The following is a 490,858-nucleotide window of genomic DNA, read 5'->3' on the forward strand; positions in this document are numbered from 1 at the left end:
ATGTCCAGTGAACTGGGGTGGTTTGCAAAGACAAGATGTGGGAACGTCTCATTTGGCATACATGAACACAGCAAGAGGCGTCTCTTACTTCTCCCTTACAGACATTAGCTCCCCTTTTCTCCTCGGCAATGGCTTTTGCCCAGTTTGCTCAAACATCCAAAACGGAAACTCAATGAAATCCCAATCCAGTAGATAACTGGGAGGAACAATTGCCACGGCTCCCCCCACCTCCCTTCTCCCTGGTCAGTCTTCCCTTGCATCCGCCATCCTGAACTCTCAGATGCTCCGTGAAAAGCCAAAACCATCCAGAAATCCTCCGGAGGAGCCACGCTGCCTCAGACCTGACGGCTTTCCTCGCGCTTCTGCAGTTGCCTCAGTCTTGGGCCACAAACACAGCATGGATGGTGTAGTGGACAATCACACTGCAATGTTTTAAATTTTTTCTTTTTCTTAAAAATAAATAAATAAAAGAAGAAGAGGGAAGAAAAAGTTATACACACATGTATCACAGCATTTTCAGAAGGCCTTCGACTGCGTTTGCATTAGCAGTTCAGCCTCAGTTGTAAGCCTGGATGTAAGGCAGCTGGAAGATTAAAACCGTGTTGTTGGAGAGTCCGCTGAGATGTCCTCATGTTTGTAGTCGTTGTTGTTTGTTTTCTGTTTTTATTTCGCAACATCCTGTTTTTAAATTATTATTATTATTATTTTCATCTGTTTGCTTCTTTCTAAAGTTTGGCAGGAAAGAGAAAACGCTTTTTTTGCTTTTCCCCACATCTTCTGTCCATTTTGTTTTCTGTGTTGTAAGTGAAGAAAAAAAAAAAAAAAAAAAAAGAGATCCCCAAAACAAGAAAAGGAAAAAAAAAAAAAAGAAATAAAAAAGAAAAAAAGAAATAAAACCAACAGGGTAGGCTTCTGTCATTTTGTTTTAAGAAAGAAAAAGAAAGTGGGTGGGTTTCTGACAATGGCCTTGAGGAGGTACATCGTAGAGGTGGCTCAAATGCTTGATTTGTTTCTTTGCTTTCTGTTTGCGTTTTCCTTTCTGGCTGCAATGCACAGGCCTTCTGTCCCCCCCACCCTCCATGTCCCGTGCAGAATCTGCTTCCAGATCCCCCCACGGACCCCCTCTCCCCCTTCCCGGGTGGCAGCTGGTAGGTGCGACAGTAAGTTCGTTCGGCCTCTAAGGTATGGTGCTGAAGTTAGGAGTTGGATGGAAGAGCCACGTGAGAGAAAAGCTTTCCCACCTCTGTGAGAAAGAACGAAGCAACACAGAGTCCGGTGGAGATGTGAGTGCCGTGTTGGACTCAGCTCTACCTTGGCACTGGCGTTAATTTGAGATTATATATATATATATAATTATATATATACATATATATGCATGTATCGGTATACATGGACATATATATATATATACCTGTGTGTGTGTGTGTGTATTTGTTTGCTATTTGTTTTAGCACACTGTCCCATTCTCAGGTCTAGATTTGGGGCAGTTGGTCCTGGGGACAGGTTGGACGGAAGGGGCCAGGGTGCAGAAGAAGCCAGAGATAAGAGTGAGGCCCAGGCCCCCCCACGCACAGAACATGGACCAGCCATAGCCGTGGCTGATGTCGTCGGGCAGTCCGTACAGGTAGCGGGGGTAACGGGAGAGCTCAAAGTTGATTCCAGCCACGCACGTGCACAGTGAAATGATGCAGAAGGTTCCTGGAGGAGAGCGGGAAGGGGAGAGGGAGGGAGGAAAAAAAGAGAGAGAAGTTAGAAGAGCGACAGACAGACCGCTTTCCAGGCTGCCGAGGGTTGGTGCAGTCAGCAGGGAAATACCTCAGGGAAGGCGTTCACACAGAAAGGGGCTTAGTCTAGCCATGGGGAATGAACCGAGTGCCACCAGTGCCTCAAATATTGATCTGATGCTGTACAAAGAAACCTTAACTGTAGCATTTTTTTGTCATTTTGAGCACTCCCTCGGGAACCAGAATGCTTCACAAAACCATTGATTTTGCTGGAATTTTGCTTTACACAAATATGGAGTGAATTGTCATGTTTCAATAATTTTTTTTGGAGGAAAAAGGGATCAAATTTTTGTTTAAATTCAGTTTTTCAGTGATGGATTTTATAAAGGAAAATATTACTAAATACTTGACATTCTGGCTTTGTTGAAACATACACTTGAAATGCCTTGGAGAGTTTTTTTTTCAGACTTTTTTTCCATCAAAATCTAAAATGTTCCACTCTACTTGCCCTTTTGAAATGCCACTTCTCGAAACCATAAATACCTCACAAAATTTGGATTCTACCCTCTGCCTGACTCCAGCCCCAATCTAGATGCCCTCTGCAGTGCTGGGGAAATCTTCAAAGCATCCTGTCCTTGTTTTCCATCTCCACAGCAATATTTCATTCCTTCCTGGCAGCACTGCCAGGACAGGCTTCATAACTCTGTCAAGCCGTAAGAGTTTTGGAAAGCCACACGCATCAGATGAGGCTGAACCTTAGCCTACCCAGATGAGTCTAATTTTGCTCTTTGGCCTCCAGCTTCAACACAGTTAAACTCCGGGCTCCTGAAATGTCACGGCTGCCACCTACACACCAAATAATGGATAGCTACAGACTCTGTGCACCCATCTCAGGAGATAACAGCCGCAGTAAACATGAAGTTCGTTCCTTATTTTTTCCTCTCTAATTCCTCCCCATGTAGGCCTCCTTCAACTGATGGAAGGCCCTCGGCACAAATGGCGGCCTAAGGACTGGTGGTAGGGTGACACACACACTGTTTGTGCACGAATAATAGCGTGCTGTGTGTGTTACCTGTACAGCACGTCCCGTCAGACCTCTGTTTGCTAAAAGCTGCTGGTGAGGAGTAGTCTAGTCTTCTTGGTCCTGCCCTAAGATAGTGAAATCCCCAAAGGAATTCATGCTCTGCCTCTGAAAAGAGCAACAAGCTCTTTTCTTCTGGTACTTTTGCCTCCTTTACCCCTTTCTGCCCCTGCTCCTGCTTCTCTCCCACAACTCTTCTCCTTTTGTTTCTCTGCTGCTTTGCTCTTTTCAGTTGCAGTTACATTGGAGAAATGGATTTTACACTCCCCTTTGAAGACACGGATAAGACTGTGTGGTGAATTCTCCTGGAACTAGGTACAGAACCTGGGGACATTTGTACAAACACATATACCACCAAAAATGTTTGGACTTCCTACCATACCCATCTCCCTTATTTAGTAGGCACACCCTACAGGCCTAGGATCTCTGTGCAAATCTGTCATGGACAAGCTGTGAGCCCGCTGCCACATCCCTCTCTGTTCCCTCTTCTGACCGCTGCCTCCCTTGTCTATTTGCACTCTCATCTCTCCTCCGTTGTGTTTGCCATTTGCCACTTGCAGACACTCTCTGTTGCAAAGGACAGGGGATATGGGAGCTCGGGGTGCCTCCCCTAATGCTATGTATGACTGCCAGATGGCCCGCCGAGCACTGCTCATAAACATTCACATTACGATAATGCCACGGGGTACCAGTCTGGACCAGACAGCTGCTGTGGTAGATACTGCGCCTGTATAAATAAAGACTGCCTTATTACCTCACCTCGGCACCCAATTAGCCTGCGATCAGTGCCGTGGACTTTGCTAGAGCCTTGTGAGACCCCAGGCTCTGCAGCTGTCTTCAGAGATGTCCTGTACCACTTCGAAGCGCAGAGCAGGAGGAAGGGGAGCCTCTCTCCCAGAATCCCGTACTCAAAAATCGAGTTGTTTGACCAGAAACCACAAACCCTCCGTGTTTTACCATGTCACTGAGGTTATCCAGCAATGTGAAGCTGTCTGGCAAGAACACGGCTGTCCTTGTGTGACATGTCAACATGGCTAGTGCGTTGTCAGACCGGGGAAAAATGATCCCTCAGAGCCACTGTGCTCTAAACCAAGCTCCATGGCTTGTTTCAAACGGTTAGAAAATGACATGAAAGGCCTTTCTTTTCTAGCAGGAACATGATAATTTCACTTCTCTTGAAATACATGATTGTTAGGAGAGGTGGGTGGGAAAATCTGTGCGGCCAGACTGAAACTGCATTTGGTAAGTACAAAAGGGAAGAAAATAACTTCAGATTTCAAATACTCCCCATGCTTTCATGCTTTGTCTTGGCTATTTTGACTACAAGCTCTTCAATGCAAGGAGTGTTGTTTACCCGTTGTATTTGCACAATGCCCCAATATATTGGCACTCCACCTTGCTGGGGAGATTCTGCCCCGTAGCGAACAGACAACAAAGAAGAATGAGTAACAACCACAGAGAACAAAGCGTATCACGAGCATGAGGCTTCCTTAAAAGAGGCTGCTCCTGTCCTGCCCCTTCAGTGGAGAAAGTGCTAATCCCATGACGATAAATAACGAGTGCCATGCACGATGTCAGAGGATGCATTGAGTGGTTCTCTGCCATTTGCATCCTGTGCTTCTGCAGGATGTCTTGTACAGCACTACGGGCACAGGTTTATCAGCATCCCTATAGTGCTATTCATTACAGACACAAAAAATGCCAATTAATACCACTGGAGGAATCATTGTGGCCATTATACGAATCCTATGTGTTGTTTGTATTCAGCAAAGCAAGGAAGGTCTAGCACTTCCAGTTAATCTGGCCTCTCACCAGGAGGGTTGCTGATGGAAACTGACTACTGCTACTGCTTTGTGACTGCTCTGTAGCTTTTCCTCATGAACTGGCAATCATAACATAAAAGATTTTATCCAAACTTTACAGTCATTGGCCATCACAGCAAAAGAGGCATGGGTGGAAGTGACAAAGAGACAGAGTTTTCCCTTGGAAATATAGCTTCTGCTAGGCTGGGTACACCACTGTCATGGCTTTGGCTGGGATGGAGTTAATTTTCTTCACGGAGACTCACATTATGTGGTGTTTGGGATTTTGATGGAGATAGTGGTGATAACACTGATGTTTCAGTTGTTGTAGAGCAGTGCTTACACAGAGCCAAGGACTCGTCAGCTCCTCGTGCTGCCCCACCAGCGAGGGGCTGGGGGTACAACAGGAGCTGGGAGGGGACACAGCCAGGACAGCTGGCCCCGGCTGGCCAGAGGGATGTCCCACACCATGTGGTGTCATGCTCAGCAACAGAGCTGGGGTAAAGGAGGAGGAAGGGGGTGGGGAAGGATTCAGGGTGATGGTGTTTGGCTTCCCAAGAAACCATTCTGCGTGCTGAGGCCTGTTTTCCTGAACTCTTTCCGGCCGATGGGAGGCAGTGACTGAACTCCTTGGTTTGCTTTGCTTGTGCACGCAGCTTTTTGCTTTGCCTAATAAACTGTCCTTGTCTCAGCCCATGAGTTCTTGCACTTTTACCTTCCCAGTTTTCTCCCCATCCCACCTGGGGAGAGCGAGCAGCTGTGTGGTGCTCAGCTGCCTATGAGGCACTAAACCACCACAGTCCTTTTAGGCACCCAGTGTGGGGCCCGAAGGGTTCAAGACGACAGATTTAACTGGAGTGTGGTGTGTGCTAGACCAAATTTACAGGCATTTAGCTGCCTATTGGCAGGCTCCTGTGCTTGTCACAGGGCTGGGCTTGCTTGTCGTACTGTATGTTAGAGTCCAGTGCTTATTAGTGGCTGCTTTTAACCCCTTATCACTGTGCTTTGCTGTGCCCAGGAACATTTTGGTAAAGGTGTGGCCATCTGCCTGGGCTGGCCAACAGCCAGGGCATCGCTGCTGCTCCTGTGTTGTGCACAGGCTGGAACTTCAGCCTGAACTCAGGTCAGAGGGACTGAGGCCTGTGGATGTGTCCACATGGGAGCACAGACAGCCTGAAGCCTCTCTGGCCACTGGTAAGTCCACTCCAGGGCAAAGTAGCCTTGAAGCACCCGTGAAGTGGGGAAGTCCGTGCTGTAGCAGGTACACCTTGCAGTGTCTGTGTTTGTGGATTGGGACACAGCAGGACACCTCGAAGCGGCTGTGGCTGTGGGTAAGGCTGTGCTGCAGCAGGTACAGCTCTGAAGGGGCTGTGGCATGTTAGTAAGTCCTCACCAGAGGAGGTAGGCTTCTGAAGGGGCTCGGGGATAAGGCCATGGCAGAGCGGGTACACCTCTGAGGGACTGTGGGCAATGGACAAGCCCAAGCTGGAGCTGAGTGAGGACAGGAGGTCATAAGGGCTCACTGGGGATGCGCTGGTGCATGAGCTGGACGGGGGAGATAAAGACCATCGCCTTCAGCAGCCAGGGAGAGCAGAAGGCACCAAGTTCCTTGTGATGGGATTTATGCCTTATCATCCATCCTGAAACACTAATGAGCGAGACAAGGCAACAGCGGCGCTCCTGACAAAGGACATTCACATGTCACTGCAAAACGCTACGGACGGATGAGGGATGAAACTCCGTGTCAGGCCATATCTGCACTGCAGGAACCGCTGTTTGACGTGTGGTCACACCTCCAGCTGGGACATGTAACATTGTTGTTGGTCCGAGCCTAATTCTGGTTATGAGTCACAGCCCTTCGCTGTCGCTGGGTTGAAGCATGATTTCAGCACACAGAGCTGTGGGCCGCTGCAAGGAGTTTTATTTTTATGTGGTAATCATCCCTTTTCTTTCTAACCAGCCTGGCTGTGCAAGGGGCTGCAGTGCTTCTGGTTGCAGCGTTCAGCCCTCACCTCCAGGGGAGAACAGAAGCGCTTGTAAATGGATTGGTTGTGCTGAGCTCAGTACAAGCAGACTCAGAGCACCCATCCCAAATACCTCTGAATTTTGCCTCACGCTAGCACCCTCTGAACCATCCCTGAAGCCGTGCCCTCCTCCCACACCTGCACAGGAAGGTGAGCCTAAGGGCGGCTGGTTAACTGAGTGCCTTACAGGGGTGTGTTTCGTGTGGTGTTAGCACATGCTAGTAGGTGCCATCAGCAGGTGTCTTAGTGCCCACACATTCGGCCCTGCTACACGGTAGCTAATCCTAAAGGGCAGTCCTATTCTTTCAACAACCATTGGAGGCAATTCCAGGTATCTGCTCCTCTTGGTGTGGGAAGGACTAGGTCATTGTTATGGTCCTTCACTGGGTCATGTCTGGAGGGTCCTAAATCACCAGAATGCAATTTATAGGACTCCACCTCACTGCTCCTGTAGGGAAGGGGAAGGGGAAGGGGAAGGGGAAAGGGAAGGGGAAGGGGAAGGGGAAGGGGAAGGGGAAGGGGAAGGGGAAGGGGAAGGGGAAGGGGAAGGGGAAGGGGAAGGGGAAGGGGAAGGGGAAGAGGAAAAGAATTTTCTCTTTGGTGGTTCTCCTCCCCTTCAGGAGACATCATCTGTGTGAAGTCAAGGGAGATCCCAAAAGCCAGTAATTAAAATGTTCCCGGCACCACGCCCCCCTCTGAGATCCCTGGCTCTGTACAAATCATTTTCTTGTTATTTAGAAAACATTTCCTCCATGTCTGACTGGGAGACACATTCCCTCCCTTCCCCAGCAACAGGCAGAAATGACTCACGGGCTCACAGTGCTGTCAGATGTATAAAATAAACAAACCAAAAAATGGATTCTTTTCCCCTTCTGTTTTTTGCAGAGACGGAGATGTCAAGTATTACTTATAAACACTAGTAGATAAAAAGAAAAACACAAAGGTAAGGATTTTAAGATGTCCTCTGAAACCGAGCAGCTCTCAAATACACGCGACTCTCCTCCTTTTCAAGTATTTCTAGTGGCTGCCATTGATGGCAATTCCTGGCTAATAATGTCTTTGGAAGAAGTGCTGTTTATTTAATTATCATAACTTTTTCATTATAGGGTTATAGGAAAAAAAATTCATAAGTGAAACAAGACCATCTTTAGTTTCTCTCTGCCCTGCTAGCTTTTATTGTTTTCAAGGTACATCAAACAAACAAATAAAACGGGGTCTGATCCTAAAGTGGATTGTGTACCATTACCTATTTAAATTATATCACAATCAAATGAAATTATTAAAGAATAAACCAAATTCCCTCCCAACACAGTGATGACAAAAGCCTTTTGGAGGGAGCAGCTTTGCAGTAAACTCCTTCTGTGCATGGATTAAACGCCTCAGCAGCACACAGCTCTTGAGAACACTTTATTGCTCTGTGCATACATGCACAGAATATAAATTATTGCTTAATTATGTACCACTCCAGCAGGAGCAGCTTGCAGCATCACCGATAGGTTGCAGAATAGCAAGGGGTTTACTGGAAAATGGCCCTTATCAAAAATCTGAGCTGGAAGCCAAAGTCGGACTGGGCGATGGAGGTGCAGTGCTGTGTCCGCACGAGCCCATAAACCCAATGGATGCGTCCCCCATCGTGACTGCAAACACTTAGAGGCGTGCTCCTTGGGTTCATGTAACAGTACAGTATATGGCAAACCACTGCAGCAGTTGAGGGCTGAGCCTGAGTTTGCTGTGCTGGTACAGCTGGCAGCCTGTACCTCGCGCTTACACGTGATTTATGGGCTTGCACACGGTGACCTTTCTGCTACCACACCCCACAGCGTGGCACCAGGAGGGGACACCCAGGCTGTCAACTGCTACAGCAGCGATAAGCAGCTGAGAGCAAGCACCCTCTGCAGCTGTGAGGTGGTACGGAAGGCGAAAGAAATGCTACTGAGCTAAAAGGCATGTTTTGGTAAAAGGGATAGGGAGAAAGAGGGGAGCTGATCAAAGCCTGAGCTGAATAACCCTCTGATTCCTTTAGCCATGACCCAGCCAAGGTGACCTAGCAATAATGAAGTGACCTGACTGCAGCCAGTCAGCAAATGGAATGGCTCAGGAACTTGCAGCCACAACAGAGGAGGCAGCAAAACCCGTGCCAGGTGTAGCTGTGGGATGTTATTCAGTATCTTACTGGGAGCATAAGAGAAAGAATGTCAACATAAAGAACCATCCTAACCAAAGATTAGTGAAGTTACCACAACTCTTGGCTGGCCAGCACCATGCTTGGTGACAGGCAGAGGCTGCCAGCAGGCTTCTTGCACCCCCTGCAGCACGGATCTCCCCGGGCTGCCCGGGCAGGGCTGCTTCGTTACGCTCTGAGGCCAAGCTCTGAGACAATTCGTGTGACTCTGTCACATTTCCATCTTGTCAGATGATGAGACATGTGAGTTTATTATCTAACTTCATGCACTCACTTCTGAGCCTCAGCATTTTGCCAGAGCTGATGAGAAACCTGTAAGGCCAAGGCTGGACTTGCCTCGTCAGAGGGCATCTCCCATGGCACTGGGAATCCACACAGCACTTCACATTCGGTGTTTTAACAACGAGGTCATCCTGCCTCTCTCCAGGCAGGGTCCTTTTACTCCAGTCAGGAAACTGCACCTCTCTCAGAAGGCGTGGTTAGCAGAACCTTGCATTTGTAGGAGATTTTAAGTTGCTGAGGAGTCTTCAGACTGATGTTCTTCACAGCTGAGGGATACAGCCAGTGAGATGTAATAGCCAGAAATCAAAATAAGATGCAATTGTTTTAACAACAAAGAGCACTGGGCACAGGCCACCCCCGTGATATTTATGTGAGTGCCTGGAAGCAACCAAACCACGCTGATCCCCTCTGTGCTGCCATGAAGGATCCCAGGGCATGGAGGATGCTGAAATCAACTTTCCTGCTGCAGAGGCAATACCTGTACAGCCCCCACGGCACACACAGGCACACGGGCACGGCTGCTTTCCGTAACCCCTGGAAGAGCCAGGTCAGGGCAAGCTGGGTGGAAATGAGGAGGTCTCCACTCATGCACTTTCCGCCTGGTCTGGCTGCTTTTTCTGTGAAATTTCCAGTGGCCTGCTGAGCTCCTCTGTCCAGGCAGATTAGACCAAGTGAGCGTAGCAGAGATTTGTCCAAGGGGAATGTTGTTTTTCTAAGCAGACAAACCAAGGAGCCACAGTGAATTGAAGTCTTGCTTCAGTTTCTGCATTTAACAAGACTTGCTGCACATACAAATTCACTCCCTTCTCTTTCTGTAAGGAATTCTTCCTGTCCAGCAAACCATGCCAGTATCACTTTTCCTTCTGTTGCCTCTGCACTCTTCTTTCCTCTTTGATGCCAGGCATGCAGAAGACTCGGTAAATATTTTTTTTTTTTAAAAAAAAAAACAACCCAATAATAAATGTCAGTTTTGTTTTCATTGTCTTCCTTTGGCCTTGAAGCATCTTGCCATTGGAATTCAGAAGCCAGCCACAGATCAAAGACCTGGTGATGTTATTAAGGGATAAGGAACAACCCCGGAATTTTAAAATAACACACAACTTGTTTTCCAGGACTGTGGGTGGGGAAGTCTTTTGTATTCCTATCGGATCTGTCTCCACTACTTTGTTTCTACTTTAATTCACCTTCTGTCAGCTCCCCCAAAGCCCTACTGACATCCCTGAGAAGTAAACTAGATTGCATGCCCTTCACAGACTACACGAGAGTTTTTGTTCTCATAACTCTTGAAGGTACTGACTCTTCTATCAGCATCTCCTGTCCTGGGGAGTGAGAAATTACAAGTCAGTAGAGCTGACTTTTAAAACAACAGACACAGGTATGTGAATTGTGGGTTGTTGTTTTTTTGCGGAAAAGCCAGAGTGAGCTGACCCTTTAGTTTACTGTACAGCAAGTTCAGGGAGGCAGGCTGATCCATGGTAAGACTGAAAAACAGCAAGTTTATAGGTGCACGAACACTACTTGTCCTGCCTTCTGATCCAGACTATCAGATCTCTGCACCTCCAAAGCCTTTCCGCTCCTTCTTCTAAATGCTAATGTACTTCTGTGATCAGGTACAAAGATGCTGGAATTGCTTGTGTTGGCATTTCCCTCAAAGTGTGCAAGTGAACATCTAGGAGCATCAAAAATGAGCCACGGGAAAAAATCCAACATATTTGAAGGCTGACTTTCAAGTCAGCTCCTAATGTTTCCATGGAGATCAAATGCTATGGAGTTGACAATGAGTTCTCTGGTTGTGCCATTCTTTTCAGGAAAAAAAAAAAAAAAAACACCTCTAAGAGCCTGGACCCTGCAGTACAGCCGTGTTATTGATTTGAAAAAAAAACAACACACAACACATTTCTATCTCCCACTCCACCCCTATTCTCTTATGGAGGTGTTAAGTCTTAGCTCCCTGTTTTTCAGGGCTAGGTCTGTCAGTATTGACCTAGAGAATCAGCTCCATTCCTCAGGTACTGAAAAAATTCCCCAGGCACTGAAAAAAAAAATTAGCAGCTAATGAAAATAGTATGCTTCTGTGAGAAGAAGGACATAGCTATGCTATTCAACATATGCCGTAGGAGATGCAAAGATGTGTGTGATTCCCCTTGAGGAGTATTACGAGCTGAAATTACAAAAGAGCATTTCAGCAGAAGGTACTCAACAGCATACAGAGAAGCCCGTACAGTGAAAGGAGACAATCCTTCAGGTTTCCAGAGAGCCCCCTATTTCATTTTCAAAATGGGTGTTGGCATTAATGAATAAAAGCAAAATGTGCTCTCAGCGCACCAGTAAGCATACAGAAGTACTAGAAGTAACGATTTAAGGCAGTGCCCTAGCTCTGTCATTTAAGTGCAATACACTGTGGGCCTTGTCCCACCTTGCCTTGCAGTTAGCTGAGCAACTGATTTTGAGCTAGGAGGCACTGAGCAGGCTGCCTTGACACCATGCTGAAACCCCAAAAGATGGCAAGGGGGGCATATGTTTACATGGATGATTTCCGAAGTGTTTATTTTTGGAGTCAAAATAGGAAATTGGATAACATTCAAAAGGGAAGTGAGACTAATTTCTATAAGATGCTCACTAAGGGTTAGTAAGGACAAAGAAGCACCTTCAGCCTCATCCATGCCTGTGGACTGAACATATATCCATATATATCTGTATATATGTGGGCACGTATCCACGAGAGTCCAGCTTTTGATACACACAAGAAAAGGAGAGCAACTCCTTAGGCCCGAGAAACACGGTGTAAAATGAAAACAGAGACCATGACTTGCAAGCAACCCTGTCCATGAGGGATGCCACAAGCTGTGTACAAGAAACCTGCTTGAAAAGAGAGACTGACAAGTCCTGAAAGCGAGGAGAAAAGGCCATTTTAAAGAACAGGCTAACTCTTATTATCTTCCTATGCATGTGCTCTGCGTTATGTTGCTGCCTGAGGGGCACTGAGGCCCGAAGCCTGCATGGCTGCTCCAGGCTCTGGGTCTCATTGCAGGTCCCCAGAGACCTTCATCAGCTCCTCTGTGCCCTCCTCAGCACCCTGGTAATGCATTCGACCCTTTTAAACAACCAAGAGCCTTAGAGGGGTTTAAACATTTAAAACCTATTAACGCCGTACATTAACTCAAGTTCATTCCAAGTCAAGGCCTTAAATCACTTTAAGCATAATGCAATATTTAACCAAAAGCACAAGGAGGAGCAGAAGTGTGCGTGTGTGCTGTGGGAGGTATGGGAAAGGGGGTGCTGACCACGTCTCCCCGAGGCTTCTTTCACAGACTCACAACCCATTTATGACATCTCCTGCTACAGATCAGCCTTTGTCTCCATCTGGAGGTCAATCCACCTAGGCAAGTTCCTACACTGGTCCGAAAGGAGTTTTGCTGAATTAAGTTCCTCTGCAGCCATCACTATTTTAGTGTCTCCCACAGGATGAAAATGTGATTGGCATCTCATTTCTTGCAGTGATCCAGCTTCTTTTGAATTATGAATACTTTTTGAACTGGCAAAAGGTATTATGCCTCTGCGAAAACTCTGTTTGTGCCAAGCTGCACTGCTCAGATCACAGCCACTTACTGCACACCCCTGTTTTAGCAGTGTTATATCACATGCTGCTGCTTAAGCTCTGTATGCACACAGCTGTGCATACACGGGTGCACTTGCACTTGCCTTTCCATATGGAAAAAAAAAAAAGATTTTATGTAAACTTGATAAGGCTGTTCCTTTCGGGGAAGAAGCACAATAAACTGGATCTTCTGGGAATGAGGTAGTGGGAAAGAAAAGAAAAAAATATCACACAAAATGTCTTCAGTGTTCAGTGTCATGGATTGATCGTGTCACCACAAGTGCACATCCAGAAGAATGTGGAGACACCTTGATCATTCGTGAGGAACAGACATCCCAGGCTCCCTGTTAGACCCACCACATTTCCAGACGGAGCCCACGGGATGCCTTCTGATTTCTCGTTTTGTTTATCTTTCTCTTTGCCTCCTCTTGGCAGCTGCTGCGAAGGTACTTCGTAACTGCCGAGGAGACGTCAATCACGGAGCTTTGCCTCACACTTGCTGTATTAAATCATTACGTTTTTGTTTCTTAAATTATTCAGCAGCGGGATGATTATTTTCAGATGGCAGGACCACAGTTGTGCAGAATAAATACTCGTATTTTCTCCCGCTCTGTGCTATTTTCAAAGTACAGTGAGTTAAATTTGGGCCGCAAATGACTCAACAGCTGGTAACGATCCATGGCTGCAAATACACAGATGCTTCAGTTGTCAGCTACCAACACACGCAGAGCACAGGCAGAGGAAGCACAGCACTCGAGCTTGGGGAGTTTAAAGACGAGGCTCTGCACGGAGGCAGGGAGTGGAAGAGGATACAGATGCATGCGGCACATCTGTACCCGACAACTGTGTCGTGCTGGCTCCCCAGCCCCATTTCAAAGCCCTCCTTTCTGATGGGGTTTGCATCCCGCAGCATCCAACCACCCAGCACCACAGCCCAACTGTGCCTGATGAGGATGAGAGGGATTTGTAAAAGGTTGTTTCTCCCCGGATTAGAGTATAAAGGCAGGCTGGGAAGAATGCGCTCATACATTCGTAAGCAGGTTGTTCATTTCTTTAATAAACATCCTCTCCTGCGTGTCTGAAATAAGCATTAAATTGTGCCAGCACACCTGCATAACTTTATTTTTTCTTCTCTCTCGCACATCTTTCCTGCCTGCTTATCTCCACCACAGCAGACGGCACTGGAAAGAATAGGAGGTCACCTCTGCTGCGGGGAAAGGCTGGAAGCTTTTGCAACCCTGACCTAAGCCCTGCGAGGACGGACAGGCTGCGAAGAGCAATCTCTCTGCAGCAGTCTTGGGTGGGTCAGAAGAAACCCAGAAGAGCAGCAGAAACGGAGCTGGCAAAGGATTCTCAAATCCCTCAGACTGGCAGATCTTCACTGGAGGGGTGGAGGAGGAGAGCACACAAAATCTTCCCAATGTTCCTAGCAGCAAGCACTCATACAGAAAATCGGAGAGGAAAAACCCCATAAAGCTGCTTTCTATGGCCTTTTATTACTGGTGAGGAAGGGGATTGCAGCCTCCCAGACGATGCCCCAAGTCCAACATTTCACTCAAAAATGTCACCAGGCAAAGGCAAGAAACGAGATGTTGTGGGAGACTACAGATCGTTTTATCACAGATATGCATGGTGAAGCTAAATCACATGAGTAAGGGCATTTGGCAGCTGGAATAATTTCCAAATAGACTAATTAGAGTCTGAATTATTAATGGTAAAATTTATAATTGGCTCAAAGCAAGGTTACAGCAAGAAACATACTTGACTTTGCAAAGAATAATGAATATTTGCAAGGGCAGTAAAACGATACGCTTCTCTAAGGAAACTGGCAGCAAATGGGGCAAAACCCCTAAAGTGATACTAAAGCACGTGGCACAAGACAAAACTGGCAGAGACAAGAGAAAAGAGTAAAGAGAACAGGTAAAATAGCAAACAAGCTCAGAGATGATTTATTGCATTTATATGCAGTAAATTTGGAACAAAATAAGACAATGCAGAAGTCTCTCCCTGAAGGGCTGCCTTGTTAGGCGTGCAGTAAAAAACCTAACGATTTCACGGAAATGTGTTCTCAGCGCTGACAAACTTACAAAGGGAAAATACATGAGTGTGCAGCTGAAGGACAGAGCTCTGATAAGGCTGATAAAACGTCACTCTTTGTGGGTCTTTTAATACATTTACAAAGGCAAGTGATGTAGCTCTTGCCAGGGATGTAATTTGGTCAGGGATAATTCTGTGCTGAAGCAAGTACTGGAAAAAAAAAAAAAAAAAGATATTAGAAGCACCATTTTATATTTCCAGTTGGGACAAGGGACAGCATTTCAGGAGGGATGTGCACCATGGTGGGCAGGGGAGGGTGCAACCACTGCCAAGACACGAGCGTGCCCCATGGGGCTGTCCTGCACCCCACGTTCCCCATGGCAGGCATTGATGAGGAGGAAAAGGGTTCTGGAGCATTTGGGTACAAAGTCCCAAAACTAGGAATAAAGAAATGGAAATGCTATTTCAAAACAGCTGGCTGAAATGAAATACGCACTGAACTGGGAAAAGAGCAGGCTGTCAGGGATTGCATTCAAAAGCTGATTTTGTAAAGCAAGTACAACAGCAGCAGGCGGGGCAAGGTTGGGTTTGCACATTTGGGGAAGGACAGTCAACCTAGCAGAATCTGAGATACCGAAACAAGAAGATCCTATGCATGAATGTACTGGAGAGCAGGTGGAAAAGCCCCTAACTAGATGGACAGATACCTTGTGTGCTTATCATCAGCCCTTAAATAGTGTTCTAAAAGTGTTCTTAAATAACTTGATGAAGTACTGAAAGGAGTACAGAAATGTGAAGACTGCTTCCTGGGAAATGATGAGGAGGTCATGCCTGGACTTCAAAAAGCAAAGGCATGTTTTTTTGGTGCACGGAAACAATGCTTTGGTCAAAACACAATGTATAAATGCCCCGCATGCATTTCAGGTAGGTGTTTAACTGAATCCTTTTCAGACTATCACTAAGCACTTGATATGCATGAAAGCATCACGTTTGCCACAGGCCTCTGACATTTGGAAGCTGTGTTACAGATGCCTCCAAGGTTACAGAAATTATTATAAAACTGCAAAATTATTGGAGGACATGCCCAGTACGAAGCTTTTACTGGTGCACAGATTTTCAATAATTTGCATGTAGAGAAAAAGCAAGAAGCTGCAAGAGGATGTGCTCGGAGTAATGTATAATTTGAGTGTGACCCACTTCTGTAATAGAATTAAACAGTCTCAAGTAAGATGCATAAAATGAACCAATCCTAGCGAAACACAAGAGCACAATACCACATGGAGATCGCCATAAGAGAAACTCTTCCACCTTGCAGGATAAAGTCATCCTGACAACTCAGAAATGAAACTACAACAGACAGTGCAACTCGGGGTACAGGAAACTATGTAACCGTACCACCGTGCAAAATGAGGTCAGAAATACTAAGCAAAACTTGCAGTATCCATCTGGCTATGTGCAAGAGGAGGCACTAAAAAAAAATCGTACTGTGGTCCCGCAAATGTTGTCACTCGAGATAAGAAATCCAAGCACAAATCCTACAATAAATACAGCAAATTATGCAAAAGAACATTGGAAGCCATAAGAGCTCTGTGATTGCTGTTGATACAGATACATTTGGACTAAACAGGAAAGATGAATTATTAATAATTTTAACTTGTCACAAAACATGCTGAATAACAGTATAAAACACGCTCTAAATCACGGTTTACATGTGCTGGATTCCAGATGAACTAATACCAGATAAGGGCCTGCATTTCACAAACGACTTATTTCAGCCATTTGCTTGAGAAATTAGATCAAGCATAGTAAAGCAAGTCCTTATTAGGCACTGCCACATGGGCTAGCAAGAAGGCTGTCCTGTAAATATCATAAAGAACCAGAGGTCCATGGAAACCATGTCTGGTCTTGTTAGATTATCACAGCACACTTCTCAGTGCTCCACTGAGATTTCCTGTTGAAAGAATTATGGGCAACAAGGGACCAAACCCACAGATATCTGAAGCTAGGACATGTTTAACCCTGAGATCATTACAGAAGAGCTGTTTGTCTGGAAATTAAAGCAGAACAAAAGCTATAAACAGAGGCTAAACAAGCAGAAATGCAAATGGAAGGGAAAGTTATACTGATTATAGCTACCACCTTAACCTGTCGTTTGCAATGAGGTTGGACGTCATAAGCCTCAGAGCATTTTTCTCCCTCTTGGACCAGAAAAAAGCTAAACAGAACTAAGAGGCACTCTGGCTTCATGCATTTTGAGCATTGATGGGATGATACCTTGACAGCACTTCTGTGATGACAGAAGTAACAGCGCTGTCTCCTAACACTGTCCATCAAGAAAAAGGTACAAATTAGACTCATTGGCTGTAGAAGGAATGCCCCCGTAACTTGTGACACACCAGAAAAACACTGATAGTGACTGCCTTTCAGATTAGATAGCTTTAAATGAGTATTTTATTAACTGGCTGCTTCATTTTCTAGATGTTACTTCGTGCACATTTGCTGTTAAGAGAAATCAGGAAAGGTGTAGCAGCTGCCACTGACTTGCGCAACAAAGATAATAACCTTTTGTAGCCCTGATCCACATGCCTCTGCTTGGAGCAGAAAACATGGTTGATCTCCTCCCAACACATCTTTATTAAAAATATCACACATCTTGACAGAATTTGGCAGATAAAATAATCTGGTGCCTCTCATTTCAATTAGTTTCAGCTCCCAACTGCTAGATCTTGTTATTATTTTGTCTACTCAGTCAAAGAGCATGCTACTATCAGATGGCTTCTCCTTGCATAGGTACTTCCACATTGTGTTCAAGTCAATTACAAACCTTCTGTTTAACATTTTCGAGCAATTGGCTTTTTGTGGCGTGCTGTGTTTTTCTTGTTTTCCAGTCCTGGAGTTATTGTTGCAGCTCTTCTGCAATCCTCTCCCAACTTTTCCATATCCTTCCTTTTTAAGGACACCAGGTTAGGATGTCCAGAAATAGTTTTGCTTTGCCCAGAGGTAATCCCACTTTACGCTCTTACTGCATATTCCCATCAAAACGTCTGAGGGATGAAGGAGCACATTTAGCAGCACCGAGAGCTCCCGTGCAGCTGGGTGATCCCAGCAACTGGGATCCCAGAGACCTTCTCAGGGTTGCTCCTTTCTGGGAGGCTGCTTCTCATCCTGACAAGCTGGATGACAACATGGTTTGTTCCCAGCTGCATGACCCCGAATCTATCCCTACTGAAATGTCTATGGTTGGAGCATCCCAAAAGACGGCTTCGTAAAGTTATGAGTGACCCATATCATTACATATGGTTACACCAAGTCTTGTTTCACCTGAAAACTTTAATCAGCCATCTTTCAAAATAAGGTTCTTCACTGGAACCTCTCCCATATATATTGGTGATTTCCAATTAATAAATAAGACTTAGCTAGTTTCTAATAAGTGTATTTACTTAGCACTTCTTTAGCATACTTGTAATGTTTTAATCTGAATGTCATGCTGTAGCGAGTTAAATACCACACGGATATCTGAGCATATTATAGCAACACATACAAATTAAGCCTTTAATTACTTAAGAAACACTGATCTAATTTGGCAGACCCATTGCCCGTAGAGTATCGAACACCCACAACAAACCATTTGCAGCCAGCCACAGACAGACCAGTGCGTGCCTGCAAAAGGTACCAGCAGCCTTCAAATATGTTTGTGGGCACTGAGACAGCCAGCGTCTATCTCAGGAGCACCAACAGCACTGCAACATAAACACTCCTTATCTGAGCACTTAGCTCCTCTCCTGGGTCTACGCACACTTCCCAGTATCTCACTCTCGTAGCTGTGCCCCACCACAGTAGGGGTGAATGAGTGACCAAATGCATTGAAGGATGATCAGCCAGGAGGGCAAGGACCCAGCCAAACACAAACCACCAGCAGAGAAGCGATCGGAGAACAGAAGCAATGCTGTTCAATTTGGGACACTCAGCCAGTGCTGTGTTTGGGACTTAACTCTCACATCCCTCCTTTAAAGTAACTGCGTGCCATGAAGCCTGCTGGTGACAGACAGTGGGGTGGCATCTGTAGTGAGGAAGGCTGGGGCACTGCACAGGAAATACTGGATGACCCCAAGGGCTGGTGTGGTTGAGATAGGAAGAAGCTCAAAAGGATGGAGTGCCAGGGCATGCGTCTAGGGACTAATAAACGGAACCTCTGCTGTAAATTGGGAGCTGATCAGCAGGAAATTACAAAGGAGGAGAAAGGCCTGGATGTATTATCCAACTGAAGGATGACTGTGGGTCTCTGGTGTGACACAGCACGAAAAGGGCAAATACAATCATAAAATACTTCAGGCAAGGGATTTCCAGCACAGCAAGGGAACCTTCATGCCCCTGTACATTGACCAGACTTATTTGGGAGTGACCCTTCTCATCTACATCTGAGAGGCAAGTACAGCCAAGAACAGGTGGCAGAAAGGGCTGCTGGATTGATAACTGGTGTCACAGAAGGAAGTCTACAGGAGTAGGAAATTTGTATTTAGGGTAGGAAAAGGAAAGCTGAGAGGATACCGCTGCCCTTCAAAGATATATCAGAGAACTTAAACCAAAGGCTGTATTTGACTCAAGGACCACTGACTGGGAATAAATACAGGTTAAAACTCCGAGCACGGTTTCCAGCTATCAAAGCAAAGTCTCTCACAATGAAATAGGATCGTAGTGGGAATAACATTTGCCTCATCTTCAGATTTTTTTTACTAAGTTTATTAAGCTGATAGCATGGAAGGGAGAGGAGATTCTGTGACAGCGTTACTTGTGTCAATAGGGAAGTGGTCTCAACAACTCAAGGCCTTTTCCAGCCCTCTGGTTTATGGACGCTGCTTTGTGACAGAAGTAACATGTAAATATTGTTACTATTCCTGACATACACCAGAAGGAGCTCAGCATGAAACCAAGTCCAGATCACCTGAAACAACTCTGAAAACATGTTTTCGGTGACAAAGAAAATGAGGGGCATGTGGAAAGAAGGAACATGAAAACAGGAAGGAAAAGCACAGGTTTCTTCAGACGCCAATATCCTTACCTCCCATGAGGAAGAGAAGCCCCGCCACATACTGCATAAGGCCTCGGTCCCAGCAGCACCCCAGCACCCCGATAATCCATCCAAACAGGATGATGGCCACGGCCATGCCCATGAAGCCAGCTGTCATCCTGCGCAGATCTGCAGTGGGGAAGACAGAAAAACAGCATGCTTGTGAACAGTGATAAATTACCATCATCAGAGCTTCCTGACAGTCGATCCGAAATGCTACAAAACTGCTAGATCATCAGCATTGGCACAGGATGGTTTGTGTAAGGGTGGTCCAGAGGGAGGACAACCCTTAGATTAAGACAGGCTTTACTGTCCTCTCATGCATCTAGATGGTGACCATGTCAGGTGGTTTTTGGTAAGGACATTTTTGAGTGCTCCAGGGAGCACTGGGAGTAGGAGGAGAGCACGATGCTGAAGTGAAGCGTTTTGTGCTCTGCATGTGGGGACAGAGAACCACGTGTGGTCTGGGGTTGACCTATATTTATTTCAAAAATAAAGGTTAACAATCTTCAAGATCTAATGTAAAGAACCTGTAAATTAAGCTTTTGCTGTATTCCGTATTTGCTTTCTGCAAAAAGGATGGGACTACTGGGATCCCTCCTACATGTGCTAGAAAAAATAAATCTTCACTGCTGTTTTGGATGTGAAATCTGAGCAGGGAGACCACCTGGAAAAAAGAGCAAGGACTATGAGAGCTGACGAGCATCTTTACATGCTCAAATAATGGAACAGATGGAGACATCTTCACTAACATTTGACTGTTCCCTGCCCCTCCTCACGCACACACACAAAGTTTAAGCACTGATATGTCAGGAGCGTGTGTGCAGAGAAAATTCCAGCCAAGTCAGCTCTCCAAACATTTGCTTCCTTCTGGAAGCAAATTCTATTTGCATAGCAATTTCATTTTCTTTCAAGAAACAGAATGCTTGTGACAGAGGGAGGACAAATTGAAAGCAGTGAAACAGCCACCAGCTTTCTCCTTGGCTGGTCTTTGACTGTTTCTCAGCTTCTGTTATTTTTGGTCCTTTTTCTGCAGTGGTTCAGAAGGACCACCAACACCACTAGTGCAGGTTCAGTGAAACTTCTAAACAACAATAAAGTGTCATAACCAGAGATTTATAAAATTCCTAAACCAAAAACCGTCTGCAAGGACTATGGGCATGTTGGAACAGAGTCATTTGATTCAGTGAAAGGACGTTTCCTCAGGGCTGTGTTCACTGTAGCATTTCTTACCCAAGATCAAGTTGCAGAACACAACCCCCCCCCTTGAGGCTATGAGTTCTTGTAGATTGTCACTGATTTTCACAAGGACTCTCTCTGACAACATAAAGATGACCAGGCCTTCAGCCCATCAGTGACCAGTGCCCTTTTAACTAGATATGTCTTTAAGTCATCTTTTTATCTTCAGGTTTCTGACTATCCCACCAAAATGAAACAAGAACTCCCCACAAACTATTTTAATATGCTCAAGTAGGTCTGGTACAGGAAAAATAAATAAAAATAAAATAAAAATAAAGGCATTTCCTACAGAAACTCTTACTTCCCACAGGCAGTGCTGGTCTCTGTTCCTTGGGAATTTCTCAGAGGGTTTCCTAAAGCAAGCAGTAAATGTTTGTAAGCATTTCTGATGGCAGTGTCTTTGTACTCTGTAGCCCATAAAGGCCTGGGCTCAATTTGAAAGACAGATGAAAACTTAAAATGTTTACTGTTTCCTGTGTCTTCTGCAATAACAGCAAAAGGCATTTCAGCGCCGCTGCACAGCCGTCTGTGTCGGCCCAGCGAAGCCTGTCTGTTTTAACTGGTGACTGCTGACTGCAGGTAACAGCACTTGCTCCTCCTAATGGAAGCATACCCTAACACCTGCTCTTAATGAGCTGAATATAAATAGTTTTATTCAGCTGTGAGATGTCAGTAACTCCTCAGGTCCATCCCGATAACAAAGTGATAGAGCTGGTTCTCACAGGTCCCAGAGGGGACCACAAGTGTCCCTATACAAGTATCCTGTGCACCAAACTAAGGAATTGTTTCCACCCCACTAAAATGAGCGTAAGTTTTGCCATTTAACAGAATAGTTCAAATAGCAGGACTGAGATTTCTAGACCCAATTTCTGAGGTTTGTTTCACTAGACCTTTCTTACTGGTGGAACCCGAAATTCCCTTTCTAACAACACAGCAAAATCCATCAGCATCTTAATTCTGGGCTCACACTCTTGAAAAAAAAAAAAGAAAACCTAACATCTGACTCACACTTAAACCCATCCATGATAACATTAAAAATCACAATAATTTAAGAAACCCTAGTTCTTGCAAGTTCAGCGGGCTCAGTTTAAGATTACCACTGCTTGCACCAATTGCAGTCCCTCACAAGCCCATCCACTAGGGTTTATGTGAAATAAGTAAAATAAGATCTTTCTTTTCTGTTTTGATGTCTGTGCTGGGAACGAGTCTATGCAAAGTGATTCTTTTCTGGGAAAATATTTAACGTATATAATGCGTTGCAACAGCAGATCAACAAGCTCAAGCCATTTAGTGAGGAGAAGGGAAGGGAATAGAAACTCCTCTCTGCACACAAACCCACATTAATTGTGCTTTGTATGATTATTGCTCTGTTGGCATGGTGCTTGACAAGGAAAGGACAGCCAAAAAGCAAAGATTTGCACTGTATACTTGAGGCAATATATAAATTCTCTCTGCTAATTTAGGAGCAAGGGGTGCCACATAAATAAACAATAGCTCATCAGGAAAATGTGATTTTGTTTTTTATTTTGTCTGAGTTTGATTGGCACTGATAAGGCTTTTTCTGAATATATATCCTGCAAAGGTAAACAGGGTCAAGCTTTGGTCGCATAACACTACTTTGTAACATCTGAGCACATCCTGGGTCTGATTTTTTATTTTTCTTTTTTATTGTTATTAGTTTTAGATAACGAAATGTAGGATTCTCACACTCTTTCTTTCTTGGAAAACCTCTTTGAGCAACTGCAGCATCTCAGGATGACGGCACGACAATCCCAAGCAACTGAAGGAGCGATGTACCAGAAAAATGTATTGTTGAATTTTATACAGCCAAAGCTCACTCCTGTGCACTGCTTAGCTGGTTCCACACCTGATCCTCTCCTGGGTATCTACGCAGCATCCTCACTCTGTAGCAAAGTGCACAGGCTTCAGTGGTACTGTGAATTCCCCCTCTCCACCATCTAGTAACCCAAACCTTTAGGTGGCTACACGGTGCAGGTAAGGAGGGTATTGCACTGCTTGTTCTGTAGGACCCATAGTGTAGAAACTGACTCAGTGCCGTGCCTGTTTGACCAGCAGTCTCAGTGATTTACTACATGGACTTAGACAGCCCCATCACTTGTGAGTGAAAGTACATTATTAGCTTTCTACTCGTGTTTTAGAGACGCCTTCTTCTTCATCCCATTTTATTTTTTTACATTAACAGACTAAAAGTTTAGTGTGAATATCTTCCCCTTGGGAGTATTTTCCATGCCTAGCACTGCCACAGGTGCTGCTGCATGTAGCAGGCAGGGAACTCAATCCTGACTCAGAACCAATGTGGATCCTCAGGCCAGGAATTCAGGCATCGTGTTCAAGTAGGCTAGAAACAACAAATGTCTTGATTAGTAACACTGGAGAAGGGACAGCAGATGAAATAATCCAATTCCCATGGCTGAATCTGAAATGGTAAGCTTGAAAGGCACAAGCTCCATGAATCGTGATGAAAAGAGAAACATTAGCATTTTAGACAACCTCCTTAAAATAAAGGAAGAGTCTCATAAAACAACATGCGTTTCCTAAAAGCATTTTAGTCTTCCACCGGAGAATATTAACTGTAAAGGATTTCTGAAGATAATGAAAGGCAGAAGAGCTGATTAAGATCTGCTTATTTCCAAGCAGCCTGTGGAGAAGGTTCACTCTGTCAGTTTGCAAATGCCCCTGCCCTTCATTTCACCCTGATATCTGTCCATCTGTATTTGTTATGAGCAATAAAGTATTTCATGCTGGTTGTCACATCGTGGAAGAAGTTTCACACCCCAGCAGCTGCAAACAGAACATGTTCTGAATCAGTGTTGCTTCTTGAAAATTTCAATATGCCTTTTTGACTTCTGATGTTCTGCCCTATTCTTTGAAATTGCAAGTCATCTTTCCAAAGCAAGGGCTCGGTTCCCCTATTGATATCTATCTTCTTCTCCACAGAGGAGTTTAATACTCCAAAAATATTAAGCATTTATTTTCTCTCAACACACAGAGAAAGGAAAATATGAGCCTCTTGTGAAAGATGGGGAAATCGAGACAAGATGAGAATAATCAACCTGCCCATGACTACACGAGAAGTTTGTGGAGGAGCATATAATTGAATCTATATTACCACAATTTCTGGCCAGCCCTTTAACCACACAGCCCTGCTTTTGCTTTCAGAACTGCTTGTTCTCAAGTGTTTGCTACCAGATCAAAGTACAGTGCTTGTTATCAGAGCATCAGAAAGTGCAATACTGCTGCAAACAGCTTTTCAGATAGTCCGCCCTACATCTCCCTTCTACCAACACAGAAAGGTCCAGAAGGACTAAGGATCCTGAAGCCTGTATCCAGAATACCTGCAACACCTTAGGGGACATTCAGGGTACAGCATCGCCCTTTCGTGAGGCGTCCCATCAAAAGGGGAAACTGAAAAGGAAATCACTAATGTATTTCAGTGCCCCTCTAGGACCAAACACCAGGATGTAATATCACATCAAGCAGAAACAGACTGGGGTAGCATTATTCTTTAGCATAATCCTTCACTGCACTTTGATGTATACTAGATCTTGATCTATACTAGATCATACTAAAATCTATACTGGATCAAAGCACTATAGTAGATCCTATACTAGATTCATTCTCAACTCTCTTTACCGGTGTGGGTTTAAACACATTTGTACTAAAAAAGAGTCTAAATCACTCCCTTCTCATCTTTTTCTAAGCAAATATGTGTATAGAAAATTGTTTAAGAACTAGCTTTCACTAGGTTTTGTTTAAATGACTTCTCTGACAAAGATTCAGCTGCACAGTGCTATCTTTATCTGACATCATCCCTCCTCTCACCTCACCCCAATAGCACAGGGGGGGTCAAGACGCAAAATTGGACAGGTGTGTCTTTCACTGAATACCAACCCAAGCAGCTCCCCGCTACCATGAAGAAGCGAGTATTAATGCAGATGATTTTGAGTGGCATCTTCTGGCTCTCATGATTCTCTCCACACAGCTTAAGATGGTATTTTGGATGAGGTTGGCAAGTGGAGGGTGAGGTTTTAATCTTTTCTTTCCACTTCAGGAATGAAGAGATAAGAAGAGAAATATGTATTAGTCTACCTGAGACTCAGCTAAAATCTCTGAGTGCTTCTCCTGAATTTTGTGGCAACCCAGTCTCCAGTTTGAAGATTACTCTAATGCCATTACAATGAGTACGACCCACTTCAACAGAATCACAGAATTATCTAAGTTGGAAGAGACCTCAAGATCATCGAGTCCAACCTCTGACCTAACACTAACAAGTTCTCCACTAAACCATGTCACTAAGCTCTACATCTAAACGTCTTTTAAAGACCTCCAGGGATGTCCAGAAGTAACAGTATATGCATGTACTCTCCATCAGGGAGTGATTCAGAAATGCATGTGTCACAAACACATACACTAAAACACAACCCTCAGAAATGAGAGAAAGAGCAGCACAAGGTCCTCACAAAATTAAATACCTAAATATTGATACTCCAAAGGACTTTGGTGAGCCTTTGTTTCACAAACCAAGATACACATATAATTTCTCCTAAACCAGAAAATCCCATCCCCTTCTCTGGACTAGAGTTGTTTGTGTGATAACGTGTTTGGCTATCAGCATGTATAAACCCACCTATATGGAAATGCCAATAAGAAACTTCACAGACATTTGTCCCTGGCTGTGGTCGCCACTAGTCAACTCAGGACAGGATGTAGAATGGACATCCCGACAGACAATTTGTTCTGTCAGGATGGACCATCTGTCTGGATTTCCTCCATCACAGTTCTTAAGCATTTTATAGTTATCTAAGACAGAAACAATCACAAAAGGTTGTTGCCAGCTGCGTGCTGCTGGCACTTCAGCCTGCCTTCGTTCGTAAGAAAACCCAATGACTTCAGAGCTGGGTGAGCAGTTCATCAGAGGGTGAATGGAGTCCTGTCTTGTTCAAGGGCTGACGCCTTCAGAGATTCGTGCTGAGACAGCAACCCCCGCATGGCTGTGCAATTCCTTGTCCCCGGTGAACCTTCTCATGAAGCACTGGAGAGGGAAAGGGCATCCCAAACCAGGTCACACAGTGTGGTACTTTCTGAAAGCAATTCCTCTGGTATTTGGGGAAACTGCAGAAGCCTAAGAAATTCTGCAGTGGCTGAAAGCACCATCTGGAGCTTGAATATCAAGCCCTGACCTTACTCTTGCTTTTTGCTCGTGTAGAGCAGAGAGAAGACAAAAGAGAACCACTAGATAATAAGAAAGAGATTTAAGGAGGCAGTAGAGAAGGAAGGAAACAAACCTTGTTTAAGTGCTGGGGAAAAAAAGGTAGGTGAGAAAAAGTGTCTCATATGAGGCTGAAAAGATGGATTTGTATTCAAGAGACTTTATGATATGGATATTAGAGAGGTGGATGTGTAAAGGAGGCTTTTATACAATGGAATTTTAACGCATTAGATCCAGTTCTGATCCGATGTAGAGGTTTACTGTAGAAGGCAGAAAATTTATGTTAGGTCTTTGGAGAAAGACAGCTGTGAATATCATCATGTAGAATGGTTCAGCCTTTAGCTCCAATCTTTCTTCCCCTTCTGCTGAAAAAGAACATTTGGTCAGAGAGAAAAAGGGATTTTTTATTATCTGCTGTGTTGCTACTCATCTCTGAGTGACAGCAGGCTGGGAAGGAAACATAAGCTTTGCCCCTATAACCCCTGATGTAGTGGGCTCAGCATAGCTAAGCCTCTGCCAAAGCATTATTCTCCTCTCTCCTCTCCTCTCCTCTCCTCTCCTCTCCTCTCCTCTCCTCTCCTCTCCTCTCCTCTCCTCTCCTCTCCTCTCCTCTCCTCTCCTCTCCTCTCCTCTCCTCTCCTCTCCTCTCCTCTCCTCTCCTCTCCTCTCCTCTCCTCTCCTCTCCTCTCCTCTCCTCTCCTCTCCTCTCCTCTCCTCTCCTCTCTCCTCTCCTCTCCTGCCACTCCTTCCCTCTCCTCCTCTGATTTTGGAGAGGAGCTTCTTTTTCTTCTTCTCTTTTTTTTTTTTTTCCTTTTCAGAAAGTACCTAAAGTTGGTGATTTCCACTTAACCAGAGATGTGATGTTCAAGAGCTGGTTTCAAATAATCTTTCTCTCTCCAGATTTACTATCCAGGATTTTAGCACTGCAATATGTGATCATCTAGGAACATTTCCAAGCTTCGGTCCCAGCAGAGTACATTTGCAATTTGACCAGTCAACCCTTTCATCCTTCCTCTCCCTTCTTCATTCCTCAGAAATAGGGAAGAAACTCTGAGGCACCTGCATTCTTGGCCATCCTTCTGCATATTTATAACTTTAATCCTTCCTGCTCCTGCTAGGTGAGGCCACACAGAGCAAACATTTCCCAGCCTGAGTCATGCCAAGAGGCTTTTCATTACACAGCTTTCATGGATTATGCAAGTGTTGAAGAATTTCAGGCCCACTTAATAAAATGCCTTCTGCTCAATTTCAAAACGAGCTGTGGGACTTCATCAGATCAGAGCCGTGAGACCTAGAGACACCTGGGACAAGTTGTCTCTCCAGCACGCCTACCTGCAAAGGACTGTACATCTGTGTGAAGTGCTCAGAGAGCTCTGTTTTCCTTGAAATATGTGGCAGGGTTGGGTGTTCCAAAGCTTTCCTCTGAAAATCAGACTTTCTCCCTTCTCCCAGAGGTGCCATGCAAGCTGATTCACCACTGCTTTTCAGAGGAATTCAGATAATAACGATGTAGAGAGTACAGTAACAGTTGTGTAAAAATAATCTGGATCTTATACATAGTCATGGCTTTATTGTCAGGTATACAAAAGCCTGCTTCTACAGGGAGCACACTCTGCCCCGTTCCATGGCTTTGTATGTGCCAATCACCACTGCAGTATCCATGTGGCCATCCCAGCCGTGACTGCTCCAGCACTGGAAGTGGGCAGAGCACATGGAAAAGCTGTGCTACCACATCACAGTGCTGGCTCACACAAGGATGGGATCTCATCTTTGGAAGGAATTCCTTCACTAAAGAAAAATTTTCAAAATTTCACTTAAATTTAATCCTCAATTAGAATCTCTTGAACCACTTCTTGCAAAAGTGGCCAGAAGGAGGTAGAAGAAATGGAAATATATCTTGTCCCGTTTTTTCTTTCAGTGAGAAAAGAGGACAAATAACAGATGGGGAATGGAAGAGAGTGATTAGGAAAATTAAAGGAAAGTTCATATTAAAGATGTCAAACGGGGTGTGACAGGAAGCAAGAAACATAATTGTATGCAAAATCCCAGCATCAGGCAGTGTTAAGAGCCTTTTGTAAAACACAGATTTAGCCTAAGCTCATCCTGAAGATAAATGAGGCTGGAGGTACACAAGAGAGGACCACAAGAGGAGCAGGAGATGTAATACAGAAAGAGGCTTGGTAACACCTCCCCTGTTTTGCCACCTTCTTGCTGCATTTGACTTCCCTCCCCTGCTGCCCACCCCACCACCGAACCTTGCTCACATTCGGGAGTGACTAAAACACTGTCCTAAAGCTTTTTCTGCCCTCTGTCCCAACCTCTGGTGCAACATTACACAGCACAAGCCTGAGAATAATCCCATCAGAAAGCATTCAGAGCAGCACGTTTGATAATTATCTGGGATGAAAAAGGCTGGAGGTGAAAGGAGGATACCTCTGCTTTATCAGTGCCCCAGCAAACATACTCATTTCACAGACCCTGGCATTAAACGTTTTAATTCAGGAGCTCTGAAAGGTGTATTCTTGGTTTTTAAAAAAGAGTGTTTAAGTGAAGCTGGGCTGGGGGCTGGGAAGAGAGGAAAGAGGAGGGGGGAGAAGGAGGGAGGAGATACACAAAGACATTTAAAGCGATGAGAAAATACTCCCTTATGGAGAAATTCTGATTTTGAAGTTTACTCTTCTATTAACATTTAAATTGAAAGGCGTTTCTTCCAGGCTCCACATAGGAAACCAGAAAATCTGCATTTAAATAGATACCATTGAAAAGGGGGGGAAAATATGTATCAGCATTGAATGCTTCTCCATTTGTCTGAAAAGAACTTCTCTTATAGATGATTATTAATTTTTTTCTTTTTTCTTTGTGCGTGCTAAAAAGAGAAGTTGGAAGTACATTAAAATTCCGCTTGGCACGAGAAGGAGGTGGGGGAATGGCTGCTAATTGCTCAAAACTCCAGTTTTGAGCTCAGATTTTCTGCTGGAGGGCTTCTGGAGCCTGAAGGAGGCAGCCCAGCCCAGCCTGCTGCCAGGGACGGGGCCTGGGGGACTGTCTGCGGCCTGGTCCTGGCGCTGTGGCAATGAACCCAAAGGGCTGCGATGCCCCTGTCACTGGGGACATCACCACCTTCCCTAGTCCCTGCTGGAGGATCAGACCTTCAGCAATTTTGTTAGACCTTTCGGGGCAGCACCTAGGAAACAGGGCCATGCGCCTCCACAAAGCCACCTAAGCATGGCTGCTGCCTGTGGTGTTAAACCGGGCTGCCACAGGAGGAGAGCTCACAGCCGAGCTGCTGGTGGGGCTCGGGGAGGCCCTCACAGGGGTTGCAGAGAAGACCTGGGGCATGAGGAGACGTCCACACACTGCCCCATGTTTCGTGTCATGCCCTCCTTAGGTTTGGCCTTGTTGTGTGCTAATGCCCTGCTCCCAAGGCTCCCACATGTTGGCTATCACCTCATGTACAGAGTGAAGGGCAGGAGTGTGGAGGGAGCAGGGAAGCTCCTGCCTCATGCGACAGGGGCCTCTCACTGCCTCTGTCCATTGGAGGCCACCAAATCCCCATTTCTTGCTTTTTGTCATGAGTGATTAAATTAAATTTCACCTACCAGCAGCTTTCAGGGAGCAACAAAGAGGCACCTGCGTGTGGTGCGCGCTCTAATTCCACTACACAATGGGCTTCGTCTCCAGCGAAAAGTCCCCGGGACAATCCGATTATTAATATTCATTCCCTTTTTTTCCGCCTCATTTTCAAGAGCATTACTACAGAAAAGGTCAGGAACATACTACCCCCCAGCACTACATTGTAGGCCACCTAAACGGCCTTTTCTGCTGTGTCAAAAAGGGAGTAATCAGGAGAAAATGAAGAGTGGTGCCCCAGAGGCTCAGCTACAGATTCGGGTGGATTTCACCTTGAGGTCACTGCTCTGAATTTAGGTCAGGTTGGTGCTGGCTGCAAGCTACAGTGCAAAATCCTGGCAGGGAAACAGCAGCTCCAGACAAATCCAACAGACAAGTACCTACACTGCACTTTCGCTCTGCTTGCAGAGTAACGGGGCAACACAGATTTGATCTTTAATTTAGGTAGAATCTGGGCACTCCTCCTCCCTCTCCTCCTCCTCCTCCTTTTCCCTGTCTAATAGATGGATCCAGTGCTTACAGGTAGACATTAGGTTGACTTTAAAAGAACAAGGTGAAAAAGCCAGAGGACAAAAGCAAGGCATGAGAAGGATGACTCAGTGATCAAGATACTAGTGGAGAGTCTACAAAGATCCAGATACTGTCTCACAGACTTGCGTTGCAAAAAAAAATAAATTAAAAAAAATAAAAATAAAAATCAGACTTTCTGTGCCTCAGTTCTCATAAACTAAAATAAGCTCGTCTCGCAGGGCTATTTTATGTTAAAGATTATGAGCTAGGTTTTCTGCAGTGACCATGACAGAAGCCACAAAAATGCCTTGGACAGATAAAATCTTCATGGTAGGATACAGAAATATTTTTCAGTGGTGATTTTGCATGGAATCTGATTAAATCTGGAAGAGCACAGAGATGAAAATCAGCAAAATGGAAGCTCTCTTCTGTATACAGGCACCTGTAGGCTTGAGGAGCGACCAGATGTTAGGCTACTTCTTGGGCCCAGCTGAAATCATGGAACCCAGACCAGGGTCTCCCAGTTTGACACCAGGCCCACACCAGACACAAGTTCTGCAGCATGATCCTGTTTCTAGTCACCGGGTCAGCAAACACGAATGTCTCTTGCCATGCAGTACCAGAACAGATTTCACCAATTTGCGCTCATTGCCTCTCCATCTCCCCCTGCCCAGCTTCCTTGAGATTTCACAAGGAGCAGCCTTGTTCTTCCCGGGATCTCTAGCTATTATTTTTTCCCATGCAGATGGAAAGCATTTTCTGAAAACATATATGTGACAAGCAGAAATGTTTAGTAGGAGAAGCAGGTGCCTGGAAAATGGATTCCCATTTGTCCTTCCCTCCCCCTCTCCAAAACCCAATCATTTCCCTGTTAATAAGCTCGCTGACTATAATGTGGCACTAACCTTTCACAATTGATGCCAGTGACATTTTGACAGTTCCACATATGGGCCTGCTGAAAGCAGAAGGAATATAAATTTGCAATTTGGTGAAAAGCCGGGTGAGCAGCCAAAGCAGCTTGGGGGAAGGAGGAGGAAAGTGCCAACCAGCCAAACAAAAGCCCACTGCACAGATGTTATGAGCGGCAAAAAGGAAAAGCGCGTCCACAGCTGGATGTACCCCAGCACATATGTGCTCAGAAAAAGAGCCGGAGGCACCCGTTAAGCCCAGTCTAGCCTGAGATGCTTCCTCACATGGCAAATTTGGAGAAAGTCTTTCCTAGCAGAAGGGAAATGGGACACGGCATTCAGTCTGTGCAAACTCTGTGGTTAGCATCAGATGTCGCAGGGCTCGGCAGTTGCTCTAACAAGGAACCTTCCAATATTTCCGCCAACGTGGCCAGCCCCAGGGAAACTTTCTAACTCTGTTTTGCGGAGCATTTTTGAATATACTTTTCAAGGTATTTCAACACAAAACAACACTGCCGACTGGGTCAGCGAGTCTGCTGTGTGTATCACACGCCGTACACCTTTCCCAGATGACATCTCTATTGCACCCGATAATTTGGGGCTAAAGACTAACTTCCAGAAAGGGATCCAGTTGCCAAATGACAAGATGAAGATGAGAAAAATGTTGAACTTAGTGGTTTGCTCTTGTGTTTAGTTAACCCCCAGTGTTAGAAAGGCAATCCTATTCCTTTGTTTGGCTATGTCTGGTTTCTGCTTCCAGGCCCAGCTCACTGCTGCGTGTTCTTCCCACCTCCAGAAATGCAGAGCCAAATGTGGAACCCCATAAAGCTCTAATGAACCCCAAAACGCTGGTGAGGGAGGTGGACTGGCACTGAAAGCACCACCTCAGAAAGCTGGGTCTTTGCACAGGCTGGGAGTAGTGAGCCTGATGAAAAAGTTGGCCTTTTTTAGACATTTTCCCTGAAGTGTTTCTGTGCTGAAGAAATAATAGTAGGGTAGCTGCTGGTTCGCTGTATTAACCACGCTCAGGGGCAGTGTGAAACCTAAGACCTTTCTGAAGTAATGTCACTGGATAGGCAGGAGACTGCAGCCAAGGCCAGACCACATGTGGGTGTTGGTGCAACTGCAGGATGGAGTTGATGGCTACCAGCATGACATCTGGACAGGGTTGTGCTTGATGGACTGGGAGGATGATGGGGGTCAGAAGAACAGTGGTGGCAGAGAGCACGGTAGATTTCACCACACCGTGCTTGCTCTGAAGTCCTTCACCTGTCAGACTCGAGGGAGCAGCATATGTTGCTCCCAAAGCCAGGATACCATTTTTAGCCCTGACTGCTTCTGGCAACACATGCTTCATCTAAAATAACTGGTAGGATCCAACTTGGCCTGTGAGACTACCTGGCCTCATCAGACAAAAAGAGCGGGACTTAGGTCATTGTTTGGCCACAGCTCTGCACGCAGGTAGGGTTTTCACACATGGAGAAGGACAGAGAGCCCCTGCCTTGTTTCATCTGTGCTGGTAACACAGAGAGGAATAGCACATAAATGTTTGTTCAAAGCTCATTTCTGGTTTTGTAAAGGATGAGCCCAGCCCAGCAGCCAGTTCCTTGTCCCCAGAGGCCTCGTTCGCTTCTTTGACTTCCCACAACCTTCTTCAAAATATCAAGTACTTGTGCGCAACTCTGATAAATACTGTATTCGACAGCGAAGTTTTAGGAAACCACTCAGATCTAGAAGAACTTGCTGTGAAACAGACCCTCTGGTTTTGCTGAGGAAAAAAATACCTCTGTAATAAGATCCTGTACTTGGTAGAAATGTCGAGTAACTCCAATTATGTTCCAAATGAAGCTGAATTACTCACAAGCACACGGTATGACCAGCCAGCTAAGTGATCAAACCCTGCTCCATAAAACACACAGCTGGCTTCTGTGTGCCAGAATCGAGCCTCCGTAACCTTCCAGGTCTACAAACACCGATACAGGATTCATGGTGCTCCAACACATGTGTCCAAGGGACCCTTCTTTGTGGAAGGGGGAACTATCTTGTGTCTCTCACTGGGGGATGGCCCAGTGAAGTCTCAGGTCAGAAAGCTTGCCATACCACAGGGTTGTCTTTACTCATCCACCGTAAAGGCTGCAGAGGTAGATCAGAGATGTCTGAAAAGCAACCTGGAAGCTGACTGCCAAACTGCCTTGACATTTTCCATTTTCCTGATATTCCCCCGGCGCTGTGGTGCAGCATGCAGCCTGCTCCCCCTCGCCCAGTACCAGAGCAGCCTTGAGGCTGTTCTCATTTGTGTAGGGCTCAGCTGTGACCACGGGATGGTAGCAGGATGAGGATCAGGACATCCTCCATTTGGCCAGATATGCCATCCCTTGCCCCTTACTCCAAAACTTCTTTGAGAATTAGAAGACAAGGCCCAATGTTGAATTAATGTGATCAGGTCAGGAGGAGGGCAGTTGTTAGCGGTGAGGAGTGGAGAGGTTCCCCAGAAGCCATGCCACAAAATGTCCGCGTAGTTACCTGCTTAATGCTGTTGTCTACTGGTTCTGTAGATGTTAAAAAAAAAGCAGTAAATTTAAGTATTGAAAAAAAAATTAAAAAAAAGGCTAATATGCTCCATATTAAAAAAAAAAAAAAAAAAAAAAAGACTCATGGGAATTTTCTTGGAATACAACTTTCTGACTTTTCATTTCAAGCCATCCTTTTTAAAAATCACACTTAAATTAAAAAGAAAAAGTCAAAAGGATTCAGAAGGGTTAAATAAGGCAATCAAAGCATTTCAATTCAGCCAAAATTCTTTTGGCTGCTCCAAAATAAATTGTTGTTCATTTTGCTGAAAAAAAACTTCTGAAAGCCACCTGCAGCCCTTCCACCATGCTGTTTTATTCACTTTGCCTTTCCAGCCAGAAAGCCCTTTATTTCAGCAGCCCTGTCCATCCTGTAGCACCTGAGTGGTGGCAGAGGGCTAATAATAACCCTGGCAGGAATGGGAAGGCTAAAATTGGAAGCCAAGCTTTGATGGGTGTGTAAAAAAGGAATTAATTCTCAAATATTTTGTTTCTAAGATAACATATGGTTTCATTTTGTGCCTACCCACGAGTGATGCAATTGATTTGGGATCTAAAATCCTTGTAGCATATTTTCTCACTTTTAAGAAGCTTTTCAGCTCGCCTGTATTGGCTGGTTTGCTCACTTCCTAATGGGTCTCTCCAGATCTGATGCAGCGTTTGAAGCTGTGATGGGTACATATGCGAAGGAGGGGGGAACAAATGGAGGGAAAGGCCCACTGTGCATTGCTAACAGTCGCACGTTTCCAAAACGCTGTGCTTAGGAGACGCCTAATTCAGTTAACCTCTTTGATCTCATCATGCAGTCTGAAACACCAAAAGGTAATGAAAAGATTGCAGGCAGGTCTGCTGCTTTTGCATATCAAAACACACGCCTCAGCGCAGCACAGAGCGGAAGACAGATACAGTAAATACACTTGTGATAGATGGAAAAAAACATCTTTTGATTGGGAAAGAATGGCTTTCTTCCTGGTCGTGTAGTGCTCATGTACGTGCAATAAGAAAAAATTTCCAGAAAGCTTGCGCTCTGTCAGAAAGCGAATGCCCACAGGTGCCAGAATTCATTCCTGCTGCACTCTGCTGGGCTACGGGCCTGACTTACCTCCCTTTCCCCTTAGTTACTAGCAACAGAACAGAAGACAGATGGCTGCACCTCAGCTGACAGCAATATGCCCTTTAAAATAACCTATCCTGCCCCAAAAGATGGGATCCACTGTATCAGGGTCCAGGAGCCCATTTGCCTTTCCTCTAACTGCAGCTTATCGGCGAGATGCATGTCCAATGCATCGAAACGTCTCTGCTTTAAGAAAATACACCACCCTTCCCCTTACAGCTGCCAACACGCCCCCCTCCTGCTCTCTCCCATCTTTCCTCCTGTCCCTTTATAGCCCTGTCTCTGGTGCAAATCCCTTTCTTTTCTCCACGTGATCCTCTCTGCCCTGTGCCACTCTGGTTTCTCACCACCTCTTGCTCCTCCTTCCTGAACGCACACCTCTTCCCTCTCTCCCATTCCTCTATAATCTCCCATCTCCTTTCTCTCTCTAGGCCACATCTGAACACCCTCCTGGTGACTTTTAAGGCATCTCGAAAGCTGTAGCCAGGTATCAGGCTCCTCTGCAGGTCAAAAGAAAATGTTAGGGAAGTCAGTGGTCAGATGGAGTGATTACTGCTCACTGCAGACAAGAGTGGCACCGGTCTTTATGATCCCAGATGAGATTTAACCTGTAAAATGCTACATCATTTCTTTTCCACTTTTTCCCTTTGTGGTATCTCTACAGGGCTGAGGCAAGACTACTTGGATGCCTTGTCTCTGCATTTCTTACCCTAATGCAGTTGCTTTTTCTTACACATCAACTCAGCTATGAATATCCTGGACTTCTACTCTTTGCTATTGTCCTCTGCTACTTCTACCCACAAGTTACTGATACTCCTAACCATAACTCAACTTGGACATAATATTCTGATTGAAATTTTCTTGCTGTGATTGTTTTAATTATATTTTTAAATTGTTTAATGAGTTATATAGGAAAGCCAAAGGGAATCCTGCCGTCTGATATTACTAATGCCTTGAAGACCTGAAGTGCCACTGTTACATCAGTCCCAATTTAACCCTTCTGAGGCCATGCTTCCTGTGGCACTGCAGTGTCACACAGCCACAGCAAGCTAGTGACTTTGGCTTTTCAGCTTCAACCAACATTTTGGCCTACGAAACACGAGCCTGCCACAATAGCAAGGAGTGCGGGGGATGCTCAGCTGGCTGCCGTGCCCCAGGCCCCTTCCTTACCCTGAGCCATCCCCCAGCCATGGAGGGTTTCTGGGTCCAGGCGTGCCACTGCCAACCGAGACCTCTTCCTGCAGGGCAGGGATGTCCCCGGTGCCACCAAGGCCCTGCAGCCCACCACTGGCCGTGTTCAATGAGCCACAGAGGAAATGAGGGGAATATTTGGGTTCCTTCCTCTGTCCGCACCTCCAAGGGACCTGAGTCTGACACAGGCTCTGATAACCACAGCGTCCAGACACAGCAATCATTGACAGCTTCGCTTAATTACATCCTAATTTCTCCACATAGAGGCTATGAGCAAGATTTCAATTAATTTCAACTATATCTAAGTTTGACGCTTCTCTATCATTCCATTAAGATGACTCGAGACAAGACAAACATAGATGTTAATGTGCTATAAAGTATGAGATTTTTAATTAATTTTAATGAAAAAATTAATTACCAATTTACTTATAAAGGCTCATAACATTCATATTCTAATCACAGAATGTATTTTCTCTACATTTGGGATAGATTTGTTCTGTCTCTCAAACAAAATGGACATCCTGAACCCCCTTTTGATCTAATCGGGTCTTACCACGGAATCATGATCAGCAATTTTTGTTATAAAGAGCTTTGGGATCTTCAAATCAAAGACCCATCCAACTGCAAAGTCCTATTAGGGTTTTGCAGTGGACAGCTTTATTAGCATGCGAGGAGCTAAAGGAGTTTCAGCTGAGGCTGGAGCCTGTTTGCCTGAACCAGCCCTCCTCTAGCCGGGAGGAGCAGCTGGATTTATGCCAGACCCGTAACACAAAGCCCCGTTAAAGCAAAGCCCTGTCAGGGCCCATTACAAAGTCACCACATCCCCGAGACGCGAGCTGAAGCTCTGCTGGCACAGAATTAAGTAGGTATTTTCAAGTGAGGAATCCCATACAACAAACCCGAAGACAAAGCCATTCGTGGAAGAGGCCGTTTCCCGAGTCCAGACCCTGGGTTCCCTTACTAAGCAGGCAGCTCCCTGTTTTCTGGCTGTTTCTTAGTTTTAAGCACGACTGCGTTAGCAGCCAGCAGCCTCCCAGGTGCTGCAGCAGGACTCGGTGCCGTGCAGCTGCACGGCAGCTCTGCAGCTCCCGTGGCCACAGAGCTATCACCTAGAGGGACACCAGGGCAGCACCTCCTGGGCCCTACAAGGGAAAAGCCACTGCAGGTCTGCCTGCACCCACCTCAGCTACAGCTCGGGCACGACTCCCAAACCTCAGCCACATTTCTTGGGTGCTGCCCTGTGGCAGCCCCATGCTCGATGCCACCCTGGAAGGAGCGCTACTAGCAGGCTTCCCCTCCCCGGAGAGGGTGTCGGGGCGCTGCTCAGCAGAGACGAGCAAATTAAGGAATTAAGAAGGAAGGGAAAATGCAGATGACGGAGGGAAAATCAGCATTGCCTGTGGAAACTCCCCCCCAGCTTTATCCTTCTGGCCAGAGCAGACCACGCACTTTCAAGGCAGCAGTTGCTGCTTGCGTCCTTGTCTCCTGAGCAATGTTTGGCTCGGCGTGACTAATGCAGCTAGCAAACCCAGCACGGCAGAAATGTCACCAAAGCCTCTCCTACGCAGGACCTGTGATTACCATAAGTGAGCACTCTTAACCCGCTTCCATCCTTAATTGATGGCTAAAGAAGGCGGGGAAGGAGGAGAAAACTCTGCGCCAGGTTTTGGCACCCCCTTGACTCTCAGCGAAAACATGGCTCCTGAAAAAAAAAAACAACAAAGCAGGCAAGTTTAATTCCCTTTGCACCGCTGATTCCCAGCTTCCAGGCAGTGGAGAGAAACAGAGCACATCCCTCACACCACGGTACCTCCCAAAGCGGAGGAGAGAGCAAGGAGACCGAGGGAGAGATTCAGGTCCCAGCCCACGCCAAGCAGCTGCGGGGGGAAGCTGGGAACAAAAGTCTTTAAATGGTTTTTGTGCCTCTGGAGTCGCAGGGGGTGCGAATCCATAGTCTAGGTAAATCTGGATGTAAAACAAGCAGGGACCCAGCTGGAATCAGTTTAGTGATATAAAGACACATAGTCTTAATTAAGGGAATTGTGATTTGCCAATGAAATCCCAGCAGGGCGTCTGTCTGCCTGATCAAAGGCTCGATTTTCTGATGGAATCTTAAGTGCATGAGCCATGAAATTACTTTTTGAAAAGGGAACACGCAGCAGAAAGAGGCAGAGCGAGAGGGGAGGGGGTGGCGGGGAGGAGGGAGAGAGGGAGGGACAGACGGATGGACGGGACGCAGAGCTCCGAGGGATGCTACTGAGAGCCTCCCAGCAGAGCTAGAGAGGGCAGGAGGGAGAAGGAATGCGCAAGGATGCCACAGCCACCAGAGTCGGCGCTTAAAATCACTACCCAGCACCCGCTGAGTAATGACACGTCCCTAATTTGGTCTTTAAAATTGCTTCTAAAAGTGCTTAGCAGAATTTGGGGGAAAATGGTTATTTTTCTAAGTAAATTCTGTTTTCCCGCTCCCACACCCCTCTTAATTTTCCACAAATGAGATGAAGGCGCCTGCTATTTCAGCTCAGAGCCGGATTTTCTAACAACCCCAGAGACCCCAAAAGCAACGCTTTCTCCAAATGTTTACTCCTTTTTTCCTTATTTATTTTTTTTTTCCAGCAAGACACAGAGCAACAGATATTCCTCCATTTTGTTACAACGGAATGAATCGGCAAGAAATGCTTCAGTCTGCCCCAAAAGATAAGGAGCCTTTCGGTGTACCTGGGAAGAGCTTTGGATTAAATTGCAAAGGACACAAATCCCGCATCATCTGGGATTAGGTTGCTATGGGGCCCTGAAACACCGAAAGCTCTGGGAATCAAGAGGGGAAGTTGACAGAAGAGAGACAAGCCACCAGCTTCATTCCTCCTGTCTGTGTTGCAGGAGCACTCTCACAGCACTCAATAACTTCCCAAATCCCACCTCCTCTCGCAGAAGACTCAGCGCAGAGCTTCGGGGCATTGATGCGGGGCATCCAGAGGACATCATATCTCCAAACATCCTTCATGGGTCTTCTTTCCTCTGACATTTAAATGCGTGTGTTTTTAACAAGCTCTCTCATTGCCGGGCTGAAAACCTGATGCAGTGATTACAGGAAGCAAGATATCAGAGCAAGCCACCTGTCACCTTGCCACGCAGCCCTCCTCAAAAGCGAGCAAAGCGAGAGCTTCAAAGGACAAAATAAAACACCCATGTGCACCCGCTGTGCAAAGCAGGCCTCTGTTTAGTGTAGGAACGGTCCCAAGCAAACACGCTGGGCTGTTTTGCTGGTAAGGCAACAGCGTGGACTTAATAAATCACAACTGGTGCACTGACACCATGCCAGGATCTGAAGTAAAAGTGAAAATAAGCAATCAAGCCCTATGAATATCTGGCTGTGTTCAAAATACCTGGGGGAAAGCAATGGATGTGGTAACATAAAAAATAATAATCATAAAAAAAATGAAACCGCTATGGGAAACCACTCTGTTTTCAAGCATCTCCAACAGTTTGTGAAGCAAAAAAAAGCCTAAGGGTTTCTGACAAGTGGCTGCACAGCACAAAGTGCAGCTCAGATCCTCACCAGTGGCACAAGGAGCACCATGCCTCCAACACCCCCTTGTTTGCTTTCTTCCTGTTAATGGTGCTGGACCTAAAAGGAGAGCAGGTCTGCACATCTTTCACTGAGTCAGCTCTAAAGCTCTGCTTGGGGACTGCAGAGCTCTTGAGAAAAGCTGCAGGTTGAACAACTGAATACAAAGTAAAAGTGGGTCACAAAAACTCAAGCATTTACCTTAATTACACTATTTTAAGATGTGGGTATCTCCCTTTGTGCCCCACTCAGCCAGTGCCAGTAACCCAGTTTGATTAATAAGGCATCCCTAGCTCCGCAGTGGCTGTACACCACCAAGTTCTTGGGTCCAGTAAAGGCTTCCCCACATCAGAAGCAGTCCTTCTGGGCCCAAGAGCTCTGCTTGCAATGGTGAAAGACCTTGTGAAGCTCACGTAAGTGAACGAAATATTTTCCTCACTACTTTTCCCCCCACAATATTTGCTCTCTCTTGGCTCCCTCTGCACACCTTCACCACCCCCTTCGCTACAGCTGCAGCCACCAGCTCCTGTTCCTTCAAGCACCTTTTCCGTTCTTCAACTCTTTTCAGATCTCAAGGAAAGCAATTTTCCCTCTTGCCTCTTTTCTCTCTCTCCTACCATTGTTGCTTCTCGCCGACTGCTCCTGTACTCTAAAATTTTGAAGAGCGGGTTTATATTAAAAATACAGTTCAGAGCATAAAGGAAGGTGTTTTCCGGGAGACCGTAATAAAAATGTGAAGGTTTTCAGGAGGATCAACAGCCATTTCACATACGTGACTTCTTCAAAACACTTCCCTTCTCACTACCAGAAGAGGCTTCGCAGAGAAGCAGCAATTCACCGGCTCGAGTTTTTTGAGCAGGTTCTGTGTCGTGCTTGAGGGGCTAATTAGAAACATGAAAATGTGCTATTACTTTGTGTATCTTGAGTCATAGACTGCTGGCTCTGCTGCTTGCCCCCAGGCGTGCTTGAGATCCAGACGGAAGTATCCCAGCGTAGCAACTCCATCCCATCCTCATCTCAGTTGCTCGTCCTTTGTTTTCCAAGCCCAAGAGCACCCGGTGGCTGCTCAGCACCAGCAGGGCTCTCCCAGGAGGTCTCAGTGTGTCTGCCTGCCTTGACAGCACGCCCCGTGCCTGGGGCTTCGTGATTTCTTGAGGTCACTGACTCAGGAGCATCTCACACCAGTGGCAAACTCACAGAATCACTGGGGTTGGAAAACACCTCCAAGGTCATCTGGTCCAGCCATCCCCCTACCACCAGTGTCACCCACTGACCATGTCCCCGAGCACCACGTCCAGCCTCTCCTTGAGCACCCCCAGGGACGGTGACTCCACCACCTCCCTGGGCAACCCGTCCCCGTGGCTGCCTGCTCTTCCTGAGGAGAAATGTCTCCTCGTTGCCAGCCTGAACCTCCCCTGGTGAAATCACACAAGCCAGCATGCTGCATGTGGCTGAATCTGCTGCAGAAATAGGTTCCTGAGCCCCAAGGAAGGGGAGTTCAGCACAGCTCCCCTGACTCAGCGCAACTTAACAGCAGTTGTGCATCACACTCATGATACACGGCCAAATCTCTGCAGGTGTGGTATACACAGCAGTAGTCTACATGTAGCTATTAACGCTGAAATACGGGACTGCAGACTGTGCAGTCTTTCCTTAGGGATACTCCTCTGTATTTCCCTGAAACACTAACATGGTCATAGTCCAGAAATGGCACACCAAGTGCCTCAATCACCCCAGGGTCAGATCAGCAGGAGGAAGGATTTCTGGTAAAGGTAAGGAATGAATAGTCGGGAGGGTGAGCCTTGCTCCTGCACTTCAGCCCTCCAGACAGGTAACAACGCCTCCCTCCATCTCTCCCTCTCTCCATCCTTCCATCCCATTGCATTAGACTCACCTCCTTCTCAAATTCCACAGTTATAACTGACCAAAAAAAAGAAAAAAAAAAAGAAAAGAAAAAAAAAAAAAGAATATAGAGGTACTCCTGCCCTTCGTCTTTTTTTCTTTTTTCTTTTTTCTTTTTTTTTCTTCTTTTCTTTTCTTTTCTTTTTTTTTTTTTTTTTTTTCCCCTCCCAGCTCTCCTGGATGTGTACTTCTGGGCACTCCTGCTTTCTCAGAAGAGCTCTATCAGCCCCATCGGTTCAGACAGCAATTTCTCCCCTGCAGGAAAGGGGATGCTTGTAGAGATGCCATCAGCAGTCGCTCCCCGCTCGCAGCTCTGTCTCTGCTGGAGTTCATACCTGGGTCTGCTCATCCGCAGGGACTCCCTCTGCGGCAGGTTCCCCCTCCCCTTCCTTATATAATGAAAAACTCCTAATCCATTCCTCCCCAAAAACACTCTGCCTAAAATCAGTGCTCATTGTAGTTAGTCCCCAGTTCTCAAAGGGCATTAATTGCTTTGGGCTTCACCTCAGAGCTGCTGAATACTGATAATAACTGGTTTGCCTGGGCTTACTGCCTAAATAGCTGATAATTACAGCCCAAGAACAGCAAGGAGCATGCTGTCTTTCTGCCACAGCCGTCTGTCTATCTGGTTTGCTAGGCATCTGTCCACCTGTCTCTAGGCAATTGTTCCTATTTCTATTTGACTTTCTTCTCTTCTCCATGTCACTCTCTTTCTCTCTCTCTTTTTCCTTTGCTTTCCAATCTCTCTTTTCTTGCCTTTTCCAGAGCCCTGACATCTTTGATCTCTTGTCGACAAGGAACGCAGTGTACTGACTCCACGCTCAGAGATCCAAACATTTCATCACCCCCCAAAAGAAGCTCGGGATGTGACAGGTGAAATGTCAGAAACGATTACAGAAAGCGTGAGGCGTTCCAGCCCCACGGGGAAACCATCCGGCCTGCATCCTGTGCTTCACCTCCCAACTGCGCAGGGACCGAGAGCTGAGCCACCCGGGCACCCGTCCAGGGAGCAGGAGAAAAGAGCTGCAGGCACCCAGACAGGACACTGAAGGTCTGGGATTAATGGGAGGGGGTCCTGCCGTGGACACCACTCACCTAAATTCCTCTTCAGCTGTGACAAGATGCAGTCGTCTCCCTGCATCCAAGAGCAATGTGCCCCCACCAGGTGCAGTTTTCATGTAACATCATTGCATTATTGTCACCATCTGCTCCCCTGCCTTTGCCAGGCTCCCACGGACTACGAGGATCACCGTACATTGACCGGGGAGCCAGGCACTGAAACAGAAGCACAACTTTACAAGGCAGAAGGGCAGTGAGGGAATTCGGTCTCTGCTGTAGCCCGCTGCACTGGAAACAGAAGGATAAAAACAGCACAGAAGCCTCTTGGGAAAGTGGGCCTTCTCCCCCCCAAAAAAAACAAACCAAAAAGTGGGCCTTCTCCCCAAAAAACAAACCAGCCACGGTTGCCTTGTACCAAGATTGTAGTACAGGGCCCACAGAAGAGCAGAGGCTGTGTGGTGGCACATGCCAGCTGTGCCCAAAGCCTCTATAGCTCACAAAAATGCAAATAAAGAACCCCATGAAAATAAAAGCAGCCTCCACATGAATCGGTGGAGCCTCTGCTGTCTCCACGCTGTTGGGTACAGACAGGAGAAGGAAGGGTGGTCATGAAACAGCTCTGCCACAGGGTCTGAAGAGTCGCAGACCACCTGGGACTGCCAGGACGTGTAAGAAATGATCTTACCTAGCTCCTGCTCCGGCCATTTGTACAAAACGCCTTACTTGCACCTTCCTCTTCCCTCTCTTTTTCCCCACAAAACTGTTCCGGTAAATAATCCTTTTGCTTCCTGACAAATGGCACCATTTGCCTCCCATGTGCGTGCACCCTGCCAGATGGCAGGGTGAAGCTACTGTCTGTACAAGGAAGCGCTCTGGCTCTCCGTGCACGGGAAAGGAGCCAAAAGGAAAAGGAAAAACACTTTCAGATGATGTGCCTCCTGACGCAGACTGATGAAAATCCCGTCTGATAGTTCAGCCTCTTTGCACTTGTCCCTCACTCAATTTTTTTTTCCCGTGCTTTGATCCGGGGGAGCAAAGGATTGCCAACCAACACGGGCTGAAAGAAAAGCAAAGGTAGAGGCCCAAGCTCTTCTGGATGCTGAACTGGAGCTAGAGCTCCACATCTTGGCTGCTGTTTTCCAGTCCCTGGCTGTTCCCAAAAGATGAACAGAGAAAAGAGAGAGCCCTTCCCACTGCAGTGTGACAGACCTTTGGAAATCACAAGTCCAGTGGTGGGATGGTGGCTGCCCTTTCCTGAATATTTGTTGCAACATCGTGGATGGTAACTTCTTGTTCCCTGACATCCCTTGGGGTATCTGGCACATGACAACTCTTAAATCATGTTCTTGTCACAACGCTGCTACCGTTTGCTGCCTGTGATAACAGGGCTTGTGTCTTCTAGGTCTTCTGGCTAAAACAGCCCCAGCAGATCCCGTCTCCTCGTCCAACCTGACCTTAAAGAATTCACTCAAGATTCAGAGCTGGATCCACAGCCTGCAGGAACAAGGATTTAAGCTGATGCTGCTCAGTGAGTAGATGGCAACAACATCAGTAAAACCCAAGGATTTGCACCTCAGTAACAGCCTCCAGTGTCCTGGTTTGGCCAGCTCTCAGTCACCCTGCTGAAAATACTCTCTATTTGAGACCTACCTTTGAAAATTAAGTTATGGGCTGTGTGTGTGTGTCCAGATATGACTTCTCTCTGTTGTTACTAAAAGAAATTCAGCTTGAAAGTCTCCTTCAGTTCACACTGTACCTTGGAGGACAGGGGTGGCTTACTTGGGGAGAGGAGATCTTTGTATTCCTAGACCATCTGGAGAAGAAAGCAGCCTGGCATCTCGAAATTTTGCATGATTCAACATTAAACAGCAGTGAACGCATAACAAAGAGAGCCTGACGCCATTTTCTCCGGCGATGTGCCATGGCTTATTAGGAAGGGGTTATAAGCTGCTTTCCAGCGTACTTGTTCTCGGAGAGATAAGCTGACTAGTGGGAAATCAATCACTGTGAATTTTGATCGCAGCTCCTGCTGAAGTAATTACTTCAAACATCAATAATCCTGCTCACCTGCCTGTGGAGTTTTCAGTCATGCTGAAGGTTAGATTAACGCCACAGTGCTCCTGGGGACTTTTTTGTTTTGTTTTGTTTTCCATATCCTTTACCATCTACTTCCTTAATTTTTTTCAGCACTGATGTAATTGAAATGTCACGCTGTCCACTCCTCTCTATCTCTGTCTTCTCACCCAAGTCCTCAACATGAGTTTGCTCATATCAGTGAGATTGTCTCCATGGTTCTCTGTGCACACGGGAGCCGGAGTTGATTCTTCCTGTCAGTCTTAGCAAGTGTTGGTCGTTCACGTCACATTCCTCTTCAGCTGTTTGTGTGTGTCTTTAAGTTAATAGGTGTTTAGAGAGAAGGTCAAAACAACGTCAGTGCCAAACGCTTTTGAATCTAAAACCCTCACAGTGGCCTCTGAACAGTGTGATGTCCTTCTAATTCCTGGGTCAGTGTGCCTGCACACGTAAGCACGTCTATTCGGGTTTTGCCACACAATACACAGAGAGCGTACACAGAGATTGTATACTTGAAAATACAACTTACAGAAAATATAAGGTGATACTATACTAACTAAAAAGCCCCTGACTCAAAATTAGTTCCCCTTGAAATCAAAAGGAGAATAGTTGCTGCAACACGTATAGACATTGGACGTTCAGCAGATGGTAAATTAAAGAAGGTATTACTCCACTGAGAGGCCAAGAATTTCATCGAGTTGCTAAACACCAGGATGAAATTATAACATTAGCCCAAACATGTATCATTTTCATTTTAAATATAATGTATGAGCTGAGTTCTGGACTACTGTGCTTTACAGACTGCAACCTCCTCCATTTGCCACATCTCCTAAACTCCTAGATATCTCCTGCTGCCTTATGCTAAATACCCTCCAGGTTTCCCACTGTTGTCCCTTTCATACCCAAATTTCATACAGCCCCAGTAGTCCTGCTCTCTCTGCTGGAGTAGCAACATATTTATTACTATATTATTATTGTATTTCAGCTCCCAGCTATAGTAAATTCCACCCTGATGTAACCCCTACCTCCATCTACCATTAGACAGCTCAGGATTCCTACAGACTTGGCAAATTTGATAGATTTGTTTATCAGCTCATCAGAACTGATGCATGCATGGACTTAACTGGCTGACTGCAATTGAAAGCTGGCAGAGATATGCCAGGGGGGAACTTTTGTACTCTTCTTTCCTTATCTTTCTCCATCCTGTCTGGGGAACAAACAAGTGTGATATTCCACTGACTATTTAAAGTTATTTGCATGCAGACTCCATTCCCATAAACAACCCATTCCCTTCAAATTAAACATTTTAAAAGTTCCTCTTAATGTTAGATACTGAGCTTTGGGGCCTAGCTCATATAGATGTCATTTGTTTGTAGCAGTGATTGATCGAATACGTGTCACAGCTTTCAGCAGAGAAAGCCCTCTGCAGACCCAATTTCAGATACAAAAAGTGTCCTGCTGACAATTGCCCACATAAATCCAAGCAGAGAAAGAATGAAGACTAAAAGCAAGTGCTTTCCTGTCTGAATGACAACTCTGGCTCCCAGCAAAGGATGACATCCATCACTCCAGCACCACTTAGCAAATCACCGCAGCCACGGCTCTCTGAGAGCCAGCCACAGTGGCAAGGGGAGGGCAGGGCAGGGAAGAGAGCTCATCACCACGACTAATCAGACCTCTTTCACCAGGTCTCCTCGCTCATCACTTAGCTGAAAGCAGCTGCATGTGAGAAATAAAATGCACCTTTAGCTAAATTCTGCTCCTGTTATCTTAATAGGGCTTTGCTGAAGTCAGGAAACTGAAAGCTGAATTTGGTCCATATTCTCCGTAATGACAAATCAATATTTGATGACTGGCTGTGAAAATGTCTGTTCAGTTTATTAACAGGAAAAGTGCTCTTGGTTGATCTGACACTGTTTATCTCATTGTTATCAAATCTCTGCTGAAATTAACTGTTAGGAGAAGGGAGAACTTATCTCTAAAGAAAAAAACAAAGTGAAGAAGAGAGGCTTTCAGTGACCGAGGGGAAGGGGATTTGAACACTATCCCATCCAGTAAACAACAGGTCAGCAGAATGACTCCTAACAGGATTTTATAATGGATTTTACCTGGTTCCAAAATGCATCGTGGAATCTCACAAGTTTTCTTTTCTGTCTTTGAAGTAGCAGGAAAATTGTGTGGCAAAAGACGTGAGCTTGATGGTATTTGGTGCTTTACATCAAAATGTTCAGTAAGGATGTACGAAAAAGAGAAAAGAGGAAGGTGATTAAACCTCCAAATGATGCCATTTATTTAGTTTAATCAAGAGTGAAGATGATAAAGACTGTCAGCTGGACCTGGTGAAGCTATGGGAACAAGCACAAAGATGACAAATGAAACACAGTGCTGACAAATGTGGGGTATCAGAAGGACTCATTTGAACTCGCTGCACATTACTGGCTTCTAAATTATCTATGAACTCTGTGGACAGTTCAATGTGCAGCAAAGGCACTCTCCAGAACAAATTAAATATCAAAGTGTATGAAGAAAAGAACAAAGAAGAACACTGGAAACACCGTGAAGTCACCGAAGTAACCCATGGCATCCATACATAGGGAAGAATTTAGTAAAAACTATTTTGAAGGCTAGACTGGAAGAAAAGAATCAGGTGGTTCATTTCCATAAATATATAAATAAATAAATAAATATTAGAAGACTAGAAATATTGTGGGGGAAAAAAAAAATAGAGTCTAGGTTCAGAAGAACAAGATCCATCCCAGAAGGGAGAAAAGCAAGAAAACAAGAAATGGTGAAGAAAAACTAAGAGATCATATTTTTCACTCATCTTCCTATGAGAAGAAGGTAAATTAATCACTGGATTGAAAAATGGCTGTTGCCTGGAATCCCACTGTCATGACCTGGCTACATTCAACAAGGGCACCAAAAGATCAGCAGCTACTGGCAGTACTTACGGACACATACCATGTGCACACAAACTATACAAATGCCTGCACATCCTCCTAAGGCTTCAAGAAAAGCTCTTTGAAGAAAATTTGAGTGAAACTGATAGGGACCAAAAATTAGAGAGGTAACATGACTGAAAGGTAGAAGTACTTAAAAGAAGAAGAGTTAATTAACTACTCAAAATGCTGGAGTCTCACAGTCAAGAAACCGTACAACCTTGGATAAGAAAACAAGGCTCGGTTTGATGGCAAATAAAGCGGCAATTAGAAATAAAAGCAACATATGGCAAAATGTAAGGCAGCAGTTACAGGTAGCAGTCAACATAAATGAGTGTTATGGGGTGTAAGAAAGTGATAAGGGAAACTGAAGACATCGGGGGTAAGTGCCTGCCTGACAGAGTTAAGAATGACAAAATGCAAGTTCCTGAAAATGCGCTGGGAACAAAGGGAATCCACGGTGAAGTAAAAGTGGGATGCTACTTAAAAATGGCAAAATTGTAAATGCTAAGGCAGTGAAATGTTTACTAACCCTTACTGTATTATAAGATACAACCATTATTGTTATTTAAGATACTTATTCTGAGTTGCAAACAATAACAGTAGTAAATACTGGAGAGCAAGATGAGTTCTGCAGGCCATACCCACAACTCTTAAAAAGCTGACTACAGATAGCCCTGACCTGGTGTTAATTTTTAATATATTGTAGAATATCAAGGAACCTTAATATGACCGGGAGACTCCTAATGTTGAGTCAATAGTCAGAAAGGGCAGGGGAATAAGGGAGGTTTCTTAGCCTGACAGTGCTCCCAGGAAAGATCACAGAAGTGCTGATTCAATATTAAATGCTTAAAGAATTAATGTGCATAAAAAACTAATGCCAGACAACATAGCATTCTGGGGAAAAAGTCTTTTTCAAGCAATTCCTTTTCATACTATAATTAAATTGCAAGCTTGGTTCACAAAGGTAGATGAATACCTACAAAAAAATTTTGGGCTTCTGTAGAGCTTGTGACTTAATACCTCATATCATTGTGATTTAAATTGCATTGTACATTAACAATAAAGTGTCTGTTCAACAGATTGAGGACTGTCTGAAGGAATCTCAAAAAGGAACAATGAATGGGGAATCATCATTCCGTAGGAGGATTTGGTGTGAAGTTTTACATAGATCGTGAGTAAACAGAAGCTGATTCTACATCTCATCGCTGATGTGGAAAGAAATACAAGATACTTGAGGTGAAGTTTGCAGAGACTGGTAGGAGAGCAGACATATAAAATAAACAGATCTCTTCAAAACTATTCTCATTCAAACTGAAAAGCCTTTAATTTGGCCAAATACAAAGTAATATACCACAGACCTGGGAATGCAAACCACCTCTACAAAGCAGGAGACTGCAACCTGGAAATCCTTGAAGAGGATTAAGATTCACTGTGGATATGCACAACGATGGCAAACTGGGTAAATGCAACCCTGGGAAGTGAAGCAAGACACCTTCAAACTAGAAATTAGGCATAAATTACCCTGGAAGGGCTTAACCACTGGAACAGACTGCCAAGAGAAGCTGTAACTCCTACATCTCTCAGTCTCCTCACGTCAAGAGTCTTTGAGAGAGAGTCACAAGCCTTTTTGGAAGATATGCTTTCACAAAGCAAAAATTATCAGCCTTCATACCTGTAGAAGTCAATGAAATGAAGTAGCCCATGTTCTACAGAAGGGCCCTCCATGCAGCGTCTTGGCTTTGCTGGCCTTGAGCAATTTGACTTTGTAAAAGGAGGCTTTTGAAAGAACTGGAAGGGTAATTAAAAATAAATAAATAAAAAAATCAGAATGGGAGAGATTTGCAAACTCAAAATGTGTAAACCATTTCTTCTTAAGTAGTCACCATAAATATAATTTCTCATACTGTAAATGCCTAAAACCCACCTGTATCTACACACAGTAAATACATGCAGCCACCTCAAATACAAATTAATTACATGTGGTTTCCACAAGTATAGTTCAGGGTATAAAGCACCAGGACAGACAGGCCTCCAGTATGCATGCTGAAAGGATGTTTTACTTGCAGTACGGAGAAGACTTATCTCTGTTGTTGCATGGGAACATAAAGTAGAGGCTAATATGAAGACAGATAGGCCAGATGGAGGAGTTGGGCTGCGATCAGTGTCTGAGGCTGATAGGGTTCATCGTGACAAGCTGTGCTGCCATATCCTACTCTGTCAAATCCACTTGACAGCCTTTGTGCTGGTACCGCACTCAGAAGCAAGGGCAGCTGGATTGCAGGGGTCCTGTCCCATGTTAGTGCTGAGGTAAACCAAGCCATTGCCACATCATGGGCAGTTTCTGGACATGAAAGGAAAATTGGGAAAAGGCACTGGAGTAACTCAATTGTGTTTTTGAGCCTAAATCCTCTAACCAAAGCAGGCAGCTCGTCAGCTGCAGTAACAACAGCACCCAAGCTTCACCTTATGCCCAAGGACAGATTAATTAGTTCCAGTCTGGAATCACTAATGTACATACAATAAATTTCATACACAGCACGACAAAAATACATACACTCTACCTATCTGCATGCACAGGTATATATAAATATATGGACATGTAACAGTGGGACCCTGCCTACAGGGAACAGCAGAGCAAGAACCTCTAACAGCTGGACAATGAAGACAAGTCCAGGAAAAGAGCAGAAATGGGTTAAGAAAGAGAAGTGTAAGGGAATGACAATGAAGGGAGTTGGGGGTAAAAGGGAGACGTTGGCTGGGTGCAGAAAGCCTTTGAAAGGGCAGGAAGGATATGTAAGGGAGAAGGGTTTGGAAAAGGTGTTTTGGCTGCAGCAGGACATGGGGAAACAGAGGCAGAAGGGAAGTACAGAAGGGAGCTGAGCATAAAGAAGTGCCAGGGAAGCCAGAGAAGGAAAAGAGCAAATAGCAGAAGGGAATTCACTGATGAAAAATAGGAAGGGAAAAGGACATCTCCCTGCTCATTGGTGTAACTTCTCCACTACATCTCATCTCTTTATTCTCCCCCACACCCTTCCTCCTATTCCTATCAGTCCCTTATAGACGTTTCCCTTCAGAAGCATTAATCTGCACAGATTCCCTCGCTGTGCCCCTGCCCCTCTGCTCGCCTCCCACCCCAGCACGCTGCCGTAATAACAGGGAAGACCTCTCACCTCTGCCTCTCCCCAGCGTGAGCCTTTGTCAGCTTATGAATCACTGCCAGGTACACGACACAAAGACAGAGCAATCTGCCTTCAGAGAGAAAGCCTCTTTCTGACAAAGCCAAAGTTTGTTTCCACCAGAAGATGTCCTCCAGGGGATGGAATTTAGCAAATTGTACGCAGTGTAATATTAATTTTTTGTGTGTTATTTCAAGCTGACACGCTGTCTATTAAATGACTGTTTTTTTCCTAACAGGACTATTCCACTGGGAGGGAAATTAACTCTTAATAAGGATTTCTCCTCTCCTCTGTCAGCTTCCCTTCCGTTCTTCTCCAGTTTCCCTCATATACCCCCTCCATCTGCATTCCTCATCCTTTTCTCTGATCTCTGCATCCGAATTCCATCTTTTCCTATTCCCCCTTCATCCTTTTTCTTCATTATTTTTCTTCTTTTTTTTTTTCTTCCTCCATCTTGCCTCTTTGCTATTTGCTATCTTTTACTATTCTGTACATTCTTCCTTCTACTTTTTCCTTATTCCTGCATTTTGCCATTCTTACCTGCTGTCTCTCCTGCCCCACTCAATCCGTTCCCCACAAACTGCACCCAGAGCAGAGCAGAGCCATTGATTTCTCCTACATTTTGGACTGCTCAGCATCTCTACAAGCCAAAACCCTAACACCTCACCTGAGCTGAGGACTAATCCAGGAGGCTTGCCTTTCACCGCTGATGCTCTGGACTTCTCACCCCAAAACGCTGACTTCATGACATTTTGCGCCTAATTGCTGCTGAGGAAAACCTGGAGTGAAAGCACAGAGAATTAACACTAACACGTCTCACAGCAAACCGGTCAATATCTGAGAGATCTGTCTCGGGCTATTTCCCTCATGCTGCTTTCTGCTGGCATAATTTAATCTCCTGACAGCACGGGCTGTCAAGTCCCGGAAGGGATGCATGTGCGCGCACACATGCTCGTGCAGCTGTCCGCTGAAGCGGCAGCGATTTGGTTGTGCACAGCAAGTTGTCTCTTGCCCAAGCAGGGAAGCGCCGTGTCCTTTTCTTGGGGGAATCAGTGCTGCCTTTGCAGCTGGTGGGGCTTGGCATCCCCATGTGTTTATCCACCGCGTGTGAAGACAGAGGACTGAAATCATCAAACACGGAGCAAAGCTGAGCACAGCGCTGCTCAGCCACGGTACAGCCCAGTCAGGTTCATCCTCAAGGCTTCTCTACTGGGAAGGACACAGAAGAAGCACATAGGGGATGGAGTGACAGGCAGGAGGTGGAAATTTCACTGAAATTAAGGAAGAAGAAGGCAAACATAAATCTGCCGCAGACGCTACCAGCAGCTCTGTGAATAATCAAGGCTTCCTATGTGCAGCAAAACCAAACCACTGCAAAATCGGTGGGGTTTAGATATGGCTCAGACTGCAACTACTGGAGAGAAATGATTTTCACTTGTGTTTTTGGAAGTGAGGGACCAAAGTGAGAGTAGGATGGTGCTAAAATTGTTGAGTCTGACTTGAAAACAGCATTTCTACACAGGTAGACTGCTGGCCCATCAGATACACACAAGGCATTTGGGACCCAGAAGGTCCAAAGCTCAAGAGCCTGGTGGGGAGGATGGCTGGGGCATCACTCCGTGGAGGGTCCCTCTTCAGCTCTTCTGGTCTAACAGGCAGCTGCTGTACAGTACGTGGGGTGTGAGAATCAAACCTCTTGTCAGTATAAAATACATCTACAGAAAGAAAAGACAAGCAATTTCCCCGATTGAAAGTTGGCAGGAAGAAAAGGGAATGTAAAACATGGGGGAGAACCAGCTTAGTGTGTTCCACATTGTTGCTTTTTTCTTTTTGCTTTTCTTTTTTAACATCACTTGTGTAAAGCAGCTTCCAAACAGCCTGCGGGAGACTAAACCAACAGAGCCCTTTGCCCACCAAAGCTTCTGGTTTGGTTCCTGTGCCCAGTCTCAGAGCTGCTGTTGCTCTCTGACAACTGAGAGCATCAAAGCTTTTTGGGCTGACAGGCTCCAAATGATGTAGGTCATAATTGGGGATTCTGGGAGAGCACACCCCAGTAGCGGACCCTCAGCACTGTAAATCATCTTCTTCCTTGGTCCTGCCCAACCTGACCTTGATCGATGTTCATTTACATGATTTATAAGGAATTCTGGAAATCTGATTTAAGCAGAACGAGAAGGCCGTTTCCATTTTCTAATACTGGCTGGTGCATATAATGTGTGCTGTTCCTCCCACAGTCTAATTCATTAAAAACAAGAGACTTTTCTGCAATTGTCTGTTAATTTTCGCTTGTGACATTGTGTGTTCTTACATTTTTTTCTGCCATGACGAAGATTGCATCAGAGATATTTTACAAAACAAAACAATCAAGTGAAATTGAGAGTCCAGGGATGCATCTAACTACCCTGTGGTCACACATAATCTCACCTATTAAGTTACCATGCTGCTAATTACAGAACATTTGTATGACACCTCTTTCTCTTAGTTCAGTGTTAATAAATTTATATAGGAAATATTAGTCTCAGTTAAGGAGAGCTGTGGTTTGAAGGAAATACAATGCCTGGAAAATATCCCAAAGGCACGAACGAGGGTGGCACAGTAAGTGTTTGTCTCACAGGCAGTGGGCATGCGCACACACCAGCCCAGAGAAACACTCATTTTCAGTTTAATTTTTATTTCAGAGGAAGTGGGGAATACAAACAATAGCAGTGATTTCTCTATTAAACCCGCCTTTCTGACAAATTTGGCACCAACGATGGACAAGTGTGAGAGGGAAGAGGAAAAGACAGACAGCGTTTGTGCTGGGTCACCCTGCTAAGTGAAAGGAACCAAGCCACTATTTAAGTGTAGATAATTTTGTGTTTCAACGCATTTGTTTCCCATTGTACCTTTTCTCTCTTCATTTTAAGGCGAGGGTTAGTGAATGCTGTAGCAGCTCCGATGACGGCTAAAGGTGTAGTCAGCAGCCAGAGAGAGGCACCCACACAGCCAGCGACTGCCTTCACCCCTTGCTCATCACCCCTGTGTTCCCCATCCCGTTCCAGTAGATGGGACCAGCTTACTTCTACCACGTCAAGGGGCACACTAATTAATTAATTAATTATGCATAATCTGTACTGATCTGCTGATTAAACCACACCTCCGCTGCAACCTTTGCGTACAACATGACTCAACTCAGAAGCTGCCAAGCCTTGTTCTCCAGCTCATCCCAGTCACCTCCAATAAAGAGGCAACACCTATCTGTCACTCCAAATGATGGAATTCATCATTCCCCCATTCGGATCAGGGGGAGGACCCTGAGCAGACAGAAGGTGAGGAGGTGACATGGAAAATGGAGCAGAGACAGGGAAATGACCAAGATGGAAAACGGGCTGGTAGAGAGACAAAGCTGCTATACTCAAGTCTGAGCACATCACCCTCGGGGAAGTATGTAATTTGGAGCTGTTTGATAGAATGATTAAGGAAAGAGGAGGACTATTACCTAATCTAATTTATTGAATAGAAAAAGAAAAAGAAAAAAACTGAATAGGCTGGCTGAATAAGAAAAAGCAAAAAGGCATGTGCCTAAGGTATTCTATGTTGGGTGAGACCACAGAGGATGCCAGTCAGGTACCTGGAGCCCACTGCACAACATCCCATGATACAGACCTCAAAATGCTCCACGCACGAGGTGACCACCTGAAAACATGCAGGGAGTGCAAATGGCAAGCGAGGGGTGGTGGAGAATAAGAGGAGTTCCCCAGATGTACACAAGTGGGTGCACATCTGTCTGCATGAATTTTTTCCATCACGTGTACTTATGTGAATATTTAGTAGCAACGGGATGAAAATGAGCATAATACAGAGAAATCTTCCAATTTCCATGGAAGATATTCTGTCTCTGAAGTCTGCCTCTGACCCAGGTGTAAGCTCCCATGCTTCCATATGGACATTTAAGCTAGACTGAAGACTCTATTTGAGGAAAAAAAATCCTGAAACAGGTAATATCTAGGGAATGGACACAGTGATCACCGAGCCCTGGAAAGGAACCCCCTAGACCTTGCTGGTTCAGCTCCGATTGGCACCATCTCCCTGTCCTCCTCCTCCTTTCGCACACAGGCTCGTGAATGATGTTGCAGCTATTAATCAGCACCAAGTCCCCAGAGCACCTCCTGCTCTGGAATGCCACTGATGAGCAGATGGGATGTTTGGCAAGGAGTGACCTGGCATGAAAATGAACAGAGGAGGAGAGTGCTGGAGGGGAAGGGAGGAGAGCTGCCTGAATATCTGCAGTTACAAGGATGGAGGGAAAGAGATTTTTCTTTTCTGCTGATACCATATCCCGATCTAGAGTTGTGTAAGGAATTATCAGAAGCCACCAGTGCTCATTAGCACCAGCCATATTCCTTCCTTAAGAGCCTGGAGTGTCTCCATTTGTGGAGACCTATCGAACATAAGCAATGCTAGCACCTACCTACAGTGGCCCAACATGGTTAACCCACCTAAAAAATGTTTACACGGCTTCCTGGGTAGACTTTGCTACTCACAGCGATGCCCAGGCAGATGTCATGCTAGGAAGACTCTTGCTGACTGTCTTAAGCTGCTGTGGCCACATCTGTATGAACGGCAGTGGTAGCAGCCTAGAAAAAATGCCTGCCCCAAATTCTTTTGAAGCCCAGTGCTCATTGCCTTTCCACATACCTTTCTGCTCAAAGGGTAACAGATAAACCTCCCCCCAGCATTCCCAAGACTCACATACAGGAGTGCGGGCACACAAATCCTTCAATCGTGGAATGGGCAAAACAACTCTAGAAGGGTTTCCGCATTAAGGAGTTAAAGGAATTAGTGTCACTGTGAAAGCAAAGAAGATTTGGTTTTTGCACATCGATGGACATTAATTTTTAACTCTGTAAATCTCACTGGTGCCACTGGAACCTGGGGAAACACATCCCAGGCAACAACAGGCAGCTTGAGTGTGCTACAATACCGAGAACCACTGTTACTTGGATTCAAATGCGAATAAAATACTTGAAAGAGCAACAACTATGTATCTCAGCCACATTTTTTCTGTTTGGGAAAGGTCGCATCCCGTTGCAGTTACCAAATTACACAATGGCAGGACAGAGAGTTAGTCTGTCACAGCAACCCGTGTGCTGGCAGCCTAGGAGGTGAGCGCCTGCTCAGGGATCACTGCTGGATGGAGAAGGAAACACTTCACTGCCCCACGCTCCTGCTTCACATGCACCTTGAAAAGCCACGTGGTGCACCGTTGGGTGGTGCACATGGCACGGCGATACCTCTTTGTGTGGTTCATGGCATACAAGGATCCTAAAACACTTCACAAATACTGACAAATTAAGTCCTGTCTCCACAACATCAGTGTTATTATCTCTCTCGATTTTGCTGTAGGTCTTGCATTTCTGTTTGTTCTACTCTGGTTTATGTCAGCCCCTAATGCTCAAGAGTCAACTGCCATGCAAGACCTTTCGCTATAGTTGGGCAAGGGTTGGTGAAAATCAAGTTTTATGATTCAAAAACATGGGCGTAATTGAAAAACAGCTTCCACTTAAGGAAAAAAAAAAAAAAAAAAAAAAAAAGTTGTGCTTCTTAAGTCAATCCTCTTGTTGCATGGCTAGCTGCTGATTTCTAATTCTTGGGCTGGCAAATTGTAACATTTCTCCACTAATGGGCAAGTACTCTTATCCTCAGCTGGCAGATCAGAAAATTACAAAGCAGCACTAAGCCTGGCCACAGTATAAGGGAATGTTCAGCACAGATGAATTCCTGTTACATCCTGCAGGGTTGATCTGCGCCTATGAAAAGGGCAAACGATGCATTTAAGAACAGTGTGGGCAAAGTCTGAAGTAAAATCCTACCGTCTTACTCTCAGTACTATGTCTCAACAAACAAGCCAGCTCTTGTCTAAATGTGGAATTCAGAAAAAAAAAATAAAAAAAAATAATCCTATTTTTAAACAAAAATCTGCCAATCCACCTGCAGGGCTATTTGAAGAAAGAAAAACGTAGTTAAAAAAATAAAAATAAAAAAAAAAATGTTGGTGTTTCTCATACCTAATTAGGAGCTGAAGAAGAAAAGGAGCACATTTTCAGAGCATCTGGAAAATATTTCTTCCTATTTAGACTGCAGTGAACAAGCAACAGTGACCTAGTCTGAGCAGCAGCGAGTGCAGCAGCAATTTAGAGACCTTTATGCCCAAAGCCAGCTCAAAGGACAGGAGCAGAGGCCAGCAGGAGCTGCCTGGGAGACAGGGAGTTAACCAGCTTCCATCTCCCCCGAGTGCACATCCTTGAAGAGTCATTATGGATATCTCTGGCATGGCTAGGACCCGGAGGCCTTTTGTTTAGCTTGCAGTGTACAACATGAGATGGAGCCCACACCGTGTTGTTTAACACCCGCTGAACAGGATGACACGAGCTGTGTTGTGCGCTGAGAAGGTTGCACGTCGCTCCTGGTAAGTACAGGGCTGCTGACTTTTCACAGGGGATACCTTGCTGCACAGGCAAACCTGGAGTCAGGCACTCTCCCCTGCCTCATCCCGCCGTCTGTGTCAGATTCCCCCTACAAGTGGCCAAAAGCTGGAAATCTGCAGGAAAGGTGGAATTGCTTAACGCCATCGGAACAAGAACGAAAAGAAAAAGCAAGATGAAGTTAGGGAAATGTAAGGGATAAACAACCTCTCTCTACATAAGTTTCAAAAAATAAAGAAACCTCTGCACGGAATTCAGTTCCAACACGTATTTTAAGGGAATAAGCCTGAACGGCTTTAAGGTCCATAAAACAGATTATAAACAGTTGCACAAGAGCAGCACCATTTGCTGTAAGATGCGATTTTATAGAGGCCTTCAGATGAAAATAAAACACTGGGTAGTTGGTGCTCTCTTTCGAGGCTGCAAAAGGAAGAGATTGCATCAGGAATTTATAAACTGCAGAAGAGGGAGAAAGCACGAGAGAGAAAGAGTTAGTAAACATTTCTTGTAAAATATCATTTTATTTGTTTCAAAAATATTGTGGTGGGTTCCTTCAATTCATTTCCTGGTTAAACAAATGCCTAAGTCTTTCCATGAGACCTCTTCAAGGCGTAGCTGGTAAATAACAGAAAACAACCCCTTGAGTAATATGTAATCAAGGCAGGAAATAGGGAGGGATTTTTAAAAAAAAAAGATACCCCTGCATGAATTAGCTACTAGCAATCTGTCAGATGTCTTCTCTTCTCTCTTTAACCTTGGGGAAGAGAAGGGGTGAAAGAGATAAAGGAAATAGAAACGCAATTAGAGTGAACGTTTTTCCCTTTTTCACATCTGTCAGGACAAAGAGCGAAAGTTTCCCTCGCAAGGTGAAGGTCAGGGGAGGCGGCTGCAACATAGGGGTGGGCATGTCCAGGAAACCAGAGGCCCTCGGTCCTCCTGTGATGGAGGAGCTTGACCTCATCGGGTGCCCTGCATTGATCTGCTGGGTTTTCTGCCCCTCCACGAGGGAGCAAAGGCCAGGACCACCCCAGCTCGTACACCCGGCTCCTGTTTGTCACGGTGCTTTCTCTGCCGTGCCGTGGCTCGAGCTGCAAACCCCAGCACTGCTCAACCCTCCGCTGGCATTTAGCATGCTGCAAAACTTGTCTTTTACAGCCTTTCGGGAGACAAAGGTCAAATGTAGGGAGAGGAAATTATTTTCTAGAGGAAATGTTGACTCTCAGCTGCCTCTGAATGTAGTGGAGGAGCCGAAACGCAGGGCACTGATTATGGCCATCTGGAACATGTGGACCAGGTTAATGAGAGGACAGCAGCCATCCATGCATCGAAGGAATAAAATCTGCCCTGCAACTGAACAGTTTCACGGGCTGAATTGTTTTTTAAGAAAGCATGTTTATCATTCCTCCTTCCCACAGTAATAAATGGCAACCTTTCTTCCTTCTTTTCTTCCCATCAGCTCCTCTGTTTCTCCCCATCAGTGGCTTTTTCGTGTGTGCAGACCACATTGCTGCCTAGTTCAAAATCCACTGCGTGCAAAACAGAAGGTGGGAGCAGAAATACCACTGGCACCGAGTGCCAAGTCCCTCATTTCCTCCGCTGCTTCTTTCTCTCCATGAGTCAAGTTCTTCCTCCCGGCTTCCACCATGCACGCAGCATGGCACAGCCAGCTTTTGCATAAACGCAACATTTTGTTCCAGCAGCCCAAATTCTGAGTGAAGTTGCTGCTCGTCTGGTACCCTCACACTACTCTCTTGTCCTAAAAAGTGCAGCTTTCATGTAGCTTTTCTCCAGGTAGGTCCAAAATAACAACACCTCCTAACTGCACCATATGGCTGACAAGGGACAGCCAGCCACGGGTCACAGTCAGACAAATTCCAGCAAAGCCTTGCTGTCAGTGAAGAAATATTTGAGAACCTTTTATTAACACTGCTGTTTGCATTAAGCTATGGGATCACAACCTCAAATAACAGGAAACATTTGCCAAGGAGGCAAAAGACGAGACTGATAATCTATCAGAGGTCTAAATCCCCCGCTGTTTTACTCCAGGTTATGGTTTAGGAGCCTTCATACCCCTTTTGAGAAAAAAAAAATAATAATAATAACTAGCTCTATACACCTAGTACCCTTACTGCTACGATTAATTTCCTTCTTTTTTTTTTTTTTTTTTTTTTTTGCAACCACCCAGTTCGGTGCTCCCAAGTGCTCTTACATAGGAAGAGGTAACTATGCAGTGACAAATCTGTCCTTTTGTTGCTCGTGTCATTTCATCTTTCACAGATGCCAGTCCTCAATATCATATGGAAGATAAATCATCACCTCCCAGGAGTCCACAAGAACAGAGCCAAGAAGCTTATTCACTTGAGACCTTGTTTATCTCCAGTTCTGATGATTAACACAGTGAGCAATGCATAACAAGCAGGGGCTGATGCTATCTGGGTTAAAACCAATATTCATTAGGTGACAGTAATGACCCTCACTCCTTCGACAGAAGCATACAGATGCTGCGGGTCAGAGTGTCATTTTACTCGTGTCTTTAATTTCCAATGAGATAATGCTGGTGTAAAGTGCTATGCTGACAGCCTTAGAGACAAAAGTCCACCACCTGCATATCACACGTAACACAGGAAAGCAATGGGAATGATCAAACAGCTAGAAACCATGGCCAAGGAGGTCAGAGTTGATGGGAATTCACAGTGTTCGGTCTCAAAGAAGCAGAAAGGAGATGCAAGTCATCAGACATGTGGAAGGTAGCTGCAGAAAGGCAGGCAATAAACCATTCTCCTTATCCACCGGGAACAGGACAGGAAAAAGGTTTTAATTGATTGTGGTGAGCAAGATGAGGGTTAGGTATTTGGAAACCCTCTCCACCGGGGGCTCACCTTGGGGACAGACTATCAGGGCTGACTGCAGAGTTTCCAAGGCAGAGCAAGTTAGGCAAACACCTGGCACGATGGGTGTGAGTGAGGCTGGTCCTGCCTCCGGACAGGGCGATGGCCTGCCTAGCTAGTGGAGATCTGATCCAGGCCCTTTGCCTAGACACCTACCTAGGCACTGTGGAGCATGTAATAGAAAAATGCTGCTGAGAATGAATAAGTAAATAAATAAAAATTTGTTCGAGCTCTCATTTGATTCCAGGAATGTTACCATCAGCCTCGCCAAAGTAAAAACTGCCTTTATTTTCACCATCCCCACTGTAGTTGTTACGGGGGCTCAGTGCTGCTGGAATAAGAGCGGTGGAAACAGTGGAAATCTTCGGCCCCAGTTCCTCTGGCTCTCGCACTGCACGTCCTGCAAACTGACCTCACTGCGTTGGGAGAAGCAGGAGGAAAGCAGAAAGATGTTGGTGTCAGTGGCAATGGTCCCTGTGCCGAGAAAGATGAAAAATACAGACGATGGCATTGACACATTATGACTATGGTGATGATTATATTGCCTGGAGTAAAACAGAGAAGGGAATAAATCAGCCTTCTGTCACTGACAAGCATGACAAGAGGAGTCTGTAAAGCACATGTAAGAAGCACTCAATTTTCCATTTTGACTATTTCTCCTCTTCCAAGTTCCCCCACCTCTGAAGTTGTCTGCGAGCGCAAAGACAAGTGGCACTCTCCACTCAAGGATGAGCTGACAAAGTTAATTTGCTTTGCTTGCTCCCAAATCTCTGATTCATCCACTGCATCTTAAAAGGCAGTTACTAAGCCACTGGTCTAACTAAGACATTACCGTTATTAAAGAAGCAGAATCCTTGGCATTGTGGTGCACATTAACATAACGGCATCACACCCTGTGGGGGCATTAAAACAACTGCTTTTATCGTCCCAGTTTAGGTCTACAGACACAGAAGCCTCTGCCTCTGAAACGGCTCTCAGAAGCCTCATTGAAGTCATCCTGCTGTGTCCTATTAGGATGAACCAAACGCCAAAGACCAAATTTGTGATTTTCCTTAGATACTACTGAAAAGATCCAGCATGTTCGAGCTCTCTTAAAAACATTAAGTCATTCGCAACTACCTTGGTATTCCACTTCTGGAAATGCATTCTGTCACAAATGGTGATCTGCTTGGTTACAGTGACTTGCAGCAGGCAAAAAGCCATTGTCTAAGTCCTGCATTTTGTAAACTGCCCAAAATGCAAATCAGAATTATTCCTGTACACAACGACAAGAGAGCAAGTTCCAAAGCAGCAAGTTCCCAGTTTCTAAATAGCTATATACATGTATTACTCACGCACGTTATCACTACTTTTGTTGCAAAGAATAGGAATTCCCTCCTCTGAGAACACGAATGTGAGACTGGGAGTTCCCAGCTTACACTGAGCACTGACTCTAAGGAAATGCCTCATAACCCACACAAACGGGGAAGGAGTTCTGGCTCCAGCTCCTTCTAATGATAAGATCATTAATGACAAGGTCATTAGAAAGTCACCGCCCACTTTTATTTTCTACGAGTAGACTACTTGGTTTGTGAGCGTGCAGGACAGCACTGCAGAGGCATGAGCTGGCCCCTCTAGCTCGTTACAGATCCAACCAGCTTACCAGCAGTGGTATTGTATCACAGAAACACGCTGTCCTGCTTCCAGACACCGATTCTGTGTGTGCACAGCACTTTTGTTATCAGCCATCTGTTGTGTACGTAGTTCAAAACAAGGTTTTCTCTGCCCTACCAGTTGTGTAGAGGATCCTTCTTTGCTGTTCAGTGCAACAGGTCTGTCTCTGCTCATAGAGCAGCCAAATCCACCCTACTGAACGAGGTCAGTCCTAACTGCCTTCCCAAGACTTGCTGTGTGCCTTTTAGGCAGCTCTTCCAGCCTGACTGCCCTGGGAAGTCCTGTCCTGGATAACCTACCAACAGCATTCCTGTTTCTCCGTGTCTACGCACCTCTAAGCACTGGTTTTATCTTGGGTAGCAGGTACTGAGCAGGACAGACCAACAGGCTGGATCAAGGACACCCAAGCCAGGTCTGCAGCTGGTTCCAGTTTTGAGAGTGGGAGCTGTGATGTGGTCTTTGGTTTTCCATACCTGGAATTCTTTTTAAATAAGATAATGGGGAATTGTCAGTATAAAGTTATCATGGGTACATTGATGCAATTAGTAGGGTCAGCTTTCAGTACTGTTCCCCTGACTATTTCAACTATACCCACTTCAACACAGCTCTTTTTCAGGCCAGACTAATTCAAAACAGAATCAGGCCCTTCGATGCAGGGATTTCTCTTGAAGCTGGGGCCCTGGATCTTGCTGAGCTTAAGTGGTTAAGAATAGCAGCTGTAGCATTTATAACTCTGGCCTGGGGACTCCCTTTCCACTGCAGCGCTCCACTTCTCAGCACCACTGAATATCGCTTCTATTCCTGGCTTTCGAGTGTGCCTCCCCAAAACACTGAACTCCAGCTGTGACCCTGCTGTACTGGGAGGCAAACTCCAGCACGCAGGTTCCCCAGAGACGTGCCACAAACCACGTGTGTCCTGCTGAGCGTCAGCTCTTTGTTTGCAAAAAGCTGCCTTCTCACAGAGTCCCCACCTAAAATGCACTGCGTGCTCTGTTAAAATTACCTTTTTCCTCAACAGGGGGTTGCTGCTGCTGTCACAAGCAAATAATGCCCTCTGCAGCAGTAGGGTGGATGGCAAATTGGAAGGAGGAGCCCACAAAAGCACACGTGCCCTTTTCTTCGGTTGTGTCCTGAAGACAGCCAAAGCACACCTGAGAAGCTTCCTCAAGAAACCCCATGTCACAAACCAGCAGCAGCCCTACTACCCAGTGCTGCTAAGGAACTGCTGTAACCTAAAATCCGTGATCAAAACAACTTACACTGGCCCGTGGTGTCAGCTCGCCAGCTACTGTAATGACAGCTCAGAATGAGCTGGCACCACACACAGTCTTGATATGAAGATAGAATAAAATATGAGGCGGAGAGTGAGAATATCAAAAGGAAACATGAGAGGATGCTATGCAAGGCAAGGCTCTTTGAAAATGTGCTGAAGGACTGCATGTGAAATAAGAAAGGTTTTCAACTTCCCACTGTGAAACCTCTCTCGCTCTTGCCCTGCAATGCGGGCTTGGTAGGGACTGACCCAAGCTGGGTAATTTCTGTTCTGTGGCTTGCACAGCTCTCGCCTAGAGTCTGGCAAATGGTCTTTGTGATAGCTGCGTGAAAACAATGAAAAATTAAAAACAACAGCAATGCAGATAAAGTAGAGAAATGTTAAATTCCTATGAAGTGTGGTAGGCAGCACTAGGGGGGGAAAGGGCTTCACTAAAGGGAGCCGAGTGGAGAAGGCTGCGGGCACGGGGACAGGAGCATTGGGTGGAAGGAGGGAAGGGAGGCACGTGGCACCTGAAGGGGAAGAGAAAAGAGCTGGGTAGGAGGGAGGAGAACAAGGGCTGATGCAGCCACACAGCCTGATTCACTGAAATGGTAGCGCAGACCTGAGCAGGGAGCGGTGAGTCAGTCTCTTGTAATCAGCCCTATTTGGCAACATCATGGCTAAACGAGGGGGCAGAAACAGCAGAGCAAATTCTGTACTATTTATACTGATGCAACTCCATAATAATTAGTTATAAAGCAACCCACTTTATCAGTATTTTGTCCAGCAAGACTAAGCAAACCCCATGCTGCGTAGGCAAAGGGCTTTTGAAACACATGGAGAATCCTACAACCTTGTCATTTTCCTTTTACAACACAGCCCTTTTCAAATCTTCACGATGAACATCATGGCTAAACATACATTTTTAGTACTATTGCAGGAGACATCACAACCAGAAAGGAATTTATTTCTCACGGCACAACACAACCACTAAAAACCAACATCAAACTATTTCCCATTCAGTGCACCCTATTTCCTTGACAAGCTGAATGTTTCAATACAAGTTGAGAACTATATTTCTTGAAGACAGATTTTAGTGGGGAGTTTTCATCAAGAGCTATTTTACAGAAAAGAGGCGGCCCTGTGAGACGGGACACTGGCTTCTGGGAACCCGAGCTCACATTTTAGCTAAGCACCATGAGTCTGATAATTTCATTCTCAGCCCAAAAGGCCATTAATACATCTCACAAACACGCAGCCTTACTCAACATGAATGGCGAATCCTCCTCTAGGAGGGCAGCACAGAAGCAGTTACTGCAGGTGAAATTGCCTGGCCAATTTATTATATTTGCAGTGGGGTTTTTCTTCTGACTACCACACTGTAGCATATCAGCAATATCACCTCTGTTCCCTCACTAATCGAATGAGAACTAAATACAATCATGATGTACTTGGCAAAAAAAAAGAGACACCTTTTGTCCCTAATTGGCGCTGAGGCCGTTCAATGCCTATGATCCCTGCACACCGAACTACAGCCAATGTTCTGATAGCCGGAGTAATGGGGGCGAGAGGACAGCTCATCCCAGATAACAGAAAATTGGTCCTGCTAAATCAGCGAGGAATGTGATACAGGAACATTTTGGGGTCTCTGGATGGAGCCATTTTAACACCAAATAGGCTTTTTGCTCCAAGGGAGCGTTTTCCCTCCTGGGCCAGGTTTCTTGCCTCAGAGCCCCCGAGATGGGACGCCCCTCCCTTGTTGTTCGTAGCATTCCTGGTGCCAGGAATCCAGAAGGATTCAGGAATCCTCCTGAAGCCTCCAGCACTGGCTGTATGTGGAGCCCAGCTGGGTCTGTAGCTGCTGGATGGAGCTTCTGAAACCAACTGGAACCACAACAGCTCCACGCAGAATCGCCCACCTCCAACTGCTACCTTCTCCACCACCTCCAAAAAACAAGCAGAAGGTTGGAGCAGAGATGTGAGATGAAGGCAAAGAACGGCAGCAACAGAGCAAGGGACGCAAGTGAAGAGTCCAGGCCAGGACACAGCGACTCCCTGCTTCACTCCCTCTCTGCCTATTTCAAGTGGACAAAAATGTGTGAAGGAATATCTTATTTTTTCCATGCTTTTCTTGTTATTTGTTTTAAACCTTCTGTCAGTTTTTCTTTCTGACTCAAAGCCTTCAAGAATCAAAAATCAAGATGGGCTCAGTGGTGCAGGCCACTTGCCGAGCCAAGCTGACCTCCAGCCGCATGGATTATTTACCAACTAATGGAGGCAGCAAGCAATTTCCCTGCTGCAAAGGCTCCTTCCAGCAAGAGGCAGATCAGAAGACACCACGGGCTGATTTAATAGATCATCAAAGGCCAGCGATTGAATTATCATGTCAGGCATCAATCTCACTCCTTGGTCAGTCTCATTACAGGGAAACAGTTATTGAAGGACCTCTGCGAAGAAGCTGGGGGAAGACCTGCATTTCAAAGCAGTGGGTGAGTCAAGGTGGGGAAATATAGCCATGATTCACCAGAAAATAAAACTATTCGTTTTGCTCTGGAGGAATTACTGGCCAACCTAGGCAGAAGGGGAGCACAGTGACGAGGGGAACAATGCTTAACTTCTCTCTGGATTTTTATCGGTGTGTAAATGATTTCCTTCTCCGTTACTAAAGACTCAGCAGCGTCTTTGAAGGCCTTGTAATGGGGTCTCCTGCTGGAGAAAAGGGAAACTTAATTCCATCTGAAACCCATCCTCCTCCTTTCTAATTCTCCTCATTAAAAGAAGAACAGATGTCAATAACAAATGTATCTCTGTCTCTTAAAAATACTAATTTCCTGCTTGGGCCCCAAGCCTGGGAGATAACAAATGTTCTCAACTGCTACTGGACAGTGAAGCTCAGAGAAAGGCCTTGGGGAGGATTAGACACCAAATGTCACCGGTCCTGATTATCTCCCCACAACCAACTGCTGCAGAGAGATTACAGAGAAAAGATTGGGATTGGGATACCTGGGGGCAGGGAGAAAAAGGCAGACCAAGGGATGTAAAGCAGCAATCTCAGATAGAGTAAGGACATCTTTCCCCAATCCAGATATGGTATTTTGATAGGACCAGAGCTAGTACCATCAAAAACGTGATAAAAAAAAAAGAAATCACGAACTTCTCTAGACTATTTGGAAATCCAGGATAAAGTTGAAGAAGAGATGAAGGATAAACACACCCTGTTCTACCTTCCTCCCTCCTCTTCCCACAAATACACCTGATGGGAAGAGGCAGGTACCAGACTTTCAGCTAGCTCCAGCTCCACACACTCATTTTTGATGGCAGAGAGAGAAATAAGAAATTCATCTCTCACCCACCTCCACACACCCACTGGAGATGAAAGCGATAGTTCAAATTAAAATGATGATACTTCCTTTTAGTCTCCAGGGGGGTGGAGAGTTTTGAGGGTGGGAAGAGCAATTTCACACTGCAGTCTTTTTTTTTTTTTGTCTTTTTTTTTTTTGTGGACCAAGTGTGAGACAAAAAAAGCCATATTTGTTTTGTTGGGTTGTGAAAGGTTTGGAAATAACCAATCCATGGGATAAGCAAAGAGCCGCTTCCCCCTTCCCATCAAAGCTCCTTACACCCACAGCCTGGGAAGAGCAGAAACCAGCAGGAATTGGGTGATGGGGTGCGAAGGGCAGGAATACCCTGTTTTTAATTCAGAAGCCGTCGTCTCCGGCAGTCTTTTGCCTCTCTTGTCTCTGCAGGTCTCCATGGAAACAGCGGCTGGCAGAAGCATCCTTCGCTCGCTGGCTCCAGCACCAACAGATCCAACCAGGGGTCAGGAGCAGCCCCTGCTTTCAGGAGAGCAAGAAATGTGCTGTCTGCCTTCCTCTTCCTTTCTGCTGCCATCCTCTTTTCTGTTTTTTTTTTTTTTCTTTTTCTCTTTGGTGTGTTGGGGCATTGTCTCACCTATCACGCTTGTTTTTCTACAGAGGACCTGCTTTTTCTCTTTTCACAGAGAAACCTGCTGTATTCTCAGGCATCTCTGGACAACGTGACCAGCCATGTTGTAGGCCAGTCGGGATGTCTCTGATGGAGATGCTGTGGGAGAAACATAGACCAGGACACCAGGCCAGGCTGCCAGGACACAGGTGACATGCTGTGGAAGAGCTGCCCAAGCAGCACACTGACCATATTTATGTACAAAAGCTTGGGTTGCACCTCTGAGCCATCAGTGCATACCACATTATTGTTTTGGTACTTAAATATCGTGTTTGAAAACCCAGGAAGATTAACTGACAGTGTCCAAATTGTCATCAGAAATTTGTTATTCTCCATTCTCACTTTGCCTTTCTTCCACCGAAAACATTTCAGACATCTGGTCAAAGAGCAAAAGCACCACAGGATAACCTGTCCCAGGGATGGGTTGGTCATGCACAGGCAGCAGCAACCCCGAGTGCACCTACAGTCCCAAACTGCTCGCACAGCACTCAGAAAGAGTGCACTAGCCATAATCAGAAACACTCTGCAAACAGAAATGAACCATATTCACCACATATTTTATCTGGAGCTAAGAATGCTCCCAATTCTTGGTCTGATTTCGCTGGGTTTCAGAAGAAGCTTTGCTGAAGACTGTAGAGACCCAAAGAAATGGCTAAACGGCTCAGGGTTTTCGGACCACCTCACCACGGGGTACTCATGAATATAAATATAAGGAAACTCCCCAACCCTCTTAATCCCTACCAGAGCCCTGTGCCAATAATTTTCAGCTGACATTATGGAGAAGGCTGCAGCCAGAAGATACGTGCAGGCCCACCCCAGCTCCAAGGCCGAGCTGCTTTACATCCCACCATAGATCCTCCCTTTCCCTCAGGGACAGGCAGGAGGAGGTGGCATTGCTGCTGAGGGATGGGACAGCCTCAGGCCAACTACCTGTCACCTGTCTGCACAACAGGGGACTAAATTGTGAAACAAACACTTCTAACACAGCCACCATGAGTGATGTGGCCCGGCTCTGCTGCCAAGAACCACGGCACCTGAGGGCAGGCCTCTCGGTGGCTGCTTCCCTGCGGGAGGGCACCGTGTTCAAATGGTCCTAAAATGCCTCGTCCCTCTGCTCCCTGCTGGGCTGGGAGGTGCCACCAGTGCCTCTCCCCATCCTCTCGTCACCTCCAGATGTGCTCCAGAGGGGACGCTGGTCCCTCACACCAAAAAAAGAGGAGAAGTGTCAGAAGTACGAACCTGTTCTTCAAACAGCTGTGGGGCCTACCCACGCTTGCTATGTTTCCACTCATCCCACCCGCTCCAAAACTTGTTTTCACATGTCAAAACCACTCCTACTCCGCTTCCACAGGTCCCACATAGCCTTCCTTAGCTTCCACCTGCCTCCCCTGTGTTTCCTCTCTGTTTCCACTCCCCCGACCCACTTCTCTGCGTCATCCTGCTGGTGGCGTGGGGACGGGGTTGACAACCCTAATGCTGAGCTCCCGCAGAGTCTCCCCGCTCCCCTCCCTTCCCTCTTTCCAGCCTTGCACATATCTATTTATATTGATGATATACTTTAATCTCCCCTTAAGTACTGCCTTGATGGCCTGTTTCTCTAACAAGCATGCATAACTACTGATTTTGATTACCAGTCTGGTCTCCGTTTCACAAGCAACCCTCGCAGCAGAGGCTGTAAGAACATTTTGGAAAAGCGTGAAAGGAGGCAATATTCCCCAGCCCAGAGGTCGCTGCTTGAACACCCAGGGGTACCTTCTTTTTCAGCATTAAAGATAAGATGACCTGGCATGGGTTCTCAGGTTTCAGGTAAGGGCAGTGATACCCTGAGAGAAAATAAAACTTAGCTTTGTTTCCCTGAGATAACTGATATCAAACAAAACCACAGTGAGATGAAAGGGACACAAAGAACAAGAAGGACTGTGATGAGGTGTCAGGACCTTATTTCCTCCCTGTATGTTTGTATATGCTCTACTGAGACACACCTTTCATGGCTGGCATTTTGACTGACATCTAGCATGCCAGTTAATAACCTTAAGAACAGGGAAGCCTTGGACATTTGGTCAGTAAAGCCTTCACTCGTGGACATCCTCAAGCTGCAATGGAAACAGCTGTCAATTTACCTTGGAAGGTTTTGTTTTAAGACACTTGAGATGCCTTGAGAGGGTGTAGTGAAAGACAGGAGCACACACAAACACACACATCACCTTTCACTTTTCAATAATCACAACCGTGCAGAAGCGCTGGAGGTTTTGAGCCGTCCTGCTGTCGAAGGGAGAGGTGAGCTGGCTGGAATGAGGCTGACCCAGGAGATGAGTTTAGAATTAGAAGCCAAGATTAATACGTCTGTTCTTCTGATTTCCAAAGTAGAAAACAAGGTGGAGAATGAAGAAGGAGGGAGGCTGGAAGAGAAGTGGAGTATATAATTGCCTAATTAACAGGATTTTCTCCACTGATTATAATCACTTCCAAATTAAAGAGGGTTTAACTGCATCATAACCAAATTTTTTTCTTGTGCTTTTTTTGCATTAGAAAAGTGCCAGCAGTGTCAATGAGACCGCTGCAAGGTTGGCTCTCCAGTGACCGAGCTCTCATTAGTGACCTGGGGCCGAACCCTCACAGCTGGCCTAGCCTGGCGCTGCTCCAGTGAAGCTGACAGATTAAGCAAGACCTCGGGACTTACTCACCTACCGTGCTGTGGAAGAGGGAGAGTGGAGATGCAGATCTTATTTGGGTTGGTTGGCAGCGCCCAAAAATGTTCAGTCAACCTGCAGCATTTTCATGCATACTTCTTTATTGCTGCAAAGTGGTTATCTTTGGATTTGGATAAACTTTGGGTTGCTTGCATACTTGGCCACCACCTATTTATGTATGTGAAAACCTGCTCCACGTTGGCACAAATTAATTTTCAAGCCTAGTCTGGTATTGCTTTTTTTTTTTTTTTTTTTTTTTTTTTTTTTTTCAAATACAAGGAGCTTATACTGAAAAATCTCTTCAAAATTGTGTTTTTGTGAAACTTCATATTAGTTTTGGAAAAATTTGAAAACATTCCAAAACCAGCCAGATATTCCTTTGCACCAAATCTCTGAGCATTTCACAGTGGAGAAGAGCCTGCTTGGATGCACGTGATATCCACAAAAGGGGAAGCGTAGAAGGCTGGCTGCTTGCCCCGATTCGTTTTTCTTGTGAAACCTGCAGGAAGATCCAACGATAGCTCTTTTCCAGCCGAGAAGAGGCACTGGGCACTTTAAATTAAAATCTTTATGGGTGAAATGGACTTTCATCATTTAGACGTGAAATGATCTTATGCTGCAAAATGAAGAAGCACCTTTAAATAACAACCTGATGGCTCCCCACAGAGAACATAATGCCATACACTGTACTACACCGGATCTTTAGCTTCCTTTGGGAAGTTATCACAAACATTATTAACTTCCCCAGTAGAAAAGAAAATGAAAATGACCTTAGGAAAACATACTTCTTTATATTTTACAATATAAATGCACGTGTGCATATAATAGTATTTTTACAACTCCACCATATATGTCAGCTTGCCCCATCTAAGCCCTTATCTTTGAAAAACACAAGAACCAACAAAGACGCACTTGCATGCAATGTGCTCTGTAAATAGGAATACCTTACAGGCTAAATTTTTACCTGTTGCTCAGACGCCCACATTGACAGGCTGGGATGCATCTACACGCATAACTGACATACATTTGCATTTCTGAAACATACACCTTACCCTCGTGGCCAGCAAGTAGGAAGGTCACTGTTCCACATGCTACCACGTTTGGGCTCGTGCCTCACCCCTGCACATGTCTGCTGTGCACTGCGTTAGGATCACACAGCTGTAAGGGGAATTATTGTTACTATGCTGTGTGCACCATGGCCACATGCAGACACACGTAGCATTACACTCCTGCAATGCCATGCAAGGAGTCTATGCCCTTTGCTGAAACACATGCATGCGAACAATCCCCTGGGAGTAAAATGAAGATTTTGCAAATAAGAGATCTCTTCGGGTTACCTAACCCATTCTCAGGTAGTGTAGCATCGCCTCCTCTAGACTACTTCCCACTTATCTTGTGGGTGACTGACGGGCTCGTCTGACCCCGCACGCAGACTCAAAGCACCTCTGAAGAAGGCTGGGAGCCCGCAGACACCGAAACCCAAGCGCACCTAACAACCCTGACAGAAGTACAAACAGAAGTATACCACCAGTGCCTCATGGGTAGCATTTCCCCCCACAAAATAGGGGATACGATGAATGTCTGACCCTGGCCTCCCTGGGGAGCTGAAATGACGTCTCGAGCTGCCTGTTTATCGCCTGCAGTCCCTGACAGCATTGACGATGCCATCCATATTGCTGACACTTCTCGCCGCCCTCCCCTCACTGCCATCCCGGCTTGCTATGGCCGGCTGGTCCTGCTAATGTTGCCATTTACAAGAACAGCTGAGACAGGAGTGCTGACCGAGCATTTCTGCCGTGCCATTATCGATTCAATGGGCGTACAAAAAGCCAAGGGGTGCTCACAATTTTTCTGTGGGCTTGCAAAAAGGAGGGGGAGCCGCAGAGCACAGAGCAGCCTCCCCCTGCTCTGGCACGCTCCTTCTCCCGAGCACACACCATGGCCCGGCTCACCCTGGATGCTGAACACGTCTGCCAAGCCCATCAGCAGCTTGGCCCCGTGCCATAAATCAATAAGTTCTCTTTAGAATTCCACCTTCCAAAAATATTTACTGTACATAATTTAATATAATACTCTCCTGGATAAAGAGCTGACATGTTTAATTACCTGGCTCAAGTGCTTTGCTTCTACAGAATACTGCGCACCCAGCCAGGAGCGCGGACAAACAGGCAGCAGATTTTTAATCTGTTGGGACCTTGGGGTGGGACAATTTTCAGTCCAGAGACTCCACTCTGACAGTGTCCTCCCATTCCTAGGCTGTTTGTGTTGGACCCTCAGAGGGAGCAGTTTCCAGCCCACAGATCTTCAACGGGCTCTGTCTTTGCCTTACCAACACCTGAAGGGCCCATGGAAAAGGAAGGGGTGCTGAAAAGCCAGTCCTTAACTTAACCAGCTCAGCAGATGGCTGCTGTCATTGATTTGGTGGTAGGACCATTTATTTGTCCCAGTGAGACTTCTTGGCCAAGCAGCTCTGGGAGAGTTCTACTACCCACTGCTGCATTTTGGACACGAGCATCCAAGACTTCTGTCCACAGGGTAGCCTAATCACAAAAAAGCAACCCACCACTTATTCCTCACATCTTTTAGACTTTAGTTGTGAAACAACTAAAGTACAAACAATTGAAAACAATTTTTGGTATCTACACCCTGATCTACCCTTTGTTTTTACCTTTCCATCTCTGCCATTTGTCAGACCTTGCCAAATGCAATGCAGCCTCCTGTGCTTAGGACCCATCCTAGAGACCATCACATGTACCCAAGCTTTGGTTCAGTCTTTCTTGAGTCTCCTTACAAACACACCCCCCGCTGAGGAGTTTCCATTTTTGCAAGATCAATCTGTTTGATCATTTATTGCATGCCATTTGCTCCAAGCTGTATAACCTCAGAGAAGGGTGTGCTAGCAGGCAGGTAGGCACTGCTAACTACAGGCATGGAGAGTGACGGTGGCTTGTGAACACAAGGACACCCCTGGCAGTCTCAGCAAGTAGAGTTCACACAGCTTTGAGCAGACTGCCTCCATTCCTGAGCTCCTTTCCAACCTCTGAGGAAAGCTTTGACTTTTGGACTTCCAAAAGCTCCAAAACTTTGGGAAACTCACCAATGCCCACAGATGTAAATCAGCTCACGTTTAGACTTCTGAGCATGACGACATTCCTTTCTGCATATGCTGCTGAGAAGTTCGGAGCAGCTTCTGCCAACTGCTTCCCTTTGATGACCAGAGGCAACATCAGCTCTGCACCAAAAGCTTGAACCAACGTCTACTGAAGCTCAGTCTATGTACGTTCAAAAAAGTAGCCCTTTGCTCCTTACGTGATACACGTCAGCAAAGCTTTCTTTAAGAAATCTTTAAGATTTCCAGATCTACATCCCCGTTCTAACAGGCTTGTCTCATATTTTCATGAGGAGGTCCCAGTGATCAAGGAACATCACTGCCCTAGTTTTCATTTTCATCAACTAAAATATTTGCAACTTTTTTAATGACAAAATATTTCTCCAAGGCTTATTGCTATACTGGGTAAAAATTTCTCTGCAGTTGCCAGCAACAAGGAATCCAGGGGTACAAGCCTTTGAAGTGAAAAGTTGAGTGTAGATATTATCAAAGCCGTTCTTTTGTATGTTAATGACGCTTGTTCAGCAATTCAGAATGGCAAAAAGGTTGGATTTTTTTTCTGTCGTTTTGAAAATACAGTCAACTTTTCCTTCAGCTAACCTGATGCGCATCCCCTATGTGAGACAGAACCCAAATTTCACCTAGTTCTCCTAACAACCCTTTTACCTAATCCTCAATGAGTTCTGATCTCGCTCGGTTAAAGCTTGATGACCTCTCCCAAACACAATTTGAAACCTCCTCCTAAAGAGGCAGATGTGTACTTCAAGCAGAGAGTTAGAAATTTAGACCCAAAATGTTTTTTACTGTAGGGTTTTTGTCAGGTTTTCAGACCAGACAACTTTACTCCCTCTCTCAGTGATTCTGATTTTTTTTGGTTTAGTTGCTTTAGGGTTTTTCTCAGCAAGGAAAGTCCGGATGGATCAGATTGGTCCCCAAACGCAGTCTAAATCAAAATGTTAGTAGAAGTCTCTCTCCCTAGCTCCCTGAGGAAGCCAGGAGTGTCTCGCACAATGCTGTGGCTGATCTGACACCTCGTGTGCAGCGCTGCTGCACCGGGCGTGATGTTGCTGCGTGTGATATTCCAGGGGGACATCAATGAACTTGCTGCAGCTCATACAGCTCTGAGCAGGAGTCACCATGGAGCTCCCAAAACGCAAGGGACGTGGAGGAATGTGGAACCCCTTCTGCTCAAAGCGAAGGCCTGAAACCTTCAGGACAGCATCTCTCTGAAATGGCTACAAATGCTTACGGCACCTGTTCTACCCAGTCACGCACCGTGCAGTTTTTCTGCGTGCAATAATAGATCACTGTCAATGGATCTCAGTCTTCATCTGCAGACTTTTCTGCTATTCTTGTCCCCAGACTGTCCTACGCAGAGGCTGCCTATCACGCCAAATTTTCTGCTACTGACAAACATCTCGTGTGTAAAAATAGCCCTGAACCAAATATCTTTTTTTTTTTTTTCTTCTTTTTTTTTTTTTTTTGGCCAGTTCCACCAGGCTGAGAGAATACAGATTGAGGACAAACATTCGGATTTTGTAGCTGAAGGTAAAAAAAAATAAACCTCCCATCTGAGCACTGTGAAAATTGTGTAATCTAGATTTGGATCTGTTGTCTTGAGATCACCTCCGGTGACCAGGTCTGCGGGGAAACCAGAGATCTGTTTTCCCTTCTTACCTACAGACTGTCACTGAAAGCAGAGTGGTTTCCTGCTATCACCAGAGGTCTGAATCAGGCACTGCATCGGGCTGTAACACAAATCTGAGATGCAGCCAGTGCTGTCACCACCCCGTATCACTGTCCCTGGTCCTGGTGCCTCTCCGAGAGCAGAGAGCTCAGCTCCTCGGTGACTCGCTGCGCACCAGCTCCCTGCTTTCCACCCACCCTCCCCGGGAGCAGCTTATCGGAGGCCCCGGCATTGTTTAGCTGGCTACAAACCAGCACGCAACTCCTGTCTCCATGGTGAATGATTCTTTGTCATCTTTTCCTCAAAGCTTTCTAATTAGACATCCTGTAATTTGCAGCTTTTCGGTAACGTATTGGCAGTGTGTGTGTGTGCACGCACGCGCGCAGGGGATGAAAATTAAAGTGTGGCAGTGAATCAGCAGTCTGTAAATAATTGCCACAAATAAACAAATATATATATTTTTTTAATGAGACATGGAGTGGATCTTCCTTTTGGGCAAGCAGCTGGTCATTTTATTGTTTCAGCCTTAAATCCTCAAAGGCAATCTGCTGTAACAAAGACCATCAGTTTCCACCTATTCTCAGCGTTACGGGTTGACGGGTCTGATGGGGGTGAGCTGTCCCGCAGGCGGGGGGGAGCAAAGAATGGAGGCAGGGGAAGTGAAAGCACAATGAAATAACACGCCGTTTAAGAAACGTTCACCTCCAGTTTAGCATCTCTTCCCTAGTTGAGGGCTGATCACAATCTGTTAGCGTTTACTAGACATCTTGTGTCCTTTGTGAAATAAGCTGCTGATTTCAGCAGGTTCCTGCTGGACAGGTATTTATTTACCTCCCCAAAGCAACCTGTACAGCAGGTATTACTTATCAGGCCACGGAGACTCACCACAATAAACAAAGGAGTTAAAAAGCACTGGAGGGGGGCTGTGAGACAAAGGAGAAAAGAGCAAAAATAGAACTATTGATTTAAAGGGCTGCTTTTCCCACTACCCGAGCTGATCACGAACCTGCTTTGTGGCTGTCCCAATCCCCCTAGGGACTACTTGTTCACCCAAAACATGGGGAACTGAACACTGATGGCAAAGCATCCCCTGACGGAGCCCCTGGAGCCTGCAGCCTGGCAAATCTCCTTGGGAGTCACCAGGTGTGACACTGCTTCAGGATGCAGACCTTCCTTCCCCCTGGCACACTCCCTCCTGACAGAGGAATACCTTCCTCTGCCTGGATGAATGACTGAGGGGGATTCATCCCTTATTCAAAGCCATGAATAAGGTCTCTATTACTGCCTCCTGACCTCCTCAATGCAGTATTCACATCAAAAAGTATGCTTTTATATCTGTTATATAGACTCATATATGCATCCTATCCGTTCTCTCAAACTTACTTAACATTACTAGAGAGACTGCAAAGAAAAAACGAAATTTCATCAGTCTCACTCATTCCCTGGCCGGAGTTGTAAAGCCCTGCTTCCGATAACGCAATCAACTCCGCAAGAATATACTGTGTTTTCACAAAGAGGGGCTTACGGTTTCAATTTGGGAATAATTAGATGGAACAGATGCAAATGTCAAGAGTATCTGTGTCTGCAAATTCTGCCAATAATGCATCTGATGACCACAGAATGTTTTATGAGGTTCAAGCCTCATCCACAGCTAATGGCTCCCAGTTAATAGAACCAGTCAAAGGGCAAAGAAAGGAGAGGGGGATGTTCATGAATATTTATGAAGCAAAACGAGCAGCAGATACTCCCTTTTAGCGGGCTTCATTACTTCTTCCACTCTCCTGATGAAGTAACTGTATCAAAACCCAGACATCGGAGTGTTTCACAGCTGACACTCACAATCAGACTCAGAAAATCATTTAAAAATATATATATCTACAAATGGAGGGAGGAAGAATTGGGCATGCTCTGTTCTTTTCAAGCAATTTTGTTGCTTGGGGACAGGACCAGGCTGACAGACAGCCATCTTCTGTGCCTACCCGTGCAAGCTGCCGCGTGCCTCCTGGGAGCACTTGAGCCTTCTCGGAGCCATGAATGGAAGATGAGAGCGCTCAGCCCCTCCGGAGAGATGTCCTGGTGAGAAACCTGGTGGGATTGGACCTAAAAGTCTATAGGGATGTTAAAATTTAATACTATCAAGGCCTACCAACCCTTATCAGATCTGCCCATCAATAGCGATCACTTACAGCTCTCAGCAGGCTGGAGTCACCTCCAGCCATTTCAATCCGCCTGATCTAGGAAGCAGGCTGACACCGGGAAGCAGGTTGGTAGTTGGATTTTCTAAACTTGGTACAGCCCCTGAATGTCACAGGTTACAGGAGGACCGCCTTTACCCACCCAGTGTGCCAGGGAGCCATCAGCGTGCAGGAATGCAGAAGGTGATGGGTATAGGAGCGGACAGGCCCAGTGTGTGATGGGGTTTCTGCACAGCACTGTCATAGCTCACAACAGACTGCTGACAGAAGCTGGTAACCCATCACATCCCATCAGATCAGGCATGCCACAGACTGTCAGACAAGTGTACACGCAGCAAACATACCCCTACAGACACAGACATGTACCTAAACTCCAGCTGTAGCACTCAGAGATTTGTTGCGACTGTAACTGCAATGCACACCTCATCCTCCCTTCTGGTCACAAGTGCAGGCTTATCAGAGCAATAGCTCAGCAAAAAGTCTAGTTTTTACTCATAGGATAACATACAGGTCTTCCAAACAGCCCTGCTCTGCCTCCAAACCAACTCTGTGTCTTGAGCTTGTGTCTTGTCCCACAGACACATCGCTGAGGTCCAGGCAAAGCTCTGCACTGAGCTCTTTAGCCTCGAAACTCTGCAGCATTGCAGGAGGCTGGAGCATGCGGTTTGGTTTGGTTTTTCCCATGGACACTTTTAATTAAAAAAAAATCAACAAAAAAAAACTACTGATTATGCAGACTTCCAAAAAAAAAAAAAAAGTTTTTAGTTTTCGATTAAATTTGTAAGCACGGGTCTATTATTTTAAGGAAGTGTATATTTTCTGAAAACAAACAAAAAAAATCATAGAAAAACACCCCATAGTTTAAGCTGAAATCAAATCTGACATCACAGATAGATATTAATAAGGTTTTTTAACCTAGCCCTGCTCAGCATTCTGTGCAACAGATGAGCGTTTTTGGCACCTCTTCCATGTGGGGATAAATTGGTACATCTTTATAGCACTTTCCCAGGGCAGCTTCTCAAACAGATTTCAGCATCCGTGGCCACATAGCCAACCACTCACACCTGCTGTTTGTAAATCTTCCAGTCTTGATTGCTCCCAAATTACCAATGCCAATATTTTCTCACAAATGTACCCAGGCCTTTTAACAGCTTCTTGCCCTCAAGTCTTTACCTGCATATGCAAAACATTAATTCTGTAGATTTCTAGAAAAGAGCAGACAGTTAATGGATATTTTAAAATTGAGCACAGACCTGTAAGTCTATCATCTTAGCCTGCGGCCATTAAATCTGCAATGCCTCCACAAGATACACACCCTCAAAAATCCTACAGGACCATGGATCATATATGGTAGAAGCAAAACTGTCCTTGCACTTAAGAAAATAGTCTTTAGTTCTTTAAATCTTCCTTTAATACATGATATTTGTTAAATGATTTTTTTTTTCAAAATCATCAATTTTATCTTCCTCTTGTACTAACATGATAGTTAAATCACTCCAGTGATTTCCATGCAGCTGTTTTCAATTTATTCCAACAGAAGTGGAAAGGCAGCTAGGTTTTCATCCTGCACTTATTTCCACATACAAGGGTATTTTTTCCACATATTCGTCACTCCTGAAAGCTAGTACAATCCTGATCATATCAGATGTTAGCCTAATGTGCAACTTTTTGCCAAAATAAGAGGAATCAGCAAGAATCAGTATAAACTGGGATAGACTTGGCGTTGGCAGCATGCATCTGTTGCATTACACTCAATACTGCAACACCCCAAAGCACATTTCAGTCATTAATGAATTTTGCAACATATACACATCATCTAAACTCGAGCTGATCCATAAAGTTTTGATCCTGATGGAAATATTTGGGGTCAAGCAAAGGTGAGAGTCAGTCACTTCGAAGCCCTCAACCTGGACAATTAATTCCAGCCTTCTCCTGGCGATGTTTGGCTGCAAGCAGTGGCGGCTTCTCAAGTACATGTGCAATTGTCTGTATTGATCCCCGAACTGCCCAGAGCCTTTTTAGTGCATTTAATAGAAGTTAAACTTTTTTGCTGAGTAAATCCAAATGGATGTTTTGCAAATTTTCCATGTGCAAAGCAAAAAGATCTTTTTGTTTTGCAGTTGCTCAACTTTCAGGGTTTATTTACTGACAACATTGGAACTTATTAGGAGACAAATTATTCCCGAAATTAATAGAAAACTGACAGTCAAGCTTGTTTCACTCCTGAAGGGCTTTTACAATGCACAAGCCCAACAGAAATGCTTCTGCAGGTTTCTGTGTTAATTAAAAAAGAAACATAACAGCGGAGGCATTTTAAATATAAACTAACAATCTGCTCTGGCGATTGCATCTCTGTGATGCTGCATAAAACCTAAAATTGAAACTGAGCAGAAAATGACTATAGAGGCAAAAATGAAACTCGCTAGCACCTCATTAACCGAGGAAATTGCAGAGTGGTCAAACAATACGAATACCGACGGATGGAAATTATTTTTTTTTTATCTTGACTTTTAATCTTTTAAGGGTATTTTAAGTAACAAAGTAAGTACCTTTGTTTTATTATTACTTTTAAATACAGAGGCAAATTATTTGCTGGATCAGCTCTGTACTATATGAGCAGCTCCGTGATTTTTACCGCAGCCTGACCCTTTTAGCTTCCTTGTTCAAAGGGAAATTCTGCCTTCATCTTGACAGCCTCCAGCACCTCTTTAGCTGGAAATTATGTTTTGGGGGGGATTCAATCTAGAGTACAGTTCAAGAAATAAACTATTACACATCAAGAAATTGAATGTGAGAAATCAGGGGTCAAAAGTTGCTATTAGAGCTCACTGGGTGATGCATCAAAAGCACTTCCCAGATAGATGTCTGAATTTCCTCTGAGATCTTCTTGACTTTATCGGAGAATGCTCCTATTCGCTCCTTTAGGATGTCTGTCACATCTACGTAATAATGCAGCAGAAACACTACTCCACTTAACTTTATATTCCTAAACCCTCTTTGAAACCTGGGCTGCCACCTTTGAGCTCCAGAAGCTGGAAAGTGCCACTGCAGGTAGCTGCTACACCTCATGATGAGAGCCAGAGCACTTTGAAGGGCACCAAGGACCAGTCCAGAGGAGAGTGGCTACTCAACGCCACTGTCTGTGACTTCTTCTTCTGGCTGGATGGGATCAGAGAACATACTGAAGGCCTGTCCCAGCTGAGGTGATGGATACCTTGATGGATACCTGAGGAATTGCAAGCTAACCACTAGGCAGTTGGGTACTACAGAAACCATACTGCACATCAGTGACCTTTCAAGCTGCCAGGCTCTCTCCTCCAAGTGAGTCTGTTGTGAATCTGGCAGAAACCCACTCATGTGGGGATGCTGGATGCTGTCTGGTCACCTTTGGACCAGGACAGGACCTGCTGCACTGACGGGTGAGGGCAGGCGAAGTGCACCTCTGTTCATCTGCTGCCTCTTCTGGGGTACGTTGTCCTGTGAAGGGCTGCAGGAGTGCACAGAACCATCCCCGAAGCAAGGTTTATACACACAGAGAATATCTTTTATTAGATCAACTGGTAGAGCTGGAAAAAAAAAAACAACAATGAGCTTTTTCAGGCTGAAAGCTTGTCTGTTTCTTCCAGCTATATCTGTTGGTCCAATAAAATATATTCCCTCCCTACAGACCTTGCCTACCACTGCTTATTGGAACCCCTCCGAAATGGCTCGGGTCCTTCCTCTCAGATCAAAGACAGATGGTCACTACAGATCATTTTTTCTTCCACCTCCACAGCCCCTCGGGTCCATTCCTCCTTCCTACCCAAGCTGCTGGTATTAGTGATTAAACTCCACAGCATGAAATGCAGATGACTCCAAGGTGTATTATCTCCCCTATAAGTGCAATAAATAGCATCGTTCCCAGCTTTCTCAACACAGGCCTGCAGAAACAGGGAAGCACATCAAAGACCCTTCTTAGTTTAACACTTCAGGTCTTCTACCAACATTTTAAACCCACATGATCTCCCAGTCCACCTCCGCAACAGGCAGCCTTGCTTTCCTGTCCCCGAGCCATTCCTCCCCTTCACTGCTCTCTCCCTTCTGCCAGGCTTGAGCAGCAGGGCAATGCACAAGATTGGGAGCTGACCTGGATTTAAAAACATGCATTTAATGTGTCTTAGTACCACTGAATACCAAAATAATGAAGTCAGGGAAAGTGTAATCTAAACCCTTTGCCACTCTAAGGACTGCATCCCATCTCATCAGACACATCTACCTACTGTGGCTCAGGCATCCACGGTGCCAGTATTTGACTGGGACAACTGGTTGTGCTTAGATATCAAGCCACAGAACTAGAAGAAGCTTTGGTGCTTGCAAAATGAACCTGCTTACTTATCATTAGCTGTCTCGGGTCACTGGACACGTCAAAGTCTCCTTGTAAAGTTCGAGGCCGGTGCCATTTTCCTGTCCTCTGTTCAAATTGTCACGGTGCTGGTGGTAGCTGTAACCTCCAGGCTAACTGCGCTGCCCCTGCACGCTGACACCACTGACTGGCAGCGGGATGCTCACGGGACACGACGCTTACACACCCCAGCCACCACTCACGCATTCATTAGATGTGCAGGTCCACCAGCGCTCAGAGCTGAAGACAAAACACTTCTCTGCTCCAGGAAATCACAATTCATGCCTTACCTGCTACAGTACACTCAGATACATACGCATGCACACGCACAGACTATGGAATGGGAAAAAAAAATACATTATTTCATTTTTAATACCATAGCAGAAGCTCACACACTTTATTCATGAGGTCATATACACATTCATGTGGTAGATTGATCAATCAACAGATCAATAACTCAACTGATCATCTGTCACCTTTAATTCTTTCAGGATTATCTCTCTTAAGACAAAAGAAAGACACGTCTCAAATACCTTATACAAAAAGCCAAACAGATGTATCAGCTGTTACTTTGGACTACACAAGTTTTAATTATCACAAGATCCTGATAAGCCTCTACCTGTCTTCTGCATCTTCAACGTTTGCAGCAGCATATTCAGCTTCCATACAGAAATGAATGCATTCTCAATACAAACACCAAGGATTTGGAGGAAGCCACACTTGAGGTCTGCAAAAGACACTCAACTCGTGCATCATCATTTTTATTGCAGTTTCTGTGCTAAACTCAGCTCTTTAGCTGGGTTACTTGACCAGAAAGCAATCATCAAACATTGATGTTTCCTAAACTACCTCACATCTCCCCAACATGAGTCAGTCCAGCTATTACAGAAGCAGAGTCTGGATTCTCAGGTCTTTCTCCCCTTTCTGTAATCAATTGCCAGATATCTTTGGAAAAAAACATCCAGCCGTATTCTGTCTCAGTTTCAGCCTGCAGCATGGGTGTGTTAAAACACACTCTGCACAGCAGGCATCACTAACCAGTGTCTGTGAAATGTAGGATGCAGCAACCTGCGTATGGAAACCTCTTGTCTGGCTCACAACAGGAAACGAACCAGGGACCCACAAGCACTGAAAGCATTAATCCTTCTGATTTCGGAAAGATGGGAGGTTTCCTACACCAGCACCTTACCCAAAATAGGCATGCAGAGAGGGCGCACCCCACACGTGCAGTCCATAGATCACCTTGGCACAGAAAATCCAAAGCTCCTACACTCTTTTGTGCCTATATCACTACCCACAGCCCTTTATAGGGATGCAGAAGCAGAGGCACAGTCTGGAGACACTTCTCCAAAGGCAAGTCGTGGTCTGGAGAAGCTCACGGATTCAGTGGGCAGGAGGATCTGCAGCAGAGCAGGGAGGCAGAGCGGCAGGAGCTGTGCCACAACCAGCGGTACGAGATCCTTAATGCCCGGTGACAGGAGAGCACTCGGGGCAGGGGCTGGCATTCCTCCAGTGCTGGAAGAAAATCGAAACATGGAGAAGTGATGGCAGGTCCATCCATCATCTCTGCATTTCTGACCACCGCGTTTCACATGGTAAAAGAGCCAGACCACGTTTCAGCTGGGAACGCTCGATGCCAAGGCTCCTTCCAACAGAACTGCTGCTCCTTTCGGGAGGGATCGCACCCTGCTGTGGAGAGCAGGGAGGTGAGACACCGCAGGCAGGAGTTAAAGCAGTGGGGTTTGTTTCTGGGAAATGTGTGTGAAGAACAGACGGAGCAGTAAAGACAGCAAGGGAATCCTGCCCAATAAAACTTTCCCACTCCTGCCAAAACAGCCATAGGTTGCGTTTTTCAGGAATTCGTTTAGTCTGAATAAACTTAATGCAGAATTGGCCAGGTCCTCTGGACAGAGCAATTCAGCTCCCCTGACTTCTGGGGAGCCAAAGTGTAGCACCAGGTACACCCGGAGTGCCAGACACCCGGCCCTGCTAACAGAACATCGCTGCTCGCTGCAGGAGGGGCTTTCGTGCTGCTTCAAGACCCACCCAACTACAGTATATTTATCTTTCCTGCTGCTCGGTTATTTCTTCTCTGCCTCCCTGAAATTGTGGTGCAGTTCTGTTAAACAATTGCTGTAGCAATGTACCTTACTTTTACTTCTGGAAAAAGTTACACTTTTTTTTTTTTCCCTTTATCTCACAGCACATACAGATACACGGAGTGTATACCATCAGTTTGCAAACTGTCGTGTGACCCAGCGGGCTGCAAGGTGCTCTATGAGCATCATAAATCATCCTTTATCTGCCTCGGCTCTTTTTATAAATAGCACATCTAGGCTTTGTATGTCTTAAAGGCTTTGGACCATTTCTTTTGTTTAGGGGAAAAAAACATTGATAAGGATTTGTTTATTGAGAGGGAGAGGAAGACAAGTATTAATATTTTTGTGCTGCTGCTGAAAACCCAGTCCCAACAGGGGCTGAATTTCCAACGTTTTGCATAAAAGCCATCGACAGCCCTTTCCACCAGGCTACCCAGGATGTTGTTTAAAGCTTAACGCACGCAAGAAATTTCATGTAAATTAGCCACCTGAGGGTACCAACACGGACCCACGATTGTAATAGAAACATATTGACATTGGCAGTGGAAAGGCTAATTAACTGCTTCCTCTCTGCCAGGCGCACGCTAGATCCACGCTGCTTCTTGGTATCTTCTGGGCAGCTGCAGATACACCAGCAAATGCTCTCCTTCCGTGGAGCTCAGCACATCAGCTGCTCCACGGGGCTGCACAGAGGCACAGGGGAACAGCGATACGAGGGGATGAAAGCTCCGCAAGCAAAGGGGTAGGGGGCTCACAGCCCATCCCCTTCCTTCCCGTGGAGCAAAGCTCTCCTCATGCATGCACCGTTTCTGGAAAATCTTCGCTTGGTGTGTTTTCCTTCCTCGGTACGAAGAGCCACTGAAATGCCGTAGACCTGTGCAGCGTGTTTGGGGTTGATAAGGACGGCGACGTGCAGGGAATTCAGCCCTGCATTTCACACGGGGGAAAACAGACTTTGTGGCATGTTCCCACTGAAAGACAACCCCCAGCAGGATGCGACCTCACAGCTTCTTGAGGTTAAAGGCAGACAACTCACCCGGGGAGCTGCAGACTGATTAGAGAATCTTAAGGTGTTAAGTAAAAACCTGCATGCTTTCATGAATGCAGCCGAAATAAACTGCGAATAACCAGAGCAATCCTCGTGCGGTACAGAGCCTGATTGCCTCGTTCCTCGTGCAGTGATTTGCACCCACACGGTGCGAGCATCAGGCAGGTGTAAAATGCCTGCACTGGAGGAATAGGGAGAGAGGATTTAAGAGCGTTTCATACACACATGGCCCTGAACTTAACAGGCATGGAAGTGTCTACAAGGAAAAGTGGAAAGAATTCAGTTCCCAGAACTCAAAAAATGTGTCTTTTGTAGATGTTCGGCCTTTCATATTTGCAAATGTCCTGATGTTAATGCTTATTCTTACAATGCACTAGATATAAGTCTGTACCAAAACCCTGTGCTAAGTCCCAGAGGGATCTGGAAACCCACTCCCAGGTTTTTGTGGCCAGCCTCATTTTTTCAGATTGTGATCTTTTCATTCTTTCGACTCTTTTGCTTTCTCTGTTACCTGCAGCAGAAGGGGAGCTCACCCTCAGCATCTTCCTTGCAGTTGTTCTGCCTCCACAGCAGCACCTCACACAAAGAAAGCCTTTACCTAGGGGATGTAACAACGAGTGACTGCTCAGGTCAGGTGAAGGGGAACAAGACCGTCAGCCTTTCATCTGAGGTGGCCAGGAAGAATCCAAATATCTCGGTACAACGTGAAAGCGGAATGAAAGCTGTTCCACTTTGATGACTTTTTGGTCAACTGTGAGAAAGGAGTTAGCAGTTTCACAACAGGCTGAGCTCCTTGTCACAGAAAATAAACAAGAAAAATACATAAATGGAAAACAGTGTGACCAGCTGGCACCGCTGCTACCTCCCAGTCATGAAGTCAGGCCTGCAACCCAAACTTGCTTCTCGCCTTCTGCCTCCTAGGTAGGTGCTCTGATGGGAGGCAGAAACATGTGTTTCTGCTGCCTGCGCTGCTCTTGCTCTGAAGAAAAGCACAGGTCTCAGCGTGGGGGGATGTAAAGCCAGCGTTGAAAACACCACAAAATAAGGAAGAGAAGAAGGAGGGCGATGCAGGGTGCCAGAAAGAGATTCCCTGTTCACTCCTCACATGGTTGAAGCACAAGGAGGAGCAGAGCAACCTCCCTGCAACCTCAGCACCTGCCTCCTGAGCATGTTCTTGCTCCGATATACACTTGTAGGGTACAGCTTTTACGTGTCAGAGAGCATCAGAAGCAAGAAGTAATTTATAAGCAGCCAGCACCCTTACAAAGCTAGCTCATTTTACACTTTTTATGTTCTCCAAACTCGTCTTAGAGATAACACTCTCCCCTCTGGCTAGAAATTAAAATATCTTTTTTTTTTTCTCTCTCTCTTTTATTCCACTGGGTTTGAAAAAAAAAAAAAAAAAAGCATCACAAGGAAGATGGATGTCGTGGCAAATACACATTGAAAATGTTAAGAGTTAACAAAAACACTGGCTAGGAACAGAAGATGAGGTAAAGGGCAGTGACCTCCTTTTCGCTCCTGCAAATGTAGACCAAAGGTTAGCTGTTCCACTAACCCCGCTCGCTGCTATTGTTTGACTCCTCGTGGCCCAAAGAAGGCCTGAAAGCAAAAATATTGCCTCAAATCTCAGGGCCTCTTTGAGGCATGCGTTCTTTGAGAACCTCTGCCTTTCATCAGGCACAAAGCAGCCGATGAATGAGGCCAGCTCTCCCCACGGAAAGGAGAGAGGCGCACACACAGACGCGCGCACACACACGAATAGGGCTCGGGGTGCTCGGAGCACTCCGGCAGCCACCAGCAATAATCAGGCGATGTGTTTGTCCTGTTCCGTCCCTCCACATTAACCACCAGCTGGACTGCACTGAAGAATAGGGCCAGCTCTTATGCCATTTGCCATCACTGACTCAAATTCAGATAAAACAGGTCAGAAAAACAGCACTGGGGGGCACACCGATACACTGCTATCCTATAAAACTGCAGCCGGTTGTAACATAGAGGAGGAAACGCCTCTCTCCTGTCTCCCCTAGGCCTTCAGACTCATCCAGGCTGGCGTGGCAGCTCCTGTGCTGAACAAGTGGATTGTTTCCTTGGTTTATTAACAGCAGCAGCGAAGATCTGCTTCCTCTGTCTCAGAGCTCTGCTTGACACGGGAGACTCGCTTTCAAACGGCACTTCTTGTGTGAGAGGCTGGCTTGCCTCTTTTCTTCTCAGATCTCTGTCTTTAAATGAAATTATAAGGCCAGCAGGACTGGACTGAAAAAGAACCATTAAACCTCGATAATTTTCTGCTAGAAGAAACACGTTAAGCCAAAATGACAGTCAGATCGGGAAAAAAAAAAACATCCATTTTGATAAGCTGGTAATTAAACAGCAAGCAAGCTGGTGAGGCAATGGGATCAGTGAACCGTGCTGACCAAGATGTTACTGTCAAGGGGGACAGCAAGTTTTAAAGGTACATTTTGCTCATCATCTACTCAACAGAAAGACAGAAGATGCCACGGATACCCTACTGCAGGGGTCATGTGCAGAAAAACAGCAAGGGTCCTGCTCTTATAAGAGAACCAAAACACAGGGAACGTGCCAAAGGGAAGAGAAAACTGAAGCAGAGAAATGCTTTTGCTCTTTTGCTGATTTTGTCCCAGCCTGTAGCTCTGCTTGGGGTTATTGCGCCCCAGGTGCAGGACCCGGCACTTGGCCTTGTTGAACTTCATGCAGTTGACCTCAGCCCATCGGTGCAGCCTATCCAGATCCTCCTGCAGAGCTTTCCTACCCTCAAGCAGATCGACACACACACCTAACTTGGTGTCATCTGCGAACTGACTGAGGGTGCACTCAATGCCCTCGTCCAGATCATCGATGAAGAGGACCGGCCCCAGCACCGAGCCCTGGGGGACGCCACTAGTGACTGGCCTCCAACTGGACTTGGCTCCATTCACCACGACTTTTTGGGCCCAGCTATCCAGCCAGTTTCTAACCCAACGAAGCGTGCGCCAGTCCAAGCCAAGAGCAGCCAGTTTCTTGAGGAAAATGCTGTGGGAGACGGTGTTAAAAGCCTTGCTGAAATCAAGGTAGACCACATCCACAGCCTTTCCCTCATCCACCCAGCGCTACCAACACCTGGCCTGGGAGGCCTAGGAGACAAATCTAGCCAGAAGAAAGGGGATTAAAATCATGTCAGCTCAGCCCATGGAAACCTAGCAGAAGAAAGGTGGGAGGGTCAGTAAGGCTCAGGTCTGCAGTAACAACATCCTCTCCTTAATTTAGCTGGTAAGCTTTGCAGATCTCCTCCATCCCACCACATTGGTCAATGCTGAAGCCTTCGCTGCCACCCCCTCTCCCTCCTTTAGCTATTTTTTTCTCTTTCTGTGTATGTCCATCCCTTCCATGCCCATCAGATACTTGCTCATCAGCATGCACACCAAAGGTTCCCCATTCCTGGAAGGTCAGAGGGAAAACCAGATGTGTGGCAAAGGCACCCAGCCTTACACTACAAGTTTGGTATGTGGCTACCCAGACGTCTCTGTAATCACCTATCAGACAGGTGGAGAAATCAGCACCTTCAGAAAAAAAAAAAAAAAAAAAGACAAATTTTAATGGCACAAGCTAACAAACAAAATAATTGTGTTCCCTATAACAATATCAGTGCTTATAAATTCTATGTATGTAGCAAAGACCACCACAGCTGGTCTATCTCCTAGTTAATACGAGACACACAGAGTCCCAAATTGGTTTTCCAAAAAGCCCAAACAACAGAAAAGCACACAAACCCACTGAAATCACTAACAACATAAAGCAATGACCACTGACATCACTGGAAATTTGTATCACCACCAATGGATACCAGATTAGACTCCTGTAAAGTTTTGTGACTTATTCAAAGTAAACGATTTGTTTAGAGGCTGACACTGGTTTCGTTTTGCTTTTGTTTGTTGTGAACAGACTAACTCCTAAAACCTCGTCTCCTCTTCAACACTGACGAACAAAGGTTAAGTGCCAACAAATCAAACCTATGAAGTGCTTTTTAAATGCCTTTCCTGGACAGTTGTCTTCCTCCTGTGATTGATGCCTTTATTCTCCATGGAACTGCCTCAGTCCTCCGAACAAGATGAACAGAATTGCTAAGGAGCAGCAAGAAGCATTGTAAAGGCAGTGGTTGGAGAGAATGAGAACTCTGTCACTGCACAAGTCTGTCTACTGACAGGTTGTATTGTCTTTCAACAGAAAATAATTTCCATCAATGGGTACCAAAATCATACTTCCCAGAAACACAGTGCACAAAGCATGGAAGAAAAATAAACACAAACCAAAGAAAAATTTGCTATTTTTTTTCTGAAAATTTTTACTAACATTCAACTGCTTCTGCTCATAAATTAGTGGCAGTACAATTCCCAGACCAATCCGAAAAAGAACAAATTGTTTTGAAGAGCATCCTTAAAAGGTACCATAATCAGATGTGACGTGTATTTATGGAACGAGCATTTTAGAGCCTTTGGATATTAACATGGCGTATTTGAGTGCTATCATTTGAGGTTACACCAAATTACTGTAATAGGCAGCATGACCAGTCACTGGAACAGCAGGGCACTGGGCAGCACCCACCCAGGTGGAGTGGTCTTTCAGCTAGGGTTCAGGACTGCAGACAGAATGACAGACCAGACAGTGTCTGAAAAGAAAATTACTGACAGAGGTAGTGACAAGAAGGAAAATGAAAATAAAACCAAGCTGTCACTGCTCTCAGTTATTAGCACAGGCATGAATGACATCCAGTTCCTCCTCCTTTATGGTTTGCCGTCTCTGGTCAGGTCACTGCTTTTTTGAACCTTGAACCCCACTGCTGACAGACGCTTCAGGAAAAGCTAACAGTGAACACGGACAGCCAAATAATAAACTAGGGTTTGGAAGGGGTGTAACGGGACATCTCTACTGACTCCTGCACATGACCACATTAAAGGTCACCTGTAGAACAACTTCGTCTTAGAGACTTCTAACATGCGTTTGTCAAATTCAGGTATTGAAAAAGATCTCAGTGGAAAATGAAGAAGAGGAAGAATAGGAAAGAAGAGGAACCACTGATGGGTCACAGATTTAAAAAATAAATAAATAAAAATTAAAAAGAAAAAGCTGGAAGCTTCTAAGCTACACGGTTAAGACCATGTTTCACGCTCTTCCAAATGCACAGGCTTTTGAATCTGTAAAATGTAGCTCCAAATTCATAATCTAAACTTCTCCTCTAAAGCCTCCAAGGGCTTTGAGCTTTCAGGTTTGTATCCAGGTGTATGGACTTCAAAATGGGTAGGTGCTTCCCTATCTCTTCAAATTAACAGCCAGTCATATTTTCAGTATTGCTACTAGATTTTCTTGCAGAGCAGGGAGCATCTCTCACTCCCAGCTCTCAGATGAGCCACATCTGAGCCACTTCTTGTGTGTTGGCTGCTAAACACTGGAGTTATCCTGTGGCTTCTCCCCACCTTCTCTTTTCCATATTCCCCCTGTGTATCTGCACAGAAGATGGGATGTGTATTTTGCAGTGTGGTGTTGTAGCACATGGCTCAGCACGCAGCACGCACACTCTCGAGCCTGGTTGTCAGCACTCCCAGCATCAGGACGGAGCTAAATAGCTCTCAGGATAGGGCTCATTAGGCTCCGCTGAATAGCCGAGAGGAGCAATGGATTTCAGATGTGAAAACACTCACCAGGTGGAAAATACTCATCGCTGGATTTGAGCAAGTACACATTGTTCTTAAAATACGTCCTAGTGGCTATTTAAAAAAAAAAAAAAAAAAAAAAAAAGTAGAAAATGACATCTGAATTTTTTCTCTCTAGCTTCATCTTCGCTGCAGGGAAGGTGCGTTCTGCAGCACGCCCTGAAGTCCTGGGCTCCTGCTCAGTGAGGAACCCACCGCAGCCCCGTCCTTCCCTCCTGCCTGGGTCTGCTCCAAAAGGAAGCAGGGATGAGCTGGGGGGTGACATCTGCTCAGGCCCTACCATCATGGGCAGCTGCGGCTCTGCCAAAGCACCCCCTGCCAACAGCTATGAAGTGTTCCCAGATCCCACTGTTTAGATATAGGGGACCAAATTTTGTTCCTTTTCTATGCGGCTTTTCATCCGTGTTCAAAAGGCCTGGAAGTGGCCGTTCCAAACAACACATCTTGGCTCCTAAAATGCACAGAGAAGCACCTGAATCCACTGAGCATGTTGGAAGGTTTTCGTGGAAAACAAAGGTGACGACCAGGGGTTAGGGTGCACTGAGGCTGAGCAACCATCAGAGCTGCTTCATGACATAAAGCCACTGCAATTTCTTGATGCAGAAAGAGGAGTTTTCTGGTGCTTACGCTAAATTTAAGAATCTTTCATACCCCGCTGAGTAAATTTGCATGACAGAACTAACTTATTAAAGGCAGAGTGGGTCCTACAGATTTTATATTTGGTTACCACTAAACCTTCTCAGGAGTGCTTTAGCATGAAGCACATCCTTTTCTAAGCCCTGAGGCTGTTGAGCCGAATCTCCAGCTACCGCCAGCATGAGCACTAGGACAAACACCAACAGACAGCAGGAGGAGAGTTGCAGGAATCTCCTCAGGGGATCTTGAGGATCTCGATTTAGGTCTTCTCAGGGGATCTAGAGGTCTTTGAAAACAAAAGCAAACAAACAGACAAAGAAAACAACACAAACATTTGCCTGGACAGCCTGTGTTTGTACGGTAAGGCGGAGGTTAGGAGGTTCCTGCTGCTAGCACCTGCAGGACCTGCAGCTGCACCACCCAAGGAATTTGCCTTCAGACAGAGCCCTGCCCAAACGGAGCTGGAGCAGAGAGCGGGCTCTGACATGGAGGGATAAATAACAGCTTGGAGACAGTCTGAGAGAACCCCGGAGAGTGTCAGGTCACGAAAGGAAATCAGTGAGCAGACCGACTGCCAAGTGACGAAAGCCACCGTGCCAGAGGCCACGGCGCCGGCGCCTTCCACAGCAGCTCGGCAGAGGCAGCACCACAGGTGCCCAGGCCTGGAGGGCACCCTCTGGAGAGGGAGAGGGGCCGCAGGAGGGGGACCTGTGGCTTCCCGGCCTTCCTTGCCGCCATCTTCGTCAGCCCAAGGGACGGGGATGGCGCCAGGGCTGCGGGCAGCCCTCCACCAGCAGCGCTCAGCGCAGCGCTGCCTTCCCAGAGGAGCCCTTGCGCTGCCGCTGCCGGCGCGGGGCCGAGCCTGCCAGGCGATTACTGAGGCAGGGAAGGCCGTTTTTTATCCTGACACCGCCTCTCCTTTGGGCTTTCTGTCTTTTTATTGCTGATGCCTGCCCTCGCTGAGGCGAAAAGTCCCATGTTCATATGACAGTGGTTTCGTTTCAGGATTTATTAAGCATGTTTAAATATTAAATAGTCAATAAATGCCAAAACAAGACAAATATTCAGTTAAAATGTAAAAAAAAAAAGAGTCTTCAAGACAGCAAAAGCAAATGATATATGAGCTCCTTCTCAGGGGAGTACGCTGGCCTGATAGCACCAGCACAGATGCCCCGTCCCAGAAGAGCTGTTTCAGCTTCTCTGGGCAATTTAGGACTTTTTTATTTATTTTTCCTGTAGCCATGGGTTTATGGGTTTATTGTTTCAGAAAGCGAGGAAGGCCCAGGCTTTGTCCTGCCACCACCAGCTCCAGCCGTGACTGCAGCACAGCAGGAGAGCTCTGGCTCCGCGGCCTGCCTGCAGGCAGTGCTCGGCCTCTGCCACCTCGCCACGGCTGCGGTCGGTCCCACGCACCACCGAGAACCCCACGGCTGATGTGAAAGAAAAAACAACGCTTTCCAAATTGCTCTGCCTGTGGTGGTCGAGGCACCATGGTGCTGCAGCTTCCTTGAGAAGGTCCCGGAGCCTATAAAGGACGGGCACTGTACAGAAAGCGGTGTCATGTCAGAGAAAAGCCCTGCTAGTAAGGCAGAGCAGTACGGTCATCAGGTGGCCTGAACAAAGAGCTGGAGACCCACATGAGGTTCTGGTCACAGCTGCAATTACAACCTAACTCTGGGGTGAGGAGAGGAAAAACACATTCAGGGGCAGATTGAAACCCCAACGGATTAAACTCAGGCCCTTGCTTTACTATCCTCCCAGGCTTGATTTCCACACTGGCCAGATCTGTGCGATTTTGCATCGCTATGCAGCATAACGTATGAGTCAGGAGGTGTGCAGAAGCTTCCTAGAGGCTTTCTCTAAAGTGTCCAAAAAGCACCGTGCATTTAAGCCACATTTTCTAAATCATAAACAAATAAATACATAACACTTCCTGATTTATATTCAAGTGGTTTTTGTTTGTTTTGTTAATGTGAAGGTCACCTTGAAAGCTGCAGAGTGAAGTGCTAACTCATTTTATCTTTGGTATCACAGTTCTGCCTCTGCCTACGGTAGCAAAAGACCCTCACACGTGAAAAACTCATTTTAAGCTCTTGAACAAAATCAACCTGTCACAGATTTTGAATACGCTGTAATGATCAAAGAGCACCTGCATGGCCATGTCAAAGAGCTGGCTGGGTAGAAAAGTGCAAGATCCCATGGCACGTTGTGTAGTTCTGAAACGCCTTTGGAGAGGAAATATGGGTTTGGAGATAACGGTGGTGGCCCCGGAGTTCGGGAGACCTGGATTCTATTTCTGGCTCTGCTTCTGACCTGCTGAATAACTAAAGACAAATGACTCCAACACATCTGCCAAGTTTCACAAAGCGAGGGTGAGATTCACACTCTCCCATCCCACCTCAGGCTGTCCCTTCAAGCTCCTGCACCCCACACGTTTGCAGCACTGCAGCCTCCTGACCCCTTATACAAGCTGCAGCTTATCAGCTGCAAATAAAAATTACTTGGTATGAGGGTATCGTCTCCCACTGCCTACATGTCACAAAGAGGCTCCAGTTCTGAGGACCTGAGTCCTCTGACTTCATGACCCCAGCTTTGTTTTCCTGCCCACCACACCCTCCATCTCCAAAAGCACCTCTGTAACCACTGAAGCACAGCACTGAGATCCCAGTTTTTAGGGATGCTGGATGACTTCTTAAAATTATTTTACTGTCCTCGGTCCACATATCTTCAAAATGCAAATACATCAAAGAAGGGAACTCTGTAATCATCAACTGAAATAACGCTACACGTGAACCAGCTATTATTATCCCTATTGCTAAATGTTATACATATTTCATTAGCTACTCCAGCAGAGGAGAATATATACTACAAGCAGGAGTCACTAGGGGATTCTCTGCCCAGCCTGATGTCAGCACCGTCTCTGTGAACGGACTGCCTGCAGCACATTGATTTTTGTTTACTTTTCACAATAGAGAGGTGGAGCTTTAATGGACCAGTTCCTTGATTTTTCCACGAAAAGGTGTTAGGAGAAAACACAACTACCCGTACTATTTAAATTAGGCTTCTGTGAAAAAAATAATTGATGTTGCTCTGCTTTTGTTATTAATTGAAATGAGCAGAATTCCTGGTGGGAGAGAGGGGGTGGATGGAAATCCTTCCTCCTGCCAGGGGAAGAAAGAGTCCACAGTAAGCAGAAGGATGACTGGGCCTTCTGAAAGGGATTTTAGCCACTGCGTGCATGTTCTAGTGGAAAGAGTGATAAGTCTGCTTCAAAAGAAACACTTCAATTTAAGTTATTTTATGCAAAGGGTCTTGGGTCTTCCCCCAGTTTTTGGATGGTATCAACAGAGAAGAAAAGGTGTTGCACCAGGTCATCTGTGCTGTGAGTGGCAAATACATGTATGCAGGGGGAGAGAAGGGATAACAGAATGCACCCCACGGGAGAAAATCTCAATGACAACCTCAGTCATTAGTGAATAAAACCTCTTAGGCTTCTCCCAAAAGTATGTTTTGCTATATGTAGTGACTGAAGTGCCAGCGAAGCAAAGGACATCACTGAATGGCCACTGCACTAACACACGGTGAGCCTGAAAAGTCTGAAAACTACCTGATGGAGAGCCAGAAAAGGGAAAAGGAAGGGTGTGAGATGTGACAGAACAAGATCTGGGTCCAAGAGACTCGAGTCCAGCATCACACAGAAAGCCTGTTCCAGGGGCAGGAGTTAGTCCCCGGGCAGTGCCCTGAGCATGTAGGAAATGCAGAGAGGGGAGGAAGAAGTGTGGAGCTGAGACAGGCAGCAAGTGCGCTTGCCTCTGTCCCAGATGTCTGTATCCAGGACACAAACTGTGTTTTCTTTCCTGTTAATGAAGAACACAACTTCAAGCAACAGCTCAGACGCAAATGCCTTGACAGGAAAAGGCCAAATCCCTGTAACTGCGAGATGGGATCAATCACTCATGTAGGCTCCTCTTAAAAACCGCGTTGTGTTATTCATCTGGGAAAGGAGAGCAGCTTTTACCACAGTTTTTACTGTAAGAGGTCTTAAATAACCCTTGGCATTTGGAAATTCAGTAACACGTAGTTCCTCCACCCTGCCTTTAAAATAAAGTCCACAACAGGACTGACTGAGAGCTCACTCCTCCTTCGTTCACGGGGAAGCCAATACCAAGAAAACACCCCCCGCAGCACAAGCCGTCTTCCCCAAGCCCACGTGCACCCTTTGGGAGGACTGTGCAGCCCATGCTCGGGCTGGTGCGTGTCAGCAAGGATCCAGCAGCCCTCCTCAGCAAGGTACCACCACGTAGCAGAGGATCAGACTGATCAGCAGAACCCCATCCCTGCTCCACCCCAGCCCCACAGCTCCCGGCTCGGTGCCAGCACAGCAGTGCTCTCCGCAGCCCTCATTTCGGCATCCATCCCCAAGTGTTTAACAGCTTTCTGGTTCATGATCTTCTGCTCCTGTAACGCTGCCAACCCGCACTTACTGCAAACCGCTCTCAGCGGACCCTGCGATTTATCTGGGGAAGCTTCTGGCTGCTCGGTGCAAGAATCTTAAACCCTGACCTTGGGAAGGCCAGGAGGTGCGGCGTTAGCTTCAGCTCACGAGCGTAACAGTGGCTGCAGCCTTCCTCTGGGGAGCAGAGCCACAGAGCGCTGAGCAAAGACTCCTGCGGCTGGGTTGCTTCAGAGGGTCAGGATGCTGTTATCTCGCTGTTTACAGATAAAGACCTGTAATTAGGTTAAGCCACGCCTGCCTAGGCGAAGGGGTAAAGCAGCCCCAAGCTCCCCAGTAAAGCCAGGCAGCTGTGGGGTCCCCCGGGCAGGGGGGCAGCACTCCCCTCCAACACGCTCGAGGCTGCCGACCCTTTGCTGAAAGGCGAGTAAAATGCAGGCATTGAGGGGATGGGCATGGCAGGAAGGAGAAGGGAGGATTACCTGGCTCTAGCAAAGCCGCAGAGAAGCCAACCGCTCAAAATGTGAAATGAACAATTCACGAAAATAATGTGCTGTGGATATAGGGTCTTGTTGTCAGCCCCTCCGCTGCTAGCTATCGATTTTACAGTATTTCTAAGATTTATTCCCTTTTATTTTCACCAGGGGAAATTAGGCTGTCAGGATCTATTAACCCGAAACAAGCCATTATCCCTCCAATGATTATCGCCTTCCAGGGCTGGCTGCAAAGCGCCCCGGGCTCAGCCTGCCACGGCTTTCATCTGCCTCCCAGGGCCCCTCTGCCTCTCCCGCTCAGCCTGCAAGCGGCTCCAGAGGCCCAGGGCACTGAGGAAGAAGCAAACACACCTACCTGGAGCGATGTGTGCACCCTGCCTCCCCGCTGCTCACCCAGGGGCCCCAAAAAGCACCCACCTCCCACGTCCCCACAGGGCACCGTGCCCGCTGGAGCTCCGAGTGTGCAGGACCCGAGGTGATTTAAGCATTCAAACTCAAACGTGAGGCATGTTTTTCCACTTCCTTTCATAGAGTGGTTCTATCTGCTTGCTTTTTTTTTTAGAAAAAAAGCAGAATATCAGAGAGAATCTCAACCCCACAGGGACACAGCTCCCCAGGCCACAGGATGCCCTCATCTCTCTTTTATTAAATGCCACCAGCGTGGTGCTCCCCCTCACCAAGTTTTCTGTTTGCAAAGCATCTGCAGGCTCATTAGAGGCACTTGCAAGGAGATCGGGGACATCAGCCTGCGCCTGACCTCGGCCAAGGCACTTTCACAGAGCATAGCCGTTCTCGGGGGCCGCGTTAATGTGCCTACTAAAACCTCTCGCTCTGCACGTTCAGCATGTGATTCTCAAAAACCCTTAAACCGGCCAAATAAAAACCAGTGGCCGTTGGATCAGAGCCACACGCTGTCCCCCAGCGGGGCCTATTTCCGTAACAAACCGCAGCTCTCGACTTCTGGCTGGTTCAGCCCGAGCTGGGCTCACTAAAGAGGAGCTGTGAAGTACAGAGAATTATGAAGCACCTGGAAATAGGATTCATGCCCTCTCGGCTTTTACAGCCGAGTGCCTTTCCCCAGGCAGCCGAGGCATTTTGACAGGCAGAGGAGCAGGCACTATGGGAAACGCTTTTCTTACCTGAAGTTTTCCGAGCCCCCTGAACAGCAGCCGGTGCTGCTTTAGGGCCCTTTGGACACCCAGCTGGCTGCAGAGCGAAGTTATTCACTCCCGGCCGGCTCCTCCTTCCTGAGCACACACCTAAACCCAGCAAAAACCCTCTGCAGGGCAGGCCCAGCGTGCCATTTGCGGTGCTAACAGCCTGGTCAAATCAAACCCAATTTCCTCGGGAAAAAAGCCACACGTCGCTCTTCGGTGAGGAGCATTTCACAAATGCGAAATCACAACTTTCAAACAGCTGAAAAACAGCTTCAGGAAACAACAGCCACGGCCACCTAGAAGAGCTTTCTCCCCCCTTCTGCTTTTCACAAGAATAACTAAATTAATTTTCCTCTTTTTTTTTTTGACAGAATGGGACATGGAAAATGAAAAAAGAAAGAAAAAAGACTTTATTTCCAAAACCATGTATGACAAATTTCTGCCCAAATAAAGACCACCTCCCAAGTTCAGTCTGAACATTCATCTTCCAGCATTTCTATCGTTTAAAACTCCTGCTGGTTATGGGGAAAGGGAATGGGGCAAGTGCCCCAGTGTGGTGGGCAGGCCACCCATGCAAGGAGGATGCAAAGCAAACCACCACGATAGGATGTTTCCACACACATGACAATGGGGGAGCAGGATTACCAAGCGAGCTGCTCGAGCAAGCTCCCCTCATACACCAGAGGCTCTACAGGCTGCCTCTGCAGTCCTGGAGCCGCTTGTAATGAGGCTCTCCCAGTGGCCCCAATGCCACACGGAGTGTGCAGAAGCCCAGCAGGAAACCTCAAGGGCAGCCCCTGCCCCAGAGCCACTTTGTCCTGGGGGCGTTTGGGATAGGGCTGGTGTGCTCGGGGAAGCTTGGAAAGGAGCAGCCCCTGACACGCCATTCCTCATTTAATTCCCCCCGGAGCAGGATGGTGCCAGAGCTGGCCAGGGTAATTAAGCACACCACCTGGGCCTCAGCGCCTCATGCACATGGGGAGTTAGCCCTCTTCTCCTTAACCTGTCCGCATCCACAGTCGCTCCCTGAGTGAAGTTGCATACCACCACAAACCACATTTTGGAGGAGCTGCAGAGCCTTGCGCAGGCACGCTGCGACTGAATTAGGCATCCTCCAGCTTGGCTGGAGCAAATGATCCAAGGGTGGACCAGCAAGCTGAAAGCGATCGGTCACAGTGCTGCAAACAGTGGTTATGGTCCTTCGGCCTTGTCAGCAGAGGCAGTCACAGCCTTTACACAGAGCGAAATTAAACCAAAAGCCAACAGAAGGTTGCACCAGCAAGAAGAGGAGACTGGCCAGATCACAGCTGTCTCTACCAAAGGGCTTCTTCCTAGGTTCAAACGTTGCAGGCCAGGGGATGAGGCAGTGCCCAGATGGCGTACTGGAGACAGCAAGATGCACAAGTCCTCATGAGAGGCCCTGAGTGGGAGCAGAGGATGGGCTTCCATGGGCAAAGAGCTCACCAGAAGTAAAAACTCTGTGGACTCCTGGCAAAAACTTCAAAGCCTTCCACTGTAATTTGTGTCACTTTAGTCAGAGAAACAGAATTTGGTTTAATTATCTAAAATAGAAATGAGTTTATATCAAGAATCCCCTTAATTTTTCTGATTTCCTATCCTACTAGGAATGTAGTTTCACCTAATGGGTTAGCCAGAAGTAGCAGGATACCATCACCCACAGAAGACACGTGGTTTTCAGGAAAACCTCAGCTGGAGACAAGATTGGAGAGGCCAAAGAGATTTTATTAGAAGGCATGCATTTCATCACACAGAGATGTCTGTGAGACACTCAGAGTGACTGGCTGGATTGAAGAAAGGGGAGAAAGTGGGCAGAGAGACATGGTTTTCAGGCTATGCAGAGAGATTCAGGACTGAGGGATATGACACAAGTTATGTTAGGAGACCACTGACAGACTAAGCAGTACATGGGTACATTTAGGACTGAGGAGAGCAAGATTAAGGTCTAGCAGAAAACCCTACAGAGTCCTATGTGAGACGTGAACAGCCCTTAAGTGTGCTGATACCCCAGTTTGGTGCAGAAGTCACAGGCCAACCCAGGACAGTCTCCCACACGCAACAGCCCTGGCCACTTTGTGCAACTTTCTGGCTGACCAAATATTCCTCAGTGATTCCGGAAGGGGAAATGCAACAACATAACAGGTTTCTGTCCTGTTACCCCACGCAATAGCTGCGTCTGAGCATCTCAGGAGGCCAGGCAGCAGCAGGGTCTCCAGGAACATGGGGTACACATGCAAAGGAGGGAGAGTGCTGTCTTTGTTCCTTCTCCTACTGCCAGGGCACACGTTAACTGCATTCTTCTATTTTAATAAGCAAAGCAGCTTATTTCCTTACAGGCTTGTTCCTTAATACCTGCTCTGCAGTATTTGCCATGCTTGGGTGCCCTGACCAAAGGGAAGAGCAAAGGAGGAAAAACAAAGCTTTGAGCAAGGGAACAAACCAACGATGCGCGGTGGCAGACACTGCTGAGGTTTCACACAAAGTACAGCCTCGCGGATGGAGCAGGCAAGGTCAGAAGGGCGTGCATTCCTCCCGGTGTTGCCACCAGCTGACCGTGTGCTTGTGGAGCATCCCACCCTTGTCACCTATTAAAGGACGACAGCAATGCTAACTTACCACAGGGCAGCACAAAGATGAACAATCAGTCTTTGGAGAGCGCTTTGGGATCTTGAGCTGGAAGGTTTTGTGACACACAGTGTCATGGTTCTCCACAGAGGATCATGGGGGTGAGTTTTAATGGGAACAGGTAAGTATATTGCCTTCGTCCAGTACACCTATAGCATGCCAGGGTCTGTTTAGATCTATTTTATTCCAGTATTCCCATATTTAGATATATATACATATATTTATTCAAGTATTCCTATATTTTATTCCAATAAGATGAGAAAGGAGATTTAACAGTGATAGCAGAGTAACAGCAAATGAAATCCCAGTACCCTTCTTCATCACCAGATCTTCCTCTGAAATTCCTATTTATTGCATTTTCCCCGCAGCAACAAAACCACAGCAGCAGTAGCTATTACTGTTCCCATATACAAACTGTATTAGACAGCATTTACAATATTAGCTGTCAAATAATATCCTTCCTCCTACCACCCACTCCTTAATATACACCCACTGATCTGACAAAATGAAGATTTGGGTTTTGGGAAGGGGGGCATCTCTCCAGGCAGGCATGGCTGCAGACTACAGTATCATAGGGATACTGTCTGCAGGGCATGTGGGGAAGAAACTCAGAATGGAAAAGGAAAGATAAAAGGGCAAGAATTGAAGTATTTTCTCTGTAGATGACCGTGCTTGAATTTTCTAAGACATTTTTCTTTCATGCTGCTACCAACTGCCTCTTTCAAATGACATGAAAAGCTGTGATCTTTATTTGTATTCTTGCAAGAAACTGATTGCTCCAACAGCACACAATTAAAAACATCTTTCTTCTGTTTTGCAACAAACCACAATAATATATTTTATACTTACATAACAGCTTTCAGCCTGGGATCTCAACGTCATTTGCAAAGAAGCATTTGGCCTCTTAGCTTTCCTACGAGACAGCAAGAAGCCGCAGTCCCTTTCTGTCACCAGGACAACTGAGGCACAAGGACATCGTGCTACCCGGTTGTGGTGACAGAGGGAGGTGGCAGGATCAGGAGTGGAATCCACGTCCCCTGACTCCCAGACCCACGAATGAGACGGGATCACATCCCTCATCTGTGAACTCTGTTTTTCACGTCTGATTTCTCACGGAGCCTCCCTTGTACAAACAACAAAACACTGAGTGGCCTGTTTAACAAGAGAAACAGACTGCCTCCTGGCACCTTGCAGAGCCATCCACGTGAGCACGCAGTGACTGCAGCGTGTGGCCAGACCAGAAGGGTGTCCCTTTGAAGTCCTGTGTGCAGGGATGCGAATGACCACTTGGCACAAAAAAGCAAGGGACCAGCGCCTATCCCCAGCCAAGTTCCCTGAAGAATACCTCACATACCTCACACGGGGACACACGTGGCCAGGGAAAAGCAGACACCTTCAGTGGGCAGCGCTGCTGCATGTGAAGGCGCTGAGAGCCACCCCTCGTTGTGCTGACAGCTTTTACGCTCCCCCAAATTGCTTCTGCAACTGCAATTGTTCACCTTCTGTCAAAACACGAGGAAATAAGTTTGCTCTTCGGTGGCAGTTTCTTAATGGAGAAGAGGAATTAGCATCGGCCTTTAATACAAAACGAGGGTCCACTTCATCATCGCCGTCAGTTCCACCCAGGACCATGGGACCCGAGCAGCCTCCTGCCCTCACTCCATTGATCCAGCTCCAACATCTTAATGAAAAACTGGACCGAGGAGGAGGGGGAAGGAGGGAAAGCAAAGGCAGAAGGTCAGAAACTATGTCAGAGATGCATTATTTCAGGGGACCCTCTGCTGGGATTTATTTTGTCTTAACTCTTTCGCTGCTGGTATTTCTACAGCACACCGGGCTGCTGTTCCTGGATGAAATTGGATGGCGTGAACTAAAAAGGACAAACTAATATTTAGGATCTTAACCAGCCATCCACACAGCACCACTGTCATCACTATTTGTTTCTCAGGAGCTGGAAGGAGCTTTTCTGAGTACCAAATTCATCTGAGCCCTGGCTGGGTTACAAAGTCGCAAACATACCCAGGAATCAACATCGTGTTAGAACGAGATGAAGACAGCAATTTCAATTTTACTGGTAACTATAACATCAACTTTGGGAATCACTCCAAAAATAAGTGTTCAGGAAGTTTTAAAATGAACTGTTCATTTAGAAATGAAGTTTTCTGCAAAATTTCTTGGGGGGAAAAGAGCTAACAACTTTCAATACATAAAGCCATATTCACAAGAATTTCCATCCATATACGAAGCTATGAAACTTGTTTATTTTGCCCACCAGGGCATATTTTGATGGGTTCTCCCCCTAAAAGCTGTCCAACACCCAGGACAAGACTGTGGGGTGCTGTGGCTGTGGCACAGGCAGGAGCAGCAGTCTGAGGGAGCGGAGAGCCGGAGCCCACCTGTACAGCAAACCCACTCTCATTTTCCATCCCATTTATCCAATGTTTTATCTTATAACATTCCCAGCATAAAAAGGCATCAAGATTCCTCCAAGCTCGCTTCCTTGCTGTTTTTTAATCCATGCACAATCCTTGAACATCCCAGTGAAAAGCGCTTTATAAAGGCCAATAAATAGAGCCTATAGATTTTGACAGCTGCTTGTGTAACAGGCAGTTTTCTGAGGATGAGGAGCAGCAAAACGCTGAGCAAATTGCCACGATCTGAAAACTTCACATAATTCTCTAAAAACGCAACCTGATGTAAGAAAGACAAGACATGTTTTTGAGAGCCATTATCAGCCGCAGATCCTTTCTTTTAACCAAGAGAAAGATACTGGGCTAATGGATCTTTTATAAAATGCGCTTTCAGTACCAGAGTTTTTCTTCTGACAATTGCAAAGCCATTACAGGTGCATCAAAGTCACTTCGAGAAATTACCAGCTTAGCCTGAAAGACTCAATTCTTAAACTGAATTACTATCTAATAATTTTTTTGAAGCACCGCTGCCTCTCTATTTACATGCCGGCAAAAATGAAGTTAAACACTTTATGCAATATTTTAAAACTTGGGAAATCACACGACAAAGGAATTTTGACTGCAGTAACAGGTAAAGTGGCTGAGTGACAACGAAGCATTTACTCACCCACAGATCGTGGATATGAGGGTTTGAACTTGGGACAAACAAGAGCTGATATTTTCTCAAGTGTCACTCACTAAACACAACAGCGATCTAGCTGGGAACAAAGTCCTAACGTGCTCGAGACAGCAAAACCAAACATCAGCCACAAATCCTGCAGCTGGTAAAAACATTTTCGTGCACGGTCTGCCAGGCATCCCTCGGGGGAGTCTCAGGGATGGGACCGACCAAAATTAAGGATTATTTGAAACTGTCCTGTGTGTAGGAAGATTCCTGCCTGGGGTGCCAGGTGATACGCCAAGTAATAAATAATAGGAAGGAATAGGAATAATAGGAATAGAAATAATAGGAATAATAGGAATAGGAATAACAGGAAGATTAGTGGCTTCCTTAAAAAAATAAAATAAAAAAAAAACAAAGGTGTGAAACTGGAGAACAAAATGCTAGCCAGGCCATTGATCTCCCATGACCCAGCTCCGTTCAGGCCCCGGGAAATAAATGGCTAAGGAGCTCATAAATTGTATTCTGCCCCTGCAATAAATATAAACACATTATTCTTATCAAGTGTGAAGAAATACCTTTCATTGCAGCTCAGCAACCCTGAAGGTGACCTGTAATGGGATCTCAAACTTGGTTTTGAGCTATTTTTTTTATTGCTTTATGAAGTATGAGGATAAAAAAAATTAAACATCTGAATTTTACAAGGTATTTTCCTGTTGGTATCTTATATGAGAAGTCTGGATATTTTCCGTAAGATGTTATAATGACTTGAGAAACTGTGAAATGTTATTTATCGTTATATAAAACCAGGCAAAGTGGAAGAGTGATTAGCGGAAAGGATTTTAATCAGGCAATTTAAAGTCTGGGGATTTGGGTCCCGACACAGCCGAATCCTGCACGTGCACAGATATCTTTAGAGGAGATCAGAAGTCACGCTCCTGGTATTTTTGTAGCCACTATCGCCGTTCAAGGTAGGCTCAATCAGCTTCAACACTTCTAATTCACACAAGCTGCCTGTGGTCCCAAGAGGTCAGCACGAGAGCCGAGAAGCAGTAGAAAGGGATGGCAACACGCCCTGAGCCTGCACCTCACTGTGGTCAGCTCGGACACAGGGAAGCCAAAAGGCCAGCACCACCCAGGACGATGGATCTTACATTCCTGCTGCAAACCTTGACCAGGTAGCAGCAAGAAGCGCCTGTGCCAAGCACAGGATTTAGGCCGTCATCACTTGCCAAATTCTTCATGCTTGCTTCTTCCCTTCCGAGCGCCTGCATTTTGTCTGCAATGCAGGAGACACTTTCTCAGAGCTTAACTAATTGAAGGAAGGGTGGTTTTTTTTTGGTTTCGATCTGCTTTGCATACCCAGCATTACAACCTTAGGCACTCGCAAGGCACGGGTTGCAATAAGCATTATCTTTTCCCACCAGCAGCTTGCTGACGACCTTGCTTTCCCCACCAAAGCGCGTGCACGCGGCTCAGAAGCTCAAGCAAGCAGCGAGTCCACGGGTACAACTTTCCAACAGCCACAGCCTGCTGCTGGGAAACCAAAACTGAAGTGCTCCAGGCAAAACTGCTCTCCAGCCTGCCGCGCGCTCTTGATCTATTTCGGGATTTATAAGCACAAACCACAGACACAACGCAGAGCAGGAAGAGCGCCGTTTGGATATACAGCGGGACGGGGCTTGTTCGAAGGCTCTGCAGTGAGATTTACACAGCAAGAGAGCAGCTGCTGGGCTGGGGAGGAGCTGCGGATTCCAGGGGGATGGCAGGGAGCTGGAGACCCTCAGGAGATGGTGGCCCCAGGCAGGGGCTGAGAGGGAGGAAAGGAGCTTTAGGGGATCTATTCCTATGGGGTTGGCCCTTCACCCTTTGCCCTATCTCCTGTCCCAGGCATTTGGGATACAGAGCTTCCCTATAGCCTGACTTGAGACCCCATCACCAGGCTGAAGAAGTAACAAACCATGAAAGTCTGTGCAACAGGAGGCACCTCCCCATTGGGGAATATTCAGGAGATAAATGGGCAATGTATCAAAGCAGCATAAACCCAACGAGCTGCAGCTGGACTACAAGAAACCTGTGCGAAAGCTGCTCTTAGCTGCTCTGATCGAGCTTGGCTGAACGCGGCTGCAAAGCAATCCCTCCCCAGGAAACAGAGATGTAGGTATTGACAGCTCGCTGGAGAAATGAAAAGAAGAGAATGGGTGGAAAGAAGACAGATAACTTTTCCAGAAGCTCCTCTGAGTTTGTAGAGTGCTGAGAGAAAACATCGAGTGCCATATTCCTGAGCTGGGAGCTCGGGGTCAGCCATCATCCTGTCGTGGTCACGGAGGAGCTGGCGCTGGCCCCGCAGCCACATTCAGCTTCCAGCTTCTTCTAGGCCTGCCATTGATCTGTTGCAGAAGCCTGTGCAAAATGCTGAAACAATACACAACTCCGTTTCTCTAGCTCCAAAACACAGTTTGTGCCTCTCTTCTTCACTGGGACTTTTTAATTAATGCTTGCAAACTGCCTTGCCAATGTAAGTGCTAACCACCATTACTCCTGGAAGCGTACCCCAGAGGAAAACTTTCCCACTGATGGCAAAAATGCTTCTAACACAGAATCAGGCAGGGAGAAGCAGGTACAACATTCAGCACATCCTTCTGCACTCTCTGGCAGGCCATCCCCTCCCGAGATAAAGGCACCAACCTTTGGAATACCTCGCTTGCCTTCTGGCCCTGCACAAGGAGCTACCAGAAGAGCTTGTTGGCCACACGTTTTTTGCTGAGGGATGCTGAGGTCAACCTCAGGGTGCAAAGGCAGAGTTGCCTAAAAAAATCCAAGAGGAAAGCCACAAGGTCAGTTATGCTGTGCACTACCCTACAAAGTCTACAGCCCCTGGGTGTTTGTAATAAATAAATAAATGCCTGGAAAACAAATTAAAATACCCAGCTTCATCCTTAGAGTGCATATAAACACGAATCTCTACCAGTAGAGGAAAGGAAGGAAAGGGCAGTGGTGAAATGTGACATCTGTATCTGCCCTTCCACTGCAGCCTGTTCCTCCTGGCTTCCCTCTGAGGCCTGGATGTGGCAGCCTGGTTCAGAACTAGATCTCTGGATGTCCCTGAGCAAGTTCATCTAAATTTATACTTCAACCTTTGCACCTACCAGATGGAGGATATTCTGTTGGCTCCCCAATGGGTTAGCAAGCCCACGTTCCAGTTTTTGTTCCCCAGGAACCTGGACATAATTTCTTAGCTTTAAACTTACCTCAGAATGGGAAAAGTGAGCTGTATTAAAAATCAAGGGACTTACACTTCCCAGAAGCAATGCAGCCATGCCATCAGGTGGCCTGGAAACCCAACAGCTTAGCCCTGGGCAATGCTAACAGATGGCACGGCGGGGCACGCACATGGCAGAGCACAGGCACCACTTGGTCATCCCCCTGCTCTGCTGCTATGCTTGTGCTGCTCCAGAGCGGTGTTCAGCAGCGGGCATCATCCCCAGTTTGCTCCACGGGCAAAGGCAGCTTCAGCTGGGAATGGGGCAAGGACTGAAGCCTCGTACTGTCAAGCAAAGGAACACAGATCAAAAGCTGCTCTGGGACTGTTCATTATGGTTCCTGCTAAGGGGGCTGTACGAATGAATTCAGTTAGTAGCCAAAGCTGCAAAGGAGCTGGAAGAGACAGGCAGTGCCACCTGGAAAGGGGCAGGGAGAGAGGGAACAACCCGGGCCATCTTAAAGGGTCACCAGTACGCAGGGAAAAGAGCAGAGCACAACGGCCCTTCAAAAGGGGGCTGCAGGCAATTTTCCAAGACAAAACCTCTGTTGAGCAGACGCTGCCTACCCACGGCTGGGACAGCCTTAGAAGAAAGAGCGCAAGGGGCAGGGAGCAGCACCTTTTGGCTGGCACAGCAGCCTGGCAGCCCAGGAAACCAATGTCCAATGCAGCCCCTTCCACCTCTTCCCTCCCAGAACAACCCGACAAGCCCCACTGGGGACAGATTTATCAGCAGCTCCCAGGGGAAGCATTCAGGTGTTTCCCCTGGCACTGCGGGCACGGGTGGCAAGCTCTGCACGCCCACTGCACCGTGGCTGAAGCTCCCTGGCGTTGCCTCCGGAGGAGGATTTCTGTCGTCGCCCGCAGCAGAGCTAATGCAGTGCCACCTCGTGGCATTTCATAATGGCTCCGACTATGTAAAAGGCCAACCTGAAACTTCAGCAGATGTCGAAATGGAGCTTGTCACGCTGCAGTGGTGCTGGGCCCTGGGCAGTGACAGCGAGCACTGCCAAGCAGAGCCCTGCGTGGGCAAACAGCAAGACAGGCCGAAGCTTCGCCACGAGCCTGTGGAGGCGGCTGATTTCTGAAAGAGCTCCTCTGCCCTGTGCAGACAGCTCACCCGGCAGGCACCCAAACAAACACAGCCTTCCACGTCACGCAGAGGTCCCACGCGGACAAGGAGCAATCACAGGAATTCAGGCAGCAGCATGGGGCAGGCTGTGGTTATCCTGAATGGTGCGGCTCCCGTAACGCTGCCTTCGTGCGTGGCACTGCGCTCAAAGTCAGCTCCAGGCATCGCTGATTACAGCCCCGAGGCATGTGCAAAACCCAGAGCCCTAGAACTGCACCTGTGCTGTGGAGAAACAGATTTGTTTTTTTCTTTTAAACCAGCACCTTCCCTACCTGAGGTTCTGACAATCCGGAGAAGTTAATACCATCCAGCAGCAAGCGGGGAACAAAGACCTCGCGTATAAATATCTCATCGGCACATAGGAAGGCGGTTGCCCAAAAGCATAAGGCAGCAGCCTTACATGTCGTATCAAATCCCATTCAGCAAAAAGCATTTTAGAAAGCAGCTGCGATGCCAAAGATCTTCCAGAACCGCTTCTGTCCCCTCAAGATCAACGCGGGATGAGTAGGTGTGAACAAAGCAGGCTTGCACATATGCTTTGGTTATGCTCTGTTGTTTTAAACTGCTGGAAAGGTAGTAAATCCCAAATTAACACGGCCCTAGAGACTGCATCTCACCTTCACGCAGAAACCTGAACTGTGGAGCTCACAGCTAACATATGCTGCTCTTTGCTGTACCTAAACAAGAGCTCCACAGAGCCTTACTGCCTGCAGGATGCCCAGTTGTGCTGCTGGGAAGCCCACCCTGCGCTGACCCTTCCCACCACATCCCTGCAGGGTCAGGGGTCATAAACATGGCCCCAAACAAGCTGAACAAGCGATGGGAAGAGTGAGCCCACCCGCCCCTACGAAGGGCTGTTTAGACTCACAGTTTGTCTCCTCACACCCTCACGTGCGTTCCTCGCTCCTCTTCCATTAACATATTCCTTTACATATTTCTTCAACACAACAAAAATGTGCATGCTGGTAAAACAGTGATCAGTGGAGACCTATGCCAGTAACTCAATCTTGAAAAAGCTTGAAAAGGCAATAAATATGAAACAACGGCTGCTCTGGCATGCAGCTGGAAAGGAAAACCTTAAGCTAACATTTTAAAGAACCTTTTAAAGCAAAATTCAAACTGTTCACTGTAAATTTTCATCCCCTATAAAAGGGACACAGCAAGAATCTCAAAACCGATAGGGGAATGGGACCGACAGGATGGCAGTAACCCAGACAGAAACCCCCCCCTGCTTAGTTGAGAGCTATAAAAGTCACCAAAGGGAGGACAAGGGTGGTGACAAAGACAGCCAAAATTTACAGCAGTCTTGGAAGGTGCCTAAGTCAGGCTTTAGCACACATCAATGCTATATTAAATATACGTACACATATATATACACCTATGAAATTTCAAATTAGGAGAACAAAAAAAAAAAGAGAGAAAAACACCATGAGCATAGGTCAGGTGGAGTTTATTTCAGTATCTTTCACTAGGGGAAAACAGCTCAGCTGATCCCCTGCAGAAGACAGACAGATTTGGTCTGTGATGTATGCTAGGCACAGCTCAGGCACCCCGTGCCCCACAGGGCCCAGTTTAGCCACCAAGGACCTGGACAAGTGCCTGACCCTACAGGATGGTGTTCCTCTTCTCCGCCCTTAACCAGCCTTTTGCTTATTTCTGACGGGAAGGATGAGGTGCTGGACGGAGGGCTGTGCCATACCTTGGCAGGCTTTGTGGCTTTGCCCCTCCTGAAGGTTGAAGGATATGGACTGGAAAACACTTCGGGTAAATGCATCCCTTCATGTTTAACAGGCACAGAGGGAAGTATGGAACAGACAGAGCCTCAATGAGGAGATTATAGGAATTTATTGCCTGCCTGGCAGATGGCGCACCGAAGGGTAAATGATTTTTTTTGTGTCCTACCGGCCAGTAAGAATCAAAGTAAATGTGCTGTTTGCTGGCAATAAATGGCTGTAATCCTTTGGTGAGAGCAGCTCTGTCCTGGTTTCAGTTAGAACAGAATTAATTTTCTTCCTAGTAGCTGGTGGAATGCTGTGTTTTGGCTTAGAATGAGAAGAGTGCTGATAACACCCCGATGTTTTCATTGTTGCAGAGCAGTGCTTATACCAAGCCAAGGACACCTCAGACTTTTGCTCTGTCCTGCCAACAGGCAGGCTGGGGGTGCAGTAAGAGCTGGGAGGGGACAGACCCAGGACAGGTGACCCGAACTAGCCAAAGGGGTATTCCATACCATCTGACGTCATGCTAAACAATATATAGGGGTGGCTAGCCGGGGGGAGGGGGCCGGACTGCTCGGGGTTAAGCTGGGCATCGGTCAGCGGGTGGTGAGCAATTGCATTGTGCATCACTTGTTTGTACATATTATTATTAGTAGTACTATTATCATCATTGTATTATTATTATTATTATTATTATTATTATTATTTTCCTGTCTTATTAAACTGTCTTTATCTCAACTCACGGGCTTCACTTTCCATTTCTCTCCCCCGTCCCAGAGAGGGAGGGGGGAGGGTGAGCGAACGGCTGCGTGGTGTTTAGCTGCCAGCCGGGTTAAACCACGACAAGCTCCATTACGTGGGCCCAGAGTTTCATTTAACTTGAAACTGTCACATTTTGGTGCACAGCCTTACGAGTTCCCTTTTGTTCACCCTGATCACATATCCCGGTGAAAAAGCAACGTGCAGATCCAGCAGCACAACGCAGCTTCAGAGCAGAGGGTGCCCGAGCAGCCCTGCTGCCACAAAGCTGCTTCCTCCTGCTCTCTGCCCCATGGCACGGGTAATCTGGAGTGCTAAGGAGACGCTGTAGAGGCAGGCAGGAGTGGGCAGGAGGCCGTGCACTACAGCAAGAAACGTGCACGTCGTGGCACTTCCCAAGTGACACAGCCCCGCACTGCACAGCCTCCCTGCTCCAGATAAAGTCGACTGCATAGCCTACTTCCAAAACTTTACACGGTCATGTATTCTCTATGTGACGTGTTAGAAAAAGGTCTTTCTGGAATAAAACAAAGAGCTTTTTGAAGTGCTGCTCGGACTGCACTACTGCTTTATAAAGCTTAAGCACCAGGTGCCTGAATTGTGACAACCCCGACCACGGAGGGCTCAGAGGGAGCCATTAAAACTGGAGAAAGAAAGAAAAAAAAAAGAAAAAAAAAAAAAAGAAAAAAAAAATTAAAAATAGCTTCCCCATAGATAAAAATAGCTTAACTCTTATCTGATACCTTCTGAAAGCTTCAGGGGAGAGTTTGTCCCACTGGGAAAAGTGGGTGACTTCCCTTCCCTGTGGCACAAAACCCTCGCCTCAAGCTCTGCACAGCTGCAAGTTAGCTGGCTTGCACCACACCACGGCACGGCATCATGGCCAAAGCCAAAACGTGCACCGTTTGGGGCCACGTCAGTAACTCTGAATGAAAATTAGGAACTCTGCATGAAAAAAGTACATGTATAAGCTTATGGCAGGAGAAGAAGCTGCTCTGCCAGGCTGGTTTTATCGTTGTTGGTATTTTAATTTAGTCCCAGGTGATTTTGATTTTTGTGTGGTTGTTTCTCTTCTTTTTTTGTTTTGTTTTGTTTGTTTGTTTAGTTTTCTGAAGATGCTGGAATCCACTCAGCCAAACAAAGTACTGAACAGAAGCCAGCTGACATGCACGTTTAATTGGCATCACATGACTCCTCCGTTTAATATCACTCCTGCATCTGTGAGGGGACATCCACCTGTACCTAACCCACGACTGCTGCCAAGAAATGTGGAAAGAGTAATTTTCTGTTTATGTAGGGCCTACCTTGTGTTATCTTTTCCTGCTTCAAAACAAACAGAGGCAGCATCTGTTAACTGGAAAAAAAAAAAAAAAAAACAATTCCCAGGGCAGAGAAGACATTATCCAACATCGTGCAGGTGTTTCAATAATGCACTAGAACCAGGTTAATTTAACACCTCCTGGAAGCAAAGGGATGTGGAAAAGACTTTAAATGACACTCGTAATGCGTCTCTGTCCTGCATATATCCCACAGCATAATGGCAAAGGATGAAAATCTTTCTGAAAGATTTTTATATCCCTCATGAAAGTTCACAAACGTGAGAAAACTTAAAATACCTAAAGTCCTAATTTTCATGCCAAAAAATCTGACTCCACTTCATACTAGTTATTTTACAGTTAAAGTTACACAGATGCTTCAAAGCCCCTTTTACATTTGAGAGTCAAAATTTCACTACTGCCCACAAAGCCACCATTTAGGTTTTTCTCTGTCTGTCAAGTCATAGGCAGAATGGTCAGAACTCGAGTCTGAAGCATTCCTTTTTTTTTTTTTTTTTTTTACCCTCATTGCATATAGTACAGTATCGTAGGTAAGAAATCAGACTGAAGAATATGCTAGCAATTTTCCATTGGATTTTTTTATTGTTGTTCTTTCAAGATTGTGTCATTTGGAGGGAAAAAAAAAAAAAAACACTATGCTTCTGCCTGCATTTTCCCCCCTTTGAAAATCAGCATGCGCAGCCCTGTTTCCCTGTTCTTCCAAAGCCTTAGACGCCAGCATAACTCCACTTTGGTTTCTGCTGTGTCCGTGCATAAGTATTATTGATCTAATGAGCTGTTCCTTGGACTTTCTGACGTGCCCATTACAGTAAAAGAGCGAAGAAAACTTTAATGGGCAAAGCAGCACTGTTTATTAGAGCAACTGATAGAAATGGAAAAACCAAGACGCAGTCAGGCACGCAACCCCTGCTCCAAGGCTCTTCCTAAAGACATTACCTTTTCCTTCACCACTTGACACTATTACATCCTGAAACCATTCTCTCTAAAACAGCATTATCAAGGTTATTTGGGTGCTGTTCTTAGATTATACTCACATCCCATTCATGGAGGACCGCCTATGGTTCAGCATTTTGCATCTGCCTTTAAACTTGCAGCTCGGTTTTTCCAGCTCCCCTCTGGGGAAGTTTTCAGTGAAGTGCTAAGCCCTGCAGTGAAACATGAAAGCAGCAAAACTTGGATCTCTTCTTGGCTTACCACTGGAAGCTTTCGCAGAGGATGCTCCCCACAGCCACACCGTGTGTACTGCATCTCCGTGATAGCCGGTGTTTATCTCTCGCAGCTTTGTAAGCGGGCTCTGCCTGCTGCAGTGCATTGAACAACTGCAGCTTTTGGCCAAGTCCTGGCAGGCTTTGAGACCGTGCAGCTCCCCCTTCAACGCAGGACGAGGCTTGTCACCCTGCCTATCCACGTCACGAGCACAGCCGTGGCTTCAACGCAAAGCTGCTGCAGTCCTGGATGCAGTGGGGTATTTAAGTTCTGCACTTAAAACGCTTTCAGCCTCACAGTGCACTCAGCACAGCTGAGCACATTAGCACTGAAGGCTGCTTCTGTTCAGCCAAAAGAACAGACTATTCAGATGTGATTTTAAAGAGTCTGCCACTGAAAAACACACTCCATGGTAATTCAGCTCCGCAGCACACACCGCCAGTTCCCACCACCATCCCAGAGAGCTGTGCTTATGCACCTGACAGCCAAATTTAATCCCCACGATTTAGGAGCAGGCCTATATCAAAGCAGGTTTTGAACCTCGGGCACACTCTCAGAGCCGTATTTCTCAAATAGCAATTCAAACATCAGAAAAATTAAACTGGACCAGCTAGATAAGTATTTAAAATGATTTAGTGTGAGAGATTTATGTCTAATGGCCTCTCCTCGGAAAATAAGTGCAGTTGGTGGGCTCCCCGTAGACGTTCGCTCAGCACACCAGAACTCTGCTTTAGGCTGAGCTTCTTCCCATTCTGCTCACCTTCCCTTCGTTACGCTCGTCTACACTTCTGTATCACAGGACCCTCATCTACATAATACCTAAGTACCTTGTAATGTGCAGCATCAATCAGGGAGGCAATATTTGTCCCGGTTTTGCAGATAGCAGCTGAGGTGCTGCGGTTACACAGCCCGCGGGCAGCCACCGGCGATGAAATCTGGGAGTTGAGGCTCAAGTGGAGCCTGCAGGCTGCCTCTCCCTCCAGCCTGCTCCCATCAAGGTCGTCCTTTTCCCTGCTGCTGGACCCCCTTCCAGACTGCCAGGTTGCCACGGCAGTTTTGTCTGGAGAAATCCCCCAAGCCTCCACAGGTGTTGGTGCTGAAAGAGAGGCTTAGAGGCATGCACCCAAGCCCTTATGCTTCCCAGATGCTGTGTGAACAGATGTGATGTGAGGCATGCAAGGCGTGGGGTTTAACTAAAAACTAATTAGTTGAGTAACCCGCACCTAAGCGCTTCCTAGGAGTGCTTCCAGTGCTCGCTGCTCTGCCCTGTTTGGCACAGAGGAGGCAATCTGAGTAACTTTAATCTCTCGGGTCAGAGACCGGCCTGCCTTCCTTAGGGCTTTTGAAGCCGAGGCTGGCACGAAGCAGGGTAATTTGCTGGCTCTCATCAGGCAAATTTTACACCACTTTCAACCCTGTCAGATAAGAGATGATAAACTCATTTTCTCCGTCTCCTCTTTACTCCCTGACTTTGCTCTCTCCCTCGCCTTCTCCTGCACTTTGACACGCCATCCACTGCAGCCATCTTTCACTCCCTTCCTGATTATTTTTAGCTTGGGCTACTGAATCTCTTCTGAGATCTCTCATCTCCCCACCTTCAATAACACGCTGAACGCTGCAGAGTGACCCAGCCATGGGAGCCGCTCTCCCGGTGTTTCATGTATTTCTGTACTGCCATGAGACATCAAGGAGTGCACCTCGCTGGAAAGCAAGGACTTTTACGGTGTCCTGGTAAATTCCTCCTTCGAAGCCAAAAGCAGGAATTTTGTTTCTGTTTCGGGACACTCCTGGCTTTGCATTATTACCCACGTTTGGCACGCTACTGTCCTTAGGTAACAAATCTTCGCAACCGCTTCTCACCTCCAGCCCGCCAGGTGGGGAAGTGTTATCGTTCCAATTTTAGCACTGAAGATGCTCAGAGACAGCAGCAGAGCTGGGAAGAGCCACTGGAAGCGCGCTGTCGGTGCCAGGGGAAGGCAGGAGTCCCTGCTGCCCGCAGGCATTATTCCAGCCAGCTCTCGGGGGAAGGAGGTGGCACGAACAGCACCTTATCAGCAGATGTGAAGGGAAGCTCAGGGGGAGGTACGGCTTCCTACAGCCCCTGGGGAAAGGCGAGGAGGTGACCTAGAAGAGGGAGCTACAGGGTGATATATATGGCAATCTGAAAGCAGCCTCGCTGGAGGAGAAGATGTAAGGGTAAAGCCAGAGCAAGGATGAAGACAGGCAAGCTGAATCTCCTCATTAAATCCAGAAACAGAAATGCTGCAGAGCATCATTTGTGGTGCTCAGGGACATGGTTTAGTGGGTAATATTCTTAGCCTGACCACCTTAAAACCAAATCCCAGGAAAAGGTAAAAAAAAAATCATCCTGAACGATACCCATGCAGCCCCTGTTAGCTTTGCAGAGCATCTGGTTGTTTATTCTTGCCATTACAGTTTGCTGGAAAGTACTGTCAAAAAAATGATTATGTTTTAAAATGGGAGCCTTTTAACTCAACATTACTCATCAGCGACTGTAAAAAAAAATTCTGTTGAAACATCTTTTTAAATAGATAATTACATTTTTGACAAAAAAGCTATGTGGAAAGCATTTACTTTCTCTGAAAAAAAAATCGTGGAGAAATAAAAGCTAAAGACTTTTCTGCATTTGTCTGCAGTTTGGGTAGTTTTAGCTTATGGCAGTTATCAAAGATCAAGACCCCAAAAGTTTTTGCCTGAGCACTACAAAAGAACTGCTGGGAAATGCCAACATTTCTCTCCAAACAAACATCAAATTTTTTTGTCAGGACTTTCAATGAAAAACCATTCTGCAATCACTTGTTAATCACACCTGGGGAACTGACAGCTTGTCCCATTTAAACACGCAGTTCCAGTCCATGTTTCATCTCATATGGGACGTTTTAGTGCCCACCTGTTTCATTCAAGCAAACAAGTTTTGTTCTACCACGCTAACACAAAAATGAATCAACTGAGCTGAATTCTGCCTCGCACACCACAGGAAGTATCAGCTAACCTCTCTCTGGTAGCCCTTCGTGTCTTTTTCCATAGAAAGAAAAAAACAGACACCTTGTATTTCCGAGCAAACGTTTGATTTAAAGATCCTGCAATTACATCATGTTCTAAGTAAATTCAATGGAAAAAACGGAACAGGTAAGGAACAATGATGCTCCTTCTGCAGATGCTTTTCGGTCTACAGCCTCCCCCCTCTAAGGTTCTTTCATTTCCTATCTCGCTGCCAGACACTTGTGGGGAAGGAAGGAACAAAAACCTGGTATCAGATTTTTATGAATAATAAGGTTTCATCTACAAAAAAAAAAGCTAATCTTAGAGGTGTCTTTCGTACAAAATCAGCTTAAATAAAGAATTTCAGAAGTAGTGGCAGGAGAATTTTTCTGCTCAAGTGTATTTATTAATAACTGTTTTCCTCTGCTTATTAATGTAGTGCTACTTACTGGAAGTTGCCAGATTGAAAGCTCTAGAGGCGTAAGTCCTATTTATTCACAAAATAGGTCAAAAATAGTCATTGAAGCAAACACTTTCCCACACATGCATCTCAGCCAAGAAAGCTCTGTAGTTTGTGCAGATTCAGTCCTGGCGGTTTTCTGGGCTCTGCTTCCAATGCAGATATTTGCTCTGTTTAACTGTGCTATGGACATCTCTGGCTCTTTCAAGAGGCCTTGGGAAAGGCATCGCGATGTAAAAGCTTTCCATTAATTAACAACCTAGTGCTGTACCTTGAGGCTCAAACTCCCCTGGGAAGACGTGTGATGTACCTACCACTCTTCCAACCCTCAAATCTAAGTCCAAACCTCATTAGGGTGTTGTTGGTTTGTATTCTCCTCTGCAAAACAGGTGTATAAACAAAACAAGATGCCACCCCCCGTGTTCTTCCTGGTACACACCTTAAAAAGGCAGAAGAAATGTTGTGGTCATCTATGACCCAGGCTGCTCCTGAAGAATTTCCAGGCAGTAGCTAGCATCCTCCAAAGAGGCTCAGTATCAGCCTGCAGCTGACCATGGAGAAAAGCATGTGTTTATAAACGTTCAGTTCCATCAGTCCTCAAAACACATTCAATTCAACGTGAAAATACCACACTGTTCATCCAGTATTTCCACCCTCACTCTTTCTGTATGTATCTTTCACATGTAAGCGCTGACGTTCAACACCCATACATTAGGTTTGGCTGTGAAGTCACAGCAGGAAGTATTGAAGTCACGGTGGGAAAGAATTCATCTCTGTTTTTAAGAAGTCCTATTTAATAAAAACAAAAACAAAATCTACTGGCAATAAAGAAATTAAAGGGGAAGCAAAAGCATACCAGAAACTGGTGCATACCAGAAACTGGTGTCCTCCATCGACAAGCGTGTGCATCAAAACTGGAGGTACCTTCTCTGCGAGGACCGTGTCAGTAATAAAAATGCAGACATCTTCATCTGTAGGACATCAGAAATGCAAGCAAGCTTTCTGCCTCCCGGGAGACAAGCGGGGCCTCAGCAAATGTGCAGGGAATGAGGAAGGGATTTTGGAGCAGCACGGCACTGCGGCGTTGCGCTCTCCTCCTCTTTGCACTCAGTGAGCTGTGTCGCTCCCAGGCTGGTGCAAAGCCAGCACAATTTTGCGTCTTATTGTAAAGGCCCAGGAACAGCTAACACTGAAGAGGCTTGAATGAGGCGAGTAACCCCTTTACATAATTCCCTATGTCTTTTTTAACAGCACTAACTGGAACGCCTGCCAGAAACTTTCGGACAGATGAGATGCTTTGGAGCTGCAGACAAGCAAAAAGATGGATGATGCCTTCACACCGCGGCATCTTCACCTCTTTAATAGTTCTTTCAACACAGCTGAGCCCCTGTAATACAGGAGCCTCCACAACTGCAGGTGTTTCAAAGTCCTGTAAGAACTCATGGGCCACATCCAGTATGCATGGCATACACATGCCCAAGCCCGTTTTTGCCTGACAAACTACAAAACAGGATATCAAAAAAAAAAAAAAGCAATCTGATTTTCACAAGACATCTTTCATACACCCATGCCCAACCTACTAAAGTTCCAGTCAGGCATCACATTTTTATTACCAATTCGATTTCCTCAGCCTGCTGTAAAACAGCCTGACCCAAACTCACCCTTCCCTCTTGCAGTCAGCTTTTCTTGTGGGGAAAAGACAACAAAACAACTACTTCAAAACTAAATCAACGTGCAGCTCAAGCTTGCTCCCTGCATTTCAGGAGAAGGTTTGAGAACCCTCTTCAGAACCCGGTTTCTGGGGCTCATCTCAAGCAAAACCATCCCAAGCCCAGTCCTGTCCCCTCCATTCTTGGAGAAGTCACTTCCTTCCACAAGCCAGCAGAATGAAGATAGCCTCTCCTAGCAGCAGAAATACCTGCCAAAAAGTGCAGGATGATGCCAACGAGGACTGTCAAGCGGCTGTAGCTTGATGTTTAGTGTGGGTGAAAATTCGCCGTACTGAAATCCCCAGTTCATTCACTCAGCAGAAACAGCTCACGGAGTGACAGCTTCCAGGCACAGCCAAAAAGAAAAAAACAAACAAACTCAGCTGTGACCAGGAGGGAGCTTACCTGCCAGACTGAGACCAGCTCAGTCTCTTGGCTTAAATTCACCTCTTCACCTCTCTTCTCACCACTGCAAGGCACCAGGTGTGTTGGTAAGCTGTGCCAAATGTTTGGGGAGCTCACAGAAGGAGAATGCTCATCCCTCCTCAGAGGCCTTACCCCATCCTCACACAGAAGGAGCAATCAGGGATGCTGTATTCTCACCAGCAGCATTTGTGCATCGGTGTTAAGGCTCCAGTTTAAAGGGCGCTAACCCCCGGGACGGCACAGTGAAAACGTGCAAGATGTCAACATAGATGTGACAAAACTTACCATCAAGCTCTCACGCCACCCGCTGCACTGACTTCCATGGTTTCTCAGGCAGAGAGCAGTACCCAAAGCTAGCATTAGGAACTGCAGAACAACTGAATGCTTATTTATAGTCACCTCGTACTCAGGGGACAGCGAGGCACCGAGATGGCTTTGGCCTCGGTCCCGTACACACGTATGTGTGAGTGCTACAGCTATACAAGGGAGGGAGCCCGAGCAAGGGGAAGTGGAAAGAGAGGAACCATCAGGAATGGGAACTGCGCTCTGCAGTGCTCCTGGGGGGAGTGATTCATTAGCTACACTTCAGCTCACACGCTGGAGAAATGGTTGGAGCACTCAGAGTTGCTGCTCGAAACAACAAATAGCAGCAATAGTCCTGTGGCAGGCAGGGCACCAGGAACTAAACACCATGCACAGAAAGCTCCTGTTGGTGGGACTGCCATCCCCCAAACCAGGGGATATTTGGGGCTCAAAAGGACATGATACAGCAAAGATACAGGAGAAACGTCAGCACCGTGCTGCCTGGACTTGTTTAGGTAAGGTCAGTGGGAAAACCCCTCCCCTGGGAATGAAACAGGCCATGAACTGAGAGGAGAAAAACCTAAATGAATACCCTTATCGTCAGTATGGCTGTGGTCCCACTGCCTGATGAGAAGTCGCGTTCAAATACCTGTAGGATGCGAAGGGAGTACTGAAGAACCAAAGAAGAGGTGGAAAAATCTCCTGCAGAATATTCATGGCATAGGGAAGGCTCGACAACTGCAACATGAGATCGCTGGAGAGCAAAGGGTTTCCTCACACGCTGTAAAGCTTCTGTCACTGGGACAGGGGCAACAGTGCTCTGTGCCCAGAACCACTGGGACTGTGGCTGGCATTTTCTGCTTGGATAGGCTAGAAATGGCCTCAGCCGGAGTGTTTTTAAGAACACTCAACCCCCACACGCTTCTGATGTCTGTGGATGAGGAGCTATACTTCTAAATTTATCTCCAGCCACTTAACTAATTCCAAATAAATTACCTTTGATATTTTGTGCAAGGAGTCTTTTAAATCAAGTGTCCTGAAGAAACCCCTGACTACAAATTAATCCCTGGGGCACTGCCTGGCTACGAGTTGTTTCTTATGCTCGTGCATTCTTCATGGATTTTTAGTGTATAAAGAAGTTCTGCCTTCGCTTACCAAAGGGTTAACAAAAATCCCAATAATTAAATTAACAGCAATCAGCTGCGGAGCTCCCCAGCGCAAAGCCTGGTAAATATCAATCCCGCTTCTCCTCCAGCATAACGCACCAGCCAAGAAAACCTCCGACTGTCCCCTGCAGGGCTGTAGCCAGCAGTCTCAAATGTGTACACACACTGCCCAGCCTCTCTCCTTCCATCCACAGCAGGACTCCAGTTCCCCCTGGCAGATGTGACTTCTACAAAATGGGACTGGCTTCCATCACACCTGCCTGCTCCAAGGCTGAACCCAACACAGTGTGATGAGTGCAGCAAGCGATTAGAAAATAACACCCAATGTGCTTGAAAACAACCAAAATAAATGTTGGGTCCAGAAAGCTAAACTTGCACACGATCTCAGCAGGGCACTGAACGGGTCTCAAAACCCTCCCGACTCCCTGACATTTGCTTTCCTTTCACTGTTCCCAGTGTGAGAGATCTCTGGGACAAGGCCACGTGTGCTCACCAAAGGGGTCCACGCTCTCTAACCAAGCAGAGAGCTCCCCCTCACCCCGCTCTCCTGATGGGGAAGTGACCAGTTAAGATGGCAGAATGGGAAATAATTACCACATGGCTCAATCAGGCACAAACTTCTCTTGCTCGTTTGGATGAGGCATGGTGTGGCTCACTGAGTGCCCTCAGAGGGCCATCAGCTGGGGAACAGAGCTTTCCACAGCCACATTCATGCTGGGGAGGCTCCCGTGCCAAGAGCCTGGAGCAGCTTCTATTGAGCCCCACCACCAAGATGCTCCCGATCAATGATTAAGGGAATCGTGCTGCATCCTGAGCAACTGCACCACCAAACACATCGAGACAGCTTAGAACAGAGCAGGATGCAGGGATGCAGTGCCAGAGGAGGCGGCGGCTGCTCCTTTCCCCAGAGAGGATAACGCACCGCTTTGCCAGACCTTGCTGCTGCCGAGGGCTTCTCAAAGCCGCACCACATCAACACGTTCACTCCTCTTCTCGGTGCTGCTGCTGCCTGAAATAGTCCCACTTATTTGTCAGCAGCCACAGCTGGAACCAGGGGTATTTGCGTGGCTTGTGCCATTACGTCTTAATCCTGGCAGTGAATAAAATCCACAGTGATTATGAGAATAATTTGCTCATGATGTAAATTTACAAAGCACGGCGCATGCCATTTCTTTTGCACTAGGGAGTGCATGTTTGTGTTATGGAAAATATGAAGGTGAAACATTATTTGTTGATTTCAGCACGTACAAGCTGATTTAAATTTTGCATCAAGTGTTTACTAGTGACTTTGAAATTTACAGGAATCAGCGGCAATCATCAATACTAGCTGAGAACATCCACCTTCCGCATACTTGGGGGATTATTAAGGAGGTGAAGTCTTAAATTCGTCCCTAAGGGAGTGTGAGGCGACATGCCATGCGTGGTACCAGCGCGCTAGCTCAATCTTTGTCATCAATATTTCTAACAGAAACCGAAAATTACAAGCCCTTCAGTATTAAATACTTCAAAACAGAGGTGCAAGCAAATAAAGAATGAACTATCTGTGCATTACTGTTAATAAATATGCTAATGCCATTCAGTTCATAATGCTGATATTCCTCAGATACTGCAACTGTATGACAGCTCCGTCTGAATTTTATTCTGTAAGTGATTCAACTAGAATAATAACTAACTAGTTATTTTCTCCTCTTTTGTAAGAAGAATGTAACAATGGTATCCCTGTGATAAAACTAGTACAAGGTTAAGGAAATGACACCAAAAGATTACAAAAAGTAATTCCATCTTGCAGATAACCTTGTTATTAGATGTTGCGGTGAGCACATGTCAGAAGCTCTCTCTACAGCTAACGCTCCTTTAAAACTGAGGGTCATGAACTCAGGCGAGTTTTCCTACCCAAGAAATAATCTGCCAGGCATTCAGATTCAGATCACGCCTGGTTTTACCATCCACTTTGTAGGGTGTTGCAGCACCAGCTCCTGCAGCTCTGTGTTCACAGCTGGGCAGGCAGAGCCCTGGCACTGCTGGGGGAGCACGAGAGGGGCCGAAGCAGCATTACCAGGTGCCCACAAGTTCAATTTTGAGGTACATCTTGCTCACAAGTGCACCTTGCAAATGAGCTGCTGAAGGACAAACCCATCTTAGGTGAGCAGACACGCTGTGAGGTTTTCCTTATCAGCAAGGTGCTGCGCTGCCCCTGTACGTGGGAAGCTGCTGACTCAGCCTCTCATAGGAAAATGTGTTGAGCAAAAGCCACCCATATATAAAGCATTAAGTACCTGATACCTGAACATCAGGGAGATGAAGCCAACGGGAGCGCAGGAGCAGGGCTGATGGGACGCAGCATGAGAATTCAGTAGCCACGCTGACTGCTTCTAGGAAGGATTCGCAATGACTGTGTAAAGGAAGGATTTTAGTTGCTAGCTGTTGTGGCTTTTCCATGGTAACTTCTAAATCGTATTAGGGAGTTAGCTGCATTTTATAAGGTAATCTATCTGATTCTTTAATTGCTATAGATTAGAAGGCAATAATGGAAAGAAAAACTTGAGTACTAGCTCATGTTAACATATGAAGAAAGGGACAAGAGATGAGCATGGTTTCTTTTTAAGCACATAAACTTTAAAAATCAACTCACTCCAAGTATATGCTGTTTGGTATAATTCCAGTCCTCAACCTTCTCCTGAAAGACAAGTTGTTTTTCCTACAGTTGGTCTACTGGGACTTCTGAAAATAAGCCATCATCTTTTTCTAGAAATTTTGGATTACCCCCGATTTCTCTAACGTTCTCTCTCACTTAAAAGCGAAACAACAGCTACATTTTTATACAATAATGGGTGACTTGATGACGACACTGTCAAACATCTTGCTCAGGAACAGAAAACATCCATTTGAGCTCAACAAGATTGTAAAGTGTACATTGCCTGAATAAAGGAAATCTTGCCTGTGCTAAAATCACATTACATTTGGAGAAGCCTCAGAGCTTTGTGTTGCGAACTCACTCCAAAATCCTAAACAGGCCCGTGCCTGTAATCACAGTGGTCTGAAAGAGGATGTTTCAGGCTGGAAAATGGAGAAAGGGGACAAGAGCATGTTGCCCAGCCCAAAACACTAAGGTCTGTTAGTCCCTCTGCGCTTGCTCAAAGCTGATGCTGGGCAGGCTGCTCAACTGCTGCCGACAAACCCTGCTCCAAGCCCGCTGCCAGCACCTCTAAGGGCCACCACCACGCTCCAGGTTGTCCCTCACGTCCCCCTGTGAGATGTGCCAGCAAGCAATGAAGGGATAATGTGCTTTTAGCTTAATGTTGCCTGTCCAGCTACAGCTGGCAGCTTAAACGGTTCATGCCGAGAATTGTCTTCACCCATTCCCCCTGCCGAGAAGTCAGCCCGACACCTCCCACCTCTCTCAGACCTTTCAGCCTCTTCTCTACCCTTTGCCCACCACCAGAGTTAGAGGCAGGGGATATGAACCTAAACATTTATTGGAAGGTGGCAAGAAAAAGACATTCTCACTAAAGAGCAACCTTCTCCCCAGGCAGATGCTCAAGATAGTGCTGTGAGATCTTTTGAAGCATCGCTTCTGAAGGAATCCCAAGGTTTGCAATGGGAGCTGCAGACACAGCTGTGGTTATTGCTCCTAATCTCAAGACAGAAACTTAGTATTCAGTAGGTCTTCAGACTTCGGCTGCCATTTGCCACATCTCCCGAAACCAATTTACAAGAAATAAACATCACACCAGGCTTTGTGCTGGTTCATCTACCGTGGGAACAAAACAAGGGATTTTCAAGATTTACCTCAGTAATTTTCATGGTCATTTGGAATCCCACTTAATCCAAATGTTTTTAGAAATCAGCACTGGGGTAATTCCCAGAATTATAGTTCTGCTGTTTGGGGCACTGATATCTGTGGCACATGCGAAGGAAACTTCCCACACGTAGCAGGAAAGATCCAGCACTACAGCTCAGTTTTGCACCCAGCCTTTTCCCCACAACTTCCTACTTTGCCCGGGTGAGGAAGCAGCATCTCCACCTGGAGCCTCAGGCCTAAGCCCAACACAGACATAACAAACACACCCACACCCACCAGAGGAACACCCTTACTGGGCGACTCCCCATGCTAGGAGGTATTGCTGCAGATAAACACAGGCAGATGCTGCTGGTCTTCCTCAGACTGCTGAGCCCATCAGGCCCTTTAAAGCATACGTCACATCAGACATCTCAGAAATTCAGGTACCTTCAAATTATTCCCCTCTGAACGAAAAAATGTGGTGTTACAGACATTTCACTGAGGTCAAACCCATGTTTAGGATACAGATTGGTGTCCTATCAAAGCTAACGGGGCAGCTTTCTCAGCATGCCTTCTGACAGCTGCCTACGGGTCACGTATTTTTCCTCAACAGCCACAAAGGATATAAAATACGCAAGTGAGGTTTTGTCTCTCCTTCACAAAAGCAGCCCAAAGTTCTGCTATACACACCTGCTCTCGGCACCGAAGCATTCAAGGAGATGGAAAAAAGTCCATCCTGCCTTCCCATTTCAAGGCTCGCCAAAATGTCATGACTTCAAAAAGGCTGGAAAACAATGCCAACACTGCAGACAAAGCGATTTACAAAGGAATTAATAAGTAACTATCACTTCTCTTGCCCCGAGACGTTTTCTGGGTAAATTATTGCTCTTTAAAGCAGCATACTGGGAGCAGGCTGCCTGGCTCCCAATTACCACGGTAGCAGTGGCACGGCACAAGCCTGACGTGCCAGTTCTGCGTCTGAATCGCGGCATCGTATCTGTAGGGCACTGGCTTTGAACTCAGCGAATCTGCAACAGAACAACTCTTCTTTGTCAGACCCTTCTTTGAAGAAAAATCACAAGCAAGTGGGTGGGCTGCCTGCTAAGCTGCTTCTTAACCCACCAGCGCTTCCCCCGTAACTCCGGCAGAGCAGTCAAGCAACAAGTGGGAACGCTAAACAGCTCCTCTGCTGCCTCTCCGCTAATGTTAGCCAAGGGGGGACATTTTTTATTTTTTTGGAGCAGGAAGAAGAAAGGATAAAAGAAATCACACACAAATAATGCTACAAATGTGCTATCAAGATGAGGTTTGTTTTTTGTTTTTTGTTTTTTGTTTTGTGTTGTTTCTTTTTCGTAGAGAGATGAAAGCAGGAACACTGGAGAATAATTTCCATGTATGGATTTAGAAGTCTAAAAATAACACCTCATTTAATGCATTAAAAAGCTGACAACTGACCCTAGAATAGCTGGTGATGAATGCATTCAGCATCCAATTTTCCCCATTCTCTCTTCCCTCCTGTGCTCGCTGGCACCTTGCCCCCAGCCCACCCCTCGCCGCCTCCCTGTAGGGGGAGGAGAGGTGACCAGTTCTGCGCAGCCCCAGCGGAGCTGGCTTTGCAGGAGGGGGCTCCGTGGGCTCGGGGCTTGTTCTTGTTTGCCCTGTGATGCTCCAGCACACTCCTCGGGTAGCTTGCAGGAAGCCTAAATCAGCAGCTTGGCACTACCTCTGTCCCTCCTGCTCCACGGCTGAATGCGAGCTGACTGCTCCCTCCCCAGGGCTCTCGCCCTGTGATGAAGTCTGCTGGTGCAACAAGCTCTTGGGGCCATTCTGTCAGGACCGGTTACAAGGCTTGTGTCAGGGGATACAAGAGAAGCATTAAACACAGCACACAGCCGCTCTTTGCCCCAAAACTAAGTGATGGATAAAGCCGAGGACCTAAAGACTGGGGCCACGAGTTACACTCCTACCCTACAAGTGGTGCCCTACAAGTGCAATTCTCACAGCAGGGCTGCAGCTGCAAGGCTGCTACATGTCAGGAGAAGCAGGGAGATGCTGGGGGGGAGGCTCGAGGGACAGAGACAAAGCTGCCTGAAGACAGGAGTGTGCCACACCACCAAGGGATCAGCTACTGCTGGAACAACAGTCTGTACGCCGTGATTAAGCACCCGGGCATGGCTGTAACTGGGAGAAGTGCCCGGTGCTTGCCTGCAGTATGCCTGGTTTTCGCCAGAGCTGTCAAGTCTCTTGGTTTCACAAGCAATACATTATTTCAGCCTCCCCCCTCCCGAAGAGAGAAAACTCATCTTTTCGCCGGCGCCAATGTTCTGTTCCTCCTGCCTGCTCATTCACACCGGAGGCCCACCAGAACGGCCGCATCCAGCCGCGTCTCATTTACTTTTATTGATGATGCCAGCTTCGTAGCAAGAGAAACAAAACAACACATTGAATTTGGGACAACTGCAAATCAGTTTTCCACTCCTCCATAAAAGGAGAGGAGCCGAGCAAGAGCTATTGATGTTTTCCAGCAGTAATATTCCACTTCCATTAGTCACCCTCCTGTGCCACCCGTTGCATAGCTCAGATGTTCACCTCCAGATAGGTACACACAGCAGCCCCACACGCTATTCTCTTGACACTACCATGTACTCAGGAGCCTTTTAAGATCACTTCAAAATCTGTCTTCTGACATTTGAATGCCCCGGTGAGCACGTCTCCTGGTACCCAGCACTTGAGCAGCAAGGAGAGGAGCCCAGCGATGCTCACGGTTTGTCTCGTCAGGCCGCCTTCGAGCTCTACCCCGAACATAAGGTTTGAGGGAGGTTCGATGTATCCCTTGGCACTTGGGTTTTGGGAGCTGCCCACTAGCTATCAGCATCAAACGTACTTTTAATTGCTGTTTGTGTATTGTCATTAAGTCGAAACGAAGAGATTGATCTCCATCGATTGGTGGAAGGGCTCAGTTTGTTTTCTCAGCCCTTCCATCGCTTATCGGGGTTGTGCCAAGAGCCTGACACACGCAGACGGAGAAGGAAATTAAAGTAATGAAAGAGTGATGGCAAACGCATGCCAATCCCATTCTCTATCAGACTCTGCTGCAAAAGGTAAGCTGCAGAGGCAACAGCTTCTGGTTATTGTCAGAGTTGTGCCAGCAGTGTCAGGAATTTGTCCTATTTCCACGTGAATCCAGTGCATCGGTATTGATGCATAATAAATAGAGGAGAGAGGTTCTCTCTATATACAGAGGAGCATCTAGGCATCACATCTTGATTTCCCTCAGCAGTTTTTCCATTATTCTGTTCTGTCTTTCTTCTCCCCAGGTGCTTATACACATTATTTTAGCTTCCTAATTCATATTCTTAAAAGGCAGCACTAAGATCTAACCCCTCTGCACCCTCAGGAGAAAAACCACCGGTGTCTCAGTCATACAAGGAGTTCATCTCTCCACTCACCGCTCTCCCCCAAGGCTGCCAGAGTCCTGCTCCTACACCTAGGATTTTCTCTGCTCATGCTGATAACACAAGAACAAGACTTGGGAGCAGCAATGTTCCTCCAGCTGCCAGTCATGCCACCAAAAAGCCACCCACCAGATGTCTTTCCCTTCCTATCAACATTATAAAAGGAGGATGACAGCTGTCAAAGCAGGTGGCAACCTGCCCCAAACCGCTGCCCCCAACCCTGCCGAGATGAGATTGCTGTGTGGGTCCCTGCAGATAACCTGGGGCTATGTCAGCATCCCACCTACATCCTCTTATACTCAAAGTCCTTCTGCAAACTCCACAGCCAAGCTTGAAGTTCCCATCAGCAGTCACCTCCTGGGGATTGCCTCTCCCTGACCACCTGCTCCAGGTGGAAGCCCTTCAGCCAACGCATCCCTCTTCTGGGGACTGCCCCACCAGGTTTAGGGGTCTCGCAGACCTCACTACGGAGTTTTTGGACCCTACCACAGCATCGGCTGCTCGTTCTCGATGTCTCTCACTTCTCACATTCCTGTGTTTGCTTTTAAACAGGCTGGCTTCCAAACCTCCTCTCTACAGACACTAGCAATGTCATCTAAGCATTATTTTGATGCAGCAACAGATCAACTCTTCTGCTCCCTGAGCAAAGCAAGTGAAAAACTCACCCTGAATCCAACAGGCTGATGACAAATGGTCTTTCTTTCTGGCCAGTGAAACTCTTAGTCTCCCCCAGTAGCAATAAAGAAAAGCATATCTTTAAATTACACTTGTTGTCATCTGACTGCTGTAAAACAGGGATTTGCTTACCTCCGAAATTCTGTTCTCTCAGGCACATAGGGATGCCTTCCTGTGGAAAGCCAATGCCAGAACCATTAATCTGAGAATCCTGTGGACTGGCAGCCAAAGAGACACCAGCTGATCTCATCCATCTATGCACCGCACATTTTCAAAGTGCTGCTGCCCCTCGGTCTATCAAAGAGCTTTGCCTACCAGAGTTGACAGTTCAGCATTTTGCAGAGCCACTGATTCCTCCTGGAAAACTTCAGGAGGACTATTCCAAGAAGCAATCCTAGTGCCACATCAAGTAGCTTCTGTATTTCTCTGCCCCGTTCCTCGTTACAAAAGGCTTTTACTGGAAAGATCTGCTTCTTAAAGACAGATTCTCAACCCCTTCCCTGTGAAAAATCTGGTCCTTCCTGAAAACAGTCACCACAGACTTTTCTACTTCAACAGTGAAGTTGCTACAGAGGGCTAGTGCTCCAGTGAAGGGCTAAGCATAGGAGCCCAGGCTTGGTTACTGAAAGACAAAAAAACCTTCATGCACACAACATCAGAATCAGTCATGTAGATCCTGACACGTTGAGCTCCATGAGGGATGAAGATACTCCTGAAACAAGCCAAACATCAGCTCAGCCTGGGTTTACATCAAAGTCACGGGCAGCTGCAATAGCCCCTGGCAGTGGGTGGCTCACAGCTATGGTCACGGTGCAGGACTACGCCTGTCGGTCAGCCAGCTCCTCACCTGTGCCATTTGGGGATGAGGAGCAGAGGAGTTGCCATACAGGACCGATTTTCCCCAGGCCACATCAGAAGGGCCATTTGGAAATTACTTGCCTGCAGTTTTCCACCGTGTGTGTTTCTTCTCCCCGATTATTTCATGGCTGTGTAATAGGACTGATTATAAGTATTATTTCTCGAAGCACACTCATTTGATTACTTTTCAAATAAAATGACAGTAAAGATTACTCGCAGGTAAGACATTGACTACAAGCATTTTATTCTTGCTCTGCGTACCAGTTGTCATGACAATCACTGAGGACACTGATTTAGAGTCCAATTCAGACATGGCAGAAAATCCATCAGCACCTACATATTCTGAGGAAGATAATTCTTGAAATTGATTCTAGCTACTCACCCGCAGACTTCTCTGAAGACTTTGTTTTCAGAAGCTGCTGAGGAATCCCCACTTTGTGCACCTTAATTCACCACCAGCATTTTCAAAAGCTTTTTTTTTTCCCATTATTTCTAAGAGAAAACCACCGCTAATGTATGTAATGCATTCCAGTTTGGGTTAGTAAGCTTTCTGGTGGAAATTGTTATATATTTTTTTAATATCTTCAGAAAAAAAAGACATTTTTACTGGTATAGAATTTCACAGTGGTCTTTTCTGGGAGATATGCTGCGTGATCTCTGGCGCTACAGGAGGCAGCATTGTCTAGCACTTAGAGCAGCGGGAGTCCAAAGACCTGAGTTCTGTTTCTGGCTCTCCCACTCGCTCTCTGCGTGACATTTGGCAGGTCAATTAACTTCCCTGTAACTCTCTTTGTCTACATGTGAAATGGGTGTACTGGGCTGCATTCCTCTTTCTGCACCCTGTTTATATCAGAAGGATACCAAGTGAGAAGCGTTGCCCAGGTGTTTCAGGATGCTGGGGTGGAAGATGCACTGCACAGCCAGCAGCAGCACTGACACCAGGAATAGGGAACTCTGGGATCTGTTCACTTCCACTGATTTAGTGCCTAAATATCAAAAAGCCCAAAATTTCAAAGGAGCGCTTTTCTGAAAAATCCATTATTTTTCACCCAGATGCTGATTTCTCTATTTTTAATCTCAGAATGTCTATGCTTGTTTCAGTAGAATTGTTATTCTGGTATAAATATAAGCAGATCCAAACTCTTAGTACCCTGCTCATTACTCCCTTCTGATTAGGATCTTTGTGTATATGGATTTGTGACACTGCTGACTTCTTCCCAATACTGGAAAAAAGACAAGGCACTGCCTTGGCAGTTTAACCCTCTTCTTCCCAAGACACCACAGTCAGGCAAGAGTCATAAGGAATGGCATTACACCACGCTCACGGGTGTAACAACATATTGCAGAATGACTTCTGTAAGAGGAGAGCTGATTTAGCATGTGCCTGTGATGAGTGAGGAGCAGCCAGCACAGAGCTAGTGTATTGCTCAAGATTGTATGAGATAAAACAAGTTATTCATCCACCTCCATGTCCCCTCCCATTAAATTTTAATAAAGCCACTCTTATGGGAGAAAAGAAAGGACGCGCACCCTGCTGAATTATTTACAGCCTGTGTTGTGTATGGCAAAGAAGTCGCTCTTATGGCAGTAAATGATATTTTTCCATTGATTTTCTCTCTCAGAACACCTTGGTGAAAATCAAGTTTGGGAAGAAAAAAACAAAACCAAAAAAGGAAACAGATGCAAAGTGCAAGCCAGAAAAGAAAGTTGGAGGGAGAGATAAAGTTTGTATTTATGAAAGATATTGATCAATTTGACACAGCAGTGGCAGATACTCAAATTAGCTGTCATAATTCCAGTGATGCAGAGGGACACGCAGGCTTAAGCTCCATTAAATATAACCTACATCCAGAACAGTCAGATGAGATTTGAGAGACTGAACTCTGAAGTCCCACAGGAGATACCTGCAGTTGATTTATATTCCTGATTTCCTATTCCCTTACCAACTGTGCAATCAGTTCCTGGAGGTGGGCAGGGAATAATTTCAATAGCTAAACTGTGATTCACCCAGCCAATTAAGGAGTCCTGAGATGGGCCCTCAGAAATCCTTCAGCTTCAGTCTTCCTGGGACAGAACTACATTCAGCTCTGACACTGGGCCTGAAATCATCAGGGCTCAGTTAATAGCAGGGGAATCCAATATAAAGCTGCATTAGTTTTCGTATATCAATATTCACACATTTTAGACCTTTTAAGAGCAGCAAGAAGTAGGACAACGTCCTGGTTGTACATGAGGATCAGGTTTATTCTGTAACTCCACGTACAAATAGCATCACTGCAAAACCGTAATGAAGCTGGCAACCACTGCCTAGTCCCTACCAACATGTAAAAATCACCTACATGTTTCAGCCTAAAGCTTCTGTCAGGGTCAAAGCCAGGTTGTTTGACTCCAAGTTCGCTGGCATCTATCTCACGCTAGCTGCTGCGATGTTCCCTTGTGGACGGCGCATGGCTTTGTGAACAAATCACAATAATCTCATTTCCAAAGCGTTCCACTTAAGTCTTTCTTGCACTGATGCAAGGAAGCACTTACTCCTCATTACTAGCCCTGTATGTGGCATGTGGCATGTAATCACCTTGAAATATTTAACTGGCTGACTTTCATCTTGGTAACAGTATGGGGTGGGGCATCAGGCTGGGGTATAAATAAACCACGATATAAATCATCATAAACCAGGCATTAAATCGGTATATAAATCAAAAATTATAGAAGTCAGAGATGAAAAAGACCCATTAGATCATCCTGTTTGTTCTTTCCTGTGTTCTCACCCTAAGAATGCACAAGGCATCATTCTTGATTAGCCAGGAGACATAGAAAAACGCCCATCTCTCCCCCTCTGTCTCTCTCAAGAGAGAAAGAAGGGAAACAGAGCACACTGTGTGCATATTAATAAAGCTATATTTTGACTGGCTGAATGACTGGAAATGATTAGTGATGGTATGTTTTACCTGTCAACATCTCCACGCTGCAACTGGCAAAACGTCGCTAATGCTCTCTTGCAAAAGTCACAAGTAAGGCTGGAGGGAGGTTGTTCTCGGCTTCCCTGCACTCAGAGCTGCTCCTGCAGTACTCTAAGACCCTTTACTATGACAGAAGTAAAACAAGCTTTTATTTTTCCTGACACGATGGGAGGCAACATAAACCATCACATAAGCCAAGGTGAATCTAGGTGCCTGCACGTACAAATAGCAAAAGCAAACAAAAATATCAAAACGTTTTGGAAGGTGCAGCATCAAGCATGCCAAAGCTAGGAAGAGAGAAACTGTGACCCTTTTAAAAGGGTCGGTGTGAAAGCTGGGAACCCATGCAAGCCTCTAAGAGCAGTAGGAGCTGAGATCAGTCTGCTGACACACCGCTGATCCTCCTCCCTCTGACACCAGCACTTTCCTCTATGCTTACCCCAGAAGTCCTCAGTGGTGATAGGCCAATTCACTGAAACCTCTTCAGAGGCAGCCCCTAACCGTGTTTTCCTCATTTACTCTGACCACAGCTTGAGTTGGGTGACCATTTGGAGTCTGATTTACAGGCTGTGGAGCACGCATTGCTGCCAAATACTGCAAAAAGCAAGTCTTAATCATCTCCAAAAAAGCAGTTAATTTCAATTTGCAAGCCCAGAATGGAAGCTACAGCCCACCTCAAATGAGATTGTAAAGTACAAACTTAGTATCTGTGCCACACTTTGGTACGATTATGACAAGTGCCACAAAGTTTGTGAAATAGTTTAAAACTCTCTCTGTGGATGAGGAGTTGTGTTCTGTGATAAAAGGCCAGCAGCAACACACTAAGCAATGAAAATTCAGACATTGAAGAGCTTATTGAATATGAACTGAATATCCCAAATGTGTGGAACAAGGCAGGGGTCCTGTAGAAAATACAGCAGGTGTTACAGTAATTAAAGACTTGATAATGAGTGTGCTTGGAGAGGATAAATTAAGGCCAAGTATGCAGCCTGAACTGTGCCATCTCCTAACTTGACATGCTTGTGCTTGCAGCCTTAAAAAGGCTCATGATTTTGTCACCTGTATACATTCCTAAATTCAAAGGAAACAAACGACAAAAGCAGGAGTTGTAGCAAGGGGTTTCTTACAGATCCTGAAGAGCAGTGGGTGGTACACCAGAATAAGACTCTTCTCACCACCCAGAGTCCGTGGTTATGCCAGCTGCTGGAGGACCCAGCGGCAGGAACAGGATGCCACCATACAGATAGAGCAGCCCTGCTGGCCAGGGGAGCAGGATGAGACCCCCACTCCCACAGGGCATTTCATTTCACAGATGTGCTGGCAGTAGATACACAGTAAGACTCTTGACTCATGCACTTCACACAGGGCTTCAGAGGGTCTTCTTCCCTGCTCATTTCCCATCCCCAGAAAGCTTGGCTGTTTGTGTACTTCCCCTCCCGCTGCCCTAGCCTGTACCCCAGTCTGTGTCCAGTTAATCCCTGGTCCCACCTCTCCACGCTCATCAGCCCAGATGAAGTTTCACCCCTTTCCTTGTCCTCATTTTCTGCCTTCCCAACCCCTGCCCATGTTTCCTCCTCAGGCATCCCTGTCACAACTCAGGATGGGGAGTTCTCGTGCCTATCCCCCTTACTCCTCCCCTGCTCTTCTGCCTCTGAGCTAGAAAGCTCATATGCAGTTGGAGAAGCTATTTGCTATTGCAGGTATTAAGGTCACTGCCATATTAGCAGAGCCTAAGATGAAACCCAGCAGAAGGCAATAAAATCCCTTAAAGGTTTCAAAATAGGTTGGGTGGTTTTTTTTGGGCATCAAAACCTAAGACCACTTTTATATCTCAGCTTGAAATAGAAAGATGTGAAGAAAACCCTACAACAGAGAGAGCGGTGGAAATAAGGGCTGTCTCTACCACCTGGGCAATAGCTTTGGGAACGACAAATATTACGGGGATCCAATACCAGCATGTGAGCACCTGCTGCATGACTAACCTGCGGGATGGCTGTCCCGTCTGCTTCACAGCCCGTGCATTTGGGAATGACATCATATGGCTGGTGTCATCCCTCAGCCTGTACCTCCATCTGGGGGTCGAGGTGGCTAATTAAAAATGAAACAGCATCTCCTTGTAGGGGGAGATAGGAATGGGAAGAGACCCAAGGGAATGTGGTCGAGAGTGGGGAGGAAAGGAGCAAGGAAAGTGGGATGCTGCCTATTTATTTCAAACACTGCTTTCAGTAGTACCCAGCAAAAAAAAAAAAAAAAAAGTAAAAATTCTCTCGGGTCAGCACTTAATACAGATACAGGAATGAAATATTTATTGTTGCTTATAAAAGCATCAGACAGGGTCAAGCCCATGAGCCTACTGGTGTTACTAATGCATTGTCAAGCTATGATCTGAGCTTGTGCACAAATCTCAGCAGCTCGTTCCCCGGGCTCGGGAAGCCTGTAAATTCAGCAGTGCAGACACGACTGTCGTCTCCAGAGTGCTAATTGCTGCCTCTCCCATCAGCACCACAAGTGACCTCCACAAAAGGAGCTTCTTCCAGTCCCTCACACCCCGCAATAAGGAGGCAGCTGAGTGCTTCCTAGGCCTAAATCAAGAAGCCTAGGGGTAATGAGTGCCTTATTCTCCTAGAGAGCCTGCAAAGTTTGGCCCATTAAGGCTGATAAAATCCATCGAGACCTCAGCATAAGAGATGCGATACAAATTAAAATATTACCACTCTCCACATCCTGTAGAAATCCTTCATTTCCTCCAATGCTCGCTGCTCTCACAATGTGTCAGGCTATTACTTTTGTCTTCACAACTCATTTTTTATGCAAATGGCTTTCAGAGCACCACAAACAAAAGATTATTGCAATTTTCAACAGAGAAGGCAAATGTTGTCCTTCTAATTAACACAAAGCTTCACGGTTCCTCTTTTCCTGACAACACAGCTCCCCATCTCAATACCCTAAACTCAGAGCCCATTTTCTGACCGCACAGCAGAAGCAGCAGGTAGGAGACAGTTAAGAGAGTGTGCCAGACAAGGCATGTTCAAAAAAAAAAAAAAAAAAAAGAAGAAAAACAGAATTCCAAGCATTTCTCAGGAAGCAGCAGCTACCTATTTGTGAACCGGTTCTCCCCAAAGCAGCGTGGTGACAATTTCTACCTCAGCTGTGCAGAAGGAGATCAGTTTCCATAGCAATTCCAGCCCCTTTCTGCCCAGATGCAGCACGCTCCATGTTCCTGGGCACAGAAGACAGCTGCTGACCCAGCACTGAAGAGGACAGGCCTAGGAGCCAAAAGTAAGGTGGAGAGGAACAGACACAAACACACGTTCCCTCTTGTGTGGCCAGGTTTAATCCAAAGTAAAAATTCAGGCTTGTGACATGTAGGGAGGAAGGAAAAAATACCAGGCAGAGAAACACTGCTATCTGCCTCGCGTGATAGGCTCTGTGAGTCAGCAAAATAAACAGCTTTGGGAGAATTTTTCATCTCTCCTGATCTGGAGACATTCACGCAATAGAGCACAAGCCACAGGGAGCTGTGCCATACAAAGGCTCTGAGCACCATACAGCATTTGTCCCGTTTTAGCTACCACTGAAGGAGAAAAGGAAGAAGCATAGTTTGGTTTGTTCTCAGAAAAAGAAAAAAAAAAAATCTCATTCTTCAAGAACACACATCAGGAAGTTGCTTGTTTGCAATGCTTTAAAACTCGTGTTTTATAGTAGAGTTCTTTGCCTGTCTTGTAGGGAAGACAGCCCTAGAAAAGCCCCTTTTCTCCTTCACTTGCCAAGACTGCAGTGAGGAAGGCTAGAATGGAAGCACTAACTTTTTTTATGGCCAGCTTTCTTACAGTCATCTTACAGTCATTTCTTACAGTCATCTCATTGAAATGCTTATTCCATGATCTGAAAATGCCTTGCACCACTCCTTATGTCTGTACCATATTCAGCAGCTCAAGCCCCTGTCACAACCACTTTCCCCATGTTTTGGGAGCACAAATCCATAGCACAACGAAAGGAAACCTATTGGGAACACAAAACACATGGAACAAAAGATGCCCACAAATATAGAACTGTTTAGATTTTCATTCAAATAATCTACACCTCCATTTCTAAAAGGATCGGTGCTGCTGCTGGGTTTTTCAGAAGCCAGAACTCCAGCCCAAATTTCTGTGCATGAGGCTGGGGCCAAAGTGTGACAGGGTAGATGAGTAACAGTGACTCAATCATAGCATTACAGCAGCATCTTCCAGAAGAGACAGCTACTTGTGCTCCAAGTTGTTGGGCACAGCGCTCTTTCCCTTCTCCCTTCCCCTCCCAGCTTGTACAGACACTAGTTTTGTCTAATTAGATGAACAGTGTCCCCTGACAGAAGAAAGCTGGCAATACTACAATCACCCTTCCCTCCCTCCCTCCCTATTTAACCAGAGAGAGCTGAGAGGAAGTGATTGCAGGGAAGTGAAGTCTTATTTCCCTGGCTCATGCTGCCACAGGCAATCAGTTTGGAGCTGAGGTTCCATCTTGAAAATGTCAAACAGAATGAAAAAAGACAAAAATCAAAAATGATGAAGTCAGCCCCAACCTTCCCTCCAGGTCCAGCTGCTCCCCTGGGTTATTCTAGCACAGCTGACAGCACAGCTTGAGGAATCTCTGCTTTCCGTGCCAACTGGTGCCATGGGGTCCTCAGCCTCAAGTTTTCCCTCACCCACTCCTGCAATCCAAGAGAAACTGCTGGAGCACCAGTCCTGCCTGCCAGCCTGAAGAAAGCAGCATGTTGAGCATGGCCGACTCCTCTTTTCTCTGCTCTCCAAAGCACTATGCATACAAAACAATGAATTTCCTTCCCAAACTCATGGTTTGCTTCCCATGCACCCAAAAAGGAAAATAACCGCTACTGAAATGCAGGTATGTCAAAGGACAGCAGTGGCTTCCACCTGGAAGTGATATTTTCTTTAGCAGGGGGCCCGGACACTCCAGTTTCACCTTTCCAGTTCTGCTGAAATTCTCCAGATGCCATTTTTGTCCCATTTTCCATCAGGAAATAGGGTCTGTTCTTGTATCTCATAGTGCAGATCTGAGGAGTTACCCATGTCAAGACCACGAGGAACAACAGGCCTGCTCCTCCGCTGCCTGTCCCAACGCTCAGGGGAAGGGAAGTTCTGAATGGGAAGTTATTCAGAGGAAAATAAAGTTCATGTTGACTTGGAAGCGTTATTCTGCCTCAGCATGAGCAGTGGTGTGCTGAAGTAGCTGTGCCCTGGACGAAGCTAGTCCAGAGGTACAGAAAAGCACCAGATGCTGAGGCTGGAACACTTACAGGGACTTTCTGAAGGTACTTTGTCATACTGCTTGTGGCTGCTCCATCACAAATGTTTCCTAAAGGGAGAACATCCCCCTCAGCTTGAGCACTATTTGAAAAGATTGCTCTTGTCCTTGTCTTTTAAGGAATATTGTGGAAAAAACAGCAAGGTTGCAAGCACCTTTAGCACTACATGCAACTTGAATGCAGTGGCCTGTGCGTACCCCATGTATCAAACACTCATCATTGCACCCAACTGCTCTGGAGAAGAGAGCTTTGGCAAAGTATTTTTCCTTCTCCGTCTATACAGAGGTAGAACTGAAGCCTGAATCTGGCTACCTGCATCTGCCTACACTTATCTGACTCATGAACTAGCAAGAGAATCTGGGTCAGCAATATGCACACCCCCACACACTCGGTGTACCCTCCTCGGGAAAGAAACAAACAGCCTCACCCTGGAAGTGCTTCGAACCAGATCAGATATGTAAATGGGAGAGTGCCGTGTCTAGACTGCCACTTCGGGGACTGCCAAGCGTGCTCCTGAAGGCTGCTGACAACCGTGCTAAGGAACTCGCTGATCCCACCGCGGGATGCACACGCTGAGGGACTAACGTGGCCAGGCACATCAGTGGTTAACAGCCTCAGGATAGCCCTGTACCTGAGCCATTGCTGAAATGGACTTCTTTAAGGCAATAATTATTATATTAATAAGGGAAGTTCCTAGAGAAGAGTTGCAGAAGAGTCATGATTACTCAACAGCAGTGGCAAAAGCACAGATATGCAGCCAGAAGAATAAACTGAAGCCCCTTCGTATTGAAATCTAATAGGAGACATCCACCTCTCTCTGAGGGGTGGTTGTTTGTCCTCCTCCCTCCCCAAAGAAGAGAACTTTTAGCTTAAAACTGACACCAGAGAAGACAGGTGGTAGCAGGAAACTGAGAGGTTCCTACTACCCAATCTTCTGATTTCAGGGACAAACAAGCATAGCAAAGTATTTTTCAAGACTGTCATCTTACTACCTACCTTCTGAGAGGGAAGCAGAAGCATGATAAGTAAAAGGAATACCAAACTCATATCAAAATTAAATAATGTGTATTTAGCCACACAGACACATTTCATAACAAATAGAAGAGTTTAGCAAGATCTTCTAAAACTTCCTTAATGGTTTATCAGATTTTACCAGGTAAGCATACAAGCACCAGTGAAAGCCAGGCCTGACCTTACCAATTCAGAAAGTGAAGTATATCATTATGGCTTCTCCTCCCCAGAGCATAAGAGGCTTCCAACAGAGCAATAGCCACACAAGGCAGGAGCGAAACAGGGACCAAAAGCCCTGGAAATACCAGAGGTCTTACACATTTCTCAAGCTGATGGCTTAGACAGTAGCTGCTCACTGCCACCTTTCAAATCAGCAGAATCAGCATCCCTTCATTTCTGTCATCTTCAAAGGGCTGTTAACTACTTAGACTGCAGAGGAACCCTGAACATTCATCAGTCTCTATGACTATGTAATAGCAAGAGGAAGTGGCAGTGGTATCCTTCCTCGTGAAATCCTACCTCTTTCATCTTGTTAGTGAAAGCCCTTTTCCATTTCCAGTATGAGGAGAAAAGCTTTAAGGCCAGCCATACATCTCGAGGCAGTTCCTTCCATCCCTGTCAGATACTGTTGGCTTCAGCAAATATTACAAGTTGGCGACCACCAGCTACAGTTATCACTGAGGGCTAAATGCTCCTTCCCTGTGCCTTAAAGGGTGTAGCATCTCTTTTTACATCTTCAAAGGAGAGTGATGCCACGCTCGCTCAGGAGCTGCAGGCAGCAGGACATATTCTACAAAGCCAGCAATGAATTCTGCTGGAAGCAGGAAACTCAGCAGTAGCATGAACTGCATGAGAATACCCTTACATACCAAGAATTCCACTAAATTAAAAAATAGAGCATTGATCTGGTTATTCATTTTATTATTTAACTAAATATTAATCTTTGCACATGAATGCCTCTTCCCTACCACCAGTTTTTCATGCCTCAGCAGAATTTCTAGTCAGCAGCAAAAAGAGATGTAGGTCCTAAGAGCAAATCGATCCATCTGCTACAAAGACTAACTGCACGTGAGAACAGAGCTCTAAGTGGGCTGTCTGTCAAAGCCGCTCTTCTCATTTACTAGCGGGTACCTCCCTTAGTCTGCACATGAGGAAAACGGAGGAGAAAGCCAGCAGTACTCACGCAAGGCATGCCACTCATCCTGGCGGATTGTCTTGGTGATGTTGTAGGTGAGGTTCTTGGGAATGGTCGCTGAGGAGTAGTGGTACTTGATGTACGTGCACCGCTCAATTGCTCCTGGAAAAGGCAAAATGGATAAGAGAGAAAGTGCTGTTAAATGAATGCAACATGTTGTCCCAGCTGTAGACCAGACAGAACTGACAAGCAAAAGCAGAGGCTGATAGCAAAGCAATCCCTACTACCAACCCACTGTGACTGTAAATGCTACTTGTGGCCCATGACAGGCTCAAGCTAGTCGTAGGGGAAGCTCGCATGCAAACTTATGATACATCAAAGGCTCAACAGTAGCTGCCAGCATCTGTTTTTACCATCAGACGTAATGTGGCAAGTCACCCCTTCTTTCATTTCCCTTCTCTGAACCATGAGCTAACATCAGGCATACCGGCATTTACCTCAGAGAAACTGGGATTCCCATTTTCACTTATCCTGCCATATGTGTCTGTGTCCCTGCTCCAGGAGATATGCAAAGCAAGCACCTTTAATCTTACCATCAATAATAAAACCACCATGGGAAGAAGTATGGATTTAGAGAACACATTTTCTGACCGCTTGCAGCCCAGAGCCAGAAAACAAGCCAAGCAGATGCGGCAGGCTATGGCACGTCTCTTGAAGGCACCCAGACACTTTCATAGCAGGCTCAAACAGAATTTATTGGCACCACCGAGATAATAAGCTTCAAATGGCAACATGAATGGCTGCAATAGGCAATGTTGGTTTTTCCCCTGTAGGATTTCATCTACGTTCCATGGAAAACAGCACCATGTGCTGCTTCTGTTTGTCTTCTGGTCACATACTCCTATTTTCCTTTTATAGCCACTTTCCTTCCTCTACAATAATCACACCTCCAGGCTGTCATCTCCTGGCATCTCTGCACCGTGTCCTTAGAGGAATGGGTCTGGCATAGCCCGATGCTTTCTGCGAATTATAGCCCAGCCAAATTTCACATCTGATCAGAAATCTGTGACAGTGCAACCCTTCCTGCATCGGTGAAAAACAGCAAGGTTTCCTACGTCCTTTTTGCCAGAAGGGTGGCTCCGTTAGACCCTCTCACCAAGCAGTCAGGTTCAGAGCTCATGTAAGCCCTTTTTCCATGAGTATCATGGTATTTTGGATCAGGCCTCCAATAACCAAACAGGCATCCCTAATGTGGTTGGCCACACCATTTGCTATTAGCTGCCACTGGTCAGAGGAGCAACTGCACTGGAAATGCTTTTATGTATTAAAAATACATTAAGACATGCACTCAATAGAACAAATTAAATGAAGCAATGAACCACATAAATAAGGATGAGAGAGTGATATACCAAGAGACATGTAGAGAGCACTTGCTGTCAGCCTGAACTGAAAAGGCAGAGCCATTAGCCTCACCTGCAGCTCCAAGGGGTTAAATGTGCTCTTGTGCCCCTAAGAAGGCAAGTTTCTACTCCTGGTTGTAAGGCATTGCTTGGCACAGGCTTGGCTCATACACGGCGTGAGTAAAAACCCATGCAACAAAATTATTAGTTGCAATCGAGTCAACCAGCATCTTCCAGAGTTAGTGCAACGCAAACATTGGAGGTCCTCTTTGTTTGCTTCTCTGAAGCATTCTTCACATTCTGCCTTTGACAGCAATTAGATTAGACAAAGGCAAATATTATAGGGGAAAAAGGCAAAATATTTACATATGTATCCGCCTGCCCTGACAGCGTGATGGGCTTCTGTGTGAGTCTGCACCATCTGGGCACCAAATGTACGCCCAGAATTAAAGTTTCAAACCAAGAATAGTATTTAGGGAAAAAAGAAAGCTAGTATGGAAAGAGCTTTAAAAAAAAAAAAAAAAAAAAAAAAAGCCCCAAAACACAACCATGTCTTCATATGGGATTTCCTATTCCCTTTTGTTCGGCTGCTTTCATGGATCAGAAGCATCGGTAAGAAAGTGGAAAAATGCTTATTTGTCAGAAAATAATCTTTGTCTGATAACTGCAGAGAGAAAAGATTTATGCAGATAGACAGGAACACGGAGCCAAGGCTCAAAATAAAAGCACACAGAAGGAAGGAAGACAAGATCCTATTCCAATTGCTATCATTTCCTAAAGTAATCAGCAGAAATACCTCCTCTGACACCAAAGAGGCTAATTTCTAGCAAGGTCCATCGAGCTTCCCATTTTTTATTGCAAATACTTTTAGTAGTAATGCAGAGTACTGATCACTAGCTTATTACCAAAGCCTAAAGCACAAAAAGATTATGGCCCAAATTCAGGTCATTACCTGACCATATACATGATTTTAGACTTCTGCTTACATCCCTACAGCGTTAATGAGATCTAAGCACACATTTAAAGACCATCTAGATCTGAGAGCGTGCTTGCAGTGGCAATGGTTGATGATATCTGGAGCGCAGGCAGATGTGCATGGTAAATTCTGTGCTGTCCTTTCCAACCACACCACGTACTTCTACACAATTCCTACCTCTAGATAAAATTTTGACTATTATCCTATAAATATCTTGACTCCCGAGGACCAGGAGGGAAAGCACTCAGTGCATATGGTGGGAAAAGCAGGCTGCCTCTCACCAGCTTCCCTCCAAAAGGTGAGGGCTGGTCCCTGAGGGCACTGAGCAGGGCTGTCAGAGCACGGAATTGTTCCCTGTGCTCGTCTCACACAGGGAAACCCACCCTCAGGACAGACCCTCAAGGGTGCTGCCCCTGGATTTCCATCCTTCTCCGAAGCGTTAAGCGTGGTTTCACTGCTGGAACAGGTAAGCCTGATGAGTTTTGTTACCAGGCTCAAAATATTTCAGTCTAAACCAAGCTTTTAGGTGCAAGGAGGGGATCAGTGGGTGAAACAGCGGGCTTTGGTACACCAGGGGCCAGCCCACACGCTGTAATGGACCTCTGGGGCTTTAGCCTATGAACTTCCCTGTGAACACCAAGTTCAATACACTCAGGAGAAGACAGTCCGAGCTATTTCAGAGCTATCCTCTACCAGCTTGGATTACTTCAGACTCCAGTAGCGCAGTGACCGCCCAGCATTTAGATGTGAACCAGTTGTCTGCACCTGCTCCCACACCCTGCTGAGTCCCTGCAACTGCACCAGTGTGTATCTTGGAAACACCAAACGGGGCTGTGCATGTAAATACTATTCCCAGTAATTTGAACAGCAAACCAGTGAGTGGGGTTTTCACCCACACGGCGATGATAACAAGTGTCAGGTTTGGCCACAAGAAACACGAAGCAACCAAGAAGCTGCCCCACTGATGTATGTTCCAGCTTGCTCTGATTAAAGGGAAATGTTTGCTGGAAATCCTAAAGAACTGTGGCTGACAGCATCACCTGAAAACATTGTGCAGTTCCTTTCTAGCCTGTTTCAGAACTACCCTAATATTTTGACGTGAGCTCAGCTGCTGGCGAAGCTCTGCTCCCCTGCACTGCTGGAGCTTCCCCTGCTCAGCCCCCACACTGACCAGAAATGCAGCGTGGCAGCAATGTTCTCCCACTCTGGGCAAAACAGGGTCGAGATCAACCAAAAAGGGAGGTTATATTGCTGGTATCCATACTTGATTTGGCTGGTGGGTAAGCAAGTTTTCTTCCAGAACATTTTTCATCACGACTGCCACCTCCTTTAAGAATATTTCAGGCTTCTTCAAAAAACTAATGGGGATGAAACAAAATCAAAATGCCACCAGGGTATTGGCGACATCAATCCTCAAATTTTATCTCAGCAGTGCCCGGAGGAATTTGCCCTGTGAGGTCAGCTTGACTTTTGCAGAGATGGCTGTCAAGTTTCGGGATTTTATAACATCGCTGCGACCATATAGTTGAGCATAATACAGCCTGGCTCACCTGGGAGCTGGCAACAGAAAGTCACCCTTTGCCACTTCCATGCAAGGCCACCTAATCTGCAGGAGCAGTTAGGTAAGAGTGTCATTAACATCGCTTCAGATCCAGCCTGAGATGGCACATCAAAGCTACGTGCATGGGTTATCTGACTGTGCTCCCCTCCTGCAAGTCAGGACTCCAACATTTCCCACATTTCCCCCAGCTTTCAGGGCTGCAGGTTGTGGAAGCAGCCTTCAAGTTCAGGTACGGATCAGCCTGATGCGCACCACCGAGTTACCCTTGGGCTACACATTGCAATTTCTCTCCTTGCAGCTTCTGTTGGGTGACAGCGACCAGGAGCCACAGGGAGCCAGCAGCTCCTTGCCCCTGGATGAACCATGCCTGGCGCGCCGTGCCAAGCCCCATCACAAGCCAGCAGCGACACGGTGAGCACCTTGGTTTCTGCGTTCAGGTCTCTGCCTGTTGCAGGTGGTGCCCGTTCCTCTCCAGCAGTACTCACGTTGATTTCTAAGAAGTGCTGGGCTGCTTCTGCCAAGGCTTTCGATATCACGAGCTCCCCTGAAAAGACTGACGTGGATGTTCTGAGCCTTTGCTGCCTCCGGGCAGCTTCTCCTTCTGTTTTGTAGATACCTCTGCACGAACTGTTCGTAGCAAGCAATTTATTCCACAAAATTCGCCCTTTGTGCTGGATCTAATTTTTACAAATCTGTTTGAGAATTACTACACAAACATTTCCTAGTAAAAGGAATCTTAGCCTCTGGCTTGCAAGCTGCATTCACTACATATATTTGCTATTCATTATGAGAAACTGCCTTCTGTATGAGAAATTGCCTTAATCCCATGTTTTGGTTACCGCTCCCTCACGGGGTGGCTATAACTATACCCAGCAAATGGAGGCTGCAGTTGGCCATTTAGCCCCAAATTGTTTCCCATTGTAGTCAGAAAATCTGTAGGTCTTCAACAGAAAACGTTCACAGTTTCTCAGCCTAACGTTCCAGTATGGTTTTGACAGGGCTGTAAGCACAGAGCTGGGACCAGCTTACACAAAGCAATGGCATGAGGCACATACACCTGTTCAGGCTCACTCTCAAGTCTTGTCTGTCAGAAATTTTCATTTTTAAATTCTGCTTATCAAACCTTCAAAGGGGCTCTGGCTATTCGGGCTGGTGCAGTCTAAGAGCTGCTTGCCCTGAGCTGCACGTCCTGCCCTCGCGCTCTGAAATCATTCTGGATGAATCACCAGCACTCACCTGCAGGCAGCGTGGGCACGGTTGTGGCGGTTCCAGCATGCATTAACTGGTCACACCGAAGCCTGGAGGAAGGTGGGAGGAGAAATAAGCTCTACCTTGACCAGCTGCTCTGAGAGAATTGCAGCCAGATACGCTGACTAGTTAATGAACTCACGATGAGTAACTCCATCCTTAATGAAGGCAGAGACTTCATTAGAAGGTATTCCAACACTTAGCAGGATTATTTCATTACCTCCGGAATAATGCTACCCTTGAAAATACCGGTTACTTTTTTTTTGCCCATCTATAAATGTGAATGTTTCCATACTTTTGGCATTAATCTGCATGAATTACAGATTTCCATACGTTGGAAGGGTCCCCTAGACATCAACCGGCCCAAATGCCTGCTCAAAGAAGGAACAATTTCCAAGTCAAAATCCAATTCAGACTAGCTCAGGTTGCTCCAGGCCTCATCCAGTCAGGTTTTAAATACCTCTAGGAATGGAGATGCACAACGTCTTTGAGCAAGCCACTCCAACCACTGACCAGCTTCATTATGAGCTTTCTCCCCTCATAATACCTAATCAAGCTTTCCCTTGGTGCCACATGAACATCTTGAATACCAGAATACCTAAGGGTACAACTCTAAAAATGTCGGCAGAATATGCAAATAACAGCACCTTAATCAACATGGCTGATGAATATTCATTAACTCCTATGCATAAATAGAAGGCAATGTTCTAATTAATGGAGCTCAAGATAGATTTGCAGCTGCAGCATGGGCCAAATTTTGAGAACAGGAGATCGTGTTTGTTCCGGGCTGGCTCTGGCATTACCCTGAACCTCCTGAACCTCAGCTCAGCTTGCTCTGCCAGCAGGACTTGCTGCTACTTTTACAGCTTTGGGTACTTTTGGTACTGACTGTTGCTTGCTCTGGGCTGCAAAGACATGGGGCTGATGCTCCCCTTCGTCTGAGATCTGGTTTGTTTTGAAGATTGAGTGGCTGGCCCCTAGCTGGTATCTCTACACTAGCAGCTTCCACTCACTGTTTACAGGTTCACGGAAGAGTCAAGGGAATGATCCAACAGAGCCCTCTTCCCAATTCACAGGTCCAAGGGTTACATCTTGGGGGGGAAGATGAATGTTTCTCTAGCAAAACTTGGCATTTATCAGGAGCACACTTTTGCAAATGACTTCCTAGATCATCTCTAATCACCAGGCTTTGCTTCGTAGCACAGTGTGCTGTAAGGCCATGCCAATTGGCTCACAGCTAAATTGGAAGATGAGCTAACGGGAATTCAGCTAATGGGAGAAGAGCAGAGGCAGTCTGAAGTAACAACCTTCCCACCCCAAAAATACACAAGATCATAAGCACCAACTGTTTCAGTTACAAATCCACCTCCATTGTACCATGCTAGTTGCAAATTTAGAGACGTTTGCAAATTTAGCAACAGCCTGCGCTGTGTCTACAGTCAGAACCCTCCTGGTAAGGACTGCCAAAGGAAATGCAGCCCTAAGTGACCGCGGCTCTAGAAAAGCATCTAGAAAAGGAGGCCTCACCTACCTGGATGGCTGATCTGCAGCTCCCTCCCTCCTAACGCAGGGGGAGAAGTGCTGTGGTCATCAACACCAGCCGTGCTTACAAATACTGGCAGGCAAGAGAATTCAGTGCCAGGGGGGTGAGACTGGCACAACCAGGGTAAGAGAGAATAACCTGGAGTGTAAGATCAACTAAAACATTTTGTCCAGCCATAAAACTAAACTCATCTGTAACTTATTTCAACATCTTCAAAGAATTCAGAAGTCTTCTATCAGTTGAAAGTATGGGGAGATTTTTTTTTTTATTTCTGAAACATTGACATATTTCTTTTTGATTTTTTTTCCAACTGAAACCATCTGCCATATTAGATTGCTTCACAAGTGGGTCTGCTTCCTTCTAAACTCTTCGCTTAGGATCTAATTTTTCAACATGAAAATTCACCAATTGCACTTACTCTAAATGCACTTAACAAGCAAACTGGGAATTTGCATCTTTCTTGTTGGAAGAAATGCAGACAGCCTGCCAGGCTGGCACTGGCAAAGGGACTCTTCAATTGTCAGATCTTGATGTTATTAAATCTGCTTTTACATCTAAATGTCTTCACTGACCACCTGAAAACACGACAGACACAGAATTGCAGTGAAACACACTCAGAAGCTTAGAGCATCCTCCATTTCACCTGAAAGGAAAGCTCGCTTGCATTCACTAAGTTGTCAGCCACTTGAAAGCGTAAGATTTCATAAGATAAATAATATTCTGTCCCTGAAATGGCACATACCCAGCAAATACATTACAAGAATGTGGCTTAAAGATTTTCATTAGGAAGGTGATCGAAGGTTTCTTCAGAGTGACAAACAGAACCTTCCTGCTCTTTTTCCTCCCCTTTTTTTTTTCTCTTACTGCTCATCTTACTTGATTTCCAAGCAAAGGTCATCTCAGAACCTCGAGCTTAGTATAAACCTTGTTAGACAATGCTCTGCTGGTAAAATTGTCTTGTAAAAAAAGAGTGAAAATGTAGCAGGGAGTGGTTGAAAGGGTCCAACACTCTGTATTATGCACTACCCACACAGAAACAGGGTGGTAAATGACAGCATGCTATTTCTATTCAGATGATCTTGGACAAAAAGCTGCCAGCTCGCTTGCAGCAGTTACCCATTAGATCTCTACAGATAGGGAGAAAGCAATCACATTCAGAGTGCATGCGGAATGAAGGCAAGGCACGAAGCCTGTGGATTTCCAGAGATATACAATTGCTTTGTCACTTGTGGGCTATTTATGGCAGTCCCACTCCACACAAGGACTTCCACAGATTTCAGACCGCAACGCCTGCATTGATTTTCAACTTGTGTCTCTACGTGTAAATACCTGGATTTCCTTTTCAGCCAGTCTGAGTACAGACAGAGGTGCAGACGTGTATGCATGCACTGAGCAGCCAGCAAGATTTTCAGAGTAGAAAAAAAGAAAGTGCCTGAACAGCTTCTTGCAGGCCTGTTCCCCACACGCTCCATGGGTATCCCGGCAAATGGCAGCTTGCTCAGAGTGCCCAGCTGGCAGAAAATGAATATTCCACCCAGGATAAGGCTCCAAGTATGAGACCAAAGGCTGAATTTGCATTGGAAAATGATGAGCTCACACTTTCTCTCCGGGGACCGAGGAAAGGGGGCTGGCAAGGAAGCCGGAGCAAAAGGATGGTTACAAAACATTTTTATTTCAGCTATTAATAACAGTCTCCAAGCCACAGGGCAATTGAGAGGAAGAAGACATCTCCTTCCTTCTATTAATCTTTTTGTCCACCTATTTGCATTGGGCTAGCCACAGGGGAGAGGCAGGCAGAGCACAAATGAGAAGTTAAGGAGGTTAAAAGGGCTGAAAAATATTTGCTCCTACTTGTTTGGAGGCAGAAATTAAATGATCAATAAAAAGTCACTGAGACAGCAATTACCAGTAAAAACTCACTGATGACCCAATAGCTCACGGAATAAAGCATCATCTCAGCACTGCTGTCAAGCCAAAGAACAAGCACAGCAAGCACTAAGCCATCGACAGGCTTCTTCTGGAAAAATCAAGTGGAAAGCCATCACTAGATTATGAAACTCACCCCACAAGTGCATTTATCAGCAGCAATAATTACCATCAACTTCAACAGCAGTGATGATTGCACGTCTCGCACCTCTACATGATCCCTTTACCTGCTCTCTTCGTTTAGACTGCCTGCACTTCAGCATCCCAGGACTGATACTCCCTGTGTTCACAGTGATCTTATGTGATGAATGCCCATCAGCTGATGCTGGTAGTGAGTGGTAGTAAAATACTCCTATGAAGCTTGGTATTCATTGAACCAGCTATAAAATGTTTGGGAAGCAGGGCCTACTGAGGATCAGCAATCACAGGCACCCTTAGACCTCACTGCACATCTCCGTGCCATGAAAAGCTATTCTATATGGCACACGACAATGTAAGTTGCCTTCCTATACATGTATGCTCTTCTTCCTAAAAGTAGAAGAGCAATTCTGGGTCTCCATACCACCAGTTTACAGCCAGCTCCACACATTGCCAAGCTGGAGGAAGCACTCAGCTTTCTTGCAGCAGTTCGAGTTCTTGCAGCATTTCAGCCTCATGTTCAAACAGCAGCAATCACACCATGGCAGAGCCTCATTCAGGTGCTCCGCATCCCACATCGGGTAACTGCGGTGTGCATTAGCTCCTGGCTTAGCTCCTAGAAGGTCGCACATAGAGGAGCAGCCTCATCCAGCACCTACTGCAGCCTCTTCAGATCATTGACCTGAAAAAAAATCCATGCGGTCCATGCAATGTACCTCTATGATACTATTTTCATGTATATTTTGTCCCTCGAGTGAGCTTTGGAGGGAAGTTTCACAACTTCCACTTGAGCAGAAAGCGTGGTGTGGAAAAGGGACACAGTAGGATGAAGTTCTGAAGGGGGTTAGCGTATTAGGGATTCACTGCAATCAAACTAAGGAAACTTTGGGAAGAATGCCTTGCTTTTTCCCCCCTGTGTTAAGGATTGCCACGAGGTCAAAAAGCATTTTGCTTATATGTTGAACTCAAGATGTGGTTTCCTAACTCATTCTGTGGTTACATGTAAGAGCTGAAGTGGTTTTCACTGAACATTTGGCAGGTGCAATGCCATTAGTACAGATCCCCTTCTGCACATTTGAAAAAAATAGGTACCTATGGGGAACCACAGGGTCTGAGAGGACAACAGTTCCAGAACAGCCACCAACTGGAAAGAAGCACATCAAAGAAGTGAGGAAGGAATCCAGAATCAGCTTTTCAGCAAGGCTGCTTTTTCCCCCACGTTCATTCATGCCACAGAGAAAACTGCAGCGTGGATAAAGCTGGAAGGGTGCACCCTGACATGCCATGAAATGTTCTCTCAACCTACTGTGCACTGAGCCTGTAGCCTCCTTTGCTGGTGAGACAGATTGTCCCTGTCCACCAAGGAGTCTGAGACTTGAAAATTATGTAAGGTTCACATCTTAAATATATCCCCTCTTCGGCTGAAAGTGTCCTTTCTTAATAAGTACATCCTTTCTTCTGCATTCTCTAAGACTTGCTAGCCTTCTTAAAACAACCAGAATGGGGTCAGTGTAAAGAAGTCTTATAGCATGGTTGGAAGAGGTATTTTCAAGACACCACTTAGTACATAACAACGCTTCCCGAAGTTACCGTGCAGTTATTAAATCCATGTGCAGTGTGAAGCTAACAGACCACATCATCCTCAACAAGTGAGGAGAGTTTCCCCCGTAAGTCCACAAAGTCTCTTGACCCATAAACTCAAAAACTGAATCTCTACTTAGTAAACACAGAGTGACCAACACAAACTACTCACAGTGACCGACACACACTACTACAACTACCTTGAAGTAAAGTCTGGCACTGCCTACTGGCAAGCATAGACCAGTAAATTATAAGGTTAATACGTATAATGACTTCAAAGTTGGAAGTAGTTTGATGTTTGAACGTGCTTTCTCTCTGCAAAGCCATTCCCTGGATTACCCTTGTACAAATTATTCATTGGCTGCTGGGTTGACATCAAATCCCATGCCAAGTGCTCCTCTGTCCTTTGTGAAGGAGCGTTCATTCAGAGGCACAAAACGTCTCAAAGCTGACTGCCCTGCCCTTGCAAGACCATGTACCATGCTGTGGCTCCTCGACTTACTATTATACACGAGGGCTTGAAACTAAATAAAGGCCTTCAGAAATTCAGTCCTGTGCAGATATTTATGAGGTAGTCAAACAAAAGACAACTTGATGGAAAGAGAGCAGAAGATAAAGGTGGTGGTAAGAAGATCAGGCAACTGTGCCGTGAAATCTGAGATGAGCTAAAGCACATTTGGTCATTCTAAAACCTATGAACCACAGATATTGTTAATCTCTCTGCAGCTGTCTGAAATCATAAGTGGTTTCTCTCTTACAGAAGAAAATGATTCTTGAAGAAGGATTTGAAATAGGAAGGGTTGGTGGACGTGATCAAAAAAATATTTTTCCAATTGACTGGACTGTGCCCTTATTTATCCGGTGATGAGTTTTGCTACACCATCATATGCCCTTGTGTCCAGAAGGCTTAGACACTGAATGCCTCTTCACAAAAGCTACAATAACTTATTTTTGGTGCTAGCAGCAAGCTCTGCCTGCACTCCGATGTACTTAAGTCAACAACTTCGGGCTAGATTCTCACTATCGCTACAGATACTCTGCGCCAAACAAGCAGCGCTGATTTCAGAGTGACTGACAGCATCAGAAGGATGCCTGCCCTTGTACGGGGGCAGAAACCCAGAAGAGATCTGCCTGCCTCAAACCCCAAGCTTCTCTCTTTTTCCCAGTATTTTTCTGGGATGAGCAGGGGATGCTGAGAGCCGACAGCTACAGGAATGTTAGCAGTGAGAAGGCTGCCAGCAGGGTCTTCAGCTGGAAATTAAGTTGCTCTAGCCAAACCCAAGAGGCACCCAGTTTCAAAGCATGTTACTTAAGGTTCATGGCTTTTTTTTTTAAACTGATGTGTAATACACACAATTTAAAGCAGAGATCAAAATGGCAGAAGCCAGCCCAGGTTACGTAATGGGACAGCAGAGAGAAAACCCAAGCAGCTCCAACAGCATCTATTGCTTCTTTTGAGATGCCACAGCAAATTGCAAGATGCTTTAAAATCACACGACGCCAGCTTAGACCCAGAGCTGGCAAACACTGAAATGTAGAAAGCCTATTATGGGATGAGAATTTCTCACCCAGTAGGCACAGCCTGCTGCTGGATCTGTGCAGACTGGGCAGCAAACTTGGCCTTTGTTGCCACTGTCAGGTTTGGGGTGGTGTTTTGTTTTGGGTCGCTTTTTTGGGAAGGCAGAGGTGGCCGTTTTGCTTCTCGACATGATGTTCCCTTGCCTGTAACATCCCCCTGTCACTTGGAACAAGCAAACTACTTCTCCTTCTTGCACCCTCCTATCCAAAATGTCAAATCTCATCAGCGGGTCGGAGCATGAAAGCCTCCCACTCCCGGCAGCGTGAGACGCTCTGGCCAGGGCAAGCTGGACTAAACATTTCTGCTGCCTGTCAACAGCGGCTCATAGCTTGAAGGAAACACTTCCAAAGGCACATTAGTTCATGTAACATTGACAGCAGCAACAAGCAGCATCTGAAAGGTAGGCACGCCACCTCTGAAGGCACTTGTCCCTGTCCGTCTTGTCCCAGCACCCCATGTCCAAAGGGCCAGCAGCCTCCCGCTGGGGCTTTCTAGCCCCAAGTGCTGTTCTGCCTCTTACAGTTCAAGAGCCTGCTTGCAGGAGCCTCAGTGTGACCTGGAGGGATCAGCCGTATCCTCAGGGACCCATCAGCAGGCGTGGAGCCAGAGAATGAAGCCCATCCTAGCACCGTTTGCAAGGTGCAGCGTAGACCTTGAACTCCACACTGGAGTTTTGCCCTGTTTTGGTCACTGCTTTTTATTTGGAGGAAGGGGCTAAGGAAACAGGCATTTATTCTGACCCTGGATCAGCTCAGGATTTGCTTTTAATCTTTGCTCCTAGTCCAAGATGTAATAAATGCCTGCGTCCCAGTAGCCTGTGGTAATAGCAAATCGGAGAGAGGTGCTCTTGAGGCAGAGTGCTGTATAAACAGAGTGAACAGAAGCCCTGGAGGAGTTCTGCTGTTCCCCTGCTTTGTACCTTCCATCCCTGTCTCATTGCTAATTGTTTAAAATGACAGGGTAGGCCTTTAACTGTAGTGTTTGATTTTAGAAATCATCAGCTCTGTGATTCAGCATCCTATGTGCTCCTGGACTCCTATTTTCATCTGTACAATTCATTCCAAATCCAAGTGTTATTACAGACCCGTGCATGCTATTAATTCTATACTTACTATTCAAATTACCGCTCTATCTGTACCTTTCCACAACATATTTCTTCATAACATCTCAAGGCAGGTAATAAAGGCAGTATTTCTGCCCTGCACTGAGTTACAGACTATCCCCCTTCCTCCATCCGCTGCAAAACTGGGAAAAATAAAAAATAAAACAAAACAGGCCTTCTGATTGCTGCCCTCATGCACCTACTTGTGGACCATAGCTTATGGACAGCACGATCAATCCCCTTCCCAACAGGTCTAAAAGCAGACCTCAATCCATCACTCAATTAACTGCAAGCTGTTTGCTAAGCAGCAGAACTTTGTTCCCCACCTCACCGCCAAGCATCATAATTTAAAATTACGGCAATATCAGCATGGACAGCAGGTAATCACCGCTTGTCCCTGTCCCAAGCAAGGGACCAACGTACCACTAAAATATGGGACTCGTCCTGCATGAAGTCAGAGCTTAAATATGTGAAAGAAGGACTGGGCAGATGGCAACCTACCCGCCCTAGTTTTTTCCTCTTGTTTTATCAGGAGCTGTGTGCAGCCTCTCAGAGGCTCCAAAGGCACAAGGCTCCAGCTCGCTGACTGTGGGATCAGGTGAAGAAGATCCAGGATGATTCTTAACTTGCCTGCACTGGGCCATCAGCCACTCTGATGAAGGGTACGAAGAGAACATGTCAACTCCATGGAAAACACGTTCTTTGGAAAACATCCAAACCTTTAAGAAAATATGCCATTAACCTCGTGCTTATCCCCTAAGGATCTGCGGTATCAGGTTTAATTACAACAATTGTGACAAAAATCCTAGTAAAGAGAGATCGCTGCAAGCTGATTTCACCCACAGATTCCAGCCACCGGGGTAAGAGCCAAATGCAGCACTCGAAAAAGACTGCAGCACGAGCTCAGCGAGCAGACCTTCTTCAAATCACCCTCAGCAAAAATATTTCGAAGCACAGCCCAAGTCAGTGGGAACTAGACATCAAGGTGGCAGGTGCACAGTATTCCCAGGACGAGGAGACTTAGGAAGGGGGGCAAGAAGCCAGTATCACACTGCGCTGGAGATGCAGCAAGGAGAGATATCCCAGGCTCACTGGTGCAACAGTCAACACCCAAACAGTAACACAATGGACTTGCTTTTCACTTCTGGAAGCAGCTAAAGAAACAAATGCTATCATGACCTCCTCCAGCAACTGATCATCATGGTCACACCTAGAGAAAAGAGCGCCCGAGCTTACAGGGTCAACAGGATGGGTGCAGCACTTGTGCTTGTAGCTACACAGAGCCTGAAAGAAAAGGGAGGAGGAATAAAGTACAAAATACGTCAAAGTCCAAAATTAATAACATCCTCTTACATTTCTGTGTAGCTCGTTTGTAAGTGTGCTGGGTTTTACACCTTTGGGATTAACCAGCTTTCCTGAAGACTCTCAGAACAGGGACAGCTTTAGGACAAGGCTCCAGCCCTGGGACAGCAGAAAGGGACAAGCTGGGCTTGCACCAATGTGACCCCATGCACACAAAAGAGAAGTCTTTGCCAGGAGCATGCACGAGGGTGAGGCTCGATGTCAGCACTTCATAATGTATTACATTAAAGAAAAGATACCTCAGCAATACAGGATCCCAGAGGTTTAATAATTATTTTTTCAAAATGAGCGAGCAAGCAAATAAGCAGGCCTGAAGGGAAGAACCCCTCAGTGGGTAGAAAACATATTTCTAGGTAATATTCCCACCTTCCAGAACACTTTTTTTCCCCCATGGCAAATAACCAAGTTATCCTAAGGGGCGAGAAACTACAGCATTCATCCTTTGCTCTGCAGCCTTCCAGCCATGGAAGAAAGAGTTGGCTCTAAAATTACATGACATTAAGTTACTTGAAAGAAGGATAATGCACGGTGGCACTCCACATTATATAGACTAAAATATTAAAGAATGTGTAGTTGTTATCAAAAGAAGGGAGAAGGAGAGCACATCTTTGTTCTCTGCTCAGATTTCCTGCAGACCCAGTGACATGTAATGTCTCGCAGCAGCACCGTGGCGATGCCCGGGAGCCTCAGGCTTGGACCAGATGCCCAGGAGGCCAGGTGCCGTGCGATCAGGAGTGAGAAGTGTCCCAGAGCCAATGCCTTTGCCACTTCAGAACTAGTTTAAGCACCTCTGAATGCTTCTAATGCCGTATCTAGCAAGCTGAACCTGTACTGGGGTGGGAGGTTATATTCAAAAATCAGTTGAAGAACTGTATATATTGCTACTACCAATACACAAGGTCTGAGACATGACCAGGTAGAATATCATTACACCAACCACACGTTTCAGCTGCCTACAAGAGCTTTTTTTCCCCCCAAGGACAAGCCTGTAATTTTACCATTCATATTATACCAGCCCAGGAAACAGTTTGAGAAAGCCTTTGTTCTTGAGAAGGTTCAGCACCCTGTATCCTAAGAGGCAGACTCCTGGGGTCCTCCCATGGGAAGCTACAGACTGCCTCCGTAGCCTTCGTTGTGTCCCATCCTCCTCCTCCAGTTTGGTCTCAAATCAGACATCAGGTTGATCCAAGTTTCAGATTGAATTTATACTAGTCAGACATGCTCTGGCCCCGCGGAACACGTTCCACATCACAAATGAGTCCAAACTCAGCGAGGGGGTTCAGCGCTCAACCCACGGCAGCAGCAAAGCACCTGAAGCACTTCAGCCACAGACAGCTCTGTAGCTTCCAGCCACTGGCACCACAGAACCAGAGACCCCAATGTGCTGCTCTGGGTATCAGTATGAATACGATTGCCTCTATTACTCCAACCAGAAGTGACTTTGAGTAAAACCCTGTGGCCTTTTTGCATTATACTTGAGGACGCCAGCCCCACTTCCACAGGCCAGCTGTGCTGCGCCAGATGTGGCCACACTGTCTGAGACGGGGAGATAAGATGTCCACGTATGACCAGTACTGCTCTGCCACATCATGTAGAAGGCAGCAAAAGGGATGGTTTTTAGGGTACCCTGAATTAAGGTTAGTGCTACGCTAGGCTGCTCCCGTGAGTCAGAAGGAAACCAACAGGAGCGTGAGGGCTGTGCTGCCAGCGGCTCCCTGCTGTGCCTTGTCATGACCAGGTCTCCAGTGTCATGAAATACCTGATCAGAGGAAGCACAGCTTGTTGCAAGGCTGCAGGATTAAAAACAAATATCCCTTTCATGGGTCTAACCTTCATTTCTTTCGCCCTGCATGTCACCTCTGACCTGCAGACTACAGTCACAAGGCAATAGATGCCCCGGGTTGCTTAGAGCTGTGAGCATCCAGGAGAAGGGAACAGCTCCTCCCTGCTCTAGGGAGAGAAGTTTAGAGTGGACTGCACTATTTAGCATGAACCCACACCAGATGATTATGAAATGAATCAGCAATAAACATTTATTTCATGTTTAAAAGACTTTTCAAAGAGAAATAAGCCAGGCTCCAAATTACCATTAAAATTAACTTCCACCGGTGCTCCACCAGCACTGCTGAGCCACACCGAGGGGATTGTTTGATGACAGAGTGGTGTCAGCCAACACCAACTACTGCACTAGTTACTTCTTCTGGAGATCAAATGGATTTGACTTTTTAAGGAGAGCAGAAGAAAGCAGTGCTGTTCAGGTGTCCTCCCTCCACATCTCTCCACTCCCAACACGTAGCTCCTGGTGCCCAGCAGCAGGACACCACCTGAGTTTTTGGGCTCGCCCAGATTTGGCCAGGCACACAGGCTCCATCCCAGGGCTCGGCACCACCTGAGCTCCTCTGCTCCAACGGCAAGTCCTGCTGGAGTAACCGGACTCAAGGAGGCTGGTTACAAAGAGGCAATTAATAGCAGATATGGAAAGACGATAAAGGACCTTCTGGGCTCTGTTTTGAGGTGAGACCTCTCTACACCATCTGAAGAGCTCATCTACCCTTCGTAAGAAGACAACTCAAGCCTCCACCCCACTGTTCCCACCCCTCCCAGCCGCCAGACTAGCCCAGCACATTCACAGCCTCCTTGCACAGCACCAGAGCTGTGCTGTCCTGCACAAAACAGAGCAGCAGGGAATACTTTAATTACTATTTTCTCCCAAAGGGTGAAAAATGCATCCGAAATTACTATGCCTGGTAATGAGCTGCATCTTCTTCTGGTTTATTGTATATCTGGAGCAGCCATTCCTGTTTCATGTATTTGTCTTAGTTCGGTGCTGTTGTTTTTACTGTTGTTCTTTTTACACATTTGTTTCCATCGTAATGAAAGCTAAACAATACTACAAACAGAGACAGAAGGGAATGTCAATATTAAGGGAAATTGGGTTTTCCCTTACAATGCTAAAATAAGTTCATCAAGATGGGTGGGAGCAATCTCAGTGGAAATGGGATACTTGCAAGCCACTGTGATGGGGGGAATGAATTCATTGGTATAATTAGAAAGTAGCACAGTAAAAAAAATACATTCCAGTGACTGAATGTTCCCTGCCCTCTTATATTTAACATACATACCTCTAGTAAAGTAACACTGGAGCAGGAACTGACTTTTGGAATGGAAACAGTTGTTTTAAAGGACTTCACATTTGCTAGGTGGATAGTGCAGCTGAGGTTTAGAGCTGCTCAGGTTTATAGCCTGGAAGCCTGAATGACTCCATAACATCCTAGGAGGCAGGATTCATGCACCATGATCATTAAAACAACCTTCCCTGTTCCTTGTTTCCCCTCACACATCTCTCCCACAGACACCTCTCAGTGTTCCCATTGCTTCATTCACCAGATGACCTGGTTCATTGGCCCCAAACTTAGAGTGGAGCCAACTTCCACCTTCCAAAGCAGGCATCGCTCATGCACACATGCCAGCGCCAGAAGTTTCAACATGGGTTGATTAAGACATTCCCCTGCCAAGCTGGGTAGCTGGTCACCAGCCACCTCGGTTATAGCTTTCAGTGCTCTGCGTGGTGCAGGCGAGACTTCTAAAAAGATATTTAGTTATTCCTGTGATTTCTGAGTGTGGCTTTTCCTGCTATGCATTAAAGGACATTGCAGTAACTGTGTACTTCTGAAGTCTCCTCCCTTTGATGGTCACCAAAATGGTAAACACCCATTAATCACCACAAAGACCTGTAAGGTACCAAACTGCTTGAGAACTGCATCAAACAGGTGACCAGACAGAGCTAAAGGCCATTTAATATTAGGACAAGCTGATGCTGCCCTGCTGACACACAGCCAACTTGCTGTGAGCTGTTCCAGCCCCAAGAGACTGACTTTTCTTGTAGAAAACATTCTTGGCCAACAGCACCCTTGTGCTTGTCAACTAACACAAAAGCTTCAGCCAAGAGGAGAGGGAGCCCTTCAGCTCCCTCTAATGAGTCCTCCTGGGCAGGAATGGGGGAAAGCAGGGTGTGGGGGAAGGAAGGACACAGCCGGACCCACACAGACTGCAGGGTCACAGCCTCACAGCTTTCTCTAGCTGAGTGACCCACCTTTCAGCAACGAAGAAGCAAGCCCCTTGCCATGGTAGGGCACGGTTCCCACCATGCAGTCCTGTACAAAAGCTTCTCAGAAGATCTACCCGTGTCATAAAATTTCACCAGAATTAACAAAATCCCCTACAACGCAGATGCAAGGGGCAGCCTGTATTTAAATCATCTTCACGTTATCCTTGTGAAGGCAAGATTTTTCCTGAAAAATTTATTCTAGCCAAAACTCCTGTATATGCACTGCCCAGTGCTAATACAGCTTAGTTTTGTCCCAGAAACAGAACAAGATATTCTAGTGGAAAAGTTGCAGGTTACCTAAAAAATTCAGACACCAATACGGATGAAAAACATTCAAAAGTCTAGAGGAATCTGGATGTAGACAGTGAGATACGAACTGCCAGATTTACTCCACAGCACAAGTCAGTAATCTGGAGCAGACTGAGTAATTTAAATACAACTTTGACAAGTTCTCCTTTTTTTCTTTGTTAATTGTCTGCTAACAGGCTGCAAAAAAATCTGAAATTTATTCATTATTCTAAATGATTCATAAACACCTTCTCTTGGCCTACAAATATCTTAAGCTACGACTGTCACAACCAAGTAAACAATTTGCAATTCATGGTGTAACTTATGTAATGAATTTCTTCACCTTATGTAACTAGCTCGAACATCTTAAACAGCTGACAAACACAGCATACATTTTTAATTGTGTGCTGGCAGCTAACAGTCGGGTGGTTACAGGAATCACCCTACCGGGAAACAAGCAGTGCCTGGTGATTTAGGTTGCAAATACCAAATCCTTCATCTGAGGACGCACTTTGAAGCTTGCCTTCCTCGCCTACAGCCAGTGGAGCACGTAAGCCCTTCAAGCTACGAGCCTGCCACATCGCCTTATGCTGTAGTAGTACTGAAAAAAATAAGCATATTTTTTTGAAATTCAAGGAAATTACACTTCTCTTTACTCTGACTTCTCTACGGTGTTCCAAACTTTGCAGTATGCACACTTACCAGGAAGCTGTTGCCTTTTTCCTAATTCCACAAAGCCCTTGTGACCAATTCCACATCATTTGGGCTGCACTAACATGTGCCACGCGCTCCTCTGCTCCTTTCCTGATGCCACACTCCGCTCCAGGAGCACAACATGAAGCTATATTACAGAAGACAGCTTTAAGTAGTTTCTCAAGCAAATTAAGAGCCTCAGGCAACTGTGATTTACCATTTATCTCAAAATCCAGCTCTACAGCTTATTGCTGCAGTCAATTCTGTCCTGCATTGAGCTAAAATATTACATTTTATTTCATTAATAATTACTTCCTCGATGTGTTTGTCTAAACCTCTTTCACTAGGACCACGGAAAGCTTTATGATCTCATGTCTTTTCCAACCATTTTCGCATCAAGGTACCAGCCAGATTTTGATACCATCGCCCCGATTCTCAGAAGTAACCTTTCTAATTGTGCATAAAGCCATGAGAAAGAAGGTCAATTTAATGGGACTACTACTGAACATGAATAGAAGCTCTGATATCAGGCCCTACAGATCTAGCTTTGAAAAATTTTACTCCAAAGCCAATCATCCCAGCACCCCAGTTTTTACTGCTCTTTGATTTCCCTCTGGTATTATACTGATAGCATAGTAAAATATTTTTGTGCAGTCAGACAATAGCTATCAGCAGTACTGGGGGTACTCTGATGCTTTGCCCTCTTCTACGCTTATATTTTAAAACCCTCTCTGTTTAATATCTGTTCTTACACAGGTTACAACTCTCCAGTATTTTTTGGTAATAAGGGACTCTGACCACCACTGAGAGCTTTACGGAGCCAAGGCTTGGAACAGCAAGGGCTACTGTGAAGATGCTGGCGGTAATTTATAAAGCACCTCCTGCCAACAGAAGTAGGGCAGTTGGGAATCAATCCCAGGATTGTTCCCTTCAAGAAAAAAATACCTCTTCCCTATTTAACTCTTCTATGTAGCTGTTCTGAGTTTTATTTTATGTTTCTGCTACTTTCCTTGACCATATACTTTTATGGAAGCATTATTGAAAATTTCAGTTAAACAATTAGAAAGTTAAGGTTTCATTATAACAACTGTAACTGCTATATTAAAATGTCACTGAAATTTCTTGGGGGAAAGACAAAAGAAAATGGGTCTATCTTGAACTATCTGAAATAATAAACCACCAAAGACTTGGGCTATCTTTCCACAAGTCTTCTGATCTTTCAGACAGCTCTCACCTCCAGGACTCTATCTGTCCTCAAGGCTTTTTTTACCAGTGATAACACACTCCTGATGATTTTGCCCTGGGTGTATATGCAGCCATTTGTACTCCAAACACACTAACTTTTCTTTTCCCTCTTCCCCATGTTCCAAGGGTCTATTTTAGTCTCTCCTCTTTTCTGTCTAGACAAATTTTACAGCTATTCGTATTACTGGATTTTCCTAATAAAAATCCCCACGCTGTGCAATCAGCCATCACAGTGCCTGTATGCCATTTAAGATAAATCTAAAAAATCAAAATAAAGCTGAGAAGACACATGAGCCTATTATTGTTTGGCTAAGAAAGATTCACACTCTTATGAAGTCCAAAGCCAGGTTATTCTAACTCTCCAGACTTAGGCTTCATTAAATTCCTTGTTCATGAAAGCTCCTACAGCATGGACAATGTTCCCACCAATTCCAACAATACATCCTAGGTGAAATGACCTTTATGGTAAGACTGTAGTACTTACAAAAGGTAGCACCAAATTCTGTCTTGCTCCAACAGCAAAGCAGTAGCCAACCTTTTAAACTTTACCACTATTTCCCACTGTATCTTTAATTTCCTTTTACAGACTCAGCTCTACAGTTCTACACATGGAAGAATGCTTAAAACACATAATGAATATATTGACCAGTTGCCAGAAGTAACAAAATGAAAATTAAGCCAGTATTTGCTAGTGCTACACTGATTTTAAATGTTTTTTTTTGTTTGGTTGGTTGTGTTTTTTTGAGCTATATCAACTTTTTTTGCACATTTGAAGTGGATATTGTGAGGCAATGCACAAGACTAAAACAGAGACATAAGCAGAAGTATTAGAAGCTAGACCTTAGACAAGAAAACCGCATCAGAAAGGCTGCCTAATACCTGTCCCATTTATAATATTTCTCACAGCAATTTTTGGCACAAAGTAGCAGTTATCCCAAAAAATCCCTCACATGATTTATATTATAATAGGGCTCGTTTAATAATTTCATTTATAATACATAAAATGTCAATTCAATTAAGCAGCTACCATCAGACCTTCCTGGTGACAGTTTGCTCTAGACATGTGTGACTTAGTGCTCTTGCTATTTGTTACTCTGTGAAAAAAAAAAGTGTTGTTATTGCATTATATAAGGGGCCACATGAAGGTAAGAAAGCTGTAACAGATGTGGTTTTCCACCTATTTAAGCTCAGACAGATAAAGCTTCTCAAATAGAGGTATGAATGCCTGGATAACGAATTGAAGCTTAATGACGACAGCCTTGCTTTTCTTACAACCTTTGACAAACCCTTTGAAATAATAGTCCCTGGACCGCTGGTGGAAGACTTACATGCTGACACGTACATTACTGCTGACCCAGTCTTAAGCTGAATAATTATGCATACAGCAGAGCAGAGACCCCTGTGACCAACTACTCTAGACTCCCTTCTGGCATAGAGGAACAAATCTGTGCAGGGAACTGCCCCAGTTAGCAGTGTCATTGTAGTGAAAGAATCCATGACGAGATACTCATTCACAGGTAGTGATAGTTGCTGGGTACACACCTTGACAAGGATACAACATGGGAACAGATGAAAACATCAAAGCAGAAGGAAGAAAGGTGACCAGCAGGAAGTAGCACAGATTACTAAGTGCAGTTAGAAACTTCCTGTGTTTACTTTTAACTTCCACCCCCTTTCCTAGGGAGTCACCAACATCACACTCACAAGTCCCAAACTGAAAAATGCAACAGATGCTTACAGAACATGATCAGTCCTGTTAATTCAATTGAATCCATTTCTCCTTGTCCATTTTAACCCAATTCCTAACCATTGTTAGGAAAGTGTTAGTAAATTCCTTGTTTGTTTAAATCTATATTCATTTACTCATAAGTAAACTCACTGGTCATTCAGCAGCTTCAGTAGATAGTTTTGCAGCACTCGTTCATTATCAAACAGCATCAGATGCAAGACAACTTCATAAAAGCATAAAGGTGCCACAGACAGACAGCAGCTCTTTGATAGATCAATAGCTGTTACTTTTTTCTTCTAACTGGATGCAAGTTGGGGTATATCTGGCTACTCGGAGATGGAAATAAAAATCTTGCAGGTTTTTTCCAATACTGAAAGCCAGGGGCAGAGAGGGATCATATAGCTTTCATATAGCTTTACTCTTCACTTTTTTTTTCTGCTTTGAAGGTTTTGCTTGGATGGGATGGGATGAGATGCAAGATCAGTTCTTACTTCGTCTTAGCCTGATTCAAGTCTATTTCGTAACGTAACAAAAAAGACTCATTTAATTCAAGCCATCAATCTTGCGTTCCTATAAGATAAGCATATTTTCCCACCTCAGAATGAAGAGGGATGTGTGTTTGAGGAGAGGGAGGATCTGCTGCAGCAGCCAAATTTGTCACGCCAGCAGTTTCGAATGGCACTGAGAGCTGTGACCTCCTGGCCAGGGTGGAGATGAATCAGAAAGTCACCACATCGCTCACTGCTTGCTTAGGAGGTTCGTAGCAGGAGAATATTACACATGCCAAAGGATCACCTTCCCTTAACTTAATTACTGGGTTTTCTTTTGGCAACCTCCGATCCCAAAGGCCTGCTCCCAGGTTTGGAAATACCCAGCTCCAACCTGCATTAGAGCCAGGTTCTTCCCCTCATGGCTTCTTCATGAACTTTTATCGTGAGTTCACCACAGGCTTATCGCACACAGCTACCCGTTGTCTGGGTTTACATGGGGGATGCCCCGCAGAGTGGGAAAAGCTAGAAGATGTACTTATCCCAGGTAAAATCAGGTTCTGGGCCTGTACAGACCCCAGAGCTTGAATCCAGCATGGGATCAGCACCAGGCCAACTTCAGTGGAGGATTTTGGTGCTGGACACCCCATACTACGGCCTCCCATCCGTCCCCAGACAGGGGTCACAGCAGGGTGGCTCCACACCCACATCATGTGGGGACAATCCCAAACTGAGCCAGCCCCGGGCACCTCAGGGCAGAAGACCAGTGCTGTGCCGCCCTCAGGACCAGCAGGTTCCACCACCAGGAGCACGTAAAACTGCTCTACACTGCAAACAGCTTCTCCTAAAAGACAGTGCCATCAACAAATAAAGCCTCGAGGTTTCACTGCCACTGCAGAGCTGAGCACTGCACACCACAGCCAGCCATGGCTGTCCTGCACACAACCTGCCTCAACCTCCAGGGACACCCAGCACCAGCTCCCACCAGCCCCAGGCACCTCCAGGGGCTGGAAAGCAGATCCCACAAACACCACAGCTCACAACCAAGCACATACCTTACTCAGACGACAACAGCAACATCTGAAAATGGCAGAGACTTTGGGAAGGGCACCTGCCTGGGGCAGCCCCCACCTGCCAGAGCTCACAGACCCATAGGGCTGAACGTGGTGGGCTGGTGGCAGGGCCCCTGAGCACAACAAGGAGCCAGAAGACACCCAGCAGATGAGGCTGGAGAGTACCAGTGCTCAGCAAGGCTGAGGGATGAGCTGAGGGCCAGGGCTGAGCTTAAAAGTCCCCATGTGGTGGGGCAGGGAGGCACCTGGTGGGGCTGCTCAGAGCCATTGAGGCCCCCGAGTGCCCCAGGCCTGGCCCTGCAGGGAGATGTGGCCTTCTCTTTTCCCTCAGGAAATCTTCATGCTGATACATGGCAAACAGATCCTCCCATAAGATTTTTTTTCAGGATTATTTATAATGTTGACCTGGCAGAAGCAATTAACATCTAAGGGGCCTTATGTATCTTTTCCTCTGTTAGTAAGCAGCTAACTGAAACAAATTGTCAAATGAAGAGTAAGAGAAAAGCACCCAAAATTTCAGATCACATAGCTGTCCTCGGAGAACACGTGCTTCTGTCTGTTGCTTGGCTCACTCCATTGGAAACTTTCAGCCTCTGCAGTCTCCAGAAAAGACTTTGGGCTCATCTCCTCAGCATTTTGTCCTTGCCTCCCTCACAGCCGTATGGGAGCACCTAGGGACATTTCACACCCACAGAAAATGTGGTACAGAAATATTTAGCAAGTCTGTCAGTGAGGATCAAAGTTCTGCTCTGGACCTATTCTCTTTTCACATGCCTTTGGATGTGAATAGTCTGCCATGTTGCTCCAGATGAACAAAATAAAAGCAGTCTGAATTTTAGTTCAGGAAGAAAGCAAAATTTAAGTAATTTCATTAAGACATCAGTGTACAGTGCCGAAGGAGATGTTTCATCCCTCCCCTAGAAACAGATACATTTGACATGGGGTTTAGAAACCAGAGTCAAGAGCTACAAGGGAGCCTGCAGATGCACATATTTGGGTGCTGAGCAGAACATGGCAAGCTCTGTGCTACAAGACAAAAACCTTCCTTGTTCTTAGTTGTGTGATAAGGCAGGAAGGGTTTATGATGTGTTAACTTGCTGGATTGTAATGTGTTTCGACTAGATGTTTAGATAAAACATGCAAGATGGGACTGTGTTAACAAGATTCCTGAAATGTGTAAATTCACTGGGAACGTAATATGGAAGTCATAACCACGTAGCATTAAATGAATATGCAAAGTGAATGTGTTGGACTATAATCATAGAATATCCCAAGTTGGAAGGGACCCAGAAGGCTCATTGATTCTATCTCCTGGCTCCACACAGGACCACCCAAAAATCAAACCATATGTCTGAGAGCATTAAGAGGACTGGTTGAATGAATGATGCCTTCCCAAAGATGTTATTTTTAATATTTCTTGATCATCTCGTTCTGTCGGGCCAGGAGTTCACAAATATGAAAGGGATAACAAGCCCTTACAAGGTTTTTGGCATTATAGGGCCTCTTTGATAGTACTGAAGCAGATTACTGTTACCTCTGTGAATTTCCATGACGTTTATTCTTGTCAAAGTAACTACTATTGATCAGTCTCTACAATCTCATACCTGACAGTCAGCACTTTAATTCGGACTATTTTGGTTTGGCAGAATATATGGAAAAGAAATTGATAGTGCTAGAAAAAAAACGATGTGTGGTAGACAGAAGTTGTCTCAGACGTGTGAACAGATGATCTCTCATCTCTTCTAGGGCTTCTTTTCTAGGGCAGGCTTTCTCCATAAGGTATAGCTTCTGAAATCTTGCCAGGCCTCATTATGAAGGCCTCAGGGGCCTGTTAACCTACCTCTGGAGATACTTTACCAATAGCAAAACCCAACGAGAAAGTTAGTACTAAGTATTTCAACAGCAGAAAGTTCTTTGTAGTTTTCAGACTGATTTGTCAGTCCCTTGGTTGTCATTTCATATGATATGCCCCTTTGAATCACACAAAGTAATTCCTCTCCTGTTAGCATTAACGCCCTCCAAATATTTGTAGTCTGTTATTGCATCCCCACCTTAATCACCACTGAGCCACATTTAGTACTTCTAATGTTTCCACCTAAATCAATCCTGAAGCCATCCTGGTAATTTTTGTCACTCTTCCTTGAACTCCTTTTAATCTGTGGAGATGCTCCCAGTAAAGTTCTGTGCAAGACTGGATGTGATGGTTTCAGGTGTGAAAGCATCAGGACTGTTTAGAGTAAATCTACTACCTCCATGAGCTGTGATATATGTGGTGCTTACATATATACAGCTCAAGCCGTATTGACAATTTTCTGCAAATGTCCTTCTTTACAAATGAGCATGTATTGTCCTATCCCAAGTCTCAGAGCTGATGCTCAAGCCTTTTCTTCTTTATGAGTGTTATGAGTTATAGATTATTTTACTATTTTGATTTTGCCTTTAGTAGACAGATATAAAGCTCACAGGCTCAGAAAATCTCAATAGAAGGTGCGTCAGAATACACTGAAATAATCAGAAAAGAAAGCTTCAACATATTTCCCAAAATCTACATGACATGTTAGCCCTAAAGAGAAATTTTGGTTTGGCTAATACCTTGTTTTGTTACTGTGTGCACAGAGAATACTCCTGCAACAGCACAGGACTGCTAAATTCCCCAGTCACACAGTCCTGAGGTCACTGCAGAGCAGCACCCGTTGTTATGTTCCCTCGGATTACGTATGGATGCATTTCCACGGTGAACAAAGCTGCTCAAGCTTCCAGTGACAGCATCTCAGGGAGACACACATAGCACAATGTCTTGCTGACAGACAGACAGAAAATTCAGGAGACAGTAAGGAAACAACACTGGAGAGGGGCATTCAGAGCAGCCCAAGCCATACACAGGACAAATCAGGACACACAGAGGAGACTCCCCTAGTTTAAGAGTGTCTCAACCTTGCTTTGGGGTAATTCCTGTTATCCTGGACTGACCGATGCCCCCTCACTGTCCTGAGGCTCCCTGAGAAAGCAGTCACCTCTGTGTTACTGCCGTGTGCTCCACACAATTCACTCCAGCTCTTTTCCCAGGATCATGAGATCTGTGCTCCCTGCTCCCATCCCACTGCACACAGAGTTGCAGACCTTCCAGTCTTCACCTGGCTTCAATGTCATGTGCTGCCTGTGTGAGCTGCTTTCCTCAGGGTAAACCAGTACATTTAAGTGCAAAGCACCGGTGGGGCTGGGTTTTTCTCTCCCTTTCCATCGGTTTGATCCTTTTTTGATCTCTTATAAACTTGTCTTTCATCACAGCATCAATATGAGGCTTACCATGAGATCCGTGGCACTTCAAAGATAGGGAACCTGTGCTATTTGCATGGGAAGGTGCAGGGGCAACACAAAATGGGCAGGGGATGAAGGCTGGTTTAAATAATGGGATAACCTAAAAGGCTGAGTGTGATAATAATGAAACGGGACCAGGGAAAAGGACAGAAAGGAAGGGAGCAGAGAGGAGCAGGATGAAAGGAGCAGAATGGGAGGCAGAGAAGAAAGGCTGCTCAGCCCCGTCCTGTCACACCCAGACTGCAGCAGGCCATTAGGAGCAATATCTTGTGTCACTCACACATGCAGTCCAAAGGCGGCCATGGCAGCTTCCAAAGGGACACCTCTGCATTTCAAACGCTACCATTGCAAGGCAGGGGAGCCCCAGACTGAGCCGCTAGTAGGCTTTTGAAGGCCTTTTCTCCTGAGATAAAACCCCGCCACACATCTGTTGGAGAATCTCATCTTTCTCCAGACAGAAACCATAACACTAGCAGCGTTGTAACAGCCTTCCTGTAACACAGCACTGTTCATTAACAGATTTCAAAGAGCCCTGCAAAGGAGGTGTCTGCATCACCGACAACAGGTGAGCAGGCTGGGCTCAGAGGGGTGAAATTGCATCCTAAGGGGATCTCGCAGCAGGTGAGGGAATAGAGAGGAGCCACGGCTGTCCCGTACTAGCACACCAGTTGCAAAGCAATGCTTCCTACAAACATGGTACACTCCCCTCTCTGCTCAACGGGGTCACTTCTTCAACCTGAACCATGTGCTTCCTCTGGCTTCTTACAGTTACCCTGGTGACAGGATAAAAGCCGGCTGACACCTGCTCTTCCCTTTAACATTCAGCAGCAGAAGCAAGAGAGGTAGGTGTGGTTAGGGGGAAGGACCAGAGCACTACCACGTAAAGAGAGAAGAGAGATCCGTTCACCCTACTCCAGCCCAGCTCCCTCCTCCTCGCCTGACTGCCTAACGTGCTAAGGACGTGACAAGTGGATTAAAATAGCATTTAAGGCAAGACTTAACACTCATTAAAAAGAGGTGAGATCTTAAAGCAAGCTCAAGCTGTGTCCTGACCTCACGCTGAGGAGCTGGAAGATGGCAGCTCGCTGCACAGATCGCTGGCGGTTTCTGTTACAGCCCGTGTCAGGCTGCCACGCACATACATTAGCTACACACATGCACACAAGGGACAGGGGAAGGAAGGCGAAAGGGATTTCTCCCAGGGTTAGAGTCACTGTGGCCCACTGTGTACCAGTAGGTTTGTCTGGGACAGATTCTGCTAAGATGAACTACATTGCTGGTAGGAGAAAGCACAACATAGAAATGACTCCATCGTAGGAGGTCTGATCTTCAGATCATCCTGTTCTGGCTTGCTTTGCAGACAGCGTGCATTTAACCAATTAATGATGAAGAGTCAGCCTAGCTATGGATGAATGCCTTGGATTAATCTTTTTTGTCTTAACGTATAATAAACACCAACTTGTCAGCTAAATCTCATCTGTAGGAACTTTATTAAGGATGATTAGGCATGAGTCACAGAGGACACAGCTTGACTTTCAGATCCCAAGTTGAGTTTAAGGGCTGGCTGGTTAGGAACATCACCTTGAAAACTAAGTAAATTTGATCTGGATGCCGCTGAAGAGAATAAATATGGAAGCTGGTGATGTCATTTTTCTACAAAGTCACTTTTCTGTCCACGGCAGCATTTTGCCTTTATTTGAAGACCTTCTTGCTTAATTTTCTTGTCTTTTCACTCTATGAACTATGTAGAGAAGAAAAAGAAGGCAAAAGGCAAAGATAATTGTCAGTTTTGTGCAATGACATTCTTAGCTGTGACAGTGTGTATAGCTGCAGAGGACAGAAACCAATAAAAGTTATTTATAGGGTTTTTACGTTGAGTAGATAGAGGTCAAGATGTTTACCTGACCCATTGCTACAGTCAATGGGCTGCAGGATGTTTTAGAGGAACCAAAGTGGGATGAAATATTTACAGACGCATAACAAATTTACACATTATGAAAATTTAATGAAGTTAATTTTCATATTATTTTTAACTTTTTTTCCACTTTTAAAAATATAACTAGAAATTGTTGACCAAAAAGTTATTTAATGGAAAATTGCACAAGATCAAGCTAGCAAAAGTAAAGATACTGTTTTCATAAAGGATGACCCATTAGTTACAGCTGGCTAAATGGAAAACTCAGGAAAAATTAAATTTCGGTCAAGCTGAATAAAATCTTTAAAGCTTTTCAGTGAAATGTTAAGACAAAAAATTACATTTTAGGTCAACCCAGAATGTTCTGGTCAAACCATAATGAAATGCTCTGTTATTTTATATTTTTAACTGGATCACTTTTTTTCTTGAGAAATATTCCATAAAAAAATGGAAGCCTATTTTAAAAATACTAAAAATTGTCATCATTTCTAAAATAATCATTTTCATGCTGGGGGAAAAAAAAAAAAAAAAAAAAAAAGGCTTTTTCAACCCTTTGTTTCCCTTGACCCTTTCTTATCCTGTAACACTATTTACTATATTTGACAAAAAAAAAAAAAAAAAAAAAAAAAAAAAACTACAAGAGCATTTTATTCTCCTCCAAATTGGTGAACTTGGTTTTTATGAAAAAAACATTTTGACCACCTCTGTCAAGCCAAGAATTCAGCCACATCATAGGGACATCTTTCTTATTTTTCTCCAAATATCTGATTACCTCAACCTGAAGCTTTATTCAGATTTATAATACCGGAGACAAGAGTCTCCCTTTCTCTTGATTTTCTGAGTGGACCATTACTTGAGGTATTTGGGAAGGAAGGACGCTTTTATAGCTAAGGCATAAGACTAGGAGTCAAGATATTTGGACACATTTCCAACTGTAGCTCAGATTTTTGTGGGATTGTAGACAAGGCATACTGAGTTTCTTAGCAAAATAAGGCAAACAGAACAGCTCAACGATTATTTTTCTGTTCGGATCTTATGCTTTGAGGCAGAAATTTTGCTTACCATATTACTCCTCCCAAAATTAGATAAATGGTCTAAATGTATTAAATGGGGCATGGCCTTCTGCGGGGACCCTTGCTAGAAATGCCATTGTGGAAGTTGAATTTTAATGCTTTTCAGAAGGATTTGTTTTATTTGGGGTTCTGGTTTTGGAAGATGGAAGATGTTTATTTTTCCCATCAACAGAGTTTACCGTGAGCAGGCAGCATCCACCCCAGCTCCTGGGGCTCCTCCGGTGTGGTGACATCTGTCTCATTTACCAAAATCACGGCTGGCCTCAGCTCTCCCAAGCCCCAGCTGCCCAGATGTGTTACACCCCAAGGGCTCACAAAGCCAAGCGGACTACATGCAGCTGCAAACGGAGGGCTACGGCTCCTGAGGGCTCCCTGGGTAAATCTGTGCCCCACTGCTGTTCCACTGAAGCCCGTCAAGATCCTCCTGCTCGTGTTTTATGCTCCTTTTGGAAAATCCCTTTCAGTAAGCCTCATGGCCACTATACCACCTCCCTTGCTGTGCCACCATTAAGCTGGTGGGCAGTGGACACAAACACCTCCATGCAAGACAGTCCTGCTCAGAAAACCTATGTTGTGAGAGCAGCAGAGCCTCTTTGGCTTCTGCTCTGCATTCCCACATGAGGAGCTGGGCAAGGCTTTCTGCACTCCAAATCACTCCACCACGAAGCACACGGGGTAACCAGACAGCAGCATCCAGTTCACACCCATGACCGCAGGAGTAGCTACAGCTGCAGAAGCAACCAAGGCGCAGGCACGGAGCAAAGCTTTCCCCCACTGTATGGAGAGCTGCAAAGAGATGATTAAGTAATGACAGAGGGTCAGCCTCCAAGAAGATTAAGGTTTTGGCTCTTTCCGCTGCTGTTTTCCCATAGCTGTGCACACAGCCATCTCGAGCAAAGTACAACTGTCAGGGCTTGGGGAGAGGTGAGCGCTGGAGGAGGGAAGGCTCTGGGGATTTAGCAGCAGGCAGTAGGCTGTTTGTGCTTTCCGAGATAAATGAATAAATAAAGCAAAATCAAAAAGAAATAACTCAGCTACCAAAACAGGGGCGTTCTGCTGATTCAAACTGAGTGTCTACTTCTGGCGTTTTAGTTCTGAGAAGAAAAAACAAAAGTAAAAAAGTGGTATTTTGACTTTCCAGATTAATTCTTGCAGGCCTACAGCCTGTAAATCTGCTGCCTACCTTCAAGCAAAATGGCCCAGATGCCCTCCCTCCTCCTGGGCTCACCCTGTCCATACCCCAGGGAGGCCAGGTACCTGTGGTGGTGGTACCACCTCAGGTGGATGGTGCTCTACGGCTCAGAGAGGCCTGGCAGACAGTGGGCCTCTTTGTCCATGGTGTGATACCCTGCATGGACCAAAGCTGACCACGCTAAGTAAAAACTGATGTGGTGGGCACATCCCGGGCTCAGCAGAGATGGGGACAGGAGCAGCCTGCGAGGCTTTGTGCCACCTTCATATCTTGTGGAGATGGAGGCTGCCTGGGGAGTGGGCCCACACACAAAGCAGAGCAGCCCCAGAAAGCCCCACTGCTTTCATTTATGCAGGCCTGAAATAGCTTTTACGGCTATTTTACGGCTGGTATTATTGTCATTCTCCTGAAAATGAATAAGCACAAAACTTAAAGCCTGTTCTCCAGGCACTTTTGCTGAGGTTTCAGTGCAGCAGCACTGACCCTGACTCTGCTTAAGACTTCCCAAAAAAGCACCATTTGTGATGGTGGTTTGGTGAGGCAGACAACTGTCTGCTAATAATTGACTGAGACCAATACATTTCACGTAAGCCACTTATGGTAATAACTTTTGGTCACCAGTGATGCGAGCAAGGTCAAATTAAAGCCCACGGGTGAGAGGCTGCATAGTCTGTCCCGAGTCCTGTAGGACGTCCCTTCTTCAGTGGGAATAGCTGAAGTATCAGGGCAGCTGGCAAAGAAAACTTAATTTGCGAGCAAGGAGATTCCTTTGAGCTTATGTGGGGAGGTAAGCAATGTGGCCCTCTGCTGGGCTACAAGTATTTGGGGTGGATATGATGAAGTGGAATTGGCCAGCACCAATGTCTTAGTGCCATGTTGGCCCAGAACTCTGTTTCGAGGAGGGTAGAAAGGCAAATTTCTCCCCAGAGAGAGAAGCTGCCTCCCCCAAAAGCAAAATAAATAAATAAATAGATAGATACATAAATATTTTTTTCCCTTTTACACAGCCTTCCCTCCTTTTAACCATTTGCATGCCTTGTCCTCTCCTCTGAAATGAAGCTTGAAGGCTGAACTGCATGTCCCACAATATCAGTGTAGTATGAAACAAAAACTGACCATCCATAACCGGAATGATAACTGAAAGCCCCCAGTCATAAAGCAGAGAATTACACTCATCTGTGTCATGAACTGAAGGGTTTCTTTTCTCCCTTTCACTTCTGGCAAAACACAACCACTGTGCTGTCTTCTCCAGAGGATGCCACCTCATCCTGGGACAGCCCAGAGCCTGCTCCTGCAAAGCAGGTGCCAAGGCAGCTCAGGAGCTGCAGATGGGGCCCAACAGGGCTTTTTTTTCTGAAAATGTAGTTATTTGGGTTATTTGAATGGGGCCAGGCAGTAAATACTTCTGAAATTTTGGCTAGTAAGTGCTGATTCCCTGAAAATTGCATCCTGTGACTATCTGCTTGCTAGTGAAAAACATAAATTAAGTTCCTGCATTTTAATTGAAACACGGCATCGATCTCTGTTGTTTTTTTTTCAATAGTCTGCCTTCCCATATGGTATAACATCTACGTAGGAATTTTTTAGTGACACGATGCAGCATGTCTGCATTTAAAATAATAATAGCAATCTTATCTCCAGCCCGCAGCATGCTGAGGGGTTCACTGTTGGGTGAGATGTCACCCCTGCAGAGGATGGGCTGAGGAATTTATGTGCAGCAGGAGTTTGTGATTTGAGCACAGAGGTTTAGAAGAGGACTGCATTTCATGACCTACAAAAGAGAAAAAAATGAGATTTACATTCCAAATGTGCTGAGCAGCCCTTTCCCTTTAGTTATTAGAGGCACTCCGCATATAATTCATAATCACCTAATGGCAGGGTGGGGGGGAGGTGGGTCACTGCAGTTCAACATCAAAATCCCTCCAGTAGCAGCAGCAGCAGGGTTGTGCTCTCACTTATATCGTGACACTGACTGTCTGGCAGGAAGATCCCCGCAAATATCAGAATGAATAATTCAGTAAGTGTAACAGAAGGTCACAACGCCCAACAAACATGTTTGTTTCCTCTCCTTTTCTCTCCCCCCATCCTTTATTTACATGCTTTATCTTCATTTCTTCCCCTACCGAATCTCTCCTTTTGTCCAACACTTCTCCCACTTTTCACAGAATAAAAAATCCTTTTTTTTTTTTTTTTTAACATGGATACAAAACTACAGTTTAAAATGCAGCTTTCCCATTTTGCTGTTTTATAGCCTCCATCTTGCTCCTGACGGCTTTCCTCCATCTGTCCTTCCTTGCTGTAGCTCTCATAGATGCTTTCCCTCTTTTATTGCCTGCTCCTGGCACCACCACCACATACATCCCTTCTTGTGGGACAACTGGCAATGCTGACTTGCAAGGGTAAGCTCTGCTCTGAGATACACTACAGTAAAATCAACATGAAGCTGGTAAAATCAGCTTTACCTCAGGGAAGCAGCAGGATACGGCCCTCCATTATGAGGGCTCCTAGATTATTGCCTTGCTGTGCCACCAGATCTACCCAGTTATCAAAGCCGCGGCAAGGATATGTGCTTTGGAGTGGATGTGTTTATGGCTGTGCATACTGACACACAAAAAATACTACGAGTTTTGATCTACATTCAGATCCAGAAGAACCTTGGCTGACACACATAAAATTTGAACTCTCCGTGTCAGGCACTCATCTTCCAGTGCCAGGACTTGGGTGCAAAGTTAAATCACAGATTATAAACCCAGAAGTCAGCCCTGCGATTATTTACCCAGCTGTGCAGTGCAGTACAAGCCACCGGACTGTCCTAAATTCACTTCTGTTCAAAGGACAGGATCTCACCCAGGGACCTTCCCTTTGCTAAACTCCGCTGACTGAGCTCCTTCAGCCTTGGGATCATGTCTGGGCCAGCTGTGGACCGAGACATGTTGTCAGAGGCACAGCCAAGGTGCATGATTTGCATCCAGTACAGATGCTAGGACAGATCAGTTTTCTCTCTGCGACATCCCACTGCCCCAAACAGATGGAGCTAAAATACATATTCTTTCTGTCCGCTTTGCAAAGAGATCCAGACCACTTCCAATGAATAACCTGGTTTGCATTATTATTTATCGCTCCCAAAACTGTTTTTAGTATGCTTTATGGGTAACTCCATCAAGTTTTCTTCCAGGTCTTCAATAGAAATGGTGACAAGCCTAATGCAAAAAGCTGTTACCTGAAACAGCCCGCTAGAAATCTGTTTTATGTCTACAGAAAATTTCATTCTAAACTCTGCAATTCAGACAGCTTTTTAATCCATTTAATGTGCGTCATGTTGATTTCTGTAGCTTATTAATCAAAATGTCATCTGGTACTGAGTCAAGTGCCTGAAAGAAGAGAAGGAATATTCAGTCAACACCCGCGCCTTTATCAACAAAAATTAGTGTAATGAGATTTATTGTTATAAATGCAGGTTGATTAGCATTAGTTAGCATATCTGCATTTAACTCTTTATGAATTAATTAATTAATTATGTCAGCTTCTACATTACTTTTTTTGTTATATTGCTCTATTTACACTTTTCAAGAGTCTGAGTAACGCCAGCTTTCTCCTAGGTCTTTGACATTTCACCAGCATCCTGACAAATCCTGAAAATCACCATTTGTATGAATTAAGCCTGGAAATACCCTTAGCCAGCTCTTTTCGAACACTTGGTATCAAATTATTCAGATCTATTAAATTAAAATGACTGACTTTATTAACCGCGCTCTGACAGCCTAAATTACTGCTGGAGAAGAAAGTATTTTGTTGTCATCAGATGGCGAGAATAACTCATCTAGCTTTTTTCCAGAAACAGAATAAAAATAATTATTAAACATATCTTTGATTTCCACATTATTTTTTTTAATCATTTCCATTTGGCAAAAGACAAATACTGTTGTTAGCATTTCTGTCATTAATATCCTTTGCTATTGCAGCGTATATAATAATGATTTACTTGAAATATCTGTTGTTTAATAGATTTTGGCAGTTAGTTTCCTGTTTTAACTCTGCTAGACATAGCTTTCCTCTCTCGCACTTCTTCTCCCACTTAGTTTTTACAATTCTGAGTTTCTCATTTCTTAATATTTCAGCATGTCCCCCCTTTCTTCTTCCTGCCTGTGAGAACAGGCACGTTCACAATTTTTATTTCCTGCTACTTTTACTTCCCCTCATAGCACAGTTATTGTAGGTTTTAACAATATGGTCTTCTTTCTCATATCTGGCACCACAGCTTCTTGCAGACGTGTAGTAAAATGTTGTCAGTGAGTTCCCAATTATCTGTTAGATTGTTTAAGCTTTATCGCCAAAATAATTTGGTCCTTCATTATTTCCAGCTTTGTGAAATGTCACGCGGTTCTTTCTCCTTCTGCCTTCAACCTCCAGGGCTTTAGTAGGCTTTTCTTTAGCCCGCTTGCATCATTCAGTGGTGTCCATTTCTCAACAGACAAATATCTAGAATTTTTTGGTATTTGCCTGTCTCTGCAGTTGCAGAGATGCAGGACAGAGAGATGCTCCTGCAGAATGGACAGGAAACAGCCCAGATCAACTATTTCAGTGCCAGACCAGTGAGAAAAACAAAACTTCTCCATCTGCCCATGCCATCACACCACCGTGTGCTCTGACATCGCCCTCACACCACCCTGACCCCCATGGTCCGCAGCCTGGTGTTAGCTTCAGTCCGGCACACGCAGCTCCCGAGCCATCAAAGTGCTCTTCGAGCTATGAATCTCTGCTGAACGGAGCAATTTAAGTGAGTTAAACCAAACAATTTAAGTCACCCCTAGCTATGCCGTGCTCCGCCACCCGTGGGTAAAGCAGGCGAGCTGTGCAAGTAAATGCTTTCTGCACACACGGCCTTAGTCATCAGCGACGGCTGCTGGCTCCTGCCCATCCCAGCTGCGGTCCAGCCGGCTGCTCGGAGGTCAGCTCTGCAGGCCCCTGATAAAGCTTCAATTAAGTGCTCCTCTTGCAGCGCTCGCTGATTTACACGTCCATTTTGCTGGATAAGCCCGCAGCCAACTTTGGCTGCCTGAAACAGGAATTCGGCTCCTCCAGCTTGGGTGGCATCAGGCAGCTCAAAATAAATCGTCGTATTCAAAGGGAGATTTAAAAAAGAAGAGGGGAATCGAGCTGCAGAGGGCATAGTACAAATACTACTATAGAAACTTCAATTGGGTCATTAATAATACATGGTGCCTTATCTATTCCAGACAGTCTCTGAGCTGTGTTTCCTAGTGGAGATGTGCACGCCTGTGTTTAGATGCTGCAGTGATGGATGTAAAGATTCCAGTGACGTGAATATCATGGTACACTTCTCCAGCCTGGGCAGCAGCCTGGCTAATCCATCCCCAAAGGGTTTTCAAAGGAAAGTCCTGACCTCACCTGCTCACTAATGGGCTGCACTTAATTGCAACCAGCCATATCTCACCCAAGCCTTGCACTCGTGTTCAGTTGCTTAGGGTACAAGTCAGCATGCAAGGTGACTTGCTGTGATTGCAAATCCCACTGGGAAAAAAAAAAAAAAAAAAAAAAAATGTAACAGGCGTGACACAATAGGAAAGATTTGGTCGCTGCAGTGTGCACCAGGGAGGATCTGCGTTACTTATCTGTGAGTGACGCTGTCTGTCTGAACGGGAACATCACCTTCTGCAGCTTTCCCAGAGGAATCAAGTTCTGCAGAGGCACGGATGTTTGAGGCATACCGCACTATTTAAGCAAAGATTCAGCATTTTCTTTGTAGAGGTAGTTATATGAATTGATACAGAGTCTCCGATTATTTTTCTTTGGACTGTTTTGGATAGTGGCTCAGAGTAATGGCCTTGAGAAATTCACTTGGAAATTTATTGTCCCGGGCACAAAATATACTCACTTGCCAAGAGCGTAGTAAGGAAACAAATGAACATCATTTTATGCCCTCCTCAGGAAAATATACATATCCCAGCCAAATAAGCAAGGGGAATTTGGCAAGACTGCATTGTCGACATGCTTTTATTACACCAACAAATACGATGTTAACTGCAAGTGTTACATGCTGCTTGCCTTGTATGTAGGTCATTTTCTCTAGGCAAACCTCCCGCTCAACTCCAGGAAATATTTCAAGGGACTCGCATGGCAGTGAACCTGTGCAAGAAGTGATTTGTAAACCCCTGGGAAGCTTAGTCCAGAAGGCCTTTCTCCATTTTTTTCCTCAGGTCTTCTCATAAGCAAACATTAATGTTCAGCAAAATCTGTGTCCCACTGAAGTCCAAGCCATGCTTGCTTCCAGCGTCAGAGAGAGCGACTTTGCTCCCCCGGACTTAAAAGCAGTTTTGCTTGAGCAAGAACAGAGTAAAAGCAATGTGTGATCTTCAGCACATTGCCCTGGGCTAACTCCAGGGAACATGATCCTCTCAAAGCCCAGCTGCAGACATGAGAGCTTATTTAAGACTATTTTAAAATGCAAATTACACCCGCATGCTCATCATATGCCTATGCATCCACTAACATGGAAATATGCACAGTCCAGAAATACCAACGATCTGAGAAGGCTCCCAGAGCCAGGATGCTGAGAGTTAAGAGTGAAAATCCAGCATAAGAGTCCATCCTGAACTCACGCAATGACGAACAGACTATCAGCATGGATTTACTCTGATTTTTCATGCTTTTCTAGGTTTAAGTCAGAACCCCTAACATTCTTTTAATGTGGATTTCCTACAGGCTCACCAACAGAACAACTGACAGGCAGTCATGAGTTACGAGGATATAAATACATCCAAGGGCTGTGGTGGCCAGCGCTGATACTGTAAATGATGCTCCAACAGATTACTCCTCGGTGCTGCATTTTGAAGAAGCAAACTAAGCGCTGGTTATTCCAGGTGGGAAGAAACAAAAAAATATTGCACCTCATGATGTTGGCAAGCCATGGTGTCAGTGTCACCCATGGTGACAGACCCGTGGTGCCTTCCCAGGGCAGAATTACCAGGTCCTATGAAAGTGTCCATCAGCAGAACAGCATGGAGTTGCCCATGGTCTGAGCTCCTGTGAGGGGATTAATTCCAACAGGCTCTTGTGTCCTCTCCTTTCCTTACACACACCCCATGCTAGTCACAGCCTTTCTGGCAAAACTGCGTGCCTTGGTACCGGCAGTGTCCTGCCCATGGTGGCAGAAGGGAGCTGCTCAGTTATCTATCCCAGCCCCTGGTGGAAACAGGCTGACCCCTGCTGCATTTTCACCAGCGCTGTATCCCTTCTAATTTTACATGTCACTTGTAATAGCTGTTTTTCCTTCCCCAAATAACTTTTGCAGCGCTGCAGCTGAAGTCATCTGAAAGCACAAGTAGTGCTTTGGATGGCCTCTAACATTATCAGGCTAGTGGGCAGTAAGGTCTGTGCCCTGTGTTGATGTGTCCTCTCCCCTTCTGTGCACATGGTTGTCCTGGGTGTGGGGAAATTGTCTCAAGGTCACACCACAATGTGTGGCTCAGTTAGGAAAACAGCATGTAACCCAAAATATTGTTTAAAGCAGTAGGCTGGAATTCATGCTTATGGCCTGAAGGAACCTAGATTTATTCAAGATACGGGGCTATATATGCACACTTTTAAAAACCACCTATATTTTACTAGTTAAAACATCAAGAACAAATGAGGCTGTGATCTGTCAAGTGATCCTTTGTCACTCCCAGTACAGGCCTATAATCCTTCATTTGTGATTACGCAGAGGAATATTACATTGATCCTGCAAAATATCTCTGATTGGATCAACGTTATTTTCTCTCGCATTGACAGGGTCTTACCAGAGAATGACTATAATTCCACCGCTAACACTGTCTTACTGAAATCCCCCAATAAATCCTCAAAGCAGCACTGTTAGTAATACCTTTATTAGACTAACTAAACAAGATATTTATATGCAGGGCTTTCCAAAGGATTTTGGTTCCTGCTTCAGTTTCTGGAGGAAAACTTGATCATAAGTGCTCTACGGGAAGACCTGCCCCAAAGGAGGCTCTACACAGACATAAGTGGAAGGTAAAATTGCCCTTTCAAGATTCCCTAGGTTGCTCATAGTTTGCCGAAGTAACTGCTGTCTTCTTGCCCATCCTACAGCAAGGGTGCTCTCGGCACCCAAGGGCATCACTGGTGGAGAAATCTCAAGGTACATCCAGTTCATAGTCAAGGCTGGAGTTCAGGATCTTCTCATACCTCCCACAAACATGCCATCAGCACAGCCATTTGCTAAGAGCCAAAGGGGAAACATGGTCTTTATGTAGCTGCTATAATTTCAATATTTGTTCAAGGCCAAATCCTAGCCTTCATACTCAACAAAAGACCTGCTCCCCTTCTAGCCCCTGCTGTCTCAGCTCACTGGTGTTTCCCTTCTCTTCTTCCTCTTCTTTCTTTGTGTGAGTCTCCTCTAATTTTGTCTTTGTTTTCTTTGCTACACAGCTTCAGGCCTTCAGCCCCAGCAACTTAATTCCCACACTGACCTTCCCTTCATCACTGAAGTTGAATTGTCACCTTCTGGCTTGAAATGCAGTGCTCCAGTGAGGTGAACCACAGACTCCAGTGATCTCCTTATTATTTTTTTCAGACTGCCTGGATGCTCAGGCACACATCTCTGCTTCATTTCAATAACATTACCTCTAAGGCCATGAGAACTACAAATGTACCTCTGTCCTACCTTCCTAACCCTTTAATAAGGACCACGAGATTCATGAGTAAACAAAGTTCTGTGTCTGATATAAAATCTGAGCACAGCTAAAAGGCCAGCGTATAGAGCCACACATCAATTAGTAGATGAAAACGCTACAAAGACAATATATCAATAGAAGAATATCAAACAGCATGGAAGACAATATGATTTCTAAATCCTTTGAAACCAGGTTGGCATTTGTGATGGTAAATTCTAGGTCTTACATGTTTCATGTGAATATTTTCTCCATATCCTTTACAGCAATATGCTGAAATGTCAGAGGAGTCATTTCCCAGCTCCCAGGCCCTCAGAAACAAAGGAAAAATAATTGATATTAGCCTTTGAAAAGGAGCAGGCTGATGGTGAAAGAAACTGTTAATGACTACAGAGAGGACTCCTGACCAATTTCCTCCATCCACAATCAGATTTTTACAGGTTCCTTCTACATTCTGGCTCAAATATCTGTGCACCAGATTTCTAAACTGGCATGTCAACTTTGAAGGTCATTGTCATAACCGTGATGGATAGCAAAACTTTCTCAAATGAAAGCTTCAACTCAGGAGCGCTGACCTGCCTCAAGGGGCAGGTTCAGTGATAAATGCTACGGATGTGAAATTGCACGATTGCACAGCCCAGGCTGTGGACCCTGATATCCAGGGTTAATATACTGTCACGTTGACGGGGTCCAGGACACAAGAGCCAACCTCCAAGGACTCCCACCTGTTCACTGACCAGAGGCCATTAAATCTACCAGAAACTTTCTGTGGCCTCCTCCAACGCCACACAGTAATACACCCCTGTCCTGACAGAAGGGTACAGATTAAACTGGTATTTTAGCACAGATAGGAACCCAAGATGAAGATCCAAACAACTCGGTTTTCTACTTGACAGATACAATGTCCCATCACATCGCAGCGACCAAATAACCGCCCTCAAAATGCAGGCCCAGGAACTCCCAAAATGTAATGAACTACACTGAAAGGGGGGAGAATCTTTTTATGTGTCCTACACGTCATCCTTATCCCACCAGCCAAAAACCTCACTGCAAAACCTCACTCCAGCCAAAATATGGTAACACTATCAAATGCAGCGGTGCAGAGGTGGCTGAGATAGCCCAGGCCCTTGGCTCAAAGGAAGGCTGGCAGCGGGTGAAGCAGGGCTGGGGCACTGCGGGCTACTTTCTGCCAAGAGAAATCCTGCTTCTTTCCCCTTTCTGTCTCATTGTAGTGGTATTCTTAGAAACATGCACAAGGAAAGACTTTGCTGCTGAAGAGTTCATCTGCTCCTGCTGCTTATTCTTCATCTGAAGGCACTGACAACACAATTAGTTGCTGTCACAGGCAGGATGCTAACAGTAACTGATGAACACGAGGAGGAAAGATCTGCCACAAGCTTTGGTGTGGCAGAGTGCTGGGGACACCGGTTGGCACAGGACTGGGTTCCTCACTGCAAGGATAAGAGGGAGGTGGTGGGAGGAAGGCCAAAGCCACCCCTGCAGTGCTGCCACTGTCACTGTGAGGCCTGACCTTGTGCTGGTGTACACCTCTTCTCCCTCCAGCCATTCAAGGAGCCTCCCCCTCCTTCTCTTTAAGACACCTAAACAAGTTGCCCCACTTTTTCTGATGAAAACTCCTTTTAAAACATCTCTTCTGGATTTGGAAAAAGTCCCTGTGGTTTCCCCAGACAGAGGTTCCACAGTCCTGAGGCCAAGATGCTGCGCAAGCCCAGTCCGCAGCCACTTCATCACTGGGAAACAGGGACCTGATAGTGGTCAGTGCAAGACTGTACTGCAACCTTCCCATCCCCACAAACCTGATACACCTCTGTGAGTCTGCGGCTACGTCCCCATTTCCCACTGGGATCAGTGGATTACAATAAATGGCATTTGAAAACTGGAGTCTCCTTGGGATACTGGGTACAAAGCAGTCCTCTTTCCTCTTGGATATGAAAAACCATTTCACGTAAAAGGGACAGACAGCTCAAGCCTGCATAAATGAGCACAGAGAACCCTTGTGGCAAACTCTCAGCGGCACAGAGCAGCTCACTGTAGCATCCTCTGCCACACACACAGGGCTTCCACAAGTGAGGTGTCTGACATCCACACAGCTCAGCAGGCTGGCAGAGGACCTCACATCCAGCCGTCCCCACGGATGTGATGTGCCCACAGAGGTGACACCAGAAACCTCCAGCCTCCCCCTCTTGGCCTCTGCCACCCATCACACTCTCCAGTTCCTCTGGAGCAGAGTGGGATCTGCTCCTCGTAAGGCTGTGGTCATTCTTCAACAAAAGTGGAAAATAAAAACTCCTTCTCTGATCCACCATCAGTATAATCCCTCTTCTCTGGGTGCTTAGGCACAGAAGTAGGTAACATTCTCATGCAGGATTCCCCAAAACTCCAGCCATGCTGAGCATTCCAGCTTGTCTTGCTCCATCCTCTTTTATAGAGCATTATTCCACTTTTTTGGGGAACTAAATATCTGCAAATGCTATCCCAGATGATGTTTTCCTATTTATTTTTTTTCCTGTGGGACCTTTCCATTCCCTTTCCCTGAGATGTGTGAGAGTTGTGGTCTGTTGCTGCACACACAGGTGCAGGAACACCCAGGAGCAGGTGCCATTAGCTGGTGTATCCCGTGACAAAACCCTTCCCACTACATGCAAACTAACCCAGCATCGCCAGCCAAATGGCTGAACGTTTTTGTGAACTGAAATACACATTTCATGGTAATTTAAATATGTGCAAATAAGAGTATAATTCCACTGCTGCCAGCAATCCTGAATGTTTAAATATAGTACATAAATACCATAGCTTCTATTTTATTTTATATAAACTATTTAAATGAAGAAGTTGAAGGCTCTGCATTCCCCTGGCTTATGAATACAAATGGCTGAGAATCTAACAGGACTTTGCTCTTGTTGAGCTAAGGCAATACAAGATGAAAGCAGATGAGGGAGCCAGGAAACAAAGACCCTATTAACTGCATTATCTAAAGGAAAGATATGAAAAATGCGCATTAAGTGCACACAGGCCTCATCTGCAGTCCTTCACGGACGTGTGGGGTGTCACAGGGAAGAAATGAAGTGCAGCTCAGACCTAGGTGAAGGAGACAAAGCTGCTGGGATGGTGCTGCTGGATTTGTCTTGGGTCCCTTCCCTCTCACCAGACAACCACGGCTGGTGTCAGACAGCCTGGTGACAAAACACTCCTTCCATCAGGTCCCCCTTGACATAGAGCTGAATATGCTCTTCCTTGGGGAAAAAGGGGGAATTAATAGTAATAACAAATTAATCCTTCTCAGTCCTGTGACATGCTTCACAAGGACACAACGCTAGAAGGGACTGTCTGTGTTCATTTTTCTTGCATAGCAGGCAAGAATATCATATAATCCTTCCTCCTAAATATACCCATCTTCATCCTTAAAACCTGTTAGGAGTGCTGTGCCCTCATCACTTCTTCTAGGATCCCACATGAGCACAGCTTTCAGCCTCTACATGTATTCATGGCCCTCACACACAATGTTTTCTCTGCTAAGGTTGTCCTTAGCTTAAACACATCTTCCCCCCTCCTATGTTCAACCCTATTTCTTCTGGATAACACTTGTATTTGTAAAATAGATTTTTCATCCCTCTCCTCATGCTATTAACCTCACTCTGGACCTGCCTCAGTTTGAATTCGTCCTTCTCAGAGGTGGTTGACAATAATAGTGAAGTTTATAACAGAAAAGGTTTGATTAACGCCTTGCCCATAACTTAAAGGTTTCCCTACTTGAAATATCTGACCACACCTGCCTGGTCACAGCTTTACTGTTCTGTGTTCATGCTTAAGGACAAGCACACACTGATGACGCCCTTATCCTTGTCAATTGTAACTTGTGCTCCACAGTCCCACCCCACCTGCATGTTGGATGAATTTAGGCATGCACCTTTCCCACCTTCAGAGGAATCCCGCTGCAGAACCTGGGCAAGTAGGAAGCCACCTGAACCCCCACAGTCAAAATGTCTGGGGGACAAGAATTTCAGTATGCAATACAGAGGGTATTTGTCCAACAATGTAAACCTGTCCTGGTTTACACTGTTCTGGTGCAAACATTCACACTGAAAAGAAACATCATATTGTTTCTCTCTAACTGCATGACACTTCTTTTTTTTTTTTTTTTTTTTTTTTTTTTTTTAATTATTAAATTTCACATCTTTTCTACCACCCTGTCCTCAAGATTACCCAGTTTTTTTATTACTCCATACATAATATTCCAGGCCTTCTTTCCCTTGGCGGTGCCACGTTTTTGTGTCAGCAGCAAGCATCTTTCTATTTCTGCCCAGACCAATGACAGCAATCACCTCCCCTTAAAGACCCTGCTCCGGTATCATTAGTGACATTGTTAAATGAGGTTGGTCCCCTACTTCAAGAACTCTAGTCTGGACCTGCCTTTGTCTTAATGCTCCTTCTCTCTGCACTTGTTGGCTTCCTCCAGCCAGTTCCTTAAGCACACTGCAAATTGTGTGCTAATTACCTTAACATTGTAATGAATTGTTTCCTCAGGGGCAGAATATAAAATCCTTTCCCCAAATCCCAATATGTTAGTTCTACTGAATTTCTTTGCCTGGAAAACCAGCTTTCTTCCTGGCAAAATATATCAGGGTAGTTTGGCACACTTCACATAGAAAAACATATGTTGCATGTGTATTTCTTTCCCCTGCGTGTGTTTAATTCATCTTTCCCTTAGAACTTCCTTTAAACTCTGCTTAGTATTATTGTGATCAAACTAAAAGGTCCTCTGTGGCCCAGACAATTTTTTCCCTTTTCTTTAAATATAGATTTGCTACTTTTCATTCCTAATGTACCATCTTAATTAGACAGATTTATTGAAAATCCTTTTTACTGGACTTGCAATGTCACATACCACATCTTTCAGTACTCGGAGATGGAAATTATCCAGCTTCCCAATTTGAGCCCATTAAGTTATTTGAGTTTTTTTCCATTTCCCCTGTTCCTGGTAGCCAGCCACTTTATCTCTCTGATCAGTATAGCATTCCTCCCTATCTCTTTAACTATTATGGAATATGATCGAGAAGAACTGGGTAATCTTGAGGTCTGGTGAGCAGACAAGGGGTGAAATTTAATACAAAACACCAACTCATGCACTTAGAGACTAACAGTGGGAAATTTCTGTCCAGTGCCAACTTTTGACCTGCAGGATATGTTTATATCACTGGGCAATGGTCCTTTGTGTAAAACAGGGATAAACCCACTCTTCAAGAGTCCTTTATGGTTAAATATCAGGACATGTACTATTCAGATACTGTCACAAGGGGAAATAACAAAGTACCTAAGGCAGAACAATTGGATCATCAGCTGCCATAAATCAGCATCACTCCTTCGAAATGAGCATAGTGACATTAACTTACACCTTTAACATCTGATTTAAATTGCTGTTGGTGTTGTGTTTTTAGATTCTGTTATGTCATTAAATGACCCCAGGCAAAAGTATCTACAAAAATATATTTTTATCTTATTTTGTGCTCATAAAGGCATTTTTGTATATTCAAAGATACATATTGATTAGCAGAGACACAGAGACAAGCATTGTACATTCATATTTAAGCAGAAAGATCTTTTCAAATAGATCTAATTACCCAATAAAATTAAAATATCTGTTTTATCCTATTAGAAAGTCTAGAAATACATTTAGGAAGCTTTTCTAAAATGTCTCAGGAACAACAAAAGGTCTCTGAACTACATAAGGGCTCTTACAAGCAATTCTCAGTGACTTTCACCCACTCTGATGGGTATCTTAATGGGTCCCAATTACCTGTATACACCAGGCATCTTGGAACATCCATTCTTTTATGGTGTTTCAGCTCGCATCCATATGTTAAAAGAGAATCACAAGTCACTTTGGAACAGGTCAGACATTTACTGACACTGCAGAGAGGTGGCAGAGGTGGATGGAGAGCTTCAGAGCCTGAGAGCAGTCCCTGGCACCTGGCACAAGATGCGGACAGTCACCCAGCTCAGGACATCCAGCTTGCCTCCCAACACTGAGTGCCAAGTCCCTCGGGATGGCTGAGGTAGAGCTGCTGGAGAAAGCAGATGGGGATACCGGGGAGGTCCTCCCAGCTCTGCTCCAGGGGCGTGTGACCACCTCTTCTGTACACCATACATGCGATTCATAAAAGACCTTTTCTATACAAGCCCCTCAGCTCTGGAAATACCTCCCTCTGTGCCTCCCCCTTTACGGAAAATAGCTGTAATTTGTAGTTATTATTTGCGTATTTGAGCTGGAGGTTCCACCTCGAAGAGCAGTTGTCCCAAGCACTGGACAAACTCACTGACTTCTGCTGGGGAGACACACGCTGATGCCTTGGTAAGGTTACACGGGATGAACTCACAGCATGAAGGCAGGGCAAATTACAGAAGACAGTCCATGGGGTGTCCTCTGTGCCCCTTAAGCTTTATGTTTTATTGTTTCCTCCGTTCAATCTATAACCCTGTTTGACCTACTCAGTGGCTGAAAACCCAGGCCTGGGCTTCACAACAGGCCCCATGGTCTCCCCCGATCCTCCTGCTCCACCTCTTGGCCCCTCGCCTGGGCTCTTTCTGCAACGCCCATCAGCCACCTCCCCATGCCAAGCTTGTTCAGCCTTTCTGTCACCTCAGATCATCACTATTAAGGACTTCTGGCCTGTTCTCAGGCCTTTATCAGCCTATTTATCATTTCTTTCCTTTCTTTAAATGCTGATTTGATCTGTGCTGCACTCCCATTCATAGACATTTTACTCAGCAATCCCCTATCTACTTTTGCCCTGCCATCCCAAATCCCTATTGACCCACGCTGGCTGCTCTCTGCTATCTCTGACAGAGCATCTCCAATGGGAATCCCACTACCTGGCTAACTTTCTCCACTACAAATGCATTGTTCCCCCATGTAGTTCTGCTCTTCTCTTGGGTTTACTACTCCAGCTCAGCTCAGCTCAGCTAGATCTCAGACTGGCAGTCATAGTCACCTCTTTGCCACATTTGGCTCACTCCTCAGACCCTCCCACCTCCTCCAGCCCCCGCTTCAGCTGTTACACAGGATTTCATCCAGTTCTTCCATGAGAAAAATGACTATGACATTCCTCTCCCAGTAGTTTTGCCTTCTGTTTCCTCTTCCGCTCCTACCACTCCTTCCTCATTCTTTCCCACAAATGAAAAACCTCCTAAGAGGTAATCTTCTTTCATTTCACATATTTGCAAATGAGTCAGTCTCACTTCATCTCCTGACCTTCCTCATGGCCATTCCTGTGCTCTCATTCTCTCTCCTCCTTGACCTCTCATGCCCCTCGGTCTCTCTGCTCCCGTAACACAAGTACTATCCAATCTCTTTTCTCATTCTCACCTTGAAACATTTTTTCTCCTTAAAGCATTTAGTTTCCTCTCTGAATACTGTGTCTTTTTCTCTCCTTCCTTTCATCACCAACCTCCTTGAACACACCAGGTACAACCCCCAGCTGGAGTCCCCCCACCAGTTCCAAACTAAGCCCCCCAGTTCTGTGCAGCTTCCTCTCCACTGAACCTGCTGCTGCCCAAGTCTTAGGCTGTGAAAATGTCAGCATGCTCTGAATGCTCTGTTCTCATCAGCTGCTGCATGACTACCCTCAGCAGTCTACACTGTTTTAACCTGAGTTGTGTGTTTCATCAGCTACCAAGACATTATTCACTTCTTCTACACCACCTTTGAATCTGCTTCTTCTGAACATCCCTCCAGAAGACACATTTCTTCTCCCAGCTCTATCGTTCAGTGAAGTTCATGGGACTTCTCTCCTTCTATATTTTCATCCTTGGTAATTTCTATGGATTCCGCTACTATATCCATGCAGCATTGTACAGGTTTACTCATCTAACGCAAACTCGTCTCCTTGTGTCTATACCCACAGTCTCTCTAATACTCCCTCAGAGACATAGATATCCAACTAAACTTATCATAGCTAAAACTGAGTTCCTAACATTCTCGTCCCTTCTTCTTTACTATATATTATCTTCAGTAATTCCTCTCTTGATTAGCACAGCCAAATGTATGACTTTCCTTGTTGTTCTGGTGTACTTGAGCAACATCATTCTGTGTATCTCACCATGTCAGTATATCCAAGGGATGTGTAAGGTTTTCAGATTATTTTTCCATCCTGGCTCTCATCATTGCATGTCTTTATTACTACAATATTTCTTTCTCTGACCTTTACAAATGTGATCTTGCCCTTCATGTAGCCATTCAGGAAGCTGCTAGAAATATCCTTTTCCAAACCTGCCACTCTGACCAGGTCATTTCTCTTAGCAGCCCTGGACTGCTGTCCCAATATCTATCTATCTCATTAGCGCAATCTACTTGTCTTCATTAAGGAAATGTCAACTTCTTCCTACAGTCAACCAAAGAGGTCAGTCCCCATCACCTACTTATTAATTTTTCAAGAAGACATGACCCATGATTTTGTTGATGCCATCCCTCAATCTCTGGAAGACAATGTTGTAAACATCTGCACGTCTTACTCATTACCCTTCTTTACAACCCTTCGTGGAATCCCGCATTTCGTGGTGCTTACAGAAATGTGGTTAGGCTGCTGGTGTTCTAAAACCACTGCCGGTCATGCTGAACATAATTACCTTGTCGTCTCCTTGTACTCTCTCACAAGGCTGCATTGCTCTCCACTATTTAAAGTGTAGCAACATGTCAAAAGGACGGGGACATTTTTCTGTTCCGTTATTTCTTATCCATGATTAAGGCTCATAAATCCTGTGGTAGAAGTCTAACTGGTATTAATAATAATGAACAAAATCCCCATTATACTGCTACTGAGCTGAGGTACAAGAGATTAAGTCATTTGCCTCAGGTCATGAAGAAAGACTATGGTAGAGCTTGGACTGAATTCTGGCTCTGTAAACCCTGTCTTAACTCCAACACTACCTCTTTTCACCTATTTTGGTAGTTATCTACAGAGGATTATGACTTCAGCTGGATCAGCTGGACAGCTCTGAATATTTATTTGTGGAAGAATAAAGCATTATAAGAGAGAAAATGGGGAAATTTCCGTTTTATAGTCTGATTTCTCTCCTGCAGAGAAAATATGTTGGTTTATATTCTTTTCCATTAAGTGGATGCTATTTTGAATGGTCTGTTAAGGGCACTTGGATTTCAGAATGCACATTCTTTATTTATTTATACCTTAACAATAAAAAAATCCCTTTCTTTCTTTTTCTTTTAAAGAGGTGAATATGTACTCGAGAGTTCCAGCAACACTTGATTAGCAATGAGCCATTAAGTAACTTACATTATAAATGATTATCATTATTTTTGCAGAACCTACAAGACACAAAGTCTTCTTACACACTCACTGGCTCTGCAACAGTTAATGAACCCATGCCATTCTTGAACAGCTATTCTGAGTGCACAGAAGGACTTCTTCAATGAGTAAAAGCAATATTAATATGGATTTTTATCAATGGAGTTGACGAAATAGTTCAAGTAATTTCATTTCTATGTAAATACTCTCTTAATATATGTTTATTCCTGCAGTAAACAGAGCACAACGGCACTCATATTAAATCTTTACCCACACTTTTAAAGAAGTTTTTATGGAATAGGCAAAAGGGATAAAAATGCTGAGATTACTCAAAAGGATTTGGATGCTCAGTTAAATGAACAGGAATTAAGCACGCAGTCCCGTAGGCAGCTCTACAAACATCAGATTCTGTTGAGAAGGGCATGAGCCCATCATTTTTGCTCAGCCAAAATTTCCATTCATCTTCCCTGGTAATTTTGCTTGAAAGCCAACAGCTTGATTGAAATTTGCTCTTTAAAAGAGCATGATTAAAAACAGTTGCATCTCTGTTAAATTACATATATGTTCTTAGTATTTTTAGCAGAAATGCATTATCAAACTAATTATCTCAGATGTGTCAGAGGAATGTGTCAGGTTCTCATTACTTCTGGTAAAGGTAATTTTTAACGACCTGCTTTTTGAGTTTGATGCAATTAATGTATTAAAATTGCTTATTTAAAAAGGGAAGGGCCAAATCCTACTGGAACTCACATGCATGAAACACCAGTGATTTCATCCATTAAATGATTTTGGAACATCTCTGAACAAGAGAATGCCTTTCCTGTATTTGTGGAAACATGCAGTTATTTGATTTCCCATCTGCATCGACAGACTAAGAAAACTGCATCACTGAAAACAGTGAGGGCGAAATACTTGGTTAACCTAAGATTCAACTCAAAGCCTATTTCCTGCTTAAATTTTAACTAACCCCTCCAGATGAAATTCGGTATGACAGAATGGAGCACAGACCTTGTGCTGGCCTTTCTTCACGGGGACAATTTTAACCTCAAAGGAAACACTAAAGGCCTGAACTTGCTGCATCACCATGTTCAATAAAACATTTACTATTGACTTCACTAGGATCAGAATCAAGGCTTCAATAAAGTCCTTTTTATAATGAGTACATTTGGTGGGATTTCAGACACATAAACAAAGTGCTTACTTACATACTTTAAACGTATGGAGGATACATGAAAAAACAGCTGTTGTAATTTGCCTGGCAAAAATTTACATTTTACAACTTAAATCCACAGACCTGAAAGGTAAGCTCGTAGCATTGCATGCAGTTGTACGAAAAGGAATCTTTTTACTCCTAGAGATAGCTGCACGTAGCCTCTCTTCAGGCTTTTCCAATTGTGTATAAATAATCCCTAGTGACGGATGGAGTAGTCTTGTTAAGCCTTTCTTCCTCAATTGTGCCATGCATCTGACAATCAGAACAGAGAAGGCTTTCATCTCAGAAATCTTGCATACTATTTGGTGTGGAGTTAGGCTGCCCAGGAATTAGTTTCTCTTATTTTCTCTTTTTTTTTTTTTTTTTTTTTTTTCTTTTTTTCCCAGTGGTGGCATGGGTGTAAGCATACATGCAATAAGATGTTTTTTAAAAAGGATTTACTACAGCTCCCATGGACCTTGGGGTAGGGAGAAAGGTAAAAGGGGAGTTGAAATAATAAGGTCACTGTAAAGGTTTTATTAGATAAAATTGGATTCCAATGGCAGGCAGCAGAGCCCCATCCAGGCAGGCTTAACTGGCAGACCTCCAGAAGTGAGATGCAAGGTCCTCTGAGCAGTAATTGTCAAAATGGAGCAGTCTCTGGTTACTGTGCAGCCTCTTTGTGTACTTTATCGTACCTTTATAATTAAACGATGTAATTTCTTTTTATCCTTTCTTGTTTCCTTCTCAGCTAGAGCAGGAAAGCATCTGAGCAGCATTGCCATATGATGCAGACAGACCCTGTGGCTTGCAGGTTTATTTTTGGGGTCACTAAGAGTTGTATGCAAGGCACTGTGAGCTGGAGATTGCCATGGCAGGAAATGAACTCAGCCTTCCCCCTGCCACGAATGGATGCTTACCTGCATTTCTAACCTCTGCGTGCATAGTGTTGGAGGTGGTTGGTTCCCTGGGATTTTTTGGTAGGCTATAGCTGCTTTTGCTATGAACTCAGTGGCAAACAGGAAGCCAGTGGATCTAACAGGATATAGGGAACACTATATTCAAAAGGGCATTAAGCAGCAGGGCTACTTAATTGACTGAGGAGACTCTACAGATGCCTGAGAATCAGAAGAAGCTTGAAGCATTGTGCTGGACAAAACAAGGGCCAGCATTTCCTGGCTGCTCAGGGCTTCAGGGATCAAGACTGAAATTTTGGTCCTGGGATGTTAAAAGACTTGATCAAATGCCAAGGCAGAATCAGAGGAGCAACTTCATAACCTCTTCTTTTTGACTGGTCCTTCTTTACAAGAGTGCTTTCCCTCAGTCCAGATAGCCCATTCATAGGCATAAAGATTATTCGTGTGAGTAAAAGTTAGCCAGACTGGGCCCTGGGTTTGCATTTTTGACTCCAGTGGTCTCTTTATTGATTGGAATTTATGGTTCTTATGGTTCGGTTTTGCTTTGTTTTGTTTTTAGTTCTGATAACAAAGAGAACGTATTGCCTAGTTTTGATGCAGTGTTGGAATATTCTTCAGGTCTTTGGTTTCTTCTGTCTGCCTGCCTCTCCCTGAGTATGCTTGATTGTAAAAAAATATTTTAACTCATTGCCTATTTATCTAATTGCATTATTTTGAAATTCACCTGGCTTCTATGGGGATATAAAAAATAGATAGGAAAACTATAACTGGAACCAACTACTTTGTATACGCAATAGTGTATATTATCTCTATCCATAAGAAATCTGATGCAATGGGTTTCCAGCTTTTCCAGCAAAATCCAACATAAATGTTTTCATTTATTTGCCAGAAGTAAAACTAACAAATACAGAATAGAATTACAAAAGTGACCCAGAGTCTTCAGAAACAGAACAGTTTTTTAAAACCACTGGCATCAGAATACTGCCAACTACCATAGGGCCTGATCCTGCCATGAGCCATTGCCTACAGCTTGTATTAATTTCAGCAGAGTTCACAAGCAGAATAACTGCAGGACATTTGCAAAGCTAGTTAGGCTCTTAATGACTATTTTTTTTATTATCCTTTGATAGACAAACCTACCATTTTCAAAACTGGAAGTTTTGCCTAGGGAAAAGTGTGGGATCTGTCTCTAAATAAATGGATCACTTAGCTTCTGTAAAAAAAGAAAAAAACCTTAATAGCTTTCACATTCAATTACATATAGAATTATATGCAATATTTGGGGCCAGAACCTTCATTGGTTTATCCAGTTCCGGAAGAGGTGCACCAGATTTAATTAACAGCCAGCAGAGGATGGAGAGTAAAAGGCCCGTGTACCAATGCCATCCTCTCTTACATGGTATTTGCCCTGGAGCTCTGGCTTTACCCAGAGAGATATTTCCTCTGTGCAGGAATATGCACCCCAGCCAGGGTATTTGATGGCTGCAGGTACAGCATATTTGTGGTTCTTCACGTTTGCACAAGGTATGTTTTGCCCAAACACCACCACCCCTGCAATCTCTAACTCCATATGAGTGTCTGACATGAACAAAAAACTAGACAAGCATGGTTGAGATGAACCTCCAACTCCTGCCTCCTCTGGGACTTGTAGCTGTTCTCAACATCTGACAGCAGTGCCAAATGTACTTATTTCACTTTCACCATTTAGCTGTAAAGAACTTCTGATGTCTGTCCTTAGGTGGGAACAGGAACACTTGTTGCTTCCCTTTGTAAAGATGGCTCCTGCACACACATATCAGGTTTCTAATTCAGTGATTCCAGCATACAAGCATTATTAATAGGCAATTATTTTACATTATTTTTTGGTGAAGGCAGAGTAAAATCCATTCATTTTGATCTAGCCATGTACTTAAGTGGATAAACAATCTTACAATACTGCTATCCTAGGTTGTATTTCTGAACAAGTCAGAAGCTGAATCTTACCAAATGCCATTATATTTGCTCTTCTGTGTTTCAACCTGGAGGTGCCAAAGCAACACTTTTCATCACAACTGAGACATGCAGTACAATCCTCCCTCCAAAATGAAGCCTATCTTCTCCTGCATTTAGCCACCCCAGTGTGCGAGGCCACACTGTCTCCATCACAAACACTGAACAGAGCTGCTCTAACACACAGCCTGGTGTCAGGGAATTTCACTGGGTTGTGCACATCCCTGAACCCAGGACAAGGCAGGTGGTAGAAGAGGAATGACTCTAACTTAATTCAAGATGAAAAGCCTCTCTAGTAATTGAAACTGTTTGCCCAAGGTGAGGTCTGGTGCAATGTTTGCCTGCTAGCAAGGCTGAAATTCTCAGTTTGTGCCCCGAGCATGGAAGCACATGTGGCACAGTGATCCAGCCCTCAACAGCAGGTCCAGCACACCCATCCTTGCCTAGGTGGAGGAGAGGAATCCCTCAGCATTGGCACAAGCAGCAAGGTGCCAGGACGCTGACACTTGTCCCTTACATGCAGGATTGAAGCCACCAATTCATGCCATGTAGGTCATTAAATAGCAGCTGGACATTAGGGGTCAGTGGCAACACAGAGAGGTTCCCCACCGCATCACCCATGTGCATGGCTTCAGCGCAGGTCTGTGCTGTGCTATGAACCTCCATGGCTCCCTTGTAAGACGTACGGAACTAGATGTACACATTGGCAAACACATGTGAAAGTATATCCCCCGCGAGTAATCAGCCTTAAGCATAATTCTGCATGCAGAGCCTGAAGAGGGAATGAACACGGGCTATCGAGGGAGTTTGGGACAGAGAATACACGTAGAAAACAAGTATTTTTAAAGCTTGCCCAGTGTAAGAAGCAATGATTTCACTGTGATGGAAATAAATCTCCAGAGAAACATCTGAATGCAACAGAAGAACCATGGGAGGGGAATGTTATTCTGTTGCATGGAGTAACCATGCTGTGGGCAGCAAAGATGCTGTCATCCCTAGCTGAAACCCCTGCAAAAAACATCCTGCAAAAACATAAATCTTTCATAGACGGGATGTATAGACAGGGTTTTATGCACATCTCCCCTTGATACACTTCAGATCAAAGAAACATTTGAGGTGAACTGGCCATCATTTTGAACTGGCATGTCTGGGGAAAATAGAATAAGGAGGAGCAGAAGACAAGGAAAAGAATAGCACAAAAATGCTACAGGCAAACAGATGCACCTCCACTTTGAGAGACAATGATTCCTAACACTCCCAATAAATTCATGTAATGTTTTGTAGGCATTGAAAATATTCCAAAACAGCTCAGTGTAAACAGCAAGCTGTGTTTCCTCCCGCTTTTTAGCATTTCTCTTTGTTTACTCTCCATTTGACGACAGAAGATGCCTGCATGTGAGCGCTACAAATAGTGTAATTCCGGACTGATGGGGCATTTGGTAAGGGAATGATGAAATACAGACACATACAGCCTCCAATAAAACAACATGTACTTTGCCTGAGTCAGCAGGGTCAAACTAAAAATAAAATAAAAAATACCCTGTGTCTGCTTTATTAATGCACTTTACTACTACGTGGGAAATATTCGGATGCCATGGTGATGGGCAGACTGCAATAAGCTTAGGGAGACAGAGACAGGCAAGAGACATTCTGGGGTGTGTCTGCAGTGGGTGACCCCACTGCCTGCTTGCTCCCCAGCCCCACGTCTCTGCAGTGGAGACCCTGTGGGGAACAGCCCTGGTGATGCTGTGGGGAGCAATGCCCAGCCAAGCCACCTCGCCCTCCGCAAGGAGAGGGGCTTGGCTGGAGACACCCGCTCCCATCTGCGAGCCCAAAGGGCTCTACTCAGCTCAGGAGGGCCTGGCACGTCCATTTGGTAAAAACAGCCCTTACCTTTGGCAATCAGCTCCTCCAGCTCTTGGTCGAACCCTTGCCGGTGGCATTTCCTCCAGAGCCCCATGTTGGTTGAGTTGTACTGTCTGTTGCACTCGTCGACTGCGCTCATGGCAAAGATCTGCCTCCTGTTCCTTGCCAAGAGGAGTTTCCCTTCCCAGCGGTCCAACCTCGACCTGCTGGCCCTGAGAGGCAGGTTGTTGTTGGAGTTATATATGAAGCCAGGGTCATTTCTCTTAGTGGTGATGCTCTTGCACCTCTCCCTGTGCTTCCTGGCGTCAGTTTCGTACCAATGGTCAGAGCAGATCGCCACAGCCAGCATGCCCAGGGCACACAGAGCTAAAGAGAGGCCAGCATACAGCAGCAACCTTCCAGCAGCCATGCCTCAGCTTCACAGAAACACCATGGGCATCTTCACAACAGGCAAAGCCCTTGAGCGTGAGGCCACGCCGAATCCTGCAGAGCAGCTGCTGGGTGTCACTCGGCAGAGGCTGCCTCAGACATCCCCAGCTCGTGCGGCTCACATCCACGCTGCGGGGGGACACCCGGAGCGCTACAAAGTTCTGCCCTGGGGGCAGTCCTGGGGGCTCATCTGCCTCTGCTCCCCTGCGGAGGAGACCTGGCGAGGGGAAACACAGCCTCCCACCTCCAGCAAGCCTATACAAAGGCGTCCTCTTGGCCTCGCCACGAGCACCCGAGCTGTGGGGGCTGAAGGAGCAACCCCCCCCACGACGAGGCTCGAAAGCTACGGCTGTTTGATCAGTCCATTAATCTCTTTCAGTCTGACCAGCTGGGAGATGCGGGAGGGATGGCTTGCAGACCTGGGGCTTCAGCCCAGCATCGCAGGACAGAAAAGTTCGCCAGGCAGCAGTGTCCCCCGTTGAGGCAGGCGGCCGGCCCGGGTTCAGGAGGGGTGCCTTGCCTCGTCTTTGTCAGCAGCCCAGCAAGAGCAGCATCCGGACGGTCGCTCGCTGGCTTGGGTTGAAAGCGGGGTCGAAAGGGAGGGAGCAGGAGGGCGAGCAATCTGTTGTTGCTGCTGCTGCTGCTGCTTTAAATCGCGGCTGAAACGCAAGCTCCCCGGCTGTGGCTGGGAATGCAGGCATGCACAGGTTTCTCCCTTAGCAGACTTCAGCCGGCATCCTGGCTTCCGAGACACCTCAGCTCCTCTCCGAGACACCTCAGCTCCTCTCCGAGACACCTCAGCTCCTCTCTGAGACACCTCAGCTCCTCTCTGCCAGCCTCGCCGTTCACTTGGCCGGTCCCGTTGTCTGCGCTGGCATCAGGGCAGCCTCATGCAACGAGCCCTTCCCTGGCCAGCCGTAGCCCGAGCACCCCAAATCCCTGCTGTGGCAGCGAGCACGGCGGCTGTCTGCACCCAGACAGGGCGAGAGGCACCAAGGGAGCCGCGGGGGCCTCCGGATGCGCTGCCACGGAGCGGGGAGCGCGCACCTCCCGCTAGGCAGCTCTGGCAGCGGTCCTCGGCCCCAGCATCCTTCTTCCACCCCCTTCCGCCGGTATCTGAACGGCTTCTTCCTTCGTCACCGCCGCCTCGGTTTGTTGTGCACAGTTTTCCTAACACAGGGGCACGTTAACCATCTGCAAGATGAAGGCAGGCAGGCAGAGCGATGGCTGGTTGAGAGGATGCTCGGGAATGGGGAGGGGAGGTCGGGGGAAATCAAACCAAAACAAACCGGGGTGGGGGGGAGGGAGGGAGGGAGGAAAAAAAGCTACACACCTTACACGGGGAGGGGAAAGCAGCCCCTAACAGTTGTCAACAGCTTTCGGTCTGCACCATTTCTCTGCCATATGGCCTGCTCTCCACGTAGGGGCTGAGGGTTTTAGCTCAGCAGCTTCATGTGAACCGTATCCCCGGCATCAGCAGATATATATTCAGACATATTTTATTATTTTTTTTGCTCCTTAAATTTCCACTCCCTTTCTCTCTGCTGGGAATAACTCACCCATCTTGTAGAAATCAAAAGCAACAGAAGGCGAGCTGGAGTCCGTGAGCTTTAGAAATCTCATTTCACCGTTTTTTAACCCAAATAAGAGTGAATCCAATCTTCCGTACACCTGGGAATCTTGCCTTGTTCAAACACTCAGCCCTGCAGCCTTGGCTAAAGCCTACAGACAGAGAATACAGAGCACGGAGCCAAAAGCCAGTGATGTCACCCGTGCAACGTGAGACTCATTTCTTATTTCTCTAGCCTCCTTAAAGATAAACTGCACCACTTCGCAGACAGGAAATGTCGAAGCCTTACTTTCTTACAGGGGGAAAATGTAAAACCTGGATTTAACTGGATCCTGCTCGTTCTTGGTCACGAGACCTTACGTTGTGCCACCCAAATCCCAGACAACTGTAGCTGTTTCTTACTGCACCAAAAAAAAAAATCCCACCTACCATGTAACGCGAAGCGTGAGCTGACCCTGGATTCAGGACCTGGATTCTGTGTGATCCAGAAATGGAGGCCTCCAGACTCCAAATCGTGCTGTTTAAAAAGGAAATAAGCCTAATGGTTTCCCTTTCACCAAAACGCCATGGGTCCTGGCACACCCCGCCCTGGGTACCAGAGCATCCTGGAGCTGGCAGAGGGACCCCACTGCACCCAGCGCTGGCTCCCATGCACCATAGGCTCCACAGCCACACAGCAAGCACCGCGGTCACTCCCGCTGCACCACAAGGTCCACAGCCCCACGCCTCCCCGGGAATGGGTGCTGCAAAAACCTACACCTGTGCAGGATCCTACTGACTTTTGGCCCCTGCAGCCCAAACTGTGCCATCCGAAAGATGAAATCTAGCCCTGACAGGAGTCCCTGGGCTGGTGGTTCCTCTTGGGCAGTGCTGGAGTTGTGCTGGCTCTTAGCCCTAGCCACACAAATCGTGTTCGCCACAGAAGGGAGGACAGAATGGGGACAGAGAAGCTCTTTGTGTACTGGAACCCAGTACTCAAGGTCCCAAGTAATTTGGGATTTCTGACTATGTAAGGGCACCTCTCCCACTAAACCATTTTTCTTTTTAAGTGTACCATATCGTCCAAGCCCCTAGCACGATCAAGACGCTCACAAGGGGCAGTCATCCATCCCAACCACAGACACTGTGATCAGACACATCTGCTGAAACAGCCCAATTGCAAAATTTCAGTGTTAGGTTATGAATATTAACTGTAGCTGGAAAGCTCCAGATAATTGTTTTATGGAAACAGGGCACCACTGCACATTTTTAGCAGTAGCCTCCCTTTGCTGTTCATAACAAAGGTAAATTTTTAAGGATCCAAGGCTTTAAAAAAAAAAATGCATACAACAGCTGACACAGGTAGATTAACTTCTGTAACAGGATTTTTCAAGCAACTACATACCAGTGCATAAAAAATAAATAAATATTGTAATGGGCTTGGAGCAGCCATAGTTGTCTTCTGTTCAGGGACAAAATTTAAAGCTTCGTGGTCAAAAAGCTCCAGGATCCTATAAGAAGAAGATGGCAAACAGGTTTCTTGCATTGTGCCCATACAGAGACAAGAGTGCACCTGGAATTCTTTGTTAATTTTTAGCATCAAGTCCCAAGCTGGGGAACAAGAACAGGGCACAAGCCTACGTTTGCCAAACATATTTCTGGTTGATAGAATTGTTGAATTTTAAACTTAAGAACCCATCAGCCAATAAAAAGCAGGAACCAGGTGCTGAAAGGGTTGAATGGTTCTCTTACTCTGTCATGAGGCAGGCTTTTAAAGTAAGTGTGGGTTTGCTGCGTTTATTCTCTGTTTGGACTACAGAACTGGAGGATGGGGGTAAGGGCAAATGGAGGACCCAGCCTCTAAATCTGTTTTTTTCATGATGTTGGCCTAAGATACATTAGGGGGAAGGTAAATCATGTAAGTTTATAAAGCCAAAATTTGCTTTCCAGTTAAATATAAGGATTTACCATCCAAAGAACCAAAATTTAATTGGACCCAGTTCGATTCAGATGCCAGGTGTTTCTGTCCCACTCCAAGGAACGAAGAGAGTTTGGGACAGGGGTATTGTTGCAGGGGGAGAAACCAGACTTGTTCCTTCTTTTTGTTCTTACACACGGGGTTGAGAGCCAAAAATTGCCATGTGGTTCCAGGTTTTATCTTTTTCTCTGAAAAGGCATTTCAGTGGCAGTCTCCATGCATTTTTTTTATTTTTTTTTTTTTTGCTCTTATTTGTAGCTACATCAGATGGCAATCTATATCCTCATGCAAGTCACCTTAAATATATAAATGTAGGAGAAAGTGTTGGGTTTCAGATGAGCTCCGCTTTAACTCTTAGAATTAAGCATTTTTCTCTCTGCTCATCATTATCTCATTCTCTCCGAGAGGGGCAGAGCGCTGCGTGCTGCAGGCATTACCAACCTTTCCTCTGTCTCTTCTCGGGATTATTACAGACAGCCCCTTCTCAGCACAAACAGATCATTATTAAATTCTCTGCCTCCCACCCCACCCCCGCCTCGCCACGGGGGGGAAAAAAAAACAATCCTTGTCGATCTTCAGATGAGCGTAAGCTGGGGGAAAGGCATTTTAAGAAGAAGTCCACATGCACTTGGGCGTGCTATGCCGAAACCTCACCCTGCAGTGAATGAAGGATGTCTTGGCAGCAGGAGTTAATTCATCAGTGCTGCGCGACTCGGGGTGTGAATATGCAGTTTTAGTAAATGGTTAACATGGAAGCTCTCTGCAGGTTGCGATTTCAGTGGTACGGAGGGGAAGGTAACGCACATGGGTGCGCAGATAAAATGTCTGGAGGCACGGGACAGAGAAGCGGAGCCTGGAGAGGCTGCTCAGAGCAAATTCCTTGTGACGAGCCCTGTGCGCTGCCTCCTAGACCTCGCCGCTGATGGCATCTTACAGCTAAGGCCAGCCTCTTGCCCACTGCCCCCCAGATTGCTACAGCTCTGCTTAGCATCCTCCAGCTGCCCTCGCCCACCTCCCTCCAAGAGACAAAAGCCCAGACACAAAAGCCAGGGGTGCCCGCACCAAGGGGCACGCGGGCAGGGTGCCGGCTGGAAGGGGGAGGGCAGCCAATGGAGAACCAATTGCAATTTGCTTTTCTTCTTCGTGTTTGTTTTTTTTTTTTTTTTTTTTTTTTCATCAAGATGACCTCCACCATATTTTTCTTCTCCCTCCTCTTTTTTTTTTTTTTTTTTCTTTTAAAGAAAAAGAGTTCAGTGCCATCTAGTGGGGGAGGGGACGGAGCAAGCCGACGCGCTTCCCATTTCTCGGGCTCTGTGCCGCTAAGTCCATTTATTCAACAGGGAGAGATGATCGTCAGTATTTCCCTTCTCTCTTTGTGCTGTGCATTTCCCAAGAGGTGATGTTTAATTTCCATGGGCTCCATCCTTCATTCTTTGTAATGAACCTCCTACTGAAGGCAAAGGAACTCACACCAGCGTTGTGTTACTTAGAGCAGCGCTGACCCTGGAGGCACTTCGCCTCTCTAATTACAGGATCTCAAATACAAGACAGTAATCAAACCAAACACAGATATAACAAATTATAGCTACTAATGTTTTTTATCATACATACGCACCTTGGATACCAGTGTGGGTGAATCCCCATTATGCCAGCTGTTCTAGTAACACAGACATGAAAGATGCTGCCTCTGCCCTACAAACAGCTTAGGGCAGTTCCCCCAAACAGTTGACCCATCAGTCCAGCTGATTTGGGGGTGTTTCAGAACCAAGCAGAAGCAATGGAAAGGAAGTTAGGGACCTCAAAACTGCATATAAAAGTTGTCACCTAAAACTCAGGCATCTAAAACAGTTGTTGATGCTCCTTCTACTTTTAGTAGAGCAAGGCATTTTCCAAAGAAAATACCAGCCAGCCACATAAGCCCAAGCTGGCCATACACACACACACACGTACACCCAAATTAAGCAGACAGCTATGTACACGCTAGTGTACAGACCTCACGTTGAATGCAAAATGATTAATGTCCTCATGGGTTTTCTGTATTCTCATTGTAATGTTTGAGGGTGGGTTTTTTTTGTTGGGTTTTGTTGTTTTTTTTTCAACAAACATCAATGAACTTATCTTCCCAGCTCCCTGCTGAGGAACTGAGATAAAAGCCAATATTTTCAAACATGTCAGTGCATTTTGGGTGCTCAATTAAAGAAGCTTAGAACCAAAACTTTCAAAGTACTTGGTATTTTCCTTCTTCAGTGAACAGCTCCCAGTCACCTTGACTCTGCACACAGTGGTCAGTATCTACAAATCAGTTCATGGCTAACTGAAAGAGGATACCCAGAAAATAGGGACCATATGGACAATTATTTGGCTCACCCAGCTTCCTACCAGCAACCCTAGCAAAGGAAAAAATAAAACCTGATTTTGTTGATCTGTGACCATGATTTTTCCTATCTGTGTTTCTCTGCAAGGATAACTACACAGCTTCCAAACCCTTCACCAAACAGCCACCATCTCAGGGCTGCAGAGTTGTAGTTCATCACTCTCTACCATGAATGGTAAACATATAAAAAGCAGGATCTGGCCAGGCATCTTACTTCATGAACACAAGACACAAATGAACAGCAATTCATGGGAAATCTTTATTCTGATGTTTTCCTAGGGTCACTTAGTGACCTGAAGTTGTGAAGAAGAGAAGCATGCATGAGCTGAGAGCTCTAATCAGGGGGTCAGGAGCTGAATGGGCTGTAGCAAAGAAAGAATGGATTTCGTTTGGATGGAAGCAAAATGAACTGCTGAGCAGAAAGCAGGAAGACATGCAGGTGAGTCGTTCTGTACCTTGTTCTTCAATAAAACCGAGGAAATGGCCAACACTAAATTGCTTCACATGGAGACAGGTAAAAGGCAGTACCCAGGTAAAAAGAACCACAGCATAATGTTATTTTTCCAACGACAAAACCAAAACAAATCAAAACACACACACACAAATAAAAATAAAAATAAAAAAATTAAAAAAAAAAAAAAAAGGAACACTGGGAGGTTTCTACCAAAATTGCTTCCTCTTGTGAAAACTTACTCTTTATTATTTAGCTGTCAACTGTCAAAGCCACATAACTGTGAATTACCTGAGGCTACCCTGTAGACACAGCTAACCGTGTATGATAACCTCTGCTTTTCATCTGAACATCCCAGGAATATTTTTAAACTCAGGCAAGACAAGGATCAACTTTTTAAAGTGAGTAATAATTAAACTTTCCCCAAAACTGCCCAAGGCAGACACTACTACTCGGAAAATGTTAGCCCAAACAGTTGAAGTTTAGCAAAGCTGTAAGTTACTGAAAATAGAGCCTGGCAGTCAGTCTGCTAAAGACATTATCCCTGTACCACCTACACACCAATGGAATGATCATGGTCATTGTGGTAAAATGCAGAATAATTTGGAGCCTTTAAGGGTAAGCCCACATATTTTGTCTTTTTCAGCCAGGTGGTAGTACCTAAATGGGCACCGCGCTCACAGGTGACAACTAAAGCGACTCAAGGAACAGCCTTGTCCTCTGTTGAGTTCTCAACTCTGTTGAGTTCTTCCACTGTCAGAGGGGCATCAAGACAAGCCTGAAAAAAAAGTGAAGGCCTAAATTGCATGTGTATAAATTTCTGTTGAAACAGTGAGTTCTGCAGGGCTACGAGACAACTCAGCCAAAGCACACAGGCAACCTTTGGCCCTCAGGGCTCTCTGAAATTCATCTCCATACAACAGAAAAAATGTCATAGATCTTGCCTTCACGAGAAGAGATTCAGCTTCACTCTGGTGTGCTCTGTGATCATTGCACACTACTATAGCACTGTTATGCCTCCTACTTAATGTCTTGCCAACTTTGTAGTCAACATCTTCATGTTCTACAGGTGCTTCTCCTCTGAATTGGAGTAAGTTTCACATGAACTCTCTTTCCCCAAATGCCTTGCTAGCAGGACTACCATTTCATACAAGCCACACTGTGATTCCCCAAGTTTGCCTCACAGACGCATTGCAAGCCTGGCCTCCTATCCTAAATCCTGCTGCAGGAAAAAGGCATCGTCCACTGCAGTGATGGAGGGGACGTCGCAGGAGTCGAAGAGCATGGTTACTTGCTGCCTAAAGCCAGCTACCAAAGGAAGAGGGCTCTCCAACACCACCATCGTTGGGCTCAGCTGAAAACAGGCAATACTATTTTGCATTACAATTCATGAATCTTGTGATTTTTATTGAAACAGAATGAATTCAGGGGGGCAGAGATGAGATATTAGGACCAAAGAATACTGACTCAGAGCAAAAACTCAGACTTCTTTGCTTCTAATAATAAGCTTATTTTGCAAGAAGTGACTTGTATTCTTAAAGCTACATCTAACACATTGATCTCCAATACCTTAAAGCCTGAATAACTCTGATTTTACAGCAGTGCATCAACATTTACTTCATACACCCAGTCTTACATGAAGGTGCACCTGCAGTAGTTAGTTTGCTTGAGGTGGCAAGTCACGCTGCACAACATTCCCTATGTTTCTGCCAGATTTCACAACTCTTGGTGCCTTCCCAGAGAGCTTTCTGGACATGGGTTATATCAGTAGAGTTTTGTGAACTAATCCACCAGAAGACTGAGATCTGGTCTAACACGGTCTTTGGTAATGAATACCACATCTGTGACTTGCTCCCAGCTGCCAGTTCAATTTGTTGCTACTTTTAGTCACAAAAGAAGAACAAGGATTAGTTAAAATCAGAATTTATAGATCTTAAAAAATCATCACAGTCCAGACTGGAAAGAAAAACAGTAATCAAAACCAAAAATACCACCTAAATAGGAAAAATCCTATTCCTTAAAAGCACTCCTCCATTTTGGAATGTGACTTAGAAGACCTCAATCTTCATGTATTTCATGTGGCTTTGAAAGTCCTAGCTGAGTCGATTCATTTAAATCAAAGAGAAGAATGTACATAACATGTGAATGTATATGCAATATATATACATTGTGTGCCTAAATAAAAACAGCTGACATCTATGATGATAAGCACTCAATTTAGACACAAGTATGATGTTCTTTTAAACAGCTTTGCATTTAGCTCTCCTCATTTATTGTTATTCAAACAATATTTGCATGAAAATAAAGTACTTGGTTCTTCAGACTTCATCTGCTTCTGCAGTTTATTTTCCCACCTAAACCTTTAGCACTGTAATATCACAATTAGTTGTTGAGGAATTGATTAGATCACAAAATGAGGATTATAGCTCCAGGTGGGAAACATGCAGCAGGAAAAGATGAATTCCTAAGCAAGAAGACCTAGTTTCCATGCAAGTACCATTGGTTTGTTAGTCTTTACAAAGAATAAAGGAAAGAAGAGGGAAGAAAATCTATATATTTCAGCAGAATTGCTACCAGTTCTCATTTTCTAAGAGATGGCAGCAGCTCCTTAATGACTATTCTTATTCTGTCAACACTGAATTGAAATCACAAGAGTAGTTAGTTTCACATGCCATTGCTATTTTTCATCAAATATTGCAATCCAATAGATTATGCCACTACATCTGATATACAAAATGAAGCGTTTATAGAAACCTACAGCTTGATGCCTCTCTTCTAAAGCATCTTTCAGAAGCTGGACATCTTAAAGTGCTTTACAGCAACAATGTACTTCTTAAAGTGTAGTGAATGGATGTAAACTGTAGGTACAAATTGTTTCAGGGAAATGCCTGTTTGGAGTGTCCGGCCAGGATAGTGAAGTCGATTTCCTCCAGACATACCTGGCTTAGGGCCAGGGTGATCTTTGCAGTCCTGTATTCAAGAGGATGAATGGTTGGAGACCCCACACAGCAGCTGACCATCTGCCAGCAACTGGCATCCCAGCAGCAGCTACAATCGTGAAGAACCCATGGAAAGCTCCGATCTGCAGGCATCTGGTTGGCATTTTCAGAAATCCTGTGCACAGCAGAACTGACCTATTACTAGGGCAGACTGGGACCGCTGCAGCCAGGCAGGATACACTTGAATTTGAGGCTAATTAGTAAGATGGAAGATCTCTCCAAAGCAGCTCGCGCACTTCCAGGAAGCTCCATGTAATGATGGCACAGCAGGACAGCATCTCTAAGACCAAGGCAAAAAACTTTTCCTTGCTTTGAATACTGTGCTGAAGGGCAATTCATAGAGCAGGACTGAGCCTCAACCACTTAGGGCTAGCAAAATGACAATAAAAGATCTTAACGCCTCCAGAGAGTAGTTTGTGCAGACTACCTAACACAGAAGGGGAAAATGCAGAGTTTAAAATACTTCAGACAATTATTTCGGGGTGCTCAGTCATGTGCAACATAGTCATTATGGCTCACAATCTGAGGTTGTTCCAGTGAGAACTGCTGTGCCGTGACAGCAGTTTATTTATTCACCTGTGCTGTAAAGGCAGCTAGAAAATACCCACCAGACAAGAAACAGTGGAGAGTACTAGGCCCTACCAACTGTACTCTGACTGCCCAAAAGGTATGTTAAAGAGGCTGGCCTGCAAAAAGCTAATTCTCTTGTTTCCAGAGAAGCAGACTGAGGAACTGCATTTCCCAAGGACAAAAAGGAAATAAAGAAACCTTGGGTTTCACAGCCATAAAATCTGAAGACGGAGTTCTTTGCAGGAAAAAGGGGAACACATAATGTCCACACAAAATAAAGGGCAGCTTCATGTCTGGAGTGAAGGAACTCCAAAATAAAACCAAAGGTCTTCAAAGGAAGTGTCTGTTTCCATGGCTTTGCTTCTAAAGGACTGTAGAAGAAGGAAAGGCTGCTCAATGGCATTTAGGACTACAAAGAGTGCTACTGAGATGACTGCACACCTGTGGGTCCAACCAGATCTTGACAAAATCTGCTGACTTGCAGGTAGAGGCAGTCAGGCAGTGGGTATCTAGAGTGCTCCCAAAGGGTTAGTGATGGGAACATCAGCTGGGATACCCTAATACAGGAAGAGACCTAAACAAAGAGAAATCTCCACTAGAATGCACCATAGAGGTCAACGGGGATATAAAATACAAAGTCTGTCAAAACTCAAGGGAATCCCCAGCCCACAAACCCAAGAGGTCTAGACCCAAGACAGCATCTTGACAAGAGCAGGTCATCTCAGCATGTAGAAACAGAAATATGAACTCAAGCAGACCCAAGCAATCTCTCTGGATTTTCTGTTTAAGAGATGGATGCCTTCCTGAGAATTTTATTGCTGGAACATTTTTATTTGGTCTTCTTTTTTACACTTGGTCAAACAGAGTTAAGAGATGGACAGCTGGTTTTCTCTTGTTTGAAAACCTTGATGGATGTCCTTTCAGATGAGTTCTGCAAGAGGTGGTAAGAGAGAAACTACAAGAGCTTTTATCAGCAGTGAGCCAGATGTCTGCATTATTTCTTCTCTTTTCAGCTGACTCCATCATTTTATTTTTTTCCTTCTTTTCCTCCCCCCTTGAATACTTTGTTCTAGCCAAGAAGATGTGCCTTTGTTACTGTTGCCTTTAATATTTTTCTTGCATATGATGCCTGTTGTTAGTAAAGTAACTGTAATACTTTACTTGTGTAGTATGTTTTCCACTAGGGGAAGGTGAAGCATTTTCTAAGAATCAATTATTCTTCACAAGCCATTTCTGAAGCAGACATTATTATCCCCAGTTTACAGAGGAATAAAATGGCAGATAGGTTAATTAACTTGCTTAAGGTCATCCAGTGAGTTAGTAATGGAGTTACGACTAAAGCAAGATTGAGCAATTCTCATTCCCAGTCCCTTGATACAACTGCAAAGAAAAACTTCTCTTCAGTCTTAAACACTCCATTTAAATCTATCACCGAGCATTTATTCTGATGTACTGTTGAACTACAAATTAGTCAGTCTAAATGACAAATATGTAGACGTGTGGCGATCTGCAGCATCCACCCCTCGCTTGCCTGTTCAGCTTCCTGCACCCCCTGCTATGCTGAGAGCTCATCTTCCATTAAAATGGACGTGCTGCGGCTCCTCTGGAGAACTGTTAATGCCATTTCAGGCATCAGTCCGAAGGCGTCGCAAAAGGCAGAGAAGAAGAGCACTTGCTGTCTTTCCCCAGGAGGCAAGAAGACTGCTACAACAGCCCGGCTGCCTGAAGAAGCAACGAGCTCGAGATGCAAACTGGCTTTGAAAAATATTTTCTGGTTTTCTTTTACACTGCGTCTCCTTCCCAAGTGTTTCCAGTGTTAGATAGATGGAGTGGCAGCATTTAAGAGCTGCATCTTTGCAGATTTTGCTCTGAAGCACTAGTTTGATGAGTTCTTTTAAAGTCAAAATACCCTTCAAATGCCCACCCAAAGTCTGTCAGCCTCTTCATACAACACATTCTCTCCAGAGGGATTTGCACTGTTAGACATCTCTGTGGCTCAGCGTGAATCGCTGTGCAACAAAATACAATTGAAGTTCACAAATTAATCATGAACACATAAAAAATGAATAAACACATATGTAGTCGATGCAGTTTTACCAAATGCTCAAAGGGTCCTTCTGCTTGACTCAGATGAAGACTGCTTTGCTCCCTCATATCAATATTTATTACAAGATAATGTCAGAGATTGTTTTACAGCATGAGATGTTAGTTTCAAGCATAAGATTTTCGAAAGAAGTTCATTACTGTGCCATATAGGAACCACTCAAATGTCTCGTTTCCAAGATCAAATGAAGCAAGTCCAGACTCTCCTTGAAAGTGTCAATAAACAAGTGCCAATGGGCAAACTGCTATCCTTGTCTTTTCTTCCTTCCGGATATACCTTTGCTTTCTCAGGACAAACTCACACTGGCTCATGTTGCATTTTGTCAAAATCCTACCTTAAGGCTCCTTAACGTTCAATTACAATTAAAATATATACCCAGGAGGAATTAACCAGATAAGTAGTTCCAGATAATTATTGATCAGCTAAAATAATTCCAGACCAAACTATTCTCAGCTGTTTGTGAAGAGGTCTCCTCTGTGCTTATCATGAAGCCTTTTCCTTTTTTTAACAGCTCTGCTGTTCTCCATGCATCTCTTCTCTCCCTTGATTTCTTTCCTTCACAACAGTCCCCATGCACACAGTGCCCATTTTGTCTCTGAGTCCCACGTCAACTCACTCTCTTTTAACTCCTTTCTAGGGTTTCAACTTTTTTGCTCACCTCTCTGCCACTGATTTGCTTCTAAATAATCACTGACAAGTCCAAACACTGCTCTATTTACAATAAAATCCTCAGGAGGCTCTAACAATACGTCTATAAGGTTCAGTTTATCACAAAGCCTTTCCTGTTGGCAGCCACTGCTGCTTCCTTCCATTCCCTGTTACTACCACCCCTTAGCGTGTCAAGTCTAATTTGGACTGTGAAAACCTCAGAGTGACTATGTTCATTTTATGTGTCCAAAAGGCTCCAGACACGTTTCCAGCGCTACATGGGTAGCCTTACCCTGTTGTGATAAGCCAGGTGGCTCTGCGCAGCAGCCTATACAACACCAGCATCAGGAAATGGGTGTCTGGCTCTCGAGCACCCTATTTCCATGACCACCCCATTGGTCTGCTCTAGCATGATGGTGCATCAACTGCACAGGGATGAAGGAGTGCAACACAAATGTCTCAGATCAGGCACCCAAGAACATTTTTGGCTATGTAGGTTGCAAACCAGACCATGTAAATTTGCAGATGTGTTGAGCTGTGACTTTGCTGACTGCTGTGAGCTTGATATGCCTTCCCAAGTGTACGTATTCTGCCCTCCTGGCTGATATGCTAATCCTGGCTGGGTGCTCTGCATGCAGTTCTCCTCATAACCCTGGTATTAACACTGATGTCATAAAGAACATACATCCCTGTGAGTGCACATTTGTATATAAACATCAGATTTAATGATATTTGCATGTTTTTGCATTGTTGACAAGAGGAACTACCGATTTTATAAGAAAAAAGGCAGAATAAATGAACTAATGCAGACCTGTACATATAGATGTGCTTCTATGGCACCAAAAAAGCCATGCTGGAGCACCTCACATGCACAGTGGTGCAACAACACTGGATCTCTATGGAGATAATCTTCGTAACTCCTTCCTAGCAATCCAGGGCTGTGATGGGCAGCTAGGAATAGAAAGCCAGTTTGCTTACTGCCCTATTGTGGACAGCCTTAATTCCCACATTAAATGTATCCATTAAATCTCTCTGAATTGAAGCTCAGCAGAGGAACTTTAGACAATCATACACCAGGGTGATAATGGTGCAGGAAAACAGAAAGGGAATAAGAACCATGTTATTGGATCTGTGTTTATGCAAATCAATACTTTGAAGGAAACAGGAAGATGTTTTTTCAATTGTCTATATGCCTGATCCCTGAGTTTGGGTAGAATGCAAGAGGAACTGGATATTTTCATTGACAAGGAGAAACAAGATCAAACTAGACATTACTGAGAAAGGATAATTCACTAAATTGTAATATTAAAATATTTTGCCACAATTCTTTTAAGAAAAATAAAGCAATTTGAAGATGTGAGGAGGTAACATTTCACATGAAACCACCATCATTGTTTTAGAGCTGCAGAGACAGTAACTTGTCCCAATCCACCCTACAAAAGAGGGGTGGAGTGGGGTGGGGGTGACTACAGAGAATCAGACTTCTTATTCTGCTTACATACAAAATGTGCTCACTTTGGACCTGTCTGAGAAAAACCCCAAATAGGCAGCAGCGCTGTCTCATTCGAGTTTCTAGAGTTATTTTCTATGACAGAAGTTATTGCAGTGTATACAGAATAAATATTTTGGGATTCATAACATTTACACGGTTTAATCATGGGACAAGAAAATGGTACTTGCTTAGGAGCCAATAATCATGATGTGATCGTAGAAAAGGGATAGTGTTTACCAATAAAATGTTCTCAAGCACATCTACAGATGCTTTAGAAAGACTATCTCCACCAAGGTGCTTGAAGGGATGAGAAAAACGGCTCAGAAATGCAGATAGAAATTTAAATGAGAATTCTTGTGATTTTAGTAACCGGTGAGGATGGTAAACATGTACTGGAATAAGCACTTGTCCCTGGGGGTGTTCAAGGGAAGGCTGGACGTGGTGCTTGGGGACACGTTTGGGGGTGACACTGGTGGCAGGGACGGCTGGACGAGGCGCTCCCGGAGGTTTTCGTGTCCCTCACCCTGCCGCCACACAGCGCAGCCGCCATGGCAGCCGCCACCCCTCACGCAGGCGCCGCGCCGAGAGAGGCGCCGCGCATGCGCCGTGCGGAGCGCCCTGCCGGTCAGCTCGGGGCCGGGGGCCGGGGGCCCTGAGGGGTGGCGGGGGAGGGGGGGGGCTGCGGGGATTTGGGGTGGGAGGGGAAGAGGGGCGCGGATATGGGGTGTGCTGAGCCACGGGGAGACCGCATGGGGCGGGTGGGGGGCTGGGGAGGGCAAACGGAGCGGGGGGGGGGAACACACGAGGTTGTGGGGAGGGAGATTGGTGAGGGGGTGCTGGGGGTAGGGGTGTGCAGGGGGGCTGCAGGTGGCGAGCACTGAGCCTCATGGACGGGGCTTTTTGGGTTCCTCTGCGGGTCCTGAGGGGGAAACGGGTCCCACAAAGCAGGGTCTGTGTCGTTTAGGAGCTACGGGTAGTTGCAGCTTCAGGCTGCAGCCCTTGGAGGAGATAAATCAGTTGTGGTGCTTGGGTTGGGCGTGGTGTACCCTCAGGGTGCTGCTGTGTGAGGAGGTCTGGGGACAGTTCGTTGCCTTATCTGCCGGTAGGAGTTAGGGCTGGCAGCGCTGAAATGGGCAACTCAGCAAGCCCCAGAGATCATTACTTTATGTAATAGATGCTGAGGCTGGAGTGCCGGCCTGCCATCACCAGAGAGCTGCCACCTTCTCTCCCAGCAGGCCTGTTGCCTTCGCATGCAGCCTCTGACGCTTTGCCTTCCCTCTTGTTGCCCTTCCCATTGCTCTCCTTGACTCAGAACACCTGTGTTATTCTCATGCTTGATTCTCCTCTTGCTTCTGCGGTGCTGTGCTAACAGGAGTAAATCAAAGCAGACAGCTGTACATCAGTCCTCCAGAGGGTAGGAGCGAGGTTACGAATGCTTCAGATCTGTGTTATTAAACAACAGATCCCTGTTAGCCTACTAAAAGGGACTAGGCCCCGGCCTGCTGATTGCTCTTGTCTATGCTCCGCGCTCTTTCATTTTTTATGCTCATCTTCTGGAATCAGCTGTGCAATACTTCTTAAAACAAGAATTTTAAACTTTAAAGGAAGCGTAGTGCAGATGAATGAACGCTGCTTAATTTCTCCAGAGACTTAAGTCATCATTTATTCACAGACACAGTACAGACAACGTACAGCTTCAAATGCAGGATCATGGGAGTCTTATTCCCATCCATTACATCCGTAAGATGGATGTTTCTGAAACTCCATGCAAGTATCTCTTGCAGAAGGAGATTATGCTTGTGCTTTACATCACCTCTCACAGGGGAGCTACCTAGCTGAGAAAATCCTTCTTCACAGCCCTTTAAGTGACTGGATGTTGTCTCTCGTGGCCTAGTAACAGTGGCTGTTGTGCCCTCAGAGCATTTCTGTTGCAGAGGGTTCTTTAGGTGGGAGACAGCTGAACAAGAACGGGAGGCTGCTGGTGTGGGGCCTCCTTGGAAAATCTGGTGTGGGGAAGTGATCCTTTTCCTTTATAAAGAGAACGGAGAAAAAGCTGGTGGAGGTAATTTAGAGCAGGGAATTGAGATGAGACAGATGTGTGTAATTCATATAGGGAAACGTGACTTATTTCTCCGTACAGTTAATAGGCCATTTTGGCTAGTTGGCTCTAACAAAGCTCGTGCAGTGCTTTAAAGGGGGTGAGAAATATTTAAGAGCAAAATTTCCAGGTTGCTTCATCAGTATATTTTTCTAGTGTCTTATCTTGTGCTTGTGTAGAAGTCAGAGGTATCACGGTGGGGCACCATTTTGGCAGAGTTCATTCTGTAATTGTTCCTGTGACTGGAGTTTAAAGGGAGACTTAAGCAAACCAAGTGAAAATTGCTAATAAACTAGCCATGGTAAACGTGTTTCAGTGTAGGTATTTCTTCAGTCTGTACTGATTTCTGCAGTGTTCTAGTTAGGCTGCTAATTGTACCTGAATTAGTGTAGTCATATACTTTATATGCAGGATTGCGTGTTAAATATTAGATCAGTTTCATGGAAGGAATGAAATTACTTCAAATGTGATCGGTGTATGATGAGTTGTTTTGATTGCCTTAATTAAGGGATAGCTTGCAGTACTCAATCATCTTAGAGATGTGGGTCTTTCGTTTCCTTTTGCAGGAAGGTCCACCTGCCTATGTGTGCCCCCTCGTTCTCAGGAGATGTCCAGCGTTTCCAATTACGCCCTTCGAATGGCCCGTCTGAGTGCTCAGATCTTTGGAGAAGTTGTCAGGCCAACTGACACAAAATCTATGAAAGTAGTGAAGTTATTCAGTGAGCAGCCTTTAGCCAAAAAGACAGAGGTCTACAGCTGGTATCCTCCTCACAACACCTACTATGCCCTCATGAAGAAACTCCGCTACTTTGGTCTCTACAGGTAATCTCTCTGCTCATGGGATGGGAGCAGGAGATGGGGAAGGGGTGGCTGTGAGCTCTGTTACAGTTTCCTCTTTATGGAAAAGAGGAAGAGAAAAAGGTTCAGTTTAGAAAATGGTGCATATGGAAGTAGGTGCTTGGTTGTTGCACTGAAGACAAGAAGAGTAAAATAAATGTCTGCTAAGTAACTTCACCTGTCTGATCACAGCTTTCTGTGAGAAATAGTTCAGAGATAGTGCTCAGCAACTGGTTATTTAGAAATAGTTCTTACTCTGATCTTGTGCGAAAGGGAAGGCAGCTTTTTCAAAGAGATAGGTCTGTAGTTCAGAGTACAGCAAACCAGCGTGCTGCAAAAAGGTGACATTGTCTTAACACTGTCTCAGTGCAATTTGTGTGTCACACTGTGTTAATGACTCATTTAAAACATGAAATTCAGAAGAGAAGTGTGTTAGGCCAGAGGGGCTTTTTATCCTTAAAAATAAATTAAAGAAAATTAAATTCAAATATGGCTTAAGTAGCCTTACTAATTTCAGCTTCAACCAGTGTGTAATTTCTAAATGAAAAAAAATGCACTTCTGAAGAACATGAGCAGATGTCAGATGCAATCCTTTGGCTTCAGTCAAGTAGCGCTGTAGAAATCCCATAAAAGCAAAGTTGCTAACCCCGTGAAGTCAAGACAGATTAATTTCTATTGCTAGCATTGCAATTCTGGTCATCAAGGACTGCATCCACGATACTCTTGGTTTAGGTGGAAACGTGAAGTCTTTCCAAAATAGCTGTGTTTTGACACAGAAAGCTTCAGTGACATGATAATGTTCTTTTGCCTTCTCTTCTTGATCCCAGGGTTCCTTCTCTAGCTGCTGTATGTACAGAGAGCTTGTAGAGAATTAGGTTTGCTGCTTCAAAATATGTAATGAAGGGATGTAGGCTAAAAGGGCCTGATAATAACTTGCAAGCCTTTTGTGTGTTGTGTTTTTTTTTTTGCTTGTTTTTGTGTTATTTGTTTTGTTTTATTAAATTTGCATTTAATTTTGGTGGTACATTTTGTGGTGCATTTGTGGTACAGCAACCTTAAGCCACTTGGGATGCAGTTGTGGCTTTTGAAAATACCTTTGCACTGAAAAATAGGGGGATAGATAAAATAGAATTTATTAGAGCGTAATTGAGGATTAATTATCTGTCAGCCCCTTCCTCCTCTTCCCTGTTTTATTCCTGTGTTAAGACTCTACAGTAGCTTTCCTCATAACTCATCGCCGAAGCCACCTGAGAGCAGTGTCATGTACTAATTAGTGCTCAGCATGCCCCTCTCTCCTTAGAAGCTAATGACCTGAGCTTTCTGTGCAGCATAGGAAAGCAATGTGCTATCACTAGACTGCTGAGTTAGGTGCCAAGGGAGAAATTCTTATTCTCCATGATTTTTTTGTTTGTTTTCCATTGTGTTTAGTTGAGCAATATCAATAAATACGATGCAAGAATTACACACACGCACACAGACTTCTTGCTGAAAAGGGCAACCTTGTTAGTTCTGAAAGTACCAGAGCAAATCACATGAATTCATCCAAAAATTATTGCTAGCAGTAGCACTCAATACATTGCAGTGAGTTTCAGCAAGGGCTTTGCTGTTTAAGGAAGTTGATTTCTTTTGTTACCGTACAGTGCTCAGGGCCTTTCCCATCTAGATATTCCCAGCAATAGAGCAAACTTCTTTCTCGTTTTTTTTCTCCCCTGTTTAGGGATGAGCATCAAGACTTTAAAGAGGAGATGAGGCGGTTGAAAAAGCTCCGTGGGAAGGAAAAACCAAAGAAGGGAGAAGGAAAGAGAGCTCTCAAGAAGAAATAGTGCCACTTCGATAATACAATGAACTACTCTGGAAGTGCTGGGGAACAGCTGTAATGCTTTCTGTTCCCAGGATGAAGAGGGCTTGGCACGCGAGCTGTGTTTGGGGCACAAGAAACACATTGTGAAATACTGGAATCTACCTTGAAGTGCACTTTGGTCTTTGTGGTTTTATTTCTTAATTTCTGTAGTTGAAATATTCTGTATATGTTAGCACATGAGTTTGTCATGAGAGTCCTCTCCAACCAAGCAGTAACAACAGTAGTTCAAAACAAAAAAAGGCACTCAGTTCTTGCATACATCTGCAGCCCTGTTCCAGCTTTTCTGGATCTGGAAAATCGTTTATTTTCTTTTATTGTCCATTTTACTTTCTTGCATTAATATCGATGCAGTTTTGCATGTGGCCACAAAAAATATTTCCTAGTCCTACTGCTGCGTGTTACCTTGCCTATAATGATGAGTTTTGCTCCAGGTAAATTCTGTTGATAATTTTTTTCTGAAATTGCTGTTAAATCTATGGTTTTGTGGTTTACACTGAATAATTATTGATATTCCATTGCCTGACCACTGCACTCTCATGAATACCCTGGATATTTAGGTACTGCTACAGAAGAGGCTGAGAAACGAGAGTTCAAACCACTTTCAAGACCCCCTGCTAATTAAAATACAATATTTAAGCATACTGTAATAAGAGGATTTTGAATGTAGTTTGCCTGGAGGACTGGGGTGAAGTACTTCATAAAGTACAAAACAATTTTATGGATATGCAGTAAGTGTTTTTTTATAGCTAGGCTCCTTTGTCACTAATATTAATGCTTACATAAATTACCATTTTTAGCTGTCAGTGCCTGTCAGGGAACAGAAAGTACAGAAGGTAAGCGAGCTGCTCTGCCTGGCCGTGTGTGCATCTTGCCTGGGTGTGCCTTGAAACTGTATCTTTAATTTCCAGGCCACATAAACCTCGAGAAACAGCCCTGAGGTATTAAAGGAGAGCGATTCAAAGCGTTGAGTGATTGGAGCAGAAAGTGTTTGCACAATTAGCTTGGGGTGTGCTTGATTTTGCATACAGAGGCATTCTAAAGTAGGTAGCAACTGACCCGGGGACATTTTTAAAGCAAGCTTGTTGAAATTTAAGTGTATTTTAGAGGGATCTGCCTGATCATTGAAACCGATGAAGCTACATAAATTTGTACCAGCTCAACACTTTTACTTCACCAAGGTTATTAATGCAAGTAGTGCCAGTTGTGCTGGAGGTGGTTTTGGTGAGCTGTGTAGCACTTGTTTAGTACCCGTACTGAAGTGCTAACTGGTTTTCTAAGCTCTTGAAGGCTGTGTTGGGGGTGAAGTGCTTGGCTTCTTACCACAATCAACAAAACACTACAGAAATGAGTAAGATACAATATATATGTAGCGCGGTGGCAAATTTCGGTCTTACTCTAAATTAGTAATTTACTCCTTTTGCTCAACTCCGATGTGCCTGTGGCGTTGTGATGTTGTACATGTGATGCCTTGTGATTTAGCTGGCGCTGAAGTCTGCAGAACCTGCGACGGGCCCTTGGAGAAGCGGCCTGGTTGCTGGCAATTCCTGTTCAGGACAGAGAGCACATCATGGAGGGAGGTGTTAGCTGGGAGAGGGAATCGCCTGAGGAGAAAGTATGGCTGCTTCATGATGCTTTGTTTCTTGCTGTGGCTGTGTGTGGGTGAAGCTGCTCTGTTGGTTTGTTTGGTTAGAGGGACTAGTTCTCAGGCTCCACAGCTGAATTATTGCGGCAGCCGTGGACTGCTGGTACCCGTGGTGAAGTGTTCATGTGCAGCACTTAGAGCTTTAATAATATCAGTGTGCAAGAGGAAGAGTGAATGCAATAAAAAATGCTTTGTAGTCTTGCTACAGTGAGTATATACAACCTAAAACTCTGGGGGTGCAGGGAGACTGTTCATGTGTGTATGCATAATGGTTTACAGAGTACTGACACAGCCCGATAGGCGAGCCACGCTTATCCTTACGAATCCACATTTAGCCTGCTTAAGGACTGAGCATCTACAGGGAGAGCAGTGAATGCTGCAGGCTTTCTGTCTTCATGTGCCACCTTGCTAGATGCAGGTGTGGGCTCAGCAGTGTAACGTTAATTAAGCACGGGGATCAGATCTCTTCCTTGTCCACTCACGCCACCTGGCTCTTTATGGACTGGGAGAAGGTCCAGTCATACACGTGAAAGTGAAAGGCTTCTGTGGCTGGTCATCTAGATTATAGATTATAGGTCCCTTTTGCAACCCCACAGAGCAAACATGCTCTTAGAATCAAAGCATCACACTGGGAACATTTTGGGAAGCCACTGACAGCAGCGTATCCAAGAAGGGAGAGAAACTCACAGTAGTAGCTGTGAAACAAATGCGGACAATGACTTACTGGCTTTCACAATGACTTTGCAGTGTTAACAAGTGGGTGGAATAAAGTCATTTTAAAGAAATCACAACTTAAAAAAAAAAAAAAAAAAAAAAAGTATGAGTACAAAAATATCTCCCCTGCCTAATTGTTCATGTTTTTTCTTCTGTGGTATTAATTCCCTAGATCTACGTTTTCAAAAATGGTTGTTTCCCTTCCTCTGAGACCTTGCCTTAAAATAATGATGTTTCAGCATTTTTTGGAGTTCATCACAATATTAAGCTAATCCATTGCTTGCTGGGAGCGTAACTCTTCTGTTCCAGAAAATACAGCTTTCTCCACTCCAGGAGGGATAGAAACAGGCACTTTGCTGCCTAGCTTCTAACAGATGCTCTATCATTTAGTGATTGATGGTGCCCTGAAGAAGAGTTAATTTTGTGAGTATCAGGACCTTCACAAATAGTAATTCAGTCTTCAAACATCATGCCAAGTCGTAACACAGTGTGTGTATTTAGAAAGAGAAGTAGAGTTTCAACTGTATTTGGAGGAGTAAGGAAGAAAATGCAGCTTTTTACAGCTACCAGTATAGTGACATATCCATTTTATGCACAAATAATAAAGCTCAATTTTATTTTTTCCTTTCCCTTTACAATGATTCTTTTCACCATTCAAACTCTGCTGTGTTTTGCTAGAAAATTCACTTTTTTTCCTGCAGTTATGAGCTGGCTGGCATATGTTTAGGTGGATGTTTTAATTCTTGATCGGAATAAATCCAGTTAAGTGATCTCTGAGGGAGAAACCGAGAGCCAGCCCCCTAACCTCTTCTGCATCCTGAACAGGTTAATTAAGTGCCGCTGCTGCCCTCTATTAAAGGTGAGCAAACGCAGACAGAGGAAATGTAATGCGAAGTCAGCTGCAGTGTGAGTGCAGCCTGTGTTGCGTGCTGTATGCCGCAGACCAGCCTAGGTGCCCTGCCTGCATTTGGATTGTGACAGGAATAGCAGCCCTGAGTTTAAGCAGGTATTGGCATTAGAAAACAAGGTCCCAAACTCTTCTAACAAGTACTCCACTTTGTGTCATGCAAGGAAACGCTGAAGGAATTACTGACCACGACAGTTGGTTTTGTACTTCCTTACTTTATAGTGCTAATATGTCTGTATTTAATTATATTCTGGTATAATATAGCTATAGCTGCCAAGAACTACCCTGATAATCACAAGTTAGTTTGTGAACAGGCTGACCCAGTTGCCACGTATCCTATAGGGAGTGCAGCCATTGCTAGACTTTATTACTGGAAGTCTTGCAGACAGACAGAAGCCAACTTGCATAAGGCCGTGTTTTGTAATGGTGTAAGGAAGAAAAGCAGAGTAGTTTGCTGCTTAATTTTCTAGTGTGCTACAATACAGATATATGTGCTCTGCTCAGGGAAGTATTTACCTAGAAAAAGTTTCTCCTAATGCAAAGTTTATTCTACTTACTAAACCAATGCACTGAGTTCTCAGCAGTGTGTGAAACGCACCTGTTACTGAGTCGTGCAATGGTTTTAGACAAATATTTTATCTTCTCTGCATTTCCTTGAGTAAAATTAGAATAACAATGACTTAGTCAACGTGTCATGAGAGTAAGCTACTTTTAGGATGGTGGTTTACCCCAGGAGAACCTCGTGTGAAGAGCAGCTGAGTTTGGCTGTAGGAGGACTCGTACCTCTGTGCATTTCAGAGCTTTATTTCAGAGAGCTGCTTTCCTGCGACAGTTGATGACATTAACACTAGAAATAAGCTGTGGCAAGTTACTGTGTTCACACAGTAAAAATATGTATGTAATAAGAAATCTGTTTTTATTATTAAATTGTATTTTTAATTTTTTTTTTAAAGCATGTGTGTACATAATCGTCTACCACTTCGAGTTCAAAGGCCATTTTAGCATGAGTTTTAAAACAAAATGAAAAAACAACAATCATCAGTCTATATGTTTTAGAAAAGCTTCATGAATCTTAAAGCCTGCTTTGATGGGGAAAGGCTGTCTTATAGTGTTTTTTTTTTTCTCTCTTTTAAAACACTAAGGATAATATGCAAGGAAAACAAACAACGGGGATGCCAGATTAGTTCCTTTAAACTCAGTTCTCCTGCATAGCTGTTCGATAGTGACTCTTGTGCAGTCCCTTGGGAGTAGATCCTGGAAACAAAGCCCTTCAAGGATGCTTTCTGTCCTGTCGACACTGAGACATGTGAGTGCAGGATCTCTTCTATCTAACCTCTTCCAGAGGCAGCTTCATTATTCTGAACTGTCCAACCAACAATTGGAAAAAAACAAGTGTAATAATGTGTCTTGAGTACATAGAAGAAGGAATAGACAGGAAAACATCTGAAAGAATTTGCTTGTGAAGGCTCAGTAAGAGCAAAGCACAGCTACAGTGTGCTTAAATGAGGGCCATAACCACCGTACTGGTTGAGAAATTATTTAGGGTTGTCTAAGGCAATAGATAGGAAATAACAGGATCATGATCATTACACTGAAGTATCTTTGTAAGTACCACATTACATTGTTCTGGGTGGAATACTGGGGAAAACTCCACAAGGTAAAATATTTAGAAACATTGCAAATGCTCCCAGGAGGTGGGTTGTGGCTCTCTTAGTCAGAGCTAGCCTGAGTGAAGAGTTATAAAACAGCACAGGGACCACTTCTCTCTGGGAAGAGGAGGCAGCAGACTGGATGACCTCATATCATAGCTAGGTCTACAAAAACAAATCTCACCAAGGGCTAAGAAAGGGTTTTTTTATATCCATTATGTTTTCTGCCTACACTTGAAAGTACTTTACTTCATCCCAGTGCTCCTAAAGCAGTTTGTAAATATTTCATAGAGTTCAGGGGGGTCTCTTCCCCTTCAGTTGTTTCTGCAGGGATGATGTTTGCCTTATAGGCTTTTTCAGCAAATAGCTGTTCTATTTGTATTGGGGGCAAAAAAAAAAAAGGCCACCTGAGCTTCAGAAAGTCTAAAAAAACATGGTACTGCCACATGCAATGGTGTGTCACTGCAAATACATCATTATAAATGTAACTCATTACTAAATTTTAATTACAGTTTTGCCTGGATGAAAGTAAATGAGGTTACTTGGGCCCAAACTCAGCGGTGGATGTCTGAAATTTTATTCCAGACTCCAGACCAAAAGATGTGGTCGAACGTTAGAAGTTGTGTGAACATTCAGCATCTCTCACTGCATCAGAGACACTTGGTTCTGAATAACTGCTAGGTAAATCCCATTACAGTCATAGTCTCCTTTGCCTTTGACTGCTAGTGGTCTCTTCAGAACAGGACTGATGAAACGACGTCTCTTTAAAGCTCCTGTCATGCCTACTCGTGCAGTAGCTGCTTCCCAGTAATGCTCAGCATTGATCAGAAGCACATCAGGCTGCCTGGGTACCAAGTGCTGGATTCCACAGAGAGGAGAACCACAGGTGGCTTAAAGAAAATCTTATCTGCTCCAAGTCTGGGCGAGTACAGTTCAAGTCCTGTACTGATATCTGGGTGATGCTGTCTAATTTGCAACCAGCAACCGTTATAGATAATGTCTAACATTTCTAATTTTTGTAACCACGTGGGAAGGCAGCCATGTGTGACAAGCAGCATCAACCTGCTGCTCAGAATATTTTGGGGGGAGCAGTAAACAACGACCGATCCAGGCAGCATGAGGGCATGCGTTCAGTATGGGACTTGGTGGCTTACATACACAGATACATATTTCTGAGATGTCAGAGTTTATGCTGGCTTTCTGTTTCAGGGAGATAAGGCTGCTGTTTCAGCAGATGTTACTCAGCACTGCCTTTAGTTTGTAGGCACAGGAGCATCTGTATGAAGACTCGAACCTGAAGCAGCATTCGGCTGGCTTGTCAGAACTGGTACGTTTGTACTGAAGAGCAGGCAGCGACTGAGGTGGTGCTGACTCTTTTTTTATGGTGCCTCTTTATTTTTCTGCTTCTGCACTTAGTCATTCTGCTTATACACTGTGATGTTTGCCAAAATACTGCTTCGTTTGCCTGACACCAACACAGCCAACAACGTCTCTGTATTCACAAACTCAAATTGTTTGATAGTATCACTGAGTTTATTAATAAACATTAATGCCCTCTGAGGACGGAGAGTAGGGTATTGATTAGGCATGCAAACCACTTAAAAATAAAAAGAAGCTCTAAGCTGGAGTCTTGCAGAATTCCCCCAGAGGGGGGTAACATAAATTGTGTTCATACAGCAAAACAAATGTGTCTTCTGGAGACAGAAGTCGTATCATATTAAAAAGTAATAACCGAGTCCATCGGCCTTTAGCATAACCGCAGGCTTTAAGCAATCCATAGCATCAAAAACTTAGAGGGGTCACTGAATGCTGCACCAGAAATTTTGCCTTTGGTCAAGTGCGTACTGACAGGAGCTATCAGAATACAGCACTGTGGTTCAGGCTGTCCTAATTCCCACATGCTTGGCAGGCAGCTTGTCCTCTTTAGGAGGGCCTAAATGTCTGTGAGGCTTGTAGTGTTTTGGTGGTAGTGAGAATTAGAAGACAAGGATGGATTGTGAACTGTGATATCGATTCTGCCATAAAAGAAACTTATGTTTAAATATCTAAATAAGCTGTATACATGTATACTGCAATATAAGCATTCGTTTATTTGTCCTGTCACTGATGAACAATAATTAGAACTCCAGCAATGTGGGGTATTGCCCTGAAAAAATATGAAACCGTGAGGCCAGGACAGGGAACAGCAATGGTAGAACATTGTTAATTTTCACTGGCTGTGCCTTTCTAGTAAAGGGCTTGCCATGTTTCGAGGAAATCTCATCTTGCGGTAGCATGTTCTGGCACAAAGCGTGTCCTGTACCCCTGGGTTTCTGCGGGGATGAGAGAGGGATTCTGCAGCACAAGAAACAATCTATGTATGTTACATGTTTCTCCCCCCCCCACTGCACTTAATGTTCAGCCTCTGAAATTTAGGGCTTGTCACAGAAAGTGAGCATTTCCCTGGAAGTCTCCCTTTGAGGGTGCCTGTACTGCTTTTTAAAATCTGTAGCTCAAAATTGGGCAGGCAAGGACAGAGAACATGGAAAAAAAGTTCAGCAACGCACTATTAAAAAAAAAAAAAAAAAAGAGACAAAAAATAACAAACTTCATGTTAGCATTGTTTTTTCTAGTAAAACACTATATTTGCTCTGTGACAGACGGAAGAGTCTGCTTGATTTGGTAAGTTTTTATGTAATAGCTTGTTACTCCAGAAAAGTCTGATGATAAAATGAGATGTGGAGAGAGGGTCAGTGAGCCATCAAGAAGAGATGGTGAAGTGGAAGAGAAATGCCACTTCACCTCCCACAGAAATAGTAAGGGCAGTATCTGAGCTGTTGCTTTAACAATCACAGTGGCCACAGAAAAATCTCCCCTTTCAAACTGAGCTAGCAAAGCTCATTATAAAAGCCACGTTCCCACTGTCTTCTACGGCACTCTCACAGAAATTCCCATTGATTGATGGAGGACTGTGAGAATGTGTTGAGCAAAACTGTGGTTTCTATGTTTGATTCAAATAATTGATTCGGCCTTTTCAGACTCTCAGGGTTCCCTTACTCCAGACCAATACCAACCCTAATGGACATTTTTCTGCTCAGCGAAGAGGCTAGACACCACCAGAATAAACTATGTGAGCAGGTGGGTGTGCTAACTAAGCTGAAAAGGGATGTAGAGTTACCAACTTGCCTGTAAAATGCTGGAGAACCAAATTACAGCAGGTATTCGGGCTGGGGATGCTCAGCTAGCTTGGGCTTTGTGAAGGAAAATCCAAAGACTGGGCCATGACTGAACAGTCATTTTCTGAACAGCAAAATAACTTGCTTGGTATGGATCCTTTTCTTTATTCTCTTTCTTGGAACTTACTCAATCACATTAGCTTCTTTTGTGCCTAAATGGGATGGTTTTAAGTTATGAAATGTGATTGTTCACACTGGAATAATAATGCTAGGCATCTAAAACTATTTAGTACTTAAAGCTGATCAGCTTATCACTGTCCAGCACAAAGGACTCACAAATCAGATATCTGAATGAGCTGAATACATTAAAGTAATGATGAGGTATTCCAAGTTGATGGGAGGGTCTTGACTAATTCTCTCGAACATAAGATTTGGTCCTGCGTTCAGTAACGTATGTCAGACAGGAAAATCAGTGCTCCCTATTCCTTTGTTTCCCTCTTTTCATCTGCTTCTCGTTTCCTAGGAGAGTAGCATCTTCTCTCCAGTGTCTATTTCAACTACATTCTCTCTCCCTCTAATCATTTGTCCCATCCTTCCCTCTCCATTTTCACTGTCTGCTACTTCTGTTCTCCTAATAGCGACTTCAGGGCTCATGTTCTCTCTTGAGCCACACCTGCCAGCATCAATGCTGCTGTTGAGCAAAATGTGCAGTTTTCTCAGCTTCTCGTGCACGCATGCAAGTGAGGGCAGGAAGCCAGCAGAGAGAGAAGCAGAGCACTGAGATACAGCACACATGTTTCTGGACCCTGAAGTCAGTACGAAGATAAGGAAACGGGATACTTGTCCTTGTGATGCTGAACACCATGCAGGGTATGAGAAGAACCTATGTGCAAAGTCACTCCCTTGTCCCAGTTCCCACACCTGTCCCGTTCCCTGGACCCTCCCATACATCGGCTCCAAAGGAAGATGTTTTCCTTTTTACCTCCTGAAGGTCTAGGCTATGATTTAAGGAACCAGAAAAGCAACAGTTCTATAAATAATGACTCTAAAGTAAGTTATGCTAGAGTCAAATGAAAACTATGTTAAAATGTCCAATACCATTGCAAGAAAAGAAAATCTGAAATATTTTTATATCAGTTTGTTATAAGCATTGTGTTTAATGGTAGAACGATTCATATTTTCTTCTTCCCCCCTCCTTTTTTTCTCCTAGTTTCCAGTCATCCTCACCACTTCTGCTCTTTTATTTAGTTCAGAGGCAAAGAACTATGAAGTCTCCATGAACCAAAAAAAAAAAAAAAAATACAGATGAGATTGTTCAGCTGCCAAACTTAAATCACCACCTGAATATAGCCTGATTTCTCACTGAAAGTATGAATGTCTGAGGTTCAGCAGTGTCACACAGAGGTAAACCTGGACTAGAATTTTCTAAGAAGCTACCAAAAGAAGAAAAAAAAAAACATGATCTGTACAGGGATAGTAACAAAAAAAAACAGCCTTGTTTTCTCTATTGTCTATCCTTGGAGCAATCAGACAGTGATTCCTAGAAATATCAAAAGATGTACGGTATATCTTAAAATGTAACAGTGGGATAATATGTCTACATAGGTGCTAAAGGGAAGTGGGAAAAAAAAAAAAAAAGGGTTCTTTCCCCAAAACGTGTTTTCAACATGCTGTTCCTGGAGAGCAAAGTAACTTTCTAACGTATGTATTATTCTCACTAGTAATCAGAAAACAATTAAACTGTGGACAACAGCATAATTTTTGACCTGCTTAATATTTTCTGGCCCAGATTACAGGAAGCATGACTGTTGCCGTTAGCGTCTGTGTTCCATCAACATCTGTATTTCTGTCGCTAAGACTGAGACTTAATCTGATCTATAAACAGTACTCTCACCTGAAATGCATGAAATTGTGCACTTTCACTTCATACTGCGGCACTTAAAAGTGGTATATTTTAATATGCTCTAGAATATCTGCTATTATTTTCTCATGGTGCAGAATTTAACAGCATTTTCAAACATGTGGGAGAAGCGCAAATGCTACCATGTGTGGGAAAAACACTTTTTTTTTTTTGGGGGGGGGGGGAGTAAAAAGGATAAGTGTTTTTTGAAAATCAGTACAAATTTTAAGGGCACTGTTGACATCCAGAGTTTACGTAGAATTTTCACACCACTTTAAGAAATCAATTTCTATTATCATAATATGCAAATTATCTGATTTCTTTTTTGGTTAAGAAACTGGAAGTTTTTGTTACACCAGTAAATTATGAATGCTTTTTTTTTTTTTTCCTTTCTTTTGTTTTGTTTTTGAGATAATGTTCTCTATGGAAAGCAAACCAAAAATGAGACCAATCCTAGGTTTCATCTAATAGTCCTTTTGGATACTCTCTTTTCGGAGCATCTCATTAAGACTAATGCTTTTTTGAGGGAAAGGATAAAGATGTATTCAAACGCTCTCAATGAGATGGTTGCTGTCAGATAACCATCTGATTTTTTACTGACTCACTGAAACATTGTTCTCTTGAGGTTCAGGTGTTGATTAGATCAGAAAAATGTTCTGGTGGGCAAGCCAGCTGAAATGTCTGTGTCTTTTAACAAGCAAACTTTTTCTCTCATCTGAATCAAATAATTCTGAAGATGATTAAATGTCAATGCATAACTACGAGATTGATGGGAGGTGGCAGGTTTTGCATTTGCAAGTATAAATTACTTGCTGCAATACCAGACAAACAGGCTGTGCTGCATTGCAGGAATCAACTAGACAGTGCCCCGAGTTGCCCGCGCATTTGATAGAAGAAAACAATCTTTCAGATCTATATTAAGTTTGATTTTGACCTGCGCAGATAATAAAAACTAGTCTATGTAAAAGACTTTGATGGTATCAATTCTCACCAGATAGGATTGCTTACCGCCAGGAAAGTCACAGTTCAAAATTAATTTATCTTTCATCATGATGGAATAAGCATAGACACCAAAGGTTTTACCACGTAGAAGTGTAAGAAATCCCATTTACCATCAGATGTGCGTTCTCCCAAACAAAGGAGAGTATAGCATAAGCGACAGATTTCTGCCTCCTTCCTACACACCCAAATTTTAAAACAGTATTCTGTTCTTTATTAAAAATTTAAAACATGAAAAATGTTCTGCTTACCTCGTGTATCTTGATGGTAACTTGTTGCTGTGTTCCTAGTTTTGATCGCCAGTTGTCATTAGGGTTCAGAATTGCAGCTCTTCATGTGGAACATCGAATGTAACAACAGAATTTAGCAAATGTGGTTTATGTGAATACAAATCCAAAAAAAAAAAAAAAAAAAAAAAAAAGAAAACAACAACAACAAAACAGAAGCTCAGGAATGAAGGGATGCAATATTATTAAAAGCACTAGGAAAGACATTGTAAGTTACAGATTGATAATAGCCTACTAACTCTACTGTTAGCTATGTCCTGGAGATAAATTGCTTGAGGAATAAAACAAGGGCTATGTGTATGTTCTGTACATTGTGACTAAATTACCCCTTGGTGTAAATTTCTTTGAAATGACGGTACTTAATCTGCTGGCTGACACATATTACTCTGTTAGCTTTGCCATTAACATCAATGAGATGTGTACTGGGAGAGCCACTTCACATTACCTTTACCTTCTTTCCCTGAGAAGTTCAGGGAAATTTGTCCCAGGGAGATTTGACCTCAGCACACGTGTTATTTTTCAGAGTCTGTGCACACTTTCCACTACCATTACGAATTCTCATCTCATAGCAGGATTTGCTGATAATTATCCTCTTCAGCAAAGTGGCTATTAGAGAGAAATCTCTCAACTTGGCGAGCTGATAATATTGTACATTTGATTCTTACATTTGTGCAACCGTTTTGGTGACTGCACTGCAGGTCACCTGTCATAAAAAAATCCTAGACTTCTATATAAGGAGGGTGTAACGTGTCAGATAAAATCCCTTTAGATGTTAATGAGATTATTTTGGTTATTTCTCATTTGTGTTCCCGTGTTTAATACTGTGTAGCTTTGTGTAGAAAAGACCCACTGCTAAATTCATGTCCAAAGTTTCTTCTCTCATATTATGGGATCTCATATTGTAGACTCCACGGTATTTTTGCTGAGTTCATACTGTAAATAAATGTTGCATTTATTTACCAGTTTGCACCACTACTGTTACCGAACTGAATTCTAAATGCTTTGACACGCTGGTGGCCCCTGAGTGAAAGGTGAAATATAAATCCCAAGTCTGTCATCAGGATTATTACCCTAAGCAGTTGTATGGTTCAGTGTTCACAACCGAAGCAAAACAAAGATAAGAATGTTTGCACTTGCATGTTTCAAGTTAGTGTTTTAATTGACTACCGTAAAATAGATCAAGTTGTGATGTAACAGCCTTTACGTGCTCTGAGATCGTTGTTCTGATGTGCTAGCTCTTCTTTGCAACCTATTAAAATATAGTTACCAATTTCATGTTTCTCATAAAAGCGTTTTCATCAAGAAAGCAACTTAAAACACCTGAGTGAGCGAATGCACCGTGTGTGTGTTAGCAGCATTGCAGTGGGTGTGGCATGCAGTGACTGGACACGGGTCAGGTTTTTTTGCTTTAAACAGCCGTGCGCTGCCCCTGGGGGGGATCAGGGCCGTGCTGGCCATGTCTGCAAGAGCACAGCAGGGCAGCTGCTCCCCCAGCACGAGCAGGCATTGGGGAGCAGCGGTGGCTTCCAGCTCCTGAGCCTGTAGGGGCATTTCGTGTGCCAGCCCCGCTCCTCTGCCATTCCCAGCAGAGGATGGAGGCACCTTGCAGCTCCCACCCTGCGAGCTGACGTTTTTCTCCAGAAAACCTGGCGATCTGTGAAGGAACTACACGTCCTCTCGTGTGTGCAGGGTGGACGCACATTTGGGAAGTGGGGTCTGCTTCAAGCCCCCAGATTGGGCAGAGCTGGCTGGATGACGGGAGAGATGTGTGGAAGCGTTAGCACTGTGCACTTCGTCACATGGTGAATTTTTGGGTTGGCGTGTGTGGTGCCAGGAGGTGGACTGGATGTTCCCTGTGGGTCCCTCCCAGCTCGGGCTGTTCTGTGACTCTCTGAGACTGCCTGGGGGAGCTGAGGGGCCTGAAGGCGCTGGATGTCACCACAGCACCAGGCTGCGGCAGGGCAAGGCCTAAGCGTCAGTGGGAAAGACAGAGATGCTGTTAGCAACTATTTTAACGGGAGTGGGTGAAGCTCCTTCAGAGGGCATCGCCACATTGATCCCTGTCGGCAGCACCTGAGCCTTCAACCCAGCAGCGGGGCCCTGCACCCCGCCCGCCTCAGCCCCCGCCCCCGCCGCCATTGTTGGGGGGGGGGGCGGCCGCCAGGGGGCGCTGCGGCGCGCGGAGGCGGGAGGGGGGGCTGAGGGGGCGTGGCTTAGCGTGGGGGTGCGAGTGGGCGTGGCCTCGGCCGGCGGCCGCGCGGGTTCCCAGGGCGACGGGTGGTCGCGCCGTGACGTCAGGGTGTTTCCCGGTGACGCCGGGGCGGGCGCAGGCGCCGGGGCGGGCGCGCGCGCGCGCTCGGCGGCGGCGGCGGCAGCAGCGGCAGCGACAGCGGCGGCGGCGGCGACTGCGGGTGACGTCACGGGCCCGGGCGCGCCGCCGGGAGCTGCCCGGGATCCCCGCGCTGCGCTGCGCTGCGCTCCCCTCCCCCTCCCCTTTTCCCCCCTCCCGTCCCGTCCCGTCCCGTCCCGTCCCGTCCCGTCCCGTCCCGTCCCGCTACGGGTCGCGGCTGGGCCCGTCCCGGCGGCGCGGCCGCGGCTCCCCCCGCCCGCCCCGCCCCCGCCCCCGCCCCCTCCCCCTCCCCCGCCCCCCCCGGCGCGGGCAGCCAAGATGGCGGCGCTGAGCGGCGGCGGCGGCGGCGGGGCCGAGGGGGCCTCGCTCTTCAACGGCGACGCCGGCCCCGAGCCCCCCGCGGCCGCGGCCGCTGCCCTCGCCGCCTGCTACGGCGCGGGGGGAGGCGGGGACCCGGCCATCCCCGAGGAGGTGAGGACGGAAAGGGGGGAAATGAACGGGGAACGGGGAACGCGGGGGGGGCGGCACGCAGCGCATCGCCTCGCCTCGCCTCGCATCGCCCTCACGGTGCTGGGGCGGCTGTGCCCGGAGGTGCGCTGCCCTGCTCGCTCTGCCGTAAAAATCCCCCAAATCGTGCAAATCCCCGTGGAATGGGTTCGCTAACCGGCTTGTGTTGCGGCCCCGTGATACCAGCGCGGCTGAGGGGGTCGAGAGACGGCGGTGCGAGGGAGGGGAGAGGAGGAAACCGTGGCAGGAGACGGGGGTTATTCGGAGCAGCCCTCGTGCCAAAGGAGGTGGCACTTCCAAAATGTTTCGGCTCGCGTGGGTTGGCAGGTTTGACTCCCAACGCTCAATTACATGCTGCAGGGTTTTGTCCTCATGTTCTTCTTTTTTTCCTTGAATATCTTGCGGCCCTGCATGAGCGAGGAAGAGCAGCAGCCCGGTACCTGGCACGCCTGCTGGCCGAGAGGCTGCCCCGTCCCAGCCATGGGTCCGTGTGCAGGTGGTTAAGGAGCGTGTGGCCTTGCTGTGTTATGTACAAGTTGAGAATAACGAAACATGCGGGTCTAAGGCAGAGCCAGTGCTAAAATTTCTGCTTCTTGAAGCGGTTTTGTTCTCCAGTTAACTCGCTCTTCCTTAAGTCGTAGGTAATTAACTTTTGTTTACAGCCGAAGCGCACGTATTACGTCAGCTAAAAGTAGTTTTAATAAAACTCAAGACCAAAAAATCGCTGATAAGGTTAAAATAGAAACCATCCTTAATACAAAAACAAGCCGGCATAAACTCTAATGCAAATTTGAGGTAACTTAAGTCAGAAAAATACTGAGGTGCACATAACTGACTCATGGCTCTAATAGAAGTGCCGGTCTTAGTGTTTTGTTTTGTTTCTTCAAGAGAACGTAAGCCTAGGCTTTAAAAGTAACCTTGGTGTGGGAGTGCATCAAGGAGCGTAACTTGGCATATTTGGAGGGGATGCCTGGAAAGGTTTTAGTTCCACGGCCGTTCAGGAAATGCCCTCCTGGCCTCTGGGAGGAAAGCCTTGTGTTCTGCACTGAGCGTCTCGTTTTAAGAGGCGGGTAACCAAGAAAAGTCTTTGACAGCACTTGAAGTAAGCGGACACAAACTCGTCAGCTGAAGTCCTCTGGTAAAGGAGGTGTTATGTATCAAGATCATAATCAAGTGTTGGTTGAAACTGCAGCAGCATTATTTACCGACTCAAGGCTCGGGGCTTTGCAAAACAAGTTTACGCTGTATCGTTCAAATCATGGCCAACTTTTAGTCGAACAATGAATGTAGTGCTTCAGAAGTTGCCTTTTCCATCCTGAGAGCTGGTACTAAAAATCCTCAAATAACAAAGTCCTTACATAAGAGAATAATAATTGCTGAAGCAATTTTTTTCTATGTTACAGTTGAAGATTAGGAAGAACGCTTGCATGTGTGCTTATAAGAACAGAACACTTAGGAGATAAATCCTTTTGCCACCAAGAAGTACCTGAAAAGTGTAGGGGCAAGTGAATCCAGGAGGAAATTTTTTCTTCCCCTCATCATCCTGCTTCTGGTATTAGGAGGCCTGCGATGAGTGCTGGCATCCAGAGGCTTGGAGGCTGGCCTTTGGCAACCCCACGATGAGTTGTCAGGACTAGAGACTGTCTGGATGGGAGGTTTTCAGCATGTTGTGGGGTTGCTGATGTAGTAAAGTGCGTGAAACAGCTGGGAGGAGAGGCTCTGATCTTGTTGCTAGAGATTATTTACACCAATATTAAATAATTCAAATGGGATTTTCTGTACTCAGAGCTTTGTGCCCTCGAGTGCTCTTTGGAAGGCAAAAATGGCTGGAAGCTGTGAACTGAGGCCCTGAGCTGATCTCTTCCTAGGTGGCAATGCTGGTTGATCCTGCATAAATACTAGTTATATATTTAGAAACCTTAATCTTGCAAAACATTTTTAAGAAGAAGAAAAAAAAAATAGAATGAAAAGATGTCTCTGAACTTAAATAACTGGTGGGATCTCATAAAGTAGCGTTGGTATGATAAGAAAAGTCGGCATCATTTTTGTTGCAGTAGCACTTGGGGAACCTATCGTGCAGGGAATTGGAATAACTTTTAATATGTTTCACTGAAGAGTTGACAATTAAATGTGCTGCTTCTTTGGAAAGTTGGAAAGAGAAGCATTTTTTACTTCGTTGCTTTTGAAATTCAACATGAAACATATTCCCAAAATTGCAATTAAGTTTCATTGCACTTGTGTTCAGTGACTGAGCTAAGTTTGCAGTCAGGATTGCCATCCCATTTAACTGTGAGGACGAGTTACACTTTGGCTGGAGATGAAGCATCTCATGGCCAGTGTTCTGCAGGAGCGTATCTCAAAAGATAGCCCAAGAGTTGTGTTTTGCACAGCAGCAGAAAGGCCTTTGCTGAGTACTTGGTCGGACTTTGGGCTGCGGCTTCAAGCAGTATGTGGTCCAGCTGGGGAGGGTCTAGAGAAAAGGAAGGAGAGGCTAGATCAGACCTTTGAGGAAAGACTGAAAAAATTAAGGTCATTTAAAAAAAGAAATGGAAATTGTCGAAGATGCCAAGAAGAGCACAAATAACTTGTTCTCTGGGTTGATGGTCATGACTGCTGGGAGTAGTGATTTTAAATGGTAGCAGGAGATTGTTTCAGGTTACTAGCAGTCCTTTTCCTTTATGACTAGGGATCATGAAGCAGGAAAGTAGACCTAAATTATCTGAAAAATGCCTATTAACAGATTCTGTCACCTCCACAGACGAGTGTATGTCAGGAATGATGGGGGAGGGTTGAGCTGGGTGTAGAAAAGACAGTGATTTTGATAACCTCTTGTCTTTCTCTCCTTAGGCTTAAAGGACTTGAGTTTAGTGGGGGTGTTTTTTTTTTTTTTTTTTTAAAAAAAAAAAAAAAAATCTGCTTATGCTGTTTTACCCAAAAGGCAATGGGATTAACAGCTGTGTTCTGTAGTAGCTCTTCTGATTACACAAAACTTGCTTAATAGACCGCTAGGGTCTGAAAAGTTCGGCTGTCTCAGGGGATTTGCCTTCAGCCGGTGTGGATACCCACAGCCTGGATACAAGGCGCTTGGTGCCGAGTTCTGTTGTGAATTGATGTTGGTACTTCAGCTGCTAGTGCTATTTCTACTTGTACTTTGTTGTAGTTGTTAAAGATGTCTTATTTTTAAAGCTGTTCTAATAATATCTTTCTTGACACTTGTTTTAGCTGGGAAAGGCAATTCTTTTGTTGCATGCAGTTAAAAGTACCGTAGAGGAGATGTGGTTTTTGGTTTTTGTTTTTTTCCTTTTTTAATGGAGTTATCTCTTAATAACAAAAAATCCTTAAAGCTCCAGTATTCTACTTAGCTTTATTTTGTAACAAATCCATAGTTTAGTTCTATTAATTGCTGTACCTGTAGGAAACGTGAAATCCACCCTAAAATCCTTCATGCACAAAAGAGGAAATAGGATCTTATTTGTACTTGGGAAAGAAATAAAAGGAGGCTTCGAATTAGCATGAAGCTGATAACCATCTTCCTGCCGAGCCTGGTGCAGAAGCTGCAGGTTTCACAGTTTTTTGGAGACGCTTCTCTGCCGAGCGCGTTGCCTGCAGTACGTTTCAGTTTGAGCAACCCCCTTTTGAAGGGCAGTGCAGCAGGAATGCCCCGTCATAACCGTAGTGGCAGATGATTAATGCTGCTCCCGTCGCTGCAATCGGGCTGAAGCTGATCAAAGGGTGCCCCGCCACCCGGAGGGGCCACTTCTGCCATTTCGGGTACCTGCGCCCGGGTACGCAGCCAGATCCACGCCAGCTGAGTGCCGCTGAGATCCTCTCCCAAGTTGATTCAGCTCGCTGAAGAAAATTGTGTCACTTTTGGTAGGTTTTCTGCAAGGGTAGCAGACTGAATCTCCTCAGCAAGGCGGCTGGCGAGCTCCAAAGCTCGTGTGCAGTAGGTGGCAAGAAGAATGTGGTTAGGGAGAGCAGTGCTAGCGTTTGACACGCACATACACACCCTTCGTTTTTTTAAGGTCACCACTGTCCTGTTAGAGTACACTGGTGTTCGTTTTTCTGGTGTATGTTTGACTGAGAGCTCTTGTGTGGCTGAAGCTTTCTTTGCTGGACTTGTCAGGCTCAGATCCTGACGCGTTAGGTCTTTGTGGTCTTGAGTTTCCTGTGCTAGGCTGTAGCAATCGTGCCTGGTTTCTCTGGACAGCTTCTGAGTGCACCTTTCATGCCCTGAGCATGTCAGTGTTTCACCGGCGTGCCAGGGACGCCAAGGCCCTCTCTGGGCTGCTGGTACAGCAGGCGTTTCACCACGTGAGACTGCGGGGTACAATATCCAGTTTTCTGAGGTGTGAGATGGCTTTCACCATGTTCAGCTGTTCACACGTGTGTGTGTGTGTGTGCACGGCTCTGTCCTCAGGGCTGGTACAGCACACTGCAGCGTACAACACACATCTTGCTCTGCTGCAGTTTCCCTCTACCAGTTGCTCTGGAGCTTTTGGGGCGTGCGATGCAATCCTCTTAATCTGTTCTCCTGCACAACGCTTCTTTCTAAAATGATGAAATACGTATTTATGCAACTGATTTCCTCTCTGTGACCAGTTCTAAAGTTATACAAGGCTGCTTGAAGCAGAATTACGGGCCTTTTTCCTGTTCAAACACTTGCAGCAAGGAGCTGAACTTGTTACTCCACTTTTTTAACTTTATTTTGGAAGGAGCAGCAACAGTGCCTTTCCTTATTCTGTTTGATGACAGTTTATGCTTGTGGCCCCTTGCAGAAAGAGGTGGAGGGGCTGAAGGTGTAGTTTTTAACCATCCCCGTTGTCTGTTCAGGCGGGAGCTCTCAGGGAGCAGTGCTGTGGCTATCATCCCACATGGAGAATTCAGACCCATATAAACAGTAAGGATCCCAAACCAGAGCCCATGCTCTTTCCAAAATGGGGTTTGTTGTGTAGTGCTTGGTACCAAGTGAGCTCTCCACCCTATCAGCACCACAGTCAGGAGGTGATAGGGGTGTCTGTGTGCATTCGTCCCTCTGAGCTTCTGACCAAGTGAAATATTTTTGTGATTCTCCCAGTATACCTGCACAAAATGTAGTATGAAAGGGAGATGAAATCTCTGCTTGCAGGGTACCAGTTTCCTTTCCAAATCTCATGTCTGGGAGGCAATCGAGTTTGTTAGTGAACAAAATGTACTTACTGATTAAAACCGTGCTGCATTATGAGGTTGCTAGGATTTTTTTTCCCCTGCAAGAAGGGGAATACCGGCGGTAATATCTCACTGCTGTGCAGTGAGGCCTCTTAAGCAGTACGGTTATTAGTAAAGATGTTGTTAAATGTACTGCTAAGTGGTAAATACATCTCAAATGCAGTCACACTGTGTTTAGTCAACGTTTTCTGACCCTTTGGAGCTCGGATTTGGTAACCCCTAACTTTTATTGTTCCTTTCAGATGAAGGGAATACATCTTCAATGTAGATGTGTCTGAAGTGTGGGTAGCACACCTGGTTTCCTCCCTCTCTATTGCAAGTTACTTATTAATAATGCCTCAGAAGCACTAAAATCAACTTGAAATAAAACATTATCATGACTTTAAGGAGTTAGTAGCAGCTAGGCGTTTGGAAAATCTGGGTGGTTGTATATTAACACCGCAGCCTTTGAAATGGTTTTGCAAATTTATGCATTAAATCTTAAAAAGTCAAATGTTCTCTCTACTTTTAAGTAATGCAGATTTAAATGCACGTCTTAAGCATCATCTGAGGTAGATTTCAGAAAGGACTTCTTTCAATCTTTTCATATTTTTTCTAGAATGCTGTTTGTTAGTGAGAATAAATTCTTGTGACTTTTCTGAAGCTTGTGCTGGTAGTTGAAAATCTTCCCAGTCTCCAGATTCAGTCATCACAGCTTATGGGCCTTGCAGCAGCCCTTATGTGACAAATTGTTCTCCAGTTTGATCGGTTCAGGTCTGACTGAACCAACCCACAAGGTCTTTCAGCGTTTTTTCCATTTGTCTCTGGAATAGATGGTTCTTTTCACCATCCTGCCGTGATGTGTGCTGTGTCTTGTTTTGATTAATTTATTTTTTAAAAAGACCCTCCTAGCTCTTTGTACAATGAGTGGCAAGGAGCCAGTTCTGCCTTTTAAATTATTTCGTTTTCCACGGTGCTGTTAGAGGTAGTAGGCAGGCTGGTCTGCTGAGCTGAACAGAAATGCCATCTAGGAAAATGTGGTTTCTATGGCAGTTTCTATTTGTGACTGTTTGCCGAGATTGTGGGCAAATTACTTGTACCTGGCTTATTATGATTTTTTTTATTTTTTTTTGCTTTATAAAACACACTTGCCCTTTTGAGGGTTTGAAGATCTGTTTGTGATAAAAAATGAGATGCCTTAGTCGCTTTGTTGGATGACAGCTCCACTTAAACTAATAGGGTAGATTTGTGTTTGATGCTTATTATTGAAATAAGTTCGGATTCTATAAGAATATATTTGTATTTCTAACCAGTTAGGAGAAAACACATGCACCATGTAGCAAAAGACTAGTGGTTGAATATTGTAAAGTGCACAGAAAATTATTTTCTGGATGGATGAGATGAACTTGTAAATAGGCGCTGTTTGTCTTCTCTGGGTAGTCTAATTAGTTGGGTGCTCTGGCAAGGAGCGAGCAGGAAGGTTGTGCAGTTCAGGGGAGACTGTTTTGTCACTTTAATTGATGTGACCCAGCCTGTGTCAGAGCTCTGCTCGACTCGCATTTGCTTCTTACATGCAATTATTGTAATTAGCTGGTTGGCTGCTTGCTTTCCATCGCTGATATGACTTGTCCTCAGTGTAACGTGCATGGAGAAACAGCCCGATGTGTACACAGCACTGGCTCCTTCTTAAGCTCACCACTGGATGGGATTAACACTCACTGACAGTCAACGGTAGTTACCTCTCAGGAGCAAAACTGTGTCCCTAGGTTAGGAAATCAGGATAAGGCTTTCCTCCTACCTCCCATTTTTTTAACCTTTGATAATCTAGGGAGGATTTTTTTTTAATTGGTAAGTGTAAATGCAATGAATTGTACCAAAACATGATCTGTGTGTGATGCTCTTGGCTACCGAGCCACTTCCAGAGTGAATAAACGGGGCTAACAGTAATGCAAGACAGAAGCCTTGAGGAATGTGGAAGAGGAGATCTCGCTGGATCGCAGAAAGCCGTGCAACTGGTGCTTAGTGACTTCAGGACGGGTACAGACACCTCTTGTTTTTCACACTCTTGTGCTCTGCTGCGGTAGAAAGCTTTTGTTAACTTTCCTTTTCGTGCTGCTTGGAGGCGAATTCTACTTAGCAGCAAGCAGCAAAGATGGCAGGTGTTGGAAAAGTGGGGGCCTGCGAGCGAAGTGAAGCTGCACAGGAAGGCTGCTGCTTCCTGGGGGCCCAAAGCGCCGACCTGTGGGCTGCAGAGAGGAAAGGTGGCTTTTTGCACCAGCTCCGGTGGTCACCGGGTCCTTGCCAAGCTCTTCTAGCACACTAGGCTGGCAGAAAACTAACCTCAACAGAGAGAAGAAATATTTTGAGTAGGGAAGGGTCGTGAGCAGTGCCCCTGTGCTTAGAGAGAAACTTCTTGGTTATCTTTCAAGACTCTGTCGAACTTTATCCTTTACAATTTGTCACTGTATCTCAAAAATATTTTTAAATGCTCCCAATAAATAAGGAACACTTGAAATCCAGTTTTGTTTTGTTTAAGAGGAGGCAACCTGAACGGCAAAGGCTGGCAGGTTGGAAAGCTGTTTATTCTGCTTTAAAAAGGGAGCTCAGCGATGAGCAATCCAATTTGCCTTGAGAATTAAACGAAGGAAAAGACAGATCGCTATCAGCTGCAACTGATGGATTGCAAGTAAATGAGAGATGCAAGGCTGTTAAGTACAAACTAAGTGGTTGTAGCACTAAGATGGTTGTGGGGTAAAAGTCTCCTGGTAAAAAAGCAAGTCTTTATCGAATATGCCTGTCTATTGCAGAAGAGTTACCCTGCAGTTCTCATTCGGACAGAATTTCTGCTGATAATTCTTCAGAGATGATAATTCAGATACTTGAGTATGAATGTGGTCAGATGTTTCCCAGTTTTGTGGGGTAGGGAGGGAATTGTTGGCTGTTTGGTTTTAGTCTTTTTTTTGCTCAACATAAAAAGTTTCACAACAAACACAGCTGAAAACCTGCATTATTACTGGTTACAGGGGGATAAGAATAAGCCTTCTCCTTCCTAAAAATGTTACCTGTTAAATGAAAAGAAAGTTTTAATCTTGAAACCTTCTTAATATTTTACTAATTGCCATTCTTGCAGCAGGTGCCAGCTGACCCTATTTACTGTATTAGCTTACCCAGGTGTAATCAGACAGGGTGGTACAGAAAAATGCTGCAACTCTTCCTGAGACCTTCACTTCTTGAACATGCTGTCGTACATCTTCACCAAGGCCATTCTTCACCAGTGTGGAAAGATATGTTCAGAGACCTTAGACTTTTGTGGAAGAAGAGACTTCTTTCCCGCAGTTACAGCAATGCCTGTAGATAGTAATGTCTGTGACTTGTGTACTGCACCATGAGGGTGAATTTTAACAGACTCGTTCTGAACTGTCTAGCTAGCCAAAAAGGAAGACACAGTGTCAGAGTTGGTATCTCAGACAGGAGCTGCAATAAAATGATTTGCCACCACGAATAAAAAGTTGGGGAAGATAAAGTAGCAAGGGCAGTCTCAATGTTGGCATTTATGTCACTTCTGTAAACTCTTAGGTGAAACTCACTGCAAGCTGGTTTTCAATTCAGTAGTTTTTCAGCTCTTAGTATTTTTCATAATACCTATTCTATTCTTAAAAAAAAAAAAAAAAAAAACTTACGCTGCTGAAAATATAATAAGCATAATGAGTTAACAGAGTAGGAGAAATGCAAAAATGAGCACAGTGGATGTGCAAATGGAGAGAAGCTTCTGTTGAGAGATGGAGCAAAGCTGAAGCCTGAAGAAAAGGAGGAAGGAAAAGACTGTCCTTCCCACTCCATGTACCTGTCATATTCCAGTGTACGACACCGTAAAATGGGGAGAAAGCTTTGTAAGAGGCAGGAAGAGTGCTAACACCACTCTGGGTTGATGAGGGGAGAAAGTATCTCAGGTAAGATATCAAAATGTGAGAAAGCTTTAACGGTGATTTTTGGCAAAGACATGGGGAAGATGCAAGTTTTGCATCTTGATGTGCAAGCCCTGAGGTGGGGTGCTGAGTTACTAACCCCAACCATGTGTCCTCTCACCTCTTACGCTCTGACACTTTGCTTTCAGGTTTGTGGAGGTGTTAGTTCAGCTAAGAATGAGCTCATACATGACAGCTTTCTAAAGTCATGGACCAAACCATCAAATTCATTCTCGAAGAAGCAAGCCTGAAGGGGCTGGTGAGAGTAGTGTTGGATATGTATCAATGATTTCATCTTCATTGTGAAAGAGTTTTCAAATCGATTCTTCAGTGACTTCACCTCGTTTGTTCAATTGAAGTATTCTCCATCATCACTACGTGTGATAATCCAAATGCAGGACACACAATGTCTGTGCAAAGAATGACTTCCTTTTCTTTATGGAACAGATTCAGACGTTCAGGTGTCTCCTACAAAGTGTGAATCACAGAGCTCACAGCTGGCATGTGCTGCAAGGCTTGGGTACTGGTGCCAGGTGCAAGAAGCATAAAAGACAGCGTGCTTTGTGCTGTCTCAGGCAGTGCATTTCTTGACAAGCAGCATGGGATGCAAAAACAACTTCATGGCTTATAGCCTCGCATGCTGCAGAGCCAGTCTTCACTGAATACAATGGATTTGGCCTCCTACTCCATCTGACTTGCCTCTGGCTTGAAATAGGTCATCATCTTTTCATTACGTTGCAAGGGAGTGCTTATTTGCAAAATTAATGCATGGTTATCCACAATGGGCAGATAGGAGTTGATATATTCCAGAATATCTGGAATATCTCCGGTCTTCTGTCTGTCTGTATCCATTTTAGCCTGTGTCAGCTTCTTTCCGTCAGCAGCACTAAAAGGAGAATCAAATCTAATCTCTTGTGATAAAGAATAACCTTAACCTAATGCTACCAGATAAGGCGGAAAAATTTATTTGAGGCTTTTTAGGAAAAAAATAAGGTTATCCCAGATATAAAGGAGTCATTACTTTTTTTTTTTTTTGGTGGAACTACAATGAAACGCTGCCTCAAATGACCATGCTGCTTCCCGTGGAAAGTGGCTGGACTTGCTTGTGGGCAATGCTGCAATCGTTGCAGATGGACTTGAGAACGCATCAATATTTCTAGCAACTGGCTCTTAGGCTGGCACTGGTTTTTGCACTTCTGTGAGATATTTGGCAGTAACTTTATCGCATAAATCCCTTTATCCACATTTTATTTATGCTTTCACTAGAATGAGAAGAAAACTGGAGAAGCCTGCTGGTCACTAAGGAAGACCAGCACTATTTTTTTTGTTGTTATGAGCATGTTTATGAGCACTCCACTGCCATGAAATTCCACACCTGTATGATGGGGATGTGGTGTTGAGAGACTGTCCTGGCCCAAAGTCTTTAAAGCTGGCCTGGTGCACAGGATGCACACGTGGGTGAGGTGAGTTACCAGAACGTGCAGGTTTGAGAGGAGAAAAGGCAGGCTGGGACTGCTGGTGGTGCACGTGTAGCACGCACAGCGTCGTTCTTGTGAGGAGGAAGCCACGGGCGCTGTGGTGTGCAGAAGCAGGCCTTTTCAGGTCACACGAGGTAACTTGCACAGAGCACCACTTCTGAACTCCAATTAGGAAAAGGCTTACATCCCTTCAATTAAATTGCAGTAGTCGTAGATCCTGCATAATAGGATGCTATATGCTTTCATAGGGGTTGAGTATCAAGGGGAATCAGCTACCTAGATAAGGGATGCTCAGGACCACAAGCGACCCTATTTAACTCTTTTCGCTGATAGGAAACAGCAGAAGGTAGCTTCATGGAAGTAGTAAGAGCTGCTACTTAAAGAGGAACTGTGAGGCTTGGACGCTTGCCATGTCGTGTTCTGGTGCATACTAGATTAAGGAGAGAGTATGCTAGTCAATACTGGATTTGTGAGAGTTTTTTTCAGCTTGTCAGAAGACTTTTGATGAATATGGCACACGAAATAGGTTTTCCATTTCTGTGAGCAACAAGTAATGACTCAGTGCTGTGGTTGACGTTGATAAATTTCCTTCTGCCTTCAGTGTACTTTTAGCTGTGTGAGTAGCCTTTCTAAGGTAATAGAAATCCATGCAAAGTTTCCCTGCAAGATGCTCTTACTTTAGTGCTCAGGTGTACAGAAAGTAATTCAGGGCATCATTTCCAGCCGCTCTGGGCCATGCTGTCTTCCACTAGATTTAACTGTGGCTTCTTCAGGTAGAGAAATGTTTGCCGTAGTCCAGCAGCTGGCAGTAAGTCTCAAATTTGTTTTTTTTTTTTTTTTTTCATTAGTCATTGAGTTTTTGCTCTTGTCATGGTATTAACATAACCAGAAGATTTCTGTCCTCTGAACTGTTCAAGGCTGTTTTTAGATTTTGTTGCTGCCACCTTCTAATTAACGTGCTTCTGCTGTGTGTGTTGCTGCTTTACTTCTTTAAAAGAAAGCAAGGTTGCTGTCATGGACACAAAATGGGAAATAATCTCTGAGCAATGAAGTTGCTTATTATCAATCTTCAAAAAAGTATTCAAAAAACCTCATCCAACAGGTTACTTTGTCGGGGAAGCACCTTCCCTCCCCACGGTTGGCAGGCATTTGAGTGTAGTAAGTTTTTGGTGCTGGTTAAAGTATAGTAAGTGGTGAGGATGACTTCTGTAGGTAGAATTGCCAGAATGAATAATAAAAGTTGCATTAAATAGTAATGAAACTTGTTTTCTGAAAGTAATCTTGAGGCATGCTTCCTTTGTTTGCCATGAATTTCCTGTGTATGCAGCCAGGTTAATGGCACGTATGGTAATGGTAATTTGTACAGCAACTAAACATCTAAAACTCTTCTATTGAACAGGTTAATTGACATAGGGTATTGGTTCAAGCTTGTTCCCTTCACCAAGGATGTGGCTACCTCTTGCCAACTTGGGAAAAACGTTAGCAAAATGCAGAGATCTTCCTGTTTGCTGGTTAGCATTCCTAACTCCACATGATAAAGTGATTGTAAGTTGAGAAGCAAGTTGACTTCCCCAGTTGCCTTAAGTGAGTTTGCATCCAGAATGTTTGAACGTCTTGCTCTTCATTTGGTGTCCCCTCACCCTTGATGGTTCAGGTTACTTGTCCCTCAGCAAACTGCTTTTGCTTGAATGTAGCTGGGTGATGAAACCTTTGTTCTGTTTGTTCTGAAACTGGAGCTAGATAGGAATCAATCCTTAGTTTCTTTAGGGAATGGCTTACCTTTAATCTTAATGTTTACTGGCGGATAACCAATGTCTTAAGTGAGTGTAAGTAAGGTGATGCACAACATGGGAACTATATTTTGGAGTTTGTTTCTTCGTGAATATCTCAAGACTGGTAAGACTTGTTTTGATCCAGGTTGGGTTGGATCCTGTTCTTGGTATATACTATGGAATACTCTGGTGGTTGCATCTGCTTTTTAAAGAGAGAAGTTGTGATAACTTCCAGGTCCAGGCCCAGGCCCAGTCTTGAGGTTGTATATGTTATAATAATCCATGAAGTAGAGAAGAGTTAAACTGAAAGATGTAACAGAAGTCCTTATAAACCCTTTGGAAGAAGCAGTGTGGTGTTTGTTTTGTTTGTTTGTTTTTTCCTATTCTGGGTCTGGTAACCCTGATTATTTTTTTTCAGGTAAATTATCTGAACAACAGTACCTGTGAAGAAGAGATTCTCCTCTTTCTTCCCTCTCTGCCCTATAAATTTCTGATTTTTGTTGGGTCTAAGTAGGTTCTTAAATCAGTGTAGCGTTATTGTTTGAAATTATTTGAGTTAGTGGTTCGGTGCCTTCTTAGGTGATAGCACTAGGATTCGTAATGCCATTTCCCTACAGTAATCTCAAAGTCGTGAAATGGGCTCTTTCAGGATGTTGTGACGAATAACTACCAACCTGAGTTGTTTCACAGTACAGTGCCATAAATCTTCTCTGTGCACTAGAGGTAAATGTTTCTTTCAGATCACATCCAAGGCCTGTAAGAAAACTTGTAAGGCACGGGAACGTGGAATTCACGGTATAGGAAGTACTTAAGATCGAGACGTCGTATTACCATGCAAATAGAACTGAGTCTGGATTACGTGAATGTGTTGACGCAGATTACTTATGGCTTGATACAACTCCACTAAACTTGGTAGGGCTGTTGCAAGAAAAATGCTAAATATGGTTTTGATAAACATAAGAACCAAAACATTCCAAAAAGTTGCTTATACAGTCATTCCTGAATTTTGAAACCAAATTTACTTTTTCTCTGTTTACGAGGGAAGTAAAATGTGTCTTACTGACCATGAATGAGCAGGATAGCTTTGTGCACTTACTGATACTAAAATATTTTTATTATGGACTTTTGTTATTAAATATCTAGAAAATGTAATTTGTTTTGGTTTAGGGCTGATTCTATAGGCTCCCTAGGATTTAATTAAGTTAAAATATTTCATTTTCTATTTTAGGTGTGGAATATCAAACAGATGATTAAATTAACACAAGAACATATAGAAGCATTGCTAGACAAGTTTGGAGGAGAGCATAACCCACCATCAATATATTTAGAGGTAAGTTTGTGGACAAATGTGGCTAGGTCACTGGTATGTTATCTATCTTATATGAAGCATCTTGTGTTAAAAGTAAGAATACCTGTAGTAAGAGTATATCTCCCTTGTGGACTAGAAACCTAACTTTTTCTATTTGGAGACGGAAGGGGGCTGTGTGGGATTCCTCATACGCATCAGTAAGGGAGGATCAGTGGCATTTTTTAACAGTTAATGCTGGTGCAATTGAAATGTAAGGTGTCCTTTTTGGTGCAGGGGGAAAAATTGTGTATGTAGTTTTAAAAAAATAATAGTAATAATAATAATGAAAATAAAAAATATAACAAAGAATGCATTTTTAAGTGAATATATGCACATGGAACATAAGACTAACTTTGCCTTTAAAGCAGTTGAATCCCCCTTCTTTTATCCTTTGAAATACAGTCATGTGGAATACAAAAACTGTTATTAGTAGAAGGGATCTTTCTTACAGAAATGCAAAGAATTGTAGGGTGGAGTAATATTTTAAAGCTGCGTTTAATTTGTAAGCTAATTAAAAATTAAATCTTTTTATTCTTTCATTACTCCTGATTCATGAAGTTGCGTAGATGCAGGACCATTAAGAAACTATAAAAGGACCACATGCATCAGTTGCATCTATTAGGAATTGAATAGGTATCGCTTGCTCCAAACCCTGCCCTTTTCTTGGGTCTTTCAAGTACTGAAATAACTGGAGGTCAACCAGTTTTCTTTTGTAGTCATTTTAATTGTGCTTGCTGCCTAATGGCACTGGGTAATTAAAAATAAAGATCTCATTATTTCAGGTATTTCTAGCTTTTATCTTACCATGTCAGAGCAGGGCGGTAACCTGATTGTACGAGTGTTGACATAATGTCCTTAACTGTTAAGGTCAAATGAGGCCCTCTGTAGTTCCTTTCTTGCTAATATGAAATGTAAGGATTGAATCAGTGTTAATCACTATTTTAACCACTCAGTGGCATATAAACACGCCAGTGTTTATATAAACTTGAACCGGTTCGTTCCAGATCTCTGTATTTAATATTGCTGAATCTATGTTGGTTTTATTAAATGATGAATCAAATTGCAATAATAATAAGCCTAATGCTTGCTAAGTCTGGATTTCAGGTCGTGAACTGTTTGGTTTGGTACAGCCATTTGTCACTTGCTTGTATGTAGATTAAAAGTGAGGTTCCTACGTTGGAAGCTTTTAAATTATTCCATAGTTCATCGATAGGAAAGAGGCCATTTACAGGAGCAAATGTTTACCTAGAAATTATTGCAATAGTGTAAAAACTATGGTAAGTCTGGGATGCTTAGTGACTACAAAATATCAAGCTTAAAGTAGGTTTGTGAGTTTGCTGGTTCCACGTGCAGCTGAGACGTAACAGTAACTTGGACTCATCTGTGTGCTATGCAAGCCCTGCTGGACAGGGCAGGGTGTTCTTCTGCCACACCAAGTTGTCCTGGGTCATGAAGAGAGTCTTATGACAAGTAATGCTGGTACTCTTTCAGATAAATTATCCCATAAGGGAGTGGGTCCTGTGAAAAAGAGCCCACCATCATTGAAATGAAGATCCTGAGGTTTTTTTCCCAGCTCTTTGCTAAGTGGTTCCTCTGCTTCCTTGGCTCAGGTACTTGCAGTACCAGTAGTGGCTAAGCCACTTGGAGTCCTTAACCCAAGAGGAAAATATTCTGGTTTTGCTGGATTCGTTTGCCATCCAGCTAGTAGACTGACTGTGGTTATGATGGAGTCCCATGAGTCCCAGAGCTGTGGTTAGTGTTCGGGAAGGGGAAGAGGTTGCAGCTGTGAGTCAAGAACCTAGAAAATGGGGTGAGAGAGAGGGAAACTTCCTCTTTGCGTGGTCATCAACCTGGATTAGATCACGCTTGGATGGATTAATGGAACTGAATAGGATTATGTGCTGCAAGCCAGTCACTTGTTTAGTTTTTAGATTTCCTTCAGTAGAACTGAAGTGTGAGGGAAAGAGAAGAAGGAAATTTATTACAACATACCTGATACGGTGAGAAGCAAGATTACTGGCAGCCCTTGATGATTCATTTCAATGCAGCAACAGTTATCTGGTACGACCTTTCTGCACCTTTCTGGCTGTTTTTGGCTTGGTCCAGAACAAAAGCTGCTTTCCATTGTCCAAATTTACTTTGCAGGCATCTATCTGGATGTAGCTCGTCACTGCTGGAGCTAATGTTTTAACTTGCTGTATTCCTCTGCTTATCAGAAAAAGTGCTAGGACAGCCCTGGCCGCAACATGAAAGGACAAAGCTACATGCAACAAGCTGTGGATGTAGCGTGATAAAGTGGGGAAGGACATGTTTGCTTCTAGAAAATGCAGAACTAAGAAAATGCAGTAGTTTTGATATGCATAAAAAGAACAGGAAATTATGCAGAGTACGTGTGGGTAGCTTAAGCAGTTCAGTAGATAACTCATCCTTCTGACATCCGTCAGAAATAGCAAGCTACCTGTGTTCGGAGCCACTCTTGGGCCTCTTGCTCACTTTCCATACCTGGGCATTGTCACGTCTTCTGCGTGTGATTTCTGCCTTTTCCCAGGGCTTCAATGTAGGCCTTGACACCATGGTCTCCAGTATATGCTTGAATGGGAAGGCTATGCAATTTCAAGCTCTGTCCAGCCTCCTCTGACTTCTCATATTTTAATTGCTTTGCTGAAGTCTCATTTCTGGATGTAAAATGTGATATTGCCCTGTTTTTGCCAGAGTCTTTGTGGGTAAATTTGTTAGCCTGTTCCGGTGATGGTGTCAGCCTTCGCTTTCCTTCCTTCCACTGCTCTGATATGTCTTGCCTCTTCCATAAAAACTGAGCAACACTTAAGGACTTCTGTGGACTCTGCCTGTTGATCACCTCTTGAGGGCTATCAGCAAGCATGTTGTCTGCTTTCCTTTGCAAAAGATGGAATTATCCAAAGCTAATTGCTAGGTAAGTACCTGCAGATGAACGCTTCTGCTTTCACTCCTGTTGCAAACATCTAGTTTATTGCTGTATTGCTTTCTACAAAACCGTGGCTTTTTGATATCTCCTGAAAGCTTGACGGCTATCCATCGTCTGGTCTGAAGAGTTCCGTACCATAGCATTCGTTCAGTTCTTTTGTACTCTCATATGGCTTTATATCTTGTTTCTTGTGCCTCTTACCAAGTGCTGAAGTTCACAGGAAGGACTTGGAGCACCTGGTATACTGGTTGGTATTCTGTGTTACAGCTGCCTCTATGGATTTGTCAAGTAAAGTTGTGGTTGGGCCTGGCAACAAAATAGCATTTCAATTAAAAGCAATAAAAGAGATGGGAAGCATCCATAGGAAAGCTGAAGAAATAGACAAAAAAATAAAATAAATCTGGAAATCGGCCATTCAGAGGATTTAGGAGAATTATTTTTGCATTGAATATAAAACCTACAGCTCATTTAAAAATAAAAATGAATTTATGCCTTAGTTACAGTTGCTTAAGAAGATATGAGCTAACAAGCTTTTGCTTCTGTGCTCATCTCAAAGAGCGAAGACAAATTTTGTGTGGCAGTTTTTTTTTAATTCTGAGGGTGGGGTTCAACACGTCTTACACGAGAAGAATTTTAAAACTGACAGCTATTGTTGCAGCCATCACTTCAGGATTCATCAATTGACTGTGAAAGAAGAGCAGGTGACTTGAAATATTGCAGGTAATTGATGTATGCTATGTTGAGTTCAGCGTGTATTTGTGCTTGCAAGAGGGGGTACTCAGATTCAGGGGCATCTCCCTGCCTTGATCCATCACTCCTCAGCAATGGCCTTAAAGAATTGACTCTTAGGCAAGTGGTGTAGGGCCTTCAAGCCTGTATGTGTTACCACTTCCAGCTGCCTGGAGTGGAAAAAGTAGTGTGAAACTCTAGGATATCACGTAACCTGTCTCCCTCCTGTCGGGACAGGAAAGGAGAGGCTGAGGAAGGAGAGTGAAGCTGCAGAGATGCTCCTGAGCATGCGTGTGAGATGCAGGGGTAGGAAACGAAGTGAACAGAAGAAAGAAAAGAACACTCGTCATTAACCATACAATTTTCTTCTAATTGCTGTAATTAGTAATAGCTTTGGGACTCTTATCAAGGCTCTCTAAAATGATTACAAGAAAAACCTCTGTTTGTTCTGGATGGAAGAAATAATTAATGTAGTAAGCATTGGCTGTGTTCAGATCTAAGTGTGGCTTCTGTATTGTAGCTAAAATCCTTTCTTAGGTCATCCCAGAACTTCTTCCTACCTCTGTGTGTGAGCATGCGTCTCGGATCTAAGAGACCCCTGGAAACCACTGTTAAATATTTGAAATAACTGTTTGACTCAGTCGATGTAGAAATAGTATTAATAGCACTTCTCTTTTATTCTGGAGAAGAGGCTGCAGGGGCTCCTTGGTAGGTTTTACTACATTTTTGGAAGCACTCTGTATCACAGCAGCTGAAAACATCAATGATTTTTGTCTTCCCACATAATTTCTCACTGTGTTATATCTGTACTTGAAGTGCTGTTTCCCAAAATACACAGTTTGTGATTCACTGTGGAAAAACCCTTTTTCTGAAGATTTGTTAGAGCATTGTAAATAGTGGAAAACTTTACTGCAAGAAAAGTCAAGTACTATGATACTGGGAAATCCTGTTCGCAAAAACTTAAAATAAAAACTGTTAGAACAATACGCAAGGATTTATTTTATAATGGCCATCAAAATGAAACCTTTTTGTCTCTACCAACAAAGTACTGATGACAAGGATAACACAAGTTAGGGGCAGAAGGATAAAGGTCTGTGTATTTCTGTGCAACACTGGCAATAAATGCTGTCTGTGAACTCAAAATGGGTTGTACAGGTGAAAACTGGCCAAAAGCGGTCAGCTTAAATTTATAAAGGAGAGATCATACTTAAGTAACTTAATCAGATTTGTTAGCCATTATAGACTCTTAATGACCGTTCAAGAAGCCTTATTTAAAATTCCAGAACGTGTTGTGTCCTTCTTGCCTAGCAGTCACGTGTACAATATAATCTGATGAATTCAGCTGAGAATTTCACTTCGCACTATTAGCCCTTTAGTTCTGTTACTTAGCCCAGAGTTCTTCGCGTAGTGTGAGGCTGCCTCTTGCACCTGCTCTTTCCTTCATTTAACAGTACAAGAGCAAGCTGCCTGCTTTTAAATTTAGGCTCCATGCAAAATAAAGCAGTACAAATGCATGGCTGGAATGACAGTATCAAATCAAGTTTCAAAACTCAGTCAGCTTTTTGGTGTGCAGGAATCTTCCTTTTTCATAGTCTCACTGTTGGATGCTAATTAAAATGAGAATGATGTGGGTAGAGATGTTTGTCCCTAACTGCTGTGATTTTCTACTTTACACCTAATAGTCCAGGAAAACAGAATTTTATTCAGAGGCCTTGCTCTTGCCATTTTTTGAGACTTCAGCTATTGAATTTCTGGAGAGTGTTTCGTTCCTTATTCCTGCATAACGAGAATCCATGCAGGAAGTCTAATTAATTAAAGAAGATTACCTCTTTGCTGACCTACAGCATGTTTTTGCAACAGCAGGCGCATACGGACTGAAATGGATCAGAATGATGAATCTCAGCTTGGTTCAGACTGTTTGTGGTATTTCAAGAAATACTGATGCTGGGTACAGTCACTGGGAAACCTGGCGGTCCCTGGAGAGATTCAGGTTAACTTTCACCAGGCTCCTAACTGGTGTGGATCAAATATGTTGGACCAAAACTGGGGTGTCTAAAGTTAGACTGAGTACAGATTTAGGAGCCTTACTAAATGAAGAAATCCTGATTTACGTTACTGTCTATCTTCAGCTCCCATTTAACTTAGTGGGATTTGCATTTGATCAACAGTCTAAAAGGTCAGACATCTTTTAAATAGCAACACAATCTGGGTTTCAGAGATGTGGAAGCTGTAATTTGGGCTTTTAAGAGCCTTGCAAAATATGGGTGGTACCTAAAATTTGATTGAGGAAGGGAGAGAGAATGATAAAAACCATTTGGTCCACTTGAGTTTAGGCTGGGTTCCCACCAGATGCAGTGGGGGACAGGGAGAAGGGGAAACCATAATTCGGTATTATCCCAGGTTAATTCTGAAAAAAAAAAAAACATTCCACTTGTTATTTCTACTTCAGATGTTCTTAACAGAATGTATAGTCTGGTTATGGCCCAAGAAAGCAAATTTCAAATATAATATGAGTGATACGTAATAGAAAAACATGCGTGCCTTTGAGGAAATCCCTTGCTGGCAAGATGATGCTGACAGGACTGAGGTGGGACAGCTGTGTGCCTATTGCGGTTCTGTTGATTTTGGAGGTCACCACTAATTTTGTCAATGGGCTGCAATGCTTAAGGAGTAACTTCTTTTACTCTGCTGCCTGTGAGTGAGCAGCAACGTAGTATAGCCTGTCTGTACGTTGCATATAAGCACGCCAACTTGTAATGCTTTAAATGGACTTGGCAGCTTACCAGGCCTTTGTACGTTTTACTCGCAGTTAAAGCTTCAGGAGTGGTCTCATATGTATGAGTGCACGATATGCGTATGTACTGATATGCAATATGGTTAATTTTAACTTTTCCTTCTAGTTTAGATAGCCATAGAGTTATTTGCAGATTAGAAAGATGTGCCAGTTTGAATCTAGCATTCAGCTCCTTGAATAAATTTTTCCTTAACTTTGGGGAATGCTGCAAATTCACCCAAAATTGGGAGCCTTCTAGTGATAGGGCGGACAAACAAAGTTGTTGTGGATAATATATGTTATTAAAGACACTTTGGTTTTGGCAATTGATAGACCCCCTGGAGGAGTGGACCACGGAAGCCCAGTGGTAGCAACAAGCACAGCAGGAAAGCTAAGTGCAGAGTTTTGTGCCTGGAACGGGATGGCTGGAGAGCAACTTCACTTTAAAATCCTTCATTTCATGAATTACTACAATGTTCAGCATATATATATATATATTTTTTTGTGGTAGATATGATATGCTTTTTTTTCTAAGTTTATATTTCAAATGCTAATGATGATAGAAATCAACCTTAGGGTTGACCAATAGGTCCTTGTCTGATTTTTGTAGCTGTTGATGTCTGCCAGCTAATGTGGCCATGGTCTATGGCATAGCCTTCTCCTAGATGGGAATACCTTACCAAAGGCCACTTCTGCTGTCGTAACACTCCTTAAATTTAACTCTATGAGATAATTCTCGGCTTTGACTTGGTGCTGTCGTCTGTGTAAGGTCCGTGGGTGTTAGTCATCAGCTGAGACTGATGTACTTAATCTTTGTGAAAATGAGATTTCATTGGAGCTGTTCTGTTTCTGCTGCACCTACTATTGCAGCTTCTATATAGAAATATTTTTTTAAGAGGAAAAACATATCTAAAGTCTAATGGTAAATTTTTACTTCCATAGTGTTCTGTAATGGGATCTTCTGCTCTGACATTGAGAGTTTTTGCCTCCATAAAAAAAAAAATAGGTCTTTTCATGCAGAGTTTAATAGTATAGAATCTAAAGCCTGCAAGAGCTCCCAGTTTTTCGTGCTCAATGTTTATGCTTGTAAGATAAATCATTTGACTTTTGAGTTTGCATTAGTGACAGATTAAGCTGCCAGTGTAAACATTGTAGGATTGAGTATTTTGAAAGATGTGTAGTTTTGTGCAGGAACTAAGCCCACAAGTATCCGGAAGCAATGTAACGTTGCATATGTTAGTGCAAATAATATTTTGCAATGTTCATGAGAAAAGGAAGTAAGTATTTAGAAAAGTATTGGTGAAATGGTAACAGTTTATGATTCTTAATTTTTGTTTACTGAAAATAATTCTTGACACATGGAACTTTTACTGGAATTTACATGAAAAGTTGTTCCTGGAAGTAAGAGTGAGATGCTTATGGTACTGTACAGCCAAAAATGCCATTATTTATAATTGTGTAACTTTCAATTTACTTTTGACAGCAGAGTGAAAATGTTCTGGCCTAAAGTCATCAAGTTTGTGGTCTAATCATGAAACACTAGATACTTTCAGTTCTCAAAAGAAATAGCAAGCAGTTGTCAGTTTCTTGCAGCTTATGGCCATTTATTAAAAGATGGAACCTGTATGATTTAAATGGAATTGTAAAATGTAGTGTGTGTTTGCATCACTTGCATCTATGAGCAAGGTTATTTTTTCTCTTAAAATCAATATTTTTTTCCAAATATGCACCCTGCAGCTTTTTGGTTAGTTCAGTTCTATAAATTTAAAGTGAAGCAAGTTATGCACAGAGAACTAGAGAAATACAAGTAAGGATGGATCTTTCCCTGAAGTAAATATCTTCTTTCACGTTGAAAACATATGCAGCCTGGCACAGTTCTCAGTCTTGCTGGAGAGCTAAGAAGAAAATTCTCTTCATTACTGTTTAGATGTTAAGTTTGAAAGATCTTATTCTCTGCAAAGGTCTAACACAGCTTTGTTTAACGCCAAAATGTTTATGTAGCATGAAGCACAAGTTTCTTAACTGGTTCAAGCTTTTTGATTCAGAATTTTGAAGGCACCTACTAACTTGTATGCTGAAGAAGTAACACTGGTATTTGGATATAGATTGTGATGTTCTTGTTACAAATAAAGTTGATGGAAACAGATTTTAAAACAAAATATATACAGTTGCATATTTGTGTTCTATAACTTACCAGTAATGTTTATTGGCTATATTTATTTTAAAACTTCATGGACAAATTCAGTGTTGCTGACTTTTTTTTTTTTTTTTAAAGGAATTTGGCCAGTGTGTAATTAGGATTTGTATAACCTTTACTTGGCAGAAAATCAAATTAATACCATACAGTTTAATTAAATATATTTCAAACGATTGCTGCCATGTGGTTTTTGGGTGACTTTATAACAGGGCAAAGTTGGTTGTGTTCTAACTGTAACAAATGTTTTTACCATCTGGAATGAAAGGTTAGTACCAGAGGTGAAGAATGGTGAACAGTGAGCTGAGTACGTGGTCAGATTCAGGAAGCAAGAAGCAGGTTTCTGCTTTCTCTTAATTATTGCAGTAGACGTATTTTTCTGTTATTCCAAGAGAGTGCTGCATTTAGCTGTAGCACAATAATTTGGAAAGGCACCTGACAACACTCGTTGAAGATTGCTGTCCTTTAACGTAGTTCTGAATTATAGCAGATAGTGGAGGTGCTTTGAAACTAGGAGCTATGATTTCTTTTATCCACTTACCCATTTTATCGATTTAAAAATCAGTTATTTCAGAAAGTTTAACGTGAGTTTAAAGCCACTACTTCTTTTTCCTATTAAAAACTTTGACCAGATCATTTTGTACATTTTTTGGGGAAATTTGAACTAGTTCAGAATGCTCTTTGTTTCATGTTCATTCTGAATTTAGACTTCTGTTTTTGTCTGAGGCTACTACATCATTAAAATAGCTGTTCTTCCTTCACAGGCCTATGAAGAGTACACCAGCAAACTAGATGCCCTACAGCAGAGAGAACAGCAGTTATTGGAATCCATGGGGAATGGAACTGATTTCTCTGTCTCCAGTTCAGCTTCAACAGACACAGTTGCATCATCTTCCTCCTCTAGCCTCTCAGTAGCAACTTCATCCCTTTCAGTTTATCAAAACCCTACTGATATGTCACGGAATAACCCTAAGTCTCCACAGAAGCCTATCGTTAGAGTCTTCCTGCCCAACAAGCAAAGGACTGTGGTAAGTCAATTTCTTTGTACATACTTAGAACCTCAGTAGTTCCTGTATTTTTGTTTGTCTTCGTTCAAAAGTTAATTTAGGAGCTGAAAAACTAACTCATGTGGAAGTCAAAGAGGTGGCAAATCTGTTTGCAGTCTGCAGAACTCCGTCACAGCATTAACACCAATATGCATTCTGCATTACTGCTATAGAAGACAACACTTTCAGGAGTTCCTTAAGAATAGAAATAACTCAAATATTTTCCTAAAATCAGCTCTTTTGGTTACATAGTGTACTGCTTTACAACAGGTAAGAGGGGGCAGACAAATCTATTTCTTGTACTATGTAAAATTATTGATTAGTTTAACAGGGCAAGATTAGGGAAAATAAATGTTTTCCGTCTTGTTGAAGTTACTAGCAGCAGTGAATGCTCTACAGCAAGCACCAAGCTAAGCACAGCTAAGTAGAGCTGTGCAGAATTGCTTGTTTTTCTGTTGTTTACCTCCCCACTCTCTGTGGTGAGTGCTTTGTGTTGGGACCCTGATGCTATCAGGTGCTGTATATAGAATTGACATGGGGAGGGACATTGCTTCTGTTAACAGGAGCCTGCAAGTATTTCTGTCGTAGCATTGACTGCAAACTGCTCAAAACCTCTTGTTTATCAGTTTTGACAATGTTACTGTGATTCCTGGGATCATGGAATCACAGAATCACAGAATTTTCTAGGTTGGAAGAGACCTCAAGGTCATCGAGTCCAACCTAACGCTAACAGCCCTCCACTAAACCATATCCCTAAGCTCTACATCTAAACGTCTTTTGAAGACTTCCAAGGATGGTGACTCCACCACTTCCCTGGGCAGCCTGTTCCAATGCCTCACAACCCTTTCAGTGAAGAAGTTCTTCCTAACATCTAGCCTAAAACTCCCCTGGCTCAACTTAAACCCATTCCCCCTCGTCCTGTCACCAGGCACGTGGGAGAACAGATCAACCCCCACCTCGCTACAGCCTCCCTTGAGGTACCTATAGAGAGCGATAAGGTCGCCCCTGAGCCTCCTCTTCTCCAGGCTGAACAAGCCCAGCTCCCTCAGCCGCTCCTCGTAGGACTTGTTCTCCAGGCCCCTCACCAGCTTCGTCGCCCTTCTCTGCACCCGCTCAAGCACCTCGATGTCCTTCTTGTAGCGAGGGGCCCAAAACTGAACACAGTACTCGAGGTGCGGCCTCACCAGAGCTGAGTACAGGGGGACGATCACCTCCCTAGCCCTGCTGGTCACACTGTTCCTAATACAAGCCAGGATGCCGTTGGCCTTCTTGGCCACCTGAGCACACTGCTGGCTCATATTCAGCCGACTGTCCACCATCACTCCCAGGTCCTTCTCTGCCTGGCAGCTTTCCAACCATTCCTCTCCCAGCCTGTAGCTCTGCTTGGGGTTATTGCGCCCCAGGTGCAGGACCCGGCACTTGGCCTTGTTAAACTTCATGCAGTTGACCTCAGCCCATCGGTGCAGCCTATCCAGATCCTCCTGCAGAGCTTTCCTACCCTCAAGCAGATCGACACACGCACCTAACTTGGTGTCATCTGCGAACTTACTGAGGGTGCACTCGATGCCCTCGTCCAGATCATCGATGAAGATATTAAAGAGGACCGGCCCCAGCACCGAGCCCTGGGGGACGCCACTAGTGACTGGCCTCCAACTGGACTTGGCTCCATTCACCACGACTCTTTGGGCCCGGCTATCCAGCCAGTTTCTAACCCAACGAAGCGTGCGCCAGTCCTAGCCAAGAGCAGCCAGTTTCTTGAGGAGAATGCTGTGGGAGACGGTGTCAAAAGCCTTGCTGAAGTCAAGGTAGAGCACATCCACAGCCTTTCCCTCATCCACCCAGCGCGTCACTCTGTCATAGAAGGAGATCAGGTTCGTCAGGCATGACCTGCCTTTCATAAAGCCATGCTGACTGGGCCTGATCGCCTGCTTCCCCTTCAAGTGCTGCATGATGACTCTCAGGAGGATCTGCTCCATGAGCTTTCCTGGCACTGAGGTCAAACTGACAGGCCTGTAGTTTCCTGGGTCAGCCCTCCGGCCCTTCTTGTAGATGGGCGTCACGTTTGCTAGCCGCCAGTCAACTGGGACCTCCCCCGATAGCCAGGACTGTTGATAAATGATGGACAGCGGCTTGGCCAGCTCCTCTGCCAGTTCCCTCAGTACCCTTGGGTGGATCCCATCTGGCCCCATCGACTTGTGCACATCTAAGTGCCGTAGTAGGTCACCAACCAGTTCTTCATGGATAATGAGGGCCACATCCTGCTCCCCATCCCCTTCCACCAGCTCAGGGTACTGGGTATCCAGAGAACATCCGGTATTGCCGCTAAAGACTGAGGCAAAGAAGGCATTGAGCACCTCCGCCTTTTCCTCATCTCTTGTAACTAAGTTTCCCCCCGCATCCAGTAAAGGATGGAGATTCTCCTTAGTCCTCCTTTTGGTGTTGATGTATTTATAGAAACGTTTTTTGTTATCTTTAACGGCAGTAGCCAGATTGAGCTCCAGATGAGCTTTGGCCTTCCTAATTTTGTCCCTGCACAGCCTCGCTACTTCTTTAAAGTCCTCCTTAGTGGCCTGCCCACTTTTCCAAAGCTTATAAACCCTCTTTTTCCTCCTAAGATCAAGCCACAATTCTCTGTTGAGCCAGGCCGGTCTTCTTCCCCGCCAGCTCGTCTTTGGGCACGTGGGAACAGACCGTTCCTGCGCCATTAAGACTTCCCTCTTGAAGAGCGCCCAGCCTTCCTGGACCCCTCTGCCCTTCAGAACCGCCTCCCAAGGGACTCCACCAACCAGTGTCCTGAGCAGCTCAAAGTCAGCCCTCCGAAAGTCCAATACAGCGGTTTTACTGGTCCCCTTCCTGGCCTCGCCAAGAATAGTGAACTCCACCATTGCGTGGTCACTCTGCCCTAGACAGCTCCCGACGATCACGTCCTCCACCAGTCCTTCTCTGTTTGTGAAGAGAAGGTCTAGCGGGGCACCACCCCTGGTAGGTTCACTAACCAGCTGCGTCAGGAAGCTATCTTCCACGCTCTCCAGAAACGTCCTAGACTGCTTTCTCAGGGCTGTGTTGTGCTTCCAGGATATGTCAGGGAAGTTGAAGTCCCCCACGAGTACAAGAGCTGATGATTTTGCAACCTCTGTCAGCTGCCTGTAGAATTCCTCATCCGTCTCCTCATCCTGGTTCGGCGGTCTATAGCAGACCCCGACCAGGACACCAGCCTTGTTGTCCCTGCCGATCCTAACCCAAAGGGACTCGACCTTGTCATTCCCAACCTCGAGTTCTACAACCTCGAAAGACTCTCTAATATAGAGAGCCACACCACCACCCCTTCTATGCTGCCTGTCCCTTCTATAGAGCTTATAGCCAGGCATTGCAGCACTCCAGTCATGAGACTGGTCCCACCACGTCTCCGTGATGGCAACCAAGTCGTAGCCTGCCTGCCGCACGATGGCTTCCAGCTCCTCCTGTTTGTTACCCATGCTGCGTGCATTGGTGTAGATGCACTTCAGCTGGGCCATTGCCTTATCCTCCGGCCTTGCCATTGTTCCCCCTGGCACAGCCCCAACAATCCTAGCCTCAGCCCCATCCCCCTTCCTACCTAGTTTAAAGCCCTCTCAATGAGCCCTGCCAGTTCCTGGCCCAGGATCCTTTTTCCCCTAAAAGATAGGGACCCATCTGCGGCCATCAGGCCAGGTGCTGAGTAAAGTGCCCCATGATCAAAAAACCCAAGATTTCTGCGTTGGCACCAGCCCCAGAGCCACGTGTTTAACAGGTGGGCTTTCCGTGTCCTCTCTGAACTCCTCCCTGCCACCATAGGGATGGACGAAAACACCACCTGCACTCCCGCTCCATCCACTAACCGACCCAGCCCCCTAAAGTCCCTTTTGATAGCCTTGAGGCTTCTCTCTTCGATGTTATCACTGCCCGCCTGGACTATCAAAAGGGGGTAATAGTCAGAGGGGCGTACCAGGTTGAAGAAGAAGAAGAATGGAAGAAGAGTTAACTTTTTGCAGGCTATCTAGCTGTCCTTTAGAGGCATGTGTTGTGTTGTTTTTGTTTTTTTTTTGTTACAAGCTGTCTACTGAAGAGCCTCAATATGTGCTTTTGAATAATACACTGACCAGTAAACTGATACATGACTGTATCTTGTCAGCAGTTGCTAGTATTTTTATGGTTTGGTTTTTTTTTTTTTTTTTTGGAAGTCTTCTCACTTAAAGGGGAGCCATGTTCCCAGTGGAAGTGGGAATTGAATGGATTGCACAGCCAGTGTCTGTGTGAAACTAGTGCTTTTTGTAGCAGTCAGTCAGGTATTGACTCTGACTGAACTGTGACAACCTATGGGATTTCTCTTACTAGCAAAGAGGAGAAAACACAAACTGAGTAGTACTGGACATGAGAAGCATGTCTTCTCCCTTCTCCTGCCACTTTACTTCCCTCCATCCCACAAAATGTAATTTAATGTAAATTACAACCTCTTTGTAGCACTGTGCAGATGCATAGTGTTAAGCAAGGTGATTTTGTTGCCTGCCTGTGAGGTATGGCTTGGCAGCTAGTGCTGCCTATATTTGAAATTTGGAGAGAGGGGTAATGGATTTCAGTCATCCTGCTCTTTTCAGGTGTTTTGTCCCCATCTGTATAGCTGTTGTAGCCTCAGCTCCTGTGATCAAGCTGCCACAAGTTTTCTCCTTCTTTCCTGCAGTAGGTCACAGTATATCACTGCCTGCATTGTTCTGTGTGTTTCTTGTTACTCCATCTTATCTCTTCCTCTTCTCTAAGCCATATAGCATGTTTCCACTCTTACTTTTTCTCCTCACCGCAATATGCTTCTGCTGCTCCTTTCCCTCCCCTTTTAACTTCCTCTTCAATCCTTTTATTAGAGATGTTTTTAAGGCTTTTAGCAAGCCTGACCTCTGTTTTGCATTTAAAGGAATCATTTTGTATAAAGAAGAGCTTATGATTATGATTATGCAATACACTACAGCAAACGTGAAGGCAAGCATAATTGTTTTGATGTTTATAAACATGTGCTTCACCAGGTTTAAGTTAGGCTACAGGTAGGATCACCAGAGAAAATATGTTTGACTTTACTTGGTTGTGCAACCAGGGCACCTAAAAGAAAAATTATTTCTGCATATGTAAATCTGATTACAGTTTAGGAAGAAGAGGTGACTGCATTTCTGTGTGAACGTGATACAGGAGGTAATTTGGGGCCAGTACAGAGCTATCTTGCCTCTGAGATAAGGTTGTGTGTGTGTTGCTGCCCCAGTCTAATCGAAGTAAAACGGGCTGCCTAAAGAACTTGAGGTTTAAGTAACAGTGGTGGATTAGCTTGGTATGCTCTAAGACACATGAAGCTGTGCTTCCCTAGACTATGATGTCTTCTCATTTTTATCTCTAAGCTTTGAGTTTTCGGTGGATGCTGTGATTCTGCAGTATTAGTCATGCTCATTAGGAGCTTGCAGACTTAATCACTCTGTCACAGACAAGCTGGTGTTCTTGACCTCGATCACTTGTCCAGCCTCTTGACTAAGAGGAAACTTTCTAGCTTGAGGATGTGCTGTCATTTGAAGGAGTTTGGACCAGAACTTAGTAATGGTCTGTGCTTGACAGCAGGGGAAAAGGAGTTCTTCTGACACTGAACCCAGATGCTTTTCCTGGTTATGGGATGCAAATGAGGTTCAAGTTGGGTGTATACTCAGGGAGAGGCTCTTGCTCTTATCTCCTGCTCTCTCCTGGAGTTTAATTACCATTTGCCTTCCCAGGGTAGGCCTGCAGCTTGGTTTCAGCTTGCTAAATGTGAGACGCTAAGCGCAGAACTTCAGGAAAATCTGTGGTCTTGTGCTGTGGTAGGATTAAAGAAAAGAAAAAAAAGGCTGTACTGACAAAAGAGGAAGAGGCACGTAAGTGGTGGAGGGAAAGTGCAAGTCCTCCTTAGGCTCAGATCTGGTGTAAGTGTGTCTGCAGGTGTGCGTGCACAAACAGATGTGTGCAGAAGCAGGGAGGGATGACCAGACAGAATTCTGCAGGTCCTTGTAGGGCACTGCTAGCAGATGGTGGCTAGACCTGAGGCGCGTAACCAGGCTTTGTCTGCTCAGAGCAGCCTCAGCAAGTCCTCCTTGGGTGGTGGAACAGATTTTAGACTGCGTTGTTTCCTGCCGGGTGTTTGCAGTGGAGAGGCTTAATCCTGCCTCATATGCTGTATAGCCAGGGGGAGGACAGCTCCCGTTCTGCTTGGAGCAACCCGTTTTTGCTTGAAACTGTTATTCTAAATACACAATTGGAAATACATGCTCAGGTCTGATCAGCAAATACTGCAAATTAATGATTCAGCTTTGTTTCAGGTAGAGAAATGACTATCATTCAGTTTTACACACTGCTTGGATCTAGTTAAGTTACTAAGTTAAGCTTTTATTAAATAGACATAGTCAACTGTCTCTTTCAGAGCTGGGAATTGGTGCTTATAGGAACTCTGAGTGTTGGGGGTTATTGGCCTTGGAGTTGAAGTTCATGTATCAAATTTGAAATGGTGCTTACGTCACTGAGAAAGTTAGGAATATCTTGTACGACAACTCTTAGTAAATACTGGAAACGGAGCAACTACGCTGATCCTACACTTAGTCTGCTGGAAACTCAGGAAATTTCCTAAGCAAACCCACTTCAGAAGGAATTGCAGTTTGCAGTGCAGTTTGTACTGCAGGTAGCTGGGTGATAGGCTACCAGCCTAAAAACCATCCGGCCATTCTCTGTGAGTGGTGGGATTCCTTGCTGTAGTACTTCCTTCATTCTCCGAATGGTTGAAGAAGCATCACACACATTTTAATCTTCCAAACTAACACAACCTTAACTAGGACCTCTGGCTTTAAGAACAGACCTCTCATGTCTTTCTCGTGCCTATTAACAGAGGCATTTGCTCGGGGTTTTCAGATGTACAGAACAGCTTCAGGTGTGCTGGATTGAAGTAGGAAGGTGATTCCTTGTGAAAATATATGGTACCTACTGTTAGTGTGCCTCCACCCCAATCCCAATTCCATACATTCAGGCTCTGCCACCAATTACGTACCTAATTGTAGGACTGGGGACCCACTTCAGGAGTTGAGAGCTTTTGTCAGATACAAGACGGGCTTGTTGTTTTTTTTTTCAGCAGGGAGTACAACGATGCTGCTTAAACTGACTTTATAAAACCTGCCTGGTTGGTAATGGAGAGCCAACTTTGTTATTCGTCTTTGATCATGTTCTGAAACAGTCCCAACTACTGCAGCAGCCTTCTGCTGTTCCTTTGGAGCTGCTAGACGTGCAGGAAATAGTGGGGTGAGCTGCTTACGTTCCTGCCCAGCAACTGCCTCGATACTTAAAATGTTTCTGTGTTTTTTGTTTATTAGTAGTACTGTTTATGTGGAAGATCAAGTAAATATATCTGTTTCACTTGGCTCCAGCTAGGAGTATAATGAGAGGTGGTGTGGTTTTAACCCTGGCAGACAGCTGAGCACCATGCAGCTGCTCGCTCTCCCCAGGTGGGATGGGGAGAGAACTGGGAAGGTAAAAGTGCAAGAACTCATGGGCTGAGATAAGGACAGTTTATTAGATAAAGCAAAAGGCATGTGCACAAGCAAAGCAAACCAAGGAGTTCAGTCGCTGCCTCCCATCAGCAGGCAGGAGTTCAGCCACTGCCAGGGAAGCAGGGCTCAGCACGCGGGATAATTTCTTGGGAAGACAAATGCCATCGCCCCAAACGTCCCCCCTTCCTCCTCCTTTACCCCAGCTTTGTTGCTGAGCATGACACCACACGGTGTGGGACTTCCCTCTGGCCAGCTGGGGCCAACTGTCCTGGCTGTGTCCCCTCCCAGCTCCTGGTGTACCCCCAGCCCCTCGCTGCTGGGGCAGCACGAGGAGCTGGCGAGTCCTTGGCCCTGTGTGAGCACTGCTCTACAACTGCTGAAACATAGGTATGTTATCAACACTATCTCCATCAAAATCCAAAATGCAGCATCTTATGAGCCTCTATGAGGAAAATTAACTCTATTTCAGCCAAAACTTTAACAAGAGAAAAACGATGGCATACAGAGAAACAAGACCATGTTGACCAGTGTAAGTATGTTGTGTATCTGATGTAAAGTTTCTTGGTGTCAGGATAAATCATGGCGTTTGACAGAAAGGTTTTGGTAATGTGAGAAAGCCTTGAAGGTGCTTCATTGAAAGCCTAGCCAGTAAGTGGTGGAGCCTACTGCTGCTGATTAATTAGCAGATCAAGTTAGCATCTTGATTCAGCTGGAAACACGGCAGAATTAGGACTTCTTTGAAAGTAAAAACAAGTAGCTGGGTTGGTTAGTTGGAGGGGAATCAATGCATACGTGAGTGTCAGAAATAAGATTGTTTTCCTGTGTAGTCATCTTGGGAGGAGATGAAGTTTTCTTCTCTGAACAACCTCCCAGAAAAGTCAACAGATTGCTCTTCTCTGGGGAAAAGGAATGTCCATCCCCTATAATGCAGAGAGATAAATGTCTGAATTCAAGTCCTGCAAAGAAATACGCATACTTCCTCTGTTCTCAGTGGCGTGGCTCAACTTGCGTGTTAAATGTTTTCTGGAGAAGTGTTCTGCATGGGTGTGACCAGGATAGGTCTCTGTGGGTTTCTTGCTTGTTTTCTAGGCCAGAGAGAAGGATTTTGAAATAATACCAGTGCAAGATGGTACGAGCATTACCTGACATCGTCAGTTATTTTGTAGAACAAATCTCATGCTCTACCCAGACTATGGATGGGAGAATTTAGGGAAAATGAGTTCATTTGGGTCAGGAACCTAAATGGATATTAGGTGCATAGTAACAAACCCCCAAGGGAGAGAGCTGTTGTGGGGGAGGAGGTAAGAATGCTGACCTTGACCTCAAGGGCTTTTTTTGTTGTTGTTGTTTAGTGTTTTTTGAGCACCTGGGAAATGTAATCTTTTGCATGTCTTTGGGACTGCCAATTTTAAGCTGATAAGCCTGGGATAAGGATGAAATCCCAGTTCCCAGTTGCTAGGGCTGTTGCATGTTTTGCCGCCTTCTGTAAAATCTGACAATATAAAGCTAAAATTACTTAGGAATTTCACTTAATGGATTGCTTGGTTACTGTAGACTTTTAAGGTATTAGTAAGACTCTGGATAGGTTTTCTGTGGCCCATCAGTTCTGGCTTGCAGCAACGTGTTCTGAGACCTCGAATGGACTAAACGCCTTCTGGATGCATCTGGAGTGCTTGGCAGCCCTGAAGGGATGACCCAAGTGTGCTTCTGTGAAGGGCCATAGAGGACCTACTGCAATATTCAGGACAGTAGCAAGTCTGGAAGAAGGATCTGTGGTTCTCAAGTTTGGCTTAGCTTGTGTGTCAGGCTTATGGCATGTAGTCAGTACTGCGGCTGTGCAGACGTGAGCTTGGCGGGTATGTTATGTCACTGGCTGGGGCAGAAAGTATGCTGTAAAGGGCTCTGGAGGAAGAAAATCCAGCTTGGGCTAGGACCTAGCTGTGTGCTTAGTTCTGCATTGTCCTACAAGGAAGGATGGACATAAGGACAACTCTTGTTTTCTCTGGCCTACACATTGCTCTTTGTTCCTTCCTGGTGGCTCCTTCAGTCCAACAGAACGCGTCACTACAGAGTGTCTTCTGGAACATGTAGGAACCGTGGGGCAGGCCTGAGCTCTGTCCAGCACAGTTTCCTCTTTCGGTGGTCACAGGTAGATGCCTACGGAAGAATTCAAGCACAGAGCAGGCACGTTTAATATTCTTCCAGCATCCTTTTGAATTTGAACTATTTGTCACTCAGGGATTTTGAGTTTGTGTTTTCTACTTGCTAACCTTCAGTCCAGTGTCCATTAAACCCTTGCTGTGGGTACTAGAAGTTTGTCTTATGCCCACAGAATTCCTTACCATGATTGTATGCTGTGTGAACAACCATCTTTAGGCTTGGTGTTCGAACATGCTGAACGCTAGCTCTCTAGCTTTTGTAATTCATACTGGAGGAGAGAAAAGCTTTTGAGAAGAGCTGGTTAATACCAGGCCTTGGTACAACAACAAAGGGCTAAAACTAGTCCTAACTGCAGTTAGGAACAATATTAGGAGGTATCTGGCAGTGTAGTGAAGTCCAGTAGGGAAGAAGGGAACGTGGTTGGAGGGACTTCGAATGCAAGTGCTTTATGAAAAAGTTTGTGTGTTTAATCAAACGCTTGTTTGGTTATATGTTCAGTCAAAGGAGTGAACTTGCTTGTATCTTAGCACTCCTGGCAGATCCTGATTGCCCAAGAGATCTCTTCCAGCTAAGTACTTCTGGTTTGCTAAGACAGTCTGAAGGTAAAGGAGCAGTCCTGAATGCCGGTATGCTGGACAACACCAAGTCAGAAAAATTGGTATTTGGGTGAGAGAAATGAAAGGCATCAGGTGGTGATGGTTCTTGCCCTTAACCTGTACGTGGCCTGTTGCTGCCTGCTGCACCCTACTAGCCCCCAGAAGAGATGTCTGCTTCGTGCCCTCCAGCCTTCTTGGTGGAGTAGTCTGAAGTGTGGTGAGCAGCTCCGAGTTTAGAGCTAGCCTTTTCTTCAGTGCCTGCTCTTTTTCCATGAGCGTGAGCAAGGAGTGGGTTTGGTTGTTCTGAATTTCAGTTCTGCCTCTAGTGGTCTGAGTAGGGATAGTGAAACTATGCAAAGAAGAGTAGCAGGGGCTGCTCCTGCTGCCAGAAGGAAGCCTCCCTCAGCTGCCTGCCCATTCGGGATGGAATCAAGTCAGTGTGTGGTGGTTTGTTTATTTATTATTATTTTTTTTTAAACTGTGAGGTCTAAAAACGTGCCATGGCAGTTTCTAAACCTTATTACTTCAGTCCAAAGAAATTTCCTTTTCTGCTATGTTCAACTACAGAAGAATTTTTTGTTGTTGTTTAACAGTAATTAGAGATGGTGTAAAAACTCAGCATAAATTTGGGCCAGTACAGTTGATTCCACTTTATTATGTGCTGGCGTGCTGTATATAAGGCTCACAAGTATATATGTATTTAAAAGTTGATGGAAGTTCTTAAAATGCAAATGTGAGATTGAGTATTTTTAAAAGGGGAAATTTGTATTTTTAAGACTTTCAAGGTCCTGTTTAGCTTCTGTATGCTATGCATGGGGACAATTCAGGTTTCTTACTCCTGTCACGCCTTTGTTAATTAGTACATCTTCCTTTTAATTAGAAAAGCAATCATGTGGTCTTCTCTGCAGTCATGAAGACTGGAAGAATCAGATATTTTTACCCTACCTAAATTCTTAGCATAAATTAATTCATCATGCATGCACAACTGGATTCCTTCAAATGTTAGTTTGTAAATCTGCTGTTCAGTGTGTTTCTTTTTGACTTAAGATTTTCATCTTACTTTCTGCAGTTCATGGTACGAGCTTGTGCCTTGAGCTTATAGAGTTGTAAGCACTGGATTTCTAGAGGCATTCAAGCTGTCCTACCAGTTTCACCTGTCAAGTTTAGGGAGAATTCAGAGAGGGGATGTTCAGGCAGCTGAATAACTAGTTTCTTCCTTTTAATTACACACCTGGTTTCATGTGATTAGGTTCTTCTAATCTAAAACAATTACAAATTCCCATGCCATATCAAATGCTCCAAAAATGGGGTTTATGTAGCCTGTGCCAATGAGTGCTTTCTGAATGTATCTGTATGCTTTGGGATTTTATGCATTATATGAAGAAACTGGGAGAATGGATCACTGACTTTCAAGTAAACTTTACTGTGTTGTTTTTTGTCTCTTTAATTGTTGTGTCGTCAGGGAGTACTATTGTCCTACCTATCCCATTGCTGAAAGGCAAAATCAAATGAGAGACTAAATTGCCAATTTTCATTGGGAAGAAATTTAACTATGGAAGACTTCTCCTTTAGAATGTTAATAAGCAAACAATTTCACTGCAGAAAAGGAGTTGTACAATGAAATGGACTTCACAGCCAGCATGAGTAAGTCCTTCATATCTAAGAAAGCCTGGAGAATGCACCTTCAGAGGTGTGCAAGGAACCAAGGTGCAATACCAGATGTCACTTGGTCTAGCTGGGATGGAGTTCATTTTCTTGATAGCAGCCTGTATGGTGCTGTGCTTGATGCTGGTGGCCAAAACAACATTGGGAACACGTGGATGCTTCAGCTGTTGCTGAGCAGTGCTTGCACAGTGCTCAGGCCACCTTCCCTGTTTCCTGCTCTGCCCCCATAGCAAGTAGGCTGGGGGTGGGCAAGGGCCTGGAAGAGGCCACGGCTGGGACAGCTGACTCAAATTGACTGGGGAGATGCTCCAAGCCATATAATATGCTCTGTAAGGGAACTGAGAGGAGTTTGTCCCAAGTGGCTGTTGCTCAGGGACTGACTGGGTATTGATCTGCTTGTGGTGGGTGATTGCTTCTGTATCACCTGGGGAAAAAGTTTGTTTGTTTTTTTTTTCCTTCACTTTATTTAAACCATCTTTATCTTGACGGTCATGGCCTTGACGAAGACCATGAGTTTTCTTGCTTTTACACTTCCAGTTCTGTTCCCCCATTCTGTCTGGGATGGGTGAGCAAGCGGCTGTGTTGCTTGGCTGCCTGCTGGGGTTAACCCACCAAATAAAATAAACTGTTGGATAAATTCAAAGTAGTATGTGTTAGGAGGCGAGTAATTTAATCCTCTTCAATTTTATTGACAAGCAGCCTTAGATCGCAAAGACAAGCGATATGGAAAGCTTGCCATTATAAAATCGATGGCCTGTCATCTGAAGTGCCTTACACAACATTGATCGCTGCTTTTTAAGGGTGTTCCTCAAGCACGGGTCGCTCAGCGAGTGCAGTGACTGTTGAATGAAAGGCCAGTTATGGAATTAAGATTTCGTATTTTAAGAGATGGGAAGTCTGTCTGCACAAAGTAAATCAATGATACAGAAAACGCTGTTTGGAGTGTGTATCTCAGCTTATAATGCAGTAGACAGGGACTTAGTGAAACGGAATGAAGATCACAAATCTGAAAATAATCACAAATATTTCAGTTCTGTGTCTGGTAAATCGTGCTTCGACACATGGCCTCTTGTGTCATCTAAGCAAACTAATCAACCAAAGCTTTAATATTTCTAGGGAAAGCATATACTACCTGGATTTGAATGTACTTGTTTTTAGGATCATTTACAGTCCTTTTAGAAAAGGGTGTGAATCGTAAGCCTTTCATGGTACAATTTCTTGCCATTATCTTTAAAGTATTTAGAGTGTGATTGTCTGAGACAGGGTATTACTCCCAAGCTCAGGACTTGACCTGCTACACTTAATTAAACTATTTTGTAACTTAAAAAGAGATGCATTAGAAGTTTGGGGTTTGAGCTGATTTTTCATCACTTCAACAGAAACCTCAAGTTTTTTGAGTTTGATGCTCATAGTGCAGCTATGGATATTTTCCTAGATGAGCAGTTCTCTTCTCTGAAGTCTAACCCCTCTTTTCCAAACTTTTTTTTATTAGTGGGTCACTGTCAGCCTTCACAACGTCTGGCATTGGCATCCAGCCCTAGCTTTTAAGACAGTGATCCAGCAGTATGCTATGAATCTGCCACGATCTTATAGCAAGTGTTCCTCTGAACACGGTTTGGGATCTATTTTTCAAAAGCTTGAACAATTGATTGTTGAAGGCTGCTGTTGTGTAAACATGCTAGGTTTGCTCCAGTGTGGTTTAGGGACGGTGTATTCCTGTTCAAATGTTTCGGTGATATGTATCAGTCCCCTGTGTTCTACAAACGAGTACTTTTTAATGGCATTAGCGATGCGGGTGCTGGTAACAGATGTCTCCAAGTTAAATGGGATGCATTTGATGGAACGGTAACAGCTTTGTAAAACGGGTAAGTTCTGTTCAATTTGCCTTGGAAACAATGTTCTGTGCAATGCAGTTGTCTCCCATTTGTCTTATCTACTTAATGCGTTTAAGAATATAAACTCTTTTTCTACAGAAGTTGGTCAGAGCACCATGCCCTGAAATCCAGAACAGCTGCCTGAAAGCTGTATTTTTCATTTCATAGATGTTGTCATGTTCAGTGTCATCATATGTAAGATAGGAAAATAAATGAGGATCTCAAGCTTGGATTTTTATTTATTTGACACAAAAATAGTTTGGTTTATTTCTCCCCTAACACATTTGAATTCTGTGAGCACATGGTTGGCATTTTTAGTCATATAGATGGGCACCAGGGAAAATAAAGCGTGATCCTTCAAGGTGAAGTAAGTAAACAAGCACTTTGAAGTGATATTTCAAAACCAAGTATGAAATATTCTAGCTGTTGTGCCCAGTGCTCTGATTGTTGAGAATTCTTCTGAAACTCTAAGGTATATTAATGCACAACATTTGACAAGAGTGAACTGAACTACAGTGCTAGGCTGAGGAAAAAAAAATGAATTGGCTAACTAGTTATGAGAATTGTAACGCTGGGTGTTCAGAGCTGTCCAGCTTCCCCACTTCAGAGAACACCTTTACATTGATTTCGAAGTGCTCGTCAGCCTCATCGGTCTCTTTATTGCTGTAAAACATTGGAAACTGCACTAGTGTAAGGAAGCATATTTAACTTACTGCGATGTTGCCATGAGTTTGTGCTCTGATGTTAGAAAAGTGATGTAAGAGTTATTTAAGGATGCAGGCCTGACTTACTGAATCGGGAATGACCCGATTTACAGAAATAAATTAGGCATTGCTTAAATGCTTGTGGCTGCAGTATTAAACATGTATCAGCTCTGGGGCCCCCAGCACAAGAAGGACATGGAAGAACAAGTCCAGAGGAGAGCCACAAAGATGATCAGGGGGCTGGAGCACCTCTCCTACAAAGACAGGCTGAGGAGCTGGGGTTGTTCAGCCTGGAGAAGAGAAGGCTCCAGGGGGACCTTATAGCAGCCTTCCAGTACCTAAAGGGGGCTACAGGAAAACTGGGGAGGGACTCCGTTGTCAGGGAGTGTAGCAGTGGGATGGGGGAAATGTTCTGGAAGTGCTCAAGGCCAGGCTGGATGGGGCTTTGGGCAGCCTGGTCTGGTGGGAGGTGTCCCTGCTCATGGCAGGGGGTGGAATAGGATGGGCTTTAAGGTCCTTCCCAACCCAAACTGTTCTATGATTCTATAAATAATTTTCTGTCCATAAAAATAGTTTACATGAGTAAAAGAAGCAAGGAAATGGTGCTGAAGTTCTCTTTAGACTGTTTAGGTGGTAAGACTGGCTTGAGAATTTTTGGAGGCACCGGAATAATTTTCATTCGTTTCCTTGGGATTTCACGTTTGCAAAGTTGAATGTGTATTTTGGTGTCTTCCTGAATCACTACTCGCCTGATGCAAGATGCACAAGTAGGTTACTCTGCTATATTATTAAGCTTTCTACTTAATACATCATGCAGTCTACACAGGCAGCTGCTGTGCCATTTCTTAGCTTTGTAGAGCCCATGCTCTTCGTTTTTTTTGAAGTTGTTTGCTGGATCAACTATTCAAATTTTTCTAAAAAAATAATAATAATAATAAAGCGAGATTTTTCTTCACCTTTGCCACAATTTGGGTGTGAGAAGAGGATGGGGGAGAAAGAGAGGTTTAGATGTGATTTCTTTGCAGGGAGAGATTTCTCCTTTCCAGCAAGCTCTGGTATGGACTGGAGGAGGGAGCTGAAGGGCTCCATGCACAGATGGTGATGGACCGCGCTGTACCAATCTGGGAACGTGATTAATCAATACCAGAGGAATTTATTCTAGTTCTTCAGCCTTCTGTTTCTTTGCTCGTGAGTTCTGTTAGAGAATGTTCTAAATGTTATGCTGATTCAGGATCCTGATGGGTTTTAGAGGCATCAAAACACTTCACTGTTTGTTAGCTGGAGCTTGTTGCAAATGGCAGTGAAGAGAACAAATGTTCTGGCCGTGTTTCTGACTGCAAGTTGCATAAATACGGTTCAGAAGTTAACGAAAGGAACTTGGGGCAGTAACACTGAGGAACAGTGAAAGGTGGGTGAGAGAGACGCTTAAGGCACGTTTTTTTGATAATCCTATGGCGCTTATTTGGCTGTAGGCAACCTTCGTTCTGATAGCTCCGACATCTTGAGAGCTTGCCTTTCTGACTTCAGTGATCTCTTAAAAGTAGGTCTGTAACTTCATAGATCTTGTTTTCAACTGAATATTAAAAAAAAAAAAAAAAATCACATGAAGTGGCATTGGTGTAGTTTATTGATAGCAGTGGAACCTTTAGTTTCCCAGTGCAGTCCTTTGCTTCCTAAAGTGCTGAAGCATGCTGTTGTCCTTGGTGTAAGATCAGTGCCAGAGGAAGAAAATGTCTTCCAAAGAGCAGGAGACTCCTTCCTATTTTGCTCTTCATCTTCCATTTCTCTTTCATGACCGGCCACTTCCCTGCGTATATTCAGTCCCCCTTTTCCCCTAGTTGGTCTGTCACCCTCCCAGTATTTCATCTTCCACCACTTACGGGTGTTGGTGGTGAAGTGTGTGTTGTTGCTGAGAAGTTAGACCTGGAGTTTCTGTGGGGCTTCTACCCCGATCCAGCACGTCATGTACTTACAGGGAAAACAGCCGTGAGCTGCAGAACGCTCACTTATTTGTTTTTTAGAGATGCTTCACGGCTGGACCTGTCATGTGGGAGGCTGGAGTACGCATCTGAAATCACTAGAGATTTCAGTGAAAAAATATTTATTTTGTATTTGTAAATATGTACGTTGGAGGCAGGGAGAAATATGTTACAAACAATTTCAGCATGAACGGTTAGGTTGGTAGAGACGTCAAACCCAGTGCTCTGTTGCTTAAAATGGAAAATTTGTTGACAATATTGACAGTAATAGGTGCTCCCAGGCTCCCTGTTACACCAGGGCTTGCTAACAGCTACGGGTGTTTTATGCTGGAGGAGTGACCTACTTCCACAGGTGACTGAAAGCCACAGCGTTGACTTTGAGGAGGGGAAGAAGTTACTTTGGTTACTTCACAACACATCTTCTTATTAATCCCGTGCATAAAGCACAGCCAGTTGAGGTTGAATAAGATCTTAAAGCGGTATGTTAAAGGATGGTTTTTCCAAGGAAATAATAGAAGTTCTCTTTTAAAAGTTTACGTGTTGATCAGCTGGGAAGCCCAAATGCCCTGTAAGGAATGTTTTCATATTAATGGGAGGAAGCTTGTGAAGCAAAACATTCCTTTAATGTGCCTGTTCTGAGAAAGCATATGCCTGAATTCTAGAAATGCAATATATATATAGCATAACCTCAAATGGTATTCACAAAGCTACTCGAAATAGGCTGCTACTTTTCACTGTCAACCTTAAGTAGGACGTAGGGCACCTAAATACCCATGGAAATTTAAGTGCGAGGAGCAAAAACTAGGCTCTGATCCAAAGCCAGCTGAAGCTGATTAAGAACCTTCTTTTGGCTACTGAGGGCTCTGGCTTAGGCTTCTCATAAGCTATAATTGAGTCTCAGGTGTTCAGACAGGCTTTTTTGGTTAGTCAGGTCTGTGGGTTTTCCTTTGATTCAGGTTTGTTGTGCTTAGGATGAGGTGCTCTGCATGAGTATAGGAAACATCCTAGTGCATATACCAATTGAGCTGTTACATATCTTTGGTATGTAGCTCTAGAAATAGTGGGTAATACACAACTATATCACCAAGTTATGTATTGTTCTGGTTTTTTTCTGGTTTGACTTAATATTGCTAAATCACAGGCATGCTTAGAGATGATGTACCTATTCCTATAAGAGAGAACTGCAGCTAGAAATAGAATAGAGGCAAGAAAAATATCTTTACTTTGCAGAGTTTACAGTTCTTTGTTTGGGTAGCTTTAGTGTGCACCTCCAGCCAGGCCTGCCAAATATTTTGAACTAATGAAACGGAAGAGAGGAATGCATTTTTTAAATAGGAAACGTCTGTAGACTTGCAAATATAGCTTAGTCAGAAATGGTCTACCTGACCCAGGTGATTGCTTGATCTTGTTTTCATACTTATCTTCTATTTAAAAAATAAAATGTAAACATCTTATCATGATTTTTTTTTTTTGAGGGCGGTTCAAGCTGTTAGTTTTCTGCTTTAATTTCAGTTGGCATGTTGCCCTACTTAATCTTACAGCCTGGCCTGAATTTTTTTATAGATATACATAGTTATTAGCTATCTGTGTGCTATGTCTCTACTTTCTTCAAGGTGAGGAGAGTTGGAAGGTCACCTCACAGAGTTGTGTCAAGATTTCTGTCAAAATATTACTAGAAATTAGAGCTCGTTCTCATTTCTAGCTGAGCTAGATCTCTTATATACTACTCACTAATTTAATTTTTTTACAGAACAAAAAAGAATTGAGAAATTCTTACTGAGCATCCTGTAAAGAGTCACAGAAGTAGGTTTTAGCACCTAAGGGTCAAAATGTTTACATCAGTTTGAGATGAATTTGAACTTTGTTTTAATCCCTTTCTTTTATATTTGCCATCTAGGTTCCAGCAAGATGCGGGGTGACGGTCCGAGACAGCCTAAAGAAAGCTCTGATGATGCGAGGTCTCATTCCAGAATGCTGTGCTGTTTACAGAATACAAGATGGGTATGGTTTGCATGGTGGTTTTTACTCCTAGGATTTCTTCTTGGGGTTACCCGGCATGGCCAATTTTATCCAACATTATAGAAGTTTTTTTCAGAGTTTAGAGTTATCTGATACTTCATGCTAAGACAACTTGTGCCTTGTGGACATGTCTGAAAAGAATGGCAAACTCCTGTATTACGCCTGTTCTTTTAGTGATTAAATCATTTTCCAGAGTAGTATGTCCTTAAAAGCTGTCAAAACTGTTCAAATTTGTGCTAACTGAACAAGTATCAAATAGGTTTCTTTAACTTTTTGATTTTATTTTACCCGATTATATGCAATATTAATTGCATGTAGAGTTCCTGCGAAAAAATTTACATTGAGTTTCTGACCCCAAAAAGTTGTTAAATTATCATACTGCACAAAATTAGGTTTCTCTTTGGAACTTTTGTGGAACAGGTAGTTTCACAGACACTTTATTTGATCAGAAAAGTATATTTGTCTCCCCAGAATCAAGGAGTCAGCCACTATTGAAGGTGGTTGGGAAAGAAGTGCAATTCTTTCATGTCCTTTGTCCAGGGAAGAAGTGCTGTCCTTGGTGTGTGCTGAGCTTAGTGTCTTGCCTTTGAAGTTTCCTGTAGCAAGAGGCTGGGTAGCAAGCCTCCACAGTGCAGAGATCTACCTGATCTCACATCTTCAGCAGGAGACGTGCAAGGGCTTGTGTGCTGGTGCTAATGAGAGGCTTATTTGCACTTCAGAGAGAAGAAGCCAATTGGCTGGGACACTGACATTTCCTGGCTCACTGGAGAGGAGTTGCACGTGGAAGTCTTGGAGAATGTGCCACTCACGACACACAATTTTGTATGTACCACTTTTTATGAAATGCTGAGTTAGGGTTAAGTCGGCATCGTGCTTTCAAATTCAAATTAATGACTTTGAATAATATTTTGTATCTGTGGGATGTGGTGGGGGTTGCAAAAGCCTTTTTTAATCACAATAGCTTAGATTAATTATGTGTAATTGTAGTTTAAATAAATGATGTTAAAGGATACTTGATCCCCCTTTAAAACTTTCACATTTGGATGGAATATACCCTCTGAAATCTATAAATGTTGTGGTTTTAAATCAGCACTGCATTGCAGAGCTGTAATAATAATCTACTATTTTTGTATTGCTGTATCTATAAAATGTATTCTGGGCCTCCCTGCTGGCTCTGCAGCAGCAATTAACTAATGAACTAACTATTCCCAGAGCGGCGCTGACATCATCAGTGATGCTAGTGCACAAATATGTTTTGACCTGATAAGGCACAAAGTACATGGAAGCTGCTAAACAGAATCCATCTACCCTGTTCCAGCTCCACGCAAAATCCTGGAAATAATGTTTGTCATACTGAGAAGAAACACCTTTTATTTAAATAAATCAATGAATAAGCAAAACTCTATTTGCAAGCTTTTAATGCTTTTACTCAAACAAGTTACTTTGGCTGTGGCTAGTTAGATGAAAGTATAATAGGATTAACATTTTTGTGTATCCTTCTAAAATGCTGATTATTACATGTAGTAATGCAACTAGAATATGTGTTCTTATGCCAAGTATTGCTAAGTTTGAAAATGAAACTAAACATTTATACCCTATAATATGGGGATACTGTATGTTCACCCTCTTCGGATTTTAAATTATTTTCAATAAGGAGCCATAGATACATGCCAGTTGTGTATTTCCAGTCCTGTGGGTGTTGGATAGAAATGTCATTTGGCTCCTGGAAAGATGAGATGAGATGATCTTTCAGCAGTTTTTGTTGTCACAGGTTGCATCCAAACTATGTTCTGAATATTTGTCTCTAGCATAATGTACTGTTTTGCTTCAGATTCGCTGCTGGTTTTTTGCTGCTAATGAAGTAAATAAGTAGTTGAAAGATAATTGTAATGCATGAAGGCTATTTCAAAAGATGACATTTTTTAATGAATCTGTTCAATATCTAAAACTGTAGCTCCAGCATCAAAAAATGTCTTAAGTGTATTTGTGGGAGGCGAAAGCAAATAGCCTATCTTAGGCTTACAAGAGGACTTTAACTATGATTATTTTTTACAATTTAGGTACGAAAAACATTCTTCACGTTAGCATTCTGCGACTTCTGTCGAAAGCTGCTTTTCCAGGGATTCCGATGTCAGACATGTGGCTATAAATTTCACCAGCGCTGTAGTACAGAAGTGCCACTGATGTGTGTTAACTATGATCAACTTGAGTAAGTAATCACAGTTTGTTTTAAAGTTGAGCCTTTTATTAAGCTTACAGCTGTCAGTGATTTTCTTATGTTAAATCTTCAGTTCAGGTAGTCAGAGAAGGTGCCTGAAAAAAATATAGGAGCTCAGCTGTTCTTCTGAGACTGCTTAATTCATATTCTGTCTGTGCGGGTTCAGACAACCAGTTCATATTTTTTTATTTTTTGCTGGACTATGAAATGCTTTCTTTGAAGCATGAATAGGGTGGCTGAGCACTTGACTGCATGAGACAGACTCCTCATTGTTCACAGATGTAATTCTTAATCAAAACTGGTTCTTCATTATGTAATGGCTAGGGCCTTGTTTAAATGTTTAGATGTAGATCTCTCTTCAACCTGAAAAAATGTTAAGAGACACTAGTTTAATATGGTCAAACTGCAGTTAGTTTTGAAAACAAATCTACTAACGAATAAGAAACATAAAAACATGCCTCAAATATTCATGTGTTCTTGAATTTAACTGTTGATTTGTGTAAGCCTCTGTAGGTTAAGAATCTGTAGTGAATTTAATCAAACACACTACGGAGCAGTTTCAGCAGAGGCTATTAAGTCTCTTAAGTAGGCTTTTATATAGGGAATCACTTAAAATGCTAGTTTTTCCCTCAAGAATAAATTTAACTCTTGCTTACGTTGGTATTTGTAGCAGTTGCCTTGGGCACCTTTAGAGGATGTGCTCAAGGCTTATGGATAACGTACTTTTATCCATTTGTCATTGACTTTTGGCCTTACATCAGTACAAATGTTCAAATAAGTTCCTGTACTCAATGCATAGGTATCAGTTGTGTATTCTTGAGGAACCAGATGCTTAAAATTTCAAGTAAAAGCTTAAAGGGTTATTTTCTGCAAAGGTATGTTTAAGGCATGATCTTTTGATCCCTTCTCGAGTAAATAATGCTTCTAACAAATCTTACAGTTCAATGTGTTAGCATAGGCTTTATTTTAAAACTTATAATTTAGTCAGTGCTGGGTTTGTGTGCGTTTGTGTTTTTTTTCTTAATCTGAGTGTTGTGAAGCTTCTGGGTTTTGCACGAGTTAGGTTGTTTTTGTTTTGTTCTTGCCTCACAGTTTGCTGTTTGTCTCCAAGTTCTTTGAACATCACCCCATACCGCAGGAGGAGGCCTCCTTAGGAGAGACCACCCCAGCATCTGGATCGTACCCTTCAGTGCCCCCCTCAGATTCTGTTGGGTATGACCTTATTCCTGCTGTTTAATAACGTAATATTTCAGTACTGTATGCTTAGAAACACTCAAAGTACTGCTTTGCAACCCTCTCTACATTTTTGTAATCTGGCTTGTCATGCAGATATATCCACATGTGCTTAACTTCAAAGAAGTGAATGTTTCCATTCTCATGAATGGCATACATCAATAATCGATCTAAGTTAAGCATGTGCGTAAGTGTCTCCAGAAATGGGGCTTTACCTGTTAAACTGATTTCTTCTTTATGGTAGTTCAGACCTGGTCTAAACTGGAAAGATTTTATACTTAAAGTCAAAGCAAACCACAGTTATCTCATCACAAATTCTTTTAGTTTGTGTTATGAAGATACAATGTATTTGCGTTGAAGTGACATACTTCTGTTTCAGAGTAAGCCACACAGAATAAGTTTATTCACACTATAAGATTGGTGTGAATAGATGGCAATTCCAGGTTCATAATACTGCTTGAGGAGCTTTTTCATTTACACACAGCTTTAGTGTCCTCCGGATGAGCTCTCTTCCTCCTATTTAGATGTTGGGATATACCAAGAACAGCTGTTGCCAATCCAGCTTTTGTAAAATTAGACTTAAAAACTGAGCATGGCCTTCATCCCCTGTATTTCCAACAAAGATTCTGGATCTTTCTCTGCGAAGAGGTAATGGATCATGTTTAGTTTATGTTCCTACTACGAGATCAGACAACCAACACTAGATAGCAGAATAAATCTCCAGGAAAGAATACCTCAAGGATGTGCATCAAAACCAAGTATCCTGATGCAAATTTGTTAAAAGACCAATGATAAAAGCCTTCAGGAAAATGCTCCTAGGACATGTGCATACTGTGTGGAGATGAACTAAATTGGGCAGAGGCTATCTCAGAATCCTGAGTGTTGTGCCCAGACTAAAGAGCACAGCAGGAAGCTACACTGGCACCTCTGGACTTCGATTGGAAGAAAAATTCCATGAACAACCAAGACTATTTATGAAAGATCAAATATGTTTCCTCCCAGGAAACAGATTGACAGTGCTGCAGGGAGAACCTCGTTTGGTAAGTACAAAGACAATATTCTTACTGGTTTTAATTTGTGCAGTTTGAGCCAAGTTTTGGAAGTGCCTCTCCCAGGTAAGGGAAATTGCCTTTATGTGCTGTAGATGTTAGAGCAGCAGATTGTGGACAAGCCTGCTGCTGTGGTCTTGTAAGCTAAGCAGGCTCTGGTGTCATCATGATAGAGCTGAAATTAAAACCAAGCCAGAATTACTAGTCTGTAAGGAAGCTTGTTCATAACAAATGTGTTAAACACCTGTGAAGGCCAAAAGGCACTATATCCCTGATCCTAATACATTTTATATATTAAATTTTCCTACTTCTCAGTTGCCTCTGCCTTCACAATCATGACTTGTTACCAGTTCATGAGGACACAACAGGATGAATTACATTAATTGATACACACAGTAGTGCTTTAGGCAATCTTAGTTTTGTGAAATGAATACTGAAAGGAAAAACTGTGAGACAAAAGCTACTTGATGCCTTAAGGTTTGTAATGTTATTTTTATACACGTGAAGTTAAATATACTTGCCAGCTGGGGTTAAAGAGCGTTTTCTAAATGTTGCATCCATAAATAGCTGTGGTTGCAGGAGCTGTAAGAGGTTTCTAGCTTTCTACCTTTTTGCTTTTTTACCTTGCTGTATGCTTTATTTGCTAAATAAGTGAACAAAAAGGCATGCAGCATGCCTTCAGAGGTCTGTTTATTTTGAAAATGTTTTATGATTATGAGCTGGCGTTAATAAGTAGTATGCATGTTACAAAGTTATGCAGTTTTTCCCGAACGTCTGTGCTGGTACTGTTTCCTTTCCAGAAGCAGCTCAGACACTCTTGTATGAGCATACAGCACTGTCTATATATTTCTGCAGTTATTCTTTTGCTTTTCTTTAATAATACTTCTCTGCTTTTTTGAGACATAATTGTGAAAATACTAATTTATCTGATTATTTGTTCTTTAAGAGTTGAAAAAAAATGCCGGCCTTCTCTATGAAGTCATGTATTTTGTTAAAGGGTATTGCTACAATATGGGGCAGCAGCCCAACTGGAATCAAAAAGGCTGACATTTCAGGTTATTTTGACTGAGAAGAGAGTAAAGGAATAAAGTTATTTAGAGTTGGGCAGTGGGGGGTGAAAATATGAAAAACTAGTGCTTTATTAATGCTGTTATTAGTTTAATAACTACTACTTTAATTTCTCTGTTCTCCTAGCATCTTGCATGGCACAGCCCACACAGGAAGGAATATTACTAATTCTTTGGTAAACCTGAGGAAAGAGGAGGCAAACATCCTTCTTCATCTTTAGCCTTGTGAAGGGATGCCGGCTGCAGGCAAAGTGTCCAAAGAAAGGAAGAGTTCGTGTTGCAAGACAAGCTCAAGAGCAAAGGCGTGTATGACATGCTGAGAAATGGGCAAGGGATCAAATGAAGTTGCAAAGAGAAAGGGATGTAAAGGAAGAGAACATTGGACATGGTGCAAAAGCTGATAAACGTGCTGGAAAATTTTGTTGCACTTTGCTCACCTGTAACATCCTAAAGCAATCCAGTCCGGTAGCCTTTCATTCTGTCAACTGTAAGCAACAGGCACTTCGTCCAGGTGTTCCACCCCAAGTGAAGCACACGTGGTCTTGGTTTGCACATTTCTGAACCCCTTACTAAAATGTGTCCAGCTTTCACATTAGCTCTCAGTCCCAGTTCTCTCAGTTTGCACCATCATGTTGTGCAAAAGTAGTCAGTTGTAGTCTGGACTTCACTGGAAAGAATTATTTAAGTGTAGGTCTCCCTACTAGTAGCCATTTGTAATAAAATTGAAGTACACAAACTGTATGTAATATACTGTATTTGTTGCACTACTATAAAATTTCTTCTGCATCTGTGCTGGTAAAACATAAGTACCACACTTCTCTGAATGCAGGTCACCGGATCTTACAGATACATGAAAGATTGAGAGATCACAAGAGAGATTAGCTGTTCAGAATATTACAAAGTTTTATTTTTCTGCTTCCATCTATTCTCTCAGATATTGGGCAAAACTCAGCAAACTCATGAGGTAGTATCATGCCAGCGTGAGCACCCTCTGGAATGGGGAGGGTGGTGGAATAGGGTCAGACTTGAGTAGCACGGAGGCAGATTGGACTTGATAAAAGCTGGAAGCCTCTGCTTTGCTTGAGGTAGGATACTGCTAGCAAGCAATTAGCAACATCTTGGCTTATTAAAAAACAACGTTTCATGCTTGATCTTCTACATTTGAGGAAGGAAGAGGGACTGTCTGGTGCACCATTCTTGGAAGCTTGCCAGCCCATGCCTTAGAGCAGGCTCTAACCTATGATTAAACACCTCTGCTTTCCTTTCTGTCTTCCAAATGTTCACTGATCATTCTGCCTCAGCTGAAGACATTTAAATGTCTAGAAAAGGTTCTAAATAGCTGATGAAACAAAGACGCATTCTTACAAGGATGCATTTAGTGCTACAACACCATTTTAAATCTACTTGTTTTATTGCATAAAACAACGCTGAACTTTTTTCCTAAAATTTCTGGCACCAGACCTTTTCCAAGCCATTGTATACAAATGTTAGCAGATTTCTTATGATATCCACTTTGGTATGCCATCTTGATGAGCAGAAAAGGCTTGGTATCAGCATCCTAAGACAATTAATTCCTTTTTATTTTGTACAAAAAGTGGGGAAAACATATTGCCCCAAAACTTTATTTGCAAAAACATGGCAGTAAACTGAGACCTGATTTGGAGGAGTAATGACAGCTACAGGGGTCCTCTCGATAGCCCCTTGCATACGAAGCTGTCAAAAGTTTTACAAAAACATTGCAAAGCTCTCATCCGTGCCAAAAAGACAAGTATGAATGCGTACTGTTATGATAATCCTATTTTACACCTACAAACTGATGTGCAGGAAAACATTTACCATGGTATAAAAAAAATGCACTAATCCATATGAAGTTGTGAGCGCTGAAGATCCATCCTGTGGTGCTTTTCGGCTGACTAGTTTCTAGTGCAGATCTCAGATCCTTCACAGTTCTTAGAAACTGAAACTGGAAGTGCACTGTGCTTCTCAGTAACAGTAGTAAAAAACAAAGCCAATTGTACTGTGGTGTAAATGCAGAGGTGAAAAAAAAAAGCTGTGGTAGTCTGATATGGCTTGTGATAGATTCTGATGAGTATGCAGTCTACTAGGTGAACAGGGTGCTGAGCTAACTGAGATACACTTTTAAGTGGCATATACACTATAACTTCTAACTGTATGAATGTGAACTTTCTGTTTAGGTCTTTGCCTAACTACAGCAAGACAAAAATTCAAAGAAAAATCTTGCAGCCAAGCAAACCTCTTGAGAAAAATCTTTCCTGAGTAGACCAGCTCTTAACTCACCAATATGACTTTTCATATATTTGAAGGAAATTGATCATTTATATCATTTATATTATTTTTTTCATATTTGTAAAGCACACTATAGCCTGTATCACTATGAGTTATAAGATGGGTTATAACGCACAATGTCACTATCATAAGATATAGTGAGGATACTATACGTGATTACTATAAAATTGTAATATATGAAGTAGTGTGTGGGCATTTTTGAGTTACTATTCATTTTCCGGTGGACCTAGTTTTGTAGAATAGTAGGTCTGTGGACACACTGGCATTTGCTATGGTTGACGAAGTGTAAAACAACTATACCTATCCATGGTTCATTTTGTTAACTTAGTTATTGCCTAAGTTAGGTAATTTAGGCTTGCTTCTGTCTCCTGACAAAACCTCCTTCTCTTTTCATAAAAACGGAGGGAACAATGTGCTTATCCCAAATCCACAGTCTAAGCAAATAGCATGTTCTGTTATACCACCAAGAAAGGTTATAATTTATTTTAAAAAAATGTAGATTTGACAACTCTATCAGCTTGTTGCCTGGGAAGCTGAGAATCTTTTGGTAAAGGGATGCCCACACTTAGGAGGCTGGAAGAAAGTGTGGTACAACCTCTAGTATGTCAGAACACTGGCTTTATCATTTCTAGAAGCTCTCTTCTAGCATGGAGGTTGTCTGCCAACCGCTTACAAAGTCCACAGGAGCAACAGATACTGAGAGCCTTGAATTTAAACTTCTTCTCTAAGCTGCAGCCTGCCTACATGTATGCCACAGTAAACAGTTCTTGGCAGCCGCTGTGCTCTGGTCCTTTTTTTTTTTTTTTTTTTCTCTTCTTTGTTTTGGCAATTTCTTTGCTGGCACTTACTCCTCCAGCATAGCCTGCAGATCTAGTTTGGGAACTTGCCCAGAACAGACAGCGTCGCCCTCTTCCAAATGATGAGAGCTGGTCCTTCTTGCTCCACTGTCCCTTCTGTCTTCCTGGAGCAAATGAAACTTCATAATACTCTGTGAATGGGCCGCTGGTATCTAAGGATTGCTCCATGCTTTCTGATGATGTGGCTTCTGTAGAGCAGATGCAGATTGAGATGCAGGCTTTGCTGCACACAAGCAGAGTCTGCTGGTAATCTCTCCTGAGCTTGTGATCCCAGTAGGCCACCCTGGCTAGTAAACCCCTTGTTTCTTTCTCTCTGCTTTTCAAGCAAAGTTCACATTTAGCAAAAATAGCCCACCTTTTGGTGAGTGTCCCGAGAATACCAACAACCAAAATCCTGAGTGTAAAGATAGAAAACATGAATAACTGCTTGTGAGATCTCTATCTCTAGACTCTTTGGTGTCTAAAACCCAGAGATCCTCCCAATAAGATTAGCAAAAAAAGAGTTCTTTGTCAAGCTGTAGGTCTTTTTTTTTTTCATAAAGATCTGAACTGTCCCCACAATTCCATGAGCAGAAAGATCTATTCATGTTGTTTTTAAAACATGATATGGCATAGCACAGGATCTGTGCTAGCTACATGAAAGGCGTGATGACCCATGACCAGGAATACAGAAGTATTTGCAGATTCCCTTAGTAGATGACTCAAAAGAGGATATAATCAAAACAATATTTCTGCAGTTGGGTTTTCTCTCCCTCAGCTTACTCACAATCACAGAAACTAATTGCTTCTGTTAAGCTGTGTGGCAGAGCTTAAATGCTGTCTCCTGGTCATCCCTAACGCAATGAACTGCTGTTTGTTGTTATGCATTTCCCTTGATTTCATTATTTTGAGGAACCCACAGGAAGTTTGAGCAGGAGTTAGCTGTCCCAACAATGGCAGTACTAGCCTGATATTTTTTTTTTTTTTTTTACTTTTCTGAAGTCTTTCTATGCACCATCAGACTCACTTGCCTTGACATTAAAATGCAGTATCTTGGAATGTCAGCCACATCCTGTGCATGCATCTGCAGTGTCCCCTCTCCTGATGTGGGTTCTAGCTGCATAATTTTCTTACAAAATACTCAAGAGTTCCAAACTTCCTCATCTGCAATAGAAATGATTTTACTTAGCTGTGCTTCTGAGCTTCTTCAGAAATGCTGGGCTGTTGAAGACACTTTGTTGCTTCCCATTGTCTTCCCAATATTCATATTCTGTCATATGACAATAGGTAATCACATTTTTTTTAATGATTAAAAAAAAAAAAACACTACATATTCTTCTTCCTCACCTCTATTTCCTGTTCCCCAGACATAATTTAGGTATTTTATTGTAAGACTTACTACGCCATTATTGGAATTCATTGGCAAGTGCCGTGTGTGCCCATTCTTGATCGTGAGACTTGGCCAGGAAGGAAAAGACAGCAGATACTTAGGGTACTGGTAGGACAGTGCTGGGATGCATGCCAAGCTGTGTTAAGAACTGTAACAGCAGGTAGGGCAACAGTCTCCTTTAAAGCAGACCTATTTCCAAATAAACATCAGAGATGCTATTGAACGCTAACATTTACCCAAAAGGTCTTTGGAGAGACCAAGGAGTATTTACTTACGGGAGACAGCACCAGGACCTCTTGCTGCTGTGGGCTGTTGTATGGTTTATTTCTGAAGCTTCTCCCAGTGGGCATTGCCTTTGTGGGCATGGTAACTCATGAGTAATTTAATAGCTGGAGGACTGTCATCCTCTGCTAGGAGCTGTGTTTTCCATAGGTTCTAAAACCTTGTTGTCAGCTAGCAAGTGTATTTTAAACATAAAATTTTCTTACACTTTTAAACATTTTTAAATATAAGTTTGTTGTTGTTTGTTTTGTTTTGTTTTGTTTTTTTTTTAACTCAGAATGCAACAAGTATTTCTCATTGAACTTCTTATATCCATTAAATTGAATCATTATACCTAACAGCGACTGACCTTGACTTAAGTGAGAGAGAAATGCCTGTTCATTGTACTTTACCAAAATAGCAGGATAACCAAATGAGTGACATCCTGCCTTCTAACAAACAAAAACCCAAGTGTGTAATGCTTTGTTTTTTAAAAATTTGATTCATGACACTGTAAATTAAAGATTTTTATCTACGTTGACTGGCAGCAATTGTATTTCTTCAGAAAACTTGTCTGTATATTCTGAACGCTTACCTTTAAAGTCGGATCTGTTGCATTGTGTTACTGTAGCAGAGTAAATAATGTTTGAAATGTTGCACTATTCAAAGGTATTTCCTAAAAGGTGGGGTAAAAAGCTGATATATTTATTTTTAATATCAATAATTCGTATTACTTTGGCCATAGTATTACTCATGGTGGGTGACCACTATTTAATTTTCAGTCTTTCTTCATTGCACAATAATCCTTTCCATACAACTTTTTGTGACATTTTTGACCATTATGTTGATGTGAGGTGTTAAGCACTTTTTAGTTCTTAATAGGTGGCCATTAAAAAGAGCATATTGCATTAACTCTGAAGTGCAGAAACTGCACAACACGTCAATATCTTCAGTGCATGTTGAACTACCTGAACTGTTTCAGATCAGAATTTATTATTACTAGTTAAATATGGCATGTTAGGGTTTGTTTTTTGTATGTGATTTTTTTTTTAACTCAGAAAACTTCATGGCCACGTAATTAGGTAGTTTCTGCAGCAGAGAGTTGTTGCAATTGATCCTAGGGGAGTAGAGATCATTCATTATAAATTGTTTTTATGCAGGCCTTTAGACCAGCTGTTTTTTATGTATGTATTATTATAGTTGAAAAGGATTTACCACACCCACTATGCAGTATTTGAAGCCATTTGTAGACCTAAATCCTCTTTTTCCTTGACTTTGTTTCTCAGACCATCAATTCTCCCTAGTCCTTCTCCTTCAAAATCCATTCCAATCCCACAGCCCTTCCGACCAGCAGATGAAGACCATCGGAATCAGTTTGGGCAACGCGACCGATCCTCTTCAGCTCCCAATGTTCACATCAATACAATCGAGCCAGTCAATATCGATGTAAGTATTAATAACATTTCAATCAGAAACAGATTTGATGTTTCCCTTATGAATATCAGGGTGTTAAATTTATCATCTGTGTATACGAGGACTATAGCTCTAGTCTAATCCTTGATCATCTGTCAGAATCTTCATAATTCCCAGGAAAGAAGTGGTTGCTATTGTGAGCTGTATAAATACAGATAACCCATTCTTGACAAGCAGAAGCTGCCTTTTGACAGTTCAAAGAAGTATTTTACCACAAACCACTACTCTTTTTTTTTTATTATTATTAGTCGTAAGGCTTATACTGCTAGCTGTACCATGCCATTAAGAGTATAAAAGTCAGCAACCACTCTTGCAAACTATTATATGAAATAAGCATATTTATTTATGTGCAGGATAGGTTTTGGTTGGTTGGTTGGTTTTGTTTGTTTTTTTGTGTGTGTGTGTGTTTTTGTTTTGTTTTTTTTTTTAGCGTTTGCAATTGAAGTGATGTTCTTGGCATTGAATGAAATCAAATTATTGCAGTTATCTGAGTTCAGATTTACTGAGTGTTGCTTAGGATTTCATGAGCCCAGTATATAGCCCTATATTCTGGGCTCCTGTGTTCTAAGTATTCTCTTGGAGTGTTCAGAAACTGCTACACTTAACTTGTTTTTAATTTTTTTTGAAAATGTTGGATGCTGAATTGTAATAATAATAATAGTTGATATTAAGAGTAAGACTAACTAGGATCTTTCAAAATGTTGGTCACAACATCCTCTTTCTAATTTTGCTAATGTATACAGCTCGTATTTTACCTTTGAGTCCAGTCTTTAGAAATTCATTATTTGTCAGGTGATCAGTCTTGAGTCTGCATGGGCGTCAAGGCACAAAATCTGTTTTGCATGTGAGCTGAGCAGAAGATGGAATGTTAACTGAGTTTTAAGAAAGTGGCTTAAAATTGCTACATGATACATGGCAGTGGTGCAGCTGAGAGGCAGGACCAGTATCTTCAGCAGCAGTGCAAATGTATAAAAGAATAAACTAATTGTGTAACCATTAAAAAATGGTTTGATGGTGCAAATGAACTTATGGAGGGAAGCTACTAAAATTTTCTTGTGTTAAGAACATCATTAGTGTAGGTTCCATATGGTTTGGATATGCCATAAGAGGTACTCTCAGTTAACAGTGGATTACAAGTGAAGGAAATCTTTCACAGTCAGTCATTTCTGAAAAGAGCAGAGTGCATCTGGGTATGCAAACCAGGTGCCTCGTTATGGGACAAGAACTAAGCAGAACTCATTTGACTGACTTACCTCAGTACAGGAAATTGATGTCCCAGCTTCTGATAAGACAGTTCAGACAATTTTGTCGCAAACACTGTAACCAGAATGCTTGGTTCAATATTTCTTTGTGCATTTTGGATAACTGCATGTTTAAATCAATATTTTCATGTCAGCATCTATTTTCGGGGCTGAGCATTTCAGTTTACTACTGGGAGATGCTTTTTTAAAGTAAATCATTTTTAAAAGTTTAATGGTTGTTATAAATAGTTCTTCAGAGTCACTGCTGTTAGTAAGCCAGGATAGGAAACAAAATCTACTTCATGGCCAGCATATAAAGTCAAGGATTCTCAGTTTGATCACTCTCAATTGATTCTGGAATATAAATGTGATAATACTTAAATACAATTATTATTATTTTTTTTAATTTATAGGACTTGATTAGAGACCAGGGTGTACGAGGAGAGGGAGGTAAGTAGTGTTTAAACTAGCTAGAGTGCTATATTACACAGTTGCTGTCCTTTCCCTTTGTTCTACTTCCTTCTATAAAACACAGGCACAAATGAGAATATGGCTAGAATAAAAAATGAATTTGCATTTGCTTGTCCATGACCTTAGTATTTGTCTGACAAAGGTTCGAGTCATTTGCCAGTCATTCTGGGAGTGGGGGAGACGGAAGGAGAAAAAGTTTTGAAGTCTTACCAAGTTTTTTAGTTTTAAAATTATCTTGCACTCTCATTTTCACAGACACACACAGACACACACGCACACATACCCACACACTAATTCACTCACATGGTTGCACACAGATATGCTACAACTTCCAAACCCTCTCTCAAAGATTTTTATACCTGTTGTTAACCTTTCCACCCATGGAAACAACAGTCTTTGAAGACCATCAGCACGGTAGATGGACTTTCCATACAAACTGCTGCATCCTAAAGCAGCATGAAGTGCTCCAGTTCTTCTCCCCCTCTACCCCTGCTGAAGATGCTGCTTTGCTGTACTGCATGCCTGTGCTAATCTCAGAACCAAGTTGTTAGGACCTTAAGTTAAAGCCAGGTCTCTGTTTCCTTTAGTAACACCCAGCCACAATTGACAATTAGGCCAGAAAACAGATTTATTTTTCTTGAAATGTTACACATGGGCCTGTTAAGTCACTTTTCTCACTGGCTGTCAAGGTCCTGAAAGGGCTTCTTACATGCCATATTTATTCCTATGAATATAATCGTAATATAGAAATCATAAAGAAATAATAAGTAGGGTAGGCATATGACAGTTTTTTCTAACTCTGGATTATTAACACAGCCAGCTACTATTAACTGTAACTTGTTCCAGCCATAAGAAAATTCTGAATTATCTCAGTGCACTCTATCCCGATCCCCAAGGTTTTGTACCGTGGACTATCACTAATTTTGTTTCTCCCGTCCAAACATGTTTGTTTGTAGGATCGTACCTGCCTCCTGCTTTGGATTTGAGGGAGCTGTTTTTTCTTATGCCAGCAATAGAACACTTTTTTTAAAGAAATTTCCTTTAGTCTGCAAGCATACTGATTTAAAGTTTCCAGTTTTGGCTATTTTTGTATGTCTCGATAGGTGTGGCTTTCCACAGTTTTGCCCATTTTGTCCGGCATTTAAATGTTGTGCTATCATGTTGGTTTTAACTTTTGATCATAAACTGTCTGCTTGGCATCTGAAAACAATTGGCTATTCCCATTCCTGAAACAGTGTTTTTAGTAATTGACCTTTTTGTCCTTCAAAGTACAGAAGCAATCTATGAATAGGAGTCAAAGCATCCTAGTTATTTCCCATGACTTCTTTCATTTCTTCTATGTGTCTGTCTTTCTGTCTCTGCCTGCCCGTCTCTTTCTCTCTAACAGCCCCTTTGAACCAGCTGATGCGCTGTCTTCGGAAATACCAATCCCGGACTCCCAGTCCCCTCCTTCATTCTGTCCCCAGTGAAATAGTGTTTGATTTTGAGCCTGGCCCAGTGTTCAGAGGTAGTTGGGCTCTTCTTTCTTGTTTTCACCCAAACAAAATAAGTAAAACCACAGATGCTGTTTGTGCCTCACCCTCACACCGTGTGTATGTAAGTGTGTGAGTTTATCAAAACACCTCTGTTTTTTGCTTGGCCTGGCTGGAATGCTTTGAATGTGCTTTCCACACATACCCACTTTCACCTTTACACGCTTGGAAATGACTATAAATAAAGCCTGACTTAAATCTTCTAAAGCAAGGAATTTCATAGTTGAGGTTTTTATATGGACCTTGACATAGTTTTTTGAAACAGAGTTCTTTGGACTGCATTAAAGTGATTTCAAAGATAACATGATGTCCTTAACTTAGAATTTCCTTGACTGTTCAGTTTAAGTCAGTTCAGTGCTTTATCAGTTTCTATGTTTAATAATCTTTATTTTGAAACATAATCTAGGAAATCAAATGTGAATTACAAACATTTCCATTGATATCTTGTCAGGTCTCAAGGTTTGCAAGCATGGCAAGTTGCCATGGCAACTTTCAACAAATACTGCATTTTGAGAATGTTTTATTGATACCGCTTTGGGGCCCTGGATCGTTTAGGCTATGTAATTTTTATTTGGTAAATTTCCAGTGAAACAGTGTTTGTTTGTGCCCTGAACTGCATAAAGTAATAGTCTTCCATTCTCACATCATTGACTCTGGGGTAATTCAGGCCTAAAGCTGTCAATGGATCTGTTGTATTGCACAAAATCCCCCCAAAAACATGGGATTTCATATGCTGGAGAAACCAAGTACTAAGTAATAGCATGAAATATAAATATTTTGTCTATATGTATAAATGTAGATATGGGTAGTTAAGTGCATGTAGTGTGGTTTTCAAATGCTACCATCTTGGCTGTTTCAAAGACTTTTGTTGCAGAATATATCAGGAGGAGTTCACCATATGAACTGACTTGTAAAATGGTTCCAGAAATCTTTGTAAGAAGACAGATGTAAGAAGACAAGCAAACTGACTGCAGAATGGAATATGTTAAATATAGCTTCAGAGCCCAAGCTAATAGCTTAAGTCCAACGTTATCTGAAGTATTTCACAGTACTTCCAGTAACTTAGAAAATAAGCCCTCTGGAATTATTACGAACAGATTAACTATCATGTTGCACCATGTGCTGAAACTATTTCCACAGAAGGGTGGATATTGTGTTAGCGTTTCTATATCTTGGTATTAAAATTTAAGTAGGAGACTTCAGTTACTTCTAAAGAAAACAGAATGTGTTTTCTTTAACGTCTTAAAGTACAGCTTTGATTTTAAAGAGAAAATCTCTAAGCCAGTAAAATTTTGGAAAATAGCTCATGTTCTGGAAGCATCATAAATTTAATTTGGCATATGTTTGATTTCAGACAAGTAATGTACTAAAGTTTAACAGTATAGGAACCATAAAGTAAATATGAACAAAAATGCATCCTTTAGGTCACTGTTTTCCAACTGCTTGTAAGTGTAGTTAGGATGCCCAATTATGCATTATTGTTGCTTTACCACATGGGACAGAGTTCATGGACGCTGTATCCCATTTTTGATGTGTTGGTATGCCATTATCGTGCTCTTCCACTTTTAAATGTATGGATTTGAGCTCAGTGAGGAAAAGGAGTGATGGATACAGATAGTGAGATAAATTAGCACACACAGTGGCTGAACTCAAGCACCAGTTACGAAAGTTACAAAGTGGATTTTGAATTCAAGTTGGCATTAGGAGACTTTCTTGGTAAGAAAGGGGCTTCTGAAGGAACATGAGGAGGAGTATTGTCCTCCACCACTGATGTAAGAGAAAGCCCTGGAACGGTGGAGGTCTGGTACAATGACGGGCATTGTTTAGCAGAGCAGCATGAACTTAATTAACAGTTGACCCTATTTTATGTCCTTTGCATCGGGAGGGTCAGCATAACCTTGTTACTAATAACTATGGTGTATTTTAAAAAGCAGCGTCTAGTTAAAGTGTTCTATTTGTAAAGAGCCACTGGGGCTCTGAAAGACAGCTCTGTTAGTGACATTTTCCTACATAGCTTTGTTTAGACAGCATATGTGCTGGAGATGTACAGTTCCAGTTTGTACTTAATAGAATATGTTTCAAATAGCTAAGTAAAGTATTTGTTCATTTGAAATCCTTTCTACAGTCTTATATTTACTTTTAAATAAGAGCTCCCTACTAAAGAGATAGCTTTAAAACAGCCAAATGGTTTTGAGGTGGCACTTGGAGACTCAGCTAGAAACCATTTCAATTTTTTGCATTTAGTCAATTTTGATTCCAAAGTACAGCATCTCAGTTGTTTATTGGGTCCCAAAAAGCTTAGCTACAAGAAATCTGAGAGGCAGCTACTGCTAACTAAAATGCTACTACTTCTCTTGTCAAAGAAACTGGTGGAATTCAAAGCAAACATACATATTTTTTCTAGTTAAAGAGACTTTGTCCCTCTAATTCAGGACCAAGAGACTGAGGACTATCAGGGATACAGGGATGTTTGACTTGTCTCTTCCTGTTACCTAAGACTTGAGCACTAATCTAGTATTAGTACAATATTTCCAAAGAACGTGTTTGTTCCCTCTTAACATTTACATTGATGTTTGGAGATACTGCATCTTAAAAAACATCCTCGCACCTAGTATCTACATTCTTGTAAGTTGGCTTCTTAGAGATAAAAATGATTCTGTTTCTGAAATTTAGGTTCAACTGCAGGTTTGTCTGCAACACCTCCTGCCTCTTTGCCTGGGTCACTCACTAATGTGAAAGCGTTACAGAAATCACCAGGACCCCAACGAGAAAGGAAATCATCCTCATCCTCAGAAGACAGAAATAGAATGGTAAGAGAAAAATCAGCTATTTTCACTCATAGTATGGTATATTCGTAGTATAGGAGTATTACATATCCATGTTCTTCTCACTTTTCTTTCATCATAGTCATCTGAATTATTTTGAAGGTATTATAATTATTGAGGACTTTAAGCCAATAGATAATGGAATATTGAAATCATGGGACTGATATATAAATCATCTGAATCATCGACTGTATTCACTTTTCCTCCATTGCACCCAGAAGTCTTGGCGTGCTTTATGTTATGAAGCCAGTTTCCATTCAAAGAACAGCTTAATTTTCCCCATCATGTTTCATGAACAGTGAAAGTTCTCTAATGAATCTCAAATATAACAGTACATAACAATTTATTTAATTTACAATTTAACCATGCGACTGAATAAGAATTGAAAACTAAATGAGACTTTCCTTTTAGTAAAAATAAAAATCTCAATTTTTACTGATTTTAACATTGCCCAAAATCTGTGGCAAGTATTTCATGTCAAGAAATTATTTAGTATACTCGTATGCTGAGAGTATATGCCTAGCTTGAAAACTCAAATGCAGCATTTGAGAAAAAAATATTTTAGGATTTTAATTATATGAAATTCTGATATCAAATCAGAAATTTATTAATTTATATAATATCTTTTCATTTATAATGTATATAATTTATTAGTTTATATAATTTATTTATTAAAGTAAAGGACCTATTTTCACAGGCATTAATGCACTTACTTTCTTTCTTATTATTTGTGCATTTATGTAAAGAAAACCCTTGGTCGACGGGATTCAAGTGATGATTGGGAGATACCAGATGGACAGATCACAGTTGGACAAAGGATAGGATCTGGATCATTTGGAACAGTCTACAAAGGAAAGTGGCATGGTATGTGGCCATCACAGCAAACAGTTATTCTTAAGCAAATGACATTGCCTGCTGGGGGCCTCCCAGCTGGAAAGCAGCTTTACAGGAAAAGGTCTGGGGGTCCTGCTGGACACCAAGTTAAACATAAGCCACCAATTTGGCCTTGTCACAAAGAAGGCTAATGGTATCCTGGGCTGCTTTAGGTGAAGCATTGCTAGGAGGTTGAGGGAGGTGATCCTTCCCCTCTACCTCATCACTGGTGAGACTACACCTGGAGTGCTGGGTCAGAGTCTGAACTCTCCAGTACAAGAGAGACATGGAGATACTGGAGAGACCCCAGCAAAGCACCATGAAGTTGATTAGACAACTGGAGCATCTCTGCTATAAGGAAGGGCTGAGAGAGCTGGGGCGATGCAGCCTGGAGAAGAGAAGGCTCAGAGGGAGATCTTGTCTCTCTATATAGAAATACTTGAAGGGAGAGTAGAAAGAGGATGGAGCATGGTAATGGCCACAAAGTGAAACACAGGAGACCCTGTCTGATAATCAGGAATCACTTCTTTACAGGGAAGGTGACCAAGCACTGAAGCAGGTTGCCCAGAGAGGTTGTGGAGTCTTCCTCCTTGGAGATGCTCAAAAGCTGTCTGGACATGGCCTTGGGTGAAAGGTTCCAGGTGGCCCTGCTTAAGCAACAGGGTTCAACAACATTGCCTCCAGAGGTCCCTTCCAACCTCAACTATTCTGTAACCTGTGAATACTTTTTGAATTTCAAAAGTCCTGTGTTAAGTAATATTAGAACTTGAAACAGTTTAGAAACTTGACTCTTGTGTGTTCTTCTCAATGAAATGTAGTTACTAGAAAGACTGAAATATCCATGTCTTTTTACAGAATATTTGCTATTAATATTTTAGTGGTTTATTTCACTAAAGCTAGAAAATAGATAATCTCAATATTTCCGATTTTCTGTACATTATTTTCTTAATTGTGGAATCTATGTCAATGGTACTTATTTAAAATATTTGTTTTAAAGGTGATGTGGCAGTGAAAATGTTGAATGTTACAGCACCCACACCTCAACAGTTACAGGCTTTCAAAAATGAAGTTGGAGTGCTCAGGTAAGAATATTTTTAATGGCGTAAAATCATTTGTGTAAATTTATGCTTCTGTAATCATTGAGTTTCATATTTCTATTAGACTGCATTGGTCATATTCCTTCATGATGATAATTGGGATAGAAAGTATAACTTCCCATTTAAAACATTTATTTTGTATCCACTGCTAATTTGTCCTTCTCTCATATATCCATACCTTCTGTCTGGGTACAGATATACTGAATAACATATGTAGACTGATGTTGAGTATATCTATATCCAAACACTCAAAACAGACTGTTTTTTGCTGTTGTAGCACCCATAGGACAGTCGAGCTTATAGGTGAACTTGTGGGACCTTTGCTCTCATCCACATTCTGAGATTGAAGGAGAGTGTACCTAATTGCTGTTTTCCAGCTACACTACTGACCAAGTTTTCAATTGTTCAGTAGTTTCTATCCAGTAGCATTGACTCCTCAAAAAAAAAAAAAGGTTTTTGTTTTTTGGTTTTTTTTCGTAGTCATTTCTTGATTTTCTTTTCTCCTGTCTGCTGCTTGTATATTCTCAAATAAAGTATTTGTCCTGGGTTCAGTTCTCACTAGAGAATCTATCAACGTGACATCATACAGTATTTCTGGTGGAATACCACTAGCATCCAATTACAATCTTAACCATAATTCTGTTTTATGAAACAAAATAGACGCTTCTTGGCTCTGGAAAATTGATGTGTTGAGCTGGGTGCCTGTGCTGGAGGATGGTCCCCCATAAAGTGCATGGTGAAACTCCTAAGTCCATAGCTGTGGAAGTAGAGGCCTTGTGGCATATCTGTTCAGAACATAGTGGAACCCAAAGCATAGCATCAAAAATCTTGTAGTTCATACCTAGTCCGGATTTCTCCTGGCAGTCCTGTGGCTGAAGTCTAGCCCTTCTCTGTTGATCCTTTTGGCACTTACAGTAAGCGGTCAATTGTCCTATCCTTTGACCCAGACAGGCCAGATATACCCATCATCATGCCTTTCCCATTATGCTTCATCAGTACTTCCTTGAGATAGGATTTGCAAGAAATTGATGATTTTTGTTTACTCAGCAGTTTACTTGCAGTATCACTTGACAGATCCTCACACCTGAAAAGGGCACAGTTTTATAGTCTAGAACTGTCCTAGCCTGCACTGCTGAGAGGACAAACAGGGTCACGGTCAAGGCTCTCATGGTAGTTTTTTAATATAAAAAAATATAAAGAGCTGCAACAAACAGCACAGCATACAGATTTAAGAAGTTACCACAGGTTTTAAGCTTGGTCTGTTAGGTTTCTTCAAGCAGTGAGAAGGCTGCCTTCAATACTGAGCTGTGTAGAAGGAAGATTGCTTTTTCCTCAGCCTCTGGGAAACCTAGGAAAGACTCCAGAATGCTTAGGTGCCTCATCTTTGTGATCTCTAGTTGGTACGTTTGGTGGAATCTAGTTCTTCTTTGTGTCCATTTGATGACACTAAGAATGTGATTGACTTCCTGGGGAATTAGGAGAATCTTTCAGATTTTACAATGTATCAGTAGACTCTTCGAGGCCTCGATTCTACTGGGATATCTGCTGAGATAACCTTGGGATTATGCTTTGAGAAGTTTTTATGTCTAGAGTTTCTTCTTCTTTGAAAGAGGTTTGATTTAGTGTGACCAAATCTCTGTGGTGAACCCCAGTCTGTCCCAGTACTGTTTGGAAACAAGTTCATAGAGAGTATCGTAACTTTACAGAGGTACAGTTTTCATACCTGTTCCCATCATTTTTCATGTGCTAGCTCCAGAGAGTAAATGATTTTTATCAAAGTACTAAAAAAAATGAAGCCTTGTCAAGGAAGCATGTTGGTAGTTTCTGAAGGAAAAGGTTGCATTTCCTGGAAGTCACCAAGACTGGAATTTCATTTGGGATGTCCTTCTACTTGATGGGCAGCAACATGTATAGCTGGACTAGGGTTACACAAGACCAGGCCTGCCTTCAAACAATCAATGTCCCTCGTAGACTTAGTGATAACATCTTCTGAGCATTCCTGTGCTGTTTTGTTTTTTCGCAAAATCAAGAGAAAGCAATGCTTGCTCCAGAATACCTGTTCCATGTTAATACAACAATAAAGGTTATAGGCTGTAATAATTAATTAGTTGAATCTAGAAATGGATTATCGTAGGGGAAGCTGAGATTGACCCAAGACCTTCTGTTTGGAAAGATGCATTTGGTTCTGCCTGTTTATTTATTTATTTATTTTCCCTCGTCAATTTTCTCCTGATATACTTTTTTTTTCCCCCAACAGGAAAACACGGCATGTGAATATCCTTCTTTTTATGGGTTATTCAACAAAGCCTCAGTTGGCTATTGTTACCCAATGGTGTGAGGGGTCAAGTTTATATCACCATCTACACATCATTGAGACCAAATTTGAAATGATTAAACTAATTGATATTGCACGACAGACTGCACAAGGCATGGAGTAAGTCTCTTATTATCTCTTTGCAAATGAGCGTTGTGACAGTGTTTGTGTATCTCTTTCACACTGTGACTGACATTGGCAAACTAGATTAGCTGTCTGTCAGTTTGCCAAGTCCAGAGTCCTGCCTTAATTAAAGTATTTGAAGAGTTTATTATTTTGATCAGTAAAATAGACTTCAGGGTCTTTTTCTGGAACATAGGGAAGTACACGTAATCAAGGAATATGGTCTCTGAAAGCAGAACGCAAGTTTAACCACACTGTAATTATCTTTAATCTTGTGAGAAAAGATTTCTGTTCAAGGCTTTATGGTCTTCACAGTGCAGATAGACTTAGGGTAAGAGTTTAAAAAGAAACACCCTGCAAATGAAAGTACAGAACTGTGTAAGATAACCCAGAATGCAGACAGCCCTGTTAGTGAAAAGAATGCAGTTTCTTTTATATTTCTCGTAAGTGTTGTAGCTCTCTAAATAAAGTAATAGATTTCAGTATTTGAAGAAAACATAACTATTTTGTTCTAAGGACTATGTGTTAAGTAATCCTTACTCCCGTTGACAGCAATGGAGGGAACTGGAATTTACAAAACTAGCCCAATATTGTATGTCAAAATCAGAACACTGATGTAAGATAGAAAAATCACCCTTCAGCTGGAAAACCACTACGATGATTGCAGTTAATCGTGCACTTTTTCCACTGAGTATTCGATTATATTTTCAGTCAAGAGGTGGGGAGATGTTTGCAGCAACTGGCCTCAGCCTTCTGTTTGCCTGCTGATATCCCCAGGCTCCCTCTGTAGGTAGTGGAGATACAGAAACTGTTCTTTGAGCATGATTCAAGGCAGGAACATAAAATGGGGCTTTTCCACAGATTTGTGCCACTCTAAGTGATTAAACAAAGAGCCGTCTTGCCCAATAGATTAAACAAACAGCTTTGTTGCCTAATTTAGGCTATATCTATGCTGTGGGGCAAGTACTCTCCTCTGACCTCCCTGCAGTCTATTTATCCATTCTGCAATCTGGGGATCTCTTTTCCAGTACCACACTAAAAAACAGTCAGCTTGTGACATGGGATACACATAGAGACTTGGAAACACTTTTAGGTCCCACGATTTGGAAACACCTAGCCTAAAGCTGTGACTTACCCACAAAGTGTCCTGATAGTCACCGTCAAGGCTGGGAGGCAGAGCCTTCAGCACTGAATGGTATGTCAAAAACTACTGACATTCTTTAGTTCTGATTCTGAATATTGACTTAGGCAACTGAAAAGCAGAAGTTGACATGTAATTGCTCTTTTATTCTTCAGTAACAACAGGTTGGAGGTGGAAATCTAAGCTTTATTTTGTTTTTCTTTTCTCCTGTGACTGTTGCAAGATCTTTCATGGATTGCTGATGTTTTAGTGCTTTAACAAAAGTGTGCAGTTTGGATATCTACAGAGTTTGTGTTTTGGTAATACAATGAACTTTGAGCTGTTCATTAGTGGAATAACATCTAACCCATCTAATCTATGATGTTCCTTTTCAGTTATTTGCATGCCAAGTCAATCATCCACAGAGACCTCAAGAGTAATAGTATCCTTTCCTAGAGATGTGATTCTGGAATATGACAGCATTCTTTTTTCTTTTTTCTTTTTTTTATTATTACTAGTTTTGTTTTGTTTTTCCTGCCAGAAATGACCTTATTGAAGTGAAAACCTCTTCATGGGTGATTATTTGTTGAATTGAAATTTGGTTGAGAAGGCGTTATATAATCAGTAGAAAAGTAATGAATACTTACTATGTCTATTGCTGTGATTCCAATAACATAGTGCATTTTGTTGCAGTTTAACAAAGAATTTCACATCATTGTAATGAAAGATTTTTCCATTTCACTCAGGGAGTGTATTCAGCTTCTAGTGGTTGAGGACTTGGCATCTCAAGAAAGTCACCTGGGCTGTAGGCTGTTCAGCACTGGCCTGGTCATTAAATATGTAACCCTACAGTACCATAATTCATCATGCTGGCTGCTAAGAACCTGTATTATATACATTTCTTTAACGGTAGTGAATGGTTAAAACTGTTATGTTTAAAGTTGCAAGTTTTTAGCTGTTCATTGTTCTTGGAGGACAGAACCAGTACTGTTTGTTTTCCCTTAACATTTCCCACTTAGATATTTTTCTTCATGAAGACCTCACAGTAAAAATAGGTGACTTTGGTCTAGCTACAGTGAAATCACGATGGAGTGGATCTCATCAATTTGAACAGTTGTCTGGATCTATTCTATGGATGGTAAGTAAAGGGGAAGTGGTGTGTCTGTTTTAACTGATTTAAGGGTATCTGACCAAGCTTTCTCAGACTATCCTTCCAGTGCATGGACACGTGCAAACTATCTGAAGCTGGAAAGACCAAGCAGTACTTAGAAGTTCTAAGTGAATTTCAGTTTTTCTTTAAGCACATTTTCCAATAGTCACAAGAAACAAACAAACCTCAGTGTCTTCTTCCGCTGTACTGAGGGTTAAACTAACAGGAAAAAAAATTGCCTAAGGAACAAGAATGTGATCAATTCAGGGTTGAGTTTTAAGGATTCACACATGGTTACTCTGAAGATGTCGTGCAAACTGCTTAAATCTTCTAAGAAGTATAGTTATGACCTCTGTTGCAACTCATCTTTCTTCTTTTCCACTTGAAGAAACTGAAGGTTCTGTTAGTTGACATTATTTTCAGTGCTGTTATAATTCTAGTTTCAAAATATCTTCTTAGCCTGAACAGGGTCACTTTGTTTTGTCATAGATCAATAAAGGGATAACCAAGCTAAATAGAACCAATGAGAGATTGGTTATTGATACAGATTTTGAGATTTGTGTTATTATCCCCTCTATATTAGAACTCAGTAACACCTGAAGCCAGGAGTGGGCCTTGCACCTGTTATACTCTGGACGAGTCCATATTTTGTTTCTGGTATGCAAGGTGCAGCCTGGCATGGTGAAGTATTTCCTTTTGTTCCTTCCTAATTGTTTCCTTTTGTGGTACAGGCACCAGAAGTTATAAGGATGCAAGACAAAAACCCATACAGTTTTCAGTCGGATGTGTATGCGTTTGGGATTGTTCTTTATGAATTGATGACTGGACAGTTACCATACTCAAACATCAACAACAGGGACCAGGTAAAAAGAGCATGGGCTTCAGAAGGGGTTGACTTCAGTCAGCTGTGGCCTGAAGAAGAGCGATGTAGTCCTGTGAAGTGCCTATTCTGTTGTTTTGTGCGTTCCATTTGTGTTTCTGATGTTCTGAGATGACGTTTCTACATTTAGATCTGCCTCAGCCACATAACACCAATTTACTCACTTCTCTCAAGGTTTTTTTCTTCTTCTTCTTTTGTTCCTTTTTTTACTTGAAGTACAGATTTTCAGATTCTGAGCTCGTTGCCAGGATACTTATTAAGGAGAGAGCAGGTTACTTAATAGTAATCTAGTTTAGAATAGTTCTGCAAAGCAGAAACGATTCTCTGTATGTTCAGTTACTCCTCTTTCTTTTCCACCTCCTGAACCGCCTTGAATAACAGCTCAGGAACAGGACTGACAAAATGGAATGGCAATCATCTCAGTGAGTGTTCCATATTCATTCCAGTCTTGAGAAATGCATGCACCATCTAATGGAGTTTCAGGATATCAGCATTTCTCAAATTCTGCTTGATGGAGCATATGACTTTCCAGAGTGTTTGAATCCTGTAAGATTACTTAATTGTGAACAAATATTCCATAAGTCTAATGATACCCCACGCCTGTAATATGTCTCCACAGGATAGGGATGTTCGGGAAGGCTTGTCTGATTTATCATTTCTCTGTCAAATCTGGAAATAGGATCTATGCATCAAGACCTTTGGTGTAAACTATTCCTTATCTGGCTGGTGATATATTTATGTTGTATCTGTGTCCGCATCCCTTGGTTTTTTTCACTGTCAGTACTTGAGAATTGCAACCATAGCAACGTTCATCTGTGAATGCCATTTTATAAGGCTGCTTCCATATTTGTTGGAACACTTCATTCCAATTCATCAGATTTGGAGTGACTCCTCTTTTTGTATTTTTTTTCTGTTCTTTAAACAAAGGGAAGTGTCTAGATTCCTGACCAGATGGTTTTAGCCTTCTAAAAGTAGTATTCAGACATTGTTTTCTTTTCACCTTTTAAGTTTTGAATCAGGAACCCTGTGAAATGGGTGCTCACATTTGAGTGCCGAAACAAATTTTAAATTGCAAGTTAACCCAGCATAAAAAATGTGATCTGAACTCTTGGTTTTTTTTTCATCCTCCATTTGAAAGAGATGGAAATATTGCCCACTCTGTATTGATGCTTCTACATCAGATAATATGTCACAACTGACATTTTTAGTGAGCAAAGCATCATTCTTGTTACACCTCTAAGAGTTTTTCTGACTTTAACAGATTTTTATAGACAGACTAGGACTCTTCTTATAGTGATAATCTTTTTCTAACATCTAATCAATATATTAATCCCTGTGTTATATACAAACAGTGTATCAGAAACAAAAATACTGATGATTTTTGAATAATTTTAAATTAAGTAGTGTAATTATTTAGGAAAGAATAACTGCTAGAAGGTGATAACTCTCTTTGCTGCAGAGGTTATGGATGGTGTAGACAAGCCTTTACTATGAAATGCTGTTCTGGCACTTGGAAATTTCTGAAGAAACCATTTGGGTGATCTGCTGTACCGTGTAATGCAAATGCAGATGCATGCTGAAAGTTGAAAAAGGACTGTGGTAGTGTTAGTGCAAATAGCATAGGTAGTTTGCTTGAGTTGTGTGTTTTGTTTTGTTTTGTTTTTTGTTTTTGATTTTCTGGCAAGTTGTGGCTTTATTTTTTTTGCCAGTGTTAAGATATTGAAATAGTTATACTACATAAAATATAAGGCATGATACACCTGCTGGGTCTGTCTGACTGTTCAGAAAAGATAGTGATTATCTGCTGCAGCATGAATGGATCTTTGATTAGCTAGTTTGAAAGGGCTTTTTAGTGGCAGCACAACTGCAGTACTCAAACTGCATTACATTTGACCTTGGCTTGATGTGATGCTGTTTGATGGTTTTTTTAATATATCCAGGAGCACATGAACCAGATTCATACCAGGAGCACATGAACCAGAGTCATACTCTGCTTTCCTGCTTTCTATTAATTTACTTTGTTTTATACTTAAGTTTTATCCTTAGGTGAAATGTAAACCTTCCATGCAAAACAAATTACTGTAAAAATTCAAAGCCTGTCTGCCTCTAGGTGAATATCAAAATAGGCCTGTAATATTCAGTTTCTACAGACGAAAGGCAGTTTCATTTTTGTATGTGGTTTTCTTGGGGGTAGGGAGGTGTGGAGGTGGAAGGATGGTCACATGTCAATAATAAGTTTTAGTGGTAAAAAAGCAAACGAAAGAATTTATTCTCAAAAAGTAAGGTTTCTTTTAATATCTGAAGTCCGCGTGTTTCCTAAAATGCCTTTTAGTGTGAACTTTCTGTTGACTTTCGTATTATGAAACAGAATATTTATTCTTAGGAACCGTATTCCTACCACAGTTGCTTATTCTTGTTTTTGTAACAGTTTTTGACACCAAAGAACTCTTCCTTAGATGTTCATTGCTATAAATGGTAACCATTTACTAGCATTCGTGTTTCTCCTAAATCTCTCTTAGTAGAGAAGGAGGAAGAAAAGTCTAATTTCTTGTCTTTACTGAACAAGCAAGCAAACATTACTCTTAACAAACCTGGCGATTTCACTTCCAGATGCTGTTCTTTGGGAGCAGAAAATTTGCTGCTGGAGCTAAAATAGTTTATAGCAAAACGTCCATCTTTTTTTTGTTGTTGTTGTTTTACTGTTTATTTTATGAACTCATCTTCTTCCTCTTCATCTGTTTTTTTCCTAAAATAAAGATAATTTTTATGGTGGGACGAGGATATCTATCGCCAGACCTCAGCAAAGTACGGAGCAACTGTCCAAAAGCTATGAAGAGATTAATGGCAGAATGCTTAAAAAAGAAAAGAGACGAGAGACCCCTTTTTCCACAGGTGAGGAGTGTTTTTTCTTTAGTTCTCAGTAGACATGACAATTTAAAAACAAAAAAATAAAGATCACTTATGAACTCACTGGCTAGTTTAAGATTTTTTTGGTTAGTCCTACAGCAGGACGTCATAAGAGTTCTGGATTAGATCATTAGAAATGTTAATTTTCAATTCAAAAAGCAGATATTAAAATAGCTGGTATAGTCAGAAAATCATTTATTTGTTGGAGAACGTTTCCTGGGCAATAGCGAAATTAATGATTGCAGTTAAACACATGAATTAGAACTTGTTTTGTACGTTCTCAGAAATCTGTATGCTCTGCTCCTTCCTCTCCCCCAGGCTTTATGAGGGGAGTCTGATAGTTTGGAGACAAAACTTTATCATGCCTGCAGGGGGAGGTTTGGGTTCTAAAAGCTTGAAGGGGGAAATCTTAGTTTGTTTCGAGTGTACCAAAGCATTTTCAAAAATAAATTGAGCTCCCCCTGCTGGCTTTTTGGTAGATGGTGTTAGGGAGACAGCTTCCAGAGAAATGGTGTTTGTTTACGGCGATAATAGCTATAGGTAACAATGCATAAACAAGGAAGCAAATAAAAAGCAACTGTTTGCCATATGCTTACACAGGGAAATCAGCATGGCCTTTTAAAGGGGAAAATGAGACAGTTTCTTCACGAAATGTCCTTCTTGGCTTGTAAAGATGTAAGCACAAGAGTGCAGTGCAGTAATTTTTTTTTAAGTTTCTGTTTCAATGTGTGTATAAATATCTTTTTTTGTAGTTAATTGATGTTCTGCCTTTGGTTGTAAGAGATTGTTACAACTTTAGAATAACTGACCGGTTATTTTCTGCTTGTTTTAGATTCTTGCCTCCATTGAGCTTCTGGCCCGGTCATTGCCAAAAATTCACCGCAGTGCATCTGAGCCGTCGTTAAACCGGGCTGGCTTCCAAACAGAGGATTTTAGTCTGTATGCTTGTGCTTCTCCAAAAACACCCATCCAAGCAGGGGGATACGGTGGGTTTCCAGTACACTGAAAAGACATGTGAAAGCATGTGCCTGTGTGTCTGTGTGCTGGTGTGTTCCGATGTGTGCAACACATTTGTACGTTCTCAGTTCCTACCAGCTACTTTTTTAAGGTTTATTGGGGGAATGAAGACTCACTTCCTAACACTGGGCATTGAATGTCCTGGTACAAGTCTGTGTTGGTATGGAGTGCCTTGGGAACAGCTGGCACAAGAAGATTTATAAGGTCACTTAAGACAAATGGGAAAAGTCACTGCAAAATGAGTAAAACTCCTCTAAAGGTCATTGGGTGTCATTTTTGCCTAGTTTATTGATTGGAATTAGTTACTCAGGAGTGTATTTATTTTTAATTAACTCAAAGTTTTGTTTTGTTTTTCTTTCAGTTGAGCTCATTATTAAGGAGCATAAGGCTTTAGATCCTTCAGTTAGTAATGCTACTCATATGTGGGAAACAATTGGAAACATGAACTTAGCTGCAAGGCTGAGTGCAATCAAAACTGCTTGTAGTCAGCAGAAGTAAGCAGCAGCAACACATAATCCAAAGAAAGACCTTGGTGATGTGTGACACTTTTTTTAAAAGTTAAGGTTTTAAAATAGCGCTGTTTAGAGAACATCTCTTCCTGCAGAGAAATGGTGGCTTATTTTTGTTTGTTCATTTGGTTTTGTTTGTTTCATTTCTGTTAGTTTTCATTTTTGCCTAAATGCTCTGGTAGTTACTCTATAGTTTAGACCATCTCAAAATGTTCTATTACAGTGCAACAAAAGAAATTCTCTATGTCTGCTTTTGCTGACTGGTATTGGTCTCTGTATCCTTCAGTTAGCAAGAACTTTCTAATTTAAAAAAAAGAAAAAAAAAAAAGCTTGGAACATAACTAAATAAGAGAAAAAAGCTGCTGCTAACGGATTTGAAAAAGCAGTTGTTTGCATGGAAATCAGTATTATACCATGAATTTTATTAAGGTGAAATACTTTAATTACTTTAATATTGTTAATAATACTACAGAACACGCTTCTGCTCAGTGAGGGATTGTTTTTTTCACTTCTGTATGAAGCTGCTAGTTTGACTACAATTGAATCAAACTAGATATCTCACTAAGAAAGTGAGAAGCCTTAGCACAATCCTCTCAGCTCACTTGAAAGATTTTATTTTTCTCTGGACCATTCCTGTGGAACAGGTGAATCAGAGTACTGGTTCAGGTTACATCAGTCTTTGATGTCAGATATGAAAACAAACAGTAATATTATTAACAACTGTGTTCTTGCATATTTTGAAATTAATTACGCAGTTTTGTTTGTTCGAAGCAGTTAAGCTGTTCATTTTCACAGATATTTCTGCATTGGAAACAAGCTATTGCTACTCTTGTTAGGACTTAAAGGGCCAGAAAGGTACTTATAGAGAGGTGCACATACTGTTAGCAATATGTTTTTGAAATAGATGAAGAAATTCCACAGAGGTTTTCCTTTCTGCTGTCTTGCTGGCAACTGAGCCTTTTTCAAAACAGGAAAGTTAGAGAGTTTAAAGAGATGCAATTTTTACATTTGCTGGCCAGATTCTAATGGTCTTTTTGGCTTCTACTGTTGGAACAGTTTTGGAACTAACTTTTCTCTTTATGTTAGTCAAGAAAACTCAGCTGTTGAAATCTAGCTCTTATGGAAATAGTTATTGATGAAAGTTATTGTTTCACAAAACCTGTTTCCCATCTTTCTGGTAGTTTTGCCTCATTTTGGCAGGCCTATCTTAAAATGAAAACAGGATTTAAATGTTTTTTTCCTCATAATCGTTTTTTTTTTTAATTATTTTAGAAAGTCAGGAGGAATGCTTCTTAACCTTTGCGGTATGGTATTCAGTGCAGGCTGCAATGCCTATGTCAGCAAATAGCAAGAGGAGGGCTGTTGGGCATTCCGCAGAGTCTAGAATTGCATCATCCCACACAGAAAAGGCTTCACCACACTGAGAGTAATGGAGAGTGCAGAGCCTCCATCACTGCCTTACCTGGTCTTACTCTTTTTTTGGGTCTGCCAGATAGTTCAAGCAAGTTGTTCGTTGTAGTAGCCTTGGTTGTGGTTGTTAAGATTGTCCTTCATTGCTATAGGAACTATAATTTATGGGGAAAAATGCTGCTGTCCTTAGATGTGTTGGCCCCATTGCCTGCTGTATGGTCAGTGTATGTGCTGTATGGTCTTTAACAACCCAGGCTTTCTTGGGTAGGTAATTTATATTGTGTGTGATTCCTTTTTTCTTTACTTCTCTACATCTGAGTATAGAAACAAAATCTCTCCTTCCTTCTAGAAGGACCAGATCCTCTTAAGTGCTGCTGCATATTCTTCTGAGGATATTAATTATCAACATCAGGCCCTGTTCCAAATATTTTATTTAGCCAGTGGATGGTATCCAGATCAGAAGATCAGCACAAGATCTGACAGAAAACTGCTTCTTTCTCACATATTTTTTTTCTGTGTCTGTGAATGTAATCCAGGCAAGTAGGTGTATTTGGTGTAGAAATACTTTCCCTCTGATAAGCCAGTTATTCTCATTTTCATTTGACAAGGCTTGCATGGGCCTGGAAGGGAACCATTCTTCTCTCTCCAATTCTTCTAAGAAAAGTGGCATCTACCCTGGGATAAGTAGAATAGTTAGGATGCCAGCTACATACCTTAGTGACCTCAGAAATTCAGCTCACCTTTAAATTTGTGAGCATAAAGGTTGGTAACTACATGCTAAATCCTTCCAGAAATAAGGGGCAGTTGGTTTGCTTAGAAAATGCCCTTATAATATATCATTTGGACGCAATAAGAAATAACATGGTGATCTTTTCTGTACAGATATTTTGGAGGTGCATTTAAAATAGTGCATATAAAACATGAAAAGTATGAAAAGACCAGTAGCAACTAACTCAAAAGGGCTCTGTAGGTAGTGCAGCCTTTCAAATGCTATGCACCCTTTAGAAAAAAAGGACTTTCTCTGTTACCCATCAAAGCAAGTATCCAAAGCTCTTCTTGGTAAAAAGCACACATCAGATGTCTGTCTCACAACAAATAAAAATGTAAAAATGTTGTTTTTATCGCATCCCAAATCACAAATTACGTGGTTTCATAGCTTCCGAGTAAACTGACCTCATTTGGAGCACCCACAGCTCAGCTTCTTACCCTTGCACTGGGAAATGCTCCGTGTATTCCACAAGGGGGATCCTGTTCCTGCAGGACAGAGCATATCAGGACACATTCCTAAAGCTGTCTTCACTTCACCCATTCATTGCTCTCAAGCCAGACCTTCCAGTCCTGTGAACAGGACAATGGATTCATAGTCCGGGTTATTTCATTTACCTGCACGCATCCCAAGTCTCAGGAAGAGGTTGTCTGTGCTCTCTCCCCCTCCTACAGGTGGGATTTATTTGTGAGGATAAAAGAACCAGCTACAGATATTTTAGATCGTCAGAGTAGAAAGGGTGACATAAAACATTTTAGCTACTCCTCAGAAAGTTCTGTTTTCACCTAACGTGATGAGAATTCCTGCAATGTAGATAGATAATGCCATCTACACTCTTCATCTAGGGAAAGCTTGTACTTGTAAACACATTTTATACATGTTCATTCGACATAATCCCACTATTGGATGAACATGTTACCCATTTGGGCACTTACTGATCTGAGAGCAGATTAGCAGTTTTGAAAGGGGAGATTTACCATTAGCTTGTCACAAAATAAAATAACATTAAAATTAAAAAATATATATATATATTTGCTAAAGTTTTACTTAAAATGGAGAAAAAGTCTGAAAATCAATTTTTAAAGCTACTATCCTATCTGAAATACTTCCTGACTTCTGCTCCTGTTTTTCCATTGCCTTTTCCTAATTAATGGTTCGTCTTTTATCATCTGAAATCCCCGTACGACTATTAAAAGCTGAATTATTAGCAGAAATGGGCAGAAGGACAAGATGAGTAATGAGAGAGCAATCTCTTGTTTATAAATTGATCTTTAATCAGCAGTTTAGGAAAGCAGACAGAAAAAATAAATTAAGTATAGCACGTTTTGAAAGTGTAGCTAAGCATGAATGTCATTTTTAAAAATTAGCTTCACAGGCAATACTTGATGACTTTCCTTGTCCTTCTCTTAAAAGGGAAAAAGGAGGGGAAGAGAATTACAAAAACTGAGGTGCTGTTAGAAGTTACTGTGAAGAGAGTTGGGCGCTGGTGAAATGTGCCAGAGAGAAGCAAGAAGAATTCTCAAATACTAAGCGTATTGTAGAGCAAGGGTTTTATCTGTTGGTAGAACTAGTAAAAAAGGCAATTAGTCTTATCATGAAGGGTTTTGTTTTATTTTCTCTGTTTTATTTTGTTTGTTTTTAATGTTGTTATAGCTACCACCATAGACTATCAGGACAGACAGAGCTCAAGGTGTTTCACAGCCCCCCATACCTACTACTCTTACTTTAGACTTTGGGTGCCCTCCCTTCTCATCTCCCATGTGATACAGGGACCTCTCCTCTTTCCCTGAATTCTTTCTGTTACGTAGATCACCTGTATCAGCTGTTCCTACCAGGCCCATGGATGCCCTTTCTTTTGCCTCCCCCATGCAGGCTGCTGATCGTTTTCTTGGTTCCCTTCTTTATAAAGCAAGACATTCAACTGAATTTATGCTATCAGTCTAAAATTCTGTTTGTAGGGATATTTCCAGATTGTTTCCAATATTCAGAATAGAAATCTTAAGAAAAATGGAAGCCAACAAAACTCTTGCTTTTGAAAAGATGGAAGGACACTAAGATAGGGAGCAGTTGTTCAGATGTGATAGCATTCACAGCCTTCTGTTGGAGCAGAGGGTCTCTTCTGTGCATTTAATTCCTTCATTACTAGGAAAGCATAAACTAACTAGAAATTACTAGAAATAGCATAAACTAACCCAAAATTTATGTGAAACACAATGGGAAGTTATACGTACATTTATTTTTCTTCCACTCCAGAGTCCTTTGGGTTAAACATATTTGCACACCCCTACTTCAAAATCTTAGAGAATACAAGTTCTGTGGGTGGCAGGATTTTATTTTTTTTGGCTAAAGCATAGGATTACGAGGATGAGGATGAGTATCTTAGTTTCAGCTTCTATTCAAGGTGCTGGCAAACTTCTTAAGACCTTGGGCATCAGTTTTACTCCATGGTGCCATGGTTTCTTCATCTCTGAACTGCTACTATCAGACTGTCCTGTGGTACGATGAGGCTAAATAAACTGTGTAGAGTTTCATGAGGTGGTTGCATGTGAAAGCACTCTGTAGGATTTCTGTTTGTTCAATAATTCTTCAGGGAACATGGGGTGCTTTATTTTACGTGTTCCCTGTTAGTGAGGCCTAATTTCTGGTCTGGGCCTCAGCAGACGATCTCATCAGTCTTTGTTTTCTCACAGTAGGTTTCTGTGTTGGTCTCTAAACCAGATTCTGGCATTCCTTAATACTAGTTTAATACTCAGGCACTTTACTGTATATAGTATTTAAAGGTTAACGGGTGTGTCAAATTTGCTATTAAACCAGTTTTATACCAGGATAGAAATTAGTTTGCAGTCTGACACGTTTATTGCAATTACTGTTTTTGAGGAGGATATGCATGCAATAAATAGGGAGTTTGAAGTGAAATTTACCTGACAGATTTTATTTTAAATGCATGATGATTAGACTTTGCTTGAACCTGCAGACCTCTGTCTTGGGAAAAATGGGTATAACTTGCTTTCGAGAAATTCTTTTTCAGTAAAATACGCTGGGTCTGTATTCGATGTTCTTTCACTGTGTTTCTTTTGTGCTTTAATTTTAACAGTTTGCATTTTTTAACATCTTTGGTATCCAACCTAATGTTCAGCTAGTCTGGAGAAAATCTCTGACCACCTCGTAACTGAAATCACCTTTTTAAACCAAGCTCTTGTCCTCCCTCTACAGGAGAATTTGCAGCGTTCAAGTAGCCACAGCACCATGGCAGCACCCACTCTGTTATTTAAGTCTTGTGTTCCTACAGTTTCTTAACATCAAAACTCTATTCTGCTCCGCCGAGCCTAAAGTAATTTAGAAAAGATATCCATAAGCTTAAAAGTGGAGCAGAATGGAACTGCCAGTCCAACACAATGGGAAAAAGTACCTTTTTAGGAACCAGAATACTCTGCTGCCAGTGTTTCTCCTTCAACACAAAACACCACGTGCATTCGGAGACCCGCAGTGGCTGCCTGTGCCGTTGGCATCATTCCCAGGAGAGAGGAGAGGGCGATCGTGGTTTGACTTTGGTGCTCGGGCATGAGGGGATGGAACTGCTGCTGCAACTTAGGAGACTTGCTTTGGATGGTCTGCCGGTCGGCTTTCTCCCTCTAACAACGTATCATCAGAGGCTGAATATCTGATGAGTGCTAATTAAAAGAATCATCCTCCGTTCTGATCTCTCTTCCTGGTGTACTCACTGGTTTGTGGACAATGCAGTATCCCCTTTTCACTGTGTTACAATGTCAAACACCTAATTCTGTCTAAATTGGGGGGGGATTATTCCAGTAAAGTTAAACAGCGTGGGGTGGTGGAAGCTGGAGAAGATGTTACTCTAAAGGTGAAGATGTTAATCTGAAGGAAAAGGGGATGCTGCTGCACTTTTTTTCAGATTTACTTTATCACTTCCTCAAAAAACAAATGACAACCACCAACCTTAACCTTTTCCTTTTCCAGTATTTTCTTGGTGTGTGCATATACAACATCTTTTAGAAGGGTTCAGTAGATCCTTCTTTTGTTGGTCCAGCAACAAACAAGTTTTTAAAAAAAATGTAGCGAGATTGTCCTTTTTTTTTTCTTTTTTTCTTTTTTTTTTTGGTATCATATGATACAGTGTATTTATCAAAGATGCTACCGCAGCATCTGAAGTCTGTAGAATTCTTGATACAGACTGTGAACGGTGTATGTACCTACTTTAAAAGTTTTATTTTAAATGAGGGTGCAGGTTAATGCCAGGTACCTTACCAATATGTAATGTTTTCATAAATGGGAAAAAAAGTTCTCAGGTTGAATTGAATACAAATACAAAACCCCCTAGAATTAGACATTCCGAAAATTGTTTTGGTACTTTCAACAGCTTTCTTTTTTTCTTTTTTTTTTTTAATAATTTTTATCCTGTTAACTAAATGTCCTCTGATACGTGTGTGTGTAAATGTGGAGCATCTTGTCCTAATGGCAAGCTGTTAGATCAAAGCAAAACGGTACTTGCTGGATCCACGCTGACTACTTCTCTCATCGCTTTCTTCCCTGTGATCTCCCTCCCTTCCATTTGTCTTTCCCTTTTGTACACTTTGCAAACTGGGATGAAGGTGGCGGTATCTACTTCAGAGTGCTTTGTTTTCCTGTCCTCCAGTCCTGGTTTTCAAATGGTTGGTAGCTTTTTGACAAGTTACCCAGTCAGGGAAAAAAAAAAAAAAAAAAAAAGGAAAAAAAAAAAAGCTCATCAAGTTCTGCACATTGTTTACCTCTAGTAGAATATCTTGTGATGTGATCTGTTTGCAGAGTTCTCTGGTATGTGGTATTAAATGTAAATTATTTGTACAGAGGCAAGTCAGACCACATTAGGAAGAAATTCAAGCTCAGACAGAAGCTTTCAGAATTTGATCCGTATCTGCCCTGTACCACTCCACGTGAGGCAGGAGAGCTGACCCACCTCTGGCTGGGGGGCCTGGGGGGGAGGGAGATGTTGGACAAAACCGTGACAAATAAATGAAGGAGTCAAGTGCGTGTACATGCGGTGTCCCTACGAAACGTGTGTGTTGGGCGAGGGGACCGTCCGTGTTTCTGGCTGCAGAAGGCTGCTCCCGGGCTAAGGGAGAAACACGTCAGTAGCGGGACGCGGTGTTGAAACCCCGGAGTTGTGCGGTGTTGCTGGTAGTCTGTGATGGTCGACAGTAAATATTTACTGGGCTTATAGGGACCGGACTAATCTGAAGTGGGAATTATAACTGAAATACTGTGTATTCATATTAATTCCACAAACATTAGCAAGACAGCAATAGTGAATGACTTAATAGTCACTACAAGAATGAAGTGATTCATGTTGGTACATGAATAGAATTGACTTTGTGTACAGGATGCATTTAAAAAAAAAAAAAAAAAGCACAATTTTTTCTCGTCTGCTGTGGGTCTTCAGATGCTGTAAGGCTCTTTCTCCTCATTGAGGTTGGCAGGAATTTCCCTAGTAGCAATAGCCACTTCCCAGTGTGGAGAAGCTGCTGAAGCGAGCGGTGGTCGGAGGCGCGGACATGGCCCGGGCGGCAGGCAGGGGGTCGCTGCGGTCGGCAGGCCGGTGAGATATTGACAGAGATCAGCTCCAGGAGAGCCCCTCGCTGCTCATTCCCCTTCACCCCACGCGTCGTTTCAGCCCTTGGACGGGCTGTGGCCCAATCTGTCAGTGTAGGGCGTACTGGAAATTAAGATGCTCTTGAAAGAAACTGTTACCAGAGCCAGTACCTACAGGTGGTTCAAGAGGCGTTGGTTTCGCAGAGCTTGATAAAAGCCCTAGTTTCCTTACACAAGGTCATGCTAGCAGAAAACTGTCTGCTAAAATATAACTGTTAGGAATTCCTTTGCTTAAAACGAACTTATTTTTGTGAAGATTCATTACCCGTTAGTCTACAGTATGCTTCTTGAGCCCATAGGAAAAGCACAAGGAAAATTGCTATCCTTGTCCATGCAAAGCACTTTATAAGTAACACATGATCTTTATGTTGTGTTTTCTTTTTTTTTTTTTTTTTTTTAATTGGGGTTTGTTTGTTTTGTTTCATTTTTCTGTTTTGTGTCTTTTTTTTTTTTTTTTTCCCTGAGGAATGTGCAAGTTGTTTGGCTGCTGTTTAGAGAAATCCTTTCAGGATGCATTTCTACTGGTTTCCATGTTTGTTCTTTTCCCTTTGGATAGCTGTAGTACCATGTTTGTCTTTCAGAGGTCCCACGTAATGCTCATGGAAAACTTTGGAAGAAATTTGGTTTGTAAATAATTGGGATTTTTTTTAATATATCTTTTCCTTCAAGAATGTTTCTGGATGTCTTGCATGCCATCAGAATCAGTCTTAAAGGTGCCCTGTTGATGTTTAGTGAGTGGGGAGATGGGTGGACAAGAACTGAATGCTCCGTTACAGCAGAGCAGTGAAGGAAGTGAAGTGAAATGGAGTAACAAATACATTCATGTTCATTGCACCAAACTTCTTAAGCTTCTCTGTGATGTCCCAACCACAAGCACATGCCATTGGATGGAAATGCTAGTACATGTTCTGTGTGTGTGTGTCAGGACAAACATCTAGGCAGTCATGTCGCTTATCTGGTATCTAAGAACTATTTGCAAAACAGCCTGTAGCCAGTCCCAGCCCCTCATGATGTCCTTGCTAACCACGCACGTACCTTCCCCTCTGCCTTTCCTTTTCCGTGCAGTTGGAAGAGGGCTGTGACCTTTACATCTTCCCTGTTCAGTGTGTGATCGTTTCCTACGGCATATCTGCTGGAACTGGAACGTTGTAGTGGAGCTTAAACCAAGTGGTGTGAGCACAGAGGCCTGCTTATTTTGAGAGTAAATTCTGCATGAATTAAGTCCTATATGGCCCCAGATACAATTAGCTCAGTAGGGTTGGGTTTCTGTTGGTGTTGTTTTCCCTGAACTCATGCAAGTCATTAAATGCATCCACTTCTGCCTTTTATGCTTACCTAAAATCATCTTTTCTTGTACTGGAATGCTTCAGCAGCCGATGATGATGCAGAATAAATGAGGCTGGGCGCTGCCATCTTACTGTGGCCTCTCAGCATCACTTGGACTAGTGCGTGCCCATCAGAGGCAGAATTTGGCCTTGATGATCTACAGTGAATGCAATGCTGGCTGTTGATAAGTACCATGTCCTTCCACAAATGCCCCAACAGGGTGGAAAAGACACTGAAGGTCATGCATAAATAGGTTTGCTTCTGTGTTTGCCTGGTGATGTGAACGCATCCAGAATTTTGCAGAATATCTGGGGAAGCCAGGTCCTCAGGAACCTTACAGTCATGTGTAAGTCAAGCTGAGGATTTGAAAACAGAAGGGGTTAAATTTAGGGAAGAGGCATGTAGACATTTCACACCTTTACAGGCTATAAATTGAACTCCCTTCTTAACTGTGAGTACAGCATGTGTAGCACAAATTATTCATAGTACTGTAGGCAATGTCTTCTGTCTGTTGAAAAAACCTTTCACCAGTAGCACAATATGACAGGCAAAGCTTCTAGGTACAGTCAAGCTCGGTTAAAAACCAGTTGCATGAATGGACTCTTATGGCATCGCTTCGAAGGTGCTGGGTGTTTCTGTTACTCCTTTTACAGAGAAGCTTATGAAACAAACTGTTTACTGCAGCCTTGTTAATATGCATTTGCACTTCGTGTCTGTTTCGGCATGCATTTTTAAGTATCTTTCGTCATTGCTTCATTACCTCCTACCGAGTAAAAATCATCAAAAGAGCAGAGAATTTAAGTTTCGAGGATGCTAATGTAGAAGCTAATAATTCAGCAGTAATAATGACAAAATCGTGGAGGGAGGAAACGGTTTTAAAACTGCAGAATAGAGAGGATACCAAGAATGAATTCAAGTGAAAACTAGCACGTATCTTTTCTTCAGAAAAGAGAGCTACCGAGACCCTCTGAGAAATGGTTTACATAGGAATCCCCCCAAAAGTCTTGCAGTTTGCCAAATGATCATGTGCCTTCGCAACCTACCAAGTACAACAGAATGTAAACCAGGTGCTTTCGAACTAGAGCCGTGGCTTTGGTTTACTTCTGATGCAGTAGTCTTGTATATAGCTGTTAATATAGGTAGGCACTGGGGAGCTGGTGAACTTCTGTAAAGGAGCGAGGAGAGCAGAGAGCATTCCCCAAAACACCTGCAGTCATCTCAGAGCTAGGGACTGAAGGATGCTGATTCAGGTACAGTAAACCTGCTACTTGAAACCTGCTCTGCTGAAAATTGAGTGAGGTTCATTTAATCTAAATACATAAACCCTCCTCCCCCTCCAAAGACACCAAGATAGTGTCAAAAAAAGGTAATGTAAAGCTTTGGGTTACACTATCATGACATCTTGGAATGAGACGGTGGATGAAAAGTGAGAACTAGATTAGGAGAAATCGATGGCTAGTACTCCTGTAATCAAAGGCCATGTGTATCAGGTTGTACAGTGAACTCCCTGGCCTGGAAAGCGCGATTAATTTTGCTGTATGGAATATCATCAGGTTTCCTTAGCTCTTCCTCAGGCCTCTCGCAGTTCCCCAGCAATGCACAGTTCCTGCACGTTAGCCCTGGGCGATGGTGGGTGTCGTGTCGGCGCAGGGACAGCCAGCGTGTGCCGGTTTGCTCAAGTTTCAGTCTGGTTACAGAGGCTTCTGGCAGTACCTACGCACGAGTGTCCAGAAGGACAAAAGAATGGCTTTTGGTGTTAGTGCTTTTTCTTTCGCAGATCTTTCCCTTTTCTTTTTTGGTGCGCGATTTTGGACATAATTGTAAATCTCGGTTATGTCTAAATGCACAGTTCGTGCAAATATTTGGCTGATTTTAACTTGGTTTTGTCCCTCTTAGAAATCAAAGTATATTTAAAAAAAAAAAAAAAAAAAAGTTTTACTAACATTGCAGGAACTATCTGGAATCCTTTTACCAACTGCAAATTCTGCACTAAAAGTAACAAGAGTTGGGAGGGTTGTCTTTTTTTGAGTACAAAATCACAAAAGTCATTTCCCTGCTTTGCCAAGAGAAGGGAGCCGATGGGAGCGCTCAGGAGCTGCTGAACTACCTGGGCGTGAGCTTTATGGCGTGGCAGCAGCGGTGTGCTCAGCTCATCCCGTCTCCTTCAGAGGAGCCGTGGCCTGTGCAGACATTTAGCCCAGCGTACCGCGTTGGCAGCAGCTGTACTTGAGAATAAGCCCTGGGTGACAGTGTTTTACTTCTCAGTGAAACAGAAAAGCAAAGGATTACGTGTTCTTTTTTTCAGTTGGGTTTGAAAAATGGCTCGTTTTGGGTTTGCTAAATGTCATTCCGTGTTGCATTTGTGTGATCACCCTACTTGAAAAGAAAATCTGTGTGTGTGTTTGGGAGTGTCATGGAACGTTTTAGAAGAGATGAGGCCCACCACCTGGGCACAGACGTTGGGTCTGGGGGGCGAAATGGACCAAACTCGGGTGTCGGGTTATTTTGGGACGGTGGGAGATTGTGAGGGCATAACTTAAATTAACTCTGTCTAAAATAAAACGTAAGTGCAATAAATGTGCTTTTTTATTCAAAGCTGTGAACCTTTAGGGGGGGGGAAAAAAAGGAAAGAAAAAAAAATGCACATCATTCCTCCGTGAGCCTCGTGTCCTACCTGCCTCCCCTTCCTCCCCCCTCTCCGCACTCCTCAACTGACAGAAACCTGCCAGTGGCCGACCTGCATGTGTTGGCGACCCAGATCACACCACGGCTTTTTCCCCACTCTCACCTGTTGGGACCGGGGAGAAGTCCTGCCCCTAAAACTCCCCTGGGAGCCGGCCCATCAGGGCTCCACGCTATCCCCACTTCACCCCCCAGCCGCAACTCCCCACCCCGTGTCCCATCTCCCGAGGGTCTCCCAGGGCTTGGCAGATGGCACATTTTTCTTCAGCAGTTGCAAAAAGTAATCAGTCATCGGCTGCCCCACTGGGTCCCTTTTTCCCCCCGTGTCAGCACACACATGCAGACTGGCCACTGTTGCCTTGTGTGACGCTGCCTTGTTCGGAAGGAGCAGGTGCACCCGTTTGCAATCAGCCCTGCACAAGTTGCACTCTCTCTTTCTTCCTCGAGTGCGCGCAGCTTTTCCTGGGTGAGGAAAGGTGCACCAGGCTGGGGGGCTTCCCCGGGAGGCTTAACGCATGGGCGAGTGATGGAAAGTGGAGCACTCGGTCATCAGACCCCACGGGGGCGTAAGAAAGGACTGGCTCGTTTAAAGTTTATAGACAAAGAGATCTATATCCTTTAAACTTGATTATTTTTATATATAGTCAAGACAATGGCATTACCTCATAATACAGAGGCTCGTTTATGAGAGGCAAAGTCGTAAGGAGAGGAAAGGGAAATTTATATACAGATTTGATTTCTTTTTTTGTTTGTTTCTTAGTGCAATGACGTGTATGTCCCAACAACTTAAACTCTGTGCTAACACAACATTCCTTTCAGCTGTATTCTCTTTGACCACCGGAGGTTTGCAAGGGGCTTATGACTGCAAAGTAGAAGGTCCAGTCTGATTACTTAAAAAAAAAAAAAAAAAAACACAAAAAAAAATTGTGTTAGTAGATTTCCATAGCTGCTTTTTAAAATCTTACAATGGAGTAATTGTTTTGAAACTTGTATTTATTTTTTAATTCATAACAAAATGTTTATTTTCAGTTTTCTGTTACGTATAGGTCATGGCAACTCCCCTTCTTTCCCTCTCATGTTTCCCCTGTAATTGCCAATACAACTTACTTTTCTTGTTTGTTCCTTCCCCCCTTTACTTTTGTTGTCCCTTCATTTGTATTTTGGAGTTTTTCTCATGTAAATTTGTACAATGGGAAATATTGTCCAGTTTGGTTAGAGAGCATGGAGACTTAAAACATAATAAAATTTGATAGCTGAATTCAGATTGAAGAAAACTATTTCTGTGTAAAGTTATTTAAAGAACTCTGTATTATATAAAAGGCAAAAAGTTCTATGTACTTGATGTGAATATGAGAATACTGCTATAATAAAGATTGACTGCATGGAAAAGTCTGAAGGAGGTGGTTTGTCATGGAATTCGCAACTTGGCCTCTCAACAGAGTTCCAGAGGTGCAGCCAGGGTCACTCAGCGCGAGTGAAAAGGTAACTTCAGAATTAGCTTTTAGACAAACAAAACTTTTAAACAGTTACTTTAGAATATAACTCTGTGCCCAGAGAGAAACCCGCCTCCCTTTGCTTTTCTTATGCTGGCCTGTTTCTTCCTCGAAAGCTGTGCTCAGCACTTTTACCTTCAGAGAGGGTTTCACTTCACAACGCTTATTCTGAACTCTGGTCGTAGATTCTGGTTCAGAATTTCCCCCTCACTCCAGGGAAAGCTTGGCACAAGTTGGCCTCTCTTTAAGAGAGCTGCTTCTGCTCCTACACAAACTGTTACTCCAAGATGGGAGGAGCCTCAGGGCAGGTTTTGTTGGAAGAAATTTCAGCAAAAGGTCTTTCCAATTAGTTCCTCTGCTGTTCTAACAGAGGAATTTTACTCCCCATCACCCCTTTTAGCGTCTGGCAGACGTTTAGTGAGAGGGTTTGTACCTGCTGTGCATTCGTGCAAGTTCTACCTCACCCTCCAGCTGTGGCCCTGCCACCTCAGTGCCCAGGGGGGTGTGTTATTCATTAAGCAAAGATCACAGGGGCTCGTCAGGCCCACGTGCCCCACCTCTAGAGCTGCAGGGCAGCTCTCCAGAAGCTCCACAGCACCCACAAACAAAGCATGGTTTAACTTAGACTCTCTTTTATTGAAACCTGGACAGAAGAGACAGAGGAGACTTCATTCCAGGGATTGCTTCGGTTCTGCAGACCTGCAAACGAGAGAAGAGGCTCCAGAGAAACTCTCTGACAGTTGTCTCACGGCGGAGGCAGGAGGAGAGCCCTCAGCGGATCCCCCGCTGCCTCCAGGGGCCGGTTTCCCCGATCCCTGCGGAGAAACCCCCCGAGGGCCGTGCCGGGCCGTACCGCGGTGCTGCCGGCTCCTACTCCGCGTCGTCCGGGGGGATGCCGAGCTCCTCGTCCGTCCAGGCCGCGGGGTCGGGATATGGGAAGTGGCCCTGCAGCCATGTCGCGAGGCGCTGTCACGACACGGCGGGCCCCCCACCCCACCCCCACCCCCTTTTTTTTTTCTTTTTTTTTTTTTTTTTTATCCCCTCGTTATTCCCGCCGCGGCCGCGGCGCACCCACCAGCACCATGTCGGAGCTGTGCCACATGTGCCACAGGATCCAGAACCACATCAGCCCGCTCAGCATCTCGCTGCGCACCGCCTGCGCCCGCGTCAGCTCCGGGAACTGCCGGTACCGCGGCTCGATGTGCACCCCGCCGCCCGCACTGCAACGAGCGCCTCGCTCACGGACCCGGACCGACCCGGCCGGCTCACCCCAGCCCGTCCCAGCCCCGTTCCCCACTCACTGCCGCCGCCCGATCCCGGTCCCGATGCCGGTCCCGGTGCCCCCGGCCCGCAGCAGCCGCCCCGCGCAGCGCCCCAGCGACGCCAACATGGCGGCGGCACGGCCCGGCCCCGCTCCCCACAAGGTCACCGCACCGCGCCTCAGCGCCGGCCGGCACCAACGCACCACCGGGGGGGGGGGGGGACGGGGGGAATTTCCTGCTCCTCGGGGCTGGCTCCGGGCACGGAGGGCAAAAAGAAAGCAGCGAAGCCGCCTCCGCAATTCAAGTACTCTCTATAAGAGTACAGAGAGAGGAACGGGTGTTGGATGTTAGGGAAGGGCTGAGGGAACAGCCGCTGCTCCCCCCCGGAGTGCCCAGTTGGTTCAGCCCGAGGTGCCCGGTCGCGTAGCAACGGTGCGCGCTGAGGGGAGCTGAGGGGAGCTGAGGGGAACCGGGGGGCGCTGAGGGGAGCCGGGGCCGGGGGAGCTCCGGGGCCGCGGCGAACGGCGGGCAGGGAGCCCCGAGGAGGAGCCCGGATAAGGCGGGGAGGTCCCCGCAGCGCTCAGGCTGCCCCTGGGTGCTGCTGAGGGGCGCAGCCCGGCAGGGAGCGGCGCTCGGTGCCGGCTGAGCGCACCCCTGCCCGGCTCCTGCGCCCGTCGCTCACCGCCCGGCTCGCGCTTGCTGGGAGAATCACGCTGGAAAGTGAGCTTCTATTGCAAAAACACTGCTCCTGCTTAGGGATCCGAGTGTTCAGAAGCCCTGCTCATATTCTTCTTCCGCCTCCTTCCCCCTCCAGACAGGCTCCATGCCCATCCCGTATGCGCAGTGCTGTCACTCAGCTAATAAAGATCATTTTGGCTCCATGCTGCCAGGATGGCCCCTGACACAGTAAGTTCAAGAGCTGTAGGTGGGTCACTGGTAATGCAGGGAACTAAAAAAGCTTGGAAACAAAGGCAGGTGTGCAGGGCAGGGGAGGGCTGGAGGGATCCCACATCAGTTTAGTTTGTTTCCATTGCAGCAAGCTGCAGAAGTTCCACCACCACAGTCTTTAATTGGATTTGTTTCCTGCAGCTTTCCTGTTTGCGCCTGGAACCCAGATTCCCTTTGCATGCCCTCGGTATCCTCAGAAAAAAGGAATTTCGTTCATCCATCCTCAGAGGCTTCCAGTTTCCTGAGGGGGGCTCGTGTGCTGGCAAGGAGAGAGGCCGATGGCTACTATTACCTGGGCCACGTTGCACAAGAGGTGAAGGTAGCTATTCGCTGGGAAACGTGCCTGTAAAGTGCTCGGCCTGGGCTCCCTGTGGCTTTTCTCCTGTCCTTCCCATGCCTCACGATGGCTCTGCTGTGGGGCGGCTCTCCTGTGAGCCTGCACACTTTGTGACCGCAGCTCTCTCCCCACACGCTGACTTCATCTTCTCTTTGTGATCATGACTGGCTGCTTACTGGGAAGAGTCCTGCACGCAGAAGCAGCCTGGAAATCAATCAGTTTCAGGGGTTCTGAGACAAACTAAGCAGGTCCTTCATATCCCTCTTATCTGCTTTCACTGTGCAGCCTAGCTTTCTTTGAAAATCCAGTCCATTTTCCAGCTCAGGGACTAGTTAAATAAATGGTGATGCCAGTATAGCTGCATGGGGTGGAACAGGTGTCGGCCAACAGCATCATTTGTGTAAGGGCTCTCACGGACCTGCAGAGAAGGCTGAGATTTTCACAGTAGAATCTGCCCCACACCCATTGCTGGAGGCTTAAAGTACTCAAATTTGTGGCAGCTATGGCTTTTTACTGACTTTTTAAAGGTTTCCTGTCCCTTTGATGACAATGTAACTAGCTGCATCACATGTAGCAGGTTCTTTTGGCTAGTTGGGTGGATGGTTTTCCTGGCAAGGCTCTTTCTTAGGATGCTGACTGTGCCCATCTGAGCCAGGTAAGCCTACTAAATTCCAAGTCCAAAAGGAAAGGAAGAGAGTGGCTGTCAAGCCCCTTCAGCCCCAGCTTTTTAATTACTTTAAAGTCCGACATGGACACGGTACAGTGAAAAACCTGGTGGAGGAGGACAACAGCCTTCACAGGTCACGTTCTGCTTCCTGGGATTTCTGCCATTTCCCTCTCAGCGCTTGTGTTTGGCTGTTAATTGGCCCCAGATGTCTGTCTTGCAGACTGCATGCTTTACTCCTGTAGGGCTCAAGGGAACGCTTTGTAATCGAGTTTGACAGAAGTCGTGCTCTGAAAGGCAAGGTGGAGCTTCGCCTGCAGGAAACGCCTCTCTACGACATCCTCCACTACGAAGATGCCAGGCGACAGCCACTCGCTCCAGGAGACAGGGTCCTGGCACCGTGGGAGCCTAAAGCTGAGCGGTTTGGCCCAGGCACTGTGCTAAAGGTTATGGAGAATGAGGAGGCACACTCAGGTACGAGGTATTGGCTTCCCAATCAGTGCTAAACTCACCACAGCTGCTGGCTGTGATACAGAGCGGAGAGAACAGCCTCAGCCATGGAGAATTCACCACCTGCTGCTTGGTTTCTCTTCCTTGTCTTGTTGTTGGCCCAGGCATCCTGTTCCTTTTCAGTGCTAGAATTAACACCGCCCCAGAATTAGCCTTTGTTTTGTTCTGTGAGTGGGAACGTCCTAAAAAAACAAGGTGGGCTTGTTGGGAGGGGTGGGGTCATCTCATCAACACAAGGAGAAAAATGCTCCTGGCCCTCATGAGTTTCACCTGATAATCTCTTAGTCTAGTGTCCAGCTTTGGCAGGATGAAATCCTGGCTCGCTCTGGCTAGCAAGAGCTTTGTCATCTTTTGCCTCTTCAGAGGAAACTCAAAAGGGCAAATTCTAAACCTTTACAGAAAAAGTCATGTAAGCTGCTACAAAATTATAAGTCATGCTGTTCCTTTATTTGCTGGTTTCTAAGAGATGTATCACACGGGTTGCCATGTTTCTAATGCCTTTTCCCTTTTTTCTAATGTGCTCAGCACAAAATCGGCAGGGAGTGCTTGTCAGTTTCTGGAACGGGCAGACCAAGGAGGTGCCTCCTGCCCAAGCCCTGCGCATCCCCCTGCCCCTCAGCGAGCGCATCATCCTGGAACTGCAGATGCCTCTGGCAGCCAGGCAGATGGTGGTGGAGTCCAGCTGGGATTACCCCTACGTTGTGACGCCAGGTTACAGACCTTCAGGGTGTCGCAGACGGGGTCACTCAGCTCTGCAGTGCTGGCCGAGGGGCCTGTGTTCAGCTCAGCCCTGTGCTACGTGCAGCTGTAGGTGCGCCTCGCTTCCCCGCTGCTGCCTGGCAGCCTGCGGATGCCCTCAGCCCCCAGAGCACAAAGTGCAGCGAGAAGATGCCTTCGTGCCAGGAGCAAGCTTCGCTAAAGAAGAGCTCAGCAGGAAAATAGAAGAGCAGCTGTCTGAAGTGAGGATTTCCTCTTCGGAAAGCGTTTCCAGAGAGGAAGAGAAAAAGGAAGAGAAGAGATTGAAGGCAGAAAATGCTCCAAAAGATGCTGAGTCTTGTTTGGAAGAGGACAAGGAGGTTTTAGATCCTAAGAAGGTAAAAAGTGCTTCATGCTGTCTCTTAGCATGGAGTTTGCTATTGTATAATTTCTAGTTTGTTACCTTACCTTTTCTGCTCTTGGTACCAAAAAATTACAATAGGTTTTGGGTGTGCCCCTTGTGTATGCCTGCTAAAGAATGGAGACTCTCTGACTTTACTCCCCCTTGTCCTCCTAATCCTTTGATCTGTGGAAGAGCTAGAAGCTGTCATTCTTTATCACTGGCTGGAGCGGACTCCTAAAACCTCTTCCACAGATGCAGGACCTGAGAAGTGTTGCGTAGCCCAGCTCCTCTCTGTAAAAGCAAGAAAAAGTGTCAGAAAAAAGGCTTCACGCTGAATAAGGATTCCAGTAAGGATTCCTCAACACCAGGGCAGTCCCTGGCATAATTCTGTTACAATATTTCTCAACCATGGCAGAGGCATCACCCCTGTGAATCAAAGGCCTTTTGTGATCCTTTGTAGTTGTTGTGCGTGTGAGCAGGGTGCTGGGCGAGGGTCAGCAAGGAGGAAGTTCACCTGTACCAGTTACTGCCAAGTTTTCTTCTACTGCTCTGCAAGGGTTACGATGTGGATCTTTGGCATGTGCCTGGAAAGCTGTCTTCCTGCCAGAGCTCCTCTGGCCTGATCTCTCTGTACCACTTTAGACCCTCCAAGGCAGTAGTACTGCCATTTTTTAGGTCATTTTAAGATGTGGAGAAAATCAAAAAGTTATCAGAAACTACTTGAGTTTTTTATTTCTTCAGTAAAGAACTCCCATGTGCTTTTTTTCTTTCTCAAACTTGAGTTGCAGCATAACATCTCACACTGCAAGTTCACAAAACCAACTTTTTCCTTATCAGGCCTGGATTACGATTGCATTTCTCCTTGTTTCTAGAGTCCCCAGAGGGAGCCAGCTCACGTTACTATGGTTGATGCTGCTGTCAGCACGGACAGCTGGCTATCGGAGGCAGTCCGCGAGGAGGAAGCAGGCAGCAGACAGCAGGACGCTGAAACTGACGCTCATTTTAAACACAAACACGGTACTGAAATCGTAGCTGTTTTATCCAAATATAAAAATGGCTAAAAAAAAAAAAAATGCAGCGGGCCAGCATGTTCTATGGCCATAGTTCTTGATGCATTGAAAGAGAATGTCGTAATGCCGTGCTGCGTACAGCCAGCCTAATGCAGTACGTAGCTGTTAGTGGCAGCTTGGGTTGAGTAGCTGTTCGTCTTTCTCTCAAGATGGAAGTCTTACATATTTTTATAATATGTAAGACATATTTTTCCTGTCTCTCAGTAGGAATTAGAGCTCAGGCTTTGCAGTGTCAAGAAATGTATTAGTGTTGGGTGTCTCACAGCACTGGCAGAAGATGCTTGTGTCTGTTTGCAAAATGCCACAAAAACAAACCTTAAACTGAGTAGCTGTGAGTGTCGTCAATGGTCTTGTGTTAAAGTGATCTTTTAAAAAAAAAATCTTGGTTGGTGGCAAAGGTAAGCGTGTTTTTTGAACACTGGGACCTGATCTGGGGAGACTAAGAAACGTCTCACTCCATCAGAGGAAAATGTTGATACTTAGTTATAAAAGTCTTGCTTGAGCATATTTTATGTGAAAAGACTTTTTCCTCTATCTGCTTTCTTTTAAGTTACCTATAATTTCATATATCCCTGCTCTAATTTATCTAACAGGCCTTTTTGAGTCCAGAGAGACAGAAGCTCCAATCCAGCCTTCCCGAAGGAGCCAATTCCTGGGAAGCAGTGCTTTGGGTCCTTTCAGGCGACAGAGCTTCTTTGACCGAGTGAATCAATCACTGGAGAGAGACAGGCTGGCCATTGAGTCAGCTCTGCGTGTACAGAGGCCACACAGCACCTCCAGTGCGCGGGCTAGGAGATCCACAAACCTCCTGCATCTTCTAAAAGACAAAAGCATTACGGTAAGTACTTGTCCACACAAGTTTTTGGCTATTAGGATTGGGTGATTTGTTTATGTGAAGTGAGAGTATACTCTCATTTGATCTTTCTCAAAGGATTTTACTGGGGAAAAAAAAAAAGTATATATATATATATGCACATGTAAAATAATGGCTATAATGCATAACTAGAAACATAAAGTTTCCACTTGGGGGTCAGTGATGGACAGGGCACTTCTGGTATTTGTGCTCTGCTCTTCTGATATTTTTTTTATTATTATTTTATTTTAGAGGTAATCTTTCCTAAATTATCCTTCCAACCAACTCTGTTGGATAGGAAATAATTCTTAATCTCTTACAGATCCTGAGAGGAAAAAAGAGAAAGTCTAGCTAACCAGTTGAATTTCGTGTCCGGGAATGCACATCAGGGCTGGGGTGGAACCTCAAGTCTCCTGATCCTTAGGCCAGTCCTTACCTGTAGATAACACTATTTGTTCATCTCCCACCTATGAAACACCTTGGATTTTTTTTCTTTGATCTTTCCCACCTCAAGCCATTAATTACAAACCACTCACAGGGTGCAATTTTGCAAAGAACAGTAACACGCTGAAGAACAAAGGTTCTTCTTATGCCTAGGAAGTCGCTGATTTCTCTTAAGCTGATCTTTGTCAAAATGCTATGTGAGTCTGCCAGGAACAGTGATAATAAGGCAGTGGACATTGTTTGAAGGTCCTGTAGGGTTTCCCAGCTCATGATATTGGAGATGTCCTCCAGAAAGACCTGGAAGGAGAGGTTATGTTTTCAGAAGAGTGGTTAATGGCAAGAGCATACTAATTGTTGCTGGGAGTAGAAGGGAGAATGCATGTGAGAGAGCAAAACACTGTGTGGAAGCTCTGTTTTTGCTCTAAACATCTCTAGCAACATAACTAGAATGCATGTCTAAGTACTGGTGATGTTTCCTGCTCCTTCCCTTATGTAGAGGGAGGCAGATATTTCTTCCTCTAATAAGGTCTGATAAGGAATCCGTAGTACCTACAGGATTTTTTTTTCTTAGAAATCAGTCCTTAACAGTGCATCTCAAGAGAGAAGGAAAGAGATGGACCTCAACAGAGCCAAGATTGAGCACAAAAGGGGGCAACAGGAACAGAGGCAGCAGAAGAGGCAACAGCAGCAAGAAGAAGAAGCTCTCCGACACCAGCTGCACCGGAACAACCAGAGGTAATACCTAGGAGCTGTTTTATTTTGTTTGCTTTTGCCAACCGTCTGACATTTATTAGTGTCCTTCCTCAGTGCTCTCATTCAGTCTCTGAACATCACGCGTTGGCACGTTATGCTAGAGCCTGCAGAGTGGTCATGATGGTTCGCTAATGGGAATAAAATTAATGTGACTGAGGAGGTACCAATGGACCCATAGCCTTCAGCATTAGCTCGAGGGCAAATTCCCTTCAATCTCATCCTCAGAGCCAGAGACCTTCTGCCTCCCACACCCCTGCCTCTGGCCCCACAGTCCACTTGCTCTTAGCAGGTCCTTGCCCCCACGACCTTCCTCTTTCCATCTCTTCTCTTGCCCCTGTGGCACCACCACCACCACACAGAGCCACCCAGTTGCCTGGATGTGTCCTACAGCCTTTTGTCCCGCAATCCATTGCCTTGGCTCCTGGTCTTCAGGCCCAAGAACGCAGAACCACACCAGGTTATGTAGTCAAGTGAGCACATGGCTGTAATTAGCTCACATCAGGCACCAACCCATTTTGGGGTTTTGCCACTTCTGTTTCGGATACAGCCTTAATCTTCATAATGTAATAGAGTTCTGTAATATTAACTGAACACAGATTGCCAGAATATCTGCTTTTCATTTTACGCACTTTTTTTTTTTTTTTGATTGCTTTTATTTTCTGAGAAATCTGAGAAAATTTGTTTTGGAAACAGGCAGCGATTGCATCAGAGAATGTTGCAAGGGTTGGAGAAACAGCTGGAGCACGAAGAAAGAGCTTTGCAGCGCGCGGCATTGCTTCAAGCAGCGTGGTCGGAGAGGAGCAGGAAGGAATCCTTCTTGTCAGAGGAGGAGAACAGAAAGGCAAGTGAGAGGCTGCAGTCCTTACAGACACGACGATTGCAGAGAGAGAAATTGCTTGCAGAACGCAATGAGAGGAGCTCTGAACAGGAGAAAGAAAGGCTGGTAAGGGCAATTTCAGAGAAGTTTTACCTGTACTACTACCGTGTTTCCAACTGTGGCGCCATCTGGAGTATTTGTCGTTTTGTATCCAATATAATTACATCACCTAGAGATACATCAATGGAACTTTTGAATGTTAACTTTTTCTTTAACATGCATACAGATCAAAGATGGGAAGTGAACATTTCTATATCTGTCACAGAAGCAGTCTTTCTGCATGCAAGGAATGAATTTTCCCAGGTTATTATATAGAGTCATAGAATGGTTTGGGGTGGAAGGGATCTTAAAGATCATCTAGATCAAATCCTCTGCAGAGGAGAGGTGCTCCAGCCCTCTGGTCAGTGTTGTGCTCCTCCTCTGGGCTCACTCCAACAGCTCCATGTCCTCCTTCTGCTGGGGCCCCAGAGCTGAGCGCAGGGCTCTGGGAGGGGTCTCGGGTAGCGGAGCAGAGGGGCAGAATTTCTTCCCTCACCCTGCTGGCCTCGCTGATTTTGGTGCAGCCCAGGGTACAGTTAGTTTTTTGGGCTGCAAGTGCACATTGGTGGATGAAAAATTGGATGTGAACTGGCAATGTCAACAGGTCCTTCTCTGCAGAGCTGCTCTCAATCCGTTTAGCCCCCAGTCCGTGCTGATGTTTGGGACAGCACCTCGCACTGGGCCTTGTTGAACTGCAGGAGTTTCATGTAGGCCCATTTTTCCAGCCTGTCCAGGTGCCTCTTTTCTGAGCTATGCCAGTGATAACTGTAGATGATATTCTGACTAAAAGCTGGCTTTGCAATTGTACGTGTCATTATTTCTACATAGGATCTTCTGAAGAGCAGAATGCAGTCACAGCAGCAAATGCAGAAGCAAGACTCCCAGGAGCAAGACAAGCTACAAAAGCAGCACCAGGCTGCCAAAAGGAAAGTGTTCCAGAACAGACACCATTCACAGGAGAAGGCGCAAAAAGAAGACCAAAAACACTGTGACCTTCAGCAGTACCTCAGGGAACAAAATCTTTTGATGCTCCGGGCATCACTGCTTGCATAAGGAAACAGCAGAGTGGGTAAGCAGGTGCTGATCGGATCACAAACCCCTTCTGCACCTCGATGTACAGCACTGTGCTGCACTCCGGGTGCCTGAGTGCAGCTGTGACAAGTGGAATTAGGACTCATGGAGAAATCTTCTATCTCCCTTTCATTGCAGCCAGCACCCATTTTCAGTGCTCTGTCCCTTACCAATCTTTTTTCCTGGGGTTACTGTTCTGGCTGTTGTGTAGACCCCTGCCTCTGTCAAACTCTTCTTTGGATTTAGGCGTATGCAGCAACCCCGCTGAGAGACCCAAATCTGCAACCCAGAGCCACGCTGGCACTGAACATGAAGGTAGCATGGCCATCAGCACAGATTATGTCCCACTGTACAAGCTGGCAGGGGAATTAGATACAGGCCTGAAAAAACTTCCCCTGCTGAATTCCAGGGGCTTTCTGCCCTGCTGTTTCTTCCAGAACAGGGCCAGAAGAGCACATTTGTTAAAGGTCAAGGACAACACAAAATAGAAAGCAAAGCTATGTGATGCTGGCATATGACTTACCTTGCTATGTTAACATCACGTGAAATATAGGAAGGAGAGCTGGAGACCAGCTGGATGAAAAAACAATGTACGTATTAAAACACAACAGAAATATCAACTGACTCTTGCAAGTGTCCCATCGCACGTGAGTTGCAGAGATCCATGGAAAGAAGTCAAGTTGTGCTACTCCTGCCAGAAGTGCTGTGGGTCCAGAGCTGCTGCAGGTGGCAGGGCAGGAGCCCAGTAAGAGGCGAGGTCCTTCAGAAAAGCTGGTAGGACAGCTTGGAACCATCACGCTTGGGCTGCAGGTGAGTGTAGATCCCTCCACTGTCAGTATTCTTCAAAATGTGCAGGCCATTTCCCTAGAGGAAGAATGACTTATAGAAAACCGAGAGGCATAAAGGAAACTTTTTTTGGGGGGAGAGGGAAAACTAGGTGAAAACCTAGTTACCAACAGAGTTGAGGATGCAACTGGCTCCTCACTCCCCTGTTTGAAGTGCACGACTCCCTTTCCTTAGTGAAGTGTGGCGTCAGCCACTCCCAGGGACATGCTGCCACCTTTTCCCCTCCACAGAAAAGAAACATTAAGACGCATCAAGAGATCCTTTTACACAACAGGAAAGGGGAGAAGAGATGTGTTTCTAATACATTGTACGCTGATTAGTGGCAGTGCCTTTGTTCGCAAAGGGGAGGAGGAGGTTATTGTCACATCCTGAAATGCTTTCCCTCTTCCTCATATCATCAGAGATATAAAATACAGCAGCAGTGTCACAGAGAATGTTTTTATCAACTTTGGGTAGCAAACAATGTAATTCACACGGGTATTTAGGAAATGAGAATGGATACGGCACAATTTGCTGAAGCACTCGAAGCTGTATTGAAGGGAGTTTTTATTTTTTAAGGAAGTGTGCTAAGATAAAAAATAATATAAACTTGAAGTACTACCCAGAACCAGACTGGATATGAAATTTAAATGCTGTTGCCTGACATTCTGTGTACATACAGAAACGTGTAAAATATCTTCTGGACTATCAGTCAGCAAAGAGTGCAGGTATTATTGCAAAAGGGAGCTCTTTTGAAATTCTGCTTCTTTTGAATGGCCAGCAGTTTCTTAGCACTAAATCTCAGACTGTGTTCCTCCAGCAATAACTGAGAGGTTATGCCTTCAGATTTCCCCCAAAAAATTAAGATTAAGACTAGATCTCTCATCCCAAAGTTTACTGACTGTTCTAAGGTCTTTATGGCTAAAAGGAGTATCTTTAAATTTAGGATCCATAATACACATGAACCATTCTGAGGTTTTTATTAAAAAAAAAGAAAAGAAAGAGGAACGTAAGTATAAAGTAAAGGTTTTGAGGATTGTTTTTCTGTTGTTTTTTTTTTTCACTGAGGTCTGAAAAAATTGCATTTTGCTGCGTATTTGCAAATGCCATGTGAAGCACAGCTCTGCCTCTTAGCCACTGAAGCCTACCATTTGGTTAAGCTCTGTTTAGCCTCTGGATGAAGTTGGATGACGTGCTGTTGGGGAACATGGTGATGGCTGTGCCTAAGACCTGCATAACCGCTGAGAACACAGCACTGCAGAGCGCTGTGCCCAGCCCTTGTGCCAGCTGGGGGGATGCACACTGCTGGGTGAGAGGGGGTCCTGGCCGCACATGGAGCTTGTCTTTAATGTAAACTATAAGGGTTCCTTGACTCTTTTTTTAATGAAGACAGTTGTCCTACTCAAAATCACGTACTGGTTAGGACAATAACGTACCCAGCTATGAGTTTAAGTCTGCCTAGACTTACAAAAACAAGACTAAATCTTAAATGTTACTATTAAACCCTGCTGCTGCTGCTTTTTATCCTCAGTCATTTGGAAATGAAGCATTTAATAATTAAAGTAAATGAAATACACTGAACAGAACTCAACTTATTTTTCAGATTTCAATTATAAATCATTATTTCATAATCACCATTAAACAGCTGATCATCCATGTACGTATTTTCTCTTCTTTGCTTAGCCCTCTGAAACCAGACTACTGCAGCTACCCTGTGTGGCTGCAATTTCATATAAAGCGTATCTGGAAAAATATTTAGTATTATGCTATTTCCAATCATTCATAGACTGTTTCTTACCATAAAAATAAGGCCATAAAATAATTTTAAGAGTACTATTAAAATAATTGACTTGAAAAGCCGTGTATGACTTAACTCATTTGTTGATGACTTTAATTATCCAATTTAAACATTCACAATGTTTTCAATCCATTAGGAAAATCCTTGGACTCCTTGTTTTGCAAACTACCTGAGGGTGAAAAAAACAAGCACTTGGATATTAGTTCAGGTTTTGAGTTGACTGTGGTGAGAGTTGGGGGGGAGAGGACGGTGTTAGGGGTAGGGAAGTGACAGCAGCAGAGGGAGAGGACAGACTTTTTTTTAAACTTCAACAAAAACCAAGACCAGTACAAATATTCCAAAAAAAATATTTTTATTACGGAATTAGTTTTTCTGTTAAGTCAACTATTTTCTTTTGCTGTTCATAATCCAAACTCCTGCAGTATTGTGCTAGAGTATGGGAGTTTGAAAAAAATAATCGGCTGGTCTGTTTTTGTCATCCAAAATGACCAAGAACAGCCCACTCCATGCAGGATCTCAGGACACTTCTACAATAAAAGTAGAAGTTGAAGTACAAAAGACAAAGAGACTTTCTGGCTTTTTTCATCCTGAATTGCTTGCTTAGGTGTCAGAACATCATTTCTCATATCATAGTGACAGATGAGTCAGTAAATTAACTTAAAATATTTCACCTGATTTATTTCAAAAACAAGCCAGCTTGATCACTGAACATCTTTTTAAAGACTTTTAGACCAGTAAAACTATTTTCATCAGGCTGCAGTGGTCTTGTATGCCTGAACTGCATGATATGTCAGTTAAAAACTAGCAGAGCATACTAGCTCGTAGAACCAGGTAATCGTAAGAGTCAGAACTCTCCGTCTGTGAGAAATCTTCCTGGAAGATGAAGGCCTTACAACCATCCCTTGACTGGTGCTTGGAGGCAGCATTAATGGAGAGTAATCACCACATGGCATTTCCCCGAGACGTGTGAGTGTCCTCACCTTCAGCTTCTTTCTGTCAGCTCGCAGGCACCACCGGTAACCCTGCACAGCGAGGGGGCAGCAGCTGCTGGAGTCTATTTGAGGACAGAAGCTGCATTTTTGATGAGCAGTGGTTTAGCTGCCTCTAGGATGTCCAGTTCAGGGTCCAGTGAACGACCAAGACCTTCCAGAACCATAATGGCAAAGATGATGGAAGCAAAATTGCTCTCGAGCTTCACCTAGAACCACAAGAAACTGAATGAACTCAGTGGACCTTTCTTCTGAGCCCATTTCACAGAGGTACCAACTCTGGCTACGCAGAGAGGGAAGGAGAGAAACAGGAGAGAGCTTGTAAGTACATCTGAAACCATGCTGCAACTTCATCATTTGGAGTTTCAGAACACTCTGAAATCCAGCAGCAGGTCCAAAAAGTAACAGTTTCAGGGGAAGTGCCCTAAGGGAACCCAAGAGTTTACTTCTCGGTTCCAAGTAGGGTGATTGTTGTTTTTTTTTCCCCACACTGGAGTAGCGGAAGTTTAGGATTCCTCACTACTGCTAACACGGTTATAAACTGCAGTAGGATCCAACCTACCTGAACACACACGGTTGTGTAAGGGGCAGCTCACCTTCTGAAGGGCCACAGAAGAGCTCCCCGTATCATGGACAAAAAAAGCCCTCTGCTCTGCATGGAAACAAACTGGCCCCCAGTTCCCAGTTCTATGATTGTTTTAAGGCATACCAGGGCACCAAGAAGTCATGGAGACGTGAGCAGGAAGTGCTTTGTAAGGGTCTCTACTACGTTTCATGTTACTGGAGACCAGCTTAATGAGTCTTAACGACTAAAAGCTCTAACTGAGGAATGTTTACAGGGACCCTTTGCAGGCTGGTATGTCTATGGCTGACAAACAACCTTCTCCTCTCCAGTTCAGGTCACCATGGCTTTGTTGGTTTCCAAGGCTGCTTCCAGGCTTCGGAGCTTGTTCCCAGAAAGTTAGAAGAAAGAATCTCCTTTTTGGGAGCAAATCCTCACTGAGGGCTCTAACTTACCACTAAAACGGCCTAGTGCTGTTACATAAAGATACATGGAGAAAAGTTCAGGGAAGAAAGTATGCAGTGGTATATAAATGGAACCTACATTAGATTTCCTTTTCTACTTCTAAGAGGATTTTAAAAAGATAAAAACTCCATCTTATAGCAACACTTTACTAAACATTTCCCTAATATGTAATATAAAATTCCTTTTAGCTAATAATATCAACCATTAAACATAGTATTAAGACAAAATCCAACAAAATAGAAGGCATTTTTTGTAGGATGTGTATCAGGACTTGAGAAATTGCATGCCTAAAACCCTTCAATGCCTTCTGTCAGTCCCTCTCCTTGACATTCATTTCAGAAGTCACAGCCCCCCACTTTGACTGCCCTTCATGATCCCAATACTTCTGCCTCCCCAAATAACTCCCAGCTGCTGAAAGGCAGACAGCAAGAGGACCTCACCTTATGGGTCATCAATAATTTAAAGACATTCGAGAGGAGATTTGCCACCTGAAGCTGGAATAGAAAAGGAGAAGTTAACAACTGATCAAAAAAAACTGTGGTCAAGACAGTCAGATGCATGACAGGCAGGATTCTAAGTGTTTGTTAGCATTTAGTGACAACAGCCAACATCAAAGTATGATCCTTTCCACCCTGCCCAAGATGAAGAGTTCAGCATGTGAGGGACTAAAAGCTCCCAGTACTGGTTGGTGGTGCTGAGGGGATCACAGCTGGCCTTTCCACCCAGCCCATTCTGAAAGCAAAGTTGTGCTGAACGACAGGTGCGTGAGGGTGGGAAGCTGTACATGGACTTGCCTTTCCCAGGGCGATGGTGTTCCCCCGGACTTTGGTCACTAGTTCTGCCATTTCGGATTTGAATCGCTCGATATCCTGGCACTGGTTAGCACGGGCATGATGAAGGATCAGTTCTGCCACTCTCTCCCCCTGTGAAACAAGGGAAAAAGAAAAATCAGCAAAACTGCAGCACTGGTCCCAAGCCTGCGGGGAGCTGCACGCTGTTAACCTCTGCTGCGGATTCCTGCAGGAGGCACACTGCAGGGAGAGCTCCCAGGGCCACGCTTCCCATTTCCAGCAACAGGGACACAAACAACAGAAGCGGGTGCAGGAAATGTGGAACTGGTCTAAAAATCTTAGCTGGTATCTGCCAAAGGCCTGCTCTGTTGTTCTTGCAGATCTTGTAAGGGAGGACATAACAAAGATGGTCTCAGATAAAAGTTTAGGGGCAAGGGGGAATAAAGCCACAGGATTAACATTTTCTTCTCAACAGATGAGGTGGTGCAAAGAAGGGCATCTATTAACCCTTCCCTACAGGCTAAGTCCAACCTTCTGTTTGCAAACCATGGAGGAAAGAGCGAGATGATTCTGTACCAGGGCATTTGGCAAAAAAAGGACAAGGCAGGAGAGGAAGAACCATATCCAAGCTACACTTGTGAGTGGCACTGCAGCTCCTCTTGGATGATGTGGCCCAGGTATGGCAAGGAGATTTGGTGTCAAATTTTTCAGCTGTAGATCACAAATTAACCCAACTTCAGCCATGAAGGCCTTGCAAGAAAACATTGAGAGTTTTTCCTTATCGGCTTAGACGTCTGGCAGTACAGAATGGGCCTGGACACACTGATTTTAGCACTGACTTCTGAGTGTGCTTCAGCAGATTGGACCAAGGTAAAACGTGTCCCTCCTACATGCTGATGGGCCATCCAACCCACAGCTGAGGAACAGCAACACGCCAGTATGAGTACAGATGCTTTTTCTCAAAATGAACAGGACACATTGGCACTGGATTCTCTAGCCTATCTGAGAACATATTTTAAAGTGTGAAGGAGGAGAAAGAGGAGCCCGGCTTCAGCTGAGCATCTCATCCCCGTGCCTGGCATAGCTTCCCAGCTGGCAAGCCTCCTCTCCCCTCCTGAGGAGGATTGTAAGGGGAAACAGAGAGCACTGTGCTTTACCCACTGGGCTGCGTGGCTCTCTCCCTTCCCCAGCCTCACCTGGCCCTGGACCACAGCGGTGAAAACAGCGCGGAAGTTCTGCATGTCGGCGCTCTGCAGCTCCGCCACGATCCCCGCGTCCAGCAGCACGAGGCAGAGCCGCCGCAGGGGCGGCTGCACCTCCACCACCAGCGTGTCGCACAGGTCCACCACGGCCGTCCGCTCCCTGCCACCAGGGCTGGCCTGGGCCGTGCCTTGCACCAGGATGTTCCCGGGGTGCAGGTCGGCGTGCACAAAGTTGTCGACGAAGATCTGGAAGACAGGCAGGTCTCACAGCAGCCGAGCCAACCAAGCCTGCCCGCACCAAACCCCGGGCTAACAGCGTGGGTTTGTTTGTTGCCCTTATTGACACACATCGCCTCAGGCAGCAGCAGTCAGTGGCTTCTGCTGCAGATCAACCCTGCTCAAATGGGGCGGGTACTACTCGCTCCCCGTGAGTCAGCAGAGCTGGGTGAGGCAACCCTGCACAGCTGCTAGAGGCCAGGTAGAACAGCAACAAGTCCCAGCAGGGAACTCCAGTTCTCTCTGACTATTAACTCTGTGCCCAACGCAGCCTGGTGGGCCTTGCCGAAGAGGACTGGTAAGAACAGACTGTTTGCCACTCACTGGTACGGGGTTTAGTGCGTGGCTAAGTTTGTCCAGTGCATGTAGTACCTCTCCACCTCTGCTAGCAGTTAGCAGCAGAAAGGGCTAACAAGAGGGCAAGCACAAGGTAATGCTTCTCCACCAACAATCTTGGCAACCCGAGGCTGCAGGGCTTCATACCCACAGGAGGTTCTCTCTGTATATCTGACAGATTTCTCCCCCTGTGAATTTGTCTAGTTGTCACGTAAATAATTATGGCAATGTGAAAACAGCAGGGTTTTGGGGCACTGCCTGAAAAAGTGACCTCTGTTAATTTTTGTGTCCTTATTGTTCTAAGAAACCATAAGCAATAGATCCGTATTTATTCTCTAACACCCATGACTATATAACTGCATTATAAGCTACTCCAATTTCTCTGCTTTTCAGAGCTGAGTCCCAGTTATTTCATCATTCCTGCACAGAAGCCATTCCACACTGGTAGTTGTCCTGGCTGCCTTCCCCTGCATCCTTCTTAGTTCCATTACAGCCCTTGAAATGGAAGATCACGGACAGCGAGGGACTAGAACTGCAGAATATTCTAGACAGGTACTTGTTTTATATACAGCCTTAATGTTTATTTTCTGCTCTTTAATTCTTTTCTACTCCTAAAATCTGGATGGTTTTGCTGCCTTAGCACAGGGTTGCAGTTATCACTGAATCCCACCTGACCCTTGCTGCCCATTTGCCCAGCACTGTGAGGTTCTTTTGCAGCTCTTCCCTGCTAGTTCTCATGGCTTCTTGAAGCCGATTGTGTCACCTCTCAGCACTCCTTTCCAAATCACTTTTGATTATTTGGCAATAGAACAACTAGACAGCCAGAAGTTAAGTTGTAAGCTAAACCTGGCTGGGTTTTTCTTTGCTCCATATTTAGTTCTGCCTTACAGAAGGTAGTTTTGGAGGAGTGGGCGATAAATAAACAATAACTAGCTGTTTTCCCAGGGAGTCACATCCATAGTATCTGCACAGAGCATGGTATTTGCTAACTACATTGCACTTGGCAGTACACGAATATTCATTAAATGGATCAGTGGGGTTTGTAAGCAGTGCCCTGATCAAATTGCACGGCAGGACCCTGCTGTGTGCAAGCAGCTAAAGAAGCTCTGCATCAAAACCTACAGTGGCGATGTGTCTAGTCCAGGCTTGACTCAGCCCTTTTGTTACGCCGCACACGAGGTAGGCGCTCCCTCTGTCATTTGAGGAGCTGCAGTGCCCCAGCAGCCCACGTCCTGGGTTACCGCAATACCTGGCGTCCACGGGCTGGCTCCAAAAGGCACAGCTGTGTCTTTGAGTCCATGGGGAGAAGGGCAGAAGGCGTGGGAAGCAAATAGGTTCTGTTCTCTCTTTAGCCATAGTGCCTTATTACCCCAACTGAATAGCTTCTGCAGGAAAACCACCTTCACTTCCAGCCTCAGCCAAGTGCGTACCATCTTTAGCAGCATGTCCATGCCCATCTTTGCAAGGCTCTGCCGCAGTTCTGTGGCAACCTCTGCATGCAGGTAGCGTGAAATGGGCTCGCTCTCCTGAAATAAAGACAGGGCTGGAGTCAAACACACCCCGCGTCCCGCTTTCACCCGTACCTTCACGTAGGTGAAGAGTTGAGGAAATGCAGTAAGAATGTCTTCTGGGACACACTGTTTACAAACAAAGAGTGGAAGAGACCCTGAAGGAACACCAATCTCTTCAAGCAAGTAAGAAAAAACATCCTTCTGCCTGTGAGTGCTTGTTCTCAAAAGACACCTCTTTAGAGTGCTCTCCTAAGCCTTCTCTCTGCTCTCACTCTTCCCGGGCTGTGCAATTCTTACCTCAAACGTTTCCACTAGAACTTCGCTCGTTACCAAAGGGCGAACGGGAGTTGGGAACTTCACAAAATCAACATCTAGGAAATTTTGCCGGAAGCGCTCCAGATTTCTGGCTTCGTAGCGTAAGTCGATCTCAAGGGAAAAAAGAAAAAGCAGGTTGGGAAAGAGGTGCAATTAGATCTTTGGGATCCTCAGTGAGGGTGTTGCTGTGCGGTGCAATGCACAGTACCAGCAAACCTGTTCAGAAAGCCAGAATCAGAACAGAACAAAGAGTGGTGCTTCTTACATGCTTACACCTTTCCTGATGGAAGAGCAGAGCAAGGCTCAGTAATGAACGACCCAGGACCCAGCACCTCAGAAACAGAACCTACTCTTACTATATAGGCAGGGTGTCCCAAAAAAGACCAGGACTACATTATTTTCCAGGTTGAGATGGATCCTGAACCAAAGCTTACTGTCCAAATAGCAAGGCAGGCAGGCAAGGTGGGAGAACTGCAGCCCTAGCCTCACTTTACAGACAGACACGCAAACATAGCGCTAAGAAATTTATTGTAAGACACGCAAAATAATCCACTATGGGAAGCCAGAGCCCCAGCTTCTCAGTGATCCAGTGCCTTGACGCAAGGCCACCTCTCCCTCCAACAACATTCTTGTACCTTCTGCAGTCCACTGCTGCTGCACAAGAACATGGGAGGGAAGATAACCCTGCCTCACCTCAATGGGAAATATCGTAGCAATGCAATGGGAAATATCGTAGGAATATTTCTTGTTCTTTCAAAAAGAATTAAAAATGACAACAGGCCTGAGATGCTCTCCTGGGCACCTCCTAATCCTGAGTCTTCAGAGCATCCAGGAAAAGCTCTGCACCACTTGACTGGTCCCAATGACCCTGAGTCACATCTGAATACAGTGAAAAGCTTACAGCATGAGTTTGCTTGAGTGTATGTCTTGCAACAGAAAAAAGAGTTAAGGTTTTCAAAGGTTTAAAAGAAACTTCAGACTCTACAATCTAGACACAAAAATGAAATTAGCAGATAATGGTTAATTTTAATAGAAATATAGCATTTATTTAGGAAATAAATTTACCTATATAAATATTTCCCTATTTATATAGGGAAATCTTTGTAAATTTGGTACTAAGGATGTTTCAGTACTGTGTCTTTGTAAGACGTTAGTGAATCAGGACACGTTTTCAGAGCTACTTGTAAAGTTTAACTTTACCAGCACTATGAGTCTGATGATGATACAATATAGACTGTTATTAACTCGTTTAAAACTGTATTAATTATGCTAATATGTACATACCTCTAGGCTAAGAAACACAACCAGTGAGTACAGATTGTAAACATGTACATTAGGACTAAAGAGAAGAAAAAAAAGTCTGAGCACTTGTTCAGAGAGATCCTTTTCCTACAGAGAGGCCTTTCACCACTGTTCACTTGTCCTTCATGGTCCTGCAAAAAGGACTGCAGCAACGTTCATCAGCTGTTCAGGTTTCTTTCTAGAAAACATACTCTGTCTTGAAACAGATTTTTAAATCTAATAAAGATCGTTAAACTTATCTGTTGCTTTGCTTCTTTCATACTGTGAGCACGTCAGGTTTCCTACAGCAACTTTATGTGAGTGATTAATTAAAAAATAAGCAAACTTCACCTAACCCTTTAAAAAGGAGCTGTACAGATGGAGTTAGAGCCAGTCAGAAGCAAGGAAAAGGTCGGGTTTACTTCATTACATAAAGACCATGGCACTGTACATACCTGCTGAAGCATAAGCTTCTCAAATTCCTCCACAATCTCTGTCAAACTGAGCCACTTGAATCCAGGGAGAAGTCCAAGGATGTGGCTACCCATCTTCATGAGAAATAGATCCATCTGCACTTGGTGGACTAGCCCAGGATGCAGGACCTGCACAAGAAAAAATGGTGGCTAGATCAAAACACTGGAAAAACTATAGTCTATTTCGATCAGCTAAAATGATATATTCCAAAAAGACAGCAGCCAGTCTTTAAAACTAGGTGCTAACAAGGCTTCACCAGCTAGTCCTCAGGAGAATTCGTACTTTGCCATGGCTTAAGTCGTAAAGAAACACTTTATGATTTTTCAGATGGAATATTTCTCAGCTGAAGCCCACAGTTTCACCCCATACCATTTTCCATCGCTTTCATTTTCCTGCCCTCTTCCTGCCATGTACTACATGTATTGTTACATCTATTAACATGTAACATTACAGCACCAGGTATTACAGACTAGCATTTGGAACAGCTCAAATGTAAAATTTCTTCAGACAAATGTTGCTGGAAAGAACCGAGCTGTTCCAGATTTCTTCATGTAAAAAGGCTCATTTTCTGAAAAGTGACACCAATATTAATACTCATTCTTTTTATGTGAATTGGGCCTTTGCAGGCATTTCTGGTGCCCAGGCGCCATGCCAAATGGTGCCACGGGCAGGATGTGTACTTGGGTTGTCCAGGCTGGCAAGAATTGGGGCCACTGCTGCCTAGATTACAGCTGGCTGGCACTGGAGCACTGAGAAAAGCCAGGCAGGGAGATGAGCGTCACTTCTGTTGCTCCACCTAGCCCTAGCCAGCCTACTCATCCCCATGGGGGATGAAGTCTTCTTAGCATCATTCAGGGTACTCCACTTTGAGATGTCTGCCAGTAAAATGTGTGCTACCAGTCCGGTGTACGACTTACTTTAATGGCTACAGGCGTGAGATGTCTGGCTGGTGAAGGGTTTGCGTTGGGGGGCGGTTTGGCCGTCTGCTCCACACACCGTGCTCCACTCAGGGGGCTCTCAGGGGAGCAGCCCACGGGGCCCAGCTCCTCCTCGCCCCTCTCTTCCCACCTCCCCTCGCTCTTCCTCTTCCTCAGCCACCTGAGGAGGCCCCTGAAGCCCGACACCTGCCATGCTTCCGAAGCAGACCTCAACTCGGATCGCCAGGCCGGCTCCTGGGCCTGTGCCCCGGCGACAGCCGCCAGGTCAGCGTAGGCTTTATACACCTGCGCCACGCAGCCCGAGCCCACCGGCTCCTGGCTCTGGAACCGGAGGACTCGCCTCCACTCCTCGCCGAACGCCTTCCTCAGCAGCTCGGCCGTGTGGCCCCAGGGGTGCGGGCTGACCTGGACGTGCAGCCTGGCGAACTCCTCGCAGAAAGCCTGCGAGAAGAGGTCCCTGCGGGTGCTGGCCCACTGGCCCAGCTTGACGCACGCCGGCCCCGCCGCCTCGGCCGCCCTGCGCAGCAGCCGCAGCCACAGCGCGCCCAGCGCGGGCCGCAGGCGGCTCAGCGGGTAGAGCAGCAGCAGCGGCCCGAAGCGCAGCAGCAGCCCGCAGCCCCGCAGGCACAGCCGCAGCCACAGCCGCAGCCGCGCCGACACCCCCAGCGCCGCCCGCTCCCGCTCCCCTGCCCACAGCGGCGGCCGCCGCCGCCCGCCCGCGGACACCGGCACCGACACCGGCACCGGCACCGCCAAGGCCACGGCTGCCCAGCGGCCGCCCCGCAGCCCGCCGCGCCCCGCCGCCGCCGCCGCCGCCGCCCCCCAGCCGGGCAGCGCCCCCCGCGCCCCCGCGGCGCGGCCCAGGCGGGGCAGCGGCAGCAGCCGCGCGGCGCCGCCCGCCACCATCGCCCCCCTCCCGCCGCTGCCGGGCCCCGAGCAGGGCGGCGGGGATGGAGGCGGTGCCGCCCCGCCCGTTAAAGGCGCACGGCGGGGCCCCGAGGCTGCGGCTCCGCGCCCGGCCGCCAGGCGGCGCCGCCACACACGGCTGTGCCCACACCCCCAAAATGGCGGCGCCCCCAAATGGCGGCGTTCCCCTCACCCCCCCTCCACAAGTAGCACAAGCATGGCGTGCCCGCGCTGTGAGGTGGTTTGAATCTGCCTCAGGGTTCCTGTTCCAGGGGTTTGGCCACCAAAATGCTTCATGCGACCTCTGCTTCACCATGGGGTGAAGCTGCTTCCTTCGCCATACTCATGAGGTGTTGGGTCATTGTATCCATCCAGACCAATAGGATTTTTGTCGTGCCACTAGTTTCTGAGGTGTATTTTTAAAATATCAGCTAATGGGAAGTGGGAGCATGCAAAGGAGCCGTGGCCTGGCTAACGCAACACAGCCACGCTCATGCTGTGTGCAATGGGATGGGGAAGGCAGCTGGTAATCCCGCTGCTGTCGTCCCTGCTGAATGTGGTCTGAGGGGAACTGAAAGAAAGCAGGACGGCTGCTCATGGCTCGTGGATGAAAGCCGAGCCACAGAAGCTTAAAAACTGTCCCACACTGATTCTAGTAGCATCTTAAGTAGAAATAAGTCCTGGGCCTTGGTGGGGCACAGACCTTCTTCCTCACACATTCCCTGCTAGTCTGGCCGTGCTGGGAACCCTGGTGGTCCCTGGATGCTCCAGTGTCCTTGTCTCACGGGGTCGGTGCACGTTGGATCTGGGGTGCCAACAAGGGTGAGCTGAGCTCCCCACGGTCTGCTTGGAGGGCCCAAGGGCCAGCAGGCAGGCAGATGCGCAGCCCGGGTAGGCTTCCACTGGCGTGGTTTTGATGGTCAGGAGATGAAAATCTTTCACCCAAGGCAAAAGCAGCCTTCGGACCAGCGTGTTGCTGTGGATGTCCGAGTCTCGGGCAGCTGTGGATCAGGTGATGGGTGATGGGTTGCATTACACAGCTCACACACACAGGGGTGCTTCTGCTGCTGCGAGTGGTACCTGGCGTTTCTGGAGCAAGGGGCACATGCATGGGACTAAGTCTGTGCCGGCTTGCACTGAGTACCTGGGTACAGTTCAAGTCTTTCACGTGATTTCATATATGGCTTTATGAAGTATCTTATAAACTATTTGTCCCGTCATTCTTTTCCCCTTTTCAACATTTCCACCTTCACATATGGAAAAAAATTTGAGCTTGCTTTTAAAAACCTTGAGATTTTACATTAAAGTAACCAGAGATTTAAAAATGCTAGTAATGGTTGGGCTGCTTTTATTGCCTTCTGCATAAGGACATTTTAAAGCTTTTTTTTTTTTTTTTTTTCTTTTTTTTTTTTTCAGGACGAGTAACACTGGTAATGCCCTTTTTTATTTTGAACTAAAAGCTGAGACTTTCTACTCATTGAAACGGGTTGCGCAGGGAGGTGGTGGCGGTGTTTAGGAGCAGGTTGGATGTGGCACTTTGGGACACGGTTTAGCGGGCGATGGTGGTGGTGGGGGGATGGCTGGCCCAGATGACCTTGGAGGTCTTTTCCAGCCTCAACCATTCTGTGATCCTATGACTCTAATGACAGCCTGACGCACCTAGCCGGAGCGTCACGATCATCAGCGAGTCCCTTAATGAGATATTAACGAAATATATCTCATTAACAGGGCGGCGGGGCGGGCCGGGGGCGGGCTGGGGCGGCGCTGCCGGCGGAGGGCGGGCGGCCGCGGGGCCGGGACCGGGGCCGGGGCCGAGACCGGGGCTGGGGCTGGGGCTGGGGCCGTGGGGGGGCAGCGGCAGCGGCTGTCGCTGCATGGCGGGGAGCCCCCAGCCCCTCCGCAGGCCGCCAGCAGGGCGCTGGGCGCCGCCGCCATGCCGGGGCGCGGCCCCCCGCCGCCAACGAGGAAGGTGAGGGGCCGGGGGCGGCCGGGCTGCGGGGGGCTGCGGGGGAGCACGGGGGGGGGAGCGAGGGCTGAGCGCCCCGTAACTTGGGAAAGTCCCCGTCCCCTGCATCCTCTGGGTGCTGTGCGTGTGAACTGGGGGCTGAGCCGTGCGGAGTGTGCTGGGGATGCTTTCAGGGGGCTCAGCAGGCTGCGGGGAGCCTGGTGCTTGGTGCTGGAGAAGAAGGGAGCGAGGCCTCGGGGCTGCCAGTGCTCAATCCTGTGCTGGTGTTTTAGTGGGGTACGGTTTGTTTCCTGGACGGGACAGCAAGTTGTGTGGTCAGGGAGAAGTGCCGCTTGTTGGGAGCTCAGCTGGGGTGGTGGAGGGGAGCAGGGGGATTGCCTCGGAGCTTTAGCTAGGGTTGTGCGGGTGTTGCTGCGAGATGAGCTGCTGGTGGATTAAAAAGGTTAAAAAGCTGCTTTCTGCGCTGGCTGCTAATTATTGAAGGGTTACTTCTTGATGTGTGGTAGTGAGGTCCTACAAAGCGTGCTGGCCCCGTTTCTGAACCCCCAGAAAGTGAGTCATTACGCGTCCTGCTGGAGAGGAGGAACGCGCTCCCGCGCCCTCACGCCGTGTCCCGGCTTCTTGTCATCGCGGTGGTGTTTGCGGGTTGGGGTTGTTGTTGTTTGTAAGTCATCCAAACAGTGCTTCAGCCTGTGGGACCGGATATTTACCACCTTGGGATAGACTTGGACAGAGCTGAAGGCGGTACGGATGGAAATGAGAGGAAAGCCACAAGATTTCCCAGGATAATACAGTGCCTCGTTGAAGAACTGAAGAGAATGCACTGAAAACAAAGGGTGAAAACATTCGGGATGTGAAAAGCAGGCTAAAGATTTATAGCTCAGCTGGGACCGTTCCTTGCCTCTGGGTTAGAAGGTTGTGTGCTGGAGCTTGGGTAGCCCTTTGGCACGTCCCCTGTGCACGATCCCCCTTGTAGATGAGCGCAAGTTGCGTGTCCCAAAGTGCTGCTTTCGGTGGTGTCTCTAGCTCGCTGCCTTGGGAAATCTTTTAGGACATTTTGTCTATAGAGGGAACCACGCGATGCTTGCTGTCCTCCAAAAACAGGAAGGGCATTTAGATCCTTTGTCAAGTGCTTCTGGTGTGGTTGTCTTTCTCCCGTGTCTGGCATATTGACGTGTTAGAAGTTCTCATTTTGGCAAGGAGGTGATAAAGAAGACCTTGTCAACTGCAAGACTGGTTTTTAGAGGTGCTCTAAATTCAGTAGAAGCTTTATCACTGAATTTCAGCCATAATAACCAATTTATACAGGCTGTAATTAAACATCAGTTGTGCTGGGTGCTCTGGGAACGCAGAGGCAAATGCAATCCTCACCCCAAGTTTAACAAATCAGATTTTCACGCAACAGAGCCAGGCTATTCAACAGGAGTTGATGCTGGGCGTTTCAGAAGTGCCAGGTGAGGGTCGTGTTCTTCTGGACCGCTGTGAATGCATCGTCCAACGCAGTTCATGCTCTCTTCCCTTTGTAGCACCTGACGTTATTTCCTGCCCCTTTCTAAGTGGGGGCCAGACCAACGGGAGCGAAGGCCCTTTAGCGCACTTAAGGCTGTGAGAACGGAGAAGAGCTGCTCTTAAGCTCTTGTTGGAGCTGTTTGGTTTGATGCTTGGCCCTCTTAGGCGTCCAGAGCTGGGGTATAAGCTCTTCAGGGAAGCATTTTTTAGCGGAAGGATTTAAGTACTAGTGGCTGATAGGTCTGTTGGCAGGGTCCCAAGAGCTGGCTGGAAGAGGCCTCTACTGTGAAGGAAATGCTGAAATAAGACTTTTAATTAACTTGCATAGCAGTTCCTTAAGGGCTGAGAAGACTCCACAGGGAAGAAGGGAGTGGGACGTAGCTAGGAGGAAATTCCTTGTTGCACTTGAGCTCTAAAAGTAGATGAGTGAGTCTGGTCTTACCTCGATATGGCTGAAATAACGTTGCATCTGAGGGTACCAATCTGTGGGCATTGCTTTACCCACGTGAGGCTGGCGAAGGGGCAGTGCTTCCGTGGTTGGATCTGTGAGGTACAATGGAAAAGACAATAGCATGCTTATCTTGTTTATGTTTTTTTTCTGTTTTTCACCTTCAAACAGCTTTACAAACTACTGCAAATAAAAGCAAAGGTTAAAGTGTGTGAATGTAATTTCTCCGTGGTTTCAGCCCAGGCTTTAGTGAAGAGCAAATGGGACTGTTTTCGTTCCCGGAGTCTACGGTCAGCCTAGCAAACCACACAACCAAAGTCCGGGCTCCTGGCTTCAGGACGTGCTTTTGAAGAGTTGACTTCAGCAGGGGCCGTGGGTGATCTTGAATTTGGGCCAGTTCAAGGTCTGTGTTGATGGGATGGCACTGAAAGGCGCCATCACTGTGTTAAATAAGTAAATACTTGAGATCCCATAGTACCAGCGATGATTGAAGGTTTTCCCTAATTAAACCTGTTAAGAGCTAGTGCATCGCTGAGGCCTTTTACCCGTAGCATGAGGTCTCTGCCCCGCCGCTGGGTGCTGCCAGCTTTTCCTGGGGGCTCTTTACACTCATATGTGCCAGTGCTGAGCCCAGCCAGGCCCCTGGCCCTCTGTGCTGCAGGAGAAGCTCTCGTCAGTCCTCCCGGGCTGGGAACCGTGGTGTTTGTGCGGAGAAAAGGAGCAGAAGATGGCTTTTCCCGAGCGCTGCCTTTGCCCCTGCATGTGCTGGCTGGGAGCCAGGATGGAAACTCTGTCCTCACGAGCAGAGAGGCAGCGGGGAGGGGCGAGAGGCAGAGGGGCCCCGAAGCAGAGGGAGCAGGAATAAAACCACCGACCCGCGCGGAGAAAAGCCTCCAGCAGATGGGCCCGCGCCTCCCCACGGGCTCTCCATGCGGCCGGCTTTGCGTGCTCCAGGACTGGCCGAGTGCTGTGGGGGGCTGCGTGATGGCAGAGCAGGGTGAGAGGCAGCAGGAAGGACGCTAGAGCAGTAAGTTGGGCTCTGCCGTTCCTAAAGCGGGGTCTGTGCGTTGCTGCTGGGCTGTGATAAGGCTGGGGATGCCGCGTGAGCAGCTGGAGGGGCATCGCCGTGTCTTTATCTGTGTCTTTTAACTGGGGCAGGTCTGGGCTCTGCAAACCCATATCGCTGGTGCTGGTGGAGGTTTGCTGTGAGGTCTTGTGCCTTGCAGGAGGCGGCAGGTCTGGTGTGGGAGGTGTATCTCTGGTGGTGAGCGAGGCTCTGCACGTGGACGCTGGCAGCCGTGTTTTCCCATGCCCAGGTCCTCGTTAGGCATCGCGGTAACTAATCAGCTCAGTTCGAGTACTGCTGTTTGTAGCTGGAATCGCCGTAAGTGGCTAGATACTGCGTGTTTTAATTAAATTTCCCTTGGGGAATAAATGTGGTGAAGTGTTGCTGTGATCCGTCCACGTTTAAGCATCCTGTGCAGTGCCCCCAGCTTGGCAAAGCGTTTCGGCAGGCGTACAGGTCTCGGCGCACGCTTCAATCCGCCCAGCAGAGCGCTGTGCTCCCGGTGCAGCGCATCATTTCCACCCCAGGGAAATTTGGGCTGGACTTGGTGTGCCACAAGCTTAAACCTAATTGCTGACAGTGGGCTTTGAGCAGATGCTTAAAATTAAACACCTGCTGAGGTGTTTTCCTAGTCACGAGCGGTCTCGCACGCTCAGGTGAGTTCTGTGGAATCGTTTTACGTGAGCGGTGTCCTCGAGCAGTGCTTTCCTCTTCGTGCCCCGTGAGACTTCTTCCCCAGCTCTGGCTGCCAAGCCGCGTTACTCAGGTGAGCTGCAGTCACAGCCCTGGTATTCTGCTGGCGCTGTGGACAGGCACGCATCTGCGAGCGATTAAATCAACCCATCAGGGTGTCATCTGGAGAGGAACAAATGCTGAGCTTGCTTTGCAGGCGAGGGGGGAGGATAAGATCCCCCCTCCGTATTTTCTGCTGAAAGCTTTTCCCCGCTGCAGATGTGCAGCTGCTGAGGTTCCTTGCCAAGAGGCAGCCGTGACTTAGAGAGCGGGGGAACATGCACACATCTGCGTGCAGAGCAGAGCAGGGAAGCGGCTCGGTCCTCCTGTCCCGGGGGATTATGTTCTCATGATGGATAGTGCCAATTTTCATGGAGGGGAAGGGCGAATTTCACAGGGCACTGTAAGGGCACCTCGTAAATAGCAGTTCACTTGCCAGTGTCAGCCAAGCAACACCTGACTGAATTAAACAGAAGGGAATTCCCGAAGACTTTTCCGACTGTTGGAGCTTTTTCTTTGCGAACGTTAAGCCCCAGAAGATAAAAACAAAAATACGTGTTTCAGCTGCAAAGCATGCTGTGAATATAGGCTTTGTGTTTCCTTCTAGGTGAGAGTTGAGTCTTGGATTATCCCGAGCTCATGGCGGTATGTGGCCATGGGAAATAAATACCTCGTACTAAAATCGAGTAGGGTGCCTTCTCCAGCACATGCAGCATTTCAGAAATCAGCATCTGGTCAGAACCGGACCTGAGGCATCGCCCACAGCCTATGAAGTCAATGGGATCTTTTCCATGATTGCAGTGAGCTTGGGATCAGGCCATGACTGGGAATCTGCTTTTCCCTGCCTTGACTTGTTAGGCCGTGTGCGCAGCAATTTGTGGCCCAATTCTGCAGGCGCACCGAAAAGAGATGTGTGAGGCGCTGAGCTTTTTCCAGATGATGTAAGAAACCCTGATCGCGCTGGCTGCCATTTTTCAGCTATGTCAAACTCGGGGAAAGCTTTCCTCCCGGGAAATCAACACACGCCGACTGTTTTTTGCATCAGATTTCTCTTTCCCCCAAGGTTACTCGGAGTGACTCCAAGCTGAAATTTTGCCATGGTGTCACCTCTCGCGTGAAACAGTCCTGCCCCTGTGTTGGTGAAGGATACGGCCTCATAGTCTGTGCTCAGGTTTGCCCCGTTGGTATCCTTTTGTTCACACAGTAGGAGACTTCCCTTGTAGGATGACTTAGTGTACACAAATTTAGTGGGAAATTAAGGTTTCACCTGTTAAATTCCTAAATTTCCCCATTAGTCAGAGAAAGACACTTTTGGGTGTGTTTCAGGGAAAAACAGGATTGTCTCTAATAGCCACAAATAGCCATGTAATGTATTATTTAATGTCCCACTTGCTTCATATTTGCTTGCACGGGGCAAAATTATTTTCCTCATCCAAGGAATCTGGAAGCATTATCAGAAACAGGACTCGCCCTACAGGAGTGGTGAAGCACTTCAGCTCCAACTGACATTCACTGCAGGAATACAAATTCCAGCTTTTCTGGTCTTCAGACCAAACTATTCACATATGTTGATAATCCCAGCCCTTCTGCTAATTTGCGCTCAAGGCAGCCTTCCGCGCATTTAAAGGAAAAAAAAACTTTAGGCTCCTAAAAATCTGTGAAGTTTTTATTTTTTTAAATCAAACCTGATCTTGGACTACATTGACTTTTTTTTCTTACTATTTTTAAGTTAAAAGAAATTTTCAGAAAAGCCTGGAAACAGATCATCACCGACCCGTTCTGTTTTCCCAGAGGAGTTAAGTAGTTCGGCTGCCTTGCTGTTTCTGTTGCAAATAAAACTTACTCTCTTGTAACTTGGGAACCGTATTTTGCAATCGAGGAGATTTTGGTATGATTTACCATGAAATACTTGACGGCAGAATTAAGCAGGAGATTGTATAATGCAACTTTTCTTTAGCAGTTGCCTCAGTGTGTCAGCAAAACTTGGCGATCCGCTGATGAAGCACAGCAAGATGGATCTGGATGAGGTCACCAGGCGAACGAGGCCAGCTCTTCCGCTGGTGTCAACAGGCAGTGCTCCATTAACTCAGCTGAGCAGTGATCTGGCTGTGAGGTTCAGGGGCTTTCGTGCCCTTTTGTGGTGTGTTTTTTTCAGTTTTGTGGTTGAATTTAAAAAATACCTAAATTTGGACATGTGTGGCAGGGTAGCCCCATCTCTTCCCTTCCCTCCTTTTTCCCTTCCAAAAAAAAATTAATAATAATCAGAGGGAAGGAAGGGAAGCCTAAACAAAATGTTTCAGCTGCTTTTGAAGGGAAGGCTTAAGCCCTTCAAAATTTAGCTAAATTTTGCTAGGAAATGTCATTTCAAAATAAAGAGCCTAACTTTTGTATGATTTCTCCAGGTTACATCAAAAAAATTCTTGAATCTTTCTTTGTCTGGGCATACTGTGTGTAATTATATTGAACTTGGCAAAAAGGGTTTCAGCTGATCAGAAACCATAAATAATTTGTTCATCCAGCAACGCTCAAACCTATCTGTGATTTATGCTCAAGGAGTTGCTGAGGCTGCAGAGCTGTATTTCAGATACGTGATGAGTGGGATCCGTCTTGCCCAGATGAGTTAGTGTCCGGACCCTTTCTGCTCAGGTGAGAGGAATGGGCAGTTTTACAGCGTAGTTCTGACTTTGTGAGGTGCCCACCTTGGGAGAAGGAGTACTTCTGGAGCATGACTTACCTCTCAGGAGTATTAAAGAGCCTAAAGGATTAGTTCACACATGGGCATCAAGATTTAGTTGAGACAGATGTGCCCATTGGTTCATTTTAACTCCTGCATGGAATATTATGTGGGATATCCAGGACCATATTTGCCATATAAACGGCTTACTTGTATTTCAGTGTACCTTATTTTGAAAAGTCATTCTTGACAAACTTATGACCAGAGGTAGCACTGATTTCTTATCCGTCATCATTTTTACCTGTCATCAAAAGTCACGTTTCTGTGAATTCTTAGTTTTATGCGATAATTGTATTTACAAGTACCACGCATCTCTCATATACATTTTGCTTGGGAAGGCATATAAACAAAATTAGCTCCTTGCTAGTCTATTTTCAGTGCTGAAATTTCTCTTCTGTCATACTTTTCTTTTTAATACAAATGGAGTGAACCCACTAGGAGAAGCAGATGGCAGGTTTTTGTTAAGTAAATGCTATCCAGTGTGAATGTTTGAATTATTACATGTGGAAGGGATGGGAAGAAGATTCCCTACTCGAATGCTGAACATTTTTCTTACCAGCCAAGAAGTAAATCAAGTATAGCATTACGTAAGTTCTTCTCGCACATCTTCTAGTTGAAGAAGACGTTTGGGGAATTTCCCCTAAAAGAAGCAGTTTAGGTTTAGTTTGCCAGTAATGCCTGTAGCCCTGCTATTGTCAATAAGGAAAATCTGGTTGCTATCAAGAGATCAGCTGCGTTAAGCCACAGAAAATTTAAGCAACACAGTCCATATTCTACCTTCGTACAGATAAGGTGGCTCTGGCGAGCAGGGTTGGGTGAAGTGGAAGCCGCGCCACGCTGGGTTCGCAGCGATACCTTCAGCAGGGCTAGGATTTCACCTCACGTTGGACTGGAGCAGCAGATGTTTCGGAGTCTGAAGATGAAAGACAATGCTGTTTATTGAATCGGGCAGGGGATAGGGGCTTCCGCAAAGGGTTGGACTCCGGAAGACTCCCACTTTGAGATTTTGTTTTGGGTCCTGTAAAATGCACCCTTGTGCAACGCATTCAGTACTGGCTGCTTTGTAGTAATGAGCTTTTCCTGTGCACAATAAACAGTATTGGGGCCCCGGCCAGGACAACGTTCAAACATCTTGGGTGGAGTATGCCCTTGTGGTTACCCTGGAATACAAAACTTGGATGCACTTTCTCTGGGTTGGAAGCTTCTGTAAGAATAGCTCTGCTTCGGTCGTGAGATAAGGGCTTGGTGGAGGAAATTATACACGGATTCCCTGCTTCTGCTCCCTTATCAAACAGTGCGATGTATGTGGAAGAAAGTAAACAATGGAAATTAAAGTCCTCTAGAGTGTGTATTGCCTTTAGCACATCCCTTCGAGGAGAGCAGTAACAAAATGTGCCTCTGGTAAATCTCCAGTTTCTGGGTTTCCTGCCATGAGAAACCCAAGTAAATGCTTCAGGAAAGGAGGAAAAAAAAAAAAAGAAAAAAGAGAGAGAGAAAGATTTCCCAAGTAAATGTTTTCAGTATTTTTCAGTTTCTGTTGTTGATTGATTGATTTACTTAATTTAGTCATGCTTAAAAAAAAAAAAAAAAAAAAAAAAGAAAGGAACCCTGATCTATCTGAAACTGGAATGGAATGAATTTGGGAAGAAAATATTTTCTTTTTCTAATACAGTAGTGAAAATTTACACCGCTCATCAGTATTTGCCAAGGCAGTTTTACTGGTGGTTACATGGCCTCCCTAATACCTCTCACTGCACTGCTGAAGTTTATTAGGCACTACTGAATCACTGGGGACTAAAGATTGTACAAATATGGTAGGAACAGCATCATTTTGCCTCCTTCATTTTTGCTCCTTCAGCCTGAGAGAGAAGCATCCAAAGAAGTGGCCTCAGGTCATGCCTTGTGCTACACCGATGGTTTTGTTTTACGGGAATTAACGTGTTCAGAAAGTCCTAACAGACAGAAAATGGAGCCTGGGGGAACCCGAGCCTTGTTTTTGAAAGGGACGGGGACACATGGGTGGCAGTCCAGATCTCCCTTGGACACGCTCAGATGCAGAGAGTCACTGCCAGAGCCCAAGGAAGCTCTTCAGACCATGTCTGACCTAGTGGTTCTTCTGGGAGAGCCTTTTTCAGGACCTGGACCTGGTATCTCAGGCACCTCCCATGTTGGCAAGTTCTGCCAGCCGCATCTGGCACCTGGCTGCGTAAATGTGCCTGGTAAGTGCCAGAGCTTTCCAGGTATATAAGTGCAAGTAACTGGCTTTGAAGAAGGGTCTTAATATTATGAAAACTTCTGAAAATTTTGCTTTGCTTGTTTTTTATGCTTTTTTCTGGCACTAAGGTGGCAGCAGATTGTGCCACTGAGCCATTGTGGTGCCAAAGAGCTCAGGTCCGTCCCTATGCCATTCTGTGCTCAACTTGCTAAAAGCCTGGCTCCTGAGGGCTCTGCTCTGGGAGCAGCATAGTATCTGAACAACACAGCGAGTTCATTTTCTCTGTGTTTTGCTTTCTCACCCGGTGGTGCTAGCATCAGCACAGGGGAAACCCTCACGCTCCCTGTGCCGCTGCCCTCACGGCGCACCCCTCTGCCGAAGCCCTTCAGCGGCTCCTTCGCTCGGCATCGCCTCCGCAGCCAGTGAGGGAGCGAGTAGCGAGCCACACGTGCGAGTGACAGGGCCGAGGAGGGACAGCAGCTTTCCCCAGGGTTTGGGGTTTTGTATTAGGCTTTTCCCTGCTCTGTTGGCCGGCAGCACAGTGACCCACGCCACCGCACGGACCGGGCCGGCGCCCTCCCCCCCGCTTCCTCTCCCTGTCAGGGCCCAGGCGCTCAGATTTCCTCCCCAGCACAGGGCGGATGGGGATGGCGGCTCTCGGCTACATTCCTTTCAGTACAAAAGAAGAGGAAAAACTGCTCTCCGCACGGGCAGATGGCCGACTGTTTCCTGGCAGCTCCGCCACAGCGTCGTTTTTCCTATTGTCCTGACAGAGACACGCACACCCCGGGCAGCTTCTCTCCTGGAAAAATAAATAAATGCAGGCCCTCTCTGCAGAGCTGGGGTGGTTCGCTGGGGTTTTTCGGGGCTGTGCAGGTTTCCTCCTCGTGATGGGTCGGTCTTTGGCGGGTCGCGTGCTGCCTGGCCCTGAGGAAGGCTGAGGGATGGGGTGACGTGTGCTGCCCTGCGCATGGGACATTGCAGTGTAGGAAATGGGATCTGCACTGAGCAGGGCCTGTATCTGCAGTGCCTGAGGTACGTAGGACAGTGAGGAGCGAGAAGCAGTCCGCAGGCAGCTCTTTGCTGCCTCAGCACTGCTGCAGGAAGGTCTCGAGGCACGCAGCTACCGGGGCGCTGCAGATGGTGCCCCAAGGATGAGGTGAGGGCCGCCTCAGGAAGCCCTCTGCTGAGTCCTCTGGGGGGACGGAGTCAGCATCCTGCGGGGTGAAGGCCACCGCGGGAGGGATTTGCTGAGGCTCAGTTTATCTTCCCCAGTGATAACTTATTTTGGAAGTTTAGGCTCTTCATTGTAATGCTCTCATTTCCTTTCTCGATGTGAGAGGATTTGTCTTCCTGCCAGGAAACTCTTTGCAGAGTTGCTCCTCTTTGGGACCTCTTCGGGTCTCCTTTGTGCTAGAACAGCACAGGTTATCTCACCACATTGAAAATTAATTCCAGTGTGGCTCGTGGTCTGAACGCTGTATTTTAGTGGCAGGTTGTTTCCTATGCTGTCAAATGTTTGGGTTTCTTAGAAGCGTAGTAATAACTCTGAATTCTTTCCAATTCTTTTTAACACTAGAACTGATTGACTGTCATAGTAGGACTGGTGGTTTTGTACCATTTGTAGCATTCCTATCAAAGGACTTAAAGTAGCTACACCAATTGGCAACACTGGTATAAATGCTTATTTGCCAATAAAGTTTCATCTCTGTTGGAGATTTAAGCCAGTTCCACTGCATGTGTTAGGAATCCTGCCTCTCCATGTGGCTGATGGACCATTCTGCTGGCACCTGTCTGCTGGTGCAAATCTGGTCCCTATTTCTGTTGGTTTATTCCCTATTGACTGCAGTTGTCTTGTATGTGGGGAATTCCAAAGCCAAAGAAAACAGGTATGAAATGCTGGCTCCACTGATGTCACCAGCAAGCTCGTGTTTGCTTCAGGAACACCAGATTCGCCACTATTCAGCCTGTCTTATTCAGCCTTGATTTAGAGTAATTGAATTTTCATGTATTAGGTTGTAAAGCAAAAGTAAGTATTATCCCACCTTGAGGGGCTGAGCAGTCCCACCATGTGCGCACATGCGTTCATGCAAGACCTGAAACACGCAGAGATGACCTGGTATTGTCAAGAACTGGCACAGGCGTGCTGTTTAGTGTAATTCCACTAAACATTGTAATTAGAACTCATTTTAGCAGCCAGATTGGGAAATAGTGAATCTTTCCCTTCCTTCCTATGTGAAGGAGACCTACCTGTAAGAGTGGAGATGCATGGTGTCTCCAAGCAGTAACACAAACCATACTTGCCACCAGGAGGAATAACAGCATTTACCTTCTATACATGCAAGGCTTGATTAAATGTGAGCTTGTGAACAATTAATTAGAAGGAGAGTTGCTGTTTTGCTTGACACGGTCATGTCGCATCCTAGCACGAACCCTGGAAATGCTGTGTTTGGAGCTGAGGGTGTGGTTGTCTGAAGGAAGCTGGAGGGATGTCGAATCCCTTTGAGCTGTTGAGCTTTTCTTCTGTTTGTTTTGTGTTTAGGGGGAGGAACAAAGGCAAAATAAGACAATGGGAAATGTGGAACGAGCTTAATAATAGTGGGTGCAACTAGCCCCACCTTTAACACAACACAATTTGTATTGTAAGACTCTGTTTTCAATTTCTGTCTTCAGATCAATTTTTTTTGTTTCAGTCTGCAGTTTTCCCTGCTGAGTCTTTGCCTCTGGCTGAATTACTTTTGAAAGCCTTCAGCCAAAATGTTTCAGCTGTTGCAGGGAGTGAAGCTAGGGAAGAAAAATGTGCTGTTTCCCCTACATTAAAAAGTACACCGGGCTTTTCTTTTGCTATGACTAATCTTATGCTGTGGAACAGAAATGTTATCTGTTGGTGAGGGACACTGCTTGGATCAAGAGCGCATCCTTTGCCATTCCTGTGTCATCTCCAACTTAACTTTTCCAAGGCTCTGTGGGAAGAAGATTTTAACTTGTACTCATGGCACTGAGAGGCATGGTTTAGTGATAGGACTCTACAGGTCAGGCTGATGCACTGGTCCTGTCATAAAGCCCCAGCCTGGGAGTTGTATGGGAATGCATACATGGTATCTGCAGTACAGAGGCAAAGGTTGGCCTCCTAAACAGGTACAAAATACATTTCTGGGGTTTAGTTTTATTTAGGTGAGCTGAGGCCTGGGGATGGGTAAAAATAAATCTGGAGGCTATAAGGGAAGCAGCTTGTAAGGTCTACTGAATGGTAGAGGCCTCCTGGGACTGGGAGTGGGCGAGGGAAACTGGGGCAGGGCTGCAGCTGGGATCCATTGCAGAAAGTCCTCGAGATGGAGGGAAGGTTTGAACAAACTGTGGGTACAGAAGGGCTGGGTAGGTATTTAAGCAGACAGGACTGGGAAGAGAGGAGTAAAGGGAACTAGTCATGGGGAAAGGGGGAATGGGGAGGAGCAGATAGGGCCTGGATGAGACAACTGATAGCAAGTGGGGTGAACAGGAGATTAGCAGGACCTGGGGCTTGGGTAGCGACCTCAGGGAGTTAAACCAGGGCTGTGTGAGCAAGGGGACAGCCGGGGAGCAGAGACTGGTGTTGAGTAGGTGAGGAAAATGGTGTGGAACAGGGGCCTAGCAGGGCGAGGTGAGAAGACTGAAGTGGGGGCAGACCAGAGAAGATCTTTTGAAGATGGAGTGATGCTTAATGGAAGAATCATGGAATCATGGAACGGTTTGGCTTGGAAGGGACCTTAAAGGTCACCTACTTCCAGCCCCCCTGCCATGGGCAGGGATGCTTCCCACCAGCTCAGGGTGCCCATGGTAATGGAGTGTGCCCCAAAGCTACTTCCAACCAAAGCCTGGAATGGCACTGGGATTCCCGAAGCTCCCTGTACGTCCGTACAAAACCCCTGGCAGAATGTCTGTCCCCCATCTTCCTGGAGCTGCCCTTGCCACCAGCTCTTCCACTGCCTCAAGTGGCAGAGGGCTGCATGGGTCAGAGCATCCAGCCCTTCTGGTAACTCCATGCCAATGCCTCTCTGATGCCATACTGTGGGCCTTCAGTGTTTTTCTTGTGTTTTATTTATTTGTTTATTTATTTCCTCAGCCTTTAAAACAGAGAAACCCAAAACTGAAAGCTCGTTTGCAGTCTCTGAAGGCAGTTTCTGTGCGTGTGAAGCCGAGCACTCAGGGAGTAAGAAGTGCCACATTTGCAGTTACCTGAGCAGTTGCAGTTGGGCCCTCCGAGGCGTCAGCGCTCAGGCTTTCACAGCACTTGTTGGCTTTCACAGCAGTCCTTGGACACATCTGCAGCCTCGTTCAGCACAGCAGGAGGGGCTGGCTCCAAAGGTGAACCAGGGTAATGTAGTGAGTGAAACTGGTGCCTGTAGGGACTCCCTGCTAAATTCAGCATGCAATGAGGAGAAGTGGCTGAGAAACCTCCTCACCTGACCTTCCCAGGCTCACCAGTGTCAGACAAAGCATTAGTGAGGAGTTTTTGCCAGGCAGCTGTGTGCTCCCTGTCCTGGGGGTTGTAATGCAGTCTGAAGTCTGTAGCAGTCTGAAACACCAAGTCTTGCTTCTCTCTGTGCTAACAACAAACTGTAGTTTTGACTATGATCTGTGCAACAGTTTGCCATTTATACCCTTGCATATTAAACAATAAGTATCCTTGAAGAGAAAAAGTGAGGAGAAAGCAAATATTCAGTGTATCCTGAAGGTGGTTTCATCTCTTCCTTTCCCAGTGCTTCAGTGCTCATCAGGTTTTCCATGACAGGCGGCTGATGTCACTACCTGAGCAGCAGACTTTTCATTTTCTTCCCACTTGAATTTCTTTGCTAGTTTACTGAGTTGAACTAGCTCAGCAAGGGCTTTACAAGCATTGTGACTAATAGAAAAGAGGCAGGAGGAGTGAGAGGGAAGGGATATGGAATCACAGAATCATTTGGATTGGAAAGGCCATCAGGTCCAATCATCAACCTAACGCTACCCATACCAACACTAAGCCATGTCCCTAAGCTCCACATCCATGTCTCTTAAATATCTCTAGGGATGGGTACTCCACCACTTCCCCGAGCAGCCTGTTCCAGTGTCTAACCACCCTTTCCATGAAGAAATTCCTCCAGATATCCAGTCTAAGCCTCCCTTGGTGCATTTTGAGGCCATTTCTTTGCGTCCTGTCACTGGTCACCTGAGAAAAGAGCCTGACACCTCCCTGTTGCAGCCTCCTTTCGAGTAGCTGTAGGGGGTGGTGGGATCTCTCCTCTGCCTCCTTTCCTCAATGCATCCTTAGTCAGTAGCAACTATTGATCCGATCAGGCATGTCCTTTGCCAAGGATAGGGAGGAGACCATGTTTCTGGCTGCCAAGGGAGGAGCAGGACAGTCCCTTTAAGTGTAGCAATCCACTGAATCAGGTTAGTGACATACAAGCAGGCAATTTGCGCTGTGAGCTTAGAGAGCGAGAAGATCAGTGGAATGAATTGTATGATAAAATTAAGGACATATCATAACACAACAGCTTTCCTGCAGGCAGCCCGAATGCTGACGTTGTCAGCTTCTGCATTCCTTGAATTGCAGCGTTGTCCCTATGACAGGGGGGTGCAGGCACAAGAGAGAGGTTGTGGTGCTTTGATGCCATTCGGGTATTTCGACAATACAGTTTGTTTTGACACATGGGATTCTCCTGAGCCCCTTGTAAGCACTGTGGTAAGATATCACAGATCAAAGGGAACAGAGTGGGGCAAGAGGGGAAGGAGACTGTGTGGGATCCAGCTCTAAAACGTACTCCAAAACGTACTATAGGAACATATCACTTTCCAGTCATTGGCCCTTCATGTTTATGTTTATGTAAGTTTATCCAACTTTCCCTTTTTTTTTTTTTTTTCCTTCAATAAATGGCTTGGGCTTTGCAGCCCACAGTTAGGATCCCATCATGTGCTTCTAGGGGCTTCGCAGGGGCCCATGCACGGCCCAGAGACGCTGCCTGGTGCTGGGACTGTGCGCAGGTCCTCACCATGGCCCTACGTGCCTGTGTTCGTGCACGAGCACTCGCCTCCATGCTTTCTCCTTCCCCCAAAGGGAAATGGGCTCCAAACAAAGTAAGGGCTGGGGGAGGGGGCGCGTGAGGCTTTGACTCTCGGCGTGGCCTTGCTCACGATTTTCCTGTTAGTGTTTTGTCTTCTTGGCATCCTTCCTGTCCTTTATGTATATACGTCCTATAGTGTTGGTGCATTGTTTCCCCGTGTATGTTGCGTCCTTTGTTCTGTAAAGCACCGGCACTGAGGAGTGTTGCTTGCAGGCTTTGCTTGGCAGCCCCGATTTGCTGTCCCGAACGCAAAATTTGTGAGAGTAACCGGAGAGAATATTTCTGTGAGCACCGAGGAGAAGAAAGTGTGCGTGGGCTTTCAGCGCAGCGTGGCTTTATTCCTCTTGGACGAGAGTCTGACCAGCTGCGGGTCGCTCCTGCTGATGTGGAGCCTCATTGTTTGTGTGCACCACCGTGGTGGCTGGGGTCCCACTTACAGGCTCGGATCCCATTTCTGCGTGAGGTGCAGCATAATCGGAGCAAAGAAGATCTTGAGACGTGGCCTCCAGTGCACAGCAAGGGCAATACCCGCCCCCAAACCACAACCCCATCGAGGTACACTTGTTTCATTCCCCACAAACGAAATAGCAAAGCAGGCTGGCCTGGAAGGCTCATCATGACCATCTCCTGACCTTACTGGAGACAGGTCTGCCTGGGTGACCTGGCCGTATGCATTTTTGGTGCTATAAGCTGCAGGATATTCGGTGCTCCCCTGGCTTTTCTCATCGCTGGTGGCTGTACCGAGCACATTCAGGTAGTGGACAAAGCTGGTTTCTCTCCCTCCCTGAAGAAGTTTAGCTCGTAGCCCTCCAGCAGCCCCCTCAGCCCTCTGGATCTAGGAGCGTGCCTGCTGTTGGCACCTCTGTTTTACCCACCAGTAGCTCTGGGAACACCACACGGTGCCCAGTGCCCTGAGGCAGATGTGAGCACTGCCGGCGGCCTTTCGATCATCGGAAGTGGGGAAGAGGGCATCTGGGAGGCTGGGGGGGGGGGAGGAAAACTTAAATTAGCAGAGAGTCAAACAGCTCTTGCTGGGGACAGATGATTACAGCTCATTTCAAGGCTGCTTCCTGCATGCCAATGATAGAGCAGTAAACAAACGCCTCTCCGCAAGCACAAAGCAGGCAGGAACTCTGTTTGGGAGAGAGGGGTCGGGGTAGGTCTCGCTCTGCTCGGTGGCAGGAAGCCCCTATCACATGGCCCTGGGAACCGTGAGGCCGGGCGCGAGGAGAGGCTTCTGCTGGGAGGCTTCACATCCTTCCCAGAGCCCCGCCGGCAGGTTCGAGGGCTCCCTGCCCTCCCGCTTCCCTCCCGCCTCCTCCCCTGGCCTTCCTTTCCCAGTTTAATTTTGAAACAGTATCAGATGGCGGCTTTGTTCCCCCAGACAATGGCAGGGATTACTGAATAAACCCTGGTGGTGGGGCTCCTCAAACCATCTTCTCTCCCCTTTTACGGCCCTGCTGCCCCGCGGTGTACGTGCCAGGAGCCGCGGCTCTGGGCTCGGCTCTGCCTCACCTCGCGTAGCAGAGTTTGTGTGTGGCTCATGCAGAAAGCTGCAGTAGGCCAAAAAGGACCTTCTTGGTGTACGTCTGTCCTTCTAGGGTTGTTTGCAGGCTGGACTCGGCCCTGCCGGCGTTCCTCTAGGAGGTTTCAGTGCCCTGGTCACACTGCACGTGAGGCAGGAAAGCAGACAGCACTTCTGAGGCTGGTCTTTCTTCCCTGGTGTCCTCCCGCTTTGTCCACACGCCCCCATCTCCTGCCTTGCACCAGGTCAGGTGTGTTGGACCCTGTCCGTGAGCTGCTCCAACTAAACTGATCATCGATTTAAAGCAGGTCACCACGGGGCTCCAAAGAGGCAGCGCATGGTCAGGGTAGGATTTCTTACCCCTGAGGGCAGTGCCGAGGCGCAGCACTCGCTGCCCCTGCTGTGCAGCACAGTTCAGTCTCTGCTTATCCGAGTAAAGCCCATCCCTGCTCCGGGGAAGGTGCAAGCCAAGTGCAGAACAACCTCTGTTGGCGTTTTTTGGAGGAATGTGCTCGGGCTGCCTGGGTGAGTCATCCTTTGGACGGGGACGCGAGCGGTCAGTAGTTTTTCATTATCCTCAATCCTTAACAGTTAAGGGATGGATGAATAGATTCTGTTCCTCGGGCTGGTCAATTTTGCAAGGCTGCTCTGTGTCTAGAAGTGAAGCGGGTGTTTGTTCCACTTACTAATGAGGAAGAGAAGCCAAGGGGGCTTATTGTCTGGGGAGAGGGAGCCTGCTGAATGGTTAGCCATGGCCTGCCCTGCGTGTGTACACACTGAGTTGACCCAGAGTTCACTCCTCATCTCAGGAACGTTGCCAGTGGGGGATAAAAGGAGGGAGAGAAAACTGGAAACAAACAAGACAGATTTTTTTTTTCTATTTTTTTTTCTTTCTCTCTGCCCAGAGTACTTGAACAGTGGAAAAGAGAGATTCTTTTGTTCTTCAGTGTTTTGGTTTGATTTCTTTTTTTTTTTTTTTTTTTTTTTTTTAAACTACAAGAGCCTACTAAACTTCCCAAGGCACTCAGTCTTGTTGCCAAACACTGGGCATGGCAGAGTAGCATCTGGCGGAGCAGCTGGGAGGATAGATTTGAGAGGCTTCAGATTTTCCGAGTGTTGCGTGTTATGTGGTGAGCCCCTTCTTGTCCTGGAAATGCTGCAGAGCAGGCAGATTGCCTAGAGAAGTAAGAAGGTGGTGCTGCAAAGTACCAGTCCTCTTTTCTATGGAGTAAGAGTGTTGTGGGGCAATAAAAAGAAGTTTGTTGTACTGACCATGTAGCAGCAGTATGCGGAGGACAGAGAGGGACAGACTTGCTCCACGAATGCTAGAAATCATGAGGCAAACAGAATGACTCATTTTTGTGACCGATTTGTCTTGCCCCACAAGCTGCTGTCCTCTGAAAGCAGGTCATTAGCAGCCTGACGTGACCCACAAAGAGAATAGTGTAAGGTAACCAGTTGCTTCAGTGCAATGTCTGGTGAGCAGAAAATGTTTCCTCTGCCGGTCTGAAGACGTTGTGACAACTGCAGGAGCACTAACTGTGTGGCCTTAACACTGTGCTTATTAAAATCATTTTTGTTTTAGTCTTCTGTGAGGAAAGAAAATCTAAATCCTTTGACAATTTGAATGTAATAAAAGTGTTCATAAAATATGCTCCCATTTTGCAGGTGATGAGATGGAGGCTGTCCCCTGGGAGCTGCCTTATTTTGCTTCTCTTCTTCTCCTGGATTTCAGGAAGAAACATGCATGTGTGTGTTTGCAAAAACAAGGAGGATGCTGAGCACAGAGCAATGCCTCTTCTTTGTGTCTGCCTGCAGGTGACCTGCTGCCCGGCTGTGTGCTGACATGATGACAGCTAGCAAGGCGGCCGATGTGAGCAGCAAGACTGAAAGCAGTGTCTGCAAGTCCACTGAGAGGTGAGAGCTTTCCATGTCTCGGTGCCAAGGTACCTCGCTTTCATTTGTTATCCCCAAGAGAAAGAAAACCAGAAGAAGAAAGCATTCTTTCTGCTCTGCCCTGTCCCTCTCTCCTCACAGGTTAAGTCACGCCGCTGTGTGTCTCAGCTGGTTTCATTGCCATTTCAGAGCTGTCATGCTGTGGTTTTTAGCATCCTGTCAGAGCAATAATGTCCTCAACTCTTAGCGTTAAAAGAGATCTGCCCCAAGACAAGACCATTTGTGCTGATGACACCCCTGTCAACACTTGCCCCACCTGCACTTGAAATCTTCAGCAGTGGAGATTCCATGGCTTCCCCACACAAGCCTTACTGTCACCACAGGCCTCTCCCAGTGTACAACCTGGGTTTCCACTGCATAGTCCAGCATTGTCAAGCCCACTTCCCTTCACTTAAAAATCCATGGTGTTCATAGTGCCGGTTCTTGACCAAATCATGATGTTGTCACTGAGACAGCCAGGAGTTAAATTTCTGTGAGGCTAAGGAGGAACAGTATCTGGCTCAGGTCCTCTTTCTGCTCAGAAACCCATCCCAGACTCAATTTGTGCTACAACAGTCTGCAATGGCTGCCAGCGGTGCTTGACTCCAGGACAAAGCTTGAGGCCTGCCAGCATGCAGGGTATCCAAGTGAATGCTCTTAAAAAAGTGCTAAGTTCTGGAAGAGGCACGCTTGATACGTTTAGGTTAACAGCAATTCACTGGGTTGAACCCCAGTGCTGGAATTGTGGTTAAATGGGACTGATGACAAGGGCTGGCATCTGAGTAAGTGCCTCGTGTTGTGCTGGTGCTCCTTTCCAAGCCCAGGCATCGCTAAGCACTGAAAATTACTTTCTTCAAAAACATTTGGTGTCGGAGTAACTATTTGTCCAGCTGGAACTTCACAGTGTTGATACAACAGCACTTGGAGAAAAACTTGAAGAAAGCACTTGGAGATCCCCAGATTAAAGATAATAGGGATTTTTGATGCAGTTTGGACTCAGACAATGACAATGTTTAATCCCTTGCAGTGAAAACATTGAGTCTAGTCCCCAGGTGCTACGTCACGTGCTCTGGGCCAAGGGAGTGTGCCTGGATGTGTGGGAGTCCGAGCCCACATGCAGCCTGGGATGGTGAGGACATAGAAACGTAGTAATAAAAGAGCGGGGTTTGTGCATTAATGTGCATGTGGGAACATTTGGGTGAGTCCAGACAGATCCTCTGAGCAGGCTCTAAAGGAAGGCCAGCTGCATCACATGCTTTCTCCTCTTAGCAGCTACAGTTTTGCTGTTGGTTGCAAAGGGTCAGTTTTGTGTGTGTTTGTAATGGATCTGCTTAACGCCCCAACGATGTACAGAACTGCCGCACATCTAAGCACACATACAAAAATGCTGTCGAACCTGTCATTAGCATCAGCACATCTGATGTACAGAAATCATTACCTGCCACCTACTTCTGCCACAGACAAAGATTTCGTTTCACACTGTTAGTCATAACAAGAGGAGAACGTTGTGTTCCACTTACAAAGACCATTCCCGTAGCGTTCTCCCCCATAAGCCTGTCTCTCAAGCTCTTGGTTTGAGCATCCTCTGCTGTTACCAGCTTTATGAGGTAGAGCTTGTTGAGCTGATGGGCTGAGGCAAGGGTGAGCAATGGCAGTGAATGTTTCTTTTTCTCTTTGGTGTGTAGGATCAAGCTTGCGGATAAAAACAATACGGCAGCTGTGAAGAAATTAGAAAGACTTCTGTGTGGATTTTCAAGTGAGAGATGTTCTGAAGGTGCCTCTGTCAGCCTGAGTTTAACGCCTGAAGCTGAACCAGTTTCTTGTGTGGTGAAGAACCCACTCGGAGCCTTGGAGAACTTGATGCTGGATCCCAAACTAGACTGCTTTCAGCAGAACATGCTTAGTCCCAAAATGATCATCAGCGACCCATCTGTGGATCTGAACGTTAAAGAAAACAGTAAAATCATCAGGAGGCAGATAGGAGGTACTCAGAATATACGGTCACCTGGAAAAATTGGCTTGAGGAATAAGTCCTTTAGCATTAAGGACAAAATTTCAGAGTGGGAAGGGAAAAAGGAAACACAGTCTGCTCCTCGCCGAGAGGAGGAGCAAGGAGCTAAAGAGGAGCACAAAATACCCTGTGTAGTTGAGAAGACGAGTGGAGAAGCACTGGTGACTCGGAAAGTGGAAGCCAAGAGGCTTACGAGCTGGGAACTGGAGTGCAAAGGGGCAGGCAAAGAGAATGAGCGGAAAGCAGGAACTCCAAAAGGGCAGGGAGCAGAGCGAAAGGGGGAAACAGAGAAGGATGGGGAAGTGGAATCCGGCATTGGAAAATGCAGGGAAGTGAAAGGTGGGAAGTGGGAGGTGCAGAAGGAGAACGTTTCAGTGCTTAGTCAGGTCAAGAAGCTAGAGCAGGCTTTGAAAGATGGCTCAGCAGAGCTGCAGCCGCAGTTGCCTGGTACTTACTACTCCCCACAGTGCCTGCAGGAGAAGGCAGCACAAGGACACGCTGCTCCAGAGGGTCATGAGAGCATATGTGGGGCTGAGCTCAACAAAAGACTTCTTGGCTTGGACTCTGAAATCAATGAGCCAATTTTTGGGACTCTGGAAGAGGTAAGAACTCCTCACACGAAATCCAAGGACTGCAACGTGGAAAATGTCTACACAGAGCCAGGGGTGCCGGAGAAGAAACCCTTTATCAACCCGCTGCCAAAGCCCCGTCGGACTTTCAAACACGAGGGGGAAGAGGACTGGGTGCCAGCAGCTAGGAATAAAAGGAACTTGCCCCCTCTGCCATCTATTCCTCCTCCTCCTCTCCCCTCCTCTCCGCCCCCGTCAGCCGTCAGCAGGAGGCTCTGGAGCGGGAAGCACAAGAACAACGCTGACCACAGGTACTGGGGCTGCGTATCGCGCAGGTGCTGCTCTTGGTGGTAGAGTTCCTCCTTCCCACATCTCACTGGGAGAGCTGGACCTTCCTGGGTCACACACAATCCCCAGTCCCCCATTTGTTCGTTCGCTTTGTTGTTAGCAGAAAATGTAATTACGAAATGGATATCGCTGATCTGGAGCCGAGTCTAGAACGAGAATCTTTGGGCTCTACCGCAGCATTTTGGCTGTTCATAGCATACCTGGTCTCCTAACTGAATCTGATGTGTATATATGTTCCTGGGGTGCCTTCTTGTGTTTTGTTTTTTTTTCCTCCACTCCCATGATTGTAGCACATTTTTGAGGTGGTAGGCATAGAATACACAACTGTGCAAACAGTTGCCTAAAAATTCCTGGTTTGGTTGCAGGAGGGAAACAGAAACTCACCAGGTTTGTCGGTGGAGGACACTTAGTAGAGTTTTAACTCTTTTTGCCATCCAGAACGTGGCTTTCACTCTCCTGTACTGCTCAGAGGGTTGATTTTGGGGCCCCCTTACTCCTGCCAAGGGTAGGGTCTGTGTTGTAAATGGAGCCTGTCGTGGCCTCAGGTTCCACGCAGTCTTGCAGGATGCGCCACCTCACACACATCTTCACAGCGTGCTATTGCCATGACAACCCCAATAATCTCTGGCATCCCTGAAATGTCTTCAGTTGTGTGGCTGGTAGACATAACAGATCTCAGTGTTTCATTCTCTGCATGGAATGGGACTGTGCACTGTTCCCTCCTCAGTAACCCACTTTGGCAGGTACCTTGTGTGTCGGAGAAATGAACTATGAAGCGCTGCAATGTGTTTGTAAAAGCTGTTTGGCTGTATCACTCTCCTCATGCGTTCCTTTCCTCCCCATCAATGGTGCAGGAAGTCCTATGAGTTTGAAGACTTGCTGCAGTCCTCATCTGAGAACGGCAGGGTGGACTGGTACGCGCAGACCAAGCTGGCCCTCACACGCACTTTATCTGAGGAGAACGTCTACGAAGACATACTGGGTAGGAGCTCCGGGCGAGGGAGGGGTTTGACTGCAAGCACTGAATAACTCAGAAGACTCGTGGTCAACAGAGATGCTGAGTGAAGGATGTTTATTATCCAAATGTAAGCCAGGGCATGGTTTACACAGATTATTGGCAAGTAATAAAAAAAATAATGGACAAAACATTTCAAAATTTATCAGCTTTAAAGATGAACCTGAAGCGTGTGGGAACGAGCTTTTATTTTTTGCTGGCATCTGTCCTCTGTCCTCCTTTTGTCCTGTGGACTAACTCGCACAGCTCTGGTACCTCCATTGTTGTGAGCTTGTCACCACTGAGATAAAGGGAACGTACTGAAACCAGCCTTGAAATGAATTCCATGGTTCAGAAATAAGCTCTCAGTATGGCACCAGGTGCTAATCAATTAAATAAAAAAACCCTGAGGTCCCACAATCCTTGAAAAGGAGTTGTATTTCATTCTATAACTTTGATGGCAGATCAGAGCCATTTTTAAGACTATTTCCTGCAACATTCTCAATTTCTATGGTGTTTTTTTTAATGCTGTAAGTTAGATGGGCTTTTGTGGAACATAGAATAGAAGCATCCCTCTTGAACAAGCCTCAATAAGTTTTAGTAGCTGTAGGCTGGCATTGAGTAAGGCTGAGTTTAGTAGAATAGGAAAAGAGAGGCTGCAGCAGCTCTTAATACAGCTGCTACCTACAAAGGTGGCCTGCATTTTTCAGTGTGGGAGGCAGCTGCGCTTTCCTAGGAGCAGTGAGGGCATTATTGATTTTATATGAATAAAATCTCATCATATTTGATTAGAAAGAAACCAAATCTTTTTTTTTTTTCCTTCTCTGAAAAGAATGGTATTCTTTTGGGGCTGGTTGCAGAAAAGGTGATGCCAACCTGTCCTTTTTGAAGCTGTCAAATTCTCACGTGGAGCTGAGGACTCGTGTCTGCCTTTTCCTTCTCGGGGTGGTGAAAGAGATGGGAAATGCCTGAACAGCTGGTGGGGTTTTTGTGTTTGTGTGTTTTGGGGCGTGGTGGGAGGTCTCAGAAATCACTGTGGAAATGTCACTTTGTCAACTGGAATAACAGAGATAGTGTTACAGGTTAGCTTTATGAGCAAATCCATCCATCCTTCCAAACACAAGCACACCCGTGTGTCCCACGCTTGCACAGAACTCAACGACCAGCCTGAAATTTCTCTCCCCTCCAGCTTTTGTTGCAAAGATTAGAAGCAAACAAAGTAGTGGCTAATCGTCAGCTAATGGAGCGTGCTTGTTTGTTTGTTTTTCTTGCTGCATGTTCAGGCTTTGCCTGGAGTCAGTGATCTTTAATTGGTTCCTGCAGTCCTGGTGGTGTTTCCATGGGAGCTTGGGAAAAGGGGTAGACAGGGGATAACTCCAAAAAAGCCACAGTTTTATTTTTCACAAGACCGCAGGCAATTATAGTCCACACAATAAAAAGAAACAACATGTGAAAACCACAGCAGTGGAGGATAACGGGGACCTCAGTGCTGACCCACAGATGGTCGTGTGTCCATCAGGGCACGCAAGCACACACGTACACCCCACACACATGATTTGGGAAGGGTTCAACTGCTGGTGGGAGAACTGCTGCCTTTCCCAGCGAGTCACACAGATTCCCTTCATCTACCACCATCATTTTACCTGTTTGCCATTGCTTACCTGGAATACTGGAAATTGTAATGGGCAGATAGATGTTTTTTGTGTGTCAAAAAGAGGGAAAACGTGTTTTTTTCTTTCTTTTCAACTATTTGGACGTGCTGCTGAGCAGTTTGAGTACGGCGTGTGCAACAGAACCTAACCTCATTCCTCTTTCTTCAGTCTACCCGGTATATGACAGCTGAAATTTGATTCTGAAATATATCATTGGCGTTAGAAGGTGGAGCCCCTTTCAGGGACTGGAGCATGGTTCCTGACAAAATGTTTGTGCAGACTTGCTTTGCCAGAGTGACACGGGCTCACCTTGTCCTTCCTTGTGAATTCAGGTCCACCACTGCAGTGTTAAGTATCTCTAAGCAATGAATATAAGTCAGTGCTTTAAAAGAATTGCAATTCTGTCTTTGAGGACTTGGTCTGCGCTCCCGTCCCCAGCAGGGCGGTCAGGTCGGAGCACGATGGATCCTAGAGCCATCTGCACTCCTTGCTCCTCGAGGCCTGCAGCATCACTGGCCTCCAGTCCTAGCTCTCAGCCAGGCATTGCATGAAAACAGGAGCAAGGCAGTTTTTCTGAGTCCCAGCTGTCCATTGGGATGGCACGAAAGGATGGCAATAAAGAGAGAAGTCTCGTAACAAATTGCATGCCCGTGAAGGTGCTTGGGCTGAGATTTTGTCACTGCTTTTTGAGATGCTTGGTTGAAGTTACTGCAACCTGCTTTTACAGAGTTGTGTGCTTTTCTCTGAAGACACTTAAGTTAGCATTTTCCAGCACTGCTGAAGAATGGGATGTAAGAAGTTCATTAGACATAATTTTGTCTGTTTAAAACTCAGCCTAGTCATGGACCTCATCTCCAGAGTCAGTGGGATAAAAGGGACACCTCTGGGTCCTTCAAGCCTTATGTTTTTGAGAGGATCTCATGTAAAAATGGGCAGAATCTTTTTTCAGAGATGTTCCTTTTTTTCCTTCCCTCACACTTTCTCTTCAGGGAGGGAGCACCCTGATTTTGCATGGCCTAGGTTAAGTAAAGTGAATCCTTCCCTCTTTCTGAAGTGGGACACGTGGGAACCGAGGCATCCATGAGTGGTAGGTGTGTTTGAAAGCCTCTGCTGCCTGACAGAGATCCGTGCTCAGAGAATGGGTTAAATCTCTGCAGAGTCAGCCCAAGAGCAGTGTTGACTCCGCTTAAACGATGACCAGACGTTGCCCTGAACGTGGGGTTAAATAGAGGATAGAGGACACTTATGCTAGCCTTTAGCTCACAGTTTCATTCGGAAATAATTCTAAGCAGAAGACTGCAAAGAAGGAAATGCAATTATGGACCACTGTGCATGAGAACCTCACAGCTCCTCTGAAGACAAGGAAATGAGCTGGAGGACTTGCAGTGTCTTTTCCATCTGTAGTTTCTGTGATATGTTTCTATGGCTGCATACATCAGTGTCAAGGTTTGGACGCTGTCCAGTGAGCAGCTGGACTTCAAGGGCTATGGAGAGGATGAAGCAATTGCAGGAATGCTTGAGAACAGGTCTTTATGTCTGATGTGGGAGGTGGGAGAAGGCCAGCAGATCCCCAAACAGATTTTTATGGCAAACCTCAAGGATTTTCTGCACTTACAGTCTCTTGTTTGTGGCTTTTTGCTGCAGATCCACCATCGAAGGAAAACCCTTACGAAGACATTGAGACCAACAGCCGCTGCTTGGGGAAGAAATGCGTCCTGACCTTCCCAGCATCCCCCACCTCTTCAGTGCCTGGGACTCCCACTAAGGTACTTCGATTCAAGTGACCACCTCTCCTGCTCCAGAGGGCTTTGGGTCCTCTGTGGAGCTGTAGAGTTTTGCCACCGACTTTGATATTGTTAGGATTTTTTTTTCCTTTCTGTCTTTACCACTGGTCAGAGTGTGGTGTGATAGAAGAGAATGTATTGCCCTGTAGCAAGGTAAAAACAATATTCCCTTGTACAAATGGTTTCTTGGCTTGCATTTTTCTTCACACGAGGGCTGCATTCCCCTGGTACTTTGCAGCTGCCGTGCAGCAAGGAGCAACTGGATTGAAAGGGGCTAAATTATTTGATGTTACACTGGGGTTTTATGCAGCTGCAATACAAGACTGGAGTGATAAACGAATGGGAAGAGATCCTCTTCTCAATCCATTTTTTATGCAGATGTATCCTCAGCAAAACTGAACCACGGCCCTGTCTTCTGAGCAATTTCTGCAACAAATGTATAGCAAGAAAAGAGCAGCTCTGGGATTTTATCATGTTCATGTACGTGAGGAGTAAAGTGGTGACAGCTTGAGACTTCAGCCCCTTACCTCTGGAAACCTGCCTTCAGGATCTTAATAAAATCTGAGTGATGGTTAGCTTAGTACTTCTACTCTCTCCAGAACAGATGAGTTGAAAGGTAACGGATACAAAATAGGAATCCAGAAATGGGTGTGTTCGTGACATGAGGTGGTTTGGATTTAGGAATTAGCTCTGAATGCATAGAAAAATGCATCATTCCCAGTGCATTTCTTGTGAACGGCCTAGAGCACTGGCAGAGGGGCTCCACTGGCAGAGCTGAGAGTGAAAACCAGCTGCTGTGTCTTTGCCCCATACCTGTACTGGGACAAAAGCAGGGTGCTAAATTTCTTCCAGATACTGAACAAAGAGGGCAGGAAAGCTCCTCCTCCCCTTCTTCAAAGAGGGCATTTAAGTGCTTGGGTAATCGAGCCCTGCAGTTGTCTTGGCTCAGTGTCTGTGGGCTGTAGGCAGTCTGTCTGTGCTGATGCCAAGATGCCTCTGCAGACCACTCCCTTAGGATGCCTCTTTTGCTAACTAATGTAATGCCACTCCCCTGTGTAGGGAGCCTGTCCAAAAAGGATGTCCCCACCAGCAGGACAGCTTACAGAGTTGTTCCATTTTCCTCCTTGGCAGTGAAACCAAAAGAAGAGGTAAAGCACATCTTGCTCCGAGCTCACTGAGGCCAGCCCTGCTCTCAGTTTCCCGAGCTGTTTCGGCTGGTTCCCTTTCTCTATTTTAGATAGTCCAAGCCTGGAACCGCAGGGGCAATGTTAGAGCACAAATCATCTTGGCAGAGCAGGTAGTAGGGATCTAAACATGGTTTTCCTGACCGAAGGGCTTTCCCATGCTCTCCAAGCTGCAGCTATTATTAGAGTTGTTAGCCAACATTTCCAGAGGTTTGACATGCATTTCTTGATGTGTTGCTCTTTTCCAACCAGCTTAATCAGCAACTGAGGTTTTTCCAAATAATTCAGCGCTTCAAAGAGAAAATTGCCCTGCAGTTCTGAATCCATTCTTGTTACTAGTGAGCTCTAGAGCAGTGTAAGCCTGTATGGGAGTGTTGGGATGAAGCTGATTTTGCTCAGACAGCTTTTCAATCACTTGTGCACCCTGATGTCCCTCCCATACAGTGTTACACAGAAACATCTTTCACCCTAGATACTGTTCCCAGCAGGACAGTTAGTGAAGAGTTGAAGGGGAGCAATTACGGTACGTTATGGTGCTTTGACATCCCAGAGCTGTGATCTGTATCGGTCAGAGAAGTGCTGCAGCTCTCTCCGCAGCTGACTGGTGTGCAACAGCAGTGTGAATCAGGCTGGAGAGCCTGCCCAGGCTGGATGGACTTCCAGCAGTGGCTTATATCGTTAGTGCAGAATGAGATTCTTCAATGTGAAGACCCTTCTAAGATTCGTGTGACTTCTCTGTGGGTGGGAAGCATTTTTGTGAGCTGAGTGTCTTTTGCCAAGCCATCCAGCAGCACCTGAGCTGGCCTGAGTGGATGCAGCAGTCTGGTTAATGCCTCTTCTGGGTATGTCTGATGCAGGCAGACCATTGTGCTACCTCAGCTACTGCGCTGGTGTGACTTGTTCACAATTAGCTTGGAGACCTCCCACCTACAGTTCCTAGTGCCACATAGAGATGGCTTTGAGAGGGCATGGTCAGTGCCCAGAAAAGGGGCAGCTTAACCTTATCGTAACTGCTGGGAAATTCTGTTGGAGAAGACAAAAAAAAGTTCTTACTGAGCACCTTTGTGGTGAGAAGTGGTTTGCCCTCCTTTATCTAGAGCTGAGCTTTCTGATTCTCTGCTGCTGTCTTTGGTCAGAGATTTTAAGACCTTTACTTTGGTACTTACATGTTTCCTGTTGTGCTCCCTCTCAACTTACTTAAATGGAAACCAGTCTCCGTAACTGCCTGCCGTGACAATTTTCTTGTACCCTCCTCTGAAATATTTAATTCTTCCCCTGTCAGAGACAGAATACCGACCGTGCTTTTCATCGGGTCTCACTGCTTCTCTGTTCCTCCTGGCCATCTGCTCCTTATCCCAAATGCTTGTGGCTGGCTGGTTGGTTAGTCTTGTCCTGTTTACAGTCCCAGCCTCTGGATTGCACAAGTCCTGGGAGTCTTTTCACACTGGAGTGAGGCTTCTTGACCAAACCCTGGGTTTGTGTTATGTTTCGAAATGCGTGTGGGGTTGTTAAATTGCTGGTCAAAACAGTTCTGGCCTAGCCGGGCAGCTGGACGTGTTCCTTGTGTGTGCAGGAATATGGGAGCACTCTCAGAAGTCAGCCAGTTTTGGCAGCTGAGTGGTGTGGATTCCCCACTGGCTCTACTGCCATGACAGTGTTAGCAGTGAAGCAAAGGTACATTGGAGGTGCTGTCTTTACTCACTCCTTCTCCTCCATTTCCAGTTGCTTTCCAAGCCCATTTTTTTCCGACAAAACTCAGAGCGGCGGAGTTTCAAACTGCCAGACATACGGAAACTGAGCCGCGATGGAACTGGGTCGCCATCCAAAATCAGCCCTCCCTCAACCCCCAGCAGTCCAGACGACACCTTCTTCTCCTTGGGAGACCCTCAGAACGGAAAGAGGAGAAGGAAGATTCCCAAGGTAAATCTTGGCTTTTCTCTCTTTTGCTTAGCTTCTTCCAGGCAGCAATGGAAGTACGTTTCCAGTATGAGAGAATATTTTCTGCAGTTTCAACATGGCATCCCTGCAGTGTAGCCCTTGTTCTGGCAGTTGACCTGACTTATGTTTAACTCCCTTTCTGCCTGAGGGGAAGGTGCACAAACCTCTCTGCAAGTTTTTCCATCTAAGATACCATGATTGTCAGGAGAGATTAAAAAAGAGGAGAAAAAAAACACAACTTAGTTCCTCCTTTGCTTGAAAGGTGGGACGGTCAGAATTGTGTCATTTTGGTGCACCCTCCTGGCAACCTGTTTTTCTTTGTTAGGTCTCATGCATGCATGGGCTGTTTTTAATCCAACGTAAGGTGTGATCGTGAGTGAATAATGAAAAAACTGACATTTGAGTGACAAGAAGTGTTCCCATTAGTGAAGGGCATTTTCTAGAGCGACATCTCCTACTTTGTGTTTTGATATAGTATGACTCTGTTTTAATCCTATTTTCTTTCAGATCTAGCAGGAAGTGTATTCAGTCCAAATGAGGTTTGGCAGCAGGCTATCGATTGAACATTTCAAAAACACAGTTATAAAAACAAAGTTGCTTGTCCCAGTCTTTGCAGGACAAGCAGAGACTACCAGGGCCCGTCTGTGGTGTTTTTTTCTGAACCCGCAGTTTTCATTTGGGGAAAGGGGATGTGTTTGTTTATCCTCTTCATTTCTTGGTTGCAGATCTATGTTCATATTTGTATATATGGTTTTTGAGTGCCCTGTCTGTATACCTCGGCTCTCCAGGAATGAGCCAAAGACTACAAATGTTTAGGGTTTTCTTTCCCATTATTCCTACACCTCTGTGCGTGTGCTTGAGCTCTGTCAGTGTTTTCACACAAACATTTGTGTCAGCTGAAGGGAAGGTTATGAGTACATGTTTACTGGGCAGTGCCCCTGAGCAGTCTTGCAGGGCAAGCTCAGAGCAGAAATTCACTGCATCAGTGGCAAAGTTGACCTGAGATTTCGACTGGGGAGCTGGATGGAAGCTACACTTCCATATCAGAGCATCTCACCTCTTGATGCTAAGGTTGCTCTCATCCTCCAGCCAGTTTTCTGCTTTCAAACCTGCAGAACAAGGCAGGTTCCCAAGGGTTACCCTCCGGTGCTCCCTGGAGAGTTGACCATGGCAAGGAGAGGCCCAGGTGGGTGCCAGCAAGCTCATACAGCCACAGGGTGTGGAGGCACATCGAGGCCTGGCCTTGGGCTCCTGCCACGCCAGCACGACTGTGCTGCATCTGTACCAGAGCCAGCACGGCCACCGGTAACACAAGTATCTAGACCATCAGGTGTTCCAGTATAGCCAGGATTGGGAAACGGAGCTCTTTTCATGAAATTCTAACCTTCTTTCTTGCCTGGCAAGGAAAATAACCTTTTTTTGTTTGTGTGTTTGCGGAGCAGCTTGTGTTGAAAATCAATGCCATTTATGAGGCACGGAGGGGAAAGAAACGTGTCAAGAGACTATCGCAGTCTACAGAGAGCAATTCAGGGAAAGGTAAAGGAACTTTGAATCATCGTACATCTAAGACTTTTGGAGGACTTAGACTTTAGGCTGACTCGGTCGTTCATGTGATGTTTTTCAGTGCTTCTTCCAGTCCAGTGTGAGACTGAGTTGGGCTTTCCACCTCTTCTTTTGGAAAGATAAAGGTTGTTCCACTGCCCAAGGGCCTTTCATGACAAGGCACTTTTTTTTTTTTTTTTCTCGCTTCATTTTCATTTCATGGCTTTCCATGATAACCTCATAGGTCGCACCAAAAATGCCTCCACTTTTTGATGTTTATTTCTGGAACTGGCTAGACACTTTTGAGAAGAATGTTCTGTCCAAAGAATCTGATTTGTTGAGATCAAAATATTCTGTGGGAATGTGTTACTTTAATGAACTGTCCAGTAGAAGATAGGAGAGTTTTGAAACAGCCCTGTTTTCTTCAACGTCCCAATAAATAAATAGCCTCAGTTGGGAATCAGGGTTTCTAGACTATTGACTATAGGACCATCTCCATCATCTCAAAATTAAGACTTTCAGCTTCTCACTGCCAATCAACAGCTTACCAAAAGTGTTTAGGTACTTCAAAGCAATTGTTTATAAACATCTAATCTATGCAAAGCTTTAAATGACATCTTTCCAACGCAGTATTTTTTTCTAAAACACCCCAGTTCCCAGTGAAAGGTGACCTCCAGGTCTGTTTGTTTCCCACAACTACTTGTTACTGCTTGTCCTGTTTTATACATAAAACAGGTGTTTATACATAAAACAGGGGGGTGGGTGTGTTTATATGAACCCTCTCCATATTTTATACTCTTCTCTGAAGCATCTGAGGCATCGACAAAAACAGGTTATGGGATGATATAGGGCCTGAGTCTGATTCATTCCAGCAGTTGTAGGGATTTTTGTTTTTGTTTTTGCCCCTTGTCCTGTTTTTTGTTTGTTTTTACCCCTTGACTGCTACATGTGAATCAGTATTTTGCTTTTCTGTTGTGCTTATACAGATGTGGATGAAATACTGCTCTGTCATTTTATTCTTTATGCAACTCTTAGGGCTGTGCAAAGTAGATTTTGATGCATTTTTTTGTGTTCCCTGAATGAGTGGGAAAATACTGAGGTTGGTAAGTTAAATCTCTGTGGGTGTATGCATCCTTGAAACAGATGAGGCCCTTGAGATCTGTATTGTCTTCCCCCGAAATTGTTAGGCCTGGCTTTCTCATGTCAGCGACAAGAAATGCACTCTTACAAAAAGGCTTTACTTACTTCATCTTCCCCTTTCTTATTTTCTAGTTACAGATGAAAACAGTGAATCAGACAGTGATACTGAAGAGAAACTGAAAGGTAAGGCAAATGCGTGAAGAGAGCAAATAGCTCCTGATAAACTCTTCTTTGAGTTCCTGGGTCAAGTTCTCTCCATTGTGTTCTGCCTTCAGAGAAAGAGCTTGTTTCCACTCAAAACACAGTGAGAAGACAAAGATCTGGAAACTGCAGAAGAAAATCCAGGAGCAGAGGACTTTAGGAATCCAAAACAAACATCAGCTCCAATTCCCATCAAAGCTCTTTGCACTAGCTTTCATAGGAGCTTTCCACGGCTTGTATGGTGTGGAAATAAAAGGAGGTTTTTCTGAGTGCACAGTCATAAATGTGTGCACAGGCTGACAGAGGCAGTATTGCAGTGGGACAGGATGTTCACAGTAGGACAGGGTGTTCACTAACCCCACTACTCATTTATTAAGAGAGACAACCCACCAGCCAGAATGCCTAGCTAGGGAAATGGGATTGCAGTATATGATTTATTGCTAATTAAACTCTTCTGCGTTGGCTGAGTTGAGATAAAGTGCTGCATTCTTTGGTTTGCTCCAGTAGAGCCGATAGAGGGTATGCTGGTCTCCATAATTCTCTTCTCAAAACTTCTCATATTGGTAATTACCCTTGTGACATGCTGGTGGCATTACAGTCTCTTGAGAATTTATATGGTGAATTAAAAATCCTGATAACGTTGGAATACAAAATTGAAATTCCTTCACAGTCCAAAGTTTCCTCATGCACGTGCACACCTGATCAGGGTAGCAGGTCAGTTCTCAAGCTGAAAAGAGTTAAAAGCAGCAGTTTTCACTCTGTATCAGCCACAGCACGTTGTGCGTAGGAAGGCTCACCCCTACCCTCTTCAAGTTTTTTAGAACAGAAACCTCAGTCTGAGTTCCCTTTCATGTTTGATTGTACTTCCCGCATAAGAACTACTGGAAAATCTGGAAATCTTTGGTCTGTACTACTGTAAGAGCAAGATCAAGCTGAAAATTGCTGCCCCTGCCTGCCTTCTGACAGGCTCTCAGGCTATCCTAAAGATAGAGAGAAAGGGTTTGTGCCCTGATTGCATAGGAATTGCATTCACAATTGCTTTGAAACATGATGTTATGAAATATAGTTGCACGTTTGGTTATAGCTGAGAAAGACAGTGTAGATGGTGTAGATGTGGCCAAGAAGACTCAAACTCTTGTCTGTTCCCACTTGCCGAGGTGAATCATGTGCAGCACCATCACCTTGTTTCTGTGTAGGATGTCTAACTGCAGCTGGGAACTTAGAGTGGAGGAGATGATTCAGATGGTCAGAGATCACTTCAGATCAAACAGCACTGGACTCTGGACCATATCCAGATCCATACCTGGATCTGAGCGTGCAAAAGGCCTGCATGTCTAGATAAGTGTGAATGGGGGCTCTGGCACTTGCTGCTTGCTCTTGCTAAACCTGTATTTTGCTTTCTGCCTTGCTGGACTGTGGACTTTGCTATTTTTGAATAGAAAAAGGAGATGATTTATCAAGTAACTTTTATTTGGGACTTTTCATTTCTGTATGTTGTACTTAACAGAGCAAACACAGCCAGTTACCACTGCTGAGCAAGTCACTGTACCTCAGCTGAGACACACTAAATCATCAGGCACCAGTCATCAGACTGCGTGTGAGAGCCAGAAGTACTGGCCCTTAGGACGGAAAAATGTTTAAAGACAAACTCTGCCATGATGACAGCAGTACAATCCTGGTGTCAAACAGTGCAGAGCTCAAGTGAGATTTTCAGAAGCACTCAGCATTAGTGTGACACAGCTCCTTTTGAAGTGCCTGGTAAAACAGGCCACTTCTGAAAGCTTTTGAAGAATTGCAGCCTTAAAGCAAATGGTGTAATAGCTGATGAGAGAAAGGAGTCTAAGCCATTTTTTCCAGGGCTTTCACTGTCCTGGAATTGTGTCACTCTGATTTAAGAAGCACCTTTAGGTTGCTTCAAGTTATATTGTCTGGAATAGTCCATGACTACTCGACCAGACAAAAGGTCAAGAAGTTTGTACCATCCCCCAGAAAGCTCTGTCTCCAAGCAGATGTGTAGCTGGAGTTTCTGCAGTATCCCTGTGGTTGTTGTTTCTGTCAAAAATGTTGCATTACCACCCGCATTAGCGAAAAGCACTTTGTGAGAATGAGCTGTAGCCTCTGCTTGTAGTTAATTCTTTCTTTCTTTTGTAGTAGGGCTAAGGGAGACTCATGGAGATTTAATTTGAGATGCAACTGTAAAACAAAGCAGGGGGAAGGTCTTAGGGAATCTCATCTGGGCTCTTCCCAGCAGGCAGCTTTTCATTACTTTCCATGCTGGAATGTTTATTGTCCCACAGCTCAGATGTGTTGCAGTTACGGCTTGCTTGGCAGTTTTTCTTGTTTTCCCATTGTCTTGGGAGAACTTGTAGAAACACAGTCCTGAGAGATTCGCTTTAGGCAGAGGAAGGTCTGTCATGAGCCAGCCTTTTTCATTTGCACCTCTTCTCTTGTTTTTTGCTGTTGGCCTGCAGCCCAGCACGTGTTCCCAAAGCGGGGGGTCCCCGGCATTACTCAGCCAGGGGAGCCCCAGCCTGACCCACGTGCTGGTCTTGTAAAACTGTGGAGATCTCTACCCCCAGCCTCCTCTGAACAAAGGTGATCGATCACCTAAATGTGCTGGCTTCAAAAGATGCATAAATGAGTGCTAGGATGAATGCCCAGATATTATCTCTTCTGCTGTGTCCCGCATGGATCTCAGTTTGGCTTGTCCTCAGCTGCAAAAGCCATCTATGAAATACTTGTGCTGCCAGAGCTCTTCAGGGTGGTGATATCAACAAGATTATGTCCCATCTCTGTCAATATTTATAGTGCAGCTTACAAATGGGGCCTGCCTCTTGCTCAGCCACTGACAGAACAAACACAGTGAGGTTATCTGTAAGTCTCTGCAAAGCCCTGTTGGTGCTCTTTACAAAGAGCTAGACGAAGTGACAAACTCTAATCTTTTTCTTTGTAGCTCACAGCCAGCGCCTGGTCCACGTGAAATCTCGCCTGAAGCAGACCCCGCGGTACCAAACCTTGGAACGAGACCTGATCGAGTATCAGGAGAGGCAGCTGTTCGAGTACTTTGTTGTGGTGTCGTTGCACAAGAAGCAGGCCGGAGCCACCTACGTCCCTGAGGTTACCCAGCAGTTCCCACTGAAGGTGTGGTGCCTGTCGGGAAGCTCTGGCTGCTGTGTCTCAGAGTGCGTGGTGCATTGCCCTGCTGGAGAAGCCACAGCTTCCCTGTATCAGAAACCCCACTGCTGTGGCATTGTTCAGGGAGACTGAAGACAGAGGGGCTGCAGCAACCCCCTGAGCATTGTTATGACATTCCTCACTGTTGAAAGAGCAGCTGATTCAGATCTTGTGCTGCTCTTGGCTATGACTTTTATGTAGCTATTCCTTTCTCCACCATTTATTTTTTCTTTAAGGAAAACTGACGCTTGGGAGAAGATGTGTTCTTAAAGGGAAGGCACAGCTTTCACCAACAGTTTAGCTGAAACACAGGGAATGAGAGAAACAGAGAGCCAGTGTGACAGCACATTTGTAAATGCAATGTAACCAGAGTTCCCTCAGACTTCAGTACTCTTGTCCCTTGCTGGAAGGTGTGTCCCAGCCTGGAGGCACAACTGAGCACAGGGGCAGGTGTTGCAGACACAGGGCTTGGTGGAATTGAGGGTACAGAGTTACTTTAAGATATCTAAAGATTAGGTGAGCCAGAATCACAGAAATTTTAATATCTTCCAGGCAGAAGCTTAGCCTCTGTCATCACCTCTTCATTTGTCACAGGAAAAATATTTGAAGTCATTCCATCCCCACATGACTAATTGGAAACATTCCTTCTCTCTGTTCTCCCTTAGCTTGAACGCTCGTTCAAATTCATGCGTGAGGCAGAAGATCAGTTGAAAGCTATTCCCCAGTTTTGCTTTCCTGATGCAAAGGACTGGGCCCCCATCCATCAGTTTGCCAGGTAAGTACTGTACTTTGCATTGTGGCTCGTGAGAGATGGATTTATGTATCGAGCTAATTAAATATGAGGGCTCTTATGGTAGAAGGTTGGGCAGAGCCCTGAGAGGGCTGTATTGGAAATGCAAAAAGTTTGTGAGCTTAATGGGTTCATCTGTATGTCAGAGTTTGTATGTGGGTGATGTTCTGCTTTCTTTTCATTCTGGTTTTTCTTTCTGCAGTGAGACGTTCTCATTTGTCCTGACGGGGGAAGATGGAAGCAGGCGTTTTGGATACTGTAGGAGGCTGCTGGTAATTATCCCTTCTTCTTCTAGCAGAAGAGGTGCAACCTTCTGGGGGGTTCCTGTCACTGCTATCTATTGTGGAAAGTAAAAAGCTGCTGCTCTTCTCGTTAAGTGTGGAAAGGGTGGTAGCAGAACAGCCTTGTTCTCTTCTGCTCTGCCCAGTGAGTGCTAAGGTCCCTCTCTGAATGCCATCCGCCAGTCCAGACATGGTTCTTTTGCCTTTTCTGTACACCAGTGCTTAACGTTATGATCACAGACTGTTGGTCCACCATTAAGCTGGATTTAGGGTTCCTCTCCCTTCGTTTTACATAGCTAATAAACAGTTGGCTAAACCACTGCTGGTCCTGTAGGCTCAGAGTTGTCTCTGTAGAGCAGTTTACCCCGTCTTGGTCATTTGACTTAGGAAGGTTTGGATCATATCATGGATGTACCCACTTTCTGCCCTGTTTTAGTGAGCTGTAGAACTCAGAGACCAGTCACTCTATCCCTGCAGAAGTTACAACTCTGATATTTTCTTGGTGTTTTGTGTGTGTGTGTGTATATTTGTGTTTGTCTCGAAAGCCCAGTGGGAAAGGGAAGCGCCTCCCAGAAGTTTACTGCATCGTGAGTCGCCTCGGATGCTTCAATCTCTTCTCTAAGGTGAGGGGGGAGAGAGAAGGAATTTGTGCAGTAGGCCAAAAGGGACCCAAAAATAAAGTCGACGGAAGAATGGGAATCGGGGAAGGTGATGGCAGAAGAAAGGGTCTGAAATGGTGTTGGCAAGGCAACTGCATGCTAATTCCAGAACCTAGCAAAAATACAGTTAAAAGGAAAAAATAGATTGGCAGCTGTTGCCTTGTTCCTTCAGCAGAACTACCAGCACACAGGCGCTCAGAGATTAAAAGGTGGAGTCTTGATTCTGAGGAACAGGCAGCTTGCAAATTGTAAGCCTTCTGTTGACCCCATGGGAGCCGGGTTTCTCTTGCTGAAGAAAATGCAAGCCTTTCAGTTTCAGGGTACTTTCTTCCTTGTGATTCAAGGCTCCACATCAGCGTTGTGCTAAGGAGCGAATGCCAGTACACTTTATTGCTGGTGTTGCCTCCCTCCTCCTGCTTCACACGTTTTTGTGCTTTCATGGTTTTCTTTCAGATCCTGGATGAGGTTGAGAAGAGACGGGGCATTTCCCCAGCCTTGGTGCAGCCTCTCATGAGGAGTGTCATGGAGGCGCCTTTCCCAGCCTTGGGCCGGACAATTACAGTCAAGAACTTCTTGCCGGGCTCAGGAACAGAGGTAAAAACCCTAGCCTGGAGGGAGGGAGGGAGAGTTAGGGCAGCAGCTGGTGCAGTGCTGGCAACTGGAAGCTGGGACTGTGCCATAGCACTGGAGGTGTCCAAGAAGGACGGCAGTTTCGAGGGAGGTGTCCAAGAAGTCTGGCAGTTTTGAGGGAGGGAGCTAAGGAGTAAGATAGGGGAGCAGAGGGGATGGCATGGAGAGTTCTCCAGTGACCTCAGAATCAAAAAGGAAGTCACGGTAAAAGTAAAGGTGGAGACACAATCGCCACGTGGCAGGATGAAGCAGGACGTTGGTGCTGAGGCCAGGTGCCACAGACTGGCAGGCTCCATGCTACCCAGCACGTGACCTTGGATCTGCTCAAGGACCTCCCCTCTTAATTCCCTGAACTCAGGATTAATAGCATGTGCTCTGGCATCTGTAATGCAGCATCACCGTTTGTGTGGGACAAAAGAGGGATTTCTGGTTAAAAAATACCTGAAATGACACAAGGGCAAAGCTACAGCCTTTCAAAACCGCATTTTCACAGCACGGAGATGAGGGCATGTTTTTCATCTCCCCCAGCATGATGTGAGGACAGAGGGAGCTTTTAAGAGAGCAGAGCTTTGGGGGATCGCATTGAAGGGCTGTTGGCAGAAGCAGGGAGCCAAATTGAATGTGGTCTCAGCCATGCTTCCTGTTGGGCATGACATGCGCTGAATGAGAGCAAGGGGAAAGAGACAGAGTTAATGGCAGTTTTGTCTAATGGGGAGCATGCCAAGTACAGACAGTCAGCAGGCAAAAACAACTGGCCTTATTTTATCTAGCAACACCACTATATATTTTGCTGAAGTCAAATGTAAAGAAAAGTAACCCACACAAGGACCAAACCGAAAAAAAAAGGCGGCCAAAATGAGTTACAGCCAGCAGAGGACAAAGTCCCTGTGTCTGTAAACACTGGAATTAGTGAAACCTGCTTCCTCACTCTCCCTCTTCTCTGAGCACGAAGCAGTTTCCGTGCCCCTGCCTGCTGTCCTGCCAGTGCCCTTGTGCCAGTGCACGGGGGAGCTGTTGCAAAGCAGGATGTGTGCTGGCTGTGCAGCGCTCTGCCTGGCTCAGCAGGGTGCAGCGCACCTCTCCTCCTCGGGCGGCTGCTTTCTGCAGAGTGTAATCGTCCTTGGGACCCCTGCTCATTGGAATGGGAACCTGGCCAGCTGGGGAACCAAAAGTGAAGGCAGGAGGAGGGCACCAAGGGGGAGCATGACTGCTGCGAATCCAATTTCCTTGGAAACCCAGGCTGGTAAGGGAGGATCTGTGAATACGTTAGAAGGATGAAGCAGACACAGAGAAACACTGAATGCTGCCACTGGATTGGTTTCCTCTTCTAGCATTAGGAAACCTTTAATATATGGAGAGTGAAGAACGACCTTCATATTCTTTGTGTTTTTGGCCTTCAGAAGGAAGATTGTTTACAATCAGATGCTCAATACTATTAATAGTAACAATGAGAGGGTGAGGGTGCAGGGCAGAGCAGGAAAAGCTTGCTCAAGACAGTATTGGGGTAATTGGGAGCTGAGGAGATTTGGGATACAGTTCTGTGAAAAACAACTGCAGCGATGCCTTTTTGCTGTTTCGCAAAAGCAGCTGTTTTGCAAGCAGCTCTGAGAACAGCAAGTCCCAGCGGAGCAGGAAAGAGAAGGCCTCGTGTCTGCGCTCAAGGAGAGGGAGAGGGAGGAGGATACCAGGGAATGTAACAGGACCAACCTAACTGATTGCTGAAAATACGTAGGAACGAACTACATAATCAGCTGATATGAATCTAGAGGGTCATAAAGTAGTGAGAAATAGCTTGGATTTGTGAAGAGCCATGTTAAACTCATGTAGTTTTCTTCTCTGAAGTACCAACTCTAGAGAGGAAAATGCGGAAGGCTTTTTAGGAAAATGTGGGGAGGCTTTCAGTAAAGCACTACGTGCTGACATTCTCATTAACCGAACTGAACAGGCCAGGCTAAATTAAATTTCTGCAAAGCACACGCATAGCTGGTTAAAAATCCGCACTCGAGGAGTAGATTCCCTGTGGTGTGCTTGGCAGGCGGTGAGAATGCTTCGGCTGCCTGCTTCTAGGATCCGTGATGCTCGTTAGTTAGCTCCTTGATGGCATAAACCCACGTTTGTACAATTGGTGGATGACAGCGCTGAGATGGGATGCAGGCACTTCGGAGAGTTAGGGATTGAAATTCAAAGTGACCTTAGTAAATTCAGGATTTGGTTTGAAATTCAGCGTGGATAAGAGCAAAATGCTGTGAAGGAGAAATCAGCAGTCTAATACGACATGGAAGTATCTGACTGAGCAGCAATACTTCAGAAAATGATCTGGTGGCGTAGAGGCTCATAAAATGGGCGGAAATAACAATATGGTGTTATCAAGACGATCTCTGGCATTGTGAAAGAAAGTGAAAGGCTGAATAATGAAGGAAAGCAATTTTCCTGCTCTCCAGCATTGGTGGAGACTCATTTGGAGTATCGCTTTCAAAACAAACGTAAACAAACTCTAGGAGAAAGCCCCAGAGAAGTAGTTCCACTTACTAAGTGGTTTAGAAAAGACAGGCAAAGCTTGAGAGAATGGTTTGCTTAATACGGAGAACAAAGGACAGAGAGGGACAGGTGGTGATGACCTCCGACAGACAAGAGGTTTCCTGCAGAGCAGAAAGTGTCCACTTGTTCTGATTGTATACCCAGAGTAAAACAACAAGTCGGAGAGGTAACTTGCCACTGAGAGAGCTGAGCTCTGGGCTTGGTGTTGGTAAGTAAGGGTGGTTCAGAACTAGGGTAGATCTTACTGTGGGGTTTATGAAATATCTGGCTTTGGAAGGTCTCAAGAAGAATTCAGTAAGATCTGTCTAAGATAAGGAGTGTGAAGTGCCACGATGCTGTGATGGCAATTATTTAAATAGATATGAACAAGGGAAAATGCCCACAGGCTACAAGGTACTCTTTCCTGTAACTGGTATCAAAATTTATGGTCAGTAGAATAGACATCCAGATGCTTGCAGTAAAAAAGTAAGTAAATCAAATCTGTAAAAATAAGAAGGAAAATCAGCAAGTTTCTGTGCCACTCTGTTGCTCAAATGTCAGAAAGCCTGGAAGCCACTTAGCTGGACACAAACTAGTTTTCCTCCTTCTGAAGAGCTCCCTGTCCTCGGTCCAGTGGGGTGGACTTGTGAGCGGTCTCCTGCTGTGCGTATTGGGGTGGACTCTGGATGAAAGAAGGGTTGGTGGGAGGTCTTTGGAAGATCCTGTTGGAGGGCTGAGCACCGTGTGGTGCCTGGCAGCAGTCAGTGCCGCGTGGTAGCTTGTAAAATACCCGGCGGGTCCTCGCTTCCTCGGTGTCGGCGGGCGGGGAGAGCTGACCTGTGGTCTTTTCCTCTCCAACAGGTAATTGAGCTGCGGCGGCCTCTTGACTCCAGGCTTGAGCATGTTGATTTTGAGTCCTTGTTCACATCCCTCAGCGTGCGGCACCTGAGCAGGGTCTTCGCCTCCCTGCTTCTTGAAAGGAGGGTGATCTTTATCGCAGACAAGCTCAGGTACCCTCTTGCATTTCCTTAAACAAAACGCTGTTACGGAGGGGAAGCTGAGGAGACTGCACTGACTGAGCTCTTTGCCCTCTTCTTTTTTTCTTTTCTGCTTTTTCCCAACTCATATCTGATGTAAGTAGGGCTGTTGTAATTCCCAGGAGTGGGGAACTCAAGCCGTGCACCGTATTTTAACTTGGCAGCTTGCAAAAAGTGAGCTGCTTCCCATCCCCATAGAGAACCAAATTCCCTTTCCTCTAAAAGGTTTCAGAGTAGAGCCCTGGTACTGAGGAACCTCCTCTTGGTCTATGGTGTGCTGCACAGAGCCGTGCTGATGTTCTAAAGACCTCAGGCAGAGGTATCTGTCCCTTCGGGATTGTTCCCTGATGTCACAGCATTTGTTTCTTAAATCTTTAAAACTTGAGCTTGAATTTTAATATCGGTTCTTTCCTAAAGACTTGTGGAGGAGGAAAGTAAAGGATGCAGTGAGGGGGACGGGGACAGAGGACTTCCCCCTTCTATTTTTAAATTTGCTCAATTTGCTTTTTTCTTTTTTCTTTTTCTTTTTTTTTTTTTTTTTTAAATTTGCTCTCCAAAGTTAGAAAAACGGGCCCAGGTTTCTTTAAGATCTCCTGCAGCTGGTGGCTGGCCGCTCTCCAGCCCTTGAAGCACTTGAGGATTTAAGGAGGAGAGCTCGCCAGGGCTGGGGAAGGAAAAGCTGCCTGGATGAGTAATGACACCGAGGAGCACGCTCAGGTTTCAGGAGCGTACGGTGCCCCTGAGCTGTCTGTTTTCACAACTCCCAGCCAGCGGGCTGCAGTCCTGGGGCTGAGTGCAGGGGCAAAAGATGGGGAGGCCCCTTCCACGGGAAAGCTAAGGGAAAAACTCATCCTGCAGGGCTCCAGGGCTCTTGAGGGCAGAGCTGAGGCAGTCTTATCACAGGAATAGGAAAGCTGGGGAGAGGGAAGCTGTAGGATCCAGGCAGCGCTGGCTGCTTGCAATTTTTGGCATCTGCCTTGGGTCAGGGAGGGGAGATTTGCTTCTTTGTAGTCAGTGATACATTATACACATAGATGTGTAGTGTTCTGGATGTTTAAGCCACACTTGAAATGCAAAGCAGTCAGACTTGCAGAGAATGCATCCCAAACTCTGTATTTCTACATACATGATTTATGTGATAATTTATGATGACAAGCTTTGTTTTCAAAGGTTTTCCTTCCCTGCTATAGAACAAATTTTACATTTTGGGAAAATCTGTTAAGGACACAGTTGACATATTAATCTCTACGTGAGGCTGGGTGGTGAGAATGGGTGGTAGGGTTTGGGGCTGTTTTTGTATTTTCAAGGCATCTCTTCAGAACGAACCTTTACTTACCAGATCTTTTCCTATCAAATCTTTTTATGTCAGCACACCACTGTGTATTCCGAGCATGCTGTGTTATAGAATATCTCTAATTCAGAGCACTTCCATGGGCTGATACTTGTTTTTTCCCCCGTATCTTCTGTCAATATATCCAGAATCTTTAGGAATGAATCAAACTGCCCAGGCCTGTCAAAGAGAAAAGAGAGCTGTAGGATCATACTTTTTAGAATTTGCTATATATAACATAAACTACTTTCTTCTGTGAAGAAAAAAAAAAAAAAACAACTCATGTTTTAAAGATCCAGGGTCTGTTAGACCACGGGACTCAGATTCAAATATTTATTTTAGACTTGCCAGCTGTCTACAAGGCTTTCAGCATTTGATGTATGTGAGAAGACCTTGCTCCTAGTGTCAAGCAGTTTCAGGAGAGTCTTCATTTTATTTTCCTCCAACAATATATGAATTTTCTCTGGTTCTCCTTGTTGTAGAGAAAAAACTTCAAAACGACCCCAAAGGACTGCAAAGGCATGAAAAACAGAAAACGAAGGAAATAACCCTCAAAATGAAGTAAACTTTTATTTTTAATCCAGTCCAATGACTTGAGTGCACTGGATTGGTGAGCCTTTTATAGACGAGAGGTCTACAACCTCTTGTATGTGTTGGTAGAGATTCCATGTTCTGGATGCCGATGGTATTGTAGGTACAAGGCCTTCTGTCCAAACGGTGCTTTTCCTGGGACAGGAACACGCTGAACTCAATGAATACTAAATGGTATTGACTTCGAGGGTGAAAATGCTGGTTTCGGGGGAAAGAAAAGAAACATTTTTTGGCAGTAGCTTAAGAGAAGGAAAAAACGATAAAAGCAGCTGTGCTAAACTACTCAGAGGTTTGGAATGCTAGAAATCATCCAGCCGAGGTGGATTAGTGGGGAGAGGGCAGGTGACACGATGAAAGATGCATGATAAATGTCATTTGCAGTTCTTCGTGCAGGCAGTATCACTAACTATCTGTGCACATGTGTAAGGTACGTATGGGTGCAAGTGATGGAGACTATGATGTATGCCATTTATTTTTGTCTCTTCATTGCTGTAAAGTCAGGCCCTGGGAAAGAAAGATGAAAGTTCTTTTGCCAAGTGCTGTGTGAACTGTGAAATGTTTTCAAGCTGAGCCAAAAAAAAAAATGCATCTAACAAGTGTACAGCAAGTGAAATACTGTCTTTTCCATCTTTAGAATGAACACTGAGTGTTTTTTAAAGACCCGTCAATCCAAAGCTTGGCAGCGGAAAAGGAAAGAATTGGGTTTATTAGCTGTTGGTTTCTCTCTGTCGCTATGGGAACTGGAGTATACGTTCCCTCGCGAGCCAGGAGGATGACTTGGTGAAAACTGTGTAGGTCTCTGCAGTCTTCCCCACCTTAACTCACTCCCAGACTGTGAATTAGTCCTGGGGCAGTGGAGGCAGTGGCACAGGGAAGGCGCTGCAGCTCCGTTCGTTTCTCACTGAAACCACCTGGCACGCAGCTCGAGGCATCCAAGGCCAATGTTTTAGAAGGCATCTTCCAAATAAAACCGTCCCGATTTCCCTGGGTGCCTAGTGCCGGGCAGCTTTTGCTGGCCCAAGTGAGACGTGTCCGATTCAGAGGGCTTTTTAAACTGGGAGATGTACACAGGCTTAAAATCAAGGCACCATTTTTCCAGCTCTCCTCAAAAGCCTGTTGTGGGGCTGACCGACTCGAGCAATTGCGTCTGCCCCGCCAGAAACCACAGCTGTGTCAACAGCACAGAGTGCTCATTGTTATCAAAGGCAGATCTGAAGGAGAGTGGACACTTCCAATGTGGTCATCCCAGGAGAAGATAATTAATCACTAAGAGCAGCCCTTTCTGTGCGCCGCAGAAGCGGCCTGAGCTGTGCCTGTGCATTCAGCCTCACAGGTTTCTTGGTTTCGTGTTGTGGTTGGGGAGAAGAAACCCAAGGAGGAGGTATGTACATCAACTAATAGCACGGTTTCTTCAGATGCCCTTAATGCTTGCTTCTTCACGTGCACCAGCCCGCCTCTCTCCGCTGGTGGAGCCTGGCAGCATCCAGGCAGGGGGTGCCATGTCACAGTGCAGAGCCTGGAAGCTCCCCGCGCCTGTTAAATGCTGTAAACCAAATCCGTGATGCAACATAAGTAAATCCAGATGTTAGGCAGTGTCAGAAACCCAAAGGTGTTTGTAAAATAAATCCTGCTGTAGCAGAGCTTATTAAAAAAAAAAAAAAAAAAAAAAAAAAAGTGGCAATCAAGCCATGCTGGCATTTTGCAATTTAACGTATTTTTAGCATTTTGGTGGGTGCAGGGAACAAAGGGCTTACTGGCAGTAAGCTCCAGAAGGCTGCTTGATTCAATAATATTTTTCAGAAATCTTTCAGGTATCCCAAAGCCAAAGAAAGATTCAGTCTGGTGGGTTTTTTAGCATACGCTCTCGCCTTCGAAGCAGACAGCTGGAGAACCTGCAGTCAGTCTGAAGCCTGGGAAGAAAATAACCAAACTGAGCACCCAGCATCCTTCCTCTGAAGCTGTTGCAAATTGTCAGTGTCTGTTAGAGCAAGTCAAGCTAGTCTTGGAGCAGGTTTTCCCCAAGAAGAAGAGTTTCTACCTAGCTGCAGCTGGTTTGTTCGGATTCTGCGTTGACCACCTCTGTGCAAGGTGCTACCAAAAGCAGCAGCTGCGTTTGCTTTTGCAAACATGCTTTGTGTAGGGTGCTGTGTGGGGGAAAGGCTATTGTTTAAGCAAACAAATAGGTACGCTATCTTCCGTCTGATCAAGGGAGTGCCCAGCCAGGGAGGTCTGTACATCAGCCAATACCCAAATCAGCCCTTTAGGGAGAGAACATGACGTGGTTCTTTGTGTGCTTTGGTGCTTTTTAGCCCCCGTACTATAGGAGTCATTGTCTCGAGCATCAGGTGTACAGCTCAGCCATGATCTCTCTTCAGGAGGCTGAGTGAACCCATGAGGATGTGCTCAGGATCTTGAAAGTGTGCTTTAGAGACTTAAAAGTATTTTAAGGATTTGCTGTTGAAATCAAAAGTCTTAAAAACAGTGTCTGCCTCCCGTATGAACAACTCACAGTGAACTTCTGTGGCCTGATATTAGTGCATGGCACTCCCCGCAACAGCCTGCAAGCACACGGGTAGACCTCTTAATTTCTGGTGGCACCTGGAGCACAGCAAGCCAAACACAGCACCCTGGGGCAGTGTTAATTCATATGACAGCAGTCAGTGTGGTGGCTGTAGTGCATATGTCCTGGGATTTCAGGATTTTCAGTAGGGACACTGGCTGTAGCTGGCCAAAGGCATCACTTGCCCTTTTGGTGTAAGAGCCCTGAAGCTCAGTGTCCGCTGCTGCTGCTGGCTGCAGAGCACACAGTTACACGGCTGGCACAGAAGGAATTCATCAGACTGGATTCCCTTGCATGGCTCAGTAACCTTGTCTGATTCAGGACAGGGCTCTTACATCACTGCAAGCTGCAACTCCTGAGGCTGTCTGCAGGGGACATCAGGCAGAATCACACGCAGGAGAGATGCTTCAACAATACCTCATCTGTGTCCCTCTCTGAAAACTGCTCTGCCTTCAAGGGAGGCTCACAGACCTCAGCCCCAACAGCCTTACTCTCCAGAAATTCCTTCCATGGGGGGGAAGTGTTTCAGAGCAGAGATCAGTAGGATTTTTCCTGGAGGTGAGGAGGCATTCACAGATGGAAAGGTAGAAGGGGAAGCTATCTGTTTTTGCTTCCCACGGCATGGAGCATATAATTTGAGACTTAAACAGCTCTCTGACTTCCACTAACTGGACCTCAGCCATCTTTCCTCCCACTTAAGCTCTCACGTACCGTGTGTACTCACTGCGACTTGAGAGCAGGGCTGGGGGAGAGCAAGGCACCATAAGTACACTGGGAGACAGCAAGCCCTAACATCTCACCATGCCATAAATAACCACCTCCTTCAGCAGCTCGCTGCTCTTCCATGGAGCTGTCTGGAGCCACAAAGACCCCTCCGTTGGCTTTTGTGTGCCATCTATTAAGTAGGTTCCTCACCTTTAGGAGGAACCTCCAGTGGTGGCAACAGTGCCACGGTGCTAGGTGGGGAAAGCAGGGGGAGTTCCTGCAGCTTTTAAAACTGAGGAGTGGAAAACACGCTCGGCAGTAATGGAGGAGGAAAAAGCCCTGCTTTTGCACCTGCTAGCATGGCCTGAAATTTGTGGGTGTGCGAGTGGAGCCACCTGGAAGAAGGCAGTTTTTAAAGGATGTCATTAGCTTGGGCTGCACTTCCAGGAAGGTACATCTACTAAATGAAAGTTACAAGTGAAGAAATTTGCTCTGATGTTGGTCCCACACTTCTTCTGTGGGAGTTGGGTTCGGGTTTATGGTGTGTTTTTTGTTGTGTTTTTTTGTGTGTGTGTTTTTTTTTTGTAAAAGTTACCATTTATTACTAGCTCTGTGGTTTCTTATCTCATTACATTCGTTCTGTTTCTCTCTGATTCATCACCTACCTTGCACGTGTGGGGTGTAGGCAGCCGTGCTGGGCAGCTTTCAGCAAGGGCTGGGTGGTGAGGGCAGGCGCAGCTGGGGAGCAGCAGCAGGAGTGAATGCAGGGAAGGGAGAAGGATGCTCTAAGAGCTTTCCGTGGCTCTCCTGCACAGTACAGGCCCTGTTCTTTACTGAAAGGGTTGTTAGGCTGCCCAGGGAAGTGGTGGAGTCACCATCCCTGGAAGTCTTTAAAAGACATTTAGATGTAGAGCTTAGGGATATGGTTTAGTGGGGACTGCTAGCGTTAGGTCAGAGGTTGGACTCGATGATCTTGAGGTCTCTTCCAACCTAGAAATTCTGTGATTCTGTGAAACCTGGGGCTTTCCCGTGGGAAGAACAGGGGCAGAAATTTAGGAACAGAGCTCGGTGATGGAACAACTGGAAGAGATTTCTCTTGGTTTATCTTCCAGCACGCTCTCCAAGTGCTGCCACGCCACGGTGGCCCTCCTGTACCCCTTCACCTGGCAGCACACCTACATCCCCGTGCTGCCGCCGTCCATGATCGACATCGTGTGCTCGCCCACCCCCTTCCTCATCGGCCTGCTCTCCAGCTCCCTGCCCCGCCTGAAGGAGCTCCCGGTGGAGGAGGTGAGCCATGCCCTTCACAGCGTTTCTTCCAGCAGGCTGAGCTGACTTCTGCCCTAGGAAGGCTGCTACCGAGAGCCACATTTGCCCCTGCTGCTGTAAGGCAAGGCTGGGTGTCACCACAGAAAGCTGCCAGCCGCCGCTTGGTGGCTGGGGGTGTGAAGAGACTGAGAGCTCGTGCTCTGGCTCCTGCAGCCAGAAGAAAGACCCTCAGGGCCCATCGTGGCAGAGTTTTGGGCTCTGCCTTCTCCAGAGCCTGGGAACAGGGAGCTGGGATCCCCCACAGCAGGGCTGCTGCTGCTGGGAGCTGATTTTCCTCAAGTTTCTCTTGGTCCCTGGGTGATGTTGCCTCGGGGCTGAGCGCAGAGTCTGCAGGAGTGACTTTGGGATGCCAGAACTGGCAGAGCTGAGGCAGCAAGGAACGGCAGGCTGGGCCAGGAAAACAGCCTCTGCTTGTCCAGGCTGCTCTGTGGTTTGTGGCGAAGTCGTGAGAAAGCCGCAACAAGGCTCCGCTCTTGGCTCACGCGGGGGCCTCCTCCAGCTGCCGCGGTGGTTGGGAGGAGCAGGGCCAGGCCTCCAGCGCTTCCTCCAGAGTGGCTGTGGACCAGGATAAACCCTGATGGTGGAAATAACCCTTTTCATCTTGCTCTCTCGCTCTCAGGTCCTCGTCGTTGACCTGGTGAATAACCGGTTTCTGAGGCAGGTGAGCAAAACTGTTCCCTACCCGGTGCCTTCTGTCCCCTTTCTCTCTTTTTTTAATGAGGGGGAGACACAGCATTGAGTACTTCAACACTGAGTACCCCTTCGGGGTACCCTGTAAGACTGAGGGCAGAGCTGAAAAGCCTCAGCTGAGCAGTCATGGGGAGCAGCTGTGGCTCTCCTCTCACACACCCTGCCCTGAGCAGGGGTCTCAATGATTTCTTTGCCCTGCTGCCTGGCCTAGGATGTTGTGATTTCGTGCTCCACTCCAGTCTAGCTGTGCAGACAAGATTGCTGATTTTTTGCTTCCCTCTGTCACAAAGGGGAGGAGCCAGGTATTTAAGGGGAGAGGCCAGATGAAAGAACATGCTCCTGGCCTAGAAGCTGCTTTTGCAGGTGGCTGAGCGGTGCTGGCTGCGTGGCTCTGTCCTGTGCCTCGGGTGCTGTGGGCGAGGAGCACATTTAACACATTTCTGGCTCACCAGCGTTTGCGTCCTGTTAGCAGGCAGCGGGGCCAAACGCTGCGCCTCACGCCGCTCCTCTGGAGGCCCAAGCTGCGTTGTGTCATCTCAGCCTGGGCTGCTGAGGGCTCCCACACGCTCGCAGGCAGTTCCCGGCTGTGCTGGAGCCTCCAGAACACGAGCGGTGGCGCCTGCCTGGCTGCGAGCCAGCATTGTTCGCCTCAGCCCTGTTTGTGGCGGTGGGAGTGCTCACACACAGACCGGGTGGCCAAATGCGAGCCCTGCCAGGTAGCCGCTGGGCTCAGACACCTGAAATTCTCCCAGAATAGGGCAGCATTTGGGAAGGGAGACCCCCCCCCCCCGCCTTTCTCTTTCCTCTCATGCTTCTTGACAGCCCTGGCTGGGAGGTGCTGGGAAAGTGCCAAGTGTGTCAGGAGTTTTCTTTCCCTCTCCCTCTCCCCACCGCTCCTTCCTAGTGCTCCCCCTGCCGTGTCAGGGGCTGGATAGGATCTGAACTGCGGTCCTGGGCGCTGAGGAGGTGGCTGGCTGTGTTTTGCAGATGGAAGATGAGGACTCCATCCTGCCCAGGAAGCTGCAGGCCGCCCTAGAGCACATCTTGGAGCAGAGGAACGAGCTGGCGAGTGACAAGGAGGAGGGCGCCGTGAATGGCAAGCAGGGTAAAGCGCAGTGCTGCTCAGCTTAAAACTGTGTCTCCTCCTGCCCCTTTTGCCTCCTGTCCCTTCTTAGAGGAGAACTAGGTTCATATTGAATTAAGCACCACAGAAATTAGAGTTAGGTCAGAATTGTCCTTGAAGCTTTATTAAATATTCCACTGCACTGACAACCATTTCTCTTTGTGTGAAGAGAAACAGTTCTTATCCCCTTCACGGCTTTGTCCTTCCTTCCCTTATGGCTCCAGGGAACAACTGTAATCCTTTCTGGTGGGTTTACGCAGGCTCCCTGCTCTTGATGGCGTGAAGGATGCAGACTCCTCCAGTGGACAGTCCGCACACCCAGCTAGTCCCAGGGGCAGCAGCTGCAAGTGGCTGGGCTCTGACAGCTCCTGGGGGGCAGTGTGGGCATAGCCTGGTTGCAAAGGAGCCAAGACAAAGCTGGGTGACTTTCAAAGCTGGGTGACTTTCCTTTGCCTTGGAAAAAGAAGAAAAAAAAAGCATAGTTTGTACCCAGGAGTGGTACGGCCCCGTGTGTACAGATGTGTAAAGGAGAACACGTCTTTTCCTAGCACGCCCTTACAGCGCTGTCCTCACTGCTGCCTCTTTGTCTTCTCCTCAGAGACCAGCCCGCTGAACGAGGTGGTGTCCGAGGCCTTTGTCCGTTTCTTCGTGGAGATCGTGGGCCACTACTCCCTCTTCCTGACCCCCGCTGAGCGCGAGGAGCGGACGCTGCAGCGCGAGGCCTTCCGCAAGGCCGTCTCCTCCAAGAGCCTCCGCCGCTTCCTGGAGGTCTTCATGGAGACGCAGATGTTCGGGGGCTTCATCCAGGAGCGGGAGCTGCGGAAGCAGGGGGTCAGAGGTGAGGGGCTCTGCAGTCCTGGAAGCCCTGCTGTTGCTCCCAGGAGACGGGAGATGCCACCAGCTCCTTCTCCAGCAGCGTGGCCTCCAGCAGGAGGCTCAGTGCCTGTGCAGAGACATTGCAAGGGAGGTGGCAGGGAAGCACTGGTGCAGGCCAATGGTTTGAATCTTCTGACAGCCTTGTGCGGCCTTCAGGAAGTTGCTCAGCAATTTTTTGTCTCTGTTTCCTTGTCTTCCCCTCACAGGAGGGTGCTGAGACGTAGTGTTTGCATCATGCAGAGGAACCAGCTGCTGGAGAATAGGGTTTTTTATGTGGCTTACCCCACTGTCCCTAGGACTCTACTGATGGCTAAAGTTTCTCATCCGTGCTGCTGCTCAGTGCTAGCGTAGCAGTTTCCTCCAAAGCACTAAAGAGCAACGGGCACTTAAACACGTGGCTGAGTAAAAGAGTTCTTGCGGTGTGGTAAAATGTGGAGCATGACAGCTCCACAGATGATCTCACCTTCTGCACTCTGCCATGTTTGTAGCAGAGTGAGCAGAGGTTTTGTCTCCTTGTGTGAGGCACAAAAGATCAGCCAGCCCTGCAGTGGTGGGGAGGAGGTGGTAGCAGGGCTCATTTGCTGGGAACCCTGCAGACACGGACCAAAGCTCCTGTCCCAGATCTGGGCTCAGCAGGTGGAGGAGGTTGGGTGGTTCCCCTCTCATGTGCAAGTTCATTGGTAGGCTGTAACAGCATGTTGGCAGATGCACATTCTAACTTTTATTTATAGGGATGCAAAGTAAGGGTTGTTGACCTCTTTCTTCCTGCAGGTCTGTTTGAGGTACGGGCTCAGGAGTACCTGGAAACACTTCCCAGTGGGGAGCAGAGTGGAGTCAATAGGTTCCTGAAGGGACTAGGTAAGGGACCGGCAAAACCACCGGCTGCTCAGAAAGCTTGGGACTCTCGTTGCCTCGAGATTTGGCAGCAGAGAAGCTGCTGAAGGGTGGCAGGACTCAGCTAGTGACTGAGTGGGGCTTCCTGCAGAGCAGCGTGCTAGCCTTGAGTGGTGCCTGGCCACGTAACCCTGCTCTGGCACCGTGTTGGCTCTGCCTCCCCGTCTGCCTCTTATCTGGAGGCTCGCGGGGAAGCAAAGTTTGGGCCACGAGCCGTGCCTCCCAAAGGACACAGATGGGTCTGAGGAGATAACAGACGGACGCCTGTCAGTGTGGGAAGCCCATTCTCCTTTCTCCTTCTCTGCAGGTAGCAAAATGAAATTCCTCCACAAAAAGTAAGCGCGAAGCATGTCCTCGCTCCGCAGGAGAGAATGGCCTTACCGTTCAGCACCCGATCAGACGTACCAACGCCCCCGTCCCGCCTGTTCCCGGGGGCCAGCAGCCTCGGGCGAGCTGACCGCGGCCGGGATGCGCGCGCAGACGTGCGGTGCCACGGGAGGATCCGATGGCTGCGGGGCTGCCGGGACAGGTCTCTGGATATCCACAGTACCATGCACTGGACCAAGCACTCTCTGAACTCTGCGCTAGCACGTTGCAGACATCCCAGCGGATCGGATCTCTTAGCTAGTCAAATTTTTGGTTCTGTTGTATTTTTTTTCTATTTATATCGGGGTTAGGACGAATATTAACCGATGCCTCTTGCCCTGCCTCCTCTCCGCCTGGTGCTGCAGGAGGCCGCAGTGGGACTCCGCGAGGCTGAGCTGGCAGAGCTCCGGCACCGAGGAGGGGAGGAACAGAGGAGTGTGGCCGTGGGTCTCTGCAAAGCGAGGACTCTGAGGACCGCAGGGCTGATGTGGGCTGACCAGGAGGAGCTTCGGAGCAAGCGGAAGGGCTGAGGGGGAACCACTAAACCTACTGAGGACTCGATCGTCCAGCCAGCCACCGGGCCGGCTGCGCCAGGGGGTCCTGGCGAGGAGAGGCCTTTCCTTATGCAATGTAATTAAAAACCAGTGGTGTAAAAGGCGTGCAGCCCCTGGGGTGTCTTTGGGGGGAGAGCTGCCTCTGCCCACCTGCCTGCCTGGCACGGAGCGTGGGCTGGAGGAGACATCAGGCGGCTGAGCCCGCACCCCGAGCGGTGGCCTTGTCCCCTGGCCCAGGCTGCTTGCAGAAGGAGCCCAAAGGGGAGCTCACCCTTGGGGTCTCGCTCTGGAGACCCCCTTCAGGTCACACAGGTTCTCCTCTCCCACCTCTGCGTCTTGCTGCCATCAGCTGAGGCGCTGCCTGCTGCTGGTGACATCTCCAGCAGTGTTAGGAAGTGGGGCAGGTGCTCTGCAGCAGGAGGTGGAGGGCAAGTAGCACGTGAGCCTGATGCACAGTGGAGGAGGCCAGAGCACCGAGCAGAGAAAATCAGCAGCGTGTGCAGTGCCAGCAAGGGAACCCGCGGTGTGGTGTGAGGTTGGTCACCTGCTGTGTCCCTGTTCTCTTTTTAAAAGATGTTTTTTTTCTTTTAATGAGAGCAAAATGGGGTTTTGCAAAGCTGAAGAGCACCCATGCCTGCCGGGGTGCCCGTAAAGCTCCACACAGCAGTAAGATAAGCTGAGCTTTTGGCTCAGTTCAGGCCTCTCGAAGCAGATGTGGTCCCATCACTAGGCCCAGGAGCTCCGCGTGCCCCTTCCCACACAATGTTTCAGTACCGTGGGACTTTGCCCTGCTCCACGGGCACCACAGCAGGGAGCTGGGAGGCTTCCCATGGTGCCCGATGCAAGCAGGCTGCTTGGACTCAAATTTGCGTGACGAGGCTCAAACACCGGCAGCTTTACCTGCAATATCCTAGCAGCCCAGAATAAATCGAGTCGTAAAACAGCCATGTTTGTGCCTTTTGGGGGCTGCTCTGCAGCTACTCAGTATTTTGTTAGCAGCTCTAAGGAGAGTGGGGCTCACACCTACCCAGCGTACGGCATCCAGGGGTGTTAAAAACCAAACAGCATGAAAAGCACAGCGACAGAAACATTTACAGCTGTATAATTAAGGATTTAAAAGGAAATGCAGGCAGGAAACGTCGGTCTCAGCTGCAGGACGGCCTCTCCAGCTTCACTTCGAGCCGCGTGGCTCGGGGAGCAGGGTGCCGGCGTGCCGCCCGGCGCTCTGGATGCTGCGCAGGAACCCACCTGCGAAGACAAACCCCGGAGAGCAGCGGGGCTGGCTGCAGCCTCAGGGCCCTGCAGAGCCTGTGCAAGGTGCCACGGGCACGCTGCCTCCTACCTCTCTGCCAGGAGACGGCCTTCAGGCCGCAGGTGCCCGCGGGCAGCTTGCAGGTGTATAGCCCCAGGCAGCCGCCGCAGTCCGAGGGCTTCTGGCAGGGCCGGCGCTGGATGCCGTGGCAGGAGTGCTGCAGGGGAGGCAGGGAGGTGGAGGCCGTGCCCGCTTTGGTCTTCATCCCAAAGCCGACAGCCTGGGGAAGGGCTCAACCCTGTTAATGCTCCTCGCGCCGGAGAGGCACTTACCGTGTCGGCGTTGAACTGGCCGTGGCCCTTCAGGTGGAGGCTCAGCCCCAGGCTCCTGCTGCGGGAGGGCTGCGGCGGGCGCCTGCGGAGCTGGCTGGGGGGGCCCTGCTGCCCGCTGCCCCTGGCCTCGCTGGGGGCCCTGGGGGTTTGGGGGGGCTCAGCCAGCACCTCCCCTGCTCCTGCCAGGGGGTGGCTGCCCTCCGCGCCCTGTCCAAGCAGGGTGTCCCCACCAGATCCAGCTGGGAGGGGGGCTTCTGGGGGCCCCCAGCCTCCAGGCTGTCTCTCCAGGCTCCCTCCCCGTGCCTCAGCCTGTGCTGGGGCCAAGGAGAGCTGTGCCAGCAGCAGGGGCAGAGCTGTCAGCGCCTGGACCTTCATCCTTGGGGCCTGGCAGCTGTGTGAGGCTGCGGGAGGCAGGAGCAGAGGTCGGGGCTGCTGCTCTTCCCCAGCCCGGTTGCTGGAGTCACTTTTATAGCGCAGGGACCCAGCCCCGGGGCAAGGCCGTGTTCCCCGCCCCTGCCGTGTCCCACCTCCCCTCCCGTGAGCTGCTGGCGGGGCATCCCCCTCCCCGTGCTCCCGAGCACCCCAGCACCCTCCTGCCACGGCCACCCATTGCCTGCGGGCGCACAGAGAGTGAATGCTACGAGCCTCCTGAAACTGCTCTGGGAGAGGAAAGAAGCCCAGCGAATGCCTCCACCCGCTGCCGTGGGGCTCCGAGCTTTTCTACGAGCAGAGCCCACAGAGGAGAGCGGTGTTACAGCTGCCCTGGCCAAGGTCAGTCAGCTTTGGTGCCACGATGGCCAGCAGAGACCTATGCCTCCGTCCTGGTCCTCGCTGGTGGGTGACCTCGGTGTGGCACAAAGGGTGAGTCTGCACTGCAGGCTCGCTACCCACCAGCTCCAAAATCCAGCCAGCACCACTGGAAAGGAGCTGTGATTACTTGCAGCGTTCACCAAAGCCCTGTGTGCCCACCGTGGTTTATAAACTAAAAAAGAAAACCATCCACCGCACCAGGCTCTTCTGTGGAGCTGCCAGCCCGCCCCGAGGTGTGAACAAAAGGAAGGCAGGAGCGAGCAGGAGGGCAGGGAGCTGGTTTTGGTACAGACAATAAGGAACCCGAACAAAGCACAGGTGTTTTCACACACAGCTGTTACGACAATGAGCATGGACACCAGTCAGCGGCAGCTGGAGTAAGGCTGTACTGGCTGCTTGTCTAAAGGCTGTGGTCCAGACCTGATTCATACAAAATTGATGTAGGTGTAGATGTCCTTGCTAATAAAGAGCAAGAAAGTGCGGCGTTTGCTGGCTGGCTTGGGAAAACCGATGAGGATGTCCTACAGCGCTGTGCTCCTGCCAGCTGAGGCTCTACACAGGCTGCGGCCCACCACAGAAACCAGGAGTGAGCAGCAGGAGGGGGTGTTACTGCTGGGCCCACCTGAAGAGACGTGGTCCTGGAGGTCTGGGAGCCAGTGACAGAGCTACCATGATGGTGAACAACAGAGACATGAGGTAGAGGAAGGGGAAGTTCCCTCAGCAGAAAGTCTCGGAGGAGTGGAGCTTCAGGGAAGCTGGAGGTCCAAAAGGTCAGAAACCAGCTTCTCTTTACCAAGAAGTTTGTTGAGCTAGGGCCTCCTTCCATGAGGGTTTACTCCAAAACAGTTTGAGGAGGTGATGGCTGAGAGGGCCGTGGTGACCTAGTCCATCTTCCATACCTTCGCCTCTGGCCAGGTCTTGCCCTGGACTTGTTGCCAGCTGACAGTGGCAGTGCTGATTGCTGGAGAAATGGGCTCGTAGGAGCGGAGGGACAGGCTCGCAGCCAGCAGGCCCATCCGGACACAGGTGTCTGTGTCGTGCTTAGCGAGCATCCCTGCAAGGAGGCCTGCCAGTAAGCTGCGGAGAGACAGAAAGGCAGCCCTGAGCGCTGGGGAACAGCCCGGGCCCTGGGAACGTGGCCACTGGGGAGAGAACTCACTTGGATCCACATTAACACTTAGAGAAGCAGAATTTGTCTTAGAGGAGGGGTGAGGTGATGATGAGAATTTTGTGCTGCTTATTTTTAGTTTTAAATTTGGAAGGAACAAGTGGTGCTGTTCATTTGCATTTTATTTGCTTCTCATCCGAGAAGTCAAGGGCATTTCCCATTCCAACACATTTTCTTTTTTCCACAGTTTTGCAGGAGAGCCAGGAGAAAAGAAAGTGTGTCTACAGAGGGATGAATCTATTTTTCCCTTGCTCTTTAATTATTTCGTTGCTTCTCTGCTGCTTGTTGGTACCATGTTACACTCCCTCCTTTCCCCCACTGGGATGATACAGATGGGAAGAGAGGTAAATCTCCAAGTATAAAGTGAGAGGGACAGCAGACACAAATAGAAAAAGAAAATCCAAAGCTGAAATGAGATTTCTGATTCAGATTTCTGTCAACTTTAGCAGCGGTTTTCCATTTGAGATTTCCCAGGAAAAAAATGATGGCAGTGCTTGGAGCAGCAGCTGTGACCCACAGGTCCTTACGAGGAGGCCATCAGAAGAAGAGGGAAACTCCTGCACCTGCCTGCAGTGCAGGGCACGGCTCTGTCGAGGCACGGATACGTGCAGGGTGCTGCTGGGGACCAGCTGGGAGCAGCCAGTGTGTGTTCATAGCGAAATGCAACTGTGATGCTAGGGAGCTAGGGAAGGACAAAGGAGAAGGGAAAGTGAAGGGAGAGGATAATAGCATTGAGGATGAAGAAGGAAGGGCAGGAAAATGTGACAACAGAGAGGATTAATGAGCAAATCTGTGTGAAGGGGAAAATGACTCCTTTTTTGCACTCTGGCTAATTACCTCATTTTTTTTCCCCCCTTAACAAAGACACAGAAGATTGTGGTTTCAAGAAACCACTCAATCTCTCAACAGCTCGAGGCTCAGCGTAAATATTTGGGGGAGCATCCCCTAGCAATGCCGAGTGCGGGCACGCTGTTGCCACAGCAGCCGGGTGCGAGGAGCAAACAGCCCCTGCTCCCTGCACGCAGACCCCGCGGCTCCTTGGGCAGCAGCTCTGGGTTGTAGGACAGCCTCGGGATCCCCCAGCCTTAGGAGCTGAAGGGTTTGTAGGGCTGAGCTGTGGATGTGCAGTAGCCCTGAGTTATACCCTACTGCGTGGTCCCTTGGAGAAGCCAACAGGCTGGGCTGTGTGTTGTACTCCCGTGTAACTCGGTGGAGGTGTTTGACAGTGGCACACGTTACCTTGCCTTTGCTCTTCCCTTACATTAACCCTTCAGAAAGGGAAAGGAAGCCATAAGGAAGACATTCAGTTTCCATTGGCCCCCAGAACAAATCGGTTTGGGTCAGTTGTGTAGGAGCAGATGGTGCAGGGAGGAGGCTGTACCCCTAGCGGGGCTGCCAGAGGCTGCTAGAGGCAGTGAACAAAGCCGAGATGCTATGGGATGGGTGACCCCACGAGCTCGCCCCTGGGCCCCGTTGCTTTGTTAGACCCGCACTCAACATCACCGTGGTCTTCTTCAGGGTGTTGTGCCAGTGGCAGTCAACTCGTCTGAGAGGTGATTTGGGGCACTAGGAGTAATCAGAGGCTCTGGCATTAGGTAGACTAATTAGCTTGGCAAGAGTTGTTGCTTGAAACTAGCTAAAATATTGAGGACTCTGTAAGTTATCACAGAAATTACTTTTCTTTCTGCCCACCCATCAAAGAAAAAAGGGGAAGTGTTGCTATGTTGAGTTACTGCTAGGTAAGAGTAGAAAAATAAGAGGAAATATCTCACATACAGCCTTCTGGTCTGGCCCAAGGCAATGAAAGGGAAGAATCAACTATTGCAGAAAATGAATAAATAAATAAAACGACTGCTGCATATAGTTTGACAAGTTAACAAGGAGCATAATAAAACTCTACTCTGGCAGACTGAGAATTGATCACCAGGGGTAGGAATAATACGTGTCACTTCCTACTCCCCTGTACAGCACTGTGTGACCAGCTAGGCAAATTATACAGCAGGCTCTTTTGAAGCACGAGCTATTGCCAGAGGCTAGTGCAGAACCTGATGAGATGCTTTTACAGGGCAATTCTAGCTGCTGAGTGGCAGTCCCTCTTCCACTGGAGAAGTGTGGAAGTAAATTAGTTAGCTAGGAAGTCAGCTTTGATGTAAGGTGGTTTACTTTGCTTTGAGCAGCTCAGCCCAGAGTAATTCAGAACTCCTGGATTGCCATGAAAGACTGGGATCCTAAGGAAAAGCAAAACTAATAATGGCAAGACTGGCTTCAAGATGCTTAGCAGGACATTTTTAGGAAGCATTGCATGGAATCACAGAAACCAGCCCTGTCCTTGTGTCTCTAGTGTCTGTTCCTCAAGCAGCAGAATGGAGTTTGACTTTGCAGTAGAATTTGAAAGAAATCCCATTATGACTGTTCCACATTTAGCTGGAGAAGATGGAGTAGCTAGAAACATACCTGTCACCAGCTCCGGAGACATTGACTATCTCCTCCCTGCTGATGTGGATGGCAGGGTAGTGGGTGGCACAGAGGCTGGCAGCAGCAGGCTGTGTGGGGAAACAAGGGACGTTAGTGGGAATTGCCCAGGCTGGTAGGGTCTGATGTGGCTGCTGCCATCCAGACCCGCACAGCAACCAAAAATATATTAAAAAAAAAAAAAAAAAAGGAAAAAAAGAATAAATGTAAGCCATAAGCCAATAATCTTAATAATTGTTTTTCATGGTTTGGAGGAGATCAGTGATTTAAGTTGCTGAAAATGAAGCTTGCCGTCATGAATATTCAGGGCAAGCACATTTAAAATGAGCTGGCTGTAAGCACTGCTGCTAGGAGCCAGAAGGACAGACAACATGATTTTCTTTGCTAATCCTCAGAGCCGTGTATTCCGCCCCCAAACATGAACACTTGCCAACTGTGATGCCACGTTTCCCAGCACTGCTGCTTCGCCACCAGAAATAGCAGCGGTGCTGCATGGTCCCAGGCAGAAGCAGCCGAGAGCCCAGGGTTGGTTTTCCGTGCCCTTACCTGCTCGTGAGCTGCTGGACGAAGCAAGATGCTCCCTCCCAGGCTCTTGCCACAGAGAAGGACGCCGTGAGTGCCCAGGGTCACCACCACGCAGCACAGGTGGGCCAGCAAAGGGCGGGCCAAGGCCATGGCTGTCTGGATAACATCCTCCAACCGGGACGGCAGCTCTGCAGGCAGCAGGGAGGAAAAAGGGTGGCATAACTTTAAAGGTCTTCAGCAGGCCCTTATGTGGGCTCCTACCCCTACTTCTCCCACTTATGAGCACAACTAGTTATAAGCACTACTGAAATGTGGTTTGTTTGCTTGTTTTCTTTGAATCGTAGGAAACATGAAATTCTCCAACATTAAACTTCCATACCATTTATCCTAAGCTGAGGAAACCACCATCACGGGACTACAGATGTGTCTGTAGAGACCAAAAAACTGTCCAAAAAAAAAAAAACAACAAACCATGACTTTCTTGTTTTGATACTTTCGGACTTCCACCTGCATGTGGTGGGGTATTTCATTTCCCCAGAGGGTGGTGCCTTCGGGGCCCTCAGAGCATCGTGCTTCACTGAGACATTTATAAACTAAAAATTATTCTTCTTTGGATGGTGAAGCGAGGAAAATGGACAAGGAGCCACCCTGGGCCTACTGCATTCTTAATAGATCATCAGTCTGGCCTGAGCCGTACAACCCCTGCAGAGATGGTGCAAGGTAGAAGATGCCAAGGCTGCTTATGAATTCCCACTGTGTTATAACTCAATTTGATTGAAATGGGAGATGCGGAGGCAAACACTCTCTCCAGGGTCTAGATTATCTGAAAATGTGATTGAATCTTCTGAGTGTTCAATACCTGCTGGCAGAGGGTTCCCAAGGGTCCGATTTATTGCTCTTAGCTCTTGGAGGTTGGGGGAAATGTACGTGAGTGCTTTCCAGCTGTCTGAGAGGAATGGCTTGGAGGCCTTGTTCTCATCTGTTGGCTCATAGCACACTTAAAAACAACATTGCAATTGGTTAGTTAATTATTTAATCAGTGGTTCATCTCTACATCAGAGCAGGATGCAGTGCAGAAGGCTAAGTGAGATCAGCACAAGCAGGGTTATATGTGTAATGTATTAGAAGCTAAATGTTATTTTCCCCGTGCTGGAGAGCAGGTCTCCCCAGTTTTCCTTCCTGTTGCTCAGCAATGACATGGCTCCTTCTGGCTCTGGAATGATATAATCAGACTTCAGGTCTGTTACTCCTTTTAGCTGGTTTTGGAGCCTCTGCCAGGTTTTAAGAACATTGTCTCCTCCTTCAGGATTTGCTTTTTAAAATGGAGGGGTAACTCCAAAGGTTCAGGAGCCTTGTGAAGGGTCCTCAGTGTACCAGGAGAGGGGCTATGTATTTTTGGGGAAATGTGAGAGAAATCCTCCCAAATGATGCTTTAGCACTTACTCTGAGAAGCAAGCTACAGAAGCACACGCATCTGCTAGCCTGGAGATTAAAGGCAAAGAGAGCAGCTTTTTCTGGCAGTGCTGGAGGGCTGTAGCTCCTACGCTACAGGAAGTGCGCTTTAGCTGCAGGATGAGACAAACTCAGAGAAAGCAGAAAGGCTTCAACCATTTGAAATAAAGCAAGTATAGACAGGAGCCCTGAGCAACACAGCATGTCAGGCAAGAGCTGGGTATCTCCGTCAAGCAGCAGAGGAGGGTGCTTGGGGTGTGCGGAGTGTCCCAGTGCACACAGTGATAGGAGCTGTGGGGCCAGGGCTGGGTGGGCTCTCCTTACCTGCTAGCTGATGCTCCCTAGCTAGTTGGCAGACGTACTGGATAGTGGACAGAGGCACGTTCCCATCGATGCAGATGAGTGGGGCCCGGCACAGCTTCTCCTTGAACTGGGACACCTATTGCAAATCCAGGACACAGAGCAGAGACAGCCTGAGTCATTGCAGAGGGACCTGTTCACACCGAGGATGTAGGATTCTCACTCGTATCGCAATTCTCGGGTGCAGGCATGAACCTAAAGGAGTGATTCCCTAAGGAAGGCAGATCTCTCCGTTTACCTCTCTTCCTCCCCTTCTTGTTGCCTGCTCCCCATCATTAAGAGGCAGACTCAATGGGCTGGGCCCCTCCGGCAGAGAAAGATGCTGGTCTTCCCCTGGCCACTTTGATGCCCCTGGCTCAGTCAGAGACCTACAGGCAGAGGGAATGCTGCTATTTCAGGTCACTGTAGGACTCCCTGTGCTCTGCCTGGCCTGACTGCTCCTTCGCTTGCTGCCTGTGTCCTTCAGATGTCCCGAGGAGGGCTTTGCAACAGCTCCTGCAATGACCAGGCAGGCTGAGGGAAGAGGGGAAGTACAACGCCAGCAGCAAAACCAGTCTTGGACAAGTGAGAGCACCATCTGAAAGTGAGTTTTCTTTCTGAACTTGGTGCTAACAACCCAGTGAGATGGAGGCTTTTGGCTGGTAGCTCCCTTTCTGGAGGAAGATGACTTAAATCACCCTTTGAAGAGGCACCTAGACTGGTTCTTTGTTGTCTGGGGGTTTTGTTTTATCACATTTAATTTCCTTTTGTCTGTTCATGCCCTGTCCACCTCTTATGTTTAGCCCTGTGGCTACAGCGCTGCTCAACACAGTGCTCTGTTGCTGCTGTCTGTGAAGCAGGTATTAGGGACCTGCTGCCCCTTGGCTCTCTGAGGCTGCATGACCACTGCCCAAACCCCAAGCCAGTGCCATAGGCACTTGTGCAGCCTCCCTCCCGTGTCTCCACTAATCCTGGCTGAAAGAAGGACTGCCAAAATGCACTTTGCAGCAGAGGATTGGTTCAGATTTTCCACTGGCCACAGCTGTTTCATAAAGCTCAACAGAATTAATCTGTCTTGTAATGGTTCTCTGTGCCAAGGCCTGGGAGAGGCAGGGTGGGGATGGAAGTGGAAGCAATGACCATATTTTTTCCTACGAAGCCTCCACCTCATGGGGAGCCCACCGGTAAGTAAATTGCACTTAACTTTCATGTTGCTGTCAGTCATGAGGTACGGGCTTTTGTTCTGCTGACAGCAGAATGAGTAGGGAAGGAGGGTGCAGTGACGGGGCTTTCACTGAATCAATCTGTAATTAATGCTTCCATTAGCCCTGATGTTCTGAAGGCTTGGATGTGCTGAGAAGCAGTACCTGGTTATACGACTCAGCATGTAGAAACAAAAGGGATGGCGGGGAGGGGGTGGAATAGGGAAACTTTCTTTAACCAGTGTTCTGTCCAAGGTTGTTTTTTGGCTTTCCCCTAAAGGGGGAAATGTCATTTCTGCAGGTAGACTGGAATTACCGATGGCTTTACGGTACAACAAGTGATAGGTTAACTGGAACTTGTCCTTGAAGAGGCTTCTGGCTCACAGGTCAAACTCCATCTGGGTAAGCAGCAACAGGTAGCTCTGGTAGCTTGCCATGCTGCAATCCCAGTGGCCAATGTCTGGGGTTAACTTTAGGATTTCCCATGTTCCCTCCACACACCCACTCACTCCTGGTACAGCTTCCCTAGCTGTTTTTTGTCACACCTCCACACTCCTTCTCTTAAGCAGCAGGTTACATACAAATCAACTGGCATGCATACGTATTGCTCTGTTATCTGGTGGTGGATGTCCATATCTCCCAAGCCAATGCTCAGCTCCCCAGCACTGGTGATCACTGCACAGTAAGTGGCTGTGCTCTTCCTCTCCAGCTGCAGGATGGCACTCATGTCCTAAAACAAGAACAGTTACCAGTGGAGCACGTTTCTCTTCCTGTCACTCGGCTCAATGTCCATACTCTTTCCCTGTGTCTACCTGATTTGTAGCTGCAGCCCAGCTCGTTGTTCTCCCTTCAGCCTCCCTTCTCCCTTAAGACAAACAACATTTCAGGGAAATCTTGGTCTCGGCAGTGCTGGCAGATGGCTGGTTATTAATATTTGCAACGCAAGAGAAGCCACAGCAAAGATTAAAGAACTGATTCAGTAAATGAACGCGACAGGCCTCTGCCACGCGGTTCCATGGGTGGTGTCCCTGCTGTAAGGGAAGGGCGTCCTGCAGAGGGCTGAAGCACTGCCTGCCCCAGCCATCCTTTCCCCTGTCTTATGTGACAGATCTGATGGCATGCCAGGCACACCTTGGTGGCACGCTCCAGCTAGTGATGATGTTAGCGACCTCACTGACTGCATGGGCAGGGAGGCCGATTTTGATGGCAGCCTCGGAGCCCTTTTTACAGCAGTCATGGACATGACTGTGAGGTGTCCTTCCTCTGTGGGCAGCCTGAATGATCTGCGGAGAGAATGTGGGGCATTTCTGGGAATGTGCATGGGGATGGAGAAGTGCTTTCTGCTGAGTAGTTCACAGGGAAGTTGGCATCACAAGGGCAAGGTCATCCCCTGTACTGCTGGTAATGTTTCTTGCAGGCCAGGATTGCTTGGCAGCTAGTCCTGCCGCATCTTCCCTTGGGAGACCACTCACTGTGATAGCTCAAACTGTGCCATGCTTGGGTAGAGGAGAGATTACAGGTCTGCAGCTATCAAGCCTTTATATACTAAATGCGAGTTCTTGTTCCTATCACTGCTGTTATTGAGCTGCTCAGGTAGCCAGAACTAAGGCCTCAGGTGGTCTTTCTGTCTGCACATCAAGGTCCTGAAAGCACTAACAGACCTTAATGGCCCTGACCAGCCTCACCTGGGGTCTCCACCCACACCCCTGGCTTGCCTTCAGCTCTGTCTTTTCTCCACAGGGGTGCCTGAGGGCTGGGGTTGCTTTCAAGGCCTGCTCTGCTCCCTGCCTGGCCAGGCTGTGCCCTGACAGCCCTGGGGAGCTCCTGGCTCCCTGACCTTCGAGGACAAGTGGCTGTGAGCACCAGGTACTCCTCCGGTGCATGGTGAGGGGTGTGGGCAGCTCTGTGGAGGATGCTGCTCTGAACCAGGGAGGTGCCTGGCTTTGGGTCCCAGTTCTGGGCTTTCTCTGTCTTATGCTTTACCCAAATCAGGCTGTTTTGGCATTGCTTTGTTTATCCTGAGGGTCAGGTTTTGCATATTTCTGGCTGTGCTTAGGTCTTCTTAGGCATTTTTGTTGTTTCTCCTGATTTACCTCTCTTGGTCCTTCAAATACCAGTCCCTGGAGCTGAACTCAGGCCACATGGTTCAGACTGCAAGCTGTCCATACATGTAGCCTGTGTGCTGGGGCTGGCTCCTTGCTTTTTAATTGTCTGTAACTAAAGGAGCATTGAACTGGTCTCACTCTTAGCCTGATGAAAGGTGACTCTTATGACTGCCAGGGTTAAAAGGATTTTTCCCTTTAAGTAATGTCATCACCTCCATGCTTCTCAAGTGCCACTACGGTGCAACGTACCATGTGCTGACAGTAGTGCAGGATGGACTCCGAGTGTTCATCCTTCCCCACGGCAGACAGAAAGAGAGGAGTCAACCCGAGGCGGCTTAAGCAGTCTAAAAGCAAACAGAAACAAAAGACATTAATAGATCTGTCGGAGTGCTGTGAAAGCAATGACAGCCTGTGCAGGCTGAGTGTCTGTAGGAAAGCCCTCTCCTGGAAAACTGAATGCCCATCTATCCTCATCTAGCAGGATGTTCAAGGCTGCAGCTGCTGCCAGGCTGGCTGGGCTGGGCTGATCTGTGGCTGCCTGCCATGCTGCGGCTCTGAATCTTCTGGAACCACTGGGAGAGGAGGAAAGAGAAGAAGGAGGAAGAAACTTATGCATTTCCCTGGCATCATTTCCTTCACCTATCACAAGCATGCAGGCTAGCCCACATCGCTTCAGTGCGCAGCCTTGCGGCCCTGCTTTTCTCACCATACTGTCTTACTGGAACCTGAACGGCCTCACAGGAAACCCTTCCTCTTCTCCCTTCAGGTTACCGAAATTATACCTCAGCAGATGGGTGGCATTTCTTCTTTCCTCAAGCTTCCCCACTTGTGATCTGAAGTGACAGTAGATTTATGTTAAGAAGAGTTGGGAAAGGCCAACAAGCCAGAGTAATCCAAAGACCTGTTTGTAATGTGCCCCTGCTAATTTCAGTGGGCAAACACAGGTCTGCTACTGCTTGTGGAGGAGCAGCAGGCACGCTGTGGTCCTTTGCTACTGCCTGTGGCCCTTTCTCTCCTACAGTAATTCCTGTGTCCTAGCTCCTCTTGTCCCTGGTGCATGGATGATCATCTTTGTGTAGGCCTAGTCATTTCTCAGGACATACTTTATTGTGCCTACAACCTGACATTAACTCAGAAACTGAGGACCAGGCCGTTCAGCTGTCACTGAGGATCACTGATGTTGATTTAACCTTGATTTGGGGTCCCTGTGCTATATACTAGTCAATTCCATATTTGAGGACCTTTCTTTTCATGGTCGCTGCCCAACTCCCTCCTCCCCTCTTATTTTTTGGAGTGCCTCTGCCTTTTCCAGGCAGTCTGTCCCCTGGTATATTGCCTAAAGCGTTCCAGATCTCAACAGTTCCTGCTGTTGAAGGAACATGAAAGGACAAATCACAGCTGACACGCACCCACAGGCAAACCCAAGCACTAGGCACCTGCCAAGTTTCTTCCAACGCCGCCGAAAGTTCGTCTCACTCTTCCAGCATTCGTTTGCCCACCACCCTGGAGGAATAAATTATTAATCAGCAAAGCTGGGAGAACCACTTGGCATAGATGCCATCTCTCCATTAATATTTGAAGTGAAGTTAATGCTGCTGAAAGGGCAGCAATTAAGGGGGCAGAAGCCATCTAGGTATGGGTTTGTGTGCAGCACAAACTCCCACAGCCCATCTGCAGACTTCAGCCCTGGCGACAAAGACCCACTTCCTAGGAGGGGAGATCAGTTTGGGCTCCCCATGTATTGCTGTCTTGGTCTTGTTGGCTAGAACCTTTTTGAATAATGTCAATATGAGCAGCCCTCTGAATTTACTTGCTCGTGTCAGCACTGTGACTCCAGAGTCCCGTTTTTTTTTCCCCATTTTGAAGATAGAATGAGCTTTGTCATCTTTGCCTGTACTGTCCTCTGTGGGCAATACTTTACTCATGGAAGGATCTATTTCAGTGTCTGAATGCTTTTCTTCCACTTACCCTTCTCTTCCCAAACATCTCCCTCCTCAGAAACACCCCTTTCCACCTGTGTGATTACCAGCTTCTCTTTTCCCTTGCCTCTGCCTTCTCTGTCCATCTGTCAGTCTGTGACAAATGACCAAATTGTCAGAAGGTAGGCAGTCCCTCATCCATCTCCTCCTGGTTTTCCTGCCAGAAGAACAACCTCAGTAAATGCTCCGATCTCTTTGGGCTTCATCACTGACTATCAAATGGTTTTAAAGCTCCTTTTTCATAAAAACCTGAAACGTATTTTCCATTTCAGAAGAGAGCTTGTCACTGGCATTTGTAACAATTTTAACAGCTCTGGATAATCCATAGCTTTCAAGAGTATGTTGAGTGTTTGGGTGGCAAGTGCAGAAGCGTGTGCATGCCCGTGCAGAGCAGCTCCTGGCACAGACTCTCATGTCAGCTCAGGTGCACCAGAATACCCCTGCACATGCACATTTTTATTGCTTGTAAACACTTCTACCCATCCTAAACAAGGATTTTACCTTGGGGTAAAAAAATGCTCTTCCTCCAACCCCTCACAGTTCTTGGGGGTTCTTAAAAGTCATACCAAAGCTTTCTAGGGACCCTTCTTCCACTGTGCCAAGCTTTGCTCTCATGGACCTGTACATATCTGTCCCTTATAGGCAATACTTTCTTCATCCCGTCCTGTAACTGAGAGGCTCCTCTGCCGTGCAAACATGCTCTTTTATTACCCCCAGGCTGCTTTTGTTTCCCGTGAGTCTCCCCAGTTGTGCAGTCTGTAAGACTTGATGCTAATTCTTGACCCCTTTGTTCCTCTGCCTGGCAGTTCTCCAGGCCCAGCACTGCTCAGACACCCTGAGCAGCGCTGCAGATAAACAACCTATCACTTCTGTCCACCTTTCCACTCCTCAGCACTCCCCATTCACCCAAACTCCACTCCATCACATTTGCTTATGCTCCCTGCGAATTACCACTGGTGCTGGCCCCTATTTCAATATTAAAAGAGGGTGCTGACTGCCCTTGGTAATGAGCACAGACTCCACTCGGTGCAGTGCAAGTATCTGGTTTTCAAAGCTGATACCAGCAGGAGTGTTGAAAATACTCATGAGCTCCCTTCTTTGCCTGGCATGCTGATCTTCTCTTTCAGTTCGCCCCCACATTCCAAAGACAGAGCTTCGGGTTTTTTAAGCCAAGCTTTGCCCTAACAGTGGGCGTACCAGCCTCCCACTCAGGGACCCAGCCTGGGTGTGTTCTGGTGTTGTACAGCCCCACAAGACATAAAGAAATGAAGATTAAATCACCTTAAAGTAGCAAGTGGGTGCAGTGAGAGGTGAACTGGCAACCTGCTTGTAAAGACAAAGCAATGACTGGCCCTTATCACACCTTGCCAGCTCAGCTGGTAACTCAATCTGAGCAGCACTTGGGTATCTCTTCTACATTGCGTCCAAGTGGGTTTGGCTAAGATGAAAACAGGCTTGCTGAGATGGTTTGCAATATGACTGAGTTGATGCTTTCTGGCAAGGTTTCAGGGAATTGACAGAGTGTCTAGGACCTTCTTCTGTGTCCTGAAAGACTTGAATTGCTAATGTAAAAGTGAGACTCTGCTCTACTTCTGGATATCCTGAGAACATTATAACCAGAATGCTTCATCCAACACCTTTCCCTCTGCAAGAGACCATGTGTCTTTCTCTGCAAGATGACTTACATCCAAATAGTTATTTATAGGGCACTTTGCTTCTGGATAGCCTTGAAAGCTATGTGGAAGCTAAAAACAGTATAGAATACAGCTGCTTTCTTGCTAACTGGGACAGCACGAGGTGCGAGTGGTACCCTAACGCTCTGCAGTGAATACAGCATGTATAAGGGTGGGACCTGCTGGGTGCTGATCTCTTTGGAAAAATCTGTCTTTGAGAGCCAAAGCAGACCAATACTGCTGAGACTGCTTTTTCCTCTGTGCATAACCGCAGAAGCTGTCAGCAGAAACGTTTTGTCTGTCAGTTCCCAAATCCTCCTGCAGCTTGGTATTTGGGTAGCTGCCCTGATGGGCCTTCAGCTCTAGGGCTCACCGCTATGCATACAGACAGGTATTACCTCACCTTTGAATGCAACATTAACAAATTTTTCCTTTTCCCTTGCCAGCTACTCCCACTGGGATGTGTGGCTGTCCTTGCCCCTCACCATGCCATGGGTGGTCCAGGGGTCTGCACTCACTGCTGACACGACAGGAGGTGGCTTGCCTACTCGTGGTCACGGTTTGGGGCATGCATGCTATCGGTTAGATCACTGCAGAAGCAGTTGGGCTTTCAGTTTTACAAGTCTGCATAGCTAATGCTCTGGCATGTGTCACCTTTGACCCCTACAATACTGTTTGACCTTTGCCTCTATATCCTTGAATAGCCAGCTTCCTTAATGAGAGCTTCCCCAGCAGGTCTTTCCCTATCTGACTGAGAGGTCTTCACAGAGCGCCCCATTTGAAGGAAGAAGATGGCCACGAGTTTCTGCTCCAGCAATCAGCATAGAGCAACTTGAGGTGCTAAACAAATTGTGAGCAAGCTCCACCAACTCAGCCTGTGGTACTTTGTGTTATATCTCAACAAAAATTCTGTAGGCTGTGTAATGGCTGTCATTCGCAATGGGGAAGCCCCATGCCTGCAAGTCTGTCCCACTTTAGCCTCTTGGTTGTTTTGTGGTCAAACCACAGTGAGAAAGAGAAGGTCTGGTGACATTTAAAATGCTCAATATTTTTAGAGCAATCTGTGTGTGTGTGACTCAAACCCTGTATGACTGAAGAAGCTGGCTCTCTTGTTTAGCTGTAACTGTGTCAGCACTACTTTTCTCAAAGGCTTCCACTACCACTGTGGGTACTCCACATGGGGTCTTTGGCTCCTGTTCATGCCACTGTCCATTGCTAAGATAGCCCCAGGCAGCCAGAACTGTCTCTTACCTGGGGATTTCCTCGCTATAGGGTCTGCCCTTGATTATGGGTTAGCACAGTGAGGGTCTTCACCCGTGGCTTCTGGCTCTTTGCATATGTGTTTAGTGAGTGACCTGGGCAGCTCTTCTGCTAAAACAGCTCTTTGGGCATGCAGCATCAGGGAAGAGCCCAGAGGTACCTTAACGCTGATTATCAAGGCTGGAGTGATATGTGGAGTTCATAAGGATGATATATGGCTCTGATCTTGTCTGAAGTAGTAGGGATAGTGACTTTCAGCATGTGAACCGAGTAGGTCAACATGTGACACCCCAGGTCTGACCCAGACAACACACCGAACGTGCAGCACTACACCTTCCGTGTTTGTGTGTGTGTGTGTGCTCATACAGACACAAAGATTACGTGCACTGACACCATCTCTTCCCATCCCCAGCCCCTCGTTCGGCTTGGTACTCCTGTAAAAGTAGCTGGAAATGGCAGTGGTGCTAAGATACTACTATAGATACAGTACCAGAATGACAGGGTTCTGCGCCTTGGCTATAAAGTCAACGTTGATACCTCCGATCACCACCTTTAAAAGGAAGAAAGAGGTTTAAAAAAAAGTGATTGGAAGGACTCAAGGGAAAAGCTCCAATTTTCCTCTGCCTTTTTTTTTCCCTACTTTTACCACCATCTTGAAAGCTATCTCATTTACAGTGTGAAGGCCTGTGCGTGTTTTGGCTGGCTATACACAGGTCTGCACAATTCTAATCATAAAGAATGGAAATCTCTTCTAAATGTTGCTTTCTGAATTATCCTACTGATAACCAGCCCCAGCATGGCAGGACATTATTGTGCACATACAGGGGTGCTGGCAGTTTCACTGGGTGGTCATGGAGTAATGTAAGAAGCTGCATGATCTGGTTATGTCAATGCCCTTGAGGCCTTCTCTCTTAGGACAATTTTTGACGTACCAAACCTCAGAAGGATTCAGACATTGCCGTGTAAAGGGGAGGAGAAGGGGTAAGAATGGAGAAAAGAAAATGGGAAAAAGTGGGCAGAGAAATGCAGTCATTTCTTGCAAGCTCCTGGAAGACATTGTCCTGCCCAGTGAAACTTTATTGATCGTTGTCTTATTGTCCAATAAAAACAGAAAAAGCAGCATAGCTCCACAAATGGGAAGTTCCCAGATTCTTTGGGGGCATAGAGCTCTTTTTTTCCTCATTCTGTCAAATGCTGGGTTATTGCCTTTGGAGTCACTGCGTTCTTCTGTGTTAAAAAATCCTACTGCAAATGGGTTTTAGAAACTTCTTCAGCTCTCTAAAGACTACCTAAAATAGATTTGCTGTAAATCATGTAGCACACACAAAATCAAGATAGTGAATGGAGTATGAGTTATAATGGATCTTGTTTGGGATATGCTGCACCTCTTGTAATTTTGGCAGTCATGAGCAGGAGGCCAACAAAAAAGAGATATTTATAAAAAAGTGTGTGACTCAGCAGCTTAAAATATCCACCTACCACCACCCTCTTCCAGGTCTACTGCTGTAGTCACAAGGGCTCCCTGGCACTGAGAGGAATACAATTGAAGTTGTATGTGAGGTCACAGTAAAAGGTGAAAAGGTGATTAAAGTTTTAATGGAGTTGATGGTCTAAGACTTAATGGGATTAGGCCATCATCAGTGTTCATTCTCTGTAAGTAGAGTGGGAGAGGAAATTTATCAGAGAACAATAAAGAAAACTAAAGAGAGAATGTCTGCCAGCATAAAGCAGAGAGATTGGTCTCTGGCTGAGTCACCTCTTATTTTAGAAATAGATAAAAATTTATCTTCGGTGCTGTCAGTAGATAGGAATTAAACAGAGGACAGCAGAGGACTCACTGGCTGAGGTGGGGTTGTGTCCTCTTGCCGAGGCAGGTTCCCCTTCCTTGTAGCTTTCTGCAGTTTGCTCAGGGCTACTGCAATGCAGCTGCCCACTCTGGCGTTGTTCTTGATCAGAGCAAGGTCTGTATGGCATTTTTTTGAGAAAAAGGAAAATTACCAGCAAGATTGACATTACAGAATTCTATGTAGGATCTGCCTTGAGGGGGACAACAGGAAATGCATGCTGTGAAACTTGGTAGATTTGATTGCCCTGCACCAAAATCAATTGGGGGCAGATATACTGGGTTACAGTACTGCATGAGCACTCTGACGTTTTAAATGTATTCACCTTCCTCCATCTGTGTCCATGGAAAGTAAATCTAACATCCCCATTTTACAGATAGGGAATAGAAGCAAAGGCCTCCCAGAAGATGAGGTGAAGTGCCTAACCTGAACAGTCTAAAAACCATTAAGTAACTCAGACATCTTTACCAGAACTAGATGCCTACAGAAAGGCAAAATCTCATCTACATGCCCCTTTTTCATCAGTTTCCCTGGGAGCAAAGTGTCAGAGGCTTCGAAAACCCCATTTTGTGGCAGCATACAAGTCTAGTATCCAAACCCCCCTTTACTTATCTGCCCTGACTGACCAGCCATGAGGTTTCCCAGAAGACTGGCAGCAGAGCCTGGAGGTGAACCTGGCTCTCCCAGATGCTACTTCAGCATCCCATCCCTGACTTTCTCTTGCTTGTGCAAGAGGATTCACATTACATAGAAGTATTTTTCTTCCCAGTTTCTCTTACTCTGCACTAGCATGAAGAGTTGCATAAGGCAGCATGTTCACCCAGGCATCTTCAAGTGTACAACCCCACCATGTGCATGGATCCTCAGACTCCATCATAGAGCTGGCAAGCTCAGGGATCAGATGTGAGGGATCCCTTTGGGCTCTGGACCACCTGATCTCTGTGCTGGCCTCCAATTTTTAACACAGAAGTGGATGAGGACTGAAACGGTGCTGCTGAAGAAGCAGGATGCAATTGCTGAGCTTTCAGCTGTTTGCAGATAATGAGGTATTTGCCCCTCGTTAGACTGTCAGTAAAATGGCAGTTATTCAGTAAATGTTATTGGAGGAAATGAGAAGTACACTCCTCCTCCTCCCCTCCCTCCGTTTAGTAAAAGGATACTTGAGTCCAGTGATTTCCCGTTGGTTAATTCATTGATCTTCTGTAACATAAAAGGGGTCAGTTCTTTGCCTGTAATCCCTTTGGACCTGCAAATACAAAGAAAATGACTGTAGATGAGACAAACCGAGCTGAAACGGCATCAGAGGAGAAGCACTGCTGCTAGCAGACAATTTATCTCCATAACCACACGCCATAAAGAGTCCTGTAAACAAGCTTCAGGTTACATAAAACAACAGTGAGAGCCTTGTTGTGGCTTCATCCACACCCAAGGTTGAGCTGTGCTACAATCCCTGTGGCAGTGTCCCTGAAGTCATTTATTTCCTCAAGCCCACAGGGTGAGCAAAGGATAGTGCTTAGGGTGCCTCTCACCTGGCTTCGCCGAGAGCTTGCTGGATGGCTTCTTCGATAACCTGGCCTGAGGCAGCTCGCTCCTGGGGACAGGGCACTGCTATCAGCACCCCGCTGCTCAGGCCTAGCCCCATGGCACTGGCTGGGAGAGGACAGGCAGATCGTTAGCGGCTCTCCTCGGACACATGAAATGCTGAGGGAAAAGGGCAGAGGAGAGTGGGTGCAGGGTGTGTGAGCACGCAGGGCTGGAGCTCCTGTGCTTGGCTGACCCAAGGACAGGTTCTTTTCCAGCTAGCAATTGGCTTATATCCTCCTAATTCTTTTGAGTCTGTATGATAAGAGGCAAAGACTTTTAAGAACAACAAAGATTCCACTTTTGTGACCCTCTGTTCCAGGGCCACACGTGAACCTTTCTCTGCTGGAACACACCGATGAGTTTAGCTGCCTCCTCTTCGTCCTGGACGTGATACGGTGCCTTGAAGCCGCTCTGGCGTGAGAAGAAGGCTGGGAACTCCCTCGACTCCCCAAAGGCAGCCACACAGACTCCCTGAGTCTCCTGCAGCCAGGAGGTGAGAAAAGAAGGTAACCAGTGGAGGGAAAGGGGACCCCCAAAAAGAGATTGACTTTTCCCTTCTAACCAGCTAGAAGCTGCCTTTCTTTAGCACAATGTTTGGTTACTTTTATACATCCCATTCTGTTCTGTTCTGTCAAATCAAACAGCCGGACGCGGTAACTAGTCAGACAGAAGCTGTTATTGAAACATAGGAGACGCATGCGCTTTGCTCAGAGCTGATCAAAAGCAGGGCAGCTGTCACTAGCACAATACTGAGTCCAAGGTAACAAGCTGGGATCCGAAGTTATGTTGTGAGCTGACAGGAATTTAAATGAATTCTGCTTCTGATTGAGAGGTATTGACACTGGCTGTCACCTGAAGCGCTGGCTGTGGTGATTTCCAACATACCAAACCTTAAAAATGGACTCTAATGAAAATCATCTTGTTTCTCCTTTTAATTCTGATTTTGATTTAGAGTCTGATGGATCTAGCTTGTGTGATCCATCAGTGCTGGAGCATTTTCCCAGTAGATAGTAAAGTGACTCTAAAGCCAGAAAAGAGGCCATGGCTTGGGGTATCTTTGGCCTCAGTTGGAACAGTTGCTGGAACAGCATCCTGGACACAGATAGGTTTGTGTTAGGGGTAGCCCAGTGCTTGAATAGCCCCAGAACTAGAAAATGGCAAATATGGGCCTCACATCCTCTCAATAGCTGTTTGTGAAAATGGGTTTAATAACTGCCTCAACATTGCTGGGCCTTCTTGTCACTGCTGGACTTGGTACACCAAGTATATCATCACCTGCTTTCATTCTGAGCAGCCCACGATACCTACCAGATATTCCAGTGTCCTGCCAATATCAAGGATAGACTTGACTCCTGCAGATACAACAGCAACTGGAGTTCGTCCTAGCTCTGTCAAGTCAGCACTCACATCCAGAGCTGTCGAGAGAAGCAGCTGTTGTTTGTGATAGCGTTGTACACCAAGGTGACCTTAAATGCCCTCTTAAAAAGCCGTATCTGCCTGGGATGCCAGGGCCTGCTTTTGCAACCATTTTGATCCACAGACAAACATTACAGGTTTAGATCATGCTATTAGATGTTGAGATTGTAAGAGAGATTGATATAGGAAGAGAGACTGAAAACTACGAAGTCGCTTGGCCTAGGGCAGAGATGCAGCCCTACACTGACTGTCTCACCTGTTTGTTCACCTCAGAAAGCAGCATGCAAAAATTTGGTTGAAAAGAAAGAAGAAGGTGTCATAAAACAAGGACAGAGTTCAAGAAGATGGAATATAAGAAGACTTTGATTGTGGTGTTGACATAGCTGGCAGAAAAGCACCACAGGAGCTCTGCTGACCTCAGGAAACCCCCTGGTCTGGAATTTATATCACATCTGAAAGAGACAGCATTCATCAGGGCAGTTTGCTTACACTATGCTAGGAATATACGTGGCTAAAAAGAAAGTATGTGCTTAGAGGTCACAAACTACACTGCCAAGGCTGTGCCATGTCCCCATGTTTCCAGAGAGGAACGTGGACCAGGGCCTAAATCTCTTTTGCGGCGAGACCCTCCTCCTCCTTAGCTGTCAGCGAGCCAATAACAGCACCATGCTTCACAGCCACTGTCAGGTTATCCAGCGAGCACAAAGTGGGGAAAGTACAGTCAGCTCCTGCTGCACCATCAAACAATATCCATATAACCCTGTGCAAACAAAGGATAAAGAGAAACTCCCCCACTCTTATCTGGCCGGTGCTCAGGAGGAATATTTTGAAGCTTCTGGAAAGGAGATACTGGAGAGAAAACAACCAGAGTATGGTTGAGAAGAACGATAGCTTTACTCTGCTGAGCAGACAGTTACTGTAGGACAAACCGAGAAAAAGGAAGAAAGATGGGATTAGATAAAACTGCAGCAACAAGAAGAAAAGTAGAATGTATCGACTTTCTTACTGTTCTCTCCTCCCCGATGGACGCCTCCGATGCCTCCTGTCACAAACACACAGATTCCTGCCTTGTGTGCTGCAATCATTGTTCCGGACACGGTAGTGCCACCGGACAAGCCCTGTCAGGGGACAACCGGTCACAGTCAGCACCCAGCACGACCCAGAGAACACTGCATGCAGGCAGCTGTGGTTGTGGTCCAACACTCAGCAACATTACACCAGGCTGCTGACACAGCTGGCAGGTGAAATTCAGATAAAGATATTCCTAGGCAAAAATGCAGAGGAACGATCATCCCTGCTACATAAACTGCTCTTGTAGTAGCAAAGGCCTTCATTCTCCAGGGCTTTCCAACCAGAAGGGTTCATGGGCAGCCAGTGTCACCTCAAGCACTAACTTGGGGTGGTTTGTGTGTCACATAGTTCATATGTAACATGATGATGCCTTATCCTGCTGTTATGAATGTTCTTAGCTTAGCCAGCCAATCCAGAATGGTCTGACTCCACGTCTGCTATTCCCTGACTGATGTATTTTGACTCTGGCTAGGAATATATTTCAACTTACCACCAAGACACCATGTTATGTGGTGTCTTAAAGAGGTTTAGAGCTATCTGGTTTGAAACTGAAGAACACCCTATTGCTATACAGAAAACATCAGATAGGAAGCCTGCATTACCATACCTGGCTGAGGACATAAGGAAGATCTCTCCGAGACACTTTAACTACATTTTTACTGCTTGCCAAGAACTGAAGCTCCTCATCTGTGAGTCCCACGTGGATTTGACCCCTTAAAATACCTATAGTGGCTGGAACTGCTCCATTTGTCGTTACAATTTTTTCTACCTCTCTGGCCATGCTAGAATGAGATAGACAAGACAACGATCACAGAATTAGTGAGGGAAACAATCAGGTAAGACATCTACCATGTTTGACGGCCAACATTCCCAATTTCCAGTTTTATGCAGTTTTTGGGATTTCAGCAAAGTCCAGTTCCTCTTCTGTCTCTTGCTAATGGCAGAAGTCTTTGCATTTGATTTTACAGCAGTGCAGAGCTATCGAGAGCTCCCATTTTCAGGACAGCAATGTACAGGCTCTGTGCTTCATTTCTGAGACAGCATCCATAAAATAGCCTGGTTTACGAGCAAACCTATTATTTGTACTATACGCTACTGAATATTCTCCAAATAGAGCCTTTCAGTATCTATTACTTGTATTTCTGAGAACATAAACCTTCATAGAAACCTGAGATACTTCAAGTCCTGTTTGAAAAACTAGGCTGTATTTTTCACAATCTGAACAGTCAGATATAAGGTAACAACAGTGCAGAAAAGCTGCAGCCTGAGAATATTCTAGAGTTTCAGACTAGGTTTTTTTGAAGCTTTCCAGGTTTTATATTTGATCATCTGTAGACTACTGTCTTCTTTTAAGAGCAGCTTGTTCTCCCTTTCTGAGCTATCTGTACGTACACTAGATAATCTTTAACTCTGAAACTACCTTCTCCAAAACCTTACTGAGCTTCCTTGTAAGATGAAATGCCGGGCAAAACAATGGCAAGGTCAATACTGAAACCTTCCTGTGCTTTCAGGAAGCTAGAATGGAGAGGAGACTGAACGAAACACAAATCTACAGGACATCAATAAATAACAGGTAGAGTTTTTTGTGGGCTTATTTTTTTTTTCCCTATGCAGGGCACAGGTTGACCAGCAGCTCTCGCAGCAGCTTCTCTGAGTGGCACCAATGAGTAGATTTCACTATTGTGTTCTAGTCCTTTTTGTATTATGAAAGGTACACCTAAAGAAACCACAAAGTGTTTTCAGTGTCTGTACGAATTACGCAGCCACAAAGTGTGGTTTATCAGTCTTAGAGCAAATGATGATATTTCCTGCTGCCAGATTTTAAAGGAAGCCAGAAATGTGAGGTGTTGTGTAAGGACGTGTGTTGTATGGTTCTGCTCTCCTTAGAAGTCCAAATACAACTGTTTCACACCAGAGCCCATATTCTGTATCCCTAGCAACCTGACATTTCCCTTCGCTTCCTTCTTATAACTTCGTTGAGCGAGGAACATAAAATCCACAACCTTAGATTCTGAGGATAGGCCATGCCATGCGTAATGATGGTGCTTTCCAAGGCTACAACTGGTCTCCCCTCCATCAGGGCTTCCTGTACGGAGGGCTGAATCCTGAAATAAGCACCTGGGGATAAATATGGACAAGTCAGTTATTTGCATGGGTGTTTGCAGTAAACACTGAGCTATTTTATAGAGGCAAATTGTCATCATCATGATACATTTATTCTCCTTTTCAGCTAATCTTTGGGGGAATTCAGAAATGACTCCATGGAGACTAAAACTGCGTTTTATGGGACTGAAATATTTGCAAAAGCCAACCAAACAAAAAACAACGCTACGATTAATACAAATAATAATCCTCATCACCATCACTCAGTGTTCCTCTCCCACCACTATTGCAGCTGTGTTGTTATTGGCTCCAGTAATATTACTTTAAATGAACATTACTGTGAATGAACTAAGCTCTGCAATCATACCCAAAGAATAACATGTTAATGGAGTGGAAGCACCAAGGGTACCATAATAACCCAATATATTATAACACTATTTTGCATCAAAATTTCTCCTAATTTTAATGTCTTTATCAAACTACAGAAACTCCCTGCACATTTAGGACTTGAAGTATCCTTCCAAAAGCTGAAAATGCTGCTCTTTGCTTTTCTCCCACAATGCTGCCAGCAAGGTTTCTGCTGCATTCGGATGAGGAATTTGCTTTCTGCCCAGGGACTGTTTCAGAATACACTACTCACCATGCAGAAGTCTTCTCACCTGGGTGGTCCTACATGCCAGAGTGGACACACATCTTCCCAATCTACAGGTTATCTTTGTAATCATCTTGTGCATAAGGATGGTCCTGAGAGTACAAAAGTCAGGTAAAAAATAAAAATTAAAGAAGTAATTAAGCAATGATTTGACAGTATACCTAACATTTCTTGCACTGATTTTGGAAAGTGAACAATCCTGGGCTGGCCCAGGAGATTGTGTGGCAGTTCCTGGTGTTTCAAGCATGAGCCCTGGTGTCAAAGCAAAATGTTAAACTGTAGCAGGAGGGTTGTAAGAGTCCATCTAGCCCATTGCCAATGCTGGGCTGAAAACATGGCAGAGCAGAAGAAATGATAAGTAGTAACAAATTGGAGAGACTTTAGAAGTATGCAACATTTTGATTTCCAAAGCTACTTGTTCACCATAAATTGCAGGCTCAGCTGCTGTCACCTTCAGCCTGAGAGATTACAAGGAGAAACCTACAAGGAGAAACCTACAAGGAAGATGCAGGCAGAGGAATACTATAAAGAGGAGAGCCTTTGCGGGTATTTTGAGGGAAACAAGCAGTTCAGTAAAATAAAGAAGCTAAGGACTGGAAAGCCAGATTGTAACCACCAGGAGGAAAGAGCAGCTCTTCCTAGAGCCCAGAGTGCTTCATGCATGCTCAAGTTACATCGTCTTTTTTAGTACAAAGTGTTGGAAGCAGAGACACAATTCAGCCCCGGCAAGAACTCCAGAACTCCTCTTGTCTCTTAGCAACTCCTATTCACTTTAATTAAATTCATTGCAGAACAGAGAAAGAGGGGGAGAGAGTTGCAAAGGTTAAGAGGCTGGTCTGGTCTGGGCCTCAGGGCAGTTTCACTCAGTTCCTGGCTGCTTCACATATTTTTGCTGGGCATTTGGCCATATCCCTCAAGCCTTTCTATTCCTCACCCCTTAACTGGGAGGAAAAGATTTATCTCTTTGGTCTTTTGTGCCTATTGTTAATTCAGATAGGAAATTAGAGTAACAGTACTGCGTTCCTGCTACATTTAGCAGATCTCTGTGCAATTTGTGGCACTACAGCTACACAGACACATTATATCCAGGAAAAGCTTTTTGTTTGTTTGTTTGTTTCCTGGAATCTTAAGAATTTACCTATACAGGACAGCTTAGTCTGTGTAACAGGGAAAGATGGACTGTTTCTGCTAGGCATTTCTGAACTCTCCGAGACAGAGATTGCCGTGAAATGCAATACACACCTGAATGAAAAAAGGAGATTTTTTTTTTTCCAGTTTCCAAATCCTTTTTAAGACCAAAATCTCCACGAAGTTTACGAAATCCTATCATGACACAAAGGTGGCAGAAGCTCCTATTCATGCTTACAATCTCTCCTTGTGCAGTGCCAAATTCAGCAGTCAACAGCCTGAAAAGTTCATGCAAATGCGCAGGGTTCCTTGTGTGTGTGCCTACACACCCCTTGCTCTCTGGGGCAAAGTCAGCTTTGGAATAAATTCATTAAGCCAACAAGGTTACTACGGCTCGGATCAGTTGGGCTGCTCGAGCTGTGCTCTGAATTTTAACAACCCCCTGTAATCTGAAGCACAACAGCCCCGAATGCCCAAGCCGAGGCGGCCTGCAGATAAAACACAGCTGGTCACCACCTGACACCGACACGAGTTCGCTGATGTTCGCCGGAAAGTCAGCCAGCACTCGGCCCCAGCAGCCTGAAAGGTTTCTGCAGCTTGGCAAGCAGAGCAGCGAGACCTGCCCGGCCTTTTGCCTTGCAACAAAACTTTGCACGTTACCGCTGCAAGTTCTGCACAGCTCTGGCACTCAGCTCGCCTCTGAACATCCCCGCTCGCCTCCCCTCCTCGTCCATCGGGCACGTTTGGCTCGGTGAAGCCGTGGCCTGGCGCGTCTCTTACCTCCGGGCGGCCGTGGCACATGGGAGGCTGGCTGGGCTCTGGAGCTGGGCCGGGGCAGCCCTGGGAGAAGGCGTGCCGAGGGGGCCGGCGGCATGGGGGGGCTGAGAGAGTCCATTTATTATTAACCACAGGCGCAGCTGAGCTCTGCCACTGCTCCCTGCCCGAGTGCGGCGATTTCACAGCAGGGCAAGGAAAGCTTCTGCCATTATTTTTGTTTGCATGGTGCCCGATTTTCCCCCAAGTCTTTAAAATATTATATATTTTTTTCCAGATTCCTTTGCTGCTTTTAATTTTTTTCTTAGTCAGTGAATTCAGGGTTCACTAAAACAATGCCTCTGAGATCGGGCTCCTTTTGTACCTATTCATAAAAAGCACAGCCATTGCATTCATGCTCCCCCTACAACTTGGCCAAATGCAGTTGTGAAGCTCTTTCTTCTCCGGGTGAGAGCCCTATCCAGCTCTTCCCCGGCGAGGAATGCTGTAGGTCTAATTGTGGTGACTCTCCTTATGATGCAGATGCCTGGCTAAAGAGATACAATGAACACAAACTGAGTTCACAGGGGAAAACTGTGGTAGTCTCATCCTGCAAAGACATCCTATTCTAACAGGTTTAGGGTGGCTTTGAACAGGACTTTGAAATTAGTAAATCTCTGTCCCCTTATAAAAAGCCATACTTAAAAGGACACTTTGAGATCTGGTGCAGTGATATGCGCGTTTAGATTTTGTGTTCTGTAGAAAGTATCACATTTCAGAGTTAAATGGCTATTCAGGAAGGCGTTGGTTTACAGGCTAAAAGACAGACAAGATTCTATGCAACCTCCATGCATAACATAAAACTAGCAAAAGTAATTATCAGTGCACTGCTTTTAAGTTGAAGTAATCAGTGTCAGGGAACTGATTTTACTGCACTATAGTAATTGGGAAATTGTAAAACATCAGTTTTTGAAGTAGTCTTCATATTTTACACTTGTCCCTTCCTAAAGAAGTTTTCTGCAACTTTTGTTTAACTCAGCAGTAAGGAATGTCTTTTTAGTTTCTACAAAAATAAACACATTAAAGGAGACTTGAAGCAAAGATTGCTAAGTTACAAAGACAATCCACCTTTGACTTCTGCTAAAGGGTCTGCAGGGAATTTAATTGCAGGAACGACAGGTTGCATCCTCAGGTACAATAAATGGATGCTGAAGATTTTGTGATCAGTATCTTCTTCCTGAGAAGATGGGAGGATAGGTAGCCAGATGTATTGAAAACCAAATCTGTAGATAATATTAGATTTTTGAAAAATATATTCAAATCATAATGACATTGTTTTAATTTCAATTAGATATATTTGGAAGCACTGCAGTTCTGTAGAAACATATCTGGATTATCACATTTTTGGCATGTTACCAGGCAAGATGACCTCATAATCAAGCTGATCTCTGAGTTTCCATCTCTCTCATAAAGATCAAGTTCATCTTAAGATGATCTTACACCATGGGCACCCAGTTCAGTCTGTGGTATCACAGACAGGGTAACAGTGTGTTGCTTTATTTACCATTTTTCTCTTCAAACCAAGGGGGAAATCAGCCCCTCAGCTTGCTGGATTTCTAGCTTGGCTTTCCCCTTTGAACCTGCCTGCAGGTCTCTGAGACAAAAATGGGCCACTCAAGCAGCTTCTTGCAATCTTGTGTACATCCCAGTTTTTGCATTTGTCTTTTGGATTTACTACTGCAAAAATAAGAGTATATATAGAAAATTATTGAGGGCTAACTTCATCTTTTACTTCATTATAAAAGCAATTGAGTCTTGCTAAACCAGGAAAAGAATGGGCCAGTTTGATACCTGCTGGCCTCCAAGAGGTAGGCTGACCATGCTCTTCCTGGGACATTTCTGAAATGGGTTACATGGCTGATGGTGGTTTAGGGAACAGGGCAGCAGTGAGGACCATAGTGTGCATTTGGTTGGGAGAAGGGAAGAAAGCCCCAGAGAACTGCTGGAGAGAGCTTTTGCAAGAAACTGTGGGGAAAACTTGCCCCTCTGCTTGCTACGTTTGGTGACATTTAGTACTGCCCGCCTGCAGCAACCCGGAGAGTTTCCTGTTAGTACTTCCCCCTCGGAGCCTTGGAAGCAGAAGTTAATATTAAACTGGTTGCTGGGTGAACTGGGAGCGGCTGGGAATAAAGAAACCGCCATGACAAATTCTTACAGCCTGCTGGGAACCGGGCCCTCAGGCCACAGCCGCTCCCAGGCCACCCTTGCATTTTCATCTGTGACTGATCTGTAGCGAGTTACCAGCTCCTCTGAAACCCTTTTTCTCTCAAGGGTTTCACTGCTGAAGAAATTAGGGAAATAACAAGCTTTGCTTTAGTTTTGTCACACTGGCATGTCCGCCTTGGGACACTTCCTTTACCTTGTACCTGATTTATAATAGTCTATTAACCTGCAGAGGTTCTGCAAGCTGGTATTTACATCCTGGTATGTCGCCGTACATGCTTAAGCTTTCTTCTAAATATTAAGTATACAAAAGATGCCCTAGGAACATGCAGAATCATATGGAACATTTTTTAACTGTTTATTTTATCTTTGTGTAAATAACAGCGTCTGGAACTGGACATCATGCCAGGACTGCTCTGTAAGAAACCAATCTAACCAACATGAAGGCCCAAAGAAGTTGCTCGTCTGTGATTTGTCTTTGAAGGCTTACATTCTTGCACTTTTATCAGCAGCTTTTCATGATCATTCTAATGGTTCTGAAATGACTTTCCAGATTATCTTAATGGCTTAGGTGATACAGTATTTGATTAATTTCTAATAGGAAGTTTTTCTTTTCTCCAGATCCTTCTAACATAAGATTGAACATATACAAATACTGTGTGGTTTTTGAAGTTGCGTTGCAGTGTAGCATTGTATGAAAGCTGTACCGTGATGGAATCATGTGCAGAAGATCAGTTTCTCGGTATTAACCAGACTCCTTCAAAAGGTCTTCCTGGCTCTCGCATGGCTCAGTGTTGCACTGAACCTCCTGGCTTTCTTATAACGGGGCTTTGCGGAACAGAGCTCACTGTCTGGCATCGATCACTGTGCTGCTCATCTCAGGAGAGTCAGCTGCTGGTCCCAGCTGTAAATGCGGCATGGACAACCTGGATCAAGGTCTTAATCTGATGTCAGCTGACATCTCTGTTATAACCAGTGAAGTTCTGATTAGCCTTGAGGCAGAGCTTGATAAACACGTAGACAGTGAATGACTACAGACAAAACAGAGAAAGAACATTACAACTCACAGAAGGAGAACTTAGACTATTATTTGATGCAAAGTAATACTTTTTTTGTTCTTTTTTCCCCCACAATTCAACTATTTCCTTCATGTCCGTTCTACTAGTGACATGGATTTCTTACTCTTGGAGGTTTTTTTTCAACTTTGTCTTGGATAAAAAGGGACAATATCCAGGGAGTAATGGAGGATGAGAAAGTTGGAAGGCACGCCACAACGTTCACCATAATAACAATAATTATAAAAGATAGAATGTGAAGTTTGGAGCACTTTATAATTTATAAAATGATTGCATATAAAGATGTGAATTGTATATATAAATCTGGGGCAGGAAAATTGAGTTTACTTGAATGCATTGTCGAAATATATTACTCGGGGGCAACACTGGAAGGTTGAGGGTCTTTTGAGTTGAAAACTTCTGTGAGTTGTAAAAGATATTGGTCAGTTTTTGCCAGCAGGAATGACAATGCAGGAGAAAATACATCAGAGAAAGAAAAAAAAAAAAAAAAAAAAAAAAGGAATCTTCTAGGGATATGGGAAAGGGCTATAGAACTGGCACGGTTCCTGCCGCCTGCAGCAGGTCACCGACACCCTACCACACATGTACCCGCGATTTCCCAACACCCGGATCTGAAACAGGCAATGACTAAATCTGGATGACTCAGGGGCTGGACAGGATGAAGATTATTCACTGCCAGCCCCTGAAGGATACAATGAGATGCATCCTCAGTGTGCTGACGGGGTTCTCGTCCCTCAAACCCCTGTGAGTGCGGGGAAAAGCGCTCACACCCTGGTGCCCGTGGGCCTCCAGGTCCCTGTGGGTGCCTATGGGCTCATCGGGCTGAGCTGGGGGAAGGAAAGCAGGGCTGTGAGGGGCTGGAATGGGTGCTGTGTGAGGGAAAACCACATTTTTTTCCTCTCTGTGAGGGCTTGCTGCAGTGCCGCAGCACAGCGTACTGCAGGGCTGCTCTCAGCCCAGACCGCTGCCCGCGGAGCCCAATCATTTTATTTTTTTCGGACATTTTTTTTTTTTACTCGCGGTGTGTACCACCAGGTTGATCACACCGCTGTGTGTGTGTGTGCTTGGCTTATTTCAGCCACAACTCCCGAGCTCCGTTCTCCCAGGCGGGGCCACCCGAGGGCACGGCTCCCTCCCCCCCTCCCCCCCCCGCCTGAGGCCGGCCATCTTGTGCCGCCGCCCTCCCAACAAAGGCCGCGGGGCCGCGCGCGCGCCCGCCCGCTTCCCGCCGCGGGGCCGCGCTTAACGGCCCTGCGCGGCCGTTGCTAACGTCCGCGCTGCGCAGCGGGAAGGCGGGCGAGGGAGAGGGGGGGGTGGAGGCGTTCCCGCCCAAACCCAACCAATCAGCGGGCCGGAGGGAGGGCGGAGTGGGCGTGCCCTCCGTTCGCCCCGCCCCTCCCGCCCCGCCGCCGCCGCCGCCGCCGCCCGTCAGGCCGCGCTGCCGGAAGTTCCGGGCTGCGGCCGTGAGGGGATAAACAGTAATGGCCGAGGCGGTGGCGCTGGGCACGGCGGCGGGCGCCGCGGCGGCGGCAGCGGCAGCGTTGGGGCCGAGCGCCGCCGCCGCTGCGGCAGCCGCGGAGGAGGCGGGCACGCTGTTCGGGCCTGCCGCCGTGCCGCCGCCGCTCGCCTTGGGGCCGGGAGGCGGCTGGACCAAGCAGGTCACCTGCAGGTAGGCGCCGCGCGGCCGCCATTACCCCTCCCCTCCCCTCACCGCTCCCCTCACCGCTCCCTCCCCCGCCGCGCCGCCGCAGCGCCCCCCCCCCCCCCCCTCCCTCCCCTCCCTTCCTTCCCCCCCCGGTTACCGGTGACCCCGCGGTGCTGGGGGAGGGGGGGGGAGGAGGCGGCCGCCCGCAGTGCGGGGGCACCGGGCCCGCCCCGGCATGGCGCCGCTGCGGCACTGCGGAGAGGGCCGCGAGGGCGCCTTGTGTGCATCCCCGCCGCTTATCCCGACGTAAAACCCCCCCACGTCGAGTTTAACGGGTGAATGTGATCCGAGCTGCTTCCGAAAAAATATATAAAACAATAAAAATCCGCATCCCGTCCGCGCTCCTCGCCCTGCACGCCGCCGGGCCCCGGCTGCTCCCCCAGCCCTTTGTGCCGCAGCCCTTCGGCAGGCCGAGAGGCTCCGCGAGGCCGGGCTGCGCTGTGTGCACGTGTGTTTGCTCGGCTAACAATGAATCAGCTAGAAGGCGGCGACTGCCGTGCTGCAGGAGCAAAGGGGTTGATTTGGGGCCGCCGCGGTGGCCTAATGAATGCGTTTCTTTCGCCCGGGCCTAGTGGGAAGTTAAAGCTGGGCCTTTGTAATGATTTACCTGCTTTAACGCGAGCTTAAACAAGAGTGAGATCTCAGCTTTCGGGCCTAATGAGCCCCTGCATTCTTCTTGACTAATCCTCTTAGCCCTGCCGTTGCTTGCTTGTTCATTTCTTTGTTTGTTTGTTTTTAGTGGGCCCTTCGAATTGTAGGCCAGAGAGCTTTCCTCGGGCTTTAAAATGAAATTAACAATTCAACTCCATCTTCTGGGGCTGTGTGATAAGCCAACAAGGACTACACCCTATTGAAACCTAACTCAGGGAAATCAAATTCTTACCAAAATAACGTACTTCTCATTATTAAACCTTGTTTTACCTTTATGAATGAACTAGAGGTTTTAACTGCAGGATGAAGGGATTCAAAAGCATTTCAAAATAGCTTTTTTCAGTATAGCATCTAGAGCAGTTTCTGGTTTGAGTAACACTGCAGAGTTCCATGTGTTTGCAGGCATTATTTATCTGAATTGCCATAGGAGTGGCAGCAGATACTGCCTAAAAAAACTTCTGAGAAATGGGGCTCTCTTCAGCACAAATACTCTGCATTTTGTGGCTGATGGAGGAATGCTGTTTTCTCAGAAGTGAGAGTTTCAGAATTGCCAGGGGAAGCTTTTTCTGCTGCTTTGGAGACTTGATGTGTTAAATTAGTTGCTTAATTGCTCTTGTTACGTCAGGGTGGTGTCCTTGGGATGGACGACTGCCATCTTGGAGCGGGAGACACGATGACTAAGAGGAAGGACTTTGATGTCCCCGAGACTTGTAGTTCTGTGGATAGTGCCCTTCTGCAGCTGAGGTTTAGACCTCTGGATGAAAAACGATGGATTCATCCTGTTTCTTAATAGGTCATGAGAAATAATTTTGTTACATCGCTATGGCTCAGCGGTTTTCAAGGCTTTTGTGCTGCGGGGAAAAAATCCTTTAATTTGGACTAAGATGTAGGGGAACGAGTAGTTATGAAATATAACTCAATTTCATATTTGATCCTTTTGTTACTGGTATGTTTGAAATAAGAAAAGGAATGGTAGTCCTTACCAAGTGTCTCTGCCCCTCCAGTTTTAGGTGGATGTGTAACTTTACTGAGCAGGGGTATAGCCAACGTTTAAACCCAGGACTTGATGCTGATAGTTTCAGATATCTGGGTTTTCCAGATTTTGTGCAGCAATACTTAAGAAATAATCAGCTCATGGAGTTGATGTAAATTGATTGTATTTACTTGTGTGTTCAGTAGCTGACCATAAGTAAAACCCCCTAGCAGCCAAATCGCTGTGTTTTGGGAGCTGCCTGCCTGTGTGTGGCTTTGTTGCTCTTCCTTAGAGCCTGGACCAGGTATTTACTTGCCTCTCAGCACGAAGAACCTGACTCACTGACGTGTGCCTCCTTAACGTGGTGCAACACGAGCGATAAGGTGTGGCGCACAGGCCTTTGAAATGCTTGCTCCATCGCCCCTTCTTAGCCGCTCTCTTCCGGACACCCCGCTAGCTGCTTGCTGAAGGTTACAGCGAGGAAGGGACGAGCAGATCAATACCACCGAGGCCTGCTTTTCCCCTGTTTCGTAAGGCTGCTGGCTCCTGCCGAATTTCATCAGGCACTGGTGGCTGGGTGCCCGCGTGCCACGCTGGAGCCGCGTGCCCGGCCTCTCCCCCAGCACCTCGCTCCCCAGGGGCTCACAACCCGCCCAGGCCTCCCGAGGAAGCCGGAGCAGCCGTGCCCGTGTCCCTCCGAGGCTCCCATCTGCCAGCAAGGGTGGTATCTCTGTGGGGGAGGCTCAGCGTGCTGCCAGGTGTGGCCTTCCCGTTCGGCAAACCCCGTAGCTTAGGAACAAAACGGGGTTACCTGGGAGCAGAACGAGGTGGACCTGAGGCAAAGGACAAGCCACGCCTTGAACAAGCAAAGCCATTGCAAGCCTCAAGCTATGGAGAGAAAATGTTGCAGAGTGGCTTCGCTAAGAGGATTACACGTGTGAAAACGCCTAATGTATATTAAGCAAGCTGTCGGAAAGAAGCTGGTAGCTCTTAGGATTTTAGGCTGCAATTACCCGTGTTACAAATAGCGGTGTCTTTTTAATAAAAGCCATTAAGCATGTTTTTGCTCCAGCAAATGGCAAGTGATCGAAGCAATCACATCCTAACAGCAGGGGAAAGAATCTGTAGTGGATTATTATGTTTTTAGGCATCGCTGAAATCCAGGTCATTAAAATGTGGGCATCCCGAACTTCCCAACACCAGCTGGGAAGGGAGGCAGGGCACTGGGCCTGTGTCTGCTCTGTGACAGTGGGAGAGCCTGGCTCAGCGCCTGTAGGGCAGCGCTCTGATCAAGTGCTCCTGGGGAGTTCTCCCTTCAGCCGTGGCCTTTCTCCTAGTTGCCTCTCTCAGCCCTAGCAGTTGGCTGCGGTGGGTCTGAGCGGCGACCTGATCCGGGCTAAGAATAACCGCGGGAGCTGCCGAGGGATGTCGGGTGAGAGCTGAGGCAGCTCCGTGCTGAGTCAGCAGGCGGCCGGGGAGCTGCCTGCCCCGGCACACGGGGGAAGCAGCGCTGTGTTGAAATGAGCCGCGGGTGGAGACAGCACCCTTAAAGAGCTAGTGACTGACATCTGGCAACCCCCCGAATTGCTCCTGCCCCTGCTGGTGTGGGTCCCGCTCCTTAAAGCAGCCGTGGGTTCCGGTTGTGCTCTGGTTCCATGAGCTTGGCGTGCTGGGTTCTTGGCCCTGAGGTGGGTTTGTCTGCAGGCAGGTGAGCGGGTTGTGTTGGCGTGTTTGTGTGTGTTTTTTGGGTGGAGGGTTCTTACTTGTCTTTGTGGGGCGTGTGGTTTGTGCTGTTTCAGTGCCCTGTTCCTGGTGTGTGCTGGCAGAGCTGTTGGTGCAGCCACCTGGCAAACCTGACGAACCTACTCCCTGCTCTGGGGAGAATATCCTGCAGTGTCATCTGGCCTTTTTATTATTTATTTCTCCCTAGGATTGTGTTCTCTGGTTGGCTGTGTAGCTGCAGCACACAGCCAGGTGGCATTTCTGAGGTGTGAATTTCAGCCTGATGGCTAGCGTCAGCTGGTGGCTTATAAAACCACATTAGCTTTTCTCTTCTGAGTACCTTGAGTAAACCACTGGTTTTGCATACCCTCTGTCAGCCCTCGTAAGACTTGCTTCAAGTTCAAATATTTCCCTGGTATTGGGCTACAGATAGAGCTTGGCTTGTGTCGTTTGGCCAAGTATTGCCTTTGATTTATCTGGCATCCTAACAACGCAGCAGTCTGAGTACCCATGCAGAAGCTCATGCGGTTCAATAATCCTGTACATGTACAGGTATCGACTTGAACGTGCTTTTTTTTTTTTTTTTTGTGAAGAGCCCTCCTGGTCTTAGCATGTGCTGTGAAAGGTGATCCTGTCATCTCCTCCCCTGCCTCACAGGACCTGGTGCTGCTGCTGAGCAGGGGTAGTGCCAATGCAGAGAGGTGCCAGTGTGTAGCAGGAGGGCAGGCCTGCAGCATTCAGCAGCAAGATGGAAGCAGATTGTACCCTTCCAAGTCTGAATCCTCACTCGAGTGGTTTGTAGACAAGCGAAGGATTTGTATGAGACCTAAACCTGAACAATTTTCCGTGTTTACTAAATCTGTTTGCGACAAGTTTGCAGCTTGCTTCATATCTGAGGGCCAGTGCCTTTTGTAAGCTGAACTATTAGTAAGCAGTTCTTACGTAGGTTTTTTGGGGGTGGTGGTGGTGATTAATACTTCTGTGTTGTTTGGGTAAGATGTACTTTAAGTTGCATTTTTGTTTGTCGCTCTCTTGAGCGTACATAGCCTCAGTAGTTACAAGGCCTTAAATGTAAAGAAGCCTGTGTCTTCTGGGTTAAAACTTAAACCAAATGGAAAAACACTGTTCAGTTTGCTTGAGCAGCTGAATTTGAGGGTATTTAACTGAACTTGCCTTATTTGAAATGCTAAAATCGAGTGAAGTGTCCAGTTTGGGACAGGCAGCACAGTATTGAAGCAGGGTGCTCCTACTGATTATCTGGCTCCTATGGCAAAAACTAATGTGCATGTTTAGTCAAATATAACTATCCATTAACAACATGTATTGCATTCTTGGGAAATTACTCCTGGCTCAAATATTTACAAATTAACAATAGACTTTCCTTTTAAAGGAAACTTTTAGGATATGGCTGGTTTTGATGTCGGATTCAGTGGTAGGCTTGTCTAAGGTTTTTGCTTGTGTCAAAACACAGGAGCTACTGCTAAAATTTTGTCCCCAGCCCAGGATAAGGTTTACTTTACCTTTTTTCTTTTTTTTTTTTTTTTTTTTAGGCTTCTTTAAGCATAAGCCCCTATAAATGCAGTGCAGTTCATTGGAATTGCTAAGGCTTCATCTTTTTTCAGACTTCCTTATTTGTGTGTTTATACTTGGACATAGTCCCATGAGTCATTAGTGATGTTCTTAATTCAGCACACCTTGATTTATAAAATAACTCATCATCCTAGTGCTATGTTTACAGATTCAATGTTTGTTCTTAATTCACAGTAATCTTCTGTCTTACAGGTATTTCATGCATGGAGTTTGCAAGGAAGGAGACAACTGTCGCTACTCCCATGACCTGTCCACTAGTCAGTCTGCCATGGTGTGCAGGTATTATCAGCGAGGATGCTGTGCTTACGGAGATCATTGCAGGTAAAGAAATGCCACGGACCGTGCTGTAGGGGAATAATTTCATTCCAAGTCCCTGAGTAGAGAGCTCATGGGAAGAAAAAATACATGTATTTAAAATACTTTAAAATATTATAGTGTTTGCTTTGGTTTTGAAAATAAGTAAAAGTGAGACAAGGAGAGAAGAGAACTGGTTTCAATAAAAGCAGCAGTTGTCAGGATGTGATTTTGTTTCGTAATAATCTGAGGGGATGAGTTGAAATCTGAGACTACATTCAAACTGGCTGAACTGATGAATGAGTAACATTTGGTAGATGATGAAGCCTGAACAGGTATGAATGTTTTTTTCTTATTCTCTCTTCAGGAATTGCTGTTCAGACAAACTGTCACATCTGAAAAAGTAACTGGAGTATAGTTGTCTAGGTTTTTAAACTGCTACCTATGCAAATTGACCCTGTGGTATGAAAACATATAACTTAGCCTATGCTCTTGAAAAAGAGAAACAAAAATGTGTGAACAAAGGAAACTAATGCTTTCCTAGTGTAGCAAAGCTTCATAAAGGCTTGGGGATTTTTTTTTTTTTTACATCATCTTAAATTCACTTTATTAAAACTTACCAGGAGTTGTAACATTATCTTGTTGCAGCTCTTACGCATGATTAAATTCGTATCATGACCTGGTAGCTCACAGTTAGTAGCAGTGTGTTAAACATGAAAGTAAAACTATATATAAGGAAGATAAACTTCTAGCCTTCTGTGTATCTGCCAATGCTGCTTTCATAGTCATGTAGATTGGTGGTCTCAACTTCTTTGATCATGTATGCCACCAGTGAAAGACTCTGGAGCACATAACTAATGAATGTAGATTATGTACACTATGTACATAATTATGTGCACTATTATGTACACATAATAGATTATGTACACTAAAAATTGCACAGATTTTCAATTATTATATGCAAAACCTTGCTTTCACTAAGAATATTGTATTTTTTTACTGAGAGCAGTGTGGTTCAATATGCTTCGTTATTTTTTAAAATCAGTTTAACATTTTTATGCAGTGTTTTGAAGGTCTGGTTGTAAGCTCAGTTTATGTCAGTATTTGGCCTTAATGGCTGTTAAAACTGAAAAAGATCGCTTGCAAAGATATGCAGATCCAAAAAGAATTTAGTTGTTGGCTGTATTTACTAAATCGTGATGCTCATTTTTCATTCCTGTCCACCAAGTATGTAAAGGTTTTGTTGAAATTTGGCTAGTAAATTTCTGATTTGATATCAATTTCTCTTGCAAACTAATCAAATGAGTGTAAGGCACACTGAAACTATTTAGAAGATTTATAAACAATCTTCTAACATGCTTAGAAGTTTTTAAAATGTACAAATATGAGTGTTTCCATGGGTAACATGCTTTCATTGTTTTTGGCAACAAAATCATACAATAATGGAAATGTTTCCAAACAGCCGTTTTCAATATGTCATCTCCATAGCACTAGCTTCTTTCAAAAAGCAGTTAATTTCTCATTCTGAAAATGGCACTCCTACCTTGAAGGGACAGATTAAGTATTTGTGTTTTGAAAATATCTGTTAGGTAGCATACTAGTCACAGCCACTTCTCATCACCGAAGAGTTCAGTAGATCTGCAGCATTTCTGGTCTTATGAAAGAAAAATGTGTGACTCATATGTGACAGCTCCTTTAAGCACTTTGCTGTGAGATAACCAATAAACCTCAGTGTGGTACAAAAGGTTTTCATTGTAACTTTCCTTTTCATTACAAAATATTGGAAAGATTTGGCTGTTTTCAAGGCTTCATTTTTGTAAAGTTAACCGTATCGACAACATCTTGTAGCATTTTGTGTGCTTCTGGCTCCAACTCTTTTGCTACAATATCTTGCCTGGGAGTGATGCAATGAATGAATTTTGCGTGTGGAGCTTTTTGTAATCTTACCCTGGAACGCTTTATTTATTCTAGTCAATTCAGCTGTTCCTTCAATGGTTACACTTGTGCAGTTTTTCCCCATAAAACATAGTTTTTATTAAAGAAGTCATTTACTGTTGAGAATACATCTTCTCCAGTACATCTCTCCTTTAGTGGCTCACAAAAAAGCAGTTCACGTATTTCCTTGTTGAAACAGAATCTGTTGAATACCATAAGCTGAGATGTGTTACTAACAAGTACTTTCATCTGCCTCTATTGTAAACCTCCCACACTGCGTAATTTGTTCTAGGACTTGTTTCTTTGAATCTTCAGCAGAGTTCTGTGTCTCCCAACAGTATTTACTGACAGGAAGGCTTTCATTTGTTGCTGTTCTGTTTTCCATGCATTATTTCAGCCGTTTTTACCATATCAGGAAGAACAAGTGTTCTGATCTGTATGTGGCTTTTTGTCTTTCTGTTACTATTTAAGAAACCTCAAAGACACTTCTCGACATTTGTCGCTTTTTTTGTAAAACATTTGATTATCACATGATTTGAAACATCTCTGGAAAAAGTTATAAAAGTTGGTCTTAATGTTCAGAATGCTTTGCTCTTAAATGTCTTGTTAACAGTGATGGCTTCATACTATTGTTAGCTAGTACCTGAAGGCCTAATGTGCAGTTGGTGCAAGGCTTGTTATGAACAATAGTGGATCTGTATTACAAATGTGTATTTCAAACAGTCCTCTTGGTAATTTTTGATTTTTTTTTCCCAAGTCTTTGTCAGATCTGATTAGGTCATCACTGTTTTTAATCTTGTACCGTGGTTGAGGAAGAGCTCGTAGTAAGTGGAAGTGTCAGCTCTGACATCTTGTTTTGTGTTCACATTCTGTGTTATCTTCAATCCACAGTTACTTCGCAGGAATCTTTTTAAACTTCTTGTTTGTTTTGTGAGGGTGAGTTAAAAGTTGATAATATAATCTGTGATGCTATTTAATGGGGCAGGTATAAACTGCAGTGTTACAATACATTAAATGTAACCAAGCGAGGGTGCTGCTGTCAGTCCCTCTGCATTATGGATCACCTGCCCTTCCTTAAGTACACCTTGCATACCATGTGTGACGGGACCCTTTGACATATGGACTGAGTAAGGATGCTGGCCTCAATCCATATATTAAATATTGCTAAAGCTTAATTCCCTTGTGTTTTTTTTTCAATAGAGAAATTCTGATACTTTGTTCTTGAATTCCAGTGGATTGTTTTTGCATAACACCTGGAGTGCATGTACCCTGCTTTGGAAACCACTGACACAGAGGTCTGGAGGCTTGTGTTTTAAACTCATTTCATAGCTTCCTTGAGATTTCAGAGCTGACATTCAGCTGGGAGCACTTCTTTAATATGCAAGAACTGTGATGCATTGTTGTTTTCAATCTGACACAAGGGAAATGAATCACAGTTGCTTAAAGGTTTTGTGTGATCTCCAAGAATTCTCTACCTTCATCCTTGAAATTAGTCAGCAGATATCTAAGACTTCATGGGAGAATTAATTATTATCTTTGTAGTCTACTAGCTGCTGGAAGATACTTTTGAGGGAAATAATGCTTCCCTGTTGTTCAGGGGTGGTAAGAATCAAAGTGTTCTTAGCATCGTTTTCCACATTAAGATGGAGATGTTTCAAGGGATTACTGAAATTCAATGTAAAATCTGAATGAGGCAAGATGCCAAGGTAAGTCAGTGCAGGTCATGTAGCCCATGGCGTTGTCCAGTCAAGTTTTTGATTATCTTCAAGGACAAAGATTGTGTAGCCTCTCTAGGCACCTGTTTCAGTGTTTGACTACTCTCATGGTAATTTTTTTCTTTTTCTTCTAATAACTTATTGTCATTTCCCACTTTGAACTTGTCTGCTGGCTCTCATTTTGTCACTGCGCCTCTAAGAAGATTTTTCTGTTCCGTCCCACCGAGTAGATGAAGACAGCAGTATCTGCTGTTAGTGAGTTCATTCAGCTTTGAAAAGACTAAATTTGATAATACTGCATGTGTATGACAGGTACATCACCAATTTTGGAAATAATTGAAGTTCATTCTATGTAAGTTAAGTAAAACTTGTGTGTGCTACTCTGTTTCTTACAAAATGCCAGAGTACCTTTGATTTCTGTAGGCAGTGCTGACACATTACAGAAATTCATCCACTTGTGTAAAGGGTCATCGGTGGCATTCTCTTCCAAGCCACTTCTAGATCTTTCTTCATTATAGGGTGTTTACATCGCAATCGGTTGACGTCCATAAAGCAACCAGAGGGATTGGAAGTACTTTTTTGTGATGAGTTGACATGATGTGTTTTAACTTTTTAGATATGAACACACCAAGCCACTGATACAGGAAGAAGAAGAAGAAGAAGATGTGACTACTGTGAATCCAGATGAAAAAATTTATCCCTCAGTCTCTTCAGACCTTGCATCATTCCCTGATGAAACCATTGAAGAAGAACTTGTTGAGTTAGAAGCTGAAGATTTAGATATGGCAGCTGCAGGAGTAGGTGTTGAAGACTGGGTGAATGCTGTAGAATTTGTCCCTGGGCAGCCATACTGTGGACGTGGTAAGCTGATCATGGGATAACAGTAAATTTCTGCCAAGGGTCAACAGTTTCTACATAGTGCATTTATTTTAATGCTTCTGGTTTTGTTGAGTGTAGCTATTCAGCTTTATGAATCACTTCAACTGTTCTGTCATGAAGTTCTACCTGAGTTTTCTGGCATGAATAATAGGATCATTCCACATCAGTTACTACTGCTGTCATGATGTTCTAAAACCAGGTATGCTTAAAGACAGTCTCTGCATACTCGTAAAGGTTTTTCCAGTGGAGGTGCAGATTCCCGCAGAATGATCTGAAACCATATGCTTGCTTTCATGAACCCCATGGCAGTTCAGACCAGAGGCTGAAAATTGTGTATTCTAGTTACCTGAGACTTAACTTGATGAGACTAAGATGGCTCATCTAGAGAGTGAGATTGGGACTCGCTCTCAGTGAGTCCCAATATGGCCCATCATATGGGACCGGACTGTTTGTAGTGTACCTGTCATCTGCTTTCCTTGCAAACAGGTAGCACAAAGACTTTAAATTTAGAGGGGACGTAGGTTGCTTGTGTTTAGCATAATCTCTAATACCTGGCTGTCTAAACTAAAGACTTTTGGCCTTGAATAATCAAATTAGGATTGAATCCTAAACATATCCTTTATGACATAACTTCAAATTATTCTGGGCATAAAGTGCTCAGATAATGCTTCTTAGCAGTGGCTCATCTTTTACCATTAAGACAAGGCATTCTGCTAATGCAGATGAATCTCTGATTTGTGACTAAATGCACTATCTTGAAGATGACCTCATGGCCTAGCAAAGAAAATAGTGACAATTCTTTGGATACTCAGTTTTTGAGGTACAGGTGCACCACGCTTCCATATTTATTCTGCTGCTGTAACGTCTGCTAGATGTTCTGGAATAACTGAGGGAGAGCAGAAAGGTGGCAATATAAGAAACGCTGAATTGGGTTGCATCAAGTCCAACTGCCTGACCACTTCAGGGCTAACCATAGGTTAAAGTATTTCTTTTAAAGGCATTTTCCAAATGCCTCTTGACTGCTGACAGGCATGGGAACATGAACCACCTGTCTAGGAAGCCTGTTCTGGTGTTCAACCACCCTCACAGTACAGAGCTGTTTTCTAGCATCCAGTCTGAGTCTTCCCTAGCACAGCTTTGCACCAGTGCCGTGTGTTTCTCATCAGTTACCAGCACGAAGAGTCCGGCACCTCCCTCTCCACTTCCCCTCGTCAGGGAGTTGCAGAGAGCAATGAGGGTGCCTCTGAGTCACTTTCTCCAGACCGGACAACCCACGTGTACTCAGCTTCTCCTCACAGGACATGCCTTTCAGACCTTTTACCAGCATTGTCGCACTCCTCTGGATGCATTCAAGTATCTTAACATCCTGTTTATATTTTGAAGCCCAGAACTGTACACAGTATTCGAGGTGAGGCCACACCAATGCTAAAGACAGTGGAAGAATCCCTTCTTTTGACCAGCTGACTGTGCTGTGTTTAATGCACCCCAAAATGTGGTTTGCCCTCTCGGCTGCCAGATGTATATGTACTGGATGGCAATAATTGTCCCAGTGTGAAAGCAGGTGTGTGAATTGATGATAATAAGCTAGTTTATATAGGATGACTTTCTTCCAGTATTTCTAGAAGTTGAGGCATCTATCTTAACATGTCTTATACTGTCTTGTTTCCTAACTGAAGATTTATTAAAGTACAGGCCTCTTCCCTGGGCTTCTAGGGATCTTACGTGTGTTGCATCAAGCTGAATTGAAGAATATCCTTTATGTGAAAAGATTTTCAGGAAAGTGGTCCTGGAGTCGAGAGAGAAGTTGAGGTCAAGATCATTCAGGAATGTTCATTAGGTATCTTTCATGAAGATTTCAGTCAGAAAGGGTCAAAAAAGGTTGAAGACACCTTTGTTCAGTTTCACATTGGTTTGCTATAATATGCTTGTGCTTTGAGAGGTACATGCTTATGATTCCCACAGAGAGGGGTGATTAGGAGATGAGCTCATCCTGCAATACCACAGTTTAGTGGTTTTGGGTGGTCTCACTAGAAGAATGGAAGCTTCTGTTCCATAGATGGCCTGAGGTTTAATACACTTTTTTAAAAAAATCAACATAGTAGAGTTTCAGGAGTTGTCTAGAAGTACTTATATGCAGAAGACTTAGTGTTTGAAGCTTAATACTCCTGATTGTCTAATACTATTTTCCTTTATTTTCTGAGGCAAGCAATATGCACTTAGCCCAACTCTTCCCATTCAGATTCTATGTATAGAATTCCTGCAGCATGGAGAGAGACTTGCTGTCTTCCATTGTAGAGGACTATATTTTTTTTTTCCCCTTTTAAGTGGTGGACGTGAGGAGAAGATTAACTTCACTGAAAAGATCTACTAACAGAATATGCTAACCAAGTATATGTCTTACTTCATAAATGGAAGACTGGAAGATTTTCATGGAAGGAACTGTTAAACTTCTTGGAGTGGGTTTAAGTGGACTGGAATGCTCTTGTTCTGTGTACCCTATTAAGGGAAACAAGTAATCTGAATAATCCTTTTAAGAGATCAACATTTGAATATAGCGTGGGCTGAAGCTGGAGAAAGAAAGGTCTTGAAAGCAAATACTTATTTTATAGGCACAGCTTCACACTGACAGATGAGATAATATCTAATGCCTTCAGAGTTCTCCTAATGAGTTCGTCAGAATGGGAGAGATTTTTTTCCTCTTTGCCTAGATGTGTTGTCATCCATTATAATAGGAGCTAGTAACCATATTCTTTTCACGTTCAGGCTCTAACAACATGGAGCAAAACTGTAGCAGATAAAAGAGATGTTCATGCAGGGCTTCAAATTATGGAAGGTATTAGGTATTATTACTAAGTAATTATTACTAAGTAAATTAGTATTGTTACTAAGCATGCCTCTTATTACTAAGTAAAAAGAGTAATTTCATTTTTATGTCATTGAAATAGAGCTGTAGCTGAGGGGAAGTGCTGGGACTGCACAGAAGACTGAGACTGGAAACAAATGTCACTTTCAGCATGTTCTCCTACCTCCTACCCTGTCATATCCCATAGGGGTACCTAAAGCCATTATTGAAGATTGATGTTCACAGAGCTGTGTCTTAGTGGCTAGACATCTAGACAACAAGAACTGGTTGTATTTTGTACAAGGGTGGTATTGTGGACTTGGCTGGAGATTACTAGCTATATTGTATATTTTGCTTGATGATTTCAGTCTTCAGTATTGTAGTTTTTTGTTGCTTAAGCAAAAGTTTTGTATACTTTGCCGAAATTTGAAGTTCTGCTCTCTCCTGTTGTGGCCTAGCATTAAATAAATAAATAAATAAATGGGTTTGTAAATCAGGCTTTGGGGTAAGACTTCAAAGCTTTTATTTTCAAAGAACTTGAAGTAAGAAGTGTGTGTTCTTTTAAACGAATAAAACCCTTCCTGCATAAAGATTTGGCCAAGGATATTCCTCAGAGGAGTGCGGGTGACTCTGGAAACTTTCTCCATTAAGAAAAATCTCAAATGTGCCTCTGATTTCAAAGTACACATTTCCCAGGGATGTATAACTGCAAAAAATAAAAATCTTGCCAGCCCCATTCAAAGAAATATCCACTAAACTCTCCTTCCTTGCTAGTTTAAAAAAAAATAAAATCTGATAGCACTAACTAGAATAAAACACTGGCAAAAATGATAGCTGAGGGTATAGAAACTGACTGGTAGTTGAGATTTTTGTTACTACCTTTGGAGAAGGTGATACATCTGAAACACCAGTAGAGGGGAATGGAATTTCAATTAATGGGTACAAATTTTCATATTGCGTTTAGCTGGGCAGAAGGTTAAAACCCTAGTAAATGGTTACTTGTGAATTAACATCAAGGAAGAGTAACTAGAACTCATAGAGAAGAGGAGGTAATGAAGACTTTCTTTTTTCTGTTTCTGAACATTTTGCTGAAAATGAGCAGGTAAACAGTTGACTTATACTTCTGAAAAGCAGTTGTGACTGTTACTAGCAAACAGATTTGTCTAAGATCAGCATGAATGACGTCGGAAGTCAGAAATGGTTCTACTATGCAAAGTCAGCAGGAAGTGAACTTCAACTTTTTTTGAGAGCTAGTATTTTTCCTGCACTAATCTTTGATATTTGCTTCTCCCCTTAAACTGTGAGCTCTCCAGGACCTGCTTGTTCTTTCCTCTATATCTAAAGGCTACCAAGCTGATAGACGTTTATTAGTTTCAATAAAAGCATTAGAGTGCCAAAAGAAGGCAATGGACATGGTGAAGGGTCCAGAAGGCAAGATGACTGAGGAGCAGCTGAGGCCCCTTGGTTTGCTCAGCCCAGAGCACAGCAGGCTGAGGGGAGGCCTCATGGCAGCCTGCAGCTCCCTCACGAGGGGAGCAGAGGGGCAGGCGCTGAGCTCTGCTCTCTGGGGACAGCGACAGGACCCGAGGGAACGGCATGGAGCTGGGACAGGGGAGGGTCAGGCTGGGGGTTAGGGAAAGGGTCTGCACCCAGAGGGTGGCCGGGCACTGGGACAGCCTCCCCAGGGCAGTGGTCACAGCACCCAGCCTGCTGGAGTTCAAGAAGTGTTTGGACAATGCTCTCAGATGCATGGTCTGATATTTTTTTTTTTTTTGGGTGGTCCTATGTGGAGCCAGGAGTTGAACTCAATGATCCTTGTGGGTCTCTTCCAAGTCAGGGTGTTCTGTAATTTTATTTTGCATCTTTATTTCATGGGGTAAAATCTGTGTGAGCGTGCAGCCTCTGATTCCTTTTGAGAAAGTGTCCTTTACTCTTAGTAATCCAAGTACACCTCTGCTTGTGTGCTTCCTTCTCCAAATCTTGAGCTTTTAAAGCTCCACTTTCAAAAGCACATAAGACTTTTTCATTCTTATTAATATAACCAGTGATTGTTATAAAATCCAGTTGCTGTTCTTCCTTGTATTTTTGTATTTGTTCTGGATATAATAATTCTGTTATCTTCCTGCATGCTTGAACTGCTTTTGTCTTGTAACTTAGTTTATCATCCTACTTTATCATGATCGCAAAAGGCTATTTGGCTTGTGGTGACACAGAAGCGTGTTTTCAAGAGGAACAGGGAGAAGTCTGAAGCAGAACCTATCTAAATAGTAAAGAGAGGCTATACTGATTTCAGTTATGTTTAGAGTAAGGTAGGGAATTTATTTTGTGTTTCAGCTTTTTTTTTTCAAAATTGATGGCTAGCTTAGAATGTAATGAGAGTACCTTGAAAATCACTGCGTTTCTTTAAGTTAGGTTTGTATGTCTGATACTGATGTTTTGATAAATCCAGACTAGATATCTGTCTTGGGTGGTGTCTTTTTGCAAATACCTAAAATTAAGGTTAGAGGGATCTGGACAGGGCTCTTCTGTTCTTCATGCAGGTGTTTGGGAGTCTAGAAATGGAAGTTACTTCATGCTGATCAGCAACATGGCTTATTAACCTGCACATGAGGAACTACTTGTGTGGTGGTTCCATTTTTGGCATTTCTTTTGCTGGATACAACTCTGTTGCTTCAGCTGTGTAATTGTTGGGGAGGAAAAATGATGTTAGCTGATGTGGAACTGATTCTCAAAGCAGTGAGATTTTTCATGTTACTTAATTGCTGCTGACCCGTGGTTTGCATAATGCTCTTGAAAATCTCACTAGTTCTCAGTAGCTGTGGTGTAGACCTAGCCTGTAAATGGATTTGAATCTGACCACTGAAACCTTTACGGCTTTAATCTTGTCTGAATTGAAAGAAGAACAAATTGCACCAGAAATTAGTCTTGCTTTCTTGAGTGAGAAAATAACGGTTGGTTCGTACTGAGGGTTTGAAACTAGGACTGAAGTAAGCCTTTCTTTTTTTTGTTAACCCATTTGCATAACTTGAGCAGGGTTGTTCGAAGACTTTTTTGCATTAAAACACACTCCTAACGCTATAAATCTGAATGTGTTGCTTACCATCCTTAATTTTGTTCCCAGCTGCTACTTCCTGCACTGAGTTACCCTTGGATGGAACCTTGGATGGAACCTTGGATGGAACCTTGGATGGAACCTTGGATGGAACCTTGGATGGAACCTTGGATGGAACCTTGGATGGAACCTTGGATGGAACCTTGGATGGAATGGTGATTGAGGAAGAATACGAGAAGCAGGAAGAAAACGAGGAGATGAAGAAGCAACTGTGCCCCTACGCCGCAGTAGGAGAATGTCGTTATGGAGAAAACTGCGTATATATCCATGGGGATGTTTGTGATATGTGTGGGCTGCAGGTCTTGCATCCCATTGATGCTGCCCAGAGATCCCAGCACATAAAGGTAAGCAGACAGCTGTCTGGTGTTAAACAGCCTTCAGTTGTTGCTTCCTAGCTCCTTGTAATCACTTGCTACTAATACCCTTTGATTTGAAGGTGCATGCAGGTCAGACAGAGAAAGAAATTCCTGTTGTAAACTGGACTGTTTCCTGTCAGAGCCATATTCAAAAGCATCTGGGTTTCCTTATCTGTGCTGGGAGAGCAGTCTGGGTGAAGATACTAAAGCTTTGTTCTTTGCCTAATAAAACTGGATGGTCTTTCAGATTGCTTTTCTGATGTTTAAAAGCAGTGTCTGAAGAAGTGAATTTGAACTCTAAATTGTTTCCCACTGTCTAAGCAATGTTTATTTTTTTGAGGATAAAGACTTTGCAGCTTAATCATTTTCCATTCTTTATGCAAAGTAAGAGTGAAACTGAGCTTAAAACCTGTTTGAAGTTCACCAGGTGACCAGCTGTCTCTGTAGTTGTTTTCTCTGTCTCTCCTTTTCAGTCTTGCATTGAAGCTCACGAGAAGGACATGGAGCTTTCATTTGCCGTCCAGCGTAGTAAAGACATGGTGTGCGGGATATGCATGGAGGTGGTGTATGAGAAAGCTAATCCTAGTGAGCGCCGCTTTGGGATCCTCTCCAACTGCAACCACACTTACTGTCTGAAGTGCATCCGCAAGTGGAGGAGTGCTAAACAATTTGAGAGCAAGATTATAAAGTGAGGCACTTTCCCATTTCGATTGTGCTATTTGTTGCTATGGAAGAACTTGGTAACTTGTGACAACTTGCACCAGGCCTCCCCCCCTGCACAGAGACTGCATTTAATACATGCTAACTTCAGTTTGGAAGTGAAGTAATTGTTAAGGGGTAACATTTACACTCTGATTTGGTTAATGTGGATTAAGTTTGCAAAAGTCACTTAATGGTAGAAAATGGCTTTCATTTATTTAGTAGCGTGTTGTCCGCTGGTTACTGTTTGTCTTGGACACCCAGCCAGGAATCTGAAAACAGATTAACCAGTTCAGAATGTATGCTGCTTAATTCATTACCGCCCTAGGGCATTAATCAGTTGACAAACAATTTCTCCATTTAAAGGCTGTTCTAAAGAAAAGAATCCAGTAAAATAAATACAGAAATTGAAACAAAATAAATTTATTTAATGCTAAAGAAAAAGGAGTCTGTGTGAAGTGTTTTTTTGAGACCAGCTGCCATTGCTATTGAGTTCTCAAAGAGAGCTTAGGTTATCTTCATGTGCGAGAGAATATGGACCAAAAAGCCCATGTAGTAAGTGCACTTGTACAATAGATTGTAAAGATTGATATATGCTGTGACTTGTGTAGGAGAGCACCCTGTAATGTGGAGTTCTGCAGCACAGTCTGTTCATTCCCCAGGTCCTGCCCAGAATGTCGGATCACATCTAACTTTGTCATTCCAAGTGAGTACTGGGTGGAGGAGAAGGAAGAGAAGCAGAAACTCATTCAGAAATACAAGGAGGCAATGAGGTACGAGCACTGCAGCCTTTTGTCAAGTTCAGACCGCAGAGATAAGGGCCCACATGGAGAAGGATGCTGATCTAAAGCCTTCTCATATCTCCTTTCCACTCCCACTTGTGAAGTCCATCCTTACCTACCCACCTGCAAATGCATGCAACCACACAGTCACTGAGCTGTTCCTAAGTACTTTGACCTCAGTCTTTCCCTTGTACACATAAAGCACCGGTGGTGTAGCCGTAAGGTGGTACAGCTTGTGCTGTGCAAGCCCTCTGTGCCCCTGTGCATGCGTTGACCCACACCTGCTGGGTACAAGCATTGTGTAATACACCCTTTTTTTGCGTAGGTGTTGTACTGACAAAGTATCTTCAGCTTCAAATGATACCTGAGATCCCCTTGGACTGTAGGTAAATGCAGTTCTGAAGTCTGGTTGGGTCTGCTGTGAGTAAGGGTTGCGATATTTTCCTTTCCAGCAACAAGCCATGCAGGTATTTTGACGAAGGCCGTGGGAGCTGTCCGTTTGGAGGGAACTGTTTTTACAAACATGCATATCCTGATGGCCGTCAAGAGGAGCCGCAAAGACCCAAAGTAGGAACGGCAAGTAGCTTTTGGGTTAGTGGTGGTGATTTGTGTTCTGTATATATCTGAATATACAGAGACAGATCAAGAGGGGCGTGCGTTAAATCTGTCTTGAAGAGGATAGGGAAACTGTTTTCTCTGACAGACCTGTGTAGTGGTGAATTTGAAGGAGGGGGTGGCCTAAAGTTTGGGAGTGGTGGAGGCCAACGTGTAAAAGAGTGAACTTAAAATAAATAAATAAATAAAATAATAATAATAAAAAAATGTTACTGTTACACCAACATCCTGAGGTAAAATGTTGGGCAGCATTAATAGGGATGTGCAAGGGTAGATTCTACCAGAGGTGAGTATATCCCTGAAGGAGAACCATGTCAGAAAGTACACCAGAGGCTGATGGTGTTCAGCCCCTGGGAAGACTCTTGTCTTGTACCACCTGGTCACCTGGGGAAATGCGTGTGTTCCACTTGCAGGCCCAGCGAAGGAATCGGTTCTGGGAGTTCATCGAGGAGCGGGAGAATGGTGATCCATTTGAGACCGATGAAGACGAGGTGGTGACCTTTGAGCTTGGTGAGATGTTGCTCATGCTGTTGGCAGCAGGAGGTGATGATGAGCTAACAGATTCCGAGGACGAGTGGGACTTGTTTCATGATGAGCTGGAAGATTATTATGACTTGGATCTATAGCACCTGTCAGTGGAGTGTGGACTGTTGTCTTGGCTTCAGGCAGTAGCTATTACCTGTGGTGTTGTGGCAGTGCCTGTGTTTCTCCTAGGCAGGCCTATCAATTCCAGGTGCTGTTGTAATAACTTTTACCCAGGGTCTGTCTCTTCCCACCCCCTCCCATCCCAGGAGTGTTGTTTTTCCTCTGTTTAAACAAATAACAAGAAATCTTCAAAATGTTAGTTTTTGTAAAAATGAATTTAACTGTCAAACAGTTAGCTTAGGTTTGTTGCTTCATCTATGTACCCAACAGAGCTCACCCAGTTCCAGGGTTAAAGTGTTTACAGGACTTCCACACTCATTTTGAAGAGCCCAGATACAAAAATGAGCAGTGGCCATGCAGTGGGGATGTAAATTGGCTGATGGCCGTTCTTCTGTCCTTATATCAATATTTCTGACTGCAGACCAGATACAAATAAACCTGTTCTGGCATCAGCTCGTTCCAGCCCCCTCATGTACACATCTTCATTTGTGATTTTGGTCTCTTGTTTACTTGCACATTACTATTACTACTGTGTAACCAGAACCAGGTGTGAATGTTCCGGGTTTTTACTGTGTCTAGCATGAAAGGATAATGTCTTAGTGAAAGGAGAACTTCTATGTGTATATACAGATAAATGTAGAGTTGGACCTCAAGGATGGGGAGACTCTGTATAAGTTAAAAAATAATAAGACCACCTTTCATCCCCTCTTGGTGCATGAAGTCTAGCCTCCAATTGGACATGAAACTGATTTAGTGGTCTCAGCTCAGTCTATTGCAATGATCTTAACTATCATGTGTAACTCCTTAATACACCAGCTCTCTTTCATGTGTATTAGTAGGGTTGTCCAGGAGCAGAAATCTGGTTAGCCAAGGTGGGGTCGGAGGAACACCAGAGAGGCCCCTTTAGCTGTATTGCTCTTTAAACTTTAGAACTTGGTGCAACCACGTAAGCCGTGAGCTTTCCTAGGAAATCAGCGTGCCTCTCAGCTGGGCCGAGGTATGCGTGCCCTTCAGCGTCTGAGCTGGGCGGGTTGCCTGGTAAAGCTGCTCGGCTTATGTGAGCTACTGCTTATGAAGTCAGTCATGCAGTTTTGGGCTGTAATTTGCATTGAGAAATTACTCTGCCACCAAAGCTCCAGTACAGGAATTTTAACCTTGCATTACGTTATTGCTGTCTTTTATTGACTCGTGGATGCCCCGTGATCTGTTCTCCTGCTGCTCTTGTCCCCTAGACTGCCTCTCCTTTCACTTTTAATTGGAATGAGAAATTGTTCTGAGGTCTATAATGTAATGTTTTGCAGCTGCCTTTTGTAAGAAGCACTTTTCCCAAATAAAAAAAACAAACAAAAACACACAAAAAAAAGCAAACAACCCCCCCAAAATTAAATGAGGTCTGTCTGTTCTTTTAAGTTCGAAGCTTCTGTATTTTAGCTTGATGATTTGTGGGGAGGGGTGGCGGTGGCATGTGTGTTTGTGTAATACAAAGGCATTTGTCACTTACTCTTAAGTAATGAAGAATCCTGTCACGCTAACATGAAGTTTTAACTTTGTTACCTTTCCAAAAAAGAGCCTGTAATGTAAAGAACGTGTTCTGAACGGATAGCTGAGTCCATTGAACAGCCGGAGGAACAGATCAGCCCTTAGCGAGAACAGAGGTGGCTACTGTCTGCACTATGGTATAACTCCTATTGTCCTGAGCCAAGTCAGCTGCAGTACATACTCTATTGATAGTTTCCTGTCATAATGCTATTTGTACAGTAAGCCTGAGCACTGCCTGGGAATCCACATGCTTCCTTAAGCCTGTGTGTGTTCAGAAAGAAGTGTTCTGTTGAACTGCATACAGTAGTTACCTACTAGAAATGTACTCAGACGTGTTGAGGAATGTGACTATGAAAAGATGAGCCGAACAGTCTACACCCATTGTCAGCTTTTCTTTTAAAGGAAACATAGTATATATTGAATAAATACCTAAGATACAGAAACTGAAGAGGCCTATGAAATTATTTATAGCAGTGTTAAGATGAAAAAGGTATAAAGACTCCATGAATTTTCGCCAACAAATCCTGACTTCAAAACAACAAAACAAAACAAAAAAATGCATGCTGTCATTTGAAGTGCCTTGGCTTCACTCCCTGTGCAAGAATACATCCTTCTGGTTTGACTTGAAATTGTTTACCTCATAGTGGGTGTACTGAGGGTGCTGCAGGTAAGCAAAATGAGCCAGATGGGGCAGTGATAACTGTAATAGGCCAAGCTGTTTATACACACAGCTGTAGCAAGGAAACAGGAGAAGAGTTGTAAATACGTGAAGTTTCTGCCCCTACTTGTTGCTGTTATCTAGGAGTATGCAATTCATAGGGGTATCCAGTTTATCACTGGTGGTCAAGTCAGTGTCCGTAGCTGCTTGGCAGCAGCTTGATGTGATTGCACTGACACTGCTTGTGCAGGCAGTTGACTTGAGGTTGATTTTTTGAACAGTATCACTAAAGTGTACTCAATAACTTTAGAAGGTCCTACCTGGCCTGAGCTAACAAGGTGTAAAAATCTGAAGCGTGCAAGTTCTTCTTAAAAGCTGATGTACTTTAAAGTAAAAGGGGCTCTTGCCCTGAATGAAGCAGCTCCACAAGGACTTGCATATCTCAGCATCACCTGTCATAGTTTTAGTCCTTATACACTCCAGAGAGGTGTCTGAAAATGGCTTCAGGAGTCAGTACGGAAAGCAGTGAGTTCTAAATCCCACCACACCTTGAGCTGAACCTGTCTTTCTGGGGATTGGCATACGTAGAAGCCCATGCCCACCCATAGCAGCAGCCCTCTTTGAACTACAGCTGTGGAGGAGCTGCTCTCACAAAACAGGGCTGTGGTTGGAGCGTTTGACTGGTGGAGAGGAAGGGTTGGCTTTGCTTCAGGTGTGTGCGTCTGCTTCCTGAAAGGAGAGTCCAAGATAGAGCTGTTCTGCTCCAGGCATGGGCCTGAGAATTGCTCTTTTAGTCTCTTCCACCTTGACTTAAACATTAACTGGAATGATTAGATAAGAGCCTCAGCTTTTGTTACTAAGAGCCTGTCCCTTATATATGAAGGGAAGTTTGACCACGCAGCCTGGGCTCTGTGCCTTCCACATCATTGTGTTGCAGTTACATTTACGTCGGTCAGCTTCTGGAGGTATGAGAGTTTGCTGTGTTTCAGAATCTTTCCAGTTCTTTGTGCCCTGTTAGGTGTGTAGGTGCTGCCTCAGTCTCACCTGGTGTGGGTGTGGTACCAGTGCAAAGAATGTGCAACAGTAAATTTACTGTTACCTTAAATGTAAGCAAAGATTTAAATACTTCTGAGTAGATGAAAGCAAACAACTTTATCTTCAAGTTGGATACACAGCCCTTAAAGTTGTGGGACAGTAGTAACATTCAGAACAGCATTGTAAGCAACATTACAACAAGCCACCTTCTCTGTACACACATTTAACGGTGCTCTCGGGAAGCACATCAGGTCTGCATATGATGATGGAGGAGCAGACATTAAAATGAGGTTCTGTAGCAGCTAGTGTCATGCCACTTGTCCTGGTGACATAGCTGCATGCTTTCAACTGCTGTGATGGAGAAAGGCACAATTGCAGAAGTTTTATTTTTTAATTTAGTGGTTGCTATCCAACAGTCTAGAACAACATACTAAAGTTAAACTTTATAAATTTTCTTCATATGTTACCTCATTAACAACAGGCTACTAATATACACTGAGGAACTTTGCAACTGTTGCAGTTCTTTCTTCATTCACATGAAGAGAGCTTAGAAAATAACCCTATGGGAACAGTTCAACAGAACTGCTGGAGGGGCCTGTGGAAGACATCAACCAACCAAGAGAGGGCTCTCACTCCTGCGTTAGCTACACTGAGGTGACTGTCAGGGTAGGTAGTTAAGGCCAGTTTCTTGAAAAAGGGTTACACCTGGCAAAGGAAAGGGAAGAGAACACAGCACAACAGCTCAGCCGCAAGCCTGTTTGTGCAATGTGGTGTTGCTCAGCTTTCTGCCAGGGAAGGACTTTACCATGTGTGCTGGAAGAGGATGGCAAGAGCCCTGTAGCTTGGTAGTGCCGGACAGATAAGGGATCATGAGCCTGCAGAAGCTTCCTCCATCCTGAGGGTAAGCAAAATAACTTCATACAAAAATCTCTAAGGCAATAAATCCAATGAACCATGCAAAGGTTAAGTCTGTTGTTAAGATACTCCCTCTCATTCTCAACTAATGAAAGACAACTAGATATTCAAATTTTCTATTTTCTGGAATATTAATAGTTGCTACAAATATCTCAGGTATCCCTGAAGTAAAACAGCTTGCTAGCAGTTAAGTGTGGATACTAAAAATGTAACAGCTGCTACACTGCAGAAGAGGGAGTATGGATTTTATACACAAAAACGTTAAACTCACAGTTGACTGTTCCCAGTGACAGGAGGTGAAGAAAATACTGGTTTGGAGGGTAGACTGCTACTTAGCCACTTTGAGAGGTTAGGGTACTTGGTGTTGCTTAAATGTAATTGAATGCACTTACCAAGCTAATACCAATTTGAAATGAAATTAAGATTAAAAAAGAATACATATCAGAAAGAGAATACTTGAAGAAGCAGCTTTGTTCATACCAGGCTTATAGTAAAAGGCATAGAGGTTACCACTGAAGATTTATCCCTCAGCTTACAGGTAGCTGAATGAACCCTTTCTTTGCATGCAATAGCAAAGAACCTGGCCAGAGGAAGCAATAATAATAACAGAAATATGTGCAAGTCTAAATCAATGATTCACTCTACTTTATTTTTGTGCTTCTCAGACAAGCTTTTCCAAAAGGATTTGCTACATTTTTCCCTACACAGAAAAAGTGAGCCCCCCCAGTAGCAGAGTTTGCATTTGGGAAGAGCAATACAAAATCTTCTACTGCTACCACAACGTTCGGTGAAGTCTCCAAAGGAATAGCATATGTACCTGTCCAGGGGTAGCTTCCTGGTGTGCTCCATGCCCTTCCCTTATTGCTCTAAGGTGAGGTTACGTCAATAACCCATCGTACCCATCACTGAGATTTGCAGGAGCTTGAATCCCTTTCTTCACAATCCCTTGAAAATCTGCAAGCATACTGCCACTGGCCTGCCACACAAACAACGGCCAGCTTTTGATGAAGATCAGTACATCAAAAGCAAGACAAGCTTAGGAAAGAGCATGATCCTTTCACCCCAGTATTAAGCCACTACTGTGGCCTTGAAAGCTTCAGTGCTCCTTGTAACTGTAGCAAGACAGGTCACCACTAAATACAATCCTTATCATTTGAGAGCAAAGTAAAAGACAACCATTTTTGCCCCAGGAAGATGGTTGGGACCCTAATATGTTCTGCCTGCTTTGAAACCTCAGGAATGTCTCCAGGTTTGTCTGGTGAAGAAATTAACAGAGATCTGAAATTCACATACTCTTGCAGATGTGAATATTGAGCTCCTGGGGATGGGTAGCTACGTGCCTGACGTCAGGACCTCCCCTATACAAAAGTCGCAGCAGCAGTAGGTTAGTGCTGTCCAAGGACTTCAGACATTTTAAAGCTACTGGCAAAGGGGAAAGAGCTTGCACTACAACAAACAATGTATTTTAGGAGGATCAAAGCAATGCAGAACTCTGGTGCAAATTTATCTTCTGACACAGCCAGAAAAATCTTTCAGAAACATAAGTAAAGGCAACCATTTTTATAGTTCTCTTTGGTTAAGGCAAGGGCTGGTAGATTCCTGAGTCCTCTCAGCTCACAAGTTCACGGTAAGACATCAGCTGCCATGTTCAAAGCAACCTGTGCTGTCAGCAGCAACAGTGATCTCTGGAGGTACTTATGCACCAAACTGCAAGTTAGGGATATCAGAGAGATGGCTTGAGGCCATACAGCAAACTTTCATCAGTAGAATAAAACTAAAAATCAAACAGCCTCGGAAAGATGACAACTTCCAACTCCGTTCCTGAGATCTCTTCAACAAAGGCACTGGGTCTTCTCTGCAGTGGGACTGGCAATCACTGGCCTGGAGTCAAGATAGATGCTGTTTGGAGGGCTCTCTCCGTGAAGCTGTAAGGTATTTCTGGCTATCAGCTCCCTAGCCATCAACACGAACACCTCTTCTATGTTTTGAGCTTCTTTTGCTGATGTCTCCAACACAGCTAGGAGCCCATACTTCTCTGCCAGTGTGCAGGCATCTTCAAACAGGACTTGGCGCTTATCCACCGAGTCTGATTTGTTCCCTTAAAAGAAAGCAGATAATTGAACTTAGTCTCTCAAGATTTCTTTAAACACAATACATTCATTTAATTTTGGTAAATGATAGAATTATGTTGGGGCTAAGAATTGCTGGAAAAGCAAAATGTAAGCACATCAGAGACACAACCATAGAACATGGATCAAAACTGATGCTTATCAAATGAGTTAGCCGCAAAACAAAACTGTTCATCTAATTATTTGCTCTAGATAGTGGTGCCAGAGGATTCTTTAGAAGCAACTGTTTGTTCCTATTCCCTAATGTTTTTAAACATTAAGCAGTACTTAAATCAATTTTCCTTTTAAAAAAGCTTGGTAATCTTTGTAGCTATAGTGACCGCATTCTATAAACCAAAGCAATGTCGCACAAAGGTTTATTCCTCATTTGACCTTCACTGGAAGCCACGTGTGTTCTGCTATTTATTGTGAAGCTACTTCAGCACATCTCAGAGTGGATGCTCAGCTCTGGAGTGCTGTTAGTGCAGAGAAAAAGGAAGAACCTGCCCAATTGTTAACAAGGTTTTAACATTGACACCAACTATCTTAATGCTTACAAGGTATACCTAACAGGTTTCTGCGCATACAGATGAAACTTCTACTCAAAGCAGTTTAGTCAAAAATCTGACAAATGATAAAACATCTCAAATAAGACACCTGTGCATGTTTCAGTAGTTGTGGAATTATCATCAATTCCGGTATATACAGTGCCTGGTTGAAGTCTGCATTCCTAGTTTCAGGACAGCCTTTCATCACATTCAGATCTTGAATTCGAAGCGTATATTTAAGCTAGTTCTCTTCTCCCTTTAAGCTGCTTCTAGCTTTTCCAAAGGGAAACAAACAGCAACAACTACCACCAGCAAAGCACAGGCCCTCAAAAACACCTTGTTTGATGGTTGTTTGCCATCTTAACAAAAGACACAAACACTCTTGACGCCTTTCCTCTTTCAGTTCCAAATGGGAGAGTTGAATTTTTAACCTTTCACACTAGGAAGGTATATAATCTAATCACTAATCTACTACATCTAATTAATCATACAAAGACTTCCTGCTAAAGTAAGTAGAACAGCACAAGCTTTGGAAGGAAGTACCAAGTTGGATCATTGTCAAAAGCTTTATTTTTACCATTTCAAAACATTTCTTAAGGAAAAAAAAAAGGCAGCCCTACACATACACACTAACAGGTCTTGTTCTTTGGAGTCATGAGTTAGAAAAACCCTACCAGAATGTAGTGATTATTTTTCCCTCCTTACTCATCCTGAATGCTGCAGTTGCATGCAGGTCAGAATTTGTTTCTTCAGAAGAAGAACAGGAAGAACCACCCAGCAGAAGTAAGTAATTTGCTAGGGGCACAAGCAAAAGCTTAGATCCTATGCCTACTGTGCTATGGGGCTCAATGCTGCCTATCCTCAAAAGCCAGTTTGGGCTGCTGTGGCTGTGTGTTGCTCTCAGCACACTGCAGTGGAAGAAGCAGTGGAAAGTAAATAAAGGCTCTGTCATTTTACCATGTCAGAGCTCTCATTTACAGCTTCTTCCTTGGGGGAGAAGAGCAATAATAATCTGAAAGCCGAAGGGAAAGAACTGTCCTGCTTTCTCCCATCTCCAAATTCAGCAATTTTTATCTATTCCTTTCCTCAAGAGGCAAAGTTTCTTGAATGCTAGCAGTATAAACAAGGAAGAGGAATGCAAGCAGACTATTTAGTGCTCTTCCAAAACCATATATCCCTGTTTACTGTCTTACCCAATTGGAGTCCTATTACAGAGCCATGGGCATGCATTATCAAAAGAACTGGGAGGAAAGATGAGAAGGAGGAGTTGTGTTGCTCTGTGCGTTCTGCTTCCTCTTAAATTATCAAGCTGCTGAATTCCTGCACATCAGGAGCAGCTCATCAGGCTTAGTGCTGTTCTAGCCTCAGTTGGGTTGTGCTTGCTAAGCTAGCAGCAAGTTTGTTGCATTATTCCAGCATGAAAAGAACAAGTAAAATGTTTCACAGTGCAATAGGCTTGGTCCTATCCAGGTCAGGATGTGACTTTCCCAATTTTTTAAGCTTAGATCAAACTTAAATGTATTTGAATCTATTTTAATTAAAACTGTGTTCCTCTTTAATTCATAGTTCACAGATGAAGTAGTGGTGGGAAAGCGACAGGGATTTCATAATAATATTTAAAAAGCTATACAACATAGTATTTATAATTAGATTCCTACCAATTAACATCATGACCAAGTTTGCAGCACCATACTTTTCAATTTCACGGATCCAGTGAGGAATAGATTCAAATGTGGACCTCCTAGTAAGGTCATAGGCAAGGATGGCCCCATGGGCACTCCTGTAATAAGACTGGGTTATTGTCCGGAAGCGCTCCTGACCGGCTGTGTCCCACACTTGGATCTGTAAGAGAAAGGACAGACGTTGTGAGGGGAAGTGAATGCTGCTTCCTACCTGTTTGCCACCCGCATCTATGTTTTTGAAACCCCTGGCCCTTTTCTGCAATGCAGCTAGACCTGTTCCAGCTCACTTCATTAAACCACAGTACGGCTTTGCCTTCTCTGGATCTGAAGAGACATTGATGTGTCTATTTAGATGGTGTACGCAGACCCAAAAGCAAGCTGTTGAGAGTAAAAACAGCTTTGCAAGGAGCCCAACTTTCAATAAGAGTGCTGAGAGTGCAGGGCATTACAGCCTCTCAATAGGAAAGGATGAAGAGAAGAAACCCTGATGCAGGGCTGGGCAGTGTGAGGCAGTCTGAGTTCAGGCACACACCAAAGTGAAACCTTTAGGAACCAGAGGGTTTTCCATCCTTGCTGCCCCAGATCCAGCTCCCACATCCCTGGAGGAGGGAAAATACCCCTGCTCCGAGCCAGAGGCGGCTCTCAGAGAACTCACCCCGGGTACAGCAGGAAACCTCTCGAGGTGATAACCCAGAGAGAAGGTGAGCGCAGGACTCATCCCCCCGTTAGGTGACTGCTTCCCCGAGATACCCCGAGGGGCAGGGGAGGCGCTGGCCCCGGGTCCCCCCCGGCTCCTGCCACCGACCTTCACCCTCTTGCCGTCGAGCTCCAGCGAGCGCACGGTGAAGTCGACGCCGATGGTGTTCTGCTGCTTCTCGCTGAACTGCCCCGTCTTGAAGCGGTGCACCACGCACGTCTTCCCCACGTTGGAGTCGCCGATCAGGATGATCTTGAAGAGGTAATCGAAGGCGTCGTCCGCCCCGGAGCCCCCCGAGAAGGGCATCGCGGCTCCCGCGGGGACCCCCCCTCACCTGCCGGCCCGGGCGGCGCCCGCTTGGGACCGCCCCGCCGCTGGGGGGGCCGGCGGGAAATGTAGGCGCTGCCCTTCCTCCTCCTCCTCCTCCTCCTCCTCCTCCTCCTCCTCCTCCTCCTCCTCCTCCTCCTCTTCTTCGTGCCCCACAGAGCCCAGCCGGTGCCGGAGCAGCCTCCCCCGGCTCCCCTCAGCCTCTCCCTGCCTCCCTCCGAGCAGCCCCGCGGCGCTGAGGCGGCGGTGCCGGCTCCGGACTACAAGTCCCGCCGTGCCCGCCGGCCCCTGCCTCCGGAAGAGCCGCCACCCCGGGACTTCCTGAGGGCCGGGCTGGCGGCAGGGCTCGGTACGGTATTACGGCTGGGTGATTTATTTATTTTTTATTCCTTTATGATCGCTGTGAGCGCAGAGGGGGAATGGCGGCGGGGCGCGGGGGGGGGGGGGGGGGGCGGCGGTTGAACGGTCGCGCCCTGCCCGCCGCCGCCTCAGCCCCGCTCACGGTTCTGGGGGGGGAGCCCCGGGGGACCGGGACCGGGATCGGGATCAGAATCGGGATCAGGATCGGGTCCGGGATCGGGTCCCTCAGCGCCCCCCAGCCCGCCCCGCCGAGCAGGGACCCCCCGCTCTCCTCACGACCCCCGCCCCAGCGTCCCCTCCCCACCCTTCTTTCCCCCTCCCCACTTGGAAAAGAGGCTTTATTTTAATAAATATTTCCTTTTTCCTACTCTGCGGGGCGGCAGGGTGGCGTTGAGGAAGTTTGTTTTGAGCTTAAGGGGGCTTATTTTGACCTTACGTAGGGAGACTGCCAAAAGCTCAGTAAAAGCTTCCTCAGAAGAGCCCTGAGCTGAGGGCAAACAGCCTGAGCCAGCGGGCAGGGCAGCCTGACGCCCTAAACGCGGCCCTCCTCCTTTCTGAAAGGTTTGTGCTTCGTTGCTTTGATTTCTGGGGCTGGTCCTGCCCTCAAGTTTTTTCTTCCCCTGTGACACAAATGACCGTGGAGTCCTCAGGTCTGTGAGGGCAGCCTCCTCGCCGGCTGGCTCTTCGGCCCCAGGGAAAAGGCAGCACGAAGAAAGGAGAGAAAAGAAACCAAAATCTGTCTGTAAACGAGTGGAAAATATCATTGTGTCGCCTCTGAGAAAGCTGGCTGAGGCTGAAAAGCTCTGAGGAACGGCTATTGCAATAGCAGGGTCTGTGAAACCATACATGGCTTTAAGGTCAGCTCCAGGACTAGGCTTTAAAAAGCTGGGTATCTTGGCCAAATAAGAGCTGTGTTTGCGTACGGTGACACGAAGCGGGTAGTAAATCTCATGCTTCGGGCTGTAAAGTGATTACACGAGGAAGGAACTTTTCCCCCAGCCTTGCACAAGTTGCGGTGCTGTGCTTTCCTCCAGAGACCTCTGTTATCTGCCATTGTGTGGTAAGAGGGGAAGAAGAAACAGGGAAGGAAAAGCAGCTCTTGTCTGTGACCACCAGCCCGTGCAGTCTGCAGGCTGTTCCCAGGGCTGGCCTCACCATGCCACAGCTCCAGCTGCAGGTGCTGTTTTCCCCTGAGCCAAGCCACCCAATTTATGTGCTGGGTGCAGTAACTCTGTGTGCTGGTGTCTCCAAGGTGGAGTAGCTGAGTCCCTGCCCAGCTGGGTCATTTCCCCAACTGTGTGCAGAAACAAACTGTGCCAGCGCAGCTGAGGGAGTGGGATTAGCGTGGCCTGAGCCAGTACTATGAAACAGTGTGGTGTATCGTAGCCTTAATGATGGAGGTGTTTGGTATCTGGACATTTCGGCAGATGTCACCCATGCCTTACAGGTAGGGCACTAAATTTTGACTTGCCATGAGTTAGTGACAGAAGGAGCTGCAATGTAGGGCTTGAGAACGAACGAGCAGGCTGTCCTCACAGTTATTTCCCCTTTCTAGCTGTGCAAGTCCACCCTTGGGGTGCATTTTGTACTTGTTCTTTAATTCATTTGCTTCCTTCTTTGCTCCCTTCCCACCTTCTTCTATTTAAGTGAGAAGAAAAATGACCTAAGCACCGTCTGACCTTTGTGGCCCAGGACAGGAGCAGGGTTGGAGCATGGCTTTGCCTGGAAGCTCACGGAGGCAGCCCGCAAACAGGGGCCTGGTGTCCCACTGCACTCACCACCACATTGCTGTCTTCCTGCTCACCTTCTTCAGGTAGGCTGAGTGCCTTTCTGCAGGGAGGGGGGTTCATCTCAACAAATTTGGAGAGGTACAGAGCATAGAAAGAGAATGAGGGTCTCTGAGGCTTGAAAACAACCTCAAAAGCTAGTGACGACTGCTCTGGGAGTCCTGCAGTAGTGGAGCGAAGTGTGCTGTGCCCCTGGGGAGTCCAGCCACAAGCAGGGCTCACCTCAAAGGCGAGACAGACTGTGCCACGCAGGCAGTGGTCCATTGTGGGTGTGGGGAGGTGTGTGCTGAAAGGGAGCAGGAAGCAAATCCTGGTGCTCAGAACTTGTTTAATGCCTGATCTGACTGAAGGATCTTCTTTAAGCGCTGTTTGCAGGGGGCAGGCAGGCCTCTAGAACAGGGATTTCTCTGCTTCAGACCTGAGGGTCTCCCGGATTTGTGTTGAAAGCTCGTCTGTTACACCTACTGACAAGAGCTGGAAAAACATGCTGCTTCTCTATAGAAACTGCCTCGCTGGTATCTTTGATCCTCACAGCAATACTGCCACTGATGCTTAATCTGCCTTTGGGAGAGCACTTGTGATGGTGGTTAGCAAGACGAATGTGTTCTTTTCTCTCTTTATTATTCTGTTCTTAACTGTTGCACAGTCACCTTCTCTTCTGAAAAGAAGAGAGGAGCTCCTTTCCAGTCCAGACCCTGTGTCACACTTCCCCACTAAAATCAGTGTGTCCCCTGTAGTTTTGGTGGTTCTGTTACTAACAACTATCTCCAAAACTGTCAGTCCTCTGCTGCTCACTGCCTGCTCAGACAGCCTGTATCTGAATTTTGAGTCTCACCCTTTCCCACTTGACCTATGGAGGTTTGGCCAAACCGTGCGTGTGTTTTTTCTGGCAGCTACTCCTTGCTCCATGCTTCCAGAAAGACATTCAGTAATGTCAAAGTCAGCATTTCGAGCCAATGGACGCCCTCCTGCCTAAACAGCACAGCCCTTGAGCTCCGGCCATATGAGGTAAGGATATGAGGGGCTGTCAGGTGCCAAAAAAAAGATGGGTAACTTCCAGTGTGCTCAGATTGAGGTGCTGATGATGCCCTTTTTCTGAGAGAGACAGTTCTCTGAATGTGAGTGGGAACTTGGTCTCGGAATTGTAGCATTCTGGATCATCGGCTGATGGTGACATCTTTCCTGGTAGTCCCCAGAGGGAAATTGCCAAGAAATTGGTGTTCCAATGGAAATGGGGACCACAAGAAAGTTTCTGTAGGAATCAGAAGGGAGGAGGTGAGGGAGGGGGAAAGAGGGGTCCTACCTCTGAAGTGTCAACAGCAATAAATAAAAGCGGTGAAAGGGGTTACAGCGCTCTTAACATCCTGCCTGGGGCTTTCTGGTGGTGGTGGGGCTGCTGCCCTGTTAAAGGGGTGCTCAGTGTAGGAGAGAAGACTCTGGGAAGTACTAGCTGCTTATCATAAATGGCGTTTTTTCTTGTATCTGAAAGGTATTATTTTCCAAAACTCCGAACATTTAGTATCTGCTGTCTCTAAAATCCTAGCTTCGGGGAAAGCTGTGGGAGTTTTGGCAGCGTTTGCATGCAGAAAAGGAAGCTGTGTGCTGCTTACACCTCACAAACGGGAACGCAGGAACTGCCCACTAGCTCGTACCTGTAGTCCTTTTAGGAGTATGCTTGTTTTTAGCAGTGGCCTGTCCCGGTGCTTTTGAGAAGTGAAAGGGAGTTCCAGGTCAGCTGCTTAAGCTTTATCTGCATTACAAATCACCAGTTAATTGAATGTTTGGCTGAGGAATAAATGCTGACTTGTGATTAGTGAAAACAGTAAGTTGGGCCTGGGCTTCATAGTATGGCAAAAAGGAATTCACATCTCTGGGATGCTAAAAGAAACGAGGTGATGTTTGTGTTCTGTTCCTTAACTGATATCCAAACAACTAGAATGCTTTGGAAGCTGTCATGATCTTCGTGGTATAAAGATGATCCAATTTTTTGCTGGATTTTAGATGTATGTGTCCAATTTTGACCAAAAAATGGTCAAAATGGCCCTCCTTTCCTTTTGGCATCAATTCAGGTTACCTGATTTAACGGTAAAGTGCGTTTTGGGAGGCTGATGGACCAGACTAACAACATGAACATGCTGTCAGTTTTGAACTTTGATACATCTTTTGAAGTACAGTTGCTCTTTATTTTTATGCTTAAAAATAGTTTGAAAATGTTTTGCAATTGCTTCATAAGTAGACCCAAGTATGTTTTTATTAGAAGGACAACTTAGGTCTATACTTCTCAGCCTTTAAAGATTTGTAAGTCCTCTGGAGGCTGTGTAATGAATTTAAGTCTAATAACAAGAGCTTTGATTCTCGTATCTTTGTAAGACTCTTAATAGCTCCTGAAACTGCAGGGATAAACTGTGGTTAAAAGCTGAAAGCTAACGGTGTATGAGGAGGTATGGGTGGCTTCAAGTGGCAACAAATACTTTTCCAAGTCTTTATTAGTTCTCTTTGACACATGAGACTTAGGCAGAAGATGTGTTGATAGGCCTTACCAAAATTAAATCTCTTTAAGATGTGTAATTAGTGTTGTCTGTACAGGATGCTCTCCTGGGGAGGGAGAATCAAGCTAAAGCTGATGATACTTGAGTTAGATGCATGGATTGTTTGCTTCTGTTTTGTTTGTTTGTTTGTTTGTTTTTAATGGGGGTATAATGGGGAGGGAGGAAAACTTTGTCCTGATTAACTTTATTCAGTCTTCAAGTCGTCCTCAAAGCTTGCTGATTTCTAGTGATGTCACTAATCTTGGTTTAGGGACAATTGAGTCTTTTCCCTTTTTTGATCATACTGCAAATAAAACGAAACTGAGGATAAGCACAAAAGTAACAAAATCAGTGACTGGAATTCATTGTAAATAGTTTCCAACCAGTCTATTTCTTCCCCTTGTTCCTCTCATGCTTTCTTTTTTTGTGGTCTGTCATTTCTTATTGTGGTTGCTGCCACAAATATTATAAGGGAATTATTAATTTAGTGAAGACAGTAAGATAGCTACAGAAGAGACATTGCACATAAAGCAGGATATGCCTTTATTGTATTATTCATTGAGATACTCATCAGTGTTTCTGTGTAAGAAGCTGTCTAGCTGGTGCATGCTTGTTAGAAGTAGGGTTTGCGTTGCCATGTCACTTGTCTCGATTCAGGTAGAACTAGCATTTCTCACATGGTTTGCTAGCTTGTCCTTTAAGAGTGAAACACAGTGGCACTGGGCATTTTCTGTAGTACATAACATAAAAATTGTTCTTGATTTGGTAATTCATGTGGTGGAGGAATAGGAGGATGCTGGGGGCAGATGCTCTTCTGCTTTGGAGTTGCAGTTTGTGTCAAAAAATAATATAAGGAGCTGTGCTTCTACATTTTTACTTACTTGTTACAATTTTCTCTCTGTAGCTCTGGAACAGCAGCCATTTATTTCCAAATGCAGAAGAAGCAACTCTCTTCTTGGGAACATTGGACACTATCTTTTTGTTCTCCTATGCTGTGGTGAGTAAAACTAACCCCAAGTTTGGGTCAGCTTCTACTTCTTTTTAATTCTTGCAGGCCACGGATGCACATTTTGTGGCTTTACTTGATGCCTTGTTTTGTTCTTAGGGTCTCTTTGTCAGTGGCATTGTTGGGGATCGCCTGAACTTACGCTGGGTTTTGTCTTTTGGCATGTGTTCATCTGCTCTGGTGGTAAGTTGGAACGTACTAGCGTGATTTAGAAACATCCCTGTCAGGATTTAAGGGCAGGGCTCTATTTTAGGAGCAGAGGCTCTATTTCTGTGTGAATCTTGCCACGAACTGTTGCTGTAGCTCAGTGGTCTCAAAGTCTCGGCGTAAAACTCTGTCCTGGCTGCACTAACTTCCTTGTGTCAAGCATAAGGCTACATGAGATGACTCAGCTCTTCCTGAAATACCTATTTATGGGTAGTGTGTCAGAAGGAAATGCCGAAGTTTGAGGCACTGGCTAGAGACTTGATGAATAGCTTTTGTGCAAGATCGGTGTATTTGGACATTTTGCGACTGCCCTGCTGTTACAACTGTTCTCCAGGCCCACGTATGCTGTCATCGAGTTTTTTGCCTCCAGATGCAGTTTCTGCTCCCTTCTTTAAAGGGCATGCTAACAATACGAAGCATTCATCTGCCTGTTTTGTAACTGGCAGGAGGGCAGATGTCAAAAAAAGTGTGTCTGCCTAAAACAAAAGCATTCTTCAGGTTCAAGCCGCTGCAGATCAGCATGAATGAGTCTTATCTCGTTGTGGCTTTCTGGTTGCTGAAGTAGTGGTAAAGTGTGTGGAGTGCTTTTGATTTAGCCAGCGGCTACAAGCCCCACTCTGGCCTATTGCATTCTGCAGATGTGTGACCACAGACAAGCATCGAGCACAGCATGCCACAAAGGGTGTTTATTTGGACTGGCTTACGGTAGGACGTGCAGTAGTTTGAAATCTAGCTGTGGTATTTATGTTAATTTTTGCTGAGATAAAGAACTACTGAGGGTTTTGTGTTTGCGTAGAGCTTTGTGGATTCAGATGTCAGTACAGTGACAAGTCATGAGGCTACTTTATTTTTAGTGTTGTTACTGCAAGAATTTGGCTTTCTTCTCCTCCCTGATTAGGACTGCTATTTATAAAAATAAGTCTTTGGGAGTGGAAGTGCCGTGCTCTAGTGCGTGTATCTCACGAGTTGTTTTGGCTCCGGAGTTAGTGCTGCGGTGGCTCAGCAGAGGGTGCTGTTAGCTCTGAGCCATTCCTCAAACAATACCAGGCCTAGCTCTGGCCTGGCCGCTGCGGGGGACCTTCTCCCTGAAATATGATTACTTCTTTAACGCCTCGCTCCTGGCTTCTAGCAGTAGTCTCATGTGTTTTCTTTTGTGTGTGTGGTTGTGGGTTTGTTTGGTTTTGTTTTTTAATTCCTCTCTAGGTATTCTTCTTTGGCACGCTCACAGAATGGTTGCATTTCTACAACAAGTGGTTCTACTGCTGTCTCTGGATTGTGAATGGCTTGCTGCAGTCCACGGGCTGGCCCTGCGTGGTTGCTGTCATGGGCAATTGGTTTGGAAAAGCTGGGTAAGTTGAGTTTTCTTCAGTGACTCACTTCTCTGACTCGCTGAGTACAGGCTGAGCTGAAAGTCTCAAATAAAAAAGGCACAACTCTGTTTTGTCAGCTGTTAGGTCAGAATTGAAGTTCTGTGGGATGAGACATGCCTTTCTAGTTACTATTACCTCTTTTCTTCTGGAGCCATGGAACAGTTTGGTGTGAACGCAGATGTGTGTAGTAAAGGCACAGGGTCAAGCTTGGGAAGTTTTGTAGTGCAGAGTGGCTGAATTCAAATTGCCCTGCCACTGGAAAACCTGTTTCTGACCACTTACCGCTAAGGAGACCAAATGGAAACTAACTTTTACTGTGGTTTTGAGCCTGTCACTTGGGGATATTGAGCTATAGTCATGGCTTGTAATCCTGATATTGCCAGCTTGCTGCTGCTGCAACGCTAGTGGTTCAGGATAGAACATTTCTTGCTTATTGATTTGGTACTCCCAAGTTACTCCGTTGTAACTTTATAGATAAATTAAAGTTCATTCTAATGTTATATGTCTGTCTAGCTCCTGATGTCACCTCTCCCTGCATCCTCTTTTCCAAATTCTCTTCTGTTTCTTCAGGAGAGGCTTTGTGTTTGGACTCTGGAGTGCCTGTGCATCTGTAGGAAATATCCTTGGGGCATTCCTTGCCTCCTGCGTTCTCAAATACGGCTACGAGGTAGGTATTGCTGTCTGGCTTCTAGCTAGGGCTGCGTGTCTGGGTTATGCACAGACTAGTTTCTTATCTTGTCTCTGAAAGAGAATAGAAATATTTTTCTTTTTATCTGAGTGTCCAGTTTCATTTTCTGAAATTCTGTGGTAGGAAGCAGTAGGCAGAACAGAAGGAGTATTCCTTTCCTGACCCTTTGGGCTTAGGAGGAATGAACCTGAGACTTCTCTGCAAACGTGACTGGTATTTTTGAAGAGCCCTAATGCTGTAGTATACCCTCTTCTGTTTTGGGGGGCTCAAAATGCTCTTCATCCATCACAGGTTCTCACTAAACTGAATTCACTGCTGCTGAGTAGTGGTGAGGATTTGACAGACAAGGAGATGACAGACAACGTACGGTGGGGAAGAGGCCAGGCGTGCTTTACGTCGCTGTAGTGCAGCAGGCAGGCAATTGAAAACAGGGAATGTTTGTGAATGTTGCATATTGGGGCACATGACCTATAAGGACAGACAAACAGGACTGAGTTTGTTCGGGATGGAGACGAGGAGGCTTAGGGGGTACCAAGTAGTAGTCTTCCAGTGCCTATGTGAAGGCTGATGAGAAATCAGAGCCAGACTCTTCTGGGTTCCAGGGTGAGAGAGCAAAAATCATGGTACAAGGTGAATCAGGGAAGGTTTCAGCTGTGTGTTTGGAAAAATATTTCACTGTGAAGTTACTTAAGGACTGGAACAGGGGCCCGAAGTCTGGAGAATCTGCTTTTGGAGGGTTTCAAGACCTGGCTGAACCTGGTCTGAATTTGGTGTTTGATCCTGCTTTTGGGCAGTCCCTTCCAATGTAGTTGGATCTGTGGTTGTGTTGGGTGAGCTCCTTCATCACTGCTGACACCTCAGTAAACTGAAACAGCTTTTGTGGTGTGGTCTTTTAGCCTAGCTAGAACCAAGTCTTTTGAGGAGATGCAGAGGTCACTTGTTTCCAGGTTTTATGGATCTAGTCTGGGTTGTTGTAACTATTTTTACTCTCTGACAAGGTTGGGGTATAGAGGGATCCTCATTGATCAAGGAAGCACACGTGGCTGGAAGCCTTTTAAAAATAATCTTTTGTTTATTTATCTGCAGTATGCTTTCTTGGTGACTGCCTCAGTGCAGTTTGCTGGAGGAGTCATTGTCTTCTTTGGGCTCCTGACTTCACCAAAGGAAGTGGGTAAGTAGAAGAGGGCTGCAGCATTTCAGCCCCTTCATGGAAAGCAGATTTGCAGCTTTCCGTGTAGTACTAAAAGTGCTGCTTGTTCTGACAGCACTAATCCTCAGGATTCTTACGAAGTGGTGTTCCACTTTAGGGTATTTAATGCAGCAAATGCTCTCCTTACCAAGATCACTCTAAATGCCATTATGCATCATCCATATAGTCTGGATATTTTTAAAAGCAAGATGAAACAGCCTGGCTGTAATGCTTCCATTAGGATGTGCCTAATTCTCAGTTTTCCTCCACCTGGAAAATCAGTAATTTTAATTTTTTTTAAGAAACAGTGAGCAAACTAATAACTGGCTGTTGCAGGAAAAAAAAAAAAACAAAAAACCTGTGGCAGGCCTTAGCTCTGCAGTAGGAAAGGAAAGTGCTTTTTGTGTGTGGGTTCCCAGCAGCCAGTTAAACAGCCCTCAGGCAGGACATGGTCCTTTTCTGAGGAGGTGGTGGCTTGTGTGTAACAGGAGAACAAAAGAACGTTCAGGCTTTGACAGGGCCATGGAGGAGGTTTCCCAGGTGCCTGCAAAGGCTGGAAAGTTGGTAGCACTAACACCACCATAAAGAGCGTGTGTACGAATGCTCAGCAGCCCAGAAAGCTCAGTGCAGTCCCTGGGCCTTCGTTCCAGCAGAGGCGTTGACAGGCAGCGGCTATCTGAGCGGCTGGTGGCACGCTCTGCCTCCACACACAAGGGAGGTGGTAGCCAGGAGCCAGGCTGAAGGGTCCCAACAGCAAAATACGGGGGGAAATGCACTAATGTGTTGTCTTCCAACTAATGGCCAGACATTCAGAACAGACAAAGCCGGCGCCAGGATCAGACAGAATACTTTCAAGAGTGTTAGAAGATAAAGGGTAGAACCTGGCGGCGCTGCAGAACACCATCTAGAAGAGTTTCTAAGCCAGAGGATGGAGGTATGGGAGAGCGAGGGAACTGCTAGAAGTGAGAATCGCTTACAAGAAGCGGGCGTAGCTTTAGAGCGGGGAGAGGGTGAGCACTCTGCGGTCCCTTGTCCCTGTTGCATATCCCCTGTGTACCTCAGGCCTTCCTGAGCTTGGAGCCGACGACGAAGGCGGTGTCGAGGAAGATGCCAACAGACCGTTAATGGGTGATGACGATGTGGATGATGATGAGCGCAACTACTCCATTCAAGCAGCTGACACTGACAGCCAGCCAAAGGCCATTGGCTTTTTCCAGGCTTGTTGCCTTCCAGGTGTAATACTGGTGAGGACACGGATTCTTGAGTGGGATCTGACTTTTTGTGTTGTTAAACATAATCCTGACTTTTTGTGTTGTCAGCATTTGTTGATGTGATTGTTGGCATGTTGACCGTGTGCTTTAGTTATCAACATTTGATAGAAGGGAGTCCCTGAGCAAAGGCAGTGGTTGTAGGATGCTTTCTTGGTAAGGCACTAACCCAAAAACGGGATTCTTACTGCCAGCAGAGCATCACACCAAACTGTGGCACTGATATTTGGGTGTGGTTTTTAGTTGCTTTAGAGCAGAACGCTGGCCTGGAAAGCCTTAATTGACATGATGTAACATGACAAAGTGGGTGTTTTAAATATACGACTGGAAACAAGGCCTGGTGATGCAATTTCCCCATATCCTCATCCTGTCCCGTGTGAGAACTTGCACTTCTGCATCGACAGCGTTGCCCAATTTGTGGATTTGATCCAGCAGAAAAATTAATCTACCATTAAAAAATACTGTTAGTTTCCAGTGCAAGTGGGCTGTATGCCCCCTGCATAGTGGAGCCAGCATGAGAAAAAGGCCAGGAGGGCTTGTTTAGCGGTACAGTGTGAGCTGCTGGGATTTGATCGTGAAGCAGAATTACTGAATGGATGGTATTGTCAGATAACAGGTTAAGCAGCTGGTTGTTGTGATTAAGGCAATGCAAAATCTAGAAAGGTTTGAGTGGATTGTCAGTGTCAAGCGTGCTGAACAACCACAATTCTGTTGTTAAGACCTTGGTTGAGGGATGGCAGATGAAAATGTAGCCATCTTGAGTTCTTGCCTAATACGCCTAAATGCTGTATAAGCCCTGGCTTGGTTTTGGTGGTGCTAAGAATGGGATGGCATACAAGGAACCTTCAGTTTCTAAGCAGTGGTCGAGGCTGCCTCAGTTGGTGTGGCTTTTTTTCGTTGGCCAGAACATAAGGAGGTACTGTACAACTGGTGTTGCTGCTTCTATACTTGGGATTTTGAGGGCATCTTCTGTGTACTAACACAGCAACGTGAACACCTCTGAGGCTGTGAGTTTTATCTGATGTCAGATCAGTGACCAGGCAAGCCGGAGTGCTGTCAGATCAGTGAGTGAGAAGCCAAATGCTGAGAGAACCTCCACAGCTCTGTTGCAATCCTACAAAGATTTTATTTGACTCATTTTTCTGTAGTTGCTCTCTTCTCCTGCTGAGTGATATGGTTGGAAAAGTTTCAGTATAGACAGCTTTCCCTTGGGCCTCTAGCAATTCAGTGTTTAATTGGTCAGACAATCTGGATGACAGTTTCTAAGCATGTTGTAATAAATATTGCTTTGTACGGCGCAAATCTTCACACCCAGAGGCAGGAGAACTCTACCATTCCTATGTATTACATATGTGATGGAGGTTAGTTTGTGTCCTCTAAAAGTGGAAAAGCAATGAAAATACAGCAAAAATGATGTATTTATTGGAAGAATTTCAGAAGAGCTGATTTTGTGCTGTTTGATATATCAAAATATTCTGCTTTTTAAAAGTCAAGGACAACAGCATGCATATACATACATTCTCAGAAGCTGTGCCCCTAGCAGGGTATTTTTTCATTAACTCATTTAACTCTTCAAATACGGGTTCCTTAAAGTGCTCTGCCAGTGTTTATCAGGAGGCATTACCACAATAGTGTGCCTCATCCTGCTGCATGCTGGGCCAGCGATCCCGGAGGAGGAACTGTTGCCATGTAGGAAGGCTCTAAAGGAGATCTGCTAGCGAAGGAGCAGGCAGGGGCAGGAGGTTGTCTCAGCTGTTGTGTTTGGAGGCGTGCAAACCTTTCACCTTGTGATCTTGTGTCCTGGAATACTTACCTGGGGGTCACGAATGAAGCTTTCTCTCTCCTGGTGCTGTAAGCGGGTGAGCCTTCTGAACAACAAAAGGCAGCAGAAGAGAAACTACTTCGTGTAACTTTGTTCAGCATGATGCACAGGTGACTAAATCTCAGGCTTGTTTCATGTCATACAGTTGGCTCCCTTCTCTTTAGAAGGTGAATTAAATTTCTTGTTGTGTGGTTTTTATTTTTGAAGCCTGGTGTCAGTTCCTCTCAAGGTTGCATGGGAAGCATTTTAACCCATTGCATTCAGTGAAAAGAAAATAACCTTCTTGACAGTGATTTCTGTATTCCCGGGTTCCCTTTGATGTTCAGCATTAAGCTTTCATAATGCTGCCTTCTTAAATGAAATGCAGAAGCACTTCCATCTGAAAGCTTCGTCTGGGTGTAGAGCTTGATGGGAAGAAGCAGAAACACTGCTTGTATTTCTCAAGTGCTAACTGTTTTCTGGCCTGCTCTTTGTTCCAGTATTCTTTGGCCTATGCCTGCTTGAAACTGGTGAATTACTCATTCTTCTTCTGGCTGCCCTTCTACCTCAGTAACAACTTTGGATGGAAAGAAGCAGAAGCTGACCAGCTCTCCATCTGGTACGATGTGGGAGGAATCGTAGGTGAGTGAGCAAGTGAATGACATCTTCCTGCAGCTGCCCTGCTAACATTTGAAAATGCAAGACAGCAAAAGCAGCTCAGAGCAGTCACATTCAGTGGAATCTAGCTGCTTACTGGATGTACAGAAAGGCCAGTTATGTATTTGGCTGCTGGGCCGTTGTCTAAAAGGCATAGCAAAATGTCCCCCAAAGAGTTCACGTGATTTAAGGGACAGTGTAGCGTTCTCAGACACTGCCCCCAGCAGGCATTTTTCTTTACTTGCTAGGGCTTCCTGAAAAGCGCCCCATACAAGGTGTCTCAGCTGCTTGCTACCTCCTTTCTGTCAGGTACGCTTGAGGGAGAGGTGAGGTCTGTGCTATTGGGTTCTGTACGATACCTTTTGTCTTGTATTTTTAAGAACAGGCTCAGCACAAAACCCAATAGAGCAGGCGCAACTCTGTTATCTTTAGTGAAACCAAATGTAATTGCATTTGGGTCTGCTGGCTGCAAAATCCGCCCCTATTCCTCCAGCATAAAGAACGTACTGTGTATGTGATTAGGCTCTCACACTCCTGTGTTCAATTTCTCACTTTATTACCTAGTCCAGTTAGCTTTCCTAGAATAGGCATCCTTGTTTTGGTCTTTTCAGGGTCAGTTTTTCTGCCTCTGTGGCCTTTCTTTTATTATGCTTTCTCAAACATCCTAGTTTTTACCAGCAGAGCGGTTCCTGTGGAGGTAGCAAAGATGCATGAAGTGATTTGTATCACCTATCAGAGTTTGTTGCAATGAGCTCTGCACCTACCCTGAGTAGGTGAGACAGCAGGGAATGTGAGCCCCCTGTGTGCTTAATGCCTTCCCTGTGAAAAAGAACTGCCTTTTCCTGTACTTTCTATTAAAGAAAGCAGCCACAATGTTCAGCTTGCTCACGTCCAGAGTTGTGGTTGCTGTGATGGTCCTACAGGGGAAGGAAAAGGAAAGCAGGAGTACTGACTAGTTGCATGCCAAGATGAGGGGGAAGAAGTAATAAATTCCTGGGAAAGCAGCATGAGTAGTTTTCTCTGCTCTGTCTGGACCACTTAGGTGTACAGTTGTCTCTGTGTCTGGGGTTTAAGGGTGGCAGGAGACTTAGATTTTCTTGACAATCCTGAAAACTACCCTCATAAGAAAGCAAGAGGCCACTGGGCTCAGTAAAATGACTTGGCTATGTTCAAGGTGTCAGCATCCTAAGCCTGATAATGATTTATTTTTTTTGTAGGTGGGACTATCCAGGGCTTGATTTCTGACGTGCTACAGAAGAGAGCCCCAGTGCTAGCAATGAGCCTGCTCTTTGCTGTAGGCTCTCTCTTTGGATACAGCCGTGAGTATGTTTTTGTTGTGTAGTAATCAGAGGTTCCTTTGGTGCTTCTTAAAGAGAACCAAAGCACAGCCTGTTCGGATTGTTCTCTGGTCTTGAAGCTGCTTATGGATCAGGGTGGTGCCTTGTGGTGTATTTTACTTGACGTGTGGCACCACACAGAAAGAAATCTGTTATCTGGTTAATGAGGTGGAAAAGAATTTTTCTGAGCGGGAGGATTTCCCCGTGCCGGTGAGTTATGGTCCTAATCCTTCCCCAGCGTCAGTGAGATTTCTGGCATCGTCGTTGTATCAAAACCACAACTGGCAGAGCAGGAAATCGAAGGCGTGCCTCTGTAGTAAGAGGAAGGAGAATCTGGGGACAGAGCTGTGCTGAGGTACATGTGCTACAAAGAGGCAGCAGCTCCTAGGCTTCACCACTTACGCTTCTGTAAGTGGTAAAATTGAAGAGTTTCTGCCTCTTATAGTAGATACAGCTCTTGGTTATTGGTTATTGGTTATTGGAAGGAGTCTGCCAGGTAAACTGAGTAGGGCAGGCAGGTCTCATTTCTGTGAGACATCTCTGAAGCTCTTCTGAGGCCAGCAGTTTCGTATCTTGAGACGTATTCTCCAGTGGTACCAGAGGGCTTTAACTCACTTTGATTTCATTTCTTTCCTGTGTGTCTCCCTCTGAAGTGAGGTGGTGATACAGGACAGCTTTTATAGAGTGCTTTGAGATCCATGGACAGAAACCATTGCCAGAGCTGGACGTGAACTGTGAAGTGTGCCTTTTGAGAGGCATGCTGGCTTACTCATCTGGTCTCAGAGTAAGGCCAGGGAGGTGTAATCATTAAATAACAAGGGTTGGGTTTGGTGGAGTTTTGGCAGCTCTTGAGCTAACTCATTAGTGTCAAAAGTGAATTGGAAGCAAACACAGCTTTATTGCTGAGGAAGTTTGAAGCTTGTACTAGATAGCAGAGCAGCCAGAGATCCAGCTGTCTTGTGCTCAGCTCGACACAAAGTACTGTTGAGCCAGATACAGAAGGCTTAGACATGCAATGCGGAGTTATTGCAGCGTCATCATTAAATTTCCCTTGGCCAAATTAGGAAGATTTTTTTATGCTTATATTGTGCTGTGCATAAGTGATAACAGGCTGAGAATATATGAACAGGGCTGCAACTTGTCTCTCACATGGTAACTTGACCATGCGTGGCCTGAAGTTGGGGCAGTGAGTAGGGAGTTCTGATGATGCCTGGGAGGGAGGTATTGGGGAATACAATGTCTGAGAAGCATGGAGGAACTCTGAGGGCAAAGCAATTCCATGCACACGATATGGTTCCTGGAAAGGCAAGCAGAACCCTCAGATACCCAGGCATGGTTTTGTAAGGAAGTGGTTGGATATGGGGTTTTGTAGAGTTTTTTGCTTCTTGCTCAGCATTGCTTAGGCAGCTGCTGGATTATTGCCTCCAAATCTAATCTCTGCAAGTTAAGTAAGAGCTTGGAAAATTCAGAATGGGTGGAAGAGGCTGTTCAAGTGCTGAGGGAAGTACTTTATGGTGGGAGAGTCTGAGTCTAACTTCTTCAGAAAGAGAGAGGAAGGATCCTATTACTGTTCAAGTGGTGGTTAAAGGAGAGTCCTCTGTCTCTTGACACGAGCAAGCTCTGTGTCGTGGGAAAAGGCATAACAAGGGCTGGAACCCAGAGCCAGGCAAACCTAAGCATGAAATAGGGCACAAACTTTTAATGGCAAAGGTGGCTTTTCCTACTGTAAAGTGCTGTCAGGGAACTTTTGGACCGTCCGTCTCTAAATGTGTTTGCAGTAAGACTAATCTCCGCAGAAGTCTAGTCAGGTAGAAGCTACTGTTACTTTGTAGGTAAGTGGAAAGGTGATTGAAACTGGATGTGTGCATAATTGTCTCTGATCCTAAATAAATGGCATTCTTGAGTTCATGTGCTTTATTTATACTTATCTGGTCTTTTTCCTGCAGGTTCTCCCAACAGCAAACCTATCAATGCTGTGATCATGACGATTACAGGTACTGTCTCAAATGGCACCGTCAGGCCAGTACGAGTTATACGTGTATGGATGTGACTTGTGTATGTGCTTCGTACAGGGATCAGTAACGCCACGTGTAGGTGCTGGTAATGCATTTGTGTGCTGTCGTCCCTGCTGGTTTTGCAGAAAGATTACTATCTGAAGCCCAATTTATGTTACCTTTGGAATAAAGCTGTAGAAAAACTGCCTTCCAGAGGGAGGTATAGGATATAGACTATATGGAATAATAGATTGGAACTACAGGGGTCTGCCTTGGCTCAATATAATGGAAGGCAGATTTATGCCAAAATACCTCGCGGTGACATGGTGTCTGAGGCATGGACACGTGCTAATTGCTGCTACCTGTGGTACAGCAACCATCAACTGTAGCAGAGAAGGAGATGTGTGCAAAGTCATGAGCTGCAGCTCAAATCTGAAGGTGTTTGTCAGAGCCCCAAATGCCCTGTGTACTGCGAAAGGTCACAAGCTTTCTGTGCTCCCAGACGTATGATGTTGTGTTATGGAATTAAGATTAGCCTGCATGAATAGAGCCTTTCCAAACACTCCTATTTCAGAATTCTCTGTCCTGTGGAGGTTTTTTTCTTCCATCTCTCCACCAGCCCTTGGAGAATGAGGCTATAGCGTGGGGCTGTACTGCTCCAAAGTAGGGACATGTTTGTATCTGCTTCGTGTTGAGGGTTGGTATACGCATGCTGTTCAAAAGTAGCATTTTGTATTCAGTTTGGTGCATCCTGACTGCTCTTGCAGTGTGCCAAATCTAACTACCTTGTTTTTGCTGTTGAGTGAAAATGAGCTTGTTGGCAATTTCTGTGCGTGTACTGTGGGTGTGCGTGGTGTGCCAGGACTGCGCTCTTCAGCCGGGAGGGTAAGCTTCTACCCGCAGCCAGTCTGTGAGCACTGTCCCTAGAACGAGTCCTTTTCCTGAGCTGTGCGTGGTAGAATCTGTGTTTTGAAGACGTTCTGCTGAGCATCCGTCCCCTTGCTTCTTTTGCACCAAAGCTGTTATCTTGGCAATTTCAGGCTTTTTCATTGGAGGCCCTTCCAACATGATCAGTTCTGCAATTTCTGCTGACCTGGGGCGTCAGGACCTGGTGAGAGGCAGCAGCGAGGCTCTGGCAACGGTGACGGGAATTGTGGATGGAACGGGCAGCATTGGCGCTGCAGTGGGGCAGGTGAGGCTGCAAAGCGAAACAGAGGTGTGGGGAAGGAGCCGGGGAGTCTGTTGTGGTTAGAGAGGTTAGTGTGCTCCTCGATCCAAAGTTGTGTGGAGCGTGGCGGGTATGTATGCATTTATTTAAGAAACAACCATGGGAATGTGTTTTATGTTTCCAGTGGAAGAAATGTAACTAACAAATAAGCTAAGTATTCCTAGTGCTAACGCTACAGCAGTTTCATAAATCAAATGAGTTTGAGACATTCATATCCTGAACTGAAAAAAAGCAAGACAAGGTCAGCTTCACAAAGAGTACAAATAAGATATTTTGAAATTTGTTTGGGATTTTTGCTCAAAGGTAAAAAACCTTTGCTTACAGAAAAGTTTACCTATATAACTGACTGAAATTAGAACACCTGTTATGGTGTTTACAAAGTGATTTAAAATTTGCGCTTATTTTTGGTTCCCCTTTTTTATTTGTGGTTGTCTCTTGCACCCTGTAAATCCAGCACCACCTGCTGCGATAGTCCTTCAAGTGTGCTGCCAGGGGCCTGAAGACTAGACTGTTGCAGAAAAGGAAGCTGACAGTGTGCCCACTGGGGACGTTTTTCCTTCTCAAATACAAGCGTTAGCTATGTGGAGGAACACAGCGGTGCTTTGGGAGGGGAGGACTTAGTAGGAGGATCAGAGCCAGTTCTATTCCAGGCATCCTCTAGCGCTGGTAAAATACCAACGACTTAGGCAAGGCACACGAGCTTTGCTCTGAAGGGATTTGGATTTGTTCTTGTCATTTATTGCCTGACGAGCACGACGGTTCTGTCTCTTTCATAAGAGAGATGCCACTTAGATCTGTTAAGCGTGGAAAATTACAAGTGCCTCGTGGCCATATTACAGCGTGCTGCCACGCTCACTTTTCTTATTACATTGTCTTCAGCGTTTCTCTCTTCCCCCGCACGTACCATTGAAACTTCCGTCACCATAAAAACTGGGTCTGCAGTTCTGAAAAATCCCACCCGCCTCCCATCCTAACCTCGCGTTGATTTCAGCAGAGACAGCCCTGACGACATTCTGGGGGTGTGTGAATAGCAGCAAACGCACAGGGAACGTGTTGGAAATTCAGACCCTGTTTTGTGCTCGTGTACCCAGAAGAGAAGAAGGGAAGCCCTTGTACAGCAGCTGAATATAAATCTGCTAATGGGGAATACATTTTCTTTTAGAGACTGTGTAGGCTTGTAGAACCAGGATGCGGTTCGGAACGGACTGTAGTCTCAAGTGCCTTGCCTGCGCTGAAGGGTTAAGTAGTCAGTGGTTGCGCAGCTCTTGAAAATGTGTCCTGTGTAATTTACAAGCCATTCTAGAGCTTTTAGTTCTTCTGAGAGTACTTATATCCACTTACGTCCCAGTGTTCTGCTCAAAAACCTTGTATTCAGCAGAGTCAATTTGTCACCCCTTGAAGCTGCAGTTCAGTTCTGGCTCTGTGCTGCTGCGAGTTACTGTAAAGCTTCAGGATGGTCCCTCTGCTTTGAGACTGTGGGCTTTGCACAGGAAGGCTGCTGCCCTGACTCATCTGTTCTGACAGGAAAAGATCAGCTGGAAGGTTCTTGTGATCAGCTCTTTATGGAGTGTTAACAGCCCACAAATTCTAGAAAACGAAAGAGTAATGTCTGAGAGTCGTGCTCGTCTTCCCAGTTTGAGTCATGTTTTTCCCTTTCTTTTTAGTATTTAGTGTCCTTGATCCAGGAGAACCTAGGATGGATGTGGGTTTTCTATTTCTTTATTCTAATGGTAAGAACCATCCTTTTTTATTATTATCCTTGTGCTAAAGTTCAATTTGCAGTAGAAGGTTTTCGTGAGAGCCTAACCGTTGTGACGTAGGCACACAGCCTGTGCGTGTAGTATCTGCAAGCTTTGGTGCAGTTATCAGAGTGGTCTGCGGTGTGCCTTTGCCTCAGGGTGTCTAAATCAGCGGGGTTCCCCTTACATCCTTTAAAGGCACATTGCTCAACAGGAACTGAGATTTTGGCAGACGTCCAAAAATGCTTGCCTAAAAATACCTGTGTGCGTTTCCCAAAGTGCATTCCACCTGGTTGGCTTCCAAGGCAGGACTTTGCTCGTTCATCTCCAGGATACGTAATTCCTAATGTTTTCTGAGAGCTGCTTGTTTGTCAGCCCCTGAAGGTTAGTGGAAGGACTGATGAAGATCTTGATGCTAAAATGAAAGTGTCTTGGCCTGATACACCAGTGGGAGAGGGGATGGTTCGGGCCCTGATCTCCTCAGCATTGCTGGGGTGGTGAACACTGTTGGATTCACCTGTTCTTCCCTGCTGGAGGTGGCAGGAATTGTTTCAGCGTCTCTGCTGACAATGGAAAAAGCTACTTTGGGACCTAGCAGGGGAGGCCGGTAGGAAGGCCTCTGGGAAGGAGAAGAGCTCAGCTTCTTCCTGAAAAGGTCATGACAGCTGAAAGCACAGGAGCTTCTGTGCAGTCTCAGACATTTTGTCTGCTGTGCCACTGTGTTGTTGCTTCTTTTAGCCTGTATCTTTCTCTGAAGGCCTTGAACGTTCATTGGAGTGCAGGAAGGTTGCAGCAGGGATTGCTGTGCGCTAATTGTCCTGGTTATGCTTCTTCCCACAGACGAGTTCAACAATCCTCTTCATTTCACCATTGATAGTGAGGGAGATCAGATTGCTTCTGCATGAGCGGCGCCTGCGGATGCTGGCTGAGTGACTTCTGCTTGCCTCTGGGAGGCCGGCTGTCTGGGCCTGACAGCTGGGACGCTGATCAGATCTCTGGGAGACTCGCTTGTTTCGTCCTCCAGGTTTGGACTAACTCAAAACAGCTCTGCGAGGTGTGATGGACCCGCCTTTCCGAGCTCGATATCCAAGTACCAAATACCCGTCCTGAGACCGTCCACATCATGGAGCTGCTGATCTAAGCTAGACAATCCCCGGGGCTGGTGGATTGTCCCAGCCCACCAGGCTCTTCCCTGCCAGCAGTCGCTCTGGGGCCTGCTGCTGGGTGGTCTCACTGCTCTACCCTTTCTTATTTATTTCTGGATGTTCTGGCCAAAGGTCAGGTGTTTAAAACTGACATTGGGGAGGCTGTCTTGCAATGAATTTTGATGCTTTGTTGTGCTGGCGAAAGCACACGCTGCATTTCATGGGTAATCTATGTAGCTTTTAGAAAGGGCAAAACTATTTGGAATTTGTGCTGTCCGATTGTTTCAAAAATACTGTTGCTAAATCTCTGCAGAGATGGACCTCTGCTACCCCCAGCTAATAACTCTCATATTCCAGTAGATTTGCATGGAGAGGTTAACTCCATATTTGTTTTTAGCATTTTTTATTAATATTACTACTAATCTCTGGGAAATGAGATTTGGGTTTTTAAATATTTAAGCAGACAAATAGTGTGCAATACTTGGATAATGTTTTACTGTGATCTCTGAGAAAAAGCCTTAACAGATCCTTTGCCTCTAAAGGAACCTTGAATGGCTTTGGGGATCAGGAACGGGACACAAATACTTTCACTACCAGTTTGTTCTTTGAACTTTGATCAATACTGACCAAAATGGGATTGTCTGGTGACACTGAAGGAAGCTGGTGTCACTGATTTCATTCTCATGAGGCAACTGCTTTTATCTCCAGCAAGGGAAAAATCAGAACTGAATTACATGAATTTAAGGGACCTGGCTGCTCTCAGATGTGGGCTTCCAGACAGGGACGGAAGCTTCCTCATGGAACAGTATCATGAAGCAAGTGCTGCTGTCTCCCCCGTGTTCCTCTGCCTATGGCTGCACAGGGGACCTCAGACTCCAGGGTTTTGAAGCTGAGCTGTATCTTGAAGAGGAAAATAGATGCCAGTGAGCTCAGAAAACGTGACTGCACTTAGTATGGGAGTATTTGAGCATTTCGCAGTAATGCGGTAAGCAGGGAAGCTGGCTGACACCTCTAACATTTGTTGGTGCTGTTAATGGGATCACTGAGTAACTTCTCAGCAAATTGTTTTCTGCTTTTGCCTTGGGATGTTCTGTTATGGTGCGTGTGTGTGTGTGTGTGTGTGTTAGCCAGCAGAACTTCTGAGCAAGTACTCCTTCCACCTAGTCAGCGGTGCCTGGACGGGGGCAGATGAGGGCGCAAAAATTCTTGGAGCTGAAAATCTGAAACGTTTTTTAATGGGAAAATTTGCCTTTTTAAGACGTACGGTGATTTGTTTTTTAATTTATGAATGTCGATTTTTAGTCACGTGTTGATTGTAACGAGTGGAGCGTTACCAGTGCCTTACGGTCTTACTGTACGGAACGGTTGCTTGGTGATTGCTGCTTCTGCAGTGGTGGCTCTGTGCACAGCTTTGCTTCATTTTTACACTTGTTTTTTTACATTCTTTTTCCTTCTTGGTGGAGGTGATTCTTGCATTTTTTTGCTAATCCTCAAAATTTCAGTGCTTGGGAAAACGATGGCTTTAATCTGACAGGGGACCTGAAATCCTGTCCCTGTCTCTTCTCATTCCTATCCCAATTTTGCCTGTATAATTAGAGCAGGGGACTGAGAATCTCTCATCGTGTTCTCAGAATTATGCCCTGGGGCTGCCGTTCGCATCCCAAGCTACTCATTAGCCCCCCCGTGCAAACAGAATCAAAACTCCCTGAAATTTGGTTCCAAAATTGATGGCGGCACCGTTTGCCCCGGCCGTGGTGTCTGCCACTCTCCGGTTTCAAATTCCAGCCTGGATGGGCTTTGTGGCCGGCCGGGTGCTAGATAAGCTGCTGATGAAAGGTGGGGTGGGAAAGGGACGTGGCCGGGGGCGGCGGGGAGGCAGGCCCCTGTAACAAATGGCTTCCTGTAAACACTTCTGTCCCCTCTGGAGAAGCGTCAGATGTGCTGCGAGCTCTGCAGGCACAGGCTGCCCAGCAGCTTGCCTCTATGGGTGCTGCTGCTCTCAGGCCCCTGTCAGTGAGCCGGGCATTCCCCTGGCTTTGGGATTTTTGTTGTTGTCGTCGTCGTCGTCCTGCGTTTTGGGTTCTGTGTATTTCCTCAAGGTGCTCAGACAGAGAACGGTTTTCAATCTGAGAATGTCCAAAATGATCTGGTAAATAAACTTAACCTGACTTGATCCGGGGTGACTCGTGTGTGTGTGTGCTTTGCGTCGCTCTTCCCAGCGTGGTTCTGCTGAGCACACTTCCCTTCGTCCTCATTGTAGGTGCAGCTCTGCCAGCTGCTTTTGGGTCAGCTACTGCAAAAGCGGGTGCCCTGCGTGGTGTTTGCCCGTGGGGTGACCACCTTGCTGCTCCCTGACTGCCACCTCAACCCAACCCACGTGCCGTGGTTTGGCACTCTTCCTCTTCAACCCCTCCTCAATAAGAAGTTCTGTGAGATCCCCCTAACAGAGATGCTTATAACGGTGTACTCAGGGGTCCTAAATAAAGAAGCCAGAACACATTACCTGTGGGTTGTTTTTTTAATTATTTACTGCTCGGCATGTAGACGTCAGGTGTTCTGCCCTTGAAATTAAACTTGCCATGTGGCTGCTGGCGCTGCTGTGCCTTCTCTCCGGTGGCTCGTTTCGTTAAGCACAAATCCACACCCACACGTAGCTGTGTTTAAATGGACACAGTGGGAAACTTTGTAATTGTGTTTGTGTTTTATAGCTAACTGTAAATTCCGAGCTGAGCACAATACTCGCTGGAAGAAAGGAAAGAAAAAAAAAAAAAAGCACATGCCTGCGTGTTCTGGTCGATCACCTCCAAGTAGTTTGGTGCCATGATGCTAGTCTTCAGGAGAAGTAACTACTCATATTTTTACTCCTCTTCTGTCTCTCCCCACTGTTATGAATAGGATTGGAGTTTTCCAACCTGCTCTGGAAGTACCCTACGTAGAGTTTTGCTTGAATATGTATTTGAAGACGCTGATTGTGGCAGTCTCATCACCAGCGCTGTGACTGATCCCAGAGCCCTGTCAAGTGGCTCTGTCTTGGGCAAGTGGAAGTGCGGGAGTTACTCAGCTCTGGAGTGCAAAGAAGTGCACCAGAAAATGATCTCTGAACACTTAGCTGTAGCCCAGGAAGGGATGGGCTGTCTGAGCAAATTGGTTATGAAAGAAAGGATGAGCTTCAGCCCCCTAATGCTCTTCTGTAGTGAGGAAGGTCCTTGCAATAGATGCCCTTCAAGTAACACTCCTGGGTCCTGAGTTTCTCACAAGTCTGGAGCCAAATGGCGAGCAAGTCTGTGCGGTGGTGATCACCGTGCTCTGCAGAGGAGGAGGAATTGGGCTTCTGCACTAACAGCTGGGCAACCTGAGAGGGCACACGACCTTCTCCTGACCGAGCCCAGAAGAGCAGAGTTCCCTCACGCAGGAGAGTGGGAGGAGAAGCAGCAGCGTATTTAAGGGCTGTCTCATCCTCCCCGACAAAAAGAAGAAAGTATCTATTTGCAGAGTCCCACAGCTCGCACCAGCACGTGCTGTTCAGGAATGTCTCAGGCATCCCGCTGTTCGGTTACTCTTGTGCAATTTTGCCTTCTGTCCTGTGATGTCCAGGGTGCCAGACCAAACCTACTTGTGATTTCTGTCCTTTTGTCTTTTAGGCATCAACTAAAAGTGCACACAGGAACGTTTTGTGTTCTGCACCGCAGAAGTTTTCCAAGGCACCACGTGCCTGCCTTCCTCCGTCTTTGTCAAGCCTTATCTCGTGCTTTTAGTGAGCAGCCTGCAATTCTCCGAAAGCTGCGAGTACAAGCTCTTAAACTGTTTTGTGGGATCGGGGCGTGTTAAGTGCATGCCTGTGAAAGGCATCTTGGTTCTATTAATGCCTTTCCTAAAGGAGATGTGCTTAGATCAATATTTATAGTGATGCAAAGAAGAATTTGGACAACTGCCGTAAATGTTTCCTTTGGCTCTCCTGTGCTGGTATTATCTAGGTAATTATCTAGGTTTGTTCGTGGCTGGGTCCCGGGAGGTTCTCCTGGAATGCCCCTTTGACCACCTGTGCAACAGGGTGGAGGTGCCTATGAAAACAAATTCAATGGGGAAATCAAAATGTCTTGGAGGATGAGAGCAGGTAGCAGGCTTGAGACCCTTTTGTTAGCTTTAAGATCACTGTAAGGAGGAGGAAGATTTCTGTCTGAGGTTGCAGAAGCCCAATTAAAGCTGTTCAGAGACAACCCGTCTCGTTCCTGAATCCTTTTAAATCAGCAGATGGCAGATGATGGACCTGCAGGTGAACTGGAGAAGTCTGTTCCCGGGATGTTGGTGTTCTCATTCATCTGTCAAGGACAGGAAATCCATACGCTGGTGCCTCTCGTCCTTGCAGATCACGTCAGTAACAACATAATCCAGTGTACGAGCGAAATGACAGCAGAGGAGGATAAGATTACTCAGTTGTGCTATTTAAATCTTCTTTCCTTATAACGTAGGGAGCAAAGTACTGGGAATTTGGGTTGAGTTGATTTCTCTGAGCTCTTGGATTCCAGCACAAACCCAGAGAAATCTTACACCCGGAGACCTAAAGCCTCACTTTTTTCCCCAGTTTGTCAGGTGGGACTAGTTTCTAAAAACTCCCCCGTCTTCCCTAGAGTACCTGGCAGAGAAAAGTAACACTGGGCTGACTGAAGCTGCACTTACCTGCAGTGAATGCCAAAGCTGACAAACCAGTGGGGTAATAGCTCTCCCTGCTATGTACTTGGAAGGGCGGGAGCATCAGAGGCAGTTTTGGCAGAGCTGGCTCCATTCACCTCTTCCCCTTCAGCCTCCTTGCCCTCTGCTCTAACTGTTGCATCCTCCTGAGATTATTAACGTGTCGTTCCTTGCAGCTTCATCCCAGGACTGCTCACTACAAGCAGAGCAGAGAGCAGCAGACAGCCGTGGCTGGCTCCTGCTGCCCAAGTGCACCATCAAGGGCTTGTGCCAGCAGGAGCCATGTCTGTGTCAGTGCACACCTCCAAAGCATCAGGTGAGTGTGTGTGCAGGGCTGGGAGGGGTTCTCCTGGCTGGGGAGGGCTTTTAGCTGCTTATTATGGTTTCTGTGTGCATCTGTGATGCTGTTGGGGGCTCCTGGAGCTCCTGGGTCCCATTTAAAAGCAGGATCTTGTCTCTGTGTGCTCAGGTAGCATCAGGGCTGGCATCCCCGAGGGAATGAGCAGGGCACTGGGGGGAACGTGGAGCCTCTGCGCCAGCAGCTGGATGCCACCTGGTTCTGAGGGAATCCGGCCTTGGCTCCCAAATGAGGACATCCAGGTCCCTTCATACATCTGCTTCTGCTGGGTTGTGCCACTTGCTTTGGCTCTGTGTTGCTGTCAGCTGGACGAGGATATTTGCCTGCCTGCTGCGACTTCACCGATCACGTTTTCTCAGGTGCCTCCATCCTTTACCCAGGAAGGGAGGCGGGGATTTGTTTGAGGGGCGTTATCGTAAAACAAGGACTTGGTTTGCCAGGCTTGCTCTTTTCTCCCTGCTTCCACAGTTTCACCTCAGGTTACCCATTCATTCTTGAAATCACAGGGCCAGATTCCTCCCTCTTCTTTCCCCAGCCCGTTTTCTTTGCTTCTGCCTTTTGTGGGAGCTTGTCTCAACACCCAGAAAAGGAGCCAATGTTTTCTGCGCTAACAAAGTGAGCATTGTTATGCAGTTGCGGAGTGGGTTGATGTGACTGCTGACAGACTATTCCTTCTGCTAGGGTGTGGATTAAAGCTCAAGGTGACTTTGTTCCTGCATAAATTCGCTAACTTCCCCTAGGGAACTGGAGGGGCAGGGCCGGGAGGGGAGAAGTATGATAAATGAAAGTGTCGGAAGGAAATGCACTTACATAGCACGCACTGCCAAAGCATAAATGCGTGCTCTGTAAGGAGCTTTCGACATAGCTTAAGGTAGCACTCCATGGATTAAAAAGAAATAAAATAAAATAAAAAAAAAACAACAGCCTATGTTTAGCTGACGACTTGCTCTGCAGGCTGCTGTCCCGGTGTAATTGCCTGGGTAAGTGGATTAGCGAGCAGCAGCGTGGCTTGTTCAGGGTTAGGCATGCTTCGAGGGGCAGCCTGTGCTACAAGGAACAGCTCTGCTGCCTGCCAGCCGAGCCTGCTCGCTGCTGAAGACGGAGGCAGACTGTCGGGTTGTCATCGTGTGCGCTCCCTGCGAAGGGTCCCATGGAAACAGTTCCTTTCAGAGCTATCGCTTGTCCTTATCTGCGGCAAGGTGGGTATGGTGACAGCAAATCACATCTTGGGACACTTCTTTGCCTTTGTTGCCATGGGAATCTGCCTTCTGCAGCTTTGTCTTCAGTGAAAAAAGAGAAGAGTCATTACCTTCCCTTGCTCACCCCCCCAAATGTGCTGGGGTCAAGGGGGCTGTGGTCAGCTCCGTAGAACAAAATGTTTGTGTTGAGGACGGGGCTGTGAGGCCTTTTGTCTTAGAATCTCACCACAGCACACACATCCCTCCGTGGTAGTTACCGCGTCTGTCTCACGGAGCGGCGATGCAAAGCACAAAGCAGCGAGGCGAGTTGGCCCAGGTAAGACGTGCTGGGGGTGTCAGGCGCCGCGTATCTCACCGTGCCAGAGAAACAGGGCTGGGACCTGCCCCTGCATCGACGTTAGGCACAGGTGGAAGAATCCGGGTCACGCAGGAGGAGCCTGACGCACCAAAGCGTGACGTCTGCCTGAAAGCCTGGCACGACCCACAGGTTTGGGTGCCAGTGTGGGAGCACCCAGGTGTGGTTCCCTGCCTCCACAAGAGAGGGCGGCTGCGGTGGTGCCAGAGGCCCCACAGGCTGCTGGCAAGGCAGGGCCGCGGGAGCCATGTGGCCATAACCAGGAGGCGGCAGCACCGCCGAGCCTTTGAAGGGGCGCAAAGTGATGCTGGGAAGCAGGATCCTGACCCGGCCATCTGGCCAAGTCAGTGCTGCGCTTCTCCGGTGCCACAGTTCATGATCAAGCCCTGTCAAGTCTGGTACGGAGAGAATGGAAACTGCATTTACAAAGCGAGCTTCATTTCTTGCGGGAAATAGTTCAGTCACTGGAATTTTCCACCTTGTAAAGGGAACCACGTCGCTCACTCAGGAGGTACTCTGAGGTGATGATAACAAGAAATCAGCGCATTTCAGAGAGCTCCTCTCAGTTGCTGGGTATGTTTTGTTCCTTCCCAGCCTTTGCTCGCATCATTTCTTCAGATCATAGCTGATCTTTGCTTTTGCTACGATTTTTGAGCGGATTCCGATACCAAACTCAAAGATATTTATCTGCACAGGACTCCTACGAAATAAAGAAGTTGTGTCATTTCCATTGTATGAATGAGGAACTGAGTCATAGGAGCCCAAATGACACTTCTGAGGTTACTCAAGGAGGCTGAGCGCTGCTGGGAACTGAATCTGGGTGTTCCTGTCCCCGGCGGAGATCTCGCCCACTGCGCGCTGCAGCGTTTTCATGTGGGGCATCGCTGCGCCCTGCCTCTGGCCTTTGATCTCAGCCTGGGCCCTTGGACTCTGAAACGAGTAATAAACGCAATAAACCTCTTTCAAGAGGAAAGAGTGATTTATCTGGAGCCCTAAACTTTTGGCACTGGAAGAAAAAGCAGAATTTGAACTGGTCAATGTAAATAACACTACAATTACAATCAAGTGCTTTTGCTTAGACTTTGGTGTTTGTGGTGTCACGTCCTCCTGGGGAAGTGGGTATTATGCCTCCAGTTGGCAGAAAGTTCACATTTGTGCCTAAGCTGATGCAGGTTTTGTTGCTAAAAATACTGCACTATTTCAAACTGCGCTGCTATAAGCTATGCAAAGAGTCATCGTCTTGATGTTGTTGTTCAAATTAACAGTGACTAAATGCAGAAATACAAATGAGAAACACGCAATTCTGGAGCAGCGGGAGAAAAAGATGCAGCAGTTTAACCTGGGATAGGAAAAAACACACAATTCTCTCTCAAAATGTGTGCAAGTGCTGTGTTTTTAAACATAAAAATACCTACATAACGAGCCGGTTTGAGTAATTCAGAAATGACAATTCAGTACTGAAGGAAGTTTCACTTTCTTGCCTCATAGCTGTGTGTTTGTTTACCTTTTTGCATATGTATGAGTTTATATATAATGTGAACGAGTGCATGAAATGCTCACGCTGTTTCAGTTTGAGCAGTCTTTCCATATTCCCCCCGTCTGTAACTACTGTTGTTTACTCTTCAAGGATGTTCACCACAAAACCCACTTTAACTCGTGCGCTGCTAATTTTACAGGCAGGGTTTCAGTTCCAGCTCGAAGCAGCCTCATTGTCCTGGAGCTCTGCCCATGAATGGGCCTTCCTGCAGTTGCCAAGAATACTGAAATGAAACGACTGGGTAAAAACAATGCGTGGCGGAGTGCAGGCAATTAATGAATCAACGCGAGGCACTGTCGGTGGAATACGCTGAGCATATTGGTCTGGCTGCCTCTGCGTCAGCGCCGAGTTCTTAGAAATGTCCCACTCGAGGCGGAAGATACAGTCACCCGGCTGCTTATGGAGAAATGGGACGGCTTCAGTGCTCCGTGAATAACACGAGTCATGTCTGCCGCTCTCTGCTTACTCACCCTTGAAAGAAGCCAGTATGGAAGCAGCAGAAAGCGACTCAAGCTCGCAAACAAAGTGGCTCGGGCTGCGGCGTGGTAGGAGTGAGTCACGTTTCGCTCCGCGCTCCTGGTTTTGCTCAGCAGCCTCTGCAGCATCCCGGCCTTTATCTGCCGCCCCGCAGGACGGGGGAGAGGCCAGTGCTGTGCATGTGGGGGGCTGAGGGGCTGCCCAAAACCCTCCCGGGTGCTCGGAGGGGGAGAGCTGAGCCCCAGAGCTGCCCCCATGCTGGCGGGCTTGTGACTGCCCCTGGCTGGGGCTTGCATGGGGACCTGCTGCGGGGCTGGTGCTTGCAGCAGGCTGAAGTCAGGGGGGTTAGGAGCCCGCAGGCACAAAACAGTTGTTCGCTTGGACATGTGCAAAGTGTTTGAGGCTGTTTCCCTCAGCCTTCTCCCAGAGAAAGTGGCTGCAGGTGATGCAGTCCTTGTGAGAGTCACGAGCTGGTCACAAGTGGCGCTCCTGAGGGCTCGGTCTTGGGGACAGTTACAATATTTTTTATTGACATCTTAATGAGGGGATGGAGTGCACCCTCAGTAATTTGGAGATGACACTGAGGTGGGTGGATGCATTGATCTACCTGAGGGTAGGAGGGGTCTGGATGGGACGGGTCAATGGGCCACATCCAACTGTATGGCCTTCAACAAGGCCAAGTGCCAGGTGCTGCCCCTGTAACAACCCCAAGCAGCAGTACAGGCTTAGGGTTGTATATAAAAGGGTTGTTAGAAAGCTGCCCTGCCACAAGGACCTGGGGGTGTTGGTCAACAGCCACCTGAACATGAGCCAGCAGTGTGTTCAGGTGGCCGGGAAGGCCAGTGGTGTCCTGGCCTGCATCAGCTGTAGTGTGGCCAGCAGGACGAGGGAGGTGACTGTCCCTCTGTGCTTGGCATGGAGGGATTGCACCTCAGGTATTGCCTTCGGCTTTGGGCCCCTCACCACAAGAAGGGTATTGGGTTGCTTGGGCATGTGCAGAGAACAGCAACGAAGCTGGTGAAGGGACTAGAAAATGGGTTGTGAGGGGCAGCTGAGGGATCGAGGGCTGTTTAGTCTGGAGAAGATGAAAGGCCTGAGGGGAGGCCCCATCGCTCTCTCCAACTACCTGAGAGGAGGCTGCAGCAAGGAGGTGTCGGTCTCTTTTCTCAGGTGAGAAGTGACAGGATGTGAGGGAACAGTCTCAAGCTGCACCAGAGGAGGTTTAGGTGGGAAGTTAGGAAGAATTTCTTCACAGAAGGGGGTGGTCAAACACTGGAATGAGCTGCTAGGAAGTAGGGGAGTCCCCATGCCTGGAGGTATTTAAGAGAGATGGGCATGACACTAAGGGACACGGTTTGATGGTGGACTTTGTAGTGTTAGGTTTATCTTGATGCTAGGCTGGACATGATGGTCTTAAGGGTTTTTTTTTTCTATCTAACTGATTCTGATTTGGATTTTGTGAAGTAGCAAGGCTCAGTCTTGAGCAAGCCCCTCTCTTGGAGGCAGGGGGGCTGCAGATACTGCTCTAGGAATTAACACAGAATATTTTACCCATTAAAACTCTGGGCAAACATTAACTAATCCTCTCAACCCCCTCCTGGGGTAGGTAAATACCGTCTCGCAGGTGCAGAAACAGAGGAGGAGGAAAAGCAACGTGACTTGCCTAAAGCCACAGAGAGGGAACCAGGTGGGGATAAAAACAGGGGAGGTGTTTTATGGCCTGTGCCTGTGCTCGCCGCCCCCCAGACAGCGTTGTTTTACGTGCACCCGGGGCTGCCGTCCCCTTGGTGCTTCGAGGAGCCAAGCAGGCTCCCAGGGGCCAAGCAGAAAGCCTCCTGCTTTGAAGTCAGCGAGGTCTGGGCTTCAAGGCGGGATGGCATGCCATGAAAAGCTTGTCCCGTCCAGGCTGGGGGTGCCTCTCAGGGGGCTTAGCCCCCGCCGCCCTGCCTTCAGGCGGGTGATAAATGTTGTCTGCAGCGCTGGACTTGTTTACCTTTGGGATTTACACCACTGATAGGGCGGCGGGGCGGCCCTGCGCCTGCAGACCTGTGTCCTGACAGCCTGGGGCTGCTGCCCTCTGCTCCTGGGGGCCCTGTGCTGCCTTTCCTGGAGCAGCAGGGTGGCAGAGCCAGCGTCTGGCACCCCGGGACTCTCGCCTCCCTCCTTGGTGGCTAGCATTTCAAGCACCCTCGTAGCCAGGAATTTCTCTCGCCGTGCCTAATCACTCCGTGCTAACCTCTCCCCGCTCCACAGCCCGGCAGCTTGTCTCAGGGCTGGTCTTCTCGCCTCTGACCTGGCTGAGGCAGAGCACAGGCCATCAGATAAAATGCAAAGGGAAGGTTTGTGTGCCCAGCCGCTCTCACGCTGCGGGGCCAGCCCTGCCCAGAGATAAAGGTTGCTCCCGCGCCTCCGAGGCGACGTCGGGAGGCTTCTGTCTGCGGCACGTTGTGCCCGGCATCTTTTAATTAGAGCCACATGCTTTATTATTCAGAAGAATATGCTTTTCCGGCCGTTTGTTAGGATCTTGCATCCAAGAGTGCTGCAGACTGCGAGCCCTAAATTAAGCTGTACGAAGCATATTGAGCACCTCTGAAAAGGGGTGGCAAGGGGCGGGGGCTATTGTCCTCTGCCCGCATTGTGGGCAGCTCCTTCCCGAGTTGGTCCTTTCACTTGTTGGCCAGCTTGTCGGCGCCGCGGTTTGTTTCTGCCTCCATCTGTTCCAACTCCAGTTTATTCAGGGCTCTGTAGGTATTGTACGCTGTGCTGCTTGCTTTTTTTGTTGTTGTTGTTGTTGCGGATGGGAGAGGCTCCCCTTTTCATGCTTCACCTATTCATTTTGTAGATCTCCAGCTTCCTCGTCAAGTTTTCTCTTTTGTCGTATTAATTGGCCTTAAGTCTACAGTCAGGTGCTGTGCGCGTGCTTCCCGTGTACACCTTCACCATCTGCTGCCTTTCATCTCCATGGCGCCCAGGCCAAATTCCAGCTCTGGCAGTGACATCCTGCTCCCTGCTCTCCTGCAGCTCTAATTGCCTTCAGCCCTGGCCTGTCCTCACCTCTGCTCGTGGCCGGGAGAGGGGTGAGGTGCCCGCTGTGCCCGCTGCGAGGAGAAGGCAGGGCTGGAGGGAACCTCTGCTCCGAAAGGAGGTGCAGTCTTCAGCACTGAAAGCAGTTTATGACTTGTGTCTGTCTGTCCTGTCCAAACACAAGCTGTCCGTAGTTCCTGGAGGAGGGCAGAGTGAGTGCTGATGATGTTTACCTCTGTCTCTGAGTCTTGATGTGTCCGGGGTAAAACCCAATTTGCTGGGTGATCCCAGAGTGTGTGTGAAGCTCCATGAGTTTCCAGTGGGGTTTTTGTGTTCAATTCACTTTCTCCTTTACCTGCCCTACAGTCCTGTGTGCAGATTATGGCGTGGGTTTGGACTCTCATGTGCTCTTAAACATGGATAAAAATATGTATAAAATGAACTACCTGTGTGTCTTGGGTACCATGGTAGGGGAAGACCATTTATTTATTTATTTATCTAGTTATCTATCTATCTATCTATCTATCTATCTATCTATCTATTTATTATTTATTTATTTTAGTGATGAATAGAGCAGTGCAGCTAGCAATAAAACTGTTGGTGAATAGCTGTGTAAGCCCCAGTCCAGCATACACCCTAGGAACATTATATATAATCTGTCTTTTGTGCCTAAATGTCTCTGTGAAGGCGGTGGCCTGCCCAGCCAGGTGTGAAGCGTGCATGTGCTCATGTAGAAAGGATCTGCCCTGGAGGATCTGGAGCTCAAGGAGCCGAGAGAGGTGGGCAAGGGCAGTGGGAAGGAAGGGCTGTGGGTCCCGTGCCCCTGAGCAGGCTGATTGCAGGAGAGATTTTTTTTTCTTTAATAGAATCTGGAAGCACAGAGATGTAGGGAGGTGGTTTTCCTGCTGAGCTGCTTGCTGGGATCCTTTGTAGCACCTTGGTGCACCCCTAAGTGTCCTGGGGAGCTCACTGGAAGTGCCAGACATGGGTGTCCAGCACAAAGCTCCCGAGGTCTTCTGTTTGTGACAGCATCCTCTGCTTGCTACAAGGTAAGGCCTCTAGATCAGCAGTATGTTGGATCAGATTTAATGGCTTGAACTGCACGGGTTTGTTTACAGGGAAGCAAGCTGGTGCTGTGCTTGTGTCCCCGTCCCCTGCCGTAGCTGTAATTCCTGTAATGACTGAACAGGTTGTGGCTGTGGTGAATGTGCTGCTGCTCACAGTCCTGCGAGGGAGAGAGAAGTGAGATTCTTGCTTTCCTGTAGATGTGCGGCACAGAAGAAATAAGCTTCCTGCTCAGCACCACAGAAGAAAGCATCATCGTGACGTTAACATCAATCCTGGTGAGCAGCCTGCCCCTTGGGAGGGCTTGGGGTAGGGAGCAGAGACCCCCTGGATGAGCACTCGGTCTGTGCCCCTTTTCCTGCCCATTTTCTCATTCCCGTGGATCAGATCAGCTCTCTCCCTCTGCCACAGCTCATCCCAGATTTACGGGAGCCATAAACCGCAAAGCAGAGAGAAATAAAAATACTAAACACTTAGGTTTTTAAAAGGCCAACAGTGCACTGAAGCCTCGGCGATAATTTGCTCGTAAAGAAATATAATGCTTGAAATCACAACGCGGGGCTGCGGACGGAGGCTGGGGTCTGCTGCGAGTCGCTCCTGCTCAGGCTGTAGAAGGACAGCAACATGGCAAGAAACCCCACAGAGCATGTGGGGATTAGGTTTAGTAAATTGGCTGTCATTGCACCAAGCCGGGAGGTCACCTGGAGGCACTTTGGTGGCCTCCAAGGGCTTGTCCTCTGTGGGGTGCTGATGCGAAGCAGGGAGGGTAAAGATCCACCAGCAGCAGTGATACCAGCAGGGTTACAGGCTGCGTGCAGGTACCCAAACCTGGCTGAGGGACGTTCCTTGGGTCTTGCATGCTTCAGCACCATCAGCTCGGCCAGGCCCAGCTTGGGCAGCAGCTGCTGGGGGTAAGGTGGCTGCTCAGAACTTCACCCCCTGTGTCAAGTTGCTTTTTATTAAAAAAAGAGAGAGCCTCGCTTTCTGAGACGTACACCTGAATACTGGTGAGGTAGGGCCGCTTAGAGAGATGTGGGAACTGCCCAGCGTGCAGCTCTGCTCTAGCTGCAGCCTCACCGGTGCTGAATTATCACCTCCCGTTGGCCATGCTGCCCCTAAGGTTGCCTGCCGTGTAGTTTGTGTGGTTTGCAAGGAAAGCACACTGCTAACTCATAGGTTTGGCACCGCTGTGCCCCCCAGGTCCTGTTCAGCTGGGCAGCTGCTGGGCCAGCCTGTCCCAAGCCTGCACTGCTGCCTGCTGCAATTCCTTCCAGGTAAGGAGCTTTGCACTCCCCTCCCTGCACTTTGGGAGGCCAAGTTCCTTGGGGTGGTTCTCAGTTCCCCCATTTGCTGAGTGCATGCTCTGTCTCGTGTCACGTTTTAAAGGGTTTTTATCACTCCTGGAGCTGCCGCGTTCAGGCTGGCTCTATCTGGAAGGCTTGCAGGAGACCTCAGCAGAGCCGCAGTAACTGTAACCAGGGGGCAGGGCACCGCACTCCAGCGAGGGCTTTACGAGTTAAAATAAGAAGGTGTTAGCAAAAACAAACGCGAAGCTGAAGCAGCCTGGCTGGAGAAGGAACCAGGAGCATTTAGTTCCTCCACTGAAGCCACCACTTGGACAATTCCCCGGTGCCGGGGTGGTCCTGGCCAGGAGCTGCCCCTGCCCTCCTCCCGCAGGCAGGAGGGCTTCAGGCGCTCTTTGTTAGCCACAGAGGAGCAAAGGCAAGAGGCCAGTTGAACTCCCCTGGGGGAAAATCACCTTCACCTTCTAACTTAATCCGGCCAAAAGAGCATTCCCTCCTCTCCAGCCCTTCAAAGCCCTCCCTTCCAGGAGGGAGAGCTCGGAGGCTGTTTCTTCTTTGGTTAGAACATTCTCTGTGGTTCCTTCTCTTGGAGAAATCAAAACTTTCAAAGCCTCTGGCTGCCGCCACCTTTTCATTAGTGCTTCCTGATCTGTTTCACAGCATCCTCTCTGCCTGGTTCCCAGTGACTGAGTTCCCCTTTGCGGTAAAGCCCTTCTCCCTCCCTACCGCAGCGTGGCTGAGCAGCACGGCCTTTGTCAGTACATCTCTGCAGGGAAAACAAATTACCGTAATGGCCCAAACGCTCCGTTTCTTCTGGTAAGTGGCTGTGGAAGCAGAGCTCAGTTCCCTTCCCTGGATTGTATTTGCACGGGGAGGTGGGCAAGGGCAGCGTTTGGGGGCTCGGGGGCACTCAGGGCGCTCGGAGGGCAGTGGGTAGGGGCTGCTCTCTTTGCATGTCTCTCTTCTTCCTAGAAAGCCCGCAGGTGAACTTTGCAGGTCGGCTGTTCCAGAAGAGCAACCACCACGTGCTGACCTTTGCTCGCGTGAGCGCTGGCGTTAATGAGTTACCTGCTGACCCCAGGAACCGCGGGCAGCCTCCGCAGAGACCCGGCTTGCCCACGGGTGGCTCCTTGTTACGCCCCAGCCCGCCTGTGCCCACCCCACAAACTCAGCCCCTGGGCTCTGGAGCTGCTGTTTGCAGCTCGGACGTGAGCAGGAGCCTCCTGGCCCCTGAGCTCAGTGCTGTGAGGTCTGCTGAAGCTTCTCGGCCAGCTGCAAAGCCTGAAGGAAGGAGGCGATGCTGGTTAGGCATCGTGGTTTTTAGACCTTCGTTCTTTTTTTTTTTTTTTAATTTTGTATTTTTTTAAATAGGGATTTTACAGTTGTTTCTGTAGCTTTGTATCTGAACGAGGCGAAAAATAACTTTATAATTTCTTTTAAATATACCCAATAGAATGACAAGCAGGAAGAGAAGCTGCACTTTGGATCGAGCCTTCCTCTTTAACGTGCAGCCTGAGTACCAGAAAGCGCCAGAAGCTGCTTGTCCCAGAACAAAGCCGAGAGGTGGCCTCTGCTTGCTGCATGCACCTGCCTCCTCGCCGCCCCGTCCCCTGCAGGGACCCTTCAGTGTGCCTGTGCCCAAACCCCGCTGCCCGTCCCCAGACCTGCAGGAGGGCAGGGGCGCTGAGAGCCGTGGGGCGCTCACGGGGGCAGCGCTGGGGTCCCTTGGGCACAGCAGGAGCTGGGGACCGAGGGGCTTCCCCTAACAAAGCCCTTTCCATCCGGCTCCCACCATCCCCGTTGTTGGCGCAGTTTGGGATCTGCGTGGCTCGGGAGCACAAAAGAGGCCAAACAATAGGCACGGGGGAGCCTCCTGGCCCTGTCGGTCCGGGCAGCTTTGTTCCAGCCTCCTTCCCGGGCAGGCGCTCGCCCCGCTCCTCCGTGTCCTTTGTCCCCAGCTGGAGACGGGCAGGTGAGCGGCGTGCGGGGCAGGTGCTCGATGCACGAGGCTCCTCGGGCGCTGGGGCTGTGAATTTGGCCAGGGAGAGCCCTGGTCTGCCTGGTCCTGAGCGCCGCGGTGCTGCTCCAGCGGCTCTGGGCTTGATTTTAACCAGCAGCTGCAGGTTCTGCACTTCGATTTTACGACTGGCTGTAATTTTTGAACCAAACAAACAGGCAGCTGGCAGGCAGATATTAGCCTGGCAGAAATCAGCCCCTGTCCCGACAAGGCTGGTTCTGAGAGGGGGGTTTGATAAGGCGTGTAGGGAAAGGGGGTGTGCGATAACACCGGGGAAGGAAAACACACAGGCTGGAGCGGTGACAAAGAGCTCAGTCGCACGCTCTGCCGTGCAAACGGGATTGTCTGGCTCCCTCTTCCCCGTCCCCCAGCACCGGAGGGGCCGGGCTCCTCGGGGAGCTGCTGGGTCTGGGCAGAGAATGCCCCTGGGGTCTGCGGCAGCAGCAGGGGCTGCATGAGGGGACGTGGCCTCTGGGGCCGGCTTTATGGCTGCACGTGGAGAGCGACAGCTGAGCTCCTCTGGCTGCTTTCCCTTACATCTTTAACGTGCAGCTCGTCCCATCCTGCACCAGCCGTCTGAGAACACACCTAAATGGCTCTCCAAAACAAAGGTCCTCGTGTGATTGTTTTCCTTTTTTTTTATCTTGGCTTTCAAGGAATGGAGGTGAACCGAGAGCAGATAAGGAGTATTTACTCCCCGTGAGCAAACAGCGGAGGGCTGAAATGAAGGATTTTCTCCAGCAACAGCACTCCCTGCTCGTCACGCTGCACCTCTGAGTTTCCAGTAAGCGTACCCGAGCTACAAGGCAAACAAATCGAGAGCCATCGAGGTGTATTTACCCTCCTGCTGCTCCTGCCACAGCGCTGGTGCAGGCTGATAGCACGGGGATGGGCACAGCCACCTGCACACCGGGCCAGGCCCTCGGGATGCACCCAGCACCTCCAGGATGAGCCCATCCTCAGGCCCATTGCAGCTCTCTCCCCTCCCTTCTGGTATTGGGAGTTAGGTGATGATAGTGTTTTGGTAAAGTTGCCCCTTAGACTTCTGCCACGCAGTATGTAGCCTTCCTGAGCACTAAAGGAAATGCTGAGAAATTAGATTGAGGAGGTTTTGCCTTTCTTTCCCCACTCGGTGCTCCCCCACCCCTTATCTCCAGACGGCTGCTCTGCCCCAGTCGCTCTGTAAACTTGTCCGGGCTTCCAGCGCTCCCCGCATAAACCGCAACTGGGTGCTTTTTGCACCGATTAAGATCACGCTGTGTGAAAGCAAACACAAATCAGCTGTGGCCTTTGGGCCCCTGACACGTCTCCAGAGTCGCCGCCGGCGCCACAGCGCTCGTGCAACCCCGCAGCCTCTGTGCGGTGACGTCCCTGCGCCGGCACCGTGCGGGGCTGCTCCCAGCTCAGCCGCTAATGCTCCCACCAGCTTTTACCACCAAAGTGGGAAGGGAGCTTTTCAGCAGCCGGATGAACAGCAGGGACTTGCTTTTTCTCACTAGGCTACAATGTCAGATGTGGGAAGGGGAAGGAGGGGGAGGATTTCCTGGGTAATTCCCCAAATCTCGATGTGTGTGCAAATGCCTCCCAGTCTGCTGCGTGCCACCCCTGGGAGCCCAGTGCAGGGGGAGGCCGTGTCCCTGCTCAGGATTACCTCCTGCAGGAAAAGAGCCCATAAACTTCTTGTACAAACCAAGCCTGAAGTTTGCCACTTCTCTTATGCAGGGAAGCACGGGACACTTTCCTGCCTGCTTGGACTCGTGCTGCACACAACGTGTCGCACCGTTTCAGCACCCCTCGCATAAGCTCTGCGGCGTGTTTACCGTCAGCAGCGGTGTTTCGTTTCAACAGAAACCTTTAAAGTCTTTGCAACTTCCTCCGGGGATGCTAAACTCAGCACCGCCGCGACCGGGTGGTGAATGGGTTGAAAACGCTGCCGACGGTTTGAGGCGGCGCGTGGGCGCCGCGGGGGCGAATGTTCCCTGCGCCGGGTGTTTTCTAAAGGTCTCCGACGCACGAGGCATGACTGAATGACTTGTGCTTTCTTTGCGTGGTGAGGGGGTGAATCTTGAATCGCTGGGCTGCTTTTATTTTTGTTAGACGTGTGTGGGCTGACGACATGACTCAGTATTTTCTCTGCAGATGCAAAGATCGTCCTGCCAATTCTGGGTAGACTCTGGGCAGTTCCATGCGGAGAACCGGAACACTTTTTATTCCAGAGCTTTGCTTTTTGGCAGCCTGAAGCCCCTTGATGTGGAAATAAATAATAAGTAAATAAATAAAACAGGAGTGCTCTTGCAAAATGTACAAAAATATACTGAAAAAATGTCCGAGGATGGGGAAACTACCTCTTACCCTTGTGTTTTCCCAACAACTTAACTGATTATTTTCTTGTTACTCTGAAAAAATGCCTGTTAACATCTGACTTCTTTTTCTGCTCCTTCCAGGTCTTGGTTGCTTGTGGGCCATCCCTTTGGCTGCAGTAACGACCCAAACCCTGCTACAATCCTGACTCGGTAACAGCGCATACGGCTGTGAACTATACCCGAGCACTGATTGTAAGCTAATTACAAGCCTTTGGTACAAGCGTGCAGAAGGATGTGCTGCAGTGCCACTGTTTCATCTTCCTGTCATCCTAGTTCCTCATCCTAGTTCCTCAGTCCTAAGCCCTGCTTCCCATTCTTGACATTTTCTCCAGCCTACACTGCCCGCCCATGGAAATAACGCACCCCAAATGTTAGCTCAAGCACAACCATCATTCCTCTGCACCTAGTGGGAAGCTGCTCCATTTGGTCAGCCGAGTGCCTTCGCGGCCCTGTCCCAGAGTAAAAGAACGGGGTACTCCCCCTTATCCCCTCTGGGCAGTGCTCACATTTTCCAGCAATAATCCAAGACTCTCAGCCCTTCCTATCACACTGCCTGATCCCAGAAAGTTGGGTTTGCCAGGGGCTGCGCTCGGCAGGGCCTGTTCTGGTGGAGAAGACGGGGGGAAGATGTTTGGGGGCTGCTTTGGAGGGTGAAACTGCTTGCTGGAGCTGCTGAGGGAGGGCGGGCAGGCTGCAGGTTGGCCCCAGGTCTGCTCAGGTGCCAGCACTGTGGCGAGCAAAGCATGTGCTGCTGAAGCACTTTGGTCCTGCTCCTTTATGCGCAGTCAAGGTTGGCATTGCCATTTCTGATTCTAAACTGCATTTCATGAGGCTGTCCGGGTTTCTGGGAGGAATGCTTATTAAAAGAGGTTTTGTAATTCTCTTACAGTGTGTGGTCTTTTGCTTTTCTGAACTTCTGCTGTGCTCCATTCAAGTGTATTTGTGCTTGGAAAGAAACCTTGGACAGAGAACAGCTGACAGAGAGCAGATCAGACTGGGAGCAAGATGGAGCTGGCTCAAGCTATGTTCCTGCTGCAGATGAGGCAGGTACCCCCCACCTGCTCAAAGGGAGCCTGCAGCGGCCAGGATCGCCGATACACCCTGCTTGGAGGGAAATCACAACAGCCAAAGGATGTTGTTTGTGGTCGTAGAGAAAGTGCTCGTTAACCGGTAAGCTTTGCTGTGCGTGGCTGAGGCTGCAACTTCCTTCTGTTCACAGAGACCTGGGTTTGTTGCAGTACTCGAGGCTGGTACAGGGAAAGTCCCTGCAGAGGGCTGAGCCCGTCCTGCTTCCTCATTCTTTGCACTCTCTCCACTGGGCAAACCTTTTCTGTGTCACCTGCAAACTTCCTCATGAAATCGAGCAACGCCAGACCAACCCTGAGCAAAACGAGGCCTCCTCCCCACAAGTCACACAGCCTCACCCCCTGCTCTTACGGGAATACCCAGCGGTGTGCTTTATAGAGGCGATTAGAGGGGTTGTCGTTCGCGGAGACCTCCTGAAACACAACACATGTGCATTTTTATGGCCAATTTGGATAAAGTTACCATTGCAGCTGGTGACTGCAGCTCCAAGATAACACCCAGCACGTGACAGCCTAGCAAGCAGCACACCAAGGAGCCAGGAGCTGTGTGTTTTCAGACTGTGGCGTGGCTACAAGTACCGATGTGTTGTTGCACAACTTTGCCGTGAACAGCTGTCTCCCCGTTGTTGTCATGTTGTTATTACTTGTAAATGTTTCTGCAAGAGCTTTCAGGCCCTACCACTAATACGTATTTTCCTTAATGTCCTTTTGGATTAGATTAATAACTCGATGTGCTTTTGAATCAGATTAATAAAGGAAAACAATATCTGTCGTAAGAGAATGTCCCGGTACATATTATACCCTCAGGAAGTTTGCAGATGACAGCAAGCTGGGGGAAGTGTTCATCTGCAGGAGGGCAGGAAGGCCCTGCAGGGGGACCTGGACAGGCTGGGCTGATGGGCAGAGGCCAGTGGGGTGAGGTTCAGCATGGCTGAGTGCTGGGTCCTGCGCTTTGGCCACAACAACCCTATGCAGCGCTACGGGCTTGGGGCAGAGTGGCTGGAAAGCTGTGCAGAGGGAAGGATCTGGGGGTGCTGGCTGATGAACGTGAGCCGGCAGTGTGCCCAGGTGGCCAAGAAGGCCAATGGCATGTGGGCTGGGATCAGGAGCAGGGAGGTGATCGTCCCCCTGTACTCGGCTCTGGTGAGGCTGCACCTCGAGTGCTGTGCTCAGCTTTGGGCCCCTCACTACAAGGAGGACATTGAGGCTCTGGAGTGTGTCCAGAGAAGGACTACGGAGCTGGTGAGGGGCCTGGAGCACAAGTCCTGCGAGGAGCAGCTGAGGGAGCTGGGGGTGTTTGGTCTGGAGGAGGCTCAGGGGAGACCTCATGGCTCTGTAGAGCTGCCTGAAAGGAAGGGGTGGGGGGCTGGGGGTCGGCCTCTGCTCACAGGTAACCAGTGATAGGACTAGAGGGAATGGCCTCAAGTTGTGATAGGGGAGGTTCAGGCTGGCGATGAGGAGACATTTCTCCTCAGGAAGAGCAGCCAGGCACTGGGACGGGTTGCCCAGGGAGGTGGTAGGGTCACCGTCCCTGGGGGTGTTTGGGGAGAGGCTGGACGTGGTGCTTGGGGACACGGTCAGTGGTGGCACTGGTGGTTGGGGGACGGTTGGACCCCCCCTTCCCTTCCCCTCGCCACACGGACACTGCGGGGGCCTCGACGCCTGCGGCCGGCACTGCGCCTGCGCGGCAGCCCGGCCGCCCGCTCGGGCCTTCGGGCAGCTTCGGCGCCGCTCGGCCGCTTCCGCCGCGGTTACGTAAGGCGGGGGGCGGGGCGCGCGGCGCGCTCTTTCTCTCCGTGTCCTCGCGGCACCCCGCCCCGCCCCCTCGGCCCGGGGAGGGAGGGAGGGGAGGGAGGGGGGGACGCGCACGTGCCCCGGAGGGCGGGGCGCGGGGAGGCACGCGCTGCTCCCCCCCGCCCCCCCACACAGCACACACTCGGTTCCGTCCGCTCTTCTGGTGGG

At 45.5% G+C, this 490,858-nt stretch overlaps 11 protein-coding genes and 1 long non-coding RNA gene across 23 annotated transcripts; 7 read left to right on the forward strand and 5 right to left on the reverse strand.

Annotated features, from left to right (window-relative positions):
- Positions 1 to 1,447: 1,447 nt before the first annotated feature.
- Positions 1,448 to 194,108, reverse strand: TMEM178B (transmembrane protein 178B; the record flags this gene model as incomplete). The annotated part of the gene is made up of 4 exons (XM_082784738.1): positions 1,448 to 1,698; positions 19,790 to 19,927; positions 138,236 to 138,349; positions 193,727 to 194,108. The coding sequence occupies 4 exons, from the start codon at positions 194,106 to 194,108 to the stop codon at positions 1,448 to 1,450; spliced, it is 885 nt and encodes a 294-aa protein (XP_082640864.1).
- A 14,785-nt stretch (positions 194,109 to 208,893) lies between these two features.
- On the forward strand, positions 208,894 to 214,954 carry MRPS33 (mitochondrial ribosomal protein S33). 2 transcript variants are annotated; one of them, XM_082758310.1, is made up of 3 exons: positions 208,894 to 208,917; positions 210,958 to 211,213; positions 212,946 to 214,953. In XM_082758310.1, exons 2-3 carry the CDS (start codon positions 210,999 to 211,001, stop codon positions 213,049 to 213,051), a joined length of 321 nt encoding a protein of 106 aa, XP_082614436.1. In that variant the 5' UTR covers positions 208,894 to 208,917; positions 210,958 to 210,998; the 3' UTR covers positions 213,052 to 214,953. The 2 variants fall into 2 exon arrangements, with proteins under 2 accessions (XP_082614436.1, XP_082614437.1); XM_082758311.1 differs by lacking the exon at positions 208,894 to 208,917 and adding an exon at positions 209,780 to 210,355 and having other exon boundaries at positions 212,946 to 214,954.
- Positions 214,955 to 226,868: 11,914 nt separating this feature from the next.
- BRAF (B-Raf proto-oncogene, serine/threonine kinase) lies at positions 226,869 to 312,300 on the forward strand. The gene is made up of 19 exons (XM_082769802.1): positions 226,869 to 227,163; positions 240,830 to 240,931; positions 250,354 to 250,617; positions 269,064 to 269,167; positions 269,905 to 270,007; positions 271,246 to 271,394; positions 272,496 to 272,615; positions 280,833 to 280,992; positions 282,674 to 282,710; positions 286,937 to 287,073; positions 287,835 to 287,952; positions 288,959 to 289,043; positions 291,316 to 291,492; positions 293,011 to 293,057; positions 293,635 to 293,753; positions 294,497 to 294,628; positions 297,403 to 297,537; positions 298,385 to 298,538; positions 304,468 to 312,300. The coding sequence occupies exons 1-19, from the start codon at positions 227,011 to 227,013 to the stop codon at positions 304,488 to 304,490; spliced, it is 2,319 nt and encodes a 772-aa protein (XP_082625928.1). The 5' UTR covers positions 226,869 to 227,010; the 3' UTR covers positions 304,491 to 312,300.
- A 711-nt stretch (positions 312,301 to 313,011) lies between these two features.
- NDUFB2 (NADH:ubiquinone oxidoreductase subunit B2) lies at positions 313,012 to 313,849 on the reverse strand. The gene is made up of 4 exons (XM_082769813.1): positions 313,703 to 313,849; positions 313,477 to 313,621; positions 313,255 to 313,346; positions 313,012 to 313,100 (listed from the first exon to the last, which is right to left on the reverse strand). Exons 1-3 carry the CDS (start codon positions 313,789 to 313,791, stop codon positions 313,272 to 313,274), a joined length of 309 nt encoding a protein of 102 aa, XP_082625939.1. The 5' UTR covers positions 313,792 to 313,849; the 3' UTR covers positions 313,012 to 313,100; positions 313,255 to 313,271.
- Positions 313,850 to 314,779: 930 nt separating this feature from the next.
- Positions 314,780 to 329,978, forward strand: LOC309874840 (uncharacterized protein). Its single transcript, XM_082753476.1, has 9 exons — positions 314,780 to 314,930; positions 315,858 to 316,086; positions 316,648 to 317,216; positions 318,094 to 318,238; positions 318,885 to 319,129; positions 320,160 to 320,323; positions 321,035 to 321,284; positions 322,086 to 323,138; positions 329,966 to 329,978. Exons 1-8 carry the CDS (start codon positions 314,790 to 314,792, stop codon positions 322,308 to 322,310), a joined length of 1,968 nt encoding a protein of 655 aa, XP_082609602.1. The 5' UTR covers positions 314,780 to 314,789; the 3' UTR covers positions 322,311 to 323,138; positions 329,966 to 329,978.
- Positions 325,308 to 334,997, reverse strand: ADCK2 (aarF domain containing kinase 2; the record flags this gene model as incomplete). Its single annotated transcript, XM_082753486.1, has 8 exons — positions 325,308 to 326,149; positions 327,408 to 327,461; positions 327,762 to 327,890; positions 328,955 to 329,206; positions 331,003 to 331,098; positions 331,381 to 331,509; positions 333,135 to 333,281; positions 334,071 to 334,997. The coding sequence occupies 8 exons, from the start codon at positions 334,995 to 334,997 to the stop codon at positions 326,006 to 326,008; spliced, it is 1,878 nt and encodes a 625-aa protein (XP_082609612.1). The 3' UTR covers positions 325,308 to 326,005.
- Positions 334,998 to 336,836: 1,839 nt separating this feature from the next.
- On the forward strand, positions 336,837 to 388,780 carry DENND2A (DENN domain containing 2A). 2 transcript variants are annotated; one of them, XM_082754893.1, is made up of 20 exons: positions 336,837 to 336,966; positions 355,091 to 355,189; positions 356,893 to 358,098; positions 358,990 to 359,117; positions 362,426 to 362,547; positions 365,472 to 365,669; positions 367,130 to 367,223; positions 368,502 to 368,552; positions 371,524 to 371,711; positions 372,410 to 372,519; positions 372,737 to 372,806; positions 373,361 to 373,438; positions 373,928 to 374,068; positions 377,483 to 377,631; positions 383,957 to 384,134; positions 384,793 to 384,834; positions 385,851 to 385,968; positions 386,585 to 386,824; positions 387,634 to 387,720; positions 388,064 to 388,780. In XM_082754893.1, the coding sequence occupies exons 2-20, from the start codon at positions 355,119 to 355,121 to the stop codon at positions 388,093 to 388,095; spliced, it is 3,303 nt and encodes a 1,100-aa protein (XP_082611019.1). In that variant the 5' UTR covers positions 336,837 to 336,966; positions 355,091 to 355,118; the 3' UTR covers positions 388,096 to 388,780. The 2 variants fall into 2 exon arrangements, with proteins under 2 accessions (XP_082611019.1, XP_082611020.1); XM_082754894.1 differs by lacking the exon at positions 336,837 to 336,966 and adding an exon at positions 339,891 to 339,947.
- Positions 388,781 to 391,456: 2,676 nt separating this feature from the next.
- LOC309891327 (uncharacterized protein) lies at positions 391,457 to 415,859 on the reverse strand. Its single transcript, XM_082784523.1, has 19 exons — positions 415,824 to 415,859; positions 413,904 to 414,007; positions 413,164 to 413,278; positions 411,768 to 411,942; positions 411,096 to 411,207; positions 409,982 to 410,088; positions 409,027 to 409,153; positions 408,619 to 408,739; positions 408,250 to 408,335; positions 407,084 to 407,208; positions 405,736 to 405,795; positions 401,770 to 401,836; positions 400,583 to 400,677; positions 398,830 to 398,958; positions 397,012 to 397,126; positions 396,095 to 396,232; positions 395,257 to 395,423; positions 394,693 to 394,781; positions 391,457 to 392,147 (listed from the first exon to the last, which is right to left on the reverse strand). Exons 2-19 carry the CDS (start codon positions 413,995 to 413,997, stop codon positions 391,952 to 391,954), a joined length of 2,118 nt encoding a protein of 705 aa, XP_082640649.1. The 5' UTR covers positions 413,998 to 414,007; positions 415,824 to 415,859; the 3' UTR covers positions 391,457 to 391,951.
- Positions 415,860 to 420,497: 4,638 nt separating this feature from the next.
- MKRN1 (makorin ring finger protein 1) lies at positions 420,498 to 440,202 on the forward strand. 2 transcript variants are annotated; one of them, XM_082762900.1, is made up of 8 exons: positions 420,498 to 420,764; positions 425,929 to 426,057; positions 430,297 to 430,541; positions 436,523 to 436,857; positions 437,343 to 437,557; positions 438,231 to 438,341; positions 438,803 to 438,926; positions 439,379 to 440,202. In XM_082762900.1, exons 1-8 carry the CDS (start codon positions 420,577 to 420,579, stop codon positions 439,589 to 439,591), a joined length of 1,560 nt encoding a protein of 519 aa, XP_082619026.1. In that variant the 5' UTR covers positions 420,498 to 420,576; the 3' UTR covers positions 439,592 to 440,202. The 2 variants fall into 2 exon arrangements, with proteins under 2 accessions (XP_082619026.1, XP_082619027.1); XM_082762901.1 differs by having other exon boundaries at positions 438,803 to 438,917.
- A 2,570-nt stretch (positions 440,203 to 442,772) lies between these two features.
- On the reverse strand, positions 442,773 to 449,166 carry RAB19 (RAB19, member RAS oncogene family). Its single transcript, XM_082770671.1, has 3 exons — positions 448,901 to 449,166; positions 448,072 to 448,255; positions 442,773 to 445,855 (listed from the first exon to the last, which is right to left on the reverse strand). Exons 1-3 carry the CDS (start codon positions 449,096 to 449,098, stop codon positions 445,590 to 445,592), a joined length of 648 nt encoding a protein of 215 aa, XP_082626797.1. The 5' UTR covers positions 449,099 to 449,166; the 3' UTR covers positions 442,773 to 445,589.
- SLC37A3 (solute carrier family 37 member 3) lies at positions 448,915 to 471,596 on the forward strand. Of its 2 annotated transcripts, none has more exons than XM_082770652.1 (15): positions 448,915 to 449,053; positions 451,127 to 451,292; positions 452,160 to 452,274; positions 454,699 to 454,791; positions 454,900 to 454,983; positions 456,211 to 456,356; positions 456,948 to 457,044; positions 458,152 to 458,236; positions 459,317 to 459,498; positions 461,824 to 461,965; positions 463,198 to 463,299; positions 465,264 to 465,311; positions 466,352 to 466,503; positions 468,204 to 468,269; positions 469,119 to 471,596. In XM_082770652.1, exons 2-15 carry the CDS (start codon positions 451,192 to 451,194, stop codon positions 469,209 to 469,211), a joined length of 1,506 nt encoding a protein of 501 aa, XP_082626778.1. In that variant the 5' UTR covers positions 448,915 to 449,053; positions 451,127 to 451,191; the 3' UTR covers positions 469,212 to 471,596. The 2 variants fall into 2 exon arrangements, with proteins under 2 accessions (XP_082626778.1, XP_082626777.1); XM_082770651.1 differs by lacking the exon at positions 448,915 to 449,053 and adding an exon at positions 449,314 to 449,468.
- A 10,084-nt stretch (positions 471,597 to 481,680) lies between these two features.
- On the forward strand, positions 481,681 to 489,650 carry LOC309873807. 8 transcript variants are annotated; one of them, XR_014316735.1, is made up of 6 exons: positions 481,681 to 481,841; positions 481,929 to 482,111; positions 482,328 to 482,405; positions 484,092 to 484,247; positions 484,404 to 485,403; positions 486,105 to 489,650. It is a non-coding gene; the product is annotated as an uncharacterized lncRNA (long non-coding RNA). The 8 variants fall into 8 exon arrangements; XR_014316737.1 differs by lacking the exons at positions 481,681 to 481,841; positions 481,929 to 482,111 and having other exon boundaries at positions 482,208 to 482,405; positions 486,105 to 488,601; positions 488,701 to 489,650; XR_014316738.1 differs by lacking the exons at positions 481,681 to 481,841; positions 481,929 to 482,111 and having other exon boundaries at positions 482,208 to 482,405; positions 486,105 to 488,003; positions 488,701 to 489,650.
- Positions 489,651 to 490,858: the final 1,208 nt, after the last annotated feature.

The sequence above is a fragment of the Aythya marila genome (genome assembly GCF_965140915.1).
Source record: "Aythya marila genome assembly, chromosome: 1".
In the NCBI taxonomy this organism is placed as follows: domain Eukaryota; kingdom Metazoa; phylum Chordata; class Aves; order Anseriformes; family Anatidae; genus Aythya; species Aythya marila.

Coding starts and splice junctions, on each gene's coding strand:
- MRPS33 (XM_082758310.1), top strand. CDS start 210,999: ATGTCCAGCGTTTCCAATTACGCCCTTCGAATGGCCCGTCTGAGTGCT. Junction 211,214..212,945: donor CGCTACTTTGGTCTCTACAG/GTAATCTCTCTG, acceptor TCCCCTGTTTAG/GGATGAGCATCAAGACTTTA.
- BRAF (XM_082769802.1), top strand. CDS start 227,011: ATGGCGGCGCTGAGCGGCGGCGGCGGCGGCGGGGCCGAGGGGGCCTCG. Junction 270,008..271,245: donor CACTCACGACACACAATTTT/GTATGTACCACT, acceptor TTTACAATTTAG/GTACGAAAAACATTCTTCAC. Junction 291,493..293,010: donor CAGACTGCACAAGGCATGGA/GTAAGTCTCTTA, acceptor GTTCCTTTTCAG/TTATTTGCATGCCAAGTCAA.
- NDUFB2 (XM_082769813.1), bottom strand. CDS start 313,791: ATGTTGGCGTCGCTGGGGCGCTGCGCGGGGCGGCTGCTGCGGGCCGGG. Junction 313,622..313,702: donor ACCGGGATCGGGCGGCGGCA/GTGAGTGGGGAA, acceptor CGCTCGTTGCAG/TGCGGGCGGCGGGGTGCACA. Junction 313,347..313,476: donor ACAGCTCCGACATGGTGCTG/GTGGGTGCGCCG, acceptor ACATGGCTGCAG/GGCCACTTCCCATATCCCGA.
- LOC309874840 (XM_082753476.1), top strand. CDS start 314,790: ATGCCCTCGGTATCCTCAGAAAAAAGGAATTTCGTTCATCCATCCTCA. Junction 314,931..315,857: donor ACGTTGCACAAGAGGTGAAG/GTAGCTATTCGC, acceptor TTACTCCTGTAG/GGCTCAAGGGAACGCTTTGT. Junction 318,239..318,884: donor TCATTTTAAACACAAACACG/GTACTGAAATCG, acceptor TTTATCTAACAG/GCCTTTTTGAGTCCAGAGAG.
- DENND2A (XM_082754893.1), top strand. CDS start 355,119: ATGATGACAGCTAGCAAGGCGGCCGATGTGAGCAGCAAGACTGAAAGC. Junction 362,548..365,471: donor TGCCTGGGACTCCCACTAAG/GTACTTCGATTC, acceptor CTCCATTTCCAG/TTGCTTTCCAAGCCCATTTT. Junction 368,553..371,523: donor TACTGAAGAGAAACTGAAAG/GTAAGGCAAATG, acceptor TTTTCTTTGTAG/CTCACAGCCAGCGCCTGGTC.
- LOC309891327 (XM_082784523.1), bottom strand. CDS start 413,997: ATGCACAAGATGATTACAAAGATAACCTGTAGATTGGGAAGATGTGTG. Junction 401,837..405,735: donor CGCAGAACCCTGTCATTCTG/GTACTGTATCTA, acceptor TTATTCCTCCAG/GGTGGTGGGCAAACGAATGC. Junction 400,678..401,769: donor CGTTGGAAGAAACTTGGCAG/GTGCCTAGTGCT, acceptor GTTTGCTTTTAG/ACTGCTTAAGCCGCCTCGGG.
- MKRN1 (XM_082762900.1), top strand. CDS start 420,577: ATGGCCGAGGCGGTGGCGCTGGGCACGGCGGCGGGCGCCGCGGCGGCG. Junction 436,858..437,342: donor AGAGATCCCAGCACATAAAG/GTAAGCAGACAG, acceptor TCTCCTTTTCAG/TCTTGCATTGAAGCTCACGA. Junction 437,558..438,230: donor TTTGAGAGCAAGATTATAAA/GTGAGGCACTTT, acceptor TTCATTCCCCAG/GTCCTGCCCAGAATGTCGGA.
- RAB19 (XM_082770671.1), bottom strand. CDS start 449,098: ATGCCCTTCTCGGGGGGCTCCGGGGCGGACGACGCCTTCGATTACCTC. Junction 448,256..448,900: donor TCGACGGCAAGAGGGTGAAG/GTCGGTGGCAGG, acceptor TTTCTCTTACAG/ATCCAAGTGTGGGACACAGC. Junction 445,856..448,071: donor CTTGGTCATGATGTTAATTG/GTAGGAATCTAA, acceptor CTTTCTTTTAAG/GGAACAAATCAGACTCGGTG.
- SLC37A3 (XM_082770652.1), top strand. CDS start 451,192: ATGGCTTTGCCTGGAAGCTCACGGAGGCAGCCCGCAAACAGGGGCCTG. Junction 458,237..459,316: donor GACTTCACCAAAGGAAGTGG/GTAAGTAGAAGA, acceptor TGTGTACCTCAG/GCCTTCCTGAGCTTGGAGCC. Junction 461,966..463,197: donor CGATGTGGGAGGAATCGTAG/GTGAGTGAGCAA, acceptor TTTTTTTTGTAG/GTGGGACTATCCAGGGCTTG.